General features: G+C 40.4%; 7 protein-coding genes and 1 long non-coding RNA gene across 19 annotated transcripts; 3 read left to right on the top strand and 5 right to left on the bottom strand.

Annotated features, from left to right (window-relative positions):
• Positions 1–223,932: 223,932 nt before the first annotated feature.
• Positions 223,933–263,840, bottom strand: NPR3 (natriuretic peptide receptor 3). Of its 2 annotated transcripts, none has more exons than XM_065860505.2 (8): positions 262,806–263,840; positions 258,033–258,155; positions 252,321–252,487; positions 235,755–235,890; positions 231,949–232,043; positions 228,635–228,770; positions 227,042–227,129; positions 223,933–224,152 (listed from the first exon to the last, which is right to left on the bottom strand). In XM_065860505.2, the coding sequence occupies exons 1-8, from the start codon at positions 263,515–263,517 to the stop codon at positions 224,041–224,043; spliced, it is 1,569 nt and encodes a 522-aa protein (XP_065716577.1). In that variant the 5' UTR covers positions 263,518–263,840; the 3' UTR covers positions 223,933–224,040. The 2 variants fall into 2 exon arrangements, with proteins under 2 accessions (XP_065716577.1, XP_071657945.1); XM_071801844.1 differs by having other exon boundaries at positions 227,042–227,126.
• Positions 263,841–280,986: 17,146 nt separating this feature from the next.
• TARS1 (threonyl-tRNA synthetase 1) lies at positions 280,987–297,085 on the top strand. Its single transcript, XM_065861286.2, has 19 exons — positions 280,987–281,137; positions 281,524–281,604; positions 282,729–282,919; positions 283,929–284,052; positions 285,150–285,271; positions 285,476–285,593; positions 286,390–286,454; positions 286,536–286,614; positions 287,166–287,312; positions 288,208–288,306; positions 289,011–289,177; positions 289,727–289,889; positions 289,978–290,115; positions 290,812–290,889; positions 293,357–293,457; positions 293,580–293,684; positions 294,367–294,439; positions 295,164–295,278; positions 296,607–297,085. Exons 1-19 carry the CDS (start codon positions 281,117–281,119, stop codon positions 296,753–296,755), a joined length of 2,136 nt encoding a protein of 711 aa, XP_065717358.1. The 5' UTR covers positions 280,987–281,116; the 3' UTR covers positions 296,756–297,085.
• A 22,405-nt stretch (positions 297,086–319,490) lies between these two features.
• ADAMTS12 (ADAM metallopeptidase with thrombospondin type 1 motif 12) lies at positions 319,491–490,894 on the bottom strand. 4 transcript variants are annotated; one of them, XM_071802789.1, is made up of 24 exons: positions 490,668–490,894; positions 482,520–482,881; positions 423,688–423,862; positions 401,258–401,454; positions 399,206–399,289; positions 397,405–397,529; positions 395,665–395,814; positions 392,899–393,042; positions 391,990–392,134; positions 387,906–387,998; positions 387,546–387,691; positions 386,517–386,686; positions 375,942–376,075; positions 368,693–368,813; positions 363,201–363,445; positions 361,660–361,789; positions 349,768–349,894; positions 342,384–342,594; positions 338,556–339,704; positions 331,255–331,407; positions 328,160–328,333; positions 326,442–326,588; positions 324,346–324,499; positions 319,491–322,268 (listed from the first exon to the last, which is right to left on the bottom strand). In XM_071802789.1, exons 1-24 carry the CDS (start codon positions 490,792–490,794, stop codon positions 322,033–322,035), a joined length of 4,899 nt encoding a protein of 1,632 aa, XP_071658890.1. In that variant the 5' UTR covers positions 490,795–490,894; the 3' UTR covers positions 319,491–322,032. The 4 variants fall into 4 exon arrangements, with proteins under 4 accessions (XP_071658890.1, XP_071658889.1, XP_071658891.1 ...); XM_071802788.1 differs by having other exon boundaries at positions 361,660–361,801; positions 490,668–490,893; XM_071802790.1 differs by lacking the exon at positions 368,693–368,813 and having other exon boundaries at positions 361,660–361,801; positions 375,935–376,075.
• Positions 490,895–498,844: 7,950 nt separating this feature from the next.
• RXFP3 (relaxin family peptide receptor 3) lies at positions 498,845–504,891 on the top strand. Its single transcript, XM_071802299.1, has one exon. The coding sequence runs from the start codon at positions 499,561–499,563 to the stop codon at positions 500,896–500,898; it is 1,338 nt and encodes a 445-aa protein (XP_071658400.1). The 5' UTR covers positions 498,845–499,560; the 3' UTR covers positions 500,899–504,891.
• A 3,492-nt stretch (positions 504,892–508,383) lies between these two features.
• Positions 508,384–528,910, bottom strand: SLC45A2 (solute carrier family 45 member 2). Of its 4 annotated transcripts, XM_071802377.1 has the most exons (8): positions 528,403–528,910; positions 527,112–527,288; positions 523,094–523,416; positions 519,198–519,341; positions 517,748–517,871; positions 516,558–516,763; positions 513,272–513,397; positions 508,384–511,496 (listed from the first exon to the last, which is right to left on the bottom strand). In XM_071802377.1, the coding sequence occupies exons 1-8, from the start codon at positions 528,836–528,838 to the stop codon at positions 511,449–511,451; spliced, it is 1,584 nt and encodes a 527-aa protein (XP_071658478.1). In that variant the 5' UTR covers positions 528,839–528,910; the 3' UTR covers positions 508,384–511,448. The 4 variants fall into 4 exon arrangements, with proteins under 4 accessions (XP_071658478.1, XP_065717458.1, XP_071658479.1 ...); XM_065861386.2 differs by having other exon boundaries at positions 508,384–513,397; XM_071802378.1 differs by having other exon boundaries at positions 508,384–513,397; positions 523,094–523,311.
• Positions 528,911–531,521: 2,611 nt separating this feature from the next.
• On the bottom strand, positions 531,522–552,705 carry AMACR (alpha-methylacyl-CoA racemase). Of its 2 annotated transcripts, XM_065861186.2 has the most exons (5): positions 552,456–552,705; positions 549,486–549,629; positions 546,764–546,924; positions 540,396–540,582; positions 531,522–532,320 (listed from the first exon to the last, which is right to left on the bottom strand). In XM_065861186.2, the coding sequence occupies exons 1-5, from the start codon at positions 552,703–552,705 to the stop codon at positions 531,911–531,913; spliced, it is 1,152 nt and encodes a 383-aa protein (XP_065717258.2). In that variant the 3' UTR covers positions 531,522–531,910. The 2 variants fall into 2 exon arrangements, with proteins under 2 accessions (XP_065717258.2, XP_071658721.1); XM_071802620.1 differs by lacking the exon at positions 549,486–549,629.
• A 162-nt stretch (positions 552,706–552,867) lies between these two features.
• On the top strand, positions 552,868–558,030 carry LOC139826536 (uncharacterized). Of its 3 annotated transcripts, none has more exons than XR_011736657.1 (3): positions 552,868–552,978; positions 553,892–554,288; positions 556,971–558,030. It is a non-coding gene; the product is annotated as an uncharacterized lncRNA (long non-coding RNA). The 3 variants fall into 3 exon arrangements; XR_011736658.1 differs by having other exon boundaries at positions 552,889–552,978; positions 553,447–554,288; XR_011736656.1 differs by having other exon boundaries at positions 552,900–554,010; positions 554,174–554,288.
• Positions 557,937–574,340, bottom strand: C1QTNF3 (C1q and TNF related 3). Of its 2 annotated transcripts, none has more exons than XM_065861187.2 (6): positions 573,872–574,340; positions 568,627–568,738; positions 565,875–566,029; positions 562,870–562,999; positions 561,395–561,494; positions 557,937–559,980 (listed from the first exon to the last, which is right to left on the bottom strand). In XM_065861187.2, exons 1-6 carry the CDS (start codon positions 574,157–574,159, stop codon positions 559,821–559,823), a joined length of 945 nt encoding a protein of 314 aa, XP_065717259.1. In that variant the 5' UTR covers positions 574,160–574,340; the 3' UTR covers positions 557,937–559,820. The 2 variants fall into 2 exon arrangements, with proteins under 2 accessions (XP_065717259.1, XP_065717260.1); XM_065861188.2 differs by having other exon boundaries at positions 574,076–574,317.
• Between the last annotated feature and the right edge of the window lie 2,376 nt (positions 574,341–576,716).

Genomic DNA, 576,716 nt, shown 5'->3' with positions numbered 1-576,716 from the left:
TTTCAAGTGACAACAGATTTAGTTGGTCTCCTAATGCAGTGTGTGGGCTGGGCCTCCTGCAGGTGTGTGCTCCAACTCTATGAGATGTCCAGTGGCCACAGAGGACCCACTGTCTGCAGACCTAGACATGCTTGATTAAGAAGGGTATGCCAAAAAGTATAGTGTTCTGTATTGTTGGAGTGTTTATGTTCTATTTTTTTTTTTTCAAGAGTTCCTGCCAAATAGCAGGATAGTGGTAGATAGCATATGCAATGTGTTTATTACTGATAAGAAGGGGACAAAACAGGTGGAGAGCCAAATCCCAAATTCTGGCTACTGCACAGGTTGTGGAGGGGAAGGTTGTTTCTTAGATACAAGTAGAGGTGGGAGCCAAACAGGTGGTTCTGTTGTTCTGGCCTCTCCCTCAGTCCAAACTTGGTTAGAAAGTGTGAATTTTACTGGAACTGGGAAAATGCACTAGTACAGCTCTTGTGTATCTGGATATAATTACAACTGGCTGCAATTTTGAATTAATGCAGTGCTCACCACCCTGTGAAGGTTACATCACTGTCCTGTAACTGGCCAGCTAAAGCACTTAAAATCACAGTGCAAACCATGCTCAACTCTTCTGCAGTGTAACTGTATGTTCCAATATGACTAATCATCACCTAGGCAAGGTATCTTTGCTCTTTGTTAGTTTTTCAAGCCCCAAATCTCCATCCTGTGCTCACGGGCACTGAAGAACGACCAGCACAGGTCATGCACCTCAGTGACTGTGCTGGTTTGACTGAAAATGAGGCTGCTCAGTTGTGGACAGAGTTTGTGAGGAATTGCTATGGGTATTTTTTATTTCTATTTCATGTATATATTTACTGGTCTTGTATTAGTATATTATTATTTTATTAAACTGTGTTTATCTCAGTCAAAGTTTCTCCCTTCCCTTTTGATTCTTCTCCTATTGGCAGGGGGGGAGAAGGAGGGGTGAGTGAGCGGCTGTCATGGTTGTATTGCTAGTTCGGGTTAAACCATGACACTGCCCAACTTGAACTTGTGTGAGGGAGGTCGCAGCCAGACTCTGAGCACTTTGTAACTCTGATCAGGTTTGAGGATACACCCAGAGAAAGCCACCGTGTTCCCTGAAAGACAGCTTAGTAGCACTCCCATGTCAGAGCTCTCGCCACTTATTTTTGTGGTTAAAGAGAGTGCAGCTTTTCTATGTAGCAGCTGAAATCTTAATTTAGCTTTAAATGTTCACTATAGTGTGTTGTAAAACCTTTGAGAGTGGTTCTGCTCTTGTAGTTTAGTAGACAGAGTAATAAATAAACTAATCTCTCTGGATCCATCTAAAGTTGCTCAATAACCTGCCAGAGGTGCTCAGCATATTAAAAGATGAAACACGTTAGAGCCAGAGTTAGGCTTTTAAATGTCTTTAAAAACAAGAGTCAAATTGTCTGATTGTTTGGGCAGTGTGGGGCTCAGCCTTACTGGAAGTTGAAGTCATACTAGCAGGAATTTCTAATTTACATGTGTATTTATGTACTGTCACATGTGGAGACGTACTTGAACCAGGCCTGGCTGAGGAAAGGAGACTGAGCTGTATAACCAGGGTGCTTTAATGTTTTAACTTGCTGATTTCCCTCTGTCTGGGACAGGAGATGAGGGCTCCTTGGTACTTACTGGTGTTATTCTGGAGGCCACCTTCCCACTGACAACACCAGTTTTCCTCCTGGATGAACGATCTCTGCACCAAGCAGCGCTTTGACAGCTGTGCACGGCTGCTGAGGAACTGGACTTCGTGCTGGCAGGCGGGCAGGCACAGGCTCTTTTTCTCCAACTAGAGAGGGCATTTCAGAGGAAGTTACTGTACATAGTGTGGGACAAAGTATTTTTCCCATTGTGCTGGAATGTATCTAAAGCAGGGAAATTACACTTAGGATATGAAAAAAGGGGAAATAACAAGGGGCTGTCTGCAGTGCAGCAAGGGAAACAAAAAACACCAGGAGAGGCATCCTGAAGTATGCTTCCTGCATGTATCGAATGCTTTAAAACACGATGCTTTTCCTTTCAAAAACAGTGGACTCAGTGGCATTACAATCCCTTATTTTTTCGAGTCGAGTGATACATTCCAGTCTTCATAGGACAATTCACTTCAGCTGAGATGGCATTTGGCTGCAGTTACTGTGGCAAGCAGAGAAGCATGTGGCATGCTTGAATGAATATACAACCAAGTTTTGTGAGAAAAATATCTACAAAAATGAATCAGATACTGCCTTGCTATCTATTGCATGTTCAGTGGTCCATGGTACTGAAAATAAACAATATTTATAAACATTCAATGGGTCATTATAAAAGCACACTACATTTTACTTTGTAACTTTATAGGATGTTTTTCAGCTTGTATTCCTTTACAAAAACCCCTTTATTAATTATTCATTTTCTTTTAGCATGGAAAATGGTTTCAAGCTCACCGAAGATGAGAACATAATACAGTATTTGATTGATATTATTTATTATTGTATCTTGTTTCTCCAAGATGAAAAATGTACTGTTGTTCCCAGAACTTGGTTAGAATAGCAAATCAATCTCTGCAGGGTAAGCCTGAATCAAGCATCTTCTTTCACATGCCCAGTCATTGGTCAAAAAGAGGGGACAAAAACAGGACACACAGTGGGGCATATGGCATTTATGAGGTTTCTAAGGACAACTCATTATTCTATTATTCTTAGTAATAATATTTTTCTTCCTTTATGTCTAGAGGCCTCAAGCTAGATGGTGGGCTGAAGGCACAGTAGGCACATTCCTTACAAGAAATAAAAGACAGTCTCTATCCGAAGAATTTTGAACTGAGTAAAGAAGAAAACATGCAGAGAAGAAGAGTTAAGAAGTCACAAAAAGACACAGAGGTCTGAAACAGGTTGACCATAAGTGCCTGAGAACAAAGATCTTCATTTTTTTACGTGTCTTTTGTGAAATTATCTCTGAATCTTTTAATGATGAAGTAGTAATCTGGTTTTCAGCAGACACTGTCCATTACTATTTGATTCTAGACATTTTGCTGTTCTTTTTGTGAGCAATTAGGGATGAACTGCAGCAGCACAGACCATTGGTCATCATGAACCACGTAGGTCAGGAACATGGTTCCCTGTAACCCTTCATAGGTAGCATGACTGGAGGTTGTCCCGTAGAAACAGTGGGTCAGCATTTCAGACAGTTGCTTATGTGGCAATTTAGTGTATAGTGAGTCATCTCAGGAGCAGAAAACACTACAGAGATGTTATATGGCATTTTTACAGTGAGAAAAGCTAAAGGAAAATGAAAGACATTTCATTCCTCCAACATTTTCAGCATGTCGTTAGTCACAAGAACTGAACTAACAAGGCTGGTGGATTGTCTGGCTCAACTGTTTATAGCATGAGATAATGATCTTTTACCATGACTTAGTATCACCAGCAACGTGTCCTTCTAATTATTGACTCCAGCTACACATTAACCTACTGATTGCTTCTAAATGGGATTTGAAGTATGATATGAGACCCCATCTAGAACACATGTGGATGGCTTCAGTATGCATCTGTGTGTGGCAGAACCAGACATCTCACTGTGTCTGTCCACGTCACTTAGACCTGACTTCCACGATGAGCTATAAAACTGCTGCTACCCATGAGAGGTGCTCCCTCAAGGGGAGAAATGTAGGACAGAGCAATTGAAACCGCACCCATTTCAGTGTCCAGCTCTTCCACACGGAAAAGGACAGTGGGTGGAGCAAAGATGGTTTAATTCCATGATATTTACATGTGTTCAACTGGAAGTGTAGGCAAGTGAACTGTTGCTGTTGAGATCAAGAGGCAACAACCACGACTGATATCTCAAATGATGGGAAGACTGAACAAATTCGGACTACGTAAGTGGAAGAGACGGAAAAGGAGAGGAAAGCATCCTTCAAAAAATACACAAAGTAATATAGCAATCAGGGGAGGAAAAACAACTGATGAAGTAAGCAAAGTGAGCAGAATGAAAAGCCTGTAAGCACTTTGGATACGTGGATTTTAGAGTCAAATCTGCAGCAAGCCCTGCAGGCTCCAGCTTCCCAAAACTTGCCCGAGTCATGAGATTGCACATCACTGCCTAGTTTTGCGTAGTTGTGTGTGTATCCAAGGCAGCTGGCTCATTAGATGAACTGTTTCAGCCTTGGCTGCTGACTGTTGCTCCATCGTGCCCTACCTGCACTTACCACTGTGGCAATCGCGTGCCCACATTTTGAAGGTTCCTGGTCCAGGTACTTGAGATATTGTGCAGGTGCCATCCTGAAAACACTTCTGTTGCTCAGAAATAGATGCAGTAACAGTGGGCAATAGCTGAAGACCTGTTTTCATTTATGAAACCTAGATATGATCCCAGCCTTCAAACTAAACATTGCTGTTAATTTGTGTCAGCGTCTGCCACACGACAGGCATTTTATAGACAAACAAGAAATGGTAACACTTTGTGTGTGGTTAGAGAAGCAGACAGCTGCAGGGGTGGAGCAAAAATTATTCTAGTGTAAAGCTAGCACAAACCTCTTAAAGCAGAAAGGTTAGGGTGAATTCTCTGAAACTACTTGGAAAAAGGTGCAGAGGTAGTGGCTGAAGAGAAAGATAAAGGAAGCTGGAAAGATGGGGAGGCTTATGGACTTGAGAGTGTTTGGGATTGCTTCAAGTGCTATACATGCAAGAAGGGTGAGACCAGTAACACAAACATGAAAAGAAAGAAGGTGATCAATTTTTTTGCATTTGGTTCTGTAAACCTGGGAGGTAAGCGCCTTGTCTAAATGTGGGCAGATTTTGATGTTGCCAGCTACATGAGCAGGATACACCGTTGAGACTTTTACACTCCTCTGCAAGCATTCAGCCATTTGCAGTCACATCTCATGGGACATTTGATCAGATGTGAATCTAGCCTAAGCTAATTTGAATTGTAAATACAGATAAACATGGTTTGGAAGCTCTTGTCCGCAGCCCTTCTCTAATGGAAATGGAATATCTTACATGAAACAGTGGTCTTATGTGATTCACTTACTTATCCCCACCCTTAGAAAAATATATTTTGGATGCCTCTCTTTTAACCTGACTTTAATTTTCATGAAAACATGTCTGATAGCTTTGGAGACAATGTTGGTGTGTTCTGTACAGAAATTTTACTAGCCTTTTTTTTTTTTTTTCCTTTGGCATCAACTTGAAAGAATTGTTAGAACATGATGCCTGCTGGAAACATTTATCCATTTCATTTTAAGAATGTGAGTAATTGTGTAGCGTATGTCATGCATATTAAATGTTTCACTACGAAAACAAATTTTACTCATTATTACTTCTTATGACATTCCAATATGTTCTCTCTGAATATGCTTTGCTTTCTCCCATCTGCCCAGTTTTGGAATTAGGATGCAGGACTGATCCAGGACTTTGTACAAAGCTGAATGATTTTAAGATTAGGCTCTGCAAGAATGCATTCCACCAACTCTCCAGCCTGGAACCAGGAACAAAATAATCATCTGGTGGCAGGAAAGGACACAGCTCGTTGGAAGTTTTGTGTCGCGTGATCTAGTGATGGAAGAGCATTGTTAAGTCTATTCCCTGGCAGACAGGTTGTCCGTATAAGGAACAGCTTGATGAAAAGGCATGTCTCATTGGCGTTAGACTGATGGAGATATTAATTTTTATAGAACTTATTTTCTAAATTACATCTTAGATTTTTTTAGTCCCTGTACAGATCTTGTTTTGAGCATGAGCAAGTATGCCTAAGACAACAAAAAGGCTATACAAAGTTGTAGCTCAAAGACTATATGATGTCATAGTTCAGAGGTGCCAAATGCAGAGTGACAGACAAAGCATCCTTACAGATACTTTGTCATGCAGGAGTCATAAAAATATTGATCGGGAGAGATCTAAACAGGTGCTGTAACTGAAAGTTCTAGTCTAGTCTCCTCCTTAGATCAGGACTAGATCTGATTTCTATGTATCTGTCTCAAAACCCTGTGCATGACTGGAGATACACCTATGGTATTGTTCAGAGAAGTGGGCACATAAGAAGTAAAGCCACAGCTGGAGAAGAGACTTTAAGTACTTGCCAGGAGGGGAAATTGCAGCATGCAAAGGGATTTTTTTTTCTGGGTTATGCTCAATGCAATTTCTGTTGTAAAGAATATGGCATGTTTTGAGGTGTCTGTGGTTTTGGGGAAGGAGGAAACTACCTCATTCCATGCTCCTTCTCCCCCCTGTCCTTCACACTTTGTGACCAGAATGGAGTGAAATGTGTGAGCCCTTGAGAAAAAGAACAAATATATAGCAAGCTCAATTAGGAGCTTTTGATGAAGTTTCAGTTCCTTATAATTGTATGAAAGCAATGAAAATGTGTTGGGCCACAAGCTAGTACAGCATGCCTCATCCTGGTTCTCTGTGTGCAGTACATAATGCTTTGGAAGGGCTGGAATTCTTCATGCCTGGGCTTTGAAGTGCACAGACATGTTCTTGCTTTATGTTTCCTGAAGCAACTTTTGGAAAAGCTGGCAGGGTGTTATCAGGCAAGGTACAAGGACCGTTGTGGTACAACACAGAAAGGTTAACCATCGAATCTGGACACCTGAGTGCTGGGGTAAGTGAGCCCTGTAGGAAGATGTTCCAGCTGGACTTCCACAAAATTGTCTTTGCTGATGAACAAGTACATGACCTACAGGGAAGAGGTACCTGATTTCAGAGCCACATCCCCAGTTTATGCAGCTTGTTGTGAGAAAATAGCTGAAAAAAGCAGTTCATTGTATGCCTTTTCTGGGAAAGCTGAATTCCAGGAATGAATCTCAAGCATAACACTGTCACAGCTAAAATATAGTGTGATTGCACTAGAGTGACCTGTAAAAATTCGTATCTAAAGGGTAGGTGTCAGATGGGGAAGCAAATCAGATTTGTCAGCTCTCACGACTAGATCTCAAAAGCAAGAACAATGTAAGTTAATAATACAATAAATCAACTGGATTCAGAGTCACTGGTTTTCAAATACCATTCCCAAATCTCACCAAACATCAGCTGTGTGTGAAAAACCCAATTTCAGCTAATGGCAGATCTTCCATAAACTTCTATAGGAGCTGAACGTAGTGGTATGATCGTGCACTCCTGGCTCTGTGCCTACTCATTACAACAAGAGTTTGGTGAATATTGATTTTGGAAAGTAACATGAATGGAAGATAAAGGTCCGATGTCCCCGTCTCCATCTAAGTGCTGAAGAATCAAGATAGATGTCAGTGCAGATGGTTGCTCCTTGGGATTGTTGCTTGAAACAAACTATTTCTGGATAAAAATTGTCACAAGGTATATATGTTTTATTCTGTTCTTGCAGTGTTTTTTACTGTTGTTGAGCTGCTTCCTTTGTTACTTTGCCAAATCCCATTTAGTGTCCAACACTAAGAAGTGGGTTTAAAGGCTTATGATAAGGGTCATAAAAATGATTTCTACTTGTGGAATTACTTCTTGTTAGAAGCAAAACAAAAAGCCTTCACATGAAATCTCCCTATGTCCCATGCTCAGCTGGCCGTCAGAGTGCACTTTTCCAACCATTGCCTATGTGTTGATAAATTCTTTTGTAAATCTTTATTTTCTTAATGAAGTCACTCATGGGTTCTTCACCCTGTCTTCATCCAAAAATAGCACAAATATTACCTGACCATATAATATAAGTAATATTTCTTTCTTCTCTAGGGTTGATAATGGCATATCTGGAATTGTACTTAGACAGGAAGGAAACTGAGTGAATACCTTTAGTCTGTGCTGGTCAAAGTATGAAAAAGCGAAGTAAACTACATTTAAATCTTTACCCCTACCTGTCTAATTTTCTCCAGTGTTGAGGGGGTAGACTGGAGTGTGTTTATCATCTTCTTCCTTCTCCGTGGAGTGAACTGCTGGTTTGCATCCTACCAACAAGAGGACTAAAATCCCAACTCTTTGTAAGTGCAGTGCTAAATTTATAACCCATCCTGCTGATAAATGCACTTACTAAAGATAGACTTTTGTACTCCTTTTCCTATGTCTTGCCTCCATTCATGCTCAGGTGATTTCTTCAAATGCTGAGATTGCTTTTTCAACTTCCTGCCTGGTACTGATTGGCTCCACCAGGGCCACCAACCCATCATTGACTGTCCTCCCCCTTCTTGGCACCAAATGGCCTGCTAAACCTCTCTCTGGTGGTTCAGTCACCCAGCTGCCAGTCCTCCCAGTTTTACCATCCCTGACTTTGTGGCCTCAGGGGTATCTCACACTCTTCTGCTTCGTGTTTAACCCTGTCCTTGATCATCCACCTTGACTTATTGGATCTTTGTTTCAGGCACCACTTGGTTTGAAGGCACCTCTGAAGGCCATCTAGTCCAGCCTCTGCTCTAAGCAGATCTAATTAGATCTGGTTACTCTGGGACTTGAGTAGCCAAGTCTTGAAGACCTGCAAGGGTGAAAAGGACAAGGATATGTCTTCCCAAACTGTCTGAGTAAAGGCCTGGCTTTTTATCACCTTTTTTTTTTTCTCACCGTGCAAAATGGAGCCTGCCTGTGTCTAACCAACTCTGCAAGCTGTCATGTCAAAGTCACAGGTGGAGCCAAAGCAAGGCAGGAATTCATGGTGGACCTTAGGGGGGGTGTCTTGGATGATCAGGAATTTGATTTGAGCTGTATAAATAAAGGAGGCAACTATAGTGAGACAGATCTGGGAAAGCAATAACATGGGTTTCACCCCTAAAAGCATATTTAAAATCAATCAGTTAAAATCCTGTCTCTTTAAGTATAAAAGTGTAATATGTTTTGTACCAGCTCAAAAGCAGCTGTTGTCTGCAGCTGTACATCAAGTTAAGGACTCTGTCCACAGTAACTCAATCTATGTCTCCTGTCAATCACATACAGCACCTGCATTTTAAACATGTATTTCCTGCAGTGAATTTTTGCTTACAGCTTTATTATCCCCCAGTTATCTTTTCTGGACTGTGTTTGATGGCTGCCTGGTCCAAATACTTGCATAGAATTTTACATCTGTTTGTATCTGAGTAGAGATTTGCTAAGTCCAAATAGCAAACCTGGAAACCTTGCTTTTACATTTGTGCTATTTAGTTAAACAAATCAAGAGGATGAGACTTCCTAGTAATTCTGTACTGTCCTTTGGTACTCTTACTTCGTCTGCACACCCTTGATGTTAATCTATGTAATTCAACTAACATCGACTTCAACCAACATTCCTGAAAGGGATCGGGCAGCCTCACTTGTGTGACAGCTGCAGCTCTCCAGGCAGGTGTTTCAACCAGATACCCTGAAATGTCCTTAAAAATCTTCAGTTTTGAATAACCAAAGCAAAATGGTTAGAAGAACTATGCTTTGAAAAACACCCCATCTGCATGGCCTGAGCCCTTAGCGTGATTTATAAGTGTTCTGCCACAAGTTAAATGAAACTAATCCTTTCAATTCCCACTACATTCATTCTACTGGGAAAATAAGTTTGTTTACCTAGCTCTTAACAACTTTTACAGGGACTATGAAATCAGGAGTTTATGCAATTTTTGTGCTCCTTCAGCACCTTCCTTTTCAGGATCACAACATGTCCCCTGGCTGGGCTAAGGAAACTTCCTGTATTACTTGCATTTAATTAAATTACTTGCTCACCATGTGCAAGTAGGAAGGCAGCCCCTGTCACTGTACTCCTGTGCTCTTACATTGGATTTAGCAACTTCAAAAGCTTCTCAGAGCAAATTCACTTAGAAACTTTGGTGGCTTTAATTAGTTAAAAAAACCGAAACAACAACAACCACCTTTAATATTATGTTTTCCTTTATTATTTTAGCAGCTTAGAAAGAACCCTCTTTTTTTCTGCTGCACATAATCACATAAAATCAGTACCCCAGAGTTCAAGCTCTCCGCATGTTGATGCATTATTTCACATTTCTCTCTGCCCATTGCCCTCTGAATCTGTGGCTCATGCTCCCAGTGTGAAAGCAGCAGAGGAATTAGCTCGATGCCCCCTTTCATTAATTATCCTTTTTATAGGGTTCCTTCTGTCCCCATGAGGTTCCCGAGTGTTTCATTCCCAGCTGTGCTCCTGCCTGTCTGCTGTTCTGCTGCAATTAATGATCCCTTTGAGCTTTAGACCCCAGGAGTCAGGATTTCCTGGTGTAGGCTGCAGGCACAGATTCCTGACGCTGCAGCACTTGGTGTGAGAATAGGGGAAATCAATGACTTCTGAGGGATATGTTATTGCTTTTTGTTTACTTTGGCTTTTGATTGTAAGCCACGCAACCTGCTATGCATTCCTTTAACTCTTCCATCACGAGCTTTCAGAGCAATGCGGAAGGTGGTCACACCTCTTCAAGTTACCTGTCCATCATTCTTGATGCTATGCTTGCTAGGGCATCTGCAGTTGAACGGCTCTGCCATGAGCCTCTCAGTCCCAAACCTGGACATGCACATGAGACAAAATCTTCCCAGCCTGTTACTCTGTGCATCTGCCTGGTGTCTTAAGCAGGAGAAAGCCCCCAAAAGACGACAAAGGTTGCATGGTACTATCAGACCCACAGCTCTCTCTGCAGTCCCTGCCATATTCATTGTCCCACCAAGCCCCAGAATAACTGAAATCCCACATGAATCATAAGCGTTCCCCCCTCCCCTCTCTCCACAAATCTCTTATCTGTATAAACACTTCCTGCACTGCCTGAGTTCTCATACTGCCCAAGAACTCGAACACAATTCAACTGAACAGGCTACTGAACTGGAAGATTTATGATTTTTGTGAGTGAGGCTGCAGGTTGTTTTTGTACCAATTAAACAATGGAAATAAGGAAAAACAAATGCTGCTGTTAAAATAATCACAGAATTCATGTGGTCTGGGGAACAGAAATGAAATTTGCTACTTTTCATGCATGTGCATACTCTACATCCCTGAATATCGATGCAGCACCCATGACAAGAAATGAAATGTATTGCTTAATTATCAAATACCCAGGGCTGCACTGATTGCCTAGACCTTAATCTAAGTTCCAAATCCCAGCTTTTAAAAGAGAACTTACACCATGTTTGTTTGTTTGTTCTTTGAAATTTTATTGTATTGCTTAAAGCCCATGGAATTCTCCTAGGTTTTGGTAAAAAAAACCCCTCAAGGCTGTCTTGTGCTGTATTGCTCTATTGCTGTATTGCAATTATGGCTTTTACTTAACAATTAAATGAAAGTTGGGCCAAGCACTGAATGTTCATTTGATATTTGTATTTCCCCTCATTTTGTTGCCTTGCCTGTGTGTGGCTGTGAGTGCATGACTGCGCTATTGTTTTTTGCTATATGTTTTGCAGACCCCTTCTGATGTCTTCTGGCTGACCGGGTGCAGACAGCTCCAGCTGGGACATGCTGTGCTAGGCCATTTATAGATTTTTAACTGTTTGGGGCTCTGTTTTGCCTGTCCATGACAAAGTCTGTTTAATCGGGCAGTGATACATGAGGTATATTCCTTTTCAGACAGAGCAATAGAAGAAGCAATGACAGTAAAAGGGACTCTGACAATTCACAGGGCCATGCCTGTTTAGCACTTACCTGTAACACACAGGAGATAATGTAATGTATGTCTTCAGCATAAAAAAACAAAAATCTCTGCAAAAAATTTCTGATCATATGAGTTGTGCAAGAAAACAGAATGTTCTTCTGTACAAAGAATAACTTATTTATATATAATGTGCAATGTGTGCTTGCAGCCCAGGAGGCCAATCGTACCTTGGGCTGCATCAAAAGCAGTGTGTCCAGCAAGTTGAGGGAGGTGATTCTGCCCCTCTGCTCCGCTCTGGTGAGACCCCATCTGGAGTCCTGTGTCCAGCTCTGGAGCCCTCAGCACAGGAAAGACATGGACCTGTTGGAGAGGGGCCAGAGGAGCCACAAAAATGATCAGAGGACTGGAACAGCTCTGCTGTGAGGACAGGCTGAGAGACTTGGGGTTGTTCAACCTGGAGAAGGGAAGGCTCCAGGGAGGCCTTATTGTGGTGTTTCAGTGCTTAAAAGTGGCCCATAAGAAAGATGGGGACAAACTATTTAACAGGGCCCACTGCAATAGGACAAGGGGTAATGGTTTTAAACTAAAAGAGAGGAGATTCAGGCTAGACATGAGGAAGAATTTTTTTACATTGAGGGTGATGAAACACTGACCCAGGTTGCCCGAAGAGGTGATCGATGCCCCATCCCTGAAGACATTCCAGGCCAGGCTGGATGGGGCTCTGAACAACCTGATTTAGTTGAAGATGTCCCTGCTCATTGCAGAGGTTGGACTAGATGGCCTTTGAAGGTCTCTTCCAACCCAAACTATTCTATGGTATCTAATAATAGTTCTTATCAAGCTTACCATTAGATGTCTTCTCAGGTGAGCTTTTTACAATACTATATAATTTGCAGCAGAAGTCATCTTAGGTGTCCAGTTTTGCAATTATTTAAAAAATAAGGTATTTAAACTTCAATACGTAATTCTCAAAGAGATAAGGACATAGATTTTTTTTATTGCCTAATGTTTGCACTAAGATTGGAAACGATATTAGAATCCAGATTCAATCTGCATACCATTGAGACTCTGAGGGAATGGTCTTTATAAGATGAGTGGAGGAAGATAAGTCTTGGCTGAGGCTTTCCCTGAGGTTCATCTCTCTCTAATAACTGTGTAGGGAGCCTAAGTGACTCCTAATTTAAAAGAGATGAAACTGATCTTTTAGAGTGATTAGGAAGCTCATCAAAGCAGCTGTCACAGGTCAGACCAAGGTCTCCTCCAGCTCAATATCCTGTCTCCAGCAGTGACTGTAACTGATAGACAAGGAAGAGCAAAGCCAGGAAAAGCAAATAGGATGCTTCCCCAGAGCAGCCTCCTAACCTCTTTCTTCAGCTTGGGAAATTCTTCAGCTGGTTGTGTTTTCTGTGTATTTAGTAACCCTCAGTGGATTTCTCTTCTGCCTTGTCTTCCCTTGAGCTGAGCCACATTTCACACATGTCATAGCATCTGCTGACCGTGACTTCTGTGGAGGCACCAAGTGCCACCTCCATGTGGGTGTTTTAAACCTCACTGAGAGGAGATTCTTCTGAGATCTTTAAAATCTGGTGATTCAAAGAGATGTGTGTGACCATAGTCAACCCCTCTCTGCCTCTTCCATCCCAGGAAGAAGATGAAAAGGTGTCAAGTCAGGCATGCCATCCATGCTCTTTGTGTACCAAGGGGCTCATCACTCATCTCCGGTGGCCTGGGCTGCCTGGGCTCATAGGCAGCTCTCACCTGATGCAAACAGGCAACCTGGGGTCAGACCTCTGAGAAAAATTTCAGTCTGAAAGAGCGGTGAGAAGCCTGTCTGGAGCCTCCTCTGCCTTGCCCAGCAGCTGCAGTTGAGCTCAGGCACGTACCCTTGGTGCCTTGCTAGGCTGTGTTGCAGGAATGCCAGTGCCCAGTCTTTCAGCTTTCTCATTGTCACCCAACAGGCTGACTTGTCTTAGTTTGGCTTCAACTGTATGTTGTCATTGTGGAACTGTATGGTGATCCATGGGCTGTGGCTGACCCTGACTACCATCCATGGACTTGTGGGATGGAGCTTTTAGTGTTGTCACCTCCCTAGTGACCTTGTCATCCTTGACTGTGGCTTGCTGTCCTCTGCAGAGCATCCAGCTCTTGACAGTTTCCTGACATGCTTTCTGGTCTCACCAGTGCATTATTATCTCGTCAGATCACTCTGGATTGACAAACGAATCCACATATGTTGTAGCAATGTCCCCCCTTTCCCTTCCCAACTCAACTGCATGTACAAGACCTGCAAGTCAGCTGCTGGTCAAGCTGGCATTTTAATCCTTTGCCAGACTCTTGCCTTCTTCCCATTATAGCCTCCACTTGAATGACATATCTGACTCATATGGCTTGGCTGTAAGTCAGCACAATAACTTCAAGGCACAAAACAACCAAGTTTTAAAATGCAGATATTCTTTCAGTTTCAGCATATCAGAGACATGAAGAAGGTTATGATGACTATGAAGAAGAGTGAGTAAATGCCCCAGATATGTGGATCTGTTAATGTTTGCAGTAACATTATTGCATTATTACATAGTTCTCACCATGGAAATTAAGGCAATGGTAAGGTGATGAACTTACTGTCTGAATGGAAGTACATACGAAACAATCAGTCTTCAAACAAATGTGTTTTTCAATGCTGTTGAAAGCTATATTTTCTTACAGTTCTGATGAAATGGTAAGCATCTGAGTTTGTGGAGTTATTTTACAGTTACTGGATTAAGAGAGCATGTTCTTTTTTATCCTTTTACAAGTTCTTTTCTAAGCTGTAAAGTGCAATGAAAGCATAAGATCTACTTGCTAGTTTGAAATGCTCTGTCCTGCTGCTCACTCTAGCTCCCTGTTACAAATCCTCTGGCCCTGTTATGGGTTGCTAGGCAGAAGGGAAATAATGCCATTCGTTAAACAAAGCAGACAATGTCTTTCTTTGTAGACTTTGCACATTCTTTCAGTGGTGTGAAATCCATGTTAACAATTTGCTTACAGTGAAAAGGATCCATTTAAACATTACTGAAAAAACTTGCAGTTTGTCTACCTTCTGAGGGCACAAAAAAATGCCGTTTCACAAAACTTCACCTGGATCCTTAAACTGGTCGATGAGTTTGTGCCAAGGTTTTCTGACCAGGAGAAGCAAGAACATGAACCATGCTCTGTGCAGGAGAGGAGGACATAGAACCTAGCATAGAGGAGGACACACGCCCACCCTTCCGCTGGTTTAATTTTTAATTTCCTTGCCCTCTGTTTGAGTTTTGCCAGTATTTTTATGGGTATTTTAGATCTTTTATTCCACTATATTTTGGTTAGGGAGAAATCTTAGCTGCCATGTGATAGCTCCCCAAACTCTGCTTACTGCTGGGGTGCCCTGTGCAGTCCTAGCTGATAGATGGGCCTTGTGCTTCACTGAAAATGGTCTTCTGGAACTGATGGAGAAAGAAACTGTAGAAAATACATGCTTATAAAGTTCCACCTTTCGTTTGTCTTTTCTTTCTGAAGCTTTGCCTTTTCCATGCCTAGATTTCTTTGGAGGAAGGCAATTCTTTGCCTTTGAAGGCAATCATTGCAGGATAGACAGGCATGTTGGAAACACTCATATCTCAACTTTCAGAAGCAAAAGAATGCAGCTCTTTTACTGAGACTCCACTGTGCCCAGATACATATGACCCAAGGCTCTATTGTGGTCAGGAGTTACCTGCTATGTGCTAACACTATCATGTGCAGGGAATGTTGCATCTCTCTAACAGCTTGAGCCATACCAGCATGTGACAGCAGCAAGGAATTTGGATAAATCCTTGGCATCCATGTACATGACTTCTTAACACCTATGAGGCAGCATAATCCTCCTGATATTCAAAGATATTGCTTCAGCTTCAAACATTAGGGGTTAACTAAGCAACTTAAACCCAAGACCAGCCTCTCTGTCGCTGCATTTTTGTTGCAGTTTTATAAGACCAGAAATACTGGTCTTTTAGAAATGGTTTAGTTTAATCTGTTTACAATTCCCTGTGTTAATTACTGGTTTGAGTAGGTGTTCCTGAGTTAGAGGATATTTCTAAAGAAAAATAAATTTTGATTTGCTTTTCCAGTAACACAGAATCCACCTCACAAATATAACTGCTTTGGTGGATAGCTGTGTTCATAATTAAATCCTTATTTTCATTTCCAGTTGAAGCTGATTTGATACCTATTTCTCATTATGTCTCAGCTAGTTTGAACAGCTCTCTCTCAAATGCACACTTCCTTCTTAACACTTGCACCTATAGATTGCAGTGAAGTTTCCCCAAGTCTTCTGTTTAATAAGCTCCATAGATTGGTTTGGTAATTTTACAGCAAAGATTATTTTCTTTTTCTCTTCCACCACTTAATCATCCATCAGATGATTTTCTAGATGCTTCTGTCATCTTTGTGGGGTTGTAGGTGGGACATCTCATTTCTGATCTTAACAGTGTCTAAAATAGTTCAGTATGATGCCATTATTCTAGTTTATATATTCAACAACTGAGTTAGACTCATTGGTCTCACATTTGCTTTGGGAGAGGTGACTTGTCCATTGGCTAAAGGGACAAATTATTGCTTTTAGCTATTTCTTACCAGAGAAGTCTCCATTTTATTTATGTATTCATACAAATATGGATGCATATATGTGTATCTAGCTAGATAGCTCTGATGTCCTGAAAAGGAAGGGTTACATACATGGGAGTGGAATTAAACCCATGGCAACTTGTCCATCTGAAATCACCAGGCCAAACACCATGTCTCAAAAAAAGTGCTTTCCCAAGGGCTTGGTGTTCTACCATCTTTTGGGTTTCAACATATGATTTAGGAAACCAGGCAATACAGATGAAACCACTGACAGAAGGATTGCAGATCACCTACAATGCTGTTGTACACTTTTTTCTCTACTGTATGCATCAAAGGGGCTAGTGAAGTTACTCTCTCATCTGCTTGCTGCTGGGAGACTTCCACTCTCAAGTTCTTTAATCTCTGCAAGTTTTGAAATTGAGAAGTATTTTTAAAATAAAAAGCTGTAGTTCAGAGCAGGATGTTAACCCCCATTGGCATGTGAGTCTATGTACAAAGCAGATGACCAGTGGGTACTGACCATCTTCTGGGTCATTAAAGGGACTATTCAGTCATCAAAGTCAACCACTCACCAGGGGAGAAACAAATAGCAAAACCAGACTGAAAATAGGAAGACAGAGGAGGTATGAGCAGCCACTGCAGACTTCCCGGCCCATCCTGTGGGTCACAGCAAGGTTGATCTCCACCACACTTTGCATCTGCCTTTTGTGTGTTTGCAGTCACCAGAGTGGCTGTGTTCTTTTTACAGGCTACAAGAGGAAAACAGATTGTTCTGGGGAAAGTTTCTAAGAACTGCAAGTAACCTTTGCCATTGAAATGTTCCCCAGGAGACTGGGTGGTGTATGCCAGGTGAAGATGTAGCGAGTGGTGTGATGTGGCTGCTGTGCCAGCTCTTCACCAAAACAGTGCCAGACATATCTCTCAGCAAGGCTTCATCCAAGCTTTGCTGGGAGGTGGCATTTCAGTTATTGTTGCAGAAGTAAAGCCTTCAGATGAAAACCTTCAAGATACCTGACTGCCTACCCTCAGCCTCAAAAGCAAAGAGTGGCCTTTGAAACCTGGGATGCAGGACTGAAATGAGGATCAGGCACATCAGTGCTTTCATCTCATTTTTGATGGAGGAGCTTTGAGCTGATGTAGAAGTCATTTGATCTGCCTCACCTTTTGAAGAATAATTACTGGATTAAAATTTACAAGTTGTTAATAATTTATTTCAAGAGAAGGTGCTGCAGCAGCAAGGCAATGTTGGAGCAAGGGGAGGGTGGGGTTTGAAGCGGGAAACAGAACTGCCAAGGATAGGGTTACTTTGCCATTGGAGAAGAGCAAACTGTATTAAGGAGGGCAAAATAAAAGGTGTCATCCTCCTCCACTTTCAGTTGATTTCTAAAAGCCAATTAACTTTGGATTTTTTTAGGATCTGGAAACATCATGGTCCATTTTTAATAAAAATAAATTATTCTGGTTTCCAAGCTGATCTCATGGTATTTTCTAGTCAGCAGACAAAATACTGAAAATCTTATAAGAGATCCTGTTCTCATAAAATGCCCAGCCCAATTTTGTAAATTCAGGAGGTTTTGGCTAGGCCAGATAAGCTTTGGAGAAGCATCTGAATATTCACTCAAGCTGAACCCACACTCCAGACTGTGGTGTGAGCAGTTTCCTGCACTTCTGAGCTTCTGATGCTTTGAAAAATGTTACTGACTCTGGAAGAATGAGGACAGTGAGGAAAAAAAAAATGTTGCCATTCTGTAGTTAGTCCACTGGATAAAGGGAAGGACAGGTGGTTGCTCAAAGGCTGATGGATAGGAAAAATTTAGCATGGTTAATGTCCTCTCCCCAACAGCCGGCAAATACATAACCATGAAAACCTCCCAGGTGCAGAGACCTCTTGGGAAAGAATAATTACAAAGGCTGCTTTGGTGGCGATGGCTTAAGGTAAAAATTGCCTAGTAATTACTGCCACTCTTGCATGTATGAGACATGCCTCCCACAATAAAAAATGTGTACTCTATTCAGCCTCCGTACTTGTGTAGTTACCATTACATAATATTTGAGCATCTCCCAAGCAGTCAAAAATAACCCAAAAATAAACGTAAAAAAAGGGTGTCGTTTCCTTAGCCTGGTAAGAACACAACAGCCTTCCAGGCTGGCTCTGACCTTGTGCCAGTGCAGCTGAGGGCAGGATTGCGTATTTCTGTGCATCTCCAAATCAATATTTTGACCAATTGCCATTTCTACGTCTGGCTTACCCAGTTTGCCAACATGTTGGTGTGCTCTCTGGTGTCAGGCGGACTAGGTATCCATATCAAGCTGCTCAGTAGCACTCAAAGCCTCCTTCACTTATTTTGGACACACTCAACGTAGAACAACACTTCCCATCTGGGAACTATCAGTATATGCTAAGCAGTTGTTAACGTACGCTAATGCTGTCTGGAGGTTTTCAAAGAAACCTTGAGTGACCAAAACAGGCAGAATGGCTGCACAGGAACTTCTAAGTCAGCCTATAGATCTCAGCAATGGATTCAAGACACCAAGTCAGACTCTTCAAACAGTGCCCAATGACTTCACAGAGGCCCTTGCTGCCTTAAGGGAAGTCCATAAGAGCAGAAAGCAATGGGCTTCAGAGGGACCAGCTCTGAATCTGGGCCATCAGTAAGGCTAGTGATGTACATAGCAACTGCAAGAGATATGAAGAAAAATAGCTTATTTTCAGTAGCAGCAAATGGCTGAGAGTGTTCTTGTTGCACCAGAGGCTGCAGGAGGTAAGAGGGCTTGATGGAAAAGGAAGAAAGGAATTTCATGCCCAGTCACTGAGGTATGGTACACAAACATTCCAAGAACAGTTTAAACAATGAGAAAGTCCACTTCACATGACTACTACAACAGTGAAACACCAGGGTTTCCCTTTGTTATAAAATATCTTCTTTAGTATCAAACATGAACTGTGCTATCAGCATTCTTATGTGAACAAGTTATTGCCATTAGCCCAGACTCCACAGCTGGAGGCATGGTGCTGTCCTTAGCATCCCCAGTCCCTGTCCTAGGAAACAGTGTGGGTGTCCAGGCCAGAGACATAAGCATTTAGTAAACACAGCACAAAGAAACTGAGAAAAATACCTGTCAAGGTCTGTAAAGCTTGCTTGTGTCAACACACATATGTCAATGGGTCAAAAGTTCTTTTCCAAAAATGTCAGTCGTGTATTTCAAAGTTTTTTAACTTGCAGGAGCATAGAAATTCTTTGGTGGAAAGGCAAACTCCTATAAAGTGAATTCAAATCTTATGATATGACAATAGATGTGCTTCTTTTATGTACCTTTCTAAATAACCCTGAAAACAATATTTGAATAAAATTCTGTAGAGTTCCCCAGGTTCACCTCCTCTTCCAGAGGAATCAGCTCTCTTCTTCAGTCCAAATCAGCCTTCTAGAATATACAGTCTAGCCTTGTCTAACTTTCTGAACAACTTCTGTCTCAGATTTTTCATCTCTAAATAACCAGGCCCAACACTGGATCCCAACTTATATTGCTACCCATATCTGTTGCTGTTCTCCATTTTGAAGAGCAAGCTGGCACATACAGTGAGTGCCTATGGGCAATGTCAGCTCTGCCAAGAAAATTAGACAATAAATAAGATAACATTACAAGCATAACACCTGACTTGGACATCTTAACAACAAATGGCTAAGGGAATACTGGAATTATAGTTAGCTGTGGAATTTCAACTCTGTACTCTGCTATAAAATACATTTTTATTATATCCTACTACTCAATCTCTGCCCTAAATAAAGAATTATTGATTTTCTAATGCGTTTTTTTTTACCATGACACTCTGTCGTTACAGCCAAGCTCTCAGATATAACTAGTCTTCAATTCATTTTTACAGCATCATTCAGAGTTGAAGGAAATGAGCCCCTTTTTACTGAATAGCCCTGAAGATTGATGTAAAGGATACATATTCATTTTGATGTCTGAGCTGAGTCTGTGCATTTCACACATTAGATGTAGCAAGTGAAAATGCTGACCCTGGGCTCTGTGACTTGTTCCAGGGAACAAAGTTCTCAGGTGAGAAAAGATTTCTCCTCTCTTCCTCATTTCATCCATACCCCACAGCCACCATGTCCCTCTGCCTCCCACCACTGTCCCGTCCCCAACCCCATGTTGTTGTTACGTATCCATGTACCACTCCCAGTGCTGTCCTTCTGCTTGTCTTGTCAGAAGGATTCCTGAGTCTTCCCCTCCCTCATCACCACCCACATGTCTGGCTCTTGTTCTTTCTAAGTTAAATCCAGGAATTTTTCTCCTCCATGTTGTTTCACCCCAATGAATATCACTGAGAGCACAAAAGAGACAGACTGCTGGCTCTCCTTTCAGGTACCTGGCCAGATCGTAGGCTGTGGAAGTCTGCAGAGAAGTTCTGCTTGGTCTGAGGTTGAAACCCGTTCAGGAAGGATGAAAAACTTTGGGGGTTCAATTGCTAAAATGAAAGGAATCTCTTAGTTATCCAATGAGCATGTGCAAATTCAGCTTTCCGAAGGCATATAACATAGCCAAATTTGGGTAGACTTTCAGGAGGGCAAAAGGGATCTCTCTGATGAAAGGCAACCCTCTAACAAGTTCCTGCTCCAAGGAAGAGGGATGCCAGAGCTTTTCAAAGAAAAGGTCACAATTGCTTTTTAACTTGGACAAAACAATGAATTTTTCCTTACCCTCATTATTGGAAACGACTGAGTTTGTGGACATTTTCCAAAAATTTCAGCCTGAGGCAGATACCTGGCATGGAAAATTTCATTCCCAGTGGTTATAGTTTGGCAATGTTGTAAGAGCTTCAAAATAGCGTATTACAATGCAAGGGATCAAGTTTTCACTGCAAGGTGAAAGGCCAAGCCACTGGTCCTACCTCCAGTCACAGCCCAGCACCTTGCTTTGCCACCCGGTTTCTGTTCTGGCCAGAAGGAAATTACTGGGATCGGTACTGGAGAAGTGGGTTAAGGTGAACACTCTGTAGTGTAGAAGGGTTTCCTAGCACATAGGGGCTTTGGACAAGCGTGGTTTACAAAGCTCCTTTCTGAGTTCTGCTTGTCTGCCTTTACACAGATTCATCTTCTTCAAATAAATGTGGTTTTCGTTTTTCTGACAAATGTGTTAGCAACAGCTTATCCTGAATTGTTCTGGTTTCCAACTAGCTCAAGTTGGCCTGTCATGACCATTAAATCAGCCATCTATTTCCTTCTTTTATCACACCACCGCTGTCACCTCTCCCTTGTCATGTTCTGGAGGAATGGATGCATAGACACTGGCAGCCCTCAAGCAAAATTAGAGCAGCTGGCTCCTGATGCTGCTTAGCATGTGATTTTCCAGGGACAGTCCATGAGCACCCTCCCGCTGGATCCTTTCCTGAGTGCCAAGCACAGTTCTTGGCTTTCTGGCTGCATTTCACACACTATGGAAGATGCATGGGCCACATTCTGCAGGCATAGAACAATTCCTGGAAAAGGCAGAGGAATCATGAGAGGCTAAGAGCTCCAACTGAGCTAAGGACATTTCACATCTGACATGTATGAATCAGAACTCAATATCTGTCCCCATGGCCAGATGCTTGACAGCTCAGAATACCTCAGGGCAAATGAACGATGGAAGAAACTCGGGCATCCTCTGCTGCTGTTGTGAGACCTGACATCACTTTATGTTAGTTCTTCACCATGTAGGTACATTGTCATCAGTGGACACCATTGCACTGGATCCCCTTGGAAAGATGTGTGTCCTTTGCGTACAGCCCAGCACAGTGGATGTTATGGCAGGGCATGCCGCCTGTGCAGTTCTAGCTCTGTTTGCACACGTGTTTGGTGGCTTTAGACCCTGGAGACTTGGATGATGTGAGCGTCCAGGAGGTATTCTGTGGCTTATGGAGTCTCCTGGGAGATGAACACTTTCAAAATGAAATCCTCTTTACAGCTGTTGAAACCTTCAAGAGTAACGGTCTTCACCTATATAAAAAGGTTTTCTTATTGCGTGAGTTATTTAATGTATTCTCTTTGACTAGTGTCAGAAAAATACCAAAATTTGGATAGCCAGTCCCTTCGTTATTGCCACCTGACTGGGACATCAGAGAGGTGACAAAGCCAATGGGTAAGCTGTGCTGGTGGTGAAATCCAGGGCTACCTGGATTGCTGAGTAATGAGCTTGGATGTTTATTTTTCTAAAGGTTTTGGAAACTACCACACAGGAGCCCATGTCTGCTTTGTGAAATGAATAGTTATATTTATTACTGGGATGGTCAAAAGGAGGGGAAAGCTGGCTCATGGCATGCAGGTAGTGAGAAGGGAGGGGGGAATATTTCCAGTACTGGTGGAAAGAGAATTAGAGGCAATTGCAACAACATCTGACTAAAATCAGAACTTATTAAAATCAGAGCAAAGGAGAGAAGAAGGATGAATAAAACAAGAATGGATTGAAAGAATAATAAAACACAACTGGTGCAGAAACACCAGCCTTTTATCTCATGCCTTGAGTGAAAACACACATGTTTTCCAGAGGAAGGAATAACAACCAGAAGTTGTTTTAGGAAGGTCCATGCAGGCTGACGGGCCCCCCACCACAGTGAGCATCCCCAGTGGCAGCACGGCAGCTAGATGGCATCGCTGGTTGCACTATCACACTTTGCCTTTTCTCCCAGCAGCTCAAGCTTTCAGCTTGGCTTGCCCAGATATTGTTTTTGCTAAAGGCTGTGGATTTGGCTTGAAAAACAAAGATAAACTTTACTCAGAAGATTCAGTAGGACTAAAATCCCAAACGATCTGGTGATAGAGCCTGAGAGCTCACCTATAGGTCTGTGTTTCCAGCCTTTGTTGAGTAATTTCAAATTTCTGTCTCCCTGGACCACAGATGTTTTCTGAAAGAGTTGTAAAGATTTTAAAAGAAATGATGCCATTATGAAATTTTCTTTCTTTCTTTTTTTTTTTTTTTTGTCACTGTGATTCTACAAGGATGAAAATCTGTTTCAGTGCTCTACCACCCTCTGGGGGAAGAACCTTTTCCTAATGTCCAACCTAAACCTCCTCTGGTACATCTTCCTGCCATTCCCACGGGTTCTGTCATTGGTCACTAAGGAGAAGAGTTTGGCACCTGCCTGTCCTCCTTCCCTTGTGAGGAAGCTGTAATTGTGATGAGGTCCCCTCTTAGTCTTCTCCAGGCTGAACAAACCCAGTGACTTTAGCAATACCTCATTTGGCTTCCCCTTCCTTTACCAACTCATAGGCCTCTTCTGGACACTCTCCAGCAGTTTTATGTCTTTTCATCCTGTGGTACCCAGACCTGCACACAGTGCTCCAGGTGAGGCCGCACCAGTGCAGAGCAGAGCGGGACAATCACCTCCCTGCCCGGCTGGCAATGCTGTGTTGGATGCACCCAGGACACGGTTGCCCTCTTGGTTGCCTGTCTCCATTCTCCAGGATGCCAAGCCCATAGGGCAGATATTGCTCCTTGGTCCTCTGAAGTAGGATGAAATTAGGGAAGTGGTCTCCATCCTTGTCTCTATCCCATGGCTTCTCTCAGGGCACTGTGGGTGTCAATAAAGTCCTGTGGATTTTGGTCAGGGTCAGTAGGGCTTGGTGGTGCCCTCAGGGCCCTGACAGCTACCTTAAAGAGTCAATTGCTGTCTACAGATCTTTGCAGCATTTTCAAGGCCTGAGGAGATGGTTATTTTTCTTAACTGTGGGACAGCGGCAGAAAGGACCCACATGGAGAAATCTCCAGAAAAAAAAAAAAAAGGAAAGAAAAAGAAAAAGGCAAAACTGCCCCATCAACCAACCAAAAAAACCCACCAACAACAAAAAAGGCAAAAATACCAATGGGCAAACCCACCCCCTCTGCTAAAACCCCCAAAACCAAAAATCAACCACCATCACCAAAAAAAAAAACCTCACCAAAACCAACCTCACAAATGCCCAGCCTTTGGCTGTGTTTTTGTGACCTAACTTGAGGAATTCTGCCTCAGAACCACCTGCCGTGTGCAAAATGGTGTTTCATACCCATGACTTTTAGAGAAAGGGGCAGGAAATTAATTATGGTCTGAATGAAGCCAAAATGAGACCCCAATGGCCACTGAGTCACAGTGTATTAAGTATTGTGAAAAATGTAACATTTTCCCTCACCCACCACTCGGCCCCATTGAAAAAAAATGTGGGGTACAAGCTACATGGTGAAGTGCTGAGGGGTCCCACCCTGCTGCTTATCAGGCAGTTATCCAAAATTCAAACTCACGCCTCCACTGTAAGGCCAGGATTGTTACACAAGTGAAATACAATACAACCGAGCTCCAGCAGAGGAAGAATCTGGATGCAATCTGGTTCTATACCAAACAAATAATGATTTCTCATTTATTGAAAGATTTTCTTGGCGATGATCAAGAGAGTGAAATATTCTTCCTCCCTTGTGCCCTCAAACCCTCTGTGAACAAGCCCAAACTCGCCCGTTCCAGGCTGCAGAAGAGGAGTCACTGCTCCACCCTCTGCATCCAGAGGGGCACAGCTCTGCTCAGGGAACCTGGGGAAGATGCTTTGCAACTGTGCCATCCCTTACCAAAACCCTCTTGCTTTACCCTGTAGTTTCCAGGCAAAGTTTCTGCAAGTTCATGACAAGTTCTGATTTAACAAATGACGTTAAATTAAAAGGGAAAAAAAAAAACAAACAAACAAACCAAACAACAGAGTAAGCTGTTCATCTCAGCCAGGGAAGCTAAAATATCTCTGCAGTGGGATGTGCTTATATTTTACTTGCTGTGGCTGCCTCACCTGCGGAAAGAGCTGTGCAAGCCAGGGTGTGAAATCCAAAGAGAAGGCTCATTTGCGTTCTGCTTGCTGCACATGTGAGCAATTCCCCTCACCAGTTTGTTCTGTCCTTACCTCCTAACAACTCCTTTTCCTTCTGGCTCAGAAACACCTCCCTCGACACCTCTGCAGCTTACTACAGCACAGCTTCCTTCCCACTGGCCTGTCCCTCGACTCAGCCATTCTTCCCAGAAGACCAAGGAACTCTCCTGTACAGGCTAAAAAAGTCCTCTAATCTAGGCTAAAATCCTTTCTTGATCCTGACTGGAAATCAGCTCAAACCCTTGGTACAACAGACCATCCTGTAGGGCTTTTACAGCCCTGACCATGGTTGCAGCCCTGGCAGTAGGTGCTCATGTGTCCTCTCCCAGGAACAACCCCATGGCCTCTTGTCCTACCAGCCCTGATCAGTGACACCTGCCATCCAGTGATGTCCTTAGCTCAGAATGAGATCCTGTGGTTTGAGCTGGAAAGCAAAACACAGGTTCTTACCAGAAATGCACTGTGTCATGCTCTTATTACATATTTAAATCATAGGAAAATTTTATCACTTTCAGTTGGTGGAGAAAAAAAAATGTTCATTTTAAAATACCCTAGAGATGTGGTCTGTGCAGTTTTTCATGAGGATATGAATAAGCACTTTTTGGAAAGACGTGAGTAGCAGCTCTTTCCTCATCCTGCACCTTGACTTGTTACTTAAGATTGCAGTTTAATCCTCTGTTTCTGCAAATCAAGGTCTAGTAGAGTTAATCTCTTACACAGAGATACTTAGAACCTGGACTCCGTGCTCACTCTCTTAACTAGACCAGAGAGACACTGAAAATTTCCCCTTGAAGAGGGGAACTCCTGCTGCTGGAGATGGCTCAAACATTTACTACAAGGGGAAAAGGGTGAGCATCTGTGCCGTTGTGGAAGCAGCAAGGACTGTAGCCAAGCCCTATTCTGTGTGTTCAGCAACCCAACGTCACAGCTGTACCTCATACTAATGACACAACGCTCTCTGAGCACAGCAATGGGATGGTGCAAACTTGCTACAGCAGCCCTTGAGCACTCTGAGCTCCAAGACCGGCTGTTTTTCTCCAACAATTGCTGAAATAAATCCAAATACATTATGAGAAGGGATGTTGCATCAGTCTAAACAAATTGTTTTTAGGGTAAATGTTCGTTTTTGCATTTAGGCTGGAAAACATGTTTGTCTTGCTTTATTTTTTTTAAAGTGTGGTCCAGTATGAAAAATAACTTTTTTGGTTGTTGAATAGAAAACACTTAGTACTAAGGGATAATTGTTTCCAATCCGTGTAGGTCAGGGTTAACAGTGAGTAATTCTTAGCTAGGGTAGTTAATGACTATGATATGCAAAGAATTTCTGTTTCCAAACCAATACAAGTCAAAAGTTATTAGCAGCATCATAACATCACTATGACGTTCCTTAGGGAAGAGAAAGGATAAATGTGCATGTAGACTTTACTAGTTAAAAATCTTTGCCTCTTTTTTTTTTTTTTTTTTTTTTAAACCGGGTTGGAAGAAAGTGAAGTCTCTCTTTGTCTGAGCAGCCTGTGTAGAGATTTCCCCCATTTTGAAAACATGACAAAATTTTGTGAAGTTCTTTTTAGGTATTGATTAAATCTTTGTTTATTGCTTTCAAGAGTGACCAACCCAAGAAGGAACCCACAAGTGTTTAACTTACAGTTCTGCTTTGCTGTGCCATTCTGACAGCCCCACGAAATGCTATATCTTTTTTTGTAGATAAACCATACCACAGAATCACAGAATCAGGGAATGTTAGGGATTGGAAGGGACCTCAAAAGATCATCTAGTCCAATCCCCCCACCAGAGCAGGAACACCTAGGTGAGGTCACACAGGAACATGTCCAGGCGGGTCTTGAATGTCTCCAGAGAAGGAGACTCCACAGCCTCCCTGGGCAGCCTGTTCCAGTGTCTGTCACCCTCATTGAGAGGAAGTTTCTTCTCAAATTTAAGTGGAACCTTTCATGTTCCAGTTTGTACCCATTACCCCTTGTCCTATCATTGGTTGTCACCGAGAAGAGCCTGGCTCCATCCTCGTGACACTCACTCTTAATATATCTGTAAAAATTAATGAGGTCACCCCTCAGTCTTCTCTTCTCCAAGCTAAAGAGCCCCAGCTCCCTCAGCCTTTCCTCATAAGGGAGATGCTCCACTCCCTTCATCATCTTCGTTGCCCTGCGCTGGACTCTCTCCAGCAGTTCCCTGTCTTTCTTGAACTGAGGGGCCCAGAACTGGACACAATATTCCAGATGTGGTCTCACCATGGCAAAGTAGAGGGAAAGGAGAACCTCTCTCAACTTACTAACCACCCCCCTTCTAATACACCCCGGGATGCCACTGGCCTTCCTGGCCCCAAGGGCACAGTGCTGGCTCATGGTCATCCTGCTGTCCACCAGGACCCCCAGGTCCCTTTCCCCTACCCTGCTCTCTAAGAGGTTGTTGCCCAACTGTCCAGGTCTCTCTGGATGGCAGCACAGCCTTCTGGCGTGTCAGCAACCACTCCCAGCTTCGTGTCATCAGCAAACTTGCTGATAGTTCACTCTGTTCCCTCATCCAAGTCATTGATGAATATATTGAATAACACTGGCCCCAGTACTGATGCTTGAGGCACTCCACTAGATACAGGCCTCCAACTAGACTCTGCCCCATTGACTACTACTCTATGGCTTCTTCCCTTCAGCCAGTTCGCAGTCTTTCTTTCCTTCTTTCCTTCAAGTTCATATATTGTTTGTGCAAATGACATTCTGTCCCTGAGTTCTTCTTTCAGTTGCCACCAGTGCTGATGATGTCAAAAAAGTTCAAAAAACCAAAACTTCTCCCCTGACTGGAGCAATAATGAATCACCTTCTCTGAGATGCTCACTTATTCCTCTGTCTTGTTAAACCTCATCAAAGAGTTAAAAGGAAGAGCTTGGGGAAGAAAAGGCCATGCAGGTGCCTTGCTTGTCCCAGGGCCTGGATGTTGTAGCCACTGTGTGTTTGCTGGTGGTGGGGTAATCAGCACCACAAAGGATGGAGCTGTAATGAGGAGAACCTTAAGCATGGTTGGATATGGGCACTAAAACACCAGAACAGATTTTGGAGATCTGGACCTGCTCTCAGCACCCATGGTTGAAATCACAAGGTGCAAAATACCTGGCCAGCATGTTTTTGTGGAAAAGTCATCAGTGAAACCTTGCAGTGAGGCATCCAGTGTTTCGGTTTGGTTTGTTTTCCTGCATATATTGTGCAAATGTGTACTTCGCAGGGTTTGGTACAATAGGCAAGAATACCTGCTTTGGAGTGAAGGAAAGTGGATAGATTGAACCTAACTCTGAGGAACCAGAGACAGGCAATTATATGAGCCCACTGAAGAGGTGTTGGCCTGATCCAATAGTATTGGGTAAGGACCTGTGTAATTGCTCTTTTTTTTTTTTTTATTCCAACTGTACATGCAGATTGAATAATAACATTTAGTAATATTTCTAAGCAACTATTTAAAGCACCAACAGAAACGTATGGTGAAATGTGCTCTGCTCTTGTACCTTTTTTTCATTTTGAACCTGAAAGGTTTGTATGGAGGTAATCACTACCACCCTGGATTTCCTTGGGAGTTAAGAGGAATGTCTAAACATGTTTCTTGGGCTGATGCTGGGGCTGAACAGATTGGGAATATGAAGGGGTATTGAGTATATCTCTGTGGGTAGCTGTCCACTGAGTGCAGAGACTGGTCTTCCCAATGCTTTGGTCATTTGCTTCAGAGCAGTTTGTAACAGCTGGGTTCGATACAAAAGAAGCAGTATGAGTCACAGTGAATTTCACATTTCCCACTTTAAGAGAATTAACATTCTCCACCTTTTCCACTGTGGAGCTCTTTCATGCCTTCTGCAGAGGGTCAGTCTGCTGGGGAACATCAGTGCAGCTCTAAACACATTGCACAGTGCCTGTGGTTGCAAGGGGAGGGGTACAGGGAAAGGAGGCACGAGTGCAGAAAAAAGAAATGTTTCCAACCTGGATGGTTAAGGCAGATGTGTTGCTCCTGGAGGTAACTTCTAGAGAAGAAGCATACTGCAGGGAGCTGGGACAGTTCTAAGAATTTCACTGAAACATCAAAGATGATGTGTCAGGAAATGGCATCAGGCTCATTCCTGGAGTAAAGAAGGGCATTTCTTTTGAAGTCACCAAGATATTTTGCAAGCAAAGGGATGTCATCCATACAATCTGTGCATCTCATGCTAAAAAAGAATAAATTCCCTGGGCCAGGAACTCTTCTTCTGCCCCTCTCCTTTGTTCAAGTGTAATGTCAACTTCCTCTCTCTTTCTTTCTCTCTCTCTTTCTCTCTTTCTTTCTTTCTTTCTTTCTTTCTTTCTTTCTTTCTTTCTTTCTTTCTTTCTTTCTTTCTTTCTTTCTTTCTTTCTTTCTTTCTTTCTTTCTTTCTTTCTTTCTTTCTTTCTTTCTTTCTTTCTTTCTTTCTTTCTTTCTTTCTTTCTTTCTTTCTTTCTTTCTTTCTTTCTTTCTTTTTCTTTTTTTTTTTTTTTCCCATCAACATGGAAAGGTTCAGTGCTCTTAATTAAAGCAAAACTTATTACAGTATTTGGATTGTATTACTGTATATTGTGAATAACTTTTCTTTAAAGTAATAGCAGCCCAAGACTGTCATTGAAATATGTGCTGAACTGTTGGCAAAGGTTTATTTTATGCTCACAGAATTTATTTTAGATGCCTAGGTTTGTGGTTTTGCTTCCTTTGGTGAAATGTATTTCAACTCTTCTGCTGTTTTGCAGTAGTCAGACTTCTGACCAAAGGCTGTAGGAATACCTTCTTTGAAGGCTTGAAAACATTTGTGAAACATATTAACTTTCTTTAAAGACCATACCTTTGTTTACCTTCCCCCTAGAAAGTCACTCTTTTTTAATGGATGATGTGGTTTGGGCACTGCGGACATAACAAAAAGTATGACTGTGTTATGATGCAGTTCCTGTCCCTTCCTTCCCCCATGGACCTGCCATGGCATCACAGAGTCTTGCTCTCATCCAACTGTGCCAGCAGATAGTGGTCACCAAGAGTATGCAATACTAGTACTTACTGAAATTACTAAAATGGAAGATGGAACTGTGAAAATGGTGTAAATCAATGCCAAGAGTTTATTCTTTTACATACAGAACTCCCAAAGAGATCTACTGAGAGCATTTACTGCTTGCTGTAAGATGTTGGCTTCGCAAGCAAAGAGAAGTGCTGCTTTCTTCTCTCCTTCACGTAGAAAATGCTCCATGGTAAGTAAAGGGGATACTGCAATGTGCAGTAAATAAACTACTTACCCAGCGCTGATCCCTACCTATCCCTGGTGCATAGAGAAAAATGGGTTGGAAATATTTTTCTGCATAACCAGACCTTGGGGTTTGATTTTGCAGTGGGATGAGACAAACAAAGTCCTTGTGGAACATCAAAAAATTGATGAGGAGCCTTGGGGCAGCCAGTCTCCTCCTGTTATATTACTGGCACTTGTGTGGATTAAGACAGTTCAGAAGATGAGGCAGTCTTTCAGGAACAGCTGACCCCAAAGGACAGTGGAGGTACTTGTCAGGAGAGGCTGACCCTGATCCCTATGCATGATGTGTGGACCAGGAGAGTGCTTTTGAAGAAGATTTCCTGTTTGTTCCTACTTTCTGTGCTTTGGTTTGCATCATGGAGCATCCTTGGTGTGTGTGAACTGGACTCCTTTCAGGTGATACTAAACTGCAAGTGCGTCAAGTGAGCCACAGATACAAGTGGACATTTGGTGTCTGGGACCACACCAAAGCTAGTCCTAATTAAACACACTGTGAAGGGTGTATAGCACAAACATTGGGTCCTCAGCCACAGCTTCTTCACTTTGTCAGATCACTCCCTCGTACAGTCATAGCCTGTGTGAACTTCCTCCCTTGTCTTTTATGATTCCCTGTACCCAATGCCAAGGCTGTCCCAGGGACCTGCAGGGTGCACAGTGACTCAGGGCTGACCCTGCTGGCATAGCACTCTTGGAGGTTGCTGTCCCTGTGGGAGAGAGATGGTTGGGGCTAGAAACTCAAAGAATGGAAGAGGGAATCTGATGTGGGGTTATGGCTTGACTTCTTAACGGAACATTTTACTGGTGGATGCTGAGTAAGCTCATCATTTTGGTGACCCCATTTGCAGAGGGCAATTACTAATGAAAGTTTTTTTTTCTTGAACTTGACTATTTCTGTGATTTTTTTTTTTTCCCTATCTAGTTATGGCTCTGGGAAGAACACAGAAATGAGGTGTAGGAGTCCTTAAAGAGCTGCTGGTTTGGCAGACTGGGAGGCCTCAATCTCAATAATGAACACGTCTGTGCTCTCTCTGTTTTTATTTTTGTTTGTTTGGTTTTGACCCAAAAGATGTCACAAAGCTTTGTATTCTCTCTCACTTCTTTTTTTTTTTAATTTTTTCCCCTTCCGCAGGTTTTTAACCTGGAGGAAAATGAACTCCTGAACTTCTAACATTCCAAGAGACCACAAACTGAGAGGGGAGATTTTAATCTGTTTCAAATCTTGTCAAGGACCAAATGTTGTGGAAGATAGCAAACAAACTTGGGAGGAGGGAGCCATAACAGCTACAGGAATTCTTATTTGTTTCACCAAGAATGGAGAAACCTCACTAAGTGTCCAGCTAAGTAAAAGCTGCAGGAGCTTCCACACATTTCTTTCACAATATGGAAGTCAATCTTTCCATGAAGAGACTGTTTGCCCATATTAAATTCTGAAAATATACCCACTGTGCTGAAGACAGTCACGGTGAAGAAAGAGCTCTTCTTTTTGTGTGTAAACAGGGAAAAAGTATCTTCTGTATTTCTACAAAACTGATGTAAATGGTACTTAGAAAACATTTAAAGAGGTCAAAGTATCTCCAATACACTTAACAAAGACTTATTATAATGTCTCAAAAAAGGTTCATAAACCATTCCCCCATATGGTTAGAGAACCCCAAATACACTTCGCTTTTCTACTTGGATATTCTTCCACTAAAGATTCCCCTAGGAAGTTTCCTTGCTTAATTTTGGCACAGAGAATTAAGTTTCTGTTGTTTCAGTTTGTCCTTTGAGAAGCAATGACAGACAAGCATGATTTAAATGAAAATTATTCCATCCCAGTTCTCACACTTGATCACGTTTCTGGTCATCTTTCACAATATATTTTAATTATTCTTTGAAATTCCTTGGTTAGGAAACAATAACTCTTGTAACAATAAAACCATCTGAAATCCAACATTTAAACTCAAGTTCAAGCTTAACTTGTGTTTGATTTGAAGGCAGGAGTGGTACCTATGACTCAGTAAGTTTTATGACATATTTTACACAGTGATTTACAACTGATGGGAATCAGTTCATATATCAGTCTTTTAATATCTGGGGGTTATATATGAAGAAGAGGGTTCTTGTTTTTGAAGGAACCCTATATCTCATGTAGAAGCCATCTCATTAATACTAATGTAGCATCACATGCATAAATATTCTCTGCATATTTTTCTTTAGTTTAAAATTAAGAACTCAACCCACAAAACATTTCTGCCAGGATTACATGCTGCTTTTGACAGCTAGTCATAGCTGTGTGGACATACACAAAACAACGGGAAATCATGTTATGATCTTTCTGGACTTCAGTGTTGTGACTGCATCCTCTCCTCTCTGATCTGGTCCTTGTGCATGCAGGGGTGTCTTTGCTTGTTTCAGTCACGAAATATTTTGAATAAACAAAAACCCAACATCACCATTTGTTTCTGCTTTCTTTTCTATGGCTACAATTCTGTTCTGTAAATTGTTTTCTTCTGTTGTGTCATCTGGAAAACCAAGTCAGTAAATAGTAGTCAACAGGGAAACTATTGATCTTCTATTTGATACCAAACAGATACTTTAGTGCAATCCAAGAGCCTTAAAGCTTCCTGGCAAGATATTATGATTTGAACTTTCAATATTACTATGAATGCCACATCATGTTGCAAACGGTAGGACTGAACACTGACAAAAAATATTTATGACTCTCTTAGGAGTGCTGAAATACCAAAGCTTAGTATTTGACAATATTCCTTACTTAGAAACCAGTAATTTTGGTGCCATGTTTATTGTTCGTAATGTTTCCTAAGGACTTGCAAGGAGTAAATATGCATACAAAATTTCCTAAAAAAACACTTAGATTTTAATCACCCACATACGCATAAGAGATTCTTCTCATTCAGAAACAGAAACAGTTTCTCTAAAACAATGAAAATTACAGTTATTTATTGAAAGAAAGCTTGAAACTCCAAATAAATGCAGAGCTAAATTTTGTTATAACTTTTGTCTCTATGTGATATTTTTGCTGGTTGGGAATTATTATTCAGCAACTAATGCAAAAAAAAGTATCAAAATACACCTTTTCTTTCTTGAGAGAAGCAACCACGGAAGATGCTGCTAGTCAGAAACCATACTTATTTGCATTAGATGTTGAAAATTTTCCATGCTGTTAGACTTTCCAAGCATAATTTTCAGTCTGTTTAAGGTATACTAATTATAGCTACGATACTTAAAAATGAACAAGAGGTTTGTTTAACAGAAGAGGAATACGGTCTTCCTACATGTGAAGGAAAGACAGAACTCTAATGTAAAGAGGAAACATCTGCTTCTAGGCAGCAGCTACAATGGAAGGTTGTCTCTCATGATCCATTTTGTCAACCTTCAGATTCCAAAATCATCTGGAACCTGAGAAATGGTACCTTGAGCTTGGCTTGAGGAAACATCAACTAAAACCAAACTTTATTTTCAGGCAGACTGTGGAGCAGGCAATGAACTTTTCAGCTAAAGATGGTGCTTGTCCAAAGAATCCTTTAAACTGCTGATAGTCTGGGAAAGACTCAAATCAGAGTGACCAGGAAACTCTCCTTATCCAAGTGCTTCTCTATTCTTCTTCTGATCAACCTCCCATAGACCACTCAGAGAGTTGGTGTGTGGATCGAGTCCACCCAGCTGGCTCAGTGCCAAAGAAATAGGAAAAATCAACACTTCTTGCTTCAGATTCCACCAGGAATCCCCCGAGTTTCCAAAGAAATACATATATGCTCTTGATGGAGAAAAACTCAAGCTTTTCAAAATACTGAAAAAATTTAAATTCCAAATTTTGTCCAACAAAACCAGTTTTTGTGTGCAGCAAATCCAGTGTGAGGAACACTACCTGTCTTGTTTTGTTATGTTACCGTGCCAATCTCTTTGGATGGCGTTATTTTAGTCTAACTTTTATAACGTTAAAATGTTCAGCTACACCCGTAAACAGGAATACTCCATAGGTTTGAGCAGTAATTGTTATATGATGTTATCTTTCTAATCCCAGTGTTAGCCCTAGAACAGGACTTCCTTGAAGGCACACTAAAAGCTCTTGTTAGTTGTTTTATGCGATGTAATGCTGAGATTTTAAGAAATTACCACCATGTTTAATTATGCATTTGAGTCTTTTCCTTAGTCTAGGAGATCTGAATACGATGTTGCGTTTTAGTTTGCTGTAATGGAATTTTATTTTATTTGAAATGCCATGTAGCCCTGTTGCAACATTTCATAATCACTTTTACTTCTGGAGTTAAGCATGTTAGTAATGATGATAATTGACTTTATGGTTAGTCTACTTCAGTTGATGCATAAATACCCAATTTAAAATGTAGGCTCTAAGCAACTGACTGCTATTTACTGTCATTGTGGAAGACACTCTGGTGTTGCTGACTGGTATTCATTGCCAAAATATGAATTGTGCTGTTATACATAATCAATTCTTTTTCAACTCATTATTCAGTTGTTTTCCTTTTTTAGGCTGGATAACTCAGTTCATGTTTTACTGACTTTGTTAGAATCACCGAGTGCTACCTGGTAAAAGTAAATAAGTCATTTGGCAGTCCCCAAATGTATGAAAAAGCTAAGGGGGAATGTGAATTTTATTTTAGAGTAACTAATGGTAACTCCATTGTTTGCTTATGTTTTTCTTCAACTTGCCCAGTGCCAATTGTTTAATTTAATATGACTTTTGCTGGTTATGAACTTTGAATTTTGGTCTGGTTTAGCAATTTTAACATTATGTGATGCTCAACAATTCTGTGAAATATACCCTTGCCTCTAGATAAGCTGTCCCAGTACAGATTTCACTCTAATGATCTCACAGTAATATGGGACAAGTCTGTGCCTGGGTGAGAAGATTTGGAAACATGGCCTGACTTGCCCCTGAATCTGCCCCCCACCCCTCCAACAAACACTTTGCATCTAGATGCAGACTGGCAGGCCAGAACTGAAGGGAACTGGAAGTTTCTGCCTCCAGAAGAAAAGGAAAGATTGTGGTAGGGAGAAAAGTAGAAAGCCAAGTGCTTGTGGATTGCCTTGTCAGCAGGTGTTCCTTATTCATCTTCACATTTCTGGTGTCTGTCTATGGGAACCAAATATTTTCAAGATCTTCCCTAGTCCTGCTTCTGAGTTGAAGAGAACATATCTGACTTGCACAACCATTGGTTTGAGACAGATCCACAGGGGTCGATACATATTGCTGTGGTTTCAGAGCAATGCTGTCCTCTCTTGATGCGTGTCACGCTGCTAGCTGCCCTACTCTGACGATGTGATATTTGTTTTAGTGCTGTAATTTTCCATTTACGTCAGCGGGTTAAAAACCTTTGATAAAACCTTTTAAAAACATTTCAGGAGAGGGTCTGCTTTCCCCTTTCGTGCAGTGTTGCTGCCTCCCCCAGGAGTTTCCAGGAAGCCAGGTCTTTGAACATATGATGCCTATGTATATGAAATAAAGGAGGAGAAAAAAAATCCCTTAAATGCTCTCTTTCGAAAGGTCTGAAATGCTCAATCAGTAGCCTCAGCATCCTTCCGCTTAGCAACCTGGTGGAGGGCATGCCCCCACTATGTGCAAGTGAAACACATTCAATACGAAATGACCTGCTCTTGTTTGCCCCCCTGCTCCTTTGACCAGGGGCTTTCTGCGCATGGGAGTAGAGGTCACCCACCCCCAGGCCCTTGGGGTGGTGCAGAACAAGGAGGATCATTCTCCCATTCTTTGGGCTGACTTAACATTTCTCAAAGATCAGGATGCACAGTAATTTACATTCCTAGGAAGCAAGCGATTTTCTTTTTTGAAACTAGGATGTGGACTTCTAGCTCAGGAGCAATTTTAAGGAAAGGCCAGTGTAGCTTCTAAGAAAGGGGCAGCAGTTCACTGGAGACAACTTAAGTGCAGCTGTTACTGATTCTCAAACAAGACTTGCACAGTGGCTAAGAGCTGATCTGTGATAGGCATTAGCACAATCTAGCTGTAAAAATCAGCCTCTTTGACTGTGTTTGCATGTTTGCTCTGCCAGAATATGCTGATACTTTATGCATTTAATTTGCCTGGATCATTTAATCAGTGGTTGTGCACTCTCCTAGATGCCTCATCCTTTGTTCAATGTTTGCAGACTATCCACTGGACTTGCAAACCATCTGCCATGCTTTGGGGCAGTGTACACATTTTAACGATAGGAAAACATATTTGCAAACCTACTTCTCCTCCTCCACAAATCATATTGGTATTTAAATCTAACTGCAAAAAAAGGGACCATTTTTCATTCATGCAGTTTCCATATGTGTTGTAGATGCAACAATTTTACTGCCACAAATTTTCTTCTCCAGTATTACCCAATGATTCAGGAAAGATCTCCTGTATTTGTCCTGGTTTTCTAAGATGCTAAACCAGATCAAATATTTTTCACATTTCCTGGTTTCCATTAATTGTGGATGTACCTGCATTCCTTTCTTCCCATGCTCGATGAGATTCCAGTTCTTCACTGAGCATCCTATGAAGGCTTAATCTGTTCTCTCGGTGTCACCAAATCTTGTGACAGATCTTCTAGTTCAAATGATTACTTAAATTCATGTGATTGATGAAACTTTCCACAATCTTGGGGATTTTTGACAGCAGTAATGCAGCAACAATTTTGTTTTGTTTTCACACAGGCTGAGCTCACTGCTTAATTATTCTTGTTACAAAACAGTCCCTGAGTTGTTTACATTGTCTTCTAAACATCTCCTAGAGCTGGGAATCCTTACCAAGACTTTAATTGTTCAAGCAGAGATTCTTTGACAATGTTAAAAGACAAAGATGAGCAAGGTTAATCTTGATTGGGTGCAGGCTTTGTTCTGCATTTCTTACACTTTGTTTCTCTTTTCCAAGTAGTGAGTTGAACAAAACGGCAAACTGTGCCCTGAACTGGCAGGAATGTTTCCAGTTTGCCCACAGGCGGTGGCTTCTGCACAGCAATATGTAGCCTGCTGGGAAAAAAAGGACATGATTTGTTTCCAGAAGCATACTATAAGAGTGACATAATTGGAGAAACTCACATTTTTGGCTGCCTGTGTTGCTTATTTCCTTATCAAAAGATTCTTTCTATTCTTTCCACAAAAATAACTCTGTCAGTATGATGCGAAACACTATTGATTTCTTAATATCAGTTTTTAGCCAGCAATTCTTTCACTGCCCAAGAAGCTGTGTTGGAAACTTGATGAAATATGATGACTTACCAAATGCAGCCCCGTAAACTAGGTGCAACACAACAGGCTTTGAAAATTGCAAAGTGTGTCAGAAGACTGTGGATCACTTTTAGCTTCAGTGATTCAGTAGCTGTTTAATCTCAGTGTGCAATGACTTCTTTTTCAGCATCCTTACAAACAGTTTGCCTACTCTTTTATGCTCCTTATTTACAAGATGAAAACAAAAGCCATCAGGTATATCAAAAGCCAGGACCTATTACTGGAATCTTATAAGCTTTGCAAAGGTCTGGATTTTTTTTTTTTTTCCACATTTGATCCTGGAAGTTGATTTGTATAGATACTGAGTTGGTGACATATGTGCCTTGTCCAAGAATGAATGATAGCATGTTTCTGGAAGACAGGCAGGTTTATGTCATAAATAAGTAAGCATAGAACTAATAATCATACGGAAAAAAAGTGCATTTTAAAATGTTAACATAATCTCATGACAGTTTAACTGTTTCTTAGTGTAACATAATGTTATCTTTTTTAAGGTAAAGTTGATGCAGATGGTTGATACAGGAAAGGTTTGTCTCTGCAAATGGGGTGGCAAAGGGGGTGATGTGAGTGCAGCAAGGGGTCCATGAGTGGGAGGCCAATGTACGGTGCTGCAGCAAACAGGAAAAAGAGGAAATCTGATCTAATTCATATCAGCAGCTCCCATGTCAGCAACATTATGCCAGCAGTGACATCCAAACCTGCAAGCTGTGCCAGTGCTGCCTGGTGCAGCACCCACAGTTTAAGGGTACTTGCAGCACGAGTGTCTGATTGTTGTACATTCTTTCTGACATTTAGTATGCATGTTTCCAAAACAAAAGGCACTGTGTAGCCTGGTAAGGCATCTAGTTTGCAGGGTCTCTATATTGTCATCTGACCTCACCTGTGATTCTGTGCGATTCTGTCCAGACAAAATCAGCAGTTTCAGTCAGTTCTTGTGGCACAGTAATGGAGATTTCTGTGGGACACCAGTTAGTCTGTCAGTAAATGCAAGGCCATCTACAGTGGGACATTAGCTCAAAATGATGTGAGCCAAATTCTTAATGTACCGGTGTTTTGAATTTGAAAATGTGATACTTAAATCAGTTATTTTTTTAAAACCAGAAACTTACTCCAAATATATGCTAATGATAATCAACATTTCTCTGTAGACTGTAGTCTGTTGCAAGTTTTACATTATAGGATTGATGATGTCAAAACCAGCTTAAAATGTTAGACTGAAAATCTAAAGCTAATTAAGATATAATTCAAGAATTGATCTTTCATATCTTCATTATGTTGCTGTTCGAATTCACATCGTATATGAAGCATTTTCTGTGGAGCACTTTACCACTTTACGCATCTGTTAAAAGATTTAGAATGGAAAACTTCAAGGTGTGTCTTCCGTGAAAAAGCCCAATAATAAATTCCTGCTGCTTCAGCACATTATTTTAACAAATATATTGAGTGGAAAGACTGGCTGAAGATTTAACATGCTACTTAAATTCTTACCACCATTATTTTCTGAACTTTCAAATAAAAGCAATGCAATATGTATGGATGGATTTTGAAATATCCGTTGTTGGTTCAGGTGTTCAAATTAAGCTCTCCTTTCAATCAAAGCTTGGCACTTAATCCAAGCTTCCAAACATGAACTAAAAGAGTTTTCTTTCTGCTTTAAAAAAAACTGTATATATTTTTTGTCACATCGCAAAACACTTTACATAATACAAATATAGCGTGTTTTACTTTGCCCTGGGGCAGCTTCCATTCTGTGGTAAAAATTACTTTATTATCAGAAAAGCATGGTGAAAACTGTTATTCAGCCAAAATACTGAAATGATGCGTGAATTCCCAGCAAAATATTTGCAACTTTCACAGCAGTAATTACCTTTCTGTAAGAACTTCCCTTGCATAAGAAAGAGCTGCGAATAAAGCTGTGTAAGATAAGCTCCAACAGGGCCAACACAGAGCCTAGAGAGAAGAGGACAGTATTCGCCGTGGGCTTGGATTGTGAGAAAAAAGTGGTTTTGAAGAACTTACTGTATATACACTCAAACTTCCCACCGACAGTGAGTGCTGACCTGGTTCAAAGTCAGGCTCTTGATGTGATACTGCTATTGCTACTTCTGGGGAAAGGCTTTGCTAAGTGCTGCTTGCACAGGGTAAGTAACTCTGGCCAAAAGCCCAGAGGCTGGCCAAATAAATCTGAAACTTAAACAGTGAGGTCAGAATGGCTTGACTCAATGGACTTGAAAGAAAAGCTTGGCAGTAAACTGTTTTTTTCTGTCCCGCAACACTTTTATTTTTAAAATTTTCAATATATTCCTTTTCTACAGTGGGATTAAACCAAGAAGCTTTTTTGTTTGCTTGTTTTTGAGAAAAAGAGAGAGAGGAAAACACTTCTATCCATGCTTGTTATTAAATCTGCCTATGAGGCTTAATTGGGTGTTGGATGCTTCTTTCTCCTCCTTTGAACATGGACATGCCTGGAGAAGGGCAGCTATGTGTTCAGCAAAAACAAAGATTTTTCCACCATTTTCCCCCAGCAAAAATCAATTTCTTACCTTTCCTATCTACTGGACAGAAAACTCAAGGCTTAAAGGAGTGTTCTCTGGATACTTATCATGTCCCAGTTCCTAACAGAATCTGGACACAAATGTGAGTGTGTCCCCCTTCTAAATCACCAGCTTTTCATGTGGGCAGATCTTCAGAGGTTCAGTCTGTGTGTGGGAAATATAACATTTTGCCAGCATGGGTTTAGTGTTCAGTATTCAACTCACATCAACCTCTACCTGTTTAATATGCCAGGACTTCCTCAGAGGCCTGTTATTCTGAAAATTTTCTTCATTTTTTTTTCCCCCTAAATTCTTCTTTGTATTATCTGACCTATTTTAGTTTGATTCCTTAAAAAACAAACCAACATGATTAACTTTCCCAGGCCCAGAGATTACAATGGTCATACCTCCCACTTCTCTCTTGAAAAAGATTTTGTTTGCTTATTCATAGAGTCCTCAGGTATAAAAATCTCTGTAATTCTCAAATGGTTTCTAGTGTTAAATTTGATATTGAAACCTGTGAGTGCACTGATGAAGAAAAGCTAATACAAATGCTTGTAACATCTCTATCAGATTTTCTAAAATATTGAAAAGCCTAAAATTCCATCCATTTAGCACATATGAAGGATTAAAATAATGAGTTTTTGAAGAAAATGGAACAATGAATTAGAGTAAATGTTTTGTTTCATCAACTCAGTTTTTCTCAGTGTCCTGATTATAATTTTGAGCATTAAGTACCCTCTTACCTGATAGTTAAAGCAAAAAGTGGTGGGATGTAAAAATCTGAAAAAGTCTTTGTAAAAGCTGGCAAAATTACCCACATGTAAAGTGTGGACCACTTTGCAATCCAGCAATTTATCTTGTTCACAAAACAGTAATTCACAAATGTTTGCAGGTTTCACTGTAAAAAAACCAATCTTGAATTAAAATTTGAAATGTAATTAAAAAAGGTTTACTGCTCATTTAACTAGTCAGCCTCCATATTGTAATAGTCCAAGCCAAATGTCTGTAGATCTTCTGCATATTTACCTCAGGTTTTACTTTTTTTTTTTTTTAATAGCTAGGAGAAGTGTTTCACTGCAATTAAAATCACATGAAATATAGAGCTAGGAGTGAGAGGAGTTGTTGTTCTAGCCCTGCCTGAGCTCCAAGCAGAATCAATTGCCCACAGATGTCTCTCTAACCTGGTCCTCCTAAAGCCATAGCTGACATCTCCCGTGCTGAAATATAGTGCTCTGAATTAATGTTCTAGAGGGCAGACAATCCTGGGGAAAAGGCTTTGTCGTTCTGCTTTGCATTTACATTTCACATATTTGAAGTAAATTATGATGTTTCAACTGGTCTTCCTTTTCTCTGGACAAGCAACCTCATTTTCCTTTCTTTCTATCATTGGTTGCTCTTATCTATGGGAATTCCTTAGGGCTCTAAGCCAGCTTGCCCCACCACTCCTCCCAGCCAGTATCAATTTAATAACAACGATGATTTCTATCCCAGTGGCCAAATCACTCATGAAAATGTCAAATCAGTCCCCACTTGGAGCATATTGGGTGGAAGTCTTTCTTGGTTCTTCCTTGCAGTGGAAAACAAGACCTAACTGGGCTGGTTTCTACTAGTTGAGCACTCACTTTATCATTGATTCATCTAGAAAATATTTCATTGGTTTATTTCAGAGAAAGCCTACTAAGGGTTTTGACACTGTATTGTGTAAATCAACAGAAATGGCATTTGTGGCTTCTCTTCACCCACAATGCCGGTTATTGTCATAAGGAGAGCTGGAGTGGTTTCATGGGATTTGTCCTCTACAATTACATGTTGCCTGTAATTTATTGCTTACTTATCTTGGAGACAGTTGTTTATTTGTTCTTGTATTTTTTAGTAACTGTAATGAAGCTGACGGGGTTCTCTTTTCTCTTTTTCTCTTTTGCTCCCTGCTAAACTACTACATTTCTGTCTTCCAGTTTTTGGGAACCCCCTCAGTCCATTAGGCACTTCCATTGTGTAAGAGTGTTTAGCAGTTCTGCAGCTAAACCACCTCTCTAACTAATGTGAATTTCACCAGACCAGTGCATGTAAAACAGATGTATTTGCTCCTTATCCTAAGCAAAAACATACCCCCAAATCCCTAACACAGTAGTAATAACTTCGGTCATTTGTACTCCGAGACAAGTGACACTTTGTCTCCACAGGAAGCGTCAAGTCCTTGGCAACTTGTATAGCCCTTCATTCTTTCTCATTAGTAGGTCTGCTGTTGTCAAATCCTTCATCAAACCTCTAGGTTTGATGAAAAGATCATAAAATCTGGTTATCTGTGGTACATGATATCACTGATTGAGAGATCAGGCAGATCAGGGGTTGTTTTTTTCCAAATTCAATGCAAATCCAAAGAAAACTAAAGAAACTCATTTTCCCATTCAGTGATGTCTATAATGCTCTTCAAAGAGTTTCACCCGTTGCAACCATATGTATACAAATAGGGTGAAAATCAGACGCAGGTTGCTTCTTCGGCAAAGGTGTATGTTCATCTCCTACTTGAGATGTAGCTTAGGGGAAGACCTTGGGCCTTGAATGGGGGAGTTCTGAGCGATGTGATGTAGAGTTTTCCCCACAAATCAGCACTCTGCAAGTTCTTGTTCTCAGGAAGAGCATCACAACGTTTCTCAGAGCCATAAACTGATGATAGGTTTTTTTGTATAAACGTTATTGTTCTAGGGCATTTCTGCAAGGCCGTTACAGTATTTGCTGGCTGCAGTGAGTGAAAGGGGGATGCTGAGAGCATGAAAGATAAGCAAACATAGCAAGTGCATGGAGAGGAAACTGTACTTCCTCCAAAGCATTCTCAGCACTGTTTCTAAGCTGTTTACTTCCTATTTTGATACCTAGAGCAACAGGAGAAGGTTTCCAAGCAGTCTTTGGTTGACCTTGGGCACTGTTTAGCCTCATTTCCTTTCAGGAAGCAATTGTGATAAGGTCTGGGACTTTGTTCTGGGAGGCTTTTACATCCATAATGTTGGGAACACAGAACTCTATTCTTCTGCTGGTTTATGGAGAAATTTTGAGGGACCATAGTGATTTTGAGAGGTTTTTGTGTGCTGACCACTGAGGTACATATGCTCTCTGATGGTCTCTGTATTCATCAGTAGGAAAAGTGCTCTAAGTTCTGCTTATGATTGCTTCTGTCCCTCTGTGCAAGTGGCCTTTGCATGCGATCTTAGGAGCGGTTTCTTAAGCCACAAAATCCTTCCCAGCCAAAGCCAAAAGATGAAGCAAAATTTGGGTGCAGACAGGCAAAAGTCATTTGTAATTCTTCTTTTTAGTGGGTTGTCTATCCAGCTAGATTGCAACAAGACCCAAAGAAAACCAGTCCCTGATAAGCAGCAAAATGAAAGACAGAAATGAATACACAGTACAGAAATACAGAGGACATATGCTTCACAGCATTCTGCTCTGATGCTTTTGCAGAAATGTGAAATGATCGTACTTAAGGGTATAAAATTTGTTCCATTCTTGGCTCTTTTGCCAGTAAGATTGTCTAATAGCGTTAGTCTTTGCATGAATATGCAAAATGAGCCATTTCATGGGTATGGACATATTGTATCCACTAATACTTGTCCTTCTCTCCTCTTTATTTGCACTGGTATTGTTGAGCAGGAAAAACGGAAGAAAAAAAACCCTTTGGTAAAGTCCAAAGTTTCTCCTAAGCTTTTGACAAAGCCTTGATATATTGGTGATGTTTGAAGAAACCTTTTGTGCTCTCCCTGCTTTCTTGCATGGTGGAGTTAAACCACATTTCTGGATTTATATCCTGTCAGAGTGTTAGTTGTATAGCCCTTGTTATCTGGCTTCTCTTGTGTTTTGTAACTCTTCCTCTCATCCCCCAGTTGATGATAGTATTTTGATATTTGCTTCGTATTTGCCTGTGTTTCAATGAAGAGTATTTACCCATCTCCTATTTACAGGTCTGTTGCTGATGCCAGACCAGTGCCTTTTGTGTATACAGTAGTTCTGTCCAATTTCTCAATGGTCTTTGAAAATGATTACTTGAGACAGGATCTGGTTATTCTTTCTGACTGTATAACATCTGGGTACCTAAACCAGCAGGTGTTACTGCTGTTCCTTAGCTTCTTTTCTTCAAATCTTTGTGTACTATCCCTGCAGACCGCCCTGAGTGTACTCATCTCTGTGGAAAGTGCCCAGCCTTTTGAATTCTCTTTTAGACTCTGATCATAATGTTGAAATATTACCGAGTTGCTGGATTTTTACAGACTGTTTTTGTTTCTCTGTAAGAACTAGAAATCTTCACACCATCTTAGTGTAAGCAAAACACATTTTGGAGTAAATACACTCACAAGCTTCCACTTTAGTTGATGGGTTGCCAGCATCTTTTTGGCTCCATTTTGAATGTGTGAGAAATTGTGTGACTTTCTGTTTGAATGTCTGGAAACTGTAACAGTCTCCTGGAGTTTAACAATACAAATAGGAAAATATCAGGGTAATTTTCATGAATAGTATGATTTACACAGGGGAGGTCATCTAAAAAGGGTACAAATAAGTGAAAGGGAGGCCTTAATTTTTCTTTCTTTGCCAACTGTACTGCAGAAGTGAAAGTTGTAGGTAGACCTGGGGCTTTGAATTATCTACTGTGAGGAAGTAAAAAGGAAGAAAACGTGTGTGTGTGTATACATATATATATATGTATATTCATGTGTGTGTGTATGTGTATGTGTATATATGTATGTGCATTTGTAGTTCCATTTCAGCACAGTGGCTGTCAAAATACTGTTTCAAAACAAACCTCAAGACAGTTTCTTTAAAGGACATGGAAGGTAGTATTTAAAGAAGGGTGTTAACTGAATGGGTACTCGGTTAAAAACGCAGGTTTAAATCAGTCATTTATACTCGCTTTCCACTCCAGGCCCGTATCCCCAGGTGTGACAGAAGGAAGCCTGAGAGGGGTATAGCATATGTAATGGCAAAGGTGGGATCTGTGCCTCTTAATGAGCAAGATTTTGCCAGATGGTTGAAGAAGCATCTGTGAAACACTTGATCTGTGAAGCATGGTTTGAACTATCAGCACTGACAGAATTTTCAGTGTAGCAGTGGGTGTTACAGGAAAGCAGGATGGAGTCGTCACTCTCATCCATCCGAAGACCATGACTCAGTTATTTTGAAGACTGCATATACTAAAAAACGAAAACAAACACAAACAAACAAACCCCAAAGACTGATGAGAAGTAGGAAACTCATACAAAGTTGGTTTCCTGACATCTTTCTTTTCTGGTTCGAGTATATCTAGAAAGCACAGGCTTTGTTGCTTGTGACCTATTGACAGAATTAAGAATGCAGAGGCTGGTGAGTAGGATCATATCTTTTCCTTTCAGATGAGAATCTGCTAATTAGTCCTTGTCCTGGTTTTGTTAAAAACAAGTTTCTCTTTTAGTGAATTTGCCTGTCAGCTAAAGCTTTCATATTAGCTGCATTTTCCTGGAGAACCACATACATGTTTTAGTAAACATAGCAATGGAATGCGAAGTTATTGACAAACATGGATGCATGTCTCGTGAGAGGGGCAATGAGAAACAGGTGACCAAGAAACTGACCAATGGAGTATAACATCCCATTCATGTGAATAGTTCGTATAAAAGTGGGAGATCACGAGGATCTTGTCCCTTTTGCTTATGGCCGACATTAGGAGAGGACCTTGCAAGTCGTCCCTGCGAACTGAGGCCTAGTGAGAGACCAAATCGAGCTCCGGTTGGCTGCAGAGTCCAATCCAGGACTTTGGGTGCCGGCTCTGCAGTTGGTGAGACTTTCAGGATTGGTTTTATATATTTTGTATTATTTTCTCTATTATTATTAATAGCATTAGTAAAACATTTTTAACTTTTCCAACTCTCTTCTCTCTGTCTTTCTTTCCCTTCCAATTGCCTGTCCTTTGTGGGAAGCGGGGAGAAGGAGGGGTTGAAGGGGGAAGCCGGGGGAGAGGAGGTTAACAATACATCTGCTGTGGTTTTATTGTCACCCCGCAATCAAAACCCTCGACAGTCCTGTAGCTTATTAGCCAAGTACAGTGTTGGTACTCCTGCCTCTCTTATTTCATGTGCTAGAGAGCCAATGAGCATAATTCCAGAATTTAAAACCTTGTCTTAACTTGCTTGGTAGAGAACAAAACCAGTCTCAATACAAATGAGAGGCACACCCTCTGGGGTAATATTTTTACATATATTATAATTTGTAATCACATCCATCCAAAACTCTGGATGTGTTTCTGAGTTGAAACATTTTATAAACAATGTGCTCCCAACAAACCAAACTGTGAATGCTATTCCTGCTGCCTCCTAACAACAAATAGCCACCCAATTCTTAAAAAAATAAGAAAAATAGCACATTATGCAAGTACATTCTGCATTACTTTATTTTAAATCTGCCAGACCAGGCTTTGATGGAACACAAAAGCATTACATTTGAACCAAGAGTAATGATGGAGAAAGGCAGGCCGTTTATCTGAGCCAGATTCAAGTCTAAGCGGAATTGTAGAATGTAATCAGCTTCTTTACTACATAGGAAGATAACTGGACTGTCTTTGTAGCAAATTGTGCAGAAGCATTAATGTGATAATTGCAATAAAATGTGACAGATATGATTGCAAGGGGACCAGTGGCATTTTCCTCATGTGTGTAATTTGTCAAAGTTTTCTGTAATGAACTGAAAGGTGGTTTATTACATTGTCCTAAGTGCCTCTGTTTTGACTTTTCTCTCCTTTTTTGGTAGACATTGACCATGTCAGGATGCACAAGAGATGAAATGATTCAACTGTTTTGCAGGCCTCATTTAGAACATGTGAGTACTCAGTTCTTCCTTCATCTTATTCAGACTAAACACTCAATAACAAGCCACATAAAATTCCTACTCAGGAACTTTAGCAAGGGAAGTTGGTTTACAATGTCCTGCTTACACCTTATAAAGACGTAAGTTAAATTTCATAAGGCTTGATGCACTGTACCTCATTTATTTATTTTGACTACAACAAGTACCTGAATGTTTGTTTGTCTCTTAGCTTTATAGAAACAAGTACTTCAATTAATCTGTCTGTAAGAAGAGTTACAATCCTTGTATCATTTTATATCTTCATAATTGACAAAGACCATGTGAAAATTCAAAGCAGCTGAGGGAACAGACTTCCATCCAGAAGAACTAGAGAGATGAGACTGTGGTTCCTTTTTGAGGTATGTTGAATAACTGAATAGCTACAATAATTAAGTTGGCATTTCTCTTTTTTTTTTTTTTTTTTTTTTTTTAAGCCTACAAGCTCTGGGCAGAAGAGCAATCACCTGGGACACACAAGCATTGAAATTAAACAAACCATGGACATCAGAATGGGAGATGAGTTGTCTCCATCTTTCCCTTCTCAGTGCCAGAGGACAAACTGTACCTCCTGCCCAGAGGTCTTGTGGAGGACCTCCCTTCCTACCGAGTCCTCCACAGAGTCTCTTACATGGTGAGCTTTGGCTCCATGCCTCTCGTGCTGGAAACCTCCCCTCAGAATTAGAAAATCCCGAGGTGCTGAGAGCCAGTGCCCTCTGAATTACCTAAAATTCATCCTGTGACCCTTTCCTGCCGTTGAGGTGATGTCCATTGGATGCTCTATGGGACTGGACCAAGTGAGCTACTACTCCATGGTGTGTGGTGAATTGTCAGCCCACTCCACAGTGAGAGGAGGACTGCGAGGTATAATTTACGATGTACAGCTGTATAGGATCTGGATTCTCTCCGTTGTGGTTACTGCAACCAGTGTTGGGTAAGCTGGTGATTTCTGGAGTGGCTTCTGGCAATTCTTGCATAATTCTGGCATGTGCTGCTGAGTAAATTCAGGGAATGAGTGGAGAGAATACAGCACAGCATAACTGTGCTGCAGGAGTAGAAAGCAAATGGCCAAGAGAGGAACATGGGGTAGAGACTGGGCAGGTCCATATGGGGAGGGTAAAATCCCCATGTACATGGTTTCAAAAGGAATATAAACATGTATGTATGTTTATATATTCTGATACATAACACACATTGAGTTTAAAAACTTTACATAGAGAGTGATTTAGTACTCCACTTCTGAATCTTGTTTGGAACCCACAGTTTTCCACATCTGGCTTTTCCCTGGGAACTTACTTCTTTTCACTGTGTCACAGGCCTATTAACTCCTCTACCATAACCGGGGGGATCTTGGGAGAGACGCTAGAAAATTCATTGCACACTCAGCCACTGCAATGCCTTCTGAGGTCAGTAGTCAACAAGGTGTATTGTGTTCCTCCATCACTCCATCACCCCCATCTTCCTACTCCCCAAATGTAGGACAAACTGAGTTAGGAAGGCAGGAATTAGACATAAGGAAGAAATTTTTACAATGAGGGTGGTAAAATACTAGAACAGGTTGTCCAGAAAAGTGGTGGATGCCCCACCCCTGGAAACATTCAAGTCCAGGCTGGATGGGGCTCTGAGCAACCTCGTCTAGTTGAAGATGTGCCTGCCCATTGCAGGGGGCTTGGACTACATGACCTTTGAAGGTCCTCCCCCCTTCAAACTATTCTATGATTTCATGATTCTATGAATTACACTGCAAAGACACTAAACTGTCTCTGGTAGAAGAAATCATCAGTAACTCTGTAAGAAACGGTGTATATGTAAGGATATATATATCATTTCATTGACCAATGCAGAAAACAGACCTCAACTTGCCTCACTTAAATAATACCTTTGCAGCGACAAATGTCAGTATTAGATTTCATTTCTATCAAGTGGATCATGAATTTTAAAGATATCAAGTCTGTTCCATTCTCTGTGCTTGTACTAGACCAGTTAAAGCTTCTTCATTAAAGGTTTTTGAAATTTCTTATGAAGACATATTGTAAGTTAAAGACAAGGCATGGGTAATATTTTGGTCATCAGGAATAAAGGTTTTCAGAATTGCAGGTTGGACTGCAGCATCCTGGGGCAAAAAGGAATCATGGAGTGCTGAATTAAGACTGCTGCCTTCAGAAGTACTCTTCACAATATGAATTTCTACACTAGACATCCTCCCGCACCATAATGCATCAAAGCCCATTATAACAAAGTGTAGACCCAGTGGTAAAAGATCAAAAGATACAATTCCAGTATTATTTTGGAATAGAGCAGAAGCATTTTGGACTATACAGAGGAACTTCTCTGAAGAACTCACCCGTTTTTTCCATAGCAGAGTGGAAGTACATGAGCCTATGGCAGAGAATTAAAGGAATGTTCAGGAATAACTGAGACTCAGTATAAACAATTGAGCAGTGTAAAGAATGTATATGACTGGAATGTACAATCATACAAGATTAAAAAAAAAAAAAAGAAAATAAAAGCCAATACAAATTCTACAAGAAGTAGAGTCTTGGCAGTAGAAGTACAGTCTTGGCACTTTTCTCTAGAGGGGAAGTTAGGAAAGGAAAACCATTACTTGATGAGAAGGGCAGGTAGTTAAAGGGGAATCTAAGTATTGAAAATAAAAACAAAAACTTGCAGGGATATGAGCTAAGAAATGTACACAAGAGCTACAGGAAGAAGGAAACATTCAGAGTCAAATGACTGTGGTTTCTGCATCGTCTGGAGAATTATACAGCATTCCGCTGGCTCCAAGTGGGCATTGCATCAAAAACGTTAATAAGAGAAACAGTGTTTTCAGCTTACACTTTATAGGTAGTTAAGCATTTTCTTATTGGGACAATAGTGGCAAGGACAGTTTCACTGATGTTTGAAACAATCTATAACTTGTAATTTAATTCTAGGACTGCTGAGTTCAAAATAATCTTCTATGGGGAGCATGTATTTTGCCTGTGCAAAGAGAGTAACGGGAAATACGCTAGGAGCCCTCCTCTCCTTACATATATATTTCATATGAGGCCAGGATGGTTGCAGCTCATCCACTTTCTTTCATGTGTCAATTTGTCCGACTGGGAGCTGAACAAGCTCGTGGTTTGCCAAATGCCAGTCCGCAGTGAAGACTGCATGCACTGTCCCAGCAATGGCCTGCGGGGGGCTCAGAAAGGCCAAAGTGCTTTGGCATTGAGTCTGTGTGCCCGAGGCTTATCTTAAATGTGTCTTTTCTTAGAAAATTTGCTTGCACGGAATTCAGCTTTTCTCTGGAACAGGATTCTGGGATTTCACAGGCACAATGAGAACAGTGGTGGACTGTGACTGTGTGCTGCCATGGGCGTCTGGCCTATCTGCCACCACCTGCCCTCATGTTTGTAGGTTAAACCTTTGTAACCTGTCGCTTTATCTCCTGAGCCAGACGGTGGGGATAGTTTCGCATCCTTTGAACTTGCATAGCTACGCAATAGGTGTGAAACTCAATATATGCATTACCTTTGTGAACCAAACCAAAGTATTTGCAGTGTTTCAGCAAAATATTCTCTTTGGTACAAATAGTGCCACATTACAAAGGTGTTTAGGAGCCACAGCTTGTAGATAAATACCAATGGGAATTTTAACAGGGCTGGTGTTGTCCAGGTGCCTAAAACCCAACTGGTTTCAGTTCCTAATTACCTGTGTTATGTGGGCCACAGGGCTTTTAAAGATCCATACACACAGTAGGAAAGTTTCAAGAGTGTATGTGCTGCAGTTCAAAGTATACCAGTTCCTAGACAGAGATTGTAGCTTCATGTAAGTGCAGTTGAAAGAAAGGTATAATATATATATGCAAGAAAATTTTGTGGAGGGTGCAGGTACCACTCTAGATTCTGTGACTTGCTAATTACTGATTTTGTTTTACTGGAAGTTTACATTAGAAATGCAAAAGCCAAACTAAAACCTGAAAAGAGGAACAGCTGTAAAGTATAGAAAGCAACTGGAAAAACAGACTGAGATTCACCATCTCATTTTGATGGCAGGGAAAGAGACTCATGGAAGAAACGATCTAAAGAAGTTGCCAGATTACAACTGGCTCATTTTCTCTTTACAGACAAGTTCCAGGGTCTAAATTGTTTTTCCCAGGATCAGATTCTTGTCTTGTTGTTCAAAACAAATAGCCCCTTTTTCCTGCACATGGTTCATGGAAAGCTTAATGGGAATCAATTCTGATGACAAATGTGTCCTGCAGTGCAAACACAGACACAAGGCTCTGCAACCTGGAGAGCCTGTATCTGTTTGTACGCCACTGTGTACTGTCTTTTTATTTTTGCTCTTTCCCAGTAAATAGTGTGCCACCTCATGTTTTAGCGGAGAAACTTCCTTTTGTTTGTTCTCCTTTGTTTATAGTTTGCTGTTATCATAGATGACCTCAGTGGTTTTTCTTTCAAGGGCTGTGTTGGAAAATTGTCTATAGGAAGTACTACAGGCCTTGGTGTCCTGCCAGTTCAGCACACTGAAGTGACTGCTTTCTCTTCATTGGGAAATGTTACTTCTTATTCCCAGAGAGTTGCTTTAACACAAACTCTTTTTTTTTTTTTTTAATAAATCTGAGAGTCTGAATTATATCCTTGTGGTTAGGAGAAAAGACATTTTACTAGGGAAGCAACTTGTTATAGCCTTAGGTAAAACGCCAACTGCAATAAAAAGTACTTTCAAGTGTCATTTATATATTAAGCAAGATTTAAAGAGACATTAAAATATATCTGGCTGTGTTTGCCAAAATCTGCATAGCTTTTTATTCTCAGAGATAATGAGGTAAAAAGTAGCTTGCTTCTTTCAGACTAATGGTCCGATGTTTTTTGTCAGTACACACTAAGCAGGAGTATATTCAAGAAAAGATTATAAGACCAGGCTCTAAAATCAGACCTGATTATACTCCTTTTTTTTTTTTTTTTTCTCATTTCTCTCTGATGCGGAAGCTGGATCATGATGAGCAAGCTTCACAACAGATTTCCTCAATTTTTCACAAGGAGTTCACAAGGTGTTCTCATTGCCAGGGAGGGTGGGTGGGAAGGAAATAATTGAAATCCAAGGGAAGTCTGAGGATCTCAGAAGTGTGTCTATAGGAAAAACATGCTTTTTTTCACCATCAGCCCCATGGGGGCCATAGAAGAAAATGAGGATTAAGGCTTTTTTGTTCCCCTTCTGGTGCAAAACACCTTTTTTTTAGATTAATGGTTGTGGACCAGTTATTGCTACAGGGAGTCTCTGGTGCACTGCAGGTTCAAATACTGATGATGTTCATTTCTCTGGAGACTGTCGATTACTCCTCTTGCCTTAAATCAAGAACTTTCAGGAAATAGTCAGCTGTATTATAAAACAATTAAAACTCCCTGAAATATCTGTTTGAAACCTTCCTTTACCTTATGCCCCTCCCAAGTCTCTTCTTACAATACTCTGTTCAGATTTTTGTTGCAATATCCTGCTGTCATTGCTTAAGTGATGCAAGTGTTGAGTAAGCCAGTAGTTATCCCTTCAAGCCTTCTGTTCTGACCCTGAAGCAGAAGCGGCAATGCAATTTAAAACAAAGAACTTTTTTTTTTCAGTCTTCTACTATTTATTATACATTGAGTTGGATAAAGAGGAGGCTAAGAAACCTGCATGCTAACAGCACTATCAGCAGCCTAAACAAAACAGATGTCTAGCTACATTTGTCTCTCCAGAAGAAAAAACAACTGCTTTGCCATTCTGTTGTCCAATGCAGTTTCATGAAAGATGGTGAAGCTTTTGAATGATAAGTAAAAAGGCTGAGATGGGAGGAACTGCTTTTATAGTTTTCTTGGATCTCAACTTTGCTATCTATTGGATCAGCAAGATGGATCAAAATAGATAGTCATTCAAGTCCAGAAATACCAGAGAGGAGGAAGAAGAAGGAAATGGTATTGTTTAATTATGTGTTTGTCCTTTTTTTCTAGCACTCCTCACCCACAAGCAGGAAGTTAGTTTCAGTTTGGAAGCAAGAAATCCTTGGACATAGTTTGAAGTCATGACTATATAATGAGAGATCTCTTCTTCCACATGCTCCCAGCTCTGGAGTTCACTTTTCCCTTTGGTCTTTTCAGCCATTTATAAGGTTTTTCTCTGATTCCGCCTGACAGTTATCCATCCAAACCCCTGACTGAATTCAAAGTCTGTTCTGTGTTTTGACAATGGCTGTAGTAGGCTGCACTATACACTGAATTACATAGAGGACACTTATCTTTTGAGGAATTTTATAATTAAAAAACACTTAAGCTCAGAGTGCAGGCTAGGGAGTGGGCTGACCTCTTAATTAACTGAAATAGTTTTCTTTGCTCTTTCACATATAAAGCAATTTTTGTTTGCCTTTCCTCACACTGACAGAGCACAAACTCTTTGTGCCAGAACACAGAATTTTTATGAGCTCATCCTCAAGGATTTAACAAAAAGTCAAGGCTCAAGGAGGCTGACACACAGGCACTGCTATGTCAGGTTACAGAGCCAGCTCAAAATGTTTGCAAAGCTGTGAAGGGAGTAATAGGGGCTCATTCCTAGCAGAAGCTAAACAAATTGTTTTGTTTGGTGCTAAAGTAAAGCAGAATACACAACTCCTATACTTTTGCTTGAAACCTGTGTTGGGTCTAGCTGTATTTTCGGGTGTCAGTCTATGAATTAAATACAGAAAAAGTAGGTCATTTTGCATCAAATGGTAGCTGGTGAGTGTATATACTCCATTATTAAAAGAAAATGTAAAGGCATAATGAAGAAAAGAGAAAACAAGCAATACACAGAGGGAGGAACAAACTGATTTTTGCAACAAATGCTAGTGAAAGTGGTAGTAAACATTGCAGCTGAGGCAAGCAGGATGCTTTTGAAAGTGTTCTATAAACATGTATTAACAAAGAAGTACTGAAATTAGGAAGAAAAAGCTTAACAGGGAAAAGGCAGATGGTTTGAACATCCTTCATAATTTAATTTCCCCTTTTTCCATAGACAGAAGACTTGGGCTGCATTTATACTCCTAAATAAAACAGGATGACCATCAGTGGTCTGGCCCTGAGATCATTACAGACACATTTAATCTGTGTGTCACTTGGCTCTGTATCTCTCTGGGTCCCACAAAGGCTCCTTCCATCTTGAATACAGTTATTATCTTGTTTATTTGTCTCTTCTGTCTCCAAGTACCTGAACTAAAGTGGGGACTATGTTATGGGTCACTGGTGGGGTATACTTACTGCATGAGACTGCAGAGTTTACTAGAAGTTGGTAAATGCGATGCTCGTTTACAAGAAGGGCCTGAAGGAATATCTGGGGAACTACAGGCCTGTCAGTCTGACCTTGGTGTCAAGGAAGGTTATGGAGCAGATCATCCTGAGTGACATCACGTAGCACATATGGGACAGCCAGGCAATCAGACCCAGTCAGCATGGGTTTATGAAAGGCAGGTCCTGCTTTACCAACCTGATCTCCTTCTATGACAAGGTGACCCACTTAGTGGATGAAGGAAAGGCTGTGAATGGTGTCTACCTGGACCTGAGTAAAGCCTTTGACACCATTTCCCACAGCATTCTCCTAGAGAAGCTGGCAGCTCATGGTCTGGATGGGGGTACTCTTTGCTGGTTAAAGAACTGGCTGGGTGGCCAGGCCCAAAGAGTTGTGGTGAACGGAGCCAAATCCAGTTGGCAGCCGGTCACAAGTGGTGTTCCCTGGGGCTCAGTATTGGGGACAGTTCTGTTTAATCTCTTTATCAATGATCTGGAAGAGGGGATTGAGTACCCCTCAGTAAGTCTGCAGATGATACCAGTCTGGGTGGGAGTGTTGAACTGTTGGAGGGTAGGAAGGCTTTCCAAAGGGATCTTGACCTGCTGGATAATTGGGTTGAGGTTCAACAAGGCCAAGTTCTGGGTCCTGCACTTGGGTCACAACAATCCCAGGCAGCACCACAGGTTCGGGGAAGAGTGACTGGAAAGCTGCCTGGTGGAAAAGGATCTGGGGGTGTTGATTGACAGCGGCTGAACATGAGCCAGCAGTGTGCCCAGGTGGCCAAGAAGGCCAACAGCATCCTGGCTTGTATCAGCGGACCAGCACGGCCAGGGCAGTGATGATACCCCTGTACTCGGCGCTGGTGAGGCTGCACCTTGAATCCTGTGTTCAGTTTTGGGCCCCTCACTACAGGAAAGATATTGAGGTGCGGGAGAGAGTTCAGAGAAGGGCAATGAAGCTGGTGAGGGGTCTGGAGCACACGTGTAATGAGGACTGGCTGAAGGAACTGGGGCTGTTCAACCTGGAGAAAAGGAGGCTGAGGGGAAACCTTATCACTGTCTACAACTACCTGAAAGGAGGTTTTAATGAGGTGGGTGATGATCTCTTCTCCCATGTAACAAGCAATAGACAAGAAAAAATACCCTGAAGTTTTGCCAGGGGAGGTTTAGATTGGGTATTAGGAAAAGATTCTTCACTGAAAGGGCTGTCAAACATTGCAACAGGCTGCCCAGGGAAGTGACTAAGTCACCATCCCTGGATGTATTTAAAAGACATGTAGATGTGGCGCTTAGGGACATTGTTTAGTGGTGGACTTGATGGTGTTAGCTTACTGGATGGACTTGATCTTGAAGGTCTTTTCCAACCAGAATGATTGTGTGATTCTGTGTGCATTGCATGTAGGGCACAAGGGAATCCAGTGTGCTTTAGTGTGCCAAGTCACACAGGGGAACGTTGGCAAACTTGTTGAGGGGACGGAGACACATAAGGTGCAACATTACCCGTATTCTTCTCTGGGAGGCAGCAGTTGCCCTGAGCTGATGTGTTGACAGTGAGTCAGCCCGAGAGATCAGCAGTCTAGCATGCAAGATAATTTCATGATCCTTTTGTAAATGGTGATATAGATGGAGCATAAACGTCTTTTAATTGTACAAACACCCCCATGTCATTGGGCATTTTATTGTACATCAAAAATCAGTCAGTGAATTACAACATGTCTGTTTTGGCAGTTGGTCATGACAATTCAGCATGAGGACTAAGAGTACAGATGTTTCTTGCTATTGCATTCATGTTTGTCAGCAGCAAAGGCTTGGCAGAATAAGAGAGAAGTCCTGTCTCATCTACCCCACTTACTTCATCAGGACCCCATCCCAGCACGCCTGAAATGTTTAGGAAGAATTTTCCTACTGATTCCAACAAAGCTGGGACCAACCCCTTGTGCTCCTGGGTCTCCCCTGCATATGAAATGTGTTTCTCCTTCAACAAGTGGGTGTTTTACTAGTCTCCAAAGAATAAAAACATAGCAGAAACATAGATTTTATTACCAGAATAGAGCTTGTTAAGCATGAACAGTCAGCAATCAGTCTTTGTCAGCAAGAGGTTCTTCCCACACAATGCTTCTCCAGGTAAGAGCTAACCCATGGTTCGTCATCAAGCAGATTCTGTGAGCGTTTAGTTCACATGCATTTTCCACACCTTGCAGTGTGAACGAATAAAGCATTATTTTTAGATGAAACAAACACAATTTAACTCCTACTATCATAATTTAGGAAGATGTTACTTTACATGCAAAGAGAATACTTCGCTGAACAATATGAGAATGCTATGAGCAAATGTTGATGTATTTCAGTGTATGCACCCTCTTGTTACCTTTGGCATGAAAAATATTCCAAGAGATGGAATGGGGCCAGGGAGAGGAAGTACTTTCCTTCACACAATTGCCATTCCCTGACTGCAGTGTTCTCTGATAACAAGGGATGTTTCAGAGATGCTATCAGATCACCACTGTTGGTAGGACTTCTTCATGATGCCAAAAAACACAAGACTGGAAAATTGCTAAAATCAACAGGATCTTGCCTCAATATTGCAGGCAAATGCTTGTCAAAAGTCCAAGTCTGATAGTGCTAGAAGTGAAATGCTGAGTTTACCCACACAACAAATAAAGTAGTGGAGGTCAGCCATATTTCAGCCCTGAAAGGTTCTGCAGGGTAAAGCCTGACAGCCACTCCTGCTGAGGCTGCACACAGAGCTGCTACTTGTATTTTGTGGTCCGCTGAGATTGGGACAATGATTGTGGGATGAAGGCCAACAATTCCATGGTGCAGTCACTGTCAAGTCACTAGGCTAGCTCCCGGTTAAAGCAGGTGCAGGAAGGTTCCACGATAGTCACAGGTCACCATAACTTTTCATTAAGCATAAAAGCCCCCTCTTTGTCTGAAAGCTGAAAACTTGAAATATTGAAACATTAAAGAAATGATGAGGGCTCTATTCCCACCTCCTTTTCCCTGTTCAATTCATTCCCAATATGGTCGTCCAGCACTGAATCACTGCCAGACGTTTTTGGTTTTGGTCACTGATGCACAACATCTTATTATAAGAGATTCATAATGGTTGATGAAGCTTTTCCCCATTGTTAGATAGAGTCTGGTCAATTTGTCCCTTGAGAATGCCACAAAAGTAAGTTTTGCTAAATTTGACTAAAGTATAGTGAATCACTTTAGAGCTAAATTTTGTGTAATCAGACTAAAAAAATGTGCTGAGAAAATGTGTATTGTAATACTTACTGTAATGTAATAGTTACTGTAATGTATTAGTTACCATCAGTCACTGCTCAGAAATAAGTAAAGCCATTATGGCTGGGTTGCAGAGGTCATGTGCTCCCACTCCCTATTGTTACTCTAAAGATGAGCTATCAGTATCAAATGAGAGTTTATTTAAAGTTTGCTGGGTTGTAGTTATCAAGAAGTGAGAGACAAACAGTTGAAAAAAATTGCGTGCAGACATGGTCTTCGGGCAGTGAGGAGAGCAGAAGGTCTGTGCCTCAGTCAGCTACAGCCCTGCCACATAATGTGGGATCTCAGTCATAACAGTGGGAATAATGTCTCCTTTGCTTTCTCTTAAATCCATGCAAGAAGGACATTACTGAACTATAGAACTTAAGTGCCATCACTTTCTTTGACAGGAGCTGAACATAAATAGCATTAAGACCTCCTATGAGCAGGCTTGAGGACCTGTGGATACAGAGAAGGGCAGGAAAGGCAAAATGAAACAGGTGTAATGCCAGGTTCTGGGGACCATCACTGCTAGGTCCATAAAACCAGGGAAGGGAAAAGTGGGCAACCAATTGATTGTTTTACCTGCCTGAGCGTACAGGCTGGGTTGTAGCCACCATGGATCAGGAGAGGTTTGAGTCCCACATCTTTGCCATTTGCTGTTTGAAGGTCCCCAAGGTACAGGACACCTGTGGGATTAATTTGGCTTGACAAATTAGATCATAGACTTTAGTTTTAATATTCAAACTCTTGTGTTATGATTACAGAAAGAGAAGAGATAAAGAACGGTGTCTTTGGAGAGTCCTGGCATGCATTGGTTGGAACTGGATGTTGTGTTATGCCAAACTCATGCACTGGTATGTGGTATCCCAAGAAACTGTTCTCTGTGGGTATCCTTGGCTCTCGGTTCAGTTTCCCGTCACTTTTGAAACTTGTAAATTTCCCAATATTTGCATCTTTTCAAAGAGATTTTGTCTCTGTATATCAGAATGAACATGACCAGTCTTATATTTTCTGTACCCACAGTTTCCTGTTCTGTCATAGACCATAGTTTGAAGCTTCTCATCATTAGGAAGCCTCTTGAAGGAGCCAGTGCAAATGATTAAGTGGGATCATCCAAAGCCACCAGCTAGATGACAACCTAATGACCAAGTAAGGTTACTGTCCCATAAATGTTGATATTGTGTATTGGGACTGGCACGGGTCAACATCATTTTTGAGGACATGGACAGTGGGACTGAGTTCAGCTTCAGGAGGTTTGCTGGCAATGTCAAGCTGACTGGTGTGGTTAACATGCTGGAGGGAAGGGATGCCATCCAGAGGGACCCTGGCAGGCTGGAGAGGTGGGCCTGTGTGAAGCTTATGAAGTTCAACATGGCCAAGTGTAAGGTCCTACATGTGAATTGGGTCAATTCCAAGCACTAATACAGGCTGAGGTGTGAAGGGTTTTAGACCAGGCCTAAAGAGAAGGACTTGGGGGTGATTGTTGATAAGAAGCTCAACATGACCTGGCAATGTGTGCTTACATCCCAGAAAACCTACCGGGAGGGCTGCATCAAAAGAATCATGACAGGTCAAGGGAGGTGACTCTCTCTCTCTACTCCACTCTTGTGAGACCACTCTTGCAATATTGCATCCAGGCCTGTGGTTTGTAACATAAAAGGGACATGGAGCTGTTGGAGTTAGTCCAGAAGGAGGGCCACAAAGATGATCAGGAGGCTGGAGAACCTCCCCCATGAGGACAGGCTGAGAGAATTGGGGATATTCAGCCTGGAGAAGAGAAGGCTCCAGAAAGGCAATGTATCAGCCTTCCAGTACCTAAAAGGGTCCTACAAGAAAGCTGGAGAGGGACCTTTTATGAAGGCATGAGTATTAAGGACAGGAGTAAAGGCTTTAATCTGAAAGAAGGCAGATTTAGATGAGGTATAAGGAAGAAATTCCTTCTCAAGTGGGTGGTGAGGCACAGAAACATGTTGCCCAGAGAAACTGTGGATGCCTTATCCCTGGAAGTGTTCAAGGCCAGGTTGGATGGGGCTTTGAGCACCCTGGCCTAGTGGAAGATGTCGCTGCCCATGGCACGGGGGTTGGACTAGATGACCTTTACGGTCCCTTACAATCTAGACTGTTCTATGATTCTGTGAATGGGTGAGGTTGACAAGCAAATAGTATCTGTCTTGGAAAAAATGACACATCTGTGTACAACCATATGACTTCCTGAGTGCTGCGGGTTGGCCATCTGAGGAATTGAGCATATACACCTGTTCCGTCTATGTGTACATGGTGTGGGTAAGGGAAATGGCTCCCTGGATGCTCCAGTGCATTTATGTGACAGTCACTTGCCTTAGTTCCATCTATTCATAGCATGTTTTTTTAGTTCCTATAGAAGGGAGAGAAGGCAAAGGTGATGTAGTGATGAATTTCGCTTTACAGTGGGTGAATTTATGGACGAAAGCTTTCTGTCAGTTCAAACACACTTTCAAACACGAATGGCAGATTTTTTCACTTGCTTGAAATATTATTCTGGAGATGGAAGTCAAGAACACTTTTATAGAATTCCTTATTTTAAATTATGTGTTTTACTGATTTAAAAAAATACTGATTCTCAAAAGCCTATACAAGTTCAATTTTTTGTGTAGTTTCCTAACATTTCACTATTATATGCTTACTAACATATAATATAGCATTTAACTAGAAACCCGAATTGTATCCTGTAAACAAAAGCAGTTAATATGAAGAGCAAGTGCTCAGAAAGCAGCCTGAATTGGGCTTTGAGGATCTCTTTCTGCTCCCATGCAGTGGCAAAACTCCCACTCAATTCAGCCATGTAGAACCAATCCCAGAGACAAGGGAGTAGCAAAAGCCTTTTACAAAACAGTGGAAATATGATGCAGAGAAATATCAGGACATCAGCTGGTCTCTCAGTGAATGGAACAAAAACAAGAAATGAAAGCTGGATCTTTCAGGAAAAAAGTCTGTTTGAAAAAGGATGCATTTAGCAAAAGATATCACACTTAACAGCAGAAAGCTGTGCATTATGGAAGAAAAACTGTCTGTTGAGAGTTAGCAGGACACCAATATCCAGGAAGTTGAACTTTGGAAATGAGAGTGCAATGCTCTGAACACTTCCTAAGAGATACTGTGGAGCAGGCAAAGGCTGAATGCACTCATCTTTTAGGATGGAGTCCTCTGTGGCTTTGGGAACATATCAGCTGGTGCCTGGGAAAAATCATAGGAAGCCTGAGGAATGCAGTGACATTTGTTTCTTTCATATCCTGTAAGAGAAAGACTTTTTTTCTTTACACTGGTTGTTTCTAAGGTCTGTTAAGGCTTGTTTGTTGTCAAAGAGTTTCCTTTGTTCTGCATCTTAAACAACCCAAAACAAAGACCTCTTGTGTCCTTTTGGGAACCTATTCTCCTCTCATTCCAAAACAGTTGTGGGAGTCCAGTTTCTGCAGACTTCCTAAGTGTTTTAAAACAACCCCAAATGTTATGACCCTGGATATGCTTTGCCTTCTACATTTTAGAAGGGGGTAAGGTGTTATTATTGCAGACAATTTAAAACCATAATAAAATGTGGGCTCCGGTTTAATTTGAGAGCAGAAAGCAAATGGTATTGTAAAGCTTAGTGTTTATAGGAAAGAATGCTTTTCCTTTTCAACCTTTTTCTTAAGTCTGAAATCTGTAAGAGGAAGGTCAAAGAGGGTATACGCATTAGTTTCTACTTGGGTATTTTCCATATGTGAGGTCAGTAGATTTCAGCGGATTAGTCCAGGTTCCTGAACAGCTGAACAGTTTTGAAATAACTTTCCTGAGGTTTTGAGGTGGGGTATTGTAGTTTGCAAAGAAAGAAGAGCAGTTTGCACAGGCTTCCTGCACTGCCTGTTTACTCAGAGAATGGGAGTAGAGTGGTCTGAAATGGCAGATGAGTGTAACCAAAATAATTTGAATTATCTTGTAAAAGACATTCTTTATGGCAATGATTTAAAACTCATCAGACTTTTTAATAATCAGTGTACCTTTCAATAGCCTTGAAGCACTACCTTCTTCTACACTGCTGATTATGCTTGAAATCTTTTGGGAGAGGCTGATTTACAGTTTCAGGGCAATTTTTGGTATATTTAAATGGAAGGCCCACGTCAGTTGAACCTGGTTTTGTAAAAATAATATAGACAGTATTTTCCCTGAAAAACAACAGTAATTAATCTAATGTTGTGGGGTCACAATGCAGTTTTCTCACTAAGGCTTGGTTCAGGTTGCTAGAATCAGAAATGTTCACCATTTAGGTTGAAAGATGCTTTTCCCAGTGTCAGTTTAGAAGTGAGGTGAACAGTATTGATGTAATATTTACACTCATTTCCGTCAAAATCTGTAAGCAGACTTTGCTAAAGATTAGGAATTAAAAACCAAGCCTTAGACAGAAGATAGGTGCAGAGGAAGATGATTGCTGTCTGATTCCTGGTAAAGCCTGAACAGAACACTAATATGATATGTCTGTCTTCTTCTGTACTAAGTGGCAGAGTATAATGAGGTGATTTCTAAACGAAAACCAAAACCAAAACAAAACGCAAACAAATCTCTTCTCTTCTCTTCTCTTCTCTTCTCTTCTCTTCTCTTCTCTTCTCTTCTCTTCTCTTCTCTTCTCTTCTCTTCTCTTCTCTTCTCTTCTCTTCTCTTCTCTTCTCTTCTCTCCTCTCCTCTCCTCTCCTCTCCTCTCCTCTCCTCTCCTCTCCTCTCCTCTCCTCTCCTCTCCTCTCCTCTCCTCTCCTCTCCTCTCCTCTCCTCTCCTCTCCTCTCCTCTCCTCTCCTCTCCTCTCCTCTCCTCTCCTCTCCTCTCCTCTCCTCTCCTCTCCTCTCCTCTCCTCTCCTCTCCTCTCCTCTCCTCTCCTCTCCTCTCCTCTCCTCTCCTCTCCTCTCCTCTCCTCTCCTCTCCTCTCCTCTCCTCTCCTCTCCTCTCCTCTCCTCTCCTCTCCTCTCCTCTCCCCTCCCCTCCCCTCCCCTCCCCTCCCCTCCCCTCCCCTCCCCTCCCCTCCCCTCCCCTCCCCTCCCCTCCCCTCCCCTCCCCTCCCCTCCCCTCCCCTCCCCTCCCCTCCCCTCCCCTCCCCTCCCCTCCCCTTCCCTCCCCTTCCCTTCCCTTCCCTTCCCTTCCCTTCCCTTCCCTTCCCTTCCCTTCCCTTCCCTTCCCTTCCCTTCCCTTCCTTTTTTTTCTTTCTTTTTTTCTTTTTTTTCCCCCTGTTTCTTAGTGACTGCTGCTGAAACGCTCTCCTGTCACAGGTGAAAAGAGTTTCCTTGTAACAGTCCTAGCAGTATGAAAAAATATTGTAAAGGCAAATATAGGAAGTCATGGGCAGCGTTTACCTTCCGTGCTTATGTCAGAAGCTGCTCTCTCAGACTTGACATACCTTCAGTGGAGTGAGAGGAGATCCTGCAGGATTCACAGCACCCTATGCTAAGACCCTGCTTTGTGAAACTTTAAGCTCTTGCTCCTCCTGAGGGAGGAGCCTTCATGTTTCCCGGAAAAATGGTGATGATTGTTCCACTGTCCCAACTTCTGTCCACCTTTTTTACCAGCAGAGGAAGTGTTAGATGACAAAGTGATCAGGAGCATAGAGTGGATTGAAGCCTGGAGCAGGGCAGAGTTGCTGCTTCCAGTGGCTGCAATCAGCTTTGGATCAGGGCATGAAACAACCCAGAGAAAACCTCCAGGCAAGCATAGGGTTTTGTCTTTGATCAAGCACCGTTTGAATTGGTTTCACTCACTGAGGGATTAGGCGGTTGGTTTTCCAATATATGTGTTTGGAAACCTTTACTTGAAATCAAGATATTAATGCAATATATTTAAACCCAAAGAAATTGTAAAAGATATTAAAGTAATATTCTTCCCAATTCTCAGTTCATCTGTACAAAAGTCACATCACTGGCCCAGACAGCACTATGGCCAGCCCTAGCACAAAGCTTTTGTTTTAAATCTGCACTGCATCTCCACAGTTTCCATTCTCTTCCTAGAAGAGAACTTTTTTTTTGTGTCATTATCATTATTGGCGGGAATGGCAATGGGCTGCATAGTTTCACTGGTACAGTTTTGTCAGTCCAACAGCTGTCTCTCAGTCCTGCTCTCCTTACCAATGTCAGTGCTCCCATCACTCCAGTCTTCAAAGAAAGATAAAGATGTCCTTTTCCTAAATAAGCTTTTGGTTCCAGGGGCTGAGTGTGTACATAGGATTCTGTCCAACTCAAACTGAGGTTTCACCTTGCATCGGCTTGGCTCGTCTGTGTAAATTCAGGTGTCACTGAGGGAGAATAAAAGGTATCCTATGGAACACGTCTTGTGAGAAAAAGACATTTCCCATGATAAAAGACATTTCCCAGGAAAAAAGACTTTAAAAAAAAAAAGTTTGTTATTTTTCTCCAAAACTTCTTCACAGAGTCAACAAAGAAAGGCAAGTTCAGCAGTAATACTCAAGAAATTTATAGCTGTGTTCTTAATAGCATAATGAAAAGAATAAAGCTACTGGACTAAGTTATTCAGATGAAAATATTCCTGGATAGAGTAAGTTAAAAAGGCTGATAGCTAAAGTTGTGCCACTCAGCTATGCACTACTCTAAAATATTGCTCTGTTTTCCTTGGAACAGGGCTCACAACACCAGTGATGTATGATCTTTAGAAGAAGATTTGACATTTCTCTTTCCACACAGTTCTGCTGAATTCCAGCAACAGGTCATAGCTTGAGCACATTTTGAATCTTTTTCATTAAAAGGAAATCTAGATAAACTGTACACCGTTATGCTTTCTAATACAAATGTAATAGGCCAGCTTCTCTTCCGGTCATAATAAATATAACATGCCTTTATTTCTGAATAGAGGTTTGTCTACATTAAGCTAAAAGATTTCTTCCTTATGGTGGTAATGTGGAATGTTTATGCACAACTAAAACATAATTATTGTAAGAGTGAATCTTACGGGTTTCCCCCCCTCTATCTGAAGCTGTACTGTGATTATCTATTATATATAAAAAAAGCAAAGGCTCAATCTAAATATTTTTTTCCTATAGTTTTTAAAATTAAAATCAAAATCCAGAAAGTTTATTGTTTAGGGAAAATAGACACTCTTTGTACACTTCTTTCTTCATAAAACTTACCGCAGGTAACAAAATTTTGTTACCTGTCTGCATTTTCAAAGTGCAGTAGAATACTCCCTGCCTGTACATAACATGTAGTGTTATTATATTATGAATTTCTACAACTTGTAAATCTTGATTATTACTTTAGTTTCAAACATTCCTAGTTGTTTTATAGTTTTCAGGTGCTCAATACAACCACTCTGTTACACACATCTAAATTATGTTTACAAGACTGGTTCACTGCATGTACAGACCACTTTGATCTGAAAATTCTGAAATTCTTCCCACTGGAAATTAAATACTATCTTCTCTGTTATTTCTTTATAAGGTTTACTTTTTTGAATGTTTAACTAATGCATGTGGTAATAATATAAACCATCAATCACTTATCACAAATATTCATGGAAAATCTGATTCTGTACCGAGCTGTATTTTGTCAGCGACTTTGGTAAATGTTAAATTTTGTTTTCTTAACTGCAGCCAGGAAAATTAAAGTCCACTTTAGAAATTCATTTGGAAGATTTGTTCCATGATTTTTCTTTTTTTTTTTTGTCAAATTTCAGACATTGTAATTAGTTATTGAATAAAGACTGGTGTACTACTCTTACGGACATTTATTATTTCAAACAGGCAATAAAACCCCATTAAATTCATTGTAATGAAAAAGTTAGGTTGAGATCTTCCTGTACCTGAGCCATAACACACTAATATGCAGATGATCTGTCAATAATTATTTTAATAATGATTGGTTTTGATTCTTTCTGTTCTCAGAGGTACGCATGCATATGAACTAGGGAAAACCACTGTTGTTTGCATTCATACTGTTTAACATGTGTGTCCAGCTAATGATTTTACAGCTCTTGGTTAGACCTCAGGAAGCCTTTTCCTTGCATGATATCCTTATGCACAAAAGCAAATTCTCAAAGCCAGTGGAGTGCCCGCATGTATAAAATTTTTTGGCTGCTTGCCTAAGAGGGAATATAAGGGCTAGCTCCAGCCCAATAAATGCAGTAGCTTCGATTTAATAGATCATCCTTTGGCTGACTTTAAGGCAAATGTAATTGACTATTTTATTTCTTAAGGATGCTGAATTCTTCACGAGGAAGCTTGAAGGGCATGTTTTGATCTTTGAGGGAATGGTAGCTTGCACAGCCTATAACACAGCTCCTTGACTGCTTGAAATTTACTTAGGACAGCGGTGCTTAACTCCAAATAAGGGCAGATGCTGTCTTGTTTTCTCCATCAAAAGTCACACGAAGAATGGTACACCTGTGACTGACTGCTACTGATGAATCTATCTGCTGGAAACCTACATGTCAGGGGTGAGCAGGAAACATTTGCTCTAGTTCCAGAGCAGAACCATGTGGACAAGGTACATCATGCTTTAAAGGGACCAGGGCAAGGGTGGGAGTACACTGCAGCCATGTTTGCTGGATAGATCATTTTTTCCCTGCTCAGAGCTGCTCCTTCACCCTTCTGCTGCAGTTGTTACTTTCCCTGCTCTCTGCTGGTGGCAAGTCTGTAATGTTTCATTTGAAATGGGTGAGTTTAGCAGAAGACCTGCCATTTAAAGCACTTCAGTGTAACCCTGGTTTTTCTGTCTTTGTAATCTCTCCAGCTGGAGAGGGATATCAGCTCTCTAAGTGAAAGTTCCAATCTTAATGGTGCTGTTTTGTCAGGATTTTTCATCTCATTAATCTCTGGAAAGATCTGTCTGGTAGTCCCATGGGTTTCTTTGACCAAAGTTGGCAATTCTTACTGAATGGTGGCACTTCCTTTTTAGGTTTGAGTGAGAACAGAAAGGTAATGAATTTTGGCAACTTTGTAATGGGAGTGCTACAACTGGTGAAATTAAACAACCCTTTATTAGAATAGATTCAGAATCTTAGCTGTGTATTATTCATTGTTATTTATAGACCTAGTGGTCTATAAATGTCCTTGAAGAATCTAAAATGAATAAGCTGTTAAAGAGCTGTCATGGTTCTTCCTATAAGTAGCTGCATTTCAGGTGATAAATTCTTTCAGACAAAGACTTGATCTTCATTACACGTGTTCGTGGCTGTGCAAACAACAAGCTGTAAGTTAATCCATCTGTTTTGTGGAGTGTGTTGGAAAGCCCTTGTGAAGGACCTTTTAAGTATAAGATGATGATTTGTTTTTACGGCTGCAGTGGTGTTTATTTTGCTGCATAGGGGCTGTGTGACATAATTGATGTCACAGGCACCCTTGCAGCTTTGTGAATCTCTAGTACTAACCACTTCCTCAGGACCTGTATGACATAAACAGGAAATAAAATAAAGATCTCATTTTTGCTGGAATTTAATTTAATAATCTAATTATTAACACCAAACATATGAATAACTCCCTTGAAGTTTGTGGAAATACCCTCTGCTTTTAAACTTACAAGTATATTTAATTACCTCACTAGAACATTATTTTACTAAATCAGTTGCTTCAATTATTCTGTATATTAGGAATACAAAGAATAGTGAAGGTGCACTTTAAATGGACCATGTAGCACCACTACTTGTGGAAAAGGCAGGGGAAACAGCCAGGCTGAAAATGTAGCCAAAGACAAAGCATTCCTCTGGTGATGTGTGGTAAGTGTCAGCTGAAGGTATTCAGCACCTCACAGGATCAGGCCTTGTATGATTAAATTGTTGCGAAAACCCAAAGTAATTGATCCTTAAATAATAAAGTGAAAGGGGAGATGGGAAGGTTGGGTGGCAACAAAACTAACTCAGTGCCTTAGAAAGATCATTGTTTGAGTTCCCAGTATTTAACGTCTGGGTTAGCAGTGCGGCGACTGAATTCAGCAGCAGCGTTGTTCTGGCCAGTCATTCCATGGGAATGTTGACCTGAGCAACAGCACCGCAGTATGTACAACTCAGGTCAGACACGTCTCTGATTTCTGACCACTCCTTTTCTAGGGTGGTGTTTATTTTCTTCCCAGAAAATATGGTAATATTTGGATTTATTCAGTCTTGTGGCAGTCTTATACTGCTTATTCTAATGCCTCCTGTTGAACTTGACCCACATGTTATTCCTTTGTGTAAATAACTCATTTAGACCTAAGCCCTAAACCTCTGCTTAAAGTCGAGTGAGCTGGACTGAAGGAAAACAATGTGTTCTCTCACAGCTCTAAGCACAGAACAAATGTTCTTTGACCTCGAAGAAGTGCTTACCATGCTGGATAGCATTGTCCTCTAATGGGAAGGTGCACAAGCAACTTGTCTCCGTTTTCTTCATTTTTGGGGTTCCCTGAGGAGGAGCAGCATGTGTCAGTCCTGCAGTGCCAGAGAGCAGAGGGCTGGCGGGGTGCATGGAGCTTGGGCTTCTCTCCGGTTCTGCAATATCATGTCTTGCATGTTGGCAGTGGTACTATTCACCTTTATTCAATGTTTTCCTAACACACAGGCTCATTACATGACAGAGAGTGAGTGTGACTCTTAATTTCATTCCTGTAGGTTGTTGGCTATGTCTGTGTTCCATAGATCTGGGCACTAACTGTTAGCATAGTCCTTATACATGGATAGCTATGAACAAGCCACTTCATCTGAGAGTATAGTAGAAAATCATAAAACAAGGGACTTGTTTGGGGCTATCTACAGAAAATTTATTTGTCTTCTGTCAGAAATAGAAGCTTTGTAGAGTGGATGGATGATAGATATTGCGGTTTGGGTTCTTTTGGTGAGAGACTTTTTTTTTTTTTTTCCTTCCCACAGAAATCACAGAATCACAGAATGCTGGGGATTGGAAGGGACCCCAAAAGATCACCTAGTCCAATCCCCTTGCTGGAGCAGGAACACCTGGATGAGGTTACACAGGAATGTGTCCAGGAGGGTTTTGAATGTCTCCAGAGAATGAGACTCCACAACCTCCCTGGACAGCCTGTTCCAGTGTCTGTCACCCTCACTGAGAAGAAGTTTCTTCTCATATTTAAGCGGAACCTCTTGTGTTCCTCTTTGAATCTATTAACCCTTGTCCTACCATTGATTGTCACTGAGAAGAGCCTGGCTCCATCCTCGTGACACTCACCCTTTACATATTTGTAAACATTAATGAGGTCACCCCTCAGTCTCCTCCAAACTATACAGACCCAGCTCCCTCAGCCTTTCCTCATAAGAGAGATGTTCCACGCCCTTCATCATCTTTGTTGCTCTGCTCTGGACTCTCTCCAGCAGTTCCCTGTCGTTCTTGAACTGAGGGGCCCAGAAATGGACACAATATTCCAGGTGTGGTCTCACCAGGGTAGAGTAGAGAGGAAGGAGAACCTCTCTCGATCTACTAACGACCCCCCCTTCTAATACACCCCCAGGATGCCATTGGCCTTCTTGGCCACAAGGGCACAGTGCTGGCTCATGGTCATCCTGCTGTCCACCTGGACCCCCAGGTCTCTTTCCCTTACACTGCTCTCTAACAGGTCATTCCCCAACTTACACTGGAACCTGGGGTTGTTCCTACCCAGATGCAAGACTCTACACTTGCCCTTATTATATTTCATTAAATTTTTCCCTGCCCAACCCTCCAGCCTGTCCAGGTCTCTGGATGGCAGCACAGCTTTCTTGCGTGTCAGCCACTCCTCCCAGCTTCGTGTCATCAGCAAACTTGCTGATAGTTCACTCTATTCCCTCATCCAAGTCATTGATGAATATATTGAATAACACTGGCCCCAGTACTGACTCTTGAGACACTTCACTAGATACAGGCCTCCAACTAGACTCTGCCTCATTGACCACGACTCTCTGGCTTCTTTCCTTCAGCCAGTTCCCAGTCCATCTCACTACCCAATCATCCAGACCGCACTTCCTCAATTTAGCTGTGAGGATGCTGTGGGAGACTGTGTCAAATGATTTAGTGAAGTCAAGGTAGACATAGAAATGTAACAATATCTGCCACAGATAAGACTTCTGTATAGCAGTTATAAAAAGAAAGAACACGTTACAACCATTTTGCAAGTAAACCTTCTTCCCCAATATAAACTGTAACTTTTATCAGGCCACAAGTAATACCAGGCCAAAGCAGTAATTATAATTGTTTCATCTAGCTTTGAAGTATTTCCGAGCTGAAGTTTGTCTATGTCCTTATTAAGAACTGTTTCCATAAAGAAAAAAAAATGGGTCAATGTCATGTGAGGGGAACAGAGGTCGCTATGCAGACTGGACCCTCTTCTTAGGGGAGTCTGCTGTGTCCCTGGGGCCAGGGTTAAAGATGTGAAGAGAAAGATTCCTATCCTAGTAAGGCTCTCTGATTATTATCCATTATTGATTTTTCAGGTAGGTAACAGTTGCAACAAGAGGTCCAAGGGCAATCGAGAGAGACTTCAGGACCTTGGGACAACTGGTTAAGGGATCAGAAGCACAAGTAGTATTCTGCATCCCTCCAGTTGCAGAGAATGATGAGGGAAGAAATGGGAAGACTCTGGTGTCACTGGCAGAATTTTTTTTTTTTGATCATGTGTCAGTTTACATGACACTAGGCCTACTGGTAACAGACAGGGTATGCCTGCCTCGAAGGAGGAAAAGGATCTTTGCACAGGAATTAACAAGTCTCATTGAAAAAGCTTTAAACTAGATTTGAAGAGGTTCACTAGAGATAAACCTGGGGGAGACATGCCATTGTTTGTGGGATGATGTGCTAGTGAGGTCCTTCATTCTGTCATCTCAGTAGAAGTGGGGACTGAAGAGCCACACAGCAGCAAAGACACAAGGATTATTAATGAGTTAGAAACCAGAGAAGCCTCTGAGAATGATCATGTAGGCATAGGGGATTCTTCCCCAAAAAGGTGGTGGGATCAATAACTCAGCTGAAGTGCATCTGTATCAGTGCACACAGAATAGGCAACAAACATGAGGAGCTGAAAGCCTTTGTGTAGCAGGAAAAATATGGTATAGTTGCCATCATGGAAACGTGACACTGTTGTTGAGGGACCCAATGAGAGAAGGCACCCTCATTTTTTGGACCTATTGTTTGCAAACAGAGAAGGACTTATGGGTGATGTGATGGTCAGAGACGGTCTTGAGCACAGATATCACGAAATGATAGAGTTTTTGATTCAGAGAAGGAAGGACTGTGGTCAGCAGAACTGCTGCCTTGGACTTCTGGAGAGCACACTTTGACCTGTTTAGGAGGTTGTTTGACAGAATTCCTTGGGAGGCAACTCTGAAGGGCAAAGGAGTCCAGGAAGGCCGGCCATTCTTCAAGAAGGAAATTTAAAGGTGGAAGAGCAGCCTGTCCTCATGTGCTGAAAGACAGGCTGGTGGGGAAGAAGACCAGCCTGGACGAATGGAGAGCTTTGGCTGGATCTTAGGAGTGAAAGCAGAGTTAATGACCTCTGGAAGAAGGGGCAGGCAAATCAAGAGGACTACAAGGATGCTGTAAAGTTAAGAAGGGAAGAAATTAGATGTGCCAAAGCCCAAATAGAACTTAGTCTGGTTGCTGCCATAAAAGACAATAAAAATGTTTTTATAATTACACTAGCAACAAAAGGTGAACTAAGGAGAAACACCATCCTTTAGTGGATGTGGGTGGTAACATAATGACAGAGGATGGAGAAAAGACCAAGGTACTTAATGCCTTCTTTGCCTCAGTCTTGAATAGTAAGACTGGTTGTGCTGCTGCAAGCCAGCTCTCTGAGTTGGAAGATAAGGATGTGGAGCAGAATGAAACCCAAATAATCCAAAGGGAAATGGTCAGTGACCTGCTACCCCACTTAGACACACACAAGGCAATGCGACCAGATTGGATCCACCCAAGGGTTCTGAGGGTGTTGGCAGAGGTGCTCAACAAGCTATTTTTCATAATTTATCAGCAGTCATGGCTAAATGGAGAGATCTCAGTTGACTGGAATTTGGCAGATGTGACACCCATCTACAAGAAGGGCCAGAAGCAGGATCTGGGGAACTACAGGCCTGTCAGTCTGACCTTGGTGCCAGGGAATTTTATGGAGCAAATCATCCTGAGTGCCATCATATGGCATATGCAGGACAAGCAGGTGATCAGGCCTAGTCAGCAATGGTTTATGAAAGGCAGATACTGCTTGATCAACCTGATCTCCTTCCATGACAAGGTGACCCACTTAGTGGATGAGGGAAAGGCCAAGAATGTTGTCTACCTAGACCTAAGTACAGTCTTTGACACTGTTTCCCAAAGCATTCTCATGGAGAAACTGGTTGCTCATGGCCTGGACGGGTGTGTGCTTCACTAGATAAAAAATTAAACCATCAGGCCCAAAGAGTTGTGGTGAATGGAGTCAAATCCAGTTGGCAGCTGGTCACAAGTGGTGTTCCCCAGGGCTCAGTATCGGGGCCAGTTCAGTTTAATATCTTTATCAATGACCTGAATGAGGCATCAAGTGCACCCTGAGTAGGATTGCAGGTGACATCATGTTGAACAGGAGTGTTGAACTGCTTCAGGGTAGGAAGGCCATACAGAGACGTCTGGACTGGCTGGACTGTTGAGCTGAGGCCAATTGTATGAGGTTCAACATGGCCAAGTGTCAATTATTTAAAAGATGTGTAGATGGGGTTCTTAGGGACATGGTTTATTGGTGAACTTGGCAGTGTTAAGTTTATGGTTGGACTCAATGATCTTACAGGTCCTTTCCAACCTAAATAATTCTGTGATTCTGTAATTATTTCTACTTCTGTGGTGATGCCTGAAATTTCCAGACATAATTTAAGACTAAAAAGTGTCTAGACACAATACATGTACACAAGAGAAAGATTAATTCTCTCTCTAAATAATTACCTCTTTACCAGCCTCATAGCAACAACATTCCATCAGAAGGTAACCAGATCTGTGTGCTTGCTCTGCATGTATCTACATGTTAAATGGCATGAGAAATTTCAGGGTGGTGACTTGCTGAAAAACCACAATAAATGCAATTCAACTAATACACATTTATTATATTCATGCTATTCAGACATTTTAGGAACTAATAATATTAACTCCCAGAGTATTGTGAGTCATCTGATTCTTGCATATTTTATTCTAAAGCTGAAACTATTCTTGCAGTTCATTATGAAAAGCTCATACATGCATAACTTTATGGTTTAGAATATCCCTTTGCGAGTGTACATAAACTGTTTTAAAGAATCATAACAATCTGAATGATTTATCATGAAGAATAAAGTAAATATAAATGCTCAGTATCTAGATTCCTGCTGCTTGAAGGTAAAGGGGCCCAAGATAGTTGGTTGACATTCAAAGACTGATTCTACCAAGCTCAAGATCAGAGCATCCTGACACATAGGAAGTCAAGAAAGGGAGCCAGAAGACCTGTGTGGTTAAACAGGTAACTGCTGGGTAAGCTCAAGTGGAAGAGGAGAGTTTACAGATCATGGAAGGAGGGGCTGGCTACCTGGGAAGAGTATAAGGCTGTTGTCAGTGGATGTGGGGAGGCAACTCGGAAAAATAAGGCCTCCTTAGAATTAAACCTGGTGAGAGGGGTCAGGGACAACAAAAAGAGCTTTTTCGAATACATGGCACATAAAACTAACACCAGAGGCAATGTAGGCCCACTGATGAATCAGGTGGGTGCCCTGGTGACAGAAGATGCAGACAAGGTAGAGTTACTGAATGCCCTCTTTGTTTACTCTGCTGGAGGCTGCCCTGAGGAGCCCTGTATCCCTGAGGCCCCAGGGGAAGGCAGGACAATGGAGGAGTTTGCCTCGGTTGATGAGGACTGGTTTAGGGAGCAATTAAGAAATCTGAACATCCATAAATCCATGGGATGCACCCTTGAGTGCTGAGGGAGCTGGCTGAGGTAATTGCCAGATCACTTGCCATCATCTTTGACGAGTCTTGGGAAACAGGAGAGGTGCCTGAGGACTGGAGGAAAGCAAATGTCACTCCAGTCTTCAAAAACGACAGGAAGGAGGACCCAGGTAACTATAGACCTGTCAGTTTCACCTCCATCCCTGAGAAAGTGATGGAACAACTTATCCTTGGTGCCATCTCAAGGCATATCAAGGAGAAGAGGGTCATTAGGAGCAGTCAGCATGGCTTCAACAAGAGGAACTCGTCCTTGACCAACCTTATCACCTTTTATGAAGAAATAACAAGGTGGATAGATGATGGCAGAGCAGTGGATATGGTCTACCTTGACTCCAGTGAAGCATTTGACACAGTCTCCCGCAGCATCCTTACAGCTAAATTGAGGAAGTGTGGTCTGGATGATTGGGTATTGAAGTGGACAGGGAACTGGCTGAAGAAAAGAAGCCAGACAGTTGTGGTCAATGGGGCAGTCTAGTTGGAGGCCTGTATCTAGTGGAGTGCCTCAAGCATCAGTACTGGGGCCAGTGTTATTCAATATATTCATCAATGACTTGGATGAGGGAATAGAGTGAACTATCAGCAAGTTTGCTGATGACACGAAGCTGGGAGGAGTGGCTGACACGCCAGAAGACTGTGCTGCTCTCCAGCGAGACCTGGACAGGCTGGAGAGTTGGGCAGGGAAAAATTTAATGAAATATAACAAGGGCAAGTGTAGAGTCTTGCATCTGGGTAGGAACAACCCCAGGTTCCAGTATAAGTTGTGGAATGACCTGTTAGAGAGCAGTGTAAGGGAAAGAGACCTGGGGGTCCTGGTGGACAGCGGGATGACCATGAGCCAGCACTATGCCCTTGTGGCCAGGAAGGCCAATGGCATCCTGGGGGTGTATTGGAAGGGGGGGTCGTTAGTAGATTGAGAGAGGTTCTCCTTCGCTCCTACTCCGCCCTGGTGAGACCACACCTGGAATATTGTGTCCATTTCTGGGCCCCTCAGTTCAAGAACGACAGGGAACTGCTGGAGCGAGTCCAGAGCAGGGCAACGAAGATGATGAAGGGCGTGGAACATCTCTCTTATGAGGAAAGGCTGAGGGAGCTGGGTCTGTATAGTTTGGAGGAGACTGAGGGGTGACCTCATTAATGTTTACAAATATGTAAAGGGTGAGTGTCACGAGGATGGAGCCAGGCTCTTCTCAGTGACAACCAATGGTAGGACAATGGTTAATAGATTCAAAGAGGAACACAAGAGGTTCCACTTAAATATGAGAAGAAACTTCTTCTCAGTGAGGGTGACAGACACTGGAACAGGCTGTCCAGGGAGGTTGTGGAGGCTCCTTCTCTGGAGACATTCAGAACCTTCCGGACACATTCCTGTGTAACCTTATGTAGGTGTTCTTACTCTGGCAGGGAGATTGGACTAGATGATCTTTTGAGGTCCCTTCCAACCCCCAACATTCTGTGATTCTGTGACTCTGTGATTCTGTGATTCTGTGATTCTGTGATTTCTAGTATAGCTGTGCTCACCATGGAGTAAAAAATATTCTTAACTTGTGTGACAGAAAGCTCCAAATGGTGCAGCTTAATATATAAATAAAAGGCAGGAATATAAAGAGCTAAGTGTATTGTACGGAAATTTAAATGTTTTAATAGCTGCTAAATGACAACTCAACATAAAGATTTTGGGTGAATAGCAGGTGAATAGATGGTATTGATGTGAAGTGTGCAGTACATTAAAATGTATGCTAATGCAAGTTGTGGTCAGATTCTTTATAGAAGAGCTAATTTGGTACGTGCATCTCTTTCACTGCTAGCAATTCATAAGAAGTAGGGAAAGATAGACAAAAAACCAGGTTTTATATTGCAGGGCCTGGCGTAATTTGTCTTCAGCTCAGTGACTTCAGATGAATTCTGCAGCTTATAAGGATGTGGCCCTGTTGGTTTTCTTTGATATTGTCCACAGGTAAATCAGCTTCTGAATATTACGTGTTACATAAGGAAACCAGTTTCACCTGTCGGGCACTATATGTCCTCAAGTACATACAAAGAAACATCTTGAACATATATTAGTCCATGGCTGTGGAAGGAGGTGTCTACTGAAAAAAAGAAAGAAAAAAAAAGAGAACCTACAGGAAGAAATATTGTCTACTGTGTTAGTTTCCTTAAAAAGGTAAACCACACTAGTAAGACCAGGGTTCTCTCTATCTACAGTGCCTTTTCTTGTAACATAACAACAATTTTATTTGATAAAATAAGGTATGATGAAATCGTGTATTTGGAGTATACAGGTATACAGGCCTTTAAACAAAGTGAAAACTTCAATTAACTCTCAAGTTATTTATAACTGAAACCTGAATTTGGACACGGTATTTGAAAGTGCTGGAATTTGCCTCCATTATAAACATATGAAAAGACTGACCACTGACATTTACTGCTTCACACTTCTAAACATTTAAAAAACAGGTCAGATGGCAGATTTGGTAAGGGAAGGAAAGATGAAAATCCTTTGTCTTTTTTTCTTTTTTTCTTCTGTTCAAAGTACTTTGTTCAGTGTGGGAACAGAGTCTTGTTTCATTGCAGAAGAAAGGTATGTCCCAGCCAAAATGTACCAAGGTGGTGTCTGCTGGGTGAACATGCAAAGCAAACACTGGTGTTTTGATTTTATAATCTCAACCCATCTTGCAGTCTCAAATATCCTTCAGTTTTCATTCCTTCTCAAAACCTTGTTATTTCTGTCATGGTGGGCCAGTGTCTGCTTGCATCGAAGTGAAACACATACTGTCTTATTGTCTGCATTCAGGAGTTAAGCTGTTTGTTCTGGAAAACAATTATCTGCAGCACAGGATCTTTGGTATCTAGTTTATCTGTTTTGTTCACTGTTTTAATATGGATTTTTTATATGGAGACAGATTTTTTTTAACAGGGCCTGTTGGAAGAGGATGATGAGTAATAGTTTTAAACTGAAGAAGGAGAGATTCAGATGAGACATGAGGAAGAAATTTTTTACAGTGAGGGTGGTGAAACACTGGCCCAGGTTGCCCAGAGAGGTGGTCGATGCCCCATCCCTGGAGACATTCCAGGCCAGGCTGGACGGGGCTCTGAGCAACCTGATCTAGTTGAAGATGTCCCTGCTCATGGCAAGGGGGTTGGACTAGATGACCTTCAAAGGTCCCTTCCAACACAAACCACTCTGATTCCATGATTTTTAAGTGCACAGAGCTGAAGCTGACCAGTTTGGCATCTCTGGGGATGGTAGAGGCCCGTGAGGACCTGTCTTGCTGCCATGTTCGGCCCTGCCTCCTGTCCCTCAGGGCACAGGCAGCCATGGACCCCCAGGATGCCCCTTGCTGAGAGAGGACACAGGTGTCAGTGCCCAGCTCATTCCCTCTCCATGGGTAGAATCATAGAATGTCCTGAGTTGGAAGGGACCCACAAGGATCATTGAGTTCAACTCCTGTTCCTGCATATGATAACCCCACAGTTCACACTATGTGTCTGAGAGTGTTGTCCAGTCTCTTCTTGATCACTGTCAGGCTTGGGGCTGTGACACCTCCCTGGGGAGCCTGTTACAGTACTCCAGCACCCTCTCGGTGAAGAACCTTTTTCCGATGCCCAACCTAAACCTCCCCTGGCACATCTTCCTACCATTCTCTCGGGTTCTGTCATTCGTTGCTAAAGAGAAGAGTTCAGTGCCTGTCCCTCCTCCTCCTCCTCTTGTGAGGAAGCTGTAGCTGCCATGAGAACTCCTCTCAGTCTCCTCCAGTCTCCTCTTCTCCAGGGTCTGGCTGCTGAGGGTGCTCTGGCCACTGAAGGTGGCTATCATCCCACTGGGCTGGGGAGAAGCCCAGACAGGCAGTGGGGAGGCTGGGACCATGTCTTGCCTCAGCCCTGCGGAGCTTCTCTGGGCTGAGCAGGACCCTCATGGCTCCCTGACACCCACTTCATTCCTGATTTTCTACTGAGGGAGTCGCCCTGCATGGGAGCAGAAGGTGAGGGGTGTGGACTAAATTTTTTTGCAAAGTAGCTAGCAAAGGTGTTGGGAATGTGCTGGTAAAGAGGGGAGAGAAGTGTCTGGCACTGTGGTAACCAAAGTGTCCTTTCATCTGAAAAAGACAGGAAATGCTGGAGGTGAGTGGCAGGGCAGAAGTGGATTTTCTAGAAAATTCTGCCCTGTTGATACAATGGCCAAACCTCGGAGCTCGGCCCTCCAGACCTTGGGGGACACGTTTTCCATGTGGGCCACAGCACCCACTGATTTCCGTGATAACGTGGCTGGGTGGAACAGGGCCTAAGGTGTACCTTTGAAAAGTTGTTTATGTCTGAAGTAATCACTCCGGGCTCATTTTCTCACCAGCTCCAGATGCTGATTTATGTCCCCCTGTGCTAGACACCAGAGATGAACCACCCTGAGGTCCGAGCTGTTCTATGCTGGCTGGTAAAAGGCATCTTCAGTACAGACACAGGCTGAAGGACTAACCTTGAGCTGCCAAAATCGAGGTGAGGAAAGTTCCTCTGTGAATGATGAAACCAGGGCCTCTATCCTCATTTTGAAATCAGTCACGGATCTACTTCAGCAATTCAACCCAAGAATTAAAAATCAGCACCAGTCTTAAGATACAGAAAACAGGAATAGAAGCTTTTGTCCCTGAACTTCAGAAGCATTTTGTTTCAAAATGGGGAAATTACAACCTCCTGGTTCTATTAATGTCTCTTTAAAAAAAGCAGTGAGCACTGATGGGGATAGAAGGGGAAAAGTGTGGAACTATTATAATGTCCTTAGCTGCCTTCCTGCTATCTGGGTAAACCAGATTTTGCCAAGGAAAGTTCTGCTGAGCCCAGAATGATTTGGATGTCTAAATAAGTGTATTTAAGTCTAGCCTGGGTATTTCTATGGTATTCTGGAGTCTGGGGTACAGATAACCTTGAACATCCAGCTGCACAAGGTGGAGAGAAGTCACATTATTGTTTATAGTTTAAGTGCCTGCTATTTCTGCAGGCTGATTTTATCTATGCAGTGTTAAAAGCCCTAAGTTACATCTCTGTAGACCCCTGAGGCTGAAGTTTGATTAGCTAACTTGCAGGTTTTCTTTACGGAGAAATATATTTTCCATTTTTATGCCTGTGGGCTTAGAAGTTATTTTAAAGTTAACTTGCATGGATGCATCTTATTATATGGTTTCTTCTCCAGTATGACAGTGCTGGGGAAGTGGAGGGTGATAAGAAATGACAGGTGCCTGCTGTTTGCAAATTCCAGAAGAAGCTGTTAGTTTAATAGATTTGGCAAGTACCTGGGTGCAAATATCAGGAATGTGCTCACGAATAAATATGTCCAACATTGCTAGAAAAAAAAGAATCCTCTTCTCAGATTAAAGGTGTGTTTTAACCACAGGTGAAAAAAGATCACAGTATAGTTGAGGTAGGGGTGTTCTGGATAGGGCAAGTGAAGCAGAACAAAATCCAGGAAGTTTGTCAGCTAGCCTGACTGTTTAAATATAATTTCCTGCAAGATTGTATTTACACAATTCATACCATTTGACTAATCCAGCACTATTTTTTTTTTTTTCTGTGTTATCTAAAGTATATTAAATGAAAGAAAGAAATATCTTCAGGGCAGATGTACTGAAAGAGTTTTCAGAAACAGCCCTCTGAGAGAAATGATTCACCAAAATGATTCCAAATGCAGGTGATGTGTATTAACTGGTGTGCTGCTCATGGAAATAGTCTGTGCTCCTCTCACTCTATTCATGCAATAAATGTGTTTCTTCAGGAGAAAAAATAAAAACATATATAGAGGCATTTTATTTCACAAGGAACAGCTGCGATTTTGAAAGTGCAAATATTTTTGAGAAATCTGATCACTGTGAAACAGCAAAAAAAGATAATTTCCTCAGAAACAAGAGGGATCAGAAGAAACTTCCATTAAAAGGTTTTTAGCCAATTTGGTATAAAAGTGTTTTTGTCATTCAGAGGAGGATAGGAAAAACTCTACAGCTTTTATAGGCTCTGTTCAGTGAAACCAAAGACAAATCAAAGGGATACATCTCACTGAAATTCAGCTATCTGCGATAATGTCCCACATCCTGACAGGCTGATTTAGTTCTAGTGGGGGCATCTCTTTCTAAGATCCCTTTACGATGTCCCATTTCCGATTTTTTAAAGGGTTCCTGCTTTAGTAAAAGAATAATCTTTTCTTAGGCACATACACAGTATGATGTTGTTTTCAAAATGAAGCTGAGTGTTGAAGTACTTTTAAATCCCAGGTCATTATTCCCTGCAAATAAACTATTGTAGGGTGAGCCCTGATTTGCAAATGCGTTGGAAGCAGTTATTTAATCAGTCTGGTGCTGGAGACCAGGGAACTCAGAGAAAAGCTAAAAGAAGGTTTAACTGCAATATGCATCATCTATTTGGCCTTCTACCTATGTTAAATTTTCCTAATTATTTTAGTTTTTCAGATATTGGTAAACAGGGGGCAGATGACCCTTCTGAAAAAGAATACATTGAAACTTAGGATAATACAATGATAGCAGTTTGTGGCCATATCAAGGTGCTTGTCTCTTTCTCCTCTACTTTTTTCACCAAAAAATAATTTAAGGGGAATGTATCCAAACTGTATTGCAAAGTTTAAAGAGCTTTTAAGCTGGCTTACTTTATGCAAAATATAATTCTACCTGTTTGTTCCGTCTGGTTGTTTTACAAGTGTTTTGCCCTCTGGACTTGCTTTGTTTTTACTAGTTTCCAAGATTTATTTAGAGACTGATTTTTTGTGTCCCTGACTCATACAACATTGAAGAAACAACAAACTAGTTTTAACAGAGGGTGTAAGAATTTTGCTAACATGAAGAATAAGGACTATTCTGTTAACCTGATTGTGAAACTGATTGGAGGAAGTCTCTGTTCTGTTTTAGTTGGCCTGAGAAAATAGCAAGCTATGCACTACAGATGATCTAAAGATTCAGATTAATCTCTATTTTCCTGATTGGAAAATACCTTTGTTTCTCTTTACAGCTTGCATAGGATAATAAATGTATCTTTGTTTTGCAATATTTCTCCTCACTGTTATCATTAGCAGAGGACACTACACCAGTAGATGCTATTGGACCAAGGCCTAGATCCACAAAAGGCCTTAGATGCTGATGTGGGATTTGAGTGACTAGACCCAACAGCTAGATCCTCAAAATACCTATTCATCTGCTGCAGAATCCTGTAGGTGCCTGAAATCTGTAGGAGCCAAAGATATTAACATTAAACTTTCCAATACCTGTGTCTGTTTACTTGGAAGTGCATCAGGTAGTATTTATCTTCTTCCTGGTCATGCAGCCATTCTCAGGGCATGTTTGAAGATTTCAGCTCCACAAAATGGAGCAGCTTCTTTCTCCTATGGTGACAAAGTACTCCTTTCCTCCAGGAAAGACAGACGAAGAGGACCAGATTCAATCCATCCTCTTCTTGCTGAGCTTCAGCTCCACATCGCCTTCTCCCCAGGATAAGAGCTTACCCAGCATACTTGCTGTAACAATTCTGATCACATGCTTTTCTGCTTACTCATTGTTTTCTCTTCCAGATACATCACGAAAGAGAAGCCTGAGCCTGGACTAATTATTTGAGAAGAAGGATACAGCCGCTTTATATGTCTCCTTCAGGAAAGGTCTAGGACTCTTAAAATCTGTGGTGGACAGAACAACCTTCTTGTAGACATTGGTGAGTCACTTGAAATCCTCTAGGTCATTATGGATACAAATATTTAAATGCCTATGGACAGAATTTAGATCTGCAAACTTGATTATTACTCTCCCCATAGATTCATAAAGGTACTTTTCTGATGTTTGGTAAATGGCAGTCATCTGCATGCAGCAGCAAATAAGCTGGATCATGAAAACACCAGGAGTTAAACAGAATTGAATTGTAAACTAATTCTTCTGCTATTGCTGAGTGGGACTTTCACAGTAGATTCTGTATGGAGGGAATCCCAAGGCTTTTCCTATACTACTCTATTGAGTGTTTTCTTTCTGCTGGACAGTGTGTAAAAACGTCTGTAAACATAAAATGCAGTTAAACTGATAAGCTGATTAAATTGGGCTGTCTCAAACACTAGAACTACTTAAAAAATGAAATTTAAGTTTCCTGTTATTCTCACCTTGCCATTATGAGTGTTACCAGTCATTTAGCTGGTTCACACAGATACCTCTAGTATCAGATATTAGTCAAGTTGCAAAGTCAGACACTGTTAAGGCAGACAAAGGTGGAATTAGAAAAGACTATGAAACCTGAGGCTGCTACTCTTGTGGGTATTCACTGTGAGACAGTCTCTACATATATGATCAGGCACTCCTTTTTGCATGTGTGTTGTGGTGTTGTTTGTTAGTTTTTGTTTGTATTTGTGTGTGTGTATGTTTGTTTGTCTGTTTTTCCTCAGGACTCTGCCTTTTCTAATGTGTAGTAGAGGACAATCTTAGTGCCAACTAATCTACTCATTACCTTCCTTTATCCTCTTTTTCTGTTTTCCATAACACTGTTCTCTGAAGATGTAATTATGATTTTCCTCACATGTTCTTCTTGGGTGAGCACCATTAGTTTGTTTATTTTCTGAATGCTGTAGGAGGGAATGGTGTTTGTACTCCACAGGTGGGGTGTCCCAATTCTACCCACCCAGAAATATGTTCATGAGCTGTTTAAATCATACCTCTCCTCATTGACTGTTCATCTATAACTGCAATATAAACTTCACCTATTTTAAACCTCACAGAGTTCCTCTGTCCCATTCCTTACCATGCATACATGCATATGTAAAAGCCTAGGATTTCAGGCATGTGCATGCTAATAAGTTAAGAAAGTCAAGGCCTAATTATGATTTTGGAGATATTGATGCTAATGATAAGCCAAAGTACTGAGACATTCAGCTGCCCAGTATCATTCTTATCTTACAGAGTAATGGAATCCAAATATTAGTATCTGTGTAGTAAAATTGATAAGATTGTAGTAGTATCAAAGCAGAATCAGATTACAAGGAAGTAACACTTCAGGTAAGAAATGTTAAAATCTCACTATAATACAAAATGTATGAGGACTCTGCTGTTAGGTCTGTTGGAAACTTCTCTTAAACTTCAGGCTTTTTGAGTGCATGTGTGTTTTGGTTTTGTGCTAATAAATTTGTCCATATGACTTCTTTGTGAAAGGTAGATCATGAGAGGTTGTTAAGATATGATAAGACAATTAAATTTATTTTACTGAGTATTTTCAAATTTTGAGTCCAAAGTGAAAAATCTGGGAAATGTGACAGCTGCCAATGCTAACTGTTCTATTTACCTTAATGGACATTGATTAGGAAATGTTGTTTCTCTGACAAAGGCAGCAGGAATGCTCTAGAGCTGCCTTTATCCTAAAACACCCTCACCTTTCTGCAACTGATTCAAGGATCTTGGTATAAAATTAAGTCTGAGAAAAAAGAATGTTGGTAGGTAACAGGCTTCCTGTTACTTGGACATGAATAACAAGAGACATTGACCCGTCTGTGTTACCAAAACAGCTTGGGTGCTGTAGGAAAAAAAAAAAGCCACTTGCTTGGCAGTCCTGTTGAGGTAAGCAGGAAATAAGTGTCCATGTTTCATTTGGTTTTAGGATTGTTTTGCACACTTTATTTTGATTATCCAAGTTTTCTATTAGAAGCTTTGTACTCTTGGCCTGAGATATTTGCAGTGCCAGTAAAAGTCACTATAGAGCAAGTTCATGTGACATTGTAAGTGTCCAAACTCTGAAGAGCAAAGTGGTACTGGTGACAGTAATGCCCTGTCTTTGTCCTTCTAGTAGTGCCTGGCTTTTACACTTCATGCTATCTTGATCTGCGATTTGAAGAAACAGTCCTAATAACTTGGGAGGTTATTTTATTTAGTGTCTTGTGTGCATGTGTTAGAAAACCTGTAGTTTCTACTAGATACTCACAGCCAAAAGGGAAGGAATATGTATTAACAATAGTGTCTTTAGAAACAGGTCACCTCTTCCTTAGTTGTCAGTATCTGTCTACCCCACATATATATGCATTTCAGATTTCAGTTTCTAACCTGTGCCTATTTTTGTGTTGAGACTAAATATTAGACTAGATATAAGACTTGGCTTAGTTTCATATCTGAAACTCTGCCTTTAAGAGAGAATATGTTTGTGAAGTGGCATTTGCTAGTGTAGGTGTTGAATGCTGTTTTAGTTACATTTGTTTGAGTTTTTTCTGGATTTGATCCTCAATCCAGTGGGTTTTCTTTGGTTGGTTGGTTGGTTGTTTTTTAATAATGATAAGTATTTCCTTTGTATGATTTAAACAGTTGCCTATTATGTATCCATTTTTGCCGATGTTTATAGTTTAATGTTATCCTATGAAAAGATTTTTCTCCTCCAATGCCAGCCATGAGTTTTTATCTGTCTTTCAGTACTCTTTTCTCCCCAATTTCCTTGCTGCTGTCAGCTGTCTCCTGACCCAGGCTTTGCAGAAAAGATTGCCTAGTGCCTGTAATTCAACCTGCAACCAGAATGATCACGCCAGTTTAGAAACGGTTTGGGGAAATTGACTGGTTGACAGCCTCCAGCTTCTGGGTTAATTAGGGTGAAACCAGAATTCTTGTAATAGCAATATGAAGTACACAGTATCCCATGAGGTAACACCAGAGAATGTTAAATAATCAGCCAAAGTGCAGGAAAAAAAGGTAAAAAGGAGCAGCGAGGTCTTTTATACTTCTTTAGGGTGTTGTAGTCACGGACACTTTTCCTCTTAAAAGTATTAGCTGTATTAAATCTGGCTGTTTGGAAGTCCCATACGCATATTATGTGCTTTCTCAGTCTTGCATTGAAATGTGAAATGGATTAGATATTGCTCCCAGGTGCCTCTCAGTGTTTGAGTAGGTGTTAGGAAAAATAACTCAAAGTGTTAAACAATCCAAATAATAAACTACTTCCCCTCTCTGTTAATCAGGTTTTACTTATATACTACTGTGGTGACAATCGCACCTGTTCTCCAGGTTCCTCTTCCAGGAAAAATTCAGTAGATTTCCTCATATAAATAACAGAAAGAACTCCCTTTTTCTCTTCTTTTAAAAAATAAGGTTTATTTTTATAAGGTTACTACTTTGTGGATTGTCTTTAAAACAGGCCTTGAGTGGTGTTTCCAGATGTAAGTATACAAATAACTGTAATTATTTATTCTAACAGGGGCAACTTAACCTGTTTCTTTGTCTTTCTGGCTTTGTCAGTGCACATCTTGCATCTTATGCTCCCTGTATATGCCATAACAGGTTATTTTGTCAGTTGGAGATATGAATGTGACCTGTGTGATCAACAGCACAATGACAATCCACCTTGAGTTTCCTTGTACAGCCGAGTATGACAAAAGAATGCCCTACTGGTTTCTACTCCTAAGTTAAGCAAATTCATAAAATAGTGTCTAATGGCATCCTTAGGTGATTTCTCTGCATCATGCTGTCCACTGTTTTAACAGAGAAACAGTCCTGGCAGGAGTAGCAGCAAATAAAGCATGAGGTAATTTGTGGCACCTTTTTCAAAGTTGCCTATCTTGTGCATAACCCCTATGTCAGTAATCTGTATTAAAACCTTCAAAGTGCTTCGAAATTATTCACATTAGTTTGAGAGCTGAGGTTTGAGCGAATGGTGTTGATGAGGCACGTGTTTCTGTGCATTTCCCGCATGCTTTTCTTGGATCTCTAGGGGAAGTGTCTGGAGAGGAAGACATTTTTTTTTCTCCTCCTCAAAGCTGAGAACTGGTAGTGGATTTACTGGTAGCTGAGTTATTTTTTCTTATGTGCAAAAGCATCAGGTTGCAAATGTTCCCACTGGGAACTCTTCCATCTAGTGCACTAATGCCCACTTTTGAATCCTGTTTCTGTAAATGAATTCCACTTGGCTTGTCACCTCTGACATAACTGCCCTCCGTTTTGTAACATAGAGCCTACATTTTGTGCTGCAGGGAACAAAAAAATTCCTTGGAGGTCAGAGCTTTTAACTATTACAAAAATATCAAATCATCTAAATAACCTGGGGGGAAACTTTCAGGTGAATGGGATAAGATTGCCTTTTCCTTGCCGTATCAGGTATTTTCACTGTTAAAGTCTAGATACTGTAGTCCATGGATCTTCCAGATTCCAGATTGCTATTATAGAGGTTCCCAAGAAAGGTGTATTTTTGAACTGCCCAGGAGAGATGTCTTTGCCTAACTTCACAGCTTGTCCTGTAAACATTTTTGCACATGCTTAGCTGGCCCTGTCACTATAATTTCTTTTTCTTGGAGGTCAGACTTCTATGTATTAAACTATTTTTTTTTTCTTGCAATTGTACATGTGCATTTTCCTCCTGATGACTCTGTGATGCTTAATGCCATGAGAAAAATCATATCACACTGGACGATATCTGAAGACACTGGGGTGCAGAAGTGTTTGATTGTCCTTTCCAGTTAACTTGCCAGTATTTGTGAACCTCTGCTTCCTCACTGCTCCACCAGACTGGTCATCCACATCACATCATGCAGAAGCCATTCTAATTTACTGTATTTAATCTCATTCAGCCTTTAGATTTTCTGGGAAATGGCCCGACTCTGAGGTATTGTAATATATCCACTAACTTACCAAAGCTCTGTGAAGGACATTTCCTTCTAGTTTTAGACCTAAACAAAAGGAGGTAATAAAATCCATGAAGTACCAAAACAAACTGTCATCCATCTCTTCCAAAATGAAGTGTACTCTCTCATTTACTCTCATTTACTCTTCTAAATTACTTTTACAGTCCTTACTAGGAAAACAGAAAAATATGAATGGTGCTACGTGAAACAAATTGTTACTGCTCTACAGCTCTTTGCAGACCGTACAACTCACAAAGGAATTTCAGAAGCAAAGGAAATCTTCACAAAGTAAACACTAATATAGGCATGGCAGGATGTAGTGTTTTGGTCTTATTTTCACTGTGAGGGCAACTAGCTGTGATACTCTGAATTTCTGACCCTTGAAACTGAGACAGGATTCCTCCCTGGAAAAAATGCTCTAGCTCCACGACAAATTAAGGTCTTAAGGAAGGAATTAGTAGGTGAAGTTTTGTGCTTTGTTCAACTGATTATAATAGTTTCATCTAAAGTTCAAAGTCTTTGAATAGAAAACTATTCTAAGCAATCAAGGGACATGCTTTCGAAAACAGTATTTAGTGAAGAAAAGCACTAAAGCTGAACTAATTTTCAGGATCTCATTTTTATCTTGATTCCATTATTGCAATTCAGGTTGCAACAGAACACATGCTCTCAGTTACACAACAGTAGTACTAGGCAATTTGTGTAATACCCATGTCTATTGGTCACAGATGAACTCGTCATTGCCAAAATATGCTCTCTGGAAAGAATTTTGCTACACAAGCATAATACTAACAGGAACTGGCAATATAGTGTTTGTGAGAACGAAACACTAGGAGGTCAGTACAAGTTTCTGCTAGGATCTGTATTTTGACTGGTGGCTGGATATAAAGCATTCATTTCAAAACCTAAGATCTAGGATTTTCATTGGTCATTTGACTTGGAATCTTAAGGAGGGACTAGTGTGGGCCAGAAGTTCAGTTTGAGTTGAAGAGTTTTGCATGAGCTTATGGATTGAGGTATCTTCCTTGGCATATGGTAATGATCTTTAGAGAATACGTGTCACATCACTGGACTTGTCTCAATAGTCTCCCTATTTCTGTACTTTTTATATGGCTTTATACAAAGACAGAAAATACTCTACGTAATTTCCTGTATATCATTAACACATATGCAGAAATGAGAATGATCATGGGACATCCAGAAGAAAGAATATTTTCTGATACTTAAATTAACACAAAAAACTGTGAATTAAAATATGGTAGGTTCCAACTTGTAACATCAAATCAAAATTCGAACCCATCTAAGAACATTAAATCTATTCCAAGGTTTTAAATGGGAGAATCACAACTCTTGTGTAGGAAGACTCTGCAGGAAGGGACCATGAAGTGTAGTTTCCTAGCTATGATAGGGAAAGGCAGAAAACAACACATAATCAAACCCTATCTGGAAATTAACTACATTTTTTGCCTGAGTCTTTCTACTGCAATGCTCTTCTAAAAGCTTTTTTAAAGAGGATGGTTTAGATTTAGTTATTCACTACTGGTTTTTACCAGCTGGTTGTTTTGGTATGTTATCATATAAATACTGCAAAAGTTCAAAAGTTGTCCTTCAGTTTATATACCTTTTCTCCACTACTGATGTCTACCCATCCGTGTATTTGCAGAGAGCAATACTATCTCCTGTCAGAGTTAGCAAAAAAACCTCCTTCCATTTCCCATGTTCCCTTTTGGATCTTACTGTTAGCTCTTCACTGAAGCTCTTCTGGCTTCAGTTCATCAATATCAAACATGAGGGATGAGAATAGCACACAGTATTTTGAATGAATTTTCTATTGTGTCCTGACACGAAACATGTCTAGCTTTTTCATCAAAGACTCTTGTGTGAAATTGCCTGGGATATCCCCTTGTATCAAAAAGATGTATTTCTTTTTCTCCAGTTGTCGTTACCCTAAAAATCCAGAATGATATGCAAGGTCTTCTAAAGGCTGGATCTGTACAACAAGATATTTAAAATATAGTGATACCAGAAGACAAGGTGAATGTTAAACTCAGCTTACAGCTCACTTCACAACTCACTTCCGTAAGAAGATTTATAAGCTAGTTTTATTAGTATCACAGCTATTTCCTCTTTATCACAGTCAATTTTAAGTAACTTATTTGAATAGAGGAAAGTCACAGGAGAAAACATTGCTACCATTAGCAAAGAAAAATTAAAAATAATAAGACTAACCAGTAGTCAACTATCGGTAAAACTGGATATGTAACATACTTAAAGCTGTCTCCTTCTACCTCCCTGTACTAATACAGATAGATAAGTGCATACCATGCAGCTGTACTGTTTTCAGTCTTCAGAGCACACATTAATCTTGCAGAAAAATAAGTGTTTCTCTCAAGGACATTCCACACAGCGTGGAAGAAAGCATAGAGAGAATCAGTGTGTAAATTGCTGCAAACTTAGAAAGTGGTACTTATGTAAGTTTATTACCAAAAAAAAAAAAACAACCAGTACTACGTTTCCTATGATATTTTTCTTAAACTTCAGAATTTGAAACATTTAATGTGCATTTAAGTAAAATATGATCCAGTGATAGAATACAGTAATGTATTACTTTGTTTTTCAGTCTGGTTTGAATGTTTTCTTTACCTTTGTACATAACAGGTTACTGAGAGTTAGAACCACCCACCTTCTAGGCTGGTATTGACTAAAACTTAGGAAAGGGATCCTTGGTTGAGAGACTGAATTATTTCCTTTACTGGCTCATCCCCAGTGAGGTGGCTGCAAAACATTCCAGTCAAGTTTTAGGCACAGAGTCCATGTTCTCGTACGGATATGGCAATCTCTGGTTCATAAAGATGACATGGGTACATATTACTGGATGAAAGGAACATTTTTCGTGGTCATTCAGAATACCACTGAGTATCAGAAATCTAGTCTCTCAGGCATTTGAATAAAGTTCAATGTCTTTGCATATTTCGAGCTGCAATGAAAAAACTGACATTTTGTCTTGGTTTTGTCTTACTCCTGAAATGCTAGTGAACTTAGATCTGAAAGACACCATCCCACTCATAGCAAAGATTTCAAAAAATTCAGTAAGAAATTGAACTTTATACATTTTTGCCTCCGTTATGCTGGAATGTCTTAAGTATGGCCTACTCTCACAGCTGGATTGTGGACTTCATATTTCAACTCTTTCTATAGCCAGCCACAAAGGAAAATTGGCACAACAACCCATTCAGAGGTTTATCAGTCATTCAGAAGAGTTATTTATTTTTTCCATTTTGTACACCAGATACACCAGCTTCCGTGGTGGTAAAGAAGGCTGGCAACAAAACTGGTTCTAGAGCAAGCATGGGCATGAACCTGGAAGGCTACCACGTGAGAATGAGAATCCTAGACAACAAATGCAAGGTCGATCGTCTATTTCTCTCACCTTCTACCTTTGGTTTGTTGCCAAAATCAGTACATGAGGCAAAAAGCCTTTAAGTCCAGTCCTATTCCTAACTGACAGTTCTGCTGTCACTCAAGAGCTGCTATAAATCAAGAACCTCTGCCCCATACTAGAAGGAATGTATGTTGGATAGAAATTATTGTGATGAGGTTGGGGGAACTGGGGCTGTTTAGTCTGGAGAAAAGGAGGCTGAGGGGAGACCTTATCACTGCCTACAACTACCTGAAAGGAGGTTGTAGCATGGAGAGTGTTGGTCTCTTCTCCCAATTAACAAGTGATAGAACAAGAGGAAATGGCCTCAAGTTGCACCAGGGGAGGTTTAGATTGGATATTAGGAAAAAAAAAATTCATGGAAAGGGTTGTCAGGCATTGAAATAGGCTGTCCAGGGAAGTGGTGGAGTCACCATCCCTGGAGGTGTTTAAAAGACATTGAGATGAGGTTCTTAGGGACATGATTTAGTGCCAGAGTTAGGTTATGGTTGGACTTGATGATCCCGAGCGTCTCTTCCAACTTAAATGATTCTATGATTCTATATGGCTGTTCAGCACTGTTCCACAGATGCTTTTTTCAGTTTGGGCTGAGATCTACCAATCCCAGCAATGCTGGTTTTGGAACATTACTCAAAAGCTTCCAGGTAGGAACAAGGTAGTTTCCTTGTAGCTACATGTATCAATTTAAAACCTGGAAGACTTCACGGACCTTCTGCTGTATGTGAGTCTCTACTGAAAGAGGGATGACTTACTAAGTGGAGTTATCAGAGTTAATCGTTTCCTGTAATATCTACAATCTTTTTGAAGAACTGTAGTTCTGGCTAGCTCATGTGAAGACTTCTGCCTGGGCATGTCTGTGTTGAGTGGGTGGCCATAAGGGATCTTCTAAAACTGTGACTCTGTAAGTACTTTTGTTGAGTTTTCTATGATGTGAGCTCTGAGGAGCTCTCAAGATTTTGAGAGGTTCCTTCCAACCTCAATGATTATGTGATTTTGCAAAGTACTTTTTGCAAGCTGCAACTACAATCAAAGCAGCCAGTCATTGTCCTCTGTCTTCTCAGTTTCTGCAGCTCTCCTGGACAACCTCATCTCTCAGCTAATGTCAGGTTCTCTCCATTTGGCAACAAATAGGCTAACTAGAGCTTTGATTAAAGGAGTCATTGGATATAGTATCCTATAGGGAAGGGCAAGAGTTTTAGGAACTAGGTCTGCCCAATTTCTTGTCTCAGAACTGATGGAAGAGCTCGTGAAGTGGATAAAATCATCATTTGCCTTTTTCAGCGTGACCTACCTCAGAGGATTTGGAAAAAGCAGGCAGGGGCACTCCCTGTAAAGGTTAAACAAATTCCCATTTGTGCAAACTTTGGGCTGTGATTTAAGACAGCTTTGTTTGTTTTCTCCCCAGTTTAAAGAAAAATAAGATTTGATGTTACATGTGCTCCTACGGTTTCCATCTCCAAGGTGACTATAGTGACAATATTAGCTTTAGGAAAAGAGGAAATTTACTTCTCTCTCCCCAGTTGATTGATTTTTTTTTTTTTTAATGTTTGTTGGTTGTCTATTTGTTTGTGTTATATTGTTTTGTATTGTATTATCAGGGATATGTAAAGAAATTGGTCTGTGGAGAAGGCATGGGTACAGATGGTGCCTTCAATGTTTTGGATTTGGGACAAACTGAGATGCATGGTGACAGGTATATCAATCTGGGAATAGGTTCTGTCAGCCGTAAAGACCCATTTCATAGGATTATTAACTTGTAATTAAAACTGTGCAGTAGGAAATTAACGGTGTCACTGTAAATCCTTGATGTCTTTGGAAGACTTTTTAGAAATTCTGATCTCTTATGCATCAATGTTCAAGTGACCAGCTTCTTGCAAAGTCTGGCGATATTGTTTCTGCTTGACTTTACACCCTTGCCTTTTCTCCCACAATGACACAGAAGGACTGAGTTGTTGGCAGAGATAGGTTTTATACCTTACTATACACTTTACCAACAGCAGTTGGTATTTTATTGCTCAAAGAAGAGTATAAACTTCTGGCAAAAGTAGCTGAGGAATTTGCTCAAGACTTTGCTTCACAGTGAGTCATCTTCTACCGTGAATGACAATTTTATCAGAAACCATAAGTATAAAAGTAATCTTAACACATCCGCTATATTTTGACCTCCTCACTTTCATGGGATTACTGGCTTAGTGTGCTCAGTTTGGGTACCAGCACTGAGCCTAGAGAAGCTTGATAGACCTTGCAGGAGAGTTGTCCAAAAGATATTTCCAACCTCAAGTCTCCAAAGGATTCAATAGTCTCAATGATCTTCAACTACACACCTGAACATGCTGCAAAATTCATACTGCCTTCCTCACTTATCCTGTGGTTTGAAAGCAGTAGTGATCCCTCACACTTTTGGTCCTTCCTGGATATTTTATTGTGCAATGTAGATGTAATCCAAACCCTAGCTAAATATGCATGCAAACATATAAGAATTTGAGGTATTATAAAACTTTCATTAAACAAAACACAGTGCTTCTTGCTTCATTTAAAAATAATCACGGTGCTTGGTTTACATACACTTTGGAACATCCTCAAAATAACTGTTCCAAATCTATAATTTCAGCTACTGCATCTGGCACAGTCAGATTTAATTGGGTTAAAACATGTAATCCTAGAAGTATAAATTCTAAATCTTTGCAGATTCCTCAGATTCCAAAAATATGCATACTTTTATAACTTAGGTTTTGCAAGAGCAGACCCTGAGTGCCTTCCTTGCCCCCTGAGTTGAGTAGGGCTGAATGCCCTTACCATGTCAGCAGAACAGACAGCTGAAGGAATTCAAAGCAACTCTGGAGACCCATTACAAATGAATTCATTCATTTGTTTCACCTCTAAAGATAACAATATTTTTTTCAACCAGACTCCTTCCTCCTGCAGCCACCATTTCAAAAGCGCGGTATTACGAGGCATGGAGACCTCTTAGTTCTATTGTCTTTAACTCTGTGTAGAAAAATGGTATGCACTTATGAGCTTTCTAAAACAGATATTTTAGTGCAAAACCATGATATAAGTTACCCCTGACTTGGTTATAGATTAAAAGAGGAAGCTTAAAGAGTCAATTGTGCACTACAAAGCCCCATTACCACTGTATTCCCCAGTGTCCATGCAGGTTTGCCCACCTTCAAGGTACCCAACACTAATGTGGCCAGAGAAGGCAGGCTGAAGCATTTATGAAGTCTCAAGATTTCAGTTGAATGTCAAAACTGACAGTTTTGTTACATTTTTAAATTCTTCCTCTAAGATGAATTTTAAATACGCTGCACGTACTAATTTATTTATAGATCATTTATTAATGGTATACATATCATGTACAAGTTGGAAAGCTGATGAAACATGTCAGGGAGAACTGAATTCACAACCTCTGAATTACTGGCACACTACTGATGCTGACAAATAAATACTGATACTGGCAAATAAAGCAGATACACTGGAACAGGCTTCCTAGAGAGGCAGTCAATATCCCAAGCCTGTCAGTGCTTAAGGACCATTTGGACAAGACCCTTACCAACCTGCTGTAACTTTCACTCAGCCCTGAAATGGTCAGGCAGTTGGACGAGATGATCATTGTAGGTCCCTTCCAACTGAAAAAGTCTAGTTATTTTCAACAGTTTGTAACTTGATGTAGAAATACACATTTTTTCATCCACCTTCCCCATTTCTTTCTGATCCTCTCTATTTACCTGCCTATATGACTTTTTGTAATTATCTTTCTTCCCACCTTCTTGAAATTGTTGTGGACTCAGTGACTTCTGTTGTCTGTGATGTCACTGATGTTATCACCTTTGTGTAGATCATTTCCAATAGTGGTTTGTAAAACTGCTCTCAGTACAAATCTTACCTGAACTGCCATCATCAGGATGATAAGAAACTAAACACTCCAAAAGTGATAGAGCAGAAACTCTCACAGAATGAATGAACTCTTTGCTCTCTCGGATGAACAGTGGCTTGTCTTCTTGAAAAATCATTATCTCAATAATGATTAATTTTAACAAGGCTAGCATGGAAAGAACTCAGCTCCCTATTATATCTTTAATAGCCCAAGGGAAGTGGTCTTCCCTGTTATCACTGGAAGAAAACTGAAAATTACTAATTAAAGGCGAATGAGAGAAATAATTTTCTTTTTACACATGATTTTATTTCTTGCACTTTATCATGAAAGAGTAGAACATCTTGATTAACTCAGTGGTATTTAGCATATTTTGTTTAAATAAGTTCAAATACATCTGATTTTAAGGCAATCTAAGTGATATATGTTAGAAAAGTGCCAGAATTGAGAGCTAAATCAACCAAAAACTGTCAGGAATTGGAAAATTGCTTCCATCTTAGTATTTTGAAAGGAAACAGAAATGCTAGTAAACATTGACTCTTGCCTATGATAATGTGCCAACCTTGCCACTGTGTCTTCATCCTTCAGACAAAAAAATGAGTTTTTGTATATGAATTCAATATTTTGCATGAAAATGTAAGTGCTTTCTCTATTTTAACCACAATATAAATCAGCACAGAAAACAATGTAGGTTTTGGCATCTGTGTCATGTTAGTTTTGAATGATGAATGCATACCAGGTTTGGGAATTACAAAAGCTGCTTGTGTGGTATGTTACAGTTTTTCCAGTGTCTCTACAAGCTTTCCATGTCCTAAATTCTCTGTTGTGCTCCTTGGCATAGTCCAATGGGATTTCCCACTAGGCACAAGGAATCTTCCTTTGTGATTCATCTGCCCAGGAGTGTACCACAAAACAATAAAAATGGAGGGCTATAGGGAACAATGAGAAATCACTGTATCTTTATGAGTGTAGGTTTAGACTAGGTATTAGGAAGAAATTATTTGCTATGAGGATAATGAGACTGTAACAGGCTGCCCAGAGAAGTTGTGGATGCCCCATCCCTGGAAGCATTCGAGGTCATGTTGGATGAGGCTTTGAGCAGAGGGGTTGGAATTAGATGACCTTTAAGGTGCCTTCCAACCCAAATCATTCTATGATTCTGTGATGCAGTACTGTTCTGAAGAAGAATCAGATATCCTTGCGCATACTTCACAGATATTTTCCTGAACAGCCCTCCAAGTTATTCAGGAGATACCACAGCATACTGAAACAGCTGGTGTTTCAGTACCTTTTGATTAGAACATTTTCCTTAATATCCAACTACAGAGTTTTCTGTAGTCACAGTAAGACTTCTTCTGATGTTCCTTCTATTTGCATGAAAAACAATTTTTCATGGTAGTATTTATAGTCTTTGATATATCAGAGGGCTACAATCATGCCCTCCTTGGTATTCTTTCTTCTAAAGAAAACAATTGGTCAACCTTCTTTGTAACTTATTTTTTAATACTGCTTATTCTACTCTGAATTCTTCCAGGTAACGTACAACTTTCCAAAAATATGTTGTTTAAAACTAGGTGCAGAATACAATCTCAGGCCTCTCAATCCCCCTAAAGAAGATGGATTAGCCATCATTCAGCTCTGTGTTGCTTTGAATCTATTTCTTCTTGTACTTAGTTTAGTTTATCTTGTGTTCCCTTGGATGTGTTTCTCCCTATCCTTAGTTTTGGCATATTCTACTCTAATACAGAGTACAACTGTAAAATGCTGTCTAGTCTTACTGATTAGTCAATTTTTAGAGCTTCTCTTGTGCATCAGTACTTCTTAAAGATCAAATTAATTACACTAATGGTATAGTCTAGTTAGGTAATTTCTAATACAGGTAGGAAATTACATATAAAAGCAAGAGAAAAAGTTCTCTGCTCAATTTTTAACACTTCTCCTATAGGTTCTCCCAGTTTGGTGGGATTTTTTGTTTCTGTTGGATCAAATTCAGGTATCTTTGGAAAACTACCATGAGATTTCTAACAGACTTTATGGACACTAAGCAGGGTTCGTAGTTGATAAAAAACCAAAATGTTTGTTAAGGGGTTTTGGCATGATGTTATTAGAGCACACAAAAATTCACTTAATTCTGTATCTTAGCTCCAGCACTGTCCATGGGCAAAATCTTGGGAAGAATCTACAAGAGAACCATAAAACAGAAAATTAGAGTGAAATATGCCCATAGAGAAATTCCTCCACAACTCTATTTCTTGGTGGTTGCTTATTCACTGAGGAATGAGGTCTCTAAATTTAGTCATGTTTTATACAGAAGAGGGTATTTGTACAATGTACATATTTAACATTTATGTGTGTCCTATAATACCTTTCTCCTTCAGTTAGTCCCATGGTAGCAGTCTGGTAATATATAAGCTGTTATTATTCAAAACATGCTTGTCTTTATGTATTTCTTACTTTCAACAGTTCTAAATTACTTGCCTTTTGATTTTGTCAGATGTCCTCTTGATCCTGTATTGCAGGAATGAGTAAACAAAGAAACAAAGAAAAATTGACCATCCCTGAACTGTTCAAATGTGTTCTTTGCACAAAAAACATAACCAATCATGATGTGTTATCACGCAGACACCCCTCCCGCCCTCACCCCCTCCAGCCCAGCCCGTTTCTATTTCTGCTGCTTCTGGTTTCATTTTGAGGTATATCAAGCTATTTGAGAGTAACTTGATGTCAGTGATGTAACAGGAATGGTACTCTGTTGTTACAGTACACAACTTTAAGTGAGGGGCAGAATATCTTCCTAGTCCAAACTGAAGGGAACCCCTGATAGCCACTTAAAGTCTTTGTGAGCATATTTGTGATGAATTCTCAGTCTAAAGAGAAAAAGTGAAACCTCCCACAAGCCTCAGTAGTACAGCTCACGGTTGTTGCAACATCCCACAACTTCTACTGAAAACTGATCCAAGCAATTATTTAATAGGGTTGTTGCAGTCTGAAAATTTTGATTCAGAATTTTTAAATTTAAAGCAGTTGTTTTTCTCCTGTTTTTCTTGTCTGCTCTGTGATATTACCTCTCTCCTTTACAGGAAGTAAAGCTAAAACCCAGATGCTCAGAGTCCAAAGATACCAAAATGTTGGTTTGGCTCAGGTCATGGTGACCACATAAAAGCTTTAAGTTTTTCCCTGTTTCATGTGGCTTTTTAGTAGGTTGGATGAAAAAAAAAGTAGTAGGATGAGGTTAAGTAGTGTATCCAAACTTACTGTAGTTCATTAAAAAAGAAAAAAGCAATGGATGATAATGAGAAAAAGACTGAGTATAAAGAAATATTCAGCATGTTTTATGGAATTGTAAGCATAAAGAGGGGTATATAGAGCATCAAAAAAGCATGTATAATCAATAGAAGTAGCCAATTATCGTTGCTAGTTTATGGATATAGTTTCAGGAAGATCTTCAGCCTAAATAATTACCAGGGATGAAACTCCATTGATAGCTAGTATTAATTGGCAAGTATTTTGATTTTAGTTTACATAACTTCTCTTCAAATGTGGTAATTTCTAGCAAATCTGTGAATCAATAACTGCTAATGGCCCTAGCAGATGTGTGAGAATCTGTGATGGGAGCAATGTTGTCTGGCTCTTGTACTCTCACTACAACACTGGCCAAAAGCAGATGTTTAGGGCAAGGTATATAAATGCAGCAAACCATTCCTAGAGCAATCTCACAGCCTATGGCAACATGTGATTCTGTGGCTTCCTGACAGTGTGTGATATATATGTAACCTTCCATGGATTTCTCTGCTTTCAGGTTTCCAGTCTCCCATTTTGCTCATGTAAAGTTTTAGAAGACACAACATGCTGTAATAGACATCCTGTGGACCTGCCATGTCCTGCTTCTTTTTGGCTGGCCTGTTTGCTGTTCATCTCTTGAATAAGTTCTAACAGTAAGTTGCTTGCTGTTGTAAATATAGAAGGTGCAGTTCTTCACCTCATTCAGAGGCTTTTGAAAGTTTTCAGTGAGGTGTTTCTCAAAGTTTCAAAATCTGCATGATGAACAATTTAAAAAATGGTAAAGCGTTTCTATGCATCTCAACTAACTTTAGACAGAGTCAGGCTTGTAGTCTAAACCACTTGACCAAGCTTCCTCTACTACTGTTGGAGAACAACAGAAGCTTCTGAGTGGTGATTCATCCCATTTATTTTAGGCATCTGCTTTTGGCAGGAGTGAGTTGCCTTTTGGAGGGCCTTGTCCCTCCCTGAAGGAGGAGTCTGGAGGCCTGCTTAGACAAGCTGCTCTACTTTTACAACTAAAAATAAATACCATGTCTCCCAGTCTAAGTTCTCATAAACAGTATTTACTCTGAATTCTCAGAATTTGGAAAGACATTGTAATCTGAAAGCAAAGGAGGCATAACCTAACAAAACAACAGTGCATAAACATATTAACACACTCTTCCAAGGGGCTTCCAATGGCTGAATGAATAAGGCAGCCTGGCAGGAAAGCATAGACCTAAAACACAGAAAATGTCTTGCCGGGATCTGGATTCAGATCAGGCTTGAGTAGTCCTCCAGAGCATCATTTGGACCAGATATTCTGCTAAAAGAGGGGAAACATCAAAATAGCCAGAAAACTGCGCAGGTAAAAATAAAAGTTTGTGTTCCTACCATGCAGCCTATGTCTGTTATCCCTACACATACGTCTGAAAAGCATTGTTTGCTACAGCTTTCACTGCGTAGGCTGCATGACTTGGGCAAAGTCTAAATGTTCACTTGATTCAATGACTTCTACTGATAGAGAGTTAGGCTAGGTGCTCCAAAGGTTTAACAATGTACACCTGTTTTGTTCTGGTCCCATAGAAATAATTCCTTTGGTAGGAAATAGGCTACATTTTCATTTTGATGTACCTAGTTATGTTGTATTGATCCATGACTGTTGGCATGAGTTTTCCAGAGGGACTAACAGGGATTTAACTCTATTAGCAGTGACCCACATGTGTTCACTTTTCACACATGAAGCTATTGTGCAGCTGCATTGCTCCAGCTTCCCTATTTGGACTAGACTGTTTCCATCCATGGATAGCATATGTTTTTTATATGTATTCTCAGAGGTTCCCACACTGTGTTTCATGAATGAGCCACTGATGGTCCACTTCCTTGCGGTGTATGTGGAATGACTTTGGCTCTCCTTGTTTCCAGCTGCTGATATAGGTATTTGATTGCTTACAGCAAAAGCCTGGGGGCCTGTAGAAGCAGCTGGGAGCAAAGGAGCACAGACAATTCCCGGCCTCTTCATCCAGGGATTACTGCTGTGCTGGAGCCAAGACTCACTAACAGCAGCTGCTGGGAAGGTGATGACACCTCATGACAAACTCTTGACAATCATGTAAGTATGTAGTCACTGTTGCTCATCCCTGCTCACCAGTCACTAATACTTTTTCAGTCAAGTGCTTTCCTGACATGTTTTTTAGCCTAAATACCAAAATCAGTTAGATCTGTTTTCTGTTTCTTGCTAACTTTGATAATGTCTTGTCATATCTTTTTCCAGTTATGTTTTAATCTGAATTCAGCTGATACATAATATCCTTGCAATGAACAAAAGTTACGACAGGAGTACGTTGCTTGACTTCCATTACATGAGATGAGCTTGGCTGAGTAAAAGGTTGATTGAATATGTTTTCAGCATTGTGTATAAAGAAATGTATCCATGAATATGTGGCCAGAGGACACCCAGTTTGAAATTTTGGGGCAAAACTTTTTTCTTTTTAAACATCATGCTTTTCACCAGTCCATGCATAATCCATGTTTCAAAGTGATGAATCATAGTGCAAAATGTGAACCATATAAGACCCCATTTCCCAGAAGACATTGGAAAACCAATCAGGAAAAAAGTTCTAAAAATTAATATTTTCAAAGAACTGGCTAGTGTATGTACATCAAGATGTAAGCGTAAGTGTTGTGACATGTTTTGCTTGTGTGTGTGTGTGTGTGTGTGCGTGTGTGTGTGTGTGTGTGTTCATGTGTTTTATCCTTATTCAACCAGTGTTCCGATACTGTTAGGAATAAAAAGAAATAACACTGTTTAGGTGCTAAACCACATGTCCTCTCTAAAAAAACAAGAAGTCTTATGACTTGAAGTTTGAAAATTCACCTAGCCATGTTAAAATGTAAATCACTGCTGGACCTATCTTTCTTTTCCCAACCAACTCTCCCTCAAACCCACAGAAAGTTTCCTACTCACTTAGGTGGGCATTGGATCAAGCCATTTGGTGATTACTGTTGTATGATAGTACAGCCGGTGAGGGCTGAGCACTGTTGGTATTGGGTCTGAGTGAATTTCCTAATTTCTGGTGTTTTACAACTTGGTGGTAAAATTTGTATATGGCAGGAATGTAACCCTGAAGGTAGCAACTTGGGATGAATTTTTAGAAGCCTTTATTACAAGGACAGCTCTCTGAAATGTTCCTAATGGCCCTCCAAATCTCTTTTTTCATTTTTATATTAAAGCAGGATGCAGAAATGGGGTTTACAGAGTGTCACTGATGGCTGAATTTGCATGGGACACATGTGCTTTAAGTGGCTGTAGCTACTACAGGGATCAAGCAAAGGTATTACGAGCGTCCCATGCATATAGTTTGAACCATAAATTAGATTCATGTGCCAGCATGGCTCACTTCTAGACAACAATATAATTGAGCTGATGACACATCTATTTCCAAATTCTACCCTTTTGCTTTTACCTCTTTCTTAAAAATAATGGCAAGAGAGACATTCTGAATAGAGTAGAATTCTTCAAAACAGAACTCAGAAAAACTAGGCTTTATTTCAAAGTTAATATCCTGGCGAGACTTAAGGGAAGGCTTGACAGGGTTTCTGCATTCAGCTCAGCCAAGTTGTTCTTCCAGATGGAAATTCTGTGAGACGTTTTTTGAGTTTGTTTGATGACCTCGGACACTTCAGAAATAGACAGTTCAGCCATGTTTTGCACTGTGTTCTGGTTTCATTCAAGCAAGAGGCAGTCAAAGGCAACAGAGCTGTGTAAAAAGAATTTAGGATTGCAGATAGCTACAAATGGGAACGAGAAATCCATCCACCTTTATGAACAAACCTCTCAAAAAGAGCTTGAAAAAAAAGCAACTCAAAATTGTAGTGAAGACTGAAGAACCACAGCTCTGTTATTGCACACCTTTCTTCTGTACTCATGACTACTGCAGCTAGGTGTTATTAAGTACAAACCACTTGAATGCATCTGTGTCAGCACAACATTGGGAATTGCTTGCTCTGAGATATTTGTAATCTTATGGAGATCATTTGTCCAGGAAGGTCACAAAACTTCCAAGACAAATCTCAACATACATTCCATGTCCTGGAGTGAATCATCCAGCTGTGATAATTTTTGAACTAAGGGAACTGGGCCTTGATAAAAATGCACCTTCCAGCTACTGTCATTCATGCCCTAGTCCTTCAGCCTCTGCCTTCTCAGTGGCAACTTGACTGTGTTTTCTGTTCGGTTTATAAGCAGTATCTTGCTTTTCACCTGGGACCTTAGGAGGACGGTGGCATTTGACAGATGCTGAAATGAATAGCAACTCTGTCTTATGCATGTGTCCTATAGAGGAAAATGACAATAGCAACAGTTACATAAATAGAAAAGGAGAGACTAATTCAGGAAAATCTCTTGTTTTAGACCAGAGTTTGGGCTGAAGCCCAAAGCTGGGAAATAACATTGCAATATATTTTGTTATTCTTTGTTTTGCTGGCAAAATGACATAAATTCTCCTTAGAAAAGAGCATGGACCCTGGATTCTTTGCTCACAGAATAACTTCAGCATATAAAAGGTTTAAGTGAAGTAATAGACTCCTGTAAGTCCACATTAAAGGGAAATGATTGTGTATTTGGATCTAGTATAGAAAAACTAGATCATGTGTGAAGTATCTCTCACCACCGCTCAAAATGAAGAGAAAATAGCTAAGATACGAGGGTGTTTCAGGTTTCCTGAGGCTTGTTGCACTGACAATCCTGCATCTGTTGCTGCAAGGGACTCCTGTCTTTTTCACAAAACTCTTTTCTCTCATGTGAGCAAACTCTGTCTTCTTATCACATACCTTTCACAGATTCCCAAATTATGCTCTCTTACTCATTTGTTAATGTATTTATTTATTTAAATCAGTTTGTCTGTTTACTTAACCTTATTTCCACTCACCTTTACACAACAGTAAACTTCATGGCTAATCACAGTTCTTCATATCATCTCTCTCTCTGAATAAACAGGCCTTTCTGGTCAATGTCTCACCTCTCCTCTCTTCCTCAAAATTAATCTTCCTCCATTTTTGCCCTTCACTTTTTCACACAAACCCTGTGATTAGCCCTGTACTGCCTTTGTCAGACCAGGCACTGGGGTTGCAAGCTGTGGGAGATCCTGTATTTGCCCTGGTATATATGATTATTGGATTGGTCAGATGGCCTAGGTTTACTGCCTGTGTCAGTGTCTGAAAGCAAGAGACACTGAATACACAAATGCATGGCATGGCAGAACGGTAGAGAGGAAACTCTGTTAAGAGCTTAATCCCCCGGCAGAAATGCAGTCTCTAGGAAATATCTTTTACCAACTGCCTTCAAAAATAGATAATTCAGTTGTTTTCCAAGCAGCTGCACCAGAGATTAAGTAAGTTTTACACTGAGAGAGAAAAGAATGATTTACCTGTGATGCATGCACCAGACTCATTCAGATTATCTTCAGGTACAGAAAGAGAGTACCTTTTGCAACAAAGATCCTTCCTTAACTTCCAAACCTTCCTTACATAAGAACTTCAGTGAAGACAGTTATAGACTCCATGAATGACAAAGAAGAAAACTCTTGGGATGCAGCTAGGTCTCATGCTTACTATGATGTTTAAGCATGACCCTTTTTTACTTCTGTACCAGGGAAATAGTCACTTTGTAACTTCAGGGCAATTGTAACTGAAACTGAGACAAAATCCCCAGTGTGTAAAGCAACTCTTCAGGTACATCTTTCTCTACATAATGGGCTTTTATTTGCTCACCTGGTGGGAAAACAGTGTGATTTTGCTTCAGTCCCAATTAGTAGGACTCAAGGTGGATGGAGAAATGTTCATGTCCTTGCATTTTTAGTTGGAGAGGAAAATGATAGGAGACTCATGCCAGCTCCTCAAAATTTTAGTAAAGTTGTGGTTGGTTTCTCTCTCTTTGTAAGTTGTGTGCATTTGTCTGACCCCAGCAAGTGGTGTGATGTATTTTCACCATACTACTGCTTAAAATAACAGTTATCCTTGGCAGGTAGCGTAACAACTCAGGCTCTTTTATATGTCTGGGGTTCTTACTGTGGTCATCACTTCAAGTATAGCCCAACCTAAAAGATCTGAGGAAACATGGAAACAAAATTATTTTTTCCAGTAGTGAACAAATGGACTTCGTAGTTATTAACATTTTACAAGACTTTCATTCGAACTTTGAAGCAGAGCTATCATTGTTAACATTGTTGCTGTCTCCATTTAGAGTTTACTATTTGGCTCCTTGAAACAGTATTAAAATCCAAGTTCATTTCATGTCTCTATAAAATTCTTCTATATATATTTTTACAGTGGCATTTGGGATTGATCTCAGAGTCCTTTGTTGCTTTTGCTAGTAGACTACATAACATCCACTTTAATTTTTAAAACAATAATCTTTAAGGGGCTAGTCTTTAAAAAATAAAACCAATTTTTTATTTTGCAAATGGTTAACCTTTTTACAGCAAAAACACAGTAACCCTTTTCATCCTTGCATTTTGGATAGTGTCATATTAACATTAACTCCTTTCGGAATTCTTGTCATGAAGCCTGAAAGACAAGTTCAGCAGAAGTGTATGAGCTGGATTTGTCAGTGGTGATTGTATCATGGCTACGTGTCGGTGGAGGTACTTCTCCCACTAAAGCCAACAGGAGCTTCATAAGCAACTTCCAGCAAACAGTTCAGTTCAGTGTAACATGTTTTTCATAGACAAAATTAGTATATGGAAGCCTTTTACACTTCTTCTATTTCAGACTCCAGCTACACAAAAAAAAAGTGTCTGTGTACAAGCAGTTTTTTCGTAGCGTGTGTTGTTTCACTGCACGTATAACCCTTGTAAACAGTACAGTTTTGTTTAGACCCATTTTTGTGCAACTTTCAGGAAAATAAAGAAATCAGTAGGGTTACAACAAATGCATCATTATTTTAGAAAGCAGCTTGATTAAGAGCTGCTCACTTGATGCTGGTTTCTCTTTTAAAGTGGAAACAGAAATGATTCAGAGCTACAAAATGCTTTTATCAGGTGTTCATTAGTCTTATTGCAAAGAAGTAAACTACAAGTCAGCTAAGGCCCATGTTAGTATGATGCCTCACAGTTTAAATCAGTTAAACAAAAATTTATCCAGACCCAGTTGTCATGAAATATGTCAACCTCATTTTTGAAAGGAATTGAACAGAACTTAAAAGAAGGAAATAACAGATATCCCTGTGCAATTTTCTGAATCCACTGGGATTGCATGAATAATGCTGAGCTAGACTGCTTTTGTATTAGGCCCAGGATCTGTCTGCCCAGCTGCTGTCTTAAAAGTGGGCATAAGCTAAACCCTATTTTTTTCAAATCAGTATGGTTGAGTCATTATTATTAGCCATACTGAAATATTTGTAGTCCAGTACTTGCTATCACATGTAACTAAGTAATTATTTTAGCTGCAGAAAGGTACAACCATAAACAAAAAGGTAACAAACATAAAAGACCCAATACATTTTTTAATTACCTAGCTAGTGCTCTCCCGAATCAGGGCCATGTTTCAGATTTATTTTCTGAGTGATATTTAAATGAACAATTGTTTTGTTAATGTGGGTAATATACAGTTGATTTTACCTGCACATTGCACAAAAATGACTTAGATCAGAGGTATATCTGTGGGCAATTTATGTATACACTCAAACAAACAAACAGTCCTCATTTTGGACAAATACTGCTAGCTGATATTATTTAAAAGTTTGGGTTTTTTTTGACTGATAAACCTGAGTTGAACTTGTTGCTGTTGTTTTTTGTATGTGGCTTATTAAAACGCTCTGTGGAAATGACTGGATTTCTGAAGAATATAATGAAATAAATATATGTTACACAGTTTAAAAAATATTAATAGTTTCTACTGTAGCTCTATTCCAGAAAGCTAGAATAGACAAGTTATGAGCGAACTAACAATAAAGGTGATAAGTTTGAGGATATCCTAATGCATGGAGAGTTTTCATACTTTACACCAGTACTGAAAAAAATATTGCCTGAACTGTTTAATACTTTGCTTGATAGGATATATGAAGCATAAATTTGTTCTCATTGAATGAGCTCAATGATAGATCATTTTTTCCCCCACACTTTATGGGTAGTGATCCATAAGAATAGATGTCTGGGAAACAAAGGTGGAAGAATGTCAAGTTTCAGGCCAAGGGTTTATAAAACTGGATTAAATGCCAAACCAAGGAGATCAGTTTGTGTCACAGCTGTTTGTATTAGCTAGTTCTCTTTCACTTTTTTTTTTTCCTTTTTTTTTTTTTTTTTTTTTCCCCAGGATTTCCAGGTTCATAAAGAAGTAAAAAATCCTGCTGACTGCAAACTTTTCTGCTGAAAAATTGACTTTCTTTTTTTAAGTAATTAAAAAGAAGTCTGAACTCTGGTGGGTGAAATTCCTCGCAGGCTGAATAAAAGGGTTGAAATGGTGCTTAGAATTTGTGTGGGTTTTCTGTAGAGAAGTAAAATTCATCTGAGGAGAGGAAAAGTATTTGATGGTTTGTTTTCTTAATTCTGATTTTGTGATAAAGTGTAATTCAGCTGGGTTATGGTCAAAAATCATGTAATTAGCCTTGGTAATTCTGGGATATAAATCTGACAATTATTTTCCTTCTAAAATGTAGAATGTCCAGAAACTCCCCCTGAAACATTTCCATTCTGCTTCTGGAAAGAAACCTGTAATTAAACAATGGTTACTTGTTTTACAGATTTTGTGATGTACAACATATAATGTCTGTGCAAATTACTTTCAACAGGAGTAACAAGCAGGTGATTGAAAGTTAAGATTTCTAAACAAAGAAGACATGAACTTTCTTCTCTGTCAGAGAATGTTTGGATAAGGAAACACGTTCCTCTTCATCCCTGCCATGTAACAGAGAATCCTGGTTTATGTTCCTCTATGGATAACCGTGCAGTAGCAAGGAGTCTGATGCCTGAATTTTTTTTCTTTTTTTTTAACTTCAAAAATGTATTGTTTTTTTATACAAATGAGATCTAAGATTTAAAGGTGAGATACAAGGAAATAAGAATGAGGTTAATCCCCTTCAGAAATGCAAATAATTTCAGCTCTTGTTTTCTTTAGTATTGCTGGAAGACAGCTTAGGAGATCAGAGAAATGGAATGGGAAATTTCTTGGAACACTTGTAGGAGAAAAGGGCAGAGTCTTTGTCTTCTAACTGTCATTAAACATTTATTTTGAATCCTTGTTTAACAACAACAAAAAAATTATTTCAAACCATGGAGGATCAGGCTTTCTGTAAGCTTCTTACGAATACTCTTGCTTACCACAACCTAACACTGTCTTTCAGAAAAACCTAGAATAAAAAAGACGTAAGGAGACCGTGCAAACAACTAAGATTTTCTCGTACATCAAACAGAAAGGTCAAAGCCTAATTCTTTTGTTTACAGATGAACTTTAAAGTGTAGGACAGAACAAGGCTCCTTCATTGTCAAGGCCGAAGAGCATCAATGTAACAACCAAACACCACAGTAAGTGCAGTGCATAGAAGAAAACATTACTCAGATAATTCTCTCAGATAAAGCTGAATATTATATTACAGCAAGCAAATAATGTGTTATTCAAATAGTATAGAATTCATCTTATCACTGAAATGCCAGCATATTTGAAAGCTAGTGTGTCACAGACAGTGTTTTAAACACACTCCACGACTGCCAGCATAACTACTTTTCTTAACTATTCAGCAAGGGAGGAGACAAGTGGCCTGAAGTTAGGAAGAGGACCACAGAACTATTTTACTGAGTTTTCTTCTAGGAAGTGTCCCGAAAAAAGCAATGCCTTTCCCCTGTGACTAAAAGAACATATCTTCATTTAAAAGACAACGCCCTCATTTGGTTAACCTTGGAGAGGCATACAAGGCAAGCCTTGTTGACTAGTAACTGCAAATAGCCAGAGAACAATTTCTTCATCCTGCTTGTACCTGGAAGGGCAGAGCTTTCACATATTTTATTGACTTCCAAAAGAAGCAAGTCCTTCTCAGCTGTCAGATGTGTTGACACTGTTTGTCCTCTCTATGGGGAGGATTTCAAAGGGAGTGTTATCAAAGCTCCCACTGATAACTCCTGGTGAAGAGGTTGCTCCTCTAAAGGTGGGCAGTCAAATGCAGTTCAAGGGGGTTAAGTACTGAAACTGCTATGCCATTACCTAACGGAAATGGTGGGAACCAGGGAGACCTAGACATGACTTTGGAGGGGAAATTTTCAATGTTCAGCCCAGAAAGCTCAGTGGCTACATCCATAAAAGTAAATCAGATAAAGCCAAGGAGCACTAGTTAATTTTGCTGGTACACAATCAGGATGATATCCAGATCATTTTGGCCTTACAAACCTTTTCTCACCATCAGAGTTCTCGCTACAACTCAAGATTCTCTTCTGCATGGTGGGCATGAAGAGCACTTAGCAAAACTATATCTGCTCACGATCTGGCATGACCACTTCCAAATAGGGTGTACACTGGCAGCCACTGCTCTCAGGGCAGGAGAATTTACTGGTGTCGACACAGAGTGCTGTGTGCCATTTAGACTCAGTGCTGCAAAACAGTCTGGAGCCCATTCATAGCCCTAGTATAGGCATAAACATTTTTTTCTCCAGCTTGCAGTCCAACACTTACTCTTGAATCATTTGGAAGGGTATTTTCTAATTCTGTCCTCAATGGAAATTGCTGGGAAATAAAACAGGTTTACACCCAAAGAATCAATATACTGCATTCCTCCACCATGGATAGAAGAGTTGAATACAGTCCAGTTTCTGAGTTCATAGTCAGTGGAAAACACTATGAAACTAAATAAGTTTTTACTGCAGCTTAATTCTTATGTTGCTGATGGGGTGAAGAGAGAAAAGAAGTAGGAAAAAATAGTAGTTATAGGAATGGCAAAGAGGACACTGAAACAGCTAGCTCTGACAAAGACATAAACCCAAGCTGCATATGAAAAAAATGGTGCAGGAACTTTGGACAAAGTTATCTCCGGTAGGAGAACCAGAAATTTAGTTTGAATAATGAAAACAGAGGAATTTGTCATAGATCAAACTGGAAACTGTAGGTAACAGACTGTGTCCCCTGCACAAATCCCCACTACTATAGCAGAAATCTAAACTTGACCACTCAAAACGTCTCAACAAGCTAATTCATTCATTCCTTTTCTTCTACAAACTAAAATCACACTAGAATTTTTTTCTTGTTAAGATCTTAGCATCATATTCAACTTTCCCATGCTAAACCTAAACTACAGGAATTAGTAGTGGGAAACCTAGCATTCTACCAAAAGAAAGTGTGTTCACATGAGGGGAGAGAGGTCTTGCTAGTGATAATTTCATGTTGACAGAATTAGAATGTAAGTGTACCATGTCAGAGATTAGAAGATAAGGGAGAAAATAATTTAGGTAAAACAACTTCTAGAATACCTGCTCATACTGAAGAAGACTTGATCAATGATAGCCTGAATTAGAAGTTATTCACTAGCTGTACCATGTTGCATGGGAGACCCTAAAACCCTCTAGAACTATTGCTGTCTCTGTAGTATTTTACAAATAATTAAATTACAGCAATTATTTTCACCAGATTGCAAGCCTAAATGGTCAAAGGACAAAAATTATTAAAGGTGTCAAAACTACAGTGGTAACTCATTTGTATAAACATTTGAACTTCTGATCATAAAGTGAAAACAGGATTTCAACTACTTGATTTTCAGTGTGTTTATTTGATATCATCATTATTATTATTATTATTATTATTATTATTATTATTATTATTATTATTATTATTATTATTATTATTATTATTATCATTATTGCTGTCACCATTATTATTAGTTATCAAGACATACCAATATGTTCTGTTCACCAAAAAGTCCATAATGTGGTTTCTCTTATTTTCAAAGACAATTTAAAAACTCAAAATCTCTAAACCTCGGACATTGAAAAGAAAACTAAAAAAAAAAAAAGCTATTTTGCAGACTCCTCTGGTGTCAGCTTGTCTATATTTCTAGCCCTATGGGAGTTTTGCCTCTTTCTAGTCTTTAAATATTTATCTGGAAAAAGTTTTTTAAAAAAAGAGAGAAAGTGAGTGGGAGGAGGAGGGGAGCTTCTCTCCCTGTAACCATTCCTAGAGTCAGCTGGAATGAATGGAATCCCGATAATACTTGCTTATTCAGAAACACAAAGATCACCCAGAATGTGCAGAGACAGCTTTAGCTGAACATTATATGGACCTTCAGGTTATGCACGACAGTTGATAAAATAAATTTTAAAAAGTACCATCCTAGAAAAAACAAATCAATATGGAAATTACCATCTCAGTATTACAGAGGATACTACATTGAAGAAGAACAGGTTGAAGAGAGTTTCTGCCAGACTCTTTCTTTCTTAAGATGTCTGTAGTAATATGACATTATAAAATATCCTATTTTGTGTTTTCTTTAGCTGCACCAACTTTGCATATGGGAGGCCAGAACCATTTGACTGTCACTCCACAAAGTGCTTAGCTTCCCAGTGCATGTTTGGGATCCTTGTTTCTTCTCTTTCTTCTAAAAGTTGTTATTTTACAAGCTAGCTATTAATATTAGACCCCAGAGATGAAATTCTGGTGTATGTATACTTATCTAGCATATGTACATTATGTATATGTCCAGAGACAGTATTAGTCTCTATCTGCATGACGCAACACACATTAAATGAAGGCATAGGTACATTTACTCCCCTTTTAACTGTCAGCTCACTCTGCCAAGAGCCATGGGCAATGTCTTAGAAATATTTCCACAGTTAGAAAGACACAAAGATTAGCTAAGGAAATCCAAAGTCTGGATATTTGTAGTGAATATTGTTGATTTGGCTTCACAGCCTACAGGAGGATTTACTCTGACAGGCATAATCACATGGTTATGTTGTCTTGGTGATAAACAGAACTGCTGATGAATCACCTTCATGTTCAAAAAGATACTGCTGAAAGGTTGTGTCTTTGTTTTGAACATGTAGCATGCCAATAAGGACTTAGCAGAGAAACAAGTACAGCAGAGAATCAAGAAGGTCTTCTCTCCCTTTATGGATATTAAAGTAAACTGCTTAAAGTTTTTGAATGATTTAAAAAAGCTTCGGCCTCTGAGTTGTAGATTTAGGATTTTGAATAGTAAATTTAATTTTTATTGAAAAGTTGTTGCAGGAAAGTACCTGGAAACTGAAGTCATTCCAGTGGGTGGAAATTAATGTTTGTTTTGCTCAAAATGGGATAACGGCTGCTACAATTACTTCCTTAAGATTTAGGCTAGAGAATGGCACTGACAAATTAATTGGTGAGTTTTCAGGCTAGGGTTTCATCTTCCAGCTTAGAGTTAGGCAGAGTATTCTCCAACTACTGTCCTGATTCCAGCCCCTCCTTTGGGGCAAAATAATCAATAAAAAGCAACCACCAAGACCAAACAACAGGTGATATTAAATGACCTCACGGAAGGCTCGTAAGTGGGTTTTAAAGTAGGGCAGAGTGCTGAGGCTGCTTAAAAATATCCTCCAGGCTATAACCACACATGAAATACCCCTGATCAAACTGCTAGACTTTCCTGTAGCCATGATGTGGCACACTGTCACCAACATCTTTGTCATGCAGCAAGAATACATAGGCATGGTCTGCTAGAATTCTCCCTTGTAGTAATCTGCAACTGCCCTTTCTCTGTGAACATCTTGCAGAGGTCAGTACTAACCCTGGGGTGTTTTGTGTTTGTGTGGTTATTTTTTCTTTTTTTTTTTTTTCAAAATCTACATGAGACTTCTGGGAGAAGCAGAGATAGAAACATTGTGGTCTTAGCTACTAACAATAGAATGATAGCACTCAAGAATTTATCTCGTTCTTTGCTCATGCAGCTGTCCTTATCCCTAATGCATCAGGATAGGTCAGGAAATAACCTTTCAGATGACAACAGGCTGACTCAAGCTGAAACAAGCCAGACGAAAGTGATGTTTGGGAAGGCAAAAAACACATCAAAGAGTTGTCCATGGTGTTGTTTCCACTTGTCCCTGAAAGCATTCAACCCACACCAGTGCAAAAGCTTTACAATACTCTTCCTGACAGGTCTGAATGACTGCTTTTCTTTTATTTTCTGGTTTGCTAGGAAACTTCGTTCAGAGTGCAGGCCTGGACACAGCAGCCCATATGTTTGCCACACTCCGTCTGGAGGACCGTTTTACTGCATCGAATTATGATGTCAGCTCCCAGGTTAATACATAATATGGCTTATGACCTGTGACCTTGGCTGCCATGTGTACCCCTCATCTGTCCTGTGCTCAAGCTGGTTACTAGTTCACTTGTGATGCCAATTCGAACTTTTCGTTTCTATTTCAGTAACAACTTAATAGATCAAGTCTTAGATCTTGAGTTCTGGAGTCCAACCATTGCAACAACTGCTTCTTTCAAAGCAGTGCAGAACACAAAACCAAAGAGGTATTTCATGAGATTGGGAACAAATGCTCTGTGTCATTCTGATTTGGAGGAAACCCCACAAAACATCAGGCAAGTACAGGGTTTGCCTGCATTCACAAAATATCTTAAAATCTTGGTTTGTGTGAAAGTAATTACTACTTTTTAAAAATTTATTTTTAATAGAAGGAAGGAATTAGAGGGAAATGTTAGAAGTTTTATTGAACTAGTCTTGCTGATAGAGAATTAGGAAAAGCTTTCCTCCAGGCTCATGACTGAACGCTTTTCTTAATTTTTCTCTCTGCATTAGTTACTCATCATAAATTATCTTCTCACTGTTCAAACAGATTTCTTGTTCCAAATAATTTACTTTATTTTCACACCTACCAGCCTAACCTGCCTCAACTTACTCCACATTCCCAGTAGAATCATTGCTAATGCTACTCATTTTTGTGCTGACACTTTTATCAGCTAGCTAAATAATTTTTGTAACTGTTTAAAATGTTTTTCGTTTTATTAATTTCCTTTAATAGCTATTGTTTTCAAAAGTAATCATGCTTCCATAAATTGGAAGTTTTCAACCAGTAGAACAAGAAACTAAAACATATTTATTTCCAAGTTTTGAAGACAAAAGTTTAACAAAAAGGTATTTTTATTTAGGACTACTGCAGTTCAGATTTTTCGCTTTCCACATATTCAGAAGTGCATCTGAACTGAAATATCCCCAGCAGTTCCAATTTGTATTATAACAAATGTCCAATTCTAGTCAGTGGCTAGAGTGTGGAGAGACTGAGAAAAAATTATATGAGAGGGAATTCTCTGGATACTTCAGAAACAAAAGTATGCAATTTTTTTCTCTTTTAGACAAAAGATAAGAGAAATTTTTTAGCAAGACGTAGATTAAGGGGGCCTGGTTCTTACAGAACCTTTGCAGAATCCTGTGGATGGCAATGTAGTTTACTAAGGTATCTGTTTGGAGATCAAATTCTGCAATTATTTATTTGCACAGGTGAATGTGAGGCTATGAATTTAAACCCAGAATTTGGCTTGCAGAAACATTATTATTCTTGATGAGTCACAAGAAAGAACTTAGCTTGACCTTTAGATCAGATTGCATTTGAAGGGGTAAGATTCAGAGGAGCCATCTCTTTGCACAAGCCTTATATGGGATTTTGAGCCAAACTAAGCACAAATGTATAAAACTGTGTTGAAGATCAAGAGGCAATCAGACTAACAGAGACAGACTAAGGGGAAACTATGACTTCTTTAAGATTAAAGAGTTGATTTGAAAGTTGGTAGAAATCACCTCCCAGACTGTACCATATTCATGTTTAACTCATTGCCTTGATGCAAAGGCCCCAAACCTGACTTAATTAATCTTGTATCATGATGCTTTGAAGCAGAAAAACAAGGCATAATGTAATTCAGTTTAATTACAATTCTCTCCTCCCAAATGTACTCATTTCTGTAGTCAAGAGTCTTGGCTCAGTTCTCAGGCTTGCTGAGAACCACAAGAACATGACGCAAGTCAGTCTGTTCCATAACAAAGAAATGTATACTGATGCAATGAATATCCAACAAACCTCCCACAAAGAACTTGTGCCTTGAAATGACTGAATTCCCTGACATATGAGACACAGGGCTTGAAGGGTAAAGGGGGTCCAAATATCTCCATGCAGTGTCTCCACTTAATCAGCAAAATGACCCTGACACAATTTTACTTGAAGTGCTTTGTTAAATTTGGATAATTTTGTTTAGATCAACAGAAGGAAATAAGGAACTCATTAGAAAGTAGAAAAACACTCAGTTGTACAGATTGGTCTTCTCAGAGCAGCAGATCCTCATCAACAGGCACAGAAACAAAGTCAAATGTTTCCCTCTACCCTGCTACTGAGCAGCTATATATACAGCAGCTTGTATAAATGTTTTAGAAAGAATTGTGATAACCTAGGTTTCATATTTCTTCATATCAGACATGGGAGGTGAGATAACATTTTTAAAATTTGTGAAGGAACAAAGATTCCATCCATTTGAAGGAGAGATGTTGCTTTCAGCCGCCTAGAAGACAGGTCTCAAAAAATTTAGGAGCCTGGTGTGTGCCTTAGGTATCTAAACTGAATGAGCAATGTACAATTCTTAGCTCCCTGATTAAAAAGAAGGACCACAGGCACTTATTTACCACTAGTGAAATTACTTGGTCATCTCAAACATTGCTGCTTCACACACCCTGATATATTGTTTGTTAGTATTGCATAAAAAACACTCAGCAGTTTTTGCACACCTGAATTTCGTGAAGTAGGTTATCCCATGAGCAAGTTTCATGAGTGACCTAGACCAAGAGTGTAGCTCCTACATACTTACAATTCACCCATGGCAACTCCAGCCACCTTAACTGAAAACATGAAACTGATGTAGTTCCACCACAATTTTGTACAGTAAACCTATAGGTCAAGAGACTTATTCAGGAATGGCAGCCTGTGGTTCAGCAATGCTCTGGATGTACTGCAACTTTCCCATGAAAACCAGAATTTGTGGTACCGCTATTTGCTGAATTGCAAATGATTTTCTAAATACATTAACAATTCTAGGGAATGTAGTGAACAGCAGCAAAATATTTATGGACATTTTCAGGATACGTGGTGTACCAATGAGCCTAGGACTCCAATTTCTTGCACAGATGCTCTCACCACTAGACTATTACAAAAAATGTGGCACCACCAGGATGTGTTCCCATCTTTTAAAAGAAACGAGTAACCACGCTTTCATACCAAATGGAAAGGTTAAAACAAGAATGGGTTTGAGACTGTTACCCATATTTTCATGCAATATCTGGTGTGGTGTTGCAGATAGTGCCTGAATCTAGAAGCAAAGTGGCTGTTCATTCATCTTTCTCCATCATTGCTCCTGTTTGCTAGTGTAGATGTCTTCTTCTTCAATGTACTGGCTTCTGTGAATCCTGTTATCAAGAGTGTGACTCACAGCCGTACTCTGTGATTCAAGAATTCAGTGTCTGTTTTCACTTAATTAAGGCACTTCAACCATAGGTTAACTGGTTAGTGAATAAATTAGAGGTCCAGCTGTCACCACTAACTTTTGGGTTAAGAATTTTGGCTTTAAGTGATGGAAGATTTCTTTGATCGTCACTTCCAGGTAAGCAGAACCCATCAGCTTTGCTGAGGTGGATCTGGAGGAGCACATATCAACTCATCTAAATGCTCTGAACTTCTGACCTTAAATACAGATCTGAAAGTCTCTGGGGAACAGATGGGCACTAGAGAAGTCCAGCAAATAGTGCTTTCGGTCTAACAGGGAATACTGAAAGAATGGACTTTCTGTAACAGTGGTTATTTATAGTTCAGTTAAAACCAAGAAGATAACTTCAGGAAAATGAAAAGTTAAAAGAAAACAGTGACATTTTTTTAATCAAGAAAATATGAGGACTGATCACATTTTCAGCAATCCAAGGCAAATGTGAATACCTTATTTATGCTTCAAAGAATGTATAAAATTTATCTAGAGACATTAAATGCTCCATTTAAAAGAACACCTCATAATATATTCCTTTTCAGGAGTAACTGTTGAGAGCCTAAACATTCCTTTCTGTGGGGCTACTATGCTTAATTCTTTAAACATGTTTTAGAACAGCTATACTTCTACTGCAAATGTGAACTCAGCTGTGCGTGGTAAATGGTAGAGGTATTTTCAGTTTATTTGAAATACTTGACACTTTTTGTTTGCCTTGGGCTTCAACCCCCCATAAGTGAGTGAAATGGATGATCTTAGGGTTACTGACTCATATTTCCTGTCCTCATGATAATAAAACAGAGTAAGAACAAATACAGAGAAATTAAGAAACAACTTGGGACCAATAATAAGTTGAGGTGCCTTCAAGAAAAACAATGGTTTTCAAAAATAAATACTTTTATTTCATTTTGGAGCCTGACTGCAGCATGAAATTGAGTGAATTCTTTCTCCTTAAAATTAGCAGCCAACAGGAAGGCAGCACCTGGAATATTTTAAAATAAATACCTTTAAAGAAATACAGAGTCTTTCATCCTTGGGAAAAAGGAAAGTGCCTGTGTGAGTGGGCAAAACACAGGAAATTGGATTGTTATGGGGATTATTAAGCCTGCATTATGCGTCTACTTTCCCTACAGAAAGACAGAGCGCAATTCAAAGCATAAACCAACATTCATTGTAGACATTTGCCAAACATCTCAGAAGGGACTGCGGCACAGTCACATCTATATACAATAAAAGTGAACATCGTTTTTCTGCTTCTGCTGGCTTCAACAGTTATCTTCCAATGTGGTCTCCACATCAAAACTAACAAGGATTTACTGTGATCTGGTAAAGCCATATTCTCTTTGGTCACCTATATTGTTGTCCCTGCAATAAATTCAGAGGATTGTGGAAGAGCATTAGAAGGAAGACTGGATGAAGGATGCTACCAAATGCCGTTTTTGTAGGGATGCTCTTGAATACCTGTTATCAGATGTTGCTTAGCTTCATTGGCAGTGAAGCAGAATAAGAACATACATATTCGTAGATATTCATAGCTATTTTTTCATCCTACAATCTTTCCTGCAAAGATGGATTGACTTGATTTTTATTCTGCTATCCTTTCTTATTGTTGTTCTTATTATTTGTTGCATTTATTATTAAAGCATAGAAATATTGGCTGGAAGAAACTATGGAGGTCAACCAGTCCACTATCTCACTTGGAACAGGATGTTTGCCAATACTAGATCAAAACATCAGTTGTTTTGTACGGTGAAGTGTTGAAAACCTTCCAGGATGGAGATTCCATCTCCTCTTTTGACCAGCCTGTTGCAGTATTGTAGCCCTACTAGTGAAGAAGTTTTTCTGATGTCCAGTCTGTACCTTTCCAAACCTAACTTGTGGCTGAAGGTTTTGTTTTTTAATCTGCCACTGTATCAAAGAGTTCAGCTTCATTGTCTCTGTAACTCCTTCAAGTAGTTATGGGCAGAAATTTTTTTATCTTGATTTTGGAGATCAGAATGAACAGATGATTTATTCTTTCTGGAATAGTGAATGAAAAAAGTTCCTGTGATCTAACAATGCTACCTGCAGGTCCTTGAGACATTTTGCCATATGCCACATCTTCTCCAGGAGAGGCTACTTCACACATGTTGTGAGCCTAGTAGCTAAAAAAAGAGGATTTGAAGTGAAATATTCTGCTGCATGAGCCCAGGAACAAGGATTTGAGACTGAAAAGCTATGATGGCTTTTTACTTGCTATTACCTACATGGATCCAAAATGCATTTTCAGAGTATGGACTGCTCTCAGTGATGCAACCAAATCTGACTTTACACTTGAAAGAAGCAATAAGATATTGTGACATTTTAAGATATCAGTAGTGTACGGCAGTACAGTATTTGTATTATTGTTGAGAATAATTTCCTCTCTGGTGCACATTTTAGTTGTTCCCACTCAGGGCAATTGCTGTGGTTTAACCCCAGCTGTCAACTAAGCACCATGCAGCCACTCACTCACTACCTCCTCTGGTGGGATGTGGGAGAGAATTAGAAAGGCAAAAAGAGAGAAAACTCATGAGTTGAGGTAAAGACAGTTTAACAGGTAAAGCAAAAGTTGCACACACAAGCAAAACAAAACAAGGGATTAAATCAACTCTTTCCATCGGCAGGCAAATGTTCAGCCATCTCCAGGAAAGCTGGTCTCCATCATGTGTATTGGTGTCATGGGAACACAAACACCATCACTCTGAAAGTCCCCCTCTTCATTCTTCTCCCAACTTCTATACTGACCATGATGTCATATGGTGTGGAATATCCCTGTGGTCAGCTGGGATCAGCTGTCCCAGTTGTGTCCCCCTCCCAGCTTCTCATGCACCCCTGCCCTGCTCACTGGTGGGGTGGTGTGAGGAGCAGAAAAGGCCTTGATTTTATCCAAGCACTGCTCAGCAACAACTAAAACATCCCTGTATTATCAACACTGTTTTCAGCACAGATGCAAAACATCACCTCTTACTAGCTACTGTGAAGAAAATTAACTCTATCCCAGCCAAAACCAACACCACACTGGAATAGAATCATATCAGGTTCCATCCCATGAAGTGTAAATATATTGGCTTTCAACTCAAGCTGCAGAGTATGTAATTCTTCCCAATATTTTTTGGAAATGGAAATTTGTTATAACACTGGGTGATGAGAGAATCCCAGCTTGAGGTGAAAGGTGCCGTGCTTTGGACATTGTTTCAGCTGTATACATATTGTTTATGTGTGCAGATTTTCAAATGAATAATCTTTGAGAAGGCATATTAAGGGCTGTAAGACATTATTGCAACAGGGCCCATATACTGAATAGCAGCAATGTGTACTCCAGGGAACTGTCATCTCCTCTTTACAAACCCATTAGACAAAGTCCATCTGCTAACACTGGCTTCTCAAAGATGTAAGGGAACAGTTGACTCACTGAAAGGTCTGTCCAACAAACCCCTAGCTGCATGCACTGCATACAACAGACATCCTTCTGGGGCTAACCATAAACTCTGTATCTTGTGGGCTGTGATACTTTAATTATGTTTATTCTGTTACTCCCTCAGCCAGTCTCTCATGTGCTCTTTACCAAAAAATGTCCAATACCCCTCTTTCTTCAGAAATTATGATCCTGCAAAGAAATTAAAACATAATGAAAAATGATTCACATAAAGTTTTCTATGAGGATAATGAAGGCAGAGGACAAAAAGACTTTTCCTACTTCATCTTTAAAACATTTTTTCCAGTTTTCATGGGAGAGAATTCAGTAACCGTCAAGAGAAGCAGACAGAATCCTTAGTGCCAAAGCAAAGTGCCTGTGTTCTCAAGATCTTAACACTCCTGAAGGGGGATGTGGAATAAGCCTTCTGGAGATGTCAGCAAGACCGCAAATAGCTTGAGAAGAATTAAGTAAAATTTTAAAATAACAGACTACAGGTGGCCTGTGGGAAGACCCTCAGTACACAAGGAATATGTGTTTGGCTTTGCTAAGAAGCCTTGCAGCTGTGTTTTTAATATAAGTCGAAGTCTGGGATGTAACAAAATTTAGTTAGATGGCATGTAAAATGGAATGATAGCAGTTGTAACGTATAATTATACGATTAATTTGGCAAACCTGGATGCATTGGATACTTTTTTTTTTCCCACTGCACTATTAATGCTTGATGAGTAATGTATATGTAAACTCATAATTCATATCCACATTATAGGAAAAGGCTGATCTGAAATAGAGGTAGGATCAGATATCAAAATCAAGTAAAATTACAGATAATTTCAATCTCTGAGTCCTAATTTTCAAAAGTTACGCAGATTTGAAAAACGATTACAAATGCTGAACATAATCAGTGTATTTAGTACAAATTGTCATATTTGATTCCTGTCTTCCAGAAAAACTGACACAAACAAGGATTTCAAGTTTGGCAACCATGTGCTCAGTGTCCATCCTCGCAGTCCCCAGCCCCAAAAGGATAATTCTTAAACCTACAATCTGTCTTGTGTAGACTTTTTTCCCCCTGAAAGACTATCCAATTACTTGATGCTGTGCTGGGAGTACCTGGGGAAATAGTAAAAGGAAATACAACCAAGAGCCACTGTGGTTTGACTCCTCTCCAGATACTTTGAAAATATTTTGGCAAAAACAAGATTTTAAGTAAAACTGTTTCCTTTGGTAACATACCCAGAACTACAGGTTTTACATTTTTGTATGGAAGGCCAAAAAAAAAAAAACCAAAAGAGAGACCAAAAAAACCCAGCCCTTGTGTGAGAAGGTTGTACACGTGGTAGTAATATTGGTGGGGAAGAAACAGAGAGAAAGTGGGGGAATTTTGAACATGATGCAGAAAGAAGGAGAGAATGCCTTGAGTATCTTAGACTTTTAAATAGTGATAGGAGTGGCACGATGGCTTGTTCATCAAAGGATGACTGCGATAAAAGAGAAGAAAACCATTATTTCTTTTTCACTGTTTTGTTGTCAAACAGTGTCAATGAGGGAGCTCTTGAATTAACAATGATATATTGGATTTCTTTTTCATGCAGGAGGTTCCTTAGACAACTTCTGATTACTTTTTCTCTCTGAAGATTTTTTGTGAGGGTAGAAAGAAATGACGTGAGAAGCTTTCTAAATGTATTGTCCATACAGAGCTTTCTAGGTACCCAGGTAATTGCGAGCCCTATGAGTATTTAAATTAATGAAATGAAATATTAATGCCTTCAGACTTCAGGACTGCTTACTTTCTTTAGAAGATCTTTGTGTTTGTTTGGCTGCCGGTGATTACAAACTGCTTGGTTGCATACACAAATTCTAAGTCTCTTACATTTGCAGCTCCACCACTTCCATGTCCTGTACACTTCACTTACAAGTAACGTAATGATTTGCATTCAAGAGAACGGTGCTAAGTCACTGCTATTATTCACCATAGTTAATTAGCCAGATAGGCTTAATGCCAATGTTTCTCTTCAGTTAATCATTTTCAAATACAAAGAAGTAAAATTCCTCACCACAGCCTTCAGACAGATATATATTTACATGTTTCTCTCCATTTTTGTTCAACTTGTGAGAGATTTTTTTTCAAAGCTAAATTTGCTGGTTTTCCTCCAGAAGTGCTCACCTTATCAGAGCTGGTCTAACTCTTTCTGCTTTCAATGGAAATGTCATGGGTCAACACCTGTTCACATCACAGTTTTTCTTCAGAAGGATAATTCTTCTGTCCTTAAGCCATTTGTTACTGGGCAGGACTCAAAGAGGCCATTCTTTAAAAATAGCTGTAGAATGGAAGTCAGCTTCAGTGGGATTACACAGGTGCTTGTTTATATTCTTGCAAGCTAGAGTGATACGGAAATATAATATTGGAAGAAATTACCAAACATGTGAGATGAGTTTAAAAGAAGTCAGAAGACAGGACTGCAAATCCAGAACAGAAAAGGAAGACAGGATGTTTAACAAGTGCACTGAGATGCTGAGGGTTGGAGGCAACTGAGTATATTTTGGAGGCAGGTATTTGAAAAAGCTGTGTTAAGCAACAGGTAGGAGGTGCACACAGATACAAGGCTCTAAAGGATGATGACGGAGCTGACTTTTGAAACTTGAAAAGAAAGGCAGATGGATAAATTTCTTTAATGAATATGCTTGTATTCATAGGTTTGATTTTCATTTGACTGAAGACTTTGGATTGATTCTTACTCAGCTCACCCAGTCAGAACTAAAACAAAAGGTAAGAGGTTCTTTTTAGGGGGGAGAAAAATCTACTAACACGAAACAATGTATGATGTCCAGTAACTGACAACTTGACTCTTTCCTGTACCAGACTCAATCTTTTTTTCTCAGGGGCTGAGATTCTTTTCTTTTCTCTCTTCTTTTCTTTTCTTTTCTTTTCTTTTCTTTTCTTTTCTTTTCTTTTCTTTTCTTTTCTTTTCTTTTCTTTTCTTTTCTTTTCTTTTCTTTTCTTTTCTTTTCTTTTCTTTTCTTTCCTTTCCTTTCCTTTCCTTTCCTTTCCTTTCCTTTCCTTTCCTTTCCTTTCCTTTCCTTTCCTTTCCTTTCCTTTCCTTTCCTTTCCTTTCCTTTTCTCTTCGCCTCCCCTCCCCTCCCCTCCCCTCCCCTCCCCTCCCCTCCCCTCCCCTCCCCTCCCCTCCCCTCCCCTCCCCTCCCCTCCCCTCCCCTCCCCTCCCCTCCCCTCCCCTCCCCTCCCCTCCCCTCCCCTCCCCTCCCCTCCCCTCCCCTCCCCTCCCCTCCCCTTCCCTTCCCCCCAGGAAACCTGAACATGCTGTCAAGCACAAACCACGCTGGAGGAGAGATTAATGTCACAGCACTGACAGCAAACTAACATCTAAAAGAGCCATCCCAATTAGGAGTTTGGACTCCTCTTTTGGTAATCAATGAAAGGAAGATAGTTTCTGATGTAACTGTTCCTGGAAGACTACCATAAGTGAAACTGTATGAACACCTTCTTTGGGTGTTTAGCATTAAAATCCTCTCTTATGTAGCTGTCTTTCAGGAGGAGATTACAAAATAACCTGCAACTTGGAGCTGCTGTTCTGTTTTCTGTTTCTGAGATTCTTAGAGGTTGACCAAGACAAGTTGATTTTCTCAATAAGTACTATGAAGAAAAAACAATGTGACAATTTAGTAGAGCAATTCAGGGTAGAGCCTTAGTTCAGAGAAGAATTAATGCATAAGAAAATCCACTGTTTTCACATATCCAGTACATGTGGGTCAGTTGTTCCATAAATGATGAGTGTGTTCCACTAAACTGCCAGGAAGCTTTTACTTCTACACCTACTTCTTTCATGATTTGAAACTAATTTTAAAATAGTCATGTTCTGTCTTTGAAAACAAAGCTTCAGTGAAGAAATTCCCTGTATTATTTCTGCTGCATTCTGTAGTGGTTTTGCAGAATGCCATGGAAAACTGAGGGAATTCTTCCTGGAATTCCTTGAAGATCTACTTTTTAGTCATTTGCATAGCTATTCTGAAATTAACTGAGACCTGAAGCTCTTATTATTGTCCTTTAGATCAACTATCTTTTTGGAAGTGTCCTAGAGTTATAATGGTCACTAAGAGCATTAATCTTTGTGTCCATTCAGGCTTCGGGCTATGCTAGAGGCTGGAATCCTTTTCCAAAATGGCACTAAACTTTGAAAGTGTGGGTAATGTTTTCACTGGTGCTAGCAAAAGATCCCAGTGGTCACAGCACACACTATGTTACTTTCAGTTCACGACCAGACAGAGCATTCACCGGACTTGAATTCTTCTCTAAGCAACAGCTCATTTACTAACATGCCTGTTTTTTTCTTTCTATCTTCTTTGTTTGTTTGTTTGTTTTTTTTGTGGACTGAGAGGAAATATAACCATGGGATGGCACTCCAGCATAGGCACAATCTCTGGATTCAGGACTGGTGCACCCTGTCAGATGCTAATAAGATTAACTTTATCAGCAACAGAAAAAATTATATTTGACAGACTGTCATATATATGTGTGAAATGCATGTCACAAATAATTTCTGTTATTGGTTAGTAGCCTCTTTTCTCTCAGTTAATTTTTTTAAGGATAATTAACATTTAGAGGGAAAGATATTTGCATTTTGTTGAAGGTTTCTGCTTTTTTTTTTTTTTTTCCGTTTGGTCGAATGTGTGCATTGAGATAACGTGAAATTCACAGCCACCTTTACTGTAGGGTTTTTCTTCTTTTATATCAACTCAGGTTTTCCTTATATCAATAGTTTTCTTGTGATGTGCTTCTGCTGAACTAGCACTTCATCTATTAGGTTAGTTCATAAATAACACGAAGATATTCAAGATGAAAACACCTTAATTAATGTTGCTTTAATTGCTAGTAGTTTGACTATTAAAAAATATCTTGGTTTACATATTAAAATAATCTAGACAAACCAGATTCTTTGAATTCATTTCAAAATCACTTGGACATAGTTATAGATCAGCAGGTGCAAATTAAAATCTCAGGCATCCTTTTATAGCATAGTGTTCAAATGCAGACTTTTTGTCAGAGACCAGACAAAGGGAAAATCTGACACAGGGACATCTACCGGTAAATAAGGAGTGCAGTGGGAATACAACAGCTCAATTACTGTTCCTGACAGGCTTCTTGCACGGAACTGAGCCTTTGTGTCTTGGTTTGATCCATGGTGCTCTTATATCTCTGTGCTAGAAGCATAAGTCTCAAGTTAATAAAAAGTCATATGGAAATTGAACTAGTCTTCACTCCAACATGCCATCTTTGAATAAATGTTGTCTCCCTTTTAAAATAACAAAAGAAAAACAAACAGATTTTATTTCCAAGTGTTTAAGGTAGGGACACTTGAGTAATTTTAAAACAAAAAGGGGAACAGTCCTAAAGTCAACCAACCATTTTCCATTCATCCATATCAATGCAATTCCAATTATACCAAGAAACAAACTGGAAGCTCCTGCAGTCTTTAGAGCACAGACATGACGTAGGTAGTGGTGCGAGCACCTTCTCCTTGGTGACTTTACAGATAACACTTCACAGCTAGTACTATTTTCATGAACAAAATGTTATTTATGAAAAAGAATGTTAATGATTTTTGTGAATGTTAATAAGCAGCAGAAAATGGAGAGCGGCAAATGAGTTCATGGGCTTCATCACTATGAAACAGTAATGCTGTCATGGCTTGAAACTTCTTTCCTCTGACTCAGGCTGAAAAGGAAATTCTTCATATCAGGTACAGATTTGTTTTAAGGAGTGGCATCTTGGCTAATCTGAGTCATGTTCAGTCTGTGGATGGGTAGAGTCCCTCTTGTTATGAAAAATAATCTGATTTTTCTAGTGATGAAATAGTATTTATTTGGATTTCCCATTTTTACAGCAGAGAAAGCAGAATTTAAGATGACAATTGGGACACTCTGCCTTCGCCCCTTAACATGCCTTAAGTATCACCAGCAATTGCTGGAAGACATTTCTGCTCCCACCACCACTCACCGAGGTACCTAACTAGCTTTTCTTCTCACCTATAAAAGCCCAAATCGGAAATGCAGTGTTACCCCTAAGATGTGCTGGGGAAAGGTAATTAGGACACTCATTAACATGTCCCACTGTCTTGGTTTATAGATTTACACCACCCTTTTTGTTCTCTAGCTACCTTAAATCATATTTATATTAAGCGAAATCAAGACAAAATGCAAATCCAAGCATCAGCCATGGTACTCAAAATAGCCCACATAGCTAAAAATTCTTTCTAAAGACAGAGATGAAGAAATAGAAGAAAATCTATAGTTTATCTACATTTTTGTTTTTGGTAAGAAAGGCCTCTCCTTACAGCATCTGACTGGCTGATACCCTCCTGATCAGCTGATATTTAGAGTTTCAGGCTGTGCAAATGCATGATCTTTTCTTATTATTGTATATCCTTGTTCTTCCAGCCAGTCTTGCCTTTGCAGTCTAATACCTCTACAAATGTCTAATCTCTCTTCGTGAAAGTCATTCTGTTTCCTCTGAAGTAGGAGGTAGCCTGACCAGTACCCTAAAGGCATCTTTCACTGAAACAATTGTTCTGTATCAATTTGGGTATTAGAAAGGTTCATGGTACGATCATTTAAAAAACATAATTATATTGTTAATGGCCTTATATGGAGAGCATGCATGACATTAGGTAACCCTTTAGAGGTAAAAATGTCCTCAGGGTGATAGATTTCCAAGCTCAAAGTTTAAAAAAAATCCATGCCCTAACTTTTTTGTCACAATGATCTCTGTTAACAGCACAATCAGAAGCAGCGAAGTTGGACTGCATATTGAACTGTTTCTGAAGGAAGTGAAGTACATGAGAACTACTACCTATCTCGCTCTGTAGACCTGTTCGGTGAATCAGCTGATGTAGAAGGTGTTCAGAGGCAAGAGAGCTTATTCTGTCTCTAAATTTAGTATGTTGAGTCACATTTATCTGCAATATCTTGACAAAGACACCATCCTTAGACAGCGTGTAAGCATTTTTCCAAGAAAAAAGAAATTGAAAGCATAACAAATGAACAAATTGCTTTAGTGCCTTCCTCAAAACCAATGCAAGACCTTAACACCAAAGGCCAGAATCACTGTGTGTGCTGAAAGTGCTGTGTACAATGCAAAATAACTGTGAGCTTGATTAATGAAGCCTCACAAATCAAATGCAAAACAGGTGATTGACCTACCTGTCTGGTTTTCTGCAGCTATCACTCATGTTTATTGCTGTGATCTACTAATCACATGCATCTGACATGTGGGTCATCAATCAGGAACAACAACTTCTCAAAGTTCTGCAGCTGAAAGCATGGCCTCCCTGGACATTTGGCCCAGGAGAAGGCACTCAACACTCCTGGAGATCTTCGACAGAATGCTTCTACATGGAAAGATGTTAACCCAACAAAGACAGATAATTTTTCTTAAGTGTCTTAAATATAAGCCAGTTGCCAGGTTAAAGGCACATTATTTATTTCAATAGCTGGAGCAGGTACACCAGGGAGCCCTGCCAACATTTGCTAATCTCACTGAAAACCAGTCTGTTTCCAATGGAGTTTGAATCAAGCATGTGTTCTTATAAACAAGGCTGGAGTGTGCTCATGTGGTTGGTTTTCCAGATATTTTAGCCTAGAAAAGGGCTTAGAAAGGAAAAACTGTCCTCTGGTGAATCAATTCTAAAGCTGCTTTAACTTACACTTCCTGGAGATTAATAATTAAACCTCTAGCCAACACTTGAACAGTGATAAAATAGTGAACAACACTTGGAACAGTGATGCAATGCTTTAGTAGGTGTATTTTTCATAGTTCTTCAAAACCACAATTGTTTCCTTGTATTAGAAAAAAAAAAACCAAGTATATAAGTATATGTAAAATATTAGACATATTATATGTAAGTATAAAATAAGAAAATTATTTCCTTAAACCAAAATTTTTAATTTAGTATCAGAATTGCTCAATTGCATTTCTTAACAATGTCATAGTTCAATTCCAGGAAATTACTAATAAAGACATCACACCAACCTTACTAACACTAAACTATGGGTCTTCTTAACTGAAATCGTAAGAGCCAAACACCCACACAAACATCTCAGCCCCACAGCGAATTTAGTGTTATGCCAGCATAGAACCACCTACAATCCACATTTCCACTTCCTGTAAAGAGGGAACTCTTACTGTAAAATTGTAGAAGTACCAAGAGCCTGAAACACCACTTGAGCATTATGTGCACTGAGACTGATATTTGTACTTCACCTGCTGGATTCAGAGAAAATTAAGGTCTCTAAGAAAACATTTTTGAAAGGATAGGGATTATTGTGTCATATGAACATTACAAAAAAACTCTTTGCTCCCTATTCTTTGGAAGAGTTATGTTAACTCTCAAAGCCAAATTCTGGTGCCAACATTTAAGAGAAAATATTTTAATTCTTTTTGCTTTATGAACTCACTATACAAATGCATCTGTTCTCTCTCTGATGTGTTACCAATTTAGTTTTAGTTATAATTTACTAGTTATATTTTTATCATCTTAATTTATCTATTTTCTATGTTATTTTTCAAGAAACAATAACTCACCATTTTAGCTAAATGACTGATTTTCTGTTATGGTTGAGAAATGGCTTGGTTTCAGCCTAGAAGCTTGTAAATAGGGATGAAGTATTTAAGTATTACCATGCTGTGATGTCTGGGACAGAAAGCAGCAGTGAATGCTTATGATGAGAGTGTAAGGATGGCCTGTATATACTGATCTTCCCTCCAGTCTACTCTCACCTTTCTGAAGCTAAGACTAAGGACTTCCTGAGTTGAAGACTGTATCAATGAAGTTACCTGCTATTAGTTTATCTGTTCTACCTTTTCATGCTTTGATACAGGATTCTGACCTTCAAACAAAAGTGGTAAGCTCTTGCTCCTTCACCTTCCCAGGAGCTGAGTTGAGGCTGGCTACCCTGTAGCTCTCCAGATCCTCTCTCTTGCCCTTCTTGAAGACAGGAATGACATTTTCTTTGTTCTGTTTCTCAAGAACCTGTCCAGATCACCGTGAATTTTCAAAAACCATGGAGAGGGACCTTACAATGACACTGACCAGCTGAGGAACTCAGTGAAGTTAGAGGGGACATCACCTGCCAGTGGGGTCTGTAAACAAGAAGATGATGAAGGTGTTTTGGCAGCAGTGTTCTGGGAGGTTGGAACACCTGTGTAATTCTGAATACAGTTCAAAAATGAGTCTGATTCCAGTCCTTTGGATAGCCCTCCAGGAAACCATGGTTCAGTTACTGTAAATAATGCCTCTATCTCCCTTCTTCTAGCTTACCTCCTTTTTTACAACAAATGGCAGAGAAACTCTGTGAACCAAGTGGAAAGGTTTTCAGTGTGGCAAGGTACAAGTGGAAATCAGGATACCCAAGTATGGTCAGTCAACCATTTTCTTCCCAGCTGGAGTCTTTCCAGAAGTCACTGCTGTTCAGCTCACACACAATACCCAGTTCTAAACACTTCTAATAAAATGGAATCTGATTTATTTTGTAACCACATGGTGAAGGAGTGTTTACAGTGCTTCATCTGAACATCAGAGTAATGTGAGAATGACATCTCAGGGCAGTGCTGATCTTCCACAAATGAACCGTGAACCCAGAGTATAATGTAAGAAACGTTGTGACTAGAAATGTTCTCCCTCCTCTACTACCACAACAAAGAAAAACAAACAAACCAGCAAACAACAAATAGAAAAAGGAGGTAAATCTGTAGAAATGAGGGCCTGGGGCTTTATCTATGGAGATATAAAACTTCTACTTTTCAGCATTATTTAGCTGACTGGTTTTGCCACAGATTGTGAAAAATCACAGCTATGCTGTAGGGATCTTCTCTGAAGGAATCTGTGATCTCTGAGCAGAATTTGCCTTTCCTATGCTGATATGTGGCACAGTGTGAATCACAGCCCTACTGAACAATCACAGGATCTTAGTTCCTTGGCAGTTTTCTTTCTCTCCATCTTAAACAGCCGCTGACTGTTTTGTATTTTCATATTAATTGTAACAATTCTGATTTGAGGCTCAAGGCTTGCAGACAGATGTGTGTGAGGGGGTCATCTTAGATACTAAGAATTTCTGCTGAGAAAACAAACTCAGTTTAATGCTCAGTTTCTACTCACATAGATGTGCTCTGAAGAAAGACTTAATAACAGATGTTTTTAAAAGTCACTGGAGGCTGGTCTTCTGTATTATTTTTAATGTCTTCAAGTTTAATTTTAAAAACAGAATTTAAGGAGTGTAAACCATGAATTTAGAGGGAAAAAAAAAAAAAAAGGAATTGCCTTTCAGGATTTCTGAGATTGTAAACCAACCTGATCCAGTTCAAGACTGTGTATTGAAATGCATATATTATGGCCCTACTTTCTTCTCAGTAGTTTCTCTGTCTCTCTTTTTGTCTTCCTTCTCCTCCATGTAGGAGAAAGACAAAACTGAGGAGTTGATCCTGTGGTGTGAACAATCCAAGACTGGACAACATGAGCCTCTTCGTGAGCTGCAGTTTCTTTGTTAGCACCAGATGACACTGGGCATGCTTTTGATTGCTTAGTGGAGAAGTAGCCCAGCAACTGTGTAAGACCCTGAAGCCCTGAATAGGAGCCCGGACACCAGATCTGGGTTTCCCCGTTTCTCAATTTTCCTGCATATTTAAGAGCTTCTGTGTTACTGCAGCACAGTCTGTGTAGCTGAGTTACGTTTATATAGCATCATTTCCATTAGTGCTATCATTTAATTGTCAGTTAATTTTTCTGTGTACATACGCTACATGGGACAAGATCGATTTATTCATGTTAATGTAAGAGTAAACCATGACCCATTTTATTTGCACCATGGTTAACTGTGATATTCATGACAGCTCCTCTGAATATTTTTGATGAGGTCTTAAAGCACATGTAATACCGAAAACACATTCCCATTCAGTAGGTCTCATATAAGACGTTAAGCCAAACAAGGCAAACAGCTTCTAGAAAAATTCCATAAATATTAAGCATATTTATACCATAGCATTAAGCTTGGTCAGTTTGAACCCTACTGTATTGTACTATAAGAGGCATCTTATTTGCTTTTATTCACCTTCTCAGTAGTAAACATATTTTGGTTAACCACAATGGCAAACTTAGGCAAGATGTTTGTGTCAACAGATCCTTCTCAAAAAAGTAACATTCTTGGTTTCTGGGGCAGCAGACTGGATTCTGAGTAATAAGGTGTTTATAAGTCTTGTTGTAAATCTGAAACCATAAACATGTCTACTTTTCTATTAAACCTGCTGCTGTGTTTAGGGCACAATGAGTTCTCTTTTAAATTTGATGGTAGCAAGCATGTTGGTTTTCTGGTTTTGATTGCTGTTGATTTAACAGTTGCCAGCACCTCCTGCCAAGCTTTTGACCTAAGTCATACTCCCTGGTGATTTCATTAACAGTGCCTAGAATTTAGCAGTTGATGTTACCTGCTGGTAGCCAGTAAAAGGCTTCATACATCCCTTGTTTTGTTGCAGACGTGTTCAGGAACAGTAGTAACAAAATGTTCCTTTTCCACAGCTGAACTCTAATTTGTCATTTTTTTATTATAATAGATTCAACAAAGACACAGGTTTGGTGAAGTTCTAATCGAAACATCCATTTGTTTTTTATAACACAGGCTTTCAAACACACGTTGAACACTGCTAACAATGAAATGATTTCTGGAACATTTCTTGCATTCTTCAGCCACTGCAGGGTACTTCCCTCCTGGTGAGGACAGCAGAGTTATTTCCATGAGGAAAGCCTATTCACATTGGCAAAACCAGCAGGACCAGCACCCTTGGTGTATTATTTTTCTTTTGAATATGTTAGGAGTTGGATGCTGCATTATTTCTTCTAAACATTTCAAATAGCTATGTCTCACTTATTGTCCTCTTATGAATGACACAGGATTATGGTCTTTGCTGCAGGTTTGCACATCAGTTTGGTGAGCATCTTGAGGCTGCAGGAACCTGCTCATCTGAAGCAGTGTTTGGGTCTAATATTGAAATGAAAGTCATATATGCACTTCCATATTCAAAGTTTACTGTAACAAAGTTTAGTAAACTAAGAAACAGGAAGAAAGAGTAACAATTATTATTTACCTTTATTATTTCAGTGTGACAGGTAGGACACAAATTCATGCATTTCGTTAAAGGCACCATCATGTGACACAGCAAACCGAATCTTATTATTTCGACAACTCTAAATGAAGGTTGGAACTGATCCAAGTTCCTTAATCTCACTGGACAGCTGCAACTGCAAAACCAAAAATTAGTGTGTCCTGGAGAGGCCTCAGATTTTCTTGAGTATTTGTCTAAAACTAAGTCAAGGAAAAACTGAACTTCAGTAATACATTCCATCTGAAACATGGTTTAGTGTTTTTGTGGTGCTTGGAAAAAATGGCCACACTCCCAAACTCCTGGATTCTTTTCTAGTTTCTCTGTAATCGGTTTGCACCCTATTTCTCATGCATCAGGTTTCACAGTTTCCCTAGACAGTCTGAATGTGGTTATCTGGGAATTTTAAGGTCTCACTTTCACACAGAGCATCTTCCTAAAAACACTTGCTGAAAACTGTAGAAAGTAGACCAGGAGAAATTATGTTCAGAAACAAGCAGGGCAAAGCATTAAGAGAAGAATCCTGACTGAATGTCTTATCTTAACTTTTAAACTATACTCTATTAATGAGATAAATACTCAACAGGTTTAATATATATATTTTACATGCATATGCATATGTGTATGCATACTTGTTTACTATATGCGTATCACATCTCCCATTCTGAATCTCTGTTTAAACTTGAAATCCTTGTGGAGATCTGTTACAAAGGGTTGCTTCAGCTTGCTGGGTTTCACCAAGGAAAACTTCACAGCCAAGGACAGGAAAGGAGTGTATTCTTTGTGAAGCTTGTCTGCTTCTGGCCCTTTTACAGCTTTTTGGAAGGACTTGGAAATATCTCTGGTTTGCAGGACACACGAGTTTCAGGCCTTTGACCTGTACTCGTAATAAGGTTCTGTGCTGTCACACCCATCTCACATCCTTAGTATCCAGATCATGAAACTGGGCGCTTTTGCTAAACCAAAATCATTTGGGACCCAGCAGAGCATTCCTGCCAGCAACTTCTTTAAAGCTGTTCCAAAAGATGACATTTGTGTGTTAAGAATCTGCATCAGTCATGTCTCAGCTGTTCCTGCAGAACCAATAAGGTCAGGAAACTCTTATCTGGATGGTCCTTCCTGTCTATTTCAAAGCGAAGGACACAGAAGGAGTGGTCATCTGACACAGTACCAGCAGATTGGATTGTAAGATCTTCTCTGCTCTGAGATTTGGAGAGGCAATATTTCAAAGTTAGGAAGCAAAGACTGCAGATACTGAAATAGAAGCATCGAAAATAATTTAAATCGAAATAAAAAACAGGATAAGGGTGGTTTTGCAGCTGAAGCTATTGCCTTTTCTCTCTCTTCAGAGATCTTCAGCCTTCTTCGCCATCAGATTGCTCTAACTCTTCCATAAATCCCAGTCCCAAATATTACCAAGGTGCAGAGTACTCATGAGCCTCGGGGCTTATTAGCTGACAAAGTGTGACAAGTGGGATGGCTTGGACCAGAAGATATGGGACTCTGACAAAACAGTGCATGAGAAGGAAGAGGAAGGAAAAGCATGAAGAGAGGCTAGATGGTAAAAATAATTGTAATATCCTAAGGAAATAAGTGTAATGAGAGGAAAGAGATGTGCTGCAGCATGAAGCTGATTGAAGGCAATAGGGTAAGAGCAGAAAGCACAGCAACAACAAAAGAGACAAATTATTTCACAAAATTCTGACTGAATAGAAAGAACTCTTAAATTAACTTGTCAAACATGATGAAGAACTGAATGGATATTTGGGCTAGTATTTCACCTAAGGCAGCAAAATGCCAGGAGCAATTCTGACTCATGTGTTTGTGAGTCAGTTCTTCATCAGATAGCTGCTAGAACAAGATTGGTTTCACTTGAAAATATATTTTTGTGCTGATCTAAACAAATTGAAAACATTTTCATTTGTTTTTCATAAGCAACACAGATGTTGTTTGGCAACTTCCGTACAAAGCACCATAGATAAAAACCGTAACACCACAGCGGAAATGGATGAAGTCTATTATTTTTTTAGCATAACCAGAGATCTCCAAAGTTTTACAAGATCTTTGCCAGGGAATGAGGGGAGATTAAATGAGTTTGGGGTCTCTGTGCTTGTGTAGCTTCATCCATCTCACATGGAAACAAACAAGCAAACAAAACCTCTGGAGATATCTTTCTCATGCTTGAAAATCCAGTAGGCAGAAAAGTACATTCTTTTAAATCCACTGAACAGTTTAAGTTTATTGAGTTGTACTGCATATGCACTTTCTGCAGATGTAAACCAGCAATGGAAAGCCTAATATCAGAGTCTGCAATGAATGTGCAGCCTGCATGTGATCTACAGCACAGAAACTTCCAATATTTTATAGCTAAATGCTGTAGTCTTTATACCAAACACTCCATTTTCACAAGAATTTGAAGAGTTTGCGTACATAAATGAAGCCATTTGTTCACCCAGAGCATAAATTGCACATTATTAGCCACAAATTAGTTTTTGAGTGAAATTCTTTCTACTGCATTCCTCTGTGCTCCCTGACCTACACACATGTACTCTCCATAAACCTGTGAACAGATAACGTAGCAGTTAAACTAAAGACTATTCATAAGTTACAGGGTTGAGGGCTAGTCCTTTCTCAAGCACTATCATTTGAGACTATTCCATTTCATTAGCCTTAACAACATCCTCTTAGTATCTCACTAAATAATTCATATGACTTTTCAGCCTCTTTGGCATTTAAGTCTTTGAATACTGTACTAACAGACAATTAATGTCTCCCTTTAGATATAGCATAGCCAAACTATGTATATTTTTAGCTGTTTTATCTTTCCTCATAAATTCAGCCATTTAATAACTGTTTTGCTGCTCTCTGAATCCATTCCAGTTTGGCATGATCAGTTTTATACTACGTTGTTCAAAATCAAATGTATTTTTTTAGATATGGTCTCACCAGAACCATATGGACAGAGTCATACAACCCCTCTTCCCCGTGACCTAATGTCCCACAGCTTGTAATTAATATTTTTCTTGCTACTATATTGCATTGCAGAGTCATGTTGAATGCCGTATCTGTGTCTCTTTCAAAATCTTTTTCCATATCTCTTCCTTCCTCTCTTTCTTTCTACACATTTCTCCTTTTGTTCTCATTTGGCAGCAACTGATTCCCCAGAATTTTTTACATTGTATGTTTCTAGTTATAATTGAAGAATGAGGGCTTCAGATACCAGCAAAGATTTGGGAGGTCTGCATTTACTTTCCTACTCTATGGAACAGAAGGCAATATAACTTTCTGTAACTAAATGTTGCTGTGAGCATTAGTGCATTTCAGCACTACAAAACACCTATGTGTGCTGATATTTGGGCACTTTAAATGCCACAGATAAAGCCTCTTTTTGTTGCCCTGTTTTCAATTTCAGTAAATATTTGAATAGTATTTTCTGTCCTTTGCAGTGTTTACCCTTCTCGATTTATCTGAGATTTCATAGAATCTACTCCTAAGTATCTGCCAAATATCTGCATAAGTTTAACATGACTCCAGATAGGTGGGTAAATAAAACAAAAGGCATTTTGACAAAGTAAAATAAGTTTCCAAATGTCTATATAGTGTCTGAATGTCTCAGCAACTGTTTCTCCAAACAAACATCTCTGACAAACACAGACCCACCAGCAACTGGTGCTGGTCTTGTGCAAGGCAGTAAAAGTACTCACGCTGTCTCACAGCTTGCTGATGTTTGGAGTTGTATCTGTTGGCCTTTAAAATGGCCGTGGGGGGGCTGGTTGCTCCTGGCAGCAGCTGCCAAAGCATTAATGCTGGCTTCTGAGTGTATCAACTGGAAAATGTCCCTGGTATTTATTGAGCAGGTAAACTCGTGTCTATATCTGTGTGCTCATATGTACAGTATGTGTGTATATGTGTACAGGACTGAGAACTGCCTATCCGTGTTCAAAAATAATTTTATGAAATAACAGTTTTTGTATTTAGAGAGAGATTCTCTTTTGGCCAGACATTCAAGTCCATCTGCAGGCAGGAGTTCTAGTTACATAGGCGTCCACTTCTTTAAATAACAGGTCAGTATGCTATATGCATGCTTTCAAGAGTGATCTCACACACAAAAAATAAAATATTGCAAAACCTGTAATAAAACCATGAAAAGAGGTAATATTGATCTCTAACAAGCCTTTCCTTCTTCAATACTAGATTAATCCTTCCTAAGGTTAGTTTTGCTTCTACCTGAAATTAAAGCTGCAGGCTCACATGGATGTTCTCAAGAAAAAGACAGTGGATCTCTGCACTGAGGAATAAACATGAGTTTTTTTGCCCATTGTAGAAACCAGTTTGTTCACTGCCAAAAATTACACATCCATATCTTCAATAATCAATTCTTATTCCGTAAATGCAAATGTTTCATCAGCAGCACCCAAAATGTCAAATACCTGCTGCAATGGTTCCTTGCAGGGTTGTGTGATATTTTCCCTGCTATGAGGCTGGACAGTTCAGCCACACACAAGTTGCTGTGTGAGCCCTAAATGGCTTATTTGAATATAAAATATCACTGTCTTTGTTTATTTCACCTCAAATCAGGATTAGTTACTGTTTCTACCATTGAACTTAAATGTTTTCTTTACCTACATTTATGCTAAAAAAACCCGCAATGTGCATGAGTGCAATGACTCAAGTGCATCTTAATTTTCTGCCACTCCCAACTAGCAGGCTCGAGGGAGCTGTCAATGGGTAGATGTGTGTAAAAGCTTACCTCAAGCCTAGGAGTAAAATATGGGCACAATGACAGCTAAGTGTACTTTGGGCCCCTAATATAGCAAAATATTGATTTCATCTTTTAACCCGGAAAATGTTTGGGGTTTTTTGCACATGACTTTGATTTTGGTTATTTAAAAAAAGCTCACTTTCAACAACCATTAATCAGGCTTCACTAAACTCTTCAGGAGGCTGTTGTGATATTTAACTTCTGCTGGTGTATGTGTTAAATAAGTGCCCTTAGGTCTGAGAATGAGATGAATACGACTCTGCCACTGCGTTGAAATTCAAAGGAAGAATCTCTACTGTGCTCTTAGCAATTTTTTCTTTTATTATCTGTGGGACAGCACTGAGAATGTCTCTGTAAACTCTTCTTACAAACAGGGTTTACAGGCAGAATGGAACAGAATACTCATTTGCTTAGAAATTAAGCTGGCAACTGTCAAATAAAGAGACTCTTACCTGTTTAAACCAATCCCTGTTTTTAACACATGGCACTGGTTGTTGCTTCATTTCGAAATATCACAAACGCTATGTGATTTGTGTAACTGACAGTCTAATTACCACATAGCGATTAGAGTTTGGCATAGCAGATGGTCTCTTGGACTGCTTAAACACTGATGCTTTGCATGAACATTTCGTAACTCAAGATCATAAAACAGCAAGCTAAATTAATTCACAGGCATGAATGGACCTGAAAAGTTTAACCTCGACCACATTTTTCCAGCTGGTTATCCACTCCCAGTAACTCTCTCTTGTTGCAGCACATGCACATACCTTCAAAAAGAAAAGTTATATCACCAATGCCACTAAAATATAAATGTCTGTACACACAGTGCATGAAAAGTTTTATCATAGGATCATAGAACGGTTTGTGTCAGAAGGGACTTGAAGACCATCTAGTTCCAACCCCGCTGCCATGGGCAGGGACACCTTCCACTAGACCAGGTTGCTCAAAGCCCCATCCAACTTGACCTTGAACATTTCCAGGGATGGGGCATCCACAGCTGCTCTGTGCAGCCTGTTCCTGTGCCTCACCACTCTCATGGTGAAGAATTTCTTTCTTACATCTAATGTAAATCGACCCTCTTTCAGTTTAAAGCCATTACAACTTATGCTATCACTACATGCTTGTGTAAAATGTCCCTCTCCAGCTTTCTTGTAGCTCCCCTTTGCTATTGGAAGGATGCTATAAGGTCTCCCTGGAGCCTTGTCCAGGCTGAACAACACCAGCTCTCCAGTCTGTCCTCACATCAGCCCTCCGATAATTTCTGTGGCTCCTCTGGCCCCTCTCCAACAGGTCCATGTCTTTCCTGTGCTGAGGGCTCCAGAGCTGGACACAGGACTGCAGGTGGGGTCTCACCAGAGTGGAGTAGAGGGGTAGAATCACTTCCCTTGATCTGCTGGACACGCCCCTTTTGATGCAGCCAAGTATATGGTTGGCCTTCTGGCCTGCAAGTGCACATTGACAGGTCGTGTTGAGCTTTTCATCAACCAGCACCCCCAAGTACTTCTCCTCAGTGCTGCTTTCTATCCATTCTCCACCCAGCCAGCATTTCTCCTTGGGACTGCCCTAACCCACGTGCAGAACCTTGCTCTTGGCCTTGTTGAGCTCCATGAGGTTTGCACAGCATGTAGGCAGAAACCTATGCTCTGTTATGTAGGTAGAAGCCTCCTCCTCCTCCTCCCCACTGACCTTAGAAATGCTTTTTTGTTTCAAATTGTATAACTCTTCCAGCAGTCACAGACGTGCCAAGAGTCCAGCTTTGGCTGGGGTGGGTTTTCTTTGTATCGCTTGCAGAGGTCCATGCCAATATCTCAGTTCTGCTGGCTGCAGAGGACTCTTGCTCTCCAAGCAAAGCAGCACCTCTCTTGGCTGCTTGTTGCCCATCACTTCAGCCTTACTCATGGTCTCAGATGTACAGGCTTGATGCTTCGAGCTGCTTCTGTATCTCAGCACTGTGGGTACACACAGGAGCAGGTGTAGATGTTTGCTGATGACGGGAGTGACCAGTGAGGGACAGAGTGGTGGTTTCCTCAAAACAAGAAGAACCAGGCTGTAAGATGTGTCAGGGAATGCGTGCTGGCAGAAACAGATGACACAAAGAGTCCAGAGCTGAAAGAAAAGCCAAATTGGACTCAGTAAAGAAAAGAAGAATAGAAATCCCCTGGGATCATCAATGTTAGAGAATGGGTCCTGTGATGTTTTGCATGGGATGACTGATTTTGTCAATATGAAGAGCAATTTGCTGTCAGCCCTTTAGGTTGGTGGTGTTCTGGAGAAAACCTGTGTAAAAATCACTTTGCAATGAGTAGGCTCAATGCAACACTTGCCCATAATATATTTTATTTCTAGCTTATCCCAGTAAACTCAACACGTCAGATTTTATTTGAGATATCAGCTCAGGAGGACAGATTTGAAGAGCACGAGAGACAACGGGAGCGCTCAGAGAGCTTGTGAAGAAAGACCTCATGTGGATACCTCTACAATAACTACCATTCTGCAGTGCAGGACCGAAAGCAAGGAATGGGCCAGAAATGTTTCCTCCTCTCTCCAGTGTATCCTAGTAAACCTCATCTCTAGAGGCTGGAACAATAGTCAAATGATTGTCTCCTGTGTAAGTCCTTTATGACACCATTATAGTACCAACAAAACCAATCAGAAACCATTGGCCCAGGAAAAGTTATTACCTTATGTAATTAATTAACGTCACAATATTAATTAGGCTGGACACATCTATTTCATGGATATAAAGAGCTCTTTGTAGCTGTGCAATCCCTACCCATGCCAACTGTGAACATTTGATAGTATCTACTCATTTAGACACTTCAGCTCCAAGACAACCTGGTTGGACATCTAGCCCCACCAGACAGATAACTTCTTTTTTTCAAACTGTCACTATTGGACTTCCAAAACAATGGGAAACTTCTAACCAAAGACTCCTGCTCTCTGTGATTTTTTTTTTTTTGCCATAAGAACTCAAGTTCAGGGAAATTATTCTGCTTTCCTGCAAAATTATGGAGGAATCATTTGGCCTTGTTGCTGCAGGAGTTGGTCAAATTTTCACATAGTGCTAGGACTTGCCAGCCTGAGTGTCCAAAGCAGACAACAGAAGAGGACTGAGTAAGTAAGAAGATTTTTACCTCTTTGTTGTGTTTTTGCCTTTCTCAAATGTTGTAAAACTGAAGCACCAACAACCACGTACCAGAACCTGAACATTTACCCTTGTTTTTTTAGGCTGAACTGTTCTGACATCTGTCTCTAGGGAGTGTTTATGTGTGGTGAAAAAATGATCCAGGCTTCCAACACATAAAAAAGCAAGCAGAGCAATAAAGGTTGGGCTATTTTTATTTGTTTTGTTCAGCATGGTTTGTAAAGAGAGAGCTAGCTGGGTAATGAGATTATATATAAACTTGTTATGTGAATCCCTACATAAATGTAAAATCCAAGTTTGGTTTGCACAGTGACTGGTAGGGAATTACAACATTATTGAATCATGGTTATTTGGACAACTTTCCACTCTTTCAGAGAATGCTAATAAATCATAGAAGAGTTGTGGATTTTAACAAAAATGATTAATGATAGCAGAAATCTGTTCTCTCTTCTTCCCTGGCTCATCTTTACGTTTGGGAAGAAGAAGCAAATACCCTGTGCAAAATGTTTCTTGTCCTGTACGTTCTGTAATATACTGTGGGTTTTCAGATGCTGAGCAGATACAGACAAGGAACAGATCACTCAGCTATCAGAGGTAAGGACAGAGTCATTGGATTTTCCCTGAGCTACGGCCACAGTAGTGAAACCATGCACTACTCCTCTTTGAAAGTTAAATTTCCTTCCTGTTTGCAACAGAAGATTCAGGCGGCCAAACAGAAAATTAAAAAGACAGATTATGGATAAAGTTCAATGAAGAAACTCTAAAAATTGTTTAGTAAAACCCTTGGCAATCATTTGAAAAATAAAGGGCACATCCAAAGGAAATTACGTTCTGTTTGCGATGGGTCACACAGGTTGGTATATTTGCAACTTTTGTGCACAAGCAGCAGTGCAACTAATGCTAATATGGAACACAGACATACCTTTCTACTACAGCTTCTTCTCCCAGTCTCCACATCAAGGAATATTCCAGTCATCAATATCAGTGTTACTTTTTATAGCAACAAGCATGATACAAACACAATTATTTGCCCTTTAGCCATAGCTCAATGAAAATCACTTCAGACTGTCCTTTTCACATATAACAGCTTCTCTGATCCAATTTACCTTTTGGGGTGGGTGCAGGAGATTAACATCCACATTAAAAATAAATAAAATGTATTTGATTTTGAATCAGCTCATTCCACCTAGATGTCTTCAGTTTAGTAACTGAATGCCAGTGCATTTCAATATTTACCCCTACAACTAGATGAGGTGGCAGCTAGAGGAGCAGGAACTTTGGTAAGTTTGATGGGGATTTTTAGGCCTCCATTATTTAGAGCTGAAAAAACAACAGCAACAATAACAAATTGATATTTGAAATCTCACTTGAATGCATTTCTGGGATATAGGCTATGAAAAGATGGGTCAGTGATTTTCAAATAAACCACTTGATGCAGACATTTAAATAAGAGTCTTGTGCCTTTTGGAACAGTCCTATGGGACACTGCTTGATCTTGAGAGCTGCTGGGAATTCTCCCTTAAAACACTGGACATTTCACTTTGTCCATGATACACCATGAAGATGTGAAGATCACACATAGCCTGGATCCAGTAGGTAGCTACAGTCATTAGAAGCAGTCCTCTTCATCCTTAACTGGTGGAACGGGAAAGGCTCCGAACTTCAGGCTGCTCATGTAGCTGCTATTGGTGCTGCACAAAGTTGTTCGGTTACTCATGAAAGATTAGTCAGTCTCTGTTAGTTTCCTAGAGGACAGAGGTGTGCTTCACTGTAAAACACTAACTGCTAATAGCACTAATTGACAGGTTTATTTGCGACTTGCTAAAATGTCAAGAATCAAAGAAACAATCTGGGCTGGGTCCTGAGCTTGGTAACACCAGTGTAATATCAAAGTATATCTCCGTGCTTGCAACCGATCTGAAAACCTGTATATTTGATGGAAACAGCTATCACATATGGTAGTTTCTTATCATTATAGTTTTTAATCACAAAAATGCTTGGGCCACACTGATCTGAGGAAACTTGCACTCTCTCCGTAGTTGTTATGTAGGTAAATATTGTGGTTTAAGTGCTAAAATGCACACAGTTGAAAAATAATTATCCACGATGTTAGCCAAGAAAAACTTGGCAAGCACTCTAATGCCATAGAACTGGAAAGTTATGAAGCGCCTTTATTTTCTTAAATAAGTAGGATTAGATAAAATATGTCAGTCAAAGACATTGTTTCAATTAGTTAGATAAAAAAAAAAAATAAAAAAAAATGGAACATTTGCTTCAAATTTCAAACTGACTCAATCAGTTTGTGTTTCTTAATTTCTTCTGTGACTTTTTCTCAAGGAAGCGTATTTTCAGAAATAATAACTAAGACAGTTCACTTAGAACAAATATTACAAAATATTTAAAGAAAATTAATTCCTAACATATGTTAAATTGAGAATTGGACCTTAATGTTAGTCTCTAAGTAAAGTTCATTTCAACAAAAGCAAACACACTACAATTGAAGTGTGCTTAAATACACATTTATAGTGGTTATTTATAGATATATATATGAGATAGGCATTTGAACACTCATATATTAATATTGAATACCTCATATACTGCTGTCGTTGAAAAAATACCCTTGAATTAAAAAAAAAAAAAAATAGAATAGTTTCACAATTTTGGCAAGATTTTGAATGGACACATTCCTGGAAATATCAATGTATTGACAACAATCTGTAAAGTACAAAATAAAGTATAAAATTCATCTAGTGAGCTGTTCAGAGCAATTCTCCTTCATTTTAATAACTAAAATTCAAACATTTTACTATATGTATTAAATTACCACTTGTTTTAAAATGCAGTAGTAATTTTTTAAGATGAAAACTGTAAAACTGTAGGCTTTTCACATGAAAAACATTCAGAATTTACCCTTCTGTCTTGATAGTACTGATAGAAATGATTTCCTAATGTCAGAGGCAAAACTTTTACATGGATTTTTCTTTTCTGTAGCCCAATGAAGCTTGTTCTTCATTGCGCCATAAGATAATGAGCGTTAGTTCCTAGGCAACCTAAGCTAAAATAAATATGTTTCGTACTTCTTGGAAGAAAGGGTTTACTTTACCACTATCAAATGCAAAGTGTCCCAAATTTGTTATCAGTGCACGGTGAATGTTTGCCTTAAGATGAACTTAATATCAGCAACCTTACAAATGAGTAAATAAAAAACAGACACTGATAAAAATGTGCTGAAAGTGTTCCTTTTGTCACATGCAGTCAAAGTGCACTGTGCTTAGTGCTCTGCTGTACTCTGGGGCTACACAGGATTACTCTGTTTCTAGTCATTTCTATTTTAACTTCAGAAGATTTTCTTTATAGCGATGAAGACTATATACTTGCAAACAGGATAAAACTTCCAAACTCTGGATGTAAGCAGAATGAAAAAAAAAAAAAAGGAAATATGGAGAAGCATCCACTTGACATAATTTTCATCCAAGAAAGCATGACAGAATTGAAATATTTTAAAAATTGTCAGCTGACTTATCAGTACATGAGAGAAAATGGTGTGAACGCAATGCTGTGTTAAGCAAGGACCCAGCAGAGGCCTGGGAAGACTCAAGAGTTCTGGTGACAGACACTGGAGATCTGTTATCTGTAAATGAAGAGTTTTAGGGCCATTCCAACCTGAATTTGTGCATCCAGGAGATCCAGCTGGTGCTCTGGCAGCACAAGCCTCCTCATATTGCCTCCTCCATGTGCTCCAACGCTGGCTTAGATAGTGCACCTGTAGGACTGAAAGGGAATTTCCCCCACCCCACTCATTTGCTTTCAAGCTTGACCTGTCTTGTTCTGCTGTGATTGCCAACAAAATCTTAAGTCATGGTAGTGGTATTTTTGTCTTTATGCAACTGAGAATTTGAAATTGAAGCTACTAATTCATTCTATATGCAGCCTGGAACAATCACTGAATCTTGACATGCTTTGCCCCTTTCCAGTTCAACTCAGTGATTTAAAGCCAAACGGTTCTGTTTCTCAATAATAATTCTATCATCTCATAAAAACCAGTTTTCTCCAGCTGTGTTACTAGGAAATGATAAAGAACACAGTGGAAAAAACAAGAAAATATGTTGTGTGGTTTTTGGTGCCTGTTTTTATTTTACTTTCAAGTTAGCCTGAGTCCTACCTGCTTTAAAAGAGTTAAACCAAAATATGACACAAGGATTTGTTCAGCCAGATTCTTAGTTCTATAGGTTTGCTCTGGAAATTTCATGGATTTCTGCATTTCATCTGCTACAGAGATAAAGGCACGTCTGGAGCCTGAGCTCCTTTCCATGGTGCCTTATGCAGGTTATAGAAAAATACTCTTCCCCTGCCCCCGGCCCCTCATGGAAATGCTATTCACTCTCCTCTGTTTTAGTACTGATGAAATATTGTCGCCGTGAATCTCCTAGTAAAAAAACAAGTAGAGAAGAAACAACTTAAACTCTTATTGGCTGTTTTAAGTTTTGTGCTGAATTCAGGGTCATTTGCAGTGCAAAGCTTCAAATTAAACTAAAAAACAAACAAACAAACAGCCCGCAACAGAACAAAAACAAGCGAACAAACAAACACACAACAAAACCCAAACCAAACCAAAACCACAACCCAAAGCCCTTCCCAAGAAAAACAGTATTGTGTGATCCTGATTTTGATTGTATAATCCAAAACAGATCAACAAATAATAAAGTTACCTGTAACTTACCCATCTGACAGGGGAGAGAATCAGCTCCAGTCTGTCAGATCATGAAAAGAAACAGAATCAGTGCAGGGCAAGTTGAGCAAAAATTCCTGCTGAGATGCAGGTTGCTGACAAGAACCACTGTGCAGGAACGATGCTCAACACTTTCAGCTGCCATCTCACTGCAGACCATCCCAAACGCATTGACCAGGCTGATCCTATTCTCTCTCATGAGCCTAGAAGCAAAGCTCAAAGGAGACATGCCCTTTGGGGTTCTCCTCAATGACTTGATTTCGCATTCACTGGACATCCTAAACTCCCAGGAGCCTTTTAAAAATCCTAAGTATTACCAGAGTCTTAATAGAAACAGATGGGTTTTTTAAAAATAATTAACTTCTATGAATCTCATTTAATGATGGAGAAATGTCACCCTCCCGCTCTGGTGCCTATCAGATGACATGACCCTAAACCTACATCTGTCATTCGATGCAGTCAGGAAGAACAGGTCATTCAGAAGGTTGCTTTCCTGGGGCAGAGTCTCCAGCTATGAAAATAAACATCTCAGCTTTTTCTTGACAATTCATTTTGATAGTGACTTGAATGCACTTCAGCATTTGTCTAGCAACAGGGGATAATTGCATGAGTGTGAGATTGTCCCAGGGGGGCTTCCTATCGCACTTCTGGGGTTCCTGTTTGGATCACTTACTGCCTCTCAATCTTCTCTGAGCACAATGAGCTCTGAGTGATCTCCTATTCTGTGAAGAATCATGCAGCAGAGCAGATGCACACAATCTACTTTCATTGAAGACCTCAGTTGCAATAATATTTTCTTTTTGCACTTTGTTCTAGCTATAAATCCTCTATATGTAAGCTTTAAAAAAAATAGCCCCACAAACAAACACCAAAAGAAAAAACAAGTAAAACTTCTATGACTCTTAATTGCCTATTTTGTACCTTAAATTATACATCCTACTGCTACAATATGAAAGTAAACAAACTTTAAAAACACACTAAGTCTATAGTTACATAATACATGCTTAGGTTTTTTTGTACCATCAAATATTGCCTAGAGACTTCAAACAAAACTCTGCTATCTGTATCTATCATGCTGTTTGTGCGAATGGCAACCTTATCACATTACTATTTTTTTAAGGGATAGGTTGCTTGCCTATCACTCAACTCCTATCCTGTAGGCAGTTTTTTGTCAGTATTTAGCTCTTTAATTTCTCCAGCTATGTGGATTTCCAGGAATTTAAACTCTCACCAATCTAAATCTTAATGGGTTTCAGAACTTTCCTGCCATTCCAACACATTGAGGAAGTCTCCAGGGAAAATGCCGTGTTTATGTTACACTGTACTAACTCTTGAAGATCACAGCACATTCCCCATACTGCCTGACTATGATTACATGGTCATGACCAGATCATCACCTGGCCTCCACTTTGTTCTTCGTTTCCTCTGTTTCAAAATTCTCTCCATATGAGAATGACGGAAAAGTTCTGAATTCAATTCAATGTCTGTCTATTGCCAGATCAGGCCAGAAAAAAGGCAGATGTATTTTACTCTTTTCCTTCTGCGTGGAAATTACAAGTCGTAGCTTCATCCTGGTCTTCCTGATATGCTCTAAAAATAAAAAATGGAGCAAAAGAATATATCTTCTTATGTAGGTGTCCATAATGCTCTACTGACAATGTAATCTTTATTAAAAACTTGCTCCCTGGTTCAATGTAACCAGTGTGTAACATGAGGTAGACGTGTTCACAACTTTGGTAGGTGGGTTGGCACTGGTTTTTTGGAACTTACAGGGGTGTAATGAGATGCAAATCTCCAAAGGCTTTATACTTAGGTTGGATTTCTATATGGACTTAAAACATATTCAAACATCTTGAATAAATTGAGAGGAGAGCAGCCTTCCTCAAGACATTTGACACTTTAGATGCAATCAGAAACCAAAAGTGGAACAGACTTATTGAAATGGTTCTAAACTTAAAAAAACAGTGCAATTTGGAGGTAGTTGTAGGGCTGGGGTAGGTTAAAGGGTTATAGGAAATACACAAACCTGTGTTCATGTGATCGTCCATTTCAAAGCTCTGTACCACCAAATCCCTTCTCCACTTTAGCCAGCTTTGTTAGCTTCGCTCATGCTGAACACTCAGAGCACCAAACTTTATTTATCTCATCGTTCTTTAATGTCAACATTAGGTTTTGGTATAAAGATGAATAAAAAGGCTTTTACCTGCCAAGAATTGAGTCCAGAGTTCTGGATTTCGATTGCAACAGCAGATAATTTTGCTCACACCTTAAAGCATATACTTCGCTTTCATGTACAGTAGAAATCCAGATACATGCAGTTTAGGTCCTGGCAACAAAAATAGGCATGCTGATTTCCAGACACTTGATTTTAAAATAAATTCATTAGAAAATTATTTATATCCGAGTATCCTGATCTTAGAACTTATTCCTATTTTTCTTACTGTGAAGCCCAAAATCATTGCACTAAAGACCCCACCTTTATGGAAGTGTGGTTGTGGATTTAAACTTTGTATCTCAAGTGCATTCCTGGAGATAAGTTGAATGTCCAAGTTTTTCAATATTGGATTGAATCTGATCTCACAGTGAGGCAGGTCAGAGGTAACTGTACAGAAGTCTGTGGAACTGACCCCAACCTCCTAACTTCTGGATCAGTTGAATTTCACTTACTTCAATCAAGCTGATTCTGATTTGCATTGATTGAACAAGATCAGATTTAGACCTCATGATAAAGTAAGAGCAGCAATTCAGAAAATGGATGAGATTTTTCTGCTTACAGTGCTCATTAAGTTTCTTTAAAATAAACACATGAAAAGTTTTGTATTGCCTCTATATAGAAATACATGCTGTCAGCTAATGGAGAGGAGAAATATTCTGCAACATTAAATTGTACTTAACAGTTCAATCATCTGGAAGATTTTCATATGTCACACTTAAATTCACTTCCTATTTAATGCAATACAGATTTTTTACATGCATCGACACTGAAAGAAAGCAACGTATGGAGAAGCCTATGTAGTTGGGGGTTTTTTTAATGAAATGGTATGCTTTGTTTTAGAAAAGAATTTTAATGAGGAGAGTGCAAGACCCTAAAACAAGATAGTGTTTCTTTAAATCAACTTTTTTCTGTTTTCATTGCCCAGCTCAAGCTGTGAAATAGTCCCACAAAACATGAAGGTTTCAGGTATTCCTCCAAGTCAATGATTTATCAAATTAACTAATCACAATGAATGAACATGAAGCTGCACTTGAATACTTGCTACTAAAGGTTAAAAGTCCCAAAGTGCTCTTTTGTGGTCCCTGTGCTGGTCTCAAAAATGCAAGTCACTTAAATTCTACTCTGAAATGCTTCCTGATAATCAGTTACTGCTGTTGTAACCCAAAATAAGGACACCAACACATGAAGTACAGGGAGGAGATTCAAGACAGCCAGCATGGATTTGATGGGTGGCCTGTTTGGTGGACTAGGAATTGGTTGGAAAGTGGCATCCAGAGGGTAGTGGTCAAGGGCTCAATGTCTGGATGGACATCAGTGACACGTGGTGTCCCTCAGGGGTTCAAATTGAGACCAGTACTGTTTAATATCTTCATCAATGACATAGACAGTGGCATTGAGTGCACCCTCAGCAAGTTTGCAGATGACATCAAGCTGAGTGGTGCAGTTGACATGCCTGAGGGACAGGATGCCATCCAGAGAGACCTGGACAAGCTCAAGAAGTGGGTTAAAGTGAACCTCATGGGGTTCAACAAGGCCAAGTGCAAGATCCTGCACCTGGGCTGGGGCAACAGGCTGGGGGATGAAGGGATTGAGAGCAGCCCTGCAGGGAAGAACTTGGGGGTAGTGGTGAGTGAAAGATTGAACATGAGCTGGCAATGTGTTCTTGCAACCCAGAAGGCCAATTGTATCTTGAGCTGCACCACAAGGAGTGTGTCCAGCAGGTCAAGGGAGGTGATTCTGCCCCTCTGCTCTGCTCTGGTGAGACCCCACCTGGAGTCCTGTGTCCAGCTTGGGAGCCCTCAGCACAGGAAAGATATGGACCTGTTGAAGTGTGTCCATAAAAGGGCCACCAAGATCATCAGAGGGCTGGAATACCTATCCTGTGAGGACAGGCTGAGGAAGTTGGGGTTGTTCAGCCTGGAGAAGAGAAGGCTCCAGAGGGAACTTATTGTGGCCTTTCAATACTTAAAGTGGGCTTATAAGAAAGATCACAAAAACACACAGAATGGTTGGGCTTGGAAGGGACTTCTAGAGATCATCTAGTGCAGCCCACCTGCTAAAGAAGGTTTACCCAGAGCAGATCACGCAGGAACGTGCCCAGGCGGGTTTTGAATGGTTCCAGAGAAGGAGACTCCACAACCTCTCTGGGCAGCCTGTTCCAGGGCTCTGGCACCCTCAAAGTAAAGAAGTTTCTCCTCATATTCAGATGGAACCTCCTTTGCTTCAGTCTGTGCCCTTTGCCACTCATTGGGCACCACTGGAAGGAGTCTGGTCCCATCCTCTTGACATACACCCTTGCGATATTTATAAACACTGATAAGATCCCCTCTCAGTCTTCTCTTCTCCAGGTGGAACAGACCCAGCTCTCTCAGTCTCTCCTCGTAAGAAAGGCACTCCAGGCTCCTCATCATCTTTGTAGACCACTGCTGGACTCCCTCCAGTAATTCCTTGTCCTTCTTAAACTGAGGAGCCCAGAACTGGACACAGAACTCCAGATGTGGCCTCACCAGGGCAGAGTACAGGGGGAGGAGAACCTCCCTCGACCTGCTGTTCACACTCTTCTTAATGCATCCCAGGACACTCTTGGCCTTCTTGGCAACAAGGGCACATTGTTGACTCATGGTCAACCTGTTGTCAAGCAGAATTTGCAGGTCCTTCTCTGCAGTGCTGCTTTCCAGCAGGTCAAACCCTAATCTGTGCTGGTGCCTGGGGTTATTCCTCCCCAGGTGCAGGACCCTAATCTTGCCTTTGTTAATCTTCATTAGGTTCTTCTCTGCCCAGTCCTCCAGTCTGTCCACGTCTCGCTGGATGGCAGCACGGCCTTCTGGTGCGTCAGCCCTTCCTCCCAGCTTGGTGTCATCAGCAAACTTGCTGAGAGTTCACTCAGTCTCTTCATTCAGGTCATTGATGAACAGGTTGGACAGGACTGGACCCAGTACTGACCCCTCGGGAATCCCACTAACTACAGACATTCAGCCAGACTCTGCACCATTGATCACAACTCTCTGAGCTCTGCCATCCAACCAGTTCTCAATCCACCTCACCCTGCATTCATCCAACCCACAGTTCCTGAGCTTGCCTATGAGGATGTTGTGAGAGACAGTGCCAAAAGCCTTGCTGAAATCAAGGTGGACAGCTTCCACAGTTCTCCCCTTGTCTACCCAGCCAGTCACACCACTGTAGAAGCCTATCAGGTTGGCCAAGTTTGATTTCCCCTTGGTGAATTCATGCTGACTACTCTTGGTAACTTTCTTTTCCTCCACATGCTTGGAGATGATGACCAGAATGAGCTGTTCCATCACCTTTCCAGGGACGGAAGGGAGCCTGACTGGCCTGTAGTTTCCTGAGTCATCCTTTTTGTCTCTTTTGAAGACTGGAATGATGCTGGCTTTCTTCCAGTCCTCAAGCAGCTATCCTGCTCTCCAAGACCTTTCAAAGATGATGGAGAGTGGCTTTGCAGTAACATCTGTCAGCTCTCTCTGCACTTGTGGGTGCATCCAATCGGGGCCCATAGATTTGTGTACGTCCAGTTTGCCTAAATGATCCCTAACCTGATCCTCCTCAACCAAGGGCAAGTCTTCCTTTTGCCAGACTTGCTCTCCTACTTCCAGGGTCTGGGATTTCTGTGAGCTGATCTTAGCAGTAAAGACAGAACCAAAGAAGACTTTTGATAACTCTGCCTTCTCTGTATCATCTGACACCACGGCACTGTCCTCATTCAGCAGTGGACCTACATATTCCCCAGCCGTCCTTTTGCTGCTGAGGTACTTGAAGAAGCCCTTCTTGTTGTCTTTGACAACCCTGGCCAGATTTAATTCCAAGCCAAGCTTGGCCTTCCTCAGCACATCCTTGAATACTCTCATGACCACCTTGTATTTCTCCCAGGTGGTCTGTCCATTTTTCTACATTACATAAACATCCTTCTTCCACCTTAGTTTTGACTAGAGTTCTTTATTCATCCCTGCTGGCCTCTTACTCCCTTTACTTGATTTCTTCCTCATAGGGATGCATCAGTTTTGAGCTTGCAGGCAGTGATGTTTGAATATTAGCCAGCTCTCTTGGGCCCCCCTACCTTGCAGAGCCCAAACCCATGGCATTCTTCCAAGCAGGACCTTGAAGAGACCAAATTTCACGCTGCTGAAGTCCATGATTTTAGTCCTACTTCTTGCCCTGCTTCCTCCACACAGGATCCTGAAGTTCACCATCTCAGTATCACTGCAGACGAGACTGCTCCCAACCCCTTACAACTCTTGGTTCTGCTTGGTTTGGCAGGACAAGGTCCAGCAGCACGCCTCTCCTAGTTTATGTTGAGGCATCTTGAACTGACAGAGCTATTGTGGAGCCATAGGATTAAAAATCTAAAATATACAAAGAATACAATGTAGCTAAGTTTTTAAAAAGGAATGCTACAAAGGGATTAGCTTTGTAAGTCAACCATCACATTAAAATCTGGTGAAAGTAAATGCAAGTCCTATGGAAATGTATGGATGACATGCAATATGACTCACAGAAAGTAAGTCAGCCAGAAAAAAACAACAGTCCTAGTTCTCTGTTACTATTGTCTCAAGGAAAGCGTGCATTTTCGGGCTTGATTGCCTGGACTTTAATGGAGGAGGTATACCAGTATCCCTTCAAGATGGTTCATTATCAAGAAGCTTGACAGAATAACAGACAGATTTCTGTGTATTTCTCTGTGTCTGTCTGTGTGTTCACCACGCTGTCTCTTGTTCGTATTAATCACTGCATCATCAAAGACTACTCCTTTAATTTGCTGCTGAATATTTAGGCAAGAAGACTGCTATCTGAAAATGAGAATGTTACAAAAGACCCTTACCAGTACCCAGTTTCTACACTGGAACAACACCTTTCTGCGAGGAAAATATGCTGAAGTTCTTAGAGGTGTAAATGACAAGTAAAGCAAGAAGACTGATCCCACCAGACTTTGGGGAATGGTTCCTCCAGGTAGACTTGTTGTTTACTGTTAGATTTGCCATCCTGGACAAAGGGCAGACCAGTGGACACAAAAACAACCTTCAAACACACTAACATACTTTATGTAACAAAGCCGAAACATTTGAACTCCACTTACTCTTCCTTAAATAACTAAGAAAATATTTTTGTGATCTTGACTGTTTGGTTGTTACTGAAAACAACTGTCCAGTGCTGAGTAATTGCTGCGCCACCAGTACTATTAACAGATGTAATTTGTGGCTCAGAGGCAAACCTTGTGTCCCCACAGACCTTGAGACTTTACCAGGAGAGACACCTACGCTGATTTGGAGGTGCACAGCTGGGTTCTGTAAGCAGCCAGTGTGTCCTGATACCACACATGTTGCACACCTTGCAAGGATTGGCTAGACACAAACTGAGAAATATGCCTGGATTTGCACTGTGTTAAGCTGCATTGAGTGGGGTTATTGTCTCAGTATAGTAATGTATAATAACTCCCAAAACCTCTCCCTAAATCTCCTTTTCTTGCATGGTATAAATACAGCCTATGCAAAGTGCTAGTCTTTTTGCATATTTTGAGAGGGGTCACCAAATCCTTCATTTTTAGGGCTTGTTTCAAGCAAAAATCTTCTTCAAAGTCATTTTCTTGATTGTGGTTTTTCATCAAAATGTGTTTTTGAACTAAGGCAGTGACTGTAAATCGGGCCAAACTGACTGGAAACTTTTGGAAGTACAGTTCATGACATGAATAAACCTGGCCTTAGTTTAAAGCTTGCAACAAAGTCCAAGGTAATTGTTACCTAATGTTTCATGTGACACTTAAGATTTCATATCTGTCTCCTTAACAACCAGCTCATCACTATTTATTGTTTGTATGACTGCACCAGCAAGAAGGGTCACATTGAAGTACAGGCACAAACTTTAAAAGTTAGGCTTTATCCAGACACTTCTGTTTGCTACCTACACCAATATCCCTGTAGGTTATGAGCATTCACTTGGCACTGCCTACTGCTGCTGATATGATGTGGTCTTTACTTCCTTCCCTGTATTCTGCAGACAAGCAGCTAATCAGTCTGACCATTTGCTGAGTGAGTTGACAACTGCAAGAACCAGATGTTAAGTTCTAGAATTTATTTTTCCAGTAGGGTCACTTAAGTCTCTGATTTGTTTCCTAGCTAGCTCTTCTTAAGTCTTTTATCTGCCTCCTTGGCTGATTTCCATCAAAACAATAAAGCATTTATAAGTCTTAGTTTCCCCATAATCATCATCTCCAACTGCAATTCCAAGAAGTCCCCTGTGTAACGATGTGAAGGTTTTATTTTCCTTGCAAAAGCTGTGAATGAGGTACAGATTTTGTTATGTCAGATACAATATTCATATCTTGTTTATAACTGCTCAAAAGAACATACTGTGAAGCTTCATTCACAGAATCGACATTTCAAATTTATCAGAACAGGATTTACACTCTGATGTTTGTACAATTACAAAAGTTATCTCTGATGGGTGGAGGAAAAACTTTGTTTGGGGTGGAATGAATCCATCCAAGTCTCCATGGGGAGCAAAGAAAGGACACAAAAACCGGGGATAGCCTTTGCAATCATACTAACACCAGACAGTCACCCTGAAAACACCAGGAAAACAATAAATTAAACCCCACGCATTTTCCTAGTCAAGGTTCTTATTCTTTGCTTACTTTCATCCAGAGATTAGTTTTAAATAGAACAAACTTGTAAGAAATATAGAAAAACCTCCTTAATAGTGCAATTTTTCAGCTCCACATATTTTTGTTTTGCATGAAGGAAAACATGAAAAAAGCAAATATTATCAGTATCTAACAGAACTGTAAGTGTATCTTCAAATTACTGCTGCCTCCTCAGTAAATTTGCTTCCCTTAAATCTGATTTACAGTTCTGTCTCTCTTCTGCAGTTCTGCTGTGAAGGAGTACCTGGTTCTAACAATCTCTTATGTTACTTTCCAACCCTTGATGATTACATGTGTTTTCAGGCAATACTTTCAACTTGTTTTCCACTTAAGCTTGAAATTGCTGGTTTTTCTACTGTAAAGCTTTGAAGGTGTCTAGAATTCAAGCAAGGGTTCGGATGGCTATTATGAAAGATTCTTTGTAAGCACCTCATTTATGATGTTATGCTTCAAGTGAATGAATCACAAAGCATCCCGAAACTTGTGTAAAAGGAGACCTAAAACATGGCACATTTGCGTAACTTTCTATACAGAAATATGATAAGTGGGTTATTAGGGGCAGTCAGCATGGCTTTACCAAGGGTAAGTCACGCTTGACCAACCTCATAGCCTTTTATGAGAATGTAACAAGGTGGATGGATGATGGTAGAGTGGTGGATGTGGTCTACCTTGACTTCAGTAAAGCCTTTGACACAGTTTCTCACAGCATCTTCACGGCTAAGTTGAGGTGGTGTGGTCTAGACAATAGAGTAGTGAGGTGTGTTGCAAACTGGCTCAAGGAGAGAAACCAGAGAGCGGTAGTCAATGGTGTGGAGTCTAGTTGGAGGCCAGTATCTAGTGGAGTGCCTCAGGGGTCAGTACCGGGGCCAATATTATTCAATATATTCATGAACTATTTGGACTAGGGAAAAGAGTGTACTATCAGCAAGTTTGCTGATGACACCAAGCTGGGAGGAGTGGCTGACACGCCAGAAGGCTGTGCTGCCATCCAGTGGGACCTGGACAGGCTGGAGAGTTGGGCGGGGAATAACCTGATGAAATTTATCAAGGGAAAGTGTAGAGTCCTGCATCTGGGCAGGAACAACCCCAGGTTCCAGTATAGGTTGGGAAATTACATATTAGAGAGCAGTGTAGGGGAAAGGGACCTGGGGGTCCTGGTGTACAACAGGATGACCATGAGCCAGCACTGTGCCCTTGTGGCCAGGAAGGCCAATGGCATCCTCGGGTGTATTACAAGGGGGGTGGTCAGTAGATAGAGAGAGGTCCTCCTTCCTCTCTACTCCGCCCTGGTGAGACCCCATCTAGAATATTGTGTCCAGTTTTGGGCCCCTCAGTTCAAGAAGGACAGGGAACTGCTGGAGAGGGTCCAGCGTAGGGCAACAAAGATGATGGACTGGAGCATCTCCCTTACGAGGAAAAGCTGAGGGAGCTGGGTCTCTTTAGTCTGGAGAAGAGGAGACTGAGGGGTGACCTTATTAATGTTTATAAATATATAAAGGGTGAGTGCCACGAGGATGGAGTCAGGCTCTTCTCGATGACAAACAATGTTAGGACAAGGGGTAATGGGGTCAAGGTGGAACACAAGAGGTTCAACTTCAATTTGAGAAAAAACTTCTTCTCAGTGAGGGTGACAGACACTGGAACAGGCTACCCAGGGAGGCTGTGGAGTCTCCTTCCCTGGAGACATTCAAAACCCGCCTGGACATGTTCCTGTGCTACCCCACCTAGGTGTTCTTGCTCCAGCAGGGGGATTGAACTAGATGATCTTTTGAGGTCCCTTCCAATCTCAAACATACTGTGATACTGTGATATGATGGTACTATCCTAATATACAAGCAGTTCCCCAAAATACATAAGTAGTTCTTCCTACCAATCAGACATTAGATTAATTCAGTGGTTCAGATGCAAATACTGGCTCAGAAAGCCCATGAACTCCCAATGGCCAGCAGCAAACAAGGTGTATCACAGAAGAACCTTTTAACACCTCACCTTTATAAAACTCTTTCCCTTGGCTGTACATTAACTGGTTGCTGCTGGAGATGAGCTACTGAACAGAGGGGGCTGAATCACCCCAGTTGTACTAATGTTAAACATTTTTGCTTGGGAATATTACTCTGTTGTCATTATTCATCTCCCTTTGCACTACTGGATTGTCAAACACTGATTTGGGAACAGTACACAAATCCAAATCATACAGTCACAAAAATGTCTAGAATTAATAGTTATGCAATCTTCAAGTAGTTAAAGGTGCGGTCGTTGTTAGACAAAGCTCAGAAGACAGAGGATATACTCCTCCAAGTAATTGAATTTGGTTGTTTTCAGTCATGATAAGTAGAATTTCTTCTCCACGATGTCTGGGGACTTATCTACTGCTTCACTTGAGTAAACGTGGCAAAATCTGGGTTTACACAGTGGTGCTGGTTGTGACATACAACATCATATTCTCTAAAGGACATTTTCAGATTGCAAGGATGTGTCTTCTCCATGAATAACATAAGCTAACTACTTTTGTTGGCATGGATTCATGTGCATCATTTATAGGCCTTGTTAGAGGTTGTTATGTTTCCCCATTCATGACTACTGTAAACCCGCTGTTAGAGCAGTATCACTGGTACAGCTGATTAATGTCCTTGAAGAGATTGTCCTTTCTCTAGGGATGACAAGTTTAAAAGAGTTCGAAGGAGAAAGAGAAAGCTATGACTATTTGTTACGAAATTCAGAATCATAATTTCAGCCACCTTATTCTGAAATAAATCAAAATAATGAATTAACAGAATATGAAATAGCATCTTTTCATGAACGGAGGTGCTAAAAAAAAAACACATGAAAGATTCTGAATGTTTTTGGTATAGTCCTGGTGATGTTCTGATACAGGTCTATTATTTAAGATAAATTCCAGACTACTCTTCATCTTATTCTTAAGAGCCAACAGTGACTGCTGAAGGGGATCTCTAATTCTATCAGCCAGTTGATGAGGCATTCAAACCTCAGTTCGAATTTTCCCCAGGAGATTACTCCCCTCTGCTGTGTTTGGGCAGGATGGCTTCGATGGAATTGGTTCCTTAAGCTTCAAGCAATTTTCGTCCCTTTGTTTCCCTCTGTTTGTTTCCTCTGGATAAAAATCCAGTTATTATGTTTTAAACATATGGGTTTAATCTGCTGTTCTAGGATCCTACTGTTTCAGAAGACAGCTGGATCATATGTCTAAAGTCTTCATGACTTTTTTTACTGTGTAGATCCCAAATCATTCTTCTTCCAGTGATGCCAGCAGCTTTCTATCCTTAGTACTGCAACTGAAAGTGGTTTTACCCGTGTCTTCTTCCAACATGCGGGTGTTCAGGCAGCTCCACAATCCTCTGCGTTGTCACATGGTATTGCAGAGGCTGTGCTGGTGGGCCAGCATTAGGATTCAGTGCTCCCTTAATCCCTATCCTTTTCAAATATACTGTTTCTTTCCCTCATGAGAACAGATCTTTGAAAGGAAGATTACAAACACTTGGTTTTGTCAGTGAGTAGAGGTACCTCCATCCTCCATTCTGGACATCAGACAAAAAATTCAGATAGCCTACTGTTCCCTATGTGTTAAGCACAGTCAGATCCAGTGACAGCATGCTAACCTAAGGCTCCTTCAATCTGTTGCCTCTTCTGGATCTTGTTTATATCATCTTCTCATGCAATATACACAATGTGTAGCTCAGCCTTCTGGACTTCATTTTAGGACTAGGTATGTGTGCTCCTACTTGGGCTACGCTTAAGTCCTTCAGCCATCAGGTTTTTTCAAGGTCTAGGTGCTTTAGCAGAGGTACAGTCTGTACTGGTGGGTTTCTGCCACGGCAGCATTGCTGAGCCTGGCAAACCCTGCACTAGAAGTTCCTCAAGCTGCGTATCTGTTTGTGGCTTTGCTGGCATACTGTTCCATCTCCATGGTGTGGTTTTGCCAGCAAAACTTTGAAGTCTAGACCATACATTAACTTTACTACAGGTCCTTTGATATCAAAAATAGGATACCATCAACTATTGTTTAAAATTTCTTCCTTTTGTTTATTCAATCATCAAGGTCACATCCACTGCAAATTGTACACTAACAGAACAAACCATCAGGAAACTGCTTTGATTTTGTTGTTTAACACACCATCAGAGAAGCCTTGAAGACCAAACTGTTTTCCACAGCTAGAGAACTGTGCTTGTAGTAGCTAATAGTAAAGTACTACAGAAAAATTATTAATATACTGCATAAATTAATGCCAATGGATATGCCACATACTCATTTTTGGGTTTGGTTATCAAAACAATCTCTTTGGTAAGTAAATAATTTGGCTGAAGTGTTAAGGCAAATCACAGCCTATACAGGGACCCAGGGGCAAAAGATCTTGACTTCACCGAGAATAAGATCAATCTCCTCATTCAATAAAGTTTCAGAATATTATATTATCGTAAGCGATTAGTTAAAAATTATATTTTATAACTACAGTGGTATTATACAGTGTCAGCAACTATATACATCTTAATATTACTTCTGCTTATCCACCTTATTTTTATCTAGAATCTTATTTTGTGTATTTATAAACATTAGTAAAAAGAAGCTATGGTTGGATTTGCCTAATTTGGCCTTAGTCACAAGGTGAGAAGTATATCCCAAATTTTGCAGAGTAAGAAAGAGACAGAGAGGGCATACAGTATGGCTTTTATTTGAGAGTAGTAGCTCCTGGTATAGTCCTGAATATTATGCTAAGTAATTCTTTATTTATTTTTAATTGATTGATTAATTTTTTCCACCCTTTTCTGCCTCTTAGTCATCATGTTATTATGCATGAGCAGGCCTATGACTATTATATTTCCATGACCAACTGATGCTCCTCTTGGTCAGTATGACTTCATAGAGGAATGGTTTACCGTCTCTGTTCATCCTACCTCACACAAATAAGTCTTCGATACAAATTTACCAACTTAAATATGGTAGATATGCATGACTCATGGAAAGATCAAGGCAGATTTATTTTTTAATATATAAATGGCCTGATTGCATTTTGAGTTACAGTCATCTTTCTTAAGATCTGTTTCTGTCCGTTCCCTGAGCTGGTTTATACACAACTGTCTGCGTCCTCCTTTCCTGAAGTGGCCCGTATACAAATGCCAATTGTTAGTATTGTAACAGTTCCACTTTAAATTGTACAAACTACCAATTGTCTTAGAGGTTTTGTTTTGCTCCATATGCTAGCATGTACATGCTCTATTCTACCCTCTGTTTTCAACGGTGTTGCATGAGGAGGCACAGATGCTGTATAACAAATATGGACAGGCCAGTATTCTGTGAGTTCAGCTGTTGGGGGTGACTTCAAAGAATCGTGGTAAAATTCAGTTCTGGAGTTCATCAGAGGTTTCAAATGCTTTTCCAAGGTATCAGAAAGAACAAAATCCTGTAATTCCATAAAACAGACATAAATCTTGTAAGAAAACTTTTTTTAACTGTAAGATATCCAATACTTTTGTTCCCAGAGTGTTATGTTTTTGTGTACAAAGAACTGCCATATGCCTTCAATTAACGTAATTTTGATTTTAGATTAAAACAACAAAAAAAATGAACAATGCAAACTTTCCATGAAAGACTGCAATCTCCATATCCTCTCTAGTGAGCTATGTGAGAAAGTGAGTGCCTCTGTCTATTCTTTACTTAAATAAGAAAAATAGAAACTTTCCAAAAGCTTAAATATTGGTTTTGACTTTGCAGCTTCAGTGAGGAGAAATTCCAGGTTACAGGTACCCACCTTCCTGAACTAATTTACCCTACCTCACTTGAAATTTATAGTGTAAATCTTAAAATAAAAACAGAAAATAAACTAGTTTTCTGAAAGTTGTGACATCTTCATTGTTTTCCAATGCTAAATCAGTCATGCTAAATATGAAAATAGTAATGTTTATATCTTTGTCAGAATGCTAGCAAGAATTTCTATCCTCTCTTCTCCCTAAATGGGAATTATTATAACAAGAATGTTTCCACTTTGTGCCTTTTCCAGATGTGGATGTCAGAGGAAGAAAATGACATGAGCTAAGTGTTATTTTGCGCCCTGAGTATACCACTTTACATGGTGGCTTTTAGAACTCTGTTTACAGAGAGCTAAACTCTTCTTTGAGAGAAAATAGCTACAGGAGCCAATTAAAGGATGAAACTGCTGCCTTAAAATGTACCAGAAGCTTAACAAAGTCCACTAAAATATAACTTTCAGGAGGACATGAGCAATTGTTATTTGGAATGCCAACTGAACCACCAAAACTTTCTAGTCCTATTGTGACATTCTTCCTAATTAAAGTTTATGAGCCATTGGGGTATAGTCTTCATTATTTATGAATGGCAAGATGTCATTGATAGCTACAGTGGTAACCATTTAGGTAGAAAGAAGCTTTGTTTGAAACAATGGAACTGAAAACAAAACAAAACAAAACAAAAAAACCCAACCAACTAAGTTCTCTTCAAAGGATTGAAGGATTGTGCATGTATTGTAGACTGTTGATCTGTTGTCCTAGCTTTCATTTTATAAAGAATTGCAGTACTCTGACTTGCAGAACAAAATAACAGCTTTGAATTGTAACAGTGGATTTTGACAAATAATGAAGAATCATTACTGCTCAGAAAATCTGGTAATATCCTAGAATAGTAGACAGAACTGGAAAGAAGTTTGTTCCTTTATCTTTCTTTATACATTATGCTATAGTGGATGACTGACTGCAGCCATTTTTACAGAGGAAGATAAAATATTTTTTAAGAGCAAGTTATATCAGTAGAAAAAAACAGTCATGGTTTTGGACATGTGGATTCATAAACAGAAACAATTTCTAAGCAATAGAAGGTTTTGAGAACAATTAACTTGTGTTAAGCAGACAATGTGAAAGAAACTGTGGTTGGTGGCATTGGAGCAATAGGAGATGTTAATGGGGAGAGAGGTGATCATATGGTTATGTCCAACAACACTAAAGAGACATCCAGGTAATTACCAGTCACTGAACACCAAGAGGATGACTGGAGGTGTTGGGAGTATATCCCGTATTGTAAAAACAATGTCTGCAATCAGTACATGCCTTACAGCACCTAGTGGAACTTCCTTGAATTAGGTCTCCACTGAGGACAAAAGTGAATGAAAAGTTGTAGTTGTAATAGTTGTTTTGTTTAAACTATTTAATCAGAAACGCATATATAAAATCAAAAGATGTTGGGTTTACAGCATTAATGTTAGCTCAGTTGCTAACACATTCCTCGTGCTACAAGCACTGACAATTTCTCCCTGCTTTTCTGAACTATATTATTAAGTATTTAGTTTTCTGCTTCCATTGCAGAGCTGAAGAAGGGCTTATGCATCTGCCAGATAGACTGGTTTGCTGCTTGTGTTTGGTTTGGTGGGTTTGTTTGGTTTGGGGGCTTTTGTTGTAGGGTTTTTTGGTTGTCGTTGTTGTTTGTAGGTTTTTTATTTTTTCAAAATTATAACTTAATTTGATTTAGAAAGCATTGCGTCTTTTTACGAGTTTTGCCTTGTTAGAAGAGTTTTCATGTCCACAGAGGATTTGGTCCAAAACCCAGTGAAGTTAAAGGACACTGTTCTAAATCAAAGTAAAGACTGAGATATGGATCAAGCCTGCAGTGGGCTAAATTAAATCCAGTATTTTTGAAAAAAATATTGTACTTACTTGCTAGATTCCTATCAGGAGACAAGCTGAATTTGCCTTTGTAATCTGTTTTACCATCTTAGATACTTCCATTTATCACTGTGTATTTAAACTTCCTGCAATCATAATCCTTTTAGTCAAAAACAGTGTAAGTTATTTGCTTTCTTTTGCTATTTTCATATGCCTCTCCTGACTCTAAACTCTTTCACAGTTTAAAATTCATGGCTAAAGTTACAAAGCTTCTTTTATCCACTTATTCAATTATCCTGATATTTGAGTGCCTATTAAGAGCAATAAAACTAATACTGCAGACCTTGAGACTCCATCTTGACTAACCTTGTGCCTGTGTTTTCAGTAGCTAAGAACCCAGGCTTCTCCCAAATACACTTTAAAAATTATAGCTTATTGTATTCAGTTGCATGCACTCTACTTGACAGAACTGAGTTTTTACTCGAATGAGCAGGAGGAGTTTGCAGTGTAACTTTTGATGCACACTTCAAAAACTCCGAAACTTCCTCAAACCTAATGGCTAATCCCTGTTCTTAAGAATAGCTATTGTCTGAGGATAAGAAAATTACATAAATGGAAGAGTGAAAAAAGATTTTCTTCATGTTTTTTTTGAAGCCCTTCTTGTCAATTTATGGTTCTGCGTAAGGCAGAGTGAAGCTCTGGGTGCTTTATTTTTCTGTTGCTGTGAAGAAGAAAAAGAAGGCATCAATTGAGAACATTCCTACATGTGTAAAAAAGGAAGATCATGCAATCTAAGTCACCAGGCATTGTGTTTTAGAGATACGGGTTCACTTCTTTCTTCTGTGGACTATTTTGTGAGTTTGAGAAAGCTATCATATCCCTCTGTATTTCAGCTTTCCCTCCGTGAAATAAGAATAGTATGGCAGGGAGGCTAATATTAGACAGTGTGACAGTGGTACCATATAAAGATTTGAAACAAAGGAGTTTATTTTTTGTGTTATATCAACATTCACAAGAAAAGCATTGTGTATAACCAATCTAATCCAGTTTCAGCCAATGCTATTGATGTTACTTTCAGCAGCAACTGGATGAGAATCTGATGAAACTCCATCTGACCCTTTCAACAGGTGCACTTGGGTAGAGATAGTTAAAAAAACCAGTTCACTATGGTGCTCCTGTTCAGACTAGCTTGGTGTTCTTGTGTGACAACATAAACAGAATCGTGCTAGAATGGGATTTCTCACAGATGCAAACTCATGCAGGAAACAGGGTCTTTTTCAGGTAGTAAACTCAAACTACTTTCTCTTCTGTGGTTACTTTTCTGCCTAGATAGAACCCGAATTCGAACAGTAGATATGAGGATTTAGATGTCTAATTTTGAACTCAGTATGAAGGTTTCTGTCACAGACGGAGGAGCTGAATGGCTCAATCATCCTAGCCACAAATTGCTGTCAAATGCTATTTATGATACCCTTAGGTTTTCCATGAGATGCTCACCTGTCAGTTCAGAAGGGCAGAGAATTCCTCTGGATCTTGTGTTACATCTGCCCAGCCCTATACAGTTTAAGATCCTCCCGTGTATGTCAGTTGGTATTAGAAATTTGTGTTGAGGACACTGAATCAAGCCCCTAGTCAAGACAAAGACCTAATCAGCTCTGCCTGAAGTAGATGTTTACATGAGGGCAGCTGAATCTCTTTCTAGACTTAGTGACAGAAATGAGAGCTTAGACACCTGTCTTACATGCAGATGCCTGTGTTTAGACATCTAAATACAGCTAGGTAGTGACAACCTGAATCTAAATCACTCTCTTATGTTCACTATTCTCTATTATAACATAAATGTGACCTAAAAGGATAAACTGCTTAAGCACAGAGTGAAAAGATACATTCTGGTAGGATTTTTTTTGCCTGAACTTTCTCAAAACCTCCCAGAAGCTTGGGCAGCAAATGATAAGATGGTACCTACTGCAGTCTAAACTCTGGTCAGTAAGAAATAACTGAAATATTAAGGTCAGGAATTTGAGTGATAGAAAAGGTGAAGCTGCTTGCAGAGGTTATTCTAAAGAATAATTTCTATATTCAAATCTGATCCTATGTAGGAAAAGCAGAACTAGTAGCAGGAATTGGTGTTATGGAAGATGCAGGGAGCCTGAGCTACCACAGCTTCATTAAATGGCTTAAGACAGTACAGGTGAGGTAGGTAGAAGTGCAGAAAGTTAGTCAGTATTATGAAGGCAGTCTTGAGATGTGATTAAAAGGTTTCTACTGAGAACTAAATGCTCAATGCATTTGCTTGCATGGTAAATTTTAGCTATGGTACTGTCAGTCATGCTATGCTGTTTATTCTCCTGTGGCAGTGGCACACTGTTGACACTCCTTCTGCTCTGTGTCTGCTGCGTAACATACCCCAGATTTGAAAATTTAGATCCTACTGACATCCTTTGAAGACAAAATAAAACCACTTACAACAGGAGTTTCTAAATAATTCTGTCCTCATATTTCAGACTAAATGTAGCTAGAGTTAAAAAGAAAACACTACTAAGCTGCTGTCAGAAAATGTGTATCAAAGGTACAGGGCATTTTGAAAAGAATGGTAAAAATTGACTTGAATGGGATATATTTTGGCAGGAAGGTCTTTGGGTTTACATTTTATACTTTTAAGATGCTCAATCACATTGAACAAATGTGTGCTTAATACAGAGCAATTCTCTTTCAGTTAAAACATCAATTAATTTCTGAGGTTCCTTTGTTCTCAACAGATATGACAGCCCATGCAGTTCTATGTTCTTTGACCTTGTCATGAAAGTGCCAACACAATTATTCTTCGAAAGTTTGTAAAATAATTCAAAACCAAATAATTGTAATTTCATCTAATAACTATTGTTTCTGAATGAAATGTTCTCTTTAATATCATAAAACCCCACTAAAAATTGAAATAAAGAAAGAGAAGGAAGAATATTTTGCCACATAAGGATTAAGATTTTCTATTTTGAAAACAGATTGCTGAGAACTGTGCATTACTTCCCAAGTTTCTGCTGTATAATGTTTCTCTGTGTGCTTTAGAATAGATAACCTCAAACACCAGCTAGATCTTGTACCAGAAATGCTTGTGGCACCAGTTATTTTTGAGAATTTACTTTGCAATCTTTTATGTGGGTGTGACATAGAAATATTTCAGTGTCTGTGGAAATTTGAAATCACAATGGAACTAATTAAGAACGACAATATTTTTTTAAAAAAGGAAATAATTAAACCATTAGCTTGGTTCATGGGCCAGCTAGGAAATCAGGAAATTATCTTTCTATAAACAGAGGAATAGAGCTGATCTGTCTGTTTATTAGGGTAAGGACTCTGTGCCAACAACTACTAAAAATACAAGGGACAATCTTCTTCTGATCTAGACCAATCTAATTCCACAGAACTCAGCTGGACTCCTTCCATAGGGACAGGTATGCACTCATTAGCAAGTTACAGTCCTCACATAGCCCAGACTTACTGATCTGGGCTATTGCAAATACCATCAGCTGAGAATAATTCAAAGAAGCTTGACTGAGTGCAATGGGATCCATGAGAATTCAGAAAACTGGATAACGTGAGAAATACTGGGTTTGGTTTTGATCAGACATTATCAATTACACACACACTTCCTAAGTGATTATTATGGGTAAACAGCATATTCTGGTTTTTTAGTTTTTATTCAGGATTGCTGTGGATTGCAAGGAGTGTCAAGATGGAAAATTTCACCTCAGGAGACTGACACATATTCAGAGTTGGGAAGTTAGAATTGAAATCGATGCTGTTCAGCTCAGGCATTTTAAAAACTCCATTTGATGACTGGCAATGGAAAAGATTGTGAGAACTAGTAGGAAAGCAGCCTTAGCAACATTATTATGTATGCAGAACATTTGGCAATGAGTCCACACCCAGAGCCAGGTACTGGGGATGCTCCAGTGGGGAAGGTTCCACAGAGGAGCGGAGAAACCATTCAAATGAAAGTGTGGCAGGGATGTCCATGAAAAAGACTGGAGTACCAGTTTCTGAAACCAGGGATAGCATCTGTCCAAACATAGTCTTCTACTATCCAGAGAAGTACACGTAGGCCAGTTGTCCAGGTTTCCTTTACAGATAATGGAGAGAAGAGGGTAGTTCTATTGCAGAAGTCAAATGCAGGAGGATGCCCATGTAAGATAGAAAGCTCTCTGAAGTGCCTGCTTGTCTACATTGGGTAAAAAATAGGAACCAGAGCAGGTTACAGAGCTTTCATTGCAGACTCCCGACATTAGGTGTGCTGAATTTTTACCTAACATCTGCTGAAGCTGTGCTGGTATTTCAAAGGGACTTCAAATGACGCTCAGAGTATGTTGTCATCACAGCAAGGGAAGCAGTGGAAGTACTAAGTATCTGACTCTGTATGCCGGTCTATAAATGCAGAGCAGTCCGGATTTTGTGAAAATCAGTGATATTAAATGGTTTTTCTGAAATGATAACTACATATATTTTTTTGTGAAATGTCTAGAAAGGGAAGATAAAAGGTGGTACCACTGCACAGTTGGTGAACACTCTGTTTTTGTAGTCATAGAATCATAGAATAGTGACCTCTTTTGTATCTTCTGGCACACTGGCAGTCTGTGATCTGGTACCAGATAATGCAACTTTCCTGAGTTTAAGAAGCTGCACACTCTTACACCTCATCTGAATTTGAGCCTCCATACCCTTTTCTTTCAGTTGCTGCAGGTAGAAAGGGATAAGCAGTCACATGTAACCACTGTTCCTATGGTAACTATCTCAACACCCAGGCGTACAGCATGTTTTCCTCTCATTCAGCCTTTTCATTCAGGAGAAAGTATAAATTATTGGTGGTGTGATGCCATATAAATGGGACACAAAACATCCTGTAAAATTCTTTAGCATTCATTATAACAGCCTTGTGTTCTGCTTCATAGATTAACTTTTTTTTTTTTTTCTGAAACACACTGCTTGCCGGGGGTTTTTCGTCTGTGGTTACACAACACCCAAGGAGTATACATCTTCCTACTTGGCTGTTTGTGCTCTATCTAGTGATGCCACAGAATAAATACAGCCTTTACTTTATCTATGCTCTCTCTCCCACTAGAAACTTTCACATTTCCTTAAAAGATCAAACTCAGGCTACTAATCATTTCATACTGTGCTCATTATACTTCCAGTGGGAAAGTCTGTCACCTCCGCACTCTGCAGTTACTGCTCGCTGACAGTGCCTGCCAGGTTGAACTAGAAAACTTAGTGAATTTTGTAGGATTTTTTTTGGCCACATCACTGCTACCACGTCTCTCTGATCCTTGCAGAGTTCCTCTGACTGCAGAAACTCATTGCTTCAGATTCACTGAGCCATATACATTCAATCACACAGCTCAGTATAGAAATACATTTAGGAGCTATTATTACTTCAACAGTTTCTTTCCCTGTTAGAAATGCAAACACTAGAAATTATATAAAGTGTTGATAAATAGTATGAAATGTTTATCTAGAAACATCTTTAGTCTATGCATTCATAAGGTGTTATCATTTCTACTTCTTTGAACCACAAGTTGTTCCTGAATACATAAAAATCTCTACAAAAGTATTAGATATTCACGGAGTATTCGCAAACCTGAGTCTGAACAGCTTATCTGTTCTTGTATCACAGTATTCCTTGGTCTTTGTGAGTCCCAAAAAATTATGAAATATAGATAACAAATGGCAAAAAAGAAGCAGGTTAAATATTAGAGGATGCTAGCTAGAAAGGCCTATAACACTAGAATTGCTTTCCTGAAAGACCTTGAGAAAAAATGTGTAGTTTTTAAATATAGAAAATTATTACCACTTCTTTCACTGACATCTGTGATAGTGTAGCTACACTGCTGCATACTAGAGATTCAAAAGTTACATTAAAATTAAGCAGTCTAGACCACGTGGTCTGGATTTCACAGTGTAAAATTTAATGGACTTTCCTATTTACACCTGACAGTTTACACTGGACATTTAAAAGCTTCCTCACAAGGATTAATATTTCGCAGCACTTCCAAATTGCAGGCTCTGTGATCCCTCTGAACACACACTGACTGCAGGGGAAAGGTTTTAGGTACCTTAATCCTGTCTCCTGGGCTCCCACTGCAGTGTTGATGGTTAGTACATCTCCAGCTCCATGTAGCATCACGGCTTCCCATTAAGTCCTCCAGAGTGGCAGAGCTGTGCTTCAGTGTGGAATGGCTATGGCATTTCATTCTTCTCTCTCCAGTGCAATCCAAGGCTGGCCAAGACCCATGAGCTGAATCAACATGAGGGGTTCTTCTGCCCTTACCAATTCTTCCAATTGCTGAACCACATTCCTGTCAGTTTTTCAAGGTCTTGCATAGCTCTGCTGTTTTTTACTGTTTATCTTGCCCATAAGTGCTGCAACACATGGATTTTCAGTGAGAGGAAAAAGAGGTTTATACATGGGATTAGATGTAACCAACTTCATGCCCCACATATTCTCCACTCACCCTGCTATTAATATTAGCACAGGAAGCACACTGTCCTTGGAGAGCCAGCTATCTCCTAGCAGACTGTGTAGGGTGTTTGGCCATTTCCAGACCTAATCCATTCAGTTGCACAATGATGATTCAGACTTCACCTTTAGAGCACTATGGAGCCTAAATCTCCACCTGCAAGCAAAACAGCTGGAAGATAACCAGAGCATAACTGCCCATGCAGGCACTCTTTATGTCCTGATTACATCATGAGGTCTCTCTATAGAGAGAGTTCAACTTATTGTGAGTTTTTGTCTTCCTAAATGGAAAATGACATTCTGTGTTAAACTTAACTCTCACAAGAATCATCCTGTACCTACCTTGGCAGCCATGTAATAAGAGCAGGATGAGGCAGGGACTCCTCTGTATGTGACATCAAATATGATTTTCAATTTTATTTTTACTCTTTAAAGAAACATAAACCTATTCCCTCTGTGACATGGGCCAAAAGTTGCCCTTGAATATTTAATGAATATATATCCAAATACTGTATTTGTACACCTCTGTGAAGAAAATGCCTGTGTCAGACAAGGATAAAAAGGACACTATTTGTAACTTCAAGTAAAACCTCTCACTAGACTCGCTAGGGTAGCTGGAAAAAAAATAACCAGACTTTTGGGCACAGAAGTAATTCTTCACATTTCAGGAGAAAGACAAATACCCATATTTGTATTTGTTTTAACTCCTCGTTTCTGTGACGCATGGTTTCACCTTCCATTTGCTTTATATCTAGTCAGTAGATCTTGTGTTTATGAAGACATAAGCACCATGAAACACTTTGACACTCTCCGTTTCCTTCGTCCGTAGCAGTAGCATTATCTAAAATAAACAGGCTGTCTTGCTGAGGAAGGAGACATAACGAGTGTTTTCACAAGCCCGCCCGTGCTTCTGTGAAGCTACCCCAAGGCGTGAAAGTAGGAGGGAAAGAGGAGGAGGGCCTGCGGCTGACGTTGCTGGAACAGACAGTGTCCAGTGAGACCCAGCTGTGTAAATGCGACAAACATAAAAGAGATATGAAAAGGTGAAGGAGAAACTGTGTTTGTGCCAACAGAAAAAAGGATTACTTGGCGCAACCTGTGTTGAGACTGAGGGTTATAGCTTGTGTACTGAATAAGCATACGCATTCTCACGTGCATTTTGTACTCATTTGAGAAGGAGGGTGACTACACTTAAAAATAAGTACACAACGTACTCTGCATGTTACCCTTTCCACATGGCAAATGTTCACGCTCTCCTAGCTCTAATCCAGAATCACAGATTCTTCCATAACATTAAACTCTTTATTAATATGTGTACTATAAGATTTCCATTAAGTCTGAATTTGGAAATTCAGTCATCCTCTGGCACAATCCTCCATTCTTATCAAATTTCTTTTTTTAGAGCCTCCCATAACTATGATTCTTTATCTGTCAGAATCCTTGGGAGGAAGGGTAACAGTAGTGTCCCTTCCAAAAAAAAAAAAAAAAAAACAAGATAAACTGAAGAACAGATCATTGGTTAAACTTCCCTTCATTGGGTCTATTGACTTTATGCTCATGTGGCTCTTTCCTTCCTGTTATTAAGATCCCCCTCCTCCCTCATAAAGGGCAAAACTCTTGTCTTTTCTCTGGAACCCCATAATTTTGTTTGACTGAGCAAATGGAGGCTTCCTTAAAGGTTGCTCTCTTTTCCAGCTGATTTGCCCCATATGAGCTGCAGGAACAGATACTGCAGCTCTTACATTTTAGTCAGCCAGGACAGCTGGAAAAGACAGATTAATCTCTATCCTTGGGCTCACAGAAACACTAGGAAAACTGTTACCTGTTCTTTCTGTTTTCTCCCATTAGCACTATTCTTTTCCACACTAGCACAAAAGGTATCACCTTTTTTGCTACCCTTTGATAATTTTATTATTGTCCTTCTCTGTTAGAATTAATTTTCCCTGTTTACTTCAAACTATCTAAGTACGAGAACCTCAACTCCAACCTCGAGATATGAAACCTCTTTAAAAAATAGAAAATACATTATATAAAATAGTTTCCTAGATTTCTTACAGAAACCTCTGTTCAGATTAGCACTCTTCAGCGGTTGCTACTGCAGCAAAAGAAAGAGCAGGCAAAGGAAAAGAAGCAGTTTTACTTCAATGTTTCACATTGGGAACCTGCTTCCTTGCTCCTTTTGCTGCTGGTCCCACCACTCTCCTCAGTCAGCATTCAGGTTTCATCTAATGCATGTACTGTGTGCTAGTAAATAGCAGATGTTTTTTCTAGTGAAACGATGCAAATTAAAAAAAGAAAAAAGGATCTGTGGCAACTGTACACAGTGATTTCAGATTCTTCTGCTGTGTTCTAAAAACTCAATGACAAGATATCAAAGTAAAATACATATTTAACTTGTTTCCCTTTCTTTGCTGCTGTCCAGGTGCAAAGCTGGGGCTAAGATCCATTATGATACTGAGACACCCAACAGTCTGAGCCACTGTAACAGACATTTAGGTCCTTGCATGCACATTGCTGTCTTTTAACGGAGAATGATCTTTGGTGCTGAATGTTTAGTTTCCTCACTTGCTTTTTACTTCTTTTAGCAGACTGATTTTCACATCTGGAAAGAGCAGACTTTTTGGCCAAGCAGAACTAACACAGTAACTGTTTAACTGATTTCCATCTGGAATTTGCCCTTTTACTATTAGGGCTCCATCAGCTAATATATTTAATTGGAATGTCAAGTCCTTTGGCTGATCTGTTTGGTTTGGATTTACTCACTGATGATAATTTGTGTGTGTATAAAAAAGGCAAATTTCAAAGGGAAAGAACTGAGATTAGCCATCATCCATCAAAGAGCAAGATAAAAAGTTGCTGCTAATGGACATTTGAGATGCAAAGTTAATATTAATACAGCAGCAAGGTGGAATGTAATAACGATACGAAAATTCTAATGCCAGCATTTACCAAACAGAAAAATTATGAACCATACAACAACACATGAAAGTGCAAAAGGCAAGAGCAAGCAATATTTGTAGAAACCACAGCTCTCCTCTATCTTCTTTAGCTTGTGTTTCTTCGATCCCTTCTACTCCACCTTTGAGCCTCTACCTGGCTTTCTTCCAAATGATCCAGTGATTTTTAATAGTCCTGTACAAATTTCTACACAAAATGTGCAAGAGTATTGCATGTGTTCTTAAGCCCTCCTCCTCTCTCTTCTGTAGCCACAATGGAAATCAACAGAATGCTGGTAACTGAGTAAACACTAACAAAGCAAACCATTAATGCTGCAGGCGAATGTTACGAAGATCAGAACTACCTCACTGAGCAACTCATTACAATGTGTATGTGTGTGTTTGAATGCAGTTCCTCTCGCTTCCTATTGTTTACTATAGCCCTTTGATATCTTCTCTATAATGAGCTCTGTAAGCTCTCTGCCTAGGGCAGGGAATGTATTTTTCCCTGTGTTGGAAATAGTGTATTTTATTCCTCCCTTTCTAATGGGAGCTAAAGGTGGAGAGATATTTCCTGTATCCAATTATATGCCAGTGCTAACTTGACTTTGAATCAGTTGTAGTTTGTTATTAGCAAATAAATACAAAAACTAAAGGCTAACCTTAAACAAGTGAAGCATCTGGATTCCACTGGCCCATATTCAGACCTTGGTTCTGGAAAACTGTACATTAGTTTTCCCTTAGGTTACTGAAGGACAAAGTATACTGTTCCCTGGATAAATCAGCCCTGCAGCTACACTGGTGTTGCTATCTCTACTCTATATTGCAGTTAAGTAGAGATGTACCTTAATCCCAAAAGCAGTTATCTAGTCAAATCTCCCAAAAATCAGAAACCACAGAATTGCAGAGTAATTTAGGTTGTAAGTCTAGAAGAGACCTCAAGAGGTGATCTTGTGCAACCCCCTGTTCAAAGCAGGAGCAGTTTAGAATAAATTGCACATGAATTGATTTCCATGTCAGTAGAAATAGATTTACTTCAAAAATTCCAGGAATGGAGCATCCACTATGCATCTTATTAAACATTTTCCATAACCAAAGGCCACCACTGCTTTTATAAAGGCCACATTTTTAGCCTGTATTTGACTAGATTTAACATCTTCCTTTAAATTCTGACTTCTCATTTAAATATTGGAAGGCAGTTGCTGTCACCACGTAACTTTTTTTGATAAAATCAACCAGATTGATCTGCACAAATCTGTCACTGTATTGTGTTTTCCGTATTCAAACTCATTTTGTAACCCTGCTCTGAGCTTTCTCTAATTTATCAACCCAGAGACAACAACAACCATCCAGTCCTGGGCAAGAGCTGGACAGAATATTCCTAGTCACAGCACAAATACAGAGTTGATGTATGTCTTTTTGTTATCTGCAGCCTGTTTCTATTTCTCTGAGAATTACTTTTGGAAATGGCATCTTAATCTCATATTCAAGTTAGGTCTTTGCCACGAACCCCAATTTACTGTTCTTCAGGAAAGCCAGTCACGTCCTGCAAGAGTATTTTTAGGCATAGGATTGCCCATCTACACATGTTGATCCTATGATTCTCTGAATTTGTTTGTTACTTTCTTGTCAAACGAGTCAATTAACTTAAACAGTGCTCTATCACATGACCCACACAGTCTTTGTGTCATCTGCAAACTTGATCAGCAGAGATTTGGTTCTTTATTCCAGACCATTTATAAAATATGGTCACTATCTCAAAACTAGGAAGAGGGCTTTCAAGGTCTGACTAAAGAAAACACCAGATCACTGACGATTCTCTATTTGCATTTATATGTTGAGAACTAATCTGATTTGTATTATTTTATTTAATATGCACAATATTGATTTTCTGATTTTTCTCCTTTCTTAATCAAAATACCACAAGTTACCAAATGAAATGTTTTAGAGAAGTTGAACTGTATTACATTTATATTAATTTGGTAGCCAGGTGCAAATGTCAGAGTTGAGGCCACATACGTGGGAGAATCATATCTCCACATACTGCCAGCATATGTAGTGTGAACTTTTCATTCAAAAACCACTGATTATAAGAGAGTTCTGTCCCTGGGAGTTTTTCAGTTGCTCCAGGCAGGAGCCTTTGTAATGACATGTAAGATTATTTTCCAGTTGTGAATTACCAGATGTACTTTTTTCTTGCACAAATATTAGAAGTTGCCCATAGTTGAACTTCATTGTGGTATTTCACTGCTTATAAAGAAGATGAGATTTTTTTGTTGTTGTTTGCTTGATATTTTCCTTAACAGTTTATCTTAAATGAAGGAAGGGAAATATTTACAACTGCAGCGGAACAATGGCCTGAAACTAAGGAAGGGAAAGTTTAGGTTGGGCTGTAGTAAGAATTTCTTAACTCAAACAGCCTTAGACCTCAAAAGAAGTTGTTTGAGACAGCATCATGGAAGATTTCCATAAACAGTGCAGGTGAGACACTCGTAAGAACCACCCTATAAAGAACACAATCTGATAAAAGTTGAATACTAGGCAATCATCACCTTCCTTATACAAACTTTCTCTAGCGCTTTATTAGTGACACAAAGGGGTCTCTAAAATTGAAGAAGATTTAAGAACCCTACATACATAGGATTTCCACCACAGACAGATCGTATTGACAATGACAGCTCAGTGGAAAAATCCACATTTAATTTCATATTAGTTATTTTTATAGTTAAACATGAGAATTTGAGTGCTGAATTCTTGAAAGTCTGACCCATATAGTACAGACCCTTGGGAGTGTACTAAGGGTACATTGGCCTTTTGAATTACCAGCACACAAAAGATTAGACAAAAGGATGGGGGAAATGAAGATGAGACATCCTCTGATTTCCTGAAAGAGATAAGAAGTACAAGAGAAGTCAGGAGTTCTTCACTTTCACCAGTTCTCTGCTAAACACACGATATTGAAGTGAGGAAATATTTAATTCACTTTGGTGAATGGTGTCTGGTCTGTTTAATGATATATGGACTTATCAGTTTCTGTATTATGAGCATTTACTTATTCTTTCTTGCCAATTTCATGTTTAATAACTGCAGTTCTCTGCCAGACAAATGTGTTTGAACTGAAGGGGAAAAAGAAGTTGTAGGTCAGATAACTTTCAGGTATTAGTTACTTTCCTGATTTAAGTGATTTACAATAGCGATATTTGGCCTGCTACGTGCAGGATCCACTATTATGAGTGCCAAAATATTAACTGCCTGAAGCTGCACTCTCTTCTGCGACTGTGACATATGACCAGGATTGAAGAAAGAGTAAAACTAGTCCCCCTAGTGTACTGTTGTTGTAAAATAGTAAGGTCTCTAATCGGCTGATAAATCTTCTCTATATTCTGTATATTTTTACTACATGGAGTATAATTCTTGGTGAAGGACAATTCTCTTGGTCACTTCTCTTAGGACTATAGGCTTCTGGGATCGAAAAAAAATTCACCTGATAATACAATAATAAAGCAAAAATCTTAGAGAATGCAAGATAAGAAGTAGATAATATTTTGCTTCTTTCTATCAAAGTCTGTAAGAATAATTGGCATTTATTTAAGTTATTAACTATCATAAAAATTAATTTCAAATAATTGTTTAGCCAACTGTTTTTATTTTGTATTTCTGGAAAACATTTCCATTGCTTTGGGAAACCCATTTTTAGTTTAAAAAAAAATCAAATCAGAGAGGCAATAATATTGGAAAGAGTCATTAATCAAAATTTTATTTTGGGAAATGACTCTAGAATAATTTATAGTCAATATCACTTTGGTATTTTTTAAACACAATGCTGCAGAATATCACTGACTCTTTGCTGTAGAGCCTCACTAAGCTTTGGAGGCAGATTGTGAGGAAAATGTAAATGGCCCAGTACCAAATCAGTCCCAAAATTCTACATGGAAATTTACAATAGGACATTAGACAAAAGAATTTTGGACTAGAAAAACCACATGCAGCATTAGTATTTCAAGAAAATATTTAGCATTCATCTGGAATGTAGCTACCTGTATCTGGGAGTTGTTTGTGTAGGGGACAGTGAAAGAAAAAGAAAAGGCAGATCTAATCTGGGAAAAAGTTTGAGTTTGGCCTAGGAAGAGGCCTGTAAAGGGAAATTTAGTTGTCATGAAGTATGTGCACGGAGCAGTGTAACGTAATGGTCTGACACCCAGCTTCTCACTTCTGTCAATAGCCACTTTGGACTGGTGGTCTACCGCTTAGTGATAGGTGTTTTTCCTGTGAAGCAGGAAGAAGAGTGTTTGAGTATAGGCCATCAGATGAAGAACTGTCAAGAGGTCTCTCACATACCAAGTCCTTCATCCACTGAGCTTGGGTATAAACAAGCTGGGGAAACATCACCTTCACTATTTTTTGTAAAATAATAGCTTCTGCTACTGGATTTTGAATGAGACCGGTCTGGATAGGCTCACTCTCCGAACGCACTCAGACCATACTCCGCATGAAGCACTGAAGAAGGTTGAAGAACGCCTAGCTGACAGATCCCAGTAGGTTGTGATCGTAAATTAAGCAGAAGCTACTCACAATTGCCACGTCCAGGAGGACGCAGATACTTTAATTTTTTTCTAAAAATCTGAATTGTCTACAGACTTTACATTCCTCCACAAGCTGTAGTGAAGTGGAATTCTGTGGGTCTAAGTTTGCAATTTAGGCATCTAAATCCTGACACATAAAGTCCTGCTTTAACAATCTAAATCTTGCTGTAGATTTAGTACAATATATAACTAAATGCTCCCTAAATAAAAATAAGTTTTAAAAAACACCACCACATATCAAGGAGGAGGAATGGAACAAGCAGAAGTTTGGTCAGTGTTTATCACTGAAAGTATAATTACTCCTAAGAGACATCTCCTAAAACAGGAGATGAGAATAGGTTCTGTAGGGAAAAACCATAGTGTAGGATAAGCACATGCTTCTGGAGTGACTACTACACATTTGGGGAAGATTTGCAAGGAGTTTCATGCTGTTACCATGAAGAAGAACCTCCACTGATGTTCACATACTGAGTTACCAGCAATGTAAATCATTAGAATCAGGTGACTGAATCCAAGAATCAGCAGTTTTAAATAGAGAATATGGAGAAGGAGAGACGTGTGTCCTGCCTGGAGACAGGATCCACAGGAACAACTTTGAAAGCAGATATTGTGCAGCCCTTCACTTGTCACCTGTTAAATTCCACTCAGTATTTTCATACCAGTATTGCTTTATTCAAGCATATTTTAAGCCAAATATTTAAAACATCTAAATAAACTGACCACTTTCAGGATGCTCTCTGTGTGTCTTGAGTACTGGTGGGTACAAAATTCTATGTGTATCATTTGATATTATGGTGATTATTTTCTCTGCAACACAGTTGTAGAAAGATGCAAAATAAACAGATGCAAACATCCAAATACTATTTGTATTTGTTTCCTCAAGATTGATTTGTGAAGGTTAAAGTGCAGTTTATTCCCACATTTCCCAGTAACTTATTTGTAGAAATACCATATCCTTCCTGGAAGATTAGAAGATTTGGATTTAAACTTTACAGCAACTCTTTCTACCTGCCTGTCTCTATTAGATTATAAATGGGAATTCCAACCACCACAAACTGATGTTAGAAGGATGTTTTTGCCTTAACATTCTTTCAAATATGCTTCTGCTATGTGTCATTTCTAGAAGCCACGTGTTTCCCTAAGCTATCTGAAATGCCTTTCTTCACACACAGAAAATGGCACATGAAGGTTTTGGCGTAGCCACTTTCAGGATGGAAGCTGCCTGATAATTTTCCTCTCTAAGTTCACCCTAGTTAGTACAGCTCATTATACTGTATGTATGTAGAGACTCTGAGCTCTGTCTTGAACGTGTTTCAGATGAACTCTTTTTGGCAGAAGATTTTCCAGTGAAGAATCAGATTCATCATATTAGGGGAGGACATTTTGAAAATTAAGGGTCAAGGCTATCAGTCCTGCCCTCAAGCTAGAGCCTTAGATCTTCAGCCCACTTGTAGGGTTCATTTGATTTAGAGGAAACTCTCCATGCCAGCTCCTTGGAAACGAAGATTGAAGTTTCTTTGCTTAGTATGTTACCTAACAATTCTTTGCATCAAATCATGCTGTGCTGTCTGCCTTGACACTGTGCCAGATCCTTGATAAATCATTTTTTGTCATCTGAGGTTCTGACTCTTCTGACTTCTGCTCTTTTCCTATTTAAGGCTAAGAAAATATCTCTCCGAGTTGTACAGCCAAAATTTGTGTCTTTTGAAAACAAGGCTGACAAACTTCCCCTGTTAGAGCAACAAGGCAATGGCTGTAAAAGAAAGAAGCGCACACATTTCAAAGAATTATTAAATGCAACCTCGGATACCTAGTTTACAGGTTTTTATCTTAATCAGTTGTCATGACTGTGCAGATAACAACTTGTTCATGCTTCTCAGAGACAAGCAAGGCAAAACTAAACTAACATTCAACCTGAGCATAGTATAGATCATATCAGGAGAGAGTGAAAAACAAACTCCTTAGAGAATTCTGCTTCTCGGCTGGTGTTTGTGGCTAAACTGAAATTAATGCAATGCAGAACCATAATACAAAGAGCAACTGTGTGGGGGAAAAAAAAAAAAAAGAGAGAAGCATGTGTGACAGATTGCACGTAACCTTGTAAAAAAGACAAAGATTGAATTTGATTCTTAATCATCTCCCTGTGAACCTGCTAAACCCTCTAGGGTTGCCTGGGGATAAGTGAAATACAAACCTGATCCATTTGGTTTGCTACAGCCTCTGGCAGTCTAAACGTAATTTCAACCAAATCAGAAAAGTAACCGGCACAGATGCAAGAGATGACTCAAGGAGAAATGAACTAGTAACATGTTTTGTAGCAAGAGGATATCTTAGGCTGATTGAATTCCAAAACAATAAGGAATGTGATTTGCTCTCCGTTTTGTAGCAGCTGAGGGCAGCCCTACGTGGAAATGGTAGCTGTAAAAGGACCATCCTGCTACATTATGTGTTTCCATTCTTTGCTATGGCAATCACTGATATGGCTCTTAAAATGGAAATTTGAGTTCCAGTTTCTTGAAATCCTTTTAGTCTTCTGCTAAAGCCAAAAAGAAGCCTTAATGGCTATTCAATGGTCATGGAATTCCTTTGGATGGGAAACAGGTTCTGCTCTGAAGGAGCAGCTGGTACAAAGACTGATTCCATGCACACCCTGGATAACTGCTCTTTGTGGTCCCCTGAGCAGAAACCTGAAAGGTTAAGAGGAAGAAGCCTAAAAGGTCTAGGATAGGGCCTGAGGAATTCTTTCCAGCTAGATCTCTCAGATCCTACCATAAGCTTTATTAACAGCAAATGCACTTTCACTGACTGATGAAAGAACATTAGAAATTATGTAATCTGTATTGATGCTGTCTTTAGACCAAAATGTTTCGTGTGGGTATATCAAGAACAACGGCTAAACTACTTCCAGCTCGTCTGCTCCATGCTGCATTTATCTGGTTGGAAGACAAGTGCAGGGGATAAAAGCTTGTTATCCCTCATCAAAAAAGTGGGAGCACTGCTACTACAGCCGTGAAGATCACAGGATAGAAACAAGACTGGAAATACATCTTACTGAGCTTTAAGAGTAGAAATGGTTGCCTGACAGTAACTCAAAGCACAAGTTGATTTGTTTTTTCATGTTAGGGAAAGTACTGTTCGGTTGGGGTTCAAAAATATTTATTTCCATTTTCTAGGGGAGGCACAATTATTGCCTCAGTTCTCAGTTTGGAAGGAACTGCTTGTTCTTCGGAAGAAACATATGAAATACGTAGTATTTGATTTTTAACTCAACCCAGTGGAAATAAATCAATTCCAAAATGTCAGTGTTGGATCTCCTTCCACATTTTTTTTCATGAAATAGTGTAATTCCAAAATAGAGATTCCTTGAAAGATGGGATTTTTTTGTTCAGGAAAAATACTTTAAAATTAAGAGAAATATCCAAGTTTCACCAGAACTTGAAATATATTTTATGAAGAGTGTAGAATTATGCTTATGGTATTTTTTTCGGAATTTTTCCCTCAGCTGTTTCTTTTTAAGACTTTTTTCTGATTAGCACATGTTTGACCAGAAAACAAAGTAGAAAGGCAAAACACGACATTGTGCCCACTTGTGTTGTTAGCAATCAGGACACATAACCACGGGCATAGTTATATGCGGTGCTTTATTTCAGTGCTGGGAAACCAGGGGTTTGCACCCAAAGCTGGCTTCAGCGGTCAGTTTAAGTTGCAGAGTATTTATACAGTTCATTCACATACATATTCATATATTCATTAGGATCATTAGAACATGTAATAGTTACTCAACATTTATTGCAACATCGATTGCAACACCTTGGAACTACTTTGATCATGTGCAGTGTCCTCTGGTGGTCTTTCAGGGGGTCTTCAGGATGAAGTAAGTAGTCTTCATCGCTTCTGTCCTTTTCACCTTTGGGTACTGCACATGCGCACTACTCTGTAATTGCATAACTGCTGACTAGCTTAATTTCCAGAGATACTGTATATATTTCTTCTCATTCTAGGCATATTTGGGCTAAGATAAGTGCTAGGTTGATAGGATAAGAGTATACTCAAATCCCATTAGGTAAAACACGATATGCAAAGGATGAGTCAGTTTTGCACCTGTTCCAGAAGGGAACATCTTGTAAAATTGATTCTGTTACTAACATTTCCCCCCTTTGAAAATGCTTTTCTATTCTTAGACAATGCATTTTCACCTCAATCAACTACTTCGATTGTGACAGTTTGAGTCACGTTTCTTCATAAGCTGGAGGGTTATAAAATATAGAATTAACCTAATTCCTACTCAGGACACTAAAAATGCGATCATTCCTAGCACTTGTTTGACTAATTACATGCTTAATACCTATATACAATAAACAAAGAAGTACAATCACAATTGCAAGTACAACTACACTTTTTAGTAGTGAATGTACCCATCCTCCCAAATTTAAACCAAATGTATTCAACAGAGCTCCTATCCAACTCTGTTCTGCATCCTGCTTTTCTTTTTGCAGCTCCATCTCTGTTTGGGTCAGTTGGGAAACGTCCTTCTCAACTTCTGAAGTTACGTTTGGAATATAGATGCAGCAATGATCAATTCTGTCTTTCAAATATCCACAGACACCATTTTCTTCCAGTAGCATTATGTCGAGTGCCATTCTATTCTGCAAGGTCATTTTAGTCGTAGCCTGTAATTGTATATTAAGTTTCCGAAAACCTTTCTTAGTTATTCTAGTCAATCGATCCATTTGCCCGATCAATTTATCAATCATTTCTCTGTTTCTGTATGCCACAATTGGTGCAAAGAAAGATTCTAGTGCCCAGCCGAATTTAACACTGCTTGGTGGTTCGTGCCACACATCGTCTTCATCTATCTCTCGTTTGTGTCTAACGTGTAGAAGTTCTTGTCTGTTTTTCAAGGGTGACTTTTTCCAAACAGGACATAGGGTTGGCAGTCCCAAAGTAATTTCCCTTACTGGTCCTGCTATTAGTAAATGTGTTGCCCAGGTTCCATCACGTAAGGCCCAGACTAGATGTCCCACACTACCTATAACGCCTCTACAATCAATTCTATCTCCATCGATGCCTATCTTGGTTGCTTTCTTTGGATCCAATTGTTTCTTACAAATGCAACCTGCAATTACTGCAACTTTAATGATGGATATAGGTACCTCTCTCATCTCTGTCTTGCAAGTTATTACTCGTGAACAATTCCACCATGGTACTGTCGCTCCTCCTGTTACATTGGACCACCGTACACATCATGGAATTGCTTCACTACATTGATATTGCTGTACAATACTCAATGTCCACATGTTACTCCATGATTCAGCTATATTTTTGTTATCCTGATCTTTGCAGTCCCAGTAGGTCCGTTCAACCTTTTGATTCACTATTTTGGTAGTCCACTTGTCATAGGTGCACCAATCCATATTATCAAAGGCTGAGCCAAGCCGCCAGCCAGTCTCATATTTTGCCCCAGGTAACTTTAAACAATCTGCCTTGCGTCTTGGTGTTTTCCATTTTTCTCATTCTTTTATCCTTTGTTCTGTTGGGACTTCTTCTATTCTAGTTCGGGATTCGCATGCTATTTCATTTGTTCTATTTATTTCTGGTAGAGTAGTAGATATTATTCCCCACTGTATTGGGTCTTCGGCTGATTTTGGAATGGGAAGGCAAGCAGCGATGCTACTGGTATTCTGAGTCAGTGCGAAATCTCGAATTAGTCCTATCATCAGATTCTCTGCCTGATTCTGTACACTTTGTACCACCTGTGGCATCTGGGTACTTTTGTTATTATTTACTGCTCTTTGTGGCCTAATTTGCAATTCCATTTGGATAGTCTCATTTTCCCACTGTTTATCAGAGGCCTTGTGGAATAGAGTGGCACTTCCCCCTCCAATTTTCAAAAGTACAAACACTCTAACCAAAATCACAATTCGGTAATGCAAACCAGACATTACTGCGATGTAATCTTGAGCGTGGTAGGACCCACTATTTGCAATTGCCACAGCCTTGGGACTCTTTTCCCTCCGGTGTAGTGTATCCAGGAGTCTATTCCAGCAACTTTGACTGCGGAAAATGTAATTAAGAGTAGTGCCTCCAGGCTCTATATCATGTACCGGATTCTCAAGCGCTAGTGGGCGATTCCACACTAGTGCGGATCTGAGTCGATTCAATGTCCTGCCAAGAGACAACACATAATTGTACAAGTCCTGATTATCTTTTACATGTACCTCTGGGTTTGGGTTTGGTGCTTCACATGGTTTGCCATACAGAATCTCGTATGGACTTACTGACATTCCACTCCTAGGTTTAATCCTAATACGCAACAATGCTATTGGCAAGGCCTGAGGCCATTGAATTTTTGCTTCCTGACAGATCTTACTAAGTTGCCTTTTTAGGGTTTAATTCATTTTCTCCACTTGTTCACTAGACTGGGGTCTCCATGGGGTATGTAAATCCCACTTAATTCCCAAACATCTGCTGACTTCCTTTACCAATTGTGCAACAAAGTGCGGTCCCCTATCGGATGATATCCCTGGTGGTACCCCAAATCTAGGGAGTATTTCCTTTAGTAACCATTTTACAGTTTCTTTTGCCTGGTTGGTGCGACAAGTGAAAGCTTCCGGCCATCCTGAAAAGGTATCTACCCCAACTAGTATACACCTAAATCCTCGAGTTCTGGGGAGTTCCGCATAATCTATTTGCCAATAATCCCCAGGTTGTAAGACTGTCTTAATTTTCCCCGTTTCTATTTTTCTTTTTACTAAAGGATTATTTTTCAAGCAAATTTCACACTTAGCTGTAATAGACTTTGCCATTGTTAACATCTGGACCAAGATAATTTGTTTTCTTAGATAAACTACCAATGCTTCTGCACCCCACTGACACTTCTGGTATTCCGTCTGAAGTATTCCTCTCATAATAGTGGTTGGCACCAGAACTTGTCCATTGGTGGTTACATACCACCCAGAATTATTCTTGCTGGCTCTTACTAGACTTGCCAAGTTTTCATCTTCTATAGAATATTTAAGTGGCTCTGAAGGTAATAAATCAACTGCTCTTACCTTCTGGGAGACAAGACCCACAATTGTTCTCACTTGCCATGCCACCGATCGAGCTGTTTGATCAGCAAGCCAATTTTCCCCAATAATTTTCGATGTTCCACTTTGATGAGCTTTACAGTGCATTATAGCAACTTGCGATGATTTCTGAATGGCATTAATCAAGTTCAGTATTTCCTTCTGGTAATTAATGTTTGTTCCTTGTGAAGAGAGCAGTCCCCGCTCTTTCCAAAGGGCTCCATGCACATGAACGACTCCGAAAGCATATTTTGAGTCAGTCCATATGTTAACTTTCTTGTTCTCACTGAGTTCCAATGCCCTGGTCAAGGCAATTAATTCCACTTTTTGTGCTGAGGTGTTTGGTGGTAAGGGTTTAGCCTCAATTACTGTCTTGACAGTAGTGATCGCATATCCTGCATACCGTATTCCACTTTCCACAAAGCTACTGCCATCAGTAAAAAGTTCCCAAACAGTTTCTGCCAGCGGGGTATCTTTCAAATCAGGAGGACTTGCATGGGTGTATTCGATGACTTCCACACAATCATGTTCCAGATCTCCTTCTTCAGTACCTGCACCCAAAAACTCAGTAGGATTCATTGAGTTAGTAGTTTTTCGAACAACATCATCTTGTTCTGTCAGAATTGCCTGGTATTTCATCATTCTGCTTGGGGAAAGCCAATGGCCCCCCTTTTGTTCCAATACTGTTGTCACCATATGGGATACAAACACTTCTATCCTTTTTCCGATAGTTAATTTTCTGACTTCCTGGATCAGTATTACTGTAGCAGCTACCACCTGTAAGCACGCTGGCCACCCAGCACTTACCAGATCTAGCTGTTTAGAAAAATAGCCAACAGGTCTTTTCCAAGATTGCAGTCGTTGGGTTAATACTCCCAAGACAAGTCTATGTCGCTGATGTACAAACAACTGGAAATCTTTGCTCAAGTCCGGCAGGCCCAAAGCAGGTGCCTGCATCAAAGCTTGTTTCAATTTTTGGAAAGCTTCTTGTTGTGGCTTTCCCCACACTAAGGTCTTATTCTTCTGTGCCTCATATAAAGGTTTGGCAATAAGTCCATAGTCCATGATCCAGAGCCTGCACCACCCTGTCATTCCTAAAAAAGATCTTAATTCACCTAAGTTTCATGGTTCTGAGGTAGCACAGATAGCACGCACATGGTTTGTACCTGATTTTCGCTGTCCTTGAGAGAGCTCGCATCCTAAATAGATCACAGTCTCGGATGCAATCTGAGCTTTATTTTTCGATACTTTGTACCCATTCATTCCCAATCGGTTCAGTATTTCAATCGTTACCTGGATGCAGAGTTCTCGTGTCTCAGTTGCAATCAAAATGTCATCCATGTATTGTAGCAACAAGTACCGTTGTCGAGGGATCACGATGTGACCTTTCGTAGTCCATTCCTCAAACTCCTTGGCTAATTGATTTCCAAAGATGGTTGGGCTACTCTTGAATCCTAATAGAAGGCGTGTCCAGGTTAATTGAGTTTTCCTTCCATTGTGTGGATTTTCCCATTCAAAAGCAAATAGCTTTTTGCTTTCCTGGTCGAGGGGTATGCAGAAGAAGGCATCTTTTAAATTAAGTACAGTAAACCATTAATATTTCTCTTTCACAGATGTTAACAAGGTATATGGATTTGCAACTACCGGATAAATGTCCTTAGTGATCTGGTTTACAGCCTGCAAATCTTGGACTAATTGATAATTACCATCAGGCTTCTTTACTGGAAAAATTGGAGTATTATATTCTGATTCACATTCCTGTAGAATTCCATATCTCAAGAATTTTTCAATTAGAGGCACTATTCCTAACCTAGCTTCTAGTTTCAGTGGGTAGTGCCTCAACTGTACTGGCTTGGCATCTTCCTTCAGTTCCACTTTTACGGGCTGGGCTGTTTTCGATTTCCCAGGTATGTCAGTCTCCCATACTGTAGGGATCACAGCCTCCTCCACAGCTTGTGGTATCTCCACTACCGGGTTTTCTTTTAATAACAGAACTTGTCCTACCTTAGATTCTGGAATTTTCATTACCAGGTTTCCATCCTTGAATGTTATTACAACATCCAATTTGGTCAATAAATCCCGTCCTAAAAGGGAAACTGGACAGTCTGGAACATATAAGGACTCATGGGTTAATTCCTTTTCTCCAAAACACAGATCTAAGGGTTGTAGGAATGGCCATACTTCTTCCTTCCCTATAGCATCAACAATCGTTGTTGTTTTATGACCTACTGTTACCTGTAAAGAATTTAGCACAGAACAGGTAGCCCCTGTATCCACTAAAAATCTCACATCCTGGTCCCCCACTTGTATTGTCACCAGGGGGTCCTTATTCTGGGCATCTGCTTTTGTGCTATCATATAGTCAGCTGTTGTCACTATACTCTCCCAACACCATAGTGTGTACTGCATTTCCTACTGCATTTGGTACCCCACTCATGGGACCTGGACGGTTTGGGCATTCATTTTTCCAGTGTCCTTCCTCCCTACAATAAGCACATTGATTCAAACGAAGCTTTGCAACAGGTCTCAAAGGAGTTCCCTGAACATTCCGAAAACCACGCCTTCAGCCATCTCTAGTTCCTCTATCACGGACTCCCATTCCTACTCCCCTGCCTTGTCCTTGGACCAGGGCCAGCAAGTCTTGTTGATGACGCCTCAGCTGTTCCTTTTCTCTATTATTATAAACTTTCCAGGCTGTTTCTAACATAACATCCAGATCTCGTAATTGCGCTCCCTCCAGTTTCTGTAATTTCTCTTGAATATCATCCTGAGACTGTCCCAAAAAGATTAAAGCAAACTGAACCCTAGCTTGTTCTGTTTCAATATCTAAATCCGTATATCTTTTTGCAGTTTCTTTTAATCTTTCTAAAAAGGCTGAAGGGGATTCGTTCTTTTCCTGCTTAACACTATACAATTTTGACCAGTTCATTTGTTTTGGCATAGCAGTCTGAACACCGATTGATAACCAGTCCTGATATCTCCGGAGGTGAAGCTGACCACCTCCAGTATTATAATCCCACCGGGGATCCTCTTTTGGAAAATTTTCATCAACATTACCGCCCACTGTTCCATTCTGAATATCCTCCCTTACTTTATCTCTTGCTATCTGTATAACCATATCTTTTTCTGTAGAATCCATTAATGTGTCAAGAATCACTTGCAAATCATCGCAATCAGGATTCTGCGTTTTAATTATCATTTTAATTACCCTTGCAACCTTGTCTGGGTTTTCCCGGTAAGGACTAGCTGATTGTTTCCAGATCACTGAATCTCCTGGCAAAAACGGGACTTTTACATAAACTGGCTCTTCCCCCACTCCTACCGCTTGTCTTAGGGGTGCTGTTACATTTGACGGCCCACCCCCCTTTTGGGCTTCCTTTTCTCTGTTCCTAGTCCTGTGGGATATTGGTGTAGTTGTTACTCCTTTTACACCAGCTGCTGCCCCCTCATCACCACTGGAATCAATATCACTTTCAGTAAGATGCACAGGTGCCGAGAGTTTGAGGGGTTTAGGTGCAGAGGGTTCAGTTTCTGAAGGTGCAACATCAAGACACGGCAGATCTAATTTTAAAGCGTTACCGCTACTATTTTCTATAGCCAAACACGTCATTCATTTCTTTTCTGCCGTACATCCCATACATTTATCATTAGTACCGCTCCTCCGGACTAACATTAACCCACATTCCTTCCTCCAGTCCTGTTTTTGTTCAAGATAGAAAAAGAGATCCACATACTGTACCTCATCCCATTTACCTTCCCTATGACAAAACCTCATTAATTCAACAATAGTTCCATGTTCTAAAGTACCCTCCGGTGGCCAACGTACTTCATTAGGCAAGTCATATTCAGGCCACCAGTGAGCACAATATTCAATTAATTTCTTTTTACTCATTGATTGTCCAAATCCAGCCTCCTTCCAATGTTTCAACAAACAATCTAATGGTGACATCTTTGTACCACACATATCAACACAAAAGAGTAACACATAGACGGTTAACACAGAAAGATAACACACAGATAATTTTACCAGAACAACAGTAAATACGGATCAAACCACAAGTTTCAACAGTAAATACAGATCAAATTACCAGAACTACAGACCAGGTGCTGAACAGCATAAATAACCAGACCAAGTGCTGAGCCTGAACAGCACAAATGACAGACCAGGTGCACGCAGATAACCAGACCAGACCAGGTGCCGAGCCTGCAGCGTAAATAACCAGACCAGACCAGATACCGAACCTGCAGAGGTTTCCCTCTGTCTAACGGACGGCTGCCTAGGCAATACCCCGGGAACTACCTGCCCAACCGAGCGTGGCTTTCGCCGCGTCTGACCAGCAGACTACCAGATGCCTGACCAGCAGGCTACCAGACCAGAACCAGACCAGAAAGGTACCCAATAATCCAGATAAAGCAACAGATAAAGCACCTTCTTACCAGTCAGAGGTCCATCATGAGCAGCAGAGGGTCGGTCATGTCTGAAGCGCTCCCCAAGAATACCTCAGTGCTAGCTGGAGGAGGATCGAGGCGTGATCCGCCTCAGTGCTCGTGAAGTCCCATCTGGGTCACCAAAATGTTAGTAATCAGGACACATAACCATGGGCGTAGTTATATGCGGTGCTTTATTTCAGTGCTGGGAAACCAGGGGTTTGCACCCAAAGCTGGCTTCAGCGGTCAGTTTAAGTTGCAGAGTATTTATACAGTTCATTCACATACATATTCATATATTCATTAGGATCATTAGAATATGTAATAGTTACTCAACATTTATTGCAACATCGATTGCAACACCTTGGAACTACTTTGATCATGCGCAGTGTCCTCTGGTGGTCTTTCAGGTGGTCTTCAGGATGAAGTAAGTAGTCTTCATCGCTTCTGTCCTCTTCACCTTTGGGTACTGCATATGCGCACTACTCTATAATTGCATAACTGCTGACTAGCTTAATTTCCAGAGATACTGTATATATTTCTTCTCATTCTAGGCATATTTGGGCTAAGATAAATGCTAGGTTGATAGGACAGGAGTATACTCAAATCCCTTATTAGGTAAAACACGATATGCAAAGGATGAATCAGTCTTCCACCTGTTCCAGAAGGGAACATCTTGTAAAATTGATTCTGTTACTAACAGTGTCACCACAGACCGTAATGTAAAACTGCACATTGATTTCTGCAGAACTGACCAATGGATTATGGCTTAGAAAGAGAGGATGGAATATTTTTAGAAGATGGTAATCCGCTTATTTGCTGTTTTCTATTTGCTTTTGAATTGAGGAAAAGGAAAGGTAAATTTATTTTTCAGGTTTGTTACAAGATGCATTTAAGTTTGGGCTCATTTCTCTGACTTTGTGTTATCTGTGAGGTGCCTACATTACCACCTAATTTGCTCTAAATTCTGGATAGCTAGATGACTTTCAAGGATGATTTTGTTTTAAAGTTTGCTAATTGAGTCACGATGCATTTCTCTTCATTGATCATAAAACAGATTGACGAATAAGGTGCTTTAGTAGGCAACTCAAATAAGCACTAAAAACTAAGGGAATTAATCCCGACCTATGCGGTTTTGTTATACGACTGAGCTTGTTCCCTGCACATTTCTTTTCTGCCTGTAGTTCCTATTGAAATTTAAAATCAGCAAAGATACTTGGTTTAGGATTGCCAAACCTAAATTTCACTGTGCATTTATTTAAGTGTAGCTTTTGGGGTTTTTTTCAGTTTTCCTTCAGTCAGGGACACAGAAACTGGAAGTTCACATTTTCAATCGAATGCTCAAAATTTGTACACACCTATTTGTAAACAAAATCTATATATGTAAATCGTGTTTCCTCATGCAACTGCGCATATAGAAACTTAGATCTGTCCAAGATATATATGTAAATTTGACTTGCCTTTATAAGTCATATTACTAGTACTTACAAATGTTTATTATGCAAAAGCCGTGAAAGAAATTTTGAAGCAGATGATATCAATTTATAGTCTTAGAAGCATCTTTTCCCTGATGTACGCCTATTTGATGTAAGAAGTTTCAATAATTTTTCCTGTTTGTCCCAGGAAGATAAAGCATGTGTTAATGGGTGAAGCAGAAAAATTAAATCATGGTTCTTCCATTCTGCTCCCTAATGTCTCACAAAATTTCAGTTTCATTTCAGGCAAATAACTTCAAAAATATACTCCTAAAGGTGAACTCTATAAATTAAGCTTTTACAATTCCATTTTCATAAGAAGGGGTCAAGTCTGAGAGAAGTGAGGACACATCAGTCAGTGGAGTTCTCGCACTCGACTGTATTCCTTCTGACAAAACATCTCATGAGCTCTGTCTTAATAATTTTGTCTTAGGTTCTCTCTTGCTGTCTCCCCACATATTCTTACAACTCTGGCTTAATATATCAACTGATTTTAAGTTAAAATTCGCAATTTTCCTCTTCTTAGGCTATGGTCTTTTGCACTAACCACTGACTTTTCAATGTTCTGCAGATCTAATCTGCAGCTCTTGGTGCCATTGAACACAAGTGTGTAGTGACCAAGCAGCTCTCTAAACAGAAAGGGAGTGTTCATTAGCTAAAACATGATATCAAGCAAAGATGTATTTTCTCTAGAAAATTTCCAGCCCTTAAAAGGACGAGAAGCATGCCTGGTTTATTCATACATTTCCATCAGTCTTCCCTGTTTGAGGTTATGAGCACCTTCCATGTTAAGCCTGGTTATGAGCCCCTGGCTTTTGGCCTAGTGACTGAACTTACCCCTCCAAGCTGTGACCATAGTCAGGCACGTTTCTCAACTGAGATGTGGTAGTCAACAGAATCTGAAGTTTGATCAAACAATCTCCTGCCTTCTTTCACCACCATGCCTTCCCCACTGTTAGCAGGAAGCCTCTTTTATCAGATGAAAGAGGGGAACAGCTGACAGAGGCATGTACTCAGGTGAAGCTCCTTACCTGCCTTTTGGTTTGCATGGAAGAGTTTTGTAGGGCAACCTGATCTTTTTCTGATCATCAGGCCATGCACACCTTCTGTGTTTGAGTTGGGGAGGAAGACAAGGGTTGTAGTATACATTCAACTGTTTACTAGTTTGGATGAAGACAAATTTTGACTCAGCAACAGTCTTTCACCTTGGCTTAACAGATGGAAAATAAACTCTTTCCACCCTTCATTCTTCCTGCACATGAATATTCAAAGCTCTTCACTTTTCAGGAGCCTCTTAATCTGGATGTACAGGTCTTGACTTTTCTTAACTGAAAATAGGGATAATCTGGACACAGTCATAAAAACTTAGTAATTTTGGTATCATTCCACTCTTTACTATCAGCTGATATCTAGCTATCTAGAGCCTTTCTAATCCTTATCTGTGTTAGTCCCACACACCTGAGTAACTGACACCTTCCACAATGTCAGGAAAGTACAGCAACTTGGTATTCATCATAGCCTGAGATTCCTGTTTATCATTACTCTACACTAGGGCCTTAACAAATAAAAATGAAAACATCCTGTCTCAAAGAACCTTGCGACATAAAAACATCAGGAAAAGCCCAAGAGCAGCTGGTAGAGGATGTGGAGTACAAAGAAGAGTACCAGAATGCTGGTAGCTTCTCCTGTCGTTAGATCTCACCTATGGTCTTGTGAGCCTGCTTGCATGGGCACAGACTGTGGCACTACAGGGACACTAGAAAAGAGAAGCAGAGTAAAAAGGTAAGAGATGAATTATGTGGCCCTGTGCACAGAGCACTGCACTGAGTTCAGCTGGGTAAGACACATGCCTGGTGATCATGCAGCAGGACTTGTGAAAGGCTTTTTACAGTTTCATGCGTTCTTCAGCTGGGTTTTTCTCTAGCAGTATGACGCACTTTGAAATCAGCTGGAAGCTAGAGCACCTGTTATCAATTGGAATATAGTTTTCTAATTGCAAGTGCACCAAACAGAAGATTTCTTTGTTACAGACAGGCTTTATTCAGAAGAGAAAACAAATCAGAGTCAAGGGATGCAGTCCAATCCAAAGGTTCCCATCCTTTTGCTCACCATCTGTGTAGTCAAAGATAGCAAAGGCTTCCTTGCCATTGAATAACGCAAACTTGGGGACTTCCTTGACGTCACTGTGAAGGGTGGGTGGTCTATGTGAGAGAGCTGGCAGCATGCCAGTTATTAAACATGTTAGAAGATCTTCAATGGTAAAGGATTGAAGGTAGTTCACAAAGAAACTGAGCAACTCTTTGAGCAAACACATATTGTCCTTACCTATAAAAAATGTTTTACAAATATTTCCTACTTCTCTAATAAACGAACTCTCACAAGCTGAGCTTGTGAGATTCATAGAGATGTGCAGAAAATATTTTCAAAACCAATCAGGCATACAGAGCATAAAAGCTAAAATTTTCTATAGATAGGTATGAAAAGATCAGTTTCTATTTCTAAGTTTCTTTGAGCTATCCAGGCTACTAAAATGGTAATGATGGGAATGCTGGAAGAACTACAACTGTCTTCCTGTTCCAGTTCCAGGGACAAATTCTGTGAGGAAGACTGATATTTTCTAAATCATTTCCTGCCCCTTTTCAGAAACAATGCAACTACTTGAGAGCTCAACATCTGGGAGGCTCCTAAAACCTGAAGTGACCTCTGAGAATGAGTCTAGAAAATGACTTTTTTTTTTTTTTTCCTAAGTTAGTTAGCATCAGGATGAATGCAAGAACAACAAACACTAACTGAGCCGTCTCTGTTCAGGGGTTATCATGACTTCATCTGGCATCTGATCCAGGATTTCTATAAATCAGGGGAAAGGTTTTTCACAACATAGGAGTTAAAAGAGATTCTTCCACTGGGTTCATCTGCTGAGACTCTCCTTTATTACTGTGCTACACATTCCTGAATCAATCCTCCTGCACACTAAATGTTTCTGTAAATATAATTATCCTTTCTCTTCCTTCAATTAGTTTTAGATTGCACCTGGTGGAAAAGGGTAGATTAAGCAAAGGTGAACACAGAGTGAAAGAAGAAATAGTAGGAAGGAAAAAGAGGATGGGTTTCCTGTGGTCCAGTCCTTTCTTTCACAAAACGCACCCAGTAATTAACGAAAAATTTCTTGCAGGGATCCATCGTCTTTGGTGTTTACTTGACCAAGGACTGACACTAGATCTACAACCTTTTCCTGTGGAGAAAGGCCACGACTGGAGGCCAGGGTATTCTTATAGTTGAAAGTTGTCAGGTCTGTCCTCCGCAGCCTGATGGTGTGTTTCAGAAGCACCTTGAGGTAACAGTTGTTCTTTGAAGAACCTGGTGAAATGGCTCAGAGGTTTTATTGGTGCAACTAAAGAATTTGATAATAAATGAGAATCAAAACTGACTTTAGCACAGAAAATGCAGATGGCTGTTTGTAGTGTTTATACACATACGTATATACATACATACAGGTATATTCTGCAAATAACAGATAAGGCAGAATGGCTATACACATGGTTACGGTTACCACATAGAGATAACAACTACCTCAACTACATACCAAGGATGGTTTCTGAAAACACAGTGCAAGTTTCTTTCAGCAGGTGGTATCAGCACTAATAACCTGTATGTATATGTATCTCTCTCTTGTGCAAGCTTGCCAGATTGTCCCTGGAAACTTATAAGTAGTGATATCCTATTCATCCTTTTTTGCTACTCACTTCTAACTGATCAAAATGTGAGTCTCATGGCAATTACATGGTTTTCTCTCTGCTCGCACCATGTATGTTGGAGTTGGCCATTTGTAAAGAAGCCCTCAGGTCAGAGCAGATCAAAGCAACCTTAATCCATCCATGGGCACATTTCTACGATTTGTGACTGCACACAACCTGGTCCTTAATCTCTTTGAGGCCCAAATTTGAGATATATTAATCCTCATCATCTTCTCTGGTCTTCAAATTATTTGCCTCTTTAAAAGTCAGCCTTAAGCAGCTGCTGTTACCCTCCCATACACTGAGTTTTTTGAAATTATAGTATCTGTGATGAAAATACTCAGTCACAAGTGGATTTCAGAAAGGAGAAGATGAGAAGATGGATGAAGAAACACAAGCGATTCAAATAATATTCCTTAAATAGTAACAAAAGAGAAACAGCTACCGGCATATTTACAGGAATGTGACATAGTACAGTCCAAGTATCATTTGAAATAGTTTAAAGTGTAGAGAAATGTTTTAAAAATGGCTCAGAAATGTAAAGTTCAAGTATGTAGGATGATATGTAAATCCCTTGGTGTTTTTTTATTCAGCCCAATCTTACAGCCTCTTGTCTCCAACTAAAAATACTACTCTTCATTTCTCAGTGACACCAACTTCCACTGAAAAAATCATAATTCACCATGCCCTAGAATTTGTACTGTCCTCCATTATGTTTTTAATAGCCTCAATGGGAAGACAAAACATAGAAAAAGGCTTTTATGTTCTACCAGAACACAACTGACTTTCCAAGAACTGTTGTCGGACATAAATCTCTCCTGATCTCACTGCTGTATTTGTCATAACAACAAAAATATAAATAGCATTGAAATAATATTTTACATCTCTGTGGCGCCATTTAGTCGTTGAGACCAAATGCTTTGCAGTTAGACAATACTTGCACTACCAGTAACTTAAAAGAATGAAAGCCATTGTTTTTATATTGGCAATGTAAACAGGTCATATGTTGAGTGTATATAGTCAGATTTTCACACTTTTAAACAGTTGGAGTAGCAGAACACCTATTTTTGCTAGAAGTTATCAGATGCTAGAGTAACTCACTCTGGATAGAAGAGCTGATGGCCCTAAAAGAGCTAATAACCAAGGGAAGACAAATTTTACAGTGGGTTCTCAAATTTAAAAAAAAAACAAATAAAAACCAACCAAACAAAACCAACAAGCCCTCAAGACCTCAAGCAGTGCTTAGAAAATCAAAGCTGTATTTAGTGTGAGAACTATGAAATAATTTATGAGATCTCTTACAGAGGTGGGAACAATGCTTATAGTATAAATAACCAACAACAGCAAGAAGATCAGAGAATGAAAACTACATTATCCACAGATGGTGGATTAGAGAGATCAAGGACCTTGCACAAGGAAATAAACTCTAGATGCAGGCCTCTACTTTAACCATGTACTAGTCTTGAATGAACAACATTGATATCATGAAGTTCTGTTCCCATGTCTCCGCTAATGTTACAGGTGGAGAGGAGACAAAATTGTCATTGATGTACCATCAGCAGAGGTTTTTTTTTTTCCACATGGAAATTGATAGGTCTGCAGTGTTGCATATTTTGAGCTCCGGTATTGAAGAACAGAAGTTGAAGAGCTTGTACTGGGTCACACAGGAGATCAGTGGAACCAGGACATCCCAATTACTATGTTCTACACTAACTACAAGCCCTTAGGACAGCGTGCTTGGCCACTACATCACATCATGTACAGGGATGCTACTGGGCCAGGGTAGTGAAAAGTCTGCATAACTCAGATGGTTACAGAATGCAGTTCATCGTCTGACAAAAGTATATACAATATTAAAATAAGGCAAACATATGGATAAAAAATAAGCCTGGTATGAAAAATAGCATGCACTACATATAAAGAGATACCAGGTAAAATTCTCAATTCTGCATTGTAAATGCTTCCTGGAAATGTTAGATAAATTAATCCTGTGAAAAATATCAGCTTTGTACCTGAATCACGATGCCATTTTGAACAGCAGTGTTCCTTTAAGTTTCAAGACTTTCTAGTAAACCCCTCACTGCTTTCTGTCTATATACTTTATCGTCTCCTTTACAACCCAGGGTAAGTGACCGTTCATGTTTTTAACAAACCTTATAAAGATAATGACTGTAATGGACTGTTTTCCTTCAGCATTATCTGTAAAGATAAATGATAATTTTCAGTTGAGTATGAATACTGTATCTGTAAAAGGCAGGAAGAGAAAACAGAAACAAAGCAAACACAAATAGCAACTCAATAGAATTGACTACAAAATGGCAAAAAAACTTCCCTGAAGACCACAACACCAACTATAAGAAACTAGACAAGCAAATTTGGGAAATCCGAGCTCACTGAAGTGGGGCTCACTACAGTAAATAAAGTTTTGCCTCCTTTCTCTTTCAGAAAAACACTTTTTGTAAATAAAACCACTTGGATCTATTATCCAATTTTCCTTATAGTTAAAAGAGCTTAATGGACTCTGAAACTTAGCTAACTGTGTGGGACTGAAAGCAGAAAACAAAGCAGAAAGACAAAATTGTTTGGTGTCAAATGGGCTGAGGGAGAAGGGTAGGAGAGTGTGCCCACAGATTTGACATTAACTGTGATGAGGAAATGCAGAACAGGCAATTTTTTCACCTCTAGTTTCATGTGACCAGCAGCTCCTCTTCCAAAGCTGGTAACAGTGGTGTCACACAGACTTGTCCATACAACCTAGGCGGGGTAAAACAGTAAGACAAGTCATTCCTCTAGAAAAGTCATAGCAAATGGGAATAAGTGCATTTAGATATCCTACGAACTGCCTTTTTAAAAGCCAGTTTGCACAGTACAGCTAACTTTAGCAGAATTCTCAAGTGTTTCATGTACATTAAGCACATTAATTGTATAATATTAAATACAATTGCATATACTTGTATTCTTATGGATAGGCTTTGATAATTTTATCAAAATGATACCATGTATCAAAATTCTATTATTTTAGGGCACACTCAAGAGACATGGAAACCTGAAAGAAAATGTAAATTCACAACAAGGTCATACAGAGTAAATCCAGTTTTAATCTGTTCACTTTTCTAGGTCTGAAGTTTCTCTTTTCTCACAAGTCTAAAATGTCACAGGTCAGGCTCAGATTTGTACTTGGATGTTGCCAGGGTTTTTTAAAATGGAATAATATTTATCACACATACTTAAATATTACAAGCTCTTAAATGTGTAAACATTGCTTCAGGTTTTTGGTAAGAGCTTAAGATGAGTTCCTGAGCAATTTGTGATTTCTTGGTAATATATGACCCATGATTACTTTATCTATTTCTGTCACAGAAAAAAATGAATGAGAAAAAAGGCAGAAAAAACATAAATCAAAAAGATTTCTTTTTAAGATGAATTAAGTAGTTACTTTTTCTATTATCTTCTTGTGTCTTTTTTAGACCGTAAGATTGCCATATCATGGGATGAAAGCCACTGTCTTCAGCAAAGTAAATCCTGTGTTTTGGTAACACTGATCCCATAAATCACATATTCGCTAAAGAATGGAAATGGACTGACAAAAGCAGTGATTTCCAGCTTTTGCAGGTCAGGCAGGCTGTCAGAGCCTGAACGTCGCTATCTTTTCACTGGCAAACAACTGGACCTTCTGAACGAGAACAGATCCACTATATAGCATCCATTAAGAAGATCGAAAATAGCTTACCATATACATGCTAGGAAATGCATTCACTCAAGTAAACCTCCTGAGAGTGGAACAAGAAATATCGCTATTACAAATGAGGCATGGGGTATAGGCCAGAAAAGTTGCTCTAATTGGCTCTATTCAGCATATGGGATATTGCCTCAGCATGCATTCCAAGATTATGCACTGTTTTAGGGAATTGTTACCTTTGGAGACAGGACAATTTATAAAGTTGTTGAATTGAAAATATTTTGTGTACTTGAAGAAGTGTTTGCCATACTTTTATTGTTCTCCGGGTATCTGCTTATAATGACAGCTAGCTTGGATAGACCGTGGGCAAGTTGGTTGTTCTGCTCTTGGACATTTGGTGATGTAGGACCACTCTGAGTCAAGTTACAAAACATCAGCTCTAAGCAAATACCTGTTTGTATATCTTTGAATACAATTTCAATTTGCCAGCCTTATTTTATCTGGCTTATTCTGTAAACTGAAATAAAGTACCACAAGGTGATAAAAATAAACTCCTATTTGGATGATGTATGGAGTCTTGGTCTCAGCCAATTACTGTTGAGGCAAATGCCAGCATCTTACAAGGAAAAAGGTCCTAGACATTTCCCTGTGAGTTTTTCCTTGACAAAGGCTGGACTGAAACTTAAGTTCCACTGAAGTAAGTATGAGTTTTGCCATTAATTCTATGAATCTGGCTTCTACCCGGTTTCTTTATTTGTGACCTTTAACAGTTGATCTTATAACAAAGCTCACAATGAAGTGTGGAATGTGACTGAGAATACATGTTTAAATAGGCAAAGTGTGCTAAATGCTCATCATTTTTACAAGACATGTTCATTCTCAAGTAGGCGCCATGAGGCAACACAGAGAACATCTACACTTTTCAAAAAGTGCTCAGATAACCAGTCTGAGCTTCAGTGTGGGTAGCACTCCCACAAATATAACAAAACTGGCCGATATTTCATGGCATTTATGTACCATACAGCAACATTTTCACAGGGGATGTGATCTCCATTTTTAAGCGTTAGATTTCTCATTTAAATATTTAAATAAACAGGTTGTTCAATATGATGTGCAGCCACAGAAAAAGTACTCATAGATGCTATAGCAGAAGCGTAAGAAAATCAGACATTGAATACAAAGTTATTTGGTAGACGAAACTCTAAAATCCCAGGTTAGCTCTATTTGAAGGATTAGCTCTAACATGTCTGAAAACCTATGCATACTACACCAAAAACTTAACTGAGGGTACAGGTAAAAGCTAAGAACTCCTGAAACAATTAATACTTGTTTATGTCTTGCTGTGGGCAGAATGGCAGATCCATCACTCAGGTTTCCCAAGCCAACTGATAACACAACCTTCCCGTGCCAGCTCTGAGGCTGAAGATACGTCAGTGTGGAATCACTGAGGTCACTTCTCTCCTTTGTTGGTCTGCTTTTTGGCCCTCTCCTAAATTCAGAATTGTTTTAGAGCTAACAAGATTTACAATCATGTAAATAAAGGACATTATATTAGCTTACATATCAGGTATGCTTGTTTATTCTGTCCAAGGAAGAACTAGTAATAGCATTTTCATGACATCAGAGGCAAAGCAAAGGAAGCCATTCCAACTAATTAATCTCAGTATTGTTTACAAAGAAATATAGGCAACTGATCTGTGTAATTGTTCTAAGGAGTCACAGTTTGCACAGTATGTTTAAACAACGTATGACTATTAAAGCCAACTTTGAGGATGGATTTTTAATTCATCAGTGTGAGGTACTTTCCAGAGTTTATCAGAAGTGTGAGGCCCACAGTGGAGGAGATGCATAAAAGTTTCAGGCTTGTCTGTACTTTAATTCCAGTTGAGTTTGTGGGAGCAATGACAAACCTAGCCGAACACCCAGTAATTTATGAACTGCATAGGAAAGAGTTAATAGCAGGCGTTAAGATTAAGATAATTAAGATACCAGATTTTCACTGATATTTTAAAATTTTGTGCAAGAAACAGTAGAACGTAAATAATAATTCTGATAGACTGTTTTGGTTTTCTTCTAACTGTTTCTCACCTAAATATTTTCATTTTCTAATCAATGATTTGTTGAAACTGTAATACATTTTAAGTATACAAACACTGAAAGCATGGCTCTGTGGTGAAAGGTGGAGTGACATGCGGGAATTAAATGAAATAACATTGTTTCATGTGAAGAATGGTAAGTGTCCAAAATTCTTTTTTTTTTTTTTGCAAGTGAAGATTGAGCTTTATGGGGACTTGGGAGCAGATCATTGAAGTTACAATTAATTTAACCAGTGTTCTAAGAAATTGTATTTCTAAGCTTCATTTTGTTTACTTAACAAAAGTTTTCACTAATCCTTCATGCTTCACATTAAACTTCATTGAGAACTTTAGGGGAAACTGGGTTATAAAAAAGCTAATTAGTAACAGTTCATACCATTACCACCACAACTTTTTTTGACCAACTGTATTTGATCAAAAAAGCACTGCACATTTCCTCTAGCTTGCTTTCTGTCAATATATATGAATTCACGATTTTCACAAGTGCACCGCGTAGTTAGTATATAGGTCAGTTCACATTTAACTGGTAGTTATATTTGTGATGCTACTGAACACAAGACTTCACCTCTAGGTTGGGGAAACTTCAGGGCTATGGTGTGGAAAGGTTGTCTGTTAGCTCTCCACTGCCTTCATGATCTGTTTTGCATGCATAGTGCCATGCTGCTGTAATGTGACTTTGCTATCTAATAATTAAAACCTAGATGTGCCTTTCACCTTCTGTACCCTATAAACTTCTGCCACCTCCCTGCTTCATTGCCACCTCCTAAGCCTAAGCTACTTCCAAGTGATCCATTTTCTCCTCTGTGACTGCAAATCAGGAGCTGAACTCGACTCTTCTTAGGGCGTTCAGCCTTCCAACAATACCCTTTGGTGGAAAAGCTACCATCATTTGCAGCTTTCTCTGCCTCCACTTAGAAGCCTTCAAGTCACCTTCCAACTCTTGTTACCCATCTTCCTTGCAGCAGCTCACCTGGTGTCCTCAGCCAGCCAAATTCCTTCAACAAAAGAGTTGTTGCTGTCCTGTGAGAAGAGAGACAAAATATCTGAGGCTGCTGATCTCTTTCACCAGAAACCAGAAGAGAACACCTTTAACTTTTTTTCATTATGCTTGAAGCACACCAAAAATAATTGAGGAAAAACATGCTTTGTTGGTCGGTAGCATATGAAATGGCACTGCTTATGACTGCTGACCTTAGCAGCCCAAAAGCGTCAGCTAGGCCTCCAACAAACACAAGAAGAGGCTAAAAATCACTGCTAATCTGCTAAATTAATATTTTTTCCTGGCTTTTCATTTTCTTACTGGTAGCTTGGCTTATGGTGGATGATAGCTCCAAAGTGTCCACAGACTTCTAAGGTTAAAAATCTAACCTTCAGCACCCACACACCACCAGAAGGGATGTCCTTCTCACAGGGAGAAGGGCTGACACCCAGTCCCCGTGTCCCACTCTCACTTGTAACTGTTCGCAGCTGCCTCCTTCTCTGTTTTTCTGTACTTCACTTCTGCTTGCTCTTCTCACACACTATGAAGGGAAGGGGTGGCCATTTTTTTGGCTTCCAAACCACTGGCGGTAAGGGGAGGTAGCAGCCATTTTGTGTATGAGACAATTCATGTGTTTGGAGCTTTCCCTTAGGTCTCCATGAAAAATCACAAAAAATCACTAAATCCACAGAGGAACAGTAAATTCTGCTAACACTGGCTGTGTCGTTACTTTTCATATAATTTCTTCTGGCTGCCAGCTGAGGTAGGTAAGAGACTTTCTCACAGTGACCTGTGGCCAGCACGCAGCTGCTGGACCTGTCACCCAGCCAGTCTGTCCTTGCAAAACCTGCTGGGGCTAAGGAGCAGGGATGACAGTGGAATTCCTGTGTTTATATGGGAGCTATTTAATCGAAATAAAGTTTTGCTGTCATACCTTCCTGTTTTCAGAAGTTATCCAGCCATTAGCTTCCTAATCAAAAGAGATGTGGCAGCATGCCACAGAAACTGGGCCTCACTTCCAGCATGTAGCCTGAAGTATTTTCAAATCCCAGGCTGTGCCTTGGGTTAAAAGTTGACTTTTATGCTATATGGATCAGAACATACAATAATTTAAAAGAGATATATAGAGAAATAACATGCACCAAGATGGACAAACTGCTTTGGAGAAAACCCCAACAAGGAGTGAGGCCAAACAGAAGTTCCCATAGGTTCTGGGTTTCAGCTGTTTTCATCTGTTGTTAAACAGATGAAAGTCCTTTAAGTAGATATCTCACAGTTACGTGTTAGAATCTTTATGTATTTAAATTAATGTCTGAATTTACTTTATAGCACACCATAAATTCAAATGCATATGTTGTTGTGAACCTGTGTCTTACTGTATGCAGTAGAAATGAATTAAAGAGATCCTCTGGGTCCTTTGGTTCATGACACGAGCGATATTTGTCCTTTTATGTTTCATTTAAGGACAACAGGAAGAGAAATACCAAGTATACTGGCAATCTGACTGCCTGATATTACTTCCTGGGAATTAAAGAGGAATTTATGTTCCTGTAGATTTTAGTTGGGAATTATTGATAATGATTAATACAAGGTCTAGGGGCTCCTAACAGCAAACGAAAGGCACATTTTGTGAATTTCAAGGATCCAAGTATAGTGTTCCTGCCTCAGAGCTGACTGAAGGCTTCTCAGCAGCAGAGGCTATATGACTTTTCTCTGTGTTGGAGGTGAGGGGCGTCTTCCTGACTTGGATCAAGCTGCTAACATTGTGGCAGGAGAATGGTGAGAGGGACGAAGGCAGAAGGCCAAGGATTTGAGGCTCCTGTCAGGTAGTGAAGAGGCTACAGAGTGGCAGCCATTGCTGAGAGGTGGCAGTGGTTCCTCCAGCCACAGCTGCTGCTCCACAAGCTCCAGCACTCACCTATGGCAGCAGGGGTGCTTAACAGCTCCTACAGCATGGGAAAGGTAAGCAGTGAGGACATGGCCACTTTTTCATGTCAGCAATCCACTTCACTGGTCAACTGATGACTGTGCTAGGGCTGTTCCTGGTGCAGCTTCAGCAAACAACCCTTGAAAACCATCAGTTAGTGTATTTTACATGAAAACTTGACAATAAAAAGTAATGAACTGTATTTGTTGGAAATAAATCGGCTCACTGAACTCAGTGATCCTTTTGTTTTAATGCTCATGTGGGTCTGAGCCAGATCATCACAACCTGACTATCCTGTGTTATCTAGGATGCCAAGGTTGAGGCTCACAGTAATCTGTCCTGGCTTTAACAAATATCAATCTACAATTCAACTCAATATTTGTTATAATTAAATGTCATTTGGGTGTGGATTTGGCTTAATCTCAGGGAACATTTCTAGATATTATAGAGGTTTTGATGTGTATGTGGGCTTCTTCCCCATACATGTGAAGCTGCAGTTCAGCTGAAGTCATAGGCACAGTGCAGATACTGACAAACACTTAAATAAATCCTGCCTCATGCTCGTCACGAGTCCTGGATTCTCCTGGTGCATATCCCAAAGATCAGTTCAACATGACTCTTTCTCAGCAAATTTCAGGCTGCAGATTTCCACACATCAGCTATCTATGTGTCTCATTTCAAAACCCTTTTGTAAAATTATCTGTTTTGTACAGATGCACACTGAAATGGAAAGAGATATTCTTACGAAAATTTGTACCAAACCACCAAATTTTACTTAACCTAAAGCCAAGCATGATTCTTTTCTAAAAGACTGGCATATTCACGTTGATATTCAGACTGTATCTGCATAAAAATATTTTCTTCATAATTAATGATGGACAGTGTGTGCTTTTTCACTTTGAATCCTGGTGCCAGTCTGGACACTTACACTTGCCATGCTGGGAAGTTTTGTTCTAATCAAAGATTAAGTGTTTTTTTGGGTGTTGTCACACTTTCACTGTGTGGTAACAAATACCCGTGACAGGGGTTGTTGGGTTTTTATTGCAAGAGAAATTGTGATGTGGAAATGTGTATGAGTTGGTGTAACTCATTTTATCTCTGTAATTGTTCTTATCCTCAAACAGAGTGCCATGGACATATTAACCTAAACACAAATGGACAGCTTTTAGAAAAATATTGGCTGTTAAAAAATGAACTTCACTTGGACATACCAAAACAAAGATTACATGCATTTGCTGCTTGTCATATCTTCCCCTCAAATAATTTACATCAGATATCAACATTATAATGTTTTTCCAAATCTAAAAGTATATTCCTACGTTTAAAAATAGAGAGAAAACAGAATCTTAACATTATTAACTAACCTTACCTCCTACTCTAACTGTCAAGGTGTAGTTCTAGTCTGTATATTTCATAGGAATCTTTGGGGTATAAGAAGGCTTAGAAATGTTTCTCTCCATGCAAATGAGGAGCCTATATCTTTTTTGCACTCAAGTGAAATCAAACAGAAATACTGGCCTAGCTGACTAGAAAATCAATTATTTATACAGTGCTATATGCAGATATCCTGAATCAAATTATTCACACCTGATTAATGAGCTTAATTGCATTTGTTTATTAAAGGCTATGTACCTTAGCTCCAGTTTGTATGATAGTTACACAAAGAAATTAGACAGCTTCATATTTAAGGCTAAGAGAAATTTTGTTATGGTTCATGGATCTCTGGCAGTAATATATATGAGCAAGCCTGCATTGGACTATTCATTCACATTTACTCTTTCTGCACTACTTGATATATTTTTCCTTTGTTAATTCACTTGCCAGTTGATGTGACTTTTCTTGTCTGCATCGAAAAAGTTTCTTGTGCTTTGCTGACTCGTGTTTGATGACTAATGTTTGTATGTATCTGTACTTCACATCAGTCCTCCAGTGCTTTCCCACTCTCTGCTACCTTCCTGCTTGTTTAACTACATGCACTCCAATGATTCTTCTACTTCTCCATGCATAGGGTGCTAATTCAGTATCCAGGATTGTGGAGGACAATGATAAAGAGACTGATGATGTATGCTTTTGTTACTGACAAGGCGCCAGAAAGCCAGAATTTCGTGTTGACACAGTGACTCCCCCAAATGTTGAAGACTTCTGTGTGGAAATCTGTGGAAAAGGAATGAATCTGGAATCTCCTGAACAACCAAAGGGAAGTTCTGTTCAAGTGCAGAGAATGTACAGTATGGCAGAACTGTACAGCAATGAGACAAACAAAGAGGCATTTCCCATCCAGCAAGATTTTGTAGGAGTTCACCTGGTTCAGCATTGCTGCATATCTCTTGACTCTGTATTCTTTTACAAACAATCTCCTCTAATAACATTAAACCCAAAAATGTTATATCTAATAATGTAAGGGTTGTTTGCAGACAGGTGGGTTCAATTACTGATCTGCTCCCATCCAATCCACTCCCCAGTTGCTTCAAAAGCCAAGGTCTGTGGCTGCTTCATTATTTGAGTGCTAAATATGTCCCCCAGCACATTGTAAAGCCAGAAGCTGTTGTCCACTGGTCCAGACTATGACTTCACAAAACCATTAGCAGTGTGTGTTTCATTGCAATACGATTCATAATTTGGCACTAAGTAAACACAGTATGTCATCTTGTGCAAACTGATTGGAGCCTGAGAAAGGGAAAGTTAACACTCAGAGCTAGGGGTTTTTTCTTTCACTTTTCCACAACCAATATAAACGAAGTGCCATGATTCTAAGGTGAGGTTTGTTGCTCTCTGCTAATTACTGCCCTAATGAGAAGTGGTTTAAAAAGAAGGGACAGTAGATGGGCCTGAAATCTATCAAATTGCTGGAAGAAAGTGAAAACAGATTATACTTTGTTCAAGAGGAAAGAAGGAGACTTAATCATCTACCTAATGACTTGCTTTCACATTGGACAGCGCTGTTCTGATGAGACAGCATTTATCTGCCCCACAATAGCACCCAGAGGGCAGAGGCAGCCAGAGGCAGCTCTTGGAGTTGGTGGAGAGACATACGATTTTGCACAAGTACACTTTATTACTGTTGGTTTCTCAGAGACCAGAGTAGCTTCAGCCAGTGCAATGATCCAGTCATACATGTGAGTCATTGAGAATACTGCTTGGTCAGAGAAGTTTCTCATGCAGCACCTTCCTCCGTGTGTATCTCCAGCACCTTTCAGAGCAGACAGAACTGCTGGTGATGAGACATGACCTCCTGCTTGACAGTGAGGTTTGGAGCACACAGTTCAGCTCATCGCAACAAACTGGTACGAAGACTGATCCTTCCCAGATATTTTATATTTTTCCATTGTTATAAAGCTTACACATCAGATGATGGTAAGTGGATTTTGCTAGTTTTATAAGAACATTTTTGCTAGCAACCAATTCAATTCTTGGAAGGTAAAGTACCTCAGAATGAAAGCACAATGAATGGCTGATTAAAGGCATCAGCAAAATACAGGGTATACAGTAATCTCTCCTGTCAAGGTAATATGTTTCATATATGTCATTCTGTAAAAAGTAATTATCTTATCCATAAAAGCGTAATTCCCATGCTTAAAAGATTTGATTAACAAACTCTCTTTATCATGACATCCCATGTTGGAACACAAATCTTCCCTGAATTTGTTGTCCTTACTAGTTGCCATCTGGGATCACTTTTTGTTCTTTGCCTCCATGATGAATGCTTTTCTTCATTCTCATAAAGTGTAATTCATTGAAACCAGCAAGCAAGCCAGCACTCACGAGGGAGGTAATGGTCAAAGTCACCCTCTTCAGCACTCTCCTTTCCTATTCAATCCCTTAAAGGCACACTCCACAGTCAACCTGTACCCTCTCAGGATAAACTAATATATTTTACTGTGCAGAAGTCTTGCTTAAAGGCTTCAGGGACAAGTGGAATGGCAGGTAAGCTACTCTTTCCAAAACAGTGGCAAGTCTGAACACTGTGAGCATGCCCTGTGGTTTTGGGAGCAATGTCCTAGTTTTTTCTGTGTATACATGAGTTTGTGTTGGAGAAGCTGCTGTGTTGAGCTCTTTAATGATGTTTCTCTAGAACATTTCATCCTGGTGCAGCAAGCAAAGTATGGGCACACGAGTGCCATTGATACATTAATACCACATGGGAACAAGCAGGTAAAGCCACAAAGAACCTCCCATTCCTTCTGTGTTTTATGGCCCATGCTGCTGTTATAGCCAGAAGATTAGCATGAGAGAGACCCTAAGAACAGACATCATCATAGTGCTTATATTTTTATAGTCTCCACTAAGCATGACAGGCTTTTCCAGCATGTTCTGCCTCTTTGCTGTGCTCAGAAAATGAAATTATTTCAGACACAGTTCATTCCTTTTTAGCATTATCATCTTCTTCCTGGTGCCATCACCTCATTTGAGCTGCTAAATGACCTGCCAAAATGGTGTATACGTTCTACAGATAAATCCATTCAGTGTGGAGATCTCAGACCCTTTGTCTGAGAGACTCCTAGTGGCATGGCAGACGGAAGAGCCGCCTTGGTGGCAACTGGCAGCAACCTGAAAATTCTTTTGTACACTGGAAGAGTGGAAAAGTGTAGTTTGGCCTCAAGTCCTGCGATTCTGGTTGATTCCAGATGGGTCTGCTCTATAATCACAACACACCACGAGAGAGGATCCAGAAACACAGACAGCTAGCTCACCATCTGGAAAAAAAATGCCATAGGATTTCTGCCCAGAATGCTATGTGATTACTTTGAAATAAGCCCCTGCTGTTTTTATGCCATTGTTGTAGAAATTAAGTAGGAAACAGCTGGCCATGTGGACACAGTTATTGCTGAATATCACTTCTGCCATAGGGTATCAAAAAAGTGACTGAAAATGTCCATGTGAAATGAGCTCTCCATATGCACATGACTGTCAGCTTGCAACATTTATTTTGGAGGTGGAGCATGATTGCTTTAGCTGTTGTCTTTTGCCTTCCTACTATGTTAAAGCTCAGCAGCAATGTCAATTAAAAAATCTCGTATTTGTTAGAGGGATAATAATGAAAGATAATAATACTATGTTAAAATTCTTGATGATTGTGCTTTCAAATGGCATTACAGAGAACTGTTGCTCAGGACAAAATAGTTCTTCATGTCTGAGGTCCCCAAGACATAGAAATGAAAAAAAACTTAATGAGCTTGTCGAGATAAATTAAGTTATAAAAGAAAACTTTTTTTTTTTCTTTTTTCCCCTAGGGTACAGTTTAGAGAACAGATTGTTTCAACCCTGTGCTTTGAAGAAAAAGTCAAAGTGCTGTAGGAAGGATAAAATGCTGAACTCCTTAGAAGAGTGACTTCACCCCAAAGAATGCTGAAGTATGAGGAAATTGAAGCAGGCAAATATATACAGATGGCTTATTGTTTGTCTGGATTTGGATATCATTTATGCTACCAGAAGTAAAGATTAATAGATTTGGATCTTTTTCAAGGCCTGTGTCTGTCTGCTTCCACCATCATGCATCCGTGAAGTCATGAACTGTAAGTCAGACTGCCCACAAAGGGGAACTCTGTGAAGGGTTATGCTAAGACACTGGGGAGTCTGTGGCTGATGTGCTGATCACAGTGTCTAAACTCAGGGACCACAGGTTTTCAGCTCTCAGAAAGGGGTGAATAGACATCAGAATCAGAGTGGGGAACAGAATCATCATTTTATTGTTCTCAGCAACCTCAAGAACATCCAAAAGGGGTGACTTGACCAGTTTCCTGAGGACATACACTTTGCATGAGTCCCTTTTTAACTTAGGATCAGTCCCTTTATCTTATTTATTTTTTAAAAAAAATTTTTTTAAATGAATGGAAAAGGATGCTTACAAATACGTATATGTGTTGCCAGATTTGCATTGCTTGAGCGAGGGAAGTTTCTGGTTGTACGATAGAGTAATAGCTTTTGATCAGTACTCACTGAATCTCTTTGTGAGGAGAGGATCTAGTTTTTTTAAAATAAATTTTGTCTCTAGGATTGATTTAGATCAGTACCATTGCAAATGGACCGGTCTGCCTAATTGCTAGAGAATGCTTTCCAGCAGATTTGATAAACAGCTATACAGTGAAGTCTGTGTTCTGCAAGTGGTGCCTGGGTGATTTGCAAGTACTTCCACTAAATACAGCAGTAATTCATATGTACTTAGATACAGGTATTTATATGTGGAAATATTCATTTAAAAAGGCATTTCCTTCCTCAAGAGATGTGTGCATTTATGTTGTGCAGGCAATGTAAGTTTCACACCTCTAACATTAAGAGTGTACAATGTGTTCATTATTTGTCCAGCCTCAATTTTTTAGTCTTGTTTCTTAACCATCCATAATATCAATCTGAACACTCCACTAGTACCTTTTGAATCTGTTGCTTGATTTCAAGCATAAAGTGTTAGAAATTACATTCTTCTTCATTTCCTGAAAATCAATGTATTAGTGTCGCCACCACTACCAAAAGAAAGGTTGCAGAGCAATTCCTGCTTGGAATTGAACGCATTACAGGAGGCATTAATTTTTGCATAAGGAGGGATTAGAGAAGGTAGAAAAGAAAGTACTGGGGAAAATGAATTAGATTATTTAAGGTAAATATGAGAGAGCAAGGAGTGATTTTGTGAAAGGGTCAGGGAGTCAGGGTTATTGAAAGGATAGCATAGCATACTGCATACTGCAGCCAGCACTTATTAGTTCTTCTGTTCATTAAACAATTTTTTTTTAAGCTGAAAGCAACATAGACATGTTTGGATTACCTTCTATATGTTCTGCGATCTGATAGTAAATGTTCTGTGTTGTGTTTTATATGAAGTATGCCTCCTAGACAACTTAAGCTTTTTCAATTAGAGCAATATACCAGCTCTCTATTAGTGCTGTGGGAATACATCCAGCAGACAGGAAATAATTTCTATGAGAAATGGTTAGCACTTAGCTTGATTAAGGGCAATACTGTCAGGGTCAACTTCTGTTGCATGGCTTGCTGTCCTGACTATCATTTTCCTTCTGCTCACATGAAAGTGAGAAGTATTTTAGAACTCTAAAATTATGTGAGAAAAAAAAAAATCATCTCCAAAATTCCTCCTGGAATGGCTAGATAGATTTCTTATGACACAAGGTGCTGGCAAAAATCAAGATGCACTGCTTCATGTCCATGCACACTTGTGAAAACTCTAAATCTGGCTTAAAACCAAGTACTTTATCCAAGGAAAGCATCCTTTTCCAGTCAGACTTTGCATCTTTGTATACTGGTTTGGCTCTCTTAACGAAATTGCAGGAGGGGTTGTCACCATGCTGAGATAAAGCAGTGTGAGGAAAAAGAAACTGCAGGAGATTTTGCAGGTCATATAGATATTCCAGCAATGCAAATCCAGTCAGCAGTAGTCCTCCAGCATTCCAGTCTCCAAATACAGCTCTTCAGAGCTGTGCAGTCACAAATGAGTTGGAGCATTAAGAAGCTGATGGTAATCTGCCATGGGACTGAATTACGGTTGTAGTCATTGCCAGGTTCATACTGCGGCTGTTATGCTGTTGAAGTAGGAAAGCTCCCAGGAAAGCTGTAAAAGGCAAGATACGACCTGTCATTTTCCTTTTGTTGTTCTTAATGTTAGGTGTGCAATGTACCATGCAGCCTTCACCTGGATCCACTGAAGTGTTTTAGCACAGGAAAAAATTCCACAGAGCCCATTTTTCAATTGTGTCACGGCTCATTTTCACAGATTGACTAAGAAATGGGTTCTAATTTGCTTTGCAAAAGTACCCAAGGCACAGGAGTATCTGACAGAAATATTCTAAAAACCCGTCATAGAAAATGTCATTTATCCATAAATGTATGGCTGTGTGAATTCAAATAGGAGTCTAACATTAATATAGGCATTGTGGTTTATGTTTATGTATGAATCCTTTGCTCCAGGACAAAAAATAATCACTAAGTAATATAAATTGGGAAAAATTCCTCCTCTGGGAACACTTTACCTGATGAGATTTTTCTCAGCTTTCTTTAAACAGTCTGACCCCTGCTAAACACAGGCTAAATGCTATGAACTCGAGAGATTCTATGGAAAATCTGATTTCTTTCACATTATTGTTATTCTCCCAAGTAGTGCATACATTTCTCACTAGTGATGATAAAAGTTGCAGTGTCCCTCACCAGGAAAAGTCAGCCTTCCTTGTTTCCCTTCCCAGCTCTAGCTATAGAACTTCTTTGGTATTAACCCAACATCCATATTTCAAGCTTAAAAATGAAACCTTGTTTCAAGTCAAGTGGGTGACCTTATTGACTTTACTATAACCACTCTTACTGCCTTACATAAGGGAAGAACTGAAATCCCAGACAAATCAATGTTCATTGGTTTTGTCTTTGACACTGAATACCAGTGGTCAGATAGTTTGGCTGGCGTGTATTCCTTACCTTTAAAAATGCTAAATATCTCCTTCTTTAAAACTTTTCTTTATTTTTTTTTTTAATTTCTTTTTACCCCAATCTCAAGATTTCCTCAAACTAGTCGGTAGAGTTAATTTTCTTTCCATTGCAAGGAGGAAAACAACTAAGCAAGGGTCTTTGTGTCCACTTGTCAGAAAGCATTCAACAGAGAACTACCACGAGAGACCAGTTCCAGCAACTGTCCAGGACAGCTGCAGAAAGCTGAAAAAGGAACTGAATTTTGCAGGCCAGGTTATGGGCCCCACGTCAGCAACTTAAATCCTAAAAATTGTTTCAACTGTTAATACTTAGTGGTTTCATAAGATCTGTGCCTTCCAGGAGTGCTGAGTCTTTTTAGCATTTGCTCCGCAGGCCAGGAAAGCCCATAAGGCTTCTCCTCTGATTGCAGCAGTACTAATTCTGCAACTAAAGATTGTTGATCAAAATACCTTGAATATGCACGTTCCTAGATGTGCCTTGATAAGTAAAGCAAAATAAAAGTGATGATTCCTCTCACATGCCACTTTTACTCTCATTCAGCTCCGTCAATATCATGGAGGGAATGTGGAGAAAAATAGGATTCAGCACTGTGTAAAAATCAGTTAAGAATATGTGTAGTTTATTTCTTCAATAAGGAAGTTAATTTAACTAACAATATATCAAATATTTAGCAGCATTAATTTATTTATATTAATTCAATTTTCAGCGTCTCTGTTAGAAATATCAGCTAAATTAAGTATATCTCAATTAGAGAAGGCTTTAATCTATCTGTCCTTAATGAGGGTAGATATTATTAGATTCACTTGTGCTTACATGCTCCACAAAGTAGTCGTATACAAAAAACTCATTGTTAGGTACTTTTCACGTCTTCTCTACCATCTCTGTATCAGATCAGCTACAGTACAAGCGCAGGATTTTATTTGTGAGTTCAAAAAAGGTGCTTCTCATTTTTTTGTGCGTGAGTTTTGGACCTTCTCAGATCACAAAAGAACATCAGAAAATACCTCTTGTAAACAAGAAGTGGTTAAGTATTTTGCTTGGAGACAGAGTTCCTATGTCTTTGGGAACAATGTTACTTGAAACATTTGTTATCACTTCCTCTTTTAAACAGTTAAATAGAGACCTTAAAGCAAAGGTTCACAGTGATATTAGCAAAAGGTTAAGATAATATTTTTAGATTAGTTTTTCATCAATGATTTCAAAAAGGAAAAGCAGCATAATTTAATTGCTGGTCCCATTTCCACAGAATGGGGTGTATTGATAAAACAGATGTAATCACACCCTCTCTGAATGCTCTTACATACTATAGTTGTAGACAGGGTAAATGAACCAGAACAAAATAGGAGGAAGTATGGGTTACATTAAAACACTACAAACTGGTGTGTAAATACTTTATCAGAAATGTGCTTTTATACAATGCTGTTTGAATCACTTGGCGATCAGTCCTCCAATTTCAGAGTCGGTGCTGGTCCCTCACAGTCCCAGTGAGACAGCACTGCAGGTGTGTTGAGCTCTGCAAGGAAGTGATCAGCTACATCAGTAAATTATCTCCATCCTCTCTCACCTTGGGCAGGAGCAGAGGCACCATGGGGGATCTTGCAGGGCTTCAAGGTGTTTCTAGCTGAAACAGCCGCCCTCTGGGCCATTTCTTAGGCAGGAATTGTTAGAGTAGAGGAAAGCTTTGACCATCTTCTTTCTGTCCTGATTTACATATCACCCTGTGAATGCAAGCCTCATCTCCATGCTGAATGAGCCTGCTGGAACGATATCTGAAATAATTTGCAATGTTCTCTTGGCATTCACGAATGAGTCAAGTTTTGCCATGTTTTTCGAAGAAAAGGTTTCTATCTGTGCCTTTAATAGTACAAAGAAATTCTATAAAGGATGCAGAGGTGGAAAAGTAAACATAAAAGACTGAGAGAGTAAGACAGGAAGACACTGGTATGAAAAAAGGATAAAAGATACAAGTCAACTAATCCAGGCAGCCGAAGAGTCTATAATCCTGGGACAAAGTGTAAAGTAATTTACTAAACTACAGTTTCATAGTGGATGTTCCTGAATAAGCTTTAGTCAAAAAAGAAGTTGATTCTTTTTTTCCCCTGAAAAAAAATGGAACATTTTAGATGTTTTATGAAAGAATGGGATTAAATTGTAATATACAGGCCAATTCATGCTTTTACTATATTAGTGATTAATTAAATAAGCTGAAAACATCTGCAGAGAGAGGTTCAGACCAAAATGAAATGAAAACTCTTTTGTTTTTCCTCAGTGGGAGATAAAATAAAAAACTCCGAAACATTTCAGATTATCTGAACTCTACTGTTTAACACAAAATTAAATGGTTTGGTTTATGATTATTTGGTTCAATTTTTTCACTCTTTTCAACTGGAAGTATGTTGTCCGGCTGCACAGCTGATGTGGACATTTTGACATAGAGTACATTTAGAAATAATTCCAAGAAAAAAATCCAGGAACAAATGCTGAAATATTTTCTACCCCTTCTATTTTTCTGCATCTCAGATAACAAAATCAGAACTTTAGGAATTCTACCTTGAAATCCAGAGATAAAACTATCTGGTACAAGGAGCTAATCTGACATCTCTTTCAATGTTTCAAATTACTGTTACTGCAAGACTAACAAAGAAATTAAGCATCTGAAAATGCCTTTAAAAGAATCTTATAATGGCTCTGTTCTCATAAGTGAATGAATTAGGATATAGAACTGGCCTGAAAAATTCCTTATGGGTTTGCAAGTTGCAGCAAGTCTCTGGGGAGTTAGATTCTAAGCTATAAACCTGCCAAAGTACACAGATCTATGTGATGTAGACAACATTTGGGGGCTGACAACTTTCCACAACAAAGACACCTTTGATACTGAGAAACAGACCTCTCTGGTTTTCTGTCTCCTGTGTTAAATCACACTTAGCATAGGCTTAAATGTAATGTAATAATGATAATATTAGGAAGAAGGACATTCCAGATAATAATAGGAAAATTGCAAATAAGAGTTGTTCTCAATTTAACAAACTTAGGAGGGTTTCTTCCTTGTTTCCTTTGCTTTGCAAACTCCTGTAGAAATGATTTAATGTTCATTACTGCTGTAGATGTATTTTGCAAAAATATTTATCCTTCCCTTTCCTTGTCCTTTTCCTCTGTTTATTTCAATGCCAAATGAAAAATAATTACTCCAACTTATACTACCATTCAAAACTGCTATTGTGAAATGGTCCTGGGACAACATGCTTGACCGCCAGCTCAGTGCACAGATTTATACTGGCCAGTGTCAGGCCAGCAGAGATGAAAAATGCAGAACTTAACTTTCATTCCTTCCAGCAGAAGAGACCCTAATCTGTTCCATTCCTGCTCACTTTTACAGCCTCCCTGTATTTACTCATGTATTTGCACGAAATCTCTGAACCTCAAATATCTCTCAGACCCCTCCACCCTTCTGTCATATGTAAGTGAAATTAGCCAGCTGTTTCAAAACTTGCCACTGAGAGGCAAACTATAAGAGGGCACAATCCCATTCCTTTAGCAAACCAGGCAAGCACAGCGGGAGGCATAATGAGTTCCTTAATTACACATAACTTTCCTTTAAGTTTTACCTTGCTACAAAACTCTTGGTTGAAACTTTCAATATTTTTTAGTAGAAAATGGTGAAGGTAACCTTACCTTTAAGTAATTTCTTTGTGTTACATGCTTGAAAACAGAGCTGTTCAAAATGAGAAGAGGACTTATTTTAGTCAAAAAAAAAAAAAAAGACTGGTAAATTTATTTTTTTTTTTTAGTTCAAGAAGATGTAGCAGTCTTTCAAAGGTTGTGAAGGAAAGAATATTGTGAGTAGGACTCAACAGCATTTTTCACAGTGTGGATTAACATTTTTCAGTCAAAGTCATATATAAAGCTTTCACGTGAATTTGTCACATTGGGATTAAGAAAGGCTACAAATAGAAAATGTATTAAGAAGTTTCATAATTTGGAATAGGCATTGAAAAGTATTTCACCCTTCAATGTGTTTTGCTTTGACAGTATTACGTGCAAGTGTTTGTGAAAGATCTTGCACATGCATCTTATGGTCTAAATTCAGTGGTAGGACAGTGGAAATAATTCTACCAAATTCATTTTGGTGATCATGTCTTGAACAATTTCTAAAGCTTGTCCTGTATTCTAAGAATTGTGTTTTCCTTTTCTGAATACTACAAATCCTAAAGAGGGTCGTGCAAAGAGCGATAGTCAGGGAAAAAAGCCCTCATTCTCATTAAAACTGTTGCTTCTCAACTGTTAATTTTATTTCAAAACATTGGAGAGAAATCTGTAAGTCTACATGGTTTTTCTGACATACAGAGCGTTTATCCCTGACTTTTTGAAAATAACACAGATACACAACCTACCTATTTCCACTATGTAGTTAGTGCATGCTTTTAGGATTTCCAAAATATATATGGCATGATCTAACAGAAGACAATATGTAACATAAATATTTAAAATTACTGGAGCTGCAGACTTGAGAGTTGGTGGCTTTGATTGAAAACCCTCCTTCAGACTGCATTTTGAAGACAGGTGTTAGTCAAGTAATGTCAGGTTTGTTACATCCATGGGGCTGCTGGAGCTTCTGGAATTCTAGGAGAGACTTGTGTTAATTCTCAACAGCAAAAAACAAATGAATTGGGATCATTCTTGACTTTCTAATGAAAGGAGCACATGCATTCTTATACTAGTATTTAACTTTATTAAAATAATTTCCTTTTTTTTTTTTTTAGTAGTTCAAACTTTTCGATTTCAGTCTTTTCCCTATATGTGCATTTCTAAAACTACTAGTGAGAAGAAACGAGTTATCAAAAAAAAAAAAAAAAAAAAGACATAATAAACAGGCTTTTAGTGTAGTAACTAAGGGTTAGATTTTGGATGCATTGTTTGTACGTGGGCCTGCTTGAGTCAATCTAAAGTAGATTTGATTTTCTCAGAGCAAGGCTTTGCCACTGAAAAAGTCAAGTTACATCAAAATATCTCAAATTAGGCATTCCCTGAACTGAGAGATTCAAAACCACCGGTCCTTTTTCAAAGCCTTGGCTACTGCACCTAGAAGCATTTCTAACCCAATTGGCTTATTCTACACTGCTGCAAGAAAGTTGTGGGCTTTGCTCCATAATCAGGTTCAATATTTGGCCAAATCAACAGTAGAAATGCAAAGGCTGTATCAGATGCCTCATCTGATACATGGGACACACCAATTTGTGTAGAATTGCAGTCAAAAAACTTACTCTATGAGGAAAATCGAGCTGGCACTCAGCCAAAACATTAAAACATTCTTTGAGAGGCAGCACTGCTCATTGTCTGTGCTGTGCAGCATGTGGTGGTTAATGTCTGCATAGGACAATTTCTTACTTTCGTGAAGCCATCGGTGTGTCTTTGCCTTTTTCCTCTACAGTGGTACTATCCTGTTAACATTAGTCTGCCAAGTTAGGTACATTCTGGTCTAGCAGAACACAGCCTCCTAATAATGTTTGTCTGACAGACAATAAACTTTATTTTCAACAGGTGGTCTGTATGGGATAGAAGGCTGCAATATTGCCGTTGGGTTTGGATAATTTTTCCAGTCTGGAAAGTTAGGGTCTCAGAAACCAGAGGGAAACAAGTTATTTCTGGGGGGAACAAAAGAAAAAAAAAACAACTCCTAAGGAAGGTTGCATTATCTTTATTATCTTTTATGAAAAAAATAATCTTGACACTGTGTGGTATTTGCTAATGGGCAGGTGACGTAAGTAATGTCTTCTGAAGGTATGCAGTTGTTTGTGTTTATTTACATTTCTGCTGTGAGCCAGAAATTGAATCAGAGCTCCCTGGCATTAGAGAAAGGCAGTTTCTCCCTCAGTGGCAGCCTTCAAAGCAGTGAGGGGGTGAAATGACACCAAGAGCAGAGCAGTGACAAGGCAGCAGAATGCAGCACTCCCTCAGCACAGCCTGGTGGACCCAAAGGAATGGCCCCTGGGCCAGAGAGTTGTTTCCTCTGGCTACTGGCTCAGCTGAGGTTTTTTCTCCAGGCAGGGATAATCCGGGTGGACTCTTTAAAACAAGGCAACAACAATTTTAAAAACAGCTTTAAAGAAATAGAAAGCAAGCACTTAGGAAAACTAACAGGCAGAGGGAAAGAAGGAGACTTGGTATGGAGTAGAGGGACTAGAGAGGACGATGAAGGAAATAAAGGGAAAAAATGTCAAAGTGAAAACAAATGATGAAAGGAGGGACTATAGAAAGGACTGACAATGTAAAGGGGTGAAATAAAAGATGATCTCTTATGCAGACATTCATTATTAGGAAAGGTTATTTCTCCTTCACTTTTATTTCCTTGGCAGAGAAGGGGAAGCTGTAGAGAGGAGGAAATTAAGTGTTTGGTGCTGGTGCCGATGGAAATTTTTGTTTCAGCTGCAGCTCAGGCAGGGAAGAATTTCCCCTGGTCAGACCCAGGTGGAGGCTTATAGAACAGTGGTATCTGTGTCGGAGGCAGAAGCCCTTAATATCTATACTAATTTATAAAGCCTCAACTAAGGAAAGTAATGTTAATGAGGCTTTAACATATTTGCCACTGACATGTGACATGCATCTATAAATATTCAAAGAATGATAAGATCACTTAACCACTCTTAGTTTCAGCCTCAGTTCCCATCCCAAGCTGAACTGGAAAATTTTTTATGGACTTTGGTTTGTCTCAGTTAAATTAATCCCCCCACCCCTCTTTCTATACCTCCTTTCCTGTCTACTTTTTCTGAATCATTTTCTCAAGCTGTATCCAGGCTACTTTTAGCTCTGGCATTGAACTACAGCTTGTCACTAATGGCATCCTGGCATGTACATAAAAGGGATTTGGAGGTGGAAATGACCACCAGTTAAATCACCTCATCCTCTCTCTAGTCAGTGCAGGATTGTTCCTGCAGCACACTCCCAAGATCTTGGGGTTTTAATCCTTTGAGCAATAGAAATTCCACCCCCTTTGGGAGGGGTGCCTGAGGGCTAATAGATCACACTCTTATGAAATTTTTCCTGATACAGGGCCTACATTTTCCTTTGTTTGATGTCTTTACTCCAATATTCCTATTTATAACTGGTGCTGGGTGAATCCCAGGTGGTTCTGAGGTTTATTTCTGTTTAATAAGGCATGCAAAAAGGCCAAAACTAGTCCAAATTCTTTAAATCTTTTGGTGCCTTCCTGACAGACTCCATTATTTCTTCCCTAAAACTGCCCAGGACCCAGTAGAATGCCTCATTTCCCTCTTTCCCAGGAAGGTAGGAGATTGGACACTGTCCAGTCCTTTGCTCTGGTAAATCTCTTCTGAGAACAGAGACTAAACCCCTGATCTCTTCTATCTATAATATGCTTTTTTTCCTAGTAATTACCCAGTAGCCTAATTCCTCCAGTTTAATTTCCTGTACTCATCAAGCTGTTGTGGTTTTTTTTATTCTTTCTGACCTAATTGAGAGGATTTCTCAATCCCTTTTAATTGTACCCATTGTTTTACTGACTGAGCATGAAAAGTACTGAAGTATTGTTTTCTTAAGAAATGTACTTCTTAAGCTGTTACTTCAATTGATAAGCCATGAAACACTGCAGTAATCAAATTGGAGCAAGTGGAATCCCTTCCTTCACTCTGAAGAAATCTTGCATGAAAGGATTCAGTTGGGGGCTGTGAATTCTTCCTTTAGAGCATCCATCATGCACATCAAGGCAAGTACTGCAGAATAATTACTTAGAGAAAAAGGAAACTTAACCTTTTTTTTTTTTCTTTTTTCCTCTGAGGCAGAAGACTGAAGACCATCAAACCAAACCTAAGATATCTCAGGAAAATTTACCAAGAGTAGCATATGTACACAGGGAGAATTTTTGGCATTACAGACTGTAAATTATGGCTATTCCTAGGAGGCAACAAAAGAGGTTCTGTCAGTTGTACAATTACTTTTTATTGGCAGTGCTCTCTGAAGTCAAGAAAACATTGGCTGAGGTTCAAGACCAAGATTTGTCTCAAATGCAACCATAATTTTTGAGCAATGTGATGAATGCTCCTCAAGAAACAGTTTCCTAACAAAGGCAGCTAGGTTACAGGATATCTAGAATGATATCCAAAAATTACTGCCGCTGAAGATCAGTTGCCGTAAGTAATTTCACCAAATGAGTTTTACCTGTCAGACTGGCTGATACTCTCTGACAAAAGGAAACCAACACATTTGGATGAGCTGTTTCATAAATATTGATGTATGTATACATACACACAATTCAACACACGTACCTCAAGCATGCCATTTGAAAGATAAGCTATCAAAAAAGCAAAAAAAAAAATCCACTGACCGTGAAATAAAGTCCTGCCACTGTGAAGGTAATGACATGTTGGACATGCACTAATAGCCTGAGGGTCATACACTGAACATAAATTCAGTCAATATTCTCTCATGTCTTATTCCTAAGTGTGAGTGAAAACTCCATTTTATTGAAGCTGATGAGGATTTTTTCCATTGCTGTCAATGAAGGCAAGATGTCAAAAGTTTCTCCTGCTGTCTTCCCTGATAATGCATCTCTACAATATAGCAGCAATAAAGCATGTGTTGTTACTGGTCTCAGTTCTAACAAACTTAGAATACTGGTAAACACTAATGTATTGCTAGAAGAGCCTGGAAATGAGTCATGTAAAACGTGCACTTTTTAAAAGATCACAAGACACCTTTAATGATTACTGCAGTTATCAGGAACACAAATCACTACTTGTACATTTCTACAATGCTTTACACAGAAATACTGGAAAAATCACTAAGTACTTACAAAGTATTCCTGTTTGCAATGGGATGAAGACATAAGAGTATAACCTTCAAGCAAAAGCAGGAACAATTGTTCTTTCTATATTTACAACTTTCCTACAATTTGAAGTGTATCTCTGAGGAGGCAGATTTAAATTCATCTCAATTCTAATTTGTATCAGGAATATCTTCTACAATTTCAGAAAGTTAATCTCTTTCCACCTCTTTGCACTTTGTATCTCTACAACCTTCAATATTATTTTCCCTGTTGGCAGTACTGACTGAATTAAATTTAGTGACAAATTTAGAACTTTACCAGTGAAAGGCATGGTAGATAGGAAAGTAATCCAACCCTTCCCAACTGAATGGGCCTCTACAAGCCTGTGTTTTTACTCTGTTTTTTTTCTTTCCTGGGCTGCAAAAAAGATTTTAGGTCCATAGTTAACCCAGAGGATGTTTCCACCTCTCTATCAAGTCTCCAGTGAATTCTTGGTACTTGTAGTTTCAATATGAGTGTGATTAAATATTTCTTCCTCCCACTTATTTCCAAGTTATTTTAGATTATAAAGGCCTGGCATACTCTCAAGCACAGATCTTAAATTTGGCAACATTGTTACAACAGACACATGCGTACAGAAAGCATAAGGCTAGACAAAACAGGATAAATCGAAGACTGTATTTAAAAACACAGGAAAGAAACAGAATTAAATTGCCCCAATTTGATAAGATTGCTGCAAATAAATGAACTTGTAGCTAAGTAAAATGTATAGGTTTTGCCTCTCTGCAGGCTGCAAAAATCAATGCTTACTAATTAAGGTTCAAATGTATTTAAATAATTAGGTTCCTATTTAATTGCATTTCGGGAGGACTGAGAATAAATAGAAGAATATCCAAAGTTTGTTTATCCTGATTAAAAACTTTTCCAGATTTTTATATACAAGGGGGAATTTTCTTCCCAAAGAAAGGTTAGATGGATTCCTGATTTAATCAGTTGATAATCATAATTAAAACCAGAGATGTATACGGTGTCTTAGACCCAGAATAGCCCTCCTGTTATTAATTCTGTACCATCTGATAGTACCGTCTACATAAAACAGACAAAGAATGCAGTAAACAGGTGACAAAAGGCACCACAGAAACAGGTGATAACATATTCCTATGTCTTTAATGGAAATATTTTGTTACAATTTAGGTTATGTGATATTCTTGCATTTTTAAAATGTGTGAAATAAAATGCACAGAATAAAAAGTCAAAGGACACCAATGTTGATATTTTAAATGACCAAGTCATAAAAGAAACAAAATACATCACAGAAGTAAACAAAGGTTATATCCACAGTCATGAATACGCACTCTCCTCTACACAAAACCAACAATAAATAAAATCACATTATATGCAGATAGTTCTACTTACATCAGTACAATATACCGTGCAGCTTTCCATTTGTTTTCTAGTAGACTGGTACTAGGTTTCTCTGTTGTCCAGTATTTTTACATTAATGATGAACAGTATAACCAAAAAAAGGGGACAATGTTAACATCCACAGTATCTATCCTGAGTCCTCTTAGTTTTGTTTTAATTACACCTATGCACAGGAAACACAGCAAATTCTACCCCTTGCCTTCATCCTGCCCTCTACCCAAGTCTTCTCAGCACTTTCAGACCTGCGCAATGAAGATGACATTGTTACAACTTATAACAAATAACGAACCTAAGGGCATGGTACACCCTGACCAGGTCCCATGCACCACTTAAATCCCATTTAAATTTCAGGTAAAGGGCTATGTGAGATTTAAAAGGTGAATAAGCTTTCTGATGAGTCTCTAAGAAAGCAGATGTCAAACAGTAGAGACCGTGTACTGCACAGAATGAGCTGGATCCCATACTCTATGTACAGTCAGCAGTATCATCATGGGAGTATAATCAGTCCCTGAGCATCTTCCCTCTTCTCTCTCCCTAACTCAACCGCATGCATATTTTCCCTACATTTTCAACAGATCTTTTCATCCCTTGTATCCCATACTGCAGAAGTCCTCACAACGTGTCAGAAAGCTACGTCAGAGAGATACTAAATACTGGAGGAAACATTTGTTATCTCACGTGGCACCGAGATAAATGACCACTGATCAGTAACTGTGATATTGGCTTTTCAGTAGCAGCTTATTCCTCAGTTCTCCAGATCATCACCAAGTATGAACCAACATATCTGTGCTCATTAGCAAAACCTCTGTTCATAGTTTACGGGGGGTGGGGGAGAGAATTGTGTGTCCCCTGTGCATACCAGCTGAGATTACAAAAGAAACCATTAAAACAAGGTCATTTTTTATAATACTCTTTTTGGTACATTTTGTTTGTTTGTTCAAGTGTCCTCTAGAAACATTCACGTGACAGAAACACCAAGCAATAGTTCACACAGAGTGGATTTTAACCTTCCAAAGATTTAACACCTAATGAATCCACATAACTTTTCTGAATTACTATAGCTTAACATACAAACTTTAACAGTGTTTTAATATTCAGAATATTTTGTCTTTGATGCAGAATATTAACTTAGTGGTTAGTAAGAAATTAGGAATTAACTCTAAGCCTCTCCTTTTGTATGCTGTAATTTTGGTGTATGTCAGGAGGCATTCTGAAAGGTAAATTCTAGAAGAAGTAATAGCATAATGAAACAGTCTATGTAATGCTACACTGGACATAATTAAATGCTAGCTCAAAAAAGCCTCAAAGCTGTGGCAGCATTGCTCTCTTGATCAAAACAAGTAATAACCTCATAAAAACACCAACATTAACCTTTATCCCTTCTTCCTCTATGGGTGAGATAAATAGAGAGCTGCATTTACACCAGACTCGAGGCTTCACTGGGGCAAACCACAGTGCTTGAGCTTCCTGTCATTCTCTAGAAGAGAAAGGCCACTATCAAAGTCTGCCGCAAAGCTTGCTGACCCCTGTAGACAGCCAGGTCTGAGGTCACTCACAAACAGCTATTTGTTTTAATTTCAACAATCATTTTCCATTAGTCTCAGAACTTGGACGTTAAAAGGTATCTAAGAATTGAAAAGAATCCAGGCCTCAAGCCATTTGAATTGATTTCTGCCTCTAAGCAGGGACATACACAGTGCAAACACGTTTGTTCTTCCATTTGAAAGGTTTCATGCACACACAAATCTTTTTGTGCTTTCAACGGCAAGAAAGAAAGGGTGGGAAGGAGAGGGGACACAGACAGCACATCTGAAGGCTAAACTTTTTACAGCGTGTCCTCAAAATTTATATTCCTAAAAGTTACTTTTTTATTTCTGTGTTTCTAAAACGGGCTAAAACTGTGTCCTGCAAAACATGAGCATGGCTGAAATTTGTCACTTTGTTGCTCACTGTTATGAGACAAGTTACTAGGGTGTGTTCCTGACCAACATTAAAGGTAAATGTTCCATTAGAAACTTACATTTCCGTTCCCATATGACCTGCTTTGGGGAGAGTGATCACTAGATTTGATGTCATTTTATAGCAACAAGAAGTAGGGTACAAAAGATGGGCTGATATCACCTGACATCACCTCACCATGCTTGGACTTCTTGTGGGCCCAGTGGTGCCCAGTAATCATTTTAGCTTTAATGAGACTGCTTCGATAACCAGTCAGCCTTGGGCGTTTTTAAAAGGAAAGGATGACGGCTGCAAAATTCAGATTACACTTCAGAAAGTTGTTGGTCAATCCCATTTTTCAGCTTTGCTTGGTTAAAAGACCAACAACAACATCAGACAATTCTGGGCCTAGATCTCCGATAACGGCTGGTGTGGTCATGGGCCAACGCAAGGTGTGCTGGCAGCTCAGCAGCACCACAGCCGTGGACAATAGCTGAAATGGTGTAAAAGGCACCTCTCAGGGAAGAGGAAGGATTTCTGACTAAATGATGGAAAATGGCTGTCTGTTTTCAAAGCACTGCTGAAGCTAAAGAACATGAAAAAAAATAGGAAATTTGAGAGTCTTCACTCTACCCTGGGAGAAAAAGAGGAAAAATAACCTCAACTTCTTTATTTAAAGAACGAGAACAGCTACATGGCTACTCTGAAGCACAGAGGAGGGTAGTGAAGGATGCGGAATTGTCGTGAGCTCTGGAAAAGGTGGGCTGAATTGCCGAAGAAATTTATGACCAGGACTATTAGCTTCCTGTCTTTGATGTCTATTCTTTGCTTTCCAGGAGCATTATGGCATTCATGAGGTCAAAATCATGCTGGAGTCAAGGTCAGCTAAGGCTGATGCAGCCTGTTCTACTGCAAAGCTGAGAAACACACTCAGAACTGCTTCAAGATGCTGAGTTTAAAGCCTGAAGACACTTCATTGGGGGCCTGAATTTACATCCACTGAATCAAATAGAGGGTTTTTTTGTCAGCTTAATAAAAGTGTGATTGCATATACAAGCCAAAACATGGATCAGAGATCAGCCTCCGAGTAAAACATGCTGTCAGGGAACACACTCTTACTTTGTCCAGCACAAATGTTTTCAAAGCATTAGCTACATCTTAATAATTCTCCATTAAAAAAAGCAACAAAATACTTTCAATAGTGCAATAAAGCATTTCATTAAAACAAACTGAAAAGAGATCAATAAAATTTATGTTCAGAAGTGAACGAATATAGCTCTGGACTATAAACTGAATTCTGGCCACAACCTTGCAAGGTGCACAGCACTCTCAACCAAAAGTTTTAGCAACGACTGAACGTTCTCAGAACTTAGCTGGGTTTGTTCTTCAGTGAAACACATCAGAGAAGGAAGGGGTAATCAGCTGCCAATGATTTATGTCCTAGACAACTCAGGACACACAAACTGTCCATAAGGAAAACTTCCAGAATTACTAGTGGCCCAAGACAAAGCCTCTAGGCATCCAACTATAAAGTTGTGGGTCTCAGGATACTAAATCACAGTTACTGCTTCATCGCTGTCAACTCACAGGGGAAGCCTGTGCATCGAAATAAGAGGGTAGAAGTCAGGTAATTTGTCCACAGAATCTTCAAGACCAGGATTCTGAGGTGAAACAGCTATTAAGCTGACCAATACTTGATAATTTTTTAAGAAATGCTAATTTAACAGAATTTGTCAAACTTTGACAAACAACTAGGAACCCGCTAGTTCAACTTCAATCTAACAGGCACAATTGTAAGATTTGGCAATAAAAGTATGGCGTGTGGGGCCAACCTTTCTCTGATTCAAGCACATCACAAGATTTACTTTGGTTCAGCCATGGCCAGGATCATACCCTTTGGTCCCAAGGGAGCAAAGCACTTAGAAGCTGAAGTTGAGCATATTTTAAGTGTGTTCTAAAGTGTTGAGCTGAGTCAAGGCCCCCCTTGTGCTGCTCTGGAATACAGACATATGTTTGTAATACGGGCAATTTGTTGAAGCCAAAAATGCAGGTTTTGAAAACTCTTTTGAGAATCAATTATTATTATTTTGATTAGACATTCCCTTACAGAGTTTGAAGCCTAAACATTGTGGCATTGAGCTAATGCAGATGAACCAGAAAGGAAAAGTGCATTAGCTTGTAGAGAATCTCTCTGCTGAATAATATAAACTCAAGGCAGTTTTTGATCTATGGTCCATAGAAGACCTGGGAACTATTAGCAAGAAGCCTGTGAAAGGCAGCTAAGCAGAGCAAATTTATTTATGCTATACAAGAATCTACTTATGTGAAATGTCTAAAATGATCTCCACACTTGCATGGGAAAAATGCACAGGTAGGTGTGCACCAATTTAGAAAGATCAAAGCCCATTGATCTTAAATCTTCTAATGTGCAAGAAATGTTCACCTTTCTTGGGAAGTGTTGGGACGTAAAGTTGTGGCTACGCCTCCATTAGCATCCTACCAACAGACATCTCATAAAAATACTTCTTGAAGTCATGTTTTAAAACTCTACATAAAACTGGGGAACAGAATTTTTACCCTTTTAATTAAAAAGTGACCTTTTTAATAGGTATGTTTAGTCATAGTAAGATGACAAAATAAAAGAAGCTGTCTTTTCAATTTGTTGTACCAACCAGATCTCCTGGCTCAGATCTTCTGGTCTGATGTGACTGTGTGTGGCACAGGAAAAATGCAGATCTCCACTACTGTCCTGCTCCCTAACTACTGACTGAGTATTGGTTCATCCTGCAAGGTAAGTCAAAACAAACATAATTTTGAAAAAAAGTTTATGCTTCAAATCATACCCATTTTTCTCTACATATTTAAAACTTTTCTTCCCTTTTCCTGTGGCAAAGTAGTCAAATGGATAAAAGAAAGTGGAAATACTGAAAGGCATATTTGCAAAACAAGAAGTAGATCAAAACTCCCTTGGAACTTATTTTAAAAATTCTGAATGTTAAGCATGCCCAGGGGCTAGACAAATTCAACTGTTTGGAAAAAATATTGAAAAACTAATGAGGAAGTCTTTTTTCTCCCCAGCTCCACAGCAGCATGAATGCAGCCCTAGCCTACGTTCTTCTCTAGTGCTCACGAGATCAGGAGGCTACTTCAGAAAACTGTCCCGTGACCACAGTGTTACTTTGGCTAAGGCACCATTGCAGAAGTCATAGAGGTCCAAACTGGGAAACAGGATGATGGACATCCACCATGTGAACAGCTGTTCCAGTGAGTCCTAAAAAGACCACATCTACCTGGTCTACAGCCACCACCTATACTGGAGATGCCCTGACAGTCAGGAAGTCCTGTCCTCTGTCTGCATGGTACATCAGACAATATTTCACAATGGCATGTGATGAACCCCTGCATATGCTAAGAGACAACTGAAACATAAGGAAAAAAGAAGTCCAAGGAAATGCTCCATGGGGCCATTTCCCCATCAACAAATAAAAGGCAGTGGAAAGAAAACAGAGCCAGCTTTTGTACTTTGTTCACTTCCAGCTGCCCCAAAATGGTTTCTCTGAACTGGTACTCTGGCTTCTAAAGACCTAGAAGTTTTGTAGAACAGGGGCTTCAGTGCCAGTTTTGAGATTAACTTTTAAGTCTATGACTGCTGAGACCAGAAAGTCCTGATTATGAAATCAGAATAGGGTAAACAAAAATACAGTCACAGCTGGGATTTTCCAGACAATATTTTTACGGGTCTTCTTCACCACATTTATAATATGTACTGTTCAATTCCATTTGTGGACTAGGAAGATCAGAGGTCTCCTCTGCCTAGTATAAAATAACCTGTCAGTAGCTAATTCATCACAGATCCAGTTTTGCTCCTCGTAAAGTCAATGGCAAAAGTCCCAGGGATACTGATGGCAGCAGGATTAAAGTCAGCACTAGAGCAGTGTTTTACCACCCCGATTCCTGAAGGTAGTTCCTTGCATCTTTAATTGTACACACATGAATAGTTAGTTTCACCAACTAATGTGGGACTATATAATTTAACATGTTAGAAGTTCATTAGTTTTAGGACCAGGGCCAACATCACTAGACAATTCAATAAGCGCATTTTTATAATTTAAATAACTATTCAAACGTTGCACATGCCTGGAGAAGAAAGTGGGAGAAAAAGTGTTACTGTCCATATAGTCACTTCTCCTCCCCTAAATACTGGTTCTAAAATGTATTTACAGCTGTTGACTTCCCCTGCATGCTACTCCTATCATAAAAATATGTCTCCAAAACATCCTCTCGTGTAATTTTTTAATCCTAACAAAGCAAAAATAGATACTTTAATAGAAAAATACAAGATAAAAATATCCTAAAAATAAAATGGTAGCATGGAATGTCATTTTTACACAAAAAAAGATCCCCTTTTGAATTGTGTCAGCTATACAAACACTTTCATATTTACAAGTTGAGATGCAGTCCTGTGCTCACTGAAGTTAATGGGTTTTTGCCACTGACTTCACTGGGAACAGGAGCAGGCTCTACGTGGACTATATTTGTCCCTCTGAAAAGTCATGGCAGTGGAGAGAAAAGAGCAAGATAAAACACATATTAGACTGAGGAGTCAGCCGGTCCTCTCTGGAGGCCTGATTGTCACAGCAGTGACACTCCTCATCCTTTTTTCTTTTTCCCCCCAACTCCCAGCACCTAAGAGAGGGAATCAGTGCTTTTGGTTGTGATACTACACAAACAAGGAAAGAACGGTTTGTATGTGTCTCCACCTGCCTGACTTTTTCAGTAGATTTAATTACACCCAAGTGCCAGTTCCCTCCCAGAACTAATCTCCATACACCCCATCTTATATCCCCCGTAAATAAATGATTCAGTGATGCAAGATCATACCCCAAATTAATTCCTTTTTTCATTTTGATAGAAAACAGCACTTGTGCCTGTGAAACCATATTTGATACCCACGGATGAGACACAATTAAGGAAGGAGGTGGTAGGAGCTAAAAAAAAGGGAACAGAATGAGGCATTCCCCACCAACTAAACCTGGATCTGCTGCCTGTACTGTCTTTACATATTAAGTACATACTATAGCATCGAACTGCATAATTTTCTTTTTTTCATGAGATAAAAGGCCATGTGGCATGATGTGATTGGTAAATCATTCCTGAGCTTCTGAAAGAAATTAAGACAAAATTACTTCTTAAAAGAGTGAGTTCTTCAAGAGCCTCTTCTTTTTCCACTGATGTCTTTGGTTGTGTCTTTTTCCCTAATTATTTTTCTTTTTCTTTTTTTTTTCTTTTTCCCCCCAGGAAGAATGGGATTCTTTTTCTTCTTCTTTATGCAGCAGAAAAATGAGATCTAATGGAGTCTTCACGTAACTGCCGATGTTTCCCCATGTTACAGTCCTCCTGTTGAGTTCGTCTCTCAATAGTTATTCTGTATTTCTTTCTGCATGAAAGGAGAGGAACAGAGTGAGAAATTCTTCTCCTGCTATAGGATAACAGAACTTCCCTTACAAAGAATGCCTGTAGGGGACAGCTGGATGCCAGTTGAAAAATGAAATGTGGCAGAATGTGAAACCCTGGTCAAAGATTAGTTTCCCTCGAAACATTTTACCCAGACTGAAGAATGCCTGTTTATTTCTATTTGGCAGTCTCAAAGCACCAAGACAGAGACATTTGCTTCTTTGAAAATTTCTGTTCTAAGTGATTAGGAAGTTTTTGTGAAGTGTCTTGTGAACTGTGTCACATCACTGCTTTATATTGATCAAAGCCAAATTTCTTTCCAGTATATGGGGAGGGATAGGGAAGTAGCACGCTTTCTGGAGAGTTCAAATAACGGAGCCAACTCTTTTTCAGTTGCATTTCTCACAGAAACTACACATTAATCCTCCCATCTCCCTCTGAGAAAGCTACACTGTTTGGGAGGAGATATGATGAATTAAGAAGAGGGATGTAGAGGATTGATAAGAAGTAAATACAACTGCTCATTCATCAGACACAGTTTTTCCTGTGTGTCTTCCTCTAGAGCCCTTGAAGAATTCTGTTATATTACTTTATACGTCAAACAAGCCCTCTGACTGCCTTTCAGTTTGCCCTTTAGTACCCAAATCTCCCCTCAGAATCTTAATAAGATTCATATTTATGTTTTATGCATAAGTTTCCGGACCAATATTTCGGAAGAGCATTAGCTCAGCCCCATGTGCCTACAACATTGCTTGTGCAGATGCATGATGAATATACCTTGTAGGCCAAGGACAGTTCTGCCCCACTTCATGTGTAGCAGGAGTCAGGGTTAGATATGTAGCCATAGCAGAATGGTTTTCTGAACACCTAGGTTTTAATTTGGGTAATATTGCTTAATAGAAAGTAGGAACCTACAAGTTCTGAAAACATTCCCTAGGCATTTTTGTCTGTATCATTAGGCTCCAAATAACTTGAAAGATTTATGTTCTTTACTTCATTTATGCATTTTCAAGTCAGATCCTCCCACAGGTCAGAGCACACACAGTTATAGCTCATGCGCAAGGACAGGTCCACATTTCAAGAATGTACCACTCTTACGTTTAAATCCTTTGAAAGCTACATGTTAGAAATACTGCTCAGATCTTTTAATGGTCTGTATGTATATTCAAAACTGTGTTAGCATGCTCATTTGTGGTAATGAAGATCCAAATGGGATGTCATCAGAAGATACATATATGGTTTGAAAGGTACAGAAACAGCAGGTACAAATTACTTCCAGTCACACAATTCCTAGACCTGCATTTTCAGAAAACCTTATCTGATTTATTTTGTTTCGTATGTTTATTCTAATGGTGGAATTAGAGACCTGTCCCTGCTCCTGCTTCAAGCGGGTCCAATCAGACCTCCAGGGTGAAGTTCACACAAGTCTTTACCAGTTTCCTAAGTGCAGATCTATCTGACAGAGCACTAGCTGCCTCCTTCAGTCAGTGGAGAGAAACAGGCATTTGGAAGAGGCTTTCTTCTGGCAGGGTTTAACTTCTACATGAGGATGACATAGATCCCACCCCAAAAAGTGTTGATTTCTCCTCTCTGGCCATAATTACAAAGACCAGGTGTTGAGCTCAGGTGTCTACATTTACTTTTACAGACACTCACCATTGGTCACATGGATTTCCAATTGAAATCTTTGTGTCAGATGACTGAGAGTTTAAGTCCTGTTCTTACAATGATACTTTGCATAGTTTTATACCAGCTCAGGATATGTATTTTGCCTCATTTCTTGTCCTCACATACCAATTCCCTCCCAATATCAGCAATACTAATAAACACACCTAAAAATTATCATCACAGATCGAGAATGTATAAAAGATGCAAGAACCTCTGATGACATACAGTATAAAGACAGACTTGTATTTTGTTTTCGTCTTTAAAATATAGTCTTTAATTGGTCTGAGCTAACTTGTCTTGTCTCAAACCCAAACAACACACTACATAAGCACCAAATGCATGCAAGAATACAGTCACCCTGCAGAATTTCAACTGGATGAATATCTTGGTTCTAGGCTCTTTTGAAACTCTGCAAGTGTGCTGGTGAATTGAAAGCTGATTTTGCATGTTTCATTTTGTTAATTTTTTTAATAAACAGACATTTTATTTTTATAAAGTTGTTTGATTCTCATATGCAGAAATTAATTCTGTTCTCCTATCTGCTTTTTCCATTCCATAAGAGGATAAATTATATTATATATCAGATGCTGAACATGTATAACTAATTATTCTGTCAGTGGTGGATCAATTCTCAAGACTTTAGGTTTGCTGACTAACAGTGTAAGAATTACTCTACCTAAAACACTGATCGCCCTTCACTGACCCCTGCTTATTAAGTTAAATTCACAGCTTTGAAATCCAAATGCTCTCATACCAAAACAGCAATCTCTTTCTGGCTTCCAGTACAATTCCATTCAATACTCAAAAACTAAACATGGTACCAGGCAGGAGATTTAAATCTCTCATACAATCACAGCCTGCACAATTGTGCTGGCAAGGAGTACCAAACAAAGGCAGCTTTCAAGGCCAGGGAACTTTACTAAAGCAACCATGAATGATTGGAACTCACTGGAACTATTAATACTTCTATGAGTAAAGTTACTTGGAGATGTAAGTGGTTACAGGATGAGGCCCTGAGTAAATCAAATTACTCTGATGTACACAAAAGGACAATCATCAAAATGAGCTCACTGTTGTTTGTGGGAATGTTACCACAGATTATTATGGCACCCCCTTGTCTCCCATCAAGGGTGTTGCTGCCAGGAACTGAGAGGTTTGGATGATGAGTAAAGAGTTTACAGAACTTTCAATTAATTGGACTAACCTGAAAAAGTAAAAAGCCATCAGCAATCCTGCTCCAAGCAAGGCACCCACAACTATTCCTGTAACTGCTGATTCTCCTAGACCACCTGCTTGAGAAGGGGAAAAATAAACAACCAGGGTTCATATTGAGAACTATTTGCATTCATATATTGGAAAATACACAGAACTAGGAAATGAGTGACCAAGATCAGATAACAACTGAAGCCTTTCACAGCTCAGGACTCCATGGAAACCTCTTTGCTTAGTTTCAGTTTCTGCATGTTTATTTTTTGTCCTTGATTTCCTTGGAGTTAAAAAAAGCTCCCAAGATCAGTGTCAGATGAAGATGTAATACACAGGAATGTTGTTAAGAAACTCGTTTGGACAGCTTAGTCTGAATCATAAGAGACTGGGATTACAATGATGCACATAACAAGAATCAGCACTGAATCTGCCTCAAGCCGTTATAACAGAAACAAATTCATTTCACCTGGTTTAATGTCATAACCCTCTAGCAGCCAGGTCTATTAAATTGACCGATCATTATCCAACAGCTCATTTTCTTTTCTGAACCTATGCTGTTTGAAGTTAAAGAGCTTCACCTTGCTCCAAATCTCAGAGGCAGAGCAAGGACACAGTGGCTGAAGGGGAGCCCAGGCAGGGTCTGCCACTCTGCAAAGTGCATGGCAGCTGAAGAGCAATGGTATTTTCATGTGGGTACCGTCTGCTTCCTTTTCCATGCCTGACTAGGTTTGTGGAAAGGAACAGAGAAATATTAAGGAAATGAAATGCCATCTTCCTCTTCATTTATCCTTGACCCGTTGAGGGGATTTTGTTTGTACATCAGGTTGTGTGGAAGCAAGGAGGTGCGTAGTTACACAACACTGGCCTGGAAATACTGTCTACAGCACATGTGTACACACATGTTTTTCAGGGATCAAAGAATTATCAGGCTGCAGATACATTTTCACTGTGGGACTAGCAATTTGTTTCCTGTGAAAAGCTAAGACCACCCTTTGTCACTGAGGCACCAGTATCTTCCTACCCTTATCTTCCTCCAATGTCCTGCTCACCACAGTACAGTTTCCAAAGTCAGTCCACTGGAAAACAAGGACACGTTCTTTGTGGAGGGTAGTCTCAGCCTTCTGGATTCACATTCAATGGCCTTCATTTCTTCTCAGCCTACTGGGCCCCTTGCAGTGCCTTCTCATAGCATTTAAAATCATTCTGCACTGGGAGAACACTGCTCCCATCAGTACTGGCCTCCCCAGCTGCTAATTATCAATATGATTATTCTCTCTTCGGGGTTTCAGTTATATCCTTCTTCCTGGCTAAAAAGATTTTACCTTTTAGCCCCTTGGAAATCGTGAAACCTCCAGGGCCCTGGGCTGTGCATCATGATTACTGTCATGTTTAAGCTCAGGGAAGTGATTCAGACCACGTACTACCCAGGGCTGCCAGACCTTAACTTCTCAAACAGTCAGCAGAGAGACATAGTCATGATGTCTCAGTTGGACAACGGTGTTAGGTAATTTAATATGGCTTGTTAAGTTGCATCACCACATGGATTCCTCTCTGACAGCCTGGGCAGACGCATTTAGTCACTTAAGCTTACATGATTTACACGGTGTATTGTTTGTGTGCTCCGAAACTCGGCTTTCATCTAGTCGCAGCCTGCCATGATTCCAAGGATATTTCACATTTGTTCTAATTTCAAAACGCCCCTGCTTTCCGTAGTAGTCCCCGACCACCTATGCAAAAAAAAAAAAAAAAAAAAAAAAAGAAAGAAAGAAAAGAAAAGAAAGGAATGAAAAGATTTTCCTGTCAACTTCAACTTAGGGAATAAAACAAACAGAAGAGCAACATCACTCACTTGGGCTCCTATGGCAGGATGTTGAATCACAGGGAATTGGGCTGAAGGGGTCTGTGGGAGGTTATGTAGTGCACGCCCTGCCCCAGGATCAGCTGAACAAAAGCATTCCTGGCAGATGTTTATCTAACCTGTTCTTAAAAGCTTCCAAAGAGGGAGACTTCACAATTCCTGTAGGTAATTATTCTGCAACTTGGCTGTCCTTAATGTCAGTGGTTTTCCCTAGCATGTAACCTATATCTCCCTTGTTTCAATTACCCATCACTACTTATCCAACTGCCAGTGGATGCAGAGACTCTTCACTTCAGAAACATCCCTTGACATACTCACAGATTCTTATCTGGTCTACCCTGAGGCTTCTCTTCTATATAAACCCAGTTCGCACAAGCTTCTTTAACCCTCTGCATATTCTTCCTGCTCTCCTTGGGCTTTCTTCAATTACTCCATAGTGGTTTCAGTCCTCAGGACTGTCACCCACCGAAGTGAAAGTATCACATGAAATACCTTGCGTATTGAGGCTCCCAAGTACACACTCCAGCCTGGATTTTTCAATGCTGCAAGGATTTGGAGCTACTTGATCATGTTCAGCTACAATCTTTAAATCTTTTGAAGAACTATGACAGAGTCTGTCATTCTCCACATTGTATTTCTGCAGTAGCTGTTACTACACAGAAGGGTGCTTTCATGGTTATAGTTCTGGTAGCATGGACTATTATTTCAGATCAATTCACCAAGATTCTTTAGAATTTCAGTCCTGTCCCCAACAGTAAATCCAGGCTTTATTAAATATAACATATGTTGGATCTACTGCAAAGTTGCAGGACCAAATTTTGCTAACAGTAGTAGGTCACTCACATGAAAATAGTTTAAAAAAACCTACAAAGCCTAACAGCATGACACTGAAGTAGACAGAAGTGATGGCAAAAGCACATCAAGAGACATATTTGTCCTACCATGGATAAAAAATATATCTATTAATACAGTGGGTTTAGAATTCAAGTCACTGATAGCCTGTTCAAAACTTTTACTTCAATTTTGTCTTGAAGAGAGTTTAAAGATAACATTTGCCCCTGTTAGATACAGTAGATTTCACACTAATCAAGGGAGCTCATTTCTCTCAGTTTTGCAACAAGGAGAGAAATCCTTAGAAGAAAACATTTGTTCAAAAATAAACAAAAAACTAGAGGGAAAAAAACCTCAGAGACCATTTGCAGGCAGTAGACTATTCATTAAGAGATTGTTTAATTTACCAAACAGGAGTGGGAGAGTCCTCTACCAGCAGGGCTTACTAAATATAAAAGCATGCAGAAAGGCTTAAGAAGAACAAATAGCTATAAGCAGTGACCAAACGGATTTAGATTAGAAGTGGGATATAGATTCTGGAAGAGTGATTAAACAGTGGAACAAACATCAAGGGAGCCAGTGAGGAAGTCCCTGTTCTTTGGTGTCTCCAAATGAGGAATTAATTCCTGTTACAGCGTGAGCTTTAATCACATGTAAACTACAGAGCTCCACACAAGGGTAAGAAACCTGCCTGACCATAATACAGCAGAGCTCAAACTATAATAGGAAGTCTGGTGTTTTCTTCTAGCTTTAAACTCTGTGAATGGACCTGTGAACACAGCTCTGCCCAAACACCCATTCTTCTGGGTCAGTTCAGCTAAGAAACTTTCTTGTACAGACATAGGAAAAACTGGCAAAATGACTAAAGCAGGGCACCAAATAATGAATTTTTTTCAGAGTGAGGCATGGGGATAGAAGTGAATGCAGCAGACACAAGTAATCACGTGTAAAACATTTTAATTGCATGTATATCTGTATACTTCATAAACAATGGAGAAAGAAATTAAAATGAGCAATACGTTAGAAGGAGAAATGCAACATGAAAGAAATAAAACAGCTTAAATCACAAGTGACAGAGCGATGGAAGGAAGGGTAGGGGGATTAAACTGATAAATGAGATAAAAAGCTAACCGACTAAACAATCAGAAGAGATACAAGTTGTTAAAACCAAAGTCATCCGAAACAATTTGTAGTCCTAGCTCCAACTAATGATGATTACTCCTACCCCTGTGAGAGTCTGCAGTTTACTGCTGTAGTTTCTCAGTCGCTTTTACACACGAAAGTACACTATACATCCTCATGCTTTGAAAAAGGCTTCTTGAGTTCGTTTCTGCTGCAGCGCTGACAACATCAATATAACTTCACCGGATTCAAATCCAGACATAGAAATGTCCTACTCAGATTTACTGCTCTTTTCCGTTTGAAATCGACAAAATACGGGAGCCCTGCAAAGCTCAGGGTGATGCTGACTTTGCAACTAACAGCAGCTTTATGCTGCAGCTGAAGTTATGATGATGTATTTATTAATAAACTCAACCCAGTCATGCTATTCTCTGTCTGCAGCTGGTGCTATTTCTCACACATTGTTTTTCACAGTCTGGCTGCTTCCATTCCTGCTGTGTCCAGTGGAATAACCCACGTGGTGTATATGGAGCCATCTGATTAAAATGTCTCTTAAAACACTGGAAAAAAAAGCACTTACGTCTTACTGCCTGATAAACAAGGTGAGGCAAAGTCTGCACTCCTGCCTCTGGTAGACCACAGGATAAGATTACAATACCTGTATATATAAACCCCTGTGTTGATGTATCAGGGTAATTTGTGCATCCCTGGCACTATAGGATTAATCTATCTTCTTACCAATGAACGAAAGGCCTCACTCATTTTAAACAATGATTGCTTTTATTCAAAACTTTTCATTGCTTAGCTAACTTGTGAATTTTCACCCTCTAAATTTTCAAGATACTAGCGTCGTGTGAAGAAAGACGTATTGTTAAAGAAATGTAGTTAAGAAAGTTTTTAAAAAACTTTGGATAACGACTTTAAGATAATTATTTAACAGAAAGGATTTGGTCTCCAGGTTGATAAGATAAAGCAATACCATTTTAATGTATATATTAAATAAACAGATGCCCACCAAATAAGCAGATGGCATGGTGTTACCTTATGCTGCCTAATTCATCAGTGGGCACTTGCTGTGGTGTTTGTTTCCTTACCTCCTGCGTGCCTGCCTCTGGATCTGTCATTCCAATCACAGAGAAATCCCCGTATCTGTCTCCATTGGCATCAATGGACACCTGCCCTGCAATGCCTAAAGAATGGTATGTGAGGAATTAGAAAATTAATTAGTTGAAATACTAAGCCTTTCCAAGGAAAACAAGAAAACAGTGGACAGGTTTTCACAGACCGATATGACAGGAAATCTCATCAGTCTCCCAGCATTTTTGTTGGCATTCCAAAAGAAATTGTAATTTCATCTCAGTGTCTGCATTCCTGAATTCTTAACATTTCTCCTTTTTAAATATCAAATGTGTGAGACTGTTTGGAAAATACGTGAGAAAACCTAATCCAAAATCCAGCATGCAAGAACAAAACACAAATATATTCAATGTGAATTATTTACAGAGTCCAGCTCATGTGCTGCAGAGGACTCTGGGGCACAGCCCTAGGCGCTGCAGACTGATGGGGATGGTGCACCCATACAGCCAGTCCAGTGTTGTTTCCATATAATGGGAAACTGGAGGAGGCACCATGTGCATTACATACACAATAAGTCCTGCATTCATTTACACAGGATTATCTGCATAATATACTGCTGTTTGTTTTATATTTTTAGACTCCCAGTTCACTTCCTTCCTTCACAAGTTCTAGGAAACTTTAGGGAAACTGGGAAACACTAACTCGTAGGATAATTCAAGTCTGAAGTGACTTCAGGAGGACGCAAATCTAAGCTCCTGGTCAGACCAGGGTCAGCCAGGAGGTCAGAATAGGAGGATGCTCAGGGTTTTATATGGTCTTCAAAATATTCAAGGATGGAAACTGCACAGCCTCTCTGAGGCAACTTGTTCCAATTGACATGGTGAAAAAATACTTCTTTGTATTCAGCCTGAAACTCTTCTTTCAATCTATGGCCTTGTGTACAAAGAGTACGGCTCCAATTGTTGTGATGTAAGTCAAACAGGTTCTTAAAACCCATGAAACAATATCAATTAACTACGATGAAGATGTTGTAAGACTTTACTGATATGCTTTACCACCTCAGATATTATCAAATGTGATCCTCCACTGCCTGACACCAAACTTAGCCATTTACAGCAGCGTAAATCAAACAGGCATAATTTTACATCCATGTTACACCAACTACGTGACTAGCCCAGGCACAAAGCAGTAGAGAATCAGGTTCTCAGTGACTGTAAACCAGAAGAGAGACGCAGATATTCAGCCAGAGTATAAATTCCCCTCAACATACTTAATGATAGTGAAAAAGTAACAGACTAACACATCTACATTTACCTTGTCTCTGTTCCTGTTCAGCGATGTTATGTATGTTTAAACCTACTCTGATTTTCAAAACATGTAGTGGTATCAAAAGATTATTGTCAAGCATCTCTTTCATCGTAACAGTGCAATAATCAAACAACTGACAGTTTGATTACTGCAAGAAAATAAAGTGGGTATAACAACCACTTGGCTGTGAAAGCACAGGAAAAAGCCACTATGAAGAGCTGCAATGTCCTTGTCTACATGGCAATTTGGATTCTGGATCTGACAGGAGGCATTAATGGGAACAGACACCTTCCTGGTGTAAGAAAGCCATAACTCAACTTTTGGAAGCAGGTACTAAAATTTGCTGAAACTCAGAATTCCTATGGGATTTTTTTTAAAAATGGGAAAGACTAATTCTTAACTTTTCCATATGAATAAAAAAAAAAAAAAAAGTTTGAAATGTTGACATTCCCTGTAATGTTTTTCCTTAAGATACGTATTCAAGAAATTTTGAAACAACCTCAAAGAAGAACCATGTTTGGATGAGGATGGAAGGATTTTATCCAACTCTTTGCTCTACTACTTTTTTGTGCCAATGAATGCCAATGAATAGAGAATATTCTCCACAAAATGTGCCTTGCAGTCATACAAGGGTTTCTCTAACAACCCAAGCAATAAGAAATCCTTCGATCACTTCAGCCTTATTCTTTCCTAAGTTGTGGCTGGTAGACTGTGAACACTGTGGGCAACAGCAACCACACCCCTTGGAGTTCTCATGGGTCACCTATTCAGAGCAGGTTGTAAAATGAGGCACCCATGCAAACAGATACCTAAATGTCAGCAGTTAAATTAATGTTGTTACTTAAAGTGGAGTTCTCATCATCAAGACTCACAAAAGTTCAAGTGAATTATAAAGCTTAGGTCCTGGAGTAGAGCGTGGTGGGTGTATGCATAGATCATACTCTGCAATGCTGCATCCACTTCAGAAAGGGGCTTGCAGGCAGGACAAAGGGATGTGGTTTTCTTAAACATACTGGCTTACAAGACAAGAAGTTAAAGTTCTCTTTCAAAATGAGGTTTATAATTGTAAATTATGTCCAGCAAAGTACTGCCGCAGGGAGGAGATGGCATTTGACTGACATGGCATTTTTAACTTTTCAACTGCACCCTCACAGCTCACCTTGACAGCTACATTTTCAGAAGAGCTGTGACAGGGCAATCAGCAACAATAAACTGGTTTTCACAAGCTGGAAAAGTGAAGATTTTTTTCTTCCTGACTGATTTTACAAGAAAGGTGTGAGAACCAAACATGTAATCTACATGGGCACACTGGCTTGTGGCTTCCTGGAGCAGAAAAGCATGAGCAGAGAAAACATCTGTTCATACATAGGATAACCAGCGAGGTAAATCCTTACACACCAGATTCCCTCTGTTAAAACAGTGTGCTTTGTGAAGCCATGAGTGTGAACGGAGCTAGTGGGACACAATGTCAAACTGGTACAGGGTTCTTTATGGGACAGCTTGCAACCAGCATTATTTAAAGCAATTCCTTTGTTACCTTAAGCTGCCCTGGAGATCCTTTCGCCTTGTGTTCAGGCCACAATTTGAGAACAGAAAATAGGTTTGGAGCTGCTGTCCTTCTTGCCTTTTTCCACTGTGTCCAGTGTGTTCTCAGAGCAGAGAACCTGGCCACTGAGGTTTTTTCTACGCATTCAGATTAATAATTTATTTCTTATCTAGGGGAAGTGTTTCTTTCTCTTAAGCATTTCCATAGGAAATTTTGCCAATCCTACACCAGACGTTTGGAGTATTATAAGAGAGGGATGGGAATATTATAAGGAGAGGGACAGAAATATTTTATGAGATGACAGGTTAATCCAATAATCCTTGGTTTCTTTATTATGATCCCTAATTGGCAAAAACACTCTCGTCACTTTGCATCAGCAGGGTGACATATATGTACCAGTTGTGCTGCAGAATTACAGCGTCCAGGATTAGGTACAGAAAGGCACAGAGCTGTTCAGCTGCTGCCCCTGAGATAACATGCACAGATCCTGAAAGGAGGCCTGGGGGTGAATCCTTACAGGGCCCAAAGGAAACACATCAAGAAGCAAAAAAACCCCCAAACCTAAGAACCAAAAAGCCTGGCACCTGTTTGCTTCTACCCATTCCCAGGCTTTTAAGATAAAAAAAGTCAAGTGGAAAAAATGAAGCAATCTGAGAGCTAATAGATGCACGTGAGCTGTAATCTTTTCAAAAACAAAGACGGAGCCTGAGAAAATTATTGGTATTTCTTTACAACGTCAGTGAGGGTCATTAAATCGCTAGCAGATTTTTGACCTAAATAAGACCTCAAGGATTGGTGCAGAATAAAGTCAGACTTCTAAGGTATGTGAGCCAGCTTTAAAGATGTATGATTTCATATGGTGATTCTCCCCTCATTTAAGAGTGCAAGTAGCACAAGTCCTTGCTTCACACAGAACAAAGACCAGTGTTCTTTTGACTCTGAAAGCTGAAATTCCATATTAACTCTCACCTTCATATGTTCTGTTCCGTGTTTGCTGAACAATTTTTTCCCCATCTTTCTTACTGAAACCAAACTTCAGGACTTCCTGTAAAGCTAGAGCATAAAGAAGAATAGCATCATGGAATCCTTCCACAAACATGTTCACCTAAAAAAAAAAAAAAAAGGGAAAAAAAAGAGCAATGGCAATTGACACAGGAAAAACTTTTATTCCTTATTGAATTGATTAACTACAAGGGATCTCCAAATTAACCAAAATTACTAATTTTGGGGGGGTGGGAGGTATTTTCTCAACTGCTGGAACACAAAGGAATGTTGTCTCAAAAAAACCCAGGGGCAAAATGACAGCTTTTGGCCTGCTTTTAAAAACAGTCAACTACTATCTGCTATTCTGAACATTCAAATCACACTTCAATGTTGTGTCTGAATAGCTCCGTAGATAGGGGAGAAATTTGCAGATCACTCTTCCCATGCTCAGACACAGTTCTGCAGCTGACCACATGAGACTCCATAAGGTGCTGAGCACCCTCATCCCACAGCACAGAGTGTGTCCTCCTCCCCCTGCACAGAGGACTCAGCATCTCTCAGGATTGGGAAGTATGTTCTGCCATGATTTTTTTTGGAGAGCCCAACCAGCGGGTTTGCTTGTTTAATGATTACCACTTCCAATTCTGGCCTGTGTTCCACTGAGCATCTCTCCACCAGCAAATGAGCCATGGAGGAAACTACTTACCCTCAACAGTAATGTGTTCTCTGGAACTGCCAGGAGAACAGTTTCCTGTCCTTAACAGTTTTTTCAGTAAGTGACATGTAATGGATAAAATGTTGCTTTCTAATCTGAATATAAAATAAGACTGCTGCCAGACAGCTCTGCCTCCTTCGAGTCTACATAGGCAACCTGCAGCTTTTGCTCTACATCACTGTGAGCGACAACAACCGTTATAAGCAGAGTCCTGCAGAAATCTTACAGGTTTGTTCACAAGAGCCCAGTGTTCTTCAGTGGTGAAGTAACAATTATTTTAGGAGCTGAGTTCAGATGGAGACCCATCAGCAGAAGCAGAAACACATGGCTTGAACAGCACAGGTATTTCTCTTCTGTAATGGCTTGATACACAATAATTCAGAATGAATTATCTTTTCAGCTGCAAGAAAGATGTTCCCATTCACTCACAGTTTCATTACAACAGAAAAGCTCCTGACATCCTAGCAAAGGCATAATCAACAATTACACCACATTATGGGGTCTCTTATTGACATTTCCAGTGAATGATCCAGTTCTGCAAATATTCTTCTGGACAGAAACAACATTTAGCTTATCTTCCACTTTGGTGTACCTAAACAATTTAAAATATCGGTAAATAATAGTGCTACTCTAACTCTCACAGTTTTAAGCTGGACATTTAAAATGTTAAAAGACAAAACCATGTAGCCAGTTAAGTAAATAACTGCTCCATAGATAAAAACTATTACATAGTTGATTGGCTAAGCTGAACTAACCAAGGTTCTGGTAATGTAATTACATGCAAGACATTCCTTCACTCTTAAACCATTTGCCAACACTAAGGAGAATTTCAGGATTATTTACTGATAATACAAAAGTTTACATTGCTCAGACATTTAAAATTGGACTTTCAGATAACTCCAACCTATGTTTCATTTAGAAAATGCACCACCAGTTCAGAGGAAGAGCCCACCGTGCTACAAAAGTCACAGAAAGGCTCAGCTCAGTCTGACAGCCAAAGAATAAAAGGCAGCTGCAGTCATTTTGACCTAAGAAGAAAGCATGAAAGAAGAGGTGAAAGTCAGGCTTTTGGTGCAATAACAAGAGCTGATGGACAGAGTGCACACTAGGGCAGGCTTTGCCAGCAAGTGGTTTAATTTTTCAGAATTGAAAAAAAAAAAAAAAACAAACCATGAAACCACAAAGCTTGACAACTGCTTCATGTGCCAGCGTTAGAGTCCAAGTGGCCTGCGGATGATCAAACATGGGCTTTCTTGATGTGACACTCATTCTCTCAGGAGAGAAATAAGTCTCTCTAGCCGCTTTACTTCCCTGTTGGCTGGTTTACAGGTTGTGGCTGGCATCCACTTCAAGGAAAGCTATTTGTCACTTTCTTTGTCTATGGCAAAGACCTCTCAGCATTAACACAACAACCTTCAAAATCCATTTTGTCAGCTAATTTGCTCAATCTGAAACCTACCCATGCCACCAGCCTGAAAACCCTTCTGCAGACACTAAGGATTTGCCAGATATGTCCTGTCAAAACTCACTTGGCAGTTCAGGATGTTACTACTGCAGCCCCTACCTCACCTCTTGGCCAAAAGTCCTTGACATTGCACACAAAAAAATCGCATTAGAAAATCATCAGAAGATCATCTGCGCCACCTCTCAGCTTCTCATGCACAAACCCCAGCATTTTATCTCACATTGTCAAGGAAGGTGAAGCTGCTGTTAATGTATGCCATTTGAAATATTTTGCCAAAAGAGTAATGTTTATTGTTTGCATGTGTGACTGCACCTACACTTTCCAGCCAAACCATTAGTTGGGCACACTGGCTACTTTTCATACTATTCCAGGAAAATGTTCAAGCCCCGGGTTGTGAAAGGATATATAGGATGCCATGAAGGGTATAAAGTTTTCCTGCATACCACCTTGCTTAATCATTTTGAAGTTACCACGATCATACACAGAGAATGGGTTGGACAATGGACAATGTATAGAACTAACCTAGAAAGGAGAAAACATTGCAGATAGGAGAAATATTACAATGTGAAATACCAGCTGCAGGTAATTCTGAAGGGGTTGCTCTTTCTTTGTTCCATTTTCCACCTGTCCAGAGCTCACTCAGGTTCATTTTGCAGCCCTGTTGCCTGAGACTGTCTGCAACATATCCTCTGAGTAAAAAGAGCACAAAATTTCTTCCGCCTGACACTGGTCCTGCCTTACTGGAACAATGTCCCAAGCCACATAGTCCCAGGACTTCCTTTTTAGGCAACATAAGTCTGTTAATGATATCTCATGTACCTCATGGGTACGAAGGTTTTTCTAAATAATTTTTTTTTATTATTATTATTATTTTAACAGAGCTTCTGTTCTACGTTCAGTCCTATCAGAAATTATGAAGCAGCCATCTATCAAAAATGATTAAACAGACTGACACCAGATTTTTTTCTCAATATTTTTTAGACATTTTGGGTTGTGTTTATTTAAATTTTAGAATACCTGACAATAAGAATAAGTAATACTTAAAAAAAAATACTTCATTTGCTGCAGGGTTAAAAAGGGCAGAAGTATATCTTCCATTAATGTGTCAAATAGGGACCAGATTAAATGTGAAGATGTCTTCACAGGTTGTTTGTAGGTGTCCATAGTAATTAATAAACCATGGTTCAACGTTAGACAGCCCTCAGGACAAAACTAAACAGATTATAAAAGCTATTAAAGAGCCACTAATCTGTAGGTAATTAACAGTTCTTTTAGTTGAGCTCTAAAAAAAAAATCCATTTTGATTTATGCTGGGTCTTCTGATTACAGGTGCAAGCTGAGCTCCAAATGCTGTTATCACGGTTTGCACGTCGGGTCTACTACTGCTGTCCCTGACCCGTACGGCACAGCAGAGCCACTCTTCAATGTGTGCCATCAGCAACGTAAGCGACAGCAGAGAAGCTGCCAAGTTTGCTGGACATCTTTGGAGGCTGCAATACAATATGGGGAAACCCCCCTGCTGAGATATCTTCCATATTACTTTCACATCCCATTCAAGGTACCATATAATTAAAAAACAGGTAAGCGAACTGCATAGCTGGGTGAGATATGTGTGCATTTGCACCTTTTATTTCGCTACCTTTCTACTCTAACTAACCATCTTCCATCAGGAAAAGAACTCTCTCCATGGAAATGACATGAATAAATTTTACACAGTTCAAAGTTATAGTTCCCCAAGTAGCTATAGTGTGACCACACTATTCATATATATCAAGGTGTTAACAGCATACACAGCATACACGTGGAAGACGGCCAAGCTACATCTATGCAGGACCCATAATTTTCCAAATCCTGCTCACTGACTGTTAAGTAAACTTATTCTCTTCCACCTGGAACTGCCTAGCTCTGAATCACAGCAATTACAGCAATTGATACCACTTCAGTCCTAGGTGGGGAGGAGCATAGTCACTTTTTTTTTTTTTACTGCAATAGCTAACAAGAGACCCCAAACTGGGTCTCTAAATCTTCTTCTCAGAACACCCACCGTGATTTTCAAGTTGTTAAACTATAGTCCCAGCCAAAATCAGTGAGGACCATTGGGGATTACATTGCTTGTACTCAGACTTTTTGCAAAAATCTTACCAATCTACATACTTGACATGAGGCCCAGGTGAGCTAATGCCCACTGAAAGTCCACTGGTATAGTATTTAGGATAGTATTTCCATACTATCTAGTATGGAAATTTGAACCTATAAACACATGAAACTCATCTAACCTCAGGACTAAGAATACTGTGAATGAACCTTTATGAATTTTAGCAATACTCATACTGTAAAGCTACAGCATGACATGGTAAAAATACAGCAACAAAGTTCAAATACAGCAATATATTTCAAATATATATATGCTATGATGTACTTCAAACCAATCTCATGCCAAGTTGGTTCACCTGCTTCATGACTATGGGCTTCTCCAGTACAACAGCACATCTCACTTCTAGGTAGTATTTTCCTAATATATTATGCTGTTTCAATGTATCTCAATTAAATAGTCTTTCTCTAAGAAGTTGTAATTTAACTGTCATTTCTCTCTTTTTAGTCTTTCTTCAGCAAGCCGATTATAATTATGGTCCTTCCTTTATGAGCTTTTCTGAGAAAGCCTGACGTGGTTGACTTTTTTACATGCATTTCCTGACATGTATCTTTGGTTGTGGAAACCCATATGAGACTTGCCTTATAGGGGAGCACGTGACTTTATTATGTGAATTCTGCAAACTGAGGCTTACATTCTGCTTTAAAAATATAGCTTAAAAACACAGCACTGTATTAGAACAAGACATCACATCCCTCTAACTTTGAGGAGGCTTTTTCCACCAAGTCTGCCTGCTTGCCTCCATCTCCTCACCGGTGTTTACTGGTACAGTGTAGTGCTGAGCACTGAGAAGATGCAGACGTGCAGGTCTGTCCAAGGACTCTGGACACCAGAAGATGTAGCCTCAGTGTGAGGACTTTGCAATTGAAGTGCAAGTTGAGAGAGAAGACATAGGTACTAAAACCAGGGTGATGATTATGTCTGGGGAGCATGCAGTGGTCAAAACCCATCAGCTGCCCACCTCCATCACAAAAGAGCCTGCAAGCACCATTTGAGATATGAGATCTATATAAAGATCCCTGTTTTTACCCAATTTTTTGTTTGGACACAAAGAAACTCTACTGTAGCTAAGCCCTTTTCCTTAAGGATGGGACTGTGCCTACACCTGCCTGCACCGCTCAGCTGTCCATCTGACCAGCTGGTACAGGAGCTGATGTGCCAAACCATTGCTACGCTTGCTCCACCTAGACACGAGGACACTTACTCCAAATGACCTGAAATACCACCAGTGGCAAACTCCCACCCACTTCAAAGTCAGCAGTAGACCAGAACCCAGCCTCTTGTTCCACAAGAAGGTCTGCTGAATTAAAAAAAAATTTACAAAAAGAAAATAAAAATAAATTCACAACCAATATCTGGTATTTACTTAAAAAAGGTTGCCAGTTTCAGGGACGTAAGGGATTTTGTCAGTGAAAGTTATTTTCTTGCTAGGGAAAGAAAACTAACCATAAAGCCAGCTCATTTGCTCTTGTATCCCCTCTTCATTCTTCATGCTCTCTTCCTTGTTTTTCTTAATACCCCATTCTTGAAAAACTGGTAGATGTACTCACTGTCATCCAGCTGGGGCAGCCACAAGTTGCCCTTTTGTTTCAATGGTGAATTGAAGCAGAAACCTATTCAGTACCAGGCTGCAGGTGAGCTGAGCTGTGAAACACAGCTAAAACACGACAGGGCACAATGACAACCGAGATGCAAGGGCACAGAGGAACCCTTCCACCCCGCTGCCTGTGACAGCTGCTCATTCTTTGTTTGTTCATTGCTTGCAACCCTCTCCTATGATTATCTAGAAAACAGCTTTAAAACCCCTAATGCCAGCTGTCAACAGAAACATTTCAAGAACCTCTACTTTCATTAAACACAGCCACAGGAATTGCCGCCTCAGCAGACTCAGAGCCTTACCCAGTCAGCTCACATCAAGAGGCTCTTACTGTCACAAAATTTGGACCAAACCCATGGACTGACATCACTGGGTTACAGACCACCCCCCAGACCTTGAATGGTGCAGCCAAAGCAGGAGGGGGGTGAGCTACAAACTGCTCTGCTCCAGGAACAGGGAGCACATCTGGGACCAGATTTTCCCCCCATAAACCTGCACAGGATTTGCTCTTGGCTCCATCTAATGCACTCAGTGACTCCTTCTGCAAGTTGGTACCAGCTGTTTCACCACTCTGGTTTTGGTTCCTGCATTACCTTTTCATATTGTTCTGAAAGGAGTGCGATTGATGTAGCTAAAGAGCAGCACTATTTTGTACCAGAAATGAACTACCTACAGAATGATAATTTAGGGTAATTTTTTCTCTTTGTATACATTTTTTCTCTTTACATACATACTATGCATCTACATAATTTAGCTCTAAAGGGCTCTAGGCTACCTATCAATGAGAAAGGCAGAATCAGAGAATGCATTAATATGCTCCTGCAGTTAAGATGAAATCCACCTCCCAATGTTCATAATACATCTCTAACTCCAGATAAAAGACCAATGCAAAGGATCTCTAGCACACAGCACTATATCATCATTGCTTGAATACTGAAGAGATCTTAACTGTAAAAGATATTTAAAAATTAACCATTCTATTTTTTTCTGATTTCCTGCCTTCTAACAAGCTACGTGGTTGTTTGTGTGATGAGTTGCAAAACTACATTCAGAAATCATGCTTCTAGTCACAGTGGTGAACATTAGAGATATTAAAGAAGTCACTCTTTTCAGCTGAACACACAGAGAAATTAAAGCATGCTTGTTTTAAATAGGATTCTCTAAGAACCCCATTGGTAGTCTGATGATAACTTGTATACAGTCATCATGAATGCCTACATTTTAAGCTAGCATTATGCAACCGTTGGGACATTTTAATTGCAGATAAACACCTACTAACCAAAAAAAAACAAAAAACAAACAAAACAGTCTTTTCATTAGATATTAAGTTTTAAATGTTAGTCAGCAAAGTTTGTTTTTCAAGCAGGAATATATTTCAGTTTTCAGGATGACAGAGTCACTCATCTGAAAAAATCAGTTCCACTTGTTAAATAAGCTAACTGGTTTAAATAAATGCAGAGCAAGGACAAACAGGAAGAACATTTTTTGTTAAATGTTTATGCTTGTACAATGTGCAATTGTTCTGGGTTCTGGATTTCTAACATTATCACCAAACCACAAAAATCACAGAAATACTTTATTTTCTATACTAAAAGCTCTCCAGAGCACATCAGGTCTCATGCAACACTAGGGGAAAACTGACACATCCAAACTGAATTTACCTGTGCTATACTAGCTGGCAAACAAACAGTATGAGGGTGGGCTGCTGAAATATTTGACGGGATAACAGCACCTGATGAAAGAACTATCTGATTTCTGCTTTGCAGCAGGTTAGCAAAGGACACCCAGCAGAGCATTTGCTTTAAATACAGTTTTAAGAGCTGGATAAACACCAATGATTTAGGCACAGCCAAAAGTGGTGATTAGCAAAAGTATGCTGGGAGCAGGGATTAGTCATCTAAGCTCCTCATTCAGCACCAGGCAAAAATTAGGCACACAAAACCAGGATTCATACGCACCAGCACCCCGCTTCACCCTTGCCAGCAGAGAAGGGGGAGAAGGAGGGATGGATGTGACCCCATAACTCTCCCACAGGCAGGTAACAAACACCCCTCTGCATGCAGATGCAGTCAAGTCTTTACAAAAACCCCACAGGGAGCCAGTCCTTTAAAATCCCATGCCCCTTTCATCTAAAACCCTGGGGGCTGTGACTGCTGTGCTAGCATGAGAGAAATTCAGGCTCAGATCTCTGGAGTCTGAACTCCACCCTTCTCCAGCCCTGTCTGCAGGGCAAGCTGGGGTGAGTGTGTCCCTGAGCTGGATCCCAGGCCATGGGTGTGAGGAATGAGCTGCCAACACTGGGGTAACCCTGGGCTGGGAGTAAATAATTTGCCAGAAACGCCCACCTGAGGCTGAGGTTGCCATGGCAAATTATCCTTCTACTAATTACCAAGGTAAATGGGCATACAGGCTTGTAAACCTTAACGGCATGGAACTAATGCGAACCCTCAGGCTGCTATTAATCATGCTTCCATTCCAAACAATTTAAAAATTAATGACTTGGTTTTGTTATTTTCCTTCAGATACTAGATATCTGATGAATGGCATTCAGATGGCTGATTAACCATCCCATTGCTGGCATACCTGCAAGGATCCAACTGGCACAAGAGAGGTAGAGCAGCTATCTCAGACAATATTTATGTGTACCTGTCAGCAGGCAGTAATGTTCTAGCTACACACCTGGAATATGTTCTCCCACCCTTCAGCGGCAGCATGGTAGTTAACTCAAAATTTGAGGATTTACAGCCCCTCCAAAAGGCTAAAATCTTACTCTTTTAGCTTCTTGCTTCCTTACTGTTGTCTGATCTCTGAGATCCTGCTTGATTTTGCTTTCTAATGTATTTTGTAGTCTGCAGTCTGGTTGTCTAACTGGATGCATTGTACAAACCTATGTCCCATCAAATGTAAACGTCCTCCCGCCTACTGAATGTCGCCTTTTTCCCAGACACAGAGCAAAAGGCGCCTGGAGCTCCTCACCTATCTTCCTCCCATTGTCCCACGCCCCTTTCTCATGCCCCTCTTATTCATTTGACCTTGTCTTTTCAATCTGCCTTGATGTATTATTTCTTCTTGACGACTTCTTGACTAAACTTCTGATTTTTGTCTCAGGTTTCCCTTCCTAATGAAAAAAAAAAAAATCTACTAAAGAGAGGAAGAAAGTTGGGATTATCCACCTGTGTGTTTCTGTGGCTCCTTGCATGCAGAAGAACACTGCTGCCTTTATATGCACAGCCCATCCTCACAGGCTGACTAGATTAATCCCTTCACATTAGAGGAATTGCTAAATATCCACTGAAAAAACACAGAGCTGTCAGCTTGGGACACTGATCTTCCCTTGCAGCCCAGAGGGAGCACACCTGAGTCCCACTGCTGGACTTTGCCAGCGCTCATACACCTGGGTGACCCATGGAGCCAGCATGCCCTCCTGCTACAGGGTTTGCCCCTCTGGAGAGCAAGTCTTTCTCAGGGCTACCTTTGGGTTGCTTAACCCCCCAGCACTCAGCCATCAGAAATTAGGTGTGCTGACGTAGCAAGACATCACAGACTTGAGGTGTTACTGATTGCCACTTATACGGTTCTTTCAGGAAGACTTGTCACCTGAATGTCATAAAGTTAGACCTCACCCTGTTGTCATTCAGGACTGCTTTCACCATATCAATAGCTCAAATGAGTACAGGAAAGCCTCCATGAACCACCTCAGTCTGGGATCAGCCCCTGTGGAGGCAACAGCACTTCTGCCCTGGAGCTCTCAAAGAAGGAATACACATTTCTGGCCTTGAAGAACTGTCCTTCCTTTACGTGCCCAAAGAAAACGAAATGTGGTTTCTTCCCCTCAACCCCTGGCACCGTCCTGATCAAACTCTGATTGAACTGTTCAGCTCAGACAGATTTCAAACACTGAACTCTTAACCCGGTCTATGTTACCACGGTGTGAGGCCACCAGCACTGGTAAACCCTCAGCAGCACCCATGGTGCTGAGGCTGGAGCATCCAGTACAAAAGAAAACTTTCAATCCAGTGTCATTTTCATAAGTACCCAGGGAACAAGGCTCATAGAAGAAGGTATTACCAGCTAAAAAGTCAGATGGCAAAGTTCTTTCAGTTTTAAGTGTCATCTTGTGTAAAATGACAGATATAGTCTTTCCTTGCCTTAATTCAAACATCTCAGAGCCAAGCCTGAGGACCATTTAATACCAGTGTCAAAAACCCTATGAATTTACATAAAAACAAGACCCCAATGGGACAAACTAGCTTTTGGATCATTAGTGATGTAAATGGCATGGAGAGGCATTAAAAACAAAAACAGGTTATAAACTTTGCTCAAAGACATATCTTCCACACTTCATTAGCGGAAAATAAGGTGTATTTTTAGCAAGGACTTCACAGAGAGAGTGCCTTGCCCATAAAAGTCTGAGTGCCTGTTTAGTAAAGTGGAACATGAATATCTGTGAAACCCAAGCGAAAACATTAGACTATGGAAAATATACAACATATAGATGAAGGTCAACTCTAAACTTCTACATTCCCGAAGAGTTCAGATGTTACTATTTTCAGATATACCTACATTTTTATACTATCTCCTCCATGGTTTAAGACAGCTTCAAATATATGCTTACACAGGCTAGAAAAACTAAACAGAAATCCACTGGAAGAGAGAAGAATAATTTCTTTCTTTTCCTGTCTTTTATCACATCTGTTAACTGCAAATAGCATACTATTATGCTGCAGTTTTGCCTTAGACCCCAATGTGGAAGACACTAGTCTTTCATATCACTGAGAAAGCATTAACTTAAGAAAAAAAAAATAGCATCTGCTGCATTCACCAAATTTAGCAGTTCAACACTGTTCTAACAGAAACTGAAGAAACTCTCATTAATTCCAAGGTGTGAAGGGCTGGTTGTGAAAATCCTAAATATGTTTTACTAATAGAATTCATCTTGTAAATAAGTTGGCATGTGAACCCATTTTTTCCGGCTGCTGAAAGCAGCTTGTGGTTTGCTTTTATTCTTTCAAACACAATTAGCAAAGCTCTCAAGCAGCTGAATAGACCTATTCATCTGAACAAATTATTCCTTGGCAGAGTTTTTGGGGTTTTTTTTGTTTGTTTGTGGTTTTGTGTTTGTTTTTTTTTTCTTTTTTTCATCTCCTCAAAACTCTTTCCTATCCTGATGTAGTCAGAAGAGACACAAAAGCCTGCCTGTCATTAATCTTGCCTGCCTGTGCCTGAAAAGATAAGTGGGAGGTACACTGTTGAATACATCACATTTTCAGTGTCTCTCCCAGTGACACGACTGAATTGCTCGCTTCTCCCAACCCTTATCTTAGCTGATGCACAATCCTAATTAAAAGGCTGACGTAAAGAATACACAGGGGGAAGAGTCTGGCACGGATGTTATGGATGAGATGATAAAGTTTATGAGCACAGCTACCTCCCACATAGCTTTTGTAGTTAACTGTTGGAGCTCAAGCAGTTGCTCTTATGCAGACCATTTCTCATTTCAGAGGGCTGAAAACATTAAATAAAACAGACTTGCCCTTTCTAATAGTAGCAGCTCACTGATCTAATTAATCTATGTAGTTCGTTCTTTCACTGAGATAACTTTACAGGCAAATTGGACTCCAGTTCCCTTCTCCTACTGCTCATTTTTGGTGTGCAAAGGGCTGTGGATAGGATAAAACCGATACATCCACCTCACAAACAATGCTGCCATGTAGTTAACACAGCAGAAATATTTGTTTAATTAGTTACATTTTCGGCTTTTACATGAGAAGAAAAAGCAAGCCATGGGTGGTCCACAGCCTCAGAAGAGCAAATATCCCGGGTTGTAAAATCATCCCACCTCAGAATACTGTGTTGGACATAAAAAAAGCATTTATTGAATTTTAGGCCTGAGTTGGGAACAGAAGGTTCATTAAGAGCTTCCAAACTGCACCCTACCGCCAATTCATTAAGTGTTTGGCATTATTTAATAAAAATGGCTCATGCACACACTTTAACTGAAACACTATTTATTCATAAACATTTTTAACCAGAGTATCTGTTGGGAGTTAGTCATATTCAGAGACAGTTTCAAATTTTTTCTTCAAGTAAATGCATGCAATTCCCATTGCTGGCTGCCTCACCAAGGCTACAGGTCTGCAAGCAGAGCTTGTCCTGTATTTTGCAACTAAATCAAGGATTTCAATTGGTTTATAGAGACCAGGACACATTGTTGTTAATGTCTTGGTGATGCATTAACATTACAGAAGCAAGAGAACTCCTATAATTTGTGTAATAGCATTAAAGTGATTCTACTTTCCTCATACCTGAACCCCAAATCTGAATGGACTTCTGAAAAAGAAGTCAGTTTCCAGGTAGGCATCAAATAAGATGGTCAGGTATCCTACAGAGCTACAGGGTGTTCCCTGAAAAACAATCATGGTACTATTAGATGCTGAAACAAGGGCTGAGCAGATCTGATGGTTTAGCCCACAGTTCTTTGGGTTACATTAACATGACACTAACTGCTTTCAGACTCTAAAAAAGCAGTGACCAAGCAAACTAATATTTGCTAATGGACTCAGGCAGTTGTTGCAATGGGATGGTGCAATGGGACATTGCAGACAGGGAACATCACCATTTTTAGCCCAATCCTGTGCAGCTACTACCTACACAAACACTTCTAAGATGCTTTCTCAAAAGCTCTCTGCCACTCTTATTTTAGACGCTGTTTAGATAAAAGGTGCTTAAGGAAGCTTTTGCTTTCACAAGAGACATTCCTGAAGGAGTTGGGGAAACTGCCATTTCCATGCTTTCCTGCTCACTCGTAAGGCACAGGTTCTTCCCTGCTCCCCATTTCCACACCATAACAACCATACAGAAACAACAGCAATTTCTGACCTGGGAAAGACAAACCCAGACCACATTTTTCTCTTTCACAGCTGGATATGAAGATGGCCAACACTCTTTGACCTGTAACTCCTCCAAGGGCCATATGTGTTCTCCATCCAGCAATTGGACAGCTGCTGCTTTAGGACTTTGCCCTTTCTGTCTCCCTTATCTTTCCTTCTGTCATCTGCTTATTTTCCATTATTTTGATATTCTCTTTTGGTAGATAATAATGCCTTTAGGATTAGTGCTGGCAAGAGGCCAGGACAAAATGGCAGTGTTAACTACTTGTGTTTGAGTTAGGGTCATTGCAAGATAATTTAGACCTTGGACCCGGGGCTCCATTTTCCCACGACACTGGAAAAATACACACAGAAAAGCAGAAACCCTGAATGCCTCAAACCCAAATCCCCCTGAGTTCATCATCTTGGGACACAGCTTGCAGAAAATAATGAGGATTATATTTCAACACCCATGGATAGGACTTGAGATGGACCATACCATCGACTATCTTTCCCCAGAGTTTTTGTATTCAGAAGCAGAACCCAGAAGAAAAAAATCCATCTCTGTTGCTTCCCACCCAGCCAGCTGAAGGACCTCTCCCCCCCAGGCTTCCCTTGGAGGACACAGCCTTGCTTAGCACACACCCATGCCAACGTTGCCACTTTCTTCCCATGCTGCCAAAAGAAGCATCACTAATGAGATGCCCACTACCCACATATCTTTCAGACAGGAAGGAGATGGTCCTTGATTTGGCTTCTTATTTTTCCCCATTAGTTTTTAAAGTGGATTTTTTTTTTCTTAAGCCTGAAGGCTGTCCTGAAATGTTTCTCCTCTGAACACAACAGCAGAACAATCAGTTAAAGGAATAAGATGCATCTCTTTCCCCCTGTCCAAAGTAGGGAAATGCAAAATTCATCATAAATTATGAAAAGCAAACCAGGTAGTTAAAATTAACATACTGTTAATAAGGTAACACAGCTAATGCTTTTTGCCATGCTCAACCCAAGGCTACCCCTCTTAAAGAAGTTTTATTTTCCCATTCGTCCATGAAGCTGTGAGAAAGCAGGCAGGAGAGGCTCTGCTGAGGTCTATGTAAGTCAACAGGAGGACACTCTGCATTTGAAACCAAACCTCCTTCCCCCATAGCCATGACCTGTAGTTCCTCCACAGGGAGCCCCAGATCCCTATGGCCTCCACCATGAGCCTCTCATGAGACAAGGTTTGCTGTTTCAGATGGCAGAAAGCTGTGGTAGGTGTAGACAGATAACAAGTCCTTCCTGTGCCCCAACAAGAAGAGACCGGGAAGGGTGTGAGAAGCCAGGTGGGAAAGAGGCAGCAGGAAGAGGAGTGGGAGAGGCAGCAGCAGCGGCAGGAGGGGTTCATGCTGCTGTCTGGCCCTGGCAAAGGCTGACATTTTTGGGTGAAGGAGTGCTTGGAGCAACATGAAAAGCTCTGGATCGCAGGTGGGAGTGCGATGCAGGGAGAGGCATCCCTCAGAGCCAGGCACAGGAAGGTCAGGGACGAGGCAGCAGGGAGCCAGGCATCTGCACAGCTGCCCTGGGACAGCCAGAAGCATGGACATCTAATTGCACAAGCAACCATGGAGTGAGGAAAGAGAGAATAGGACTTTTGGCAGCAGGTACACAGCTCTGTAAGCCTACAAAATCTTCCCCTTGCTGGCACCAGGGGATTTGCTCTCTCATGGAGCCAATTCCACTTGACCATAACAGGGCTTGCATCTATTCAACATCTACCAACACTGAACTTGCATAGGGTTTACAGTGGGTCTCCATCCTAAAGAACAACAAAACATACCCTTGCCCACCTCCAAACTGCCCACCATAACACGACCTATTATTCACGAGGTGGACAGACAGAATCCTGAGATCTCAGCAGTTTTATACTTTTCTGATCTGGGGCAAAATGTCACACCGGCTGCTCTAGAAAAGCCACGGAACTGGAGATGACTGGATCTTCAAGATTCAAAATCACATTTCTCACCAATCACAAGCAGGTAGCGGATTTTCAAGGTACGTATCTTGCTAAGTGACATCTGCAAAAGGGCACGTAGAGGGGAAAAGGGAGAAATAGCACAAATTACAGTCCCACGTCTTGTTCAAAACTCATTTAGCATGCTGTGCGGGGAGCAGCAGCTTGAACTCAGTTTGGGTTTCTCTACTAACCCAAGGAAAAGAACACCAACAAAAGATTATTTCTGCTTGTTTAGACTTTGAAAGTTTCACAGGAAACATACAAGCCACTGATGTCATTCAACATTACGTTTTAAATAAAATATTTAAATAAAATATATCCAAGCTTTAAGCACAGGTTTTCTGAAGACAGCTAAGCTTGTGCAATAAACTGCAGGAAAGGTGATTTATTAAAACAACCTTAAGTTCATCTGCTTGTGATTGGAACTAAAGACGATGCCTCCACATGAGGGGGACATTACTTAAAGCAAAGAGCTCAGGCCAGTGCCTAAGTGTGATCTAGTAAATGAGGGGTTTGAGCTCCTTTCTTGTGTTCTGGGTACAAATTTCTCCAACGTTCCTTCAGGAGTCAAAGCAGGTGCTCTGAATGCACTAGTTCTTTTCCAATTACGCAAGATACCAGCTTTCAAGCAAATTTGCCTTTGCTGTAGCACCTTAATTTCACAGAGTGCACTTCACAGCAACATTTGAATTTTCTTGAAAAACAAGTCTACAAATTCAAAATTTCTTCTGTCTTTATGGGTTCATTATTCCTCTGCTTGTATACATGTATGATAGCCAGAGAAGTTTTGTCTCATGCTCTTAATTGCAAGAGATTGACATTTTTCTTCATGGCCACTTTTCCTATGGACTTGTTTGTATTACAGCTGTCGTTTTCTACAGCTAAAGACTGACCAAACTCTCTTCAAGCCTGTTTTGTTTCTAAGCATATTCGAACAGTTTACTCCCCATCATGGGGAAAGCTGACCGTCTGGGAAATACCTGTATCAGCATGCAGAAATCCCTGTAAGTATGTGCTATACATTCTTGCTTTCACAGAACACTTTCCTATGAAAATCCCTAATGACCTAGGTTTGCAGTAGCTCAAATGCAATTTTCAGAGGCATTTTCCTCCTACATTTTGAGAGATTAAAAAAATACATACGTTCCTACATCCATCTCTAGGGGACAGTGGCACTCCTCTAGGCTTAAAAAAAACTTGTAAGGATTAGTGATATTTTATACAGTTTAAAATAAACAACAGCACCACTCTAAATATGCTTAGTTGAGAAATAAGACCACTTTTCTCATTTGCATCAAGAAAAACTTCATCAGATGTCGTACAGAGACTGTAACTTTTTGAGATCTGATTCTAAAAAAAAAAAAAAAGAAAAGGTATTGGAAGACAAGAAAAATGAAGAGTTTCATTTTTTGCCTGTAAAATAAAAAGGTAAATGATTGGTGGAAGAGGGAGAGAGACCTGGCAATCTGCCTTTCTGCAGCCCTACTACTGATAAACGAGGGAGAAAGCAAAGGCCAACAAGCCATTTCTGGTAGTATGCAAACCTAGTGCACCTAGACCATGTCTATTCTTGCTGCCATTTGCATTATCCACAAAACTCAAAAAAAAAAAAAAAAAAAAGCAATTATATAAGCAACAGTGAGCTTTTACAACTGCATCAAAGTGATTCTGTCCTAAGAAAGACTCACTGCTATTTTTGCTTTAATTAGGAGCGTGTTTTGGAAGATGGTAAGACCTGAAGCCTGTCTTCAAGTACTTACATAGTCATCCTCGTGCAGACCTTGCTTCTGAACAGAACTTTTCACCTCCAGGGAGAACTTCTCAAACTCAGGCTTCACAGTCCTCAGCAGAGTGATGGTTTGGAGGTACGAGTATGCCTTCTTGGCTTCGAGGTCATGTTTGTCTCCTCTTCTCCAAGAGCCATTTCCTAAGGGGAAACCAAGCATATTTCCAACTCCAAATTAGGTACCATTACAGGACTGCTTTCCTTTTTCCACCCAAAAGTTCCCTCTTCTGCACCTTGGGGAGATGGCAGAATAGAAGGGAGAACTGAACCTGCTCCAAGATGAGCAGGAAACTGGGCAGGGAGGAATGGCTGGTGGGAAGTTAATGTGCGAACAGAAGGACAAGTTTATTCCCATGCTGCTCTTGCTTATTTTTAAAGGGTGGGATGAAGCCTGAGCAAGAAAAAAAGAAAACAGTGCCAGATCTCAAATGCAGAGATATTTAAGTTAGAACAAGCAAAGCAAGATCCGACCACAAAGTTTTTGTTACACATCACTCCAACAGTGACACTCTTGGACAGTCATAAAGGCACCAGTAAAGTCAATAGTACGATCATCACCCTGAATGAGAGAAAGATGGTGCAGCTGCTTCTCCCACAGCTCTCCCACTGTGGTCAAGGAGAAAACCATGTGTGCAGTGGCTGTGAGACTAGCCCTGCTCTTAGTGGAAAAGAAACACTAACAAATAAAATAGAATCCTGTACCTATGCTGTATTTACATGTTTTGTGTCATAGCTGGGGAACAATTTAACTCAGACCACCAGTAATGAGATTTTTAAAAAGCAGGATAGGTGAGTGATTGTTAATTAGCAGAGGAGTCCTTCTGCCTAACAGAGCCTGAACTTAGGAGGTCCTGAGACCCCGATCCAAAGCTTCACAAGACAGTAGAAAGGTTCACACTGCCCTGGAACAGGTTTTGTGCTACTCTGTGCAAGTGATAAATAAAAGGAGGCCTAGAGGGAACAGTGGTAACTCTGAGCAGTGTGCCTTTAAATGGTTACAAATAATTAAAAGCTAGGCAGTTGTTTTTCAAAGAACAGCAACAAACTCCACCATGGCTAAATGAGCCAAGACAAAGACTAACACTAAGCTCCCAAGGGTGACTTGGAGGCACACGGGACCCAGAGGTGAGACAGGATGTGGCAGTTGTGCTTGGATCAAGGACCACAGTGCCATTTGGACCAAGATAAGCAAGCGGTTTGGTCCAGGCATCACACCCAGGTTGCTCCTTGCACAGCACTACCAACTGCATCGCGTGCCTGCAAATTCACAGAGAGGCCACCCCAGTCCCCCAAAACGGGTGAATACAGAGCCTGTGTTTTATCCTCCCAGTATCCTGCCACTGCTGCTGGGATTCCACACCCTCTCACCCCTTATCTTTTTCTTTTTTTTTTTTTTTTTTTTTTTTACAATAAAGGTGAATGCAGCATTGCTCTGCATCCTAAGGGAACACAGGGGAAGGAAAGATAGACCTGCATTTCTCTGGAAGACAAGTCATTCGTTGTGCTGCTTTTGGCTCCAGAGCAGCTCCCATCACTCCCAACATGGGGAGGGAGACACAGGAATACCTGAGTCCTTTCACCTCACTTTTCCACCCAAGAAAAGTCCTATTTACCACAGCTCAGCACCAAATAGCACTGCAAACTTTTTTTCTTCCCCCCCCCCTCCCCCCCCCCCCAGCTATTTAATTCTCTTAAGAAGTTCTAGATATATCCACCTTGATTTAGGGTTTTCTTTCCCAACACAAGTTTAACTGGTCAAAATTACTTATGCCAGGATTCTACTTATCAGACCTGGTGGAAACCCTGGAGAGCAATTAACATCCCACCATCTGATTTCACCCGTAGAGGTAGCACTCCTCCCTTCAATGCCTGCACCCTGTCCTTTTTAACTGCTTTCAAAAGGGAAGAAATGTCCATCTGGCAATTGTAAGCTAGCATGCCTTGCTAGCTTCCCTGCCTGAGCACACCAGCCCTGCCAGAGCCTCCAAGCTGAAAAGCCTCTGCCCCCGCTGGGTACCTGCATTTCAGAGGTGCAATATACAAGAAGTACAGCAGAGACTACAGCATGAAGGGCTTTGCTAGACCTTTGTATTTATAAATTGAGATGGCTAAAAAGAGTGAGATTACATACAGAAAAAGTGGTAGTGCCGGTAGAATGTGAATAAGTTTCTGTCCTGGACACTATACATATTTATTTTTAAAAGTCCTGACACTGAGAGCAGGGAAGGTAGACTTGCATAACAGCGTTCCTAGAATAATTTACATATTTTAATTCCTTCATGGATTATTTTGTGGGAGGTTGTCTTGCCACAGTACTTATGTGCAATTATTGCAGCCTTGGCATTTAATACAGCTGCTTTTCTGAAAAATTAAAAGTATTCAGAAGAGAGGGCAACAACAAACTGCAATATGGTCATCTGAACTTCCAGGCAAAGTGCCAGTTTGCTAATCGCACCCACTGTTAGAGTTTGTACCTTTTATAATGTACAAAATCTATTATTACCAAACACTGGGAACAAAGAATTTTGGGGGAATTTCTCTATATTTCTTTTTATGCTAACTTTTCACATGCAATGATCATCTGAACGAAAGTCAACTTTTGATGCACAGTCATTTCACTCTTCATGGGAAACACATTCACAAAGAAACAGAAAAAATGCTTTAAAATACTTATTACCAAGAAATGTCAGGAAATGCCACATTCTAACCACGCTTCATCGGAAAACAGGTAGTTTTCATTAATCCATTGGAAATACTAGAAGACTGGACAACCTGTGATGCAAGGGGGGATTCTGCTGAGGCTCCCACATGACCATGGGGCAAATGGGTATTGCCCGCATCACTGTGCCATGTGGAGGCCCCACACCAGTACGGCACAGCGCTACCCTGTCCAAGGCTGAACAAAGAGCCGTCTGCTGGGGGCTGCATCACTGGAGACACTCAAGCCACACCAGCTGTGACAACAGGGTCCCTCCTGGTGCAGGGGATGGCAACACTGCCTCTTGTCATTGTCACCACCTCCTAGCAAATACCATCCTGGCCAGCAAAACCATCACAAAAGGCAGCATTTCACCTGCAGCATTCGCTGCTCTTACATGAGCATCCCCTACTCAAGGAGAACTTTGGGTACCATCCATCCCAGCCAGCAGTGATTTCCCAGGCAATCACCCTGTGCCAATTTCAGCCAAGGTGAGGAAACCATCAGCTGTAGGGGAGGATTCATCTGTGCAACAGTGGACACCTAAGGATGAGGTAAATCACTGTCCAGGGGTGCCTCCTTCTCTCTTGTCCTATCAAAGGGAGCCCAGCTCACACATAGACCCATGCCTTTGTACCTACGGCCAGATGAATCACTTTAGATGCATTTCTGCTCTCTGAGATGAAATGCAGCAGTAGCACAGCAGTAACAAGCCCCCACTGGCAGCCAAAGGGGTTATTCGATCAGTGGTTTATAGTAAAGTCAAACCTGCAAAGCTCTCAGGGTCTACAGAAATGGGTTCTGTGACTACCGATATGGGTAGGCCTTCAGCTTTTTGCTCTGGTCCTGGTAAAGACTGCAATGCCAAATAGTTTGTTTATGCGTGCCAAATTCAACTCAACAAAAATAAAACCTTGATTCGAACCATTTGCTTTGATCTTGTTCTGCAGAACAAGTTATTTAAGTGATTTCCTTATTGCCTGGCAAAATCTGGCACTTATTTAACTAACCTAGATGATACATGTAGCAATACTTGTAACATTTTATGTATCTGTATCTCTGAACTTAAGCAGTTACATACATTCATTCCAGAGCTTTTCAACGGCACTGTTTACTGTGAAATAACCTCAGAGGTGGTAGATGGATAACAAAAAATTTATGCAAAAGAATTTAACTTACAATGAACTGATTTACTAGACTAAATACATCAGACTTCAGGAATACAGTTGTTCCTGTTGATGAACTTTTTGAGGTTTGAAAGAAATAAAAAGTTTTCCTTCTCTCTCAACTCCCACTTGGTTTTCAATTTGAAATGAATTTGTTATTGTAGCAGATTAGCCAAGGCAGCCTGTAGGGGGGTAATTATTTTCTCAGCACCTGCAAAAGAGGTTGCTTCCCTCAAAAGCCACATTGACACTTCAGCAAAACCTAGTTTCCAGGCACAGACTTACCTCAGCTTCGGCCACCTGATGTTGTTTAAAACTCAGTAAACATGAAAAGAATCTGGCGGTGTTGATTTACAACCATCTGAACATAAACCAGCAGTGTGTCCAGGTGGCCAAGAAGGCCAACAGCATCCTGGCTTGTACCAGAACTAGCACAGCCAGCAGGACCAGGGCAGGGATCATGCCACTGTACTTGGCACTGGTGAGGCTGCACCTTGAATCCTGTGTTCAGTTTTGGGCCTCTCACAACAAGAAAGACATTGAGGTGCTGGAGAGAGTTCAGAGCAGGGTGACGAGGCTGGTGAAGGGTCTGGAGCACAAGCCTGCTGAGAAGCAGCTGAGGAAACTGGGGCTGTTCAGCCTGGAGAAAAGGAGACTGAGGGGAGAGCTTTTCACTGCCTACAACTACCTGAAAGGAGATTGTAGCATGGAGAATGTTGGTCTCTTCTCCCAAGTAGCAAGTGATAGGACACAAGGAAATGTCCTCAAGTTGGCCAAGTGTCAAAGGAGGTTTAGATTGGATATTAGGAAAAAAATATTCGCAGAGAGGGTTGTCAGGCATTGGAACAGGTTGCCCAGGGAAGTGGTGGAGTCACCATCCCTAGAGGTGTTTAAAAGGCATTTAGACGAGGTTCTTAGGGACATTGTGCTAGAATTACGTTATGTTATGGTTGGACTTGATGACCCTGAGGGTCTCTTCCAACCAGAATGATTCCATGATTCTATGTTGCTCCAGTATTGCTTTCAAATTTAACTGACACAGCTGAAGCAGCTGAGAGCAAGTTTACTTCCCACCATGTACTGCCATAATATCAAATATAACTGAATGTAGGTATATTTAAAAAATCAAATATATTTCATTTACATTTTAAAGTCATGTTTTAATTTGACAAATCTATTCCTTTTTACTTGGGGGTGCAATCACTTTTATCCCCCCTACTCCAATACATTTGAACTGTCCATACCCAATGCAGTACTTTCCTTTCAATACAACTCTGACAAGTATTTTTGCAGATGCAGTTTCTGATCAAAAGCTGCAGTGAATTAGACATGTGATGTCCCAGCACAGAGATGGCTACTGGAGACCCAGACCTTGCAGCTCCCCACAGCCACAGGCATTGCCAGTGCCTCCTTCCAGCCACCTGCAGAGATCACTCAGCAGCCAGGAATACTCCTGCCTTGAGATTGGGCGGTCAAAAATCTGGGGATGGTTCAAACCACCCAGAGCTGAGCTCACACACTGCAGCACAGGGTACCCACATCTCATGACTATAACCAATGTCTCCATCTGGAACTGCTTCCCCTACAAGTAACTAAATAAGTAATGCCCACAGTGTATTGGATGTGATCCATCCAGTAGCAACTATAGCCATGGGATCCCTTCCTGCAATACCACTGCCCAAGTGGAAGGTAACTGTAACAACAGGGAGACACAGTGGTGTATTCTGGGACTCAGTGGGGCATATTTTGAGGCTAACAAATCTAAAAATATTACCAGGGTTACAGAAGACTTTGCAACATACTTGGGCAGGAAAAACATTACCATATGATGAGCTGTTGAAGAGTTCAATATTGAAGAAAGCGTAGTCCCCGTTTGTCATTCCTTGCCGATGAGCAGCCAACATGATGTTCCTGATTGTGTCACCGCTGGCACACATGATAACAACTGGTGGAAGAAAATGGAAAACACAGATAGGAAGCAGTTCAAGAATTTCAGGGAACAGCCTGTTAAGCATGAATGCTGCCAGAGACAGTGACCCCAGCTGTCCTCCCAGTGTTGCAACAAACATGAACACAGATGGCAAACAAAGCTATTTCCCAAACAGCTGACAGAAGACAGGTACCAAACACAGAGAGGCTTCCTATTCCCTTGTCTCCTCTGAAAATAAGTAAATTAAGCTTGTGTGTGATATAAGTTTTTTACCCCTACAACTTAAGTTCTGCCTTCAAATTTCTTCAACTGCATATATTTGTAGAGCTGATTGCAACCATAAGCCTCTGCTGTTACTTCTAAGTGGACATAAGACAATCTGAAGACGGAGAATTAAGATGATACAATGACATTACGGTTTTAATTTCCATTTCATTGAACAGTTTGGTGCAGACTCCCCTAAAACTTAGGTGTCCAGTCTAGAATTTGTTGACTCTCTACTGTTGACATTGAGCAACACCTCTCTACAGAAACAATATAGTAATCCTAGGCAATGAACTTTGATGGGACACTTAACATTCAGAAATGGGAAAAGCAAGTGCCACTTTCTGAGTGTAAGACTAAAGGTGGTTACAAGATTGAACACCACAGAGCTAGGCAGGGGGTCTGCTGCTACAAAGGGACCTACAAGCCCACAGGTGAACTCCATGCGGGTACCGTGATCCGCATTGTTACAACTGTGGTCGAGAGGTCCCTTCCCCTGCTGCTGGGCAGGGGGAAATTCTCCCCATGCTACCCTTTCCCTCTGTAAAGGGGAAGCAGGAACTCAGGTGAGGTCTTCAGCCATAAGGAGGCACCTCTCACACTCAGTACATCATACTATAGATTTTATATAGGTTCACAAAACTACAGGTATGAAGTTACTGACATCAGAGGGAGCTAAGTATTGTAGCAGTGCATGCTTCAGGGTTATATTCTACAGCAAAGTTGTAAGAGATCCTGTTGGGATGATGATTCGTAACCAGTTGCATGCACATTTCCAAGAACGCTGTCATGCATGGCAGGGCTTAAGAGCTACAATAATGTACGCAAATATTTTCACCCCAACAATAAAACTGAATCAAAACCACATTCAGCTTTTCTGGGTGGAAGTGTTATTGCAAGAACAGAAAAGGCCAAATAAGCCAAATCTTTTTGCACACAATGAATCTTCTCCCATCACTTTTCTGGTTGGACGCCATCACAGGCATAAAGCTCCAGATGCGCTGCCGGGGTGAGTCACGCTTGGTACATCCCCACGCTTCAGGAGAGTTATACCAGGCACAGATCTGTCCTACTGATTATAGCAGAGTAATATAATAATTTCCAGAGCAACCGAGAAGACATATTTCATGACCATTGTGAAGTATATTAGTATGAAGGAGAAGAAGAAGAAGAAGAAAAAAAATTTTCTTACTATAAAATTTTGATCCAATTTTTTCCAGATGCACATCAGGAATGAATTTGTCTCACTGTTCCTAATTTCAGTATAGGTGAGAGATTTCCTTCTAAAGTGTTTCCTTGCTGCCCTCGCAATTCTCCCATGACTTAGCCTTTATAGTTCACATTTATAATAAAATCATAATCTGTAGATATGGAATCAAAGAGATTCTCACAACACCAGTAAAAGACACTGGGCAAAAGGAATTAAAGAAGAGCGTGGAGGGGGAAACCCTACTTTAGAATACATTAAATCATATTTTGTAAGCCTCTGAAGGAATGTAAGGAAAGTGATATTAACTATTTGGATGTGGTTTTTAACCCAGCAGGAGAGCAAAGACTACATATTTCAGGATTTTGAAACAAATAAGCTATGGGCACGTTTCTTGCATTCTTCCAAAAATGTAAATTATGTGTATGTAATCTGCATTAGTAACTTACTATTGTGTACATACAAACGTGTACATGCAAAACGTAAGAAGTGTTTTCCCTCCAGTATAATACATGCAGACCACAGTGATTCTATTATTAATATTCTAAATTTATTGACTAATAACTGACTCATCCTACAAATACTTTATCCTCTAATTCTAGTTAAAGGAGTAAGTGTTCCCTTTGCTATGTGCATCCCTTGGACTATGTTCTTATGCAGAACATACTTACACACAGTCCTGGGATTGTGATCATTATGGTAAACCTGAGCCTACAGCATTAATTCTGCTGCCTGGCTAACTGACTCTACAAGGGAGCCTGAGCTACTAATGAAATTCATTAAAAACAAGTGGTTAACTTCTTTCATCATATTTTTCATCACAATTTCATTGTGACTCCAGGAGTTGAGCCTTTTGAAATGGCTCTGGGGACTGAACAGACAGCAGCTGGTAAACATGGGCATGTGGCTGACTGTGCCCGTGTTCCTCAGGTCCCCAAGACCTCACTGCAAACCCCATCCAGCAGCAGCTGAACCCACAGGGCCAGTCTCTGCCCTGCGTCCCCGGGCCAGCTGATGAGGTGGTTTCTTACCCAGCCCTGGGAGAGCTCTGAGCACGTATCCTGATCTGCTGGAAAGCCCACTCCCACTCAGAGTAGCTCAGGGAAGCCTGAGCACTCAGGTGGGACCACCACCAGCAGCTACCTCCGGAAACAGAGAAGATACGAGGTCCAAGTACAGGACAGTGTCACAGTAGGTGCAACACAAGTGCCCTGAAAAACTGGTGAGAAAACCAACCAACCAAAGACATTTCTAGAAATTGCTTGGGACAGTGCCCTGTTGCCCACAAGCCCAGTTGTCTCATGGGGGGAACCTCCTAGGAATTCCCAGGAGAAAATAAGACCTCATCTAAGGCATGTGGTGCATCCTTAGCATGATACATGACTTTTAAAATATTGCGACAACCTGAAAGATGTTGTGAGCAGTAGGACAACCCCTCAGGCCCAGAGTCCTGTGGTCAATATTTGAAGACAGAAAGGCATAAGCAGAAGCTGAAGGACCCCACTTGCTGCATTTCACAGTAGCGGCATGAGCCAGAGGACAAACGAAGAGGTAAGACAGAGGGAAGGGACCCCATAGGTCACAAGGAGGTGAAAGAAGACAGAGGGCTGCTTTTGTTCAGTCATTTGCAAGTTGCAGAATGATGCAAACCAGAGGTCTCAGCTCAGCAAAGCGTTTAAGCCCAGGTTGAAAGCAAGCCTCTCCTCCCTGACTGTCAGCATGGTCTGAAAAGCAGGGTTTGCCTTTAGTCATAAGTCACATTCCCACAGTACAGCCACTGCTACCTTTGGCTAAGGGCAAATACTCATCTTTTTCTTCAGTAAACATGCTGTTACGCTCCTAGCATTAGGAAGGCCAAACACACACGCACACACAAGTTAGGCTGATTAAAAAAGAAAAGCATCTTTCCCCACACAGTGGTTTTCTCTAGCACTTACACATTTCTTTCTCTTCATGCAGTATATATCCCAAAATGGTACTTACAAGGAAAACTCTATTTTAAGCACCTGCTTCAGTGAAGAGAGAATTAAACAGTCATATGCTATTCGACCTCAGTTATCTCAAACACACTCCTGCACGCTTTAAGGATTTCACAGTAGTGTAACAACAGCAGTGCAAGGCTGCTCCGTCTGCAGACTACGGTACTGTAACACCAGTTGTGCCATTCACATATGGCATGATCTGTATTGGTCCAATTTGACGCTATTTTAACATTCTACAACCAGGAATGTTAAAATTGTACACAGTACTTTGTACATCTATGCGTTTTCTGGAAAACAGTAAAGGACTTCCTTGAACTTGATACTGCAATTCACTCCTGGAATACACCTTTTCTTTTTTTGCAATAACTTGCTGGGGAAGCCTATGGCTGGTAATAGCCTCTAACAGAAAATGCCTTTTTGATAATCCCATGTATCTACGCATTGCTCACTTTAAAAACAGATCTAACTACAAATTTGCACGTCCTAAAGAACTTTGAGCATTTTACTACTTCATGATGCAGAGTCAGTTCAGTCAGCCCAGAGGTGACTTTCCAAGATGTTTTACAAGTCATTCATCTCCCTGGTGTTTTGTTAACAGCTGGTGGCAATATAGCTGCACACACTCATGGGTTTTGCATTCACACATCCCCCTCAATGACTGCTTCCCCTACATGCATGTTATTTATGAAGTACTCAACGGGGCTTCCAGCGGCAGGAGCAAGGAAAAGGATCCCCGTGGCAAGACACAGCAGGGTTTGAAGAAAACACCTTTGCTTAGACTTTGAACGTACAGAAAGTCACTTCAAAAATCTTGAAGAACAGCCAACGGATTTGCTGCTCCACAGATACGGGCAATTTTGGGTAACCCAGACTGCCGGCAGAAAGCTGATTTCTTACTATGTCACAAAACCCTCCTAGCACGGCCCCCGAGGGCAAGCCTCCCTCCCTGCCATGGGAGGAAAAGCTCTAATGGACTTCTGTGGGCTCAGCTTTAACTCGGGACCAGTGGCTCCCAGCCATGAGGGGATGCCCAGCCCAGGGATGCCAGCACAGCACCGCAATAAGTTTCCCCAGCCGTGGGGACACGCCGTGACTCCCATCTCCCACTGGACCTTTCCTCTTCAGTCCCCCACTGCCCCAGCGCCCCGTCCCTGACCCCAGCGGCAACAAACGCCACTGAGGACCCACGCCAGGCACACCACCACCACTCACCTCTCTCGCCTGCCTGAAGGGCGCGGACGATGTCATCGAGGTCGAGGTGGCGGCTGTTCTCGTCAAAGCTGTGCACGGCCATGTGGAAGGCCTCCTCCTGGAAGACCACATGGACGCCCTCCATGGCGAAGTAGCAGCTGCGCTCGGGGTTGCTGTCGCTGTAGAGCAGCGTGGCCCGGCTCCACTGGTGGTGGCGAAAGAGGGCCAGCAGCATCTCGCCCATCTTGGCGTAGGCGGGGGCGACGCGGGTGAGGTGCGAGTACTCGCCGCCCTTGGCGCCGAAGCCGGCGGCCAGCGCCCCCGCCGACAGCATGGGCACGTCCCAGTGCGCCGCCAGCCGCGCCACCGGCGCCGCCGCGTACTCGCAGACGGGCCCCAGCAGCAGGTCGGGGCGGCGGCGCTGCAGGGCCACCATGTCCACCAGGCTGAAGAGGGCGCGGTTGCCGCACGCCGAGTCTTCGTAGGTGAGCTGGAAGGCGTAGCCGGGCGGCAAACCGGAGCCGCTCTCCCGCAGGCTCCGCACCGCGTACTCGATGGCCGGCCGCACCCGCCCCAGCGAGAAGAGGTAGGCGTCGTCCTGCGGCAGCAGCACCAGCACCCGGATCAGCTTCTCCTCCTCCTCCGCTGCCGCCTCCGCGCTCGCGGAGCCGCCGCCCAGCGCCGCCCGCGCCGCCAGCACGCAGCAGAGGCCGCCGAGCAGCCAGGGCGGCATCGCGCCCCCCCCCACCCCGAGACACCCGAGCTCTGGCTAACTTTTCGCCCCACTTCCCCGCCCGCCTCGAAATTGTTCGGTCGTGCTTTATTTCTCAGGTGTTGGGCGAATTCACAACCTGCCCCAACCTGCGGGTTACGGACGGAGCATCTCGGCTCTGGTTTTCTGGTTTTCTTATAGAGAGATTATTATAATTATTTTTTGCCTCTGCCCCTCCGGCCGGATCCCCCTGTGGGGCTGCCAGGCTGCGTCCTCCCCGCTTAAGTAGCGCGGGAGCGACGGCTGCTCTCCGCACGCCCTGCGCGGCGCGACCGGGTTTGTGCGCAGGGAGGAGCCGCCCCGGCCGCTCCCGCCCGCCCCCTCCGGCCGCCCCCCCGCACCTCCGCTGCCCGCCGGGACTCCGAGCGTGGAGACCGCCGACACCGCGGGGCGGGGGTGTCCTTGTCACATATATAACGCTTATGTATGTAATACACGTACCTTCCTACTCGGCTGCTGCCCTTCCTGCCAAGCGAGTCCCTGCAATCAGGGTCGGGGAGTAAAAGATCCCATTGCACTTTTTGTTTGGGGTTTTTTTAATAATTTTTTGGGGGTTGCTTCAGTCTGTTTAAGCTGCAGTTTACTGCATTAGAGAAGCATTTGAGTCCCCCGAGGGATCAGGAGTCGGTGCTAGACGGGGCTGAGGGACTTCGGGGTGGAGGGGAGTCGCAGCATCAGCACCGGGAGGCGCAGGCAGCACCATGAAGGGCTCTGTGGCTGGGTACCAGCAGGACTGCCCGGCTCCTACCTCCTCAACCAGAAGGGTGTCCGTTGTCAGGGACGGCACAGCGCCATGGGGAAGCCTGCACTGGATCACTGGCCCCTGCCTGTATCCCTCAAGCCAAAAGGTCCCAGCTGCAGTTTTCTGTCGCTTCCCACCCACCCCGTCGCAGAGGCACAATTACATGCCGTGAGCAGCAGAGAACTAGTCCTGTTCTGAGATTATTTTCTCGGGGGAAAAGTAAAAGAAAATAAATAAATAAATAAATAAATAAGGAAAAAAGAATTAAATTACCTTGAGACCGCTGCCTAATCAGAGCATGTTAAATGCATCCCTGTCCAGCTCTACATACTGTCTGTAAAGCTGCTATGCTTAAGGTTTTGTTATTCTGGGATAAAGAATAAAATCAATGTGAAAAGTGCAACATGATTTGTGAAAGAGGCTTTGGAATACCTGGTACATTTTGACAGTAAAATTCTAAAGGATGTCTATCTTTGGAGTTTTCTGTGGCCTGTAACTGCACACATCCTCAAACCCAGAGCAGGGTTGTGTGTTTTGATGTTTTATAGTTACTCAGAGTGCCAGGTTTGCATTCGAAAGGTGAGTGAACTGCTCCTGGCTTTACAGAAGGGGTTGTTTAGTTCAGCACGGAGGTCGTTGTCAGGGCAGAATGTGTAAACTTTTGTTGCTGCCTTCACTGTGCAGTCTATGAATGGGAAACCTCTGCTCCTGGGGTGACCATCTGCTCACCTTTACAATGCTTCAATTAAAAAGAAAAGAAAGCTGGGAGCACTTGTGCAATTACAAGTGGGAAGTGGAATGAAAACAGCAGATAACCTGATGTACAGAAATAATTATTTGGGAGAGAGCATTTATCTAACAGGACTTCGTAAAATAAAGAAGCTCAGAAATTCAAAGATGGGAAAAGAAAAGCGCCTCTCACGTAGTTTTATTTGATTACTGAATTGAACTTCAGAGCGTTCCTGAAGATTACATAAACATCCACCCTGGTGAAGCTGGTTTTGTATGTTCCTGTACCGTAAGTTATGTCAGGCATTTTTTGTTGTAAATGACTCGGTATAACATAGTGGAGATTAAGCAGAATGTTACAATATACAACACGCCAGCCATCTTCACCACAAAGCTTGCAAAAACATTTTCTTAAGACACATTTTGAAATGCTGACCTTTGTAGTCACTGCTTTATGGTGACCCTACAGATGTGTTTACAACACCAAAATCTGGATGGATCTTTCTTGATTCCCTCCTTCCCCCACCAGAATATCTTTTTCATTTTACGTGTGAGCTCCGTACTCTCCTAGCTGTCGTATTTGAGCATAAGCTGTCTAAACACAATGGAAGAGATAGTATGCTCATAAATCACAGGGCTGCCATCCCTCCACACGGACTGCTCCTTGTGAGGTAAAGTACTGCTGGGAATGAATAAGAGGAGGAGAAGCAGGGGCAACGTGAGGGCAAAAAGAAACAAAAGCCATGTAGGCCATCCTGTGTAGCAGCAGTAGCGTCAAGACAAATTTTAGAAAAAGATTTGGCCCACAGTATGCAGTCCTTACTTACCTGAGCAATTGCATTCAGCCTTACAGGAGTTGCAGTGTCTCTGTGGGCCCAAAGTGTCATGAACATCTCAGCTGTTCCCCTTCAGGCTAAGCGGTTTGATAAAGAAGAATCCCAGCCTATGACTGATTTTTCCAAGCCAGAAAGTTACGCATGAGAATTTACTTGTTAACACCAATTCAAAATGTCACTTAATCCACCTTATCATCAGTTCACTTACAGTATTTTCCATAGGTATAAATTCAACATTTCTTCACAGACATTATTTTTTTCAGCTGTATAAATGCTTGTTAATAGGAACAAATCCTGCAGTTGTGAATCTATAGCAGGCAGAATGCCTGTAGACTGCAGCAAGAGCAGAGATTTCAGGCTGGTCCTTTAGGACTAAGGTCATTTCAGACACAGGCCACTTTCCCCCCAGAAACAACTCGTGCACGAATCAAGAATTGCTTGACTTGCTCCAGCTACCATGAGCAACAGCCTGAACTGCCCGCTGAAGATTAAGAAAACTGTTCACAGACAGGTTCGCTGAAAGCATAGTCCCCCCTAGAGGTGGAAACGATGAAATATTTTAACACTGTGCTGCAAACAACCTGCTATTTAGACTTTGCAATTCTTTCCTTGTTTTTTGAGAAATCTATTCTCTCTTTATTTCAAGTAATACATACTCTTCTGCAACACACCTAAGGGATTTCTCACTGTGGCATGATGTATCTGGGTGTCTCTTTTTGTGCTTTGTGGTCTTATCCTCATATATTTACATTATGTAAAAACGCAACACAGCTTTTAGGTGAAAGTATTGCAGCATGGAAACTTAAGATGCGCTGATTTGAGGTTAAAAATAAATGCAAATGGGACATATTTATTAGTTCTTCTTTTAATTGACACCAGCTTCTGTATAGATACATATAAAAGAACTACAAGATGACAAAACCACACTTCCAAAACATGAGCATGCATAAGTATGTACAGTAATAACACTTTGCAGAACTCACTGCTTAGCTTCCACTTCACAGTACAAAATAAGGTAAAGGCGGGCAGGTGGATGTCATTTTTATTTTACAGATGTGGAGAACAGAACCTGGGAAGGCAAACTGTGATGTCCCAAAGGCCCAGAGCGGTCTCAGGATCATCCCTCCACTACATTGCTTATCGTCACTACTGCTGCTCAAATCACAGCTTGATGGTCCCCAAGAGTCATGCAGTGCTACACCTACCCATCTTTTCCCACCAATACTGAAAGGTGAGCTGACATGCAGCCCCAGTAGAGATGTGCCATTCAGTTATGTATCAATGAAAGCAGATGCTGGGACGAAAAAGACAGACCTCCCCCCATTAGATTCTGTTCATGTTCCCAGGGAATATTTCCAAAGCACATACTTTAAAGCATACAAATCGTGGAGCTAAAACCCAGCCTTATAACCCAATGACACCCAATCAGCACTTACTATGTTTCCTCACATCTACAGGAATGTGAGGTAATACAGTGGAAGACAATCAATCAGGAAATACTTGCAGAGGTACAACATCCAAGGCAAAATGCAGGAGAACTGCCATGGCTTATAGAAAAATCCTGTTCTCAGAATTCTCTTAGGAGGCCCCAGCTTGGCATAAGGATTATGATAGATATGCATGTTAGGGACATACCCTGGTCTATTAACATTAGATTATTGGCAACTGGCATGAGGGCCCAAATCAATACCTTGGATCTGACACGGTATAAATCACAGCCAGCAAGTGTGTCCTATAACAGTCCTGTTTCTGCTCCCCATACAGTTATAGCAAAGGAGCTGGATCCATACCTTCATTTCCATGAGAAGAACTTGGAGACTCCCTGAAGCAATGCCCTTCACTGCATGCAGGAACAACATTAACAACCTTAAACTAGAGATGTCTCATTAGCTGTTCCATCATACATTTGCAGTCACCTCATTTCTTTCCCCCCTCCTTTCCAGGTCTATCTATCTACCATTGTAGCAGGATTAAATCAGCTCTGACGTATTTTATGTCAGAAAAAGCTAAAGATAGACAATAGATTTGCTTGTGAAGTTGTGAGAATAACCCTATTTTACAGTAGCAGCCTGTCAAGACAGCAGGTCAGAATTACATTCCATGTTTCCTTTTCAATTAATGCTCTACTCTGGGTGAACAATAAATATATTAGTAATAAATGTGTCTAAATATATGATACATTGTCAAGGAAACACAGGCCTCATTCAGATTAATGGTAATTTTAAAATACAGAGAAATAGTTTTTCATTTCTATGATGCCACTAAAATTGTCACCAATTTTATACACCATTTTTCAGTTTCTAACAACTCATCAGCTGTCTCAGGAAGGTTATCCTCTGATAACTGCAGGAAAAAACACAACAAGTTCTACAAGGGACAGGCGAAAATTGTCTTTTGAAGTGTTTTGAAATAAGACCAGTGTGCACAAGATTGTATTTCTATTGGAAGTTAATTTCTCTTAAGTGGTCCTACCACTTCCAAATCAAGTAGTTGCTTTAGTGATTATTACAAGGCAGATTTTTCTGTCCCTCCCTATGACCAGAATTAATGAAAAAATAGTTACCTGTACTTCTACAGCCAAGGCATGCCTGCAGTTACAACAATAAGTTTGCCACACCTATGTTTATCATTTCCAAAATGAAAGAAAGCTAAAAAGGATATGACTACAGAAAAGGCCCATCATTTTCAACAAACACAGCAATAAGATATCTTAGCCACTAATAGTGTTGCAAGCTCTAGCTACTGTATTGTCCTTCATATAATGGCATTACACACAGATATTATATATTAAGTGACACTGTTCTCACTTGCTTATCATTTTAGTTGAACATGAACAGTCCAGGTTCAAGTTTTTAGAACATGTGTGTACCATGGCATTTTTTTGTTGTTCTTATCCTAACATCGGTGGGAAAAGTTGGCCGTTTCTCAAGAAAGTAAGGAAATATTCACTGCCTTACATCTACAAAAACCTCCGGAAGTTATTTTTGACTTTGGCCCTTCAATTTGTGAGGAGGAGGGTAGCCTGTGTGTGAGGGACAGGCACATGAAAATGTGTTTGCATTTATCCAGGTATGAATTCTAAGGTTAGAAAGACTCATGTTCCTACAAACAGCAAAAGGTTAACAGCGTAAATTGAAGAATTTAATCTCTGCTATGTGCATCCCCTTGCAGGTTGCATATCACATTGTGCCTGCACTGTCCATCCCCAGCAACTCGGCTTTGTTCCCACCCCAACCCTGTATCCTTTGAATGACTCAATGGCACATACGCACTCCCACAGGGATCAATACACTTGCTTTGGGCCAGGACTTTGAGGGACCTCACCTGCTCCAGAATGCTGTGTGAGGGTACCAGGAATAACACTGAGACCCCTTTCAATAGTCCAGGGGAAAGCAGGACTGATTTTTTTTCCTTCTCCTGAGACACCGCAGCACTGGCAATTCTCCAGGAATAGCCAGGCATGGCAATTCCTACCTGTGTCCTACCACAGATTTCACAAAGCACTTCACTGCTTCATGGAAAAAAAAACACCCAGAGTAAGAGGAACCAACCCTTACCTTCTATAGTCAGTCTTGACAACATTCAGTTTGGACCAATTTTTTATATGGTTCTGATTAATAATAAGAAACTAGGCTATATTTGCATGGTGTTTTAATTATAAAACCGTGCTAGGGAGAATTTAGTAGTCTCAATATGTACAGATGTGCATCTATTTAACTCACTCTCAATCCAGCATCTGCAAACTGTAGCCTCTGAAATTATATTTGCAGCAAGAAACAGAACAAGTAGAAGTGTAAGAGACCAAAGGCCAACCAGAAATCATGGACTTATTTGTTAACATGGCCATATTAAAAAGAACCAGCTGAGCACCAATTGCCAGCATCAACTTTGAAGGCAATTAGCTGCCAAGAAAAGTCTAGGACACCCATTCAAATGCAAGTCACTACATTCTTGCCATAAAATTTGGCAAGTGGCTTGTGTGTGTGTTGTGATACAGAAGAGCTTGCATGGTGTTGAACTGGTGCCAAACATGGAACCAGGCAATGTGGACAAATGTTCAGAAGTGGTGCAACACTTGCAAGCTTTCCTGAAGGACAAAAGAGGAAATGTGAAATGACTGACGAGGCTGAGCATAACCCAGGTCACAAGTGGAAATGAGAGGATGAGGCCTCAAGGGCAACAGAGTATGGCACTACTCGTAAATCCACAAATGAAAAAGTGCACGGATTGTATAGCATGGTTATTGATGTGGTGCAGGTGTCATTTCTGTACCATATACAAACAAAAGCCAGTGCTCTTTTGGTTTCATTGCAAATCTCTGCGTAACACAATGCTCTACTGTGAAAGTTGCTTGACAGTGGTGCTGAAAACAGTTAAGAGTCTATAAAATAGAGACCTTAATTTTAAGCCAGACCCAGGTTCTGGTCAATAAAGTTTTTTCTTTATTTTTACAGACATTACTTGTAAAACTCTGAGTGTAATCCAAGTATAAATTCAACCACCAACAAATTTCAGGGTTTTGATTTACTTTATCTCTTGAAAATATGTAACGTGGTAAATTGGAAAGCTATGCCTGATCAAGTGATTTGTCATGAACCATACTTAGAGAAAACAGGAACAGAATTGGCCAAAAGGACAAAAGTCGAATGCTACCTTTTTGCAGCAAGACTAAAATTATTTTAAAAGCCCTTTAACATTTGGATTTTTTTCCTTGAAGGTCTTTGTGAAAGCAAGGCTTGCTTGTGGGTCCACAAACTAAACCCATGCCTGAAACTTCAAGATCAGTGACGAATTACAAGGAATTACCACATTACAATTCGGATGAAATCTTGTCTAGTTCTTATTGCTAGGTGGAAAAGTATGTCTGTTTTGTCTTTTGCTCTAAAAACCCTTAAACAACAGTGAAATGTGATCCACAGCAGGAGTTGTGTTATCATTCTGTAAAAAAAAAGGAATTCATATGCTGAACCTGAAGCAGGTGCCTCCAGTAAACAAAGTGCATCTCCACAGAAATAAGAGGCCAGCTCACCAGTCTCCACTGACTTAATTTGAGCTCTACAAGGTTATTCCTTGTAAGCGTTGGATTTTCATAGAGTGAAAGTTATCTTTCCTTTCTCCTCCATAACTAGTAAAGATTAAACTTTCTGTTATAGCTTTCAAGGAGGAATAATACTTGTCTCCTGCCTGCCTCCCCAGACAGCATAAAACATGGAAAAATGCAGCTTTATATATATAAAATGTTATTTATGTTAGTCATCAGTCTTTCACAGCATGTGCATGGTTCCACTGAAGCTGATGGAAGGAGATATGGATAAGATGACAACAAAACCTTCAAGATAACTTTTATTTCAAAGAGAAGTAATGTTTTTGTAGGTTTTTTTTCAATTAAACAAAGTATCCTCACACTTCCTCTGTTTTTCCAAGTGCTTTCAGAGATAAGAGAAATATTTAGAAAGCAATTATTGCATTTTTTAAGAAGCGCAACCTTATAAAGAACCGCTGACTCGTATTGCCTCTCTCCAAAACGCACCTCCCTCTTCTGACTAGGCTACATTGGAAAAGATTCACTTTCTTTAGGCAACCAGTTTCTGTATTTATAGATAATTGTCTTGGTTTGGATCAAAATTATTCACTTTCGTTTTCATTTCCATATCCTAGAACAATACCTGCAAAACTTTCCCCTTGGCTTTTACTAACGTAAATATCTTGGACTCTTTCCTGGGCTCAGTTCTGCCTTGGATGGTCACTGCTGAAGTGCACAGAACAATGGCCACCTCGTTCCTCATGTGCATTTGTGTCCATCAAAGAACCACATCATAGTTTGAGATAAGGGACAAGTGCTGAAATACAAACCTCTACTGTGCCTACCATAGCAATTCTGTCCAGAGTACTTAAAAGTCTTCAAAGGGTAAAGATAATTTCTGATTGAGATTTAGTAACTTTACAGTAGGTACAAAATTGCTTGTAAAAGAAATGTTAAAAATTTGTTATGATGTCCCTCAAAAAGAAAGCTGGGGTCAGACATCCCAGATCCACTGTCAGCCAAAGGGCTGGATTGTTGTTACATATAATCTCAAAACAGGCACTACTCTGATGTGCTACTTTTACATGTATTCCCATATCAATAGAACAGAAGTCTCCTGACACAAAGAAGCCAGGCATGTATGCTTTGGCTGGATATTCAGCATCAGAGGCAGTATCAGTTTACACAGTAATATCAGCCCAGGAACTGATTAATCTTTAAGAATAATATGAGTGAAAATGTGGATTATTTTTTAAGACGGATGAGCTCATTGATATGGTTTGTGGTTGTGTTGACATGGCAGATCAGGAGACCCGAATAGACAGCAGCAAGCCACCAGAGAAGCAAGGCAGGAAACCCTTAGCACTGCCGTTAGCACTGACGTCTCCCTGTGTCTTTTTTTCCTACATGTTGATTAATGAATAAATTATGGGGGAAATATGGGGTGGGGGGAAACTCCACTTTTAATACTATAGACAGATCTCATTCCAGTGACTTGACCTTTCTTTTTCTTGTTTTTGGGATAACATGTTACAAGTTCTTGAGCTGTCATTGGTTTTTGAGTGAAAAAGAAACACTTTAAAGACTTTTCAGGAAACACTGCTGAAAAAGTCTCCAAGCTCATCACACTTCTCACTCTTTTGGAAAGAATTTCCATAGTACAGCACCCTGACTCACAGGAACTGTCTGTGATTTCAGTTCTTATGAAAGCAAAAAAGGAATCAGGTTCTTTCTCTTTCTTCAGCTGAAAAGCCCCTACTTAATTGTTGGTAAATGTGCCGTATGGCATTTTATCAAATGTCATTCCAGATGCGTTAAGAAGTTATGTCATTTCATATACTTCTACACAGGAGGAGATTGGGTTTCCATAAACTTTCAAGAGATTAATGTGGGAAAACCATGTCAAGTCACATTAAGAAGAGCTTCATAGTGTCTAACTCTGGTTTTATTAGTACAACTTAGTGAAACATCTGTATTTTAGCTCCCAGCCAGGCTGGTAGCCTGAAGAGCTGGAACTATGCAGATAGGACTGTTCTTGTGCTACTTTCAGCCATGACATGAGACTCAGATGAAGGACTGATACACAAGGTATCAAGATCTAGGCTCAACTAGATCATCACGTAGTTGTGCACTGTATGCTCAGAGCCCTGTTTGGCAGATGAAAATTGTTTGCATAACCTCCACAGAAGCCCTCAAATCCTAATTCAGAAGTTTGCTGAAGATTTAGATATTATTGTTACCCATGCATGAAAGTATGGAATAAAATAGCTTCTACTGTAAGAAATAGAGTTTTCTGCTAAAGCAACAGGTAGTGACTTAAAATATTTAACTATTTAATTAAAAATAAAAATGTGCTTCAGGGGTTCTCTTATTTTCAGTTTATTAGAGCCAAAAAGGAATGTATGGTCCTGGTGGAAAACACATCTGACATTTGTCATTACATCACTGGAATGGGAAAAAATGAGATTTCTGAGCAAGTAGGACAAAGGCTCCAGGAACAGACGGATGGGTGGAGGAATCCATAGCAGAGTAATGAAAGCAGCACTGAGCAAAAAGTGGGACAGCAGTAGTCAACAAAGTGTTACACACCAAAACAAGTCAAAATAGGAGATCTTACATTTCATACACTAGTTAACGTCATTTAATTTCATTAAGATGGGTTGACAAACAAAAGGTACAGAGGTTCACAAGTTCTAGCTCCTGCCAGAGGGCAGGAATTTGGCAGTGCAAAACAGATCGCTTCTTCAATAGCAGAGAAAGAGGAAATGGGGATGTTCTCCTCCCCTCTGCGAAGACAGAGAAGTCTTTTGCAAGTGTGGCTTCATTTGCACACTGACAACAGAGACCTCTAGGAAGTGACGTGTTCCTTACGTGCAGTTTACCCCGTATTTCCTAAGAGCCAACTTGTTCTTTCCTTTTAGTTGTTATTTTGCTTTTGCTGACAGCATGAGTAAATGTTTTTATGACATACATACACATACACACACAAAATTACTGCTAGAAAACATGTAACTCATTCTGCTGCATGTGGACTTGTATACTAAGGTCAAAAGGATAGAAACGATTCTTATATTTTAAAAAAACCCTAACCTCTTCCATGTATATTGCTGCCAAAGCAGACAGAAAGTGCAAACATATGCAATTGTAGAAATATTAGCAGGGGTTAGATCTCTTTCTGAAGAAGTAAGAGGTTTTACACTTCTCCTCTTAAATTTTCCCAGCAGTTTTCACAGAAGAAAACAAGGACATAAAATCTCAGATTTCAACTCGTATTTTCTTCAACTTTTTCTTCTCCTGTCCACCAGGAACCCCAGGTTTCTTTCCCCTACACTGCTCTCTAACAGGTTATTCCCCAGCTTATACTGGAACCTGGGGTTGTTCCTGCCCAGATGCAAGACTCTGCACTTGCCCTTGTTATATTTCATTAAATTTTTCCCTGCCCAACTCTCCAGCCTGTCCAGGTGTCGCTGGATGGCAGCACAACCTTCTGGCATGTCAGCCACTCCTCCCAGCTTGGTGTCATCAGCAAACTTGCTGACAGTGCACTCTATTCCCTCATCCCAGTCACTGATGAATATATTGAACTGTACTGGTCCCAGCACTGACCCTTGAGGCACTCCACTAGATACAGGTCTCCAACTAGACTCTGCCCCATTGACCACGACTCTCTGGCTTCTTTCCTTCAGCCAGTTCGCAGTCTACCTCACTACTCCATCATCCAGACCACGCTTCCCCATTTTAGCTGTAAGGATGCTGTGGGAGACTGTGTCAAATGCTTCACTGGAGTCAAGGTAGACCACTTCCACTGCTTTGCCATCATCTCTCCACCTTGTTATATCCTCATAAAAGGTGATGAGGTTGGTCAAGCATGACTTCCCTTTGGTGAAGCCATGTTGACTGCCCCTAATGACCCTCTTCTCCTTGATATGCCTTGAGATGGCACCAAGGATAAGTCGTTCCATCAGTTTCCCAGGGATGCAGGTACAGCTGACTGGTCTATAGTTACCTGGGTCCTCCTTCCTGTCGTTTTTGAAGACTGGAGTGACATTTGCTTTCCTCCAGTCCTCAGGTACCTCTGCCATTTCCCAAGACTTAGCAAAGATGATGGCGAGTGGTCTGGCAATGACCTCAGCCAGCTCCCTCAGCACCCATGGGTGCATCCCATCTGGAACCATGGATTTATGGATGTACAGATTGCCTAATTGCTCCCTAACCCAGTCCTCATCAACCAAGGCAAACTCCTCCATTATTCTGACTTCCTCTGGGGCCTCAGGGGTACAGGGCTCCTCAGGACAGCCTCCGTCAGAGTAGACAGAGACAAAGAAGGTGTTCAGCAACTCTGCCTTCCCTGTATCTTCTGTCACCAGGGCACCTACCTCATTCATCAGTGGGCCTACATTGCCTCTGGTGTTAGTTTTATCTGCCAGGTATTTGAAAAAGCTCTTTCTGTTGCCCTTGACCCCTCTGCACAGGTTTAATTCTAAGGAGGTCTTAGCTTTCCTAGTTGCCTCCCTACATTCTCTGACAACAGCCTTATATGCTTCCCAAGTGGCCAGCCCCTCCTTCCACTATCTGTAAACTCTCCTAAAACCTTGAAACGATTTAACAGTTTAGCACTGTGTTTAGTAAGATTTCAAATACTTCCAAGTGAAGAGGACACAATGAAAAAGCCTTTATATAACTTGTCAGAAGCACTTTGATGTCCCTGTTTTCATCAGTTTTCATGTGTCTCTTTATTTGAAGCAATGCTATTGGATTGTGTCCATGAAACATCATTGAAAAGGGATGTTAATGAGAAGATCACCAGAACATTTGAGTCATGGCTAAAAAGAGAAATCAAGAACATACTTTTCAAATAAAATAAATCTCACTGGAAATGTGTGAAATTGTCATAGCTGCAATGAAAAATATGGTCAAAGGAAACAAAACCCTAGAATGCAACATCTGCTTTCCCTGTATTTTCTGCCTTTTCCCCTGAAAATTGTCTGATGGAGCACTTGCAGTAAAAGCTAATGCACGATGTTTTGCCCTTTGGTACTTGGAGATCATTTCCAGTGCTATGGAGTAGCATGGAGATTGCTTTGAGTAAGAAACTGAATTTGGAAACTTCATGGTTATGGACTACAGCAAATGAAAGACTTGTAAATGAATTTCTTGCTTCTAATTGTGTTATGTAGGAAAATCCTCCATGTGCCATATCATGCCATGGCACGGAGGACTCTGTTCACAGAGAAGGTGAAGGAGCAAGTCCATAATGCGCAAAGCATTACTTTTTCTGGTAAGAGTAACAGGAAGAATATCTGATCAGGCTAATTATTTTTTTAATTTAATAAATTATGAAATTTAACTTTTCCGTGTATAACTGTTAGGTAAATATATCTGTGGCTTGCTGTTACAGGCACAGAAAAGACTATTCTCAGGTTAAAAGTATCGGTGATATCTACAGGGAAAAAAAGTTCTTCAGAAATTGGAATTCCATTATTAAAAAATTATCTGAAATAAACCACAGTCTCAGACTTTAACTTCTAAAATACAAACTAAAATGAGCCATAATAGTTATTTGTTAAGGAAAAGAGGTTACCACAAAATTTTTCCATATTCTGGAAAATTCCATGAATGTGCAAAAATTTTTGTGTAGTAGAAGAGCTTGGTGATGCTCAGTTATAGTAAAAGCTAGTTTAAATTTAGGTACAAAACACAAAGGTGTGTCCAAGAGCCAGAAGTTTGTGAAAAATGTTGTATCACTTGGATTTTTAACATTGTTTCATTGTAATTGTTCAGATTGTGATTAAGGATAGTTGAGGACATGTGATTGTAATTTTTCAGTTTATCACCCCTTCTCTGCAGTATATGAAATTGCTAACATTTTATTTGCCTTTTTAAATGACAGCTACCTCTCTGTTTTATCTTATTCAAAGAATAGGAAACGGAAGGCAGGAGCTCTGAATCCGTATCTCACAGCCCAGTCACAAGACTCAGGGTGGAGACCAGAGCAGAAGTCACAGATCCACACCACTGCAGACAGCACATACTTTTCTGAGACCAGCATCCAAAAATGCTTGTCAAATTAAAAACAAAAAATGGGTTTATGATTTCAAGTGCAAATCTTACTGAAAAATAGGGGTAACTTGCTGTAATACTGTGAAGAGAGGGCAGTTTATCGTAAAGGCAAAGGTCTGGAAATTTATTTTAATCCTAGGCACATAATTGAGGTAAATTATGTGCACTCCCCCAATGACATGTATGAACTCTGTGAAAAGAACACAGGAAAGATCTGAGTTTAATCGAATGTATGCACACCTACTACTTCTCATGATATGAGATCACAAAATGTTGTTGACTCAACTACAAGTATGCTAAAACTTATTAGCCAAGTGAAGCAGGGTAAATCAGGAGATGCAGGGGAAATATGAGACATAAGTTAACATTGGTATGTTTGTCACAAAGAAGCAGAAAGCCAAATCTAGTCTTAATACAGAAAAACAAACAAACAAACAAACACCGAGTATCTCACTTCTTTAAGAGGCCCAAGGATTCCTACTAGGAGTTTGATGCTCATTTGATGCTTGTCTTATGTCAAGGAGTGAACCCTGGTTTTAAGTTTCACCTAGAGTTTGTAACTATGAACACCAAAGCTGGATGTCTCCTATATTTGACCCAACACAAACTTACTGTGTTTTACTAAAAAAAACCTACCTGGTCGTAGAGAACAAATGAAACCTGTGTGATTTGAATGCATCATCTCTGCAGTTGCAGGTGGGAAGAAGCGGTGGCAAGAGGGACAACTAAAGAGGACCTGCTCCCTCGGGCATAGGTGAGACAAGACTGTCACTGTGCAGGGTGTGCTTCAAATCTACAAACGTCAGCGGGATTTCTGCTGTTAGTAAGGATTTTCTCCATAGCAAGCAGAAGAATCCAGCTCTGCTGGAAGAAGCAGAAAAATGCCTGGTAGGTCCAGCAAACCCCTTGGCACCACGAAGGCTACTGGACTACACACCGTAGTGGCTGTACATGAAGCCATCCTGGATACAGAGACAAAATAAAACCAGTTTCCTCCTTTGCAAGAAATATCAGGATTTTTTTTTTTCCTATCCTCCTAAAAACTATAATTGTTTTATTTTAATCATAAGGCCACACAATGTGAAAAAGTATCAAAGCCAGGGTGTAGATTCAGTTTTCCTAGCATGTTCCAGTTCGAATCAGGACTTCAGTTAATTTCACAGGTATTTGAATGTAATGTTAACTTTCTTTGTTTTTGTATTTGACTTCATATGTTGTTAAATTTCTGAGCCTATATTTCTAATCTTGCTAGACTTGACTTCTGAGAAGACTACTGGCTTGTTGTACCAGCTCAAGTGAAATCAATACAGCAGAAAACAGCACAGAAATATTTCAATTCTGAAAGCTGAGATTCCTGCATTTGCATGATTTTGTAAGGGGAGCCAACAGCTCTTTGCTTGATGTAGGTATATGATGATATATTTTGAACCCTGATGTGAACAGGTGGCTTTCATACAGTTTGATTTTCAAATTAGCTGGGAGTTTGTTAAATTAGGGAATACTCTACAGTGAATAGAGTTGATGGACCCAAATATAAACAAACCTATACACTTACCAGAAAGGCCAGTACTGATCGTTAGATGGGTTTCCTTAGAGCAGCTGGTGCAAGTAAATGGTGTAGACGTGTTACAAGTTGCAAAATATTTTTCTCAAAATATCACCTCTTTCCTCTTCCTAGGTTCCTTGTATGTTCATTTTCTTTTTGTTTCTCACTCATTTTTTCTCTCTTCTCCTTTAAAAAATACTAATTAGTGCTCTTTTAAAATATTTTATTTTCTAAATTTTGAATAATTTAAACAATTAAATTGTTTTAATTTTTATTTAATTTTTATTTTATTTTGATTTTTAGTTTTCCTAAATGAAATATAAGCCAAATGACACCGTAATTCCAATCAAACTTTCTGAGTGTATTTTTTCCAACAAACTTCAAATGGAGCAGGAACACCCATTCATTCACTTGGTGATGATCATCAAAGCACACCAAAATCAATTTATGCTGGCTTACAGTCTGGTTGAATTCCATCACACATATTTCAACAGGCTGCCTAAGAGCAAAGCCAGCAGAACAGTCATTTAGTTTTGTATTTTATATCATCAATCCTGTTACCTAAAGCCAAGAGCTGCGAGCAGGGCATCCTGCAGAATTAGTTTCTGCTCAGCACAGCATGTTTCGCTGCTGCCATCTTCTGGCAAAAGGGACAATTCTCCTGTCGTTCTCCCTGTTGCTGTTGAAATATCATCTTTTCTCTTTAACAGTAGCACTACAGTTTTTTTGTTCATTTTGGAGTTAGATAATTTATCTATAAGTTTTGCAATGTGCCATCTTTTAGCCAGTTGCCAGCGGTGCGCACAAGAAGGTTTTAGGAGATATTGCAAATCTGAAAATGAGTGCTTAAACACAAACATCCTTTGTATTACTAAACATTGTATTGCTACACAACACGGTACATATATTATTAAATAAAGCTATTTAAGAAATGTGGTTTTTTGCTAATACTTGTGCTGCTCAGATCTTTACTTTTAGACAGCAAATAAACTATTCAGGTTTGGCGCTGATCCTGTCTTTAAGTTCAGATTTATTACACCTTCCCATTTTAATATTTCAAAAATATACAAACATTTGAATTCTTTTTAAGGTGCTATATTTGTGGCCAAGTAATGTGGTGATGTTCTCTAAATCATCCTTCACCACTACATTACTAGTGTTGCAAAGTTATAAAAACGTGTTTTTCCTGAACATTTTTCTTACAGCGCTTAAGTCTGTGGAGTCCGAGGCGCTCTGGTGTTCATCTAAGCGTGTTTTAGCTGAATTTAGCACTCTAAAATTCCAGATCATTGCTGCAGCTGAAGAGGAATCCACTGTTAAAGGAGGCACAATCTGCTGTTGGGTGCCCTGCAAGCAGCAGAGATCCAAGCCCTGACCCCCGATTTAGACTCTTTAAAGCAAGGGTGCTATGCCAGGATTTCTTGAAAACAACAAATCTTGTAATAAACATCTTTCTTAAACTGGGTTACTGAGCAAGTCCACCACACATTTGAGGCCCTGGGACCGATCATTCTGGGAGTCCATGGCCACCACGAGAACGTGCTGAGAGAAAGCAGTTCTCCTAAATGAAAATATTACTCGTTGTAAGATAAAAACAACTGCGTGAAGGTTAGGAAGGTTAAAATCCAAACAGCAGCACCTATCACATCCTGTTCTTACACGTTGGTACCTCCAATGTGGAGCCTCCCCTCCACGCAGGGCTGAGCAAACTGCTCATACCATCCAGGTGTGACAGAACCTCTCTTCAGACTCTCTTCCACCTTCCCCCATCATGAGAAATCAGGCATTGGCCAAGCTTATCTATCTATCTATCTATCTATCTATCTATCTATCTATCTATCTATCTATCTATCTATCTACGTATCTATCTATCTCTGTATTTATTTATTTATTTATGTCTCCTTCGCAAAGGTTACTTGCATTAGTTGATCCACCTGTTGTGACAGCACAAGGGGTAGTGGTTTTAAACTAAGGGAGAGATGATTCAGGCTGGACATGAGGAAGACATTTTTTACAGTGAGGGTGGTGAAAAACGGGCCCAGGTTGCCCATCCCTGGAGACATTCCAGGCCAGGCTGGACAGAGCTCTGAGCAACCTGATCTAGTTGAAGATGTCACTGCTCATGGCAGGGGGTTTGGACTAGATGAGTTTTGAAGGTTCCTTCCAACCCAAACTATTGTATGATTCTACTCGTGACTAAATCTCTTGTGTCATGGGAAGCGTAGCCAGGCCTCCCTGAGTGCCACAACACCAGTCAGCCCCTTGCCATCTCCGCGGGGCCCGACATCCCTGCTGGCGGGGAAAGGTTGGTTACATTTGTCCCCGCAGGGGCGCGGGAAGCAGGGCTGGTGGGACAGGGGCCCCGGCCCTGCTTCCCGCCCTTGCGGGTGCCGGCAGGGGCTCCGCCATGTTGAGTTGCCGGGCCCCTCACCGGCAGCCTCACTCCCGCCGCACCGGCCACACTCCCCAGTGCGCGGTCAGCACCCCGCATCGTCCCGCCTGTGACGGGTGAGGCCGTCTCGGAGCGGCCGCCCAGAGTTGCATCAGCTGCGGCGGCCGGGAGGCGCCTGCGCGGGGCCGCACCCGCCCCTTCCCTGCTGCGCCGGGCTGGTCTGTGCGAGGCAATGGCGGGCGCCGATAGCCAGGTGGGCCCGGCAGCGCCGGCCGGCCGTGCCGGAGCACCGGCTCTCCCTCTTCCCGCGGGTCGAGGGGTGTCCTGCGGCGCGGCGACCCCTTCGTCCCTGTCAGACGCGGGGAGCGTGGCCGAGGGGACAGCGCGGGCAGCGGGAGGCCGGTAGGCCGGTAGGCCTCTCCCCGCCCCGCACCAGGGGTTTCCCCAGCCCCGGGGCAGCAGGGTCGTAAAGTGGTGGGATTTACCTGAAGGGAAAAGAGCAGGGAGCTGGGCTGGCATTCCCTGGGGCGAAGGGGTTAGGTCTTTTTCTGGTTTGTGGGGCTGGAGGGCAGGGGTGTTAAAGCGGCGTAGGTGTGAGCGACTGCTGGAGAGTGAGGAAATGGTGCTCGCCCTCCTCAGGTAAATGCTGGGGAAGAAAAAAAGGCAGACTGCGGAAAGAAGAAGATGAAGGAAGGGGGCGGCGACGGAGGGCGGACAGAGGTGAGCAGTCGTGGGCCTTGGGGGTGGAAAGATGCGGTCTGATGGGTGCTGTGCTCTGTACTGCTGCAGTGCGTCCTTCTGAAGGACTTCCTGATGTTACAGTTGCTCCTTTCCCCACTGTTATTTGTTTCACTGAAGTTTGCCACGAAGTGACTTTGTTGCTATTTACACCAAGTTATATGGTCTCTTCTTGCAAGTAGCAAGTGACAGGATGAGAGGAAATGGCCTCACGTTGCACCAGGGGAAGTTTAGATTCGATGTTAATAAAAATTTCTTCATGGAAAGTGTTGTCAGGTGTTTAAACAGGAGTCACCATCCCTGGATGTGTTTAAAAGACAGGTAGATGAGGATCTTAGGGACATGTTTTAGTGCCAGTGTTAGGTTATGATTGGACTCAATGATCTTAATGGCCTCTTTCAAACAAAGTGATTCTATGATATTGGTGTAATGGGAGAGCGGCTCTGATGGCCACGGTTGCTCTTTTCACTGTGTCTCTGTGTGCAGCAAGAGGTTGACAGTGGGGCTCTGGGCTGAGGAGAGTCTGCCTAAGGTGTGCTGTGTGTTCTGTTGTCATGGTGGGTAAACACAGATCCCTCTGACTGCACAGAGGGCCAGCACTAATCCTGAACCAACTACATGGCTGTATAACCTTGGTTATGACCAAGATGATGGTCCTGATGTCATTGTATGATGTATAGACTGGAGTCAGGTCCTGTCCAGGTGGCACGGAGTAGAGGTGCTCCCTCAGTCTCTTGACTGAATAAGAAAAATCTGGTTTTGTGTTGGAACTTCTACAGCCTCTTCAAATTGATTTTAGTCCTTGTGGAGCTTATTAAATAGGTGTTTAATAAGCTATGTAGTAGCTTATTAACACAGGTGTAGCTTATTAAAAAAAATATGCACAGTGCTATGTTTCAAAGCAATAATTTGCATGAAGCTGAAGTGTTATTACTATATAATTAATCTTTAATAACAATGATTATTTGCTAGATGCAGCACATATATGGTCACATAGCTGCTTGTGAGAAGTATAGCCATTCTGTTTGCATTCTTGACGTAATGTGTTTTTAGATTACTCTAATATTAATCCATTTTTTCCCTTTCTCTTTATTCATTATAAATAGCTGAATCCCTGGCCTGAATTTATCAATGAGCGTTTAGAGATGTACAATAAACTTAAAGCTGAACATGACGCACTCCTTGCAGAAAGAGCTGCAAATGATAGTGAACCCATCAAAGTTACATTACCTGATGGCAAGCAGGTTGATGCTGAATCCTGGAAGACTACTCCTTATCAAATTGCTTGTGGAATTAGGTATGATTCTATTTTGTGATACACTTGATCATTTTATTACAGCTCTATGTCTGCTGGTTGTGGCCATGAGGGTACGGCTAAGGTACAACCTCTCTCGTAGTAATTTATCTCAAGTTGGAGGTAACCAATAAGGTTCTAGTTTTGTAGTGTAATTTTTTTTGCCTTATGAAGATACAGCTTCTAGAATTATATAAGAATATAATTGACATATTATAGACACACATTACTTGGAGATTTTTCATGACAAGTATTGTTGTCGTATTAAGGACTAGTTTGGTAATAAATTTAATCAGGCTTGATGTTAGCACCTGGAAACTCATTTGCATCAACCTGGGGAAGATGACTGCTGGGTGATGTTTCATTTGATTTCAGAGAGAGTTAACAGTATGAGTATCTTTCACTTAACTGTGTTTTTACTTCCATGGGAGACACTCATCAAAAAGAGCATTGCACATCTCCAGGTTACTCAGACTAGCTGTGTAATAGGTATGAGCAATGCACATTGGACACCCTAAGTTAAAATTGCAAAAACTGGGTGATTCTTAGAGGTGAAATGCCATTTTTTTCCATGCTTAGGTGCCTTGTCATTGGAACTGGTTTTGCTTTTGTGATTTGGGATCAAGAAAAGCATGTTTGCATGGTGGAAACAAAACTGTAAAGTTACTACTTCAGAAATGCTATTAATTTTTAAAAGAGAAGCTCTGCCTTTTATTGTAATAAGATATTCAAGTCAGGTTAGTACTTCTAGGTGGCTGCCTCTAAGTCTTATGTGTTAATGAATGTATGAATGTTGAGTATACAGCACAGTTTTCTTCCCTCAACTCTGAGGTCTGAGTAGGATTTTTGTAAATGTTCAAAACTGGCTAAACCACTCTTTTATTTGAAATTTATGTATGACACTGTATCCACTCCGAGCACTCCTGAAAATTTTATTCAATGTGGAGAGCAAATTTGGGGAACTTCTACTTGCTGGTTTCAGAAGATTCTATACCATGTATTTATTCTGTAGTCAGGGCTTAGCTGACAACACTGTTATTGCTAAAGTGAACAAGATGGTTTGGGATCTAGACCGTCCTTTGGAGGAGGATTGCACCCTGGAGCTGCTTAAGTTTGAAGATGAAGAGGCTCAAGCAGTGAGTACCTTCTACCAAATTTTGTTTGCCCTTGGATTTGCATTAAACTAAGCCTCAATGAGTGTTTTGTTTCTTGACTGTGGTCAGAATATGAAGAGGGAACAGGTTTGCTCTGTAGGTACATCTGCATTTTCTAATAGTTCCTTACAAAGGAGTTGTGGTACTGCAGATAATGCACTTTCTGCTGTGTATTTGTACAAGTCTTCTAGCAGTTGCTGTAGTTTATGTCATCTGTTCTCATTAAAATTTTATATTTGCAACCTTCATGTTAATCTAAAGTTGGTCTTTTGAAATGATCTTTTCAACACTGACTTTGAAAACAATACTGAATACAAAAGTACTGTTTATATACAATCATAAAAGTACTGAGTAGGTTGCTTTTACTTTGTACTTGCAGAAGTACATACTTTGTTTTGGCTACTCATTCAGATAAATGTGGATATCCAGTACATTTATGACTACTGTCTTTAGAAGAAGTTATCTGGTACAAGAAGCTGTCAGTCAAGTTAATCACAGAGGGCTTGCATTCAAATTAGGGTTTTCATGTTGGCTAAATGATGGTTCCTGTGAGATTTGTGTTTTCTTCTCTGTACAAATAAAAGCAGATTAAGTCCTATAGATTTGTTTTTAATTTGTGAAAGCTTTGGGTATATAATAAGAAGGAGTGTAATTTTTAACTTTGTGGGCTGTTCTGCTTCAGTGAAGGATTTCCCGTGCATAAAATGTTTGGATTAGGACCACAGCCTTGTATTGAAAGTGCACCTTTTGGTCTTTATGCAGAGCTGATGGAAGTTCATAGAAAGAAAAATTTCTGAATCAGTTTCCTGACTTCTTGACAATAACTGAATCATTTCAACAGTAGTTGAAAATAAGAATTATTTGCTGCCACACCGTAAACAATTTTCCAGTGTTACCTCTTGGAATTATTGGTGCTTAGGATAAGAGTGGTGCTGGGCAGGTTCTTCCTGTTTTGTAGACTGTGCTAATTTGGAATCTGGATCAAGTATCCTCAAAAGCAGATGTGTCAGAATACGTTTTCAATAAAATACTAAGAAATGCATTGTGCCTATTCCTCTCTTTTTTTTTGCTTCCACTAGGTATACTGGCACTCAAGTGCTCACATAATGGGTGAAGCAATGGAGCGAATCTATGGTGGCTGTTTGTGCTATGGCCCGCCAATAGAAAATGGATTTTATTACGACATGTTCCTTGAGGAAGGGTAGGTTTTGTATTTTTCTTTCTTAGTAGTAGGGGGTGGCAGTCACAGCAAAGTTTCTGTCATCTGCTTGTTTCTGGAGCAAAGTCATCCGCAGACTGCTTTGTTCTTTGCAGTGTGTCCCACCCAAAATCTACTGCATTGGAACTGAATCAGAACTTGCAAGTGAAAGCAAGAATGATTCACTTTTTTGCATGTTTATTTTAGGGGTGTATCAAGTAATGACTTCTCTGCTTTGGAAACTTTATGCAAAAAGATAATGAAGGAAAAACAAGTCTTTGAAAGGCTGGAAGTTAAGAAGGAAACACTACTTGAAATGTTTAAGGTAGGCTGTTTTAGAAGGTTGTTTCTAGCATCCTGCAGTTATTCTTTAAGTATTTGTAGCTTAGCCACAGGAAGGTCTATTAAACTTATTTTTCAAGGTGACATGTTCTTGTAAGCTCATTGATACTTAACAGAAAAAATGAGGGAAGGTGTAATTCTTAGTTTCTTGAGAATGTGCTTTCTTCCCCTGGGTGATCTTGGCAAAACCTTTGAAGCCACATTCTTCATTTATTTCCGACAGATGTAAATTTGCAATATATTACGTGCAGTTATATGCCTGTATTGTGTTGTCTGTTAGTAAAATGCTGTGGTGGTACTACAACTGCATGTGCCAGTGCATTCAGAAAGCTTCATAAAACATTTTTAAGAATGAGGACTTCAGAGAAAGTCCAAGCAAAACTGAAAGCTGATCCTTTCTCTTTAGTACCTAGCTGCAAATGATTTTCTGGCATTCCTGAGGTAGGCGTTACTCAGTTTACACTGTCAGGACGTGAGGAGAATCACAGTGTCATTCAGGTAATTCCATAGGTCTCCAGTCCGATCTCATGCAGAGGGCATGGGGTCAACACTGAAGTCAGAGCAGGTTTTTGAGGGCTTTTCCACTTGGGCCTTCAAAACATTGAAGGATGGAGACTGCACAACCTGCTCTCTAGGCAGCTTGCTCCACTGCTTAACTATCTGTCTTATAATCCTCTTTTGATGCAGCATAACATCAGGTTTGCAAATAATTTAAACTGCTGGCCAGTTCTCTTGCTTAACAAGGAGTTAACAAATTTGTGTGCTGCTTTTCTTCTCAGTATAATAAATTCAAGTGTCGTATCCTGAATGAGAAGGTCAATACTCCAACTACAACAGTATACAGGTAATTATGCATGTGTCATAATATTACTGGATATGTCTTTCTAGGATGAAGTACACTAAATTATTGTTTTCCTATTCTTAGGTGTGGTCCCTTGATAGATTTATGCAGAGGGCCTCATGTCAGACATACTGGCAAGATAAAAACCATAAAAATTCATAAGGTAAGTACTGAAACTGCCTTAGACAAATGTTTTCACTGAAAACGTGTTGCTGTCTTTAAACAACATGGTGATGGCTTATCCAGGAATGTACCATGAAATGGTCAACCTGGCCAAAAACTCAGTGTAACAAATTGGGAAAAGGTTGTGTGCTAGAATGATATTCAGATAGTGTGCAGGACCTGCACTTCCAACACAGATAGAAACATGAATGTGGCTTAAGGCTCGGCTGAACACTATCAGAGTTTATAGTTTTTGCTCAACTGATTAGTATAGCTGAGTGTGAATAAACAGTTGGAGTAGGATAGCTACAAAGAGAGAAAATAGGCTTAAAAAAAGACAAGAGAGCATTAAACTATTTTTACATACTGTGTTCACCTGTTGTTTCTGGATTTTTCTCTGAATTTAAGATTAAATCTCTACCTATGCTTTAGTTGTCATACATTAGGTATAGTGGTTTATTGATATTTGCATGCCTTTTCGTAGCAGGTAGTAGTAGTAAAATGTGGAGGTTCCTCTTTTTTTTCAGTGTTTCATTTATTTTTTGCATACAGAATTCTTCTACCTATTGGGAAGGTAAGGCTGATATGGAATCCCTCCAGCGGATCTACGGAATATCTTTCCCAGATGCAAAAATGTTGAAGGAATGGGAGAAATTTCAGGAGGAGGCTAAAAACAGAGATCACAGAAAAATTGGGCGGGTGAGACTGTTTTTCTGGTTATGTACTTCACAAACATTGTGTGGATGTAACCTCTTGACTAGAATCATTTTGTGGATAGCGTATACTTACTGCCACAACCAAGATGTGGCACAGTTGTACCTTCAAGCAAGTTGCAAAATCAGATACTTTTCTCTTGAAAACTGTCAAAAGTCCTAAAGCAAATTACTCTTTAGACTTCTTGACTTTTTGCTGCTTTAAACACAATGACATCCTTATTACACAGACCTGCCAGAACAGCACATGAACACTTTGGTCTACAAAACACGAAAATTTCAGTCTGCAGGCAATGCTTGTTCCTACACAGTTTGTTGCAGCCTATTCACTCGCAGGTCTTCTGTATGATTTCCAAATCTGTAATACGTTTCTATTTTTTTGTTGTTGTTTTTTGATTTTCTGTCAGGTAATAGATAGTTCTGAACACTCTTACAAAGTGTACTGCTACAACATCAGGAAAATATGCAAAAGAGTTAACTATATGCAGACTACAAGCATGTGCACAGTTGATCACAACAGCATCCAACAGTTCACACATTCAGTTCATGTGCAAATGATTAGCTGCAGAATCAGAACTCTACATTACTTGTCAGTGTACAAAGAGCTGTGGGGCACAGTTAGGAGTTACACATAAACGTGACGTTTTGGAGCATCAGTAATGAAATCGGAAACGGAACAATCTCCCCTATAAGTACTGGTAGATACATAAATACTAGTGAAAATGCATTGTTCTATTGGTATTGCATTTTTTTAGGTGTGCTGCTTTTTTTTTTTTTAAAAAACATTTCTCAGGCATGCCTAGTCAGTAGTAATTAATTTGTGAACGTTAAGTGAAAAATGTGGTGTATAAATACCAAATTTTTAATATATTTTTCTGCAGGACCAAGAACTGTTTTTCTTTCATGAGCTCAGCCCTGGTAGCTGTTTTTTCTTGCCAAAAGGAGCTTACATTTACAACACATTAATTGAATTCATCCGGGTAAGTAATGTCTTTTGGAAATCATCTGATAGAGGAAATTGCTTGATGCTACATATAACAGTATTAACAGTCCTTCATTTCAACTTATTTTAATCTCGTAGTTCTGTAAACCATGGAACTAAAGAAACCTGGTTTCTTTGAAGTGATCTTGTCACAATCTCTGCTAAGTTCTGTTTTTGTCAATACTTCATACCTGCAGTAAAAGCAGTGATAATGATGCTTTGTAGTATGAATTCTTTAACATCTAAGCTCACACTACAGCAGTTGCACTAATGCAATTGATTTATTTAAATAAACATATTAGATTTGACCTTGTAGAACTATTTCTTATGCAATTATGCATAGAAAAAAAAAAATCCCTGATCTTCCTGTTGTAATATTTAGAGTCTGTAGTCTTATTTTATGTTTGGGCTGCAGTCAAGTATAATTGAATAATTAGAGTGTGCTGCTGTGCTTGCAGGGAGGAAACTTGTTCTACTTGCTTACTGCAAAGAAATTGTTTGGTGGAAGGGTGGTGGTAGTGGAAGGGATGTATTCAGTCATGTCCAACTTGAATTTTTCTCTCCTCTCTTCCCCTGTCCTCCTCAAGTCATGGACTTTCGTGAGACAGTATTTGTATAATTTTATGGCAGAGGATTGAGGCTGACTACCATTACTTTTGTTTGCTTTATTAGTCATTTTATATACCGGATCTGTTGTTTTAGAGTGAGTATCGAAAACGTGGATTCCAGGAGGTTGTCACTCCAAATGTTTTCAACAGCAAACTGTGGATGACTTCTGGGCACTGGCAGCATTACAGTGACAACATATTTTCCTTTGAAGTGGAGAAAGAAATCTTTGCTCTGAAGCCTATGAACTGTCCAGGACACTGGTAAATACATAGCAAATCCAGTTTACCAAAGATGATGCTGAAAAAAAAGAAATCCTGTTTCTTTTACTCATTAATTTTGCCTGCGTAATTGTGAAGAGGGCTATCTTCAGGTATCCAGATGTGACATGCTGCCAGGAGTGATGTAATTATGAGTCTTGTTGTCTGTGTGCTCTCTTTGCTTGAGACACAGGGAAATGTCATTTTTCCATCGTAACAGTGACTGTAGTTTAAACATGAAGCTTACCTTGGTACTACAAAACATGGATATCCAAAATAAATACTGAGGCATTGACAATTTTGTGGCAATTTAGGCATTCATGTTTTAATGCTCAGTTTTAGGAGCTGTTTTATCTTCTCTCGGTGAGGTGGGGAAAACCTACCACCTATGAAAGGATGATCTGCATTTGTTTTAGTGACAAAACTAGATATTAATGATGGTTGTTTTCTGATTAATTGTTAGCATTATGCTTAGGTTGATTGCTTCTCACTGACTGTTCTTTGCATAATTTTGATTCTGGCTGAGGTTCAAGCAATAAACTTTTCCTTCAGCCTTATGTTTGATCATCGTCCAAGATCATGGCGTGAGCTGCCATTACGGTTGGCTGATTTTGGTGTTCTGCATCGCAATGAACTGTCAGGAGCTCTGACAGGACTCACTCGAGTACGTCGGTTCCAGCAGGACGATGCTCACATATTCTGTGCAATGGAACAGGTATGGGCTGCTGTTAAATGAAATCAGGTATTAAAATAAGATTAACTGATTTTTTGGTATTTGAGACCTTATTTTTACTCTCATAAAGATTGAAGAAGAGATAAAGAGTTGTCTGCAGTTCTTGCGTGCTGTGTATGATGTCTTCGGATTTTCCTTTAAACTGAATCTCTCCACTCGTCCTGAAAAGTACCTGGGAGATATTGAAGTGTGGAATCAAGCTGAAAAGGTAAACAGTAATTTTATTAACTTTTTATATGAAAGCAAGGCTGCAGCTGGAAGTCCTTTAAGAATATATTGCCTTCTAGGACGTACGGTGACAGCTGGACATGAGCAATATAACTTTAATAACTGCCTTCAATACAGTCTGGCTGCTGTAAATAGCTTACTCTCCATAAAGAAGCAATCTCCTTGTCAGAATCAAATTACCTCTCCTTCTCACTCTCATTGTATTTTTTGATAATTAATAAAAAAAATAACAAGAAAAGAGAACCAATTCTGCTAGCCTCTGTAAGTTGACTTAATAAGACTTACAGCCATCTTCCAAAAGCCAGGTTGCTTTCACGATTAAAAGGATGGGCTTAGCCCCTGCAGGTGCATTGCTGGGGAGAAGATAGGACAGAGATAGACATGAGGTATATCAGGGTGGATCCCTGCTCAATATGACCTACAAACTTCAAATCTAGCATAAAAGTTTATCGTATCTTACCTAATGCTGCTTGATTGGCCTCTTCCAAAATGAATGCATTAATTTTGTTTGTTTAAGTTGGGACTTTTTTTTTTTTTTTTGCTGTAACTGAGAAGTACTGAGAATTGATAGTGTTGTGTATCTGTAGCAGCAGGCTGCAGCAGGCTGACCTGATGCTGTAATAAGGTAAGATGGCAAATTATTGAGAAACACTGAGTTTGTGTCCTTTATCTCTAGCAACTGGAAAACAGCCTCAATGACTTCGGTGAGAAGTGGGAGTTAAACCCTGGTGATGGAGCTTTTTATGGACCTAAGGTTAGTGTGTTGCTAACCCCTAGCTGGGTTAAGGTTTTAATTGTGTTGGAAGAGGCAGATGAAAGTTATACAACTCCTTGCTTTCCATTGATACTACTGTAATTGTGGCAGTAGGGGTAGCATGCAAATACTGTTCTTTGTAGTACAGAACAGGAAAAAAAAATCAAAGTCTTCCTGTGTTTACAAAATGATACTAAAAGTCACATTCCCCAGTAAGACAAGTGTTGGACATTTATTTGTGCAGAATGTTTGTCAGATTACTTCAGATAGATACCTGGTGAAGACAACCTCTCCATTTAGTTAACATTTTGCTCTAAGTTAGTTAAATACAGAGGGACACCTTGAATACATAAAGATTTTTTTCTCATATTTTATTATGAGCAAAGGGTAGAAAATAGTGTGGTGGTGCTCTTGAGTTTTATTTGTTATCTTCTTGGTAAAGGCAACTTTTATTTTTCATTTATTGTCCCGTACGTTCCCTTCCAACTTAATGTTATAACTAAATTTGTCAATGTCAGCATGCATTTCTAAATTGGTACTGTTTAGGTTTGACTGGAGGATGTAGGACAAAAGTTATTCTTAAACAGACAACCTGGTACAAGCTGAGATTGTTAAGAGCTGGGATGAGGAAGAGTGGATTTTTTTAATAGTTTTTCACTACCATTTTAAGATGCTGTATGGCTGAAATTTTGTGGTTTTCCAGATACATAAAGTCTGACGTACTTGAAAAAGAAACAATACTATGAGTTCCTGGTTTACACTCCTTTTGTTAATTAAACTTGGTTTCCAAGTATCAACTATATGTCTGCTGTTTAAACAGAGCTGATTGGTTTTTTTGGGAGATGTGAACAGAAGGTGGCACTGTAAGATCTGTATTACCACAGCAATTGCTGCATTAGAAATAATTATTCGGGCTTTGAGTGAATCTTAAGTCATGAGAAAAACAAAAATAGACTTACTGGTAAAACAGATTTTTGAAAAATGCTGCTTTTACTGGCACAGTTTTGTTGCTTTGAGTTGCTGGTGAGTTTTGGTATATTGATTTGATTTTGTGGTTTTGTTTTTTTGTGGGGGAGGTTGTTGGTTTTTTTGTGTTTGTTTGGGGTTTTTTTGTTTTGTTTTGTTTTAAAGCTCTGTATTCAGTTTGCACAGATTAAGTAGAGCTTTCTGAAAATTTCCTGGTATCTTTGAGTGTAAGGACAGAGACCCTTCCAGAATTACTTCTAAATCTTTCCCTAATAAATCTGCACGATATTTGTCTACATTCAGTCATCTAGTAAACTGGTTCTGATTTCTCTCTGTACAGTTATTGAATCAATTTAATTTTATTGGTTGTATGTGAAATGTGTTACAGCAGCTAATCATTCATAATCTGAAATGCAAACAAGATATAGTAGTTTCCTCAGTTGATTTTAAATAAGACAAATAGCTACAGGAACCTTAGTTAACCTTAATTAACTTTATACTTGCTCCTGATACACTTTGGCCAAAGGTGAGCAAATGTAGCATTTTGCACTGGTTTTAATGGAAGCTAGTTAAAGTTATATTTTTAAGTTACAGTCTACATCTAGGGTACCTTTAAACTCCCTGGATTTTTTTCTCTACTCTGCTTACTGGGTGATTTGAAATTAAAGAAGGGTGTAAATAATTCTATTTTGATAGAAGCTCTTTGGTAGTAGCTGAACTATGGATAAACTCTGACTTCTGAGTGCAAAATTGTAAGACGTTTAAAACTTCAGTTAATAAAACACTGATCTGTTTGTTTGACACATAAATTAAAAAAGAGCACACAGCCCTAACATATAGCCATACTGGAAAAATAATGAATAAGAGAGCAACATGGTAAATAAATAAGGTCAGGACACCATAAATCTACTGTTTTATATCTGTCTCTCTGTGTAACTTGTAAGTACTCAGGATTAAAGTGTAAGGAGCAATAGAAAGAATAGGCTTGACTGTAGATACTCATAGTCAGAACAAGTGTCATTGATTAACTTGGTCCCTACTGCTGAGCAGACTATATAACAGTAGGATTCCCCATCCTACATTCATGCCCTGAATTTATATTACAAAGTATTAAAACACTGTGTAATGATGGAGTGAAGTTTGCCACTTCGAGGTCGAAGGAATCTTTTGATGAGACATGTTCAGTTCTGATGTTGCACTTGAGTGTTACTGAACAGGCCTGTCAAAGATGCAGATTGAAACTCACAAAGAGTAGTCTGAGGTATTAAATGTCTTGAATTGATGTCTCTTTCCTTGCTCAATCAGTTCTTAGTTCTAATATTTTTTTCCATCATATCCTGGATTTACGTCCTTATGTAGCTGAAGTAAAAGTATGTTGTCTAAAACCACAAATAGTTCCTCTGTGTTGAGTGAAACCTTCCATCTTAACACAGAGTTTGCTTTCAGATGGGATGCTTGTATCTTAAACTGTAGTAAAAGTTTCTGTCTTTTTCTTTCTAAGATTGATATTCAAATTAAAGATGCCATTGGCCGCTACCACCAATGTGCTACAATCCAGCTCGACTTCCAGCTGCCAGTCAGATTTAACCTCACCTTTGTCAGGTAAGCACAGAGGCTGGTGGTTTTAATTGCTATATAATCTAACTTCCCTGTCACAGATGTAAGTTTACATCCAGAAAAAAAAAAAAACTTACATTTAAAACAAAACAAACCTTTCTTCACAGCCATGATGGCAATGACAAGACAAGACCAGTCATCATTCACCGAGCTATATTGGGATCTGTGGAGAGGATGATCGCCATTCTAACTGAAAACTATGGAGGCAAATGGTAAAATGGAAAAGTAAATGTATTATTACAGTTTGAGCGAACACTTTATGTAGAAGAGAAATTAGCCTCAAACATGCAAGAATCAAGAGGGTTTGTTCTGCTTGCTGGCTACAGAGACATGCTGTAGGTGTACCACAGGGCAATTCCTTCCGAACCACCTTCCTTAGATATTAAATAATTCTAGATATGGTAGCCCCTACATGATACCACTCATGCAGGTGCAGCCTACAGCTTGTCTGCCCAAGGTGTATGTCTGTCAATTTTACTTTTGCAGGTGGGCTGTCTTGCAATGAGTCATTTATACAGGCCATATCCTTTACCTGCTGCAGCATAATACCTGGTGGGGATGACCCCTCTGTTTATAACAAGACTCAAAAATAAATGTTTTGTCATGATTAGTTAGCCATAAACTCAGCAACTCAGTTATGATTTGTTGGCTGCTATAAACCACAACTTGAATCTCCGGGTCAAAAAGACTTTTCTCCACACTGCAATTCTTTTAGACTGTTCTTTCTGGGACAGAAATTATAACGGGTGTAGGGCTGCCACTGCCACTGAACCCAATCTAAGCAGCTGGCTTTATGAATCTCTTGTGTAGATTTTAGTCCTATCTGTTAAGAGGATTTTTCATACTAAAGGAATACTGAAAGCTACATTAACTTGTTTTGTTTGTTTATTGAAGGCCACTCTGGCTGTCCCCACAGCAGGTAATGGTGGTACCAGTGGGACCAGCCTGCGATGAGTATGCTCAAAAGGTGATGTATATGGTTTGGGGGATTTTTTTCACTATATTGTATTTAGTTGAGATGCTTGGGTTTTAATTAATAATAGTATAACATTTATCTGGGATTAATGTTGTAAGTCTTTGCATATTACATTGTATAATTTTTCTATTACAATGACAATTAATTGCTGAAGTTGTAGATTTATCTTAAAGAGGACTTGAAATAGATTTTGAGTATCTAAACAACAAATTATGATCTTCGTGAGGGTTTTATTTTTGGAAAACATAGTTTTTTCTGTATCTCAAAAGCTGTCTAACGCTTCAGATTCATGGCCATGTGCATCTTGCAAAAGCAGTCAGAAAGATGAAGATGTGTCTTTTAGTATTTAGCATCCAGCAGACCTTCTATATTTCTTTCAAGCACATTATACATAAATAAAATAGTCTCAACATAAAAAAATTAGTGATCAGAAAGCTCCACCATCCTGCTGCCTTTCACAGTATCAAACTGAAATCACTATTCAGCCAAAAACACTAGATGTTCACATCACCACTTAGTTATTTAGTGTGTATGTACTTGCCTGATAGCTGACCTGTTTCCACTTCTTCAGCTGGGCTCATCTCCAACGCCTGAGCCAGTGATGATGCCTTTGTTTTAGGAGTCAGATAAGCCTGACTGGCTTAAGTGTACAAGTCATAAATAGTTCATTGTAATGAATATCCTGTAGTGACACTTTAAATACTTTTTCTTCTAGGTCAGGCAGCACTTCCATGATGCTGGATTAATGGCAGATGTTGATGTAGATCCTGGGTGCACGCTGAACAAGAAGATCAGAAATGCTCAGCTTGCACAGTATAACTTTATTCTGGGTAATGTATGGTGCATTTTTTTAGCTTATCCTGACTGACTTTCTTGCATAGGTTACATGATTTGATCTTTCTTATGTGAGCAAGGCAGAGTGGTGATCAGTGTTTCAGGTCATTTTGCTCCTGAGAGTCTCCATCCTACCTATGCAATGGGCGTTCCTGGTTTGTACAGCTGTCACTGAAAGGAGGTCACTGTGGTTCAAGGCATTACTGCTGCTTTAGAAAAAGGTCTTGGCTTTCTTCTGGTCAGCAATGTGGAGACATATCTGAAATCTCTTGCCCTTTGTCAGTCAGATTGTTAAACAGTTTTTCATCCCTCCCCCACCTCCCTGATAATTATTGCTCTTATTTCAAGTGTAGCGAAAGAAGTATCATATTTTCACTGGATTCGGCTGTATTGTACATCTGAGCTATACATGCATGCATAGAAGACTATTCCAGGAGAGTGTGATGCAGGGACAATTAGAAACTGACACTGAAGAATGTGATTTGAAGCACCATGTTAGTTCTGTCATGTAAATTGAGGCTCTAGCATTGACCCTAAAAAGTCTAGAATGTGTTACAGTAGGAGCCTTTGACAGAGAAACTTTACCCTTGGAGTAATTGGTAGAATCATGAATAAAGTTCTTTTGTTCTTTGAAACTTCAAGCATATGATGCAGATAAGACACAACTGCACTTTATCTTCAAGACCACAAACAAATGCATGGACTCTCAGAGGAAAAATCTCACCTAATTTTTCAGAGATTGTTTCAAAGACTTGTCCCACTAAATGTAGATTGGGTACCAGAAATATAACGTCCTGTAGTAACCTCCAAGTATATTCCATAGAATTTGTGTTAGTAATGAGGTGTACATATATTATTTTGGTATCTGTATCTTAAAGTTGAAGTGAAATAGCTTTGAGATTTTTCCAGTCTTGCTGTCTTGGTAAAGAAAACAAATAGCTATTGGTTATTTACAATCAAGTTGTCTTTCTAATATTTGACCATGGAGTATTTAATGTTTATTTCTCATTTTGACTTTGTGGTTCTCTCTAATAAGAAGTCAAGGTGGACTTCCGAAGTTTATTTTTCTCTTTACTCGTATTTTCCTAAGTTGCTACTCATAACATACTAAAACCTATTAAATTATGTGAGATTAAATAAGGCTATTGGCTGTTACAGATATAAGTGGGGGGAGGTAGGAGGAGAGCAAAGAAGGATTTGATATGTTGGTTGGTAAGCTTTTTAGAATTTCTTGTTTAATATGCCTCAGGTTTAAAGGAATGGGGTAAAAAAAGAGAGCTTGTTAAATGTTAAGTTCATTCCTTTGCATCTTGGCTGTTTCTAGTGGTTGGTGAAAAGGAGAAGGCAAGTGGAACGGTTAATATCCGCACCCGAGATAACAAGGTGCATGGTGAGTGTACAATTGGAGACACTGTGAAGAGACTGCTGGAACTAAAATGCTCTCGCTCCAGACAAGCTGAAGAGGAATTTTAAAATCATCTGTTTCACCTGGCATAAAAAAATATTCTAGTTTTCCTAATTCGGTTAACCACACAGTTTTTGTGTTGAACCAGATTTGAAATGTATTTCATGTTGGACCTCTTGCTCATTTTAGCAGAGACTTTTCTTTAGTCAGAAATGTCTCTTTTTGTAAAGATCAGTTTTTCACAAACCTTGAAGTGAAATTTCATGGCCTCTGACCAATGACAGATGAAGCAAGATGAAATGACTTCCTGTGACTGCAAAGGAAAATGAAATGTTAATTGGGGATACACATAGCACTCTAACTACGCTGTTACGAATAAAATACATTTTGGTAATAAATGTTTTTCATTAATGTTAAACAAAAGAAAACACATAGTAACCATGTACTGCACCAGATTTTGGAGTGTGTCCTTTAGCAAGGAAAGTGATACTTTGCAGTCTTGGCTGCATAATATCAACTGATGGGTGACTGGGGAAATGACCAGAGGTCTCCCATGCCAGTTGGTGCCTTGGGGAGTATCTCAGCTCTTGCTGCATGACACTCCTAATGTGGGGTTGCATAGCATGGAGCACCGAGCTGCTAACTAGAGCCAGTTACACCCCTTTCTGCAGCAGTGAGGTGGTAAGGTCATTGTAGCTGTAGAAGGGGGATAAGACTGCCTGGAAGAAATAGGGCAAAGCAGAGGCAAAAAAACAGCTAAGAAAACCAGGATTCTTGGGAAGAGTGTTTCTATTCTTATCCCGGAGCTGTCCTTTCAGTAAGGCTATATATGTCACAGCAGAAACAAGAATGTACCGAAGTAAAAAGGATAATGATTATTAAGACAAATGCGATTTTTCAGTTTAACAGTACAGTCTCCTTCCATGGAATGCTTCCTTCCCCAACATCTGGTCCAGGGCATCTCATACTCTGATAGCAGCTCCTCCTGTCTCACAGTTGAGGGATGTCATCAATTGGTTTTGTGTTTGTTTTTGTTTTGTTTTGAGGGATTTTTTTCACATCTGGCTGGTGAGGCAAATATCTGTCACTGATAAAAAATAAAATCATGGTCAGAGGTTTTTAGGTCATAGTTAATCTTAACTGACCTGAACAGCTTCCAAAGGCGGTCTTTTAAAGAAGTTCTTGCCAAAGTCTTTAAAAAAGTCGTGTCAAAGATCAGACAAATCTGAGGACAGGTTTCAATGGTCCTGTCTTTTGGAAACATCCAGGTCTCACCATTTCTTTTATTGTTTTGGCAGAAGCATTTCATCTACCCTTTTCTCACCTGTCTCTCAGGAGTGACAGTAACATATCACTACTTGAAGGTATTGAGAATTCAGCCTCACCAGACCACAACCCCAGCAACTTTTACCAAAATCTATTTCGTTCTCTTTTGATTGACTTTGACTAAGTGTTCCACCTAACTGCTGTGGAAGGACAAAAAAAAAAAAAAAAAAAAAAAAGGCAAACAAACAAAAACTGAGAGGAAATTGACTTTCCACTGCCTTACTGCTTTTAAATTTATTTTGCTGAAGGTTAAGTGGGTTATTCTGTGTTTCGCATTTGCCTGACTTTGCTCTGAAGTGACTGCTGCTTGTGCAAAACAGCAGAATGAGATGTCAGCTAACCCTCGGGCAGAAGGACTTCCTTGAAAGTTGAAGGTAAAGTAGAGCAGATAACTGTTTTCCTGTGAAATGGAGCCACTAGCTCTGTTTCTCTCTAGGAATCGACCTCAAACCACCTTTCCCCTAGGCTAGTGGACTTGTTGATTTTCACAGAGTTCTGCCTTTTGTTCTGCAGGGATCCACAGGCATATTAGCACTAAACTGCTGTAGTCATGCCTTGCGATACAGGTGCTGTAAAATGCTAGCTGCTACTGTGTATGGCTCAGTAGGTGTCAGTCTTGGACAAGTCATCCTTCTACAGAGACCTCATTTACTTAGATCATACTTTTAAATGCCAGTATAGCAATATGTATGTGCAGATATGAATACACCACTAGAAACAACACCTAAGGGTACAATCCAATAAAATATGTACCTCCAGTAGGGCGTGGACTGAACTGAGGGGTCTACATCCAGATTGTGGATGTAATGCTGCACTCAAGTGCCATCCAAACTTGCATTCTGCTCTTTAAGTTCTTTAACTGCCAAGGGCTGTGGACGTACGCAGAAGCAGAACGGACTAGGCCTGACCAGCACATTGTCTCTCTTAGTTCAGCCTGAAGTCTGCTGAAGAGCAGGCTTTGGTCACAGTTTATCACCTTTGGTGAGACTAAGCTCCCAACAAAGTACTCTGTGTGTGTCTCCTAAGGCAGGAGGATGCAACTTTGGTGTCATTGTTTAGTGATGGGACCACTTGTCAAGCAGGAAAGAAGCCTTTGTATTGCACTTTCCAGGGTCTGAGAAGGCTGAAAGCCACCTGTCCAGTTCTGCAGAGTGTGCTCTGATTATCAGCACTAGGCAAGAGAAACAAAACATTTGCCACTTGGTTTTCAGTCTGTACATCCCCAGGGAGGTTTTCGTGGGAGTCTAAATCACCTCATGGTACCACAGGCTCCTCTGTGCCATGGGCATTTCCTCTGGAGTAGCTGATAAGGTGCAGCTCCAGCTCTGCTTTGTGTCACAGCAACTTTTGTTTGCTCATACCTTAAAGCAGATTTTTGAAGGAAGTCACTGAAAGGCACACAGGATGACAGGGAAGGAAGATAGCTAACTTCATACATCATCCAAGTATATACAGGTAAAGTCTGGCAGGAATTTCTGTACTTGAACGGATTACAGTGCCAGGCCTCAGTTTTCTGTGAAACTCCTCAGTTCTACAAACTCCCCTGAAAGAGTTTCCCCTGGCCCAGAGCCATTTGGGCACTGCCACAACCAAGGGTAATTCCACTAAGACTTCTTGGGATGAAATTCTCATTGTGACTGATGCTTCTTCTTCAGTTACACCACTTGGACAATCTCATGCAGTTCCAATTCAGATTCAGGAATGCAATGTCAACTCATCCAAGAACAGTGAAGCATCACCTTTAGGGAGAACCCACCTACAATATAAATTCTTAATTGGTCGTCATCTTTACGCAGTCAGTTTTGCCCTCACTACATTTTTTTCCATTGCATTCAAATACAGTCCACACAAGCTCTTCAGTAGAAGAAAATCAGTTTGCCAAGGCTGACTTTTCCCTTGTTAGAGCAGGCCAAAAATAAGGGGTCTTTGAAAACTCATTTCAGGCCTTCATCTCATGCCCTGTGTAATTTCATAATTGCCTTAGTGTTCTCCACTACTTCATAATTGCACAGTCAATTTTGGCAAAGATCTAAGCAATTGGTCCTCAAATATGATAATGGTAAACTGATGCTTTGGAAAGTAAGTATTGCTAGAGGCTGTGCTTATTAGATAAAAGAGAGCACATACTGCCTGGTGCTTAAAGACTATTTCCCAAACCACTCAGCCTTTCTACACACTAGTGTTTTCATCTGCCTTGGACAGAAATATTCTTTCACCGTTGTCTGGTTGCAGTTGATGCCGTGTTAGCCACTGCCATTGAGTATGCTCCTACACAAAGAGCTACTTTTGGACTTGTATCCAAGTTAAGTGTTTTCACATCAGAGAGCCTCTGGAGCAAGGCACGCATGAACAACTTGTGATAAATGACTACAAAGATAAAATGAAGCAACCGGGACATTTTGTAGTGTAGTTCTCAGACATTAAAGGTAAATCATCTGGACTACACAATTAGTTTCAATACATAAGATATGTATTCCTCACAAAACAATATCCTTCCACTGGATCACAAAGCTCTTTCGCACACAGGAAACTATTCCGAGATGTGAAAACTGGGGGGAGGAGAGAGAAGCACCAGTCAAAAACTCTGTTCAGTGTCCAGGAAAAAAAAGGGAAAAAAAAAGAAAAAAAAAAGCCAATTAAACGTGACAAGGCTTCCACAAGACAACTGTATATATCTATGTGTATTAAAAGATAAGGTAGCAGGGATGACTAAAATGGAGGCACAACAGCTGACTCCATCATGACACAGCCTTGTCTTACCCAAAGTCTTTAGAATTGTCTCTCTGGGATCCTCAGGAAAAGAAGACGAAATGGCAACAGGCAGCGCTTGGCAAGGGGGAGCAGAGATTCGGCACAAAAGCATTAACAAAGACGTGCAGCATGTTCCTTGCCAACATCCAGATGCAAAGTACAATTAAGCTCCTTGGAGTTTTTATCTGACCAGATTAGAAGACAGTACGTTCACTGCATGCCAGTTTGGGGCTGACACTTAAAGCACCTTTTGCTATCCATCACAAGAAGCAGCAGGCTTATAAAACAGACATTTATTGATTTGTCACATTCCTGAAACATGACTCTTAGTTTTGGGAATACTCAAAACTAACCTTTTTACATTGAATGTGTATGGCAAGATCAGCACAAGTTTAATTTCTACAAGAGCTTAAATGCACAATGACACTAATCATATTTAATATGTGATTTCTCAATTTGACACTTTGGGGACAAACTGTAACCTGTCTACAGCACTTAAGCGAAAAAAGGAAAATTTATCTGTATTTCTATTTAATGGTATAAAGGCCCATGAGGATGTGAAATCTTTACCCCTGTGAATCTGCAAGGATGTTGGGCTGCACAATGGAACAACTTCGAATGAACTGAACAAAGGACTTCCTAGTTACAGATCTAGAAAGGCACCTTTTATTGATGCAGCCACTGAAATGTCAAAATGTGATGAATTACTAAGCATACCTTTCCAAGAAGCTATTGCTAACTGAGATTTAATAACCATGCAATGACATTTATTCATAAATACTCCACTTAGCTATGGGAAATCAAATTATACATCTGTATTCTGAGTTTTGGCCTCTACATCAAGACATATGGTGTCATCAGGAGCATCAGGTGGAGTCCAAATACTGTCAGATTATACTAATAGGACAAAGGGATCAAGTAGAGACTTTCTTTAGGAGTAAGGTTTCCTTAGGATTTTTAAACCACTGTAAGTTTTTGAGCAGATTATCTCTGGACAGGTTGTACATCTGTTTTACTACCAAGATTCCACTTTCTCACACTGAAAGGCAGCTATCCCTACATTCCTCAACATCAGGAGGCTGAGCAATTTGTATTTTCTATTGCCAGGGATTTTTCTGAGATTGTTCACAGGGTGGAAATAAAAACAATTTCAGAAAGTTTGGGTTTTATTTTCCAACAACAAGTTTGTTTTGCCTTTTTTTTTTTTTTTTTCAGTGTAAGAATTTTTCCAATAGAATAAGATTTTCAAGATCTAAGAGTAACCATCAAACAACAGATCTCCATTTCAATGTATGATGTATGAACTTGTATCATTCTGCATTTGCAGGTAGAGAAATTAGACTTAAGGAGGAACAAAGAACATCTTAGTACATTTTCTTTTAAAGAGACTAATAGCTGTTTGGTGGGGGGTGTTGGTTTGTTTATTTGTTTGGGGTTCAGCTCCCTCAACTAAAGCTCGACAATTCTTTCAGATTTAATGTATGAACTGTGAGAGGAATCCAGCATTCAATCTGGAGAGCTGACAAAATGAGCTGTTTAAAAAAACTCAACTCTTGCAACTGAATCCGAGAAAGATCCCAGCATCTAGAGTGGGACTCCTGTGGAAACTAGAGCTCAGTCTCAATCCATAGCTGATTCTGCAAGCAGCTGCTGTGTGGCCCTGAAGTTCCTAAGCATTAGAGGTGATGTCTTATCTTAAAACTCCCCACTTGCCATGCACTGAGTCCCTCTCCCACACATTGAATCCCCCATTTGATTCCCTCCTTTGTCTGAGGGGATCCAAAGTCAAATCCCAAGCACTCAAAGAAGAGCATGTTGTGAGGCTGGGGTCTCTCCTGTAGAGAAAAAGACACAAGAGAAGGGAGTCAGGAAATTAAGAAAGCAAGGCCTGGCTGTGCTGCCTAGTAGATCTGGGACTCATACTGGGGGTTTCAAACGCATTTGTACTTTATAGGGAGGAGCTACTCACTTCTTACCACCAGCATATAAAGTTAGGATCTTTCTTGACTATTTCTAGGTTAATGAAGCTTGAATTCCCAGAAATTAACTCCTGCATTTTCAAGATGCTCGATGTGGAGCTGGTGGGGCATCAAGTGCAATGATGTGGTGTATGGTTTTGTGTTCTTAACAGAAGAATACTTTGCAAAGCAGCACTTTGTTCACAGGATAATCTGTTATCTTCCAATTAACAAACTCATCAGAACAAGTATCATAAACCACTGATAAAGTCATTTCAGTCATCCCTATGTATGGGAGATAGTGCAGGGAGATAATGGCAAGCTGTCACTCTTTGTCCAGCAGTGCTTCCAAATGAATAGAAGAAAGCAGAAGCTATAGTTAGAGACATCAGTCTGCACATTAAGACACACCAAATAGTGCCATTTTCTTTGCATGTCAACAAAGAAAAGCAAGTATTGCATTACTTAGAAACAGTGCCTTGCACCACCTTTTAAAACTTAAGATGGAGAGAGCTACCAGTATGTATTGGCTCATGAGGAGCACTACTCTCGTCACAGTAAATGAAAAAGCTGGTGGAAGGTCAGAACACTGACAGCATTCTTATTCCACACCCCACTCTACTGTAACCAGAATAAAGCACTGCCACTGTTGGAAAACTGCAACAAACCACATCTTAGCTTTGTTTTCCAGAACAGCAAACAAGAGGCAATCATGCAGTATCGTGTCATATCATGATATATATCATGTCATAATAATGCAGTATCAGTCAGAATTATGTGAGAGAATGACAAGGAACTGGGGAAACAGCAGGGTACAGCAAATGAGGGAGTGCTTTTAGGCTCAGACCTGAATGGGGAAGGAGACCTGTCACCTTTCTGTTCACATTCATGTGCCATTTTGCTGTCAGCACAAGGTAAGGAGCCCACACACGAAGCAAGGACAAGCTCTCAGAAACCATTTATTTGCATGGCTTGCTTCCCTCTTCACTTTCACTTCCACAAATGGGCTTTGTCAAACAGCTGCGGCAATTACACCTGAAATGACCGACACCCATGTGAGGGTGGCCTGGGAGGCTTTTGCAATACCCCAACCCAGAGTCTACTGAGCAACTTCTGAAAACCAGCCCAGCTGCAATTTTCCCTTTCAGCCTTCACCTGGAGTCCCTGGCTACTGGAGAACCTCCTCCACAACTGTCTCACCTATGCCACTAAATAAAATATGTCAAGAATTGTTGTCTGGCTCCAAGGCCAAAACTCCTTTTCCCTCCCCAACTGAAGGTGCCGTGTCCACGCTTCCCACCTAGAGCTGCTGCTCCTGACCGTGCCCAGCCACACTCTGAGCAGAGGGCTCATGCTGGGCTGTGATGAGGAATATGCCAACCTGCACACCTCGTAGAGACTTACGGAACAGTACGTCAGCCAGTGTGCTGAGTGTAGTTTAATTACTGTACATCCGCAGCTAACCAATCACTCTTGTTCAGACAAATATTCTGGGCTTGCTGTGTTAGATGTGCCAGGGAAGCACAGGTGTCTGTGAGGGCTCGTTGGGTGGTGGGTATTTGCTGTTCCCACTCTCCTAGCACAGATGCTGGTTTAGACAACAAAAGAAATGACCATTTGAAGTTCAGCTGCATGTGTCAACCCAAAATAGGAACATTGAAATCTTTGTTCTTGTATGTGCCAAGAGCTGCCAAGTGGGTCCTTTCTGCAGCTCCTTTCCCTTCCCTGCCACAGCTGGGCAGCCCCTTCATTCTCAGCTTCAAGCCCCTCGGAGAATACCATTTGCTTATAAACAGTAGTTTATATTGTCTTTGTTATGTGGCCTCTTTTTGAACATGATAACATAAGCTTAGATGGGTTATCTGTGTCACAGCCAGAGACAAAATAAATGACTATAACAACAAATGGAGCAATCTAAAGAGAATTTCTATAAATCCTAGTTCACTGATGGCTAATCTGTGCGAGGCAGGGTTTTATAGCAGTGGAAGGAATAAATGCTAAGTTCAAAATTATAACAGAAATCCAGATCAAAAGTTTTAAACTTTCCATCCTCAGGTCTGTCCCTTCACAGACTCATTCTTCTTAGAAACTGTCCTGGTGATGTGGCAGTAAATCATATAATATGATTAATGTAATAGTATTAATGCTGTGCCAAGGGACCTCAAACAAGATCAAAACCTCATTGTTCAAAGCTGTACACAGGCAGCCACTGCTCTGAGGAGCCGGCGATTTAATTACAGGGGGCACCAGGAGTGCAAAGCATTGTCGTGACTTACCCACTGTCAGCCTGCAAACCCCTGGAAGAATCGGACCTGCAGGCTTGTAAACCTGGGCTCTGCCACCCACACTGTACTGCTTCTTCTGTTGGCTTTGCGAAGTAGCATTTTTAATTAGATTGCATTTGTTAGAAGAATGAGAGACCAAACATGTCTGCATACGTTCATGAGCAGCTTGCCTGCACCACTGTAAAGGGGCACGGAAAGAGGGGGTGGTTGTCTCCTACACCACTGACTTTTACCAGCTGCCAGTGCTCACTGACGCAGCCTTTCACCTCAGAGCAATGAGTGAACCAAGCGATCAGCCATAGAAAGAGAGATGTGGTCAAAACTTTTTTATCTTGAAAAGGATGGAGCTTCTCTGCTGTTTAAACCACAGTTGTAAAAAGCTGTAAAAAGGGGGGACCTTATTGCTCTCTACAACTACCTGACAGGAGGTTGTAGCATGGAGAGTGTTGGTCTCTTCTCCCAAGTAACAAGTGATAGGATGAGAAGAAATAGCCTCAAGTTGCACCAGGGAAGGTTTAAATTGAATATTAGGAAAAAATTATTCTTGGAAAGGGTTGTCAGGCATTGGAACAGGCTGCCCAGGGAAGTGGTGGAGTCACCATCCCTGGGGGTGTTTAAAAGGTGTTTAGATGAGGTTCTTAAAGATCTGGTTTAGTGATGGAGTTAGGTTAGGTCAGGTTATCGTTGGATTCGATGATCCTGAGAGTCTCTTCCAACTGCAATGATTCTATGATTCTATTATTCTATTATTCTATGATGTACTATCACTTACTACTTGGGAGAAGAGACCAACACCCTCCATGCTTTCAGGTAGCTGTAGACAGTGATAAGGTCTCCCCTCAGCCTCCTTTTCTCCAGGGTGAACAGCCCCAGTTCCCTCAGCTGCTCCTCATCAGACTTGTGCTCCAGACCCCTCACCAGCTTCGTTGCCCTTCTCTGAATTCTGTCCAGCACCTCAATGTCTTTCCTGTAGTGAGGGGCCCAAAACAGAACACAGGATTCGAGGTGGAGCTTCACCAGTGCTGAGTACAGTGGCATGATCACTTGTCCTGCTGGCCACACTATTCCTGATACAAGCCAGGATGCTGTTGGCCTTTTTGGCCACCTGGGCACACTGCTGGCTCATGTTCAGCTGCTGTCAATCAACACCTCCAGATCCTTTTCCACCAGGCAGCTTTCCAGCCACTGTTGCCCAAGTCTGTAGCGCTGCCTGGGGTTGTTGTGGCCCAAGTGCAGGACCTGGCACTTGGCCTTGTTGAACCTCATACAACTGGCCACAGTCCATTTATCCAGCTGGTCCAGATCCCCCTGTAGAGCCTTCCTACCCTCCAGCAGAACAACATTCCCACCCAATTTGTTGTCATATGTAAACTTATTGAGGGTGCACTCAATCCCTTCGTCCAGATCATTGATAAAGAGATTAAACAGAACTGGCCTCAGTACTGAGCCCCAGGGAACACCACTTGTGACCAGCTGCCAACTGGATTTGACTCCATTCACCCCAACTCTTGGGGCCCAACCATCCAGACAGTTCTCTATCATCTAACGAAGAGTACATCCATCCAGGTCATGAGCTGACAGCTTTTCCTGGAGAATGCTGTGCCATACAGTGTCAACGGCCTTACTGAAGTTTAAGTACACAACGACCGCAGCCTTATCCTGATCTACTAGGTGGGTCACCTTATTGTAGAAGGAGATCAGGTTGGTCAAACAGGACCATAGATCATAGAATAGTTTGGGTTGGAAGACACCTTCAAAGCTCACGTAGTCCGATCCCACTGCCATGAGCAGGAACATGTTCAAGCAGATCAGGTTGCTCAAAGCCCCATCCAGCCTGGCCTTGAATGTCTCCAGGGATGGGGCATCGACCACCTCTCTAGGCAACCTGGGCCAGTGTTTCACCACCCTCACTGTAAAAAAATTCTTCCTCATATCCAATCTGAATCTCTCTTCCTTTAGTTTAAAACCATTACTCCTCCTGTTGTAACAGGCCCTCCTAAAGAGTCTGTCTCAATCTTTCTTATAGGCTCCTTTAGTTACTGAAAGGCTGCAAGAAAATCTCCCTGGAACCCTCCCTTGTCCAGGCTGAACAACCCCAACTCTCTCAGCCTGTCCTCACAGCAGAGCTGTTACAGCCCTCTGATCATCTTGGTGGCCTCCTCTGGACCCTCTCCAGGATACCCCTCTGAGGACCAATTCGGCAAAGCACTGCGGCCCTGTGGAGGGGTGGTGTTAGCAGGATCGGGCCTGTGCCTCTTCTGGACCAAGAGACACTAAGTGACCAGGCATTTGACACCCAATCCCATCTGTGTCACCCACTGTAGAGCTCTGCAGGACCTGTTCCTCTGGACTGTACTGCCTCTGTCTGAGGGTCTGCAGGAAAGAACAGCCTTGCAAAGATTGTGCTGCATGGGTGGCAAGAAGAGCCCTGGGAGCTCAGAGAGGTACTGCTTCAAAAGCTGCAAATGGAAAAATCAAAGAATCAAGTCCTTCTCTGGTCTACCTTGGCTTATGGTGTTTCAGGCCCATTATTGATTCAGTGCTCAAAATATCACCAGAGATGGTTATTATCTACAGAAGGTCTGCAGTTCTTCAGAAGACAACAGTCTTCGTAAACTATTATGAATAATGAAGTCTGGAAAAACAAAACAAAACAGACAAAAAAACCCTAACTCACTGTTTACTTCTGCCCCATAGTTCGTCAGCAGGGCCTTCAGACCTTGTACACCCACCAAGCAGGCTGTCTTCATCACACATCATGCTCAAGTTTAAATCTAGTGGGAGGTGAACGTCTGCTGAGTTTTTGCAGTCTGGCTTGAGGTTATTACTGTAGATAACCCTGTGCAGTGTTTAGACACCAGCTTTGGTGGCTGAAAGTTCTCTCTAAGCTACCCACAAAGGCTTGATCTCTCTCCCCAGTTATTTATCAGCAACTCCTTTTCTCTCTTCTGTTCTGTTCTAGAAGAACAGTTTCAAAAGTTGAGTGAGCAATGAAGATGCTGCTAGACAGCTCCAGAGTGTGCAGGAAGATCTATATTATCCACTTAAATAGACAAAACCATCGAAAGCCTAATAGCTAGCAAGTTAATTCTACCCTCCCTCAAACAGTTTTCAGCCTGCATGGTGGAGGTGCAGACATTTTTCTCTCCACAGCTCTTTAATATTGTTGGATTTCTGTACCATCATAAAATAGGCATTTATACTTGACAAGACCCATTGCTGCTCAAGAAACACCAACAGCTGATGGAGGAAAGGCACTGGGCAGCAAGGGCAGCACCACAACCTTCTGCAAGGATTACCTCCTATAATGGCAACACGTTAGGATTTCATGAAAACAAATCTCACTAGAGAACTGCAGCCTGATAGTTTTCATCCTCAAATGCAACTCAGTGCAAGACAGGGTGGCTTTCTTTTCTCCATCTCTGCTGCAAACAACATTTGGCTCTCAGTTATCCTTTCGTAAATGTGGAGTGAGAAGATCGAGGATCGAATTTCCTCAAGACAGACAAGACATCATTTGCTTCAGTTACCTACACTCTGTAAACGGCTGAGCTTGATGAACATGTTTCTAGTCTGTAGTTGCTTCTGACAGCCCTTTTGCTCCAGGTTGCGACTGTGGGCACAGTCCACAGAGAGATTGTTGTGGGCAGATCTTTAACTGCCCCAGGCAAAGTCTGCTGGGCTACTCTCAGTCAAGCAGATCAGGGTTTTGATTTCACCTACCTGCTGTCCATCTCAGAAATAGTAAGGCTTTTGCCACTGTCTTCTGTAACATCCTTATTGACAAATTGATCAAGTATGGACTAGATAAGTGGCTGTGAGCTGGACTGAAAAGTTGCTGAACTGCTGGGCTTAAAGGGTTGTGGTCAGCAGCACAAAGTCCAGCTGGAGACCAGTGGGGTACCCTGAGGTTGATAAAGGGGCCAGTACTTGAGAAGTGGGCCCATGTGAATCTCATGAGGTTCATCAAGGCCAAGTGCAAGGTCCTGCACCTGATTTGGGGTGATCTCCAGTATCTCCAGTATCAATATAGGGATGGAGAGCAGCCCCATGGAGAAGGACTTGGAGATACTGGTGGATGAAAACTGGAACATGAGCCGGCACTGTGCATTTGCAGCCCAGAAGGCCAATCTTATCTTGGGCTGCACCAAAAGCAGCGTGTCCAGCAGGTCGAGGGAGGTGATTCTGCCCCTCTGCTCCGCTCTGGTGAGACCCCACCTGGAGTCCTGAGTCCAGCTCTGGAGCGCTCAGCACAGGAAAGACATGGACCTGTTGGAGAGGGGCCAGAGGAGCCACAGAAATGATCAGAGGCTGGAACAGCTCTGCTGTGAGGACAGGCTGGGAGAGTTGGGGTTGTTCAGCCTGGAGAAGGCTCTAGGGAAACCTTATTGTGGCCTTTCAGCACTTAAAAGGGGCCTACACGAAAGATGGGGACAGACCTCTTAGAAGGGCTTGTTGTGACAGGACAAGGGGTAATGGTTTTAAACTACAAGAGGGGAGATTCAGGCTAGACTTGAGGAAGAAATACAGTGATGGTGGTGAAACACTAGTGTAGGTTGCCCAGAGAGGTGGTCGATGCCCCATTCTTGGAGACATTCCAGGCCAGGCTGGATGGAGCTCTGAGCAACCTGATCTAGTTGAAGATGTCCCTGCTCATGGCAGGGGGCTTGGACTAGATGAGCTTTGACGGTGTGTTCCAACCCAAAACACTCTATGATTCTAACATGCCCCTGCAGCAAAGGCAATCAACAGTATCCTGGGCTGCATTAGGCGGAGCATTGCCAACAGATCAAGGGAACTGATCCTTGCCCTCTGCTCAGCCTGGTGAGACACATCTGGAGTGCAGGGTCCAGTGGCGGGCTCCCCAGTAGAAGAGACAGGGAGGAAGTCCAGCGAAGGGTCACAAAGATGATGAAGAAAGTCTCTTAGGGACAAATCACACACATTGCTTCAGATGTGTTGGAAATATGTAAAAGATCAGCAGCAGGTGGGTAGGAGAGTTGAGCTGGACACTGAAAAGGATATTGTAAAAGGATGCACACACAGACATTTCTCAGAAAAAAAACCCTGCACTGTTATCAGAAGAGTTTTCAAACTGGGAACATACATTCATGCACATTTCTTCCGAGAGATACTTAGCTGAACACCTGAAGCTTCATGCAAAATTATCCAAAGTTTTGCAAAGTGTTTTTTGTGAAAATGGATTGAATTTCAGGAAAAAAAAATACATTATAATTATTAGGTTTTTGTTTCTCATTTAAAAATGGGTAAAAGGCAAGTTTCTGATGATGAAATTCTTATGAATTGCTGTTCAGTTTTATTTAGCTGCCTCTTCAAAATTGCATGACTTGGTATTTGAGGTAGAAATCATGTTCGACACATCATTTTAGGATTCTTCTTATTTCTCAGAGATATCAATTTCATGTGAATCATGATTTGGAGTTGCATATGTTAATCAGTAACATCCAGTGCCATAGAACATATAGCATAGAGAGGTTATTTAACAGTGAACAACAATAATGAATGATAGTACAGCTCATCAGTTACCATAGAGTATTCCTACAATCTTTATGGAGAGGAAATGTAGGCACAGAAAGGAAATTAGACAGGACATCAGAGCTAACACCATCATTTCAGTAACATGTTAAGTATTATTTCTCAGTAGTTGCTAGGACTGCACACAGGGTCAAACAAATAGACACAGGTCAAGGTTTTGATTGCTTCTTGGCTTTCCACTAAGAACTTCAACTTTCTCAAGGCTTAAGCTTGAAAGAAAAATGTTAGCTATGGCAATACTAATCTTATTTTCCTTGGGCAAAAAAGCAACCAACCAACATCAAAAACAAACCATGAACCAAACCACCTTTGTCTAATAAAATATAATTTATTCTAAAATATGTCATTTTAAATAATGAATTCTGAGTTTCCCACAGTTGAACAGAATATCTTCAGCAAAGTCTCTTTTTATCCATTAAAAAACTCCTGACCAGTTCCAGTCTTGAACAGTCTAGAGCTTCAGAGTCCAGATGTTATTTTACAAGCTAGAAAACACTGACATTTGAAATAATATCTGCTATTATTTCATATAGTGGCATCTTCAGTCATAAAATAGCTAAACTGAGAATGAGCTCAGATCATCAAAGATAAGCATTCCCAAACTGCCAATTCAGAGGCAAATTATTCCTTGTTCACAAGCTTACGCAGTCGTGGCACAAGGGGACAGTGGCAAGTCCTTCACTGAGAAAACGAAATTTCTTCTCTTATGAAAATGGCACACATTTTGACTTCATTTTATCAGTCATCAAGAACTACTACTGCTTTGAAGTTGCCTGACCACAACCCTATGACTGCATTTTTGAGATCCATCTGGAGGGGGTCACAGCTCGGGACCACACAGGCAAGCAGATCCAAAGAGCACCTAGTTTTTAACAAGGTCACTGTCACCCACCTCCTCTCACAAATTTCGTGGCACTCCACGTTGCCCTCTTTGTTCCCCTCCAAACTAGCAGTAGCTGGATATGCTTACAAAACAATGTACTTTGTTTTGTAAGCTTTTGCTGAGCTAGACTAGTCTCCCTAGATCAAAGGCAGCTCTGTTCCTGGCTTGAGCTGTAGAGATCTTTAGGATTATTTGCTCAATTAAGGCAGTGATAAGGACAGCTGGCTCCCTTGCCAGCCTTCCTTCCTTAATTTGATTTTACTCTGTAGGAGCCATTGCCAACTGATGGCCCTGGGAAAAGAGCAGAAAGGCTCTGGATTAACACCTGTGTACACCAAGGCAGCAGCCTGGAGTTGGGATGCACCTTTCCCAATACGAGCCTGGAGCACAGCATCTGTCATCACAGGTTCCCCTGCTGATCACATCTTCAGGCACATATAAGTACAGGCTCAGGAGGACTTCCAAAATAAGGATCCCCCACATCATATCCTCCTCAGATGCGCTGAAAGGCTGATCAGCACTCTGCAAGGAGACAGTGCTCCTGCCTGGATCCAGAAAACCTGCAGGCAAACACAGCTCCCTGGTGGTCCCTGTTCCTGCTGACACATATCAGAAGTGATAGGTTTTTTACTGCTGTGTCTTAGTGCACAGTTTACAGAAACTAGGTGTGTAACCTCTGGGGACACATTAGTACCATCCTCACTCTATAACGTTCAGGTACTTTCATAACCAGGGTTCATCCTGCTGTAAACACTGGGCCTTCAAGTTCCTGGCAGACAGCTTCAGGGGTGCTCTAGGAACATCTGTAAGTCCAAGATTTACAGTCAGCACATGAGCCTTTAGTGTGAAAAGAAGCCAGATTTGTTTGCTCTAACAAATTCCCAGAGGCTCTCTGTTCCCATGCACTGGTCTGCAGCTGTTTGCAATAGCAGCTGTTTAAGTTTTCAAAATTCCTATGATTTCTAATGCATAACTAGAAGTGTCAAAAGGCAACAGAGAAGCATCACGCAATACATCTCCTCTACAAGTCTCTTATTTTTCTTTCTTCCTATTTGGGATACTTGAGATGGCAACTGGCCAGCTGACCCAAAGATGTCTCCTACTTCTACCACTGTGTTAAACACATGCACATTCAAAATTCATCACAAAAGCAATATACATGGGAAACATCAACAGAACACTTTCATTCCTGTAGAAATATTCCTTCCATTAAACATCCTTATTGGTGATCTGGAAGAAAACAGAGACTACTTGCAGAAGACACAAAAATTTGTGAGATGACAGTAAATGAGGGAGATTGGTTAGGGAGGGTGAACTGGGTCACTTGCTAAAGTCAGTGGAATTTAAAGATTTGCTTTCATAAAGGAAGGAAAACTAATAGAAAAGATGAAAGGTCACATATAGGACAGGGGCTGTATGCTGAGCTTCATGACACTGGAAAATAGCAGCATAGTAATGGCAAACTGCTGACTGAGTTTATGTTTATAACCTAACACTAGAGCTGAAATGAGTAAAATTTGAACTTGAAAAAGTAACAGAATACCAATGCTGTATGCAGTGACAAGGCCAGGTTTGCAATACTCTAGCAAGTTTATGTGTCTGCACTTCATAGTTAAATTCTTAAGGTTTAAAAACATAACAGAAAACACTGAAGTCCATGAAATATGCCTTGGAATAACTGAAGAAAGTCAGTGTATTTATTTATTTTAAGGGAAGCCAGAGTAGTGATTTGACCAAAATTTGTAAGCACCTCTCCATGGAACATATCTCTGACAGAGGCTGTACCTATTCCTGGCACTGAAAGAAAGAACACAGTCCTGAGGCTGGAAGTAGAAGGTACGAAAAATTCAGCTAGCAAAAGGCAAAAATCCTGAACAGTACTGAAACATCAAGTTAATCAGGAGTTTCAGTCCCCATAGCTGCCCAAGTGATGATCAAACAAGAAGACGCCTGGGATACAACCTTTGCATAGCTCAAATTAAGAACATCATACTTTCCCTTTGATCAGAACAAGTACTGTTAAGGATGCAGCAGTCCTCTTACTAGCAACCTTAATTCACTAATCTAGGGCTAAACATTTACAGTAATTCACTGAATGTAAATGAAAGATGATGAAATGATGAAAGGAGAAAGAAACCAACTGCTTGTGTACAGTAGGTTTTGCGCTCCATATACAGCATATTTTCATCTCAGCAGGTAAATCCCATTGGAGAGGGAGATGTGGCACGGGCTATTGCAGAGGATACACAATGTTCTTTCCTTAGAGATTTATTTTATTGTTTCCCCTATAAAAGGTCTCCAGGCTCAAGCACGTGACAGTCCTGTGTGTGCAGAAACAATGGGAGTCAGTCAGACATACCCTATAAATCTGTTTGGGGACTTTTGGTGATTGCTCACTGGGCCAGTTCAGCATCAGCTTGCCTTGGCTGTCAGCTAGTAAAACACACCTGCTGAAGCCAGCCACTTTCAGCTTCGTGCTCAGCAGATTTCCTGTATAAAACCAGCACAATATGTCTGGCCACCAGAAAATAAATAGCTTTCTGAGTCACTGTTTCTTACTCAGTTGAGTGATTATTTACTACCAAAAAAAAAAAACAAAGAAAAAGAAAATAAAAGGAAAGGAAAGGAAAAAAATCTATGGTCAAGATGAAACTGAGATGTTTCCCAGTGTGCTGAGGAGCGGACTGTTCCTTGCTCTCAGCTTACAGCCCTAAATATCACATTATACTGTCTCTGCTGCCATGATTACCACTACACAGTAGAGAACTAAGGAGGAAAGACTGGAAATGAACCATCTGGGCATCCTGCACGAACCTGCACTTACGTGCTCACACAAAGCTGCAGCTATGAACCTGATTGCAGAATCACAGAATGGTTAGGGTTGGAAGGGACCTCTGGAGATCTAAATGCAAACTCCAAGCAAGAAGCAGCTGATGGGTGAAGCCACCCATTACAGTTTCTGTCCTGTGAACAGCACCCACCTACATTCCTCAGCGGAAACATTTCATTTCAGAAACATCAAAATTATCACTTTTGACATCATTCATGATTTCTCCCAGAACCTGACTTAAAGCGCAAAAGGTTTAAAACACTCCAGTACTCCACTTTTAAGCAACTAAATTTTCCACCATAGTTTGTTCCCATTGCTGCTTAACAAAATGTTCATGTTTACACAGACAAACCCATTCTGCACCTCGGGCAAATGTAGCTGTAGCAGATAGAAAATTTCAAGTCCAGTCTTGATTACCTTTCTGCAGTTTCAGATCCGATAAGGGTCGTGGCCGTGGCAGTCACAGCAGCAGGATAAAAGCTCCCTGGACAAAGCTTCCTTTAAATTAGTGAACACTTTCTGACTCCTCACATGTTCATACCCACAGCAGCCAGTGAACCCAGTGACACAGGTTTCTCAAACCATTTGTTGAGCTTGGCAGAGAATGTTTTTGTGTTCTCCACCTCACCACTCTTTTGGATACTGTGAATCCAACAAGGATTGAAAGACACATTTCCCAAAATGTCAATGTTTTTGGTCTGTCACAGCAGACTGAAAGCCCCAGCATCTTTGCATGGGGTTTGCGCAGCGCTGCCTGCTGCCAGCAGGCTCCCCATATAAAGCAGGATACCCTTGTCAATCAGGCCATGCATCCCTTGTGGGAGAGGAGCAGGAACCAGCAGGAAGCTTCAGCCAAAATCACGTTAGCCAAACATGTTACTACAAGAATTACCAAGACCCGTTTCTGCTCCCATTAACCCCAGCAGGGTCTGGCTGTTGCGACATCCCCTTGCCCAAACACACAGTTTGAAGGCAGGCCTGATTAGAAATGAAGTGACCTGGGAGCAACAGGGAACTGTCAGCCTCAAGGTCACATGCAGGGAGCCCTTGCTAACCAGGGGGACATCTGTAAGCAAACTCCTGCTTCTTGCTGGAGCCTGAGGATGCTCATGATGCTCAGATGCAACTTTAATTTTGCATGGCTTTGAAGCTTAGACCAGCTGAGTTCAACATCTCATCAGATGGCCAGGAGGAGTAAAGTCAGTCTCTTTTCATCTAGGTCCATGGCTGCTGGGTGCAGGGCCTGGCACAGCCTCTTTAACTGGGGACAGAATCTCACTGGTCTTTCAGTGTGTCAATTATTTCAGTGATTTGCTTTGACTACCAGGGCCAGGGCTGTGTCCCATGAACACTAGGATTAGGGACAGAGACACATAGAAAAGAATTTGCAGTTTTCCTCTGGAGCAAAGGGCCATTCAATTAGCTTTCAGATAATAGGCGTTACAGCAAAGTAAGTAATTTTATAAGCCAGCAGTGTTTGTTATGTGTCTGATTCAGGCTCCCATATATTATAAAATAACAATATATTTTTACTTCCAGAGCCAAGCAACCAAACAACATATTTCCAAGCGAACACAGTGGATAAGAGGTAATTTAGTCTCGAGCTTCATAAGTTCAGCTATTGTATGAAACAGATAACAGATGCAGGAGAATAGACAGCAAACATAGTTTCTCCATGCCTGCCATCTATGTAAATAAGCGTGTGGGTAGCTTCAAAATTCACTGCTCTCCTGTTCACAGATCATCCTCATGGGTTCAAAATGAAGTATTCCTTCTCTGCAAGTTGGCTAATCAGCTTCCCTCACATTGGAGCTTTCCTTATGGCAGTTTCCATTCAATGCCACCTTTGCCACCATACCAGCATTCCCAGCGGGAATTCCCTCCAACACCAGCACCGCAGTGAGCAGGAGTGCCCATTGTCTGGGCAGCCCAGCACACAGGATCGCAGATGAGAGAGCAGCATGGGGTGCCTGTTCACATCCCAGGGATTGCTGGTGCCGTAAAGCCACGTGCTGCCTTGAAATGCTCGCGTGTACTGTGACCTTCCCCTGCCTGGGACTCCTTGTTTGCAAGGAACTTGCTTGACCCTATGTGCAGCCTTTTCTTGCTCCCAGCTTTCCCCCAGCCTCTATGCACAGAGCACATTCTCCTTTTGCCAGCAGATAGTATTTCCTCAAATCCAAGACAATCCTTAAGGCTTTAAAATCCAGGATTCAACTTTTCTTTCATTTATTGAGACTTCATGCTTAACAAGAAGAAATTCAGGGTTTCTTTTCTGCCTTTATGGCACAGTAAGGGCTGTCTCTTACACTGTTTGCTTTGCTCAGTGTCTTGGCCCATTAGTTAGGAAGCTACATGCAACCTCTTCACTTCCAAATCTGGAGGGAAGTCGGACTGCAGCCTCTCACAGACCAGGCTTTGGGACAGGCCTCTTTGACTCACTGGCCTTCATAAGCCCCAGAAGTATCGTCCTTCACAGACAATATAAGGAGAAGGGGTAAGCTATGTCTCAGTCCCCAGCCCAAGACACTGAATCCAGCTGAGAACAGCTGCTGACTACTATCCCATCTGCTTGTAACATGAGAGAGACAGAGGTAACTCCAGAAGTCCAGCAAAAGGCTGACTCACCAAAACACCTAATCCCTCCAAGTAACTATTTTCCTCTGTTTCAAATCTTTAACTTTGATTTAGTAAAACATACACCTAAGGACTCATAAGGGTAATACTGAATTAGCAGAAGCCCTCAAGAACCTTGATAAATTTTCTTTTTGATTCATATCTTTCCCGTAGGCAGCTGATGGCAGCCTAGCTATTTAACAGCTTCTGGTTTTCACATATTCATCAGAGATTCCTCCCAAAAGCCAGGCACCTCATCTTAGAGAAGATGGTTGGCTGCTCTGAAGGTACTGCAGTTATTGCTCAGGCTCCTGGCTTTTACTGCTGCCACTGCTGTGTCTGTAGGAGAGACTTGTACTCCTTGGCTAACACACCCCAGGTTTTGTTCCTGTGGGTGTGCTGGAGATGTCTGCGTTTGTTCATTAAGAGAAAGGAGGAGTTTGGGATCAATCAGTCAGAGAAATAAGCAATCTCCTTGTGTGAGCTCCCCATATTCTGCCACCTGCAGGCACCAGGTCTGTGGAGGCTGCAGTGCTGGGCAGCAGCAATAAACCACGTTTCTTATTAATCACCATTCTGTAGCAGGATGAGTCTCTGTGAACAGACAGATCAGTCAGTCCAATGAAGAGAGAGGCATTTGGCACCAAGTCCTGTTCTCGGATAACCCATTGAAAATAAGAACATCTAGAATATCCACTTCAACAGGGTTGAAGTTTTTCTCTCTGAAGTCTCCAGTGTAGTGTGTTTCTGTATCCACAAAATTAATCTATCAGTGCTGCTGCATTAAGCGCCTCTATCTAAAACAGCACTCCTCAAATCTCTACTTCTCTCTCCCTTTATCCATCATGAGGCAAGTGTGCTCCTGCTGGCAAAGAAGCCTGCAGACTTAGAAATCTCTGGCTTAAAAGATCTAGTTCCAATGGTGCCTTGATACCACAAAGTAGATACTTTCATCTTTAGGTACTAATGAGACTCATGCCTATGCACAACCCCCTGTCCAGCCCACTAGGGTTGTAGAGCACGAGGGCAGACCCTTGGTGAAATCTAGCTGAAGAAATAAGTCCAGTTCTGCAGTGAGGATGCTCACCTGGCCTGTGGCTCACCCAGAGCTGGTTCACACCAGGGCTCCAGTCAGAAGGTGCCACAAACCACACTCACCCTTGCAGTCAGCAGCCTTAGAAAGGCTTAGAGAAGGAAGGCACTCAAAATGCCTGTCAGTGAGCTGCGAGATGGTACCTGACAGTTTAAAGCACACGCAATGTAGGGTTTGCTATCACTCTGTGTGACATGTAGATCTTCCTCAGCAGTGTCCTGGGTCACAAAGTGCCCTAAACCAACTTGTAGATGGATAGATGGAGGTTGCATATATAAGAATTAGCAGACAATCAGTCAGTGATTAATTATGATATGTAGTAAATGACTTCTTCCTGTAGCTATCCCTGGATAACTACATCTACATTACATACACTTAAGTCTGCTTAAGCATAAGCAATATCACGTGCTCCTCATGTATTTCCATGAACTGTTACAGCCAGTGACTGACAACTGCTTTTCTACAGAAGTCATGGGGGAAAATGGACAACTGATAGCTCAAACCCACCCACACTTTAGGGACTCTATTTCTACTCAAATGGAATCACTAAAGGCACAAGCACTATGTTTTTCCTGCATGCTGATTTTGTTTTGAGCGGATGCTAGGCAGGCAAAAGGCTGTTCCTTTGGCAGGTGCTGCATGCTGGGCCAGGTCAAAGAAGGGCAGTGAGCCACACCACACAGTGTAGGAGACGGAGAAACTGCTCGTCAGGCTGTGTGTTGTGCAGCAGGTCATCCAGCGAGGGTCTAATGAGCCTTTGCAAAGTGGAGGGAGCTCCAACTAATTTCTCAATTCAGTTCATTCCTCTCCCTTACAGAACCTGTGCATGATGCTGCCCCTGCGGGCTGGAGATCCACACTCAACTTGTGAGGCAAGAAAGAGCAACTTACTGCAACTTCCTTAGGGTATTATGGGGCTGAACTCCTGGATGGATGCACGGGTGGAGTTTGGTACCTGAGTGCAAACTGGTGGTGCTGTCTACCCAAGCATATATGTCTAACAGTGAGTGATGCCTGCACTCCTAGGTTGTGTGACAAGGAACAGGGTCAGTGTGATTAAGTTTCTGGGCATCAACAGTACTTGCAAAACTTGAGTATTGAAAAGATTCCAGGGGATGGGGTGGGGGGAGTGGGAGAAGCGGGTATGATTATATTATGTACAACTGTTCAGGAAAACAAATACAACCCACAATAGAAAAAACAGACATGCGCATATCTGCTGCAAGTTGCTAAAGCACATCTGCTTGGACTAGAAGTGGTGAGATGTCGTCATCTATTTGACAGGAAATAACTAAGCCTACTAAGGTATATTTTTATTTAGCACCATACTTTGCTACTTTTTCCCTCACACTTTTTAATTATCTGTTTTACATTGGAATATCAAGCATCAAAATACCTCAATGATGAGGATTCCCCTTGAATATAAAATATGCTTTCTAAGCTTTTTTTCCTTGGAATTCCATCTTACGAATCTTCTTACACTGGAAACATAAAATACCAGAGACATGAGACATAAGCAATGCCATTTATTGAAGCTTGAAACAAATATGTCATCATAGTTTGCTTTTTAAAGCTTGAAATGTTAGAACAAGCAGTGAATGTGCCAAGTACACATTTTTTCCTGAGCAACGCATTGAAGCTGATGTACCCCTCAGGCTAATATGATAATATAATGGTATCTCTGCACTTAATACTCTATTCAGTTTTGAGAATAGTGACCATCTGGGCTAGGATCATAAACCCACCTTTACTTCAAAAGAGTTATGTCGTAAGTAAGGAATCTTGCCAAATTGATGGGAGAGATTACTGCACATATTGTTAACATAGAGGAGATATTAGGCTGATGAGTGCAATCTAAGAACCTATGTAAGTACAGCAGTGGCACTGCTTTCTTAAAACTGTTGTCGCAATATTTTCCCTAAACTTTTAAGCTGAGCAACAGTGATGACTGTGCTTCCCTGGGTAAAAAGATTATTTTGTTTAATGTCCATAATATAATTTATTCACTTTTATCCATTTCATAAGATATCACAGCTCCCTGAAGAAAACAATGAAGCCAGAAATGGTTTTACTCCACACTAGCCATAATGAACACTGGAGGAGACAACCCCCTCCAAGTGCTTTTGCTCCCACCTGCACTATATCCACTCAGTCAGCTCCTTTCTTACTAGCTCACACACCTCATGGCCCACTTCTGCTGACCTCTGCGGATAAAATGCTGCAGGTACCTCTGAGAACAGGAGAGAGAATGCTTCCTGAATCAGATGGGACACCTCCACATGATTCAATATTTCTGTGTCCAGTAAAAAAGAATTGCCCAGATTTCTATTGTTCAAAGGGTCAGTAGACATTCAGGACCTCAGAAGGACATAAGCACACTATGAAACCTAACAGGCATTATGTCTGGCATTGGCCAGCAACACCACAGACACGTATTATTTTAAGACCATGTGCATGTATGCTATGTACACGCATGCATATGCACCATTGGAAGTCATCCCCTACATCTGTTATACTAGCACCATATTTTTAACAGTGGGTTTTAAGTTTTATCAGCACCTATAACTGGGGTTATACTGCCATCACCAAGGTTAATGAATCTAACCTTACCATGCTGCATATCCTGAACTCCCAGAGACTTCAAGTGAAGAAGTGAGACCTTAGTCAAAGGTCGCAAACCTATGAAAAAGGACAATTAGGCTTGTGGCCTTCATTAGGTTAATACATTATAGCCAGACCCAAACATTCTATTAACTTTCAGAAAGATCTGTCTAGAAAGAGGGCTATGGCTAGTCTTAGCTCTGTAACCATAGTGACACTTGGATTCATGGCTATGCATCTCCACTCCGCATTGCATAAAATGTGACATTTCCCTGTATTACAATCTCAAATTGTGAGGTAGCTAGGGAGTAAATCTGAGACTTTCAAAAGAGCATGAAGAACCAAGGTGTCCAACTCCTACTGAATTTCAAAGGGATATAAATGTCAGACTCCATCCAGCTCTTTTGAAAATGCCCAGTTTTTCTTCCAAGGGTCCAGCCTGGTCTCCCTAAGTTTACCCTGCCATTTTCTCCAATAGCAAAACAGATATGCTGTTTGGCTAGTGCTGTTCTAATGCCCAAGGCCCAGAGCTATGCAGATACTCTGGGTCTCAGGCTCCTATCCCAGGTGCCCTCACCTCATTGTGATCAAGGATTTGCATGGAGAAAAGTCTGCTGTGAGTGAGGTGATAGAGTGTGGATGTGGGCTTACACTCTGCTAGGAGATACTGGATTAAATGATAGCTCTATCACTGAAGGTGGTACATGCAGCTTTGCTTTCATGGTACCAAGAAATGTTGCTTTAAACTTATTTGGGAATTTAATATTCCAGATTTGGTGTGGTTTTTGGGTTAGAGCAAGACATTTGCAGCAGGAGAAAACAGACCAGGACAGGCTATTGTTGAGGTATCCTTTAGAGGTTCAGTCAAGTACTAAATGAAGACATTTTCATTTGAAAATCCGATGTTTCAATTTGGTCTGCATATTGTAATCAGTTATTATGAAACTATGCTTTTAAATTTATGAAATTAGCAAATGATTTAGAGAAACACTGCCACTTCACTTTGATTCCTAAAACTAGAGAAGTGAGAGAACATAGAGGGATCTGTCCCACAGCTCAGGTCTGTTTCAGCTGCCCTGTGAGCCACCTTCACTCGATGCTCTTGAGTCTTAGTGGTGCTCATGTTTCAAGTGGGTTTCGGAAAAGAGATGGAAGAAAGAACAAGTAAAACATTCATTAAAAAAAATACAAAAATTCTCGCAAGCTTGTTTCTATCCCCTATGCATGCGTAAGACATACTAGCTGCTGGTACATTGCAAATTATATTACAAATATTGGACTACTACAGACAAAAATTTGAAGCAGTAAATTAGGACTGATAACCCTAAGGGATGTGTTTCCCCAGTTCTGATCACAGATTTTCATTTATGTTGGATGGTTCATAAGAAAAAGAAGAAACGTAAAACCTGTAAAAAGAAGCCCTACTCAAAGCACCTAGATAAAACAGCTAGTGCCGAGCAGCTTGGTTGTTGTTTGCTTGGTTTTGAGGTGATTTTCTTCTAGACTTAGTGTAATTCTGTTCTTTGAGGCCTCGCTGATCCCAATATCTTGCTTTGTTACGAATTCGGGGCTGGCTACAGGTGAAGCAGCACTGGGTCTGTACGGATGGCAGCAAGCACTTGCCGATGCCTTTCAGCCTCTGGCAGAAGTGAACTGACAGCTGGTCTTTGCTGCAGGGCAGTCCTATGGTAGAGAAGATGTGAAGAATTAGCTGTATTTTACTGATAAATTACCTGTATTTCCGGAATTTTAAACTGCTTTCTGCCAGACAGTCATGCCTATTAAGGTTCTTATTTATGATGGCCTTCTCTTCCTTTATTATGGGTCAGCTTGATCCCACTGAAATTTTAGGGCTTCTAAGTGAAGAGGTCTTATTAAACTTTTCATTAGCTTCTGTCCTGGAAAATACAGCACTCTTTTATTACCATTTAGTGAAGCTTTACTTTTGCAGTAGACATAGCTGATCTAAGTTCTTCACTTTAATGCTTCCACTTTTCAGAAGTGACACAGAAAGTGTAGCAACAAAGATTTGCAAGTCTGGTACTTTCACATTCTTGTAACAGTGCATTTAAGACAAGCGCAGGGAGCTGGCAGTGTGCTGCAAAGCCACGCAGGGCAGCCAGAAGAGCACTGACAAAGCATGTGAATCTTCATGTTCAGCTTGACTACACTTCAGTTTCTGCAGCACTAGAACAAGCCAGGGACTGCTACCATCTATATTATCGTGCTGCTAGCTCTGTGGTAGCTTTAATAAACTGAGATGTGTCAGATTTGGTTAGGTATTACAAAATGGGGGTCCTGAGCTACGAGATAGCTGGTGGGAGACTCAAGGTTTGCAAAAGCAGGAATGCAAGGTTGTTGTTCAGCAGATTCCTCAACAGCAGAACTAGGGAAACTCAATGAAACTAATATAAAGGTAGTTTAAAACAGATAAAAGCATTTATATTCACAGGAGGCTGTGAAGCTTTGGAACTTGGTGCCACAGGATGGGGGGAAGCAGAGAGCATTTGAAAAAGGGATGCAACATATTCATGGAAAAAGTTCTGTAAATTTCAACCAAAAAGCATGAAAAAAGGTGCCTTTAATAGCACTAATAAGTCACCTGGGAAGGCTGGAGGAATATAATGGAAAATAATCACAGGAAAGTACTAAGCTTCTATATTCTCCCTAAGTAGCATCTTCTAATGCCATTGCTGGAGACACAACATTGGGCTGCATAGACCACTGATCTACCCAGAAGGGAATTACGTTTTACTGGCCCCTTGGGCTTTTATTCACAGAAATCACTACTCTGTGTAGGTAGTAATTATTTGAGTCCGTCTTCCTGAACATGAGATGGACAGGAGATAAGCAGACCAATTCAACCCGAAGGCAAAACATGTGCTAAAGATCTTTGAGCAGTAGAAGGGATGCAACACTCTCAAGTGTATGCCAGTTCTGAATTGCCCTTGGGACTCAACCTCTTAACTCATTGCCAGACTGGACCTTTACTTGCTGACTTGCTAAGAAGGAAAGATCCTTCTCCAAAAGGCCTTTGAAGACTCTTCCAGAACAACTCTGAGCTGTTGCGGTTCTTACCTGAGGGTACCTGTTAGATACTGCAGAACACAGACCACAGATAAATATACCCTTCCATAAGCTTCCTCCCTCCCCTGCCACTTCTTTTCTGGGCTATCACCATCTACACAACTGGGCTCCTGAACCCTTGAAGGAGAGAGGCTTCTCTCTACCTCTTCATTCTGGAGACAGTCTCACCCTGTGTGACACTGAATTCATAGTGCCAAGACGGTATCTTGCTTCACTGCCACTCAGATTTTTCTTACAGTGTCTCTCTCACTTTGCTTGCTTGCTCCCAGTCCAGAATTTGCAGATCCCATAGGGGTATCTGTCTTGAGAAATGGCATTTGTTTGGACACACAGTGTGTTCTTCCACAGCCCATAATGCAGCCTGTGAGTTACCTAAAACAGGTCAATACAAGCAGACCTATTCATTTAGTTTTGGCATCATAAATTAGGGATGCGTGCTCAGAAAACTGCATTCTTCATCATGGCAACACAAAGCCAGTAGGGCTAGAGAACACGACAATGTGATTCTGCCAACAGTGCAGCTGAGCAGTAGCAGGTAAGGCTGAATTATAATTACTGAGCCTGTAGTATTCACAACAAGCTGATAAACTGAGTCAGCTCCCACTGTTTTGCAGAATTTAAACACAAATTGAGAGCTTTTCGGAAACTGTCTGATGCAGCTGTATTATTGTACCTGTGCTTTTCCTGCATTCTTGAAGATTGCACTTCTGATGCTCTGTGGGCTTGGGTTTATCCACACACATACTGTCATCTTCAGTTTCATTAGTTTCTATATTCAAGCACTTTGTAGCTCTTCGCTGAATGCCTCCTCCACAAGAAACAGTGCACTGAAAGAGAGTAATTTTAATGTATACAAAAGTCTTTTACATGGAACTTGGGTAACATGCCAATATTTGAGCTGTCATGTGACAGAAAGCTAACATGATCCAGAACAAATGACACTAAAGTACTTCATGTATTGTATTCTCTGTCCAGACACATCCAGGGTGCATCGTAGACAGATATGGCAGGATACAGGAGAGGGGTAAATAGTAAAAATTCAGCATTCTTGAAGGTGTAACCAGGGTAAGAGGACTGTTTTCTACAGAGGAGGGGAAGGGTGATCTGAAATGCCAGTCCTACAAAGTAAGAGAGCAGTAATCCAGATTAGTATAGGATACAGACATATTTTGTATACGTAATCAACTGCAATGTTAGGTTTAGAAATGAACAAGTTGAAGATTTCAAAAAAGCTCAGCAAGATGTTTTTCTTTGATGATATTCACTCTGTGGTTACTCTTTCTTTATGACCACAAAACAACTGCCAGCTGCTTGTTCTGGCTACATACAGATGGCCATAAAAAACAAACATTTTCAAAACATGTTCCTGTACTGTTCTGTAAATGTATTTAATTGTTCTGGCATCCCAGTGCGTCTGAGAATTCCATTTAATTTTAAATTATTTTTCTCTTCAGATAAATAGTGGCCAGCAAGATAAATACTTCAACAGATAGAGAATGGCAGCAATGAAGAACAAAAGATCAAAAAAGAACTAGTAACTCTCTTAATTTTTCTGAAAATCATCCTCTCTCTATCATATATCTCTGTGTATAAGATAAAATATTACTGGTGTGAAGTACATTCAAACATTTTAGGTACTCTTGAAGCAACCTTATTTTAATGTTTAAAATGTTTTCCTTTATAAAGTAAAATAAATGCGATTAATAAATCAGCAAAATAGCTACTATAACATTCTCTTATTCAGTTGCTTATTTTATGCATATTCCAGCATTTTCATTTCCATATTTAAGTGTTAGAATTGCACTAACTCTACATTACATTATACTCCCCACCTGATGGCTTTATGTCAAAACCAACCCATTAAATTTTCTGTGTTAAATGACTCCCTGTTATTTTCTTATTTGAGGCTCCTGGCTTTCATTGTTCTTCAATGTTCTCTTCTGCTGCAAGGACTACTTGTAATGTATGAATAGGTTTATTAAGGAAATTGGAGGGAAAGGTTTATTAGATATACCAGTTTATTTACAACCATACATGTATGGCAGACACTGAAAGGTTGTCCAATGATACATCCCACATTTGTCAATTAGATTTCCAGAAGCCGAAGTAGAGGGCTGCTGGTCAAAATTAAGAATTTCTGTTTGTGTGGGCATGTCCAATAATCCAAAAATTTGCTTTAAAGCTCAACAGAACAGTATTACAATGACTGGAGAGGCTCTGGAAGCATGGACAGAACAAACAGCCTGGCTATACTTGGAAGGATTCAGCTAGCCACGTATCAGAGACTATTACTAGCAATTCAACCTTTTCCCTCCCTCTCTAAAGATGCTTTTATTCTGTCATCCTCTTGAAATGTTGCCTTACTCTATATCTAACTGAACATGGTTGGATTTACTACCCAATAGTCTCTTCCAGTGGAAAATTTTAAAGGAGTAATGGAAGAATGTCAATAGTAACTCCTTTTTTATTAGAAAAGGGTGCAAGAAAAAATAAACCACCACCACCACCAGACCTCCATCCAACAACATCCAGTGCAGCAACAGAAAGTAAAAGCTACAATATCACCTGAAGGAACTGAGATGGGCTGGCTGTGGAATGTTTAGTAATATTTTCAAAAGGTTTTTTTTTGTAGCTCCAGCTATGCATAAGAAACTGTACTTGCCATAGGCACTGAGGTTCACAGACAAGTGGATAATATGATTAAATATGGCAAATTTATGAAAACAAATGAAAAACAAACAAACAAACAAACAAACAACTGAATCCTACCAGGCCCCATGCTTGGTTAATCCACTGTGTACAAGGTGGCCTGTTACACGATGCAATGACATTAAGTCTTTGTGTCCAGTCACAGTAGCCGCCTTCTGGGCAACAGATACTTCGCTTTTGCTGGCCACCACCACATGTTCTCAAACACTAACAAAAGAGGTGCACAAACCCGGGAGGAGAGAGATGGCAATAGATGAAAAATGCAAAACAGATCATACAGACAGTAAGAAATCATCTCAGTTTAGAAATGTGGAGCCACAGGTAAAAAAGCACCATGTCACTGATCAACGTGATTTAAAAGATGTAGAGGGTATCCTGCATACCAAGTCTTACAGCCCAGATACGAAGAAAAGCTTTACACTGAGGTATTTATTTAATTGTATGCTTGGAAGGAAACAGGGAAGAAGATATTATTGGTCAAAAAAACTTGGTAAAAGGCTTCTCCTGACATGTATTAATGCAAGGAATATAGAACAGCACAGAAGAGACAAGAGGCAACACAGAACTGTTCATGCAGCACCACCAGCAAAAGTAACTTCCCCAACAGGAATGAGATTGGAGCGTTAATCCTGCACATGTTTGCAGGATTAATCTGCTCTATTTAGTGAAGACACCATCAATTGATGAGATCCAACATCTGATTTTAAGGCAACTGGACACATTAAGATTCATCCAATGTATACAATAAAAGCATCATACAAAGACAGTGACCCATGTTACTTTTTAAGCATTCTTTTGTCCGCAATTGATTAGTCTATTATTACCCACCAACTAATTTTTCTACTATTATTCATTAGGTCTACAGTAAAACATTGAAATACACAAAAAAATTTCTACTCTGACATGAAATAAGGCACCGAAGGTGCCAGATAGACTTTGAATAATGCTTTGTTCCTATCCTACAAGGAATTGCATCCCTATGGATAGAGGACCAGAGCTGACATCTGATAAATTAACCTCTTCAGTCCCATTCTGTCCAGTATCCTCAGCATGAAGACAAATGCCAGGGTTGGACAAATGGTTTTGTAAGATATCTGAGTGCCAAGCAAGCACAATCATTTGGCTAATTTTATTTTTCAACCCTTTCTGACTGCTCTGACAGGAAACCCTGCACGCTTTATATAGGATGAGGTCTCCTCCTTATTGCAGGTGTGACTTTGCAGGTGTGACTTATAGTGGCCTGTAAGGAAGCAATGTGATCACCCACGGTGCTACAAACATTGCAGTGCTTTCTCAAAAGCTGCTTTTAGTGGGGAAAAAAAAAAAGAAACACACTAAAATGTAATCAGATCACATGCTTTAACTGACATAAATACGTGCCTGGAGTGACACAAAAGTCTGATTTATCTTACGTCTGACCTCAGTTTCTGGCCCCATAAAATTCCAGCCCAAAAGTGTGAAGGGAAAGTCTAAACTAATCATAATGAGAAAGCAACATTAAAATGGCAGCAAAAGGGATTAGTTCAAAGGAATGTTTTGAGGTGTGGTAATCGACAGTTCTACCTGTGTGTCACATGCAATCCTAGGCATGACTATGGGAAGTTTTATGAACATCTATGATAATTTTTACTGTAACCATACACAAGGACTGCAGAGCCTCTGAGTGGTACTGTATGTCCTCCTTTGTGCAAAAGTTTACCTACCAGCAAGGGATCTAACAGTTACTGCTAAGCGACAGCTAATTGCTCATTCCCAAAGCTTCTTTTAAAGAGCAATACCTCATCCCAGGGCTCCACATGCCACTGAAGGCAAGGCTCCATGTTACAGCTCGTGTTGACTTGTGGTTTATATCCGAGAAGCTGGCAATGAAAAGGCCTGAGAAGTCGCTTTTCACGAACATCAGTGCAGTGAACATCTCGGGTCTTGAAGCCGCCATTGCAGTTAGCAGAGCACTGTACAGAAAACAGAAAGGGGCATATCTCCAAATTATGCTCTGCTGAGCAGCTGTCCCTTCCCCAGTCACAGAAGAGAAGAAGGAGGTGCCTGAGCTTTGAACATCCTGACTCAGAGAGGGAATTTCCACTTTAACATATAAACAATCTGTTGTTAGGCTTAAAAACGGTGGTTTTCATCATAGCAAATGAGAACATGCTGGCTAAATATTTCCTTCTCTTCACTGAAATACTCATTAGCAACACGGATACATATTTAATTAAGAAATCCTGCAGCTATTTCCAAGAATGTCATAGTGAAAGAAGCATAATGCAATAAATACAAAACCAAAATCCTGTATGCAGGGGAACGGTCAGTTCTTTAGTTTTTTCTATGGGAGATAGGGAGTGTGGGAGGAAAGAGGCACAGCTGTGTGAGCTGATTTCTCGTTCAGTGCTGGAAGAGGTAGGTGTCCATGGCAGCAGATTGCTCAGGCTGGCAAAACTGCTCCTCCTCTTCATCCACAGACTTGAGTCCCTGCTACCTCTGGGAGACAGTAGACTCAACCCATACCAGCAATTCACACTCTAACTTACCTCGCTCCTCCATGGCATCAGAAGGATCCATAACCCCAGAGCAGCTTGGGCATGAGAGAATGGGACAGAAGAGAAAGACGCCCTGAGACTCACTCACAGCCTGTGAAACCCCTTCTCAGCTTGGAGCACTGCTGGTGAGCCAAGCGAGCCCTTCCAGTCCCATGTTTCTCCCCAGAGCTTGCTCCAAGGTCTCATGCAGCAGCATCAGCACCCACATATTTGAGGGTGGTAAAACACTGGCCCAGGCTGCCCAGAGAGGTGGTCAATCCCCCATCCCTAAAGACATTCAAGGCCAGGCTGGATGGGGCTCTGAGCAACCTGATCTAGTTGAAGGTGTCCTTTCCCCTTGCAGGGGGCTTGGACCACATGACCTTTGAAGATCCCTTCCAACTTAAACTATTCTATGATTTTGTGATTCCATATGAAAGCCCAGGACCTTTCCTGCTGCTGAGGAAGAACTCAATTTTCTACCCCAAGGATAAGGACAAATAAACATTTAATTATTTTGTCTTCATCCAGAACTAAAGGGAATACTGCCTACACTACTGAATAACCCCGGATCACCTTTCATCTTCACCAGCCTGATGCAATACAACAACTGATGCTGTTCTCCTTTGCATAAATAACCATTATTCCGTGGAATAACGAACCTGAGTATAACACTTCCCCAGGGAGATGAAGGATGGCTGGAAGGGGAATCTTTGCTCTCGTTCACAGAAGTTTCTGTCTCTCTCTGCACAGAGTCAATGGACAGAAGTGACTGTGCAAGAAAATAAGTACACACAGCCCCAAAATATGTGCAAATTATGTTTGTTATCAAACTCAGACTCTAAGAAGTATGAAGAACCTTTCTTTTAGGGGAGGGTAAGAGTTAGATGAGAGTAAAGGAACAGAGAAAGCTCTCATACAGTAGCAGGGGAATACAGCCATCTTGCTGTGCTAAGGTGCCTTAAAAAAGTTTGAAACAAATAATGAGACAAAAAATTGTCACCTGAAAAAGCTAACAAAAACACAGTCATTTTTATATATGAAATTGTAATTAGTTTGTATAGTTCAGTTGCTGAAAAATAAGGGTGGCGAACACAACAGAAATCCGTTAGGAAAAGCCATTTTTTTCAAACTGGCCTTATAAATGGACTGACACTTTAAACCTTCTGTTTCCTGTAGTATTTTATCATTAAACCTGATTTCTAGCTATTTTCTGAGACATAACTGTCAACCACTTGTTGCAAGTACAATTACATTTATGAAGAAAAAGTGAAGGTGAAATATGCCCTACTGCAACTGCGACTGCAGAATGTGTATGTATCATTTAAAATAAATTTCGAAGGCTTAAATGTTGTTATGTAACGGCTTGGCCTTGCCTGGACTTTTAAAAAGGCATGTATTTAATGTAAAAATCAATTCTATGTCAAAGAGCTCAATAATATAACAAGTTTTGTAACTACAACCTTTCTTGCAGACTCTTATCTGTATCCATCTGCCCTCTAGTCCAATGACAACATTGTCAGCAGAAAAAATATATACTGAGAATGTTTGAGAGATCTGTCTTTTGCTTTACTAAATCAACATTATCTCAGATAGAATTTTGTAGTTTTTCTCTTTTGAGTCTTGAAAAATAACCCACTGTTTGAAGCCCAAATTTTAGACATTGTTGAAACAAAATGCAACAAGCTTCAATAAGTCACCAAAATCCTTCCATCAGTTCATGACACATCTTACAATACTAAAAAAGAACTCAAATGCAATTCCTTGGGTTCCAATTACCAACATGGACACTCTCCTGTCTCTTGTCCAGGCCTGTGGACATAACAAGGATCAAATAAGACACTAGACATAACAATCATTCTTGCCAGTATATTTTTCTTCAGTAATTGTAATGTAAAACTTTGAACTTACATGAATGGGGAACAGACCACGTCACATAGGAGACTAATATCCACTGGCAAGGGTGAACAAGAACGTGCCAATTTGCTCTCCCAAATTCCCACCTGCTTTTTAAAATTAGGATATGTCTTTGGAGGCAGAGATCAAAAAGAAGTCACATGCAAATATGTAGAACTTTGCCCTAGGATCTTCATAAAATATGGATGAGAAGCCCTACTTCATCTTTAGATGCAAGAGTTAATGATCATGACCCCCATACAGGAAGAACAAAATTCACAGCAGATGTCTTTCCATAAATAACTTAGTCAGGAAATTAGTAAATTAGTGCTGAATGATCAACTGGGAATCATGTATGCGCTCACTGAGTAAATAATTATTTTTAAAATGAAGTATTTAGAACTCCCTACTCTTCAAAGTTAGCAAGTTTACTGTTCACAGACAGCTCTGAATGAAGTTACCTTGCTCCAATTTCCTGTTTTCCAGCTAGCGCATGGGCGGAGATAGCATTTTCTTGCAGTATCAGGCTTTTTCTTGTGCTGACAGTGAGATGTGTTTCCGCTGCTGCACTCCACGTGTCTCCAGAAAGCCCCCATTCCACAGGTGGTAGAGCACTGCACAAGGATGAGAGGATAGTCCAGAGGTAAACTCAAGATTAAGCAAATAACTCTAGAAACAATCCAGAGACCTAAATAAAAACTAGAGCCATTTTAGATGACCTAGATTATCTGAGATATCCCAAAAAAGATTAAAAATTAACCTAAATCTTACTTAAGGTTATGAAGGAGGGCTTTTTGCTGATTTGTTAAGAAAACACCAATTCTGATTTATAACAGGCACTGCTCTTCTTCGGCAAACTCCCTGCTTACTGAGACATTCTGAATCTGTATCAGCTGTTCCACTGTTTCCTTCTGTGATCTTTTGGGATCCAATGCAAAATGCCATTGCATCTTATCTTCATCACTGTTTCCTCTCTATCCCTAATACTGTTGATTAAATACTCAGCAAATTGAGTGCGTGATGCTGAAAATCTGAAATAAATTGTGTGAGACTCTTCAGAAAATTGTTCAGGAAAAGGAGTTTTGAAATGAAAGATTCAGAAAATGGCTGTTTCCAACATCTGGGAGGGTTTTAGTGTCTGAGGTAAGAGAATATTCACCATGCCGGTCCAGATCCCAAGAATGCACATTCTTCACTGAAAGTCACCTTCACTATATTCTGAAGCAAGAAGAGGTGAAAAGTGGCTGGAGACACCCATTTACCTTTTTCTCCCTTAAAAAGGGTGGGACAGTGAACTATACACATAGGGTCAAATCCACACATGTCAAAGAGCCTGTAGCTAGCATGACAAACAGCATCAATAATCTTGGATTAAGACTGCTTAGTAATGAAGAAAGCGACTGCTATTGTGTGGTTTGAACGACCTAAACAGAACTGGGAGAGTTTAATAGGGAAAGCTGAGTAAGTGTTCCCAGGAAGGCAAGCAAAGCTAAGTTGAAGCTAAGACCATTGAAGACATGAAGCTGTTACCAGATTCAATCAGAAAAATGGAAAAATGTGTAAGGGTCACAGCAAAGAATTTTTTAAAAACTGCACATTATGAAGAGTACAAATCTCCAAGGCACCTGCAACATGCCATCTCCAGCTTCCGAGATTCCCAGGACATTTGACCAAGAGGCCACAAAGATCCTGCTAAAGGATCATTCAGGAACCAGGTCTTTCTCCTGTCACAGTAAATGTCTGATACAGTGGGAAGAGGTGCAGGCAAATTTTCATGACCAATAAGAGGTGTAGAATGAGCAGATCTGGTGGTAATGGGGTATCTTTGGTAGCCAGAAAGCTCTTAGAAAATGACAGCCCAGAACCATCCAGGAAAGTGATAAGAAAGAAATTAAAAGTTACAGAGGCAGCAATGTCATTCAGCACCGTTTTGCCCTACTCTAATTAGCGCTCTCCCTTGGGAGGTGTCAACAGTGTCAAGGGACATGTCACACCATTCTATCTCAGTAACTATCACTATTTTTGGGCACTAGTATAGACACACTCTAAAGAGCAAAGAAATGTCAGAATATTGGCAGTTGCTAAAAGAGAAAGATGGAAAGCATAGCAAAAGATGTGGCATAGGTAGATGTGGCAGTCTCGAAATATCAATGCCTTGGAGAGATGTCATTTAAAAACAGACACAAAGTTTTACTAAGGACAGGTAAACAGAAAAAGCAAAAATAAAGTCAGAAAATTGTAGACAAAAATAAAATAAAAGTAATGAACAACAAGAAAAGGTTCTGTGAATGCTAGAAACAAGGTGGTGGGGGGAGAAATATGAAACTTTTAGTTAATGAGAAAGATAATAGCTGACTTATTTACAGAATCACAGAACGGTTGAGGTCAGAAAGGACCTTTGGATGTCATCTTGTCCACCCCATGGCTCAAGCAGGGCCACCTACATCCAGTGGCCAATTTGGATTCAGAATATCTCCAAGGATGGAGATTCTACAAACTCACTTTTTCACCACCCTTTCTTCTTCAAACTTGGGAAAACAAAACAAAACAAAACAAAACAAAACAAACAAAAACAAAAACTAAACATGCCAGGATTCACATAAAGTTCAGGAAACAACACCTTGAATGAAAACAGCAAAAGATTACTGAAACATTAAGGAATAGTAAAGTTAGACTCATTAAGCATCCTCAAACTGATTTCATCAGTTCTCTGAAACTGAATGTATTGACCTTATCTCAATATTCATTCAAGTACTTTTGAATAATCTTTGAACTGTTTAGAATAATTTTCTTAAAATAGATTGGGAAAGTCCCAGAGGATTAGAGAATAACATCTTTCAAGTTATCTTTAGGAAAAGAAGAAAAGCGGATCTGTGGTCTAACGGTGCACTTCACCTAACTTTACTTCACAAGAAAATACAAAAGCAAATTATTAAACAATCAAGATCAAAATGGTAAATAATAACAGAGATGGTAAAGCAATTAAAAAGTCTGCATAGGCCTATATAGAACAAATTATTCAATTCAATCTAAAATCCTCCTCAGAAAGGGGAACCTGGTTTAATGAATATAGAGAGTCAGTTCATGTGATGCCTTTTTACATGATCTCATAGATCATTCTTCCAGCAAATGATGGAAATATGGTCTACGTGAAATAATTACACGACTAGTGCACAGATAACTGAAAAACTGTAATAAACTGTAATAAAGTGGTCCACGGTAATTCAGTGTCAAAATGAAAAGACATTTCAAACATGGTCCTGTGGGGCTCTATCCAGAGCCAAGCTCTCCTCAGTATTTTCATTAACTAATTGAATGATGAAAGCCAGCATGCACTCACAACATTCACAGATGATGCCAAGTTGGGAGAGTTGGCAGGAATGTTGATGGACACAATCTGAATTCAGAAACATCTCACCAAGTTGAAGAATTGTAAGAAAACAGTAAACTGAAATTCAAAACCGTATGCAAAACCACTACATTTAGGGAGAACTTTTTATACATACATGCATATATACACCCCCCGCCCCCTCCCCAAAACTTAGAACATCTGCTCATCTAGAAATACCACATTAGGGGATCCAGGGTTTACAGTGGACCACAAATTGAATAACTCAAAGTAGGAAGGTTACAAAACAAGACAAATCTCATCCCAACTTTGAGGTAGAAGGTCATATATAAAATAATAGCATTTTTTCCATTTTATTTGCCATGTGTCAGCTATGGCCACAATGAACATCACTGATGAAGAAATAGATGATGAAACTGAAGCTAGCCCAGAGAACAAAAAAGGCATTAGACATTTAGAAAGCACAAGAAAAATCCGAAGAGAACCAGATTGTTTTGTTTAGAAATCAACCCCCAAACCAGCTATTAAGATGACAATTATCTTCCATCGTCTGCATGTAAATAATAGAATCTTAATTTTCAGTACACATGATGTTGACTATGTATATGGAAAATATTTCTAATGGGGATAACGAACAACTAGGACAGATTGTAGCATCTCTGTATTATACAGTTCTGTTTGGGATGTGCTGGGCTTCGGAGCACAACCTTTGCCTGGACTTTCTCTTGGCAGGCTCTTTCAACCAAGCAGATCTAAATGCAGGTCTTTGTGCACATGCAGGAGGAAATGCTTCATTTGTCCCACTTCAACATGGGAAGCTAAAGCCATTCTCACCTGGTTATGGGATGGCACAAGATGAAATGTCAGACTGTCAGTGGTGGTGAAAGAGCAGGGGTCTTACCCACTGTCTGCACCCAGGCAGAGGGCACCAACAGGATCTCAGTGGTCTAGCTGTGTTTTAACTCCACTGCCATGGGATACACAAAGTCATCTCTTGTTGTTCTTTTTAGCCCTGCATTGCCATTAATTTGCATCATGTTAGACAGACCCAAGAGCATATAGGTACAGAGAAACAGACCCTTGATAGCCTTCACCATCAACACTGAGACACAGAGGTAAATCAACACAAGGAGGTTTCAAGATCTGGACCCTCGGCTGTTCTGATTAGCTTCATTAAATAAGGCCATCTGAAAAACGAGGTAACTTGTTCATGTACCAGTCCCTCACTTTAAGTATCATGATTTGAAGCATACAAAATCCATTAGCATAAAAATAACTCTGTTTACGTAAAAATAAAATTTTACAGTGGGAAGGATATTAAATAGAAGTTTGTAAAATGTGAGTGGGTGCCCTGATGACTATATTCTGTAATTACAGTTGCCAGAATTGGTGGCTGCCCAGTCCCCAGCCCTGACCCCAAAGTAACTACTGTCTCAGACACAGCAAGGCAAGAGCACAGAAACCTAACACTTAAAAAGCCTGGTGCTGGGTATTGGCAAAGGAAAGTCAACAGCAATACACAAAAATAGTAATCACTTATCTGAGACCCTAAATGCCTTTGCAATCTATATTGCTCTTGCACAGTAAGTAGAAGTTACCCAAGTATTATAACCATTCAGCAATAATCAGTGATCAGGTGAAACTGGTAGAAGTCCTCACCTTTCAGATCAAGTATCTTCCAAATGCTTTACATCTCAATAGAGTTTTCAAACTCCCTGTAAGCTGTACTTGTTTCATTTACTGAAATGGAAAGACAGTGCTTTTGAAAGTGAGTATTACAGGATGTTAACATCTGTTCTGATTGAATTTTGTCGCCTTTAGAAATTAAAAACGTTCATTTTGGCACAGCCATTAATACAGATAAAATGGCCGTTCATTTCTACATTCAAACAAGACATAGTATGACACTGTAATTATCAGCTGCTGGATCCAAAGAATACTGTACAACCACAACCACTGACCTGACAATTTTAATTTCTACGCCAACAAGACAAAATGCTTTTACTTTATCTGCTGCTGCAACCCAGTTCCAACTCACAATCACCTAAATTTCTAAGGTGCACAACTCCATATTACAATGTCTTCCCAAGGGCATGTGCTGGACAAATTACAAATGCTGGATATACCAGCTCAACTTTGGACTAATATCCTTGCTTTGTAGATTCAAACTGGTTTTACCAGGCTGAATGCTGCTCTGAGTTCAGAGCCATTTGCTTAATGGTGGATACAAATGTTGATGGTTGGATGAGATAGAAATGCACCACAAAAATCTGTTACGTTAATAGCCAACTAAAAATACGTTTAAGTATCCATGGTATTTATATGCTTCATACAGTACAAAAACTAGCTTACCTACATGACACTGGTCACGTACTGAGTTAGAAAACATATAATTTAGAGAGAAATGATATGTAAGTGAAGGTTAGAGCATAATAGCACATCTACAGCTCACTTGCATTATGTACTTATTTGGTAATACAAGCATATTCATGTGGTGCCTGCAGGATTCATCTAACAGCTTCATTTTTTGCTGTGCTCTAAAACCAAACTCTTGGGATATTTCTAGTTATAGTAAAACCTGAATGTCATGTCCCTGGAAGAGGAACAGAATTAGAATTAGAAATGAACAGGATAGGATAGGATACAACAGAATATTTCAGTTGGAAGGGGCTTACAACGATCATCTAGTCCAACTGCGTGACCACTTGAGGACTGACCAGAAGTTACAGGAGGTTTTTAAGGGTTTTGTCCAAATGCCCCTTAAGCACTGACAGGCTTAGGGCATCAACCACCTCTCCAGGAAGCCTGTTCCAGTGTTTGACCACCCTTTAGGTAAAGAAATGCTGCCTCATGTCCAGTCTGAACCTCCCTGATGTAGCTTTGAACGTTTCCCATGTGTCCTGTCACTGGATCCCAGGGAGAAGAGCTTAGCATCTCCCTCTCCACATCCCTGCCTCAGGAAGCGGTAGAGAGCAATGAGGTCCCCCCTCAGCCTCCTTTTCTCCAAACTAAACAAGTCCAAAGACCTCAGGCACTCCTCACAGGACATCCCTCCAGCCTTTCCAACCAGCTTTCTTGCCCTCGTCTGGACACAGCCAAGGATCTTCACATGCTCATTAAATGGTGGGCCCAGAGCTGCACACAGTGCTCAAGGTGAGGCCACACCAATGCTGAATCCAGCAGGATAATCCTCTCTTCTGACCACTGGTTATCCCATGTTTGGTGCTCTGCAGGATGGGGTTTCCCTCTTGGCTGCTGATCATGTTGAGCTGCTGTCGACCAGCACCCCCAGGTCTCTTTCTGCAGGGCTGCTCTCCAGCCACTCCTCTCCCAGCCTGTACTGGTGCCCAGCTTTGCACTGTGCTGGGTGCGGAATCCAGCATTTAGAGTTGTTACATTTCATCGCATTAATCATTGCCCAGTGCTCCAGCCTATCCAGATCTCTCTTCAAGGCAACTTGTCCCTCAAGATAGTCAACAGCACCTCACAGTCTCAATCATCAGCAAACTTGCCACTGGTGCACGTAATTCCTGCATCCAGATCATTGATAAAAATATTCAGTCCTGGAATTAAGCCCTGAGGAACAACACTGGTGATCCATCACCAGCCAGATGTAGCCCCATTCGCTACAGCCCTTTGAGCCCTGCTGTCCAGCCAGTTCTTCACCCAGCACACTGTGAACCTGTCCATCTCTCTGCTGGACAACTTGCCCTGAACAATGCCATGAGGGACAGTATCAAAAGCCTTACTAAAAAAATTACATCTGCCACCTTCTCTTCATGCACTAGGGGAGTGACCATTTTAAGAAGGATAGTAAATTAGTCAAACAGGATTTTCCCTTTGCAAGCTCATATTGACTGTGCCTGATGATTGCATAGGTCTTTAAATGTCTGTCAACAGTACCCAGTATAAACTTCTCCATAATTTTTTGCAGGAACTGAGGTTACACTAACAGGTCTGTAGTTCCCTGGGTCTTCCCTCACACCTTTTTTGTTAATTGGAATAACAACACTGGCTGGCTTCCAGTCAGTACGGATCTCCCCAGACTCCCAGGACCTTTGGTAGATGATTGAGGGGTCCTGCCATAACATCAGCTAGCTCCTTCAGTACTCTGGGCTGGATCCTATCCAGCCTTATGGACTTGTTCATGTTCAGTTGATAAAACTGGTCCCCTACAATTCCAGTGTCCAGTTTTGCAGAATTTTACAGAATCCATAAATACAGCCACATTCTATGTAAGCAATCTAATATTAGATATTCCAAGTTACCGTTTTTTTGTGTGTGTAACAAGTATTTTGAATGTATGATACTAATTTCAGATAATCATGACAAACTAATAAACTTTATTTCCTCAGCACTGGTTCAGACAGCTGCTCACAGTCTCTCATTTCTTAGGAGTTAAAAATAACTTACCTCACTCCAGTTGCCTACTATCCAGTAGGCATCACCAGGCAAACTGTTGGATGTTATGAGGTGGCTGTTTTCTGTGATGTTCATGAAAACACCCCCAGATCTTGCACTTTGGTTTCTGAGAGGATGCTTGAGAGCTGTCAATTGTGTGGTGGAGGTGATGGTGTCAAGTAGCTTCATTTCTCTTCTGTTGTTGGTCTGGTCTCTTGGTACAGGAGCAAACACTGTGGGCATTACTGTGACCGATGCTTGTGGTGTAGTTACTTCTACAACAGGTGCATCGACTTGCAGACTGATAAAGTTTGCTGTTGTTGGAAATGCCAACCCTTGTGCTCCTCTGCTAAAAGGAAGGAGTGTAGAAGGGCCATGGTGATGAGATGCTAGAGAGGGCCGAGAAGTCACGCTCTCATTTTGAAGGACAGGAGAGCTGGGATCTGGGGTTGTGCTCCTGGTTCTGACTTCAGGACTGAGTTCTGTGCTGTAAAGGAGATCAATTGATTTCTCACTGCTTCCCACTGACCCATCAATGTCATCAGATTCTTCAGTTAAGTAATCATAGCTGGAAGTTATTTCTGGACTACTGGTAAAAGAGGAGACAGGAGTGTACTCACTTCTTTGCACCTCATTCTCTACAGTAGAAACTAGTTCACTTTCAGACATATTTTCAGCATGCCTTATAATTTCAGGACTTAAGCTATTACGAAAAGGCCGTGAAGTAGTATTTTGGTATGAATTATTTTCAGTAGAAACAACTGGATAATTGTAAACATCACTTGGTTCAGCAAAATTGTTTTGTAATGTTTTGTTGGCTGTTCCTTCTTTTTCTGAGACATTGCCCAAACCAGAGGATGTAGTCAAACCAGGAGTTATGCTTTCAGATGTGGGTATTTTTGTTGTTGTATGGGACCTGGGGCTTGGTGTGGATATTCTGTGAGGTGGACTCTGTTCAGGATTAGTGGTTGTTTTTCTAATTATGATCCTTCCTCTTCTGGGTACCAGTGGGGGTATCAGAAATCTTCCAGCAGAAGGACATTGCTGGAGACCACACAGGGCCTTAGAGTTTGGTCTCTTGGAAGTATCACATGGCTCATCGTTATTTTTGGCACAAGTGACATTACGAGTCCTTATTCCACCACCACAAGTAACTGTGCACTGCAAACAAAACAGATTTAATATATCTTTTCCCTTCATTCTGCTGCACATATCAATAACAAGAAGTATCAGATGGCGTCTGTTTATAGTAAAGAAGCATCATTATAAATAATCAATAAGAAAGGTTTTATTGAGGAATAAGCCCTTCATTCTAGTGATGTTCTGCTATCATGGGGCATTTTCCAAATTTTTATAAGAGTAAATGTCACCTTGGGGAAAGAACAGTGTAAAAAAGACTACCCGATAAAATCAAAATATGAAAGTAATATGCTAGAATTTGATTTCTTCAATGAATCACAAAAGTTATTTAGCCAATACCTTTTCCATAACAGTTATAAAAAACATCCTAAAACCCTGCCATCAAAACCATATCTGACTGGCTCAGTGTCAGCTACTCACAGTGCCACAAACCCACTCTGATCATCCATGCAGCCCACAGATCCTTGTTTACTTTATGAAATGGATTTTTCATTAAGTCTCAGTGCAATCACCACATGCTGCCAGGGCTGCTAGCACGTCTCTCCTAAATTACAGACTACTGGAAGTAATTAATCTGGCTTCTATTAAATAGGAGAACTGTTGTGTATGAAGGGTGCTGGAAGCTAAGGAGACCCAGTTTTTTTGTGATGTTTTCCATCCTCAGTCATGACGACACAGCCATGCCTTCAGCAGCTGTTGCTTTTTAGAGCTAGTCTAGGTCATTGGGCAGTAGATACAACAGTACCCTTGTGTTGTTAACACCTGTCACTCTCTGTTGCTAACATCTGTAAAATTACATCAGCTCTGCAGCAACAGGTACAAGGAGGAAATCAGAGTGACCTCGAAGTAGATAAGTTAATTAGCTGTTCTGTCTGTCCTCCTTGCACTTCCAGCTATATAGCACATTTAAAGTACTCAGAGCTATGCAAGTTTCCATCAGCTGCAATTTGACCTCTGAAAGTTATTCAGTAAAGAATTTTGCTTATTGAGGAAAATAGCAACTATTATTTTGCTACTTACACAGAAATAACAACACACTTACTTCGTCAGACTTTGCCACTTGGATGATTCAGATTAGCATTCATGTGAGTTAAAAGGAACATCCAGTCTCATTAATTTTTTGGGGTAATGGCTGCCTCTCGCAATTAGCTTTGAAAATCTCTGCTTTAGATTATGACCATGTATTAAAAAGAGATTTCGGAACAGCTACAACACTCTGTCCTCATTATCCTCATAATTAAGTACATTCAGTTGGTAAGATACAGCATGATTTTCTAATAGCCAGATAAGTTCAGAGCAAAAGGAAGTTTTGCCTGTGTAAAATCTCATCCTTACACTCAACAACAAAGAACATTCTGTAATTACAAGTCTCCTAACAATCCTGTGATTTGTGCAGGAAAAACAGTCTGTCCTATGCTCCCTTCTCAGTTTCTACAGGTATAGAAATTGATTTTTGTCAATAACCTTCAAATATAATCCAACAACACATGAGCATGGGCTGTATTCTGTAACAGCATGCTATTTCTATATAATCATTCTGCTAGCCATTGACTCTCAGTCTATTTTTTCACACGTAGTTAAAAAGTGGTGACTACTCAGTTCACAAAACAATCAACATTCAGTGTTTGTGAGCAGCATAAACTGAATTAATACTGTCACAAAATTCAGTTAGGTCATTATCTGAATCTGGTCTCAAGCACAATAGTGAGTTTGGTTAAAAAAAAAAAAAAAAGAAAATTAAAAAAAAAAAAAAGGAAAAAGAAAGGAGAGGAATTTTCCAAGAGGAAAGTCTTCGGAGTTTCGAAAAATACAGTACACTTAATTTTTGTTCACGTCCAAAGTGGAAAATATTTGCTGTGCATTTGTTATTATGACTGTCAGCTACACTGATAACTAAACTGCCTATTTGTGAGATGAACCATGAGTAAGTCTTAGTAAAACAGAATCAGAATAAAACCATTTTAAATTTTTACATGACTCAAAACCTGCTTTCCTTCACAGAAGAAATATCTTGGTGCATTTTTAGTTTAGGGGACCCTGAATTCTCCTTGATTTCAACGGAAAGTGAAGTTGTGAAGCAGCTGCAAATACCAGCATCCTAATCTAAAGGAACCTAAGAAGCATGAGGTCCTTCCACAAACTAAAAACTATGACAAAGCACAACAAATGTGTGCTCCTTCTTAAAACTAACAAATATTGCAGCATATATTGCAGTTTATTTAAAACATTTAGTGTACTGCAGTCATAATTTTGATGACCTGAAATTCTGCAGTTCATCAGCTGCCAGTGAAATAACTGTGCAATATTTAATGAACTCTTGAAGAATGCACAGACATTCCAGTGTTTGTCAAGGTTCCAGACTAATACTAGAAGTGGAAAGCTTGCATGCTGTGGCAAAAACATCTGGTCCTCAGCAGTGATGAGTGTTGCATAGGTGTTTGAGCATGCAAGCACTCTCTTCTACAGTTCCAAAGGCTCTGCAAGCCAAACCCCCAGAAACAGCTAACATGCAACAGTTGCTGAGGTACGTAGGAAGCAGTGCAGCTGTTCTTTCTCTGCACAAAGGATTTGTGAAGGCACGTTAACAAAAAAAACTTTTTGAAAAGACAAAAAAGCAGATTATTATTTCTCTCTGCTGACTGTAACAAGTCTTTTGGAAAAAAAAAAAAAAAGTTCAAAATTCAGTTGACATGAATGTACCTCAGTCCAGTTGCTCACTGTCCAGTCAGATGGGCACAAGACATCTCTGTTGCAAGACAAATGAGTCTTTGGTTTGAGCAGGTGCTGGCAATCTGTAGCCACCAGCACCTGCTCATCAGATCCCACTGTCTGGATGCAAAGTACAGTTCGCTTCTTCTGGCCTGTCGGGCCACAGGTAGTTGAACATTTCTGCCATTCTCCTGCCCACCACCTGAAAACCAGGGGGTTAAGAAACATCATCATAACACAATCTATCACAAGCACATAAAGGAAAAAGTCAGAGACCAGAAAAAAAAGCACCAGTAATTTCAATCCTGGGTTCAGATATACACTTTTCATATTCAATCCAGGTCACTCAAACTTTCCTATCTGCCTTGTGCTCTAGTACAAGCCAGTCACTGAGGGACACAGACTTCGAGACAGCAGCAGACACTCTGATTATGTTTCTATAACACATTAAGAACCCACTGAGTAGACAGAGTTTCAAATTCAGATTTGAGGAACTGCTGGGAAGTTTAGTCATCTATTTAGTCTATCCTATTGCTTATCTTTGTATTGTTACCTCAGTACAAAAAGAGTTAACAAATGAAAATCACCAGAGGGCCCGTAACTACAGCAGGGAGGTGGAAATGGTCCCCTCACACATGTCTATGGAAGTGCTCAAACTGTCCCTGTGTCATTTCCAGAAGAGGAAGCAGCAAGGCACCCTTAATATCTGGTTTAACTTAGTCTTTCCCCAGCTTCATCCACATCTTTCTTTTCATGCTGACATAAAGTGGGTCAAATATCTGCATACCTGCCATCTATGATAATAAAGGAGGGCAAATACTTCTGGTTTTCTATTTGAGAAGCATTGTCGTCAACTGTGAATTCTGCCATCTGCCTAAAGATTCCTCTTTATACTTAACCCAACAAACCACGTGTGTTTTTCTGTCCAGTTTAGAGTAACCTGGGCAAGAATATAGCTCCAAACTGCTGTATAAGAAATCAGGCCCAGCTATGAACTCTGTGCCACAAAAGCTCCTCTACAATATTACTTGTTCCTGGGTTTTAAAGCAGGTCATGACAAAGCCTTACATTGGAAACAAAACAAGGATATATTTAGAAAACACCCTTCTATGCAGAAAGATTGAAAAATTTGGTTTTTGCTTACAACTACAATTCCATTGTATTTTTTTCCTTCTAAGACTAATGAACTTCTCATTCTGTTAAATACACCAAAGATCAATGTCCTGATTTATTACAGATTTTACTCCTCCTTTTGTCTACCATCTTACTGCATTTCTAGCTTCTTCAGTTTGCTTACAATCCTTTTCCTCTTTCCTCTGTAGTTTCCATGTTTCTCTTCTGTTTCCTGATTAATTTATTCTCCAACTGCAAATGAGCTGTCACTGATGTGGAAGGCACTGATAAGGCACTTTCCTAATAATTTGAAAAAAAAAAAAGACTCAGAGCAATCAAGCTATGCACACAGCTCATTTGTGCAACCATCTGGTCTTCTCTGGAGTACCTACACCTATATTCCTTTTTTTTTAGTTATGTATACATACTTCATTTCCTTTTAAATTACTCTATAAGCCCTTTGGGGCACTGACTGTTTTGCTACATGCTCTTGAATACAGTGAGGCCTCTGGACATTGCTGTCGTGAAAGAAAAAAATATTTTTCTCCTTCTCCTGCCTTTCTTTTTATTGTTTCTTGCTCTTCCAGGCTTCTGCAAACAGCAATGGAAAACTAACAAGTGGTTAAAGAGAAAAAGCGCATGCACCTCAGCAGAACACAGCAATAAAAAAGAGAAATATATATTATCGCAACCTGAATCCAGCAATTTGAGGGTTGTTTTCATCCATTGCATCTTCTTTCCAATTTTATCATCTCTAGTATTTTGCAAATTGCTGACACCTTGGCACAAATGCAACTCACAGTATGTGAATTGCCCTATTAACTTCAATGGGACCAGATAGTGTATTTCAAGATACAGACATGCTAATCTGACACCACCTCCCTCACTGTTTTCAAATGGCTCTGAGTGAAGGTTCAGTAATTTGCAGGTTTAAATATGGAACTCCTAGCAATAAATCACCAGAGCCTGCTACAGAACCTATCTTGATCAGCAGTAATGGTGCATGATTCATTACTGCACGCAAAATATTTTTAAAAAGTCATGGAAGAAAGCAAGGTGATCTAAAGTTTGGAAATGCCAGAATTAAGATTTTATCCTATTGCAACTTTATGGTCAATCTTAAAGCTACATTTAGCCATGTAACTTTTTCTATAGAGTACTTCCTCATTCAGTGCAGGGACCAGATGGTACTGGTGAGTGAAGCAGTTAATTGCCCAGCATTTTGCTTACCACACACACGTCAAAAAACTTGTTTCGACCGAACGTTTATTCTTTTCAGTAACTAGAGTTTATGATGGTGCATTTTGCATGTTTGCATTCTAGGGTACATGCACATGTCTTAAACATGCAAGCATGAGAAACTTAACATGGAATCACACGCACTCTTGTCTCTCCATGGTGTCCACTGAGGACTTCTGAACTGCGGCAAGAACTGCGTGAAGAAAGGCAAAGCAAGGACAACAGGACATCTACCATTCATTTATCTTTGCTGGTACAGGGTGCCCCAAAGCAGGTTGTGGACCACACAGCGGGTAGCAGCGCCCACGTGACTGCTTTGCCAAATACTTTTTATCTTGAAGCTCCCGCTGTCTCCTCACACTGCAGAGACATAACCAAAACTGGGAGTGACTGCTGAGCACACATCCAAAATTGACACAGCAATTTGAGATCCAAACATTTGGCTTCTGAGTTGAAATGACCAAGCTGTTCGACCTCTCAGCTGTAAGCTGAAGAATGTAGAGCAGTGCCAGACAGACTTAGCTTTGGGCAAGTGATAAGCAAGGCTTTGTTTACATCACACATATAGAGAGATGCTTGGTAAAGAAAAGGACATAGGGAAGAAAAACAGTAGGTAGCTGTGCTGATTGTGGTGAGAGACTGGGATGAGCTGGTGGAAACAGAAGCCTGATGGGAGTTGCCATCCAGTACTTGTTCCTGATGGCATCCAGTTCTGGTTTCTGATGGCATTTACCATTACAGCTACTGAGTGGTTCTTACATATTCATGCATCACCTGGGCCCTGCGAGGTGACAGGATTGTCTTATCTCCAGTGGCAGGCATGGCATGGAAAGATTGTGCTGATGAGCAAACAAACAAAATGCATGATTTGGGTAATTAATTTGTCTGAGTGCTAATTTTCCCAAGGTTGTCAAACTAGAGAGCAGTCTGTGCAGTGAAAGCATAACTAACCTCACTTGGTTATCAGCTGCTGCTGTGAGTGCTCAGCTCTTCTGCAGTCTGGCCTGGGAGAGAGATGAGAGAGAAAATCTCATTCCCTCAGGTGGCATTCAGCTGCCTTAAATGAGACCTGTCTCCTTTTCCTACCACACTGAGTTTCCAAGGTCAGTAACAATAAAGGCAGGGCACAATAGCCTTGCTAATTATACAATCCTCATCTATACTCAAATGATGTGTGCTGAATGAGGTATGGATCCTGTTGAAAAAGCAGTAGCATGGGATTCTGGAACCAAAATTTGCTATATTAATGCCTATAGGGCTGAATGTTCCCTCCCTCCCACCATATGTGTCACACCTAAAGACAGACTTGTTTTCTTTCACTGCATATTTCTATAGCATCAGGCACAGCAGATAGCAACAAGGTACTGATTTTCACTCTGTATATTATAATAGAAACAAGATTTCCTGTTATTATGCTTTTGGAGTTTACTAAGCAGTTTGGAAGCAGGACAATAAAGTCACAGCAGAGAAAAAGCAGGAGATCCCAAGTGCTTGTAAAATAATCTATGATTACTCTGTTTAAGCGAGTAGTCAGGTTAAAAAGGCTCTGGGAAATTTTCTTCAGAGAAGAGAGCAAAACTTTTATTTATAACACTATAACTAGCTAAAATCTCGCTCTTTTTCTTCAAGTAGTATCTACTGGTTTTTATCATTAACACTTAGGGACCTAAATACCTGCCTAACAAAGAAACATATAAATGGAAACCATAATACATAATATAATGTGGAATGACTTAAGTTTTATATGAGTGTTTGTATGACATTTTAACTCTCAACTGTTCAGCCATCTTTGTTTTGTTTTGAGCCAACATGTGGCATAGGTGTACTGTGACTTTTAAAATATTTTATTCGTTTTGCTCCAGATTCTTTTAGTAGAAGGTGTGGGAAAAATAAAGGTAGACCAAATCAGCTAACAAACAAGAATGTTAAGACTTGGGCTTCTCAGAAGCTTGTCATTTAAACAGTTTATTATTAACTTCCTGAAACGGATAAATGAGATAAGATCTGGCTCATTAGTAATGTAACTCTTTGCCTGTAGCTACTGTTAAATTATCTAATTCTGATTTAGCATCTAGTTGCTAGTTTCATGGTAGCATGTTTTCCATCTGCAGGACTTAGAAGATCACAGGAGGGAGGGTTATGCAAGATATTTTCCTTCTCAGTTTAGACAGGATATTCCTATAAAGAAACTGGTTCACTGTTAGGAAGCACAAGATCATGTAACAGTTTCATTCCCGTGGCTACAGCACTAACCAAAGGTCCCCCCTCACCAGTGCTATGTTTAATGTCAGTGCCCTCAACTCTAGCACAGAATTTAGCCGTCACTCTACAGAACACTTGTTCTTCAGTTACGCTGCATCATACTATACAGGACAGTCACACCTTTCTGTAGCATTCAGATTTTCTTTAGAACCAACAAACCACCAAACTGCACTATCCATGGGCTTCAAGTGCCTTCTTGCTTTTCAAATGGAGATGCGTAGCCATCTGTCTGGACTAGAGGTGACACATATGCCATGGAAACTAAATATCAACTAAATCCCATGCTGGGACTACAGCCTGGAAGCGAGACCACATCTACAAAATGAAAGGCTTGGGAAGGGTGGATAGGAATCCTTTCTTCACTGCCATCTCTTCCAGCAGAAGAACTTAGGACCATCAACAAAAGCTAGTGAGAACCAGATGAAAATAATTAAAATGAGGCGGTGCTTCACACAGTAGACATTTAAGCCGTGGAACTTCTTGCAGAGGAAGTTGTATGTGGTAGAGGTTGTGGAGGGAGGCTGGACAAGTGCTTGGAAGAGAGGTCCATTGGAGGTCACTGATTAGACAAGCCATAAATGCCTCTGGAAATGCCTCAAATTAAGAAAAGTTAGAAGCTGGAAGAGCATTAGGGATATAATTTATGATTACCTTGTCTTTACTTTTACTTAGCCATGTAGGCCCTTGTGGGAACAACAACTCCAGCTAAAGGGCCTTGGACATATTATACAGAAGTATGTTTTTTATGAGTGTAAGAAGTGATAGCCCAGGCCAGTGAGAATGGTATCTTGGGTCAGAAAACCGCCCCCATAGGTATGATGTGTGAATGTCCTTGGGCCTGGTTTGTGAATGAGTGGGAACGTAACTGAAACAAACATAACATGAGTGTGGTGTGTTTTTAATTGAAAAAACATCTTATGTAACATCTTAGTCCAGGCCCATATCTGTAAATCCTATAAATCGTCAATGGCTAATAAAGAGGGCTTCAGCCTGGCTCAGCTCTCTGCTCTGCCCGGCTCTGTGCCCCTTCCTGAACGAGATCTCTGTCTGTGCATGCATCTCTGCCTGCGTCCCAGTGTGCATCATTTCTAATCACTGCAGGCCCTGCTGGGAGCCAGAACAGGGACTTAGACAGACCCTTGGTCAAACTACTACAGTCACTCTTCTTTTATTAAGAGAAAAATAAATGTACATTGTGGCCCTAGAAGTAAATACATATGGGTTTCCTGCACTGCATTTTGTCAGTATTTTGCTCTCCTCAGGATAACTTGTCCTTTCCTCTACAATGCAGAATGAGCCTGAGAAGCATCAGTCAGGCTGGCAGCCTATTAAGAGTGTTTCTGCATGGCCTGCAGAAGAGCTTGGTTCACATGTCACGTAACTCTAAAACCTGCCCAACAAGGGACAAATTCCACTCCCTCATTTTCAAGAGCAGGTCTGAATAGTGCAGTCAGTTCGAACAAATTGGATAAATTGAGTTCATTTGGAACTTTGTAATAAATGGCATAGTTTATACACGCTATAAATAAAAACCACCACCACACGTGTGGGTAGCCTCAGGCTCTTAACTAGTCAAGTAATTAAAAAGTTTAATCCATCAATTGATTTCCTAGCAATCTACACAGAATTATAGAATGCTGGCAGCTTATGCTTATAAGAGTCATTTATAGAGACTGCAAGTGCAAAGATGTTGCTCCCAGAGGAGGCATCATATACTATTGTGAAGATACTTGGAAACAACTAATAAAACCAACAGCCATGCAGAATTCTTTACATTAATGCTTCATGAAATTCACTGTTGGCAAATGTAACACAATACACTTCAAGGGAATCATTGTAAGGACTTCGATTTTATTCTAATTTAACTGGAATTGTGAGGGAAAGACTGTTATACCATTGCAAACAGCATGATAAACAATTTCTGAAGATAATGAAAGAAAAAAGCAAGATGTTGCAGCACCTGAAGCATGAAACTAAACCAAATATTGATCCCTTCCAGCAAATCTATGTCTGTTTTACAAGCTCACAGTTCTGCTGTCACATGGAAGGTTTGCTATGGTTAGTCTTCCTTAAAATTGTACGACCCTGTAGTCCTCCCTAAAATTGTACAACAGAGAAAACAGAGATGAAGAGGAACTAAAATAACATTATGGGAATGGAAAAAAATATTCCCATGTGATCACAGAATGAAGAGAGCTGCACTTCACTGAAAGGGAAAAAATAAGAAGGGACATGGTAAATATATGCCAAATAAGTGTCATGAAGAAGGTATAATGATTGGAATTATAGAGGTGGGCATTTCCACTCATCCTCCCTCATGAAAAGGACAAAAGAGTATTAAAAAAAATACTGAAAAACAGCATCAAAAGGCTTAAAAAACCTCTCTGCAAGTTAGATTTTGGAACACACAGTAATACATTATCATTCAAGCTAAGACAGGAATAGAATTTTCAAAATAAATTAGAATTTCCAGTTTTCAGGCATATCTGAACCTAAAATAAACTAAAAGAGTATCTATACAGATGAGAGAGCAATCTCTGCCATTCACAGCACAGACCGCTCAGTAATTTGCACTGGAAACCCCTTAGGGCAGCTCACTTCTAATTTGCCCACTACTGGGCTTCTGCCACCTTGCTCAGAAATGCTTGGGAGCTCTTGCTGTGGCAGACCATAGATAACACTAATCCAGTATTAGAAACAACATTCTTCTCTGAAAAAGGCTGCTATTTAATATTACCAGAGCCCTACCAGTCCCCATTACCTGGGCGGACAGTCCTTTTCGTAGCATTTCTTTTGTCGCCCTTTTGGCTGCGTTGCTGCGTCACAGAAGGAGTTTTTGATCATTCCACTCCCCTTCCGCATGCAGTGGGCAATCTGGCGCCGCACCCCTGAGAGAGAAAGACAAAGAAAAGGAAGAGTAATCTCTATCATCTGGGGATGAGCTGCAGAAATCCTCTCACATGGGGAATTCAAACTGGTCATACTTCACATCCCCGAATACAGTAACAGCTGTGAAAGTCAGTTCTGCTGAACATCTGAATGAAATCATAGAATTCTTTTGGTTGGAAGAAACCCTCAAGGTCATAGAGTCCAAACATTAACCTAACACTGGTACTAAACCATGTCCCTAAGAACCACCCCTACACATCTTTTAAACATGTCCAGGGATGGTGACTCCACCACTTCCCTGGGCAGCCTGTTCCAATGCCTGACAACCCTTTCCATGAATAAATTTTTCCTAATATTCAATTTAAACCTTCCCTGGCACAATTTGAGGCTATTTCTTCCCATCCTATCACTTGTTATTTGGGTGAAGAGACTGACACCCTCCATGCTACAACCTCCTTTCAGGTAGTTATAGACAGCGATAAGGTCTCCCCTCAGTCTCCTTCTCTCCAGGCTGAACAGCCCCAGTTCCCTCAGCTGCTCCTCATCAGACTTGTGCTCCAGGCCCTTCACCAGCTTCAGTGCCCTTCTCTGAACTCTCTCCGGCACCTCAATGTCTTTCCTGTAGTGAGAGGCCCAAAACTGAACACAGGATTCAAGGTGGGGCCTCACCAGTGCCAAGTACAGGGGGATGATCACTGACCTGGTCCCGCTGGCCACACTATTCCTGATACAAGCCAGGATGTGCTGACCTTATTGGCCACCTGGGCACACTGTGGGCTCAGCACCCCTTAATCAAGCCTCAAAGGTGTTATGCAGAGCTGTTTTGTATTAGACAGATGAAGCAACATATTAAAAGCAATATCTTTAATCTCAGTTGTTTTCAGCCTCAGAAATGGCTGCTGCAGACTCTGAAGCAGATTAAAAGGGCTGTGAATGGTTCTTGGTTTACTCACAGATAAGAGGCAACACAGCAGCATCAGACTATTCACAGCAAGGGTATTTTTGCTAATATTTTCTTCCTACTTCTGAGAAGGCTGTGTAAGCACAATACAAACTGGAGTGTATCGAGCAGAACTATAACTCTGTGATTCCTAATGCTGAAATCCACTTTTACGAAGTTTTGGTACAAATCTTGACCAAAAATGATGATACCATAATATGAGGAGAAAATCTTCTGCTTTCTAAATAATACACAGCACTTATCAAAAAAGGCAAAGCATGGTAAAGAGACAGAGACATCCCATGCATAAAAACTGGGTTATTTCCTAACAGTTAAACCTACAGAAAATCTCACTCATTTACAGAAAGGAACATGAACCAAAATACTTCATTACCTTAGTGTTAATCTAAAGAAAGCCAGGTTTCAGGGGCCTGCCTTCCACAGAGTTTTGCAATTGTTTGAGGTAGATCCTGTTCTGTAAACCCAGTATACAAAAATTATTGCAATATTAAAATTTGAATGTTTGTAGCCAGACTAATAAGAGGGATTAGAATAGCAGCATTACACCCAAACAAATCCTGAGGACTAATAAACACTGAAGAAGCCTTGTTTATTAACTCCGTTAAATTAACCGTGCTATTAATTCACAGCAATCAATATGCAGATGGCAGTCCACTGTATCTCTGACTTTTAGCCTCCTCCTGGGAAGCAAAGTGCCTAATAGCACAGTTACTGTCGTGTGAGTGCTAAGTGTTGGGCTATTTTGCCACACGTTTAGGAATCAAGCTTCTCCTTGACCTCAGATCTCCTAATAACCAGTGTGGAAAACTATCTGGAAAATAGTAACAGTAATCCATAGATAATACTTGCAAAATATGAAACTATCCCTCTATACAACATATACTTACGTTCCTCTATGCAGGAATGACCTCATATATAGCAATTAAAACATATTTCCTAATTTCCCTTGGTAACATCATGGCCATCTCACTTCAAGTAATTTCATGGCATTCCCTTTTATCCCTCTCAAAAATTTAACAAGATCTACTTATAAAAATATATATATTTTTAAAAAATGCCAACTCTAATAGTAGGAAATCCAAAGCTAGCAACGGTGGTAATTTTGGTGGGAGAACTGAGCATGGACTTAATGTGGGAAGGGGAAGGCTGCAAACAGATATTACTGAAAATGGCCTTCAAAACACAAGGAAATTAAAAACTTTCTATGCATATTTTGGTCATTTCATAGAAGCAGATGTCAACCTCTGTTTCATTCTTACAGCACCTTAAGATACCGGGTCTGTGACACTATGAGGAAATGCTATAGCCTTCAGAGTACTTTTCAGACTTGTGACTGAGATAAATAAGGCAATCACCAACAAGACCACAGGATTTGATAACTGAATCTCCTCCAGTCATACATGAAGGTTGTTTTTCTAGAACAAGGATTAGTTTCTCTTAGAAGGGAGAATTACGGGACTGCAGCCCTGTGCTCCCACTAATAGTCTTTACTGAGGCATTCAAGTTCCAGGGCACATGGTGTGGAAGGAGCTGCATGACTCTGTAGCGTGGTGGACGTGGCTCCCCGTCCCTTGGGGACTTCAGGCAGCAGAATGGCTCCCACGGAGCTGTACTCTGTTCTACGCTATGAAAGATGCAACTGTGATAGTTAGCAACCTTCCTGCTAGTTGCCAACAAAGCAGATAACAGAAATACATTTCTGTCCCTTTCAAAATCATATGTTGCTGTTACAAATGAAAATAATAGAGCATTTTTGCTTTGATAATTTGTAGTGTCATTTCAGCTGTTGTAATTCACTTTAAAACCACCACAAACCTTTGCAAAAGTTTTGTTTTGTGGCTGTGTCTTCTCATAAAACATTTGCTGATTGCTGGCATCAATAAACTAACTTATTCACACAAACAATTTTTATTATGGAAACTATACGAACTCCTCCTGTAGTTAAAGAAGCCAAGAATGCACATTTTTTTCATCATGACTATGTACAGTTCAGTTCCAAATTTGGAAGGAATCCTACATGCATATATCTATTTGCATATCTATATGTATGTAGCTATATATATGACATAATGAAATACAGTTTTTTTTTTCCGCTTGAACAACTTGAACTGGAAAACACAGCAGGAGTAGAAAACTGCACACTGACCCTGCCCTACCAAACATTTACAGTTACATAACTTATATGCGTAATATTCTATTTAAGTCACAGATTAAAAATTCAAAATATACTTAAAAACTCAGCAAAACTGGAAAACTAAACACTGTTTCCATAAGGGTCTGCAAGGACTGCTGTTTTCCTCACTTCACTTCTTCCTTCTCTCTGACCTCAGTGCTAGCTGCTCCACACTGACAACTGTTTTGCATGCACCAAGATGTTGGCTGTATTCATCAGGACATTGTCTCTGTGGTCATAATCCCACTGTAAAGATCTTGCTTTTCCTCTGGAGGGGTAACATGCCCTTCCTTTCTGCTCACCTCAGCACTCATTGCACCTTAGGTATCACTACCATCACTTCACTGTCTCCCTTGCGGTAAGACTCACTTGCAAGTAAAATATTAAGTTAGCTGAAGTAGCCGTTCCCACACCCATGTTTCTTTACACAGAAGTTAACCATCTCAGCTCTGAAAAAAAAAACCCTATGAATATTTCTGGAAAAACAAGACAAAACAAAATCCCACAAAACCATCAACAACAAAACATAACAAAAATCAAAACCAAACCCAAAGCCAAACCAACAAACAAAAAAACCAAACAAGAATGACAACAATCAGACAAAAGAACAGTGTTCATTTCACAAAATCTACTCAGAGATTGCTTCTACCTCCCTCTGCCACTTCACCCCCAATGCAGAACTTCCTAGATAGAAAGCTGACCCATTCAGCCTCTGATTTCTCACTCAGCTTGCAAAACAAGGTGCCAGTTTAAAAACCATTTGGCTGTGGAAAGTTTTTGAAACAGGAATTAGAATTCTGGTGGCTGAATAGCCCTTAGTTTGGGCCAAATTAAGGCTGATAACAATAGAAATGAAGGACCAGAAGCAAACATACAAAATGCGTATGCAAAAGAGCATATTTGATTGCAAAACTAATTTGAATGTGTAATTGTCACAGTCACGCATCACATCAGGTATTCTGCAAGGAGTTCACTTTGGTATTTGAATGAACAAATTATATTCATTGCATGTACAAGCTATATGCAGAATACAAGTCTGAGCCTTTACATTCTTGGTGTTACAAAACTTAGACTCACAATAGCAAAGGAAAATACAATGACCTCTGTTTTTTAAAATCCATGCCACAAGTTTAGTTCTACATTTCAGTTCAGGAACACCTGGAGGTAATTTTGCAAAGCAGCCCTGATAACAGTTGTGAAAGACTTAGAGAGCACATAACAATTAACCCCGAAAACAAATCTTACAGTTAAGTCCTTTTGCAAAGCTTTGAAAATTTGCCAATTACTGATGTTATCTATGGGGAAGTAAATTGTTGAAGTTGCCTAATATTCTCCCTTAGTTGCTGCTGTGCTGTACCTCACTTCTTGTGTTCAATGCCACTCAAAGGTAGTTTTAAGAAATACAATTGAAGCCTTTACACAAAGATGAAGGATTTACACTTGTAATTTTGAATTGACCATTATTTAAAGAAAGAATGGGTAGCTGATCTAGAAGAAAAACCTCAATGTGGCATTTAAATTAATCCTCCTACAAAAAAGCTTAAGCGCTTTACATGTTGTCTTTAGCTTAGGCTCTGGAGGGACAGGCCCTCAGCCAGAAAGTGCAGAAGTTTGTAAGACACTATCTGGTGTGCATACATCGTGACTGCAAAGCAATTCCTTTCTGCATAAAGCAAATGGCAGCCAGAGATTCAAACTGCACTGCAGTGAGGACAGGGCAGAGCTTATTATTCTTACCATATATTATTTATTTCAGCATTCTTTTGTCAGGAAATGGATTGCAAAATAATTCCTGCATTATTTTCTACATTGCAAATAGGTATCAGGTATTGCAATGTGTTCTCCTTTTTCCTGCATTCAGTGTTAGATATGTTTGCTATAGAAAACACTGATGTTTAAAGACAGTATTTTTTCCCTGTCCCTCAGAGAGACAGAGGGCCCAATATGCAGAGTTGACCCTCATTGTGGGGAAGTTTGTAGTCTACCTAGACTCAAAGTGGGATGGGGTTGTAGCTGGGCTTGTATCAGTGAGGCATCACTCTAGAGTTGATGAAGCCTGGCAGGCCTCCCATCCCCCTAGGGTGAAATCAGTGTGCTCAGCTCGCTCCCTGAAATGCCTGTACACCAATGCATGCAGCATGGGGAATAAGCAGGAGTTAGAAACCTGTGTTCAGGCAGGAGATTATGACCTGGTGGCAATTACAGAGACATGGTGGGACAGCTCACATGACTGGAATGTGGTCAAGGATGGCTATGTCCTCTTCAGGAAAGACAGGCCAGCCAGGCATGGTGGTGGAGTTGCTCTTTACGTGAGAGAGAAACTACAATGTACTGAGTACAGTCCAGGGGCAGATGAGGAGCGAGTTGAGAGTCTGTGGGTGAGAATTAAGGGGCAGCCTGGCAGGGGTGATGCCAGGTAGGTGTCTATTACAGGCCACCAGATCAGGGTGAGGAAGTTGATGAAGCCTTCTACAGGCAGATGAGAGCAGCCTCACAATCACAGGCCCTGGTTGTTGTGGGGGATTTTAACTTCCCTGATGATTGCTGGAAGGACTACTCAGCCAGTCAGCCACAGTCTAGGAGGCTCCTCTAGTGCCTCGACAATAACTTTCTGACACAAATGGTGGAGGAGCTGACTAGGAGAGGAGCGCTGCTGCATCTCATCCTCACTAACAAGGAAGGTCTGGTTGAAGCAGTAAGGGTTGAGGGCTGCCTTGGCTGCAGCGACCATGAAATGGTGGAGTTCAGGATCTCGTGTGGCAGGAACAGAATAGCAAGCAGAATCGCAACCCTGGACTTCAGCAGGGCAAACTTTGGCCTTTTCAAGCAATTGCTAGGGGAAATCCCATGGGCAAGGGTGCTTGAAGGTAAAGGGGCCCAAGACAGTTGGTTAGTGTTCAGAAACTGCCTGTACCAAGCTCAAGATCAGAGCATCCCGACATGTGGGAAGTCAAAGCAGGGAGCCAGGAGACCTGCATGGTTAAACAGGAAACTGCTGGGTAAGCTCAAGTGGAAGAGGAGAATTTCTAGATCATGGAAGGAGGAGCTGGCCACTTAGGAAGAATATAAGGCTGTTGTCAGAGGATGTAGGGAGGCAACTAGGAAAGCTAAAGCCTCCTTAGAATTAAACCTGGCGAGAGGGGTCAGGGACAACAAAAAGAGCTTTTTCAAATATGTGGCAGTTAAAACTAACACCAGAGGCAATGTAGGCCCACTGTTGAATGAGGTGGGTGCCCTGGTGACAGAAGACACAGAGAAGGCAGAGTTACTGAATGCATTCTTTGTCTCTGTCTACTCTGCCAGAGGCTGCCCTGAGGAGCCCCGTACCCCTGAGGCCCCAGAGGAAGTCAGAATAATGGAGGAGTTTGCCTCGGCTGATGAAGACTGGGTTAGGGAGCAATTAAGCAATCTTGAGATCCACAAATCCATGGGTCCAGATGCACCCATGGTCATTGCCAGACCACTCGCCATCATCTTTGACAAGTCTTGGGAAATGGCAGAGGTGCCTGAGGACTGGAGGAAAGCAAATGTCACTCCAGTCTTCAAAAAGGGCAAGAAGGAGGACCCGGGTAACTATAGACCAGTCAGCCTTACCCGCATCCCTCGAAAGGTGATGGAACAACCTATCCTTGGTGCCATCTCAAGGCATATCAAGGATAAGAGGGTCATTAGAGGCAGTCAACATGGCTTCACCAAGGGGAAGTCATGCTTGACCAAGCTCATCGCCTTTTATAAGGACATAACAGCATGGATAGATGATGGCAGAACGGTGGATGTGGTCTATCTTGACTTCAGTAAAGCATTTGACACAGTCTCCTACAGCACCCTTACAGCTAAACTGAAGGAAGTGTGGTCTGGATGATCGGGTTGTGAGGTGGACTGGGAACTGGCTGAAGGAAAGAAGCCAGAGAGTTGTAGTCAATGGGGAAGAGTCTAGTTGGAGGCCTGTATCTAGTGGAGTGCCTCAAGGGTCAGTACTGGGATCAGTATTATTCAATATATTCATCAACGACTTGGATGAGGGAAAAGAGTGCACTGTCAGCAAGTTTGCTGATGACACCAAACTGGGAGGAGTGGCTGACACGCCACAAGGCTGTGCTGCCATCCAGCGAGACCTGGACAGACTGGAGAGTTGGGTGGGGAAAAATTTAATGAAATATAACAAGGGCAAGTGTAGAGTCTTGCATCTGAGAAGGAACAACCCCAGGTTCCAGTATAAATTAGGCAATGACCTGCTAGAGAACAGCGTAGGGGAAAGGGACCTGGGGGTCCTGGTGGACAGCTGGATGACCATGAGCCAGCACTGTGCCCTTGTGGCCAAGGCCAATGGCATCCTGGGTGTGTTAGAAGGGGGTGGTTAGTAAGTTCAGAGAAGTTCTCCTTCCCCTCTACTCTGCCCTGGTGAGACCACACCTGGAATATTGTGTCCAGTTCTGGGCTCCTCAGTTCAAGAAGGACAGGGAACTGCTGGAGAGAGTCCAACACAGAGCCACGAAGATGATTAACGGAGTGGAGCATCTCCCATATGAGGAAAGGCTGAGGGAGCTGGGTCTCTTTAGCTTGGAGAAGAAGAGACTGAGGGGTGACCTTATTAATGTTTACAAATATACAAAGGGTGAGTGTCACGAGAATGGAGCCAGGCTCTTCTTGGTGACAACCAATGGTAGGACAAGGGGTAATGGGTTCAAATTGGAACACAGGAGGTTCCACTTAAATTTGAGAAGAAACTTCTTCATGGTGAAGGTGACAGAACACTGGAAGAGGCTGCCCAGGGAGGCTGTGGAGTCTCCTACTCTGGAGACATTCAAAACCTGCCTGGACACATTCCTGTGTAGTTCCTGCTCTGGCAGGAGGGTTGGACTAGATGATCTTTTGAGGTCCCTTCCAATCCCTAATATTCTGTGACTCTGTGATTCTGTGAAATGGTGTTATTGTAGGCTGGCCAGACCCACTCTTTGAAACTACAAAAGACAGGCGCACATAAATAAAGGAAAACATGAACACATTTGCATCTTCTCTTTCTCAGTTGCAGTGAAGTTAGGGAAGGACACAGCGTGATGCTACCTTCAGGCCAAGAATCTTTTGGAAAATATCTTTAAGAAGCTGCCCTGGGTTAATTCTGAGAACGGACAGCATCAGTCTACAAAGACACTATATTATTCATCATTGGGAATTTTTCCAGGTACATTTCCCTTGGAAGACGAGATCTATCATGGGGCTAAAACCATATTTTTTCTCTTAGGACAGATGAGGCTTTCCTGCACCAGCCCATTCCCGTGCCTGTAGCTCAATTTCTCACTCCCTAACTCGGCTTCAGTCTCTTGACTCCAGAAAGCACTTATTTGCATTGCTCTGCTCTCCGTGGTTACAAAAAGCCAAAGTGCCCTTGGATTTACTGCTGTCACATTGAGCAGTCAAGATGAGAGACCCTGGGCTGAATCTTTAGATGGGTCTAGGTTTGCCAAGAGAACAAAACTATAACTAAGGATCAATTTCTCCCACTGACTATGGCTGTCAAAGTGAGTTCGAATGCCTACCTTTCCTGGCCCTCCCTTTTACACCGAAAAACTAATCAGTTACTATTTACAAAGTGATGACCTCAGAAATCCTTAAAGGTTATTTTACTCCCACATTTAGCCTAAATAAATGCAATTTTTCTTATCTCCTTGACTCCCATTGTAGGCTTTCCTTCAGTAAGACTTATCACGCAGCATACTGATAGTAGAAGATGATCTTCTTGCCTGTTTCAATGCATTTTATCTTAGAAACCTTTCATATACCTGGGATTTGGCACAACAGGTCTGTTACTGCCAATGGCAATATATTGTGAATCTAAACAGAAGGTACGTTAAGATAAAATCAATCTCATCATTTAAAGCCAGAAGGAAGTCCCGTGGAAGTCAGAGAAGGGTGTTGCTTAATCCAGCAACACTGGGAACATTCAGTTCTGCCTTAATTCTGTTTCCTGGTCCTGAACTGAATTCAAGGTGCTCAAACCACAACAATGCGCAACCATGTAAGACTTTCTGGTTCTAGGTCAACAACTACTACTATGCCCATTCCCTGCTAAATGTAGCAAGACTCAAGAGTTTCCAAATTTCCATAATCATGGAGACTTAACATTTACCAAATAAACCTTCTTTACTACTACACTCTGTTTTTTATGCAGCTAAGCTCAGGTTTTGGTGTAGGGTTTTTTGTTGTTGTTGTTTTGGGGTTTTGTTTGTTGGTTTGTTTGGTTTTATGATGTGATTGTGCTCTGCTCATCTGGGCATAAACCTGCTCTATTACAGCACCAGTGTGGTACTTAGGAGGGCTTTGACTCAGTGCCAAGCTAACATGACAACAACTTGTGTGGTTCACATTCAGACAGCCCAGAGCACAGCCAGATTAAGCACAGAGTATCTGAAGAAAACTGCAGATAAGCAGAGCGTCACTGGTCCAAGTGATGCGCTGAAGTTCTGTGCCCAGGTCTTTCCTTTTCTTCTGCACAGGAAGTAAGCAGCAGAACCCTGACTGCATCACATATTAGCAGGTAACATCCTCTTTCAGACATTTTCAGTTACTTTTCAAAATGTATATATCTAAAACAAAAAAGAGAAAAGGGTCTGTTCATTCCTTTTCTCCTGTCCATGGAGGAATGCAGAGAACTGGGAAGATTTCTGTGCTTTTTTGAACTGTGATACACCTCTTGGTTCCCCTGCAAACTCATGTCAACAAGTCCACAATCTTGCCTGAAACATATAATTTCTACTTATCTAAAGAAAAAGCCAATGACCACATGAAGTATTTACTAAAAGCCATACAGCAGTAAACAGGGGAAGCCACTTATTAAATAAAAACTGAAAAAACCCACATATCCTGCATTACTCTATTTAAATAAGCTATGTGGCAGTTAGAAATCAAAGCCAAGTCACACAGTTCTTTAGCCAGAAGGTAGTACACAGGGTTATAATTTACTCAGTAAGAAACAGTTTTGGGAAAACTGTGGCTGATGTCAAAAAAAACCCAAAACTAAGCAAAGCAAAACAACATAATAAACAGTCTAATAATGCTTTTTTCTTTCTCCTTGTTATCATGCCAATTGTTACATTGAACACTAATCACAACTAGGTAACAAAGCTAGAACATACAGAACGCAATTAAACAAAACACTTGTTTTAGGTACCTTTTTTTCTGGTAACCAGAATGTACATGGTGTTTTGTGCTGACTCTTCTCAAAAAAAAGAAAAAGCCAGACAGATACTTACATATACATATATATATATACACATACGGATGGATGGGCACACATCTCTAAATTGTCCTTTATATATATCCAAATAATTTTTTAATATTATAGTAATATTTTTGGAGTGGGGTAATTTACACTATTCTTCTAAATTTCTTTTAATTTTCTAATGTTAATGCCAATACCCTTTGTTCAAATCACTGAAAATGCACTTTTTAGTTTTATTTCCTGACAGGAAAGATTTAAAAATCATTACTCCTGTATTCATCGCTGCTTCTAGACTCCCAACTGAAGTTTTTGCAGCTTTGGTTTGTCTTTTTCTTTCTGAGAAGTAGTTTAAAAAAATGATAATTATTTAAAAAACAAACAAACAAACAAACAAAACAAACAAAACCCAAATGCAAACCCTAGTATTAGAAAGAAAATAGGCTTATTTCATGTTTTGTCCAGTGTCTGTAATAGTGATCTTCTACTGTTCTGTAGAGTTTTCATACAGACGGTCAATGAACAAGGTTCCCATCAGATTTCCAGGACTCTTCTTCTGCACAGTCAAACCAGGACTAATTCAGACAGAAGGCTGCAATCTCTTTCCCCAAGTGCAGATGGTCTTTCACACATAATATTTTTTTCGTATTTCAAAAATTGTTCTCACAAAGAATGGCTTAAAAGCCTTTACTTTTGTAAAGAAACCTTCAGTCCTTTTATCATTATCAGTTTACAGCTAGCATTATCTTCATCTCATTGAGGTGTTAAGTACTGTAAAGAAAGTTTTCCTGCCAGCATTTTCTGTGCATTACCAAAGGCAAACTTCCAGACCTGTTGTTAGATCCTCATTCGTGGTTGTCATTCTGCTTGTCTGGTTTGATATAATGTGCAGAACTACAACATAACTGCAGCTACTCCCAAGCCATTGTACTGAGAGTGGCAAAGATATATCTAAATTCTCAAGACTGATTTAAATACAGCAATTATTGAGCAATGCACAGAAAGCATTGTTGCTTATCAGGGCAGGACAGAAATGAAGAATATTTTTTTGTAGTTATTATATTGAAAAGGCTCAATAGGGAAACAGGAGTAGGTCGCAAATTAGTTTGCTGGGAAGCAGGGTTACTGTGAAAAATATTGACAAAAAATTATGAGGAAAATAAAACTACAGTTCTTCAGTTCACAGAGGTTGAGAATTTCAGGGCAGGTGTTATGGAAATCTATTTGCTCGAAATTATTTAATAATATTTTACTTTAATGCCAAAATACTTCATTATAACCATGTGATCTGCTTTACTATGAAATGTAAATTAAAGGACATTACCTCTTTGAGAGTGCTGTCTGGATAACTTAAAAGATGAGATTTGCCAGTAATGAAGAGAAACAGTAATAGAAAAAGGACATGAGTAATTACCTCTTCCACAGGTAACACTGCAGACTGTCCAGTCTCCATACTGCCAAAAATACCCTGGCTCTCCAATCTCATTCTCATGACTTTCTTCTTTACGTACAGTATATTCATACTTGATTCCAGGGTTAGTTTCCTGAAAAAGTAGCTGGAAAAATAGTGTAGTTTATTTAAGTTCTTGCAATTTTCATAGTCTACTGGCCCAAAGCTTTCGAAGTGTGAAAACAGAAGAACCAGTAAGGTTTAAAGCAACCCATTTTGGAGCCCACTATCAGTTCAGAGAAGGAGACCAACAAAACTTCCATTTGTGCACTGACAGGAATGCATGTCTATCTTTTTAAGACACAGTCTCTTGCCATGCACTTTTGTGAGCACAGGTGGGAGTAAGTGGGTCAGCACAATTGGTATCCTATTGACTGTAAGAAAAGATAATGGAAAGTCCATCCAAGGCACTGTCAAATGTGCTGCTGATTACGAGCTATTACCTATCACCATTATAAATTCTAATTTCCCTATCCATATGAAATAGCTGTTAGAAAACAACCAGTAGGTCAGAAAATGACCGACTTTATTCAGATACTCTTTCAATACTATTTTTCAGTGTTTCTGGATTAAGAAGGAAAATTCCAATTGAGAAGAGCCACTCAAAAAATTTACTGTTTGGCTGATGAGAGGCAGAAAAGAAAAATATCATAAAAGACTTCAGCATGAACTACTCTTCTTCCTAATTGTTTCCCTGAACTTGTTTCTGACAGTAAACAATGAGCACCCGTTGGATGTGCCTTCTCATCATACACTCAAAGTATGGAAGCGGCTCCCATCACATCCCTAATACTTCTTTTAACTGCATGGTGGATACAGAGGCAAACAAGCCAGAAAAGATACATTCAGAGAACAAAGGGATAATCTAAAAGTAATTTTGCAGAACTAACAGAAGTAGATTACATTTAAGTTAGAATATACAAAGCAACATAAAAAAAAAAAAAAAAAAAAAACAAAAGGGAGCAACCTCAGTGGACACTAAATGGATCCATTTCACTTACCATAAGCTATTAATCCACCTATCTAATGCTGTATTTTCTTGCACAGTGTAAGCTGTCACTGCTGTCAGCCATCCCTAGCTCTCACTGTTCACAGTCAGACATCAGCCCCTTTTTTGTGATAAATAGTTGCTTTTGAACTGGGTTTAGTTCAAATCACAGCCACATGTTGGTCTAAACTGGCACAAAACCCAAGGAAGTTTTGGCAAAGGACTGACCAACTGCAGGTGGAAGGATCTCCATCCTAGAGGCAGCCTGGGATCAGACCAGGCTTTAATAATCATCTGAGTATAACACTGGACATCTGTTTTTCAGGCAGGATGAACAAATCTCTCAAGCAAGGAGTTTATTTCTCCCCAAAACAGCTCAATTGATTTTCACAAGACAACATGCTAATAGAATATTTTATATATAAATATATGTATTTTTCCAGCCTCCGTTTCAGAGCCAGAGCACATTCTGCTGCCATCCAAACCCAGCAGGTTCAGTTAGTGATCTCCTATTTACCTGAATCCATATTGATTCATTGGTGGGTCCTGGAGCAGTCAGATTTTCTAGATCCCCTGTTCTGTCATATTGAAATATCGTTCCTGCCACTTTGTATTCGCCGTTCCACTGGATGATAAAGCCTCCATTCAGGTAATACTTTTCTGGGTCTTTGCTTCTCACAGCAAGGAAATTTCCTGCTTCTGCAACTTCCATGACTTTGATTCCCCTCGCACCTTTTGGAATTAGCCCAATATCAACGTATCCTAAGAGACAAGAAAGGTTCACAGAGGTGAACAACAAAAACGTTATTGCATTTTACTTATGTATCACATAAATTAAATATCAGCCTTTCTTGAAAATTTATACAAATGTGCTATCACAGAGCTTGTATATCAGTTAGTTAATGGTGTGTCCTTCCAAACTAGGTTTTGCAGCATCAGCTGGGGAATACAAATATGTATTGTGGCGTTTAGAAATTATATGGAGGTGAATGCTTTTCTGATCTGCTCCACAGATGAGCATCAGCATCTCCACAACCATACCCAACGGTTTTGGCATACTGCAATGGGAAATGACAGGGATTCCTAGCCATTTAACAGCCTCTTGTGGGAAATGTCTTTTCAGTTTTCAAGGGGAGTTTTCATCAGTCACCAGTGCACAGGTATGTACAAAATTCCATCTACCTTCTGTTAAGTAATTCTATTTCTCCCCAGCTGTTTCCCACAGATAGCCTTGCTACAAAAAAACCCTCCTGATTTTATTCAAATGCCTCAAATTACAATGATCAGCTAAACAGATATTTATGAACTACTGACTTTCACAAGGAAGTTCAATAGCTCTTCATGTATAAAGTTATTTGTAAAAAGAGATTTTTGTTATGTGTGTTAAGAATGAACTTAGAGCACTTATTACAGAATTTTGTTTGCATCACAGGCAATACATGACATCCAGCTCTGTGCTTCACACTTCATAGGGTCCTGCTGTTGCTATTGAAAAAAAAAAGGTAAAAGGAAGTTCACATGGAAACTTGAACAGAAACTAGACATCTTTCTTGCTATTGCTCCTGGCTGGACTTTGGAAATCAGATGGAAGACACCTCTGCAAGTAAGTGCTCTGCGAGCCTAAGCTGCAGTTTCTGCTGGTTTACCTCAAGACTGGAACATATGTGGTTCCTCAGTTCTCATCGCACACTGCTAAGGTCACAAATTAAATTCTGAGATTCACATCCCACTCACCTATCTTGTGAAATAAGCTTATCACCTTTGCTCACGCTCTCACATGAGTGAGATAAACCACACTGGGCAAACTACGTAATATTCAATATCAACACTCTCCACCTACCAGACGTACTTACATGCTGTACAACAACCTACTCTTGTAAGTAAATGTCCCAAAGTCCTCAACATTTGAATTTTCTTCACAGCTCTCTTGTAGAGTGGTACGTATTGGTTCTAATGTCTTATGTTACTTATGGTACAAGAAAAAAAAAAGGATCTGTCTATTTTAGGCCCTTCCAAATTAAACGACAAATATTTTTCCTGTGAGTAACATTCAGTAGGGAGAGTTTTCTAGTTGTCACCTCTTGCAAGTTTCCCAGACTGACTGCAGAAATTATTTTTTTTCAGTTTTTCATAAGTGAAGGAAATAACAAAATCTGGAAGATTACTGAATAATTTATATTTTAGGAAACCAGTGGTCTAGGTCTATTATAAGTAACCAAGGTCTAATGATTCTCCCAAATGTTCTCTCTATTCATTCTGTGTAGAGAAGACGTGTTACAAACACAGTGTGTGATCGTGTAACTAAAGACTTGATTAGAAGGCATACTCACAAGTGGGCCAAATTAACACAGCATGGAAAATCTTAATTGTGTCACATCCTAAGAGCTTGGCTTTGTAACCTTGGTGTCCTTTTCGTTTCCTTTTTTTTTTTTTCCCCAGGTGTAATTAGGATAACATTTGTTCAAAATACAAAGTAAAAAAACAATAAATGAAACATAATTTGTTTTCTGTTGTAACATAAAAATCTGTATCCTCTCAAGGTTTTCCATAATTATTTGTCTGTATCACCTGCTGTTGCTCATAAACTTGATTTTAAATGCATCTCAACTGTCTGATGATAGATGTTACTACTTGGTCAATGTATCACATTCCTTTTCCCCTAGCCCTCCCTTTTTTGAATAGCTAAATTATCTCCTGATTTCCCAGAATCTCATATTAATTCACAATCAGTGTTATCTGCTTTTGAAAGTAAAGCTGATCAGCAGCAAGCTTTTGAGTTTGTCACTCAACATAATAATCTTTTGTTTAAAAATGATGTGGATGGTGTTTATATAATTGTTGCTGGTTTTATGATTTCATCTGATAAGGATATTGAGAGATCTGAGATTTAATAACAGTCAAAATGTCAGCTGACCTATGTGCTGTGTTCATTAAATCCTGTAGCACCCATACTGTAGGTGCTGCCACACACACCTGTGAAATGGCAGCTCTCAGACTGATGCTATTAATATTTTCTTTTTTAACTAAAATTAAATCTATATTCTCTTAAACATGGATGAGAGTACAATGTGAATAAATTGGACTGAAGAGCTTGTTTCTTTTTTCCAATTGCTGTGAAAGATGAATAAATTCACTGAGGTGGTTAACACAGTCTTGCAGATAAGATGATAATCAGATATCACTATTTCTCCTTATCGCAACAGCTCACATCCCACTCTCCAGTTTGTCACATCTGTGAGCTTCTCTGTCTTAAAAATGAATGGGTCTGAGACACGACTTTCCTCTAAGCCAGGCTCTAGGCACTACCAAAAGATTATTATGTGGAAAACAGCACAGGCTCCCAGTGGCATATCAGGTTTGCAAGTCAAGGTGTGGCTGCATACGGTCTTCCTGTGGAATAGGTGGAGCCTGCAGTGTGCGATGGTAATCGTAAAAAATCACAGCCCAGAGACAGCCTCCTAAGTGAGGATCCAGGAGACCTTCCAGTCTCTCAGATCCACATTTGCAACATGGCTATGTCCAGACTTCATCTTGAGGCTGGGTTCAGGCATGTACCAGATCTGTCTGCACCTTGGTTGCACGAAAATGAAATAGGGATAAACAAGGAGATCACAACATGTGTTGATTCAGCCAGGCCAAGTTGGTCAGGAGGCAACAGGACTAGAATAAACCTCCACGTCAGGGGGAGTACAGCCACAGTTTTCTTGTTTACCTGTGACTCTGCTAAAACGCAGCCTCTCACGGGAGTGACATGCACTTAAACTCCCCTTCTGATTGTCAGGGTAAGATAACCTCCAGCCCTACTGTAAAATCCCTCATTCCCTAATGTTCCTAAATTTAAGTGCACTGACCCCTTGCTACTGAGAACTGGAAAATTCAGTTCTCCCTGCATGTGCAATGGACTGCTACTCCCATTTTGCATCCATAGGAAAGGCAAACTTTTCTTTCTGATCATGAAGAGGTAAAGCTGCAGGTAAAACTCATCCCCCTGCCATGCAGTGAAAGGTTGAATTATTAAAACTCTTTCCTGGCATTCCATCAGTCTGACCTGGCAACCCAGTCAGCTTGTAGACAGATCATATACTGCTTCAGAACCAGACCCAAGAACCCAGCTGGACTGAAGTTCTGAAGAAAGTTTTAAATCAAAACAGATTAGCTTTGATTTTGTATTTCTCTGTGCCATTAAACATAGAAAAAAACTCTTCAAATCTTCCTTGCCAGTGACTGGCTGCATGCTTCGGTCCAGTTTTGTTACCTATACTGAATTTATGAGCTTACATAAACTTTTCACTAGCCACACTGCCATTAATCTGTACTGCAAGACAGAAAATCACAGTACCTCTCAGAGACAAAAAAGAAGACAGATATTGTGAACAAAACCATCTTCCCATTCTCCATTTAACAGTAAACATCACTGAGATCCGTACATTGTCTTAAAAGCTGAAGAGCCCACCAACCTCGGCCTTTTCTGACACTTTTGCTTATTTTTTTTGCAATGGAGTCAACATCTGTAGAAGGGAAATAATCTGCAGAATCAAACAATTCTATACTGAATCTAAAGACAGCCATTAAATAACTTAATATCCCTCAGCAGTATCTGTCAGTGAGACATTGAATCTTGGGGGAAGAAAAAACTAAGTTAAGGTAAAACACAAAATTAATTAAAATAAGAGGCACTTATCCTCCCATGTGTTACAGTACTGTTACCTTTTTAGTAAAACTGTTATTTGAAAATAAACTTCACATCATCTGCAGCCTTGAAAAACCCACACACAGTCAAAGGCAGAGTGCATTTTAGAGCAGCAGAAGTAAAATATCAGAGGCTCAAGGCTGTAGTATTGGAGAAGAGGGAGCTCTAGATTTTCTGTTTTAAGTCTCACATAAATATACAACCTGCACTGCTGTATGGTTCCAGGCATCTTCACAGTTTACCTGTGGGATATAGAGCTGCAGGAAGCAAATACAAGTACATAGTACATAAAAAAAAAAAAAACCCACCTGAAACACTAAAAGTGCTTTTCCTTTAAACTTTGGAAAATCTTATCAAACCAGCTCTAAATTATTAGCACAAATCATATTTGTGCAAAACAGAATTATTGTATGAAAAATACCCCAATAAAACCCAAGAGCCAGCCAAAAACACAGTCTCACCACAGCCTCACCACCTCCCTCCTTGCCAACGAGGTACCAATTATTGCTCTTCAGACTTCTCATCTCTGCACCAGGCTTGCTCTTCAGCCATGGACCTTGCTCTAAGCACACCCACTAATGATTCGTATCCTCAGCTCTCCCTTTTCTGTCCTGGTTCCCTATTCAAAGCTGTTTGCCATGGCTGTCTCTTTCACCTCCAGTTCAATGTCGTGGTTCTCACCCAGTTTTAGTATCCTAGTTCCTCTTCTAGATTCTTTGGCTCCCATTCATCTCACACAAAGCAACTTGAAGCCTGAATGTCTCAGTGCTGTCAGTGAAGAAAACCTCAGTCCTCCAAGTGTGATTCAGACCACCTTAACCCTGCAGGGAGTTACTTTTCACCCCTTCCAAGCCAGATGCATGCCACAGAAAATCTTACAGCAACCAGAAGTGCAAAGTTAAAAAAGAGGTGGCACACGCTTACCAGGGCAAATGGTATCAGATTTATGATGATTAGAAATGAATTCCCAAAGCACCAGCACTTTCTTGGTGCCCTACACTGTCCAGAGACTTGGTCCTGATTTTGCACGGTGGTAAATTACATTGTTTGTAAATGCACTTCCCATTTTGGGTTTTATTATTACCTGCATAACTTGCATAGGGTTTGCTGGTCTCTGACATCATTTTTATTGGACGAGGTGAACTTCAAAAGCACAGACCACAGATATTTTCTGGCACGAGCATGATTCACTGTGAAACATCCATTTACAATTCCCTACACGTATCAGTCACTCAGTTAGCAATGAAGTGTGCTTAAGTCTTTCTACATAGAGAAATCACTATATCAGCTGAAGAGTGTAAAAAAATAACCTATTTTACCAAATCCTTCACTTTGATTAAATATCATCTTCACTGTACGACAAGCAGAGCCGTCTCCCAGGCAAACTCCACACTGGTCTTCAGTTGCATTGGAATTTATCTCATAATCACAGCCAACAGTCTAGAAAGAAAAACATTTTCAGAATAAATGTACTCTCCATGATGAAATACTCAATATCCCGTATCACTGCCTTCAGAGTACTCTGCTTTTCCAAGAAAGAGGGAATCAATTGTGGAAAAGTATATATCCTATATCAACAAACTAACAGTACAGATTGTTATATCTAAGTCAAACTCATATGTATTAATATGAAGGTGAAAAAAAAAAACACCAAAACCACCACCATATAATCAAATCATTGAGTAGTGATCAGTTACTTGAGATGGAAATGTGCCACCAAAACAGCTTCGACATCTAGGACAGGCCAACACATGTAGGATTTGTGTCTGCTTGTTTATGTCGTAGAAGCAACCATGGATTCTCAGGAGCACAACCCAGTGACAGAAATGAAAGCTCTGTGCCAGCTTTTCATGGCAGTCAGTCAGTGCAGCACCACTACTGCAGACAAACCCTCTTCAGCAGGCCTGAAATTTTATAGGTGTGACAGCTGCTTCTCCAGCTTGCCAGCATAGGGCAATGAGTCAAAGAGAAAGTTCTGGTAAAGACTGATTTTTCAGTTCATGCTTGCTACAGAGAGAAAAAAAGTTACTGATTTTGAGACATGACAAAATTCGCTCCTTGCCAAAACAAAAAATTCAGTGCTCTAACTTCTTTAAACCTCAGTAAAATCTTCATCTAGTTTTGGGGTGTTTTTCACCTCTCTCTCAAAAGTAGCAAGGTTGCAGAACACAACCTGATGTCCAACACTTAATGGTTGTTGATGGTATCTAAGACATCTTGAGGCCTGTTATTTAGATGAACAACCATAAGTCTGGTAGTATGTAAAGTTTTCCTTGGCTGATTTTTCGCAAAAGAAGTTTTCATGTGTGATAAGGCCAGTTTCTCTAACACCCTGTATGAAAATCTGAGTATCCCCTCTTTTGATTTTGATTTTATTTTATATCTTCAGTACACAATCTGCTGCAATGTTCTGTAAGTTTCTGTCAGGAAAATCCATCTACTAGATCAATCTAAGTATAAAGGCTCCTTCATTCTCTAATACATTTCTGTCTTTTTTAGCTCAAGAAGCACTGAACTTTTCCTCCATGTGCCAGCGACTTAATGAACAGCTAGAGAAGTGGTAAAAATGGAAGCAAGGAAAAGCCTCAAGTTACAAACAGTGTTAAACTGTCACTTGCACTTTTACAGAGGATTCAAAAAAAGACTCCTCCATCACTTAATGCCAATACTTGGCCAGTGCTTCTGATTCCTGCTCTGAAAACAACAGACATGCCAAAGGTTCTGCACCAGCCTCAGCTTTGACCTCTTTTCAGAGAAGGTGACTGTCAAAAAAGGGAAAGCTTTGTAAGGTCTTTCACATAGGCCAATCTCGGCCTCAACGACCACATTTATGAGCAGTACAGAATGTTACAGAGATAAGCACATGCTGAGAAGGTTCGTGACTACATTTTTGCCTCAAAGCGCATAGTTATTTGATCAAGGATTTATTTCACAAAGCACTCACAGTACTCAGACACCACTGTGGTAACTGCAGGATGGTTCTTTATCTCTCTAAGAGTTCAGATTTGACTCTTCACCTGTTAGCTAAGGATGCACTGTAGTTTATATTTAATGTTTCGTAAGAATCAAAAGAGGTAGTTGTGTAGCTATTTTCTTAAAGATATGCATTCTGAAGTATATTTGCTGTACTATGAGTACATTTGTTAATCATCTACAACAGTTAGTAAAGCCATTGTTATCAGATTTATTATTAGACCAGAGCAGCTGCCCTGGGGAGTCCTACAAGTTGAAGTTTATATTCTATTTTATGCACACATTCACTATTAAACAGAAAGCTGGGGAGAAAATTTTTCAGGCTGACAGAGATTTGTCATTGCAATTTTGATTTTTCAGATTTCACCTTACCATAAAAAATATTCTTGAAAACTATGAAAAGGAAAATCTGGAAATGGAACACTTCATTTTGTGTTTTGCTATTAGAAAATATTAATAATGAGTATTTTGGAGTGTCTCTTTAGAACTTCTGAAAAAAACAGGCATGCCTTCAAATTGTATCATTTTTGCACTAGCAAATGTGTCAGTAGCAGCACCACAGCATCATCACTTCCCTGCCTTTGGGGTGACAATTCTGAGTCTCTGCATGGGCTATACTCTGCATCAGCCCAGTCAGAACTGGCTCAGAACTTTCCCACTTCACCATACACTTCCCTCAGCAACATACTCATGGCATCAACATCTGACATCACTATGACATGAAGGGAATCCCTTTGTCCCTTCCAGTTACAACCACAGAAACTTGTATTTTGTTTTTCTTCTGATACATGAAACACAGTTTGTATATGATCAGATATCATTGCCTTACCCACACATGTAGCACAGTGTGGTATGGGGATCCCCAGGAATGAGGCACAGTAGACAATTCTGGCAGGTCACAGCAAATAAAGCCTTCATTTTATTCCATAGCTCTGGGGTGCTGCTGGTGGTGCAATGACCTTCATATCTGGCAACAGGTCATCACCTTACAAGGCCGTTAATGCCCATCGCAAAGTGTATGTTCTCGTGAGTCACAGTAAGTAGCTTCAGTAGTTATTAATTCTAAATACATTTACATGAACTTTAATTTCCAGGTCATGTTTTACTTTCCCACTCCAGTGAATATCACATTATTTTTGTCATTCATTAGAGTAATTTCTAGCTGCTTCCTCTTCCCTTTCACTTGGCTTTCCTCATTCTTCCAATTCTTCTACATAGCCATATATTTCTAAAACTGTCTTAAATAATGTGCCTCAAATTTCTGCCAAATTGCCTGTTAAAAGGGATATGGAGACTAAATGCATGTTATTAAAACAGGAAAAGAAATCAGCAGGAATCAGACTCTGATTCTTTTGCACACATACATCCTTGTGCACCCTCTGTCAGTGAAACACGCTGTGCTACTGCATCCACTGCTGTGCCTCGGCTTGTGCGTTGCAAATTAGCATTGCTCCATGCAGCCCTTTGCCATTTCCCTGTTCACCAAGAGCCTTTCTGATGCACCTGAGACTGACTTTGTTACTGGTCCCACCACACAGTGTGGAGGCAGAAATAATGACGTGAATCGCCTGGTTGCACTGCAGGAAGGGGAAACAATTTCTTTCCTGCTGCTCTGTGAGTAAAGGGAAAACAGCCAGAGATACCACCCTTTTGCCACTTCCAGAAGGAGAGACTTTTCTGTGAGAATGGCAGCGGGGGAGCAGATACAAAACGTCCTTGCTGTCACTGAGGGGTACAGCCTGGATGTACTGCCTGAATATCAAAGTTACGTGGGTGCTACATTGGGCTTTTAAGCTCTTCCTTCCATTTGCCTCCCACACTGGTCTCCAAATAAAGAAATCATGTTCGTGTCTTGTTGACCATGATATTGCCTCGAATGGGGAGAAATGTGTCTTGATGTGCCTATTTCTCTTATAATTTGTCTAGATGGGGCTAAATGAATGTCCTGTTGGGCTGGCAGTGGGAAGAGGAGATTGAACCATAGTGAGAAGTACCACAAAAAACCTGAGATGTGCAATCTTCTTTACAGCAAAAGAAAAAAAAAAAAAAGAAAAGACACTTTTCTTCCCAGTACTATGTAGCTATGTTATTCTTCAATACAATGTTAGTCCCTCAACATAATGGTTGCAAATCACCACAGAGAACAGCTCACAGATTTGCATGACTGAGGGTCATTTAAACCTACTAAAATTCTGAGCCAGAGATTAATTCCTGTTAGAAACAGCACAGATTCAGGTCCTCCACTCTCAGTGTCTGCACACTCTCCGTGCATATACCACATCAGCTTTCACTTTTAGACCATGCCATGACTTATATTTAACCAAACTCCTCCATCTTGTATGTATCAGGGCTCAGCAAACATCCTTCGGTGGCAGTATCTTTGCTTATTAACATGGGCAGCAAACAGCCGCTCTAGTGAGAATTAAGAGTCTATTTGTGATGTATAATTTCCAAAACAGGAACATAGGGTATGTACTCTAAAGATCTTCTATATAAAGGGAAAAAAGTGAACCCCAAAAGATGTGTATGGAGCAATACAGTTAAATGGCAAACTAGTCATGATATATCTTGATCATTTGAGATGAAGTTACTGACAGATCTTGTTGGCTGCCTTCACTCAAAACTGTTTATAAGTCAGACATCATGACAGGAGTGGGTCTAAGATATCTGAAGGCCAGGTTAGGTGCAAAAGGGACTGCATCTTCCATCCCCTTATTAGCATCAGCTGGAAAGACCAAACCAAACCAAACCAAACCAAACCAAACCAAACCAAACCAAACCAAACCAAAACCCCCAACAACTGGTTGCAACTGCAGGCACGTGGCTTTGAGATTCTCCTTTGCAGTCGCTGGTTCCAGCACTGAGCAATTTAGTGGCGTTATAGACGTTCAGGGAACTCTTCTGTCATGTTAAGCACAAAGCAGAGAGAGGACCCAGCTATTTTATATGCCAGGTCCTCAAATGAATTAACAGTTCTAGTTTGTCCTTGAACTGATAAGGCAAGTTCTAAAGGAACACCATATCAACACCTCAGTGGTAAGGCTTCCTATTGCACTGAGGCATAGAGAGCTTTTCTGAAAAATTAGGACCCATATATTGGCCAAGTGAATTAGCACTAGTATCTGTTCGTACTTACTTGTCACTTGAAGATGCACATTATGGCTTTGCCAAGGTGGCTAGAACAGCAGCCAGTATACCACAGGTAGCTAAAATGAGGCATCTCAATCCACATTTAGCCATCTAGGTAAGACCAATTTCTCTTGTTGCTCTGAATAAAACCATGGCAAACCACAAAGCCAGAATTTAGGATTTTAAATTCTTGATTGAATTTGAGTCTACCTATCTTGTTTTGACATATTCACTAGGAAAACTGAACTTTCTTGTTAAAAAAGATCTACTCTGCATACCAAATAGATGTGAGCGATATGTACAGTGGTTCTAACATACAACACCTCACCCATATCATCATCTGAAATTTTCATTCAATTTCAGACCTAAGGAAAGTGTTATTTTAGTACTCCGAAAAACCGTGAAGTGCTTTTATGAGACACAGTGCTGCAAACCAGACTAGGGCTTTAACAGACACTGTCACTACTTTTTGTGAACTGCTTTTTCACGTAATCAGTAACATGTTGCTATCGGAGTGCAAGAATTCATGTACCAGACTCATTATATTAGATGCATTTCCAGATATATTCGCCATGACCTGTAATGTATGTATGGTGTTTAACTAGTTGGACTAAAATATTAGTGAATTATATGGAAATACTTGAAAAAGCTTCTCCTCAAATGTTATATTTGGTACATATTTCAGATAAAAGCACGCCGTCTTTCAGAAACGTGAGCTATTTGGGTTACCTATTCATCATTTGCTCTCATTTGTGGCAGTTTCATGATTAAGTTTACTCCATGATTCTGATTCCAATTAAATCTGTCAGAAGATGTGAAGCAACAGTCAGCATGTGAAACACTGACAGAACTGTATTTATGCTAACACCATTACCTTGGAGGGAATATTTTAGAAAGGCTTCAAGTCCCCACAAGTATTTATGATAAAGTATATCTAATATCTACAAACTGCAATTAAAATTATCTTTCCTTTCATCTCTGATCTGTTGCTTCTGATGAATTGACTTTTGCCATTTCTAACACAGTCATGAATTTGAGCTGTCACAGGAAAGGTTCAATACAGAAAGCATACAGAAACTAAAATTAATTGTAATGAGTCCAGTCCATTTGGTCTGGAAATCAGAAAATGAAAGTATAACATCACAAAGACAGCCTTCTGAGGGAAAGTCAAAAGCACTGCTGTGGTATGCAACATCGACTACACGCTTCGATATGTTAAAGGTTTGTTTCGAGCTGGCTTGAGCTGCTCATGGCCAGGTCAGCCCATCCTGGCTCTCAGTGAAGTCAAGTACAGTATCTTTGCATTTGTAAACCTGAGTAGGGCCTCAGTAACTCCCTTTCACAAACATATACCCTGTAAGGAAACTTTATAAAAAAAGTTTTTATTGCTGCTCTCTGAAACACTAGCATTCTACTAATACAGAAAGTCTCCAAATAGTATATGCCAATTGCCTACTAAAAATGTGGAGTTCCCACCACTTTAAGTCTTCAAGAGAAGAATGCAAAAATTTACATAAAAGGAAAATTATTTTGTAAAGAGATGAAGGGACTTCTTGAAGTCCCTTCTAACTGCATTTTTATATGACTCATTGGCTTAGGACATTCAATCCCAAGCTCCCTACAACAAGCTAATGTAGTTTCCACAAGACACCACGTCTGCTTTTGTTTCAAATGACATTAAAAGCAAAAGAAATATCAGGCCTCAGGAGGGTACAGGACACAAATCCCCAGTTTTGAGAAATAAACTGTAGTTGTAATACATCCTCTACAAGTAAAGTACTTGTTTTATTTATGAGAAATTCACTAAAAGCAATGTTATGACTGTATTATAGCATTTACAGAACACACCCTCAAATGCCACACACACACACATCATCCTGGAAACCTACTATGAACCTGCAGAATATGCAGAGAACTTTACATTTATTCTTCAACAAACAGAACATTATTGAATCATATACTTTGTGTTTGCCTGTTATCTCATTGTACAGCGTTATTCAATTTACTGTTGTAAACAAAAATAATTTTACTGTCTTCAAGTGCAAACATCCAATCTTATTACAAGTCACTTCAGAACTACATAATGTGTAATGTTAAACTGTATTTTTGTAATAAAGCCACAGAGAGTAGTGATGCCAATTGCAATGTTAAAGCTATAATCCTTTGTAAAAACATTTCATCAAAAAGAAATAGATTTTCCTAAACTGATATTTTAAAATAATGGAAGAGGAAGAGAAGACTTCAAAGGTAGCAAAAGTAATTACCACTCAGTTTATTGGGTTCATTAAAAAGCATAGAAATGACTCTTATGACCACTTAGAAAACTCTTTCTATCAACTTGTTTCCATGATCATTAAAAATGTAATAAAATCGAGTATCTGGCCTCAGTCTTAAAAAAAATTGTTAAACATTTTCCCATAACTTTATAAAATTGTAGAGAAAGAAACATGCAAACATACCCAATACCTTACACATGCCATTAATACAGATATCTCGGCTGTGCCTTCCTTCAAAGCAAGGAGTACCATCAGTAACCGCATCAAGCATCTTCTCTGAAAAATGGCCATTTATTGGGCGACAGTGGAGCTCACAGGGGTTTGCTGAAAGGAAAACAAAGATGCTTTCTCAGGAAATACTTCAGTGGAACACTGAACTGTAATGCACAGGGAATGACAGGATGCCTTTAGTAAACCACAAACTCATTTTTCCTGGCTGACATTTGCTGAAAGAAATGTCCTAATCAGAAGCAGTTACCAGAGCCGGGTCATATTGCTAACAGAGTGACAGGGGCCTGAGAAATGCCACTTCGTGGACTTTGGGGAAGCAGCTGGAGGCTGGTGCCCTCACACCTCCCAACTTGCCATCACTGGTACGTGAGCAACCAGCTGACTGAGTCAAAGCTCTGGTGGAGAAAAGGAAGGTAAACCAGCAGAAACAAATGGCAATAATAAGAGGAAAGGAAGAATCTGGGGGTGAGATTGCCGAAGACACTGACAAGCAACAGTTTTCCATCAGTTGATGACTAAGTGATTTCAGAGATCATTTATAACTGCTTATCACTGCTGCCACCCTCTCTCAGAGTGCAGTGAAATGGTTGCATCTGATCTTCTGCATGTCAGGAGAGTGTCACATCACTGCTTATTTTCAGCTATCTGCTGGCACTTAATAATGGCATCCCAGCCCTCACGCATGTCAGCTGCACCACTCGGCTTGGTATCATCCACAAACTTGCTGATGGGGCACTCAGTCCCACTGTCTACGTCATTGATGAAGGTACTTAACAGTACCAGTCCCAGTACAGACCCCTGATGGAAACCACTCATTGCTGATCTCCATCCACACATTAAGCTGTTAGCCACTACTCTCTGGATGTGAATATACAGCCCATCATAGAATCACAGAATCATTTAGGTTGAAAAACCATTTAAAATCATCAAGTCCAGACATTAACCTAACACTGTCAAGTTCGCCACTAAATGCTCCACCTACTTGTCTTTTAAATACCTTCAGGGATGGTGACTCCAGCAGTTCCTGGGCAGTCTGTTCCCATGTTTGAGAACTGTTTCGGTGAAGCAGTTTTTCCTAACATCCAATCTAAACCTTCCCTGGCACAACTTGGGGCCATTTCTTCTTGTCCTGTCACTTGCTACTTGGGAGAAGAGAACAACACCATCCATGCTACAACCTCCTGTCAGGTAGTTATAGACAGTGATAAGGTCTCCCCTCAGCCTCCTTTTCTCCAGGCTGAACAGCCCCAGTTCCCTCAGCTGCTCCTCATCAGACTTGTGCTCCAGACACCTCACCAGCTTCAGTGCCTTTCTCTGAACTCTCTCCAGCACCTCAATGTACTTCCTGTAGTGAGGGGCCCAAAACTGAACACAGGATTTGAGATACAGCCTCACCAGTGCCAAGTACAGTGGCATAATCACTGACCTGGTCCTGCTGGCCATGCTAGTTCTGATACAAGCCAGGATGCTGCTGGCCTTATCCAGTTCCTTACCCACCGAATAGCTCATCCATCAAATCCGTATGTCTCTAATTTAGAGAGAAGGATGTTGTGGGAGATGGTGTCAAATGCCTTATAGAAGTCCAGATAGATGACAACAGTGGCCCTTCCTTCGTCCACTGATGTAGTCACTACATCATGGAAGGCCACTAGACTGGTCAGGCAGGAATTGCCCTCAGTAAATCCATGCTGGCTGTCTCAAATTGCCTCCCTGTCCTCCATGTGCCTTTCCAGTGTCCTCCTTTCTACTATTTTTAAAAATGGGAGTAATGTTGCTTTTTCCAGCGTCCACAGACTTTGCCTGACTGCCATGACTTCTCAAACATAATGGAGAGTGGCTCGGCAACTACATCTGACAATTCCCTCAGATCCCATGGACCTATTCAGGTTCCTTGAGTGGTCATGAACCTGATCCTCACTTACCCTTGGAGGGACTTTCCTCCTCCAGTCCTCATCTCGCAGTTCATTTTCCACTCGAGAAGTGTGGGAAGAGAGCTTGTCAGTGAAGACTGAGGCAAGAAAGCTGTTGAGTACCTCTTGCTCATTGGTGGAGCACACTTCCTTTGACCTTCCTTTTCTAATTAACACATCTGCAGAAGCCCTTCTTGTTGTTCTTTGCGTCCCTTGCCAAGTTCAGCTCCAGCTGCGCCTTGGCCTTCCTGACCCCATCTCTGCACAACTGGGCAGTGTCCCTGTACTCTTCCCAGGACACCTGTCCCTGCTTTCACTGCCTGTGCATTTCCTTCCCTTTATTCTGATCAGCAGGTCTCAACTCAGTCATGCCAGTCTCTTGCCCTCCTTACCCAATTTCTTACACCTGGGAATCACAAGCTCTTGTGCTCTATGGAAAGTGTCCTTAAAGACCTGCCAGCTCTGTTTTGCTCCCTTGTCCCTGAGGGCAGTTTCCCAGGGGTACCTGTTGACTAACTCCTTGAACAGCTGAAGTTGGCTTTCCTGAAATTCAGAGTCCTGACTTTGCTCTTCACCCATGCCGCTCTGCTCACACTGCAAACTCCACAAGTGCCTGATCAGTGCAGCCCTGCCTGCCTCCAATCTTGATATTACCAATTAGCTCACTTGTGTTGGTGACCATCTGGTCCAGTATTGCATCTCTCCTGGTCAGGCTGTCTAAGACCTGGCTGCAGAAGTTACCCCCAATGCACTGTAGGAGTCTCCCAGATTGCCCACAGCTCACCATGCTACTTTTCCAGCAGATGGTGGCTGAAGTCCCACAGCAGGACAAAACCATGAGAGTGCAATACCTCCTGTATCTGCAGTAAGAAGGCTTCATCAACCGTCTCCCTCTGATCAGGCAGCCTGTAGTAAACACTACCAACAAAGTTCTCTTTGCTACCTCGGTCTCTGATTCTTACCCGTAAGCATTCAATGTGCTCGTGGCTGTTCTTCAGAGACAGCTCTTCACACCCAATCCATCTCTTGATGAAGAGTGCAACCCCTCCACCCTTCCATCCTTGTCTGTCCCTTCTGAACAGCCTGTAGCCACCCATCATCGTACTCCAGTCATGTGATCCATCCCCCCAAGTTTCAGTAATGGCAACTAGGCCGCAGCTTTCTAGCAGCACGGTGGCTTCCAGTTCCTCTGGCTTGCTGCCCACGCTGTTAGCATTGACGTAGAGGCACTTAGCTGGGCTGCCAGCTGCGTCACTACTTCCTTTGAAGTATTTCACTGGTGTTTCCCTGTTGGCTTCTGTTACCTCAAGAGTCCTTAGCTCATCTTCATAAGACTTCAAGGGTGCTCCAGTATGGCCAACATGTCTTATGGTCACCAGCTGAGGGTCCTTGCTAGCACCCTCTATTCTTGATGTCTGCTTGGGTAGATGTGCATGGAAGCAACAGGGAACGGAATCGCTGCAGCAAAAGCAATCCATAGTTCTCTGAAACAAGTCTCTCTCCAATGGGACCAGTCTAATCCATCCATGAAGTAAGAAGACTCAAACACACAGTGCCCTCCCTCACAGACACTGGCCCTTGGGAATGGGAAATTTTGAAACTCAGGCTTTGAAAAGTCAAAGGACACAAGTTTGATAAATAGTTGTATAAACTGAAAATTAGTTCAAACAGAAACTAGGGTCAAAGCAAAGACAGATACAATCCCTGCCCTTCTATCACTCCCCTAGAAACCCTCCAGTAGAGCTAGAAGTATCTGACTGAAAAAAAACCATCCACTGCCATAGCTATGAGGGACAGCAAACAGAACTGTCTTGTGATTTTGGTGCATAAGAAGACTCCAGAGCAATCTGGTCATGCTCATCAAGCTGAAATGCTTTGCCGAGAAAAGCACTGGGCCTTAAAACTGCTGGTCAGTTGAAGATGCTTCAAGGCACCATTACTGAACTATTTTAATACCATCTTCCTCTGTGCTGCAGAAGTGTCTCTGCTGAGTGACAGTTTCATTCTGTGCCTGTCAGAGTGGACAAAAGCCATCCCTTTGATCTCAGAGGGATGCAGGGTAACTATACATCTTCTAGATAATGCCTAATGAATTTCTTTCTCCCTCTTCCACCCCTTCCTCCTTTGCTGCCTTTGATTGTGTCATACAAATAAACATTTTTAAAACTGGAGGAATTTCTAGTAATGAGAGAAATTAAAATTTGGGCAATGCAAAGAAACTAAATAATTTCCTACAAAAAGGTATATGCTTTTGAAGGGGGATGTTCACTTTCATTGCTCTGGTTGGTACAGTACCAACATATACACAGCACCACACAGTGCATGCAAGTGACAGCAGCTCCTTCCCCCGAAGTCCTTGCAGTTCAAGGACTGAAGCCTATACAGTCTTAACTTTGAAAATATTAATCTCATTCATGCAAACAGCACCTCTGCAGAACTGGGATCAAACTAGAATTTTAAGAGGGACACTGAAGGAAATCCAAAACCTTAATGAGCAGTTTTGTGTTTTACCTCTTGTCTTTTACCTCTTAGAGCTAAATTAGCTTCTTAGGACTGACAAGAATGTCATACTTGTGGCTTCTGAAACAAAGAGGCCTCTGTAAGAGGCAACAGAGGGATTAGAGGCAGAAGATACACATGGACCAAGGTTATAACACTGGTGGAATTCAAGGTGATATGAGTCACGTTCAAGAATATCAACAGAGATCAAGCTATCGAAGAGTCTCAGGCAAGAACATAAATTTTGTAACCCTTATCAGTCCTCAGCCCCTCTGTGAAAACTGCCAGCCACAACATCCATTGGTGGTTCTGATAAGAACTGTTACAATAAGTGACACAATTAATTTTACTTTTATCTGCAGAAACCTTCTTCTGGCTGTGTGGCTAATTTGATTAGCTTAGTGCTCTAAATTTTGTCCCACTTTGCTTACCTTCTCAATTCACCATTTTTTAAATTCAAATCACATTACCATTATGGAAAGGAGAACCCCAGTTTTCCAGCTACTCTGTTACCAGTTCAGAATTGATTCTGATGGCCACAGACTTTGCAGAAAGTCATTTCAGCTTTTACATTGTTCCTAACGGAATACACGTAGAACAGCAGTTGGATATCTGTACCTCCTCCTTAGCTGTGTGTTGACATAACAAGCAAGATAGTATCCAATTCTACCTCGGAAATTATTTAGCAAGAAAAAGCAGGCAGTGCTGACTGCTGACATATTCCTGTCCTAACTATGATGAATCTAAGTATATAACTCAGAAGAAGTTTGCAGAGAGAGAGAATTCCCTTACTATACCAAAATAAAATGTAAAAATAAATAACAAGCAAACTTTCGGACCTGCAAAGGGTCATGATTCAAAGAAGGACTTCCTAGGCATGAAAGTTTTCTTGGTTTTCCTAACTGTAGTAACTAATCTAAAATCAGATCCTACCTTCCTACCATTTTTCTTCTGAGGCCCATTGACAATGAGAGAGTATTGATCCTTCCTCACAAACTCAGTCCTACAAAACCATCATTCTTTAGTTATTTCGATATTCGTCTGCATAGAAGGATGGTTAGAGCATCACTGAGGAAATTATTCTAGCACCGTATTAGCCATTCATTTTCTAAGTTCATTTACTTATCTATCCTTGATTTTTCTACATCTCAGTTCAGGGACCTGACAAATGATCATGGCTCCATTATTCTAGGGCTGCAAATAAACCATATCAGAATCAGCCACTCTCATCAAAAAGTCTAATAGTTTAAACACAAAACAGATACAGATGCAGAAAGTACTTTTATCTCCTATTTTAAGATAGATAACTGATACACAAGCAAAATAAACACACTTTACAAAATGATGGAAGAACTTGAAAGCAGACTGGCATCGAATTCAGATTTTCTAAATCTTATTTTAGTCCTGAAAATCTAAAAAAACTAAACTAAGATCAATATGAGCACTAGGGTTGCTCAGAAGGAACTCATTAAAGCAGCTGGTTTAGTTTCAGTTACTTCACCAAATTTGATTAATTCATGATGAGACTTTAACAAAAAGGCTGTAATCTTAGTAACTTCTAGGCCAAAATATACCAAAATTCTTGCAAGCCAGCATATGCATGAAATACAAGATCCAATCTGCGAACACTCAGTCATGACCATGTTCACACAATCCTGTTCACACTGAATTGCTCCTGAGTAGATCGTACTTAAACTACAATGAAAACATTAATGCCTCAAACCCTCTAGGTAACCTGCTCGAATGTTTAACCACCCATACAGCAATGAAGATTTTCTTACTCAGTAACCTAAAGTTCCCTTGTGTTGTTTTGACTGTTTCTGCTTATGCTACCACTTACAGACATGAAGAACTGCTGAATCCTGTTCTCTTTGGGGATTCCTGCATTACTTGAGGGGAGAGGGTGGAAGTTGCAGTATGAAATACAATGACAAAACACTTGACTTCAAATCCAAGTTCGAAAGCAGAAGAGCTACATTCAAACTGAGCTGATAGGACCACGAAATTCTGCTTTTCAGAGTCAGTTAGCATGGACACGGGACTGCATGGACATCAGCAGCTTCTTCCAGACCCAAGCACAACACCTCACAGAGCCATGCAGTCTTGCCAGCCTCAATCTCAACTAACTCAGGCATATGCATGAAATATATCTTTAGAAACTCTCTTCAAATAGCTAGCATTCAATTCACTCAGCCTTCTTTTATTTTTTTTTTTTCTAGAGCAAAACTTGATTTTCTCAGTCTTTTTCATAAACTATTTTTTTCAAGTCACTTGGCTTTCACGTTGCTCTCCTGCAAACTTGTTCCTGTTTGGTTGCATCCTTCTGGCAGTGTGTTACCACTTGAGATTTTAGCTGAGGTGCCACTAACACTCAAAAGCCCAGAAAAATTACACCCTGTTTTTTTCCAGAGTGCACACATCCTGCACCAAGATTACGCTGCTGATTTGAACAACAAGATAAACCCTTTAATACATAAAGGAAACCCAGACGTAATGGAATCCCAAGCCACACAGCTCCCCTAAGCACCCAGTGACTTATCTATAATCAAAATGGGACCAAGGAAGCGAGTCAGCTAAACTGACCTAAAATTCAGGCATAAGATTTTTTTCCCCTGTGTATTTTATAACAGAGTTCATATTCACCAAATGTAAACAGAACAATGTCAAGGTGACTAGAAAGGAACACATTCCCCTCCCAATTTAAATTTGTTTCCCCCGCAGCTGACTCCCATGAGTTCACATGCAGGAAGGATCCAGCTTAACCTGACTGAGAAGGACGTGATTAATGTGTCTGTCAGCAGACGATAAGGCCTCAATATTTCTTCCAACCTCACAAGGAAGAAAAGAGGTGGGCCTGTTCTCTTCGAGGCCTCACCTCTGTGAGAACTCAGGGCTGAAGGAGAAAATACAAAACAAAGTAAATCAGAGAAGGTAATTACCAAACACAGACAAAATGGGAAAATAAAGCCGAGGCAAAGCTACATTACCACTTTCACCAAGCCTGGATCTCCAAAGAAAGTTTAATTTTAAAGCAGTAGCAGCATTATCTTGTGCTGTTAGCTCAGCCCCTGTGACTGCACCAGTACAGATGTTATTTGATACAGGTACATACTTGGGAAAAAATACAAAGTTTTAAACATTTTAGATACATAACCCCTATCTGACAGTACGTGAGATCTTCCCGGCACTGATTGAGAAAAGAAAGGTATTTATATGATTCAGGGTAGGAGTCACTACATGAAAGTTAGACCCTGAGAAATCATCAGATTGAGATAAACGTAATTTGTCAAAAGGCAGGAAATAAATAAATGTGGGGTCAGTCTGATGGCAAAAGAAGTGCATTAGCACCAATGCCTGACTAAAGTGTCAAAGAAGGGGTCTGGGTAATGAGAACAGTTCAGAATATATCCTGGTTAGAGCTGCTGGATGTCCCCTTCATGTTGAGGCTCCCAGGGATACTCAGGTGCTCCAGCATAAGGTAGGTGGGTTTCTCTGCTCCAGGGCAACTCCACAATAGGACTATGCAAGTTCTCCAACAGGCCCAAACTCATTTAAAACATGATGGAAAAATCCAAACTAGAACCTTAAATATCATTAGCCTGTATAACAGTGGATATCATTCATTGTTCTGCCAGGCTGCTTGTTAAAGCTGTTTGTTGCATCTCACCTTATTTTAAATTATAAACTATTCAAAAAAGAGTTTGTCCTCTTATAAAGGTACAATTTATACGAGAGAAAAGGACATTCAAGGTGTTCAATTATGTGACATTCATTAGAATTGGTTTATGTAAGCTATGAGATTAAAGCCAGGAGACACAATTCTAACTATCATTTACCATTTTTCCAGTCAGATGAGGAAACAATGAATGCATAGAATGCCACAAAATGTGTAGCTCAGGGTTTCACCTTCTCAACTAGAAGTTTCCACACAAAATGTGTTACATGTACTCAGGGTTAAGGAAAGCTTCATGACATTTTCTTTTCCCCTTATGTCCCATGTGCAGCATAAGAAGATAATGCCTCATAATGAAACACAAGGAAATATCTTCTTGGCAGCAAGCTGAAGTAGTAACAGACTGCTCTGATAAGTCTTTGAAATGGGATGGCACCAGTTAATGGATACACTAACAAAGGCTGGTGGACATATGGCAGACATGTTAATTAAGTCTCCATGACCATGAAACGTCAACTCTTTTTTCATGTGGCACCATTGGTTTGCTGTTGTTTAAAGTCTTGGTCTAAGACAAACACTCAGAAGAAAGGCTTACACTGCTCCACCTCACTGGGAGAGCACTGTCTCATGACCCTCTTTGAAACTGTTTTGCCCAGGACACCTTTAGCAAACAACGGAAGGTGAAACTGAGATGGGTACAAAACTCTCAGATATATTTCGAAGCAGTAGGTAATGTCAGGGGCTGTACTAGAAGCTGTGTGCCCACGACAGCCACACACCCTCAGTCATACAATGATGATGTCCAATGACGGATCAACACTGGACTTGGCCAGCTCCCTGTCTAGGTGAAAGTTCCTAGGAGAGCCTGTCTATCTGAGGAATCCAGGATTCTGGTAAATTAAAAGTTTAGCAGCAAGAAAACACTTCAAGTGTTGTTACTGGAATGTAAGAATAAAGTTACAAACATTAAGGATCTCACAGATCACAGGGGAGACACGTTACTCTAGACTCAAGTTCTGTTGTTGAGAAAAGAGGTGAAAACAGTCAAAAACCTTTTTTAAGTCACAGAAGAAATATTTGCTTGGTATTCGAAGGATTTTGCAAAAGGTCACTGAAGCCCAGGATGTTCCAGATGAAATATATCAGGCTCAACAAACCAGCATTTTAAAGATAAATGGTTTATCTGTAAAGCTCCAATCACTTCTATTTGAAATATGACATGGACACACCACAGGCCTGCCTTCCAGTGTGCAGGAAGCACTTGATTCATGATTCTAAATGCCCTTTAAGAGCAGACCTTCTGCAACAAATGAACATGCAGAACTACCAGTTCTACAGCACTGTCCTAAAGAGGACACGAACTGAACTGAAGGTGTACCCATCAGTGGTACATGTGAGTAACAGAGAGGACTGGAATCCCAATTTCAGTGACAGAGGACTGCAGAAGACACTTTGTGAGTTTGGCTTTGGACTAAGCCTTAGAATGTTACCATTTACCATGGTTTATTTTACTGGGTGTCCTTCTGAAAAAGTCTGTTCCACCAACCACATTTTCTTTCATCAGAAATTTTCCTGGAAGTCTGCTCCAGGTTCATCTTCAATGGTGTATTTGTTATATGAAATTGAAACAGTAGTTGAAATTTAGGAAACCTATTCAGAACTGCCAATAACTGTGAAAATGCAATGAACAGGCTGAGAAATACTACTGGCAAATGAAGCCAAATCTTGAGCTCCACTAAATGGTTCATTTTTTCTTAAAATAATTATATTAATAGCTTCTACTGGCTGTCTACTTCTTACATTTATACATACACCAAAAATCAAACTGCATGGTAATAATTATTACCCTTGTATTTAGTAACTAGCTGTTAGAGAGCAAGTTATAAGGCAGAGGCATCAATTTTGTCTCTACAATATACCCGTTAGTACATTACTGAACCAGTTGAGGCACTATATTATTTCCTCAGTGTAGTACCAGCTACACTTACCACGCAGATCTGAATTTGGAGGTAGTAAAGCCACGTTTGTGCAGTGGAAGAGCTTTGCTCATTAGGTGCAGCGGTGCCTAAAGGCCCAAACATGCAGCTCTACACCAAACCACTGTACTTCTCGTTCTGCAGTTGACACTGGAAAAGATGGTTTAGGTCTACTCAAAACAATTAGTATAGATGTGACTTAAACAGCTTTTCTTAGTGTAATATCTTTCCAGGAACTGAGCTAGTTACACTCAAAACTCCTATCAGTAAAGCTTTGCAAGAACTTCTATGTGTAGAGGAGAACCACTACCTTTGTGTATACATAAAATTCACACCTGCTTATGGAGGCAAACCAGACTTTTCTCTCTAATTAAAAGACTTAAAATTCAGTGACTTCTTACCCTCATAGAAATTTCTCAGAGGTCTGGATATTCGACTTTTTTATACAGGATATTAAAAAATCTGTAGTTTCGTACCTGTGTTGTAAATGGGAACCCAGTGGTAGAATTCATTCTGGTAGGGAACTGTGTCAAATTCACTGCACTGCATCTGACGAAAGGTTGGCAAGCCTTTGCGACAGGGGCTAATGTTACACATGCGATAGCGTTTTCTTTCTCCAGTGCAGTAGTCTCCTCCAAACTGTGGTCTAGAAAAGGAACATCGAGATTGGGATGTGAGATTTTAGGTAAAAAGTAGTTTTAAAAGAGCAAAAAGCAAAAGAGCTTTCAGGTTCCAATGGGATAAAAAGGTGAATCTGAATCTTTGACAGGGTAGAGATACCATTCGCATGTTTAAGTATTCAGACATGTCAGTATGGAACACACAGATCTAGATATCCCTTGTGTGCCAAAGAAGTGCCTGGTACATTGCCTGGCTGAGCTCAAAACAAAATACCTTATGAAGCAAACTCCCTCAAAATACCATATTTTCCAGAATGTTTGACACTTCTTCCAGAATAGCCAAGCGATTTCTGCTGTTAGGCATCCTCTTAAAGGTCTCTGAAAATCAGATGTGGGGTCATCATGAACTCACGTATGTATTAGAAAATTCTGCCCTCCATTTTCTGTAGCTATCAACTCATGTGTTGGGAGTTCAAACAAAGCTGATGACTAGAATAAAAAATGAAAGGTGAGTCCTTTATTTCCCTCAGGAACAGATTGTTAGTTATTGTTCTCATCTGGTGTTTGAGGACATCTATTTATTCATGGCAGTATTTTTAAAGCAACATTTCTATTACTTCTGTAAAAACTGACTGCTAACTAACAGGGTTTTTTAAAATTTTGTGTAGAAATAATTTCCATGGAGACTAAAAATTAAAGAATGAGATGACGACGCAAAAGGTGAGCCAACTGAATTTCACACAGGTATGCTTAACTGGGAAGGACAGATGTTCAGCGCCTGTGGCACTTGCCAATAACACAGTATCATACAAAAATGACTCCAACATCATAAGTATCCCAAAGGTCTTGAATAAAAGGTATGAAGAGATTGTGGACTCAGCTTACTCTGGGTTATCACATGGTCTCTCTGCGCTCTGAACTCCTGCCCCACATGTCCTCGTACAGTGGGACCAGGACGACCAAACGCCCCATCCACCATGGACTGCTTCAGGAGTCTTGCCTACTGTGATGCACTCACCAGAGAAGCACCACTGCAGAGAGGAGAGAAAGGACAAACAGCCTGAGATTATCATCACAGGAAAATATTATTGTGAATTACTTGTTATTTCAGTCCCTGAAGGTCGAAAACTTGAATAGAAATGTAAATGGAGATGTCACAGGATGCCCCTCCTTCACGCTGAATGGTGACAGAGCTACTCATGGTTCCCTCACTGCCCTTTGGCAGGCAGCGTGGCCTACAGTCACCTTGTCTTCTCCGCACTGTGTTCCATCTGCAGCTGCATCCAGTTTGGAGCGGCAGGAACCCTTCACCGAGCACCACAGCGTTTGGCAAAGGTTCTAGAAAAGAAAGAAAACCACGGCAGTCTGAAGCAGAGCTGAACTCCTATGGTCAAGATTTTCAAAAATCTCCCACAGTTTTGTACATCCATTTACAAAGCTGCATTTCCCACAACGGGTCCAAATTTAGGCACTCCTCATTAATGTACATGGAGGGACTATTTGACAAATACAAATCAGTGAATACTTTCTATGAAGTGAACTACTTGAACCATGTGAGTTTAAATATTCTCCTCATTGGCTGCTCAGCTCCCAGCTACACACAAGAAAAATTACTTTACAAAGTTTGGGCACTACTGTTTAAAGTAAAAGTGGACAGAGTTTTTACTATTTTGATTTGAAGAGTACTAATGAAAACAACGTTCAGTTCTGCTTTGCTGTCTGCCTGAAAAGTGCAATCAAAGGTTAGAGAAGGTAGCCATGCAAGTAAAAGCAATGTTGTGCCTCCAAGTACAACAGCCAGTTTAATATTTGTGGAGGTCCCAAAAAGAAAGCAATCAAAACAAAGGTATGTTAAAACATCAACCAAGCAGACAGCAAAGGAGTGATTTAAAAGAAGAAGTCCAGGCTAGCTGGCAGAGAAAAAAGACTAATGAGCTGGGTAGAGTAAGGGCTCTGGTTAGGGAATACTTGCACTGAAGTTACTCAGAACCTGGTGCCAGTTTAACGCAGTACCTTGCCAGTAAAGCACAGCATTTCAGCTGCTGCTCACACAGCAGCAAGTGGCCAGCCCCACGGAAGGGACAGAAAATCCTGAGAGTTACTAAAGTTAGCGGGGCAAGAAGTTGTACAGCTAACATAGAACAAGTCTTCTTCACTCAATCACAAGTATTCTCTGAAGAGTGAGGACAGACATCCAGGGCTATTCCCTCTTCCAGTTCACATGCACAACAGTTTCTCTTTTGGTTCACACATAGTTCCCTGCATGCTTGGGAACTCCTGAATAAGCAGGGCTTTGTGCGGAAGACCACTTCCAAGTTGGAGAAAACAGGGGTGTCCCAGAGACAGTGCACTCCCAAATGGAAGAGCAGAAGGAAAAGCCCAGGGGCTCTGGGCCAGGTGTTGGCTCAGGGTGTTTGAACTGCCGAGTTCAGCACTGGGAGAGGGAACAGAGCTGGCAGCATTCACCTGTGAAGCAGGGACAGTTGTAAATACCATCAGAGAATGGCATCAATAAGAAGGGTCCCACTAGCAGCTCCCACTGGGATTCTCAGAGCAAACAACATGCCAGGTTTGGGAACCAATACAGAAGCTGGGTACTTGTGAAAATCTAGCCACAATGAGCTAGCAGCAACATCTGGCTGAGTATGAAACGTAAAACTTGGCTGTTGGTTTCTGACCTGCTTCTATTTAAAACAGAAAGGCTTGGGCAAAGTCTGGTTTGATAGAGTTACCTTTTACTCACTTCTACTTTGTGTTCACCTTGGTTTTCATCTGGAACACCCAAAAAAAAGTTGATAGCACAGAACATCTCAAATCACTTCAAATCTCCGGCTGCAACACAATGTCTGGGGCATTGCATCTTGGCTCATTTAGCTGATTTTGTATACAAGTCATATGTTGGTTTGCAGTTCCCTATTAATAGTTCAAGAGTAGCTCAGCAACTCTTTGCGAAGCCATCAGTGTCAGGTTCTTAAGGCAGAGCTACCCAAGTGTTCTGGCTGATGAGTTTTCAGTCATTATTAAATGAATTCATTGTTTTTAACTCTTGTATACAGATGTTTCATGCTTTTTTAGTGTATAAAGTGCAGTCCTGCACTGAGCTTCAGATACAAGAGAAAGGCACAAAACTTGAATACAGCTTTTCACATTTTTATGAGGTGCACTCCCAGATTTCCAAGTTCATGGAGGAAATTCTTTAGCTTTGTAAGAATGTTTCCATATTTATCTCCACATACCAGAGCTTTTTTCCATCTTCAAGAATACTGGAATAATAGCAGTGCAAGAAAAAGCACTGTTTACTGTGTGCATTTGAGGTAACAGCCAGAAATTCATTATCAATTACTCACTGCAAGACAAGCAATTTGTATCATCAGCAATACAGCATACACTTTCCACCCAACCTATGAGACCACAGTCTGTGCCTTAAAGAAAGTCAAGTCCAAAAAAATCCAGTTTCACTGCAGTCAGTGGAAGTTTTGGAGATAAAGAGAGGGTGATAAGGATTCTGAGCTCCCACAGCCTCTTCTATAGAAAGCTATCGGTGTACCTACCACTCCTCCCCCTAATCTGTATTTGATCATCTTTTCGTTATTAGAGGGACAATATTTATGTACTTCGTGAAATGCTTAGAGGACTTACTACCTAAATGGTTTGCAGAAAGCACTATCCGAATTCTACATCTCAGCCTCTTCTAAGTGAAATCACTGAACTCTTGGGTATCTTCAGTTAAATACAGATTCTTTCAAAAAGAAAGAAAAAGAATCTGTGGATCAATTTCAGTCAGACATTAAAGGTACAGAACAAATATAGCCTGGTGAGTGAGTGAGCACTAAGTAAACAGTGGAAAGGCAAAGAACAGTCAGACCTCTTAGACAAAATGACTATACTGATCATTCAACTTGCCAGTCAGAGTATACTGTTCACAATTCCTTTCCCTGCCAGTGCAGCTACCTGCAAAACACAGGCTTTCCAGTAAAACACAAAATCAGACGATTCTAATTAATTTTCTAACATATGTCTACCTGTAAAATTGGTTAACCAGGAGATGCTGAATGTAACAGCTTAGTAGGTTCAAACCCAAGGAGAGACAGAAGGAACCAATCCTGCAAAATTATACTATAATATTCTATCTGTACCAACAGACAAATAATAGTAATGGAGGAAACTGGAACAGTGGGTAATGAAAGCAATCTTTCAATACCTGCTTCAGATTCAGTAGTTGCAGTTCAACATCGGTAATCATGTTACCTATTAAGGCTGAGAAGATTAATCAGAAGTAATCTCCCTAATAGAAGGGTGGATGAGAATACACATAATTATCCAAATTGAATAAACAGTCAACACTGGCAGTCCACAGTCTACAGCTGTGTGCAATACCTTGCCTAAAAAACACGCCAGCACTGCTGACAGCCACAATGCCACAGCTGTGTTTAACAGCGCACGCAAGCTGGATGTTGTCTGCAATGTTTGCTGCAGATTGCTGTCCAAAACACAGCAAAAAATAGTGATCTCTTAGCTAGACTAACACTTGAAAACACTGTTTCTGAACTGTTCCATGTAGAAAAACGCTGCAAGCAGCCAAACAGCCCTGAACATGCTAGGCACAGTTAAAGTGCTACTGCACCTTAGATAATATAACCTGCTACTCTGCAGTGGCTCCTAGCTCTTGTAGAGAGATGTGCTGCTATGACTACACTGCTCCCTTGCATCTCCACACAATGCTGCTTTGCTGTACTGTGAGACAAACCCCAGGGTACATTTTAAATTATGCATTTCCACAAGAATATCTCATGTTTGATGGGAAAATAAAGATTCTTCAAGGCACATGGACTGAAATTGCCTTTAATTAGTCAGAGCATCAACAGTGTGAAAAATCAGGACACGTGGGAACAGATCACAGCCCTAATTTCTTCAGAAAACTCTTCCTGGGACTGAAAACTTGTTTCTAGAATGATTTGGTCAGTTTAAAGCTATAAGGTTGAAGCATCTTCATTTCTTAAAATGAGATTTAAAGTTTATTGATAATTTACCTAAGACTGTATTATAAGTTTAAAACCAAAATTACTCCACTGCTGAAAGACAGGCATTTAACAACAGATATGTGGCTAGATCCAGTAAAGGTCTTGCAAAATACAAGGCAACCACTCACAGAATCTGTAGAGTGGAATTAAAACAGTGTTAGGCAACACCTGCACTGCACATCTAGTCTGTGAGACTCTGAACATGCTGCATTTCTAGTTAGCAGTGGAGGTTCACTGCCTGCACTTCCACATTGTTCAAGAAGCTTAAGTTATTATTAGGAGAATGAAGGAAAACATAGAGCACTTACATCCACATCTTCACAGAAAGTAGCATTGGAACCGTACTGAAGCTGGCACTGGTGATGCACATCATAGATCACTCCAGGAGCAATGATCGGGGACTTCAACACTTCTTTTTGGGGGATATCATCCAGACAGTATCCCCACCCACGGCTAAAAGATAAAAATTGCATTAAAACAAACCAACAAACAAAAACACAAAAAACCCAAACAAAACAAACCAACCAACCAACGAACCAAACAAAAAAACAGAAACAAACAGAACCACACTTTTTTGGTACTTTTGTAAAGACTTTCAATATCTAATTCTTAATGGTCATTTCTACACAGCCTTTGGAAATAGTACCTCCAGATTCCAGCTAAAATAATCTAAATTGCTGCTAAAAACAGCACTCCATCTAATCAGGGAGGGTTACAAAGGCAAAATATAGTTTGTCAAAGTAGAAATAATATGAGGTCACTACAGTTCGCAGAGTGGCTTCAGAGCACACAACAGGCTCTGCTTAAAGTTATACCCTATTGTTGCCTTTAGAAAGAACATAACGAATTTGAACAAGTAGTTGAATTCAAGCCCATGTCATTGTGGCCAAAGGCAAGGTTTATGATGTTCCATTAGAGTTCTTGATGGAAAGGCTTCTTTCTTCCCAATAACTCCAAAAAAGTGCAGGTTGCATCACACCTGAGCTGATATGCCAAGACTTTAGTTAACTTCCAGAAAGTAAGAATATAATGGAGCTTTTCCCAAATACTAAGTGAGCAAGAAACCTAGGGTATGTTCTCCATGGGAATTAACTCAAGCACACTACAAAAACCCACATCTAGTAATGTAATAATACAGGATTTCCTTTAAACTCTGCATAAACTTCTCATACACAATTGTACTCATTCCAGGGAAATGTTACAACCTGACCACTCACTCTAGGAAACGTGTGATGTATTCCTTGCTGCATTGGGACCAGGTGAGTGGAGTAGGATCATATTGCAACTGTCGGGACATAATATATGGGCGTTTTCCAGCAGGCTCACAGTCATTTTCTTTTCCATCGTGCTGGATACCAAAACTGGAGATTAAAAAACAAACAAACAAAGCAACAAACCTAGTAATTCCAGCTGATTGGTTGTAGCACAAAATCTATCTATGTGTTCCACGCTGTGCTTAAAAAAGACTCTATGGTTGCTTCTGACACAGGTTGCTTGTTCCCCGGTGGGCTGTAGATAACTTTTACTAAAAAAAGTACATAAAGGATCTGACCCAAATTCTAGAAAACGTCTACATTCCAACAGGCTTTCAAACATGCCTGTTAGGCACAGCAATATCATCCAGCACAAAACAAATAACAGACTGCCAGAGACTATATTCAGGAGTATTTTTAAGGGAATCAAAACACTATTATACAGTTGGGCCAGGAGTCACAGTTTAAGCCCTAGTTACGTTAAAGTTGCTAATGCTAGGAGCTTCCTAGCTCTTGGAGCCCAAGTACTGCATACTTGTACCACTTTAAGATCAGGCTTTGTCACATTGTCTTACAGAGTCTTGTAATCACGTCTATATTGCTTGTTTCTTTTTAAACCTCTTTTAAGACAGAGATGCCGTTTTCCAAGTTACTGATCATTCAGTGAACAAGCCTCCAAGTTCCAGTCCTTCCTAATTAGCTTTTTCAAACTGTACCTTACAAACAGACCTCCACAGCAGGTCTTCCCAACACGGTTCTCTGAGCTTCCCTGACTTATTAAGGGATTTCTTTATTCAACAACTTGCAAAAGTCATAAACATTGAAAGCTTTGGGTGGGATCCGGCTGATTAAACATACATTCCTCCAAGTCATTTCATCATGAAGGAGATTATCTGAAATACTAACATACAAAGATATTGATATATGAAGATGTTGACATCTACACTGTTAACATCTGAAGGTGTGTAAGCCCTTGTATGAAAGAGCAGCAAAAACTGACTCAGGGTGTGATTGAGTCACGAATAAGACAAAGTGAGTTCAAACCACTTAAGACTTTGTTTCTGGGAAATGTAATTGTACTATGACTCAAATGTTCCAAAAGCAGGGCACAATTTCAGTCTGAATAAACTTCAGTAATGGATCTGAGGTATAAAAGCAACTGTATCCCCTCATTGACAGGCTCTTTTCCACGAACTGTTGACACAGGAGGCAGTGAACATTTAGAGGGACAGCATGGGGAAGAGTTGACTTTTGACATCCATCTAAGGAACGTGTGCACAGCTCTCTTCTCATTTTTTTGTTCACCTGTTTGTTGACTTTTACTGTTCATATTTGAACTTTTCAACACTCATATTCTAACACAGCTTTAGGGGAGGATGGTTTCATGTTAACAACAAACCATACGGTATTCAATTTTCTTTGTGGAGACAATTCTTACAGACACGGCCCTGCATCACTCCTGCAGAGGCAAGTGTAGCAGTACTTTGTCCCACAGCATCCCAAGAACAATGAGTTGCCAGCCACCCAGCCTAGACCAGGAGAAAGACATACATAGCTCCGTGGAGAAGAAGTGTCTTCTGCTAAATAGTGCTAACAAAAAAAGCTCCCTGTCAGCAATCAGTTGTGGGGATCAAGTAATAAAACCCAAAGCTCCCAGATGCGGTTGTAATTATTTCAGTATTTTTTACTTATACTACTTCCTTTCTGGCAAGTGAGATGTTGAATAAGGAAAGGCCAGTTAATGGGTGACAGGGTCAATACTTCATTAATCTTTGTATCAAATGATGATGACGATTACTATTATTATTTCCCACGAGGAAATACAGACTTCATACTGATCTGTGGTTGGGTGCATAATGAAAGTACCATGATTGTAGATACAGCTGTGAATGTGTCACCTAGCCAAGCAATATGGCCCAGTTGAAAAGTGCAAGCATTGTAGCCAAACTGGAGTATCCATGAGATAAATCCGTACCCTTGGGAAAAGAACTCAGTGTCAAAACAGGTTCAACAATCAGATTTTTCTCATGTGAGTTTAATAAACCAACTAACCTGCCAGAACACCCTTCGAAGATGGAAATACTGAGAAATCTAGTTTCAAGCAAAAATACCCAATCATAAAAAACGTTTAGCCATGTCCAAGGCTAATCACCCAGGAACTTCAGTTGACTTGACCTAAGTGTATCCACAATAGGAATATTACTATATAGAAGATACCAGTTATGAAGAAATGCCCCAAAGTGACTTCAGTTGTTTGTCAGAAAGGAGAATAAATATTTGGTATTTCCACTAAGTTTGACTGCTTGAATTAAAAATGGTTTCCACCTAATCTGCAATATTGAAATATTTCGATACAATGAAAGAGATAGGTTTTATATAAACTATCTGGATTCATCTGGAGACCATCTAAAGTAATCACAAATTCACTGTATGCTTTGAAAAATTAGGATGACTAAGTGACGCTTCTATATAGCTTAATTATTTCATCCTGATGCATTGCCCCAGTAGACTGTTAAAAGGTGGAGACTGAATAGATGTAAATATAAGAAAAAGGTCAGAGGTTTAAGAATCTCTTATTCCTTTGCTTAGGAAAAAGAAGCACAGTTTTGATTTAAATAACAGAGACATTAATTCACTCATTTTGTTTCTGTCTGGTGGTTTGAGTATTAATGTACAAATAATAAATTTAACTCAGCTAGTTCTCCCTTCCCCCTCCACTTTAAACTGTACCTGTGTCCAAGTTCATGAGCAATAGTGAAAGCCAATGGAAGGCCAGAATCTTCATTGATATTACAGCTTCTGTGAGGTTGACACATGCCTGACAGGTGAGACAAACCTAAGGTTTCACATGGACGATTCATGCCAGCACAAATGTCCTTTCTAGAATCATAAAAAAGATTTGACATTAAAACAGCTTAAAAGCAACAGTAGAGTGTCACACTGAGTGGTAAGTCTCCATCTCACAATGTACTAATGCTAATTTGCATTTTAAGCAAAGCATAATGCCAACATTTTTACACATATGCAAGAACAACGTACATTTGTTCTGCTGCTATCATACTGCTATAATTTCTAGTCAATATTTACATTGCTGTAGTGCCTAAATACATATGTTTATTGTCAACTTGCATAAGAAAAAGTTTTAAAACTTCCACCTCTAACAGCATTTTTGTTATAGCACATCCAAAGTTTTCTAGTACATGCCTGATGGTGATCCCAAAGTCTATAACCTGCAAAGGAGGAAATGAGACAGATCCCCTGTGAGGGTCAGGGTGTTTTTTCTTCTCCCGGTTCAGTCAACATGGTGAAGGCAGCACAGCTGAATCCCAGGCTCTTTGCCCAAGGAATATCCCACTGTAAGAAAGCCTTCTCCTGGGGTATGTGGCAGATCAGAGATTTTGATCCTACACAGCAGCACTGCCAAGTATGATGCATCTGTAGCTGTTGAAGGGCTAGTGGCTATCCAACAAACCCTCAACCTCATTTAAGGGAAGTGTTTGAAGCTAGTTTATTTGGAGAGGTAAACCACACATCATTGTGAAACTTCTTTTTCTCATTCTTATTTTAAGACTTGTTGATTCTCTAGTGTACTGCACCACTTTGGGGGAGTGGGGAATTGTGGCTTTGTTTGTTTGGTTTGTGTAACAGACTTTAACTTTTGACTTTTTTTTGCACACCTTAAACCCAATCTCTTCTCTCAGTTGTGTCCAAACTGGATCCATTCTTGTGAATCTTTAGAAGTTCTGTTTCATGCACTGCCACAAAATCCCTGTGTAACCTCAGTCACCACCTTTACGTTTCCTGTGCCTCCCTTGCTCACACATAAAAATGTTTTGTGTCTCTTTAGATATGTAGATAATATTTTAAAACCATACACTTTGAAGCTTAAAATAAATCACTGTATTCACAAAATCCTCCTCCATTCTGAACTGTATCTGTATATTATTTTAGGATTTGTCATTATGGAGTTGTTCCTCTGTGCACTACGTTGTTTTGGTACATTCCCTTAAAGGAGAACAGAGAAGTGACTGAGTGCAAAATGAGAGAGGATCAAGCAGGGAAAATGGCATGAGCTCTGCAAATTACTAGTCTCTTGGGACATGCAGATCTCAATTTCCTGACTAGGATGCATCTCTAATAAAAAAAACCTACATGCATACATGAAGTGTTCTATGTACTCTGAAAACAAATGAAAAACAATCCTGTTAAAAGGTACAGGAGCTCTAATTTTAGCCAAAGTTTTATAACATAGCTCATATTCTCTACTTGTATGAGTGTCAAGCATGCTCACACTATGCTATTTTTCATTAACACTGCGTTTCAGAAACAGCATGTCTTCATCAGACCACTTCACTCCGTTCTGTGCGGCATGAAATAAAGGATGATATAAGCCTGTAAAAAAACACTATCGTAAAAAAAAAAAATGCAACTAAGCAATAGTCAGTCACAGCCACTGAACTGCTGTCATACCTGGTCAGGAGGACGGCCACGTCATGGTGTGTTGGGTTAACGTCACTCTTGGGATTGACACTCTTCTGCCATTTGCAGAAGCTGGCCAGTGTCTTATCAGCATGATGAACTATCTTCAAGCCTTGCTAATGGGAAATGAAGGAAAATATTATTGTAAAGACCACAGTGCATTGCAATAATAAGTCAGTGATGTTAGCTGTTAAGCCAGGTAATTTCTGAAATGTAATTGGTTACGTTTTTGCTTAAAGCTAGAGCTATCATTAGGACAAATGACATGTACTTATCTAACATCTTGAATATTAAGTTTAAATGTTGACATTTTTGTAATGGTGCAGCTAAAGGAAAAGTTAAATGTAGAAATGTACATATTTTTTGGAAAGTGAGCTTCATAAAATCCAACACAGAACTGAAACCTTCAGACAAACTTTTTACATTCTCTTGAAAGCCAGTTTTCCTCTAAAGAGAAGGTAAAGATTAATTAGTAAGGGACTTCATGCTCAAGTTTGTCACTGAACAGTATGTGAACAATCTCATGCTAAAGGAACAATTATGCTTCAAAGGGTGTATTTCTTTCACAATATTTTTCAATTCCAAAGAGAGACAAGAATTTTCTTCCTCATCTTATTATATGGTATACATGCAAGTTACTTAAATTTCTTCTGAAAAAAAAAATGTAAAATACATTCATTCAAAAATATTTTTTCCCATTTCTGGTCTTGGGCATTCACTGTATGTTGTCTCAGCTTAATCTACTTAACTTTAAACTTCTTACAAAATATCTAAAAACATTGGTAACAGATAGTAACTTCTGGGTAACTTAAAAACAAATTTTTAAAGTTGCCCAACACTACTGCTTCCAACACTGCCATGCTTAACTGAACAGGAATCCATGGTTTATTTTCAAAATAGCCATAAAAAATTTAGGAAATAATCTTCACTGGAGACCACCATGGACTTCAGGATCCAATTGTCCTGTTAAGATGTGAACTACAGTCTTTGGCCTGCATATTCTTACACCGAGGACTATTAAGATAGACTTTATCCTAATAATTACTTCAAAAGATATAACCCGGGTCTATGGCTTGGTTCACTGCTTTCAATAGCATTGGGACCATCTGGCTTGTGGTCATAAAAATGAGAAAATACCCCCAATGTGTTCCTGCAGTCAGAGCAGGCTACGCCGTACAGAGTGTTTCAAGAACAACTATAAAATGATGACAATCAGCATGTATTTAAGCGTGTAGCAACATATTTGTGAATGACAGACATCAGAAGCTACCAATATATAGCTAGTTCACATCAATTAGCATCTACTCATTTATCATTTTTGAGTTTTGAAAAAGACCTAAAAAGAAAAATGTGTGTTGGAGTTGCACAACAGATTTACCTTTTCAGAGTCCTGCAAATACTCTAACATTAGTCTTTATAATGCACTTCAGGTAATGCTAGTTAATTAGATTCTGAGCAATGACACATACATTAATTTCTGTTTCTCATCTAGTCTTCCCTGGCATCCCATGTTTTTTTTGACACTGGGGAGATTCCATTTCCCCATTCCTAATTTGCCCATTTTAATTACATTTTCCTTGGTGATTTTGTGCAGAAATACCTAAAATCATGAGCTAAATACTTCACTGTCTGGGGCAACATTCGTTCAAAAACCAGAAATGCCAAAGATTAATAGAAGAGTAAAACTAACACACTATTTTAAACAAATAAACCCTTCTCTCCGTAACTATGACTCAATGCATTGAACTTCCAAGTTTCACAAGTGAGATTTTGAGGAAAATAAAAACCTTACCTCCTCCTCCTCAAAGAGGATGAGCCGGACCAGCACAATGTGAATTGCATTGCCAATACTTGGATCATGGAACAACCCTGCGACCTGTGCCAGAGCCAGGAGGTATGAGATTAACTGATTCCTCTATAGCAGAACAGGACTTTAGAGGGAAAACACGACATTTACTTCAAAGCACACTGTCCATCTTGGGGTAGGAGGCAGGGGTGTTGGTTCCTAAATCCTCAAAGCATTTATGTGTTTACTGAAATGCAGCAGATGTTAGAACTTGTGCAATGGGCAGCTCTGCCAAAAGAGTGATGATACAGGATTTGGCAAAAGTTACAAAGCTAAAGAGCAAAAGCAGGTACAAGATTATTTTATTATACATCCATTTCCCAGATAGAGAAATGCACCAATTTTGGGCCTGTCTCCTTCATTGTCATCTAAGCCACTTCAGAGTTCTTGAAAAAGCTTAGCAGAGAAGAAAGTAATATTTAGAATCATGTAACACTGATGGAGAGGTCTATTGAGCGTGCATAAGAACCAGCTTATCAAATAATCCTGTTTTGATTTGATAGGAATCAGCTTCTGTCACAACAAAGCATAAAGAAGTCAATGCCAGGCAAACAGAAATCAGTTAAGTGATGGATACTTGTGTTTTCACAGGACAGATGTGGATGGTAGGAACAAAAGCAAGGATAATGAATCCATTAAAAAAAAATCCACATTAACAAAAAAAAAAGAGCAAAAACTGAACTCAGCAAAAATTTGACCCAAATAAAATGTAATAAACATCACCACAATGTTGAATTAGGCAGGAGGAAAGGGAAAGAAGATAATCGTAATCTATCTGTGAGCTATGCCATATATCACAAGAAATATTAACGCAAATGGATGAAATGGATTTTGTTTAGGTCAAAACTCTTTTGGAGAAGATTGTTAAGGGAGAAATTACCAAAATAAAGTGGAAAATGTGGTTTTGAATACAAAGGTCTGATTTGGATACAGGCCTTTTTCAAGGTATTAGACTGGAAATTGAATCATTGTGGGTAACCCTATCATCTCTGGTAGAAATTGCAGGAAAAACATTAAGACTTGTTTGTTCCTGATTCAGATCATGGCAGGGTTTTATTCTACATACTTTCCCTGTGTGAACAACACCTCACATGCTCAAATCAGGTTTGTGTCTGTTTAGAGAGGCTCACTGCTTCAGTAGCTAGCCAGGCTGCTCAGGTACAGTCAGGAACATACTGTGTAAACACAAGGGAGGAATCAGTTTCCATGGCTAGAATGACACTATGATTAATTTCACACATACCATGATAAGGACATAGAAGAGATCCTCAATAGACTCTCCAAGGTCAATATCTACTATGATACAGATAAGAACAGAAGACATATCTGTAAGTAGCCTCACTATTGCTTTTTGCAGGTCTACTTACACTTTGAAACTTGCCACTCAGGAAAACATCAAAAGTTAAACTTTTCTTTTTTTTCTTTTTTTTTTTTTTTTTTTAATTATGTGGACTTTGTATTGGAAGCAGGACACTGATCCAGAAAAACAGCTGTATTGCTTTTAACTGGGAGAGTCAACTTTCTTCATAGTAGCTCTTATCGTGCTGCTTACATTTGTGTCCAAACGAGTAACACAAAATTATAGCTCTTGCTACATTGTGTACTATGTTCGTACAATTTCCAGTGGGCTCCTGTGTGCACTTCTCATCCACAGATACAGCAAAGAATCCATAAGTTTAAAACTGTAGAATTTCTGTTGCTGTAGTTACCTGAAATCATCCATAAGCAAACAGGGGAGATAGGGAATTTCAGTGGAAAGAAAACTAATGCTAGCATTTAGAGCTATGAGACTTCTCTCACTTCGAATCCAGAGAAAAGTGATGTCTATGCAAAACATAAGGAAAAAATGCTTTAAAATACCAAGTTTTAATGAATATATATGAATGATACTCCATTTCTTTTAGTGCACAATATTACAGACTTGCTTCAAGGTGATCTGTTAATGAAGTTAAAATTTGCTTCATTCATCTAGCTACAAAAAGGAAATACTGTACATACCATATTCATTATAGTGAGGATATATGATTCCACATGGTCACTTCCATGATATTCAACCATCTTACTGTCTGCAACCACAAGTGTCTCCACCCATCGCTCTTTGCTGACAGAGCGCCGAGAAACCTTTCTGACAGCCATATGATCTTGTTCCCATTTCTCCCTTCGATGCTGCTGCTGTTCGAAAAAGCTGAGGGTATCTGGAAGAGTAAGAAGCAATGCTGGCTTCAAAATGTTTTCAAGCTTGATTTGAAGTGTATGGCTGTAAAGCTTGCAGACAGAGCAGTAGCAATCAGGAATCACAGGACAATATAGGTTGGAAGGGATTTCTGGCTGCCACCTACCTGACCAAGCAGGATCAACTCCAAAGTGACACCAGGAAGTTGATGGCCCTGCCCAGCAAAGTTCTGAATACCCTCACAGATTAATTAAACATGCATCCAGAAGTTAACCCTACTCAAACACAAAGGATTAAGATGCAAGACAGAAACAAGCTTAAAAAATTGGATTGGGAATGCCATTTTCAAATAATTTCTCTTCTGGAGTTTGGCTTCAAACTCTGTAATGACACCAGTTCATAGTCTAAGAAAATGGATAACCTTTCTCCACAGGCAGCTCTTACTCTCAGCAGGGTGACACGTTAAGACTCGTCCCTTGGCACACCATGAACTGTCTGTTCTGTGCGTGGAAAACATCCCCAAAGAGCAGGAACGCTTCACCAGTAGGTGTCATCTAAACACCAGGCAGCACACGGCTGCAGGCTCCTCAGCCGCTGTCACCTTGTCTGACTGACAGGCGAGACCTGATTAGCGCTTCCACTACAATTTTGGGATCTGTGCATCCAAATCCTTTCCAGAAGGCACACTTGCTCTGTAGAGTTGCTAGCAACCTTGCACTGCGCTCAGTGGTGCTAATTGCTCTCCAATCACTTTAGCTTTGAATGCCAGCTGACTGTGTTACCAGGGAAATAGCAGGAATGTAAATATCACTAGGCCTGAAAGAAGTGAGATGCCAGTTTGACAGCAAATGGTGGCATTTTTCCAGCGCAGAAGCCAGAGAAACACTTCTACAGTGCTGGGATTCCTTGAGTCCTAGAAAGGAACAGGAGCACTTGTTGCTGTTACAGATACTGCAATAGTCCTTTGGTATCTCGTTTACAGAAGAGGATGTTCTTATTCCAGAGGAGGCAAATTCCCAGACCAGAATGACAGCTCCTGCCTCAAAGTGCCTACAGTCTGTCCAGCATAAGTGCCACTACTGTGTGGCAGGGGATGGATATCCAGCATTACCTCTATCTCTAAGCACTACCAAGTGTTAAGGGACAGTTAGCCAGACCATTCTTCCCTTGGAGAATGGCTGACATGGCAGCTAGGTCTCAAATCTTGTGTTCATGCCTTCAGGAGGTACGTTGTGGCCCTGGCATGGGCACACTGATTGCCCTTTAGAAGATCCAAGTTCAGCCAGGATGTACCACGGTGTCTTGCATGTCTACAAAATGTGGCACCTTTGGACCATTAATATCCAATTAGAATGCATATAATACATCTCCCAGAGTAAAAAAGTAATTGATATCTTGGCTTGTTGTATATGTACAACAGAAGATGTATGTATTTTTACAAATGGGTTCTCTGAGATCAGCCTGAAAGATGCCTAGAAAAAGAGACGCTGGTACTGGTAACATTTTATGTATAAAACTGAAATGCCACATTAATAACCAAAAGCACAGCAGCCACCTTACATATTAAGAGCAGAGTTGTGATGCACAAGTGTGCAGCACAGCATTTCCATTAGTTGACACACGCACTGTGACCAGTTAGCACTTCATTGTGGTACCAGTTCAGGACCTCAGGTGGCACCAGGTACAAACCACCAGGAAGCACTCAAGTCTGCAAACCTACCCCAGCCAGGTTCACTCAGCTAGATGGAAACCTGTACCTCCCTGGACCACCTTTTGAAGGACACTGTACAAAGGTGAATTAATATAATATGCAGAACGTAATGTATTCTACATTGTAGACTTAGAATATAATAAATAAATAAAATACACACATAGAAAAATATAGTTATAAGTAGATTTCTTTTTACATTAACTGGCATTTGCATTTCAAAAGATGCTTAAAGTACAACTTGTATTGGACAAAGAACTATAAAATTGAATAAACGTAATGAAAGCCCAATAAATATGTAAGCGTATCATTTTATAGACTTAGAATATAATAAATAAATAGAATATACAGATAAATATAGCTGTAAGTAGATTTCTTTTTACATGAACCGTCATTTGCATTTTAAAAGATGCTGAAAGTACAACTTGTTCAATGTTATGGTTCTTTGTTCTATACAAATGTAATAAAAGCCCAATAAACATGCAAGCTTATAATTTTTACTATCCACACACTGTCACTATAAAGAGCCCAAGAATATCAATTTCCATTGTGATTATCAACCCAAATCACTTGTCAGTGTCATCCTGCACACCCACACAAATAACTCTGTCCTGTAGATTTGTCAGCTAGTAAAAAAAACTAGTTAATAAAGAAAGTTGCCTTGCCACCGAGCCAAGGGACAAAGAAAGGCATACATTTTTGTATCTTAATCACAAAAAACGAGCTGTATGGAATAATAGCTCCTTGTCTGCAAGGAAGAATATAATTTGTGTGTAAGGACAAAGAAAAATAAGCGGGTGGTTTATTTGGGTTTGTTTGTTTGGTGTTTGGAGGGTTTTAAGAGGAGTGAATTTCACTCTCACTACTGTAACCTCTATCCCACTAACCAGGGCTCTGCACTTCACTCCTCCTGTCTCCCTCAGTCTTTGTTCAGTTACTGCAACAGTCACCCCTCTGAGGGGCTATTTATGAGCTGCATTCATTACTGTCTCTTGTGTATTTGCATGTTTTTCAGTATTCTTTTTTCTGTGAAGTGCAGTTCTCAGTATCTACATTTTTAAGCGGTTCATGCTGAGAAAAACCTTTCCCACAGCTACGTGGACAAAAAATTCTCTTCAGGCTGCTGATTAAGTGATTAATTTATGACAAAATAAAATATCACACCGGTTGTCAGGTTTTGTATGCACATTCAGCAAAGATCTTTTTTTGAATTGTCTCGACAAGTGATAGCACTAGAGGTAAAAAAGTCCAAAGCCACACAGACTGCAACAGTGAACAATCATGAGGGCAAAGGTTGGAGTCCTGGTTAAGCATGAGGATATGTACTGCAAGAAATCTCAGAAGATATTTCAGTTCTGAAAATTAATGTCAAGTAGCAAGACGACTTGCTGACTGCTGACAAAACTCTCTCCTCAGTGACCAATCTCCTCCAGTGTAGGGATTTCACTTGGAAAGGTGTCACCTCAGGACTGGATCCCTGCTGTGTGACGTCTCCTGTCAGCTTTTATGGTTAGATGAAGCAGAGGGAGAACATCTTGGAGGAACACTAACATACAGGCAACTATGAAGTGTGGTTCTACTTCTGCTTTTATGTTTCTCCAAATGATAACTGTCTCTTGCTAAGCTTTTAATTCTGAAGTAAAATAATCTTGCTTTTACCTTAAATTAGCAAAGTGTTGCTAGTTATTTCAGATTTGGTGAGAAATCCCAGGCATGAGCAGGAATAGAAGTCTTGACCAGAAACCCACCAGTTCAGGAATACCCATGAAGTGGAAGTAATGGATGGTCTGAAACCTCGTAATGTGCAGTGCTGTCTGCGAAAAGTCTGCTCCCCATACTGTTCCATCACAGCTGCTGAGCACAGAACACTCCACAAGTAGCAGAAGAGAAAAAGGGGGTTCTTGAACCCTGGGTGTTTCCATGTGTTTTTGAGAAAGATATATGACACAGGCAGGTATAGTGGTAGAGTCCTTAAGAACAGGAGTGAAAGTAGTGCTGTAAAGATACACTGACATTAAAGTAAAAGAAGTTTGGTAAGAGATTCAGCTAACAAACTGCATGGAATTCAAGCAGCAATACTCAGAAGTTCCTGTCAGTTCTGGGAGATAATTTTGCAGATGTAAGGCTTTTATTAGAAAACCTCATCAGCTAAATGAGTCACATACAATGTTCCATAAGTCATTCATGAGACCCTGCCATATCACTGCCTAAGCAGGAGAAATGGTGCAGGAGAAATGGTGCAGATGACAACATTCCACCAACTTCTAGTTAGAAATGGCTGATGAATTTCAGCAAAATGGTTCATTTTTAAAATCAAAACCCACTTTTTTTTTTTTGTGAAAATAAAAATGTCCCTGAAACTATCTATACTAATCCCATGTGACTAATTCAACAACATTCAAGACCCTTTACTCTCAGCTACAAGGAAAGATTTTAAGTTAACTGTAAGTCTCAACTATACATGAAAAAACAGTATTGTACAAACTTGTCCAGTACAGGTTAAAGCTGCAGGCCTTTCATTAGGTGACAAAAGAACTATATCAAAATTTGTCAGTTCCTATTAAGAACGAGCTTTCTAATATTTAAGAAATAATATTAATAGTGTCACTATAAAAACATTGAAGTTCTTCACTTTGAACAACTCTGCACTCAGAATGCTGCTTGACTATGTTTTTTTTTTTTGTTAATTTCTGCTTTCTTTTTCCACCCAAACTCCCTCAAAGAACAGATATGATTCACCTCACTTAAAGGTTTCCATATCAAAGGCTTTTTTCCACCTTTGTTCCCTGCAGGTGTTGCTCAAGGAAGAGCGCAGCATTCAATGCAACACGGAGGGAGCTCAAGGTGCTAACTGCACACAGCCACCTTTCAATGCCTTTGGAGATAAACAGGGTTTTGAAGAAACATGAAAATGTCTGGAAATTCTCAGAAGACGAGAATGCAGCCTATGACTGAAGGCTGTCAGGCAAAATATAGTAGTACTGATTTACATCTTTGCTTTCTAGCCTCCCCTTTCTCTTTGTGTAAGAACTCTTTCTATATTACTTACAGCCATATTGTTGCATCTCTGGATGTGAGGTATGAACACACTGTTCAGAACTTGCTATATTATAATTTTTCCTACAACCACCACTTTGTTCTAAGATGTGCCTTTAGTTTAAGTATTAACAAAAATACTATAGTTTTGCAGTGAGTTCTTCAAGAAGTCAACAAAGACTGTTGAAAGAGTCATTGTACAAGGGAAAATTAATAAACACACAAAATGATCATTAATAACATTAACCTATCACTAAAAAACATACTCAACTTCAACCATAGACTAAATAAAGGAAAGGCCGAGGAGTGACTCAGCTAATAAGAATTAAAAGGCTAGTAAGGCAGAAGAAACCAACGCAGTTTTCTAAAAAGTTATTATTATCCCATCAACTTTGGGCTAGACCTAACAAAGGACCTGGGATTTCCCAGGACAGTGCTCTAGACACCACACATTCTCCTCTTTCACTCAAGAAGGAGGAGAGCAACTCCAATATCCGATTTACTAGTCATTTACAAAACTCGAATACAGTAAGTGAATCCTTTCCCCTGTTCTAACTCTCTCTGCTGAAATAAATAGGGCAACTACCTAGAAAAGCTCAGTGAACACAAATAGACTAGAAATCTTTACTCATAGTATCTTCTTATACATACAGTCATGGTTACAAATATTCCTAACAAAACAAAGCCTGGATGCTGATGATGTGAGAAACAAGGGTTCATATGCTATATGGAAAAATTGTTGTTAAACAAGGAAGAACGGATATGAATTTAAAACAGAACAGGTAACCAAAACACCTCTTTTTATAAGTATTTCTCAAACAGGCTACGCTAAATCACACTAATGCTTTTTGAGTGTGAAGCACTGTTCACACAGGAAACTATTACAGCTATTTTATCACGTACTTCCCCATGTTGACAACTCCCAAGTCCCAAAAAAAAAACAAGCACAGGGAAAGAAAGCTTACAACTTTGTAAGTTTTGTTTAAATTTAACATTCCTGCTGTCAAAAACATGAAGTATCAGTGGAGTCACACCACCCAAATACAAAATGAAGCTAAAATAGGACCTGTGTTGACTGATGCACTTAATCAGATACTGCTGTTGATTGTGTCTGCTGCTCATTACCACTGATGCTGGAAGAATGGAATGATAAATGTTCTGGGCATCAGGAGGTACATGGAGAACAACGTCATGGGAAACAGTGATGCCTGGATCTGCCTACGTTTTACAACCACAATTTTCTTTCTGCCTGAATATTTTAATTTTTTCCCCCAAGGATTAAACTCAAGTCAAAAAGGGACAACAAACACTTAACAGCTGCATGAGATGTTTTCTTGGAGTACATTACTCAGTGTCATTTGAACTTTCCACTCTCATTCACTTGGTAACTTCAGTGGCTGATTCTTCTTATTTTAGTCAAAATATTAATGTGATGCATTAGAACAAAGTTATTTTTCTATGCATTAACCTAGTACTTGGAGAAACTTCATCTTAAGGACATGGTTTAGGGTGGACTAGGCAGTGTTAGGTTTCTGGGTGGGCTTAATGATCTTGGAGGTCTTTTCCAGCCTAAATTATTCTATACTTCTATTCCCAAAGCTTGCATATTGCAGGTAGCTTTGTGCAGGCACTACAGAATCCAGCAGTGAAAGAGTTGAAACTCTGTAAAGATACTTGGAGCTTCTTGGACATATGGAAGGCAGTTACCAATGAGCAGTATCCAGAAACTGGCAGCACAAGGCTCCGGAGTGCCCATTAGTTCTTCAAAGTTACCTAAGGGATTTTCACAACAGACACTCACTGCAGGCTGTCCTAATGCCAACCTTCAAGAATTGGTGAGAAAGTAGGAATGGCAGACAGAAAGTATCGATGCAAGAAAAAGTGTCAGAAAAAAGCAAAAAATTGCTGGAAGAGGCAAGGGAAAGGACTAATAAGGCTTGTAATTCCAAGGATCTAGGCAGTGTGTGTGATTTAGATGTAAATTTGCTCTTTATGTGTGTGGTTAAGACAAGAGAAAAACACGGTTTTCAAGCTGTGCAGATTCCAACCAGCCACTACAGAATGTGAGAGGCAGCTGAAAGAGGCCTTCCCCTCCTGGGCTTCAATAAGCGTGTGCACCCAGCAGCAGGCAGGTGCTGTATCACCGGGGCTGCAGAAAGCCATTCCTCTGGGGCAAAAGCCATTAAGGCAGCTTATGTACCCACACTTACATATTTAAATTCACAATACTAACGGAATCTAAAACTGGAGAACATTAGCAGTCCTCTCTTCAAGAAAGAATAACTGAGAATAATCGCATTTGATTCAGGGATTATAAATAAACTGGTGCATTTCCCTGTGCAAACATTTTACTCTAGAAATGTGCAGCTCCTCTTTTATCAGACAGCAAATTCTGCACGGTGCGGATACCTACCGAAGTCTTAAAATTAAAAAACGTTTTGTTCTGTTTCCCAACAGACCCACAAGATGAAATACAGCAAAGGAGGTGGGTACATGATCACAATGCTCGCCTGTGGTCAAGAACATCTGCTTCCTTCCACACTGGTCCATCCTTTGGCTGGGGTGTAAGTTTTCTGTGCTTTGACCAGGTATAAACAAGTGCAAAGCAGAATGAGAGGGTTTGGGATTCTCCCTGGGTGGAAACAAGAGGCCTCTTTTGCCACTTGCCGTCTTGCTGAGCTCTCTGCAAGCACCCTGAGGTTTCCCTGCCCCTCCCCGGAGAGGACAGACTGCTGCTCCGTACACCCAGGGTGCCCACAATGGCTTTTTCTGCCTTGCAGCAACTGTAGAAGGAGTGCCTCCACATTGATACCCATCACAACATCCTCACTGTACTGTCACCATCATGACAAAATCAATATGCCTAGCACTATTTTGCCTGCTTTTGTTCCCACACGCAGAATCAAAAATGTCAGATGGGATTAAGAGCCTTCTCCAGGTCTCCAAGAGCCAACTTGTGCACCACAGGGACTCCTCTCTGGCTCATCGTTTCCCTTCACTAAATACAGCAAAACCAGTCACTTGTGTCTCTGTGCTTGCAAATGATCAGTAAAGAACCAACTGGGACCAGCTGTTCCTGCCTCCTCTCTTGGTGGGACAGGAATTCAGAGGCAAACACACACAGGCAGCACAGAGCAGCTGCAAGATGCCACCACTCCTGTGTTTACCAAGCCAGATGGGTGGTCTCAAAACAGGATGCAACCTCCCTGTGGGCTGCAGCCCGGCTCCAGCTCAGAGCTTCACCCTCACTAAGATAATTCCCAGTTAACAAGAACTGAATTTCAGTTGTTTGATTTGTAACTGTCTGTAAAAAACACAGTTACTGAACTGAATCTATATCATATCACCTAACTCTGTCCTCTTGCTTGGCCAGATCTCTTTGTGTTCTTTCGCATCTCTTGTTGGAACTACACCTCTTTTCTTCCCAAAACACTGAAGAGCTCCCCCCTGTTAAATACTCTGCAAGGTTGCAGCTCACCTATGACTCCCATGAGCATGCCCAGGCATTCTGAACCCCTCATGCCATTTTTAGGGCAAACTCTCTCAGATGTCAGCACGCCCTGACCCGCTGCCTCTGCTCTGCTTGGGCTTGTTCTGGGTCAAAGACAGCTTGGAAAGCACTGCTCAGCTCATGCCCCAGAAAGTGCCAGATAGTTCTGTCAGAACCAGCAAGCAGGCAGTTGTGCCTGTCAGACCTTCTTTGACCTTGTGAATTAATTAGCCATATTCTCCTGGCTGAAGAGTTGAATCATTGAGAGATTTTTCAGCCGAGGGAAGCGATCACTTCACTTTGCAAATGGCAAATTTTTGTCACCACATTTGTAACATGAGTGTTACAAAAATATAGGAACTCAGGACACGACTCCAGGTCAAAAGCTTGAGCTGAAATTTGACGTGTCCTAGGTGAACTGTGAAGGAATGAATCACATCAAATGAAAGAATGAATCACATCAAATTTCATACTGGGACAGGGCCCACTTATCTATACATGGGCTGACTGAGGACAGAACAGAGTCCAGAAATATTTAGAGATGGAAATAGACCCTTTAAGTCGTCTCAAAATTACTTAGCTCACCAACAGGTATGAGCTCTTTATCTTTTCAAACTGTTGCCAAGCCTATAGAATATATCCCCCACTCCATACATGCTACTGGGTACCATGAATGAACATTATCTACATATACTGAGTGCGTGCAGAAAATCTAACAGCTGTTGGGGTAGAGTCTTGTACTTAACCAAGGAGTTTCATGTTCTCTGTATAAAGTTTGCTGACATGAGGAGAGCTCACAGCCTAAATAGTTTCTATAAAGAAACAGAAACTTAACAATATTCCATAATAATTGACTGTCTCTAGCTTCCAAATAGCAAACCGTCTTCTGGAAGTCAATGGCAGTTCTTTCCATCTCAGTTATTGTCACTAGAAGAAGAAATTTTGCAGATCTTTTTGCACTTGGGCAATATTACCAGTACAGTGGACCTCTACCTTATAGATAATCATCTCACTGTTTTCTACACATAGAGATTATTTTTGCTATAACCTCAAAATAGATTACATTTCACATCTCTTTATAAGACTAGTATTTGCTTCATTCACTCCCAAGCCAAAGGAGAACAAAAACTGATGGTATTCATGTGATAGGAGATTGGGAATAACATGGCAAGAGGTTAAACCTAGCAGTGGCATCCAGTATAGCTCAAATTTGTCATTTAACTAGTCTTAACTATTAGGGTTGACCTCATTAAGTTACAGACTGTCTGAAGAGTTCTGTAGCAGTGTTTATTGGCCGCTGATGATCCATGAGGCATCTACAAGACAGTTCAAAAAAACCAGACATTTCTACATGTATAAGCAAGCCAACAAAATAAAAGCCACAAATGATCACTCAAAGTTTAGCCAATTTTTAGCTGGACATAAATGAAAACTGTATAATATACTTTTTTTTTTTTTCTCACCCAAACCAACTGATCTTGCAACTACAAAAAGGCTCAGAAACACTATTCTCCAACATCAATTACTAATGTCCAGCATTCTTAACTTGCCATGAGTTAGCATGGAGAATATAGTTTATTCCAGTTAATAGGTCGTGTGAACTAAGAGGATTGGAAAGGGGTTTTAAAAGCTAAAAAGCAAGACAGTAACCAGTACTTTCCAAATACTCCAAAACTGTTGAAAAACTAGCGTCCTTGGCTGTTAGTAAAGCAAAGATGAAAGCCCAATTTTGTATCCATATTAGCTATTTCATGTATTATTGCTATTCTCAGATGTTCTCCAATGGTCCCATTTGCAAACTGTTCATTAATTCAGCTAAATGTAAGTTTACACAGGACAAAACAGAAATTACTGCAGCACACTGGACATGGCACAGCAGACACCACAAAGTTCAAGTCACAGTGCCAAACTCTCCTGAGAATTTACAAAGATTAATCTGTGTTGAGAGCCCTGTACTGGCACAGCCAGCTTAGGAGTGCTTCCAGCACCCTGCACCCACAGCCGCTCTGCAGTTCTGCAGATTCAGGAGGAGCAGCTTCCTCCGTGCCTTCCCCTGCGATGGGGAATAAAACATACCGTGGTGGATCACGTAGTGTGATTAGAGAGCAAGTAAAGCTGACCCGTGCATCCAAAATGAAGTGCAAACAAACACACCCGGCAAACATGTCTTAGCTGACAGTTCTGCTTCAACTCAGGCTGTCACTGTGCCTGTCCTGCTGCCTTCTCAGGACCTCCAGATCTCTTGGAAATATGGCAGTACCACAGTAGTTTCCATAGCACAACCCAAGCCCACAGGAAAATTCAGGAGCATCCCTATTTCACCCACTACCATTGAGTTTTACTACATAAAATCCCAGAAATGACAAATCAGTCTGAAGACACCAATAGATGGTAACGTTCAGAAAGCGCTCATCTGAACTAACAGAGCAACCAAATAACTACTGCCCTTAGTTTATAACAGAATGAATTAGCTATTGTAATAGACTGCACAAGTCCTGGTGTTTGCCTTCTAACATTAAATTTACAAGATTTAATTTAAACTGGTTTTTTTTCCCCTTTCCTTCCTTAATCTAGAATTACAGAGAAAATAGTACTTTTTCCAGATATCACTCAAAGCTATCATTACTTACTTTCACTATGAAGGGACTGTGAGGACCAAGATGAGCATAAGCCGTCATGCTGGAGCAACAGTGAAAAATGGAGAGAATGGCTGGATCCTATTCCTTTGCTCATCAGTCACCCTTAGAAACACCCTGAATGATTCAATATTTCGGGCACTGTGATATGAGACAAAATTTGAAAGCAAGATGGGGGAATGGACAGTGCTGGGTGGCAGGTGTCAAGTCAGTGAAATTCTGTGTCACATTTTCCCCTATCTCCAATCTTGATGCACCTGTCTGAAGACCTTATTGCTGAAGGCATGCTGCAGATACAGAGGTCAAGTTCTCATGAATGCACTATTCACACGCAAGTGAGCGTTCCTGGCACAGCAGTTTGTTACACAAGGAAAATAGTTCACCCATGACTCCAGAAGCTTGAATTGGTTAGGAAAATAAAAGTCAATTTTAAATGTTCCAAAGATAGTTTAAGAAATGTAAAGTACCCCAACTAAACTAATGTATAAAGTTTGTGTTGTAAAAGAGAAATGGCCACTTACAGAATAGGTCTTGGAAGTGGTAGTTAAACTATGCTTTTTAATTAGTTTGGTTTAAATTCAAATTGCTAAGGTATAGAAGTCTGGAATTAATCTTGGAATAAAAGGTTTTTTTTCCAAGGTTTGATATGAAATCTTTAAGAAATGCTGCATATGCTATAATCTTTTTACCTCTAGGCTTATACAACAGAGTTTACTTGGCCTTTCTCTGGACCAGCTGTTGTTTTTTCCATTCAACTTCTCTGTTGTATTTAAAATATACCCAAATCCCACTAGTCCGCTCAAAGGAAAAAACACGCTAGCACTCTGAGGGGCCTCCTTGTCCTTGGCAGAGGCCAAATGTCTTGTATTTCAGATGACGTTACTAGAGCAATTCCGCCTTCAAAGCCTCAGCCCCAACCCTGCTGTGCCCCTGCAGCAAACACCAGCAGTGTGAGATCAGCTCTCACAGGTGAGGATCCCCCTGAGCCTGAGCAGGGGTTGGTCTTTCTGGGAGTTAACGAAATGCATTATGCTAATATGACGTCTTGAAAATCTCACCTACCTTTCTTTTTTTTTCTATTCTTAGAAGCGTGTTCCAGTAACAGCATTTTCGACGAAGCCCCTAAAGAGGCACCCACGCACAGACACCTGGGGCTGTGACAGCAGGGCAGGGACAGCCCGTCACCCAACTACTCTGCCCTGTGACTGGGGAGAGCTGACACAGGTGTCTGCAAACTGCCAGAAGGAGTAAAGGGAGGAAGAGTGCAAATGACATTAAGACATCTCAGGGGAGGCAGATGACAGTGTCTTTGCACATGAAATGTTAAGGGCTCCTGCCACCAGGCACCTCACACAAGCACTCCTGTTAGCATAACATCGTCTTGGGATGCCATTCTCAGCTCCTCATGAGTACCACTGCACAGGTTAAAGCATATTTCCAGTTTTAGCCAGAAAGTTGAGAGTGACTTTTTCTGTTTTCCTGTCAGAGACTGGTTATCAGGGGCATTATACCCTCTTGGATGTCACAGTCCCATTAATTTGCTCTCATTTTTGTCATGCATAGGGCGGAGGCTCACCAATACCACCCACTATAATTAACAGGACTCCCTATGGTTCTCTTCCTACAGAAAACCACGCCAGATTCCTTCACAAACAGGAGCTATTGGTACTCCCACAGTAAAATGCTGAGAAGTTTGAAAGTGTTTGCTTAGAACTGGGTTTGAGCTTTGAAATTTGCACTCCTGTGGAAGAGAATCAAGCAAAGCCTCTATTATTTTCCAAATGACAATCTCAGTTTTCATTTGCAGAAAATACCTGGCTCCTCTTCTTTCCAGGTAGCCCTGAAATTATTGTATAAAGATAAGTAAATGCATACAATCAGAAGGAGAAAAAATGCAGGTACCTGAAAGGAACATCCATTTCACACACATGATAAAATAGTATGATTAATTATAGCTTCAGGAGAGAAAAATACCCCCAAAATGAATAATGATGGATAAAACCAGGTTACACTCACCAGCTGAGAAGGGGGCTGTTAATAATTCACTCACCAATGTTAAGGCTACCATTGCCTGAATAACTTTGAGCTGCCTGCCAAAGGGACTGGGCTTTGCAGGGAACTCCCTTCTTTTACTGTTCTTCTTCCTGGTTACCTCCCAAATAGATGAAATTTCATCCCTCTCATCTCCTTCCATCTCCTCTGAGGAAGACCTGACTGACAGAAGTACGTCACAATGGGCAATGGATGCAACTGGCATATTGAAAAGAAAATACCACAAAGCAGAGAGTGGTTCAGTGAATACTTTACCTAGAGAATGTCAGACAAGTAATAACGAAAATGTCAGGAATGATCCCTTGTTAAAACTGCACCACCTGAAAGAAGACTTTGATCCAAATCCAAATCTCCACAGAGCTGAGGGGAATCCAGACTGGTGGCTCAACTGGCAATAATGCAGACCAGAGGGGAAGGAACTTGACACAGCTTGGTTTAGAGCTCAGGCAGGCAAGAAATTTGCTGCTAATTCCAACTTTGGCAGAGTGGAAGACTCAGACTGAGACTATGTTTTAATCGTGTTTAAAAAGTATTTAAAATACAAAAATACATCTTCCTGCAGCTTCAACTAAAACAGTGTTTTGCAGCTGAGCAAAATATTAAACAAGACTTTTTTTTTTTTTTTTCAAAAAAAAAAAAAAGAAGAAATGAATAAAGGACAACAAGACTTTCTATTTTGCACAAAAATTCATTTTGGCACAGTGTTTCTTGAGACTGGTTAGAATGGTTTAGAAGAGACTTTTTCTAATTTACCAGCCTAATTCACGTGTACAAAGCCTCCACCACTAGTTGTTTAAACCAGACAGGAATACATAGTCTTCTCAGCTAAGCTATCTGATGTTTGCTGAATTAAGTTTAAACTGAGTATTTGCAAGAGAAGAAAAGCAGAAAGTGTAGAAGAGATCATGGCAAAAAAACCCACAATATTCTCTTTTATGCTCTTCCATACGGAAACCTGGATATGCAACAAATGGTTCCACAAAGTCTTCAAACAAGTGCAGTATTTAAGGGCATCAACTGAAAACATTCTCTGTATCTTTCAACATGGCAATCTTCTGGCCACTTTTTTACATAAAGGTGGATGCCTACTTCTGTTGGGCAATTCCTTTTTCTAGAAAAAAAAAAGCATGTATAATTCTGCATGACATTTAAGTGAATAGTGTCCCTCTGGTCTGCTATTTACATAGTTTTTTTCACAACAGTTCAGAAATAGCAGAAAGTGAAGAGGTATTATTTGCAAAGATATCCTGCAACACATATTCTTCACATAAGCACTGTGAAACCAAAGAACATACCTCAACCTACTAGAAGTGTTTCACCACAAATCAAATCCAGCTAGCAAGTCCAGTGGCTCACTAAATCTGTGTTGAGGCAGATCTTTGTTTTCAGTGACCAAATGTAAAGATCGTTCGGACATAAAGATCTGTGTCGGAAACGACATCTCAAGACTTCCAAGGATGCTCTTTGCAGACTGCTGCTCAGTGAAACAGTGTTGACTAAACACAACATCCCAAGCTACTCAACATGGCCAGAAATTACTCATGAGAATTGTCCCCATGAGCACCCATCACTGAAGTTGAGAACTCCATCCTACACTGAGCAGATAATCAGGAGTAGAGACAGGATCTGTGCACCCCAGAACATGCTACCGAGTAATTATGTATGGAGTGCAATAAGTTCTGATATGGCCCCACTTCTCCCTAAAAAGGAGAAAGCTTGCAGTTCTCTACAAGATGACTGAAGCAGTGAAGGGTAGAAAAAAATCTCATAACCTCGTAAGTTATGCAGTTCCCCTTGTTCCCAACTAATCATAAAGCTAAAATCTATGCTGAGAGGAGTATTGTGATCTCCTTTAAAGTACAATTCATCCAGAGGAGTCTCTCCAAGTACATAAAATGCATCCAAGTCCAAGCAGATGCTGGGAGCATGGAGTGAAGAACACCAGCCCCAAGAAAGGAGTGCAAAAGCCAGAAGGACGCTGTGCTTCATGCAGAAAAACTGTGCTCAGACACCTGTTTGAAGTGGGTCACAAATGACAGGAGGCTGCCAGAGGCTCATCGGGGACATGAAGACTTCAGGGAAAATAATTGTGAACACTGAGCCCGTATCAGTGCATTAGGCCCCCCAGCACAAGTCCAACAGTTCTCAGAAGAATCAGAGACCTGTGATCTGCCCAGAAATAATAAGGTAATTGCAGTTTCTTCTTAGAAAGTTCACAGAGAGTTCAGTATGACTGAGAAATCTGGCACTAACCAGAATGAAGGCTGAACAGCTTTGCCAATACTACTCCTATTAATGGGTCAAGTGTACAGAGGAAATTTTCAAACTCCTGCAACAAAATGAAGCTTTCTGGGTTTTCTGTTTCAACTGTGGCAATAAGGTTTACAATTGTTCAAGGCCAGTGTTATCCTATGAAAGAGAAAGCAATGGCATGTCACATGTAATAGTTTACTTTTAAAGCATGCTACTGCACTTCAAATAATACTGCAGCAATTTGCCATTTACATTATCAAAGCATTTGTTTACCCAATCAATGGACATACTCAGGAAGTGCATTAGCATCACACACAGTTTGATAAGGAAAGCTGTAGACACAGAGCAAGAGCAGAATAAATCCCTCTATAACAGTACACAGTTAGAAATGCTGAATAAATTCAGTCTGGCTCCTGACTGACACTCCTCAATCTGATCAGTGGTTAAGGAGTAGTTAAGGTTTCACAGAAGACACGGAAGAGATCACAATCTACCTTTTAAACTACAGGAAAGCAAATGCAGTGAGCAACCACAGTGGAGTAAACAATATTTCTTTCCAGTGACACAGAGACTGAACAGAAAGACTCCTCAGAAGCACAATGACACAGATTTTTCCCTCCTTATAGTTTTGACTCATGTTATTTAGAAAATGGCCTGTCACTGAACTTTAAAATGTATTCAGTGACTGAGTGAGGAAGGATATCACATTTCTGATGCTTTTTGGTGACAAGTGTCTACTGTTACATTATAACAACAACCTCCCATTTTCACATTTTTCTCCCTGATCTCCAGCACAACACAAGTAGTTATGGAAAGCACCTTGTCTTAGTTAGTAGAAGCTAGTGAAATACCAAGAGTTAAATTCCAGTGGAAAAGATAAAAAATATGAGAACACAATCAGGGACTGGGAAAGTAGGTGCCAGCACTCTGCCAGCATTGAGCTTTCTCTGGCGTTTGTTCAGCAAAGATTTTGGATCTGCTTGGTCAAAGTTTTAGCTCTGACTCTGTACTCACTTAACCGGAGAGGAAGAATTATACAAAATATAGCATTCTATCCCTTTCTCCTCTGCCAGTATTTCTACTGCCTGTAACTAAAGCCTAGGAAGCTCCCAAGGACAATTCATCCCAAAAGTCAAAAATGATATCTTAGGATAGGATGAATCAGCCTTTGACAATGACTGTTCTACTCCACTATAAAAGGAGCTAACTTGTAACACAACTAACTTAAACTCAAGTATTTAACTGCTAGGCTACTCAAGTTAAGAGAAAAGAACCTTATCCTGTGTCCTTAAAACCTAAAGTTCAATTAATAGTAAACATATTGTTTAAACACCTGTATGCTAATTAAACCTGGGATTGTTTTTATTGTTTAGCAAGAAGGCCACACATCTCTATCTGCTCATCTGTTAGAACGTGCAATTCTAGTAACAGTATTTTTGACAGCAAAGTGACATGAAGACAGAACTCTTCTTAATATCATATGTCAGATGTTTTAAAGTTTAAGTTCAATCATTCTTATCTCCCAGGCATAGAATCCAGATATTTTAGAAACAGAAGAGGAACTCTTCCTTCTTCTGGAGAAGGAAAGCACAAGACAATGGAAAATTCTATCTTATCTCTGATTAGCTTCTAATAAACTCCAGAAAGCAACTGAAAAAAAAGTTCTTCCTGAAACCCGAAAGTTAGAATCTTCTGTCTTCATTTCATGAGCTTTTTTGAGGGTGGGGGGTGAAATCTTTTGACATCAGTTTCTAGCAACTGTTTCATCCACTGCTATAACAAACCAGCAGTCATGTCTTTGTTTCCCAGGTACCTCACCTCTGAAATGTGAACCTCCTGCTGTCCGCACAAGCAGGCACTCACTGTTTCCAGTTCAATGCCTACTGTACCAGAGATGAGAGAGACTCCATGTACTCCTGCAAGCTGCTTGTTCTGTTTTTCCTGCTTTAAAATGGAGGTCATTCCGACTGAATGTATTTAGTTGCTCTTTTTTCATGGCAAGCATCTTTTAAACAGGTTAGTAGAGCCGGTTCCTAGTATGCAGAGGCATGCAGGGAGAAATGTACTCTTCCCTCTACATAAAATTAATCTCAGTTACTACAATTCAATGTGTGAAGTTGCTACCCTAAGAATAATAGTCTCTGTGTTTGGGAGAAATTAAGCAAATTAAGCTGAATAGTAATTTATGTTGTTAAATACTGGGTAAACAAATACTGGAAAAATGTCAGCATCATTCTTTAAAAGATACAGAAGCTACACAGTATGTACCAGGGGTTCTGCCAGCAAGCAAGGCTGCTTACATTGGCCACAATGTTCTTCCAAAAAAAGATAGGCTATCCTTCGAGAATAAAACAGTGTCCTGGGCTATTTTTCGTTCCTTCCTTCTTCCAAGTGGTTAAACAAAGGACTTCATTGTCAAAAGCCAAGACAAACAATTCATGCTGTACACTTGCAAGACAGAAAAAAACATAAGAGAATGGTCTGGCAGTATCAAGTAAATCATCAAAAAGCAAGACCACGAGTGAATAAAATCCTGCACTCAGACGCGACCTTTAGGAAGAATAAAAGGTAACTTTTATCTAAACAGCTTAATGGCATTCTAGTCACCTGTTAAATGAAGTATGCCACCAAGCCATCATTCAAAAGACTTAAACCCCATTTTTTCACAGATAATGTTGCTCTGCTTCTTCAGCTGCCCTTACCTCCCCACTCATTTCACACAGGACTGTTGGAGCGAATGAAGTACCCTGCACACCGATTCAATGTGAATCATGCTAGCGACATTTATTACAGAAACAAGCCTCCTTGTATATGCAACTATTCTCTGATCACGCATCCATGCTCCAATCATGCATTCACTAATTGGATATCATCTATGTTCACGAGCTGTCCACATGCTGGAGTCTCACTGCTGATAAGTCCGTTGATTTACGTCATGTTGAGGCCTTGTTATTGTAGAACTGCTTCTCTCCCACGGCAGGTCCTGTTTTCAGCTTTTGAGTTGGCCTTGAAATTCCTTTGGGCCTGGTTGGTTCAACAACAAATCTCCATCTAACAGAAACCCCTCCACACAGCACACAGCCCTTGTCTCCTCACTCCCACCCCAGCCTCATCCCACCACAGCTTCAATGCAAAATTGCTCCAAATGCAAAATTGTCAGTTATAGGACTTATAAGTCCTCTGCAGACAAGGACTTGGAGGTTCATGTACAACCCAAACTAATCCTAACTTCTGATCTGTGTAGCATCCATCTATCAAATCTTTTCAATGTCAAAATTAGGGCAAAGCATAAAGCAATTTCTATACATCTAAAGCTCCAATGAAGCAATCTCAGAGACCTGTTTTAATACCCTAAACCTTTCTTTCCTTAGTTATATATTACAGCTTCCTGCAGCAATCACTGGGTTGCAGTCTGAACAAACTCAACGACCCTCTTTCTAAATGCCAGCAACCTGACCACTTCACCAGTCCAAGAAAAAGGATTCCATCTATTTGTATCGTATTAGTTCCCTCCATAGCACTGAGTCAGGAAAGGCTGCATTACTTGACTGCATTTTCATTCGTAAACTTCACAAAATTTCTCCATTTTGCATCTCACAGTCAAACGAACACCTTGTGGCAGACTGCACGAAAACAAACAGAAAGAAATTGAAGGAGATCTTTTCTTATTCTGTGGAAAGGAGAGTAATTCCTTTTCTCTTCATTATATCTCTGAGCACTGTCAAGTTTTTAAGATAACCTATTTAGAAAAAAAAAAAACAAATCCCTAAATCCTTATTTTCCTCTCCTACAGGCATAAATGATTAGAAAAGTTATTTATAAAGCTAGGGGCCACTTTTCATATATCACTTTTACTACTTCTCACACAGATTTCAAATGACATAGTAAGAAAGAAGCTTGCAAGGTACAGTATTGTTATGCTGCTTTCAAGACTAGCACTCAGTTCTGCATGCAGCTAATGACTGAGTCATCTGGCAGTTGCCTTAGCAGCAGTGGAAGTGTACAGCATAAACCTAAGTTTTAATTTACATACATTTCTCCAACTAACAGAAACTGTTAAGGATACTACAAGTTATAAACTAATTAATATGATCATTGCAAGAGCACAAAAATGTCAATTATGCCAAAATATTGCTGTATGTAGATGAGATGGATGATAAGCAGGTTGCAGCCTGCAGGTTCGTGTAGTTGTTGCCACAGTAAAAGCTGTGAGCATGCTGCACAGGGCTTCTTGAAAAAGACTGCACAAGAGGTCAGCATCCTCTACCTACTCCCTCATACACTAATTCCTCTCTCTTGATTTTTCCTATACAACTAGTCTTTATATTCCTCGTCTGACAGACAGATTAGTTCTGACTAAAAAACTACTATTATTGCCATGCAGTTTTGTGTGCTGACTTGAAAGCATCCAGGTGGTTCAACTTTTCCAAGCAAAAAACACCACTACATTTTAGCCTGGACGTGCAAAGGGTTTCCCAAGCTTTAGTCTTAGGAATTACTCAACTGTCTTAGCTTAAGTTTAAAAAGAAAACAGAATCAGAGCTCAAACAAACAAAAGCAGATACTCTTTACTATGAATCTTCACCAACAAGGTCAAAACGCTTGATTTTGAAAACCAGTTCTTATCAGTGACATCGCAGGCAACTCTTCATCAGTTAAACTGCAGCCCAGTGGGTACAAAGCTAGGGCTGAGAATGCAAAATAGTCATGAATTAAAATCTGTAAAATAGAATTCATTTGTACAATTAAATGTGACCTGTAAACTGAAAATGTTTTGCTTTAAAGGGATCCCAAAAGACATTAGTCTGGACCATCTGTGATATCATGTGGGTGTACCAGACTTCTGGCATCAAACTTGACAGTGTGAAGTGCTTGAGGTCTTGAAAAGGGGGAAGAGTCAGTTTACCACCTTTAAAATTTATTTATGCACCAAGTATTACCCAAAGCCTGTGTAGTGAATATATTTTGCACAGAAAGCAAGAATTAACTCACTTTTCCTTTTTGTTCTGTATTTCACTCCTAACAGGAGGAACTGTTCTTTAACAATGCATAATGTAAACAGGAGATTACTCTGACTTCTTTCTTTTTTCTACCCTGGTTGAAGAGCTAGCTACAACAGAAGCGAGATAATAAAACATAACACACAAATTAAGAGTTAAGGTCTTTACAGGAAACAATGATTATTCCTGTCACACAAAAGACAAAAATGCAATGAAGGAAATTTTTTATTTTCCCCATGCACTTTTTCACACTGATGAGGTAACTTTTGTGACAGTGAAGATTTCTGTTTCACCAAAAGCAGACATTGCCTCTACAGGCTTGTTGAGTCCGTTAAACATAGAAACATAAATGACAGTTTATTACTTCATTAATTCAAAACACATTTCCTTTGTTAGCCTAGACTACCATGAACATATTACCACAAGGAATAGTTCTGTCACATTAAACTGAATACCATCAGACAGGCACTTTAAATTCAAAGGCCCACTAGAGCAAACTTAGCTAGTCTAAGTGACAAAATCTCAGAGAAGCTACACTCAACCTTTCCCAGTGTCCAGGTACAGGCAATCTTCTTCTGTCTCATTCTACAGGACTTTGAAGAAAGATACAAGAGGTAAAAAGTGAGACATAGAAGGAAAATAAGCAGGCTACACAAAGCAGATACATAGCATGACCCCTTGTATCTCCTATGGTCTCCTCTCCATACTTAAAGATAACTTACAGATGTTATTTCATCCATAAAAGAAACCTGGATAATAGTAGGCAAGAACACTTCCTCACTTTTCACAGGCAAATCTAAACTAATTCCTCTCATCTATGCCAGTAGTCATCAGAGGAAACAGAAAATTAGGGAGAAATTTTAGATTTAAGGCAAAATAGACATCAACATTAGAAATTCATGGCTTTTCAGCTTCAGGGTTATTTGTCTAATAAGTGGATATATTTTTATTTGATGAAAAGTAATAAGGAACAGCATTCATATTAATTCTTATGGCTTCCCCTTATCCTCACCTACCTAGTATCACAGAAGATTGAATAGCTCTCCCCTGACATGAGCTTTCTAGTTTTCCCCAGCTATCACTTCACACTGCTCTTGGACAGCAAGCAAGAAATGCAAAGCAGGTCTATGACCAGAAATATAGTGGGGCTGAGTTGCTGTTTGCTTCTTTAATTTATCTATTCATATCACACAGCAGTCAAACTTCAGCAGTAATCATGAATGACGATCAGAAATTTCTACATTCCTCCTTTTTTTTTTTCCCACCTCTGGAAAAGAATCAACTGCTCTTTAACCATTAACCTGTGAAAAAGACAGAAACATACCCCTGAGTTTTCTGCATCTCTATTTGTACAAACTAAAGCCATCCATCATTACAGTCATTGCTCATTCTCCCTACCAATACTGCACCTTTTCTAAAGTTTGGTGCAGCCTCAGCTTGAAGGCTTCAAACATCAAGGAACCAATGCAAGATCTGCACATTTTTGGTATGAAGTCAATCAAGTAAATAATTTTACTGAATAAAGGAACTAATATTGTAATTACAAGATGTTATCTACCCTCTCAATACACTCTTCCTTTCCAGGATAGTGCATTAGTTTGTTTTCCCAAAAGACATAATGCTGAGTATTACTACACTGATATTTAAGATATTTTTACTTCTACCAAAAACACCTTCTTGTTGATGCCCTGCACTCTTTCAGAAACAAATAAAAGTCTTTAAATATTCTGGTAACTAACTCAGAGAATCTAGAAATCCTAAATTTAAACCATAGATTTGAGGGGAGATATTTCAAGATGAGGATAGCATTTGGGGTAGAAAGCTTCAACACTGAAAAACATATGCCAGCTCTCATAAGAGGGATTTAAGTTTTCAGAAAGCAACGTAGATGGGTGGCTTCTAAGGTGTTTTGACTGAGATGCTCTCATTTTGCATAATCTCTTTTTACAGAATTAAAAAAAAAACTGCCAGAAGGAAAGTCAGAGACCACTGGAAAATTAAAGCTGCTTAAAAAGATGCACAAAGCAAGCAGGCAGGGCAAGTAGGCAGCAAGTAGGCAGAGATCCAGCAATATTTGTACCATTCAATCCACATGCTTTTTCTTTTTCCACCAGGATTGCTCGTCTTCTCCTTAAAGCATTTTGATGGATATTCGTCCCATAGATAACATGGGGATGGGGTGTTCCCTCCTTCTGTGGATGCTTTTTAATGGGCTCAATGAAGTAATCCCCATGGGGCAGATGGAAATATCCAGTCTGAAAATAAGCACAAAAGAGTTAATCTCTACTGTCCAGTACTGGAAGTCAAAAATAAAATAAACTCTTTTCGTATCATCATCCCTGAGTTTTTTTCATAAGCCAGTCATTACACCACAGAAATACAAAACCAACAGGTTTTCAGCATTATTTTGCTGCATACATCAAGATTGCTTTGTACCTCACAAATGCGTAACAGTCCAAAGGGGAATAGAAAAACTATCTTCTTCCTAATAACATGAAATTCTGTATACTGAGGCAGATGCTCCCATTTTGTACAAAGTCACTGAAAGGTCAAAAGTTAATTTGTCAAACATGATGCACTAGGAGGAGTTGTGTCTTGTTCCTCTGGTGTTTTGCATACATTCCCCAGAAAACAAGCCCTGAATAGAAGCTGCTTCATAAATGTAAAGCGTAATTCTGCTCCTAGCTGCAATTCCACAATCAAATTACACAACCCATCAGATGGGCTAGACTGTGTGGTCCACACTTGACTCAGACTACAAACCCCCCTGGCCTCCAGGCTTCCAATAAAAGAAATAAGTAGTTTTTCATGAATTACAGCAAGCTATTGTGATCATACAATAGATCTGCCTAACAAAGGTTGTAACTTTTTTCATGCTATAATCTCTGCATCAACCTCCCAGCTTTGACTAAGCTACAGGGCCTTTGACATCCATGATCCAAGAGACACATGCAATCAGACACGGTTTTGGTCTCTTGTGTCTTGGCATTTTTTCAGGGATTGTTAACATTGCAAACCCATTGTACAGCCCTTCCACTTCAATACATGCAGAGCAGTACTGAATCTAAAGCAAAGAATCTACTGACATCCCAGCCCACACCAATTGATCAGCTGAGGTATCCCACTTTTATGGCTTAATTTCCTCTGCACTTTCTTGCTGCAGTCAGTGCAGCCTTCTTAAATCACTCTAGAGCAGGAAGAAATGCAGCAACACTGTGTTCCTGCAGCTGCTGTATTCAAACTTACAAGGACAGACAAATGTAAAGATTCTTTTGAAACACTCCAAGGTCTTCCAGTTTTCCTGGACAGCTGGGAAAGCCAGTATGAGGCTAAGGATCAAAGAGGAAATCCTACAAATAGAGGAAAAGCATTTTTCAAAAATAAGCAACCATAGGATTTATGTTCTAGGAGCCCAAAGGCAGGTCAGTGAGATCTTCACACAATGTGCTTCAAAGTCCCCTCTGACAGATTCCTTCTGCATCCAATCTCATTGTCACAGACTCAATACATCCCACAGCAAACTTGTACAAATAAGTAACTGTTATTGTCATTTCATGGAATTTGCCCAACAGTTCTTAAGAGCAGAAACTCCTTCCAGTTTTTGCAGTGCAATTCAAATTACATCCACAGTGTTTCACAGGCTCAGGACTCGAAGTCACACGCTTGCTCATCTGGGATTACAGTTACTGTTTGTACATTTTTTTTGTTTCATTTCTAAGAAAAATGAAATCAAGGCTTCTCATTCATAAACTTGAGATCCAAAAATACTCAGGTTTCTTTTTCCATGAAGGCTACTTTTGACATTGGAGCCAAGATGCACTACAAAAGCAATAAATCCTATGTTCGGATTGGATAAAGATGTCAGGCAAGCATGAATCTACAGGGCAGCTATGCCTACACAGAGGCTAGACCAGCAAATCAGTAGATGTGGCTTTTTTTCCTGCTGCTCAAGGAATCAAAGCTTGTCACAAATCTTTGCTCACTCCTTTTCATTCCACAGGATTTGATCTTCCCTGGGCATTCTGACAGTCTGGTTTATTTGGCCTTAACTTCCTGTTGTGTTTTTTAATCCAGGTAGAACCAGGAAGAACCACCTTTACTGCAGACCCTGATTTTATAGGGGAGGTTGACTAACCACTGGGTTATTGTGTCAATGTTGCATCTGTAAGAAAAAAGGCCAGCAGTCATAAAAAAATGAAGCATATTAGTAGTGACTTCATTTCCCAAGCTGACCCAGAAATGCTTGCATGTTAAAATTCAGCTCTCCATCCAAGCTCTGTATGGAGCAGAAGAATAAAAAAAAAAAAATCATATTTCATACTGCACTTGCACACACAGAGATGGCAGTAAAGGTTGTTTAATGAGCTAGTAAACAATCGGCTACATCAGAACCTGGATTTAGAAATTCTCATTGATTTTAATTATTGCTTTCTTAAGATTATAATTTTTCAGTATAGAATATGTGTTTTCACAGTCTTACAGCTTTTTGCTATAACAACTCTATCCCAAGCCATCCCTGTTCCAATATATTTGTTCTTTAAAAGAGGTTGATAACAGTGAGAATTTTCATATTTCTTGGTTACAGATTGCTGAATCTTGGGAAGATAAAGGCTGCTCCCACACCTGACACCCAGACTAAAGTCACTGCAGAGCACGAAGAAGTTTGAGGGCCTGTTTTAGCACAGAGACATGCTGGACTTTACAGAGAGTCGTCAGCTCACAGTTCAACTTGCCACAACAGCTCCTGACATCATGGGACTATCAGAAAATCTCTGCTTACTGAAATTCAGCTAAGCCTGTAGAGTAGCAAAACTAAACTGGAGCTAGAACTACTGGTCAGGATAAAGCTCAAGAAGCACCCCAGGTGTATTTTCAGGTTATGCACAGCTCTCCATAGTTGGATCGGCAATACCACTGGGTGCACCCACACAGATATTTCAGGCACTAGTGCAATGGTGTGTCCCCATAAACAACTGATAGGACAGCACAGAAGCAGATAAACCAGATTTGTCACCAAAGAGAGTGCAACTGTACCCACCAGCCCAATGACCAAACATTTCTGAAGCACAGATATGACATGTTGAAGTTTCTCTGGTTTATGCTCTGATCTCATGATGACCACTGAAAAACTCTATCAACCTCAGCCGAAAATTGGTTCTTGGGACAGGAAGATGCTTCCTTCACACTTGCTCCTTTGAATTCAAGACTACTAGTCAGTAGGCCAGTGTTTCACATCAAGCTCTTGATTTAAGCCAACAAAGAGTTTGGGAACAAGGTACCCTTGCCTCCTTCTCATCCCCAACTACTTGTTCCTGACATCGAATTATGGCCACAAGTCCCTCCAGAGTGCAGTCTGATGAGGGAGGAAGGAGGAGTAGGGATACATTGAACCTGCATTGCCTCTGAATTCATTGTAGTGTGAACCCTCCATCTTGATTAATTTATGTTCACCATAAGACTGAACATACATTCAGCATTTAGGAATCCTCACTGAAAAACTAAGCTATAGATCATCGCTGTTGTGTGAAAGTTTCTCCTGTTTTATGTCAGTCTACAGACTAAAGCTCACTGCTCTACTTGCAGTATCTGAAACATCTGCAAAGAAAGGGCTGAGGTGGCGTGTTACTGTTCTTACACAAAAGATTCAGCAGAATAGACAGTTTTCCAGGTATTACACCTCTAGATAAAGTGACAAAAAACAAACTGTAACAAAAACATAATTTCCTTCAATGTTCCCATGGATCCCAAATTCTAGTAGTAGTAGAATTTATTAAAACAAACAAACAAACAAAACCACCTGCCTGCTCTGTTTGTAACAAATTCCCCAATAAAGTAAGATCTTTCTAAGCAATCTTTCCTTTCACTTGAACTTTGTGCTCTAGCAGTTTCTGAAGGAATTTGAAAATTGGATGAAACCCTCATCTCTACAATACAAAATAAGAGAAACACCATTACACCCTACATAGCATTTTAGTGCTATCTGCACTCTGTCCCGTAAAGGGAGCTGCCTCGATGTGCTCCCTGATACAGGGCAGAGATGGGATATTGTAACCAGAAGAGATCACCTCTCTCTGAACCCATCAGTCAGCACATTACCAAACATCCCTGAGTGCTCCCTCTTCCCTAACAGTTTCAACATATGGGTAGTCTCTCGCCATGTTGTTAGTCTGAAATCAGTGCATGCCTTGCCCTAATTTATCGTGCACCTACAGTTCTCACAGTGCTACAGCATGTGGAGAAAGTAAGCTGGAAGAGAAGATTAAAATAGAAAAACCAAAATTATCTGAATAGATTCTGTGGTCTCTATTACTGCTCCCAGCCACCAGTCCAAGAGGAAATAAGGGTTCTTCAGACCAGTGTCTTCAGCAGACCTCTGTAAAAGTGGTACAGAAATGGTCTATGTCCTGTGTTACCTTAAGTACCATAAGCCAAAGATAATTTAGGAAGGCTCAGGAACTGCAGACCTTTCTGCACAGACGTGTTACATTCATGACTGCAAAAGTAACTGAAGAGTGATACCGAAAACATTCACTACTTCATATCCTCTAAACATCTGTAAAAAACTGTAGAATCATAGAATATCTGGTTGGAAGGGACCTCAAAGATCATTTGGTCCAACCGTTCTCAGCAAAAGCACGGTCTGGAGAAGATGGCCCAGCACCCTGTCCAGATGAATCTTCGAAGTGTCCAGTGTTGGAGAATCTATCACTTCCCTGGGGAGATTCTTCCAATGGCTGATTCTTCTCACTGAGAAAAATCTTCCTCATATCAAATTGGAACCTCCCCAGGAATAACATGTACCTATTACCCCTCTTCTTTTTGATGTGACTCCTTGTAGAAAGGGAGTCTCCATCTTCCTTGCATCCACTCTTTAAGTACCGGAACATTGGTGAGCAGGTCCCCCCTAAGCCTTCTTTTCTCAAGGCCGAACAAGTCCAGTTCTCTCAGCCTTTCCTCACATGGCAACTTCCCAGCCCTTTGATCATCTCTGTGGCCTTTCTCTGGACTCTCTACAGCCTGTCCACAATTTTTTTTATATAATGGGGACCAAAACTGAACACAGTATGGCAACTTCCCAACTTCATCTCTGTGGCCCTTCTCGGGAAACTCTACAGCCTGTCCACATATTTTTTGTATAGCGGGGACCAAAACTGAACACAGTATTCCAGGTGTGGCCTGACAAGCACTGCATAGAGCGGAACAATTACTTCCTTGCCTCTGCTGGTGATGCCCTTGGTTATACAGACCAGCATCTTGTTGGCTTTCTGTGCCACAGCAGCCTATTGTTCACTCATATCGATCTTGCTGTTCACCAGGACACTCAGGCTCCTTTCCACAGAGCTGCTTCACAACTGGGTACATCCCAGCCTCTGCCACATGTCTGGATTATATTTGCCCAGGTGCAAGACCCTACTCTTGTCCTTGTTGAACTTCATAAGGTTCTTGTTAGCCCACTCACCCAGCATTTCCAGGTCTTCCTGCAGGGTGTCTCTCCCTTCGGAAGTGTCCACTTCCCCACTCAGTTTGGTGCCATCAGCAAAATTCATCAGGGAACACTTGATATGCTCTACTTTTATCATCTGAAAATGATTGCACTGTGTGCCTAAACTTACCAGCTATAAGAAGACAACACAATGTTTAGCTCATGTAAAAGATCAGTTCTGGATCGTGTCTCAAAACTTTCCCCTAATTCTAGTAACATGTAATTTTTTGAAAGTCTAAAAACTTCTGACAGTTCTACTTTTACACTACAACAAGAAGAAGAGCTGATACCCTTCAGAAGAAAAGTTCTTCTCATGGCTATTCCCAGAAGTAACTGGAAGATCAGTTAGACGTTTATGTATCTTCTAAATCAAAATTCTTTATGGCTTTGTTCATCCTGAAACTATTCTATTTTTGACTGATTGACTGTCAAGTAGGAACCATGATTTTCATTCACAGACTCACAGACTGGTTGAGGTTGGAAAGGATCTCTGGAAATCACCTAGTCCAACCCACCTGCTAAAGCATCTGCACCTAGAGCAGATCACACAGGAATGTGTCCAGGCGTCTTTTGAATGTCTCCAGAGAAGGAGACTCCACAACCTCTCTGGGCAGCCTGTTCCAGTGCTCTGCCACGCTCAAAATAAAGAAGTTTCTCCCTGGATTCAGATGGAGTCTCCTGTGCTTCTGCTGCTCCCCATCCTGTCGTTGGACACCACTGAAAAGAGTGTGGTTCCATCTTCTTGACACCCACCCTTGAGATACTTATAAACACTGATGAGATGGCCTCTCAGCCTTCTTTTCTTCAGGCTGAACAGACCCAGCTCTCTCAGTCTCTCCTCATAAGAAAGACACACCAGACCCCTCATCATCTTTGTAGCTCTCTGCTACCATCTCTGCCATCCAGTAATTCTTAAACCTTCTTAAACTGGGAAGCCCAGATCTGGACACTTTCCTGCCCAGAATCATAAAGAAGAGCAGACAGAAGTTATAACTTAAGCTATAAATTAAAAAAAAAAAATATCAATTACACAGTCTACCAGTTGGAAGTAGAAAGACCCTATACATTAGCACTAGTTAGTAAAATTATCATGGTTTTAACCCTGAAAAATGAGGTTCTCAAACATGGTCCATTATTGTTAAAAAGAAAAAAAAAAAATAGAAAAGCATTTCAAATGCTACTCTACTGGAGGAAACAATATTTTTTTATTAATTCAATTTCCTGCTCTGGATTATAGAGAAATGTGTTACAGAGATACCAGTGTGAATGTATGGGGTAAAGCTAGTTAAGGAAATCAGAATGGGAAATGTGCCATACTTGCTAGCACTGCTTGGGATGAAGTGATTGTAAGAGTCCACTTCCAGCACACAGATGTGCTCTCCAACAGCTTCCAGAGACTTCCAGCACTTACTGAACTTGTGCTTTGCACTTGCACTTTCATCCTGCACAGTCTGCACAATGAGAACTGGAATGTTGAGACCAAGGGGCAGAAAACATCAGCAATCTTCACATTAAAGTTACTTCAAAGCACTCAGAACCAGCAAAATTCCTTTTGCCACTTCAGTACTTCTTTAGTTTTGCTCTTTATATCTGTTCTTTTCTGATACACAAATATAATAGGAAGCATTTTTCATTTAAAGTCCAGATTTCAAGCTATATATACATACAATATATGATTTTTTAATCAGTTTGTAGCATCATCCACTTTTGAATGCATTCACACGGCCCCAGAATACACAAAGGAGCACTATTATGAGGGCCTCATTGGAAATAAGCCAGGAATATTTATACTCACTACAGAGTTTAGTTTTCACCACATAAAAAAAGACCACAACCAAGTTTCCCTCACTTAAGCTTCTTTATTAAAAGCTACCATGTAAAATACTAATAGAATGGTCAGAAAACAGGAGGTGCAGGGTAGGAGGGGGGTGTGTGTGTGTGTGGTATGGGGTGGATTTGCCTGTGTGTTTATTTCCCTCTATGCCCACAGGGGAAAATCTTAAGATCTACCACTTTTTTTTTTTTTCTAAATTGTTGTTCTTTCCTCCTTTAAATCTCTCCCTTCACCCCAAGATTCTAACATATGGCCAAAAACGTTTCCCAGACCGTATACGTAAGAGTTGCTACATTCCTCAATGAGATTTTTAGTCCAAGTGCCTTGTATTTTGACATGAACAGCTCCCTGGACACGTCATATCTCCCACGCTGCATGTCCTTTGCCAGGAGGACATGGCGATCCTGGGACATTTCTTACTCAAATTTTTCAACCAACTTCTTTGATTTCCACTAAAAATTTGTGTTTTCCATTGGAAGGCAGATATTTTTAACATATTTATTTTAGTCAGAAGTTTGGGGTTTTTGTCGAAATATATTTTCTGGCAGAATTTTTTCAATCAATTCCACGTGAGAAGCTGAAGCCAAATCCTGTGGGAAGGGAAAGGAGCAGCTTTAGCCTTGGCTACGGTTTTGCAATTGCAATGTTATCCCAGACAGGAGTGGCTGGAATTAGTGGGTGTATGTCAGGAAAAAAAGGGAGGGGGAAAAAAACAACAATTTGCCATCTAAAGCTATACAACCAAGTATGTTAACAATAATGCCGAAAAATAACATCTGTAGTGAGAACAATATGTAACTCACTGAAAGCAGGCAGCAGTATTTCTGACAATACAGCAACAATGGACTCTGAAAACATGTTGAGTTTTTAGAAGCAATATGAAACAAAAATAAAACAAGATGCTGTTTTTATCTTTTAAGTACTTTGCTCCAGTTGGTTATTATAACTGTAAAGCATAGTAAGAGAAATTCAGTTTGAAGAAAATAATTTTCTAATTTAAGAAAAAATTGTGCCATGGGAAACATGCATGATCTGAGAACTTTAGATGCAAATAATCAAAACTAAACTGGTGAATTAATTTACCTGCAAACATTACACATGCTAAGTTTATTTTCTTTTTCCAGCTTATGACTTATTTGCTTTCTATAGGCCATTTTTTCTTCCCAATAATCTTTCTCTGAATCATCATCTGTTCTTATCTCAGCCAGAACTCAAATCCAGTGACATGAGGGTCCACATGAGATTTTCACCTACATCCTCAGCTGGGAGGAGGAGGTGTGTGATATCCCCCAGTTCCCAGGCGCTTAATGGCCAGACATGAGTCCTGGATACTTCAGAGATAAGGGTCTTTCTGGCTGGGGACATACCCTCAGCAAAGGAAAAAAGTCAAGTTTCTCTGGCCACGTCAATCAGGTACCATACAACTACTCACAATACACAATCACTCAGCTGAGAGACTTGGCAGAGAATCCTTACTCTAGTACGGCATCAGCTTGCTGGTGACTACACTCAGCTTCAGTTCTTCTTGTTACTGCATTTGAGCAGAACAGATTAATTCCTCTTCTCACACTTTAGTGCAGATGGGGACTTGGATGAAGGTTATCTACAATCTGTTTCAAGAAGCTAAGGCATTATAACCCCGTTTTTTATAAAAATGTGTAAAAGCAGCAAACAGTCCAAATCCTGTGTTCGGTTACTCCTTTGCTGTGCCCCAGAAACAGTTCATTAATACTACTGGAGTAATTTCTATGCACATGCAGCTCACTGCAAGCTTTGCATCTCTTACAGAATCTGAAGTACCCTGGTTATGTTCATCTATACTTGAGGAAATTCTCTGTGAAATTAATCTGTGGGGATTTGAGCACACTCACATGAAAAAAAAAATAACTTGGAACATATAATTTTAAAAGACATCTTTGTTCGTAACTAAGATCATGGCATCCTCCACTATCAATCTTTATTGTCCATCCTAAAAAACATATATTACTTCCTACAACTTTTCTGATTATCCTTAGAAGAAACAGCCCAGGTATCTTATCCACACATTCACTTGTAGGTGCCCTGTTGGCTGCAGCTACATTTCCATTGTACAAATACCCGATCTTACTTCTTTTCTTATGATACAAGATCCACAAATGAAGGATGATAACTGTGTGGCCGTGAAGTTGCTTAGAGCCTCGTTAGTCTCTGTGCAGGCTTCTGTTTTGAAATCTCCAGCAGTTCATGAGGAACATGAAGCTGTGCTCCTATAGCTTCTGCACCTCTGTGTCACAGTGCCCAGCAGCAGTCACTTCATGTCATTCAATTCCCCAACAGTCTTTCAGCTTCCTTCTACATTCTCATTTTCCACTTTTTGAAGTATGTCCCATTTGATCTGCTTAAGCCAGAACTGTCCTCCTTTGCTGCATCTAAAGCTCAGACACACCATTAAATTCCAACAGGGTGAAAATTCATTGTCCATTAGAGAAGACTTAGTAACTATACATTTTTATGGTCTTAAAATACAGCAAAGATGGCATTTAATAAATCTTACACAGCTTCCAGTGCTGGTGATATTAAATTGAAACAAGCCCGTGTTTGCCACAGGCTGAGCATCCAGCAGGGAGACTGCACAGCATAGCTGATCCTTAATCCATTAGCTCCAACACAGTTTGAACCCTTATTCTATTTACCAGTATGACTTCCACATTGCAGATGAGTGACAGACCAACACAGGCACTCTGAAGCCCAGAGCACTCCTGAGATCTGGGACGACTCCTGTCAAAATTTCCTTGCCACTCTACTGCTGGCAAGTCCATTGTGTCTTTGGAAAAGACAACGTTGCGGTCCTTCGGGCTGCCCAGCCTGTCCAAAGCCCGAAGAGAGGAAACACCCCGCTGGGACCGGCTGAGCGGATGGGGCTGGGTTTGCCCTCTAAGCCCATCCACACAGCAAGGTACGCCACTCCTTAGGATAAAGCATACCCAGATTGTTTTCGTCCTGCAAAAATCAGCAAGGTCACACAGGGCATTCCATCAAGGAAGGAGTACAAAAAAGCACACAATATAGCCTCAAGCTCTACCTCAGGATGAATCTAATAGAAAGTTAAATCTAAATTAAAGATCAATAAGCTTTGCTATCCATCCTGAAAGACACTCTTTTGTGAAGAATAACACAACACCTTTCTGAGTCTTTGACTTTTCCTCTTATCCATACTTGATTCCTCCCCCCCTCTCCTCCCCTGTTTTTGTATTGGAAGTTTCAATGGTAACTAGTGCTGCAAAAAAAGTAAGCTGTATCTCCAGGTGCAAGAGGCTTCATTCGACTCTAGTCAGGGAAGGGTCAGACTCCAGCAAGTTTTGACTTCATTTGGGATCCAAAAACAATTTGGCAACTGCCAGTGTTCTGAGAGAAAACAAAAAGGTTGCCCAGTTCCTCCAAAAATGACCTTTAGTTTGTAAGAGCAGGAAAGAGCAACAGCTGTTTTATTCCTGGAAAATACTCTTGGAACACCTAATTCATATCTTTCTGATGAAACTTGTTCAGAAAACACTATATCCAGGGTACTTATATTGTACAAATAGGGTTTTTTAAATCTCATTAATATCAGAACAGCCTCTTATGACATGAAAATAAACACTATAGAAATGGTTTGTACTACCCACCACTTGAAATCCCCTCCGAGACTTTTGATAGTAGAATAAGCTCTATAGCTTGGATTTGGAAACCAGTTAACTTTAACAATTTGCAAATCAAATTAAGTTTGATGATTCAAAGCTGATGTAACACTGAAGAGTGGAGATTTAAACACTAGATTGGCAAGAGGTTCCTTGCCTAAACTGTGCTTTCTGTTAACAATAAAAACACAAGCAAGAAGTTCCACAGAGTGGACATGATGTGTAATCCTAGAGACAGAAAGCACCATGGCTGCTTTGGCTTCCTGCTCGCTTATATACTAAAACTAATTTCAAGCTAGTGAGCATGACAATGTTAGTACTGCTGAGCTCAAACTTTATTAGAGAATAAGTGAATGCAATATTTGATCAAATGACAAGTGGCATTGTTTCTATTGACAAGTATTGTTTGTATTACTGTGACCCACATGAACCCTAGTCAACAGCCAGAAAAGCAGAGATACAAATGATGACAGTTGCCACAACGTGTGCAGAGAGATGGAAGAAAGCACAATTACCCCATTTTCCAGTGGATGAAAGCCTGGCACAAGCTTTACTCTCCTCAAGAGCAGAGCAAGGGAAGGTCACACCCCACCTTCTTCTACTCCACAGAAATAATTTTGCTTGAAGAAACAGAAATCTGTTAGGAAAAGCAACATCGGACCAGGCTACACTGATCTACCTGCTGATGCTCTTCTAGCTTTATTCTGTCCAGTCCAAAAGCAAGCAGAGATATCAAGAGCAGACAGCGTATTTTAGGTCTGTAGTTGTGACTATAGGTGTGATGGGAAAGAAGGCTTCTGTTTCTCTTCTCCAAACCCATGAAGCCTTTGTCTGTGCATCACAGATAGGACTTACGAATGAATTTCAGCAGGCCTAGGAAGGGTCGTATCACCACTTATCATAAAAGTGTCACATCAAGTTGACCTAAAAGGCAGCCCATACTGATGCACTCAGTCTCTTCTTCACTTATCTTTGTGCTTTCAGTGTCTTTCTAAAAGGTGACTTCCCCACACCAAAGAACAAGCTTGGAGCAGCACTGTGACATGGAGTTTCAGCTCCAGTGCCTACAGGAGGAATCATAGCAACTGCTGAACAACTGGAGCTTGACAGACACTCCCTTTGTTTCCATGGGTGATGTGAAATACCAGCTGCTCCATCTGCTCTGTACAACCTCCCAGCAGGCTGAGAGCCACACTCTGCCTGCAGCTTCCTGTAAGGTCACTGGGGAGGAATGAAGGGGGCGGGAGCTTATCGAAACCAAATACCTTATGAAACAGCAAAATTCAGTCCCTAGTTGAGGGCATCTGTGGCACATGGAGATATCAGTGTCAAGTGAGTGACACACTACAGAGAAAAGGTTATTTTGCATCACAACCAGCAGCCATTCTGAAAAAGGACTGAGAGTAAGAAACGGTATGTGGAAGGAGTTGGTAGAAGAAATGAAATTAAACCCTCAGAAGAAGGTTCAAACCGAGTCCCAGGACTTGGAGGACAAGTTCAGTCTCCAGCACACAGCTGATATTTAGCACATGGCAGTCTGGGAACCAGCACAATGATAAGTGCCAATCACAACCAAAGTGCTAAACTTCTGCTAGCCTGAGGCAATCACATGCCACTCATTTGACTTTCCCAGTTACTTCTGTCTGCCTGAGAAAGGAGAATAAAGTGACTTTGTGACCACATCTGGCACAGCACCATAAATGTTTTTACAAATCTAGTACAAGTCCCAACTCCCTTGCATACCAAAGCTGAAGGCTGACTGGACTCAGCGTTGTGTTCAGGTCAGTTTAAAATCATAAAGCACCTAAGTTAGCTTTGAAATTGACTTAAATCCCCCTTGAAGCTTGATTTCTGATGAAATCCATTTCTGTTGATATGAGAGGTACTGAGCACACACTGATGTATCATCAAAACTACTTGCACGCATGAGATGCAACAGCTTGCAGGCAGAACATTAACAATTCTTTCAGAGGTGCAGTTACTGTGAAATTTCACTTATGCAAAAAAAAAACGACACCCCAATAAGAACAAAAGCCTGCAAGATGAAGAAATACTCCTCAATCTATTCACAGCCATGTTTCAGCTCAAAACATTGCAGGACATATACATAATAAGAAACAAATTAAATTTGGTACAAAACCAGTAACTGAGTAAATTACTTATACTACAACTAGAGTAAAATCTCGACTAATTCCAAGGCCCCCATGCTAGGAGCCTGATCTGATGAAATGCCAACTATAAATACCTCCTCTAAAGTGCTGAATACTTTAAGGTCCTCCTGAAGCTGATGTGAAATCAGCAAGTTCAATGCTCTCCAGAGCAAGGCCCTATATAGTGAGCACCTGAAAGGGCTGGGAAAGAGACAATACTGGGAAGCAGCAAGCACCACAGAGAAAATGGAGAGTTTCTGGCAATTTGCTACTTGCTCTAGGACTAGAAATATGAAGCTTCAAAAGAAGCTGGCAGGCAAAAGAAGGTTTTTTTCACCCAAGACATGCTTAAGCTGAAGGAGCATTTGCCACAGAAAATTGCAAATCAGAATGTTTCAGAGAGCTACGAGAAGCGGGTGGATAAATACTTTAGGGAAGATTAGGCCTGCATTTTTAAACAGAAAAATACTACTTACAGCTCAGAAACAGACTGCATGTCTAGGAGATGTCCTCGTTTTCAAGCCCTGTTCTTAAATGTCTCCCCAGGAGTCTGCTGTTGACCACTACTTCCTTCTGAAAGTCAGTGACATGCTCAACAAAGCCAAAGGTCTGGCAAATTAACATCCTCCACCGACAAGCAAACCACAATCTGCTGCTCAGGTGCTGCCTTTGTTGGAGATTTTCCAGTAGAAAAAGAGGCTTTCTCAGTCGGGTGCTTAGCCTTCGTGGTTGCTTTTGGAGCCTTTGGGCCTTGTTACTATTGTGCCTTTCACACTCCAGGTTTCTGTTTTCTTTTAGTCAGAACATCAGCCCAAGATGCCCTTCTGGGACTCCATGGCAGGACATGTGCACTCCTTTCCGTCTCTTTAGACTAGACCTTCTTGCCCCAGGCTGACTATGGGGCAGGCTGGAATTCTGGGCTGACCTGGTACTGCCACAGTTCTTAACTTCCTTTAAAAAGTGCCCCTTTTCCCAAATCATTCTTGGGGATACACTTTTGTCTGCTTTCAAAATTAAAATGTCTCCATTCTGCGGCTCACCCACAGAGATCAAAGGGATAGATTTCAATCTAAAACTGATGAGTTTAGGATTTTTATTTTCAAGTATTTTGATAGACATGTGTTTGTTTCTTTTGCAGAATATTTCTATAAAAAAATAAGTTTTGCCTGTTGAAAAAGCTTTTTTTTTATTTGGAACTGACTCAAGAATTAGACTTTCCATCAAAATAACTTTTTGCCTGCAAAGAGATTGCTTTTGTTATTTTGGAATTACAACACTGGCACAAAAGCATTCCATTTCGTCTTGCTTAAAAGCAGCAGTCAGCCTTGTAGGCTTGAATGGGGTATCCTGTAGCAACAACAACAACAAAAAAAAAAGACAATACAGAGAAGAACTGGGCTATTTATCTGAAAAAAAAAGAAGCAGAAAAACATTCTTTGAATGAGGTAGGTGCTATAGTAAAAGAACCCATTTACTTTCTGTTAAAGCTCTGCTATCACCTCTTCTTTTGCTCAATGGATGTTAAAATTTTGTCTTTAAAACTGGCATGTATCTTTCAGGAATTAAGAAGTTATGAAAATCTCTTTTAACTTGTAAGAAAAAAAAGGCACAGATGTTCAGCATTACTAAGAATCCAGCACTTTGTTTCTTTAGGATGTATCATACTTTTTATGTGAAGCCAATACAGTGATATGTAGGAAGATATACAAAACAACAAGAAAATACTTCTTGTACAGATCAGGCAGATGTTTGCAGATGTTTGCTTTCCCAAAGGCATGCTCATAGTTCTGTAGAATAAAATGTTTTACGGAAAAAGTGAAAGTTTACTCAACCCTAAAAGATAACTATTATCTTCAGCTCTCATTCAGCATGATTCTTCCTAGTCTAAGAACGCTGAAAATTCAAAAACTTAATAACAATGGAAAGAAATAGAAGATAACAAGTATTAGACGACATACAGTCCTGACAGAACTCAAATGTACTTAGAAGTCCTTTAAACGATAGATATATTTGGCTCATAAAAATCTCATTAGCTTTTGTGGGGTCAGATGACTGGAAACAATTTTAGAAAGGAATTTAGGATGGAATGACTGATAATTCACCCCAACAAAGGTGTACTCACAAAAAATAGTATGTACAATAAGCAATTCACTCTGCTCTCACTATTAGGCAGAGTTGCACAGCTCAACACCAGAATTTTACTGCAGAAATGCTTACAAATGAGAGATGAGATTGTTGCTTTTTAAGAGAGACATTTTTAAAAGTAGAATTTTTTTACGGGATGATGCCATATCATGACAGAGGCACTGAAGGATCAGTAATGAAAACACCGTCATTGAAAAAACAAGTGGCTTGCAGTAGCCAAGCAAAAACTCTTTTCTTTCCTTCTCAAAACAATTCAGGTGAGATTTCCTCAAGTCAAGTTGCTGTGTCAGTGCTATGTCTTTCTTCCCTCCAACAATGAAAAACAGAAAACAAACACTGAACTAAACACATGCCTTGCTCAACCTCCTTGATTTATTGGCAGCAGGAATGAATCCAACAGCCTATATCACAACAAACTAAGTGAAGATTCTAAAGGCAATGAATAATCCTCTCTAGGCTCAGATGCAAAACACATGCATTGTCTCCATCCCTTCTTTTGCCACTTTACAATATGCTTGACCTTGCTCTATGCTCCGTACTCAACACACTTACAGATCCCCAACAAGTGTTTTGTAAAAGACGACTTTTGAGGCAGGTTCTGGCAGAGCTGACCTGGAAAAACACAGGTGGTTTAGTGGAACTGGCTGTTAAAAGTCACTTTTCAGTAGGCTTCTTTCCCCAGCACTGCTGGCTGTTTTCCAAGAGCTACAACACCTGCTCCTAGCCCAGGATGCAGGTTCTTCCACAGACTGGCTCATCCCCACAATTTTCTTCAAAACATCAAGATTTACAGGTGCCTTGTTACAGCTTCAACAGGTCTGCCCAATGCTGCTGAGGCAGTAACAGCTGCCCTTCCCCTGTGACCGCCCACCCAGTGTCCAGCTAATCTCCTCCTCAGGCTCTAGACTTCTCTGTGAACTTACTGCCAAAACTGTCCAAAACCCTGCGGTCAGTTTCCCTACATAATCTGATCTGATTAATTTGGCATAGCCTTTGATTACCTTTCAATGAGAAGCATTTCGGAATGTTTAAAGATAAGAGCTCTGCTTTTCTCTTCGGTGGCCTTAGTTTTCAGTCTTTTCAAAAGTTTTTTTTTTCCTCCATAGTTCAAGTCTCAGCTCCAGGGAAGCTGCTGGGATTTTCTTGTCTGCTGTCCTTGAATAATAATTCTGCTAATTCAGGAAGACTGTAACACAGCTGCAGAAATGAAAGATTAGCTCTAGCTCCAGTGTTTGAAATCATGTCCAGCTCTCAGCCACAGCAGTGTGAAGTACAGAAAGCACACAAAGGACAAGCATAGGATGCAGTTACACACACAGAGCAAAATAAAGCACACATGGAACATGAGAATTACAACAAGGACCTCAGTTGGATCCCTGTAATTATGAAGAAGAAGGTTCGAGCAATTGTGCGCTACAGCTAGACTAGAACTGAGAACTCTTAGCACAGGAATTTTTAATTAATCCTCAACTTGCAACAAACCAGCAGACCTTTGTCTCATTCTATTGGCAATGCATAAACAAATAAAAGTCAGTTTAACTAATTTGCAGTCCTCCAGATGCAACAGTTGTTAAAAATATATGTTAGTGTTTTTCAAAGATAAATAATTTTCATCTACAGTCATAAATCCTTTAGAAATAACATACTTGAGCTTCCTGCAAATATGTGTGCCTGTATATGAGAAAAAGAGAGAGACAGAAGTTCAGAGCATATGAGCCTATTTTATTGATCATCTGCCATGGATCCCTCATACATACAGGCTCTGTAAGCATTTTTTGTACAATACGGTGTAAGCCACAGCTGAATTATCTGTAAGACTAACAGCCAAGAAATGGCAGATTCTGGCCTGCTGACACTAATACCCAGTGGCAAACGCTGCCCCACTGCTGAAACACACCATCTGCACATTTTGGGACCATTTGCAGAATTGCTGGGATCTGCCAGTTGGGTTTCAGAACTGAAAGGCTGAAAAAGACCTCAGAATCAGTAAGAAAACTACATTCACTTTGTGGAAGGGAAAAGGTAGAACACCAAAATCTATGTCAAATGTACCATTTGTCAAGGGAAAACATGGATTTTCAAACTGCACTCATCCCGCTGCTTTTTGTTCTAAAGTCAGCCTTACAGCAATGAATAAAGTTTTGGTGATGTTTATACAGAACTTAAAACAATGCCTGTGACTCAGACAACCAGTCCTAGAGCCATGTGAACTATTACTCTTGATAATAATAACAATAAAAATGAGTAATACCCAACAGGAGTAAAATTTGTTTTACTGCTTGGGCTCCCTTTAGAGATATGGCTTGAAGAAATATCTGACAAGCAATACCATGTACACCCACTTGCCACAATGGAGCATGTGTGTGTCCTTACAGACCTCCCTCTGAGTTTCAGCAACACAAAACATCCATGTTATAGCCAAAGCTCCAAAGATCTCATGAATCCTGTGTTATCTCTTTAGTTACTCAGCAAACCCTCTGAGTGGTGGCCAAGATCACTATTTATCACAAAAACCTGCTTTCTGTAAACCTCTATGACTAGCCACCAATTAAGTGATTATTTTAATGCCTGACAGACTCCAGAATCTCTTAAACATACACTAAATACAGAGGAAACGGGAGCATACTAGAAAGCCAATCTGTTACAGAGACAATTGTCTGAAGTTTGTCTGTGTACAAAATTATTTATATTTGTATGCAGGCCACTTCTGATCCTCCAGGCATAGCAATGCATTAGTCTCCTTTTAAACTGTAACAAGTTCTGTGGTGATTTTTTCCATTAATGTGGTTTTACTTTGCAACATTTACTACTTTTCCAACAAGGTGTTTCCATATTTCCATAAAAGCTTCATAATCCCTATGCTGCAAATTAAATATAATCTTTTCCTGGGTAATTAAAATCAGGCATCTCCTTGGTATTAAAAGTAGTTGCCAAGCCACTCTCGATGAGATTTGGAAACTTGTGGCAGTCAGGTAAAGTCCCCGGAGACTTGAAAAAGGGAAAAATTGCACCCATTTTTAAAAAGGGTGGAAAGGAGAGCCCTGGGAACTATAATACAAGCCCATTAGCCTCGCCTCTGTGCTTGGGAAGATCCTGGATCAGATCCTCCTAGAAGATACGCTAAGGCACATGGAGAACAAGGGAGGTGATTCAGAACAGCCAGCACAGCTTCACCAAGGGCAAGTCCTGCCTGACCAACCAAGCAGCCCTCTGTGATGGAGTGACTATATCAGTGGACAAAGGAAGGGCTACAGATGTCATATTCTTTACAATAATGGTGGTGACACACTGGCAGAAGTTGCCCAGAAAGGTGGCAGATGTCCTGTCCCTGAAAGTATTCAAGGCCAGACTGGACGGGGCTGTGAGCAACCTGATCTATTTGAAGATGTCCCTGCTCATTGCAGGAGGTTGGACTACATGACCTTTGAAGGTCCCTTACAACCCACAGTATTCCATGATTCTAAATTCATTTGGATTAATTTCCATCAAGTCTTTATCCAAATTCAGACCTGTCCACTTTGACCACAGCAGGATCCTGTCAGCATCTGGAATCTGGTAATGTACCATTTACTAAATGAATGTGTTTATGCAATTTACCACTGAAGAGGAACATTGCATCTTTTACAGCATTCAGAGGAATCCATGGAAAACTGTATGATGTTCAGTGATCTTGTCTCAAAAATATCCCAGAGTATTTTCATTCCGCTGTTCAGGTGAGTCCTGATTTTACTACCTCTTGATAAAAATTTCTTCATGATGCAGTTACACATCTGCCAGCCTTTTGGCCTGTACTGCCTTAGTTGTCCATTTGTACATGATCAAACAAGATCAAACCTTTTTGGTGTGGGCAAAGCCAATGCTATTGTCATGACATGTTGTGTTTCCACAGGGTAAAGGCAGGAATTAAGTAACAAAGTTTGTGATTCTGCTGAACTAGCCTTGAAGGTCACTGTAGCAGAAAGCAGAATTCTGCCTCTGGGTTTGCCAAATCAACCTTAAAACATCTCCTGATCTAGTTCTCAATCAAGGGAAAAAAATTTTGGAAGGACAAGGATTGATTCTGAGGGCTGACAGGGTGGAGCTGTGAGAGCCTTCACAGAAGAAGGGGTGTAGGTGTCGGGGTGACCTCAGCTGTTGTTCAAGTATGTCACCTTGTGACAACAAAGATCCGATGGAGGTGGGTCTGGACTCTTTGGTGTGACAGACTTCACTGTAGAGGCTCTACTGTGCTGTTCAGAACATCCTTACATCCCAGGTGAACTCCCCAAATGCTACTGGAGTTAGTGCTGTGTGTGGGATCCCAAACAATTTCTGTGGGGTGGAAGAAACTGAATAGAACTGGACAGGAGCAAGAAGCCTTCTGAAAGGCCAATACTTAAGCCATACTGGTGCAAGGAATATCCTTAAACTCTACTTTCCTCTCTTCATGTTTCCTTTACTCCTTCTAAAACTGCTTTAGCAGAACTCAGCCCTTTCCCATTGAGACACCAAAGCATCTTTGAAGATTCAGAGATTTTAATGGATCAGAATGGTCAAGCCCACATAGAGGGCTGGGGAGCAGAAAGTGCTACCACACAGAGCCCTTGAGCTCATGAGAAGTTCTGCTGCTTGTCCATAATCAAACCCAGTGAGGGTTTTGCAAGCTGCCATAAGCAGGGCTTGTGTATCATTGTGTAGGACTGAAGAGCAGGAGGATGTTTTGACAAGTCTTTTGCTTGCCACAGACTACAGCACAGCAGTGACTATTAACTGGAATTAACACTACCACTTTGACAACATCAGTTTTTGATCTCATGTTTATATCATCACACACGTAACTCTTGAGTTGTGCTGCCTTTTGTGATTTTGTCTGTGGAAAGAGACGGGCATCTCCCAAGTATGATTGAAACCATGAGCCACAGAAGGACCACAGATTGAGGAGATGTCTAATGTAAAATTTCAGTTAACAAGTAAGGAGGATTCTGGAGCAAAGTATTCAGGGCAACTTTGTGTGGTAAAAGGAACAGGAATTAGCAGAGGCAGGCAGCAGAAATCAAAACTGACACTGAACTGTTAGTATTGCCTAGTTTATTCTGCATTTGTAACTGGCTTGAGCTGAGGTCTTTCAGCAAGGCCAACATGATAGAATAAACACATCCCAAGTAGCACTGCTGTCCTGCAGTCCACCATGAATATGGAGCGGCACAACTGGTAACCTAACCAAGGGATTTATGCAGGCAGGATTTCGCAGTAAATATCAAAGGTTTTTCTCTGATCTTTTGAGAAACTTTTGAACCTCACAAGTGTAACTTTCTCAAGCCTTCTGAGTTTGAGAGCATGATTTAAGAGACACTTAACACACTGAAATCCAATGATAGCTCAACAGAAAACCAATTTAGCTTGCTAGAAAAATGTCTGTGTTTTCTTTTTTTTTTTTTTTAAATACTGGATTCAGCCAATAGCCAGGAGTAAAAATAGTTTTGAAGCCTTTCATGGTAGCTCAATACACCAGCACCCAATCAGTGCACCTCTGTGGAGTACTAACTCATGAAGATTCGAGAAAAGGACTGTCTTTGTCTGTTTGAAGTAGAAAGGAGCAGCTTTCCTTCCCAGACAATGACAGCTAGCCCAATCTGCCCGTGGGTGGTTTAATTAAAGATCTCTAGTCTCCTGGCATTGACTAGCCATGTTTCCCCATCCCTTTTCTTCACTGATAAATCATTTGTTACCATCACAATCAGAAGCATCTGCTCTCTGTCTGATGGAAAACCACTATTCTCTTGTAATTGGCAATATATAGAATGCAATACTTGGAAGTACCTTTTTTTATTCTGACATGCAAGTCAGGCTGACTTGCATTTTGATGCAATACATGAAATAACAAATAACAGTACAGAGTCCAAATAAAATCGATTGCTCATATGGTGTATTATGAAGCCTCTAGCAATGACGTGAAACAGAAGGGAATTTAAAAAAGCAAGAACAGCATGAAGACTCATTATGTGTAGTCTTACAGCAGGAGAAGCAAGTATATTTTCCAGTTCCAGCTAGCCATCAGTCTAAATCATGACCACACTTCTGCAGTTACTGTGCAATAATGGTCTTGTTTATGCTCTGATTCTTGTCTAAACTATGTTTCCTGGGAGTTTAATGTAAATCTAGTAGAGTACAAAAATTGCTATCAGTGGGAACTGGATTGCAGTGAATGCAACAGTGACTGAGACGACTCCTGACAAGACTTGGAGAGCCAGTGATCCCAAGCTGAAACATGTCACAAGCACAAGTTTCAAAAGCAAGAGAGAAACCAGATCACTGGTTGTGAAAGGAAAGGGACTTACACTGCCATCAGCCCACATTATTGCAGCAGGATGACTGCAGAGTCTTCAGAAGCGTCTCTGAAGTAACTCAGAAGATCTTACTCAGCAGAGCCGATAAGCAACTACAGATTTTGTGGCTACACATTAATTGTTTACAGGACTGTAACTTCAATCATGTAAACCAATGTTTACTTTAGTGCTACATTAGGGGACAGGCCACATACTGACTTACTTCTTAGGGAGACTTTTCATTGTTGCTTCTATCCGTTCAGGTTCCCTCCCTGCCCTCCAGTGTCTTGTCTCTGGCACCATGGACTGGCAAAGCTGGTAAAAATGAGTCCCAGATGTTAACCTTGTTCTTAGAAGCAGAAACAAATTAAAAACCAAAAATCCTCCCAGTGTTGGGCAGATTTGATTCGATGAGCTCCACCCATAATTCAGTATTTTTCAAGGCCAAAATCAAATTCCAGATGTGGAACTCATCTGGTCAAATGTAAACATATACCTCTAAGCTTGTGCCCTCAGGACCTCTTTCATAATCAGTGAAAAACAGCAAGTTCATCTGATCTGAACCATCAATCTTGGGATGAGCCAAGCTGCACCTGAGAAAGTGTTCCAGAGGTGTCCTTCCTCATCATTTGCCCCGTAGTTGGTCTGGACAAGCTGAGGGGTGGACATCTACACATGAGACACTCATGTTTGGTCAGATACATCTCATTTACAGGGATCTGGGATACCACTGGACTATTGTTTTCCACATAAGGGTTTGCTGCCCACCACTGCTACACTCAGTTGTAAAAAATAGACTCCTACTAAGTCTGTATTGCTGTGTGAAGTTCAGACACCTGGGGCACAGCAGCTCCATCTAACTCATGTGAAATTCAGCATGTGTGCATAACACTGCAGCCCAACAGGCACTGCTGAGGTGATTTCTTAAGAAAGATATTTTAAGAAAGGATAGAGATTCTGGAATATTTTTTATTTCCAAATTATGATCATTTGCAGTAAGTCCTCACCAGTCCAACTAATAAAACATGTAAAACTGTAAAGCGCTGGAAGCAAACTATAACAAGCATTTCATTGGGAAGTTGTCCTGGTTTTGCCTAAACATTCTCCTTAACTTACATAACTGAATCTCTCTCCTGCAGCAGAAATTTATTTTCTGCAGCTTTTTTTTTTCCTTTTTTAATCTAGGGTTTTATAATTGTATTATTTTGATTTATTTCTCTTTGATGATCATTTCGTAACATTGAAATTGCAGTAAATAAAATACTGGACCAATCAGTTGATCCACCATGTAGTTCTTATACTTCCATGTAAATTTCTGCTGCTATGAATGCCATTACTCAGAAAATATGACCTCCCTCCACTGTCTTTATTACTACACCTCAAAAAGTAGACCTGCAAGAGATTAGATTTTCTATCCTGTTCAAATCCAGCTGAATTACAGCAGTAATTATCTTTAGCAAATTGTGGCAATAAAGAAATAAAAAATAACAAAGCAGTTTGTAAAAATGACACTCCATAAACACCAAAAGATGTTACCCCAGAATGACATCATTCCATCAGTACTATTTTTACTAATTCATACAGATGATGCTTATTATACATTCTCTCTTGGATCTCTATATTGCATAGTGATGTGAAAGCTAGTTTAGAGCACAGAGTGCTACATACACTATATTTGTTCCCAAAGCATAGAGAACTGGACCCCATCAAGAAAATAAAGATAGAAAATACTACCACTTCAGACCATTCTGGTTTTTAAAGCTAGATTCTTGCTGTTACAGATGTGAAAGACTTGTAAAAACACAGCCAGAGTCTATGTATGAACCTTTATATTTGCTTGAGATTGCAGGAAGCCTGAAACAAGAGCTCTGAGACAACACTATTTCAAAACAAAGTGGCATGTATCTCAGACATTAAGAAGAAGACAACAGCCTTGTGCAGCCTGCCCTTCTTCAAAGCACACACAGAGGAATTCAGACATCAAGAACTGCCAGCGCTTTCCACAGCAAACATCGCCCGTGTTCAGAGCAGGATTTAAAGAGCACAGGTCTTGTCAAGTGGGCCCAGGACAAATGCATTAAGAAAAGGGGCCAATCCTTAATTTAACAGGGGTGGAAAACACAAGCACATTCTTCCCCCAAAGTTTACTGCCAATAGTGCTGTTATACACTGTGTGGCAGATAAAAATCATTCTGCTCTGATACAGTCACTTCTGCAGTGCTATTTAAAAAAAAAAAAAAAAAGGTATTTTGGAGCATAGCACCACTTTCCCAAAGCCTTGTTTGCAGGTCCTTATTGTCCTGCAGAATCCCCTCATAGACAGCTGAGCCAGAAATGCTTGTTTATCTGGCCCTTAGGAGCTCTCTCCCTCACTCTTTGCTAATGCTCCATACCCGGTTTCCAGTAACTGCTAACTAAAGTTAGCAAGCAGCAGCTAAACTGGAATTATCCCAGCGCCTCACCTACTGCTGTGTTTGCCTTCAATTTCAAGTTGCTCCTGGAGCAGAGGTTCCAATTAGCCAAATGAGACCTTTGCTGGCTAATTAGGAATCCTTAACTGGTTTAAAAACAGCAATATGGGTGAAACTGTACACAGACATAGTGACAAGGTCTTCACTGCCAGTGACGTGCAACAGACTTTTTACGATACTGTCTACATTCTTCCCCTTAATTCCACTAGCTCCATTAGTCAAAATAGTGAGGCTTCATCTCAGAATTGCATTGGTTTTAACCCAAATTACATCAGCTTTGCTCAGTCACTGTGACAACTTCACAGGCTGGTGCTGCAAGATACTAGGAGTGTTAGAAACTCTGTTAAAACAAAATGTAGTTTACCCATACAACTAAATGCTAGCTAACCATCAGAATGGCATTTATGTGCTAATAACCATGTTCATATTCCAAATTCCAGTCCTCATGTGTAATCATTCCAAAAAAATTGCAACCGATTGCAACTATACCTAATATGGTATCGAGTCCAGATTTTGGATCATATCAACTATGCTATGGGCTATTTCTGAATAAAATCTCTCTCATCAGCCAAGTTATAAAATCAACAGAAAGAACAGTGGCACATTCCACTTCAATTTATGCAATAACTCTGGTTTTCCCCAGTACAATCAACAGTTTCTCAAAGCCCCACACAATTATTTTACTAACTTTTTTCATATATCAATATCAATATACAGTACATTGGCAAAAAAATGACATGGTTGTTACAGACTTGGAAAAAAATTAATTTTTGACTTGGACCTCCCAAAGCAAATAAAAAGTAACTGATGTCTGATTCTCCTCCTTATGTGTAGAGCTGCAGCCACAGGACAATGCACAAAGTCAGATTCTCCTGTCCACTTCTGCTGCTGTAATCATTCATAACAACTTGCCATATTTTATAAAAGGGAAATAAAAAGGTTGCGTGATTAGACCACCATTTGTTTATATCTGCGAGCCTATGATTGAAGAGAATAAAGGAGCTATTCTTAGAGCAATCTTCAATAATTTAATTTTACCACTGCATCTGTTGTAGCATTCTTATTTGATATCGGGCACATCACTAACAAAAAAACCTCATAAATGACCCCTGATAATGTATTACTTTGTATTTTCTCTCTTCCTTTTTTTGATATCCAATCTGCAATGAAAGCTGGCAGGAGCTGAACATACAAAAACTTGTGACTTTATGTTCCCATTGAGAGTATAAATTAACTTCCTGATACTTTATGGCAAATATTTCAAAGGAGTGGGCACATCTGATTTTCATCTCTCTGTACTCAGAGCTTCAATATGTGAAATTGGGTAATACTACAACCCTTGCCACTTCAGCTTTGTGAAAAATGCATGCATTTTTGCGAAAGTCACACTGATGAGCACAGAAAACCTCAGGAATAACTATGTTCTCGTTAAACAAAACATGGGTCCACACAGCAAGCAATGAGAAACAGCTGAAGTGATAACAATTAAGAGTTGTTCAGAACACTTGAAAAGAATTAATACAAAAAAAAACTATGACTGAATCTTTTAAAGTTGTCATCCAACATGCACCCAACTCCACACTCATGTTGTAGCCGCAACACTACAGCAGGCATTTTTCAACCTTAATAAACCTGTTACTGTAGATTTCTTCAATAAAAAACATATAACAACTCAATTTGCTGCGGGTTCTTCTCACAGATCACCACCTGTTGTAGGAGCGCTACATTTGACAACTGCACTACATACTCTGCTCCAAAGTATCTTCCCACAGCACAGCCATCAATAATACAGAGTACACAGCTTCATGTATCCTATCAGGTGGCATGGAGTGGCAACTGTAGAAAGAAGACAGACAGAAAGACAGAACAGAAGCCACACGCACAACCCATCAACAATAGTGCTTTAATGTTTCTAATTCTCAGTAACAGAATTACAGGATTGCAAGGAAGGGGGCCGAACACATGGCTTCCCCATATCTGCTATTCACACACACACGAAATCAGCAAAATCTCATTTTTAAAAGGTAAAAATGATGCAGGAGACAGAGCCTGTTTCCTAGAGACTGATCCTTAATTTGAATGAACATCCAGACATAACTAGGCATACATGGTCTCCAACAAACTTCCACATAAAATAATCCTTTGAGAGAAAAAAATATTTTTGTTGCTATTTTGTATCTGTTCTTCCCTAATTTATTTTGCAGGTAATCAGCAATCTAGTCCTGGAGCCTAAGAGCAGGTTTATTTCTTAAGTTCTTCTAGGGCAATTAACAGCTTTTTATAAGACATCGCATAAGAAGAAAAAATAGGGACTTCTCTTGTACCCTTCAGATTCACCTACACTTCTTTAGTTCAGTTTACTTTGAAACAACCACAACTAAGAGAGTCCCAAATAAGAGTTCCAAGCAAAGAAAAGCTCATCGAACAGAAACAGATTTATCAGCTGTTGTATTTCTCCCAATCACATCATTCTCTGCACTTTTTCTTTGCATGCACCTTTCCTGTGCTTGGACTATGTACTGCACCATCCAGCCGCGCACAGCTTGCAGGTCTTGGTCCAAGACAGCTTTCTCCTCTGCCAGTAATGCTAACGACTGGCTGTAAGACTCAGGCAAGCCACTGCTGTGCAAGTTTACTACCTGTAAGAAAGACAGCACTTCTCAACCTCACACCAAAGGAACATCAAGAGGAATAAACCACAGATGAGTATCTTCAGATTTCAGATGCAATTCTAAATTCAAACCAGCTTCCTCTGCCTGTCTGCTAACATGGGGGATGAGTCAGATGCAAATAAATCCTGGCGCAGGGACTGGAAAAAAGGCTTCTGCTAACATCCTTCAGTTGCACATAGTTGTGGAAGAAGCCTAGAGAAACTGCCTTCAATTAAAATTCGCCTTTAGCAAAGAGAATAAGTTCAGAAGGATAAAACCCATCTGGGTCCCTCATTTACACTCTGCAGAAGCAACAGGAACATCTGCACAGAACTGCCCCCTTCCAACAAGAAAGTTGCAAAGCCCACTAAAAATAAGAGACATTATTCATTTTTAATGGTCTTTCTTAAAAAGAAACAGCTATATTTTGCATCAGTGGAGTTTCCTTTTCAATTCTGATCATGAGAAAGGAAAGACCAAATTTCAGTCAGCGGCACACATTCAACAGATAATTATAACCAGCTATCACACACACATAAACCTCAGATTTGCCAGAAAAGAAGACCAATCTTCAGTCCATCCTGTTGCATGGTCAACAACATCCAAGGTCTGTTTAAACATGCAGTGTGCACATATTTGAGACTGTAATCTGAACATCTACCTAGAAATAACAATAACCTACCTCTGAACAAAGAATGAAACTATGTGAATATAATCTGTGCCAGTAAACATTATCTTTAGATGCGTGACTAAATTTGTGAACGATAAACTAATCTCCAACTGTGGGACTAGGATAGGTCTTTCTCACATCAAACTTCCAGGGGCTACCAGAAAGGAACCAGCATCACCCTCTGCAACATGGCACAACTTACCAGAATCCTCTGGATACATCAAGCTATTCCCCACCGCTTAGGGGACTTCAGGTATTTAAGGTGGCCTTGGTATCCCCTCCTCACCATTAGTAGCACACTGAAGTTTAGTTCCCTAATGTTAAACACTGTCAAAACATGGCTAACTGGGCAAAATTTTAGGTAAGAGTTTGATACCTCAATTCAAATAGGTAAGTCTTATATTGTATTATCTTCTTAGGCTACACAAGGTAATTAGTATCACTCTGAGGCAAAAAAAAAAAAAAAAAACAAAAAAACTCTACCACTGCAGTTTCACTATAATTTCAATAAAAAATTTCAAAGCATGTTGCATGCATGGGTTTGAAAATAAGAGTTCTGAAAGTGCTAAACCTTAAGTAGTAAGTTAGATTCATCTGTCTAGGACTTAAACTAAATTTAATTTTTTTAATTTCAGAATGGGATAGTTCAAAAGCATTTTTGTCTATATCAGAAACAGCAAATATGTAAGTCTATTCTATACCAGCCTCACCAGCATGGCATTATCTGACATTAAGTCCCCAGAACAGCTTGGACAGATTTTTCAGCGACAGAAACACCAGCCAGAACTGTCAGGTGTTTGTTTTCAAATGAGATTTTAATCACTTGCTGTCATTCATACATGTCAAATATCTCAAGTCTAGCACACGAGGTGCTTAACGCATTAAGATAAAAAGAAGTGGCAGCAGTTGCACATCACCCATCTTGTTTTTATTGCTGTACTGTCTCCCGCTGCTTTTCCTCAGCATGCACACCACCAGCTGCTTTCGGTCAGGGAATTTTTGATGCAGGTTTTGGTTTTGAGAGTGGGGTGGGGGGAAGTGGGGTGATTTTTTTTATAAATGTGTATGCTCCCTCTTCATTTCCACAGAGGGAGTAGGTACCTTGCCCCAAAAAGAGCGGGGAATGAATGCTATCTTGTCTACAATGAGTGCAGATATAAGACGCAGCAAAACTTCCCCCTGCTCTGGTTCTCCAGTGCTTGCATATTTTAAGAATCAGGCACCACACAGTCCTAAGGAACCTACAGTCAGTACTACAGAAACAGTCTCATTTCCCAATTTTATTACATCTGTACAGCTCCTGATTTTGTAAGTTCAGAAAAAAAACTGGAGCTGAAGGATGAAAGATCAAGTTCCTTACCTCTGGGACATTAATAACATGTTTACATTCAGAAAGCCTGGAAATCTTTCTTTGAAAGGCAAATGAAAAAAGCAAACACAGGATTAAGACCCATGTGGCCTGTGGAAGAGCTGTACAATGAAGTCCACTCAGCACAGCAACTTTGAATACTTCACTTGGAATCACACAGCCAGTTTAGTCATCTAATTATGCAGATACACCACAGATTTAAGCATTTAATTCTAGATGGTAGAGATCCAAGGTTAAAGTAAGCCCTGCATTTCCTGGATGCGCCAGGGAGAAATGAAAACCTCCTGAGTTGAGCCTTGAAACGGGTCACCTGCTTACTGAACAAAATATTCTCACAAGTACGCTATAACACAAAATATGAGCATCATTTCCCAAAATAATTGCCACGACCACAACTAACTTTGCACTGCTGTCACTAGAATCTAGGTGTACAGATGAGATGTGGTTGAGATGTTAGTGAGCAGGAGCTTTCAGGGTTAGACAGATCCAGAAAGTAATCAGACTGAATTCTTCGTGAGACTCTGGTAGGATTCTACATACCCAGCTTAACAATTAAATAGGATTCAGACAGAATCTTACCCTCAGGTATCTGGTCTCCTTTTCTCTTCAGCACAGCTGAATGGAAATACACATTGTAATAACTTTTGCAGGAACACGATGGGTTTCTAAGCAGTTACCACTTTGAAAAGTAATGTCCTGAACCCGCCAGTTTCACCATGCATTACAGACACTTCTGAAATAAAATTCATTACTTCTGTCTGTCACTAATGTGTCACTATCAATGCAGACAAGTCAGTCTTGTCCGAAGCCCTGCTTTATTCAGTAGACTCAAGTACATCATGCAACAGCAATAGGCATTGTACGGAATAAGAACGTTTCAAAGACAGGGTGACCATGCACCAAACATACGTATTTTCCTGATGCTTACTTTCACAGGAGAAACAAGAAGTGACTGGTTTTGGAGCTGTCACACCAAAGGAGGGGAAATAACATCACTAATAACTGCAGGAATAACCTGTGCTCCTGCAAGACAATTCTGCCAAGAAGATGACACTTGAAAGCTCAGATCTGACAGGAATTAAAAAAAAAGAAAAAAAAAAACCGGTGGGAATGAATTTCAAGCATGCTTCAGCTGGAAAATCCACTCTTCTCATACGTACCATCTTCGTGCAAGCTAAAGCGCATTCACCAGCTTTCCTGTGCTCAGCACATACAACAAGAGAACTGACTGGGGAGAAAAAAACAAAACAACAAACAACTGTGAGATATAATCTCTAAAAAATGCTTGAGAAATTAGAGTTTCTCCTGATTGTTATCTTTTATTTTGCCACAAGAAAAATAATTTTAAAAGAGCTCCTTTGAAGACGATACACAAGAACGCCAGCTGTGTCCGTCACGCACATCCCTCCACTTTCTCTAAAAAGAAGAGTTACGATATCAAACACATTCCTATGTACTCCCAGGTGTGAAAAACCTGTAGCCTAGAGCCACACTGAAAAGGGCATTTCAATTTAATTTATTGCTTTCACACACCAGAGCTGCCAAACAGGCAAGCAAGACACAGGGAGAGCTCTGGACTTTCAAGTTTTTAAACAGAAATGCTTACTCAAGTCGGGTGCATGCAAAACTAAAGGTCCACACCAACTTTAAATTTCAGGTAAGTGGCAGCACTTAAGCAACCAGAGTCATTACACTAAAACTTAGCAGCTGTAGATAACAAGAATAAATCTTGATACCCAGTTAGTTAATATACAAGCTTCCTCACTTTTAAGACAGGTAACAGGGCCTGTATTTAGTTACAGCACTGCACAAGACAGCTATGAGGTAAAACATCAGAGTTAGTGTGGAATTCACCTTTTCCAAGATGTGAGAGAAATGGTTGGGTGCTGTCAGGAGGTGGAGTTTGCTGGAGCTGGACCTTTCTGGTGCCCAAATTAATCTAATCCTTGTTCACACATCTTCATGTTCCACCATGTTACAAAGCACAGGTGTCAGCAAAGACAGACAGATACCCAGGCCTGGAGACAGCCCAGCTGCTACACAATCTCTTTGCAGCTCTCCTTCGATTAACCCACATGTAACAGAATGCTACTCAGCCCTCTTGGCCACCTGAGCAGCACCTCAACAGTCCTTCTGCCCACCAGCCCTGTCCAACTCTTCATTCTTCGAATATTGTTACAGAGGCCGTACCCTTCGCTACAGTTGCATCACATGAAATAACCCCTGAACAAAACAGATTTATGTCATACTGAGAGCAAAAATTGGCCCTCCATGATGAAATCCAGTGTCTTCTGTTACACATTTAGAGGTAGTTCACTCTTCATATTTAAAAAAAAAAAAAAAAAAAAGTAATATTACAACATAAAACAGGAAATTTTTTTTTTTAAATAAAAGCATTTATAAACAGAGCTGAAAGTCATGTTTCTAGTCATTTGATAAGACATTTCTGCAATGTATGGGTATCTCCACACCACACGTATTAAACTACCCAGTAGGAAACATTGCTGGAAAGATCAAAACCACAAAAGAATGCACGACAGGTCCCTGTAACATTTCACAGGGGCACAGAGAGGAGTGAGGGACAACAATGTTCCAGCATTAACTCTCATTTTCACTGTTAGCTATTGCTGACTTTGATTGCCACAGATCATTAACAAGTTCTTTGAACAAATGAAAAGCAGTCGGAAATAAAATGAGAAAAAACAACCCCGGGGTTATACTTGAAACGAGAAAAATGCACATATTTTAAATGAGATGGTTTTCCCTCTGAGTTATTAGTTTTTATAATATGAAGTCATTACTCTGCATAATAGGTATTTATACTCTCTTGCTTGCATGTTTTTAAATTCTAAGAAAACTGCTGCATCACCTGCAGTGGAGACTTTCAGGAAATGTTAAGAATCGGGATACTTGTCCCCCCAGTGTCAAACTACTTCTTGACCAGCAGCCCAGAGCTAAAAACCAAATCAACAGTGGCATGGGCTCATGCATGCTCATTGAAGTCAAATATTTATCAAGATGATTTGCTTCAGCTGGGATCAAGAAAAAAAAAAAAAAAAAAAAAAACACCAAAAAAAAAAAGGAAAACAGCCAGGATCATGAAAAAGGGAAAAAGCCACCATTTTTTCCAGAGAAGATGTTAAATTATGGAGCCATAGCCTAGACAAAGTGTCTCATTGAAGGAGTCAATAGGTAAAGATTCAGAGTACCCTTTTAAGAGCTGCTGGGTATGACAAACCTGAAGTAAGAGCAGAGCAGCAAATGGGAAAATCCTGGCTCTATTAACTCCATTCCTTTCAGAATATGCAGAAGTCAGGGCTGTGCTTAAGTCAGGGATAACACCATAGATTGCCTTCACACAATTTTAGGCACTCAAAACGCCTGTTGAAGTTATTAATGAACTATAAACATGACCTGTGCTAAATAAGGCCTTTACAAAGCTATGAAGCACCAACGATCACAGTTAAGAGCTCTGCCGCTGAAGGATCTGTTTAGAGGTCTTCAGAAGAATGACTCTGACCTTCAGCAGGTTGGACCACTCTTTCACATAACCATACTTCCACCTCAAGATCCTTGGGTAAGTGTCTAAAATAAACCCATATGAATGCAGTTCTAAGAGCACTGGTTTGAAGTATTATACAAAGAAAACTAAAATCTCTCTGAATGCACCTGGTTTGTTCAATCCCTCTTTAAAATGCTGCCAACCAAATCAGTAATGTAAAACCATCAGACAGTTACCTATCCCACTTAAACAGTCCACAGGAAAGCACAGTTAACATCTGTGACTTGATTTATTTCAAAACAAAGAGAAGACATTAGCCCTTATCAAAATGCCATATGGTGGTGCTAACCTATGGTTCACATCTTTCAAGAACTGGTTTCTCAGAAAAATGTGAGCACAAACGTCTGGCCTTCTAATTCACAGCAAAGAATTATTTTATGAGACATTTCAGCAAATGAGGGCAGCATATCAAATAACATTTCTAAAAAGTACAAGAGCAAGTTGCTATGTATTTTTCAGCAATAATTAACTGACCACCAACTTTGCAACTGCCACTTACTTTCTTTCATATGAGTACTGCTTTATCTCCCGTTCCAATATGCAACAGCCTGACAGAGCACAACTGCAAACAGCTTTCTGGATCATTGTTCTTGGACTCAAATACAAGCTGTATTAATGTTCTTTTCCCCAGTGTTAAATGTTTTTGATAACAAAGAGAAAGGCTCCACAGTGTAAGAGCTAGTTGCTAGATGAGGGCATCCCACTGTGGGCTGTATTTGGCACTTCTTTCCTATAATGTGAAAGCATGACACCCATTAGTATAATTGAGATTTACAAGCCTGCACAATGAAGCAAAACTTATAAAAGACCCAAGAGAGTGAACATAAGCTATCATCAACAGGAGTGAATTTGACGCGTAAGCCAAAATGCCACTACCAGAGCATTCCTGGCTTCCATGAAAAACAAAATTCTTAGTACTGTTTGGTATTCATGCAGTTCATCTATTTTGTGCTTTTATCTCACACTAGTTTCCAAAAATAAAAGTTAAAAGACAAAACAAACAAAGTCATCCTAAAACATTATACAGTCACCCATTAATTGAAAAAAAAATCTTTGAAAGGGAGAAATTGATGGAATAAAACCTGCAGCAAGACAGATGTGCAGGTCTTGATTTCTTCATCTTTCTTGCTAACTATTTTAAGGGATCAACCTTATGCAGATGGCACAATTTCAATAACTTATTTATTCTGAACTGCACTTATGAAAGGATTTTCTTAAAGAGTTTGTTTGTTTTTAGCGCTTTTCAAATTGCAATCAAAAGCTGATAAGTCTAAGCCACAGTCCTGCATCTGTCCACTAAAACTCGGCTTCTCTGATGTCCAGACTGAGTTTAAACACAATGGCTTATCTGCCTGAAAAGCTGCCCACATACTGCTGTGTTATTTTAACTCGTATTTTCCTTGCAATCTCGTAATAATAAACTGTGCCTACCATGTGTCTGTCTACACTCATGAACTGACTCAAAAGCAATGACTGAGATTTACAAGTTTGCCCTAGAAGCAACTTCAAGCAAAACGAACAGATGCCTGGGTCACCATAGAGGAAGAATTAAAGAATTCATTTGAGGTAGACATCTACCTTGTCTACATCCTTTCTACCCCTCAGACAGTGATTATAAAGCCAGTGAAACACAAGTATAACATACCTATTAGAAATGAAACTACAAATGTAACTTCTGGTCTCTTATTAAATGGAGATGATCAAACTGTTGACACATAGCAAACAGACAGAGGGAAAAAAATAAAACCACACCAGACTTCTTTATCAAAGTCTTCTTGCTTTGTAAGCAGGAAGACAGTCCCTGCAACGTGGTCATACTAGTTCTATTTCAAAAATAACTATGCAAGATGTTACAGAGAAACTCTAAGGCTTGACAGTTTTAGGGCCAGAAAGTTTTGATAACTTGTATCCAAGACTTATAAAAGGGACGGTCAATAACTGTGTGGGAACATCTTGGTGGTGTTCAACAAATTTGGGAACAAGACGCATTTTCCAAAGAACTGACAGAAGTCATTGCTCGCACAGTATGGCATTGCTGGCACTGAGGGCACACAGCGCAACAGAGGACATCACAGTCATGTCAGCTGGACATGATTCAGGGTAGGCAGAGAGGGAAAGAAGGAAGGACAACTGATATTAACCAGACTAGTAAAGAATTAACAGCAGGAAATATAGCCAAAGCAAATTTCATAAACAACAGTTCCCATCTAATGAGATTAGAATTTTTACATTTTCTAATCACATTTGCTAATGAGATTACAAGTTTGACCAGTAAAAGATACAGTATTCTTATGACACATTTAGGCTTTGTAAGGCATTTATCTTGGCACATTTTGATGAAGGATTATTTAAAAGAAAACCAATGCTATACATATTCCACTGATTAAAAACCTGGCTAACTGAGAGAGCTTAAGATACAATTATAAAGGAGGAGCCATTCTCAAGCAGGTGCCTTTCTACCAAAACCCTCCAGAGGTATCAATTTGTCTGCAAAGCAGCAACCCTGAGACTCTTGGTGTCATCCTTAAGTGGCTGTACACCAGCTCTTAACACACCTCTGCAATCAAAAGGGTTAAAACAATCCTGGAAGACACACAACAGGATCTTGGAGTCTTCGGCATTGCCATCTAGTGCTGCAGGGGCCTGCTCTGCTTTATCTGAGCTATATGTTTACTTCCACCAATATCCAGGCTTCTCTCAGCACAGAAAAGCTTTGTCAAAAAGGAGGCACGAAGCTAGTATTGCTTTCTTTTATCAGAGCTGCCACATCAACTGACAAGAAAAAGTATACACTTCAGAATTACATATTGCTACCTACCATCACAGTGTAAGCAATATGACATTTTGTATTTTTCTCCACAGTCTTTTTGTCTCCAGCTGCCTGTACAGTTAGACCTTTACTTATGCAATCTATACTTACTACAATCTCATTGTTACTTGTCAGTATCAACTTGCTCACATCAGCAGGCTGGGTTATGTTTCCTCAGAAATGAAGAAAAATGCATCTTTCTCTGTGGCACAGTGACTGACATTGCTTTACCCTTCTCTCTACTCGTGTTTTGGCAAATCTAGTGCAGCACATCTTTCTTTGCAAAGGCACACACCAGCTCCCAAAAATCAATGATACAGACTGTTTAAACATGTCCCCATTACCACCCCTTCAATTACTATTTATGGACAGGTGGTTCTGAAGTGACACAGATGCAGTATTTTTAGAACAGAGTATAGTGGGCAGAGTAAGAGGAAGGTATGTGTAGCAGCTCAGGAGAATATCCTCTGAGTTTGCAATGAAGCTCAAGTCAGTTCAGTTCTAAGGACATGAACTTGTTATTTTTCCCAGTAAGCTCAAAAGCACCACCATGCTTGCAGGAACACTCTATGCACAAAACAAATGGTTTGAGAATTAACTTTTATTAGATTCCCAGGGGATTCTTCCTAACAGCCTGCTGCCTTTTCTATGGGCTTGTTATTTCAATAAATATCAGTTGTGGCCTGCAATAGTTTGCTATATGCAAATGGATTAAGTTTTCTACCTTAAACTGAGTGATCAATATTAGATTAAAAAAATAAAAATAAAAGTAAAAAATAAAAGTAAAAAAAAGTAAAAAAAAAAAAGGTAAAAAAAAAAAAAGTAAAAAAAATAAAAGTAAAAATCAACCCCAATCACTGTGGATGCGAACTCCATGCTCTGGAAAGGATGCAGTAATTACATCAACAAACTGTTCTGATGACAGCAGCAGGGAGTGAGCAGGTTGTGCATTCTCATGCCAGACATTCAGTTTCCACAGCCACATACACCTTGTGAACCACCACAATACGAAACAGCCTGTATTGCAGCAAGCAGACCTTCAGCACTCACGGGTAACACCTTCATTAATAATCTGACCCACTCTTTACCGCTCACAGCATCAGAATATCATTCCCAAGTGTCCCACTTTCTACCCCCATCCCTGGCTTCTCCTGCCTGTCTCTTCTAGCTCCTTGCAGAGCTTATCAAACAAAACTCCGGATTTCTCTAAGAGTTTGAAAACATTGTACCCTCACTTCTGTGATTAATAGTTACACAGATCAGTAGTTCTCTTTAAATTTTGTACTAAGCATCAACTCCAGTTTCAAACGGTACTGAAATATGTTTAACAGGGCCAACTAGATACCCACATTACTTCTGCATACAGTTCTTGACAAGACTACACAAGTAACCCCAGCTACATTGAAAAGGCTGAAGTTACACTCTTCACGAAAACACTAAGTCTGATTGTAGACCCTGACCTTGTGTGATAGTTGTGTTGTCTAATATGCTTACAAAAATTATTTAGAAGAACTACATTTTTGCTTCATCATACACAAGGAAATGTGTATCAACATAAAACCAAAGACCTAAAGTTGTTCTGAACATACAAAAACATTTAACATCACACTCTGATGTTTACTATTTTCTTGGCTGTGAAACAAGAGTGGAATTTGGCCCTTAGATGTGACTGACTTTTCCAAATATTGTTATGAGTTCTTATGCCTCAAATGTTGGTTTACTTATGACAAAAGTCTCTGCTCTTTTCACACTCCAAAATCCCCTGGAGAAACTATACCAAACTGCTACCACTGCTTAACTAGCCCTTGTATAGGGTAAATTCATGTTCAAATAGTTTGCATTTAAACACTGCCTTTAATTTGTATTTCACAACTGGATGGGGCAGGCAGTAATGGGACTGACAAGGTAGAGAAGCCAGCTGGGCAGTTCATGGGAGCCAGGAAACCTGTCAGAGTCTGACAAGACCCACCACTGGCTCATGCCCACAGAGGCAGCCAAGAAAGCTCAGCAAGGTCCCCAGCAGCCCCCTACACCTGCTCGCCATGTTGCCCAGCTGTAACTATCACTCCTCCATTCCCAGCCCTGGCCCCAGCACCTCTTCTCAGCTCTCGTGGAAGCAGTTCTACCCATTTTACAGATTTGAAAAAATATCTCACAGTTAACAAATCAGAAACAATGCAGTATATTATCTGGGACTACTGTCTCTTTTCCTACTGTAACCACAGTGTGAAACTGCCCCCTGGGTAAATCTTTGCTCTAACAACACATAATACAACATGAAGAACTGTGTTACAAGTCAGCCACTAAATTTACACTGCTGCAGAAGACACAGAGAGCATGTTTCATTCTTCAACACTATAATAATACAGAAAACCAGAGATGGTCTTTGTCTCAGCATCTGTACAAGACAGATCTGGAAGCACGACCAGAGTATTTTCTGTGATGTTGTTCAACATTTACACAGGGCCAAACAACTAGAATTCCTTGTCATCAGCATCAAGTTCATCACTCTCTCTTCTTCGGAGCACAAATTAGCCTTTCAGGGATAAAAAAAAAAAAAAGCAGAGACTACAGAGTAATCACCAGGCCTGCTGTCTGACTAAAACCACTGCAAGTCTACACAGAAAAGAATCCAAGCCAGAAAGTAAACAGTTTGCTGCCTCACGTATTTGCCCAGTAACTTCTTAAAGTGAAAGGTGACCCCAAAAGCCTTTCCAGTTCTGGCAAACTCCTCAGAAAAATAATTCTCTAAATAGTTAATCTGGCTCTTACATTGCAGAATTTAGCATGCAATACACGGTGCCCAGGCTTTTCTCTCTGCAACCTCAGTGCACTGCGATCATGTAACAAACCAATGTAAGAGATGTTATCTTACCTCAGCAACAGAAAGCAAGGAATTGGAATTCTCCATGAAAACAACAGCAAAAAGACACGTGATAGTACTAGAAACCGTAGTACTATTAAGCCTTTTGGACAAAGGGTTAGTGGGCTTCAGGGAACTCTGGGCAGCACCTATAATGGCTTGCAGGTTACTCTGCTCTTCCTGACAAGCAAGTATATGGCCCTGGGAGACCCCAACAAAAGACAGCAGGCAGTAATTGAAGACTATCTAATTACAAAAGTCAGAGGCTTATTTAGAGTAACTTGTACCTCCGTCATCCTTTCACCCCTTCAATATATAAGGCTTCTTTTCTCAATCAGCCTGCTCCTATAAACAAACATTTCTGATACCACACAAAGGCATCACGGCACTTTGCTGAATTAAAACAAAGCATGCTACCAACTGCAGAGAGGGAAAGGGGTACCCAGCTGTGCTGGTTTGACTGAAGATGAGTTAATTTTCTTCATGCAGTTAGAAACTTTCTTTTTGATAGCTTGGACTTAGTTTGAGAACAAGCAATAACATCCCAGCACAGAGTTAATGTTTTTAATTGCTCTTGATCTGAGAGCCAAGGACATTCTCAGCACTCTGCCCACAGGTGTGAGGAAGTGAGGAAGCGGGGCATGGATGGGACAAAGCTTGACTGAGATCCAGGCTGATCAATAAGAGCATTCCATCCCATTAGTGTCATGCTCATATTTAAGGAGAGTTGGGATCTTCCAGTCTCTCTCTCTCTCTGGCTCTTCTCTTTGCTCTCAGAGACCTGTTCAGGGCAGTGCTGTCCAGGAGGCTTAGTTCAGCCTTTTGCCATTTTGCAGAGACTTCTGGGCCTTTCCGTCTTTTTCCTCTCTTCAGGATCAGATGCTGTTTCCTGGGACTGGTTGCTCGGTGTGGATGGAGTTTGTGAGGAATACTGAGTATCTTTTATATTCTAGTTCTATTTTATATATATATTACTAGTAGTGTATTAGCATTTTGTTATTTTATTAAACTTTGTTAATCTTAATCCAAGTTTCTCCCTTCCCTTTCAATTCTCACCCCTATCTGGGGGGTGGGAAGGGAGTGAGTGAGGAGCTATTGTGGTTGTATTGCTAGCTCAGGTTAAACCATTACACCAACCTACCTTCACCAAACCCATCACCCTTCCCGTTTTTGGACTGGAGAGGTCATGCAAGCAGATGGCCCCAGCTACAGGCAAGGGTCAGAGGGAGTATGAAAAGTCAGAGCAAGCAATGAGCAGAAGAGTGATGAGCTGCGCTGCACAGAGCAGGGTACAGCAGATGACAGCCACACCTAAAAGCTAGTATTATGCTACAGAATCATGTTCACAAAGCAATGCAGCATCAGTGTGTCATCCACGAAAGGACAAAAGGAGTCTTATGACAAAGTGATGTGAAGACAGAGATGGTAACTTGTTTTAGACATTATATAGTCTAAGAGGTGGTTAATAATATAGCAATTACAGTGGGATCAAATCAAAGGGGAAATTTTTAAGAGGACTCTTTTCTTGCTCAGCATTTGTAAAAACAACTATTCATGCTCTTCAGTGCATCCTGCCTGAATGATCCAGCACCTCTCACCACTCTGTTCAGAAATTGTTCTTTTGAATGAATATTGGCCAAGATGATGTGATTGTAAGGAGGGGAAAATAAACCTTCTGAAGATTGCCCTGTTCAGCATCTCCAGAATGTTGATGCTGACAGACATGGCTTTTACCAGGATATGCATGGCCAAGTGAGCCAGAGCATCACATACAATTACTGCTCCCCAGGGTTCAACATCCACAGCAGATAGGTATGAAATGTATTTGCATAAGTAGGTTCATCTCAAAACAGGACAAAACAAGAAGTTACAAAACCTCCTAAGCCTTCTCTGGAAATTATGCTTGCGTACTCTCTTTCACTGCATCAAATGCCAAAGAAGTTGCTGTTGTGAACACTGCACCCTTCACACGTCAGTGTACCAAAATGCTCTCTCCTGCTTTTCTGAGCTAGGCACTCCAATAACCTAGCCTTAGTTCTCCTGTAGGAAAGAGATTGGGCAAGTGTCTGATAAGGAGAGGATAATATTTGATCAGGTGCAGAGTCCTTGTGCAAACCCCATTTTCAGGATCCAGTTATTTTTCTCTTGCTATTCACACATGCCAGTAGCAATCAGCAGCAAAACACTTCATACTAGTGAACAGAAATGCCCCAAATGGGAAGGCAGACAGGACAGCCTGAAACAACCTATTTTGTCCAGAAGTCTTCTGCCACAACCAGCAGGAAAGAGGTTAGCGCTATGCCAGACCCCACAGCTGCAATGCTGTGGCATCCACACCCTGCTGTCAGTGACTGAAAAGTACCAGAGAATTGTGCTACAACACCCCTGAAAGCAGGGCACACTTCAAGCATTTTGCTGTTCTTTTAAAAGGTCTTCAGCAGTTTCTAAAGTTCTGATGCAGTCTCCCTAAGTATCCCTGTTCCCAAATAAAGCCACTGTCAAGTGGATGCTCCTGATGCAAACGGCTGCCAAGCACTCCCTGACACAAGCCCTACAGCAATATTGCTGTGCTTACTGTCCTGTAGATGTATATATACTGCACTGCCTCAGCTTCTGCATATAGCAGATGCCAGACAACTGAACTTTACAGTTGCCAAGATTTTTTTCTCTGTGATCAGTTACATAAACAACGCCCACTACTTTTTATTTTCCTTTTTCCTTTTCTGAAAGTTCTGTCTCTCCTTTACTTCTCCGACTCACTGTATTATCCACAAGCACGTCAATTTAGCTCATGTTAGGCATATCACTTGGTTCAGAAGTCTTTGGGGTGTTTGAGGAGTTATACTTGGGAAGGGTTCTGGTTTTAATTATTTACATAAATTGCATTATCTGGATTCATACCAAATACAAGCACATTGAGCCCTGGAGAATTACCTTCACTTAGCCTTTATATCTTCAAAAGAAAGATAAAGCTGAAGTGAACAAAGGCCCCTTGTGAAGGAGATAAGATGTTTTGATAAACAACAGATTTCACAGTATTGCTAAAAGGGAATGTCCTGACTTCTTGAAATCCCACCCTCAAATAGGTTCAAGTATGCCTAAATCATCGCAATCCTAATCTCATGTGGTCCAATTTCAAAGTTTGTTTACTTTTGCTTAGTTTTCCAGGTCTTCCCAAGAATGCTAGCCTGCTTGTTCCACGAAGTCTGTGAATCCTCACAAACCACTCTGGTCTGAGCATCCAAAACAGTGCTCTGGTAGCTAGAAACAGGCCCTGAAGGGTAACCCTACATCAACAGATCTGGTTGCCAGTTCTCCATCACATAAACTAAATCTCAAACAGAAGAGCACAACTGGCTCAGATCAACATCTCTTACCCCCAACTCTGTTCTCCAGAACTGACAAATGCAGACACCTGGAGAGTAAGGTGGAACGCTTCCCACTAGTTTTTTTCCCTGCCTTTTTCAAACTGAGTGATGAAAAATGCCCACTCTAGTCTAAGTGAACCTTTAGCCACATTTTACCATATTTTTCTAATCTCTGCTCAGTCCTAGGGTCTTCCCCCGCTCCCCGCCCCTGCAATGTAACATCCTGCTAGTAATAAACTATAAAAAACTCTGAACTATAAAGCTACAATATTAAAGTCTTGATCTTACACTTCCAACAGACGAGCACTTAAAAGCAGAATATCCTATCATTTGCTGAATTTATTACTTCACGCTCCAAACTATGATACTTGAATTCCTCCAGCTGCAACATCAAGCCTAACATTATCTGGTTTTAGCCATACAACATCCCAGTCTCTCTGCACTGATGACACTTTTCAGCTTTAAGTCTTGAGCAAAATTCACGTGTTCCTTATTCCTGTCTCATGAGTACCAATGAAAATGTTAAATAAAAGGAACCCCAGAACAGAGATTTAAGGGTCTATGCAAAGTCTTACTTCTCTCAATAATTTCCCCTCACTTGATATTCTTCCAGTTTATGAAGCCACGTACCAGAGTAGAATTACTTAAAATCTGTAGTATTTACAGTTTTATCAGCATCTTTCTCTCGTATTCCAAAATGAAAGTTATTACTGTCTTGTCCAGGACCTGTGGTGTATCTGTCCCAGCACAACGTCACTAGCCCAGCAATTAGGTTTCTAGCACACCAATAGAGGTTTCTACTACCTGTTCTACATGGGGGTCTGTTACACACCTTGCCATAGTCAGAAAACCTCTGCAATCACCGATTACTATCCACTTGTCCCTAGAGGTTGCACGCAGGTTACTCTTTACCACTGCCAAATTAGACAAAATGGAAACTATTCCACAGTCAGATATCACATGCAGGAGAGTAATGAGCAACTCAGATGAGCTGAGTCAGCCAAGCTCAGCTCCCTTCCTAGTCACCGAAGTGTCGCAGTACCCAAAGCAGAACTGAGCACGGCTCATGTCTGGACACGAGAAATCAGGTACCACTGACCTGCAACCTCAAGTAACCCAAGAGTTATCATTACGCTTGATCTGTGCCAAATACCGGAGAGTAACTGCTACATGGAGATACATATTAATACATACTCATCTTGCCCCATATATCTCATTAGCCTGCTTAGCTGGATGCAGCCAAGTGGGTAAAAAGGATGAACAGCAGTTCCCAAATGCCTAACGTGACTCCTCTCAGACAGTAACACAACGATGCTTCACCAATGGTAGGTGTGCCATGCAAGCATATAAATTGGTGTCCTGATTTCATCCTACAGTGGACAAATGACAGTGAAGAATACTACTCAGTTCTCTGTGCCATTGCTACAGATCTAACACAGATAAAAAGGTTAAACACCTAAAGAGATCTTGTCTAGTAATCAAGTTAAAAAAGGAAAAAAGAGAGAGACTGAGCACACTGGTTGGGTTTTATTTTGATTTTTTGGTTTTATTTTGTTTTTAAATTAGATCAGCTTGATCTCCTGACTCAGACAGAAGTGGGACCCAAGTGACTTTCTCAGTCATAAAAATAGCCTGTATGAGGGCAAGAGTCAGAAATGCCAGTGGCATACTGACAATTCACAAATTCCTTGACTTCAGAAATGCATCCACTTTGAGAGTCTGAGCTATTTAGCCTCACTTGTTTTTCCAATTTGGGCTTTTAACTACCCCAAGACATCCATTTACAGGCTTTGTACCTCACTGCATCTCTGCATTCTGCATCTTGAGTATTCACAGAGTAGAGTCTGGGCAAAAAAAAGTATTAGCTGGGACTTCATAGTTCAAAAACATAAATTCATAATAAAGGGGAAACATGGAACATTTGTCAAAGGATGAAAAACGCAACTTCGTTTAGCTAGCTTTAGCATCCATGAAGAAGCCTGACACAAACAAACTAGACTGGTTTATATTTTGAAATATCTAATTATCATTCAAGCTCTTTACAGAACACATTTACTGACAAGAGTTATGATAATCAACTTAACTAGAAAAAATACCATACAAAGTAACATTCACAGCCATAACGTAAAGAGACTATGTCAAAAGTTGTTCTGCTATCTTCCTAGGAAAACAAACAAACAAACAAACAAAAAAACACAGTCAAAAAAGTAACAAAACTGGGTTGGAGATTGTATTCCTTTCTAATGACCAGAACAATTCAGAGCACTGCTACCGATCTAATTTGATGGCCTAAAACCCCACCTGGGTAAACCTGTGCAGCTGATGATCTGGCAATACATATTTAGTCTCTCAATACAGAGTTTTCCTTTTACTGGAAGACAGCAGTTAGTTTAGCTAATTTACACTCTTCAATTCCACTCCGTCGTAAGACCTGGACTGTCTCCCACAGGGGCAGTAATGGCCATTTAGCTTCATAACCCTCCCTTGGCATCTCTCTCCTAAATTGCTACTACTCTCATACTTTTGAACTCTTCTCCAAAGCCAAGTGAAATCCATTTTCTCATTTGAAAGAGAACATTTAACTGGATAAACAAGTGGCATGTTGTCCCTGTAGCTTAGCTAGCAATAAAATATGAAACATGCATTTCTCTTTGTAATGATAAAACCTGTAGTATTGTAATTTATCCCTTTTCTTCTGGCTGTTAGAACTAGAGTCCTACTTTGAAGAAATATCAGTAGCTTCCTCTGTGCCTTTTGATGCAAAAAAAAGTTTATATGCACCTGCCATTTTTCGACAAGTGTCTGCTACCAGGCTGTAATTTAACTAGATTATATAAAGATACATCAAAAACTGTCAGGAAGCACAGAGCTACTCTGAACTGACATAATGTAAATATCTGTTGCCTGAAGAAATATGGCTTCTCCCTTTGGTTATAAGTCATGAGCATAAAGACAACAGCTGCTGCAAAATGTGTAGGCAATGCAGATCAAATGCTTTGGTGTCATCTACAGATGTGGCCAAGACTGCTTAAAGCAGGTTAAGATCCAATGAGATCCTCTGAGGACAAAGAGCAACAGAGGACATCCAGATTTCACATGGAAAACAAAGCCAGAAAAAAAAAAAATTAAAATAAATCCTCAAATCTCATGGCAGCAACAGCAGCCAATTCTTGTTCTCTATGCTTTGCACAACAACTTTCAAGAGAAGGTCATCTATATTAACAAACAGATATAGCAAAAGTTCTCCAGGTTGGTGAAAACCTATTACATACCCATTGCCACAAAAACACAGGAATGGCCAGACTGGATTAAAATCAATATCCCTTCAACCCAGTAGCCTTCATCTGGCAGGAGACAAGAGCAGGTTCTTCCAGAAAGGCTGTAAGAACAGTACCAGGATGAAAGGACACAAACACTGAACTCCAGATGTTCCGGCAACCTTCCAGACAGAGACTTCTCGAGTTGTAGGTTGTTTTATCAACGCTTCGCTGGAACTTTCCTCCATCCATTGCACATTTGATCCATTTACTATTCTGCCATCCATGATATCTCATTGCCCACATATTTACCACCTTCTAAGCTCAATATAGAAGACAGATTATGTTTCGCAGTTACTAATTCAGCAATTTTATGTTCATTTTGAAAAGCACCTCATATTTGTGATTTTTTGTTTTTCATTAAATAATGTAAATTCTCTGCTATGGCCTTGTCTCCTTCAACCACTCCTTTTGTTCTCAATCACAAACTTGTTAATAGAATTTCAGGAAGCCTTCCTGATTCTGAAGTGTTTGAATAAGCTCCCAGTTTGTGCACCTTTAACAAGCTTCCCTTTAAGACATTTTCTGCTCATGAACCAAGTTTTTTCAGTTATCTTATCACCTCATACGTAATTTTTTTTCCCACCTGAATATAACTACTATATTTGCAAGAACAAAATTTTGGTTTTCCTTTTACATGCTTTTACTTGTTCCTCTGTTTATTCCCACCAGCTTCTTGTGCTTTTATTTTTTTAAAGAATTAAAACAATAATCATGAGTTATCACTTGTCTTGAGCTTCCAAGAAGATACCATTAAACAAGTCTCATACAACTTCAGTTACCCCACCAGCTGCTTCTTTTTAACCCTTCATCATTTTTAAGCAGTTTCCATTTAAGAAGTTAAGCACACCCATAGAGGACATACAGTAGGTTTACATAATTAGAAATCAGAGCTGCAAGCTCCAGCACAAGTTAAGAGTTATGAAATATTGCTTGTAATTATAACAGATCTTAAGTGTCCTAATCTTAGATCCTTAGTACCTTATTATATTCAGCACAGCACTAACACAACATAATTATGTTTTTCATCCTAGCAGAAAGACCCCTGATGGTCCCAGTGTAAAAAAGAAGAGATAATAAAGACTGAGAACCACAACATTGTTTCTATTTAAAAAAAAAATACAATGCATCATTAAGACAAACACAGTTTCCTCTTCCTATAAGAAAGACTGGGGAGGGCAAATACTCTGTATTTAATACCTGTTTGTACAAACATTTGAAGACATAAATAGTGTCCCTCATCAGAATAGGACGACAGGTGAAAGAAACACTCACTGGCAGCTATGGTAATAAAAGCTGAGTTGGCTAAAGAAACTTAGCTAGAGGAAAGTGCAAATGAAATACAGCAATCTCAAAGGTGATTATACTTTGGCAGCTGGTGTAATTATGCCATGCTGCACAGCAGGCAAGGGGAAGGTGGAAATATAGCACACATCAGTGATGCTGCAACGAGCAGTTTTATTCCATTTGTGATTCCACACTTCATTTCAGACACTTGAGTACACAGCCATTAACTAAGAAGTGAAGCAACTACACCAACTCTAATTGCCAAGGTAAAACAGGGACTACATGTAAAACACTGATTCCAGGCATCTGCGAGCAAAATTCACTTTGATTATTCATTAATCAAGTTTGAAAGTCCTTTATTCTGAGACATTAAACATTCCCTTTCCTGAAGAACAGCAGATTGGAAACCTATACAGTCAGCCCAGAGACAGAGGGCTTTTTGGTTCCTGTGCCCTCTGTGAGGAGGGCTGCTAGGGTCCACTTGTTTTATTCTATACACCACGTTATACCACACCCCAGACAGTTTGTCAGCCACCTGCTGGCATACTGCTCTATGTTAGAAGTGCTTCTTTATATGGCAACTATGCTAAAGGTATATTAAAGCATCCACCTTATGAAAAAAAAGAAAAACAAATAAATGAGATGCAACACTCAGACCTGCTTGTACTAAATAGTATTTTTTTAGTGTCATACTGGTACATATGACAGAATCACAGAATGTGATTGGAAGGGACCTTGAAAGATCATCTAGTCCAATCCCCCTGCTGGAGAGGAACACCTAGATGAGGCTACACAGGAATGTGTCCAGGTGGGTTTTGAATGTCTCCAGAGAAGGAGACTCCACAACCTCCCTGAGCAGCCTGTTCCAGTGTCTGTCACCCCCACCACAAAGAAGTTTCTTCTCATAGTTAAGTGGAACCTCCTATGTTCCAACACCAGAACTGTCGATCACCAGTGCAGTCCAGAGCAAGAGACACACATTACAATACCTTCAGATCGAGGTGAAGACAAAAGGAACAAGCCATGTTTTGACCTCCTCACTTTTTCTGGCTGAAGCACATTCTGAACATAGTGTGCTTCCTGGCAGGCAGGACCAGGTGTAGTAGCTCCTTTACACTGAGCAGCCTTACAGAACCACAGATTAATTGTGGTTGGAAGGGACCTCTGGAGATCATCTTGTCCAATCCACCTGCTAAAGCAGGTTCACCCAGAGCAGATCGCACAGGAACGTGTCCAGGTGGGTTTTGAATGTCTCCAGATACAGAGACTCCACAACTTCTCTGGGTAGCCTGTTCCAGGGCTCTGGCACCATCAAAGTAAAGAAGTTTCTCCTCATATTCAGATGGAACCTCCTGTGCTTCAGTCTGTGCTCACTGCTACCTGCTCACCTGCCTCCTGTCTTCCCACGCCTGGGAAGCAGAAGAACCAAGTAACAGCATGAGGGGTGAAGGGACATTATGGCTCCTTGCTGCTCCACAGGGCCACCCAAATAGATCCAGACTTCAATGGCTTCATGCAGCCGTCTCATACATCAGTGCACTGCAAGAACCAGGTGTGTGATCTCTACAGATGCTTGCTCAACCCTCTGGCCTTCATACAAATTTTAAAACTTACAACCCAGTAGCATATTCATATTCATGCCCTGAGGAAGAAGTGCTTCATGCCATAAAATTATATGCAAAGGAGCAGTGAAGGACAGTCACAGCTTATATTCACCAAGTAATCTTTCTTATTCAAGCTCTTTCTTCACTAACTGCATGCAAGTGGGCAAAGTTGTGAGGGGTCAGAGCAGTCACAGTACTGAAATTATTGTAGAGTCAACAGCACCAAAATTAATTTTAACCTAGATGCACTTAAGTCTGCAACTTCCCAATAAGCAATTATTATTCACATGTCAAGACACAGCCCCTCCAAGTCCACGGCACTAATGACAGCAGAATAAAAATGATGCCTTTCAAAACCAGTCACTAGATTGTCTGGGGTAAACCATAGTACGTATACTTGACCTAGGAAGATTGAACTCTGGTTTATTAAAATTAGGGAGTAATAGTTCTGGAGAACTGGAGACACAATTTTCTTTCACTTAAAGGACCCAAGGAAAAAAATAATACCATAAATTTAGGAAATTAAGTCCCAGGCTTGTTTGGCTTTAGTTTAAGATGATGTTTCTGTCTATAAAAATTCACAGATAATAATATTCCTCTGCCAATCTTGCTAATACAAATTTGATCCACTGTAGCAAGCAAAAATGATTTGCAATTAATAGATTGCCACAACTGTGCAAATTACAAACAATAATTCTGCAACATTCAAAACATCAAAGACACTAGAAATACATTTGCAGCGGTGCACTACAATATTTTGTCTGTCATTCAACACAGATGGAAGTACAGCTCAAAAGAAAATTCTACTAGTTCAGCTGCCTCCATGCCCAACCCCCAAAGTAACAAGCAAAATGCATGAGGTAGCAGTAATTGTTTGGGATTTGTTGTTAAACTACCTGGCATTCAGGAATATAAAGCTGAGAATTTTTTCTGCCAATTCCCGCCCCCTTTAAAAAAAAAGTAGATTGAGATCAACTAAGACAATGTAATGAACAGAAAGAATTTTTTTCCAATATTTTCCATAATTCCAAAACATACAACTGTTTGCTAGCTTTTCTTTAAGGATGTCATCCAAAATTACATACTGAGAGGCAAAATCCTAAACCAAAATTTAGTTCTGGATCCAACTAAACTTGCAGTTGAAATCATGCTATGTGGGCATATCAGGAAAAGGAAGGTGGAAAAAAATGTTTTGTTCAGTGAAAATCTCTCCAAATTAAACGTAGTTGATCTGAAGTGACTAACAGTAATTATTAAGAGAACACTTTTTGGCAGAGACATTATTCTCAAGTGGTACATATGAAGTGAAGTGTAATGGACTGAAGTGTAATGGACTTCGGTAAGGGTGAAACACCACCTACAACGTCATTCCAGCTATGTAAGTATCCACCAAGGAGATTTGTAGTAATACAAATTATTTATATTTCTCTTGCTAACACAGAATTGTGTTAATTCTTCATAGAGGAATTTATGCAAAAGAAAAATAAATTACCTAGCAATTGTTTTCTGCCAAAAACAAGCATGCTTTTTCCAGTACCTAATCCTCTATTTGCTTGATCTGATCTAATCATAAGGACAATGGATGTGACTAGATCTTGATTTAATTAACTCAAACTTGGAAAAAAATTGAGAGAAGACAAAATGAAGGTAAAACCAACAGATATCAAAAATTAAGGAACACATTTGTTGAACTATTTAAGTTCCATTGAGTGGCAGAGCTATGGCCATGCTTACAACATTGCAAAAGAACTTAAATAGTTTTTTCTTCATGGCAACTTTCCTTGTGTTTACATTCTGGATTATAAATTGGTTTAGAGTCTGCCATATAGAATAAAACACAGCTAGAAGAAGCTACTCAGGAGATTAGGGGCAAAGGATGACCAATGAACTCCAGAAAGCTCTCCTGAGCCTGAGCAGCTGAACAAGAAGGAGGAAGATGTAATTCATTGCCGTTTAATTAAAATTAATAAAGCATGGCATGTTGAAGGGGAAAAGAAAGACGAAAAATAATCCCAACCTTTTTTGATTAAGATGATGGGCTTGGATCTACTTGCTGCTGTCCAAAATTGGAACCTGAGCTACCATTTTAATAGAAAAAAAATTCGGACCTATATAACAAATCCATCTCAACAGCTGTCCAAAAAGGCTGCATTAAGCATTCAGAATTACCAAGAAACAAAAAATAATGAAAAATACACTATGCCGTTGAGTAAACCATCTCAAACACTGTGCTGAGCATTTGACTATTCTTTGTCTCCTCCAAGACAGTAGCTTCAGGAAGCATAAAATGAAGCCAATAAAAAGCTAGTGAAAAACAAAAGACATCTAAGATGTATCTAAATCCATTCTTAAGCATTATAATTCACAGTAAAACACCAAGTGACACAGGGGAGATCAAGAAAGTATGTGAAAAACCAATCCATCAACAGATTCTGAACAAAGGAAACATACCAAGAAATTTGATCTGAGTTGAAAGCAGTAGCAAGAATAAACAAAGGGGAGATGTCCTACTGCCATGCTCTGACTCCTCCCTCAATATTTACTTAGTCACTGTTGGATAGAGGATGGTAGATAAAACAGAAATTCACCCTATCCACAGTCTCCATTCTTACGATTTTTACCAGATTTAGTCCATGAGTGTTCTAGATAAGGAAACAGAGTTAACATTGCATCCAGATAAACAAATATTAATATTTGGACTGAACTTTTAGAATCATCTTTGGTTTAAATATATGCATTTAAGGAAAAAAAAAAAAAAAGAAGTGGAATTTCAATAATAGAAAACTTCAAATCAAAACCAGTGTCTACATGAGCCTTTATTGTGTGTTACAACTTGAGTGGTTTTAGATCTACTCTTAGGATTTCTAAGCAGCAACAAGCCTAAGCAGTTTATCAGGGACTTGCTGTTTGCCATTGGAATTGGAATGCACAATTTATGTGTTTAAATACAGGCAGTGCTTATCCAAAACAAACTTTTTAATTACTACCTATTTAATTATTTATTTTTTAAGTTCGCAATTTCAGATGAACCTTTCTCCAGAGCATGCGCTTGAGCCAGCATGTATATAAAACACATAAATATTCCAGTCTAAATTACTAAATACTTAAATTCTGTTGCAATTGAAAAAAAAAAAATGGTCTGGGAAAGTCTACTTTTAAGCACCAGTTGCTGGAAAAATCAAACACATTTGGCCATTGCTTCATAATACAAAATACATAGAACAGCACAGAAGCCTTCTCAACACACACTGTGGATCTTAAACATGAGTTTTAGCTGAGCGTAACTTTTTTGCAATGATAGAGCTCAATAGATGTAAATAGATTTGTATGTGTGTGTGTGTGTAATATATGTGTATATACAACCATGTGCCGATGCTGAGGGACTGCAGCTGCTCCTCTCTGACAGACGAAGACAAGTGAAGATGCTGGACCTGATCTTCAGGCATGCTGGTTTTCAGCTGGTGCCAGAGCAGACCTCATACGCCTGCTGTAAAAGCACCACTAGCCCTCTGTCCTCTAAGCACAAGCAGGAGGGACAGACTACTTGGTTCTGCTGTTTACATCGCCCATTGCTGTTCATCATTTAACAATCTGCCAATGTTTGTCTACTCAGAACAGGAGCCAGGCAGGCTTTTCTTGATAATTTTCTTTTTTTGAACAGCTAGAAAGTAAGACATGCAATTGGCAAGATCTGTCCCTATTGATGCCACATTATATGCATCACTGACTGGGTATATGTGAAAGCTTCAGTTCTTCCTCTCTTCTGCTCATCATTAACAATTATATACAAAGCATGTGCTGTGATGGGCAGCAGGTACAGCACATTATTAATATGGCAACTAGCACAAACAATTCCAAGCCAGACCCTTCTTTTCAGCATCATGAAAATGGATTAAAGAAAAAAAGTTCTATGAACAGCAGAACTAATAAAACCTTGTTTTGCCACTGATTTGCTTCTCACATGTGCACTTTTCCCTCAAATTTTCTCCAATCCCTCTCGTGAATCCTCCAGCTCTCCTCATCCTCACCTGGGCCAGGAGTAGCACAGCACGCTGCTCAGTAACAACTTACTGCATATGTTCATCCATCATTTCACTGATCAAAAGTTGCCAGCTTAACCTGCAAAATTCATAAGAACTTAATGGCTTTGATACCTCCATTTATCCATTTATCTTTCACATTGGGCTGAATTTGGCCAAAAAAATCCAAAGATACTAAAATAACAAAGAACAGACCATATTTCAAACCTCACATTATTAAGAATCAAGGCAAAATAGATGGTATGTATACTTCTGGATTCTGAAAGTTTAGATCTAAGTCACAATCCCACAGTTTTCTCTCAGTAAAAGAGACTCTTTTTATAAAAATCACCACATTCATGAAATCATGAGCAAAGACTTCCAGAAAAACAAACAAACAGACAAACAAACAAAAATCAAAACAAAACAAAACCCACTATCACATATATACATACAAGATTCATTAAAAAGACTCGTGAAAATCAGGGAAATTGGAAATACAATTGACAGCTCTGTATACTAATAATATTACTAAGTAATTATCAAATAAGTAGGTACAGATTTAAACACAAGAATAACATTTCTTGAAATTATATATAGAAAGTTCTCAAAAAATAGTTATGTTAAAGGAGCAAGACATTCTAATGCAAGGTACTCCATTCAAATTAGCTCATACTGACTAATCCTAATTTTAATCTACCCCATCAATGACTGTTCCACTGAAACATAATAACATAATAATAAAAACTCCAGCCATACCCAGCTTCTGGGCTAACAACTTCATATTGGTTAAAGGTGACAAGGCCAACACCAGGAGCCACAGACATAGCCGGATTCTCATGTATTGAGATCACTGATGAGATTCATTTGACCTGTCAATTAGAGTATTTTTGTGGACAAAAGACTGGGGGAAGGGAGCTGGCAGATGGATAGTTGAAGTTCAAACACAAAGGGATGGATGTTCAAGCACTGCAGCAAATACTAGTCAAAGTTTGAATGATGAACTGGGGCGGGAGGGGAACACACCACAAGAAAAAAAAAAAAAAAAACAAACACAGCAGCACAGACCCTACTATTTTTGGATCATCTTGGAAACAAAACAAAACACCACCACACAACACAACCACAACACTAGTCAAGTATGGAGAATATCCACACATTTATTACTGTATGGAGAAAACCAGGAAACTAAGCCTGGCATAGAACAGATGCACAGGGAACACTGTACTTAACTTTTAGTGTAATTGTTTCTCCTTAACAGTATTTTCCACACTACTGTCTAAGAGAAGAGACATACTGTAGATACACATAGTCACTTAGCAAGTCTTTCCTTCTTTACGTGTGCCAGAAAAAGTCAAATCACAATACTGAAATTTTGGAAGCTCCATTATCTCCAGCAAAGGAGCAATTTTCATCCCCAAAGAAGAGGCTGGCACCTTGCTTTCATGCCTGGCATTCTCCAGACACCTTATTCCTACGTTTTGGTTCCAACAAATTATCACTAGCAGTACAAACCAAAAGAGGCTGCTGTGGAGATATCACTGACTTCTAAATAAGAGACACAACTGGCAAATAGAGCCATCTGCCATAATTTCAACAACAAGGAGGATGCACCAAGTACTGTTATATAAGGCAAGGAAATGGCAAATGAAGAAATAAGTGACTCTGTTCAATTAAGCAAGGAGAGATGAGTGAAGGGGAAGAGACCCGAGGAGAAGAACTTGTGCATTTGTCTCCCAGAAGGAATTAATTTACTTGAGGTAGCACAACAAGAATACACTTCATTTCAACAGCCACCCCAGATATGTTCTAGGGCTATGCAATTCCATGTCAGGCATCAGTAAAGAATTGAGTTGATCACCAGTGCAACTGAATAAAAGGTTACATCTCCCCCTTCCTTAAGTGTATTTCTGCCCTGCTATATACTTGTCTACTTACTGTAATCGAAAACGACTTACATTTGAAGGGAAGCAATTTTGTTGGTTGCAGGGGGAATAGATGTGGTCATTTTTCTGGGCTATAAAAGTCAAATGTGTAGAACAGTAGCTTTGAAGAGCTCTGTTAGCTACCTTTAACAACAGACTAACAAAAAAAAATTTAGTAATAACCAGTCTCACACATTAGGAGATACAGAAGCAGATAAATATCCCTATTGTAAGCTTAGCAACAGATTTTATTCTTCCATTACTTCAGACAAAAATATTATAAAGCTGTTTTAAAGCAGAGATTCCTTTATTCCTAAACCTCATCTGCAGAAAACACTGCGTAGCCCAACATCCTGATACAGGCTTCCCATATCCACAGGAAATGAAGATCTGAAGAGCAGTATTAGATCATTTCCACAGGCCACACTACCACTGCAGTGTTGTTACAGAACCTGCACAGAACTGTTCAACCTGAGACAGATCACAAGATGATAACAGGTGGGTCAATATGGAAAAGGCATCTCATACTAACTAGAAAAGCTCCATAGCATAAATACCAGAGCTCACTCTTAGGCTTCACACAATGGTGATGTCCTGCAATAAGGAGAACAGTTACATTTCAGAAGAATTCAGTCACCATTCTGCTTTTTGGTGAAAAACTTGCCATATCTATCACGACAAACACAAGTCTGCACAGAGAGGACCTGCTTGGAGCATCTCCCACCAGCTACCACGTAAAGAGAAACAGTTACACAGCCACCAATTGACCATCCACAGAGGTCTGTCCTGACTGGTTGGGCACAGGGGGAAGAACTGAGATGGGGGACACCTTTCAGAAATCCTGGGCACAGGCTGCAAACTTGACTCAGTTTTCTACAGATCACCAGCAGCCACCAGGTTTGGCATGTACGTCTGTCACTGCTACGAAACAGCATTCTGCAGTAGCTAGATTTCAGGAAGGGGAGTAAATAAACAAACAGTGCTTCATGACTTTGTACTGCACTGCTGTTGCCTGGGCAGCAGACAGTGGCAACACTTCTTGTAAACACTGACACCCATCATGACAGAGGTCAACCCTCTGCCCAGCTGGAGATACTACACAAGGCCCAGCATGGCCAGAAACCTACCAGGCACATGTGTACAGATCATTCTCAATCTCCATACACTGATGTTCTTCCATTCTTCTGTCATTTCCATGCTAATGCTTGTAAAGCCTTTGAAGATAAAAGTATTACCAGAAGAAACTGTCAATTGACAGCTCTACACTGTAAACAAGCATCAAGGAAACAAACCTTTAATGATGCTCTGTCATATAAAAGTACTATAAACAATGTCTGTGTTACTGATTAATAAAAGAAGGCCTTGTTCCTAATGAAGAGGATGGACTACCAGGGAATAATTCACTTCCTAGCACTATAGGACTGAGTACATAAACCCAGAGTATTCATTCAGTTTTGCCAAGACTAGCTCCCTCCCAGCTCTACAGAGGGGACAAGCTGACACTAATGCTATGACACAAGGGATCTCAGGACTAACATAGAACTACGAATTAAGACATTATTATTTGAAAAAGTTCATTATAATCTTCTCTGGAAAGGCACTGTAGAAACAAAGTATTACTAGAAGTGTGCCCTAAATAGCCTGCTGAGACAAATCCAAAAATTTCCACTGAGACCAAAATGACACTATTTTCTCCCTTTACTTGCTTTTAGAAACCTTCCTGTGCCTAAGAGATCTCATGTCTGCTCTTTCCAAGTGCCACAGTTTAATCTGTTTCTGGTGTTTCAGTAGTGACTTCCTCTCTGGGTTTTTTTCTCCAACTGTGATCCAAAATAAACAGCAAGGTCTACCCCACTCTTCCCATGTTAACACAATCTCATGCATTATTCTGCAGGACCCAGAAGTGCAAAAGACTTAACAACTGACCCAGAGGAGATGAGGTAGAGCTTACAGCATCATGTTTTTCAACCTATTAAGAAGGGCATGACCCATTTAGCATAAAAGGATATCACAAGGTGCTAGAAAAAAAAAAAAAAAAATTTGGAAATTACAACTTAGTTCCTCAAGACCTCTATTAGTTTGTCATCTTTATCCTCTTGTTCAATTGTGCCCAAATCCCTTCATGAGTCTAGCCATTTTTTTCCAAAATACCTATCTGAAAATAGAGACATATTTAGATTTTTCAGAAGTGAACAACGTCATACAATGACTGTCCTACCTACTCTTGTATCTCAAATCCATCACTCTGTTACACCCCTTATATGCCATTTTGAGAACATATAAATACACAGGAAAATGAAATTTTTAAGACATCAGCGTACTTTGTTTTCAAAACAACTAAAGAAATGCTACAGTTCCCAAGTATGATGACACTGTAGCTGTAAAAGCAACGTACTGTCAACCTGGAGAAGTACTAATGGCAAAAAGCTGTTTCCCACATTTTGAAAGTGTCACTTTCATTTGGCAACATGATTTAGTCAAACAGACACCTCTCTGAAAACCACATCTTCTCAGCTCCATCCACTTGATTTACACAGAAGAAATTTGATTCTGAAGAGTGTTTCAAATAAAAATGATTACTAAGAGCTATATCTTTGCTACCTGAGCAATGCTCGTGCAATGCCAATGGAAGCAGGAATATATTTCAAAGTAAGAACACAAGAGAGATGAAAATCTGTTTCTGGGTTTTCTATACTTCCAGTGCTGTGTGAGAGTGATGTTTATGACAGAACACAGATCTACGCCGCACTTTGTTCTTATACACTGCTATTATCCTGGAAATTCATGAACTTTCAAGTATGAACCAAATAGACTTCACAGGAGGGGAAGCCATTTCAGAAAGAGGATTAAAACCAGGATTCCCATCCTACGGGTATCTTTAGAATTTAATTTTGCCCCACTTCAGGCCAAAATTATTGGGGGGGAGCGGGGAGAAGGTGGGCAGTGTTGCAAAAGATTACATATTCTTTAGCAATTCACTTGGACAAAACTAAGGTACCATTTCCTACTAAAAATGTCAACAAAGGGGACATTCCAGTAAAACATATTTCTTTAATCAAATCAGTATTCTCCACTACTATCGGTTTAACCAGCTCTTATCACTAAGAAATGCAAAAAATCAGCAGTTTACGGATCACACATTTTCCAGTCACTCATTATCATGGTAAACTGGTGTGTCATGTAGCTTATTGATGATCATCTCAACAAAGACAAAACAAAAAAAAAAAAAACACAGCATGTTTATCTTTTTATAAGTACCTGAGCTATCAAGCCAAAACAGCATCAGGAAAGGAACATCACCACTATTCCTGCTCTCCTTATCGGAAGGTTGAGATATTAGTTCTTACCAGCTCTTGAGTTATGAGGTGTAAGCACATCAGCACTCTGCCAGCTCGCAGAGCTGGGCTGAGCAGTAAAGTTTTATTGGGACCAGTTTGCCAAAGCACAGGCTCAGCATGCGGCCCTGACCCAGGATGTCCCAGGTGAGGATCCATCCAGCAGCCACCACTGTCAAAGCATATTCTGGGAACTTGGCACTTTGAAGTGCACTGATTTGTTATCTTCTTTCCATCTCAGCCCCAAGGATCCTTTTTACCTCGCCCTGTGCAATGCATTATTTCATAGAACTCTTTGTGTCAAGTAGTTTAGAATTAATCTCCCACAGTAAACCAGCTTATGATTCCTCCTCATCGGATAGCTTTTTACTATCTCAAATAATTTGTTCCAATTCCATGGTGTTTACCTATTCTCAGTTCTCCTTCCCTCTCTCATGAGAATAAAGAGAAAAAGCTTTTTCAGTGGAGAAACAAAACATTTCAGGAATTAAAAAAAAAAAAAAAAAAGGACAGAAATAGACATAGTGCTGAAGAGCAAAAAAATAGGGTTCTTCAGGATGGAAATAATTTAATCAGGAAGCACAAGACCACCACAAATGGTTTCAGAAACGTTAAGCTTTTATCCTGAAAACCAGACTGCACTTCTAAATGATGGCAAAACTATATGTTAATAAATGTTTACGTATTACAGTGCACCCGTTGGAAAACCTTTAGGCAATCTTAGACACCTTTCCCCAGCTTCTGGCACTCAGAAGAATTAAGAGGTTCAGACTCAACTCTCACTGCAAACTCTTCAGAGCGGTGACTCCTGGACAAAGCCATCTTGGTTTTGCCCAGAGTTGCTTTCAACCTGAATTAATTATGATTCTTTATTTTCAAAGTTTCAGTTTGGTGGGGGGCAGGGAACCAAACCACAATAGTATTTTTCTGATACAACTGTTTCAACAACAGGAAAGAATCCTCAAGCCTGTATTCTAGCAAACATTGTTTCACAAACCTCCAAATTAAAGTAAAACTCAAAAAGTTTGTAACCCATATGAAAGGATCACTTTGAAGATTATTACCAAGCTGAATTTAAAATGGAATTTGAGTACCTTTTTTTTTTTAATCCTTGTTGCAGACTAAATACTTCAGAAGGCATAACGAAGACTCAGAACCTCATTTTCAAGTTCTCATCCTAGTAAAATTGAACATTCTGGTAAAGTGCAAGACAAACCAATCAAATGAACTACTTGTATCATCACATCTCCTCTTCCTTACTGACCCTGCATGACTGCAACATGTTTCTTGGAAATTTTGATAAGCTGGTCCCCACTGAAATAATTCCTTCGAAAATCCCTGATCTTCAGGCTCGTGAGATTGAAGCTTCTGACCTCAAGCCACGGTCTGTTTCTCTAGGCAATGTGCTGAGAGCACTGGCAGATGAAATGAGAAACTTTGGAACTTTACATGTCAGAGGTGCCTTCTTGTTACTTCTTGTACATTGTCAGGATAGTTCCATAACATAATGATTTTCCAAAGCTTCTGAAAGCTTCATACTTCTCAACAGTAGGGAGCACATTTCAACGTTAACAGGCAGGCAGGGAAATGCATTTCTGAAGTTGCAGTGCAGTTCTGAAGCAAACTTCCCAATTTTTCCAACCTACCATCAGTTGCTTTGATTTGCAGAGCAGTTTCAGTGCACCTGAGCTACATTATTTTTAGAGGCAACTAAAACAGAAGCTCACATCCAGCTGCATAGCAAAGGCACTCCAACTATTAACAGGAGCAAAGCAGTGACTGGATATTTGCGTGGCATCAAGTCATATGAATGATACAGATGTTCAGTCCAGACCACCAGGAAAAAAAACTCTAGCAAAAAATAAACTCCAAGTGGACTCGACATCAACTTTTGACTTTCTGATTCTCTCTTCCAAAAATCCAAATAACATCCATAGTACTGAACTGACTATTTCAGAGCATTATGTCAGTAAGGTATCAGATTGGTTCATTCAGTTTCTTACCAGACATATTCCTATATAAAAGCTACAGCTCAGTTCTAATGACACCAAAATTAGCCCAGAACCCCAGCAAAGGTCGCATCACTTACCAGGCCATTGCAAGCGCTGATTGCTGCTGTCCCACTCCCAGAATCTGGATGCAACACTGTGCCAATGAAGTGGCAAGGAACTCCCAAGCCAGTTGCAATCTTCGCACTAGTGTAGTTGCCACGCCTCCATTCTACTACATAGTTACGGGAAAGAAATCCCACGTGGACAGTCAAGTTAAAAAACAGATCCTTCTCCTTGTAGTTAATTTTGTAATATATGACATTTTCCTTTTTGCTGAGATCTCTCTTCTTCCTTGTGTTTGAGATGTGATGGTGTAAATTAAGAGAAAGAAAATTCCCACTTGCATCTACTCTTGCTGGATTGACCACGTGGTATTCTCGCAATGTCTTGATAAATTGCTCTGAGAGGAAGGTGAAAAGAAGAGGAAAAAAAAAAAAAAAAAAAAGAAGCAAAATCCCGGTGAGTACTGGCCTGTTCAGATCTTGCATGATTTAAAGGGAAACTCAAAAGTGACAGCAATTTACCACATCAGCCTACCAAATAAAAGGTGGGCAATGCACAGATTATCACACAATACAGTCGTCATTTGGGCTTTCTAATCTCCCATTGTAACACTCAATTTAGAAGCTAAACATTCTTCTTTTCAAATATTTTGTCACCATTCATATAAAGGATTGACTGTCACACACACCCCTTCCCAGTCCCACAAGAGCTGGGAACCCTCCTGTCTCGTGTCCCCAGCACATGATGCTCTGATCAAGATGATCCTCACACATCCAGAACACTGACCCCCTGAAAAAAAGAGATGGAGCCTTACAAATACACCTGGGTGAAGAAAACACTACTAATTGGTTTGACAGGCTGCAGCAGTAGCACCTCAGTAGCCTCAGCTTTAGCAGATGTTGCAGCAGAAGAGGAAATTTTAAAGAAGGGTTTGAAGGAGAATGAAGTAACTGTGCCCTCCTGTATAAAGGGGTTCCAACAAGGGTAAGATTGGACACCTTATCACTTGTCAGGGGAAGAAAGTGTTACTGGCATTCTTCTCTCCTGCTATGACGCAGAACACACAACAGCTGTTCTCAATTTTACTTTTTTTTTTTTAATTAGTGTAAAACTCAAAAGCCCTAGGCAAATAACATAAAGCCATGTAAAACACAGTCCCTAAGAACTCATACCCCAAGGGCCAGATATTCCACTGGCACACTTAACTTCAGCCCAAGAAATCACATACTGAATTAATTTCATCAAAAAGAAATTGTGAGGATACATGTCATTACAGTTTCTCTTTTCCCAGGGCTGTTCTTCATTCCCCAAGGCCCAGTCACTTATATGTGAAGTCATTCCACCCCATTCATTAATTAAGCTGGTTAGTAAAGCAATTAGCCTGCCCCACATACTTCCAGATCAATTTACTCCTCCTCCTTATGACTAGTAAGACATCCACTGCCTGCACCTTCAAAGTCACACCAGATAAATCATGCCCAGACAGACTGCTGTCTGGATTCATCCCCTTTGGGAAGGAACTTATCAGCTGCAGCATGAGACGTGGCTGCTCGTGTTTCCTGAGGCCATGGACCCTTGAAACATGTGCATTGAAACACGTACAATTCAAAAAATCCCAAAAAAGAACACACAAAAACCCCCACTTTTCATCATATGCAAAACTTTGTGAGAAATCTGGCCTTTTCTCAGTAGTATCTTTACTTCAGAAACAAGCTTATTCTCATACACAACAGATTTCATCACAGGCAAGCCTTCCCACTAGCCTGCAATGACTTTGTGCCTTTGCAGGACAAGCCACAGCAGTGGGCTCTTAGATCTCCACAGTGGTAAGCCTTAACACCATGGAGACTAACACCTACCGCATATTCTGAGAGGCATCTCCTGCTCTTGTCCACATAAGCCCAGCAGGAATTGAGACATGGAAAACTCAGTCCACACCTTCATGTCTACAGTTTACGCAGCCCACTGATAGGCACAGAAGGTGCCAACTGCCTGACAATTTGGCAGCTGAAGCCAAACCAAGGTCACTCCTTCCTCACACTCCAGAGTGAAGCAAAAAATGGGTAGGGAGAAGAGAGAAGAAACACAAAAAAAAATTTAATTCAACTTCTGCCAGTAAGCCATAAGATTTTAGGAAAGTCCCACATCCAATATTGTGCTAGCAAAGACAGGCTAACAGAGAATGCCACAACACCGGGCCTGCATTTCTAGAGTTTTCAGCACAACTCATGAAATAATCAAATTAAGTGCCTGAAGGAAAAGTTACTCATTTGCTGTCACTGTGCTATTCATCTCTACTTGATGTCTTGAGCTTAATTTGTTGTGGCTTAACTGTTAAGCTTCATGCAAGACCAAAGACTTGCAGTTTTGGACTTCAAACTATGCAAGGAAGTTTTTTGTTTCATCACTACAGTAATTAGTGTGTAAAGGTTAAGGCAAATTAGACATCATCATCAATAAAATGGAAAATCACGCCTAAGCATCTGGTGGCACCAGGATTATCAAAGCAGAGATGTCTAATTTCTTCCATTCACTCCTTAAATACTCATTTCTGAACGCTAGTCACTAGAGAGGGGAATTACGCTACCCTAATAATTTACTCTAATGTAACTGTTGAAATGAATTATTAAAACGTTTCAAAAAGACCACAGGGAATAAGATTACAACACAACAAAGTTTAACAAGATGAGACTAAAGATCACTATCAGTTTTGTCTAGACTGTTGGGTAGAGGTTAGCAAAGGCTATCAACAACAGAACAACTTACTGAGCCTAACATTAAGCCTAACACACCACTTGACCTGTCTAGATGGGTGAGAGTGTAAAACAAAGACAGGACATACAATTTTGGTGATGGTTTTCTGTCCTTCTAGGAAAGGGCAATACTCAAATAGAAGGCAGAGGCAACAAACAGAATAACTTAAGACATACAGCCCACAATGCAGAAGAATAAGGGCTGTATTCTTCAACAGACTGTCTCCATTTTCCTAAAGTAATCATTAATTCATAGAATGATAAATGTCCTTGACTTGTAAGGTACCCACAAGGATCATCGAATTCAACTCCTGTCCCTGCACATGACAACCCCATAGTTCACACCATGTGTCTGAGGGTGTTGTCCAGTCTCTTCTTGAACACTGTCAGGCTTGGGGCCATAACACCTCCCTGGGGAACCTGATCCAGTGCTCCAGCACCCCCTGGGGGAAGAACCTTTTCCTAACGTCCAACCTAAACCTCCCCTGGCATTCTGTCATTGGTCACTAAAGAGAAGAGATCAGCACCTGCCCCTCCTCCTCCCCTTGTGAGGAAGCTGTAGACTGTGATGAGGTCTCCCCTTACTCTCCTCCAGGCTGAACAAATTAAGCGACTTGAATCGCTCCTCACATGGCTTCCCCTCCAAACTCTTCACCAACTTCATAGCCCTCTTCTGGACACTCTGCAGCAGCTTTATATCTTTTTATCCTGTGGCACCCAGACCTGCACACAGTGCTCCAGGTGAGGCCGCACCAGTGCGGAGCAGAGCGGGACAATCACCTCCCTGCCTGGCTGGCAATGCTGTGCTGGATGCACCCAGGCCACGGTTGCCCTCTTGGCTGTCAGGACACACTGTTGGTTCATGGTCAACTTGACATTGACCAGAACCCCCAGATCCCTCTCCACAGAGCTGCTTTGCAGCCTCTCGTTCCCCAATCTGTATGTACAGCCAGGGTTGCCATGTCCCAGATGCAAAATCCGGTACTTGTCCGTGTTGAACTCCATGCAGTTGATGATTGCCCAAGTTCTCTGATTTGCCTGGATTCACAGTATCACACAGTATCACAGTATGTTTGGGATTGGAAGGGACCTCAAAAGATCATCTAGTCCAATCCCCCTGCTGGAGCAGGAACGCCTAGGTGAGGTCACACAGGAATGTGTCCAGGCGGGCTTTGAATGTCTCCAGGGAAGGACTCTCCACAACCTCCCTGGGTAGCCTGTTCCAGTGTCTGTTACCCTCACTGAGAAGAAGTTCTTTCTCAAATTTAAGTGGAACCTCTTGTGTTCCAGCTTGATCCCATTGCCCCTTGTCCTATCATTGTTCGCCACTGAGAAGAGCCTGACTCCATCCTCATAGCACTCACCCTTTATATATTTATAAACATTAATAAGGTCACCCCTCAGTCTCCTCTTCTCCAAACTAAAGAGACCCAGCTCCCTCAGCCTTTCTTCATAAGGGAGATGCTCCACTCCCTTAATCATCTTTGTTGCCCTACGCTGGACCCTCTCCAGCAGTTCCCTGTCCTTCTTGAACTGAGGGGCCCAGAACTGGACACAATATTCCAGATGGGGTCTCACCGGGGTGGAGTAGAGGGGAAGGAGGACCTCTCTCGATCTACTGACCACCCCCCTTGTAATACACCCAAGGATGCCATTGGCCTTCCTGGCCACAAGGGCACAGTGCTGGCTCATGGTCATCCTGTTCTCCACCAGGACCCCCAGGTCCCTTTCCCCTACACTGCTCTCTAATAGGTCATTCCCCAACCTATACTGGAACTTGGGATTGTTCCTGCCCAGATGCAGGACTCTACACTTTCCCTTGTTAAATTCCATCAGGTTATCCCCCGCCCAACTCTCCAGCCTGTCCAGGTCCCGCTGGATGGCAGCACAGCCTTGTGGCGTGTCAGCCACTCCTCCCAGCTTAGTGTCATCAGCAAACTTGCTGATAGTACACTCAATTCCCTCGTCTAAATCATTAATGAATATATTGAATAATATTGGCCCCAGTACTGACCCCTGAGGCACTCCACTAGATACTGGCCTCCAACTGGACTCTGCACCATTGACCACCACTCTCTGGCTTCTCTCTTTAAGCCAGTTTGCAACCCACCTCACTACTCTATTGTCTAGACCACACCTCCTCAATTTAGCTGTGAGGATGCTGTGAGGGACTGTGTCAAAGGCTTTACTGAAGTCAAGGTAGACCACATCCACCGCTCTGCCATCATCCATCCACCTTGTTACATTCTCATAAAAGGCTATGAGGTTGGTCAAGCATGACTTACCCTTGGTAAAGCCATGCTGACTGCCCCTAATGACCCTCTTATCCCTGATGTGCCTTGAGATGACACCAAGGATAAGCTGTTCCATTACTTTCCCAGGGACAGAGGTGAGGCTGACCGGTCTATAATTACCCGGGTCCTCCTTCCTGCCCTTTTTGAAGACTGGAGTGACATTTGCTTTCCTCCAATCCTCGGGCACCTCTCCCGTTTCCCAAGACTTGGCAAAAATGATGGATAGCGGTCTAGCAATGACTTCAGCCAGCTCCCTCAGCACCCGCGGATGCATCCCATCTGGACCCATGGATTTATGGACGTCCAGACTATTTAATTGTTCCCTAACCCAGTCCTCATCGACTAAAGCAAACTCCTCCATTAACCTGGCTTCATCCGGGTTCTCAGGGGTACAGGGTTCCCCAGGACAGCCTCCAGCAGAGTAGACAGAGACAAAGAAGGCATTCAGCAATTCTGCCTTCTCTGTGTCTTCTGCCACCAGGGCACCCACCTCACTCATCAGTGGGCCTACATTGCCTTTGGTATTAGTTTTATCTGCTATGTATTTGAAAAAGTTCTTCTTGCTGTCCTTGACCCCTCTCGCCAGCTGTAATTCTAAGGAGGCCTTGGCCATCCTAGCTGCCTTCCTGCATCCTCTAACAGCAGCCTTATATTCCTCCCAAGTGGCCAGTCCCTGCTTCCATGACCTGTAAACTCGCCTCTTCTGCTTGAGCATACCCAACAGATCCCTATTCAACCACGCAGGCCTTCTGGCTCCCTTCCTCAACTTCCTACATGTGGGGATGCTCTGATCCTGAGCGTGGAAGAAGCAATCTCTGAATGCAATCCAGCTCTCTTGGGCCCCTTTTCCTTCAAGCAGTCTTGCCCATGGGATTTCCCCCAGCAATTGCTTGAAAAGGCCGAAATTAGCCCTGCCAAAGTCCAGGGTTGCAATTCTACTTGCTATTCTGTTCCTGCCACATGAGATGCTGAACTCCACCATATCGTGGTCACTGCAACCCATATTAAAACATCACAGTTTTCCATAAAACTTCGTGCCATCAAAGATTAAATCAAGGGAATCTACCCCCGTGCCACTGACAAGCCTTGGAGTTGGCCTCCTTCTCTTTAGACACCTCCAGGAAAGCTCTCTCAGTAAAGCAGCACTGCTCAGGGATTTACAGGCCAGGAAAGGGAATACTTCCCTGCATGGCTTGTGTAGCTCTAGAGAACACACTGCCTTTCTGCAGCCGCAGCCTGAGAACATGGGCTTGCATTGGTGTGGCCAGCAAGACAGAAACATTAGGCTGAGCAGGACATGTTCAAGTCAGTGCTTTGCCTTGCAAGCACAGTGTTTGCACAGACCCTTCTGGGCACAGGGCATGAGCAAGGTTCAGATCCTTCATGCTTGTTTGAAGCATCTAAGAATTGTTTCAAGGTGCTGGAGAAACCTCCCCTGCAGACCCTCCTAATTGTACATCATTTAAAACATCTCATAATACTCAAAACCATTGCTGTCTGTTCTGCTACTCTGGATTCAAACTCACCACACATAGCCTACATCAAGAATGGCTGTACACAAAATGAATAAACTAGGATAAAGAGAAAAACATACACGGTCTGTCACTAATGACAGGAAATGCACTATTTCTTTTAGACAGATAACATATTTGCTGACAAAATTCCTTAAAGTTGTGACACATAATCATTTGCCATTTTTTCACCTCCATCTTTGTAGTTCATCTACGTCTGCCCCTCAAGAGTCTCTGTCTTCTTTTCAAATGATTCCTTGGGATAGGAAATATCATCGCTCATCTCTGCAGGAGGCCACAGAAAGGCTGTTTACCCAGGAAACACTCCAAGCTGTGAAACCCCATGGCAGAGAGGAGGTCTTCAACATTCAGCAAGGGTATCCTTAACTGCCCCATCCTCCACACTCATCACGGATGTGGAGGTAATGCAACACTTAAAAGTCACTTCAGCTATGTAAGACATAAATTTTAGTCCTTCACACTTCATTCAATCTTCCTTTGCAAAAAAAAAATAGCCAAATTTTGAACTGTTCCTTTACAAATGGTTATTTGCAGACACTTAGAAAAGCCTAGGTTTTTCATGCATAGAAAGTTACGTTAATTCTACATTCATTTCCAAATGCCTAACAATTATACAGTTACCATGTGCTAGCAGGAAGTAACTTCAGGATAATTGTTCATTTATCAGGCATCTTACTTCACCACTTTTCCTTTCCACCATCTCTGAGGGACACAGAAGATTTTCTTCTGTGTTCAAGCTCTCCCACTAGCAGCACCACAGCTGCTGATCGCATCAAGAAGGTTTTTAGGAAGAAAAATTTCCTCCTGCACTTTGGGGTCTTCTTCCATCAGGCAAAGTCTTCCAGCTAATTATACTTTTTCTCTCTTGGGAACTGCTTCTCTGATTTTCCTTGTAACAGGCAGCAGAATAAAATTCCTGAGTTACACTCCTCTGGGGAGGTGTGCAGCTGGTACCACTGGTGGAATAAAATGAATCCACCTGAGGGAGCAGCCTCAAGAGACTCCTCTCACATATGAAGCCTCTCTCTTAATTTAATCCCTCACTGAATATGAGCAACTTGCAGTGGGGCTTACATCCTGGTAACACTAATCCTTTTGTGCAGAAGTGATAATTTGTTTAAGAAAAGCAAAGAAAAGATGAATAACCAGAACAGTAAGTTTCGTGGGTTGTTTTGTTGGTTTTTTTCCAGTTTAGTAGTACAAGCGATTCCAGTATTTTGAAAGATGCCTCTTAACGAGGAAGATGAGCAAAAAGCAACATTTAGCAAGACCTTCACCTACACAATGCAACTCAACGATTCCCAGAACGCACCAGTAAGACACAGCCGCAGCCGTGCGCTCCCACTGCCAAACTTCAAATGCCCCGGAGCCGCCGGTGCCCGGGGGGAGCTCGGGCAGCGCAAGCAGCAGGCGGGGGACGGCGGGGCCGACACGGCGGGGCTGACACAGGGGGGCTCACCGCCCCCCCCGTGACCCCGCCGCGACCCGAGCGGCTGGAAGCACACCCGCGGCGAGGCCGCTCGGCGGAGAGGCGGCGGGAACCCGCTCGTCCTGCCGCCGTGCCCGGGCAATTCCCCGCACCCCAGCCCGCCCCCGCTACCCACCTTGCCTTCCGTCAGGGAAGAGGGCGCCTCCGGCCGGCGGGGTCCTGCCCAGGCAGGGCGCTTGGGCGTGAAGGACGAGGAGCCAGAAGGAGACGTGCGCCGCCCGGCTCCGCAGGGCATATGGCATGGTGCGGGCGGGGAGCTCCGAGCGGGGCGCCGCGACCGCCGAGCCCTAGCCGGGCCGCGGCATGGCCGGGCGGCGGGGCAGCGGCGGAGCGGCCTCCCGGACCCAGGCGCCGCTCCCCACAAGCGCTGCGCGGGGCCGCCCCGGTGTCTGATTTCTGCCGACGGAGGAAGGAGGGCTGTGGGAAGGGAGCCGCTCCGCCTCGGAGCCGCCGGGGTTAACACGCCGGAGCGAACCGGGCCGGGCCAGCAGGGAGGGGAGGAGAGGCCGCCTGCGGGGGCTGCCGTCCCCCCACTCCGCCCTACATCGTGGCAAAGGTGGGGCATGAGCCCCGGCAGCCCTCGGGGGGGCCGGCCCGAACGAGGCAGCCTCTTCTCAGCGGACACCCGCGGCGGGGCCGGATCCCGCAGCCGCCCTGGCAGAGGCTGCCCCTGCCCGGCTTGTGGCAGGAGCGCTCGAAGCACGCGGGGATTCAATGCGTTTTCCGCCGTTTCCCGCCGCGACGGCCTCGACCTTCCAGAGGCGCCCGGAGCCCCAGGGTCCGGCCGAGGCCTCTGGCTCCCGCACAGCCACAGCCCGGCTTCCAGCTGGTCTCCCTGAGCGCTGGGGCCGTTCCAGCGGGCTGGCTCGTTGGAACCCCTTCTGAATGTCCTCCCTGTGTAGGGGAAGTTTCTAACAGCCTTGGCACCTACTTTTTTATGTGTATCCCATGGGCTATTGAGGTGCTAGAGAGAGTTCAGAGAAAGGCAATTCAGCTGGTGAGGGCTCTGGAGCACAAGTCTGATAAGGAGCAGCTGAGGGAACTGGGGCTGTTCAGCCTGGAGAAAAGGAGACTGAGGGGAGACCTTATCACTGTTTACAGCTACCTGAAAGGAGGTTGTAGCATGGAGGGTGTTGGTCTCTTCTCCCAAGTAGCAAGTGACAGGACAAGAGGAAATGTTCTGAAGTTGCACCAGGGGAGGTTTAGATTGGGTATTAGGAAAAATTTATTCCAGGAAAGGGTTGTCAGGCACTGGAACATGCTGCCCAGGGAAGTGGTTGAGTCACCATCCCTGGAGGTGTTTAAAAAGCATTTAGATGAGGTTCTTACGGACAAGGTTTAGTGCTAGGGCTGTGTTATAGTTGGGCATGATGATCCTGATGGTCTCTTCCAACTGAAGTGATTCTATGACTCCATACCATGGATGCCCTCAGGCGAGGGATCCTGAGGTTACCGCACAGACGCTGCTCCCCAGATACCAAGGTGGGTGCCCACGGCACTGCTTGGGTACCGTCCTGTCCTTCACACTTGGGCTGAACTCCTCATCTGCCTTGGTAGCCTTCTGCTTAAAACTGACTCAGACTTTCCTGAAAGCGAATGACTGTCACAGTTCAGCTGCCTTAACTGTGAGAACTGAACCTCGAACCCCAGAGAATGAAAATGCAAGGAGGAGTTAAAACTCCAAGGATTTCTAAATCAGATGGAAATGTGGCTTCTCACAGGCTTGAGACTTGATAACTCTGGAAACAGAACGTTTATAAAAGAGTGATATTTGACTTATGAGTCATAACGTGCCCTCTTCTAGCTAACAGGATGACACTATGCAAAAGATGATTTACGTAATATTTTACATCCAACACCACTTGCCAAGAGAAGGTTTGTTCATTGTAAAGTATTATGATGTAGCTGTCTGTATATTCTACATATGAATAACGTTACCTCGCTTGTTACAGGAACAAGTTTCCTGGTGTGCTAGCCATTAGGATTCTTAGAATAGTGTAGCCACATAGTGGGCACTAGACTGTTTGATGGTATTGGATATTGTAGCCTGCTTATCTTCTTGTCAGTAATCCTATGAAGTCAATTTAAAGCTGTGAGCTGAAATTGGTATAATGTCTATAATACTTAACATTTTAAAAACACTTGACTATTGTTGCATACAACAAGCTACACAATTTTCTGTGAATATTTTAAAATAATTTAAGAATAAGGAAGTACCTGAAGGAATAAAAAGGTAAAGGACTATAGAATAAGCAGAACAGGTTAGGAGCATTGAAAAAAAAGGTGTGGAAGTTCAAGGCATCGGTGTATGTTTACAAAGTACTATTTTAACAAACTTACTGAAGGCAATCAGAAAAACAGCCCTTCTGTGAGAGGCATATAACTATTTGCTTCAATTTCCGGTCATCTTTTTAGAGAGGTGTTCACTGTGTCTGATGTGAGGCAACTAGTATTTCATGCAGGATCCCATCTTGGTTTCTTCCTCAGCAGGAAAAGTTAATGCCTGTTGCCTATAATTCTCTCCAAGCATGAGTTGCTTGTTGTTCTGCCCTTTCCTGAGGCTACAGAGTTCCTCATTCTGGACTAACTTTCTCAACCTGTTGCTCCTCCTCATTTTCTTCCCTGTTATCTCTTCTCCAGACAGCATCACATGAGTGAAAGAAAAAAGTCAGGAAATTATGAAAAAACAAAAGCCTTAGTAACTCAAGAAGAATTTGTGGGAATATGGGTGGTTTTGTTTTATTTGTTTTTTTTTTTTTTTTATGGCCAAAAATTGTAGGTGCAAAAGTCATACAGAATGGAGAAAAGGAACTGTGGGAATCTGATCCCAAACTTCTGTAAGTCCCTGGGCTTTGGGCCAGCGTGCACATACAGAGAAGAAATTATTCACTGTGTGTAGTGTCAGAGAATACCCCAGGGGACAGTAGGTTTCCTGCCTAAGAGATGCTGTGGCTGTAGCTGACACAGTCACAGTTAAAATGTGAAGCAATGGCACAAACAGAAAGGACTTTCCTGCTGCGAGGACATACTTAGGCCAACTGTTTAAGTGAACAGGATTTATGGCATTGTGTCTTCTGAGTACAGACCTGATTCAGAAGAGCATTGGTGCACTATTAAAATAAGAGACCTATATTTTAAACTATTTGGTCACTCATTAATAATTGTAAAAATCTAATTATAAGGAGTTAATTAGTGGTTTCATGTTCTGAGAGACGTAACATGAGAGACATCACCTTGGAGATTTTTATGAACGTAAGGGCGTTGTTTTAATATACCACAACCTCAGTTATGAAAATAAAATTAATACAGTACTGCATCAGTTGTGACATCAAAAGTATTGCAGTTCAGTAACTGCAGCTTAACACAGAAAAGCTGGCACAGTTATTGAAAGGAGGTCAGAAGAAAACAGATTTGTGATCAAGAGACAGTCAAACCAGTACACAGTCCAAGCACAGTCAATATCTGTGTTCTTTTTAAATGGAAGTAGACCTTAAGGCCAGAAGTAAAAGAACTGTGTGTATAGGAATGTATATGCTTGCATAAATGTATACAGAGAGACAGAAAAGCAGAGATTATGAGCAGTGAGGAACAGCAACATAAGTAACGTGATTTGAGGTTGACGGGTTGCTACGAAATGCAACCAAACTGAAGACAGTCAGGAAATTTTGCCTCACTGGAAATGAGATTCTCCAACCCAAACTGTAAAAACCTAAAAGGCATATAATACGCACTTGTTTGTCTGCTCACCTGGTCAGCGGGGAGAGAAGAGACTCTGGAGGATAATGCATCCCATTCTGTTACGTACAAGGTGAGGCATTGTCTGGACCTGACTATCTGTTAACTATACAGGCAGATTAACAGTTTGCTTGGACTAGAAATGTTGAGAAGATGGATCACACATGATATGGTGGGCCATGTTAAAGGTACTGAGTATTAACAGAGAGAGGAACTGAAAGAATCCCAATGACTCTGTGGAGTTTGCTGGGTAGTTATTGTGCATTCATTGATATTTTTTCTTGACACAGATTTAGATGGACATTTGTGAGTGCTTTTAGTTTTGACTTATCCCCTCTTTCTTATTTACAGATGCAGCCTCTTAATACAGCTAACTGTTGGCAACTGAATCAGAGACATTGTAAATCTCTCAACTTCCATTTTAATTATAGTCTTTAAAGATTTTTGGAATTTCTTAAGTTACTCATGCAAAAAAAGTATTTGCCGACATTCAACTAATAGTATGGCTGTAGGAAGATTCAGGTAACAGGAAGAAGTAAACTCCGAAGTAGTCAGTGATTTTATTACATTTGTTTTTTTGGGATGCCTGGATTCCTGATCAGTGCTCAAGCAGGGGTTGTTACTTGTAATTGGTGAGCTAAGTCACAAAATGGTAATTTCTTGCTTGGGCTATGTGAATTTAAAAACTCATTTGGTCTTAGTGTCAGTATTAACTGTTTTAAAGCATGTTTCTGGAGCAACTTTGAAATTAATTTTTTGTGAAAATTAGTTGCAGGAAAGCATGTGATCAGTGATCTACCTTGGAAGCAAATGAGGAGAGGACATGAACAGAATTAGAGTAATTATTAAGTTAAAATTTTTATCTGTATTCATATATTAGTTTCTGGAGAACATGTCAGTGGTCCGTTAAGCATACCAATTATGTTTTCCTCTGGGTATGATGATTGTGTTGTCTAACTGAGATTTTGTAGTGAAAACCTGTGTACATTTCTTTCTGCACTTTTAAGAAAAGAATTGCCGTGAAAATCTTGCCATGGTAGACACACACAGAGTCACACCAGACATTTACTCACAGGATGGAGAAAGTAGAGTTGTAGAATTGTAGAATAATTTAGGTTGGAAAAGATTGTTAGGATTACCAGGTCCAGCCATTAACCTAATACTGCCACGCCCACCACTAAGCCATGTTGCTAAGAACCTCGTCTAAATGCTTTTTAAACACCTCCAGGGATGGTGACTCCACCGCTTCCCTGGGCAGCCTGTTCCAATGCCTGACAACCCTTTCCAGGAAGAAATTTTTCCTAATATCCAATCTAAACCTCCCCTGGTGCAACTTTAGGATATTTTCTCCTGTCCTATCGTTTGTTACTTGGGACAAGAGACCAACACCCTCCATGCTACAACCTCCTTTCAGGTAGTTGTAGACAGCGATAAGATCTCCCCTCAGCCTCCTTTTCTCCAGGCTGAACAGCCCCAGTTCCCTCAGCTGCTCCTCATCACACTTGTGCTCACAAAAAGCCAAGGGAAGACTATAGGGGTTCCAGAAATTAGAAATGAGAAAATAAACAAATATGTGATGTCCGTTTTTTCCCTATTTCTCTTTCCTTCTTCTGCTCCAAAAATCCGTTTTAGTGAGAAAAAATGCCATAAAAATAACTATTCATAAACCAGAATTCTGTAGCAAGAATGCAACATTTAAGAATAATATAAAGCTGATCTGAGTAACACGTATTAATAGCTCTTTTCAATGAAATGTGTTCATGAGCTTTAGTATTGCTGCTCATTGCTTCGCTATGTTGAATAGAGAAAGATAAAAAAATCCTTTGCTGCTACAACAATACTGCAAGAGATAGTGCCATGTTTCTGTATTTAAAACAGTGATACATTAAATATTTCAAAAATCTGCTTTAAGCTACAAAAACGGCTTTCATATTAAAAACAGAACCACATTTCCCATGCCAAAACATTTCAGAACAGCATGGAGCTGGCTTAGTCACCGCTGTAATCATGATACATCCCTCATTTGTGTCTGAGATCTGTAAAGGAAGTGAAAAATGATAGGGATCCTTCAGTGTAAGTTGTAGAAAAATTATCATTTTCAGCAAATGTTTATTTGGCATATTATGTGAAATATTTTTGAGTGCTATTTGAGAACTACTTAAATGGACACTTTTATCTCTGATACAATATATTCTAAATCAATGTGCCATTTCTGTTGGTGGTCTGATCTGGTGCAAGGTTTTTGAGTTTGGTGTACAGATTGATGCTATCTGAAGACAAACTAGCAGCCCTATGGATTATTTTAGCATAGTACTATGTAAACCAAAAAGCCTCTTAAAAAACCCTGCAAGATCAGTTTGAGATTTTCAAAGTTAACAAATCAGCCATTTTTTCCCTGTTATCACCAGAATACTTACCAAAAGGATGTGCCCATCAAATTTATTACTGTTTTCAAAAAGCTTGAGTCCAACTGGCACGTTGATAAAGACTCCAGAAAGTCACATATTAGCAAAAAGCCTTGGGCAGCATTGGTGGAATAAATCATGAACAAACAGAAGACAGTATTTTCCAGAATAATAGTCTTTAGGTAATGTATCTGATTAATTTTGCAATATTTTTCAAAATAGCAATGACTTTTAAAACGTTTTTCCAGCTATGGAAATGTTCTGGTGGTGCGACATATAAATTATTCAGCTAATATTTCTTTTATTATTCATCTAGGTTTAGCAAGTTCCCTTACCTGCCTGTAAAACTTCCTCTCTGAGGTAAAGAATGACTGAAAAAAAAAAGACAAACCACCCAACACTGAAAAGAAATTTGTCCAGTGGTCAGAATGTGAGCCAAAAACCTGGACAACTGTTTCCCATTTGCAGCTCTGAGTTCAAAATCCATGACCAGTGTTCCCATGAGATACTTCAGTTCATACGCTGGTGATTTCTCTGGGTGGCCAACAAAATAAGCAATATATCTTCAGACATGATTTCCCTCCCCCTCCCCTTTCTGAATCTTTACTACCGTTCAGCTTCCGCAGTATATCAACAAGATATACGAGCAGCGAAATATTCAAATGGTAGATGAATTTCATGCAAGACATGGTTTCTGCAGTTTTTTCCAATGAAATATTTAAAATTGAATGTGGAGATAGCAATGTGATCAGAATGGGGCAGAATTCAGTCTGGAGAAAATATACTTCGTTGTCCATCCTGCTAATGATTTACCAAGTGAACGTGTCACAGCCTCTGCGTGGTTCAATTACAGATGATGTTTCCCTTGTGAACTAACAGTGGAAGGACCAAGTAGATGGGGAAAATTGAACAAGAAGTTGCTTATTTCAACTGTTTTACTAACCTTCATTTTGGATAAGTGCTGACACTAGTGCCAATGCAGCCGGAGCTGCTGAGGGCTGGGGGCCACTTTGCCTGTGGAACCATTTGCAGAACCTCTGCAGTAGTGCAACTCTGACTAAAACGTGACATTTTTGCTTTGCTTGTTCATATGGTTGTTGCACTACTAATGCTAAAGAATACTTGTCTTTCTCTCCTGCCTGTACTGTTTTACAGTCAGCAGAGCAACAATGATGGGGCTGATGGGGTTGATGGTTTTCATGGCAAGGATGATTTACTTTGGGTGAGAAAGTCTGAGAAAGTGTTGCCATTCAGCAGCCTAGGGGATGCCACTTAATGCCCCACTATTGAGAATGCCACCTGAATGCAACTCTAGTCAGCAATTAAAAGGTATGAAAGCCTAGAAAAATTCCATGATTTGCAAAAAGCTCGAAAGAAATGTCAGGAGTCCATTTTTTAAGGTCTGCTGCAGTCAACTTTTTGAAGGCCTATTATTTCATTTATTTTGTTTTGTTCTAGTAACAATGTATTTAGCACAGCAAGTAATCTGGAGGCTGTCTTCGCAGAGTATTGCATTGCTTATTCCCATAAGTTGCACCCTCGTCATATACAACACGAAAAAGGTATAAAACTTCATAGTTACTGTTGTTCCCCTTTCACACTCCTGTGATCCAGCTGATAACTTTTATGGGGTCACTGTAGATGTAAGCCGGAGTAGTGAGTGGACTGCTGGCAACAGTTGGCACACGCAGCCATGTCTTTGCAGGAATTTCGATGAGATAACTCAGTTTAAAGACTAGGGAGAAATAATGTACTTGTTAAATCTTTCCTTGATCTCCCCCAGATGGCTGATTTACAGTGCTTTATTTAGGTATACTTAGAATATATTTCGCTTTCAGAATGTGCACTTATTTTGATTTATTCGCAAGCAGAATGGGAGAAAGAAAGCCTCGGTTCCTGTTCCTATCAGTTGCTTTGTGTTTCTGCTGCAAATTGGGTGGCAGAGCACAGGGCTGGGATGTGCCGGCTACCGCTGCTCAGGTCTTCGGGCCGGTGCTGCCGCTGCCCGGCGCGCCGAGGCCCTCTGCGGGCGATCGGCTGCCGGGAGCCCGCGGCCGCCTCTCGGTCACCAGCGGAAGCGGCATCTGCCCCTGGCGGGTCCTGCCCGCCTCTGCCTTCGCCCCGGCGCTACGTGCTAGCGGCAGCCGGACTTCACAACTTGGTTGTCCCTGCCGTTCGTTCTAAAATTAGGGATAGTACCGTCTTCCCATGACCCAAAAGTGGGAAAGGTGTTTTGTCTGTCTCTGCACTGAATGTGGTCGTTTTGAGGACAGAGAAGCACGTCCAGGGTTGGTGCCGAGGTTTCGCAGGCAGGAAGGCGCAGCTTGTTTCGGGCTTGCCCCTCATCTGAGCAGGAGAGCGACGCCCCCCAGCACGTCCCAAGCGCAGGAGGGAAAGCGGCGGGTATTTTGGAGCTGACTCGCTGGCGGACTCTTTGGGGAGAGGGCATCGCCTCGGCTCGAGAACTTGCCGAACTCAGCCCACGGAAATGCGCCGCTCGGTTGGTTTACACGCCCGCTCCCCAGCCGGGCAGGCGGAACGGGAGGGAGGCGAGCGGCAGGGATGCAGCCGCCGTGAGTGAGCGAGTGAGGACCGCAAGGCCGGGGGGGCGGGGGCGCGGCCGCCCCCACTCAGCACCCGGGAGAGCTCCGCCGCCGCGCTGCGCATGCCCCGGCTCCGCCGGCGCGGATATAACCGCGGCGTGGGGCGGGATCGGCTCTAGCCGCGGGGACCCGCCGAGCGGAGGAGTCGCCGTCCCCATCCCTGCCGCCGCTCCGGCAGCCCGCCCGCCGCAGAGCCCGCCCGCCGCTGCCGGCTCGGGGCTCTGGGGAAAGGCTCCTGCGGACCCGTCGCCCTCCCTAGCATGGGATGGGCGAGCCCTGCGAGAGCGGTTCCTGCTCGCCAGCCGGCGGCATGAAAGAGGGAGCAGACTGGGAGTCCTGGGACTTGCCGCTGGGTTTGCTGGAGGGTGCCCAGATGGGCAACAAGAGCAACATGTCCTTCCTGCAGCTTTTCAAGAACATCAACCTCGAGCGAGCTGACGGGATGCAGGGGGACAGCTCTGATGTGGTGCGGATTGTCATCTCACTGGTGTACTCTGTGGTGTGCGCCATGGGGCTGGTGGGCAACCTGCTGGTGCTCTACCTGATGAAAAGCAAACAAGGCTGGAGAAAGTCCTCCATCAACCTCTTTGTGACTAGCCTCGCAGTGACTGACTTCCAGTTTGTGCTGACCTTGCCATTCTGGGCAGTGGAGAACGCACTGGACTTCAACTGGCTCTTCGGCAAGGCAATGTGTAAGATCGTCTCGTATGTAACAGCTATGAATATGTATGCCAGTGTCTTCTTTCTCACTGCCATGAGTGTGGCTCGATACCGCTCTGTGGCTTCAGCCTTGAAGAATCAGCGGCGAGGTGACCCATTAGGTGGCTGCTGCTCTGCCAAGTGGCTTTGTGCACTCATCTGGCTGTTAGCTATCCTAGCTTCCCTGCCTCATGCCATTTTTTCCACCACTGCCACCGTATTTGATGATGTGCTCTGCCTTGTCAAGTTCCCTGAGGGCCGAGGCAGCAATGCCCAGTTCTGGTTGGGTCTGTACCACATCCAGAAGGTGCTCCTGGGCTTTGTGGTGCCACTGGCCGTCATCAGCCTCTGCTACTTGCTCCTGGTGCGCTTCATCAGTGACAAGCATGTTGGCAGCACCTGCAGTGGCCCCAGCACCAAGCGCCGCTCCAAAGTGACTAAGTCAGTGTCCATCGTGGTGCTGTCTTTCTTCTTGTGCTGGCTGCCTAACCAAGCACTCACAACGTGGGGCATCCTCATCAAACTCAACGTAGTGCACTTCAGTACTGAGTACTTCCTCTCCCAAGTGTACCTCTTCCCCATCAGTGTGTGCCTGGCACACTCCAACAGCTGCCTCAATCCCATCCTCTACTGCCTCATGCGCAGGGAGTTTCGAAAGGCACTGAAGAGCCTCCTCTGGAGGATCACCTCACCTTCCCTCACCACCATGCGTCCTTTCACCGACACCACCAAGCCTGAGCAGGAGGAGCAGGCCCTGCACGCCTTGGTGCCTGTCCACCCTGTTACTGCTTCTTCTCCTGCTGCAAATATTCAGCCGGAGGTGGCCTACTACCCCCCTGGGGTGGTGATGTACAGCAGCCGCTATGACCTGCTGCCTGCCAGCTCCGCAGAGCAGCAGTGCTGAGATGGGCAGGGGGCTCTGGGGGGTGGGACTATGGGGTCCATGCAAGATGTGGCCCTGGGATATTGAATGCCTGGTAGGGACAAAGGGAGGGGTAAAGGAGGGATTCTGTGTGAAAGACATGCTTTGTAGGTTGTGCCTGCTCTCAGAAGCTTGTTGGTGGAAATTGTTTTCTTGAAAATGTCCCCCAGACTGGAGAACAGGAGTAGGAGGAGGCAATGGTGGTGCACTGGGGATTGGGGTATGCCCAGGAGATGCTTTTAGTGTTTGTATGTGTTCTGGGGAAGAGGAACTGGGGAGGGTGATGGGAGTCCAGTCAGAGGGGATACAGGATGTGAAAGGCACTGTAGGGAGGAGAGGGACTGGATGGGTTGGAGCAAGGCTGGGAGGCCTCCACTCTGTCACTCCAACCTGCAGGTGCAAGTAGCAAAGGGCCAGCAGCCCTCCCAGCCCTGTGTGTGTGTTTGTGGCAGGGGGAGGGAGCTGGGCTGCTTTCTCACTGCTGCATAGCATTGTAAATAGTGCCAGCCTGACTATGGTCCCTGCCCCCTGTGCTCCAGTAGTGGCACAGGGATCAGGCAGCCTATGTCCTGTTTCACACCTGCCCTGGTGGAACAGCCAGGACAAGTGGGTACAAGGCTCCTGCTTGTTCAGGCTTGGCCCCTTTCCCCTCTCTTAGAGACCCACAAAAGAGAGAGGACAAGGAGCACTGTGAGCCCCTCCAGATCTGTGCAGGATCTGCTTTTCTAGCTCCCCCCATCCCCTCTGCTGCTGCCAGGACACAGAGCAACCCTGACAGCCAAGGAGAAAGCCAAGTACAAGAACTTACAGCTTCATGGAGAGGTGTTGCTTTGCCTGGTTTTGGAGAGGATGGTGTCAGCCCCCTGACACAGTGTTCACCATCCTCTCTTCAGGCTGATGGGGGGGAAACCCACAGTCCCAAACTGTGTGTGGCAAGACAGATGTCTCTCCCAGGGCACTGAGGCTGCAGGTTTCCGTCTTGCTGCACTTCAGACTGTTTGTATTTCACTCCAGCACAACTGTAAATTAAAAAAAAAAAAAAAAAAAGGGGCAGGGAGGAAAAGAAACAAATCAGAGCCACTTCAAGCTGCTTGCTCGGGGATACTTCTAGGTTCAACTGAAACCAAGCACAAAGTTTTTCTGTTCTGTGAAAGTGTTTGTTAAGGGTCTGCACTGATACTTGCCAGTGTTTCAGTTAACTCCGGTTCAATTCCTCTGGTGAGAGGAGCCCTAGAGCCTGCAGGTCACTGCTTTTGCACCCTGGAGAATGGCAGGGACAACGCCTGTCCCAGCCTGTGTTCCAGAGAACTAACTGGGAAATAACTAGGTGTTGATCTGAAAGAAGCTTTTAAGGGCATGAAAAAAGCATAATTTTAAGCTGTGAAACTTTTTATGGTAAGGTTATGTATTTACTTTTTTTTTTTTTTGTTAATTACAAGGAAAAATAATTTAAAATGGAAAGATAAAAATATTTCTTTTAAAAGATGGAAAATTCAACAATTCTGCTTTTGTTGTCAAAACACAAGTTCATTAATCCTCAATACTGCAAATGGGAAGAATATATAAACACAATATTAAAAGTCCCTCTCTATTTCTAGCCCCTTACCCTGCAGCCTAACTCCAACATCTGCTTGACTTTGCTAAAAAAAAAAACATTTCTGCAGAGGGTTGTTTGTCACCTCTAAGTACTGATGTGGAGAAAACTTGCTGTTTCTCTCCAGAGAAAATTGCTGTGCTGTTAGTGGCAATTAAGCTTTGCAGACTCTGATAGGTTTATTGTACGTGTTGGTAACTCCTGTTGTAAAATTCAGGTTTGGACTGGAAGCAACTGGTTCTGCTACTTGTAAGAAGAAGCTGTTCTGTTTTTTCAAGGCAGAAGAGATGTCTACTACAGCCTTGGGAGCTTGCTAACTGGGAAGATACATGTGCATGGAGAAGAACCGCAGAAGCAAGCTGGCAGCTGATGGACATACTTACACAGATGCAAAGACTCTGAAGAAATCAGATATATCCACAGAAGAACTTGAACTTCTAAGTACTGTACAACTGCCCCTCTAAGTTCCTAAGTCCTGACTTGGCTGCCAGTTGAAGTCTGTAGGTACTTAAAGGTTTTTTTCTAGGAAATTTTTTTGTGCCTAGAGGTCTGCTCCTGAGCATGCCTAAATCTGCTTATGTCTGTAGCACTTACCTCTGTGCTTCATGGGGATCTCTCAGTCAGGACTGGCCTCAGTGTGTATCTGAAGGGAGGGAGGCAGCTCTGCATCCCAACACAGACCACATGGTGCCAGGCCACACTAAGGAGGGGCTGCAAACTTAACTCATTCCCCACATCCCTTTGCATGTATGTATAGATGTGCTGCTTTTGTCCCACCTTCAATGCATGTGCAGATTATGCTCCTTCCTCTTCTCTTTTGAAATGCTAAATAAGTGGGCAGAGCTTTTGCCCATAGCCTAGGAAACTCACCTTCCCCCCTTGCACATCCCTGGGGAATGACTGAATCTCTGGTCTACTCCATGTATGTGCTCAAGTCCTCTGGCTTGAAACAGTTCCCTGTTGCATGAGTTGCTCACTGTTGCTTGATCATAAAGGGAAAGCAAGCCCTTGAACACTGTCTTGCAGCATAGCGGTTGAGTGTAAGCCCTGAAGAGGAAGTGCCAAGATTTTTTACCGTGTAAATACAGATGAGGATATTGGATCCAGGCCTGGATTCTAGGTCTCCCCTTTCCGAGAACAATGATTAACTTGCTCTCAGGTCCTGGTTCAATTAAAGTTTCAGTAAGCCATGCAAGAGCCTGGGAGCTTTCTAGACCTATAAATGTAGCAGCCCAATGTGTCAAAGGATTTGCAAGAAATGCATCTGAGTCTCACATGTCCTGGGAGAAAGCCCTAATGCCTGTGCTAGCAGATGAAGAAAGCTACACAGCTGTATGAGAAAAGGATATAATGAACACAACTCCAGAGCTCAGAGAGATCTAACCATGTCTAAATGGGCCAGAAGAAAGTACCTAAATTAAGAAAAGTGGATGCGTTTCAAAGCCAGACTCTCTTCTTAGTGTTTGCTTTTGAACAGCATAGTTTCTTACTTGGCTTGCTGGAATTTTAATCCCTATCCTGATGCTTAAATGTTCTTGTACACTACATAAAAAGCTGTCCAGGTGTCTAAAGTGTAACTATGAATGTCTATAGATAGGAAATTGCCTAAAAGACATCCTCTGTGCTGCTCAGCATAACAAAACCTGTGTGCTTTTGTGGACGTCAATGCAGACATAATTTTACGCCAGCGAAACAACGCAGTAAAATAGATGGTGTTCAGAACAACCCATAGCTAGGCCATAATGCTAGCAAGGTATCGTGCTCAGAGGAAGCCTCAAGTATCTGATCACTAAAGACATGAAAACTTTACATTTTGCAAATCACCCAAATAGAAAAATACCTTGAGGGACTGGTCTATGAAGTTAGACAGCAACTCTCTCTTAAGCCACTGATCCACCAGACGTAGGTCAGGAGTTCAAAAGAGGCACAATCCACCCACAATTGAGCAAATGTTGGTTTAGGCCAGATTGGCAGGTCAGGCTGTGCAGGTCAGTGTGCGCCCAGCGTGGCCAAAGAACACTGCTCCAGCTGCACGTGAGCAGAGGGAAATTCTGTTTCACATGTGCTGTAAGTTCCATCTATCTGTATATGAGATCTGCGCTCTGTAGCATGGGCAGGGGCACCAGCCTGGGCATTGCAAGGAAGGGGCAGCTGCTCTGAGTGTGCACATCAGGCCTGTGGCCTGGGCAGAGGGTCTTTACAACTCCAGCTTTGAGACTACGTGTTAACAACAAATTCTACTGGGTATCTGGGGTTTCGTAAGTAATCAGCACAAGATGCTTCAAAAACACTCGTGTTTCCTTCAAATGTTCATGCCTTCATTTGTAACAATTGCCTTTTCATGGACTAAAATAAAGACAGCTGAAGGATGCAAAACAATACTTACGGAGTTCTTTAAGAGATTTTTGTGACCAGTCTCCTGCTGTTGGAGATTCCTGGTGGGGTGCTGGTAGAGAGGGGCACATTGCCACAGAATGATGGGAACCCGAAGGCGCAGGCTGACATCTAGTGACGAACTGGAAAAACCTTTAAAACTCAGATGTTCTCATTAGGCACTAACTTTGATTGCTTAAGGACCTCTAAATATCTCTCTCCCTCAAATGACTAACCAAGCTCTTAATGTAATAACAACCTCCAATTTCCAGGTTTCCCTTTTTAAATGCCTCTTCAGTAGAAATATTGCTTCACTTTCTCTTTGAATCATTTAAGTACTCACTTTAGCAGTATAAATCAAATGCAGTCCCCTTCATTCCAGTTCAATACTGTCTGCTTTGAAATCTGATTATTCTAATGACTGCCTGTGCAGAAGCTCTGATCTAATTGTCATCCCTGAGCTTGGGCAGGCACAGGTATGGGTGTGGTGCAGCTCAAGAACGTTAGATTGGGTGCTTGGATTTCAAATTCTTAGTAAGGCTTATTTCTCTCCTGCTTCAAAAGAGAATTCTGATTAATCCATTCAGAAGGGGTTATCAAAAATATCTTTTTATAATGATTAAACAGTTATAAGAATCTCCTCCAGGTACATTGGTAGCATCAGTTGTTGCAGTAGCAGTTGAGACAAAGTCTGCAAGAAAAAGCTGAGCAGCCAGTTAATGCGTTCCTTTGGTAAAGTGCTGCTGGTAACACACCTTAGACCTGTTTTCTAGTTGCTGGAAGTTGTTTTCCTTAGAAGTGGCTCTTTCAAATCCTACACATATATGCACGTTTCTCAGCCTCAGGATCCTTCACAAAATCTTAACTGTAAAATACAGACTCGCAGGATGCCTGAGTAAATTGAGCCAAGACAGAAACAATTTATTTGGTCATTTAAGTTTTTTGAAACCTTGACCTACCTAATTGAAGAGTGCTAACAGAATGTTAAGGTGATCAACTGCAGGCTATTCAGTGTGGGAAAATAACAAAACATTGGATGTTGACTCCCTCACTCATCCATTCCTTGTGAGAATGAGATACTATTTCTTCAAGGACCTGTGTTGTGAATTGCACAGAACAACTGAATGACTGCACTCATTGCACAATGGTCAAATCAACTGCTCAACACTGGCTTCTACATCATTCTTCAATGAACCATTCCACTTCCATTCAGAAGTCACATCTAATGCTGGATAAAACTGGAGTATTGCAGAAAAGTTCTTTGTCTCTGTAGTTCTGAAAAACTCCCTGGTCAGCTTAGACCGGAAGTCTGAAAACCAAATATCTTCAATTTTCTTTTCAAGCCAAATCCTAAAACTGAGATTATTGATAAAGTTGCCACCAATTCATAGCTACCAACAATTAGTCAGGAGTTGAGATGATAAGGAAATCACAGCTGACCAAGCTAGTAACCTTCTGTGATGAGACAACCGGCCTGGTGGGTGAAAGTAGAGAGTGTATGTTGTTTATCTCGACTCAAATAAGGTTTTGATGCTCTCCTCCCTGACACCCCTATAAATGAACCAGTAAAGAATGGAATAGATAAGTGAAAAGTGAGATGGATTGAAACTGGCTGAACTTCCAGGCTTGAAGTGTTGTGATTAGCAGCATGAAGTCCAGCTGGAGGGCAGTGACCAGTGATCAATACTGGGGCCAGTCCTGTTCAACAGTTGCAATGAGGGTGGTAAAACACTGGAGGAGGTTGCCCAGATAGGTGGTAAATGCCCCATCCCTGGAGACATTCCAGGACAGGCTGGATGGAGCTCTGAGCAACCTGATCTAGTTGAAGATGTCCCTGCTCATTGCAGGGTGGTTGGACTAGATGACCTTTGAAGGTCCCTTCCAACCCAAACCATTCAATGATTCTATGATTCTATGAATACCTTCATTAATGATCTGATGATGTGACAGAGTGCACCCCACCATGTTTGCAAATGATACAAAAATGGGAGAAGTGGCAGTTACACAAGAGGCTTGGGCCACTATTCAGAGGGACCTTGATGGGCTGGAGAAATGGGCTGAGAGGAACCCCAGGGGGTTCAACAAAGGGAAATGCAATAAGCAGAGCATTGCCAGCAGATCAAGGGAGGAGATCCTTCACCTCTGCTCAGCCTGATGAGGCCACATTTGGGATGCAGTGTCCAATTCTGGGCTCCCCAGTACAAGAGAGAGATTAATTTATTGGAGAGGTTCTAGTATGATGTAGGGCTTGAAGCATCTGTCATGTGAGGAAAGGCTGACAGAGCTGGGGAGCTGAAAAGGTTCAGGGGAATCTTACCAATGTGTGTAAATACCTAATTGGTGTGGGGGTTAAAGATCGAACCAGACTCTTCTCAGTGTTGTCCAGGGAATGGACAACAGTGAATAGACAACAGGCAATAGGCAGAATCTGAAATTCAATAGATTTCATTTAAGTGAGGAAAAAAACCCACCTTTTTATGGTGAGTGTGGTCAAACACTGGAAGAGGTCACCCAGAGAGACTGTGGAGTCTCCATCTTTGGAAATAGTATCTGAGCACATGCAGTCTGACCAGCTGCTGTAGCAACTCTGTGCTGAGCAGAAGGATTGGACGAGGTCACCTCCAGAGGCAACCCCAACTATTCTGTGCCTTGATGTGATTTTGTGATGGCAAATAAATTGCTACAAATACGTCTTTGTTCCAATACAGTAGAATGTGCACATTCTTGCCTGTCTTGCCTGACATTTATTCTGGAAAAACTCTAAAAACTTTATGCCCTCAGATCACCTCCTATTGTATATTTCAAATTGTCTAATATATGTTTATGGTCATAAAGAGATTTCTAAAATGCTTTCACTGCTTTTTATTTCTGCTGAAACAGTTGAGGGAAGCTTAGAGGAAACATACTCTTCCTTTTGCCCATCAAAAAGCATTTTCTGCTGAAACCCAGTCCCTTATTAACAGGCAAATCCAGTGATACATATATAGGTAGAGAGCTATCCATGAACCCCCGAACTGAAAGTAACAGGGCTCCTATAGCACTGTATTAAATAACTGTTCAACATGTACAGCTGATAATAAATAGTTAAAAAGAAGAATCTAGTTTGAATTTCAGATTTGGGATTACATTTTCAGAGACATAGACTCAAATTTTGAATTTTGGCCACACTTGGTATGAAGTCATTTCAAGTAAAATATTCAAAAAAACTCAAAATTTCAGTTCAGAAAGGAACAACACCCTTTAACAAGGTGCCATCTCTCAGAGAGAAACATAGTTTTAACAGTTGTTTTATTGCCATATTTTGCAATGTTATGGCAATCTAACAATACGTGTGATATATTTCTTAAAGGTCTTTTTATTGGGATTGGGTGTTTTGTTGAAATTTCAGCACTTATTAAAGAGAGGTAATCCAGCCCTCAAAATCCCTGGAATCTGATAACTTGCAAATTGTATTGCAATATGTATGACATTTCTTTTATTAAAAACAAACAAACAAACAAACAAACAAACAAACAAACAAACAAAATCAGATCTGAATGTTGAAAAGCACAACACATCATTTGAGATACATTTGCAGTTATATGGTGACCTGCCACCCATACAACTCCAGGCTAGTGCTCCCAACCTTTAACAAAAGGCATCTCTGCCAGAACCTTTTTCTTTCACTCATGTCTCTCCTTAGACTCCACATTTCTGCTATCTTTCCCGCTGCTCCTCAACACCTTATGAGCAGAGGGGCACTGAAAACAGAGGGGTCAAAGACCCTGAGGTTGCCTGTTGTCCTCTCTGTGTCCTCCACTGTCCCTTCCTCCTGTTGACTTTACTTGTCAGGAAGAAATGCAACAGAAATTCATCCACCAAACAAATGAGAGATGGCTGCACTCCAGGACTGAGTCTTGACATTAGCACTGAAGGTTTCAAAGGCCAGATTCTACCATGAGTTTGGTGCTGTGTTCTTGGTGGGCTTGTAGCCATGTGTTCATGTATTGGTGTCTTCATTGGCATTACGCAGCCGGATTAAAGCTATTAGCAAGCAACTTTCTTTTGCTTATGCATGAAAAGAGAGAGCTGAATTGCAGCAGCACATCACTTCAGGATAAGATGAAACAGGAAGAGAATTGATGCTAGAAAGCAATGCGAGGCAAGGCAGGGAGCTCCTAAGCCCTGGAGAAGTGCTATAATGTCATTAAACACCGGGGGGCAACCAAGCACCCAGCCTTCAAGTAGGAAAATACTTGATCTACTGAAAGACAGCAGCTCCGTTCACTCTTCTCTTTGGAGCAGACATAGCCTTTGACAATTACCCTTTCAAAAATAAATCAGTTTTTTTAGAAAAGATCACAGATCTCTCTCCTTGAAAATACCAGGCAGGATCTGCTTATCTCAGTCTACTGTGCAATCCAGAGTGAGAGCACTGAGTTTTGTTTTCCCACTACTACAAGTACTTACCTGGAGCTGCATGATGTGAAGTCATTAATCTTTAATACCCAGGTAAAATATTAATACATGGGGAGGTAAAAAGCTCATTTTCCAGAGGAAACATTAGGAAATACAACTGATTAACATGTTTTGCATACCTAAAGGAGCAATGTATGAAACTGAATACACCATAGAAGTCAACAGAATTACAGGTTGCTTTTAACAATTTAGTCTTGAACAAGTGACCATGACCATTTGCTGCTTAAATAAACAAAGAAGGAGTAGCTAGGGAATAAGAAATGAATGCTGGAAACTTAGAGGGAAAAGTTTGAGTTTATAGGTAATTTTTTATAGCTTTATCATGCCAGAAATAATTTGAAAACACTTTACAGCAGATGCTTCCACCCTTATCTTTCATGAAGCGATCCCTCTACAGTTCAGAAATATCAAATGTCATCATTGCCACACTTCCTGCTCACACCACTCTCCCTATCTTTTGATATGCTGCAGGGACTGGTACCATTTCATGGGCACCAATGCTGAAGTTGCGAGTTCATCCTGACTTCTGTAGTTTACCTGGAAGAAAAGTGTCTCCCACAAAACACCTGCGTTGCTTGTTTCCAAGGGAGTCAAATGAATGTAATGAGATCACTGTGAAAACCAGAATGAACATCGGGGAAAAGAAATGTTACTAACACTGCAAGTCCTCTAAACAAGAGAACCAAAACTCCCTTGAATGATTTGCTTGCATGACAGGCCTGCCTGTGAAATAGGAATGTGGCAGGCATTCATAAGAGAAAGAAAAAGGAAAGTGTCATTTACATAAGATGGCAACCTTGTTTCCTACCTCATTTCATTCAGTCATGACTAGTTCTGTTAAAGTGAGAGGGAGGAGGGGTTGGTTATCTCGAGACACCTTGTCTTTATCTAAACATATCATTTGCATAAACACAATATAAAGGTCTTTATTTATTTGATTTCATGTCTGGAAACAAGACCAGATGAGAAAGATCAGAGTCAGGATACTTCTGACTTTGAAACTCACATCACTGCAATAAAAGCCAGTAATAAGTGCAATAGATAATCATATTGATAACTCAAGTCCTGAGCTATGTAAAATACCAGGAGAGGTGTAACTTCTCAAATTAGTAACACCACAGTACAGTTCTTCAGTGCCTTTAATATTTTTAACATTTTAGCATCTCAATTGCTGAAATACTTACCTTATCCCTTCTCTAAACATTTTAGATTTACCACCTATCCCTTCTCTAAACATTTTAGATTGTTTTCAGTAACACTAGTAACTACTTCAGAGAGATCACCATCACAATTTTTCGGGTTTAAACACTGTCTTTCAAGTTGTATGCAGTTTTTTGTCTGTTTGCTGTTCTATTTTTGACAAAGACTCATTAAGAGAGATACTATTTAATCTTAGAAACAAATACGGGATGTTTTTATAGAAAGATTTCCTAAGAAAAAATGGCTCTATTCTGTTCTATGTTCTGTAGCATGCAGAAAATTATAAAAGGAAAGATCATAAGAAAGGTGATAATGTGAGAACCCGAAACACTTTTCCCTGTATAAATTAGTAAATAAAAACATTGATATATGTGATGGTCACTTTTCTGTTCTCTCTGCAGGTTCACAATTCTTGTTATTTTGCTACAGATCCACAGTCACTCTGTGGGCCTGAATCAATGCCAGCTTTCTCTTTGTGTAACAGAGCAGAGATAGCACCACCCATTCAAATTTTAATGTTCTGATGGCATTTGACCTCAGAGAAAATATTGTCAAACACACAGGTCTTGTGAAGTTCCTTTCCCAGCTTCACACTGAAATGGGAACTTTATGTCCTCAGCTCCTGGAGCATGGGTTTACATTGTGCTTCAAATCCTGCAGTTCTAGAAGACCAGATCACCTCTTCTTATCTCAATTTTTATGGCTCCACAGAAGCCTCGCTCTTCCCTTACAGATTCCTCCTCCCAGGAGATATGGAGTTAATGGAAGTTAATGAGTTAATGATGGCATAAAGTGAACTGAGAAGACAACCACTCTTCATTCTCTGGCTTTCTCCTTTTTGTCCCGATTGAGACCCTTGTGCTCCAGCCATCAGCACCTATGAGGTTTCCAATCACAGTTCAAGGGCTCAGCTTTTCTCTTCCATGAGTGTGAAATGAGGTGGATTCATGAAGAGCTACAAAAATGGAAGAAACCATAAAAAGTGGCTCTTTCATACAGCAGAATGAAGGAGCTGTGAAAAAGTTCAAGTTTTGCCAGGCACAGAGCCCTGATTTGGGCCTACAGTGGAGACACAGTCACCAAGAAGAAAAGGGAGCTGAGGTTATCATGGGCTTGTTATGATTAATAAGAGTGTGCCCAAGGGAAAATTGTTTTTCCTGAGAATAAATGACTCACTCTACTCTTGAAAATATACAAAAAGAGTGAAGTTGGTGCATCTCAACAGAGGCACCTTACGCTCAAATCTAAGTGTTTATTTGTGATGGTGTCAGTTTGTATCATGCAGAACTTCTAAGAGCTCATAGGTGCATTTGACTGAACAGTGTTAATTACACATCTGCAACATTTAAAAAACGAAACAAAACACCATACCTGGTAATGGTCTCTCTGTGTTACTGTTCATTAACAGTATTGTATTGGCAGATGGCTTCATGTGGCTTAGCATATAACAGCAAATGGATATGACAGTTTTCAAGACAGAGGAAGCACAGCATAAATACAGTTTATCACTTTCACAGACACAGGATTTTCAAAACTCTGGCAATATTATAAAAACAAGAATGAAGCTTCACATGCAACTGCACTTTAGTATTTACTGTGAAATAATTCCTGATTGCAGAACTGAATTTATTTACAATATTCTGGAAAGAGCAAATACCATTCCACTCAAAGTTAGATGCATGAAGGAAAACAGAGAAAACAGAGATGCTACTATAAGCTAAATACTGTCATATCTGATATCAAGATTTAAGTGGATGACAAGCATTCATAAAATTCTTATTTTGGCCAAGTTGGTTTTGTTTTTTTTTTCAATTACAGTATCAAAGTCAAGAGGTGAGCTTTTTAAGAAGGAAGAAATGGCAGATGTTTCCCATAGTTGGATTGTTTAGGTGCCTACACATGGATTTTCAGAGAGGAGTTAGGCAGACTTTTGTGACAAGGTCAGTCAGTATAATACTTCCATTTATACAGAAGCAGCAGGATCCAGTATAAAATAATTACTTAACTGTTATGCTTTAAACAATAGTCTTCAATCTTTTTACATTTCAGTCTTCTTTCACACCCAAATCTGCTTTTGACAGTAGCTGGGAATAAACTGATTCCATTAAACAGTACTACTAATCATAACACAATTATACCCTGCATGGCCTCTTAGACCTGTTTGGTGCTTCTGCAGCTTTTGACAGCTGGAGGCAATATCCCCAAAATTAAGATACCTGAAAAAACCCAGGATAAATAACAACTGTCTTCCTAAGCCTGTCCATTTTTATTACTTCTTCAATTTATCACGTACTTCATCTACTAACTTCCACAAATGGGTAATGAAGAGTTTTGTAATGACTCCTCATGTAGGGCATCAAGATACCATGGGCGTACACACCGTTACGTGTAATAGCACATCAGCAGGAATGAAGTAATAAAGCAGTCAAAATACAGAAGCTTCCTAACTCAGGCTTTAGGTAAACAGGTTTATCAAGTCTCCATTTCATAAAGCTCTGGAACTGCAACCACTCCGAGGAAGGAAGAGAGTAGGATGTGCCAGCAGTACTAGCATGGCAACAGCACCAGTGCTACCGACCCAAAAAGAAAATGCTCCCCTGGGGAGATGTCTTCCAATTGCTTCACACAGTCCTACTGCACATATCGAACACGAAAAGCAACAAAGCAGCAGCCAATCAGTGACACCGTAGATGCCGAAATCACAGTGACTGCACTGCCAGCGATACTAACCAAGAACCCCAGGCCCACACCAAGAATGATCTGGGCCAGCTGGACCATGCAGGTGAGAGCGGCGCAGTCAATGCCCTTCCCTCGCTCATAATCTCCAGCTTGTACCCCGGTCTGCAGCTTGAGGGTCTGAAAATAAGCACAAAACAAAACCCAGTGAAATGAGACAGCTTCAGTAACTTGCAGCTCTCAGGCAATGTTCTGTCCAGAGCCCCAGATGCAGCAGGATGGGTCAACAGTGTGTCCTGGCAACCAAGGGGGCAACCGTGTCCTGGGTGCATCCAGCACACCATTGCCAGCCGGGCAGGGAGGTGATTGTCCTGCTCTGCTCTGCACTGGTGCGGCCTCACCTGGAGCACTGTGTGCAGGTCTGGGTGCCACAGGATAAAAAGATATAAAGCTACTGGAGAGTGTCCAGAAGAGGCCTATGGAGTTGGTGAAGGATTTGGAGGGGAAGCCGTATGAGGAGTGGCTAAAGTCACTTGGTTTGTTCAGTGTAGAGGAGAGTGAGGGGAGACCTCATGGCAGCTACAGCTTCCTCACAAGGGAAGGAGGGGCAGGCACCAACTCTTCTCTCTGGTGACCAATAACAGATTCCGAGGGAATGTCAGGAAGATGTGCCAGGGGAGGTTTAGGTTGGACATTAGGAAAAGGTTCTTCACCCAAAGGGTAGTGGAGCACTGGAACAGGCTCCCCAGGGAACAGCCCCAAGCCTGACAGTGTTCAAGAAGATACTGGACAACACCCTCAGACACATGATGTGAACTGTGGGATTGTCATATGCATGGACGGGAGCTGGACTTAATGATTCTTGTGGTTCCCTTCCAACTCAGGATATTCTATGATTCTATGATTCTATGACTAGCTCACTGCTTCCTACCTGTTTATTCTGCTTGTCCCACAGAGATTAGAGAATTGCAAGAGAGCTTTTACAAGTGATAATGGGTTTTCCAAGCTCCCCCTAAATTGTCCCATTTCTCCCATCTGCAATTTTCCCCTCTATACTTTTTCTCAATGAAATAATTGTAACTTGATCAGAAAAATCAGCTGTTCCCTTGAAGTTCAGTTCTATTAGAGCTCTGGCAAACTGTCATTCCACAGTACAGGAGACCCCATCATGGATAATTCAGCTCCAACTCTCATGGTTGAAGGAGAGCTTCAAAGGGATGTTGAGTCACACGATGTCCCCCACACATACAGATCTGAATTTGTTATAGTGGAGCAGTGTCCTCTGAAGTTATGCCTCAAAGCACATAATGGAGTTCAGTACTGAAATGTAAATGTAATGCTTTTATTGCTGGGGAAAAAAATAATCTGAAAACAGTGGTCCAGACTAGGATTCTTCTACATGATGGAAGACCATTATTAGCTAGTGATTATCTGTATATCTGCTACAATATAAATAGCAGAGCAAAAGACCTCATTTATTATGTGCAAGCATCTCATATATAAGCACCCCATGAGGGTAGGTGATCACTGGAACAGGTTGACCAGAGTGGTTGCACAGTGTCCATCCTTAGAAATATCCACTCCAGAGTGGACATGATCCTGGGCAACCTGCTCCAGGTGGTCCTGCTTGAGCAGAGGGGTTGGACTACATGATCCTTGGAGGTCCCTTCCAACTTAAGCTGTTCCGTGATTCCCTCCAGGAAGGAACTATTCTATTTCACTGGGCAATTAAATGATCATTTACATGTTTATTGTTCTTCCACAGGTTACTGAGTACAGAAGGTTATAGTGTAACAAACAAGAGGTTTCCACACTGTAGGCTAGCTGTATTGCTGTCTTCTGGTATCCAAACTCTCTTGGCCAATTAGATGCTTTTTGCAAGACCTGTAACATTGCCTTCAAGCTGTTACCACACAAAGCTCAAAAGTACTGGAGACAAACAGTCCCCTCATAATCCAGTAGATAAAATAGAATTTGGGGCCTAGGGAACAGCAGCAAAGAACAGGACTTGAAACAGCAACATTTTAAAACCACATGATTTTGGCAGAATGCATAGTGAGGAAAACATCTGTTCTTTTTTCTGGAATGATACAGTCCTTTCACCTGAAGTATTTCCACTTTTTTTTTTTTTTTTTCTGTGCACACTTCAGTGTATTTTATTTCACTGCTCCCTTGGAACAGCTGCGAATCAGAGCTAGACTACTATTTTGCTTTTACTCCCTTTCTCTGAGTTGACTGATATGAAGTTAGGACTGTGATCTCACCTGAAGGTTCATTCCCTGTCCTTTGTTACATCTTTCTAAAAATCTCATAATGAGCATTCTCTATTGGAAGAAACCGACAAATTACCTGAAAAATTAGGAATCAGATCTACGAAATATTTAACCACATTGAGACTTACTCCTAAGATTCAATAGAATAATTAAGAGTTTTCTTATATTCATCATTCAGATGATGATGGTTAAAAGTTGTACAGAACAGTGAGACGTACTCAAGGACTTTGATCTAGCCCTGTGCTGGTCTCAACTATGTTTCTATGTTGTTTTTCAAAAGTTCAACATTTCCTTTATTAATTTCTTCAGATATCCCCAGATACAATGAGAACTTTTCCGAAGTCCTCCCAACTCTCTTCAATCCTTGTTCTTCCCAGCTTTCTCACTAATTTAGGAGACTTGACAGAAGTTTTCCATTAAAGAGTTTAACACTTTGAAAGACATGAAGATCCTGCCATGCCCAATAACGTGATATAACAAATGCAAGCTTTTCCATATTCTCCTTGGAAACATGATTTCTTGATAGGGAGGAGCAAAAACCAACCCCAGACATTTAGAGAGATGATGAGAATGTGGTATATGTAATACTGAACTCTATAAAACTGTACTTTAATTACATATCTTTATTAGCTAGCAGTTTTCATAACACTTTGCAGTTAACTAAAAACTCTTCCAGCCTCTACAGTGTGGCTATTAACCTTAGGAACTCAGAAGTCAAGTCCTCAGCTAATACAACTGGAGGGAAGAATATAAGGAAAGTAGCGCTTGAAGGCAATGCGAAGAGGATCCCTGTTATCTGCTTACTGCCTGAACATGTACTGTGATTAGCTTTGTTCCAGTTGTGATGATTAATTAATTACCTGTCTCACTACAGGACTGTTCAGAAAGTTTGGAGCTGAGACCTTACCTCTTTCAGTCAGAAAGTTTCCTTTCATAGCATGGGTCATCATAAATAGTTCGAAATTAAAATTTAAAGCTGCTCACCAGTTCTAAACAGTTTTCACCCAAAACAGACTAAACAGACCCAAACATACATAAACTTACCTTTCTTTAGACATTGAACTCACCTCTTCTTCCCTGTGATACTCTGCGATGAGTTGGAAAGGCACCGTGTACAGTGTGCTGGACATGACACCAAACAGGGAACACAGAGCCAGAGTGGAATGGACATGGGGAAACAAGCCAATTAATCCAGTACCCAATCCAAAAAGTAGGTATCCAATGAAATAAAGTCCCTTTAATCCTAGGTATGGCAGAAGAATTTTCTGCAGGTCTGTGAAAGAAAGTGAAAAAGCTGATAAGACTAAAGCAGAACAGGTTAGATTTCATGAGGGAGTTCCTTTTAGGGGTTATATTTTGTAAAATGCAATAAAGGAGATAATCTTACTGATTTTGGAAGATGCCTCAAATTATTCTAGGTATAAACTTGCCAAAGAATACTTGCTTTTTCTGGGGATAGCCTTATTCTGGCATAGCCAACTCCAGAGAAGAAGTAGTTAACAACCATTTTGGAAGAACTGCCCCCATTGACAACTTCAGACATTTCCACTGTTTGATTATAATGTGATCTTTTGGCACCAACCTCTGTCTGAGCTGAGAAAGGCACTACAGAAACACCTACAGTTAAGTTCCAAAGGGGAAAAGATTTCCCACAAGACTCTTTTAGACGCTCAGTTCAGCCTCCAAAATGCTATTCATTTGAGTTTTCAGATCACAAGCAATTTTTTTAATCCATGATAAGAGCTATGGTGAAACCTATCTGGGGAACTGTGCTATCATATTTACACATAATTTTGGAGAGCAAGGTTCATGCTTCTGGCAAGAACTTCTACTGCTTTGTGAAAATTATTTTATGAGAAATACAGATGGGGAGAGGCCAACAGAGGGACCTTTGAGAAAGTACAGCTACAGCAGTGTTAGGCAAAAGAACATCTCAGAATGATGTCCATGGCATGGATTTCTGTCTGAAATTTAGCCTCAGGATTTTCAGTGTTCAGGGTCAGTTCACATGCAGAGCAATGCCTTAACCCAAAGTGACCTCTCATCGTATGGTCAGGAAGTGTACATGTTGAGATACAAGTTTCTAACAGTGCTGAGAATGTAACATTTCTTAAAGCTTTAATGTGGAAAAAACAAAAAAAAAAACCAAAAAACCAGTTAATTTGGCATTGCTCTATTTTTTTAAACAATGTCAAATAGCAAACAGTTTAAACACTGTTTCAAAACAAAGTGTTGGAGTACTTTCCTGGGTACTTACAAGAATATACTGATGAAGCGATTGCATTGATGCACAACCCCCAGCATCCCATCTCTACTCCTGCTTTGTAGGTAAGGTAAAGCGTGGAGTTATGAGGTGCATAAGGACTACCCTGGTATACAACCTGGAAGAGACCACAAGATCACAGAAGGCAAGAATGGACTGCATGTATATAATACCTCTCTCACACAGGAACCGGCTACCCCTGTTAGGGTCTCATCTCTGGTAGAGGAGATAATTAGCACCCAAGAAATCTTTTAAGCAGTGCTCAAACTATCCTTTCACAGTTCACCAAGTTTCATACTCATTTCTTTCAGATTCACACATCCCAGGTTCCTCCTGGTTTATTACCCTCTGCCTTTTCCTGAGCTCTCCACTCCACACTGACTTGTTTGCTGTTTTTCCTTTGGGTGTCTTATTTCCTACTCTTCTTCTCTCTCCACTTCTGTCTTCTTGCCTTAGTCCTTCTTTCCTGAGTTTATCTACAATTAATTTTTGTTTTCTCTTTCAGGTTTACCCCAACACACTCATTTTTCCACCCAGTAATTGTCTTACTCAGTTTCTTATCTAGGCAAGCAAATTTTTTTCTTTCAGTTGTTCGTATACACTGCAGAGAGAAAAAACCAACCAACCAACCCACCCCAACAACAACAACAACAGTCAAAAAACCACAACCCTCCCTCTCACCTACAGAGACAGAAAAAGGTTGGAAATGGGAATACTGCATGGAAATCACAGAATTAAAAAAAAAAAAAAAGGCAATGAGACAATTCATGCCAGGAGCATATTTGTACCCTGGAAGAAAGGAGTCAGACAATGTCGTATAGGCAGTAATCACTGGCAGGTAAATACAGTCTTACAGCCCATGAATGGTGTGGGAAAGGGAGCACTGGGTATCAGGAAGGCAATAGCTGGCAGAAGGGACTCAGGGAAAGGTTTAAAGGGGTATGGCAGGGACAGCCAAATTCAGGAGACGAGCTTTCAGCTACCCAGTATCTCACTGTGTGCAAAGAGCTGCAGAGCCTGAGGCCAGGGAGGCTGCAGTGCAGGTGGACATCTCTGTGCCAACAGTGCCAGGATGTGGACAGTTGCATCCAAGCAACATCAGCATTACTTTAGTTAGGAAACGTGCCCACCTCAGAGGGGCTCCAGAGCCAAAGCAAAGAATAGATGTGTTTGGAACAGCTCTGAGAGCTTCATCTGGAACAGTTAAATAGATACAAACAGCCTTACAAATACTAAAAGGTTTCCCCCAAAGATCCAACAGACTAGCTTGGAACAAGGGCCTGAGATCAATTAGTGGTTTCACAAAACTCTTGTTGAGCCGTACAGACACAGCTGGCTCTGCGATCACTGTGATTCCTTCAGGATTATAATGCTGTCTATTTTATTTTCACTGGAGAAGGAGATGCTATGAGGAAAGAGAAGTGAAAGGATTTTATGCTTTTACCTGTCCCATGAAATCTGTGAAGAAAAGCATGTTGGACAGGAAAGCCATCCATCCAAAGAGGTGACTCACACACAGATAGCGATAGTGGGATGGCATATTTAGAAGTGTCTTCAGGAGTGATTTAAGGGTCATCCGCCTCTGTTCCTAAAAGCAAGTATATAACAGTAATACAGTATTATTGTCCTGAAGGCTAATAAAACAGCTGATAGCACATGAAAGGCCTCAGCATTTGCTTGTTGTCAAACTTCACAGTTTTTTACTTTTTTTGGAGGAAGAGTTGTTTGGGTAGTGAATGTCCTTCAATATATATTTGATTTGTAGAGCCACTGCCTAATAAAGTCATCTGAAAGATTCACAGAGATTCTGGGAGAGCTGGGATATATCAGCAAGGATGTATCATTTCTTCCTGTTATAATCGGTAGGATTATTACTTACCTGTACAAACCCCAGAATAGGAGCAAAAATAATTACTTAATAGAGACAATCAGCTTTACATTGAAAATTTAAAGCTACCACAGAAAAAAAAATAAACTCAGAATACCTCTTGAGAATTAGAATGTGTCAGTCGTGGAATACAGCGCTTTTGAGACCTTGTTCCCATTCCCTTCTATGTGCTGAATTCCCTAGACTTCTTCACCTCTTCTGGCATATAATAAGATTTCCACTATGTACTGTCCTCCCCTCCATGAAGGAGGGAGAGACTGTGACACATCACAAGAGATACAGCACCACCCAAAATCCTAGCACTCAGAGAATGCCAGCTGCAGCACCTGAATGCCTCATCCCATGGCAGAAATATCTCATTCCAAAAAAATCCCATTATTTGTGTTGGTTAACAAATCTCACTGATGGGGACAGTCAAAATTTTGCACCACCTTCAATGCCCCGCCTTATTTGCCTCCTCTTTTTCTGAGCCCTGTGCCTCAAAATTTTTCTAGACACATTCATCACATCACTTGTGTCACATGAATTTTTTCAGTACTGTAGGTGGCTTGATGTCAGGTATTTGTGACACAGAATTCCTACTGCTTTAAAGTGCCTGCATAGTTCTTTGCTTTTAAAGAAAAAATATATTATTGTATCTGTATATGGTGGAATACTTCAAATTTTCTCTAGTGATGTTTGGAGGTAATAGTGTTGGGACAGATGATCAGGGGATCCATGTGGTCATGAAATGTGGAAGACCGGTGAAAGTTATGTTCATTACTGGTAATCTGAATTTTTCCCTTCAATTTGCTGGAAGATAGTGACATTTTTCACTCCCTTCGGTGTTCTACTTTTCACAGTTCTGTTTTCCTTTGAACTAGGTTATGCTGCAAGCTACTGTACGAGTAATCACCACATACAAAGTTGGGAAATATTTTGCTGCAGTGAGAGGTTTTTAATCCTCATAGAAATGCCAAAATTCAAGTTGCAGACTTTCACCTTGAACTGTCTGTTGTCCAATTCCCTTGGAATTTCTCTGGGCATCACTGTCTCTCTTAAACGGAGTAAGCTTCCTATTCTTCTACAGTTATTAAAAAAAACAACAAAAAAAAATCCACATTGTCTCATTAGTGCTATTTCAAGGACAATAACTATTGTCTGACTTTAATTTGTTCAACTCTTCCACATGGTTCTTTAAGACAGTTTTTCCAATCAAAGTGTTATCATAAGGTCAGGGAACTACAAAGGATACTGCTGTAATTGCAAACAATAATTTGACAGCTAGACAGAAATACTTGCTTTCTATTTAGATATTTTAGAGAGTGGAAATGGAAACTGAAATGTTTAATGCACACATTCAATACACAGCAACACACAAACCCCAAACTAATTTAAATGATGTGTTGAAGTTTGACTCTGTTCAAGTACCTTATCCTTCAAAGGTCACAATGCCCAATCATTTTATCTATAAATTCTCTACAACTCAAGGCCTAAGATGATTCTTAAGGATGCAGAGGAATCAATATGACTTGGGTTTTATGGTAATAAATCCTGAGTAACTTGGCACAAAACTAAAGAAAAAATATGCATCACTTTTAATGTGTGTTCATACTGTAACAGGTCAAATCTGATAAATAATCATGGTAGCTATTAGCACATAAGATCACAGTCCTTAATTTAGAAGGTATAGGGCCATGATGCCTGCAGAAAAAAAAAAAAAAAAAAAGAGACACAGAAAAACAGGAAACCAAACCACTTATTCAAGGAAGCAATTACAGTAATGAATGAACTCAAAAACCATGTACCACAAGAGACAGATGATTCAGGCAGTGGCTGTCTGGAATTTATAGATACTCAGGCACATCAAAGAAACATGAGACAGATCAAAGCACTGTGGGCCTCTGACAGACTGTCCAGATAAAAATACGTAGAGGAGAGCAATGGCAGAAGCTGTTCTACCATGGACACCAGAGTTATACCTCGGGTGTCAGATGTGACTGATTCAGTGGAATCAGTTCTTGCCAAGGTAGAGGCTACCCTGGCCCAACATCTGCTCCCCATGCTCTCACTGCATCTGCTCTCTCTTCATTTACCTTCCTTCTATTTTAGAGACCATTTGGGCCAAGCAGTCAATGACACTCGGCATCTCTGGCAATTTGGAGGATGTTCAGAGTGAACAGTGCTGTTGAGGGATGTTGGCTGCTCAGCCTGGCCCACAATGGGGAAACGGGCCAGCATTGCAGTCTGCTAGTCGTGTTCTCCTGACACACTGCCACTTGCTGTCCTTCTCTGTGTTTGCCTGGCATTCTCATCAGGCAGTGTTCTATTCTACCTCTGTGTGTTGTATTTGACATAATAATATTTTTCTTTGAGTTAGGAATGTCAAGTGCTATTATACTACAAATGAAAAATAGTAAAATATAATCAATCCCTTCTATTTGTAGCTTAAACGTGAGTTTAGGTTTCTAACTTACAACAACCTACACATTCTCCATATTTTTTACCTGATATATCAAGACCTGTATCAGGGATAAATATACACAACACCTAGAGATCAGGAGGGAAATTAAAACAACAGGCAACTGTTTCATCACTTATCATTACACTAGAAGCCAAACATACACATTAGCATTTCCTTGCCCAGGGTACCATGAGAGTGCAGTGAGGATTCCTACCACTAGAAGTCAACAAAACAGTAAAAACTATTTTCTATTCCCAAGAGCATTCTAGAAATGTGCTCTCCAGACGTTTTTCAGGTAGATTCACCTTTTCTTAGTTGCCTTAGGTTGAAGCAATTGCTCATAGAAACACATCAGAAACAGAATTAACAGTGATGATTTGAAAGGTCTCGCTGTTCTCTCCCACCTAAAAGCTCTGCCAAAGTCACAGCTACAAATCACTTCAAAATAAAACTCTGTAAGTGAGGTAGCATTGTTACAGAAGTATCAATTTTAAACACATCACTGCTGTCACTAAATCCTCAATTAAATGCTAAGCAGTAGCATAACTGGAATGTTTACTAGACCAGGGAACAAATGCTTCATATGTTTTATGTATGTAAGCGCGTGGACTTCAATGGGGGTTACAGATTTACATCATAGAATAATGGTCTGTAGTCCTTGTCTGCAACGCGATGTTAATTCTATCAGGAGTGAAGAACAAAGTATATCCTCCTTACACAATTCACATGAGGAGAGTATCAGGAAACTGACACAGAGCAGAAACCTGAACCTTTTCTCCCTCCTCCCTGCCAATTATTTGAAGCGTCAGGGTTAGTTCATCTAGGCTCTCTTGGTGGAAATACTTTATAAATAAAAGAAAAAAAAAAAAAGGCAAACAGGCTTTCTATTGACCCTGTATCCTAGTGGAGGATTCTTTTGCTATGTGTGAAGGGGTTATATTGCAAACAGTCAGCATCAGCTAATTACAGGGTCTCCAAGCATAGAACGATAAGGGTTACAAAATCTTACCTCTGTACGTACAACAGCAGATTTCTCTGATTTAGTTCCAGCCATTATACCAGCACATGTTGATTTGAAGTCACTTTTCTTGAGTTCTTCCTCTATGGAGCTATATTTATAGGATCCAGTCACTTCCAACAACAACTTTGTCTCTTCATTTTCATATCTGAGTGGGACTTCAGGAATACTGTACAGGTGCACAGTAAGGCAGATTAGGAGAACCAAGGCTGCGAAGAAGAAAATCACCTGGAATTCTGATGCCAAGGAAAATCCTAGCACAGTGTGACCCCAATCCACAGCACCTGTCAGGTAACCCAGGGCTCCTCCCAAACCTACAGGGGTGGGAAAAAGGACAAAAAAAAGATCTAATGGCATTGATAAAATAAACAATCTGTATGCAATACCCTCAATGGGCAATCCCCTCAAGAAATGACTGAATAATCACTCTCCAGATATTAATCACAAGAAGCAGGAATACAGAACTAAACACATACATAAGCAGTTACCAAAACATCTCTTGAAAAATCTCCTCAGCTCTGGTGGACAGAGGTCTCCAAAAAATGCATGAACACATAGCAACATGGGCCTCCACCTCTTTTCTCTTCGAGCTTTTATTTTCTTTCAAACAGTGAGTAATACAAAATAAAGTTCTACTGAAATGTATGGGGTTTTTTTAACTTCAAAGAACAAACGTTTTTAAAAATTATATTGAGACTATTTATAGTTTTGAGTTTGTAAAATGTATTTTATACAGCTGAATCTAAACAGAAATACTGTCTCCATGTGAAATTAAAAAAAATAAAAGGAAATAAAACCAAATGCATTTTCTTGTAGTTATCAAAGTCCAAGTACCTCACCACTCAGAAAAGAAAACAAAAAAGTTCGAATACAAATGTGTAATTCCATTTACTGACTTTCTCAGAAAAGTCAGAATAAAAGGTAAAATGAGAATGTGACCTTGTGTCTTGAAGTTAAAAAAGCGATGTTCAGCCCGATTTAAAATAAATAAATAAATAAATTATTTTTGTTATTAGTGCATACAGCTCCAAAAGCACAAGAAAGCGCACTGTGTACAGAGCTCTGGTAGAGGAAGCAGCTTTGTAGAGTTCTGACACCTTGTTAACTGTGTGGCTCTGCGGGACATGGGAGTCAAGCAGGAAAGAAGCATTTGCAGGACTTGGAAGCATTTCCATTCTTCTGCTTAGGAGAGCTGAAGGCAATGTAAGGCAGAACCATTCTGTCTAACTAAAAGTAACATCTGCTTCACCTAAAAACAAAGTGATTTTAATTTCATTCTGGGCTTTCTGTACTTTTCTCCCTCTAGGTTCTGATTATGGTCCTCCTTTGCTGTGCCATGCTGCATTTTACAAAGGACTGTATCCTTGCTTGTTCTCATAAAAAACGATTAGGCTATTAATAACTATTTGAAGAAAACCCCTGCAATGAGCAGGGACATCTTCAACCAGACCAGGTTGCTCAGAGCCCCGTCCAGCCTGGCCTGGAATGTCTCCAGGGATGGGGCATCCACCACGTTTCTGGGCAACCTGGGCCAGTGTTTTCCCACACTCATTGTAAAAAATTTCTTCCTCATGTTTAACCTCATGTTTGCACAGAGTGAATGTTAGATATTTGATGTCTTTGCATACTTGTCCTGGTTTCAGCTGGGATAGAGTTAATTTTCTTCCTAATAACTGCTGTAGTGTTGTGTTTCGGATTTAACATGACAATAATGTTTGTAGCACGCTGATGTTCTAGTTGTTGCTGAGCAGACAAGGGCTTTTCAGCTTTGCATACTGGCCTGCCAATAAAAAGTTGTGGAGTGCACAAAAGGTTGGAAGGAGACACACCTGGGACAGCTGACCACAATGGACCAAAGGAATATGATACCATATGATGTCATACTCCACATATAAAGGTGGGGGAAGAAGAAGGAAAAGGGGAACATTCAGAGTGTTGGCATTTGTCTTGTCAAGCAACTGTTGCTCATGATGGAGCCCGGCTTTCCCGGAGATGACTGAAGACCTATCTGCCAATGGGAAGTGGTAAATGAGTTCCTGTTCTGCTTTGCTTCTGTGCGCAGATTTTGCTTTACCTATTAAACTGTTTTTATCTCAACCCATGAGTTTTCTCACTTTTATCCTTCCAATTCTCTCCTCCATCCTACTGGGGGGCGAGTTGAGTGAGTGGCTGCATGGTGCTTAGTTGCCAGCCAGAGTCAAACCACGACAACACTGTTTTGGCAAAAAGTAATCATCACATTGGAGCGCAGTCTGAGTGTGCTTGCTGGATATGTGCACTCTTCCTTCTACTCATATCAGTGATCATAAGATTCGTAACTGCAAAGCAACTGAGTTTCATATTCAAACCTTAAACTGAAGACAAATTGGAGAGCAAAATCTTGGAGATATTTAGTATAAAAAGAAAGAATAAAACAGGGGAAATGAACTCAGTGTCTAAAACAGAAGATAGAAAATAAGTGGGAAGATTATTGTCTGTGTCTAATAGGGATAGAACTAGGAATAATAAATGGAAATTGTAGAGAATGGATATTAAGATTAGATTTTAGGTAAAACTGTCTAACAAAAAGGCCAGTGGAATAGACTGTTTTGGAAGGGCTGCAGAACCCCTGTTAAGGGAGGGTTTCAAGCACAGGCTACATAATTACCCATCAAGAAGTGTTAAGATACAGTGCCCTTACTCTAGAAGGTACAGGGTGATGGACAAAACAATGCAGAGAAATCTGTTCCAGTCTTATTTGATGCGATTTGTCCCACATCCGTTTTCACAATTCAGTACACAAATGAATCAGCTAAATCTGTAGCTCTGAATTTGGAAATGAAGCCTTTTTAGAATCATCTGCGGAAAAATCGCAACCAGAGTTCTGCTCAAGGCAAGAATACATGTAGAAACTCAGTTTCCTCTCTGTTCAAACAAGTGATAGTTAAAAATGGTATCTGTTAGTTTCTAATGGATAATACTGATTTAATTTCCATGTGGCTTTAAGGTTCCCTTTTAACCTGTCTTCCTGGGCACAGCTATTTCATATGTACAAAACTGGCCTGTTGTCAACAGCTACTACACCTCCCTCCTAGTCTAGAGTAACTGCCACCGAACCTGTGGGCTTCTGCTCCTGGTACAGCTCAGTGGCCTCAACAATCTGCACCAGCACAGATTGCATGACTTCTCATCTAGTCTGCTTTTCGTCTAGTCCCTTCACAGTGACTGCTCACAGACACAGATGGAAGCTTCTCCTGATTCACATTACAGTTACACAGCCTTACATGTCTTACCTGTGCATTTTCTCAACATAGGGCTCATGTAGCACAAAAGGTTTCCTTCTGTAATTCGGCAATATTTTCAACATGTATAAAGGCAATCAAAGCTCATACTTCATTTGCAAGAGCTTGGACTGAACCACTTGCACTTATTTTGTGGAAGCTGTGAGTTCTGAATTTTACACAGAACTCCTTCTATACAGGAAGGCAGCACATATTGGAGCATTGCTGAAGAATGGAAATCAACTATTCTGGTTTGTGTAGCTCTTGCCCTATGTCACTTGCAGAATAAAAAAAATGTTATTTTTATGTGCTATTGCATGGAAACAAGTTACATATCCTAATTTTTTTTTTTTTTTTTTTCCAGCAAAAACTTGGGGGAAAAAAACAAACAAACAAAAAACCCAACAAAACAAAACAAAAAAAAAAAAACAAACCAAGACAAACCAAAACCAGCAACAAGCTGAATAAACATTATTTCACTTTTTGAAATAGTTAATTGTTGTTACTTCAGTCATGGCTATATTGCTGTAAATGTTTATGCCCACAGCTTTCTGCAGCAGAATGCTTGTAGCAGCAATCACAAGTTTCTATTCTCTGGAGTAGTGGAAACCCAGCAACAAAAGACTCGTGACTGAAGTGTGGGATCAGATGATCAGTTCATTCAAGATTAGAAACACAGTAAGGATAAAATCCATGCAATTATTTTCCCCTCCTTTGAGACACAGGGAGAAAAAGAAGGCATCTGATACCTGTAAGGAGGGCGTGGTAATGCAGACCCTTTTCTTTATCCTGATGAGAGCAGACATCAAATAAATATGCTTTGATGGGGCCATCAATAAAATCAGCTGCAAAATCAAAAAGCACTACTCCCAGCATGGTAATGACTATTGCCCACGTCCGCTGCTTGCTTCTCTCATCGATGAAAGCTACAAAGAGAAAAACACCCTCATTCTGACAGCAACAGTGCCGTGTTCTGCAAAACCACATTTTATTTTATCTTTCCTGATACCTCTGTATCTAAACAGTGCTTAGTTACGCAAGAGAGAGCAGTGATATGAGCACCACATCAGAAAAGCAGGATAACTAAGTCTGTGTAGCCCTGAGCTGTGCCAGGCTGATGTACTGCCTTGAGGCAGCACAAGCTCAGGGTGCTCCAAGCTCCACAACCACGAGCATCACTAGCTCCTAACTCCTTCGTTCCTCCACGGCATGCTCTGATAGCCTAGAATACAAGCATTTTGCAGTACTTTTTTGTTCTATTTGTCCCACCTTTCCATTGTTTTAGATAATCAAGGGTCGACTAGAACATTCCTTTTTTGGGGCAAAAGAATACAAGTATATTCAGCACCAATCCAGGAACTGAAAATCAATTCATGCATAAAAACACACACCTCTCCCCTCTGCCACCTCATAATGACAGCAATAACCTTCCATCAAGGCTTTGAGAAGTTACTTCTCAAGATTAAATACAACAGTATCTAGGGATGTAACTCCTATTTGATTTTGCACATTCCAGGTGCGACACTGTTTCCAAGGAGTCGTGGATTTCTGTTACTCACCAGCATAACAGAGTCTGGAGTCAAGCCAGTGCTACAATAACCAAAGATACATATTTCAATGCTAATCCATCTAAAATATGGGTTAACAGATACTCAGTTTGGATGTGTATTACATCACACAAACAATACTGATCATTTAACTTAACAAGATCGATTTTAGTTCCTAAAAACTTGTCTGGGCCTAAGCGGTGCTTTACTTCTATGAAGGGATCAGGCTGCCACACCGACATACAACATACTGTAATCAAACATACAAACTACATAACACTATGTGTAGGCTACATAAACAACATGCTGCGTTAGGATTGAACGTGTTTGAAGATTTCAGTGCTCTCCAGCACCTTCAATGCAGCCCAGTAACATGATAACAAATGTTAACACCCAATTTTAGCAGAGAAAAAAAAGTAACCCCTCTTTTCTTTCTGATTCAGAAGGTTAGGATGGGTTTTTTCTGTTAGCAGCGTGCATGCCCCTCACTCACCTGAGATCATCACGTCCCCATTGAGGTACAAAGCCATGCCTAGCAGCATTATGAGGCCCAGGCCCAGAATGTAAGGTCTCCTCCTGCCCCAGCTACAGGTGCAGTGATCGCTGGCTGAACCTACCACAGGCTGCAGCATGAAGCCCAGGATGGGGCTGATGAGCCACACCAGGCTGTAGAGGTTCTTGGGCAGCCCTACACTGAGCAGCACCGGTGTGACAAAGGCGGCCTCCACGGCATAGCAGAACTCCCGGCCAAACATGGCCATGCTGTGCATGACCAGCCTTCCCATCGCCCGCTGCTTTGGCACCACTGCTCCGGTCCTGCTCACAGATTGCGGCACAGCCTCCTCCTCCCTGCTGCTGTCCATATCAGCCTTGGACTCCTCAGAAGGGGGTGGAAAAGCCCCGTAGGAACTCTCTTTCGTTAAGGTCATTGCTTTGGCTACGTGCAGCGCTCTGGTGAGTCGGTGCTGCCTGCCCCGGCTGACATGGAGCCCAGATCATATGCCGGGTGGGATCGGTCTGTGCCGGGGGAGGGACTCACATACTTTCATGGCTCTGCGATCACAAGTTATGCAAGGAAGGGGGCGGGGAAGTGTGTCTTAACATTAGCAGATCTGAGCTCTTGGGCGTCTTTAAAACTCTCAGCTCTCCACAACTGAAGAACTACTGTTAAGCATGAAATACACACAAAACAGCAACATACATCACATGGGCGAGATGCAGGATTAGCCTGACACAAAGCTATTCCTCTTGTTGCTGTAAGAGGTGATACCAAGAATCTAGAGCCCCCATTTTTTCATTCAAAAAACAACACGAGAACCAGTCAGAATGATGATTTCCTGTTGACCGAATTGGGGAAAGAATCTGTAATATATACCTAAAAAAAAATTTCAGTCCATTTCATGAAGATAAGTGAACTTACCTATTGCTCTAGAGTGTTAGTGGCAGACAAAAAGCTTGACAGAAATCTAGGGAAAAAATTTTGCAGCTGTTGTGTGCCACCCTCAACAAATCTGATTATTTTCTTAATTTCTGAAAAACAAAGGATATCAGGACCACTGAGGGTTTTTTTTAAACAGTCTTACCTGCCAAGAGAAGTTCTTGAATAAATCTGGAGTGACATACCAAAACTGTAGCTTTCAGGTTGGCCACCTGAGTGAGCCAGCTGATCCAACATATGCTGAATCATAGAATGGTTTGGGTTGGAAGGGACCTTCAAAGGTCACCTAGTCCAACCCCTCTGCAATGAGCAGGGACAGCTTCAACTAGATCAGGTTGCTCAGAGCCCCGTCCAGCCTGGCCTGGAATGTCTCCAGGGATGGGGCATCGACCACCTCTCTGGGCAACCAGGGCCAGTGTCTCAGCACCATCACAGTAAAAAATTTCTTCCATACATCCAGACTGAATGTTCCCTCTTTTAGGTCAAAACCATCACCCTTGTCCTGTTGCTGTAGGCCCCACCTTTGTTACAAGCACCATTCAAGTACTGAACTGCCACAATGTCTCCCTGTGGCCTTCTCTTCTCCAGGCTGAACAACCCCAGCTCTCTCAGCCCGTTCTCACACAGCAGAGCTGTTCCAGCCCTCTGATCATTTCTGTGGCTCCTCTGGCCCCTCTCCAACAGGTCCATGTCCTTCCTGTGCTGAGGGCTCCAGAGCTGGACACAAGAGTCCAGGTGGGGTCTCACCAGAGCAGAACAGAGGGGCAGAATCACCTCCCCTGACCTGCTGGACATGCTGCTTTTGATGCATCTCAAGAGACCACTGGCCTTCCGGGCTGTGAGTGCAAATTGCTGGCTCATGTCCAATATTTCATCTACCAGTACCCCCAAGTCCTTCTCCACAGGGCTGCTCTCAATCCCTTCATCCCCCAGCCTGGAATGATACCAGGGATTGCTCTGATTGATCCAGGTACAGGACCTTGCACTTGGCCTTGCTGAACCTCAGAAGGTTCACATGGACCCACTTCTCAAGCTTGTCCAGGTCCCTCTGCATGGCATCCTGTCCCTCAGGAGTGTCAACTGCTCCACCCAGCTTGGTGTCACCTGCAAATTTGCTGAGGGTGCACTCGATCCCACTGTGTCATCGGTGAAAATATTGAACAGTACTGGGCCCAGTACAGATGCTTGGGGTTAACCCCTGAAGTGAATGTGAGTTTTTAAATTCACTCCAGAGATTTTTGGTTCAAAACTTAGGTGCACTGGAGATGAGATCACATTTGACAACATTTATTGTTCTCCGACATTAACAGATGCATCTGGGACTAAGCAAATCGTCAAATCTGTCTGTAAGGGTATACTGTATTCAGAAATTCACATTAGAGTGATTCTCAGCTGTAAACTGACATGATGTTTTTGCCAACCGTTTACCTAATTTGTCAGGACCTACTAGATAATTCTTGTTTCCAGGCAGGTGTTTATGTAGTAGAATATAAGGCTTATTTATAGTAATAAAGCTGACATTTTGGCATGACACATGTACAATCAGATAAAGTATATGTCAGCTTTATAAGTCTTTGTAAGCAACAAACTAATCTCCAGTAAGATAAACGCTGACAAAATTATCAAAAATCCCAAGTCCTCATATCATGGTTCCTGACATACCAGACTAAAGAAATTGTATTAAGGCCATCTAACTAACTTTTTTTAAAAGGTTGTGCGTTTTTTTTGTTGGTTTTTTTGTTTGTTTGGTCGGGTGGGTTTTTTGGTTTTTTTTTTGCTTTTAAGGAGACTGTTTCAAATGATAGTTTAATTTTGAAGGAAATTAAAACCAACATGGAATAGCCATTGTTTAAAACCTGGGCAGCTAAGCTGCCTACCATTTTTCCAAAAAGAGTGAAAAGGATTAATACTTGGCAGCTATTTTAAAATAACAGATTTCATTCTGAAGTGATTTTCTAGGCATACTGAAATTCCAAATGTAATATGATCAGGAGACTGCATTAGGAAAATATAGTCAGGCTATTAAATATAATTACTTTATGATAATAACTCTACAGCAGCATGTAAGAAAATAGCATTATTTCTATCATTGTTTTGGCATGAAAAGGCAAATGAACTAATATGATAAGAGAGAAAAAAATCCCTTCTAATCTATCAGTAAACAAGACAACCACTTGTTTAGGAAGAATATAACTATATTTTATGAAAAGTATTGCTTTCATATAATTACAGCGTACATTGCAAAGTGATGGTGTAACTAAGAATTAAAAGAAACAAACATTTCAGGGGACATGATATTTAAAGAAACATTTTGAGGATTTACACCTGCTTGTTAAGCAAACAATGTAGATATTCAGAACACAATTTTGGTATTATTCTAGCTTGTAGACCACCCAGGTACACAAATACATAACTCCCAACTGTTTCAATTAAATCTAAAACTTCAGTAATTAAAAAAATATTAAAATGCTATATCATGCACACATTTGTCATATAATTCAATTTTAATGCATAAAAACTTACTGTATCATCCTGAAATTTGTCTGATCTGCACAGTTACAGATTATAAATTAGCTTTTGGTTTACCGAATTCTATTACTTTGTCAGAATAAAGTTTAGTAATCTCTTGCTCAGTAAATCCATATTCCAGAAGTATCTCTTCTGTGTGTTCTCCTATAAAAGGATCTCTTTTAAATGATGGAACAGCAGGGGTCCTTGACAGAAGAGGAGCAGGTCTAGGACTTATCTCTTCCTGATCATTTTTGATAAAAGAACTTCTTTGTTTGTTATGCTGATGTGAGGCAACATCATCAAAGGATAAAACAGGGGTCACACAGGCATCGGTACCATCAAATATGCTGCACCACTCAGCTTGTGTCTTCTGTGCAAATATGGATGCAAATTTTTTCTTCATTTCGGGCCAGTCAGAGAAACTCAACTGACTGGGGAGTTCATCTGAATCTAGATTAAGACCTGAAAGGAGAAAAGCAAAGTTTAACTGTAGTATAACTGAGATCAATTAAAGTGCTGCTCACAACTAAGTATGTTCCTCAAGAAGCTAATATTTGGCAGGTAGTCCAGCAGCAGAGCATACTAACTAAAAGTCATTTCAAATATTATTAGGATATTTATGACTGAAGGGGTGGGAAGAATAAAATGTTCTATTACTTTGATTAGACTAAACCACATCAGCTACAGCCTTTTAACTAAGTACACATAATAAACACTCATTTGTGTAAACATTTCGTAAGAGTAGCAGCTGTCTAGAGGTAACATTTTGTCCTGCAAACATTTTCTATAGTATTTATTGTACTCTCTACCTGGCAGTAGCAACATGAAATGAGTCTTGGACTACAGCAATACACTTGTCTCACAGCAGCCAGTACATCTCCCAGAGCTGGATGCTCTGTAGTGTGCCCAATACGACTGGGTTATTTCTACATCAGAGATGAGAAGATAGTGTGGATGGATATACTCAGGTTTGATGTGCGTGAGGTAGCTCAGCTGCAGGTGTCTTCAGGGTAAGCACACTTCCCCATTTCCAGCTCTCCACTGCTGTTCTTATGGGAAAACGAAACCCATAGCCCTTACACTTCTTCCCAGAAGATCAGTTGCACAGACCATCTAGGTATACAATACATATAACCCTTCTGAGACACAAGAGCAGAAGATGGACATGCGGGCTTTGTACTGTAAACTTTCTAAACCTGCCATACCCTAGGTCCTTCTCTCAACTAAACACCACCTTCCCTCTTATCAAGGAGTTTACATCTCTCCTGTGCACACCGTTTCTCATCTCTGTTTTTTGTTCTCAAGGATTCTGCCTTCTGCAATCCCTACCCTTCCATTCTCCTACTTCAAGGAGAAGCAAGGATTGTTATCGCTTCTTGTAGAGTTTATCTCAGAAAAGGAGGTAAGAAACAAAAAAGACAAAGGGCAATTAAACCACACTTCCAAAATGGAGATAGTACAAACAGAGCTACAGAGCTTATAGTATCAAATAGAATTCAGAAGTGGTATATTGAAGGCTGTTCAAACAGTCACATCTTGAGCTTCAGGAGTATGACCATAGCAGGAAAAGTTCAGAAAAAGCAGGGATAAGAAAGGAGTTAATCTGACAAATCAGAAAGGTTTGAGAACAACTATTATCATAATGCTTCACAAACAACAAAAACCTGCTTAGAAAACTATGTGTAAAATGCAGAAAAAATGTGTAACTCTGCAAACTAAATTCTTATATCTTTGGATATCTGATATTAGAGTTATTATTTTACTTGCATCTGTTAACAGGCTTGGCTACTAGATGCCTGTTTGCAGGTAAAATTTACACAGAACTCCTCTAATCTTTAGCTGTAGATAGGCAGAAAAAACTTTCTCTCTTCCAATTCTACATCTTCCTTATCACTAAGAGGGGTGAACATATCACAGAATCACAGAACCATAGAATTACAGAATCATGGAACGATCTGGGTTGGAAGTGACCTTGAAGTCCATCTCTAGACTCAGAAATACAGCCTTGTGACTGTTCATGTTCAGCAGAAAATCAACACAGTCAAAGACATAATAAGCACTGGCACATCTTATCAGAGATTCTACATATACCAGGATTGCTATCAGGTAAGCACCAGTCCTTGTCGAGTTACCAAGTGACATGCACCTTAAATCACTAAACTTACAATCTAGTCTTCATAACCACTCATATCATCCTAAAAAAAGATTACTCATACTGGTTGAGCATCCATAAGGAAACAGAAGCCAACAATGCTTTCACAATTAATTTTATTATTAATTTTTGAAGTATAATACTGAAGATGAATGGTGCTATACAGTTTACTTAAGAACTAGGAAGTGAGGCAACTTTACCTCCCACAATACTAAAGCTAAGTAGCAACACGCTGTCAGAGACTCTGTCTCAAAGCACAAAGTCCTGTCAACTGGCAACATTGTTTCATAAGCATTTATTTGCTTATTAATTACGGTTTGGATTCTAGTAGCCAGTCCAACATGAACAGAGCTGTACCATTACCCCGTTACACAATTATATTTTAAGATTGTGCCAGATGGAAAGTTGGCTGAACCTAACTATGCACGCTCTAGCAAAATAGAACAATATGCAGAAACTGGAATTTAATATAACATGCTCATTTTCCGTTGACCACTGAAGACTTCAACTTTAAATAGCATGAACCGATGGCATTTAAGCACCACAGCATCTCATTTTCCAACTTGTGCAAACCGTTTGTGGTGCAGACGAACAGAATCACAGCAGGAGTGACTGAGTCAACAAGGAAACAATTACACAGCACAGAATTGTCTGGGATACCACAGGATGACAGATTTCACCCAACATAATCAAAAGCAAAGTATCTTTTACACAGTACATCTGGTAAAACAATCACAATTTGTTTCCAAGTTTTTTTGTTCAAATTTTCATTTAGGGATTTTTGTTTAGAAAAGCTCAGTAACCTAGCCTAGTACAGCTTTGAAACAATGATTTTTCTAAAAATGAAAAATTAAGCCTCTTTATAATGATGTAGCTTGAAGTAAGTCTCCTTTAAATGCTATAGCTTTAGTGACACGTATCCGCATGACATTTATTAATGCAAAAAAAAAAAAGAAATTTCTATTCCTACAGAACTTCTTAGACAAACAGGCACCTATTTCAAGAGAGCAAACAGTAAAATTCATTAGATAAATCAGCAAAGTTGCTTGGGCATGTTGGAAGTAAACAGTTTCTTACAGTATTGCAGCCACACTATTTTAAAAGGTTATTTAGGATCCCTAGCAGAGCTTTGCATAGGATTTTATTGTTTTAACTTGCTAATTTTATTTTTAAAATGTTATGCTCACAGCACAGTGATTTTGAAACTATGTTGCCACAGCATGACTGAACAGAACCATCTGGTATGGGAATCCTTCATTTTGGCCCAAACCGCAGCCAAAAGGTGTCTGCCATTGCTCTCTCTCTAAATGTAGTTCATTCTTACTTTGAGAGGGAAATGAACTTTATTCCAAGGCAGCAGTGAATTTTCATTAAAGTAATATTGTAAAGTTTTTTCTCTGCTCAAAGTTTCTGACACTAAATAATTTTTTTAGAAAATTATAGTTCAGCAAAAGGTTGAGCAGATCCAGAGTACTACCAGAGCATCACTGTGAATGCATCCACAGCTGTAGTTCAAGTTTACATATTTAATTACCAGAACTGTAAATGTTCTGGTGCAGAAAGAACATGTCTCTCTACAGTACTTGTACAATGCTAAGGTTTATAATGATAAATAAATTCAAATCAAACTGTTATCCACTTTGAATATCTTAATAACAATGTTGCATTGAATTCAGTACATTAACAGATTTTTTAATACAATACCCAATACTTTACAATCATTAAATTGAGAGGTCTATGGAAATCCTTCAGAATGACATGAATTATGTTTTTCAAGTGCTTCCTATTTATTTTTCCTTATTTTTAAGTAGAAGTCACACAATGTAGCAGTATCAAAGTAGTACGACGAGTACTATCAAATACACGCTCAGAACTTTAGTGACTCTTAATGCTTTTTACATTAATGGAAGTTCACCTTATGTAACCAAGCTTACACCACATGGTAATGCAGGACCAGACCTTTCCATCTCACCTGATATACAAAATTTAATGTGTTCTGCAGGCCTCTTGTAGACTGGCTACAGCAATACTAAGTATATATTGCTAAAAGGCAAGAGAAACCTGCAAAAGCAATTTACAGATCAGTTGGAAGACATTCTGTCTCTTTTAATCAAAACACTGAGGCCTAACATTAGTAGGACATGTTTCATACATCAGACTTTCCATAAGATATATGATATATAGCTTCAGTTTCTCATACAACTTTTTTTTTAATTCATAAATTTGTGGTAAGCAGAAATTTAATTTTCCCTGCCATGTACGACCTACAAAGCCAACAATCTTCTCAAATTAAGATGCTGTACCTTCTCAAACCTAGCTAGTCTACCTCTGCAGACCCCTGAAGAACTTTTTTCGTCATGTCACTGACTGCACTCTGGTCCAGCACTGGGTTCCTAATTCTGTAGGAAAACACTCAAGTGAACCAAAACCAAAAGGAAATTAGCTTCACTTCTGCTAACCAGAGTTCTGTGAGCAGTAACACATGGTTCAGAAACCATGTTCCTTTCTGAAGTCTGCAATCTTTAAATCTCCAACTCTTACATCTGCAACACCCACATCCTTGTGTTCTCATTACAGAGAAGTGGCAAAAGTAACCTACTCCGAATACGGTCAGAGAGACAAAGTGGCTTTTGAATATATTTTATCTGGAACAGCATCAAGTTGTTCACCAGCAGAACTGAACAAAATTATGGTAAAAAAAGGGTGAAATAAAATTATGGAACCGGAACACACAATTCTAAAACTACTTCAAAGCAGGTAATTAATGCTTGGAACAGACGACTCAGCCTAAGTCAAAGCTCCTCACTTTGGGAAAGGGCAACACAATTCTCACAAACAGCTTTTTCTTCCCCATAACATTCAAAGGCTTTAATTCTAAACTGAATTTCTACAATAGATATCCCAGAAAGGAAAAAAAAAAAAAAAAAAAAAGCCAGAAGGATCTGCTGTTCTAATTCAGTACACTATTGTTTCAGAAAGCTTGAAACTATAACTACTGAAGGTAATAAACATTTCCTATGTGAAAAACTGAACGATTTCTAACATGCACCTAAAATACAATGAAGACAGACCACTTATTTTAAATGCGATGTTGTGAAAAAATCTTGAGTTTGGTGTGATACTTTAAACAACACACTTTTACAAAATAAAAGAAAAATTCTTGACTGTAAACAAGCAAAGATGGTAATATAACTGAATGCAAAAAGCAAAATTTCTTTAAAAGACTGCTGTCTGTATGTTGGATTTTTAAAATACAACAGAAACAGGCTGAAACACAGACACAGCTCTGACTGCACTCGTTGTCTACTTATGAACAGAAACACCATTTTTTTATTGCTGGAATAACTATTTTTAAACTACAGCTGTTAAAATCAAGCCATTTCTGTGCATTGTAAGCATAAGGAATACTTTCACACATGAAAATAAAGTTGTCCAATGTAGATGCCCTCATATAGGCAGATGGATTCATATTTGCTGCTGCAACTTTATGTTTTGAGAAACAACTAAGAGGAAAACAGAGAATTTTAGCATTTTCCTCAGTGCAGAGTTATGTCAGTAAGACAGAGACAGGTCAGTGATCATACTATATTGCCTGACCACTGGATTCATCCACCACAGTCTTCTTTCTAGAAAAGCTGTCTGTCTGGTTGAGAAATAAAAGCCTGACTCTCCCCTACAACAATGACCAATACAGGAAGGCTGGAGTGTCCAGCAAAGGTTCACTGAGAAGAGCAACAAATAAGACCAGAACCTATTACAGAATTTGTTTTTTTTTTAACAAATGTAGATTCCATCCCATTCCTGTACCTTAAAAGTAAGTGCTATTCCAGCTAGTCTCTGGAGGACTATACAGCAGCCATGAATAATGCAGTCCTGTGTTTGATCAATTTAAGCCAAACATATGGATATGTGAGTAAGGAGCTTTATTTTTTTCTTTTTGCCTTTGTCTTTCATACACGCATTCTCCGTGAAGACATATATTGGAATTCCAAATTCCATAACTTCCAGAGCATGGGCTTACATTTTACACTGATTGAGTTTTACATTTATTTTTGTTCTCCAACTCCATCTCTTGCAAGCAAAAAAAATCACAGGGACTGGATGAGAATAACATTTCAAAGAATTGCCAAGTGTGGAATACACAACTACACCTCATTTTTCAAGACTGAGTAGCTTAGAACTGAAGTTCGCAAACAAGTTATTCTCAGGACAATGATGGACAAAGTACCAGCTTCTTCAGCCAGGAACATGGCTCTTCCAAACTTGACATATGAACTGGGGGCAGCATATAACACTGGACATGTCCCTGAGGCAGTCTGGGAGCCTGCCTTGTGTGTTTCATGTATCAGCATGTCCCAATTTGGATATTCTAGGTAATTTCACAGCCCTTTTCAAGTTACACAGAGAAGCAGTCATTCACAGTCACAGATGTGCAAGAACTTTCTGTAGGAGCACTGCAGGCTGCAAGAGAATGAAGCCAAAGTGTACAGAACAAGGTCTCTCTTTAGGATTCTGCTCAACAATGGCATAGCCTACCTTACAACCTCATACCTTCATTTCATCCTACCATGCTCCTGAATTTCAAGAACTCCTGAAGTGCAGACCCTGTCACTGCCTATGATCTTATTAGGACAACACAGCTGATCAGTGCTAAGCTGACAGTAATTGCTTGTTCTTACACGTATGATTTTGGTTCAGCCCCAGGCAGCAACCAAGCACCAAGCACCATGCAGCCACTCAACTCACCACCCTCCCACTGGTGGGATGTAGGGAGAATTGGAATGGTAAAAGTGAGAAAGAATCTCATGGGCTGAAATAAGAACATTTTAATAATTACAAACAAAGAAAAAAAAAAAAGTAAGGAAAAGAGGAAATAAAAATAATAACAGAGAGGAAACTCATGAAACACAAGTGATGCAAATGAAAACAATCACTCACCACCAAACAACTGATGCCCAGCTAGTCCCCAAGCAGTGGCTCCCTGCCAACCTGACCAGCAGTTTTATTGCTGAGCATGATGTCATATGGTGTGGAATATCCCTTTGGTCAGCTGGGGTCAGCTGTCCCAGCTGTGTCCCCTTCTGGTTTCTTGTGCACCCCCAGCCCTCTTGCTAGTGGGGCAGGGTGAGGAGCAGAAAAGTTCTCAATGCTGTGTAAGCACTGCTCAGCAATAACAAAAACACCAGTATATTATCAACACTATTGTCAATACAAATCCAAACCATAACCCCCAACAAAGCTATTATGAATAATTTTAACTCTATCCCAGACAAAACCAGGACAGGTATCCATGCTGCAATTCGAGGAATAACCAGTGGGGAGAAACTGAACAAGAATAAGAAACTCCTCCACTGCGACCCTCACTTAGCAAAGACTTTCCACATGTAAGTCATGCACATACAAAAGTGGTAAATATAACACTGGGTACATCCAGTTCAGGTATATCCTTTTTTGGTATTCCTTCTACTCATCAAACAAAATGAAAATTAGACTGAGGGGTTTTTATATCCTACATATTCAGCACAGTGGAAAAAGATAAACTCTTTTGTGAATATTTTGTATTTTCATAAATTCTGTATGAAGAGCATAGTGATCGACCAAAGAAGCACAAAAGAATAAATTATTTTTTAATTAAATAACTAGTAAGAAGCTAAGAGCATATCTGATCAAAAGCTTGAAGCACACAAACAGTTCAAAGGTAAAGAGGCACCTGCAAATTTATATTTTAATTTCACACAATTATTTTACATTACATACTCTATTTTCTCAAACAGATAAATCATATTTTATGGTCTTATTTAAAGAGTCTTCAGTCACATATAAAAATGATATCCATAGCTCAATACTAAAAGCACTCTGAAATCGTGTGGTGGAAAATAATTTATAAAGCTGACTTTGTTTCTAGAAAAATTCCATTCTATCAAGCAATATTATTAACTGGTTCCAAAGAACATTAATTTATGAAACAATTTAAATAGTTTACTTAAAAAATATATATAGCAGAAATAACTGACATTTTATTTGCAATACCAAAGAATTAGGTCTCCTTTTTCAAGCATATTCACAATCCCTCGAAAAAAGTGGTTTCTGAAAGCAGTTCTCTAGCGCTTCAGCCACATAACAGACTACCATTACCATACCTCCTTAAGAAAATCTGTAGTTTAAGTGTAATTTCAGAGGCTAAAGTGAAGAAGGGATGAAAAAGAAAGAAATTGCTAGAAGGAAAAAGTCAACTAAACTCTACATTGCTACCCAACTAGTTCCAGTAAGTTTTTGGCTTTTACAAATAAATCAACATACCCAATGTCACGAATAAAAATCAAGCACTGAATAATTCATTCTGTCATGCTTTGCTGATGTGAAACAACTGCTCCAGGCTACTTACCCTTTATTAACTGTTCATAGAATTGAGGCTCAATGGCGCCAACAGCCATGTATTTTCCATCGGAGGTCTTGTAGGTTTCATAAAAAGGTGCACCACTATCTAGCAGGTTCTCACCTCGAGGTCTGTTCCAAAGTCCCAGTTTTTGTGATTTCCACAGGAAAGAACTTAGGTATGCTACTCCTTCTACCTTGAACATTTACAGGAAAAAGTAACAGCTTCAGTAAATTAGTTGGCATGTTACCTGAATTCTACATAAAACAAAAGAGCAAAAATCTAATACCAGTTCTGTCCTTTGTTAAGATTTTTAATGGCAAAATCTCTGGTAAGCAGTTTAATTTCTTAAAATTCTCAATTACTGTTTATATTACATCTGTGAAATCATCTAGAATTAGAGAATAAGGAGGACCATAAATGTAATAATGCAGCTTCAAAGGGATAAGACACTTGCAATGCACAGTTTCCTAGTTTAGCAATTTTATAATCATTAGGAGTTCACATAGAGAATCAAAGTAATTTTAGGCGATAGAACAAGATTCTCAGCTCTACAGAACAGTTATCTGACAGTTATCAAGCCTTTTAAAACTCTGGAAATCAAGATGCCTATAGCAGTCCAGTCAGTATCAAGATTTTATCTCAACATGAACTTCTTTGAATTGGCTGATTATAATAATACTGCTATTTTTAGAAAAAAAAAAGTGGAAGGAAAGCAAAGGTTAAAGCTCTCTTATACCATGGGAACCAGGAAGCTCATCTTTATCACTAAGCTAAAACAAAAATTACTCTCCCACTCTCATCACTGGCAGGTACATAGACATAGCAAGGGAATCTCTAAATAAGCAAGTGTCTGATTAATACAGCTCTAGAAAACATGATTAATCCTGTTCCAACTTGCTCCTTAAAATTTTGGCTACAGGGAGTACAACTAGATGAAAATTCAGCTTGTTCAGCCTTTCAGAAATAATCAAGCTTGTACCAGTCTTTCCAAGAAAAAAATCGCATCCTACAGTTCTGCTCACCAGAAGAACCCATTTTCTTCCAGCTCCATTAGAAAAACAGTAAGAGAAGATGAGGTACTAACAGTATATGGCCAGAAACTGCCCAGTGGATCAGAGAAAAACTGAGCTGTATCATTTTGATTCCTGCATTTTCAGCCATCTAAAATTAACCTACTTTTGCCTAGAGAGAAAAGCACAATGATCACATCAAAAGAAAAGGCTACTGAATTTTCACGTGGAAAGATCTATTAGTTTCTAACTTTCTAAGAAAGAGTTTAAAACGTGCAAATCTTTTAAGTATGCAGTCATGAAGGCTTCTTCATTTAATGTATATAACTTGCCATCTTCCTCAAGTACCTGTCATAAGGAAAATAATAGTTCTCCCCTACTTGTCATATGTTAATGTCAACTAAAGTACCTTTACAGGAAAAAACACTGTATATCTTCATCTACATGTTTGCAAAATGATTGCAAGGTTATTAAAATAGTATTTGCTTTACTAATGATCTGATCTTCCACTGCTCATATGAGCAAAAAGAATTAAAAAAACCCACATTTAAAGTAAGAATAATAATAGATGGAGATATCAGAATAAGCTCTAACTGCAACTTAGATTGTGGTGCTGATGGAACTATTTACAATATCTAGGTACAGTGCTACCTACACTGGAAACACTCAAAACAAAATAGCACATCTTTTTAGACTGGTACAGGGACTTTAGAAATACCCCTAGCTGGGCAAGTGGATGGCGAGCTCGTGCCTGAGGCCCACTGAAATTCAGAGACAAGTAAAACAGCATCTAACATCTGCACCAAACCTCCAAAGGCATGCTTAAATAACACTACACACACACTAAAGTGGCCACTTTATTTTAAAACATGAAAAGGACAACATGGGGAGACTCCACTTAAGCCTAATTGAAGAATGATTACAATAAGTTATGCATTTCACCTAATGGCTGTCTCACGCTAAAGCACCAGCAGTCTCTGAAGCACAGACAAGAACCCAGAGGCATCACATAACTTGGTGATCAGTCTGCTCCACATTTATCCTGTTCCTTCTGCAGTGTGAAGGAGTTCAAAGAAAACTCCACCACACCAACCTAATCTTCATCCTTGTGACTGGAGAATGCCTCTAGGATGCGAGAGTTTTGGTTTTGAATAACTCCAGGCTGAGAAAAGCCTGGAACCTCAGTCTTCCGTCGGATAGCTAAATGCTCTTGCCATGAGACTATTATGCAAGTGATCATTACCACCATGTTCTCCTGTTGCTGTCTTTTCACAAAGAGTCAGTCATGCCTGGTCAGATGCCTGTCATTTGGAGTGATTTAAAGTGTGGTCTGGCGCAAGATTGCAGATGCGCAATTGTGCCTGTCGTATCACTTCGCAGTGTCCACTCCACATCCTGTTCAACACATGGGAACTATCAGGTCCAATATTGCTGTTGGTGCACCATCATGGTAGCAATTGACACCTGCTATTCTTTGATCCCCAGCAATCCTGCAACAGAAGCATCACCCAAGAGACCAGGTAAGGCAGATGGCTGTTTAATGTCCTCTGTCTCCACAGCTTCTATGTCAAAAGCCCACCAGTACCAGCACCCTTTTGGCTCCTTAAAATACCCTCTCCTGAGGCAGGTTATGCCACAGATGCATGGAGCATCTGGGTCAGTTACAACAAGGCGCTTTTGCCAGTCCTTCCCAGTTAGGCTCATGTCAGCTTCTACAACAGTCAAGGGCTGGAATCCCTCAGTCACTCCAGAAATACTGGTTAATTCTGCCCCCTTACAGTTTGATGGAATTAGGGTACATTGTGCACCAGTGTCCACTACAGCATTTTACTCTTCTGGGTCTGACATGCCAGGCCATTGAACCCACACAGTCCAATAAACCTGGCTGTCCCTCTCCTCCATCTCACTGAAGGCAGGATGTCTCCAGTCCTGGTCACAGTATTCGTTACTTGCTTCTCCCTTCAAGAGGATCAAAAGTAAGATCAGCCCTTCTGATCTGCTCGCTGAAAACTGAAGCATCATTTTTCCTGGAAAAGTCCCCTTTTGTGATTGTTTTTCCTTGTAACTCACATACACATTTCTCTAAGGTTGAGGTGTATTTTCCATCCCACTTCATGTCTTCTCTGTGGTCACACAGGTAAAACCACAGGGTGCCTCATGGTGTGCACCCTCCATACTCTCTCTCTTGAGTCAAGGAACACTCACTCCTAATAGCTGAGATACTGATTCACGTAAGTGGGAAACAGAGCTTGTCTTGAATCGCTGGAACTCTCAGTAGTTTCTCAGCTACCATGTCTGGCAGTTTCTCTATAGTCAAGACACAGGCCCATCACCAGGAAGAGAGACATCCTTTGTATTGCCAGAGTTGGCCAGCCAATTCATCCACCATTTGTCCCTCACCTTTTTTCTAGGACATTACTGCCAATGAGCTAGCACAGAACAACAGTGCAGTCCATAGATACTTCTGCTCGCCACATGGGTTGTGTGCATTGGACTCCATCTTGATCTGTGGGTAACTGCTCATTATTCAGATCATTATAAATCACCTCCAGCATGGCTAATTCCCTCTGGTACTGCATACCTCTCTTCATGGTGGTCCACTTGCCTGGATGACCAGTAACATCTTCCTTGAAGCGGTACCTTGCATTGACGCCCGACAGAAGTTGCCTTCAGAGGCTCAGGACTTGTGTCTTTTTCCCAATCATCTTGTCAATGTCCCCTTCCCTAGACAGGGATCCCAGCTCCTTGGCCTCCCTATCCTCTAATTTGAAACTACCGGCCCAGCTATCCCAGCATCAGAGCAATAATGTGCTCACCTCGATGCTGGCTGAAATCTTTTTGCATATCCTGCAGTTCATTCAGGCATAGAGATTGGGTGATTGTTTCTGGTTCTGCCTCCTCCTCCTGTTCTCGTGATGACCCTGGTTCATCTTCACCCCTCACCAAGTGAAGCGACTTTTTTGTGTATTTTGTCTTCTGTATAGGGGCGACCAATACAGACACAGACTGGTTCTCTGGTTTAGCTGTAATGTCTGTAACCAGGGTTGGAGTAGCTGCGATGCTTGGCACAAGGGTGGGAGTAATCACAGTGCCTGTCCGTCTGTTTTCCCTCTCTTCCCCTTCAGGGTGCTGCACAATATTCAGCAGTGTTTAGTAGATGCTGGCCAGGGCCCAGCACAGTGTGGTAAGTTGTGTCTCTCTGGAATAGCCACAGCATTTTCTTTTTAAATATTCTGTCACTTCTTCAGGGTCCTGTAGTTTTTCAGGAGGGTAGCTCCAAACCATCGGAGGTGAAAAATTCTGTAGATACCTGCCCATATTCTCCCACATGCCATGACACCCATAACTATCCAGCTTCTGCTGATGACAAATGTATGCTTTCATTAGCTGTCTCAGTGAACGTCTGTTCAAGTCGAAGGAACACAATAAAATGCCAGGTAGAGTAGTGACACTAAGCAATATTCCTTTCATTTCACAGGACACTAGGAACATCAGCAGGGAACTGTAAATTCCAGAGTTACAATGAGACAAGAAAAAATTGAAATATATAAGTTTAGAGGCCATAAAAAGCCCACAACACATTCCATTCCCTATGAGCCAGAGATCTCATTAGGACATAAGCGGACTTTCACTGATTCTTCTCGTAAGAAATTCTTTAATGACTTCAAGTACCAGTAGTGAAAATAAGGTAATACTCCAAACTGCAAGAAATATATTTTTAAATACTTGGAGACTTGTCATAATTCCCCATAGATTTACAAGTATACAAACTCCTTCAATTTTCCATTGTAGATCGTTTTAAGACTTACACTCATTTTCATCATGTTTCTCAGACTTTCTCAAGTTGGTCTTTTTTTTGGAAAGATGATGGCCAGCATCAGAAACAGTATTTTCCTAAGGCTTTATAAATGTTGGCTTGATTAGAAGAATTACTTCAGAAGCTTTGCTAGCTCTATTTCCTGTTTGTATGTCCTAATACAGTGTGTGTGTGTGTTTTACAATAGCATGTTATTGTTGACTCATGTTAAGCTTGTGACTACCACAAACCTCCAGGACTGTACTTTAGCCAATTGTTCTCACACTGCATTTGTGCAGTTAATTGTTTCTGTGTAAAAGAACTATAGAGCAGTGGTCCCCATGAATGTCAGCAAATTTTTTTCAGGTCATTGCTCCAATTTGAAAAGGTCTTTTTCGATTCTAATCCGAAAGCCCAACATACTTGTAGTTCTTCTCACATGTGTATCATCTGTAAATTTACTAAACACAGTCACTCATTCATCATTCAGCTGATTGGAAAAAACACTAAAGAAAAAAAAAATGGACAGATGTCTCTGGAACTCCAGTTGATATGTTATTCATTTTGACAATCAACTCCTAACAATTATCACTGGGGTAAAAACATTCGAAAAGTTTTGCAGTGATCCCATAGAATTTTCATCTAGACCATAATGCTGCAGCCTGTTTTTGAAAATGCCATGTGAATTTGCCAAAAACTTCCTCAAATCAAGAGAGCAAACATCTCTTCCTATTCTACCTTCAAGACCTCTTCAAAGATTTTTTCAATTAATATAATTTTTTTCAATTTACATTTACAAGTCCAAATCATAGCCTTCGCAACACCTCAAAGGGAGGTCAAATTTTAATCGCAATGCTCTTTAAAAATAAAACAGGAAAAGGGAGAGACAGAGAAAAAACACTAGCAGCTCATACAGGTTTCAAGAATTAAATGTAAGTATGTATTTTTACTCTGTGTGTAAGTGGGTGGCCTTGCAGCGAAAAATTTCATAGTGATCATTATTAAGCTAATTTAGCCTTACATTTATTTTACGGCACATTAACGCAAAGTGTTTGAAATTGGTTTCTTGGCAATAATCCACAGCAGTGTAATTATTCAAGGGAACAGTGCTTCTAATAAGACATGACTTGCCACAAATTCATCAGCAGATATATCCTGGATAGAGCTAAAGCAATCCTTTATTTTATTAGGATCAACATTTGCTTTTGTGCGTGATGTTAATTGTTTATTACACACCCTATTTCTACACACCAAACTTACCGATCAAATACATACAGCTAGTATTTTGTGAAGAAGGCAGATGAGTAAAAGGAAAGACAGGGCATGGCACAGGGGGAAAGCTGCAGTATGTTTTCCATGTCATAAGGATGTTACGGCAACAGTGATATGTGAAAACTGCTTGCAGTTAAAGGAATAGCCATTTAATGAGATCACCTACTTTCCTTTTCCAAAGTTCTCAATTTTAAACCTTACAAATTGCTCCAATTTCCTCCCTTTTACAGACTTAGAGTAAGAAAAGACCCAAACAAGCAAACGTAAGACCACACCTTCCTTAAGACCAAACTTACCATACTTGCATCAATGACCTGCCCTTTACCAGATCTGGTACGTTCATAGAGGGCTGAAACAATGCCCATTGCGCACATGACACCTCCACCAGCAAAATCAGCCAGAAGATTTAAGGGTGCATAAGGATTTTCATCTTTTCTACCCAGTTTTGACAGCACACCTGACAGCAGAGCAAAAAAACCCAAACATAAGTATAAAATTAATTATAAACATTAATTTATACATTTCTACAAGTAACATTTCATCCTTTTCCATCTATGTAAGCATACAAGGGATAAAGGAAACTTTTACCAATAGTCTTCCGTCTCTACTTAGTTGTGTCTTATCAAATAGTTACTCTTTAATTCACAAAAGACTAGAATATTTGAAATTGTAGTGAAGATCCATTTTATTTAAGAGATTAATAAAAGTCTCACAGACAAACCATTGATAATTTGGCTACATAGGGAGAAAATGACATCCAAAAAAATCTTGTGTGCAACAATTCCATATTAATACTTTGTACATGCACAGAACCTCCCCCGTAAGAATTCACTAAGCATTATGAACATGTCTCAAAACAATCTTGGTACATTTTTCTTCTCCAAATATTTTAAAGTAAAAATGCAGATGTACAGTCTTCTGTGCACATAACCCATGAATTAATAATCATAAGGAAGGATTTAACATCAATAACTGCACTTCAAACTTATCCTCCCTCTTCAACTACCTCTGGAAAAAAAAAGAAAATTGTGTGGGTGAGTAACACAGACAGGTGACCTCTGATTGCATGCAACATAGGCACAGGGAACCCATGTTTATGCCAGAAAATATGTAGAAATGAGCAAAAGTTTAATGAGCTTACTTCAGGCAGGACTTTGAATCTGCTAGCATTTCTTTGCTATCCTGAACAACTTGTTTACTATCACCTTACTCTTTGTAGCTCCCTCATATTGATTCCCTTTGGCCAAGCAAGAAACTCTGCAGTATGATCATATCTCTCCTGTGGCTGTAGTCTAAAGTCTGAGACTTGCATCATGTAGGGTCAAAATTTCCTGAGAACTGCATGATTCTGATGCATTGTTTAATTAGCTAATGATCTAATGTACTTCCTAAGTGCAAGCAACTGAGTGCACAGTATAAAGAAGTTTCCATAGCCTGTAGTTCAAGCATAAAGCTCTGTCACCAGCTAACACCTCAGTTTAACAGTCTAAGGGTCATCACAGGCATCAGCAGATTGACATATTAACTGATATTTGCAGTTTTGAATGCAAGCCAGGTTTTAGTTAAAGGTGGCCAAAGCTCATCAGGAAAATACTCAGGATATGAGATCTCTGAGGAATGATATGTTCCAAAACACTTGTTCTTTTTCCTTTAAACAGGCAGAAAAACTTAATATGTGAAATTTCAAGCAAAATTATTTAACTTTAGGAAGATAGCACTAACCAAAATACTAGTGACTAAATCAGCTCCAGAGAAAAAGACACTTTCTTTTTGTAAACAGAGCACACTACAATCTAAGGTAGCGATGGACTATTCTGTTTCTGTACTGACTCTCTCCCTACATTAACAATAATTAAAAGTATTATAATACTTTGAAATCATCTGGACATGAAGTCAAAAGTGTTTCAAACAAGGCATCCTTTCTTTATCTTCTTTTATTCTCTGACAATCTTACATAACGAGAGAAGACTGAACCCATCCCTGAAGAACTTAATTCCACCACATCTCCTCACGGTACATAATACCAGATTATCACATTTGTGGTGCCTCTGCTGGGGCTAAAAGAAAAGCTTTATCCAGTGGGAAGCCAAGAAGTTTGGGTCACTTTCTCTCCTCCCTCACAGGCTCAGAGAAGCAGCAGAGACAGTAGCAGCATGAACAGCAGTAGATGGGGCCATGCCTGACACACTGACTGCAATCACCAGAGCTGGGTAATTTAATTGCTGTTTGTTACTGTGTACTTGTAGAAACACAATACTTAAAATAAGTATACTGTCTACAACACTTTAAGGAAATATAACATTGCCACTTTATTTTAAGCCTGCTTTCCTTTTGGTTGGTATCAATGAAGGGATATTTACAGCAGAAAAGCACAAGAGCTCAAACAGTTAGGCTGCCTAGTTTTCTTTGCTCAAAAAAAGCTGCTGACAAACATGAAACATAATCTGCAGCCCTTTTGGGATTATACACAAACAGATTTTCCAAGAGAGAAGCTCTGAAGAAAGACGAAAATGCATTAAAACTTCAGTTCTTTCTTCAAAGAGAAAAACTTTATTCAGATAAAACAGCGCAAAGGAAGGAAAACACTGTACAGCTTGAGAAGATGTGCTGATGCAACCAAACAGTGCGCTGCTGCTGCCAAAACAAACCAATGCATGTTTCCTCCTTTATTGTGCTGACTCTTTATGTTTGTTCGATCTCTTAATGAATGGTTTCACCTCAATAACCTGGCAGAAAATCATCCTAATTTCTCCTGGCCAATTTCTGACTTGTTAGGGAGCTTACAGAGGGGTTAAGCAAGCACCAGAGCGGACTGGAGAGGAAGAAGCAGAGCGAAGCACACAGCACGAGAATGAAACCCTGCTTTCACTGACAGAGATGCTTCAGATCTGCTTAGCTGCTCTATCAGACTGCAGCTCAGGTAATTTGAGCTATCTACAAATAATCTTCAAAAAAATTCTTGAGTCTTGATTTAAGAGGGATAAAAAATCTTATTTGACAGAAAATTTTACAGCATACCTGATAAAGCCAAATAATTGATGTCATGACCTGCAGAGCTGGCATATTTTCCTGTCTGGCCAAATCCAGTAAGCCTAGCATAGATGAGTCTGGGATTCTCCTGTAGAAGGACATCTGGACCAAGTCCAAGTTTTTCCATGATACCTTAAAAAGACAAAGGCACGAATCCTAGCTCACATTTATTTTTAATAAGACTCAAAATATACATGATTCAAGGTTAAATTACACAAAAACAACAGGACTGGATTGTAATTTATGAAGTAACACATTCTAATTCAGTATCCATGTCACAATGTGAACAGCCAGAATGTTATGTTACACATTACCAACATACTCCATATATTTTGAATACAAGCCAATTAAGTGGAAATCAAACTTTAGGGTCTATTTTTTTGTTCAGCTTTTCTTCCTGTTTTACTTCCCCAAAAGATGGCCAGACAGCTTGCTATAATCTCTGTACTGTTGAATAAGTGAGACCGCTACCAAAAGCTTGTAAAAAAAAAAAAAAAGTGAAGGAGAGAGAGTGAGAGAAAGAGCAAAGTCTTACACTATTCCACAAATCATTTGTGACAATCGCACAAAAGCAAACACGTTCTTTTGTAATACAGAGAAAAAGAACCTTGAGAAATCAATGGCATGTAGGTTTGGTCAGCATGGGTTTGCAGTAATCAAGGCTAAAATATTGATCTTGTAATTATAGTGGTTTTAAAAGAAGCAAATTCAAGTTGCAATTACATTATACATTATGGGCTCAGTGCAGCTTGGTCAGACTATGACCTATAATCTATACTGGCACTAAAGGGAGACACATTTTGGAGTGGAAGGAATAACGTAACTTCAATGCCTATTCTGCCCTAGAGTCTTATTAGTGCAACTTGTTTCACAGACTAGTCCATAATACTACTAAATCTTCAAATTCCTCAACATCTATTTCTATTACATTACTTACTGAGTAGTGGTAAGTGATTAACACCAGGAAGGAAGAAGTGAAATTCAGTAAAGAGCAAGATTTTCAAAAGCACAAGTGAGAACTGGGTGCCAAATAGCCCTTTTTATGACGTAGTCACTGTCAGAAGGCCAACGGTACATGTGTGTTGAAATAAACTCTACTGCCTCTTGAGACCCGATCTTCTCATTGGTTCACACCAGCTTCATGATGGATCTCAGATTTGCCCTGTTAAGCTACAGGCCCATAAAACATAATGCCTAGTTACAAAATTACCTGCATTTCCAGATTTTTTAAAAAAAAATTTCCACTAGAAGAAAAAAAATCCCACTAGCAAATAGGAATCCAGCTACAATGAAAATTGGTCTTTAATGTCTTGATTTTGTCTGCACAGCTTCTGAGGAACAAACAAAAAATTCTTAAGGTAAAAAACATCACAACCATAAAACACCATTTTCAGAATGAAAAGTATTAGCTGTGACACAGGACAGATAGTCTGTTTATGATGTGTGATGTTTAACTGATAAGACCTCCTATTTCTAAAGTGACTGCAAACCCCTCAAAACAATTCAGTTAGCTTCTCACCGAAACATGATCATAGAACCACAGAGTAGTTTGGGGTTGGACGGGACATTTGCAGGTCGTCTGGGCCAAGCCCCCTGCAAGGAGCAAGGATGTCTTCAACTAGATGGATGATACTCTTAATAACAGAACAGCATCCTCAAGGAACAGCAAGGACACTGAAACAGCACATGCATGATCATCAGATGAGTGCCTGCGTGTGGTTTATGAAAGAGGACAGCATGTTAGATCTGTTGTCTTCAGAGGAATCATAAGCTCTGAGACTCAGACACTATCTGCTATGTTCTACCCACATTACAGTTGGACCTGACAATCTCAAAGGTCTTTTCCAACCTAAATGATGCTATGATTCTTTGCTAACCTTACAAATGTGAGTTGAACTGCATCAGCAGGCCTGAAAATCACTGCAGGTCTGATCACAGAATCATACAATCATTTCAGTTGGAACCGACACTTAAGATCATCACAACCAACCATAATCTAACCTAACTCTACCACTATACCATGTCCCTAAGAACCTCATCTAAACACCTTTTAAACACCTCCAGGGATGGTGACTCCACCACTTCCCTGGACAGCCTGTTCCAGTGCCTGACAACCCTTTCCTGGAAGAATTTTTTCCTAATACCCAATCTAAACCTGATGCAACTTGAGGCCATTTCCTCTTGTCCTGCCACCAACACTCTCCATGCTACAACCTCCTTTCAGGTAGTTGTAGACAGTGATAAGGTCTCCCCTCAGCCTCCTTTTCTCCAGGCTGAACAGCCCCAGTTCCCTCAGCTGCTCCTCATCAGACTTGTGCTCCAGACCCCTCACCAGCTGCATTGCCCTTCTCTGAACTCTCTCCAGCACCTCAATGTCCTTCCTGTAGTGAGGGGCCCAAAATTGAACTCAGGATTCGAGGTCTGGCCTGCAAGTACTGCTCTACTTCTGCTGGCCACACTATTCCTGACACAAGCCAGGATGCTGTTGGCCTTTTTGGCCACCTGGGTACACTGCCGGCTCATGTTCAGCTGCTGTCAATCAACATCCCCAGGTCCCCCTGTGCCAGGCAGCTTTCCAGCCACTCTTGCCCGAGCCTGTAGCACTGGACCCTGATGCTCAAGCTCCTGCACGACTTCTCAGCTCAGACACCTCTGGTGCCACCCAGAGATACTTGTTCAGTGTTGCGGTCGGCAGGACAAGGCCCTGGTCAAGCACCTTTCCCGGCTTCTTCCCTGCGCGGTTGCAGGTTTCTCACACTTCACAAATCCCGCTCCTTCTCACGGCGTTTTTCCCTCAGTCACATGAAATAAACCCCTTTCCCGCCACGTGTTCGAGGAGGTCACGGAGTGACCGGAGTCCCCTCAGCACCACGGCCCTCACTCGACCTCCCGCTCACATCTCCACGCCCCGACCCCCGGGCTCCCCGCTCCCGGCCCCGCTGCCCACCGCCGCCTCACCGTGGCGGAAGGGCTCGATGAGCACGTCCGCGCCGCGGCACAGCCTTCTCAGCACTGCCGCCCCCGCGGGCCGCTTGAGATCGAGCGCCAGGGAGCGCTTGCCGCGGCCCTGCACGTCGGTAGCCATGGCGGAGTGGGTCGTCCGGTCCACCCGCACCACCCGGGCCCCGAAGTCGGCGAGGATCATGCCGCAGAGCGGCGCCGGCGCCAGCCCGGCCAGCTCCAACACCCGCACCCCGCTCAGCGCCATGGCGGCAGCCGCCTGCCGAACGCCGAGACATCGATCCCCGCGGCGGTTCCGGTGAGGGGCTCGGCGGCCCCGCTCTCCGGAGGGTGGCGGGAGGAGCACGCTGTGCCGCGCACACCGGCTCGCTTCTGCTTGGCTTTGATCCCTGGCGCCTGAGGAGGCTCGGGCGGCGCTTCGCGAGTGGGAACGGCCGGTATTTCCCCCCCCGAGCCGCCTCAGCAATGGGAGGGTCCCGTGTGGGGTCCCGAGCGAGGGTCGCCCCATGTCCCTTCACAGGTGGGTTTTAGTCGGGAGACGGGCATTCCTTTGCTGCCGGGGTGGGGTGTAGAAGACAGTGGAGAACGTGAAAATCAACACACAGTTTTCAAAAAGCCTTCTTGGCCACAGCTGACGTGTGTTACCGGGGAGCTCACAGCAACACCAGGCCTGGGGCTGCCATGGGTGCTCCAAAGCTGCACGGGCCGCATCTTACCCTGGTCACACTCTGGGACGTTGGCAGAAGATCTGATAAAGAATTTATTTTTTTCACCAGATGTGCCTTTAAACGGGGCTGTCTGGTCCTGTTGCTGCTGCTACCGCAGCCATAGCCTCTCCTAGAGAGGCAGGGGTGGCAGCTATGGGGCAACATCCCACGCAGCCTCTGCTAAAGCTGGTTAGGACAGGGCTGGCACAGCTGCTTCTGGAAAGCACACCAGCGGGGTTTTGAACAAATACAAATTTTAATGACAATCCTGATGCTCACAGCTCACCTGTGCAAAGCCATTAGCTCACCGGTGCTACAGAGGGAAGACCATCACCATTGGTGACATCAGCCCAGCCTTCATCACAGCCCCAAGCCTGGCAGTGTTCAAGAAGAGACTGGACAATGTCCTCAGACACATGGTGTGAACTGTGGGGTTATCACATACATGGACGGGAGTTGGATTTGATGATCCTTGTGGGTCCCTTCCAACTCAGGACATTCTATGATTCTGCCAGCCAGGAGTGACTTAGACCGTCAGCCATAAACATCTCCTGTCTTCCTAACACTTCCACCGTCTCCTCTGCGCAGAGCACAGGGGGTTGTGTTTGGTTAAATCAGACAAGGTTTAATAAAACCCACATTCATGCACAGTCATTCTTTTAATAAAGCCTGCCAGAAAGGCAGCCATGTTTGACTGGAGGCCATACTCGTTTTGTTTTTATACAGGCTGGTCACAGGAACAGACATCCATCCACAGGAGGTGACGAAGCAGGCGTTAGATTAGCACAACTTTTCAAACTTATGTCTTGCTCCCAGTATTTCAGGTTACCAAGTATGAGACAGAGGTAAGAGGCCCCGAAAATCAATTCCATCTTCATTTTATTTATTTCTTTAAATTAGTTGGACTACAAAAATGGGCAAAGGCTCCAAATACAAATGCAGAATTTGTTCTAACCCCACGATAGCAAACAGAAAAGGTCTCTTGCCAGAGTATATTTTGTTTTCCAGGTCATATGTTTTTCCTGGTCCTATAATGCAAGTACTGCTCATACCCACGGCTGTGCTGACACCCACAAGAAATGGTGGAGAAAAAAAAAAGTGTATTTTCGTTCAAAAGAAGCAGGTTTGTTTTGGTTACTATCTATCTCCCTTAAAGACACTTTTTCATATAAAGGTTTGTTTCCACAGTTACCATCATGTTACTGGGACATAGCATTTTTAAAAATAATTTGCAGTTTCACTTGTCCCTTCTCATCTTCAGGTCATGGAGTTTGTGTTGAATAGGAACAGGCAATTTCAGTTGAGTCACCTTCTTTCATTTCGCCTAATGCTTTTTAGTTTATCACATCCAAATGACACCGTAATCACATACTGCATAATGCCTGGATTTTGCTGTGCTTTAAGTGAGCACCTGCACTTTTGCTGTCATCCACCACTACAATGGGTGCTCTGGGGCAGAAACATTTGAGTCAGGACCTTATTAAATTATTTCAGTTTCAGGGAGGTGAGGGCAGCATTTCACAAGCTTTTAATCCACTTTCAAATTAAAAAAAAAAAAAAAAGAACAAACTAAGAAGTAAGCAGACATAAGAGATAAACAGGTATTCCAATTAACCAAGAGATGAGGCTAGTAATCTAAATCCAGCAAACTCTCCTGAAGCAACAAGTTGGCCAGCAGAAAATATATGATAAAAACAAGGAGCCATCCCTGAGTGTGGGTTTGCAGTGAAAACAGTGCAGTGCTTTTCTATGCGATACCATTTTATATGCATCATTAATATGCAGCATCAAGTAGGTGTCTCTATGTATTCAGCTGCAGAGGCAATGGGTACAGGAAAGGAGGTTGTTTTGAGGCTGAAATCCCAGTGTGGGTGGCAGGACACTCAGTTGTGTTTCACACCTTGTCAGACTGCTTTTGTGACTTTAATTGAATTGCATAAGTGAGTCACTATCTGTCATCCTATGAAATGTTTGTAATTCCTATACTGAAATTAATATATTCCACAGTCAGTGTTAGAAAGTTGATATGTATATTGTGTGTTACATCAAAATTTCTTGCAGAGATGCAGGCAGTTCTATGACAGGCTGGCCACACTGCATGCCAGGCTTTTACAGTTTGTATCAGATTTGTTGTTTACAATTACTCTTTACTTTTTGGTCCTTTAGAAATACCAAGACAGGAATGTAAAGTCATAGCTGGGTGCAAAAACTCCTGTATTCTCCCCTTTCACTTTTATATTGTTTACAATTTAATCCATCTTAATACATGGTTAAAGAGATACTGGTGTCAGTACAGTTTGTATTGGTTTTGTTAAACAAAAAAGCAGTCATTGCTCACATCTGTTATAATATTTCAAATCCTGATAATTGTAATTGCCTAAAAATGCAAGTTGTAGGTTGCTAGTTAGGGTGAAAAATCTGTAGTAAATTCAAACATACCTGCATTAATCTGAAATTGAGAACTTCAAAGATTCTAATGAAATTTATGGTAGTGTTTTTGTGTCCCAGATTTATCAAAGCTTTCAAGCATGGGTGCTTTATCCCAAAGCTTGCATTTATGCATTGCCTGAAAAGAAGCTGTGCTCAGTTCATAACACGTCTTCATATCCACAAAGACAGCATATGTGATACTTCACATTTCTGACCTCGTGTTGTGTGCTGTTGTGACACACTGTCCCTCGTGCAACACGCTCATCTAATGCAGCACTTGAATTTCTGCCATTTCAATAGGTTCTTCAGCTTGGAGCATCTCTTTGCCTTTCTGTGCTTCTGTGTGAGAGTGAATTTGCACATCATTGCTTACTCTCTTAAACATACATCCCACCACACACCAGAAAAAACCCAGAAGTGAATCTATCCTGAGATCGATACATCCCTCTAAAGTAGCTGTGAATGCATGCTATGTGAGAATCTTACGAATTACAGATTTAGAAATGAAAACTCAGTCTCATCCACAGGAAGGTATTTGTATAAGCTGCCTTGTGCTACGTCATTAAAGTAAAAATATCCTGGAAAAACTACTCTTTGTGAGTTGTTTAGTCCAGTCAGGCATTGGAATGGTGATCTGGCCTTCAGGCTTTGCCATTGATTTTCAGAGTGCCAGAAGTTTCCACCCTGATACTCAAAGTAGGAGAACAAATTACTGATGCCCGTGACAGTTTTTTTCTGTACTTTGCACCTTTACCCTTGTACCTAAACCAAAATAGTAATCTTTTTATCTCCTTTTAGTCACAGCTTATGGTATTACTGTGCTTTTGTGATTTACATTAAGAGAATAGCAAGTAGATCTATATAGGTAATCTTCATATTGGCTAATTGAGGGAAAATAAATATTTTCCTGTGAGTTTATTATTAACCACTGCTGTAGGGACTGGAAACTCTAGACCAGGGTTATTGGCAGATTTAGTTTGCCTGAATACTGAGCTTCAGCTCTGTCCTGGGCACCAAACATGCTACCGCTTGGCCATCCTGCCCTAATTTATTTCTGGAGAACCATTCCTGCTGGATAGGGTTGTCTACCACATTCATTAAAGACAACTTCTCTCCTATTCCTAGTGCAATGGATTTATAAGCCTTTGTTTTTATGAAGTCTTTCCATCACCTTGCCCATGAGCCATTTATTTGTGCCTTAGCTATGGCATACATAATTCATGTTCTTTGTTTTGTGTGCCTTTGATAATTAGAGAAAGCAAACATGAACCATTCTGAGAAGCAGGTGGTCTTGGAGGGAAGAAAGCATTGATTTGAAGTGATGCAGTATCTGGAAGATTTTATTCAAAGCAATTATACTTCTACTCTTTTCTAGTTTAAAAGATGAAGAGGAGACAAATTCAATTCCATCCAGCACTTCAGCTGCAGGCCAGAACTTTTTACATGACAGAATGGCACAAACTCTGAATTCCCATCTCCTGACCTGGAGTTCCAGCCCTTATGGACTCTCATCAATTTTAGTGTGCTGTGAGCACCTGGAGTGCTTTTCTGTCAAAGAATTGTTAAGGTTGAAAAATGAAGCTCCTAGAAACTTAAAAAATGCTGAAACAAAGGTTGCTGCTCTGAATTTAATCTGGCTGTTCTTTCCTACATATTAGTGTGCTCTGTTTTCTGTAGTAATGGTGCTATACATTTGGATGAATGTGTTGAGTCGTGCAGTTCTATATTATTCTCTTGCAATCATGGCATCATATAATTGCTGCTGTATGAGGCCAAGAAGTAGCTTGTGACTATGTGATGGGAAGAACATACTGTGAGAAACATTCACAGGAAATAGGACCTAAGGTGTCAAAGATGATTTTGACATGGGTATTTCCATTCTTGGTGTTGTAACAATGTGATTCTTTTAAAACACTGATTTTTGTGGAATTTCTCACATCTGCTGGATTGTTTTCAGAAAAGAAGAAGGATAAAACTGCCATTTGTGCATTTTTTTACCAGTTAACACAATAAGTCTTTTTGTTTAATAAAACCCTGCACCAAATGGGTTTTATTTTTCTGTGAATGTGTTCATGGAGGATGCCCTGCCCCATTTCAAATGCAGATGCACAATATTGAGCCTCTCCCACCATCATCTTCACAGTCTTCATGCCAATATCTGAGCACTGATTTCATCAATCCAGTGGCAGAAAAGAATGACCCAGCCAGTCCCTCCTGTTGGGAGGAATTGGGAATGTCAAGAAGCCAGCATAGTCTGTTCCTGCACCTATTAGCTGTCCTTGGTAAATGTCCTTACAAATGGTGAAGGTCCTCAGTAAATATAGATATGAACAAACCAGTATAGTTTTATGACTATTAATCTTTATTGGGTAAATGTGTGTTTTACAAAGTAAGCAAAACATTCCTAACACAAAAATAAACCATTTTTTTCAAGATTTTTCTTACTGTGAACGTTAGCTTATGATGCCGTATACCTCATACAATTTGTCCACATATTCCAAAAGAATAACATTATCTGATTACCTGGTGGGCGTGGTTTAGTTTGAAGGCATGCCAGAATTTTACTAAAATGCTTATTAAAAAGACGTGGTCTCAGGTTTTGAAAACCTACATGGTGCAAACCTGACCTAAGTTCATAAAGAAACAAGAAAACTCATCAGATGTTAGTTCATTAAAGGTAATATTTTCAGTGGTTGATGCATAAAACTAAAAAAAAATCACAAGTCACAATCATCAAGTATCAACATGCATTTTTCATCACAAGACATGGTTTATATACACTGGGAATGTGTAAAAGGACATAAAAATTCATAGAGCAGATTTTGATTCATTTGCTCTGTTATCATGCTAGTGCTATCTTTATCTAGTATAAAAGAATTTCAAATAAATGTTTTCCTAACCCCACCTGCTTGTTATACATTAATGGCAGGCAATGTTTAGTTAAAATGTAATTTATACTTCATTAGTCTGTGTGTGGAGAGCCAGAATGTGCAGAAGATACATTCAAACTTCTGTATTTTCTTAGTATATTTGTGCTGACTGTGATGAAAAGTAAATAGCAAGACAGGAGTTCATTTACCAAAAATTTTGAAAAGTCAGTTGCAAATTTTGGTGCTGAAGAGTGGCCCAGTTTACTGTGACCACAGCTTCTGAGCCAGCCAGCGTTTGCTTTCACCAGTTAAATATTGAACTGGGTTAGCTGCTGCCTTGCCAAACAGCAGCGTCTTTTCCTGTAATACTCATTCTTGGAAAGCTGGTAGGAAAACTGTGTCAACAACTTCACTGTTAAGTAAATATGCAATATTAAAATGTAGATCCTTCTAGAAGACCTCCAAACTCCACAAACTGTTTCTCTGTTTGTACTGTGGGCATATCCCAACTTCCCCAGCGTATATGTCTCTGCTTTGATATCTTGCATTCAGTTACATCAGATTTTGACAATTTAAGTCTAGGAAGAAACGTTACAGTTCCCCTGTCTGATCCCCATACACTGCAGGCTAAATTACTTTAGCTTCAAGCTCTATTAAGGCAAGAATTACTACCACTCCTTTTTTTTTTTTTTTTTTTTTTGAGAAAGATTGAGTGAGCATAAATATGTACTAGACATCTATGAAAAATGGCACCAGATACATCTTCGGAGGTTTGAGATGGGAATACAATAAACCTGAATCCGTGACATTTTTATTTTCACATTTTTTCTTCTATTCGTAAAGTTAGTTCTAGTTCAGTAAAAGCTTCCTTCTTTAAATCTGGTTTCAGCTGAGCCTACTTTTAATTCATTCAGGCCTATTTCCGTGATGCAAACTGAAATGAACATATAATAAGAAACAAATAACTGAACAGAAAACCATTAATCAATTGTTCAATTCCTGACATACACTTGACAAAACTATTTTTATAGACAAAATTGTCCTTACTGCGCCAGCTACTCTCTAAATAATTTTAAATCCTTTTTCTTTTTTTTTAGTCACTTTGGAGAAGACAGCAATAGCAACATTTAATAATTCTCTAGATAGAACCCAGGTGACAATATGTCTTCCATGTGTCTCTTAAGTGTGTCAGCTACCCAATGTATTCAGCTCATCTACACAAATAGCAACTCATTTCATCAAAACAACCATTCCTCATCTTTCAATGTTGTAATGCTAGTCCACAGTCCGAAGAAAAACACCAGTTCCAAAAAAGAAGTTTCCTCAGATAAACATCTGTTGGGTTGTTTCTTTTATTACTTGGTTTCAAAAAGCAGAAACCCAGCGAAGGTGGAGAAGCGTTGATGGTCCCCATGGAGGGCTCCGTTGCCCATTCGCAGCCAAACTTCATCTCCCTTGGCAAGTTTTAGCACCGCGCTGTTTCCTGAAGTGTCTGCTTTCCCTTTAGATTCATAGCTAAGGATGAATATTTTAACAAGTCAGCTTTTTATTTCTCAACAATGATGAAGCAAACAACTTTAAAAAAAAATAATAATTCAAGCAAGCACCTAGTTTTCCTGAGCAAAACTCTCTTAAAAGGCTTACCAATTTTTTTTCAGTTTTAGGAGGAAATTTTGGCATCTTTATGCACGTGTTTTTCTAGTCAAATTTTGCACTTGACTTAATCACATAATTTCTTTTTTTTCTGGAGTTATGGAAGTTTAACATAGATGTTTTATTCCAGGGCACAGGAACAAATTTATTGTCTAAAATAAAACTCTGCTCCTTCATCACAACACTCCATGTTTCCCATGATGCTCCTTTTCCCTTGGATTGATCCCAGCTGATTTTAAATGCCTCCAGGTCAGGAGTCTCATGTGAGCTGTGTCCCTGTGCTCCTGTCACAGGCAGTGTTGGAGACCAGCAGCTCACTGCTAACCTGCTTTGTGCTGGCTTTGTGCAAGCACTGGTTCCCTTTTTTTCACCTGTTGCCTTTTCTGACACCAGTGCTTCAGGGGAAAAATACCGGGCACTTTTTCTTTAGGAGGAAAGACCTATTTGGAATGAAGCAGCCTTTGGTGGTGCTTCAGGTACGGGCTGTTGAAGGAACCTGGACAACTTAAATGAATCCACCATCATTCAAGTGCCTAAAATCCAGTGTGCCCAATCTAAGCTGGTGTGGCTGTTTATTCAGACTTGTGACCAAAGCTTGATTTAGGCATCAGACCCTTAGTTGGTGTTAAAGAATTATTTTTTTTTTCAAACACATATTTTTTTGTAGATATCCATCTGGCTACAAGTTTCTTGACCTGGTCCTTATAGAAGCTGATAAGCTAGAAGTGGATCCTAGTCTTCCAAATCCTCCAGGTAACATGAAGAGTTTAGAAATTTTTATTCAGTGTGCTAATGATAACAAAGCCAGTAAATGCAAGATCTTTGCTTCTTACTCATCCTTAATACAGCAGTCTAAATGGTCTCCACCTTTAAAGCAAATTGCTCTCCCCTAATCTTTAACAAGACTGTTACTAGTTGCTGAAAACTTCATTATGCCCCGTCTCTGACAGGCAAAATGAGGATGAAAATGTGTTTTAGCAGAAGGACAGAATGTTACCGCTGGACTCCAACCCTGACTTGCAGTGCTAATTCCTTTCCCCGGAGCTCTGTGGAACTTATGAGAAAGGCTGAATTTTAGGTCCAGAATCTGTGGCAGGTATGGTCCAAATTTGCAAGTTGAGGAGGGCAAAATACAATTGTTTTACTTTGTTAATTATTTTACTCTACAGAATTTCTTTTAAAAAATGCAAAATTTCGTGTTTCGTGAAATGTAAGAAAGCTATCACATTTGCGCAAACCTGTCTTTTGCATTAAAATGGCCTGGCCCTTCACTTACCTATATAAGCTGAAAACTGTATTGCCATTATGCATCAGGTACACATACACTTCCTCCACATCTTCATGTTTCATCATATTGAAGGTGAAGAAGTACACCCCTGAAAAGATTAACAAATACAACATGTTTGCTTCCTAGAGGCAGGTGGTCATGCTGCAGACTCACACTTCTTGTTCAGAAAACATAAGAGCTGAGGTCAAAATTACCTTCCAGTGGGTATTTTGTTTCTGCCTATAGTGTGCCAAAATCTGATTAATTTTTATTCTGCACGTGACAGGGGTTCAGCTACATCCTGTTCCAGAGAAGTTGCTGTATTTGAACATGGCAGGACTGCACATCCTTTCCTCCTCACTGAAAGGGAACTTTTCCAGAGGCTCAGTTGAGACCCCTCTCTCACTGTTGTTCCTTACCTTCTTGCTCCCACTGTCTCCCAAAAGGGCAGCCCCCAGGGCTCAGCCTCAGAGGCTGTCTGACAACCAGCATGTCACCCAGGTCAGGAAGGGCACGAGTGGTTCTTGCATGGCGCACCCTTACCTTCACCCTTCTAAGCTCTTTCTCTGTCTGAAAGGTGCCAACAATGTTGTGTAACCACATCATGTGTCGTGAGCTCTGCAGTACTCAGGAGGGGCAACAAACTCCTCATTCCTGAACAGCGAGTCTGTGGCATTGACCCTGCAATGGGAGCTTGGAGTTTTCTTCAACATCATTAAATCATTTTGGGTCAGAATTTATTGACATCCACATATATATTAACCTCAAAAGGAAGCAGATGTGAGGACACATACCCTTAACTGTCAGTAATATGTGCTACAGCAAGCTTGGACAGCCTGACCTTTACTTAATTTGATTTCCCATAGCAGTGAGTAAATGAATGTCAGGGTGAGAAAAGCCAAGTGACGAAAGGTGCCTTTAGGCTTTGCTTAGTCATGTTTTTTGTTGTGGCCCTGCTTCGTCCATCTCCTATTGTTCTCCCTGTGCCATGGCTGCATAAGATGGGGGACTGATGCAGCTGAAAAATACCTCAGGGAAAACGGTAATGCCTCATTTCCAGCCAGGCATCTGCTGCTGGCCAAGTTGCTACTGAACTGGCATGAGGGAAGCTGGGATTGAAGAGAGTGTATGGAGGCAGGAAGTAAAGGAGGCAACCACGAATCTTCTGCTGCTGCAGCATCAAAGCCTTGGTAATCACAGTGGCTGAGGAGCTAAAGGTCTCAAAGCAGATGGTCCTGCTCCATCCCCAGCTTTGCCCATTTGTCTTCCTCCTGCCTCTGTGCGTTGTTCTCACTGCCTGACAACCTTCTCTTGGCTTGCTTGGTTTCCGATTTCATTTCTCCTGAAAGCAGGTAGCAAGAACTACACAGATCGAGTCTCATCAGTGTGTTGTGCAAAGGCAGATAACTAGTTTCTCATTATTATTGACCACGCTTCTCCCTATAGCTCACAGAATCGTATTATTTTGTTTTGCAAATACTCACCATTCACTGGAGCACCAAATCTCCCAGTCATTACATCAAAAAAATTCCCAACGTTGGTTTCAACACTACTGAAGATGATCCCACTGTTCTGGTTGCTGAAGTGAGTAGCCATGGAAGCCATAAATGCGACCTGCAAAATACATTTCTTATTCAAGCAGTCATTTACAAAATGCACATGTGTAGGGGAGCCAGCTACAGAATTTTGTCCTGTATTTGCGGTCTGTTTATTTTCCTGACAGAGATGTTCTTCTAGGGCCTGCTCCAAGGCCATTAAACACCAGTAACAAAACTCCCATTGAATGAAAGTGGAAGAGGACTGGGTTTCTTGCATTCAATTGGACTATTCATGACTGTAAAGGTAAGTGTATGGGCAAGTGCTTGCAAGTCAGGACCTTTGTTTGGGATTTTATTTACTTTTAAATCTCTATAGAATTATGCAATAGAAAACTGGTGTTGAAATGATTGTTGTTTCCAATAAAAGTAATTTAATTAGATTTTAGACATTCCCCAATGCATTTAGACTAGATATTGCTTTTAACTGAATGTGTGAAACAAATAATGCTTGGCAAAATCCATTCAAATTAGAATTTCTTGCTAACTACCTTTAGAGATACATTCAGCATTTTTATTAGAAGTCCCCTAGAAGTGCAGTTGCTGGGACTCAACAGTTGGTGCTTCTTCTTTCTTATTTATTGCCTTGTACCCTCAATCATGACAACAGAGGGTGGTAGAGATGAAAAGAGAAAACTAAGAAAGCAAAAACTGTGCTCCAACTTCATGTTACACTTCTTGCAGTGAGACATATTGGCTGTGGAAGAAGTTTCAGAGGCAGCAGTGCAAAACCGCCCACACTGGACGATTCAAATTGCCTTCAGCAAGATACCAGGGAATGACTCTGTAAAGTTGCATGGGCAGGGAAGGGGGTTGTTTCTTCTGCGAGTCTGTGATCCCCCCTGTCTGCCTATCAGTACATGGGGTACAGGCAGAATTACTGCACCTGCATGGCAGAATGTCACATAGGGACTTGGAGTTTTATATCTGTCTCTTAACTTCGTAGATTAGAAATGTTAAATTACGGTCGTTACTGCTCCTCACAAGAATTCCATTTTTTTTGTGAGATTCCAGCTATACTGGCATTAAAAAAAAAAAAAAATCCCACCATAAACCACAACCCCCCCCAAGTTCTTTTGATTTCAGATCCAAATAAGAACAAAACTGAAACAGGCAAAATGAAATGCAAGTCTCGGTCCAACAATGGAAATAATTAGCCAATTGCTCAGAAATTTGAGGAGCTCCAGATGTGAGCTGAAAGCTCAGGCTGATTTTCCTTATCCCTGCTTGGATGCATTTTCTGTGATGGCAAATTGTTAACTTCTTGCTTCTCAGCCAGGATCACATCAAAGTTCATCACGTGTTAAAGCAAAGCAGCTGCAATGGCAGCCTGAGGGAATTTTTTGCTTTTTGTCTAGATTCAATTTCACATTCTCCTTGACCCTGAGCTGCATTTCTTGGCCCGATCAGAAGAGTTGAAAAATATGTCCTTTCTCCCTAGGTCTCATTTTAAAGTAGCAGATCAACATGGGCACACCAAGACTTTCAAAATAATCCTGTACTTAAAACAGTATTGTATTCAAAAATGTTTTCTCCTGTACCTATCCCTGCTATGAAATTCTTAAGCATGACATTAACAAGAAATGATATGCTATACTCTGTAAAGAATTCTAAACACATCTGTTAAAAACAGTGATGGAATTCTATATGGATGTAGGTATTGCAATATAAACTTTTATTTGTCTGCTTTCATAATCCCATTTTTAATTCAATTACTACCACTACGTTTAGGTAAGATGGAACAGACTCTGATCACTTGCCCATGCAAATGCACCTGGTGCCATCTGAAGTGCTTTAGGGTTCAGCACATGGGGCTGGCTGATCGGATGCAAGACCACCAGAAGCCCTGTCTACAGTGGCAACATCTCAGCATCTCAAAGGCTTGCCATGCATCTAAATCTTGCCTTTAGCACTGTAGCTGCGATACATCACAGAGAGAATGAACCACCCATATGTTGCTAGACTGCAGTATACAGTGTGGACAACTCTTTTAAATCCTCTTTGCAACAGCAACCAAGGATCCCAGTTACCCATTTACTTTCTGTTGCCTTAAGAGCAGGATGGTGCCACACCTCCTCTGTAGTGCAGGTATACATATATGTTAATATTTATACATATAGATGCACTCTCTGCCATCTGCCAAGTTCCTGGGACCTGTAAAGGTCTAATCCAAAAGCTGTGGGACTATGTCAACACAGTGTTGAGCCCAAACAAGTATATCCCATCCCTCAGCAGAGCTTGTCACCCAAGGCTTGAACCCATTTTGTAATGTTCTCCTGGTTTTTGGGAGCTCATTCATAGGCAGAACCTACATACTTCTCAACATATTTAAGGTTTTGAGACATTTAAAACCACAGATAGCTACTGAAGGGTATTTTTCAAAACCGGAGGACTTCTGTCTGCGCTCAGAGATTTTGAACTGAGACTTTGAGGAGTTAAATACATCTGCTTCAGAGAATCTCACAAAGCCTGACTGATGTGAGAAGCATGGGCCTGAGTGGCTACTTTACAAACAGTTTTCCATAGGAAGCACAGTTAGGTATGTGATACAACTTGACAGAAAAACAGTAGTGCCTACTTCCCCTACTTCCCCTTTAATGATGCAAATACTGGTTTTCTGTCCTAAGAGGGAACCGTATATATGTTTCTTCCTGTCCATTTCTCCGCTGAATACTTACTCTTCAGAAAGACTGAGCACTGATGTCTTTACTTTCCAGGAAAATCTGGCAGAGCACATTTGTCAGTCATGACAAGGGCTATGTATGTCTCCTACTGTATTAATTTACAGGTGGATTTGCTTATTAAGTATCTTACAGTAGTTAGGTGCTGTTTTTCAGAGAAGAAAACCTTAACCTGCAAACTGCTGCAGCCAACACAAGCCAGAGATTTTGTACCTGTAGCTCTGGAGGAATCCCAGGGTAACCCTTCTCGCCTTTGGGTCCATGATGGCCACGCTCTCCTCTCGGCCCCATGTCTCCTTTGTCTCCTTTTTCACCTTTGGCTCCTTCCTGGCCAGTTGCTCCATTATTTCCATTGTTTCCATGGTTTCCTTAAAGGAAACAGCGCTTTCTGTTTAACTTAAGTAACTTAATATAAGATATTTTAACAAATAATTGTAACAGGGTCTTTTCCACCAGTTTGGAACACATAGGCTTTTCAGAACCATAAAACACGGGCTGAGCTGTGATGAAAAAGAAACAGCTGTGTGGTTAAGCTGAAGGTGAAGGTTTTGATGAGCAAGTTTCCAGAAGGATGTACACTGATGTCTAAGAGTTGACCCTCATGGTATCTCAGCGTTTCTGTATAAACTGCCAGTGTTTTGGGTCATTGCATTGTTGGGGAGTTTGCAAGGACAAGACATGAGGCAAACATGAGGCTCAAGGAAAGCAAAGCCACTGCCTGCTGACACATACCAGCTAGCCTGCATGAGTGCTCTTCCTTTCCCTTTTGTATAAAAGCTTATTTCCTGGTAATTTGAGTTAATTAGGATAGGATAAGATAATTTTGAAGAACAATTTGCTATCTTTAAAACATGCATACACGATGAAGAATGACTGTAGCCTCAAACTAGCTAAATAACCCATCTGTGCCAAAAGTGGGAGGATCTGCATTCTCAGAGTGCTGGTTAGCTTGAAGGTGTTGACTGATTGCATGTTCCTAGATTTAAAGAAAGGCTTTTATAATTAAGCTTTTCTGAGATGGCTTTTTGTAAAAATGGTCATTATAAAAATATATTCCTGCATCTGCAATATTACTTATTTCCGAATGTTTACTGAGGAAACTACTGAGCAAACTTCTGTGTGACTGAAAATATTTTAAAGATGGATAGAATCACTGAGCAATTATTATGGCTACCTGCAGCAAAAGCCTGACCTTTCAATTCATTACTCAGGGGGTTAATTAGTGTCATCATCATTCTAATTCTACCTGAATTTAAATTAGATTCTTTGCCACTGTGCCTGTTCTCTGATTAGTCACTCTTGATTATGAATTTGCAAGAAGAATGGTGTTGTCTGAGATCAAAATTAATGGTTAAGTGATTCTTCAGAGTTTTTGTGTTGAGAAGAAAAATCTACTATTTCAAACAAGGAAGCTAAATTGTGGAAGAAATTAAGCAAATCTTTGTTTGGGTAGAGAAATCACTAACTTTTAAAGATAACAAGAATGATCCTTCATGTAAAGCCAGACTACTTCACTACCAATTCAGAACAGAGGTCTGCAAGCAACAGTTGATTCAGCCAAGGAAAAAGAGGCTGTTGTTGTTCCCCTTATGGGTACAATGATATGAAATGCAGCAGATGAAGGAAACAGAGAAATTCCAGGGTGCAGACAGCTGCTGTTGGCCACGCGTTTGTGGCATCTGTGGTGGCATGAGAGTGTGACTAAGATACATCCTTGCATGAGGAAAAGGCAAAGCTGGGACTAGGCTGCGTCCTGGTGTGTCCACTGCAGCCTTGAAAGTGCGGGTCTAATAAAAAATTGTGTCCTGCTTCCAAGTGACCAACCATTTATTAACACATAAAGCAATACTTATGCACAAGAGGCCTCACCATTAGAATTCTCTTACTTCTCTAATGGTCAATACTATTTTTATAAAGAGTTGGTGCATTAATAGCTCATAGCAAGCCAATACCGAATATGCCTTATTTTGCCTGATACCCAAAACATGTCAAAGTGACAATTTATTTCACTACTTTGCCAACTGAAGCTAGTTCTTGAAAGACTTCATTTACTCAGATATAACTTCGTAACAGTCAGATTTAACTGTTACTGTAAACTGTTTCTACCAAAAATCACCATATTATTTTTTTTGTGTGCATGGTTATCCATCACGTCTGTTACTTTCAGTACGTTTGTGAGACAGAAGGATTATGAACTTCCGTTTTTGTTGTGATAACAGAAGGCAAAGGCTTTTGAAGATGAGACAAATCTGTCAGTCAGTGACATGTTCATTTACATTCTACATCTGCTGTAGGAATGGCGATTTTCAAATCCCTGAAGGTAGCTACCGTAACAAACTTATACCAACATGCAACTATCTTTATCCCTTCTCTAGGCTCTTCTTTTTCCATACCAATTATCAGATCAAACTATGCCATTTTCTTTTTTATCCCATTCTTCTGTGTGCATTTTTAATGGCCAAAAAAAGATACTTTTTATTGTGGAAGACAAGAAGAAAGAAGGAAAAGTAGAAATTTCTAAGAGAGAATTAAGTATGTGAGTCTCTGTAAAATATTGGCTAGTAGTATGCTACAAGAAAAAACCTCCTGAACACAGTACACAATAGCACAGCTGGATATTCAAAGGTGAATGTAATAATCAACTCCAGGGAACAAGTTCTTCCAACTTTAATGGAGGCTTCATGCTGCTTTAAAAAGACAGGCCAAATTGCCCTAAAAATGTAATAAGATTACTCTGAATATGAATTTGTGAAAGCTGAATTTTAATAACAAATGGGTTTTCACTGGAAAAGACTTCAGAGTCTAATTGAAAATACCCGTCTCCCAAGAAGTTATAGAAAAACCTGTTCCTGAATCTGTGCCCAAATACAAACATCTGGACCATTTTTTGATATTTCATAGGATAGTCTGTAACTTATAACCTGTAATTAGACTGACCAAAAAACCAATTAAACTTCATCTTTACCTGGCATCCCAGGGGGCCCGGGAGGTCCTGGGGGCCCTTGGTAGAGTCGAAGTCCAAAGTCACCACGGCAGCAGGAACTACAGTCTGGATTCTGCGGTCCCGTTTGTGGGGGCTAGGTGTACAAAAATAAATGTTAAATAGCTCATTCATTGAGGGAATCAATCATATACATGTTGGTTACAGGGTCTTCATTATATATTCTCTGTTTATGTATTTGCTAAGTTTTCAACACACTTCTTACCTGAGCCGAAATCTCCCATACTTGGGTTGTCTCTGAAGATGTTGGTTTTGGAAAATTTAAGGGAAGTGTTCTGTGAGCTATATGGATATTAGGAAAACAACGTGTCCCATCAAATAATGAGCATTTTGAAAATAAAATAATACCAAGTAATTAAAGTTAGATCAAAGTTTCAGTTACTTTCCTGGTCTGCTTTTCACAGCTTCCGGATTTCAGCTGACCTTTGTTGACAAATGAGCTCATGTATAAGGACTGGTAGGACACAAGGGACATTTGACCGTCACTAATAAACTGTCCTCACTGAGCATAAAGAAAACAGTGTTGGACTGCCCAAAAGAGATGTTAAAAAATGTCTGTGCACCATATTCCTGTTGACAGCTGCAGACTTCCATATTTGCAGGCTGCTAAAGTTGGGAGAACCTAAAAAGTCTCAAGATACATAACCCAGATTTGAACTGACCACAACACCTGTTGTTTGGAACATTGGATTATTTGTAGTCGTGGGCATGTAACTATGAAAACCAGTTTATATGCTGAAACTAATATAAATAAACTAGTGAGTTTATTATACACAGCTCAGCTACTGTAATAGTAGTTTGATAATAGTTTTGTTTCTGTGCTTTTCCTTCCTAAGTTATTTTAATTATACTAAGAGTCTCATATCCTAACTAGGCTTTTGCAATGATATACTGGCCATAAATCTTCTGATGTGTGAACTGAGGTAGTGGTCCAGGGTTTGGTTTTGTTTCTCTACCTCCTTTTCATTTCTCCCTCTTTGTTTATTTTTCCCTATAATTCTTTGGTATTATCCTGAGGTGCAAATCCACAGTTCTTAAATCCTGGAGGGAGATAGTTACATCAATCTCAACTACTACATTTCTCTACTCATTCTGCTGTTTGTCTTCCTTCCCCTTCTTTCCACTCAACTTTACATGCTCAAATCACTTGCCTAATGCAGACCTATTGGTTTAATGGCAGCAAACTATCCTCTGCTTGGGATAGGAGTTGCCGAATGCACATATAGGTGTGCTGTATTCCTGCCCTCAAGGTCATCACCTGGCCTGATTTGAAACACTAAAGCTTTCTGCCTGTGTTTTGAACAATACCAAGTATACCCCTAGAATTCATTAATTTCAAGAGGCTCGGGAGTTTATGTCATTACAAAAAACCCTTTTCATGCCACTGAAATACTGGAACTCCTCCAATTGGACAGACACATGTCTTTTCTAGCTGAAACCACTGACAATGGAGCTACCATTGGAATAAAGGATGACCCAATAGCTCAACAAATATACCTCATATTCAAAGAGTTATAGAAATGTTAATACTTGCCAATAGGCAGAATGGCTTCATATTTGTGAGGTTTTGGTCAATACTATGCTTTTTACCTTAATTTTGGATAAGGTCTATATTTTATAAGAAAAATGGGTGCTGCCTGCTGGACTGTCTCTTCTTGGAGAACGTGTTTGCATCCTTCTTGCTATTTTATCTCTCCCAGTTGCCAGGAAGAACATAACTGACAATCACTAGACACACTGTTTAAAGCTTTCCTAATATGAGAGAAGAAGTAGCCCTGCTTCCAGCTCATTTTCAGTCCTTGGATGGGGGCCGAGTGCCAGAGGACTCAAATTGCACAAACATTTTGCACCACAGGAAATGCTAATGTTGAGTGTTGCACTGAGATTAGAGTCTCCAGCTCTTTTTCGGTAGTGCTTGTTATTCATGTTAAATGAGAAGACAAACCATATACACACCTGCTCAGAGCAAATAACTCATTTTGGCCTAGAAATACCTAAATACAGAACTGTGGTTTATAGGTAGGGAAAGGTGTGAATCCAGCTAACTGCATGTGAGACTCTGTGCAAGCAAGATTTGTTTTCTTACCCAATGCACTGAAATCCCAAACTAGATGATTACCTAACCAGCCATGTTGTCATAAAATAGATACTAGTGCTGGTCATAACCAAATAGTCTTTGGCATTACCTCTTGAAAAGCTCAGCAGGTTATTACATGTGAAATGAGACAAGTACTGCCTGCTTGGTTGTATGAGAACAGTTCCACTGACTTTAAAATAACTACTTATGCAAGTCATAAAGTAGTATTGAGTTATTATCTTTACTGGTCTTTTGACTAGGAGGAAAAAAATATTCCCACTCAGCTGCCAATATTAATGAGTAGTCAGGATATTCTTAATCTCTAAAAACAGAGAACTCCATGAAGAGTACATTTAAAGGAAAAACCTGGTCCTAAAGTAAAATTATACTCAAATGGGACAAAGAGATTAATTATAACCTACTTGCCAAGGGTGTCCTATGCAGCCATTTGCACATACATTTTATTGCACAATAAATCTTTGGCATTGCTCTCAGAACATGAGTATGATTTAGGAGCTTGTGAAATGCATCTGCCACACTGACATCCTAATACAGATAGAAAACTTGAAATACTTCTAAGGCTATATGCTCAATTTCCCATTATTTAATATGTAGGAGGCAGTTCTAGGCACCAGATGATCTATGAAACTCCCTTAACCTAAAGCTGTGAACAAATCTTAATTGGGCATCCAGCCCACTTTTACTTCCTGAGTAATTTTATGGGTTTCTATTATATGCCTAAGACACTGCAGAAGACAAGTAATGTACATACATCCATCATTTTTGGCTCCTGTTCTGAATGCAAAATAGCACGTGTCTGTGGGCACTAAAGCCTTCTGCTCCCCTTCTATAGCTACTAATTTAAAAGGCCAAAACTCAGGATGAAACACCAGCAGGTTGAGGGGTACCTGAAGATGTTCAAAGATCAACCTGAAAAGGAAGAATGTGTCTGGCATGGCTCTCTGCAGAAACCAAGAGTTCTTGTGCTTGAGAAAGGGATATTATATTATATTATATTATATTATATTATATTATATTATATTATATTATATTATATTATATTATATTATATTATATTATATTAATTATATTAATTATATTATATTATATTATATTATATTATATTATATTATATTATATTATATTATATTATATTATATTATATTATATTATATTATATTATATTATATTATATTATATTATATTATATTATATTTTAACTTACTGGGAGTGTGGAAACAATGCAGCCAAGACAAATGCTGTTGTGTCTATTCCACAGCAGGGAATGGGACTGTAAAACACTTGAGCAAGACAGTGAAATTCTCTAGCCAGAGCTAAGATAACCAAGAAATCAGGGACTTAGGGATGGAACAGCTTTCAGATGGCTCAAGGGGAAGACAGAAGTTGGACATGAATTAACACATCTGTGCCACCTTTGTTCCTGCTCTGCCTGGAAATCCCTGGAGTCTAGAGGTGGAAAATACTTATTGCGTCAGCTGCTCTGTGATGGATTATCCCTGTCATGAATCTGCCAGTGCTCCATTTCGTTTCAGTAAGCCAAAAATTGCATCATTTCCCCCGCAAATATTGCTTCTTAGAGAGGGTCTGGCAGGTAAATGACTTCCATCAGCTGTACTAAGACACGATGGGCTGTGTTTCAATGTCACAGCCTTCTCCCCCAGCAGGCAACTCCAAACATGTTGCATTAAGCTCTGTGATGAGAGACACATGCACCCCAAACACAGTGACACTTTCTGGGAGGGAGAGTTTGACCCCTAAAGAAGTTGTAATTTGGTATTAAATCCTGCAACTGTGCTGAGTAGAAGGCAAATGTTTAGATACCAGTAACACATGGTCTGTAGTTTGCAGCTGCACAATTGTCTCTGCAGTGAAGAGGTACACGCGTATGAGCCGACTCATTGGACTCTGTACCTGATGGTTTATACTGTTTATATATTGCAAATGCAATTTAACATACCTACATTTAAATATCTAGTTTGCTAAGTGCACTGGAGGAACATATAACTCTTGCACAATAAATATGAAACGCAAAGCACTATAAAATTTAAATATAAGGAATGCAGTGGTGTATTAAACTTATTCCCATACATGTGTTTGAATTCTTTAAACCTAGGACAGGATTAAAGTCAAATCTCCCCTCTGCAGGTTATTGTTCAACACTTGTCTGCATGTCCATTATTTTTGGAATTCAAAATACCAAAGATTGATCTGAAAGAATTTTAAAACACAAAGGATAAAAGGTGAACTACACAGGACTCAAACATTTCTATCAACAATAGGAACAAAACACGTTCTTCTTTCTAAAAAACACCAATCAACAAAAACCACATTTGAGTTGAATTTTGTTTTGCCTAGTGCTAGAAAATGCTTCATCTTCGGATTTTTCCTTTCAAATTAGGATTGCAATATTTTATGTATAATCAAATTATGCCATTTTCCCTCTGCTGTGAGCTAATGATTATAATATCCAAAATGCCATGTAAAGGGCACTAAAAGATCTCAAGTTTAAAAAGTAGATACTACAGATGATTTAGGGTTTCTTTCCAAGACTTTCTTTCTACTGAAATTGTCAAGGTCTCATATATCATTAAATCTACTCAATACGTTAGTATCTTTTTGTCAAGATATTCCTTAGAATAAAAATTTTGAACTTTCAGAATTTGATTATGCTTGTCTCAAGCTCAAAAGAATATACTTCATATATATAATTTAAAAATAAAGTTATTCTCCACTAATTGAACTTTTCCAAATACCTCTATACATTCTGTGATTTTCCTTCACATTCAGATGAGTTACCAAAATCTAAAACTTCAATATATTAAATAAGTAATACCTTGAAATAATTAAGAAACTCTACATATAGAATATATGATTGCACAGGATCATAGTTTCAGCAAAACAGAGGTCTGCTGTCTCTGTTGAAACCAGTGTCCCCAACCACTGCTGTTTCTACTAGCTCATTGAAAAAATCCTATAAAGCAACTCAGCAGAATACAGACCAATACACAGATTTAATAAAAATAATATCATAAACATATCACTAATAATCTTAGCAAAAAAATAAAATCTCATTAGCTTTAAAGATATCTTTAGAAGATTAATTCAGAGTACCTGGACTCTATCTGAGGTAGTCAGTTCTACATCATCTACCTCTGGTCTCAGGACTTTTTGGTCTGTAGAAGTGCTATTATCAACAGTCCACTCTATAAGTTGACTCCGCTGTTTCAATATCTCCCTGCTTCTGGAACCTTTATGGCCAGTCTGGTGGTGACTTTGCAACACTTTGGCCACTGGTTTATAAGATCTTCTGCTCACCTCCATGTATTCATCTTGACACAGGCAAAATGGAAGAAAAAATAAAGCCAGTAGATGCCAACTGATGAAATCCTTCTCTGCCATGTTATTAAAAAAAATTTTTGCAGGAGTCCAGCAAATGCCTTACAGAAGGAGAACCTCTTTGCTGCACCAGGAGTTATGTGGTCCGTTCAGCTTTTCCACTAGTAAGCCTGGCACTGAGATCAGTACCAGGTTTTATACGGCTGCGTGCAATAAATAAAACTAAAAATGCCAAAGTGACAGGATTCTTCATCCAGAATCAGTCATGCTCCTTTAAACAAACCAGGCATTATTCACCACTTCACCACCACAAGGAAAATTGATTTGTATGCTGGAAATGGCCACAGCATTTAACGGACTCCCATGGTTCCTATTTGGGGGCATTAAAATATGTAGCACCTTTTCTTTGGCATGTTTTTGTTTAAGTGTGAAAAAATGTGATGGAAATGGAGAACATATGGCTAATGGTTTACACTCCTTGATTAGACATGGAAAGGCTGTGAATTCACACTCTAAAATGTCTTTTGGACACAGTTGCTTTCCTTATTTGCCAGGAAATTTACACACACAACTGCGTCAGCCCAGTCCGAAAAATCCTTCCAAGAGCAATTAGGAAACAAAAGCACAAGAGGAGCTTTTGCATATGATCCTGACCCAATGGCTGTTTCTGACTATGCTTTTCATTCACTAAAAGAAAAATATTGAATTTCTGTCAGCTGGCCAACGGTGGAACGAGACTGGGTAAGTAGCTCTGAAAAACTGGGTTGAATTCAGATTCACAGAGCCCCATTTCTCAGCATTAGTTCAACCTACTCAGCCAGGCAGTATTTTTTCCCTTGAGTTCACAGTGTTTTGCTAAATGCAACTGCCAAACCAAGCTTTATGTCCTCACTGCCAAGTAAATATAAATTTACTGGGGCCTTATTTCAGACTAAAAGAATCAAATTATATATGTATAATAATGCCCTTATTATATTTTTTGAACCTCCCACTAGTATCCTCTAGAAAGCCACAACTGCAGAATTCAGTTCTGCAAACACATTCAACATGCACACACACATCCAGCCTTCCCAAGAGCAAGTAGCTCCTTGGCTTGTGAGAAATACTTCACCAGCACATGGCTAGAACAACATTACTGAAGGTATCAGTCCCAGGGAATGATCCCTGGGCCTGTAGTACGAGGGACTGGCTCTTACTCAAGGTGCTCAAGGCTGACCACCCTGGTTAGCATTTCACTGGAGCTCCTCTGTGACCTGTAGGGTACTTTGGGCCCCTAAATTATCCCACTTTTTTTCATTTTTCTTCTTCTTTCTGTTTACTTGCCTGATGAAATGTGAAGGTTGTGCTACAGTGGATGTTTTTAGAGCAGGAGGCTAAAGTTGCATGTCCAAGGACTGGATGTGACAAACTGGCAGAATCAGAGGCCTGTTGAGATGGTGGTGAAGGTTTCATCCATCCAGAATGTAGTTTCTGAAGCTAAAAGTCCATAAATATAATCCAGGCTTAATTTTGAGGGGGAAAACAGTGCACTCCAAACAAAAAAAATCCTGGGAACAAACCAGGATGTGACCAACCAGAAGGCAAACACCCACCAGTGAAATGAGGTGCTAAGTTATTTGATAATGTAAAAAGCCTTAAGCATACCAGCATGCTAGAGCAGCAAAGCATAACACCACAGGCACTGCTAAACAAGGGAAATGAGTTATATCTGCTAAAATGCCCCAGCTTCATGGCTTGCAGCTGCAAAGGGCAGCCACTATATGTCTTTACTCCCGGATGTGTTACTGAGATGGTGATGAGGTATGGAGATGCTGAAGAAACAAGGCCTAATCTTAATCTTTATCAAATCAGAGGAAACTTTTTGTCCCCATTTAAGGAGAATAAGTCTCAAGCAGCAAGGATTTTGAATGGGACCGTGGCTCTCGTGTCTAAATGGAAGATGAGCCCAGAAAGGAGATCTGTGAGGTGAAGGCTGTTCAGACTCTTGCAGGTGCTGGAAGGGATGTGCAACTGATGTTTTATGAATGAAGGTGAGAAAGCACTTTCTGGTTTATATATAGATCCTTTTTGTGGGAGAGAGTAGAGCAAGTCATGTCATGAAGGAGGTGCTGGCTGGTGATGCTGTGGAGAGGCATGAGCAGGGCTCAGTTGAGTTATGTCTGCTGGTGGCACCAGTGCAAAGGGCGTCGCTGTTGACCTGTACCCCATCACTTGTCTTGGCACTTTCCTGTTAACAGCCCCCAGAGAGGAACATGGGGCTGTGCCTGTCCCCCAAAAAGGTAGTGCCAGGCCACCCTCAAATCCTGTGTTCAGTTTTGGGCCCCTCACTACAGGAAAGACATTGAGATGCTGGAGAGAGTTCAGAGAAGGGCAATGCAGCTGGTGAGGGGTCTGAAGCACAAGTCTGATGAGGAGCAGCTGAGGGAACTGGGGCTGTTTCAGGCTGGAGAAAAGGAGGCTGAGGGGAGAACTTATCGCTGTCTACAACTACCTGAAAGGAGGTTGTAGCATGGAGGGTGTTGGTCTCTTCTCCCAAGTAGCAAGAGATAGGACGAGAGGAAATTACCTCAAGTTGTGCCAGGGGAGGTTTAGATTGGATGTTCGGAAAAATTTCTTCCTG

Source organism: Patagioenas fasciata, chromosome Z, assembly GCF_037038585.1.
Source record: "Patagioenas fasciata isolate bPatFas1 chromosome Z, bPatFas1.hap1, whole genome shotgun sequence".
NCBI lineage: Eukaryota > Metazoa > Chordata > Aves > Columbiformes > Columbidae > Patagioenas > Patagioenas fasciata.
This window is presented reverse-complemented; position numbering and strand designations above follow the sequence as displayed.

Bases quoted from the DNA above. Each gene is read 5' to 3' on its own strand.
- NPR3 (XM_065860505.2), bottom strand. From the start codon at position 263,517: ATGCCGCCCTGGCTGCTCGGCGGCCTCTGCTGCGTGCTGGCGGCGCGG. The intron at 258,156-262,805 runs GTGAGTGGTGGT...TTCTTCCACCAG, and splicing joins CCTTCAGGCAGGCGAGAGAG to TTGTTATCATGTGTGCCAGC. The intron at 224,153-227,041 runs GTTAGTCCAATT...CCTTTCATGCAG, and splicing joins ATGGCTTTTTACTTTTTCAG to AAAGAAATACAGAATAACTA.
- TARS1 (XM_065861286.2), top strand. From the start codon at position 281,117: ATGGCGGGCGCCGATAGCCAG. The intron at 290,116-290,811 runs GTAAACAGTAAT...CTTTATCTCTAG, and splicing joins TGTGGAATCAAGCTGAAAAG to CAACTGGAAAACAGCCTCAA. The intron at 295,279-296,606 runs GTAATGTATGGT...GGCTGTTTCTAG, and splicing joins ACAGTATAACTTTATTCTGG to TGGTTGGTGAAAAGGAGAAG.
- ADAMTS12 (XM_071802788.1), bottom strand. From the start codon at position 490,794: ATGCCATATGCCCTGCGGAGCCGGGCGGCGCACGTCTCCTTCTGGCTC. The intron at 482,882-490,667 runs GTGGGTAGCGGG...CCTTCCTCTCAG, and splicing joins CTTCCCTGACGGAAGGCAAG to AGCAATTTATCAAGACATTG. The intron at 423,863-482,519 runs GTAAGTGATGCG...GCTTATTTTCAG, and splicing joins TCAGCGCTTGCAATGGCCTG to ACTGGATATTTCCATCTGCC.
- RXFP3 (XM_071802299.1), top strand. From the start codon at position 499,561: ATGGGCGAGCCCTGCGAGAGCGGTTCCTGCTCGCCAGCCGGCGGCATG.
- SLC45A2 (XM_065861386.2), bottom strand. From the start codon at position 528,838: ATGACCTTAACGAAAGAGAGTTCCTACGGGGCTTTTCCACCCCCTTCT. The intron at 523,417-527,111 runs GTATCAGATGCC...CCACCCCTGTAG, and splicing joins TTACCACGCCCTCCTTACAG to GTTTGGGAGGAGCCCTGGGT. The intron at 517,872-519,197 runs GTAAAAGCATAA...GGTCTCTTCCAG, and splicing joins TCACAGATTTCATGGGACAG to GTTGTATACCAGGGTAGTCC.
- AMACR (XM_065861186.2), bottom strand. From the start codon at position 552,705: ATGGCGCTGAGCGGGGTGCGGGTGTTGGAGCTGGCCGGGCTGGCGCCG. The intron at 549,630-552,455 runs GTGAGGCGGCGG...TGTCTTTTTAAG, and splicing joins CATCGAGCCCTTCCGCCACG to GTATCATGGAAAAACTTGGA. The intron at 540,583-546,763 runs GTAAGTTTGGTC...TAAATGTTCAAG, and splicing joins AGGTCATTGATGCAAGTATG to GTAGAAGGAGTAGCATACCT.
- C1QTNF3 (XM_065861187.2), bottom strand. From the start codon at position 574,159: ATGGCAGAGAAGGATTTCATCAGTTGGCATCTACTGGCTTTATTTTTT. The intron at 566,030-568,626 runs GTAAAGATGAAG...GTTTCCTTTAAG, and splicing joins CGGGCCCCCTGGGATGCCAG to GAAACCATGGAAACAATGGA. The intron at 561,495-562,869 runs GTGAGTATTTGC...TAATCTTTTCAG, and splicing joins ATTTGGTGCTCCAGTGAATG to GGGTGTACTTCTTCACCTTC.